This window comes from Oratosquilla oratoria, chromosome 14 (genome assembly GCF_046742065.1).
Source record: "Oratosquilla oratoria isolate Oo_2021 chromosome 14, ASM4674206v1, whole genome shotgun sequence".
Taxonomy (NCBI): domain Eukaryota; kingdom Metazoa; phylum Arthropoda; class Malacostraca; order Stomatopoda; family Squillidae; genus Oratosquilla; species Oratosquilla oratoria.
Genome location: NC_134790.1, coordinates 59,009,606 through 59,586,321, shown reverse-complemented (window position 1 = coordinate 59,586,321; position 576,716 = coordinate 59,009,606). Strand labels below are relative to the sequence as shown.

Below are 576,716 nucleotides of genomic sequence, written 5' to 3'. Positions count from 1 at the left end.
CAGTTATCTTCATCTTTGACTTTGTTTCTAACTTTATTTCTCACAATGCCGACATTTGAGCATTTGGAGTTGGATACGGACAGATACCCACGGTTTTCCGCTTGAAAAAACCATTATTAGAAAAACCGAGAATGCTAGAAATAGCTACAAAAATGTTGTCGTCTTCAAGCTCTACACACACACACACACACACATATATATATATAAATATATATATATATATATATATATATATATATATAATACCAAAAACCAAAGGAAAATATAATAACGGAAAGCCAATCGACTTCATCTTCTAGGAACGCAAAAGACAGTGAATAGAAGAACAAAAAATAGAAAAAGAAAAAGAAGAACGAGAACGAGAAGTAAACAAACGAATAAATTAATAAACAAATAAAACTTACTCGAAGAGGTACCAACCCATTTCGAACAATTTCCAAAATAAACTCTGTCACCTAACGACAATAAGGCACCAACCCATTTCAAACAGTTTCCAACAGTCACCGACGAACGCACAGTTCTCTCTTGGCGTGCAGCATGCACGAGCAACACGTAGTTCACAAGCGCACCCCCACCCCGTCCCTCGCCCGCCCGACCACTTGGCGCAAGCCGGGGCGGGGCGGGCGACGAAGGGTCATCCTTGAGGTCATGGCGAGTAAGCCCCTCCGCCAAATATGGACAGCCGCCACCAAGCAGCACGGCCTCCAAAAGACAAGGCTCTGGTATCAGGGCCCGCGTGAAGAGGCGAGGGGGATTGGGGGAGGACATATGAAGGTCAGGGAGGGGAAGGTGATAAGAGGAAAGGGTTGGAGAAGGGGAGGGGAATGGGAAGACTAAGCAGACAGGAGAGGGAGGAAAATAAGGAGAAGAGGGGTAAGAGGGCAGTGACGAGGAGGAAAGAAAAGGATGGGTAGGGAGAAAAGATGGGGAGGATTGGGGAAGGGGAGCGGACAAGGAAGGGAGAGGCAAAGGTAGGGCAGAGGAGAGAAAGAAAGGGGCGAGGGAAGAGGAGTGAGAAATAAGTATGGCAAAGGATGGGAGGGAAGAAGAGGGGAAAGTGGAAGGGGTAGGGGAGGAAGAAGGAGGAAAGAGAAGGGGAAGGAGAAGAAGAAGGAGCGGGGGAAGGGGAAAGAGGAAGAGAGAGGGAACTGGAGGAGGAAATGATGGCAGAGGTGAGAGGAGGGGGACTGTAAGGCGATGTTCACAGTATGCAAGGGACAAAACAAGCAGAGGATAAACCTGGCGAAGAGATGGAAGACCTGAAGGGGTTGAGAGGTGAAGAACAAAAGAAGCTGATCGAAGAGGGAAATGCCGAGAGGCAGAGGCACAGAATAGGAGGAAAGCGAGAGGGAATACGTAGATGGATGACGCTCGTAAGAAAATATATAAAACTTCATTTATACTTTTGTTATGAGAAGTCTTCGGTACAGTGTGCATTACAGACGCATAGTCCTCTTTCTCCAGATTACTTTTTATGGTTTCTGACTATGATATCCTCACATTACGTGGAATATTTTCAATCTATTACCTAATTAATTCAATGCTAATAACATTTCGTTAAACATTCAGGTGCGCAATTTGGAAGCAATTACAAGGTAGTCAGTCAAGGTAATGTTCATTCTGTTTTCTATTCTGGTATTCCAAAACTGAGCATCACATGGTGATACAGAGACAACGGCGTAAGAAGCTGGTAGAAAAGAGGGTAGAAGACGGGTTGTTATTACGTTGTTTAATAATATAGCCGAGCGAGTTGCCTGAGACCGTTTTCCGCCTTGTGTAGGTAATAAAATTATTATCTATAAACTACACTCCAGGCTAATTAACAGAGTAAAAGTGAATTTAAAAAGGAGTCACTGTAGACTCTGAATTTTTAATAATCCCACAATCAAGTAAGATAAAATAGACTTGGAGATTTATAAGACACAAGAACAAGGTAGAAATATTAGTGATTAGTACTTTGAATAAAGACATAATCTTAAGAAAAGTTACACAAATAGGAAGTTTTCAAGTCTGCCAAAGACCCATTGAGATTTTAAACAAGAGTCCTGAAGAGGTGGAATCACCAATTTGATCAATCTGTTCAATTCAGGAAGAAACAGATTTTGTGGAGAAATATAAGAGTTAACTATGGTCTACTTGTTGTCCTGAGTTAGAATCAAGTTTATTTGCATTGCTAGTGAAGCACAATAAAGCAACTTCTTTGACGGAGTACGCCTTGGACATAACAACTGTTTTAAAACATCAGATCAAATTAAAACCAGGGACTCAACCTATTTATATACCTGCTTACAGATTATCATATTGCAAGCTATTGTAGATAAACTGATAACTGAAATATTATCGCAGGATGTCATAGAACCCAGTCAAAATTATTCTGGTGCCAAAATCAGATGGTACCATGCGTCCAGTTATTGACTATAGGGAATCAACTACCATTACCGGTAATAGCACATACACTTCATAGTTTGGGAACTGAGAATCGGTATTTTAGTACTACAAATATCAAATCAGCATTCTGGCAGAAATGCACGAAGATTCCCAAGATTATACAGCATTTTCTACAACAACGGGGCACTATACGTTCAAGCGAATGTCATTTGGGTTATGTAACAGTCCATTCACTTGTACGATATTAAGGAACACAGAACTAGATGGGATGTTAGGAAATGCTGCCATTGTATTTCTAGATGATATTTAAAGTGATAGTTTCCCAAACAGCAACTAAGCACTATAAGATATTAGAGTTGTTATTTTCAAGACTAGTTGAAGCAGGATTGAAAGTGACATAAGATAGACATGGATTTTGTACAGTGAATTCAAAGGTAGAAGCAGTAAAGAGCTATCCAGTACTGAACAATGTAGAGAAAGTTAGAAGATTCTTGAAATTAACAGGGTATTATAGGAAGTTTACTAAGGGTTATGTAGACATAGATAATCTTAGGTGGTTCAAATATTCGATATTAATCTTTAAACCTTTCTTTTCCCAACTCAATCTTCTGAAAATATCTTCCAAGCAAGCTGTAAATAGTTTCGGGGAAATTTTATCGCCTTGCCGTACTCCTTTCTCGATCTTGATCTTTTCTGTATCTTTATGTAGTCGAATTAAATATTTTCTAAAACTTTTACGATTTGTTCGTTTGTACCCTGCTTGCGTAGCGAGTTTAATATTGCTATTTGTTCTACCGAGTCAAAGGCCTTCTCGTAATCTACAAAAGCTAAACACAGAGGTATATTGTATTCTGTCGTTTTCTCGATTAGTTGGTTTATCGCCTGCAAATGGTCTAGGGTCGAATATCCGCTCCTAAAGCATGCCTGTTCTCTTGGTTGGTTTCCATCTAAAACTTGACTTAATTCTAAGTCAAGTTATATATATATACATATATATATATATATATATAATATATATATATAATATATATATATATATATATATATATATATATATATATATGTTTAAACATGACATAAGCCCACATTGTATAACTTAGGATAATTGGATTCCTTGTGTAAATGTGCACTAAATGACCAAATCAATACAGATAGGTGAAACTCCACACTATATTATCTGTGGGGAAGACAAAAGTCTCCCATATAAAAATACTAATGGTAGAACCGAAGCCAGTGTATAACATTGATGCTTACATCTCAAATAGGATACATATGTTTCAAGCCATACACCAAAGAGGGAACACATGAAAGATTATGCACAAGAGATGAAGAAACAGCATAAAATAGCACACAAAATAGAATTACAAATGGAGGATTTGGTCATGGTCAAAATGCAATCAATCCTGTTCGTATGGGATCTTGCATACGTGCTCTCAAGAGTTCGAGAGCACGTTGTATAAGAATTAACGGGAAAAAAGATATAGAAGTAGAATAAATTTTCATTCTCCTAAACAGAAGATTATAACTAAAAGAAGTTAGTTTCCATATCTATAAGTGAGGACCACAAGGGTGATTACAGTGGCGACAGGATTAACAGTGGCAAGAGAGGTGACAGTGTGTTACAGAGGGATAACACAGCCATTTACTTTCGGAGCTTTGTAACATGCAGTGTCTGAAAAAAAAAATACCTTTGACAGACTGGGTTTGGTCTACAAATAAACATCCCGACCTATGCTCACAACTGTTCAACCGCAGGCTTTACCGGGAACGGGCCTACCAAGACGTTGCCTCTCGAGTTTGCTCTTCAATGAGCACAGAATTGATTGCTGCTCACGGATGACTCTTAAGAACCTTCTCCATCGTCATTTTCTTCTTCTTCTTCGTCCTTGCTCACAGATGACTCTTAAGAACCTTCTTCATCATCATATTCTCATTCCTCTTCGTCCTTCTCGTCGTCGTCTTCTTCTTCTTCTTCTTCTTCCACTTCTTCCTCCTGATTAACCACAGGCTTATTCAGCAGGAGAGGCAGATTCAGGAGAAGTTACTAAGGCCTTGATAGACTTCTATTTTCTCTCCGTCTTCTGCCTCGCCCAACCCTTGGAATTAAAAGAGAGGCAAAACAGTGGCCTGTTTGTATTTTTTTTTCTTATCTGCATATTTAGTGTACACTGAACTAAAGAAATTAGTGTCTGGATTGATCACAACTTTGTCATTTTCTGTCCGCATCCAACAGCTGAAGGACTCGAGTTAGCCTGGGCAAAAGTGTTTCATTGTCTTCAGCAGTTAATACATGGGCATTAAGGGCAACAATGTAATGACCTTACGACTGGAAACGCTTAGCTGCATCGGAAGCCTACTGTATGTTCTCGAACAGCCAGAGCCAGTGACAGTCATCAGTCACTTCTTGATCGAACCACGGCTTTTGTAGCTACGAAGTGAGATCGAAGCCTAACGCACTGTCAAGGCTAATGTAAGACCAAGTCAAAATTTCTGGCGGAAACGTTTGTCTTCTGCGCATGTCCATATATGGACGTTGGCCGTTGACTGATGACATGTGGCGTAGTTGTATTTCAGTTGTCATTGCGCCACGGTTGGGTGTGGATGACAGCTCTTGACCACCTTCTCATGAACATTAACCACTTTACCGACATATTATGCACAAACGAAAAAAATAATTTATCTAATAGTTACATATTTCATCCATGATATATGATTACATTCCCTGTTCTACTATGGCATGAAACAACCTGAACCTTGTAAAATATACAAAGGTTTACGAAACATTTTTAGTATTAAACATAATATTTCTTATTTCTTAATACGGACACTTAAAAATGGCGGAATGAAATCGTCTGGTGGCAACCATAATATAACTTAATATAAGTAATATGGCTAATATTTGTCAATTGACATCTAACCCTTCATGGAATGCTTTCAGTTTGAATTATTCCCATATGTGTCACTTTTGAAAGGAATTTACAGTCATGAGTGTTCTACTGACCTATACCTACACTAGCCACCAGGAAGAAAAGAGCGATATTACCCATTAGGACAGAACTATTGGCTACACCAGGGAGGTGATTGGTGTCAACTCCTACGCGCATGAACTAACCCCCCCCCCCCCAAAAAAAAAAAAAAAAAAAAAAAAAAAAAAAAAAGCTGACTGGAATAAGAAAAGAGCAACACTACTATACTACTCGGACCAAGGGTTGGAAGGTAATGGTTGAAGACGAGACAGACCAAGAACAGTGTCCGGATCCTCTTGAGGCATCATGGCCACGACTTATGGCGACGTCCCCCGTATCCGAATATTCATTAAAAATAAACAGAGAGAGAGACTGAGAGAGAGATAAGATCCCTGGAACGAACAATAGCAGCACCAAAACAAAATGAAATATCATTATTCCGAAGAAGTATAAGGAGGCCATAGGGGGTAAATAAACTTGAAAATGGCTCCTTCGGGGAAGCTTGGACGAGGGAAGGGGGGGGGGGGGGTTGTGGAAGGGGGGAGGAGGGAAGGGCACGAAAAGAGCGCAATGGGTTCGGGGAAATGTGAAAAGAGTGGGGAGATGGGGAACAACAAATAGAATGTAGAGGAAGGGCTGGGGGGAGTTGAGGAGGCATAAGGGTAAAAAAAAAAACAATCTGAGTGGTTTAAAACGAGAAACAAGGACGTTGGTGAAGAAATGAGGCATGTGAAGGCAGGGTGATGATGGTGTAGCACAGCGTGGAAAGCTCCACGATGCAGAGGGGGAGGGAAGGAGGGAGGGGGAGAGTCTACAAGGAAAACTCTAGAATGGGGGCACAGAATGATAAGCAGAAATGGGAAGAGGAAGAATTTCTTCGAAGAATCAACAGATAAAAGAGGGATGGCAAAAATGAAATAAATAAATAAATAAACTGTTTTCCCTTACCGTTCATTTGTGCCCACCTAACACAAAATATTTTACACTGCAAAGGATATAAATGTAAAACAACTGTGAATGGTATTTTTGGACATTAAAAACACTTTGTATATCCATTTCCTTTCATGCCTATTGGTTTTCTTTAAATCATGCTACCGTTCAGTTACAATTGCGTACCCCTGAAAATTCCTGGAAAAAAAAAACTAAAGTGTTTGCAGTGGGGGGTGAAAGGGGGCATAGAAAACGTGGAGACTGGGTGAAAATTGCCGGACTAGTTAAATGAACACTTAAATAAATAAACAAATGAATAAACAAATCGACAAATAAATGAATGCATAAATAATGGAAAAATGACAGGGCTAAAACACTAGGACGAGTGTCGACAGGCACTCAGCTACAGCGTTTGTTTGGGGCTCTAGGTATTTCTTTGTACAGTGTATAAGTGTCTGCGTGTGTTCGTCCGTAGGTCTACATGACTACACATCTGTGTTACGCTCAAATGTAAGCCTAACAAAGGCACTGGTCAACCTACACACAAACTGGAAGAAAATGGGACAACAATGGACAGGAAGGAGGAAAAATGAATGGGCGTGTGTGTTTAAATAAGTACTTTTTTGTGGGTGGGCGAATGAATGAGAAAATGTGTTAGTGTATATGTCCAAGTATTCGTTTTCGCCTGCGTGTCGGTGCGCGCGTGTATGTACGTGCATGTGCCTGTCTGTGCGTGTGAGTCTGTGTGCGTGCGTGTATGCATATATATATATGTGTGTGTGTGTGTGTGTGTGTGTGTGTGTGTGTGTGTGTGTGTGATTCACCATAGTTTTGGATCATGTGTTGGACTCGTGATCGACAGCTATTTCCCTCTCGGAAGAGAGCTCAGAGCTCATATATGACCGATCTATGGGTAATGATGTGACCTTACACGCACACACACACACACAACTCCCTGCCCACGAGAGTTGAAGTAACAACTCACAGCGCAGCGATAATGAAATTATTTCAGCCCTGGGCGGGATTCGAATCAGAGCCGCAGTACTGGCAGCCAGGAACTCTAACCACTGCGCCACGAGTCGCGCGCATGCGCGCGCGCGCGCGCGTGTGTGTGTGTGTGTGTGTGTGTGCGTGTGTGCGTGTGTGTTTCACCATGGTCTTTGTTCACGCACTGGATTTGTGATTAACCGGTACACCCTCCATGACGAAAGCTTTAAAGTTCGTAAAGTCAGATTTTTAGAAATACTATGACATTACACATACCACAAACTGACACCCTCATCCCCATGCAAAAGTTAGAAAGTGACTGTTTTCATGCCCTGGGCATGGGCCGACTTCTGTTTATGTCAAAAGGCGCGCATAAGAACATGAAGGTGTAGGACACCCCCACGCATGCTAAAACACAAGTGTAAAAGAAATGTGTGTGTGTGTGATTCACCATGGTCTTGGATCACGTGTTGGACTCATGATCGATAGCTATTTCCCTCCCGGAAGAGTACTCAGAGCTCATATATGACCGATCTATGAGTAATGCTGTGACCTTACACGCACACACACACACCCAAATCCCTGCCCACGAGAGCTGGAGTAACGACTCGCAGCGCAACGATACTGAAATTCAGCCCTGGGCGGGATTCGAACTCGGGCCGCCGTAGTGGCGGCCGCGAACGCTACCACAGCGCCATCGAGAAAGTGAGGGAAAGAGAGAGATAGATAGAGAGAAACTCCAAGGCCTCCCACGGAACAAGGCGGAAGTTAATTAAGTCCAAGCTGACAAAGACTTTCCACCGAGACGCACTTCAATACGGCTCACTCCCGCACCACAAAAGAACACAAAGCACCGAGACAGATAGATAGAGAGATATCCATCCGTGTGGTAGACACAGTACCACCACCACCACAAGGGCCAAAAGATCACACGAGATCACCCTCACCATCACCCTTGGCGAACGAACTCACATTCACAATAGAAGGGAGAGCGAGGCAACGGGGTAGGACGACGATGAGGGAAAGCGAACCTCGTTCAATATTCGAGAAATAATCGCGGTAGACGCAGACCGCGTGAAACCTGAAGCAAGTGACAGACAGACCGGGACCCCGGACGCAGATATTGCCTACCAAAGGTGGAAGGGTGGTGATGGGTGTTGTAGGGAGGGGGGGGGGGTGAAATGGGTGGGGCGGAGTGGAACACCAGGAAGAAGAGAGGAGGAAGACTCACTAAAGGGAGCAGCAGGAAGAGGGGGGAGAAGAGTTGGAAGAGGAGCAGCAAGAGGAAGAGGAAGAAGATAACTGTTGGAAGGGGTCAGCGGAAGCGGTAATGGGGCGAAGATGGTGCGAGTCTTTGTGTAGGTAGTGATGGTATTACTGTTACTGGGTGCTAATGACGGCAACACTGTAGTACTGCATAATGGTGCTAGCGTTTGCTGCGATGATGAGATGATGACGATGGCGATTATATGATGACGATGGCGATGATGATGATGATGATGATGATGGTGGTGGTGGTGACAATGATGACCATGATGCTACTGATTTGTATAGATGGCGAAGATGTTAGCCACTGTGGTTGAGACAGTGGGTGAAGACAACTGTGGTGTTAGGCGAAGTGAAGGCAGGTTACATTTTTGAAGACAAAATATAAGAAATCAAGATATATTTCATTCCAAACCGAGAATGGTAAAGTGTGAAAGAAATGAATATTGGTAAAGAAAGCCTTCGCTTCGTTTGAATCCTTTTGGCTGGGGTCAAGGAGGGTCAAGGAGTAGGGGTGGGATGGGGGTATGGGGGTAGGGAGGACGAACGGAGGCGGAACGAAATAAGATATGGGACGGGAAATGGGATGAGTAGGGAAGTGATAACGAAGGGTGGGCCCGAAAGAGGTGTCGGTCTGGGGTTGGAGAAGAAACGGAAGTACATACAGATTGTTCAAATAGAGACGGGGAAGAAGTGAGTAGAGAGCCGATTTTGTCCTAACGTCATAAAACAATATGTGCATTTTGTCCTTACGTCATAAAACAACAAGTGGATCACATGAAGAATCGTCATCCCAGACTTTGACGGAAGACAATTCTTCATGTGGGCTATCTTAGGGTGACAATTCCTCATGTGGGCCATCCTGGGTTTACGATTCTTCGGAGTTGATGACAATAAGCTTAACCCTCATTCAACATAACCTAATCTTTATTATACTATCGATATTCATTCGGCGTACTGGGGTGACAATTTTTCAGGTGGGATCTCGTGGGGTGACAATTCTTCATGTGGGCGCTCTAGGGTGACAATTCTTCATGCGTCCCCAATATGGAATGTTCGCCACGGGTTCAAATGATTTTTGCAAGAAGGATGTTTACATTAAAATAAAAATAAAGAGAGTAATGACAGGAAGAGAGAGACGGAGGGAGGGAAGGGGTTGGGGGAATGTGATGAAATTGTGGAAAAGGAAACCAATTAGGTAATAGGGAGACATGTCAAGAGGTGGGGAGATGAGAAAATGGGTAGGGAGATGAGAGAATGGGGACTAGAACGCACAAAGGGATATGAAGAGAGAGCGAGATGGTCGTGTGTGTGACAGGGAAAGACAGCGGGGAGGGGTAAGATTGTATTTCGTCTGTAACCCGTGATTCTATACGACTGCGGACAAATAGTGCTGTGGGATAGCGTAGCAGAAATGAGGGATAGTTGAAAGTCAGCATTTTTCTTTGTGTGGAGCTTAGTCTCCAATCATAAAAGAATACTGTGGGACTCGACTATGGGGTTCCTAAAGTAACGGCTACATAAAAAAAAAAGTGCAGTCAACTCTAACGGGACGAAATAGAGATAGACAGAGAGAGGGGGGAGGTAAGCAGGGAGAGAAACTCATCAACCTACATACCAACCATTACACGCACATGTCTAGGGGACAGCAGTTACAACACACTCTAGAAACACACAAGCGCCTATAAAACATACATGTGTAATGTACAGCCCGTACATGCAGAGCCTCCTAATAAAAAGCCTGGAGTCGACCGCACGCGAGTTAAGTTGGGGGTGGGCTGGTGTAGTCACTGGTCGGCCCAGCACCCCCACTGCTGCTTCCAACTCCTCCGCATTGCCAAAGAACGCCATCTCCTTCGATTTTCTCCCGTTTTACCGGATTACTTTCATATGCGGTTATTTTCCACAAAGAGAATAAGAAACTAAGGGGGAACATAATGCGGGTATATCTGGGAGGTTATTTGATCTCCCCATGGAACTATGAAGACCAAGTCGAAACTGCCGACTGGTGGCAAGATTGACATGGGGAAAGGAGGAAGGCCAAAGACGCGGGCCCTTACCCTTGTTATGACACGATGGCGCCTTTATCCGGCTTCCCCTGCACCTGCACACCTTTATCCAACCTGCAAACATATCGGCTACAATATTTTTTTAATCTCAGCAAGTGCATGGTTACTTACCCTTTGTATACAAATAAAATCCTTTCACTCATTAGCATCCTTACACATCGATACTTCCTTAAATTGCAATACCAAAATTACACACGTTGCACTTTTGATTCGCGTTCTTCTTGGTCCAATATGAACGTGTGGAAGAATATTTCTTCAGCTCAATAAGACCGGTGGCAAAATACAGAGATAATCAATCCTTTAGTGCAAGAGTTATTCTCAGATGACTGAAAGCGCTTTGCTGCAGTCCAAATCTACAAAACCAGCCGTTTAAAGCCCCGATCATGTTACTTTGCAATATATAATAATAATAATAATAATAATAATAAATGAAATAAAATAATTTCTTGACATTTTCAGAATGGATATCTTTAGAATTGCTCTACCATTACATGGCACTTATATTTCATTTTTTCTGGGAAAAGTTATATGCTCTCGGAAAAAAAAAAAAATATATATATAGATATATATATATATTGTGCATTATTTGAACTGTATTTTGTGACGATGGTATGCCCAAAACAGAAGTAAAATGTGAAATCATATACAAAACATAATACAAAACAAATTGAACCTATTATTTTGTTCCATCGACTTAACCACGGAAATGGAAAACTGCAAAACCCGACATTTACACTCTATTATGACCAAATGGTAGGCTTATTTTTAGCAAAAGCAGTTGACACACAGACAAAGGCAAAATGTTTCAATTTTCAGAGCATCCGATTACTAAAATACTAGAAGGTGACTACGTTACTAACAAAATTTAATTTAATTTTCCACGGAAACATCTATTTCTTTGCTGGTACATACCGCCTCGAACATGTGGCTCTAGCCAATCGTTTTGCTCTGCTGGAGGATGAAGTGGCCGAAAATCAGGAGTTCTTGGTGGTGGGGGACTCCATGGTGCAAGGCTATGACAACATTCTGCAGTGGAAGACTAAACGACCTTTGTCTGCACGGGCCTTGTGTGTTACCATTCTGAAAGTCATACATGATCATCTCTAGATTATCATCTAGAAATGGAAGAAATTTTGTTGCTGGGAATACATGCTAATGTGTTCTTCGCTATCCACAAAAATCTGAAGAAATACAAATGCTTACATGCTTGGACTTGCTGATAGGTTCTACAAGAATGTTTTAGTGTACGGCGGGACTGCCCATGCTTAAGCCGTACTCCGAGTTTTGTCATATATATATATATATATATATATATATATATATATATATATATATACATATATATATATATATATATATATATATATATATATATATATATATATATATATATATATTCAAGCATAGTAGTTTCTTTCCCAGGGTGGTTCCATTCACTTTTCTCTGTAACGCATCTATTTATTTGATATCCAGCACTTCATACCTACTAATGACTTGTATCCTAATTGGAAACCAAAATTTCTTACAATTTCTTGATTGGTTTTCACAAGATCAACTTCTTCCATTTTCCAAAATATAAATAATGTTAGATGACATCCAGATATGGATGGTATGGGGATGGTGAATTATTTTGGCATTGTCCCTAAGAGCAGACATAATTCTTAATGCTTTATTATTTTACATTAAGGTTCCAGGTTATCTTTGCCGTTTGTATTGCTGAAGGAGAGAAATGGTTTGTGAAGGTTGTGTGAACCTGAAGGACCGTCTCAGGATATGTGAGGAGGAAATTCGCCTTCTCAGGAGTGCGCTCTGTTAGAAGAGTGAATCCTCCCCACAACCCAAAGAGCGTTCTATTACTTCCCCTTCTTTCGCTGCCGTGGGGTTCCGTTTGTCGAGCCCGCGTTCGGTAAGCGGGTACTCTGCGGAGCAACCGCTGGCTCTACTAGCCAATCGTTTTGCTCTGCTGGAGGATGAAGTGGCCGAAAATCAGGAGTTCTTGGTGGTGGGGGACTCCATGGTGCAAGGCTATGACAACATCCTGCAGTGGAAGACTAAACGACCTTGCAAGCTTGTATGTCAACCGGGCCGTGGGATCGCCGATTGTACCCAGACCATCAGAGAGCAAAGACGGACGAAAACAGTTACGATTGTTCATACGGGAAGTGACGATGTGGGTAGGGTGAGATCAGAGGAACTTGTTCGGTATTACAAGGTCCTCCTTCAAAAGATGAAGGAACGTGGGAGCCGTCACGTTCTGTGGGATTCTCCCGAGGACCTACGCAGGCTCGTGTTGGAACAGTAAAGCCATAGGGATCAATGAGAGGATATCACGATTGTGCACGCAACTGGGATACCACTTTCCTGATCCTCGGTATCTCTTTTCCAGGCGTCATGACCTTTACGCTTCTGATGGGATCTACCTTACCCGCAGAGGCAAAGGTGTTCTTACAAACCTCATTGTGGGAGTTTCTAATGAACTAGTTCCTTTTTTGGGGTAGAAACCCAAAGAGAAGGGGAAATAAGAGTGTACTGGGGGAAACAGAGTAGAGTATAGCATTAATGTAGAACAATATGCCAGTATAGGACAAAATATAATTTTAGGATATATTTTCAGTAGAGGACGAAATGTTATATTAGGATGTAATGTCAAATGAAAGACAAAATATCACGATGGGATGTAATGACAGTGAAAGACAAAATATCACGATGGGATGTAATGAGAGTGGAGGACAAAATATCACGGTAGGATATAATGTCACTGGAGGACAAAATATGATTTTAGGAAGAGATACCGGACAGAATGTCAATGAACGACGGGAGGCCGGTGTGAAACGCGGTGGCGTAGGGGGACAAAGTGTACAAAAGAGATTGGATGACCGTGAGCGACCAGATGATTTAAAAAAGACAATAAAAAACCGAAAACGACAATACGAAATGAATATCACTCATAAATCCAGAGAATCTCAAAGAATTCTATACTTACATTAGAGATAAAAAAAAAAGTTGTTAGGAATCACACTGGGCCACTATTATCTGCTGACGGTCAACTTGAATATTCAAATGAAGGAATGTGTGATACTTTAAACAATCATTTTAGCTCAGTATTCGTAAACGAATCACCTCAAAGTGAACTCCATACTGAAACCTGTGAAAAGTCTAGGGTAAACTTACTACGGTAAATATAACAAAAGAAAAAATTAAAAGGGGTATAGACAAACTCAAAGTTAATAAAACACCAGGGCCTGACGGTTGGCATCCAAGAATCTTAAAGGAAATGAAAAATGAGATTGTTGTTCCATTAGAAATTATTTTCAAGAAATCCATCATATCTGGAAATGTCCCAAGAGAATGGAAGCTAGCTAACGTTACTTCCATATTTAAAAAAAAATGTGACAAAAAGAAACCAAATAACTACAGGCCTATAAGTTTGACTTCAATCGTAGGAAAAATCATGGAAACTATCATCAGAGATGCTATCGAACATCATTTAGAAAGTAACTGTTTGATAAATGATAGCCAGCATGGTTTCAGACGGAAATGTTCTTGTGTTACTAACTTACTCGAATTCTACAACACAGTTATTTCGAATCCTGACAAAAGAAACAATATAGATTTAATATATCTAGACTTTGCAAAAGCTTTTGATACCGTCCCACACGAAAGACTACTTACTAAATTAACTTCACACGGAATAAGCGGTAGCCTATTAAGTTGGACTGGTAATTGGTTAAATGATCGAAAACAGAGTTGTTTTAAATGGAAAAACTTCTGGATGGAAAAATGTTATGAGTGGAGTTCCTCAGGGTTCCGTTCTTGGGTCACTTCTATTCATAGTATATATGAATGACCATGGACTAAAATCTACTGTTTCCAAATCTGCTGATGATACAAAACTGTGCGGAATGGCAAATGATCACTTAAACCAATTAGATATTCAAGAAGATTTAGATAAATTACAGCAATGGTCTGAAAAGTGGCTAATGAAATTTAACACGAGTAAATGAAAGGTAATGCACATAGGTAAAATAACAGTAAGTACGATTACAAGTTATTTGGAAATTCGTTAACAAAAGCATATAGTGAAAAGGATCTCGGCGTAATTATCAGTAACGATCTCAAATCATCCAAGCAATGTATTTCAGCCTCTGAGAAAGCAAATAAGATTCTAGGGCTGTTTGCGCGATCTTTTGACTTCAAAAGTCCATCACTCATTAACAAGCTATATAAATCGTTAGTTCGTCCACATTTCGAATATGCTGTTTCCGTATGGTCACCGAATCTCATTAAAGATACTGACAGATTGGAAAAAGTACAACGGCGAACCACAAAAATTATTCCAAATATCAAAAATAAATCATATGAAAATCGACTAAAACATATGAATCTGTTTTCCCTAAAAAAGCGTAGACTCAGAGGTGACTTGATACAGGTCTTTCAGATTCTAAAGGGAATTGACAACATCAAAAGTTACAAAATTTTCACATTGAATGAGAATCAGACAATAAACAATGGTCTCAAACTGTCCGGAAATAGATTTAATTTGGAAGTGGGTAGAAACAACTTTGCCAACCGTGTAGTTAATGAATGGAATAAACTTCCTGCAGAGGTAGTGCAATGTAGTTCAGTTCGAAGAATTAAGAATCATTTAAACATCTAAACAAGATGCTGTAATGACTTTCATTTATTTTATATTATTTGTTTACTTGTTTTATCATGTCAGTTTATTATTATTTGCTCGACTCTCATTTATTATTAGTTGTATGTCAATTTATTATAATTATTTACTATTTACCTGTTTATTATTTAACTATACCTATGCAATTATTTATCTAATTTATTATTTATATTATTATAGTTTTTATTTGTTTATCATTATTATGACTTTTTCGCATCCGACCTAGATATAGACCAAAAGTTCTCCTGTCGGTATGCTCCGCCTTTGTAATGTATACTTCTCTTCTTAAAGGTTCTCTGGCCCACAATAACCATCAAATTCAACCACATCCCGTATGAGTATTGCCTCCTTACGTTCCATGCAGTCAATATTTAACGTACTCTAGTGATACCCCCCCTCCCAACGGGTCAGATCGCACAGTTAAAAAAAATCCCTCTGCTCTGCTAACATTCTTAAATGTCATCATCTCTGTGACTCCACCTCTTAGGTGCGATAATGTTCCCATGGATAGAAGCGCTGGTTACTGTCAATGAAAAAAGCACTTTCACAATAATAACCATATGTTGCAGATCTAACCCAAAAAGCTTTTTCCTAACAGAGTCATCATCAATCACGCCATCTGGTGGGGAGGGTCATGTGAACTGAAACAGTATATGCAAGAGTGTATCCGATGACAAGACTTGTTTAGTCTGAGCAAACCACTACCATAAAGGGCTGGGCTGTGATGTCACATTTCAAATGGAGTGTTTGTTTTTCAAGTACAGAGTACAGTCTGGTAATACTCGTAAATTATGATGAGTCCAAAAACACTTTTCCCTGTCATATAAGTTAAAGTTTCTTGGAAAAAACAGCAACGATCATATTTCGTCGTAAAAATCAATTCGCCATCCAATTTCCCATTTCAAACCCAATTTCTTTAAGCATTGTGAGCACTGATGGAGGAGTTGGTAGATGCATGAAGTAGTTCTTGAAGCAGATCAACGAGTTAATGATGCGGTGTCATCCGCGTGATCAACTTTTAACATGATTTTGGTTTGCGGCACGCTGTATTTTATGTCAATATAATGATTCTGTGTACACGCACACCTTGTTGATCACAACACTATCATCACCAAAACCTTGGCCTTCCTACCTCCTTGGTGGCTTGGCTATCTGACTTCCTGACGGACCGATGTCAAGCTGTCAGATATAAGGGACATGTCTCTGCAGTCCAGCACCTGTCCTGTGGGGTACCACAGGGAATAATGGCATGGGAGGCACACCGTACAGGTGGAAATATGTTGATGACTGCACAGTGGGGATCTCTGTGTCCAACACTAACCTGGACTATAACCCACAGCAGGACACGCTGGACAGGCTATACACATGGACAGTGCACAACAGTCACCATCAACCACAAGAAAAATGTGGTAATGCACTTCCACACCTCCAATGACGTTCTCCCCCCCCCTTCCCTGCTGACAACTGACGGCCAACCCCTACAGGTGGTCCAGTCAACTAAGCTGCTGGGGATAACCATCGACAATAAGATGACCTGGAAGGAAAACACCGCTAACACCGTCAGGGCAGCCTCCTACAAGCTGCGTCGCCTGAGATCATTAGGGGACCAGGATGAAGATCTCAAACCCATCTACACTTCCTTCATTTCGACCGAAATGCTTCCAATCTTGAGAATCAACTGCCGCCAAGCTATGTTCATCTCCACCTCGATAGCGACGGAGTCGTCGACGATCTCGATTGTCGAAATCGTAGACACTTCAATGAACCCCCTTTCGTATCCAGTGGATTTCCTGTTCTTCTGACTCGCTTCCGTGTTGTCCACACGTTTGTTCAGATTCTCAAACGCGACTTTTTCTCTACTCAGCGACGACTTCATGACCAATCCGATGGAGTGACATCATCTTACATATTGATCCTGGATACCTTTTGCACTTGTTCTAATATGCTAAACGTAAATAAATAAATATAATCGTGCGTCTTCCGATTATAAATGCTCTTCAACAGAGGACAGTTCGTCACTCATAAACAATTGTACCTTTAACCAGTTTCAACGTCATATGCGTGACTACATTAAATTTGAAGCATCACCAATAACTCAATTTAAAGCATACAAGCAAACACTGACTTACACAAGACATGTCTCTGTAGAGGGTCCTCATTTAATTTAAACAAAAATACACACATAATCACCAGCTATATTATGCCCGCTTTTCCCAATTTTCTATACCATTTGCAAATCTATACCAATACGTTTCAAGACCAATTAAAAATTAACGGTACAGTGGAGAGCATACCTGTACAATGAATTACCCACTGGCTATAATAGCCTCAGATTTTTGCCTCCCTCCACCCCCATTGCTAATAGCACTGCAATCCGGACCGACCATCTGCAGCCGACTATCCACCTGCGGCTGACGCCTACCGATTGGTCTGGATTTTTAAGAAAGCGTCTCTGATTTTTTTCAGTGTCGGTGGCACGGAGGTAATTGCTTTCATTTAGTCCTTTCGATCATAAGACCTGTATAAATTTTCATCTCTGATAATTGGTTTTGGTTCCGTGTACAGAGATACCTGTGTGTGTATATATATATATATATATATATATATATATATATGAAAAAATCCCACTGTCGAGAAAGTAAACGGATGAAGAATAGAATTAACTGTATATTTCGCCCACTCTCTGTGGTCCTCTTCAGCAGATAGCTACATGGTGCACAAGTAAGAGTTATATTATATAGTCGATACAATGGGATACAAAGGGAACATGAGAGGGTGGCTCAAGTACCTCTGCCTTGGTAGCGATTGCTGTCTTCCAGGCCATCTACACTGGGTACGTTTTTTAATTGTTAATGTTGTTAAACAATCTGATGACCATTAACAATTAAAAAACTTTTACCCAATGTAGATGGCCTGGTAGACAGCAATCGCTACCGAGGCAGAGTTACTTGAGCCATCTTCTCATGTTCTCTTTGTATCCCATTGTATCGACTATATAACTCTTACTTGTACACCATGTAACTATCTGCTGAAAAGGACCACAGAGAGTGGTCGAAATATACAGTTAATTCTATTCTTCGTCCGTTTACTTTCTCTGACAGTGGGATTTTTCATCTTACCTATGTGTCACAACATAGTTCCCCTCTGATATATATATATATATATATATATATATATATATATATATATATATATATCAGAGTGTGTGTATGTGCATGTAATAGAAAAGTATTGACGTCAACGCCCTTTCCCACAAAGCAATTAAGATTAGCTGATACAGATTATATAACAGTTACCGTAATGTTTGATGACAGCAAGACTTACGACAAAATATTTTTCAATCATAAGATCCTGTACGGACATAATATTGCAAAGGCAACAAACAGCTCAAAAATAAAAATTTACGTATGGGCTCACCCAACCACTATGACCACCCCTTCCCTTTCCCCCATTCGTCTTCACCTAAAGGAGAATATAGATCACTCTTAACTTCTACCATTCCTCCTTTCTAATGACCGTACATATCTCCTTGACCACTACCAGGACCCCTTTTCTTTTTCTGTGGGTTATTGTCATTCAGGATGGAAGTGTTGGTAATGTTCGGAGGAAAATAACGAGTAAATAAATAAATAAATTATCTAATAAGTCAGACTAGATTAACGATAAAATAGGCATATTCAATACCGCAATAAAGTTATATATATATATATATATATATATATATATATATATATATATATATATATGAGAGAGAGAAAATAAGCACATACTCTCACGACAAATTTAGAAATACATCTGTACCTTTTGTTGCAATGATCTGATAAATTTCATCCATCAAAAAATAAAAAATAATTCGACCAGTCTTTCTGTTTATACAAAGTTTTCTTGAAATTACCTTAGAGGAGTTATAATTTCATTTTTTTCTTTATTTCAACTCCAATTTAAAATGGGATCAAAATTACCATACCTGCTCACATACGCGTTTATGAAGGAGTGAAGTTCTTTATAATGGGTGTGCGGGTTGTGTTAGAGCAGTGAATAACGACAGCATGAATTGTTGAACTAGGGATGTTATGTCATCATGGTTAACTTGTACACGGTGTGTGTGTTTGTGTGTGTATGCGTGCTCCGAATATTATCCATACATGGGTCTATATATTAGATTTGATCCAATGAGCTGACGATCACATGTCCTGCACGAGATCTATGGCCACAATGAACCGTGGTGTATCGCATAAACACGTGCGCGCGCGCGATTATAAACACACACACATAAATCATATACAAACTGGACAGCCACTGTATATCCAAAGATAAAACCAGAAACGAATTGAAAACTTGAAATGATAATTGAAAAAAAAAGATATTACACATACACACAAACACACTTGAATCATTCACCCCATACTCTTGTGCAAATATGGGGAAGCACCCCCACCCATAGGGTGATATTTTCGGTGACGCCGCCGCACCCAAATTTCGAGAATCCACGATTGGCAGGACTGTAGTTTTTTTGTGTCGAAAGCGTTGGCTCCCCTTAGTTTACATTTCTCCCGTTCGAAATGTCTAAGCTTATGCAATTCAATGTTGATTAAGCTCCTCAAGCTAATACATAGTTATATGCATTTCCTAGGCTTAGCCAAGTTATCTGGGTTAGCTTTGGGTATGCAGAGTAGATATGACGCCTGTGTGCCATTTTAATATAGGGTTGTGCGATTTAATCTTCATATACATATTTACAAACAGGCCACATGTCAAGACTGAAGTTTCATATTGTCCACATGCAATCTTATTGAAAAAAGTTTGTTACAAGATGGCTTATCGACTGGAATATTTGTATAGCAGTGCAAGGTTGTAAAAAAATGTGTGCGTGTGTGTGTGTGTGTGTGTGTGTGTGTGTGTGTGTGTGTGTGTGTGAGAGAGAGAGAGAGAGAGAGAGAGAGAGAGAGAGAGAGAGAGAGAGAGAGAGAGAGAGAGAGAGAGAGAGAGAGAGAGAGAGAGAGAGAGAGAGAGAGAGCATTCCATTCATTTTGAACAGAAGATTCAATGCCTGCTTCTTTATTATATCACTCCCAACTAATAACCATAATTCATACTAAGCACACCAACTGCTTCTCATAATGTTTGGGTTATACAATAAGTAAACAATCAAGTAATGAATTCTGAAACAATCACCAGGTGGCTACACGCCACACGTTTTGGTTGAAATAGTAGGGCCCGAAATGTTCCATGAGTTGGCTGGAAGTGGAGAAGAAGAAGAGGAAGGAGGAAGAGGAGAAGGAGAAGCAGCAGTAAGAACAAGAGAACAATAACGAAGAGAAATGATCATATACATAAATAATACACATACACAAATATTATATATATATATATATATATATATATATATTATATTATCAACCACAATACGCTAATTCTAAGCCATCAACATCGAGAGACTTGAGGAGGGCAACATGCAGAAGTTGAAACGTGGTACAGCCAAGGACTCGAACCGTGCTAGCACGTCACAAGTGTTAGTGACTTAACCGATTGCACCATCAAGAGATCTCTCTTGGTGGCACAATCGGTTAAGTCACTAACATATATATACTGTACTGTATACATGGCTTAACAATGGTCTATTTCTATCGCATAACTGGAATAAATCTACCCTACAAAAAATCATGAGCCAATATAGGACAGTAGTTGAGTTTCGCAGCTTCATTATTTCGGGTTATGATCACGTCGTTGGTAATTTGTCATCAAAAGAAGAGGGGACACAAACCTACGCAAGACCATCCAACACATTCCACCCTGAATCAGCAACATTATGAATGGGAAGTTAGTAGCCCCCACCCCCAATCCCCACCCCAACCCATTATAACTCTTGTTTTAGGGAAAACCGACCTCGCTTCCCTAAGACTGGTTACCTCGCTCGCAGCACGGATTACCATACAATGTGTCTTTCGAGGTTTCATTACAATTCTTCCCCGTTGCTTCCCCACCCCCTTCGGCTCCCTCATTACACACATGATAGATTACCTTGTAGTTTTCACATGGGTGAATGGAAATGGAGGAGGGGCTGGAGTAGACGAGTAGGAGGTGAAGAAGGAGGAAGAGGTAAAAGGAGGCGAAGGTGAAGGCAAAGGAGGAGGAAGAAGAGTAGGGGTGAAGAGTAGGAGTAAAGAGGAGGAGAGAAAGGTGGAGGAAAACTGAAGGAGAAAGAGGAGGAAGAGAAGGAGCAGGTAAAGGAGAGATTGAAGAGGGGAAGGGGAAAGTGCAGGCAAAGGAGTATGTAGAAGAGAAGGTAAGGAGAAAGAGGAGGAAGAAGAAGGAGGAGGAGGAAGAAGAGGAGGAGGAGAAGGAGGGGGAGGAGGAGGGGGGGAGGAGGAGGAGGAGGCAAAGAATAATAAGTGGATGTCATCTCCGTTCTACAAACCTCTACATCTTTCTATTCACCTTCCTCTAACCTTTGTCATAACTTATGTTTCGAGTGTGTGTGTGTGTGTGTGTGTGTGTGTGTGTGTGTGTGTGTGTGTGTGTGTGTGTGTGTGTGTGTGTGTGTGTTGCGCGCGCACACACACACGCGTTTGCAGATGCGTCCGGCCACTTCTTCCCCTGCCTAACTCTCTTTTCCTCTCCCATTTTTCATGTACGCAATGACCGCCCAGGTGTCGGGAGGGTAATATCGATTTGTCTGGGCCAAGTTCAAGCCGGGTTTCGTGATGGAGTCTTACCTAACGTGTTGTTTGTCTTGGTTTTCGTATACTCCGACATTTTGCATGCAAACGTTCCCACTACTTAAACGTTGGCATGCACATTATACTCAATATACAAACACACGCAGGGTACGTCCGAATTCATGAACAGACTCTCAAACACTGTGTTCTTGTGTGCCTGAAATCGAAACACAAAATTCACATACACATATGCATTTCCTAGGCTTAGCCAAGTTATCTAAGACATGCCTTGCATAGCAGATATAGTAATTATCAGGCAACATTCGTTTTGCTCATCTAAGATCTTAGGTCGGATCATTTCACTAGACACGTGAGTAGCATTATAATTCTCGACAGAACTTCGCCGAAAACACAGGTCATACTATTCTACTACCCTAACAAGTTAATAACCAAGAGTAATATTCGTCACGCTTGTATTAAAGCAAAGAAGAAATCGTTGACAACAAAACGAATTACGAAAAAGAATCAGCTCTAATATCAACGTTCCCTTGTCTAGCCGCCCCGCCACGCCACGCAGGGCTCCCTGCATCCTCCCCCCCCCCCAAACCCTGACACGAATACAGCACGAATGGACATGAACATGGCACGAAAAGTCCCAAACTTGGCCGCGTCCGAGCGAGATTCTTTCCAAGGCTCTTCGAAACTTGGGGCGGCAGCAGCAGCAGCAGCAGTACCAGGCGGGGGAGGAGGAGGGACCTTGAAAAGTTGATGTGAACCAGGGAGGGAGAGGTGGGTGGAGGATTTAGTTCAGTTTCAGGTTATGGAGCTTTTCGAGGATACGAACGCGGAATGGAAAGTAATCCTTTCACACGAATTTCGTGTCAAAATTCAGGTTACAAAGGAGAAAAGTCGCCAGGAGTATAAGGAGGGAGGAAAGGAAGGAAGGAAGGAAGGAAGGAAGGAAGGAAGGAAGAAGAAGAAGAAGAAGAAGAAGAAGAAGAAGAAGAAGAAGAAGAAGAAGAAGAAGAAGAAGAAGAAGAAGAAGAAGAAGAAGAAGAAGAAGAAGAAGAAGAAGAAGAAGAAGAAGAAGAAGAAGAAGAAGAAGAAGAAGAAAAAGAAAAAAAAAAAAAAACACGAGCCCCATATTAAAACCGAGATCGTGATCTGGCGGCCGGACTTAAAGGTATATGAAGTCGACCCCCTCACACTTCCAATCCAGGTAGAAGTCTTCGTCAAACAAAAAAAGTACAGATAAGCTATCAAGGATGCTGGAGTCCTTCCTGGTATGGCCAATCTCTCATTCTTTCAGTCCCAATCATTATCTCCTTTCTCTAAATTCCTGGATTACAAAGAGAGAAAGAGAGAGAGAGACAGAGAGAGAGAGAGAGAATAGAGAGAGTTGGACACAACAAGCAACCAGTTAAGGTGTTTATCTTAATGAATACTAATATATATATATATATATATATATATATATATATATATATATATATATATGTCTACACTTTTTTCAAATGCTTCGGCATGATGTGTTCCTGTTCACGGACGATGCAGTAAGTTAGGCTATATTCCTACCCTCCTCTCAGCTGAAATTGGAGTGCGCACACACGCGCACCCCTGATGAATATGTGAATAAAAGTGTAAGCTTGAGTGATTAACATATATCTAACGGAAAAAGAACTGCAGTTTGAACCCAGTAAAATACTGTACACTAATTATATATATATATAACTAAATCGCCTAAGACTTCTAAACAGAAAAAAAGTAACAAAGACTAGAGCGCGTACCACCCAACTCGATGAACTCAAACATATTAATGTATAAAGTGTCTGCGTGGAAACCTCAAAGGTCTGCTAGACTTCTTCCTCTACAACATGAGACGTTCATGATTACAAGAGACTTAGCTTCCACTCCCGCGCCTAGTCTCTAATAATTGCCTGGCAACCTTCAGCTTGAGATGAAGGGGGGGTGAGGAAGAGGCGGGGAAAGAGGGGGCCCATGTATGATTTCCCAGGGGGCTCCGACGACTTGCGTGAGACAGCGACGAGTTTGGAGACTTCCCCCTATACCTCGTCTTTGGATGAGCGGAGGACAACGTAATTAGCTGCCGAAATACAATGAAGAACTGTATTTGTCACCAACATCAGATGGTTTCATTCTGGTCAGCTACTGGGCCCACCCTGGGAGTCTCGACTGAAGACGAAGTCTACAACCAGAAACCAACCCTGAACCACTTCTAGTTTGTTATTGCTTAATACAACACTCCACCACTGATATAAATAGTTTGAACTCTACTACCTTCTGATAATATTCCACCTACACGACCTCACCTGGTGTGTGTGTGTGTGTGTGTGTGTGAGTGTGTGTGTGTGTGTGTGAGTGTACGTGTGTGTGTTATGGTGATTTTCGATTACGTGCTTGGCCTAGATCTACAGCTATTATCCTCCTGGATATAATAAGTTCCCGCCTCATAGTGAGATGAGTAATACTCTGACCTTCCCAACTACACACAAACACAAACGCGTAGTGTATTTTTTTATGTATTTACCTATACGGGAAGGGGAGCTAGCAACATGTAATTTGCTTTAATTAAATTCATATTTGGTGTTTGCACACACTACTGTTTCGTCCAATTTCTTCCAGACATACGCCACTCTGTGTGGAAAGCTGTTTTTTTTTGTTTTTTTAGCTCTCTTCTATAACTGTCTTTATTGAGTTTCTTTTCATGTCCCCTTGTTTTTCTTCTGTCCCACTTTAATAAGTCTTCTCTGTCATGGACTTCCATGACTTTCGTGATTCTGTAAATGGTGTAAATGATCAATAGATCGTCTCTTTCTCCTCTTTGTTCCAGGGTTGGTAGTTCCAGTCTAGACAATCTTTGTTCGTATGTCCATTTTGAAAGAGTTGAGGCCATCTTTGTCGTTGCTCTTTGGATTCTTTCTATTTTCCTTATATATTTTTTTTGTACTGGATATCCATAGTGTCGCTGCGAATCTTGGTCTTATCAGTGTGTGCGTACTACGCGTGTACATGCGCCAAAATGTTTTTGCTCATCTGCATGATCACCCTAATTTCACGGTTCCACGTCACAAGCTCACACCCTTAAAGGGTAGCCATCATGCCCAGGTACAACTTCGCATTTTTCCTTTCGTAATGTTCACATTTTCACGAGAACCATGTTTAAAACAAATATCTCAGAAGTAGTTTTTGAGGGACTTTTTGACGAAAATACTTGTCGCCTGTTAATTTGCATTCTTAAACACAGCATACATCGCCATCTCTTGGTGATAACGTCACGATGGACACCAACCCAAACCATCTCAACTGACGATGTTGTCCCGTGGCGAAACAGACGATTCCTTCAGCGATATTGAGTTTTTCATCGTCTTCTGAGAGTAGTTTCGACTCCTGAAATATTTCTGACAATATGCAAGATGTGTGGACTGAACCGAAACATCTCCCTGAAGATGTTTTCACATTGCTGCATCATTAATGCTTACCTGTGTCTATGTTAGCTCTGCAATGCTTTTGGCACTCAAAAAAGTAGATTATATACGCGACGCATTCAATATTTTTGCAGTGAGCTTCTACACAAAATCCTGCAGCACGTTCACACTACGCTTCTTAGATGTCACAAGCTTTGTAAACAATGTCTACAAGGAAATACATATATTTTTTCATCTCGGCCTTAATGTACAGGTAAAAAGGTCAATTACGGTGGTTTCTTACTACTAGACAAAACTAATTATTCTTTACTCAAGTTAGATCCATTATTTTAGTTTGTTAACAAGCGACCTTCGGTGGTGACTAACGTCACCGCTTTGGACTGCGGCGCTAGGAGCTCGCTTCGCTCGCAGTTTAGCTGGTAAACTAAGATACTCTTCCCTTGAGCCAGAATATTTGTAATCAGGATTGTCCTTTAATAGCTCACCAAACTTTCGAACTATACGTTGGAAATCATTTATCATAGCTATTCTAGGTTTTAACCTTTTTATGTTTTTGTACAATTTTGGAAATAATTCAATATGTTCATCTTTAAGGCCACGGGACAATATCTTATACGCCCATTCTTCAAAATGTCGGGAAACATAGTACCTCGATCAATTCTGTTGGCTCGGCCGGGGGCTTGGCTGGGCAAACAGCGGCCTACGGCCGCAGCTTTCCGCGCTCAAATCCCTCGTTTTCCCCTTCGGCCTCGGGGCGAAACCCCAACACGGGATCCCCAGCACGAAGAAGAACGCGAAGAAGAACACGAAGAAGAACGCGAAGAACACGAAGTAGAATGAGAAGAAGAATGCGAAGAAGAACGCGAAGAACAACGCGAGGAAGAAGAAGAAGAAGAACGCGAGGAAGAAGAAGAAGAACGCGAAGAAGAACGCGAGGAAGAAGAAGAAGAACGCGAAGACAATATCTTATACGCCCATTCTTCAAAATGTCGGGAAACATAGTACCTCGATCAATTCTGTTGGCTCGGCCAAAAACTGACAAAAGTTCCAGCACGAAGAAGAACGCGAAGAACACGAAGTAGAATGAGAAGAATGTGAAGAAGAACGCAAAGAAGAACGCGAGGAAGAAGAACGCGAAGAAGAACAACGCGAAGACAATATCTTATACGCCCATTCTTCAAAATGTCGGGAAACATAGTACCTCGATCAATTCTGTTGGCTCGGCCAAAAACTGACAAAAGTTCCAGCACGAAGAAGAACGCGAGGAAGAAGAACGCGAAGAAGAACACGAAGTAGAATGAGAAGAATGTGAAGAAGAACGCGAGGAAGAAGAACGCGAAGAAGAAGAACGCGAAGACAATATCTTATACGCCCATTCTTCAAAATGTCGGGAAACATAGTACCTCGATCAATTCTGTTGGCTCGGCCAAAAACTGACAAAAGTTCAAAATTGAGTGAAGTTTATTTTGAATTATATATAAATACATTGTTTATGAACGAAAGCTTCATTACAAATATCGCTAAGAACATACCAATCCGTTGGACGCTTCCCATTTGGAAGCTCCGCTTTTTCGGTAGTACCAACTGGACACTTCTCATTTTGACGCTTTAAAAAGATGTGCAGAAAAAAACAAGCATTACTAATAAGGGTTTATTACCATTACTATTTTGTATATTTACTAGTGTTGCCATGATAAGATGAGTAAATATGACCTAAAATGTCTAATTCTCACCACGAATAGGTGCAGGAGCGTCTGCAGGATTTCTTTGTAAGGAGGGGAGAAACATTAAATTTATACATATATGATTAATGGTATAGGGTTATATCGAGATATACACTTCAAATTGGCCGCATAGACAAATATTTACATTATCCACACGAGTTACCTTTTGACTTTTATCAATCATACACTGATGCAACCTAAAAACTTAACGGAATTATAAGTGACAACCAGCAAAGTCTCAAACACATCCCGGATTTCTAGGGGGGGCGAACTGCTCCCCCACCCCTTGACCACCCTTCGGACACCCATGAAGTACTACAAGAAACACGTTTTTTCTTGCCCAGTTGCAGGTCAAAGTAATCTTAGGTTAGGTCACACATTCTAAATAATCTTATCACTGGTTACAATGTCTGCAATTCTTTAAATATTTAACAGTTTGTACATATGTGTGACCTCCTTATAATTGTATTTTTATTTATTTGTCTATTATTTTGTTGTGCTTACTATTCTAACTTTACTTTTGTTCCTAACAAAAATACTATTTCCATGGGAAAGTCCATCTGAGATAACACCGTGATCTTGACTTGCGAGCGATTTTTATCCATTAACGGAGTCTATGTCTTGTGTGCATCTAAATGCACAAACGCATACTCCCTCCGCGCACTCCCATGTTCTTATCGTGCTTCTGGCAGCATTCCCGAGTCGACGAGAGATACTAGAGAGCAGCCCAGCCATTTTACCTGGAATAAAAAGTTGGACAATCCAGTAATTTACTTCTAGAGAACTGCAGTTTCTCTCGCTCTCTACTATCCTTATCATGAATGACGATCTCTTCTCTTGGATACCCAATAAAAATAAAGAAAAAAATCTCAAAAAGCTATGTGAACAAACACGTTAATTCATTGACGGATAATTATGCATTTTTATGTGTTTATCCAACAGAGTTGAATTGTGCTACACTCCATTGCATCTGCGGCAAGTTTATTCCACTCATTAAATAAGTGGTCGAACGTTTCTAGAAATTTCCACTTTAAATATATACACTGTCCTTGTTTCTCGTTTGGTATTGTGATTATAATCGCCAACTGAAGTTACCAATCTCCTCTAAATCCTGAATGCCTGTAGCAAGTCCCACTTGAATCTTTCCCTCTTTTTGGATAGGGAAAAGGCTTTAGGCGGTCTTCATTGTTTTCTCTCATTTTCGGTCGCTGAACCATTCTTAATTTGTCAATGTCATTATTGAAAGTTCGTTATCGTTCGGAGTCAACACATTTCAAATACGAGCAAACCAACAAGTTACAAGTGGGTGATAAATTATCTTTTGTGTAATATCGTTCCAGGAATCCTTTAAGGGTGAAAGTCATATTCCCGATTTTCCCCCAGGTCATTGCCGGACATTTTGTTTTCCTGTGGCCACATTTTTTCGCCTAGACTTACGATTTTTTTATACAAATTACACCATAAGACTATAATGCACCCCTGATTTAATTTTCATAAAAAACTGCTACATTACTAAAAAAAATCCAAGATTTTTACCTAGGCCTAAAAAAATATATAATCATGGAAAACTATTCAAAGGAAAGAATCTCCTGTGTACAAGTTAAAAGACACCCAAAAGAAAAATAGAGCACATTCTCATTTGTATATGACAGATAGTATGTTCACAAAATAAAAGCAATCCAAGCTATTTTTTTTTTTGTGAAAAAAATATCGACAAAAATATCCTGAGATTCAGAAAGAAGGAATTTGAAAATGCAGTTTTTAAGATATTTTTTTTCTGGTTTTTATGCCACAAGAATTATTAAAATCAGAGCAACAGAAGTTGAGATTAAATTTTAGTATTGAGAAAAACTCATTTTTATGTTCTGGTAACTATGTACAGTACAGTAATACTTTTTTTTTTTTATAGCAATACTACTATGATTTGTTCTTTAGCTTACCACTTATATTCAAGAGGTCAGATTTTCAAGGGAGGCCATTCAGGTCCCCTCAGATCACTTTTATGGGGAAGTTGTGTGAGGTCATCCATGTTGTTGTTGTTGTTGTCGTTCCCTAGACTGTCTGTCCGAGCACTCCCGTCTCCCCAAGGAATGCCACAGCCGAAACTGGGTTTTCTCACAAATCCTTTATAGAGTGTATGTTGTGTTGTTTGCGTGCATGATTGTGTATAATGGAGTCTTCCATTGTGTTGTATGGTATGGGGTGAAGTGTTACATCATGGGCAGCTGTTCACAATGCGGTCATCCAGCCTCTTCTGGTAGCTTAGAAGTGCTGGGTGGTGCCCGCACCGCAGTCTGGCCAGGTGGACTCTGTCCTTTCGTGGGAGAGAGGATTCAGAAGGGTGGATATCAGGGGGTCTGGCATGCAACAGTGTGTTGTCTTTCAGTGTGTTAATGGAGCGGTGAGTGATATGATTATGAATATGTTTCCGGAGGCTGGTATTTGGTGGTTGTGGAGGAAGAGAAGAGAATATCTGTGTGTAATACAGGTCTTTGGGTGTTGTTTTAATGTTTCTTGGTGTGTGTGGGTGTTCTGCTATGTAGTGTAGCGGGTGTGATGTGTTTGTGGTGGCTGCAGCAAGTGTTTGTGTGCCTCTCATGTCGAGGTGATCCTTGACTTTGAGGATTTTTGTTTCATGGTGTAAATGGTCTGTAGGTGTTGTATTTTTGCAGCCTGTAATTGTTTTTTAGGGCTTTGTTTTGTATGATTTGAAGGGTGTTGTGGTGTGTCTCACTGAGATTAGGAGCCCATGCAGGACTCGCATAATTCATCACTGAGCGTATGCATTGTTTGTATATTGTTGTATTAGTTTCTTTGTTTTGTCCAAATGTTGTTCCAGTGATTGACTATGATATAGACACCTGGTCCCCTTTTGTCTTTTATAATACATAAATGAATGCAAATGTATTCTAAGAGACAAAATACTAATCTTTCAGAGGGGATGGTATAATTGGGCGCCACCCAATTCCTTGTTGCTTGGATAGGCCTAATGTAGGCCTATGCATCAAAGCCCCCAGGCTGATACTCTGCAGACTCGGTTTTCCTTGCACTTGTCTTCTGTTTGATTTGGCGTGGGGATATTCTGGCCTTGTCCACGATTTCCCTTGTTTTTCTTGCTTCAGATATCGAAGGGACGCCTTCTGTTTGATTCATATCCGAGGTTATGTTCGAGTATCGTCAGCTGTGACATAAATATCTCCCTTATAACTTTGGAATGCCAAAAACAATGTTCTAGCGGCTGGCAGAGTGGTGCACGGCGTCCCCACATCACCTGCGATGTCACATGCTGATTTTTAACAAATCTATATTTTCCAACCGAAAAATATTTTCACTATAAAATTTCTTTACGAATGTACATATAATACTGATGACCCACTTTCGGAGAAGAATAAGCGAAAGTATAAAGATCTGTATATTTCGATCACTAACTGTGATCCTCTTCAGCAGATGTGAATTACAGAGTAGAGAACAATGTGTATATATATACAGAAGTAGTGAGGTAAGCAGGAAGGGACGGGGGCTCAGGTCACGTGTCCGGCTTTTGTCCACCGCTAATGTAGATGGTAACATTTTATTTATTGCAAATGAAGAAATACAATCTGGTGACCATTGACCATAAGAAATGTTATAATTTGGAAAATTGTTTATCAAAGAGGATTCTACCATTTTTCTTCTGAAACTACATTTAGATTTGTAAATTATTTCAGCATCGTCCCAATTTATCCGATGGTTTTTGTTGGCGACATGCTGAAATACGGCATGTCGCCGACAAAAACCATCGGATAAATTGGGACGATGCTGAAATAATTTACAAATCTAAATGTAGTTTCAAAAGAAAAATGGTAGAATCCTCTTTGATAAACAATTTTCCAAATTATAAAATTTCTTAGGGTCAATGGTCACCACATTGTATTTCTTCATTTGCAATAAATAAAATGTTGCCATCTACATTAGCGGTAGACAAAAGCCACCAAGGTCCACCAACGCCGGACACGTGACCTGAGCCCCCGTCCCTTCCTGCTTACCTCACTACTTCTGTATATATACACATTGTTCTCTACTCTGTAATTCACATCTGCTGAAGAGGATCACAGTTAGTGATCGAAATATACAGATCTTTATACTTTCGCTTATTCTTCTCCGAAAGTGGGTCATCAGTGTTATTTTACAAATGTGCTACGACATAGCTTTGTTGTGAAATGCACATATATTTTTCTCGCGGTCAAATCTGGTTATATATATATGTGTGTGTGTGTGTGTGTGTGTATAATAAAACCACTTGGAAAATAAAATGAAAGGTGACCGAACGTTTTCGTCTATTTAAGTGGTTTTATTACACATTTTGTGAATCACGTGTTTTTGTGATATATTCGCATATATACATATATATATATATATATATATATATATATATATATATATATATATATATGTATGTAATAGCTTAGAAGCCCTACCAAGCTACCAGGCGGCGTTTGGGGAAGGCTTTAATGGCCTTGGGCCTTTGAACAATATTTCAAGAGTAAAACTTTCAAACATTAGACTGGAGAATGACAGGACCCGTGGCAATTCCACGGTTATTCAACTGTATTATGAAGGAGTCTTAAAAGTCTCCCAATGAAGTCTTCAAAGTCTTCCGAAGGAGTCCTCCAAGTTTCACGAACGAGTATCCAGTCTAACGAAGGAGTCTTCAAAGCCTCACGAAGGAGTCTTCGAAGTAGTCTTCATGAGTACCAATTAACATGGAAAGCGTGATGCACAGGACCTGTGGAAATTCCACTGGTATTCAACTTTTGCCGGACTGTAAGAGTATACAATATTTGGTAACTTTGAGTTATTCCTTATGAACTCTGGGCATCATTTTGATTCCAAAACTGTATAACATGTTCAGGGAGTATTGGTTGCAATGTTAAAAAAGAGGACGCACATACAGACACACACTGCATTTTGTCATGTACTAGCAATGGTTCTTTGGATTTCTAACCCTGTAGCATCCAACATTGAGAAAAGCAGTCTAATTTCAGTGATTGGGCTTTAAGTTTGTTGACAGACATAGCAAAACTAACTTAGGAGCCGGGGCTCCTTGGGAACCGGGGTTCCTTGGGTGCCGGGATTCCTTAGAGGGCCAAGGGTCCTTTAGATTCAGGATTCCCTTGGGGCCGGGATTCCTTAGGAGCCAGAGTTCCTTTGGAGGCGGAGTTCCTTTGGGATCTGGGTTCCTTAGGAGTCTCTTGAAAAACCATATTCTATCAATTCAGAATTGCCAAAAAATACTATTTTTGAACTCTGGGTATCACTCAGATTCCAAAATGGTAATCATGCAAAGTTGTGTGTATTATATATATATATATATATATATATATATATATATATATACATATATATATATAATGACAAAATAAATCTATGCTATTTTTACTTATAGGCACATTTTTTCCGAGACAATAGCATTTACTGGATATATATCTGGCACTAGTTAGAAACACAATTAAATTGTGTCACGACCCACCTATGGGCTAGGCTAGTGGCGACATAGAAGAAAAAAAAGTTAAGGCCGTGCGCAGTTCGGACAAGTGACAATTCAGGCAGGATAATGTAAACTCTTCGTTGAAATTAAATATTACACGAATAAAAATAACACGTACAACATAAACGGTCATAAAATTATAAAAATTATAAAAGATAGCAATATATATGACATGAAAGTTATATTATTTACCAAGTATAGTAGCTGAGTGTGCTTTTGTATGTACCATGTGGCAACGGTCTCGGGAACAAATGGGTAGTTTGAGGTGAAACTTATTTACGATAACTTCTGGTTGTACTTCTGATAGTCGGGAACACGTAAGATATTGGTTGATGTTTCGTAGTTGATATATAATAATAATAGTGTCGAGTCGCACATAGTCCAGTAGCAGTCTGGAGATGTCCGAAACAATTCGGAAAAACACGAAGGCTTGGCACTTCACGTGGAGATGGCAATCGTTGTGGTCCAAAGGACTGGTTTAGCGGAGTTGTAATCGACGAATGTAGAATCATTTCTACTTCGATTCAGATGGGCCCTGTGTGTCTGCCCCTTTTATTGTCTTCTCTGTTCTTTTCTCGTCCTGGATCTCTCTGCTTCTCTTCTTTGTTGACTCTCTCTGTCTATCTTTCCCTGGTCGCTCTCTGCTTTCCCGGGAATGGGAGCTTACGTTTCTTGAGGTTACAAAACATAAGTAAAGCGGTAGTTTGAACATTTTCAGCCAATGAGAAAACAGAATGAGTTTTCCCGCCAAATTATGTTACGTTTCCGAGATTGGCGTCATCTGATAGTACGTAATGAGGCGCACCCCAACAGACGGGTATTGCGCAATGCTTAACATTTTAAGAAATACACTGTAATACACACACACACACACACACACACACACACACATATATATATATATATATATATATATATATATAAATATATATATATATATATATATATATAAATATATATATATGAAATCTATGAGGAATTTCCCTGTTTGCCATCACGGACGTGCCAGTTAGCAGTGGGTCCTGCGACTGTGTGTTTGAGCTGATCTTTCTTACAAAGCCGGTTCGATATGGGTGACCCTGCAGAGATTTCCTTTCTATCAACATAGCTTTTGTAATCATTAAGATTCTCAAGCCTATCCACCACGTCAAGGTGTCAGCTCTCCTATAGTTGGTGTGAACGACTGATGAGCGATGTAGCAAGTGTGTAACTGAGTGGACGCCGCGAGATAGGAAGCGTGGAAGAGGGAGACCAGACAGGTGGAGAGACGAGATCGAGAAATTTGCAAGAGTGACGTGGCAGAGGATGGCACGGTCGTGTGATTCATGGAATACTATGAAGGAGGCCTTTGTTCAGCAGTGGACTCAGGATGGCTGATTTGATTGATTGATATATGAAATACAATACAAATTACAACATATATTCTAAACACTATCCACGCAAGGCGTGCCTTAAAACACTTCAGGTGACTTTATTCACACAAGAATGTGACACAGCACAACCACAGGATTTTATGCACGCTAAGGACGTGACAATTGATTGTCAGTTCCTCTGAACTTAAAACTAGTTAAAAGGTAGTCTCCTCACGTTCCCCATACCTACGTACTGCTGTTCTCTTAAATTCCTGGGGCCCATTTCAACACTGACTAAAATCGCTAAACATCCACTAACTCATACAAGTTCGTGGACCCTCTTAGTGTTTGGTGTGTACCTTCGTGGTTCACAGACCTCAATAAGAGAACCAATAGGGGAGGTCACATATCAACGCGTCTGAGATCTGGGAGGCGGCTCGTCATGAGGCAGCACCCAGGGTTACCAATTTGTGCTCCTGCTCCACACACACGTGTCACTACCAAACGTACCTGCAAAGCGAAAGAAAACTTAGAAAAACCACTTTTACAAAAGACAGGGTTAGTTTTTTGACATACTTAACAGTACTGCACATGCTGATGTGTTTAAGTGTATATAGATGTATGTGTAACGTATGTGTGTGAGTGCGTGCGTGTTACCTAAGTGTAGTATACAGTAAATGAACAACGTCCGTTAAGTCCTATCTCTTACTCTCCAATTGTCAAATGTAGCCTTAAATTAGTGTGTGTGCGAGATGCACCATGGTCTTGGATCACGTGTTGGACTTGTGATCGACAGCTATTAGCCTCACAGATGAGCTCGAAGCCCATATGTCTGATCTATGGGTAATGCTTTGACCTTATACACACACACGACAGTTGGAACACCGGTTTGCGGTGCAGCGATGCTGAAACTATTTCAGCCCTGGGCGGGAATCGAACCCAGACCGCTGGATTAGCGGTTACATAAGGTTCTACTGTGTGTGTGTGTGAATGTACGCCCAAGAGCGGAGCATCTTGCTTCTGTCACACTTGAGCACACTGTATTAAGGTACAAAGTTCATATTGTCAAACATGAAATACACAGGGCAACGTCCATAAAAACTAAATAAATTGAAATTAAATTGTAGAAATACATGTTAATGATAATGTCACAAATTTAATATAACTGTATCAATTCCAATCTAGTATTGTCAGGACCAAAAGCAATACCAACTCTCGCTCCGTTTCCAACACCGCCGAGTGCTCTTGCCTTTCTCGTCCTCCAACAAGCCGATGGCATAGAAACAGACCCAGTCACACAAAACAAAGTCCAGCATTTCTTCTAACAGAGATTCATGGGATGTCCCGATGTCGGTTGCAGTGGAGTTGCGGGTTTTCCGTTCAAGAACTTCGAGGCAAGAAATGACTCGTCAAACGCAAGCCAGTTTTGCCATGCGTCTTCTGCTTCCATTACAATTATACAACGCGCACGCCCAAGACCCCATTCAGTAATAACATTCATAATTTCCCTTTCACACGAACGCACACACATCGAAGCCTCTTCAAGAGTGGGTCAGTTCTCTATAAACGCACCTCCTCAACGCACTTGTAACCCGACCCCCACAAGCGCAAAGAAACCTCTTGAGAGAGTGAGAGAGGCCACCCACGTACCCTGTCCTCCACAGGCATACCAGAGCATGCACAACCCCAACCATCGTTACAACTAATCACACAATTTCATACACTGTTACAACTAACCATACAATCTCATGTATCTGCAACTTTATCCATTACAAGAATAAAAGAATCGGCAACTTTCTGTTTGGTGGGTGTAGTACCAAAGAGACATTTTACTCTCAAGAAACTAAGAAAAACACTCACACTCTATGCTGTACAAATAGTTCCTTTCTACAAGCTACCCCCAACAAGAAACTCTGTATGTCATCATTAAGGGATGAAAATGATTTGCGGGCAGCCACGGCGGAGAGTATCTCTTCCAGCCCACCAATAGTACGGCTCCATTTGCATTTCTAATCACGTGAAATTACGACAGTTAGTCGTTCAATATAACTAAAACGCACTATACTACAGTCCATACGATGCAAAGCGACACGTACCCAATCTGCCAGTAAGATTTTGCACAAGAAAAAGAAGGACGGTCTATGTGTAGGTCTACGGAATGATGGGGAAAACTCTCCCCAAGTGGTTTTCCACGATAGATCTTTGACTAGTTATGGGTGCTATGAACACCCACGGGCCGATCTTGTCATGTTGCCACTAGCTGAGTTGTCAGTAACCTTCCATACAAACATGTCCACCTATAAAACTCGACAAACTGCAAATATACCCTCATAGCCCTACTCTCGTCCTCCAACTGAATGGAGCCGTTTTCCAATGACTCACCCTATGAACCGAGTCGTCTGCAACCCCTCAGACAAGTCTATCGCTGTCTACTCACCTCCCTATCCACCCACCCTCTTCATAAGCTTTCACCAATCACACCCCACATCCCTCTCTACTTCATAAATCTTACTTATATTAGGGGACTCTATCCTGCAGAACTTTGTAAACCATCCTGACCCCCTTCAGGAACGGTCAAAAACACCTGTCACTTTGTCGGGAACACAGCAAAGAAAAGAAATGCAAATGCAGTTACACCGATGAGGAGTTTCCCCTTTACATTTGCCCTGTAGTAGGCTCCGATGTAGAGACAATGAAGCTACTATCTTCAGCCCTGGTACAGTGTCATATTGATTATGCTTGTTCTTCTTGGTATAGCAGTCTAACTAAAAAATCTAAAATTAATCTTCAAATATGTCAAAACAAACTAATCAGGACTGTTTTGAAACTCCATCCTCATACTCATCTAGATTATACTCATTTTAAACTATTAAATTGGTTACCTGTTGAAAAACGTGTTGTTCAGTTAAAGCTTAATCATGTTCACCAAATTGTAAACGACTCTTGTCCCAGTTATTTGTCAGATACTTTTACACTTGTTAGAAATGCTCGTACCTTGAGAACTCGTCCTAGTCGGTCATCCGTTATTGGACCTAGGTTTAATAGTTTGTTAGGGAAAAGTTCGTTCAAATACACTGGTGCTATTGCTTGGAACTCTTTACCAATCAGCATACAATCAATTGTTTCTAAAAGTAGTTTTATAAAAATCAGTTAAGTGTTATCATTTAGACAATTTTTTCTTAGGAAAATAGTTTATATGTTTAATTTACACCTTTCATGCTAGTCATTTTTCCAAGTCATTAATTTTTTTCTAGTCTGTACAGACATATTTTTCATGTTAGTCAATTTTGACGTTTTTTTTTAATCAACCTAGCTTTTTTATGACAATCTTTTCCTAGTTAATATGTTATTTTTTATGAGGACCACAGTGGAAATAAGTCTTTTGACTTTCTGTGCCATCCTCGGATGTATAATTATATTTACTATGTACAATACGAGTCTTACTATATTGTATTTTATTGTATGCATTATTGAATCCGAATAAAATAAAATAAAATAAAATAAAATAAAATCAAACAGTCATTGAATGTAGCAGTTCATGGCAACTCGCCTTCGCTTTCACGAGGCCGACCCGGTGTCGAACCAGCGCTACATAAAACACCGGCACCCTTAACCCATAAAACTTAAACACTTGCCTGGAATATTGTCAATATAATAACTCTATTATTATTGCTATTACAAATCTATTACTATTATTATCATTTACACATCGCTGTTTGGAATTAAAGACGGTTTGGGAAGCCATACCACACGAACCCATGGATTCAAATATAGTTTACATCCCAGCCTGAGTCAACACCGTTGGGGTGGTGGTATATCCTCTTCATTAAAATGTCAGTTTATTTATAATACTTGGTATGTTACTATGCTCTCTAATTTCTCTGATATTCCCCCGACGATATGCACTGATATATAACATCGGTAAGGTCCTCATTGCTATGGCGAGTATCTGTTTTTAATTTCCATCTAAATAACATTAACCGACATTTTTCGTACTCTGGATTTTTTCTCCCTGAATATTAGTTTTTTTTTTTTTTTTTTTTTTTTTTAGTCTGGGGAACTTCATGCTGGGCAAATTTTTATAGTTTCTTTGCATTTTATTCTTTTTATAAATCATCAGCTATATAAATAATTTAGTTCAGTGTTTCAGTTGTTGGACTTTGAGTCTACTCTTTATAAACAACGCGGTTATTACTCTTGTGTGTATTTTAGCGAAGCCAATTGAAACCTCTCCAGTTATTTCTCCTCTTACAACCAAATTTTGCAACACACGATTCGTTCGTTAAGAGCCTCCTTGCTTTGGCAATAAAGTGAAGTGGTTATATATTTCCCTTAATCTAATACCTGTTACAATCACAGACTGCCCCTATTTTCGTCAGAGCCAATAAGTTTATCAATAAACTGGAATAATGTTTTACATAAAGACATCACTAAACAAACCTATCTGATACATTATCTACATAAACTGCACAGAACATTTAATTCGTGATGAGTGCGCCTACCCTCTCCCCTACACACGCACACACACACACACGACTCGGTAGCGCAGGTTGGTAGAGCGCTGAATGGGAAGTACGGTGATGCTCGCAGTAGCTGGTTCGAATCCTGCCCAGGGCCGAAATTACTTCGGTATCGCTGCACTTCGGGTCGTTACTCTGACTCTCGTGGGCGGGGAGTTGGGTGTGTGTGTGTGAAAGGTCATAGCATTACCCATAGATCGGTCATACGAGCTCTGAGCTCTCTTCCGGGAGGGAAATAGCTGTCGATCATGAGTCCAACACGTGATCCAAAGACCAAGGTTAATACACACACACACACATACCATGGGTTGGATATTGATTGCATTTTCCATTTCCCCCAGCCTCCAAGATATATTTTGCGGAATTCTGACATTCTAGGTGAAGATCATTACCTACTCGAGCACACAGCCGATTAGATTAATCAGTGTTTGGTGACACTCAGAGGCACTCTGGTCCTCAACAACTGATCCTGATGTCGTCATACTCCACCAGGACTGAGCTGTGCCTTGTCTGGCTGGGAAACAGGGAGAGTATTATCCCATCTCTTCGCAACTAAGGTGACAGACTTGATATCACATTCAGTGCATTTTGTGGAAACCTTTATACATTCCTCGAGTGCCCACAAGAAGATACTGCGTTAGTTCTAAATAGATTATATCCATGAGGAATAAAATGCGGGATCTCCCAAATAACTTCAACGAGCCCGTGATCGAGATTATGTTCATGTTGGAATCGATGCACAACTTTTTAACAAACGTCTAAAACGTTTGATATTTGCTTCAAAATGTAAACAGACGGTCCCCGTAGGCCTAACAAATCCGAATAAAAAAAATTACACTGGGGTAATATAAAGTACATGGTGAGTGTGTCAACGGTGATTTTTTATTTTGATTCTATTATTGATGATGATGATAAGGAAGAAAAGGGGGGTGGAAGAGAGGAAAAGCTGGGGGCGGGGGGTGCGGAGAAAGAGGGGAAGAGAAGGAGGAGGAGGAGGAGGAGGGAGAGAAGCAATTGAAGAAAGTAAAGGAGAAAGAAGAGGAGGAAAGGCGGAAGAAAGTCATGGAGGACGAAGTGACGGAGAAGGAAGAGAAGATGGAAAGGCAGACGAAGGAGGAGGACGAGGAGAAGAATCGAGCCTTAGGGGGGAGTGTAAAAGAGAAATAAACCAATTAAAAATGAAAGAAGGGAAGGAAAGGTTGAGGGAGGAGGGGGTGACGCACGGACGCTGGGCGGGAACCATCCCGAACCGCAATGCACCAATCTATTGCAAAGCGACATAAAACCCCGCGTTTAAGATCTGGAACACAAACATACACACACATATTATATATATATACATATATATATATATATATATATATATATATATATATATGTATATATATGTATATATATATATATATATATATATTACACACACACATATTGCACGACTTCTGACCCGGACACTGGGCAGGGGACAGGTATGACTCTTCATGAACAATGAGCTAAGATGGAAGGGATATGGGTGCCACGTGGGTAGAAGTGGGTTGGGTGAGGGTGGGTACACCATGCCTTGCCTGGCTGCCTCCCTCCCTTATATGGGCGAAGAAGTCTATTTGTATATAGGCAGATACGTGTAAATAAGGAGAGGGGAATAAGAAGGGAGAAAAGGAGCAGAAAAAGAAAGAGGAGGACGAGGAGGAGGAGGAGGAGGAGGAGAAGGAGGAGGAGGAAAAGAAGGAAGAAGAGGAACGAATACGAGAACGTCCCCGGACACATTCACGAACGACATACAGACAATATTCATAAAAAAATCATGTATCAAAGTTGCCCGGATGGCTCTCCAATGGAAAAAAAGAAAAAGGTAATTAAATGTGTTTGTGTGTGTGTGTGTGTGTGTGTGTGTGTGTGTGTGTGTGTGTGTGTATGTGTGTATTCACCTTGGTCTTTGGATCACGTGTTGGACTCGTGATCGACAGCTATTTCCCTCCCGGAAGAAAGCTCAGAGCTCGTATGACCGATCTATGGGTAATGCTATGACCTTGCACACACACACACACACCCCTAACTCCCCGCCCACGAGAGCCGGAGTAACGACCCGAAGCGCAGCGATACCGAAATAGTTTCGGCCCTGGGCAGGATTAGAACCAGGTGCTGACGCACCTCCGTGGTGACAGCCCAGTACTCTATCAACCGCGCTACCGAGTCGTGTGCCTGTGTGTCTGTGTGTGTGTTCGAGCCTTTGTATTTACCCAACTGGATTATACAGGAAGGGTACGATGGTCGGGTGGAGTCTCTTTATTCCCCAATTATCATAATTCGCTTTAAATTCATCTACGGTTTCAGGTCTGAATGGAAACTTGTAACTCTTCCCATCCTTCAGTCGTTTATTCTCCAATTATTATACCTCGTTTTAAATCCATGTGTGGGCCCAACTTTGTGCTGTAGCATCTCGGGGGGGGGGGGGGGTTGCATTTTTCACATCCTTTGGACACATGTTTGTGTGGGTGGGGGTGGGGGGGGGAAGAGGGCGTGTGTTCATGACCTCGTGATGCCCTCCTATCCCAAATCAAGATTTTCTCTCAGCTTTGTCTACCATTTTCAATGGTCTGAACATTACAATCAACCCTCTCTCTTTGTTCATTTAGCGATTGAATACTGCTTCTAAGTTTCCCTCGTAAGACCTATTTGCAAGGCTGGGAATATTTTCATTTATTTATCTATTACGGTTTTCTTTTTGTATTCTCTCAGTCTTGTTCATATATTTCATTTGTATAGGTACCATATCATTGTTGCATTTTCCAGTCTTGGACGGATTAGGGATTCTGATTCTTTTCATCACCTCTTCACCCATGTAATGAAAAATCACCCTTATGTTCTCCAGCAATCCATACGTTCCCCACACTCATCCTGTTATGATTGCCATATGACATGTTGCGAGTGTGATTCATCATGATCTTAGATCACGTGTTGGATTCGTGATCGACTTCTATTACCCTTCCGGATAAGAACTCAGAGCTCCATGGCCCCATCTATGGGCAATGCTGTGACCTTACAAACATGCAAGTCCTTGCCCACCAGAGTTGGAGTGCCGTCTCACACTGCAGTGATGCTGAATTTTTCACTCCCCGTGCCGAACTCGAACTCAGATCGCTGAATTAGCGGTCGAGAACGGCACCACCACGTCGTTGAGCCGCGAATGCGCGCGTGTATGTATACATATATGTGAAAGTGTGTGTGTGTGTGTGTGTGTATTTACCTAGTTACCTAGTTGTATTTCATGGGAAGGAGAGCTACGCTCGTGATGTCCCGTCTCCATATCTCATTTTATCTAAACTATTTTTAAATTCATGTATTGTTCTTGCACACACTATTTTTTCATCCAACTTGTTCCAACTGTCTATTACTCTGTGAGGAAAGCTGTTCTTTTTCAGATCTCTTCTATAGCTGTCCTTCTTGATTTTCCTTCCGTGTCCTCTTTGTGTTTCCATCATCCCATTTTATCAGATTCTCTCTATCAATAACTTCTATGCCTTTCATGATTCTGTAAATAACTATCAAATCTCCTCTCTCTCTTCTTTGCTCTATATCTGTAGTTCAAGTTTTGCTAGTCTCTCTTCATATGATAGTTTTGAGAGTTTTGGTGCCAATTTTGTAATTGCTCTTTGTATTCTTTCAAGTTTTTTTTATACATTTTTTTGTACTTGGTGACCATACTGTTGCTGCATATTCCAATTTTGGTCTTATCAGAGTGGTTAGAATTTTCTTCACCATTTCCTCATCCAGGTATGCAAATGCCACTTTGATTGTTCTTATCAAATTATAAGTTTCTCCAAAAATCTTATTGTGTGTGTGTGTGTGTGTGTGTGTGTGTGTGTGTGTGTGTGTAAGTGTGTGTGAAAGCTCCGTCTACCAAATGGAAGGCTGCTCTTTACAGAAAATATCAGATGAAACATTTTGGAAATTTGGTCTCTGCCCTCCCTACTTAAGCACGATGTACTATGAGAAAATTTGAAAATACTAGGAAGAAGATTAATAAATGAAAATGCTGTGCTGTTCAATAAGTTTGCAGAGAAAATCTGCTTCCGACATATATACACCAAATACAGACGCCCTTCACAGAATGAAAATATTTATCCAAAATTTACATATACATACAATAAGTACACACACAATATATAGTGTACACACAGACCCACACGCATCATATATATATATATATATATATATATATATATATATATATATATATATATATATATATATATATATATATATATATATGTGTGTGTGTGTGTTTTACCAAATATCCTATTCACCTATATTTTCGAGACCTTTGAGAGAGCTCTTCGGAAATAAAGTTGTCAAATTAATGAGAAGGATTATAATAACTTGAGTCTTATATGTATATATATTTATATATATATATATATATATGTGTGTGTATATACATACAGTGAATATATATATATGTATATATATATATATATATATATATGTTGAAGCATGGAAGACAAATGAGTGGAAAGATGGTGAGTTAAACACAGACTGCAGTTGGAGTGTTTATTTACTAACGTCCCGTCATTACCAGGACATTCTCAATGAGAGAATAGAGGGAGGGGAACACGGCAAGGATGGATTATATAAGCTGTTAATTTTCTGAAACTGTATGTACATTGAGAATCTCCTGGTAACCACGAAACCTCAGTGAATAAAACACCACCTGTTCTCTGTGTTTAACACACCACCCAACCACTCAAATATATAGATGTATAGATATATATATATATATATATATATATATATATATATATATATAATATATATATATATATAAATACATATATTATAATATATATTATATACATACATATATACACACACACACACACATATATATATATATATATATATATATATATATATATATATATATATAACGGAACTTTTGAAGAATTTGGGTTCCGTTCGATCTGAGGTCTTTATTCTTCAAAAGGGCAAACTGTGACCCCTATTGTTCAAAAGGTCTACTTAACCTAACCTAACCTAACCTAGCCTGTATTTTTTATTCTTACTTGGGACCATTACTATTCAACACGGCAAAACTGGGACCGCTATTGTTAAAATTGGATCCCCTGTTCCTCAAAAGCTTCCAAAAGACTTGATCAGTGATGGGAACAGCGAGTCTGAGAATAGGTCTTGTTACAAATATAAAACAAAATTAAATAATTCGCTCTTAAGTTCAGAGAAAATAACAATCAATGGCACAGATCTTCGACTGGGTGAAGAGTGTAACAATTTGAGCAAAATGCTGAAATAGACTTAAAAATAAGAAGAAAAAAGTCATATTTATATACCGAATATTTCTTCTATCAAGGGAAGTAGCCGACCCACACTCATCCAGCCCATTCCCATCCGTCACCCATTACTTCCCCACTGCACGAGCAAGGGGATGGGGGTCACAGAGATAATTTGATCAACTTGGCAACGAAAAAAAATATATATATATAAATCATACATATGTATATTGTTATCCGGTGTGGACAGAGGCAGGTTCAGGTTCTAATTCCTCATCAGGTGACTCCGGGAACAAACAGATGGACAGAACACCACTTCAGCAGCAACCTAATAATAATAGTAGTAGGCCGTGTACATAATATATTATGTTTACAATATTATAGTGTGTTGTAAACGTAACACCATGTAAGGATCTATGGATGTGGCTGTATGTAACCATTCTAGCGGGTTTCTGCTAATGAAATAATTCCCGCGCTGGGTAAGCAGTATAAAAGATTATAATGTCGGCGTGTTGAAGTTTTATTTAACTACCAAAACAAGACGGTGGCAGCGTGTAAAAAATAAAATGTGACATTCTCAGTGAATAATAATAATAATAGATAAAAAAAAATCTAGTACTAGTGAACTATTGGTTTTCGCTGGTTTTTCCGCGCGTATGTTTTTTCTTTGTCTCTCCCTCGTTTTATATCTGTCGACGTAATTTACGTGCCACTGTGTTTCTCTGCTCCCTGCCAGTATAGTTTCCTCGGTGAGGACACCCAGAGGTGGTGGCCGAGCTATATAGTGGGCGTATACAGAATATATTATATTTATAATATTATACAGTGTATTGTAAACGTAACACCTTATAAGGGTGTATGGATGTGGCTGTATATAACCATTCTAGCAGGTTTCTGCTAATGAAAAATTAATTCCCGCGGATTTTAAACGTGCCCACGCTGGGTAAACAGTATTGTTCCTGCACTGGTAGAAGACACACGCTCTGTATCGTGCTTTAATTTTGTATAAAAGATTATACTGTCGGCGTGTTGAACTTTTATTTAACCACCAAAACAACTAATAATGATAATACGATAAAATAGGTTGTAAGACCTCTGCTACTGACGGCCTGCCAAGGAAACCACAAGAAGAATAAGAAATATGTACTGAAATACTAATCATAAGAGGCATCCTGCCTGAAACGGAAATTCTATAATCAGCTATGATCTAAGAATGTGAAACTTGGAAACTGAGCAAAGCAAAGGAGGCACAGCGAGTGTCCTGGGAGCAACTCACAGACTAATGCTGTAACAGAAAAATAGAAATAAAATAACCAGGGGGAAAATCCACAAGGATAAAAGATATTATGGATGCGAGGAACATAAATTGAACTAAACTAGACTACAGAAGGAAGTGTTTTTCCTACAGAACCAACAGAGATGGCCGACGAAGAGCCGGAAATCAGACAGATGGATGAGACAGAAGTTTACAGGAATGACGTGGCAAAGGCTGTTCTGTAGTGGACTCCAAAGTGGCTGATGACTCGATTTATTTCATAAAAAGAGGGAGATGTTTGAAAACACCCCAACACTCTTACAGGGCTAGAAATGGGTCTATGGGAGACTGGGAACGGAAGCTTATTGAGTGCGATATTGTGTTAACAACAAAGACATCGCCAACCAGCGATTCCGAAGCGGCGGACACGAACACGACCCCCCCCCCCCCGAAAACAGTCAAAACCCTTCAACTAAGGCCACCACTACGCGGTATACCCTTGGCGCGGATAATCCATGATTTGTGCGTTGATTGGTAGGAAGGGGTTCTCGAGATTAGCCAATCACAAGGCACTACTAGGTTCTAGGGATTGGGACCATGACATTCGCGATGAAATCTTTACGATTTATTCATTCTGCTTGCCGCATGGCAATTTTATTCAGCCGAGGGTAAAACCGTTGGCAGCGAATGATCATCCCTGATTCATTCCGGCTGCTGCCAGGTTTTTTTTTTTTTTTTTTTTTTTTTATTAAACTGAGAGAGGGAATTCCATCAATGATGAGGTTGCCACTGTACAATCTGTATACGAACGAGAGTTAATTGCTCGGACACGTGGAATCCGAAATGACGCACAAACCCATACACGTGCACGTGCACACACACAAACAAACATACACACACGACTCAATGGCACAGTGGTAGCGTTCGCAGCCGCCACTACGGCGGTCCGGGTTCGAATCCCGCCCAGGGCTGAAATAATTTCAGAATCAATGTGCTGGGAGTCGTTACTCCAACTATCGTGGGCGGGGAGTTGTGTGTGTGTGTGTGTGCGCGTGAAGGTCACACCATTACTCATATATCGGTCATATATGAGCTCCGAGCTCTCTTCCGGGAGGATAGCTGATGATCACGAGTCCAACGCATAATCCAAGAGTCCAAGACAATGGTGAATCACACACACACACACACACACACACACACAGGTAGTGTAAGAGTGAAGGATGAAGGGAGTGTAAGAGGGAAAGAAAGTGAAGGATGAGGAGAAAAAGACCGGAGGATAGTGAGGGAGAAAACAAGAAGGAGGGTGTATGCAGGGGAGTGTAGGAAGGAGGGAGCTGGAAGGAAGGAGGAATGAGGGTGGAGAAAATAGGGGGGAAAGGAGAAAGAAGGAGAGAGGAGGGAGAAAGAGAGAGGAGGGAGAAAGAAGGAGAGAGGAGGGAGGAAGGAGGAAGGAGAAAGAAGGAAGGAGGAGGTAGAAAGAAGGGAAGAGGAAGAGAGTGGGACGAGTAAGGAGGGAGAAGGAAGATGAAAGGAGGAATGGGAGGAGGGATGGGTGAGGGAGAAGAAAAAAGAGAGGAGGAAGGGGGAAATGGAAGAAAAGAGGAAAAGAAAAAAATGCAAGAGAGCAAACTCGTGTTTGTTGACATTTGAAGCAAACGAGGGAGGGAGGAGGAGGAAGAGGAGAGGAGAGTGGCAAGAGGAGGGAGGGGGAAAGGGGCGGAGAAAGAAATCGGAAGAGAGAGCAATGGTAACTTGCCAGGAGGAACTAGTGAGAGCGAGTGTGAACGCGTAATTTAGTTAGGGCGCAAAGTGTGACTGGGCCACTGTGCTTTCTAAGTTTACGCCACTCACTTGCAATATGACACGGCCGCAATGCGTGCGGGTGATCGCGCGCTCACCCAAAACGAAGAAAGTGCGCTACAAAAGCTCTTTCTGCATTGAAAAGCGAAGAGAGTGAGGAAGTGGAAAGGAATAGGGGTAGGGGAGCGTAAGAGGGTGAGAAGGTAAAATGCGTTAGCGTAGTATGATTGTATATCATACCATTATTATTGTACATTGTACTGGCGTGTTGCTTATTTTGGGAATTATATGTTTCCCCCTCTTTATAAAATGGTCATATGTTTTGCTGTTTGTTTTATTATGTTGTGATTATGTGTAATCATTGTGTATATTGTAATTATATTGGATATCGCAAATGCGATGCGCGTCTTTTGGCGCCAATCGGTGGCTTGGCGTCAGTTGAGAGCCAGCTCTCTTTGTATACACACGCATTAGTTGTCAGTGGTATCAGTTATTACAGTGTATTTCCCACCATTTGACTTTCATTTCTTGTAGCCACCCGGTACAAAAGAGGAAGGGAAGGATCACGGTGAAGTCGAGATTAAGGGACGGGGAAAGATAGGTTGGGAAGAGAGGGGAAAAGAAGGGATAGGAGGGAAGCAAAGGGAGGGGAGGAGAGAAAAGGAAAGGGGACGGAAAAAGGAAGGGAGAGGAGGTGAGGAGAGGAGAGCTGGACAGGGCAGGAGAATAGAAGAAAGGGGAGAGGAGGAGGAAAGGAAGGGAAGAGGAGAGGAGAAGAGAGAAGAGGAAACGGAACGGGGGAGGAAGGGAGGGAGACGTGAAGGAATGACAAGGGGAGGGGAGGGGAGGGGACATGAATGGATGGGTGGGGAATGCATGGAAGGTGGAGGGGTGGAGGGGAAAGAATGAAAGAGAAAGAGAGGGGGTGGAAAACGGAGATGATGCCGTCAGGAGGGGGAGAGGGAGGGACACACACACACACACACATATATACATATATATATATACATATACATACATATATATATATATATATATATATATATATATATATATATATATATATAATGGTTGTATAGTTAAATTCAATTTTAGAGCCGAGAGAAATAAACTAGTTTTAACAAAGAAAATAAGCCTTGTGAAGGTAAAGGATAATGAGAAGAAATTACAGTTAGAAACTGAAAATAGATTCGAAGCTCTAAAAACTAACGAGGACACCGTCGAAGATATGAATCTGAATTTAGTGAATATCATTTGGGAATCGGCAGAGAAAGTAGGAAGTACAAAAAGTATTAGAGCAAACAAATACTCTAAAGCTACAAATGATATAATTGAAAGAAGAAGGACCATGCAAATTAAAAGCAGGAGAGACGAAAGAGAAAGAGTAGAACTAAAGCTTATCAACAAAAGGGAGAGATTAGAGAAAAGAAAGAGAAACATGAGATGAAATAGAGGTAACTAGTCGGAAAGGTAAAAGTATTAAAGGGGCCGAGAGCAAACATGCTTTAGGAAGACAGCAAATAATATGTTTGAAAGATAGAAATGAAGAAATCATTAAATGCAGAGACAGAATGGAAAAAGAATAGAAGAATTTTATCAAGAGCTTTACTCCTCGAAGACTGTAGTTGAGTCAGTAAATTCATGTGTAGACATTAGTAGTGTACCAGAGATTACAAAGGAAGTAGAATTTGCCCTAAAAATATGAAACGAGTAAAAACACCTGGGGAAGCGTTCCTAAATCCTGGTGCAATGCTATAAAGATTTTGCTTCATAAGAAAGGAGACAAAAGGATCTAAGTAATTACTGACAGATTAGCTTGTTATTAAATGTATATAAAGTGTTCTCCAAGATCTTTACAAATGGATTAAGTCAAGTTTTAGATGGAAATTAACCTAGAAGTGGATATTCGACTCTAGACAATTTGCTGATGGACCAACTAATCGAAAAATGACAGAATACAATATACCTCTGTGTTTAGATTTTGTAGATTACGAGAAGGCCTTTGACTCGGTAGAACAAGTAGCAATACTAAACTCGTTACGCAAGCTGGGTACAAACAGATCGTAAGGGTTCTAAAAAAGATTTATGAGAAAGGTACCGCTGTAATTAGGCTACATAAAGATACAGAAAATATTAAAATCGAGAAAGGAGTACGGCAAGGCGTTACAATTTCACCCAAATTATTTACAACTTGCTTGGAAGAGATTTTCAGAAGGTTGAGTTGGGAAGAAAAGGTTTGAAGATTAATGGCGAATATTTGAATCACCTAAGATTTCCGGATGGCATTATTCTTATTTCAGAAAGAGCAGAAAAATTGCAAGATATGCCGAGTGATCTAAACAAGGAAAGTCTTAAGGTAGGTTTAAAAATTAATAAGAGTAAAACCAAAGTAATGTTCAACACGAAAGTTCAAAATAAAGAAATTATAATCGATTGTGAGAATCTTTAGGCCAGATGGTGAAAGTGACCAATTGGTTGGAAGGTGTTTGGTAAGGTATAATAAAATCCTGAGAGGATCTCTACCTTTATATTTGAAATTAAAAGTTTACAATGGAGACAACGCTAAGAACTGCACAGAGGAGAATGGAGAGATCAATGATGGGAATAACGCTGAGAGACCGAAAGAGAGCAAGTTGGATGAGGGAGCAGACTAGAGTGAAAGATATTGTGGAGCCCGTAAAAGAGAGGAAGTGGAATTGGGCAGGTAAGTTAGTACGAACGACTGATGAGCGATGGAGCAAGTGTGTTACTGAGTGGACGCCGCGAGATGGGAAGCGCGGAAGAGGGAGACCAAACAGAAGACCTGACAAACACATATGGTTCAATCTGGCGGAAACATTTTGTTTACCATTTGGGTTACCAATTTATCGCATTTAAAATGTCCATAGCTTAAGTTTACATTTTTATCAAAAGTGCCTGATACTAAGCATGATTCTATTACATTTCTCTCATGCACGTTCTTTCCTTTGGCTAATGCAATAGAATCTTGCTTAATATCAGACATTTTTGATAAAAATATAGACTTAAGCTATGGACATTTTAAATGTGATAAATTGGTAACCCAAACGGTGACCAAGATGTTTCCGACAGATTGAACTATATGCGTTGGTCAGGTCGATGGAGGTAAGGTCACCCCCCCAACCCGTATTGTCTTCCCCCTACGGTTGCTACCTAATACACAACTCTATTTCTCTTTCATTTAGTCTGAAGATGTAATATACGAAAGTACTTACTGTCTACAAATTTCTCTTCTCCTGTGGTTATTTTGCATTTTTGTATCACGGTGATGTGATTGCTTGTATATAAATATATATATATATATATATATATATATATATATATATATATATATGCAAAAAAAAACCACTGGGAAATAAGAAGCTTGGTCCGAACGTTTTCGTCTATTTAAGACATTATCAAGGAATGAATCTTGATAATGTCTTAAATAGACGAAAAGGTTCGGACTAAGCTTCTTATTTCCCAGTGGTTTTTTCTGCATATTATTTTCACGTGTGCCTTGTGAATTACTGCAATATATATATATATACATATATATACTGTATATATATATATATATATATATATATATATATATATTCAACAACCACAATGCACTTTAATTCTAAGCCATCAAGGCCGACATGCAGAAATTGAAATGTGGTACTGCCAAGGACTCGAACCCCAGCATCATGACAAGTGCGGTAGTGACTTACCAACTAGGCTATCAAGAGATACACACACACACACACATTATATATATATATATATATATATATATATATATATATATATATATATATGAGAGAGAGAGAGAGAGAAGGGGGGAGAGGCAAGGAAATTACTACAAATACCAATAACCCTCCGTCATACCCACATCATAAATAGGATCAATTGAACCACTCCTATCAGCGCCATGGGGATGAAGGACGGCCTTGTTCCCCACCACTCTCTCTGAGGCAAGAGTAACTAAGGAAGGCATAGCCGAAGTAGATTTACCTCCACCGCTTAACCGTGTGTCGATCCCCGTTCTCATTCATTCAAATCAGTTACGAAACAGATGAAGAGGACATCTTTTCGATCCGCATCGTTCTTTCATCCATTCACGATTTCCCTCCATTAACTCTCACGTGAAATGAGCAAGACAAAATGGTATTGAGGAATGTGCACACACTTGTACGGTAATTGGCATCTGTCAGTCGTTTTGAGGGAGTACCAAACTCGGCAATGTAAACCATGGGCAGTTTCCTGGTTGCGTCGTTGGCGACCGACAACAAGGCGGCGAGAAACTAAGACAAGTTGGAAAATTAAACAAGAGACGCATTGTGCTGGGAGCTATTGGAACAAAGCACTAGAGAAATTATACCAAATGCGGGAGTAACCACCAGGAAAGATAAACGAACGAAGCACGGTGCTTTCGTGTATCTATATCTTCAGTGCTAGTACAAAGATAAATTGTACAACCACTGAAGATTAAGTACACGAAAGTGTTCTGCATTGTTATTTCATATTTCCTGGTGGTCACTCCAGCATTTGTGAACACACATTTCTATTTTCTTTATTGCGCACACACACACACACACATACACGACTCGTGGCGCAGTAGTAGAGTTCCCCGGCTGCCACTAAGGAGGTCCATGTTCGAGTCGCCCAGGGCTGAAATAATTTCAGTATCGCTGCGCTGCGAGTCGTTACACTAACTCTCGTGGGCGGGGAGTTGGGTGTGCGTGTAAGGTCACATTACCCATAGATCGGTCATATATGAGCTCTGAGCTGTCTTTCGGGAGGGAAATAGCTGTCGATCACGAGTCCAACACGTGGCCCATGATAATGGTGAATCACACACACACGGTGTATGTACACGTGTTACATACACATAACTGCGTGTAGGCACGGGCGTATACTGGCTGTTAGCAATAAACCCACATGAACAGGCATGCACGAAGCCACGAAACTTGCTACAAAACAAAATGAACCCGACGCTGCAGCGATAAACTAGACAAAATTAAGTGGCGGGCTTCCACGCGGGTAATCTTCAAACCCGCACAATACGCACACGCACATACACAGTGCTCTCGTGACGTTGCCTTTTGTAGTTACTTGTGATAACACCAGATTATTTTATTAAATTGAAATAAAACCCTGACTATTGGAAAGGCCTGTAGTTACTATCCGTGACGTAGATCATCCCGTACTACCAGATCATAGGTCAGAAACGTGTACGTGGGGCACAGCGCCCCCTACCCTGGGGCTCTCACGATGGGGGACGCGAGAAACTGCGACACGCCCCTCCACGTCTCCTGTAATGGATCAAGGCTTCTATGGGCACCAAAGGGTTCAAATGTAAACCAAACAGGATTTGGACTCGATTTTTTCTTTTACTTTTTGGCGACAGTATTATCGGCTTTGTTCGCTTTCACCATTCGGAACAATTTTCTTGGAAAAAATACACACCCATACACACACAGGTCAACGCGTCCACCAACAACAGTTTAGGCCAATTTCCTGTCAAAATGGCGACGCTTAAGTCCAAATTGAAAATACAACGAAATAAAACAAAAAAGAAAGAATACCTTCAAAGTAATACTACGGACTGATATCCATTGGATATTTTTTTTTTCTAGAGAAACGAGTCACACAAAACTTGGTCTGTGCAAGTGGGTTTATGTCTGTGTGTGTGTATAAGACAGGTGCGAGAGAGGGAGGGAACAGAGAGAGAGAGAGAGAGAGAGAGAGAGAGAATGCATGTGTTTACTTAGTTGTATTTTGCGGAAAGGTGAGCTACGCTCGTGGTGCCCCGCCTTTGTATCTCGCAGTGTCTACTTTGCTCTTAAACTCATGAACTTGGTCTGTGCAAGTGGGTTTATGTCTGTGTGTGTGTATAAGACAGGTGCGAGAGAGGGAGGGAACAGAGAGAGAGAGAGAGATAGATAGAGAGAGAGAGAGAGAGAGAGAGAGAGAGAGAGAGAGAATGCATGTGTTTACTTAGTTGTATTTTGCGGAAAGGTGAGCTACGCAGTGTCTAGTTTGCTCTTAAACTCATGAATGTTTTTTGCGCACACTATTTTTTGTCCAGTTTGTTCCAAGTGTCCACTCTATGTGGAAAACTGTTTTCTTCAGATCTCTTCTGTAGCATTTTTTTTTCTTTCCAGGTCCTCTTGTGCTTCTCTTGTCCCAGTTTAGTAAGTCCTCTCTATCGAGTATTTCTGTGCCCTTTATGATTCTGTAGATGGTCAGTATGTCACCTCTCTCTCTTGCTCCAGAGTCGGTAACTCCAGTTTAGCCAATCTCTCCTCATATGACAAGTTCGCAAGTGCAGGTGCCATTTCTGTTGTTGCTCTCTGGATTCTTTCTATTTTCTTTATATTCTTTTTGGTGCTGGGTGACCACAATGGTTTGTGTGTGTGTGTGTGTGTGCGTGTGTGCGTGTGTGTGTGCGAAGACGAGTGGCATATTTGTGTGCCAGAATCCATGTGTGTATATAGACGTATGTGTGTGCATCTGCGCGTGTGTGTGTGTGTGTGTGTTTTAGCGTGTTTTAACTGTGTGCTTTATTGTGTGTTTTAGTGTGTGTGTGTGTGTTAGTTTGTGTGTGAGTCCGCGCTCGCGGCACAGAACCAAAGGTAAAAATTGAGAAAGCGTCCGGGTGAGCTTGTTCAGCGCCTTGAAGGTGAAGTGGGGAGGGCAATGAATACTAAATAAGGGTGAAGCTCTCGAAATAGAGAGAGAGAGAGAGAGAGAGAGAGAGAGAGAGAGAGAGAGAGAGAGAGAGAGAGAGCGAGCGAGAGAAGAGGAGAGAGAAAGAGTGAGTGTGTGTGTGTGTGCGCGCATAAATACTGTATCAAAAACTGAAAATATGATTTCCCAGCTACTCAGAATTACATCACATCTTTGAACTCCGACAGTTCAATAAAAAAAATTCTGAACCACGTAATAAGACCCATATCACGTCCAAGTGTTTGTCGTGCTTCTTTTTCCCCGACAATATGAAGTAAAACCAATTCATACTCAATATATATTTATGTGCAAATGGTCTTTCCCCCACTGCAAGGGGTTGGCCGAGTTAAAGTATATTCTGACTCTGCAGGAAGAGGAGGAGGAAGAGGGGGAGGAGGAGGAGAAGAAGTTGGAAGAGGAAATTTCTCATCAATCGACCCCATTTAAATATTTTTTACTAAACAACTGAAAATAGAGTGACAGCAGTCTTATCCCCCACTGCCATGGGAGTAAACAAATGCAGTCTTAGTATAACAATTATATATATATATATATATATATATATATATATATATATATATATATATATATATTGATTTAAACTATGACAAATGTAACTGAAGGCGGAGAAAATATACACCTTAACGTTTCGACCCTTAGGGTCTTGATCACAAAGCATAACACAAAAGTATAACATGGACATTTTATACACATACATAACCTTTATTTATTATAATTGTGGGTTCTTACATCATTTTTGTGTTCATATAATCTTTTTTCTAATCCACGACCTGTTTCCCCAAAATATAATAAATAAAGGTTCAACAAAGAAATTAAGAAAAACAATAGAAGCAGCCTATATTAATACTAATAATAACATCAACCATAGAGATGGTTTTATATGCTTGGCAAGAGTTACAAGTTTATTGATAGTGGATGAAAACAAACGGACAAATGTTCCGAGCGCGACGACCTTTCCCAGGCACCCTGTGAGGTGACATGTATGTGTATAAAATGTCCATGTTATACTTTTGTGTTATGCTTTGTGATCAAAACCCTAAGGGTCGAAACGTTAAGGCAGTAATTCTTCCATTATGTCTCGTATATTTTCTCCGCCTTCAGTTACATATATGTATATATATATATATATATATATATATATATATATATATATATATATATATATATATATATATATATATACCTGTATACATAATATATATATATATACATATATATTATATATATATATATATACTGTATATAATACATATTATATATATATATAATATATATATAAATATGTATATATATACATATATATGTATATATATATACATATATATATACATATATATATATATATATATATATATATATATATATTTCTAAACAGAAATGTAGTAGCACATTTGTAACTGACACACAGGAACCCACAGTCGGAGAAAGAATAAACTTCGAATAAAGAAAAATCCTATATTTCGGCTATCAACTGTAGCCCTCTTCAGGAAAGTACATAAGATAGAGAACAGAGGGGACTTATACACTACAGTAAGAAGAGATGTGGACAGTTGACCTCACTCAGGCGCGGGGCAAACTGGGGTGGCGGAGGAGGTGAGGAGAGGGGGGATGTAACGTCCGCACCAGCTTGCTTACTGCTGCGCGTGAGATTATGTCAGGTGTCCACTGCCCTTTAGAAATATTGATATTAGGGCATTCCACAATTAATGCTGATTCGACTATTTTCCTCCTGAAACCACAGTGGGACTTGAACACTAATCTGGCCTTACCCCAGTCGAATGATTCTTATTTTTGACATGAAGAAATACAGCCGGATTTTCTTGCCCATACCTAATTGACCTTTTATGTTCTGCCAATCTAGTGTTCAAGTCTCTCCCGGTTTGACCCAAGTAAACCAAATCACAATCTTTGCAGGGCAAACAATAAACACCAGGTGACTCAACTTCCTTCAGTTTTTGTTGAACGTTCACAATTTGCTTACGCACGGTGTTAGGATAGTGATAGGCAATAGTGAGACGTTCATGAGGAAACAATTTAGTAGAACTGATGGTATTATTGAATGGAATTTTTAAAATGTCCTTAAAGGAGCGGTGAAAACTTGAGGGGACGGAAGTTTTAAACTGGTTGGCCCTAGCCTTACTGAGGGCTTGGTCCAGAAACCAAGGTGGATAAGCCAAATTCTCAAGTTGACATTTGATCACCTCAATCTCATGGTCCAGAAATTGAGGACTGCAAATCCTGAAAGCCCTCAAGAAAAAGGCCAGAGGCAACACTTTTCTTAACATTGTCAGGGTGATTGCTAAAAAAGTGGAGATAACTGCCTGAATGGGTGGGCTTACCGTACACTGTAAAGAATAAATTATCATCAGTTCTTCTTAACAAAATAACCAAGAAAGGGATTTGGTGTCCTTCTTCCCATTCAACTTTAAATTTAAGATTCGGGGTCAATTGGTTCAATTTATCATGGAACACTTCAAATGGGCCCCAACTGTCATCCCACGCCGAAAAGATATCGTCTACGTACCTGAGCCAAATCATTTCGGGCGGTTTGATGCTGGGCAAAAGGGTCAATTAGGTATGGTCAAGAAAATCCGGCTGTATTTCTTCATGTCAAAAATAAGAATCATTCTTTCGACTGGGGTAAGGCCAGAATAGTGTTCAAGTCCCACTGCGGTTTCAGGAGGAAAATAGTCGAATCAGCATTAATTGAGGAATGCCCTAATATTAATATTTCTAAAGGGCAGTGGACACCTGACATAATCTCACGCGCAGCAGTAAGCAAGCTGGTGCGGACCTTACATCCCCCCCTCTCCTCACCTCCTCCCTCCTCCGCCACCCCAGTTTGCCCCGCGCCTGAGTGAGGTCAACTGTCCACATCTCTTCTTACTGTAGTTTATAAGTACCCTCTGTTCTCTATCTTATGTACTTTCCTGAAGAGGGCTACAGTTCATAGCCGAAATATAGGATTTTTCTTTATTCGAAGTTTATTCTTTCTCCGACTGTGGGTTCCTGTGTGTCATATTATATATATATATATATATATATATATATATATATATATATATATATATACACATACACACACACACACACACACACACACACACACACACACACACGAGTGGAAATTTGTCTCCGAACATGAAAGAATGCCCCGAGACTCTGGCTTGTAGTGGGTACATGTACGTTCGCCAATACGGTTTTAGACGTAGGCGTGGTGTGCTCCTCATTCACGCCCACGACGACGTCGACTTGAAGGTGACCTAATGCTCCAATCGTGCTGGAACGACTGCCGGAAGAGAGCCCAATCGTCCTCAGGGGTTGAGTATGGTAAGGATTACGCCGAGGATCAACCGGAGGAGACGAGGAGGACGAAGAGGAGGACAAGGAGGAGGAGAGGGGGGGAAGTCTTGTACACAACTGGAGGTGAAGGTGAGACGAAGGATTAAGGAGGCCAAAGGCAGTTTCCAGGTTGATGGGGACTGAAAGGTGGTGGGGATACCGATGGCGGTAGACGAGAGAAGAATGGAAACATTGCTGATATGTATGAACAAATAAAGGGGAGGACGAGGAGGGTATGGAGGAAGGGGGAGAGTGGAGAGGGAGGAGGAGGAGAAGGAGGAGTAAAATAATCAAAGAAAGGTGTAGGTGGAAAAATGAGGAGGAAGAGATGGTGGAGGGGGAAGTGTGGAGAGGAGATGGAGGAAGAGGAGGGGAAGAAGCAAGAAAATGTGCAGGTGGAAAAGGAGGAGGAGGAAGAGGAGGAAAAGAATCAAGGAAAGATTAAGGTGGAAAAGGCGGAGGAGGAGGAGCAAGAGAGAAGTCGAAAAAGGAAAAAGACAAAAAGATGATAGGGGAAATTATGTGGAATAAAAAGAAGAGAAAGAAAGAGAAGGAACATTGAAAGAGGAGGGGGAGAAAGTAAAGGAGGAAGGAGAAAAAGGAGGAGTCAATAGAAGAGAAATGCAAAAGGAAAAGACAGAATGAAGAAAAAATCGAAATGACCAGTCGGCAGACCTTTGGGAGTGCAAAGGTGAAATTTACACTCAAAGGGAGTGTGCATATCGGGGAACCTGGATGGATGTATGGATGGGCGGATGGAGCGATGGACGGAGTGACGGAGGGCCGGCCGGGCCCCTCACTGCTACGAAACGGTGCAAAAGGATCAGTGGGAGGAGTGACTGGAGGGAGGAGTAGGAGGAAGAACAGGAGCAAGAGGAGTAAAAAGACGAGTTGCGGAGGGAAGAAGAGGTGAAGGAGGAGATGGAGCGAAGTAGGATGGAAAGGTTACCACCTTTCGGTTGAGCTCGAGGGAGGAGAGGGGAGAAAAGAATGAGACGATGAGGGAGGAGGAGCTGAATGGGGGACAGGATGAGGAAAACGAGTGTGGAATAGATCTCTAAGAAAGGACAGGATCTTTAGCACATAACGTACGCGTTGAGTGCGTTTACGCGGCGAGGTGGTGTATGAGGTGGTCGGAACACGACCGGTCCAAAACGACCGACCGCAGGGTGGGCACGGATGCGGCGCCCGAAGGCGTCGTGTGCCACAGAGACCTGCAGGGCCGCAATTAGAAGAGCTCCGCATGCAGATCCTGCCATGCAGCCCGGCGGGAATGGGTGCGACCGAAAGGAAAAAAAATACAAAAAATTCTCTCTCCCGTTCCTAGCATTCTCCATTGGTAGACATCATAACCCTTCAACACGGTGACGTGTGCTAATTATTATTGTTCTCACAAGCGGCAGACGATTTGATTAAACTGAGAGGGGGTGAGGGGTAGACGTGCCAGAGTGGGGCCCCGATGAGTACCAAGTCTCTCCTCGACTGAATAAAATCGTCTGGACTTCGATCCGTCACCATGGTGACATTCATGTGATCGGTGCCCTCACCAGGCGGCTTCCATCATGATATGACGTCCGTCAGGATTTGAGGGGTATCGGGGGGGGGGGGGGAGATAAGAAACGACCCCTGGTGGGTGGTAGACGCCTCGTTTCAGACTTTTCTCTATGAAAATCCAACAGCTTACGCGTGTGTGTGGTAATGATGAATAAAATAATAATAATCGATCTATTGGCTAGATGAAATTGAATTCATGATGTGAAAGGCGCTGTTCTTGTAGCGATCAGTCCTCGGTGCTCTGATGGGCACGAGTTTGTTGATGTACCAGGTGAAGTGACGTGACAGGCGAGTGTCGGGTGGGAGGAAATTTCGGGAACAAGGCTGGGTGAGTAGATCTTCCCCAAACTTCCTCACTGCTTCCCGATGCCTCTCGGACAGCTTTGATAAACTAAGTGTACTTAGGATATTGTTATAGCCGTCGTAGCCAGGTCCCATGATCATCTTGCATCCCCTCTTCTATGTTCTCTCTGGCTGTTGTTTTTGTGTGATGGTGAACGAGGGGGACCACACTTGGGAAGAGTATATGAGTGTGGGGAGTATAGAGGTGGTGTAGACTCCACGTAGCTCCTTCACTGACGTCCCTACTGATCTGAGTAAGCGCAACATGTACAGTTTGTATGAGGCTGTCCTCACCGTGTTGTTAATGTGTTGCTTTCAGTTCAACTGGTCATCCACCGTAACAGCGAGGAAGCCTGGTGGAGTGGACCACTTCGAGGGGATGGGCGCCTATTGACAGTTAGGGACGATTTTTATGAAAGTAGCAGTTGCCGACAAGACTGACGAGTTAAACACCATACAAGGACGGAGCCTTTATTTGTACGACGTTTCGCTTATTACAGCTTTTTCAAGTCTTGAAAACGCTGTAATAAGCGAAACGTCGAACGTACAAATAAAGGCTCCGTCCTTATATGGTGTTTAACTCGTCAGTCAGGGACGAGCCACTCTTGTGGGGACGTACAGGTGCATCACTACGGGCTTGTTGTGGTTAATTGTCACTTTGTTGTCCTCAGTCCACGTCTTAAGTTTGCCCACGGTGGACTACAATGGTGAATAGTCAGGCTGTGTCGTACTGACGGGATTGATAACGGTACTGCCATCAACCTTTCAACAATGCGGGGTGTCTGTGAGGGCATCTTTGATAAGCATGAAGAAGCACAGTTCACTGGGGGTACCCCACAGGTCAAGAGGAGGAGGAAGAATGACCTCCGATACCTGGCGGCTTGCTGTCGCCCGGGGAGGAAGTCGGCCCCCTAGTCGTATGGTCTTGGAAACGACAACAGTGTGGTCAACGAGATCAAACGCTTTCTTAAGTCAATAAAAGTGACAGCCAGGGAGAGGTATTGCGCTGGTCTTGGTGGCTGCGTAAGAAGTCGAGAAAATTCACATGGCAGTAGGTTATGGAGGAACATGTTAAATTCTTGTGCGTCTATCGAGTTTTTTTATTTTGTCACATGCCAAAATCCTCGTTTGGGATGGAAGTGATGGTAATTAGTCTGAGGTCGCTCAGTGACTGCGGGTTATGAACTTTGGGGATGGACGTTACCTAAGAAATTTTCTAGTCGCTGGAGCACGAATTTTGAGATAATGAGGCAGTGTGTGTGTGTGTGTGTGTGTGTGTGTGTGTGTGTGTGTGTGTGTGTGTGTGTGTGTGCGTGCGTGTGTTTGGCGTCACCGTATTGAAAAAGTTAAGAACCACCCCTTAAATGAAAAGACGAAGGAAGGCAGGGATGAGAGAGAGAGAGAGAGAAAGAGAGAGAGAGAGAGAGAGAGAGAAATCAAAAGCTCGAGAGGATATATTATTCATCAAAGTTTTCGCAGCCAGATCCCCAACTTACCGACCTATTAAATGCAGCCCTCATCCCAATAATCCCCATTAATTAGAACACTGAATTCATCAGTGAATTTGGCTCTTTAGGAGCCATCAGATGCCTCGGAGAGGTGTGTCATTTTCTTTCAGTTTCATAAAAAAAAAAATGAAAAATTACCTCTAGCTTGATTGCTCTGGCCTGTGCTGTTTTCAAGGTCTAACATATATCTGCTTTTAGGCCAGTTTTTTGCACCGAATCAAAAAAACATGCTCATTTTACTCAGTCGGATCAAGTTAATGAAATATTAGCACATTCAAAATATCCTAAATTCCTATCTATTTGTAGGTGAATGAAACACAGTATTGAAAATATTAGACTGATATTTTCAAAGAAGGCTTACAAAATATTTTGAATAGATAGTAAGAGTATAATGAACTAAGGAAGCTACTCATGGATGAATGGTCTCTTCAGGGGATTGCGTTTGTGCTGAGCAGACTCCTTATCTCTTTTCAGGCACCAGTAGTAGTTGGCCAGAAAGTTGACATCCCACCGGCCTTGATAGCGCTCTTCCATAACACTGATATCTTTGTGAAAGCGCTCACCCTGTTCTTCAATGAAGTCTCCACAATTCTCTGGAAAATAGTCCAGATGAGACCGGAGGAAGTGCATTTTCACTGACATGCGCACACCAAGTTGGCGGAAATTATCCATTAACTCATCAACTACCTTCTGATACAGACTTCTTGGAAAGGTTCAGGTCTCGTGCCAGGTCACTGAGTTCGGCTTGGGTCAAATGCACCGGTTGGTATTCCTCTTCTGGCCTGTATGCACCACACTCAGCTGTATCAGTTATATCACTCGATTTGGAATCAGAATTAGATTACATGGTGACATTTGGCTCAGGAACAGGAAGATCGGGGCCATGGGGTGGCTTTATGGCAGAAGGAACATCAGGGTATTGAACATGGTGCTTGTTCTTGCGATTGATGTCTTTTAGATTTGTCATGCAAAAGTAGCAGTCGGTAATGTGATCTTTCCCTTCACTCCTCACCATTAGGACACCAAATGACATACTCTTCCTTTTCTTGTTCCTCCAATCCCGTAAGTTCTCTACACATGTTTTGCAGCAGATATGGGGAGCGAATGGCTTATCCAGGTCTCCTAGTTTGACTCCAAAGTAAGCTTTATATGCCGTCTTCACAAAGTTGACATTTGATCACCTCAATCTCTTGCAGTCCTCAATTTCTGGACCAAGAGATTGAGGTGATCAAATGTCAACTTGAGAAATTGGCTTATCCACCTTGGTTTCTGGACCAAGCCCTCAGTAAGGCTAGGGCCAACCAGTTTAAAACTTCCGTCCCCTCAAGTTTTCACCGCTCCTTTAAGGACATTTTAAAAATTCCATTCAATAATACCATCAGTTCTTCTACTAAATTGTTTCCTCGTGAACGTCTCACTATTGCCTATCACTATCCTAACACCGTGCGTAAGCAAATTGTGAACGTTCAACAAAAACCGAAGGAAGTTGAGTCACCTGGTGTTTATTGTTTGCCCTGCAAAGATTGTGATTTGGTTTACTTGGGTCAAACCGGGAGAGACTTGAACACTAGATTGGCAGAACATAAAAGGTCAATTAGGTATGGGCAGAAAAATTCGGCTGTATTTCTTCATGTCAAAAATAAGAATCATTCTTTCGACTGGGGTAAGGCCAGATTAGTGTTCAAGTCCCACTGTGGTTTCAGGAGGAAAATAGTCGAATCAGCATTAATTGAGGAATGCCCTAATATTAATATTTCTAAAGGGCAGTGGACACCTGACATAATCTCACGCGCAGCAGTAAATAAGCTGGTGCGGACGTTACATCCTCCCCTCTCCTCACCCCCTCCCTCCTCCGCCACCCCAGTTTGCCCCGCGCCTGAGTGAGGTCAACTGTCCACATCTCTTCTTACTGTAGTTTATAAGTCCCCTCTGTTCTCTATCTTATGTACTTTCCTGGAGAGGGCTACAGTTGTTAGCCGAAATATAGGATTATTCTTTATTCGAAGTTTATTCTTTCTCCGACTGTGGGTTCCTGTGTTATATATATATATATATATATATATATATATATATATATATATATATATAGAGAGAGAGAGAGAGAGAGAGAGAGAGAGAGAGAGAGAGAGAGAGAGAGAAGCCTGGATAAAAGACGGTGTAAGATTAGATCACTCGGCTGAGGGGATTAAAATTCGTAGTCTTTTGCTGTCTTACGGTAAGATGCCACATTCGAGATGCAATGGAATTACCCAAAGTCTATGATAAATCCAAGATGGAGACTTCTAAAAACTACATATAAGCAAACATTCCGAGAGTAAAGTTCACGCCAGATTAGGTGCGTGTGCACGAACAAACACAAAGTCGTTTCATTGCCTTTCTTTTACTATGCCTGAGACGTGAGGCACATACATGATTGTGACTTAGGTCAGAATTAGAACACAGCCACGTTACAAACGGCAGGGACACAGGTTCAGATACTGTGTTCATAAACGGGAAACCTCTTGGTAACACGACAAACGTACATGACAGCTGCTAAGGAACTTCCTGCTCAATCCGGAAAGACCAGTCTAACAGTGACATTGGCGTCAAATCTGAAGCCGTATGCAAAGCTAACACACAAACAAACAAGAATAAACAAATAAATGAAGGTGTTTTGACTTAACATTATTAGTTTTAGTTACAGAAGAAAGACTGATATGATGGAAACTAAAGGGTTGGTGCCCTTTCCGATTCTGTTCTGGCTAAACCTCACACAATTCTATTCGCTTCAAAAGGTGAGAGATTAGACGGTTGACACCGTTTTAAAGATTCTGCTTTGGCTAAAAAAAAAAATTCAGATGACATAATCTAAGCGAAAGAATGAGAGGACAGAGTGCACCCTAATACAAAAAAGTCAAATTCTTAACATCATTTCGCCTGTGCACAATTCTTGAAGATTTGATTCTGGTTGTAGGCGCCAAACAATGAAACAGTACCATTTGCTTACATAATCCCATCGACTAAACGGTCGATTTCAATTTCATTCTTCCCTGTTAGTCATATGTTTCATCTTGGTAGCCGCGTGGCCATTCTATTTAGTTAAACCAACTCTTGCTGCCATACACGATACTTAACCAATTACTCCAAGGGGCATCTCACAGCAGCTGAATAAAAATCTTTAAGCGTAACCAGAACAAAAACAGATAAGTATGTCACCAAACAGAATGATCAAACATCCATTCAGTATAATGGACGCCTTTAAGCCAGCCATGTCAATATGAATAATGTCTACACGTATGCCATACGCTCTATGGGTCTTTTCTTAAGACCACAGACACGGAGTTGGTATCTGGGATAGGTTTCCTATAAAATAACCCTTTCCGTCACGTAACTCGCCCGATGCAACGTGACACACACAAGACCATAAGAATGGAGGAGACTGCAAAAGACCATAAGGCCTATATTAGACAGTTCTGTCATTCCTATCCATAAAGTATTGATCTTCTCTTACAACAACGGATTGTTTCAGCTCTCACTGCATTGTTTAGTCTCATTCGTTGACCATTCTATTGGTAAACCAGTCCTCACCAATTTCCTTCTTAAACCTAAAATTGTCCCATTTAAATCCATTACTACGAGTCCTGCCCTGCTGTCTTAATGTGATGACTTCGCCTGCATCACCCTTGTTAAAGCTTTATACCCATTCGAATACCTCTATTAAATCACCACATAGTCTTCGTCTTTCCCGGTGCCAAAGCCTGTTTTTCTATGGTAAGTTTCTAACCCTTGTATCATTTTGATCATTTTCCTCTGTACAGATTCTACAGTGCAGAGACAAAGTAAAGGATGAGTCTTACTATCGCCAGATAGAGTTTAATAATTACCTCTGTGCCTTTGTAACCGTCCTTGCAATAAATCCTAATGCCCTGTTTCCTGGAACTAATGCACTATTTCCTGAATTTAAGGTCCGGACTCACTAACACCTCTAAGTCCTTTTCACATTTTGTTGTCTTTAATATGGCATTATCAAAGCTATAACTGTTAGCTGGGTTGTGTAATCCTACGTTTAACATACTGTATTTTGATTTACTCAAGTCCATTTGCCATTTCACCGACCACGTGTATGTCACGCGACGAGCTTAAAATACGTCGACCTTTCTTGAACAAAGGATTAATATCTACAGAACTAACATCCGCTGGGGCTTAGGCCTAACAACTGGGTTAAAATCGAAACAGAGAAACCCACCAGGTGACGGCACGACACAACTTGGCGAGTTCCTGCGTATCGACCTTTCCCTTGCTATTAGGCCTAAGGCCACCAGAATTCCTTGTCTCGGGGATTTGATTTCGCCAGGTCTGCTGCCACACACCAGCTTTGTGGGCACTAGACAACAAAATTTCTAATTTACCATCCGTGGGCCAAGAAGAAGAAAAAAGAAGGAAGAAGAACCATTACCATTACCACCATGACCACCTATGAACCGTATGTACTGTATCCGAACATCCTAACTTCTGGGATACGACTCTTAAATTACAAACTGGGAACGATTTAACCAGCTTGGTGATTACCTTTTATACGCCCATTCTGGCTACGCTAGGCAATTTAATTCAGCTGTAAGAATATCTATGAAAATGGTTTAAAAGGTTGCTGTATACAGGGCCCTCGCATGGGGGAGGGGGGCATATGCCCTGGGGCGGCACATTTGGGGGCGACAATTCTAGTCTGGACATGCCGCCTACAAGGCTGACAAAATAATTATAATAAAAAAGTCGAAGGAGGCCTGAATATTTTACCGTAATATACAAAATTTGCGTTAGAATAAACAGAATATGAAACATTTTCCCCTTGTCCTTTCTGCAATAGGGAAATTAAATAACATTTTCATATATTTTTTTATTATTTCGCAAGCCAATAGCTATACTAGGCAATAAGGAATAGTGGAAATGGGAAGTGGTGATGGGGGAAGGGGGGCGGCACTTAGGCATGTAGGAGCTCTGGCTGTATACACAGACAGAGGCCAGACCTCAGAGCCACAAAACAGCTTTGATAACAGGATGGTTTCCAGCGAGTAAAGCCATGAGGCGGCCTGATCAAAGAGCATCCCATGCTTTATGACACGCTGTTCTGAATAACCCAAATAAGGCAGGTATAGGCCCTTGGGCAAGACTTGCTGAAGTAAACTAATATACCCCGTCCACATGTCATTTCCCATACACCAAGTAGACTTGGGTTAAGGCAGGATAATTCCGTTAGTTCTCTGCCTCGGCTTATACAAGAAATAATATCAGCTACCATTTCCCGTACTGGGTGCCTCTATTTAACTTGTTCTTACTGCCGCCAGGTGATTCTATTCATCCCCGTGGCATCCACTCCGTAGTGAAGGGATTATTGCCCAGTTCAAAGTATTCTCTTCTACAGCTTATGTGGCATTTATTTTTCTGGTTGCTGTAGCACCCCCTTGGTGGCAAAGAATAAAAAAGGGAATAGGAAAAGAGTAAGAAGGAAATGAAGGAGGAGGAAAGAGGAGGAGGTGGAGGAGGAGGAGGTGGAGGAGAAGATGAGAAGGAAAAAGAAGGGAGCATAGAAGACGAATGAGAAGACGAAGAAGACATGAAAGAAAAAAAAAGAATAAGGCGGTTAAGAGGAAGAGACAAAGGAGAACAAATAACGAAGAAAACAAGGAAGAAGGCGAAGACTTAAGAACATACAGTTATTCCACTAACAACCACAGGGAACAAGGCGATAACGAGACAGATTGACAAATAAAGTGGAAGAGGTTTCTGTAATCTATCTACGTGCTGGGATCCTCTCTTCTAAAATATGCGGAACAAATAAAACCTTGAACACTGATGCTAATCTAGCAAGTCTGTAATGAATGTTAAGTTATTTGTGACAGGAAGTCCTTCCTTTCTCCGACTGAGAATATGTCATCAAATAGTAAATTAAATTAATCTTAACTTTTCGAAAATATTAATCTTAACTTTTCGAAAAGAAATGTATAAAATAAGCACACATGTAAAGACACACAACCAGAAATATTTATACATATTCTGACACTAAGAAAGTTTACGAAAAGCAGATCTAAGCACTACAGCTATTGTATATAAATTAATATAAATGTACAAGGTGTGGTAATGCGGTTATGTGTACTGGTGGTATGTGTATCGTGATAACTACGGTGGTACTGGTGCACGCAGCAGGACCGATGCCTGGTGATAGTGATGGTTATGGTGGTTAACAATGGGTGTCGTGATAAAAATGTATATAGTATCATGTGTCAGCCTGGTGTGGTGGTGATCTTTTAGATGGGTATCAGGAGGATGGAGTTGTAAGCCTGGCTATGGGGGGCAATCGTGAGGATGACTGTACGGTGGAAATTATTACAAGAATTTGGAAACGTGTTAGTCACCGATCATAGAAATCAAAAGAAACAGCTATAGTATGGAAGAAACCTTGTTCCGACTGAAAAAGAAGCCGAAGAAGATAGAAGCAATGGAGGGGGGGGGGGGGTAATGCAACCAGTATCCAGGGAAGAGGGGGGGGGGAAGGGAAGGGAGGGGTCAGTGGAGCTTGAGTACCAGAGTTCGTGTTGAAGGCGGGCGAGGTGAAAATGGGGCTTGATAGATGGAGAACAGGACACCTTATGGCCGCACCATTTCCACGGGAAAACATGACGCCAGGACAGATGGGGGAACCGGATGAAGGGATGGTCGAAACAAGAGGGCCAGGGGGGAAAGTGAGTGGGGGTGGATGGGAGGGGGGAAGGTGGGAGGGGGGAAGGTGAGAGGGGTTGGGTGGGACGGGGGGAAGGTGAGAGGGGTTGGGTGGGACGGGGGGCTGGGGAAAGGGCCCCTCTGGCCACCATGCAAAGTTGAGCGTGGTGGTACACGCAGTTGCGTTTGAATTCAAAGTCTGGATGAATTTATGTGGGCAACATGACACACACAAATGTGCTGCGCGCACAGGGATACGTATTCTTGTTCAAACACAAGTCATGCTTTGTTTGGAACTTTCTACATGCTTAGGGTGCATATCACCCAATAACTATACGGTCTACTACCTTTGCATAGATCATAAGCCGATAATACACACACGCATACAATTATATATATATATATACATATATATATATATATATATATATATATTTATATATATATATATATATACTACATAAAGATACAGAAAAGATCAAGATCGATAAAGGAGTACGGTACGGCAATACAATTTCACCCAAACTATTTACAGCTTGTTTAGAAGATATTTTCAGAAGGTTGAGTTGGAAAAAAAAAGGTTTGAAGATTAATGGTGAATATTTGAACCACCTAAAATTTGCAGATGACATCATTCTTATTTCAGAAAGAGCAGAAGACTTGCAAGATATGCTGAGCGATCTAATCAAAGAAAGTCTCAAAGTAGGTTTAAAAATGAAGAGTAAAACCAAAGTAATGTTCAACACGAAAGTTCAAGGCAAAGAGATTGTAATTGGTGATGAGAGTCTTGAGGAAGTTGAAGAGTATAATTATTTAGGCCAGATGGTGAAAGTGACGAAAGATCAAGATAATGAAATAAAAAGACGCGTTACAATTGGTTGGAAAATGTTTGGTATAATAAAATCATGAGAGGCTCTCTACCTTTATGTTTGAAACGTAAAGTTTACAACCAATGCATTCTACCAGCAATAATCTACGGGTGTGAGACTTGGAAGCTGACGAGGGCGATGGAAACAAAGCTAAGGATTGCAGAGGAGAATGGAGCTTAATGATGGGAATAACACTGAGAGACTGAAAGACAGCAAGTTGGGTGAGAAAGCAGACTAGAGTGAAATATATTGTGGAGGCAGTAAAAGAGAGGAAGTTGGTGCGAACGACTGATGAGCGATAGAACAAGTGTGTTACTGAACGGACGCCGCGAGATAGGAAGCGTGGAAGAGGGAGACTAGACAGAAGGTGGAGAAACGAGATCGAAAACTTTCCAGGAGTGACGTGGCAGAGGATGGCACGGTCGTGTGATTCATGGAATGCTATGAAGGAGGCCTTTGTTCAGCAGTGGACTCAGGATGGCTGATTTGATATATATATATATATATATATATATATATATATATATATCACACACACACACTTTCGTCGGATGGACGGCGAGAATTGGAATTCCGAAGAAAAAGGAAAATCTACGTGGATCTCAACGTCAAGGAAGTACCTTATTTTATTTATAGGGAAGGGGAAAGCTCGTGGTGTAGTGGGAAAGTGATAAAAAAGGAGAAGGGGAGGGATTATTGAGGGAAATGGGAGGAAATGAGGAAGAGGGGGACATGGTCCAGGAGGCCAGGCGTCTTGTAAACAAAAGACGGACCGATGATGACGGGATCAACAAAAATGTAAAGATTAGAAGTATAGATAAGAGTAGCATAGTGGAAGGTGATATTAGTTTCCAGGGTTTTAAAGAGGGTGGGGGGGATACCAACCTCCCCCGATTAGCAAGACTTGAGGAAAAACTTCATAAGATGACCGAGCATTGGGAAAACAGGTTCGGTAACGTAGCCAAGACTGCGCAGAGAGTTGAAAGATTGGAAGAACAAGAGAAGGCGAACAAAAACTTAACTAAGGAAATTGAAGAATTAAAAAGACAGTTAAAAGAAGTTAAAGAAGAGAATGAGGAATTAAAGAGGAATAATAAAGACAATAAAGAGGCCATAGCAAAGGAAGCAAAGGGCTGGAAAAAATCCAAGAAAACAGTAAAGTTGCATTTACTGACATAATTAAGCAACAAATGAAAGAACAAACTGAAGACTCAGTTATTAAAGTGATGAGACAGAAGGAGAATATAGTAAGAGACTTAGCAGACAAAAAGAAATGTATAATTATATTAGGAATGGAAGAGAAATTTAACCAAAATAGAGCCACAAGAAACAGTAAACAGTTTACTAGAATTAGTTCAGGAAGATGAACCTGAAATCATGAAACAAATTGAAGAGATGTTTAGACTCGGAAAATATAGTACAGATAAGACCAGACCAATTAAGATTAAATTCAGGTCACAAACAACAGCAGAGAATATCTTAGCAAAAACAGAGAAACTAGCAGCAAGTGAACAATATAAGAAGGCATGGATAAAAAGAGAAATGAATAAAGAGGAAAGAGAGGAAGAAAAAATGAAAAGGCAAGAAGCTAAAGAAAAAAACGAGAACAGAACGGAGTCAGAAAAAGAAGAATTCTATTGGAGAGTAGTGAATATGAAAGTGAGGAAATGGACCATAACAGAGAGAAACAAAAAAGAAACAGAAAATACAATGGAAATAACAGAAAGTCAAGAGTGTCCTACACAAATATAGATGGATTAATAACAGGACTGAATGAACTGAACGAGTATCTGAAGGAAAAAGAACCGGACATAATGGGAATTGTAGAGACAAAATTAAAAGGTCCACTACCACCCAATAGCATAGGACACAATGCATATAATTATTGGATTAGAAACAGAGATAAAACAAGGGGGTGGAGTTATGTTCCTGACTAAGAAGGATATAAACGTGAAGAGTCTTACATATGGAAAGAATAGAGTAGAGATGATTATGATAGAAGTAGAAGACAGAGATAAGAAGAACAGAAAGTTTGTAATAAACTACGTGCCCCCAAAAACAGCCTCGTGGGAAGAGAGTGAACATAAAAATATGTTAGAAGACACAAGAATAACATTAAACAAGATAATAGAAGATGGAGGAAGAATAGTTATGATGGGCAACTTTAATTGCAAAGAAGTCTGCTGGGAAGAGATGACAGTAAAGGGTGGAGAAGACTCATGGGGAAATGTTCTATTTGAGATGATTATTGACCACACAATGACACAATGGATTCAAGAGAACACTAGGTATAGAAATGAAGAGGAACCATCGAGACTAGACCTAATAATCACATCAGAACCTGAAATAGTGGGCAAGATAGAATACCAGGCACCAATAAGTAAAAGTGACCACATATTGATATAACTAGAACTAAATGAGAAAAAAATACATGAAAAGAAATGAACAATATAGAATGGGAAGATTGATGTATGAAAAAACAAATTTTGATAAAATAAGAGAATTTTTTCAAAATTAAAACTGGGAAAGAATACACAAAGAAGATACAACAGTAGAAGAGAAATTGAATATTTTGACAAAAATTTATAAAAAAAAAAAAAAAAAAAAGGAGTGGAAAAGTATGTCCCAAGACAAAAACAAGAAAAAGAATATGTAAAGTGCTGGTACAACAAAAGTTGTAGGGAGTTAAAAGACAAAAGAGATAAAGCTTGGACCAAATGGAAGAAAGACAAAAGACCTGAAAAATGGAAAATATATACTAGTTATAGATATGAATATGTACAAGTGTGCAAAGACGAAAAAAGAAAATATGAAAAAGACGTCATAGAAAAATGTAAAGATCAACCAAAACTATTTTACAGATTTGTAAACAACAAACTGAAAAACAAACAAGAATTAGAGAAATTACGACAAGGAGGAGTTGAATACACAGAGGAAATAGAAATGGCAGAAATTATGAACAAGCATTTTAAATAGGTGTTTACAAGGGAGAACATACAACCTGGAGAGATCGAATGGGAAGAGAAAGTCCCCCCCTATGAAAGAAATAGAAGTAACAAAGAACGAAATAATGAAACACTTGAGTAATCTTGATGTCAGAAAATTGCATGGACCAGATGAAATAGCAAACTGGATTTTGAAAGAATGCAGGAATGAACTGGCAGACAAAATACAAAGCATAATAAACAGTTCCTTGAAAGAAGGAAAAGTTCCAAAAGATTGGAAAAGAGCAAATATAGTACCTATATACAAAGGAGGAAATAAAGAGGACCCTACAAACTATAGACCAGTCTCTCTAACAAGTACAATAGCAAAAATCTGTGAAAGAATGATCAAAAGTAGATGGGTAAAGTATTTAGAAAAAAAAAAAAAAACGTACTAAATCCAAGGCAGTTTGGATTCAGACAAGGACGATCATGCGTCACCAATTTAATATGTTTCTATTCAAGACTAATAGATATAATACAAGAAAGAGATGGATGGTACTTTTGACAAAGTACCACATAAAAAGTTACTTAAGAAATTAGAAACTGAAGGAGGAATATAGGGCAAACTGCTTAAATGGATGGAGGACTTTTTGCAAGAAAGAAAAATGAGAGTAATGATAAGAGACAAACTCTAACTGGGATGAAGTAATAAGCAGTGTTCCCCAAGGAACAGTTTTGGCCCTAATAATGTTTGCTATATATATTAATGATATGGATAAAGAAATTGAAAGTTATATGAGCTTCTTTGCAGATGACGCAAAACTGTTAAAAAAAAGTGAACACGGAAGAAGATTGTGAGTCACTACAGTGATCTCAATAAAGTATGGGAATGGAGTTCAATACCAAAAAGTGTAGCATAATGGAATTTGGAAAAAGCAAAAAAAGAATATTAGGATCATATAAATTGGGAGAAGAAGGAATAAAATAAGTAGAAAATGAGAAGGACCTGGGAGTCATTATTATGAATAATATGTCACCTGAGAAACATATAAACAAGATTTTTGGAGAAACTTATAATTTAATAAGAACAATGAAAGTGGCATTTACATACCTGGACGAAGAAATGGTGAAGAAAATATTAATCACTTTGATAAGACCAAGATTGGAATATGCAGCAACGATGTGGTCACCAAATACAAAAAAAAAAAAAAAAAAAAAAAAAAAAAAAAAAAATAAAAAAAACTTGAAAGAATATAAAGAGCAATTACAAAATTGGCACCAACACTCTCAAAACTATCATATGAAAAGAGACATGCAAAACTTGAGCTACAGACACTACAGCAAAGAAGAGAGGAGATTTGATAACTATCTACAGAATCATGAAAGGCATAGAAATTATTGATAGAGAGGATCTAATAAAATGGGATGAAAGAAATACAAGAGGACACGGAAAGAAAATCAAGAAAGACAGCTATAGAAGAGATTTGAAAAAGAATAGCTTTCCTCACAGAGTAGACATTTGGAACAAGTTAGATGAGAAAGTAGTGTGTGCAAAACAATACATGAATTTAAAAATAGTTTAGATAAAATGAGATATAAAGACGGGACCTCACGAGCATAGATCCCCTTCCCGTAAAAAACAACTAGGTAAATACACACACACAATTTACTGACAGCTTTACCCGAATTCTGGGTCGATGTGCTTCACGTGTGAGCGTGTGGTTTCCCAAGGTATGCTACGCGTGCGCATGCACATCTGCACATGCAGAGCGTGTACAATAATCGAAGAGAACTAGACGAGGAGACGGAAATAAAGAAGGCAGGGAAGAGAGTCGGCACGAAAGGGGGAGGAGGAGAATCATGCAGAATAAATAGGGGTTACACAAAGAGAGGGGAAGTGGAGGGGTAGGGGAGAACCGGAGTGCGGGTGTACATATGCTGAGTGGGGAGGGAGGGAGGTGAAAGAACGTGTCGTCGGGGGAGGAGACCAGCGTGTTTGCAGAGGGTGGGAGCATGGGCAGTTCATCGGGAGTTCTGGTGGCCCGGTGGTTGGAATGATCGGCTCACTTTCACTAGTGTTCCTCTCCTGTGAACAAAGTGATTAATTTTTCTTCAAAAATGTTCCGCGTGTTTGCCACGACGAACATGGAGAAATATTCTTGTTATTGTTGATGGGGGGAAAGTCAAATTGCGACGTATAATGGCAAATGCATGACATATGCACTATCATCAAAGGCCGGATGTGACGCTGCGGTCGTCATAAGAAAAATAATAAAGGATCTAAGTTTAGATGACAATCATCAACAATTCTGTAATATATATCAGTTAAATATTATATTAATGAGTTACCATGGCAACAAAGTCGAATAAAGACAAATATGTAGAGTTGATAATAGCAAATACTGTACATTGTTTAGGAAGAAAGTCAAGAATAAGTACCTATGGGAGAGGTGGTAGTGTATGGACTATATAGTAGTAACAAGAGTATAGCAGGAAGATTTAGGAATGTAAATGTTCTAAGGGGAGAGAGTGGGGGAATATCAGATAATTTTTTGGTGGAAGGTAAGTTGAGAGTGGAGGATAGATGGAGAAAGAGGAAATGGAAAAAAGTAGGGAGATACTTAGAGTGGACTGCTTAAATGAGAAAGAAAAGGAGGAGTACAAGAAGAAGCTGAGAGAGGAGTGGGTTGGAGTGAAGGATAGAGTAGAATTAGGAGTGGAGGAATAGGGATGGTTCAAGGAGGGAGTCACAAAGTGTGCAAAGGTGGTGTGTGAAACAAGGAGGAAATATAAGGAAGGGTAGCGAATGGTGGGATGAGGAAGCAAAGAAGGTTGTAGAAGAGAAGACGCAAGCTTTCACAGATTGGTTACATAATAGGATGAGAGAATCATGAGAGAGGTACAAAGAAAAAAGAGGAGGAGTAGAGCATAAGATGAAGGAGGCAAAGAGGAGAGCAGATGTGAAATGGGGTAAGATTATGACAGGAAATTTTGAAAGTTGCAAAAAACCTTTGACACCTACTTCTCTTTCAATTTAATTGACATGAAAATGCATCTGAGGCAGCCAGGAACATTTGTGAGGTGTACGGAGACGAAGCGATGACTGAAAGAACTGCACAAAAATGGTTTAAGAAGTTTCGCAGATGGAAGATGCACCTTGTTCAGGAAGACCATCAACTTTCGATGAAGACACCTTAAATCAGCTGATTTACGAAAATCCTTGTCAACCCACAAGAGAGCTTGAGCAAGCAATAAGATATGATCATGCAGCTGTTGCTAGGCATCTACAGAAGATGGGCAAAGTACAGAAACTTGGTGCATGGGTTCCTCATACCCTTAAAGACAGCCACAAAAATCAGAGTATCAATTTCGGCATCATTGTTGTCCAGACATCAAGTGGCAATGGAACATCACTCATTCTTATCCTGTGTAATAACTGGAGATGAAAAATGGTGCCTGTATGTTAACAAAAAACAGAAAAAGGCCTGGGTCAGTCCCACCAGGCAGCCAAAACCTCGTGTCAAAGCTGAAGTTCATCAAACCAAAGTGTTGCTTTCAGTTTTGTGGGATCAATCTGGAGTTGTTCATCATGAATTGCTACCAAAAAAACATGACAATTAATGCAGAGTTGTACTGCCAGCAACTTCAATGTCTCTAAGGCAGCAACTGTGGGAAAAAGACCAGGTTTGTTCCTACACAACAATGTTCAGCCGAATGTGGCAAAGATGACAAAGACAGCCATCAAAGAGCTGGGATGGGAAGTCTTACCCCATCCACTCTATTCTCCTGATTTGGCACCAACTGATTTTCATCTTTTTCGGTTATTGTCAAATCACCTATCGGGTCATATCTTTGAGAATGATGCAGCCATCTCAACTTTCATTTACGAGTTCTTTGCCAAAAAACCAAAATCATTTCACTGTGATGGTATTCGAAAATTGCTGGAATGCTGGAGTAAAGTTATTGAGCAGGGCATATACTATATTGTTGATTAGTTTTTTGTATTTTTATTCAATAAACAACAGACATTTGTATTTGCCTTTTTCAGTAAATATCATGTAAATATTTGAGAGAAATTGAATAGAAAATAGAATTAGAAATTGTAGAGGGGAAATAAAACTGAACGAACTTATGTGTTTCTCAGGGGACATATTATTCATAATAATGACTCCCAGGTTCTTTTCATTTTCCACTTTTTTAATTTCCTCTCCCAATTTATATGATCCCACTATTCTTTTTTTGCTTCTTCCAAATTCCATTATACTGTACACTTCTTAATATTGAATTCCATCTCCCACTCCCTGTCCAGGAGGTGCTAAGATGAGAGGGAGGGTGGAGGGGTGTGGAGTGTATTCAGGGATGGAATGGGTGGGAATGATTTTATGCCTTTTCCTTTTTGGTTACCTCCCTTGTAAGGGGGAAAAAGCCTTGGTATATGTATCTCCCACTTCCTACTCCATTCCCATACTTTATTGAGATCACTCTGCAGCAACTCACAATCTTCTACAGTGTTAACTTTTTTCAACAATTTTGCATCGTCTGCAAAGAAGCTCATGTAACTTTCAATTCCTTTATCCATATTATTAATATATATAACAAACATTATTGGGGCCAGAACTGTTCCTTGTGGAACTCCACTAATCACTTCATCCCAATTAGAATGTTTGTCTCTTATCACCACTCTCATTTTTCTTTCATGCAAGAAATCTTCCATCCACTTCAGCAGTTTGCCCTGTATTCTTCCTGCAGTTTCTAATTTCTTTAGCAATTTCTTGTGTGGCACCTTATCAAAAGCTTTTTACAGGTCTAGAAATGCACAATCAGTCCATCCATCTCTTTCTTGTATTACATCTATTATTCTTGAATAGGAACACATTAAGTTTGTGACACATGATCTTCCTTGTCTAAATCCAAATTGCCTTGGATTTAGTATATTGTTTTTTTCCAAATGCTTTACCCATCTAATTTTGATAATTCTTTCACAAATTTTAGCTACCTTACTTGTAAAAGAGACCGGTCTATAGTTAGTAGGGTCTTCCTTGTTTCCCCCTTTATATATTGGTATTATATTTACTCTTCTCCAATCTTCTGGAACTATGTATTTTGTCTGTTAGTTTGTTCCTGCATTCTCTCAAAATCCAGTTTGCCATTTCATCCGGTCCATGAGATTTTCTAACATCAAGATAACTCAAGTGATTCATTATTTCTTTCCTTGTTACTTCTATCTCTTTCATAAGGGGGGCTTTCTCCTCCCACTCAACATCTCTAAGTTGTATGTTCTCCCTCATAAACACCAATTTAAAATGCTTGTTCATAATTTCTGCCATTTCTATTTCCTCTGTGTATTCAACTCCTCCTTGTCGTAGTTTCACTAATTCTTGTTTGTTTTTCAGTTTGTTGTTTACAAATCTATAAAATAGTTTTGGTTGATCTTTACATTTTTCTATGACATCATTTTTGTATTTTCTCTTTTCTTCTCTGCACACTTGAACATATTCATTTTTATAACTAGTATGTATTTTCCATTTTTCAGGTCTTTTGTCTTTCATTTTATCCAAGCTTTATCCCTTTTATCTTTTAACTCACTACATCTTTTGTTGTACCAATATTTTACATATCCTTTTTCTTATTTTTGTCTTGGAACATACTTTTCCAGTCCTTTATAAATTTGTCAAAATTTTCCATTTCTCTTCTACTGTCTGCTATTTTTTAAAGAATTATCTTACTTTATTAAAAAAAAAAAAAAAAAAAAAAAAATCTTCCCTTTCTACACTGCTAATTTTTGTCCATGTATTTTTCCTCATTTGGCTCCAGTTCAACTAATATGTGGTCACTTTTACTTAGTGGTGTCTTATATTCAATCTTGTCCACTATTTCAGGTTCTGATGTAATTATTACGTCCAGTCTCGATGGTTCTTCCTTATTTCTTGTATCCATTGTGTCATTGTATGCTCTATAATCATATCAAGTAGTACATTTCCCCATAGGTCGTCTCCCCCTTTCACTGTCATCTCTTCCCAGTAGATTCCTTTACAATTAAAGTCACCCATAATAACTATTCTTCCTCCATCTTCCATTATCTTATTTAGTATTATCCTTGTGTCTTCTAAAATATTTTTGTGTTATCTCTCTTCCCACGATGCCGTTTTGGGAGGTACATAATTTACCACAAACTTCCTGCTCTTCTTGTCCCTGTCCTCTATTTCCATCATAATCATTTCTATTCTTTCCATATGTAACATTCCTCACATTTATATACTTCTTAGTCAGGAACACAACTCTCACCACCTTGTTTTACTTCTCTGTTTCTAATCCAATAATTATATGTGCCATGTCCTACACTGTTGGGTGGTAATGAACCTTTCAATTTTGTCTCTACAATTCCCATTATGTCTTTTTCTTTCAGGTAATCATTCAGTTCATTCAAGCCTGTTATTAAGCCATCTATATTTGTGAATGACACTTTTAATTTTCAGTTACCTCCATCCTGTTTTCTGTTTTCCTTCTGTTTTTCTCTACTATGAACCATTTCCTCACTTTCATGTCCACTACTCTCCAATAGAATTTCTCTTTGTCTGACTTTGTTCTGTTCTCGTTTTTTTCCTTATCTTCTATTCTTTTTTTCTCTACCTCTCTTTCCTCTTTATTCATCTCTCTTTTTATCCATACCTGTTTATACTGATCACTATTTGCTAGTTTGCCTGTTTTTGCTAAGACATTCTCTGCTGTCGTTTGTGACCTCAATTTAACCTTAATTGGTCTGGTCTTGTCTATATTGTATTTCCCCAGCCTATTTCTTCAATTTCTTTCTCTATTTCTTGTTCATCTTCTTGAACTATTTTAATACCTTGTTTACTTTTCCTTCTCCTCCTTTATTCTTGTACTCCTATTTGGATTATGCTTTTCTTCCATTCCTAATATAATTACACATTTCTCTTTATCTGCTAAGTGTTAAAGTCCAAAAAGTTGTGTATGTTTAAGACAGATTGAACATTTTTCTCTAAGATTTTCAATCTGTCTTGAACATACACAATATATATATATATATGTATATATATATATATATATATATATATATATATATATATATATATATATGCAAAGTAGACCACTTGGAAAAAGAAACTAACGAAGCAGAGCGCTTTCGTATATTACATCTTCAGTGCAACAAGTACATAGTGATAGGAATACATAGACAATATATACATGATACAAAGGAACAAGGACAGTTTGAATAAGCGTAGCGACCAATTACCCCCTGGAGAGCGGAAGGTCATTGTCAATTATCTTACGATGGTCGGGCGACATCAGGTCACAGTCGCCAAGGGTCACTGTTTCTACTAATTATATATTGCACTATCCTACGTCATGACAATAGCCTTAAATTTAAAGTATATCGTAAACCAACCAATGTAAGTTCATATATTAATTATTATTATTCTCATCCAAATAATATTAAACGTACAGTATTTGCCTCAATTTAAGAGCTTTTCGTATTTGTAGTCCTGAATTTATTGATGAAGAAATCAGAAATGTTTTTAACATTGGGCTAGAATTAAAATACCCTAAGCAATTCCTTTATATTGCTTACAATTTTGCAAGGCAAGGAAATCATTTTTAACTCCTCAGCCTAAATCACCTTTCAATTATCATAATGTTTTAATTTTACCATTTCAAGAAAATTTGTTAAGTATCACAGAATTATTAAAAAAGTTTTAACGTAAAGGTAGTTTTTAAACATGATAGTACAGTAAAACATAAACTCATCAACAATAGTATTGAAATTAAAAAAGGATGCATTTATAAAATTCCTTGCAAAATGTGTAATCAATTTTACATAGGTCAAACTGCCAAACCCTTAAACATTAGAATTGAACAACACAAGAAAAATGTTAGGGATGGCAATCATTCTAGTGGTATATTCAAGCATATTGAATTAAATAATCATCCAGTTGATTGGGGTAATGCCCAGGCAATCTATTATACCAACAACATAATAGCAAGAAATTTAATAGAGTGCAGTTTGATTCATACCACCAGTAATCAAAATACCAACCTACATAAAGGCTTGTACAAACTTGATAATTTCATTTGTCAAGAAATTAGTAAGATAATATCAGGAAAATGTAATCCAACGAATTGACTTAATGTCGCCCTATATAATTAGTAGAAACAGTGACCCTTGGCGACTGTGACCTGATGTCGCCCGACCATCGTAAGATAATTGACAATGACCTTCCGCTCTCCAGGGGGTAATTGGTCGCTACGCTTATTCAAACTGTCCTTGTTCCTTTGTATCATGTATATATTGTCTATGTATTCCTATCACTATGTACTTGTTGCACTGAAGATGTAATATACGAAAGCGCTCTGCTTCGTTAGTTTCTTTTTCCAAGTGGTCTACTTTGCATAAGTGAACACACGTACCCGTGTTCTTATTAGCATATATATATATATATATATATATATATATATATATATATAATATATATATATATATATATATATATATATATATATATAATATGTGTGTGTATGTGATTCACCATGGTCTTGGATCACACGTTGGACTCGTGATAGCTGTCACCCTCCCGGATTAGAGCTGAGCTCATGTACGCCCGATCTATGGACAATGCTGTGACCGTGTGCGTGTGTGTAAGCATATATGTATACACACACCCTAACCACTTCCCTAATATTAAGTCACAAGAGCACCCCTTACTCAGAAGGGGAAGGATGACTTGATAAAGGTCAAGAAAGGGATTACTGGAAGCGCGAGGGGGAAATGACAATGGAGACAGTAAGGCTTGGTGGAAAGGGAATCTGGGCAGGAAAAAAAAGAAGTTGCATTTCTTTTTTCAATTACTGCTGAGGAAGCTCCTCAAATGTGGCGGTTGAAGGGACGCTTGCATCCGAATTCTCTTTATGTGATGCGTGTCGGTTTCGATGATGCCTCGCACGACGCAGTCCCGCGTTCGTGTTTCAGCTATCTGGAGGTCCTAACAGAATGGGCATAGGTGACAGCCTGGGATTCCTGTTCACTTTGAAAGAAATAAACGAAATTTTGACGAGACCGAAGATGGAAAGACGAGAGATAGTGACATATATTTTGCAGGAGTGACGTGGCAGAGGCTGGGCAAGTCTTTCTTCAGCAGTGAATTCGGAATGACAGACTTATTATGTCATTTATATTCACTTCATTGTTCTAAAGACTTTTTTCCCCTCCCACAAAAACCGATCCCGCAGAGTGTGTGGTCTGTCCTAGGTAGTCCATTTCATCTGTTTATTTATGCATAGACCTATTATATTCGCAATAACAAGCTAACAACAATAACAAGCAATAACAACAATAACAAGCAATAACAAGCAATAACAAGCAATAACAAGCAATAACAAGCTAACAACTCCCATCAGAGGGAGGGGGGAGCCACTTTTAAAGGATGCCAGGAAATGTAACAGATGCCAACAAGGAATCTAACAAAATTCATGACTATTTGATCTCATTTCGAAGTGGCATCTTTTCATATGTTTATTCTTCCTACCGCCAAGTGATTTTATTCGGCTTTGAGAACCTTTTATGACAGAAGAAGTTTGACCTAATCTCAACTGATCCGCTCTTGAGTAAGGCTTGTGATCCCAGAAGGAACTCTCATTAACGTGTGTACGTGTGTGTGTTGGGGGGGGGGGTTAACTTCTACACGAGCAACACGAAGGACCTCTGACACACGTAACAGGGTCCAAATTTGCAACCGATAGTAGGACCCCGGCTCAAAAGGGGTCGTGACCGATTTTGTCTACGTTCAGGACGGGACCCTGTATTTGGGTCACTTGATGGCGTTTACAAAATAATACACACAATTATAACATAGCACGTTGCGGCAATATAAAATTCTGACTTATCTATTTTTTATCGAGTCTACAAAATATCTATATACTTAAAACTGCATGTTCTATTGCATCTATGATATATTGTTAACACAATGGGCATAGGTGACGGCCTGAGTCACCTCACCGGTATGGAACACATGGGTATTACAAAACTAATTGTGGATACAAGGTTTACCAACCAGTGATTCCATCAGGGATCATGTCACATTACGAGGGGAAGGTGGCTTAGGAGATAGATGAAACATTCCACATTCCTACGTATACCAAAGGCTTTTTCCCCCTTATAAGGGAGGTAGCCAAAAAACAAAGGCATGAAAACCTCTCCCACCCATTCCATCACCAACATACTCCACTCCCATCCACACCCTTCCCTCCCTCTTATCTTGGCACCTCCTGGATGATGGGTCATCCCTGCATCTTGCCCACTGCCCTGGGTCAGAAGCAGTGTCGCAAGACACAGCACATCCACAGCCAGGCCGCTTCATTAAATAGGCGAACCCCCCCCCTCTCAGTCCCCTCAGGCAGAAAAGGAGAAGACGGGGAGAAATCCCTTCGGGCTGCATCAATTGATTTTTCACACATACTCTCTCACCCCCCATCTCCCACCCACTCCCCCTCATGCATCACAGCATCATCTATACACAACCATTCTCCATTCACCCCTATCTTCTGTCCTCTTCTGTCCTTCCTCAACAGACATTACCCCCTTCCACAATGCCCCTTTTACCCCAATCCATCCATCTCATCCTAGGTCGACCCCTCATGTTCATTCCCCCACCTCTGCCTTCTACACCTCTTTTACTAGTCTTTCTTCACTTATTCTTCCCATGTGTCCAAACCATCCCATTACTCTTTCATCAACACTATCTCCCAACTCCCTTTCCACCCCCATTATCCTCACCTCCTCATTTCTCACTCTATCCAACCTATGCGGTACAGTTTTGGTCTTCGTCTTATAGAATGGACATTAATTCAATAGAATCAGTACAGAGGAGAATGAGCAAAATTATACATGAGCTCAGAAATTTACCTTACGAAGAGAAGGTTAGCCACCTTAATTTACAAATTTGGAAAGACGCAGAGTGCGGGGTGATCTAATAGAGGTGTTCAAGTGGATCAAGGGTGACGCAAACAAGGACAGGACTCGCAGTAATGGATTCAAATTGGGCAAATTTAGATTTAAGAAGAAAATAGGAAAGAATTCGTGGATCACATGAAGAATAGTCACCCCGGACCTCAGCAGGGTGACAATTCTTAATGTGGATTAACCTAGGGTGACTCTTCTTCATATGAACCATTCTTCGGTTGTTTAAATTGATGACAGTGAGTATAACCCTCATTCAATCTAACGTAACCAAATAGTTATTCCACTGATGATATTTGGCATACTGGGGTGACAATTCTTCAGGTGAGATTTCATGGGGTGACGATTCTTCAGGTGGGCGTTCTGGGGTGACAATTCTTCATGTGACCCGAATTGGTTTACTAATAGGGTGGTCAACGAATGGAACAGACTTAGTAACCATGTAGTGAGCGCTGACACTATTGTTTGTTTGGTTAAGAAACTGTTAGACAACGTTTTGGATGGGGATGACAGGTAGTAATAGACATGGAACTGCCTAGTGTAGACCTTTTGGTCTTTTGCAATCTCCTTCATTCTTATGTTCTTATATGGACAATAAAAACACGAACCAGGGGGCTCTTACTCCTTACCAAACATATGCAAATACTTTATATCATGAAAATAATCTACAAATAGCAAATTTCTACAACACAGGAAAAACTTTTCCCACTATCACTACGGCTGACTAACGTTCCTTGCGGTTGTGGCGGACAAGCCCCACACATGTGCTTCGACGCGGTATTTTGGCTTATAGCATCGCCGCCGCAGAATTGGGATGGACCAGGAATGGACAGTTTGTGTAGAAGTAGCTGGCCTTCGGCCTTATATTAATTGTATGTAGGTTAAGTCTATAGTACGCCTGTACTACATGCATTTGTATCCTCTTGAAAGCACAACCTAACCCTGCCGAGCCATGTTTCGGTCAGGATGGGTCGTGTGCTACTTTAACGTACGCATAAGGTCTATATAAAGATGCCAGGTTCTGGTGTCCCCGTTCAGTTCCTTTCAGTACTTGTACCCAGCAGTGCCCGACCGAGGCTCGCGGTCACCTTTTGGTTTAGGCCAGGGCTCTGAGCCCTGCCCGCGTCGACCCAGCCTAGGTCGACACTTGCGCTAACCAGAATAAAGCAACCAAACTCACCAGAGTCTCCTTCACTCCCTCGGCACCTAAGCGCAAGTAACATTCACGTAATGTTACACGGTTACGGAAGAATCTGTTGTGTGGTCAAAGCTGAGAAGGTACTGCACATTTTTTGTGGCAGGAAATAAGCTTGGTGCCAAAAGAAATGGGAATAGGGAGCACTCAGGTCACAAGCACACAATCTACAATGAGCTACATTTCATAAAGTGAATGGGCACACGCACGCAAAATCTGCGATGTGTTACATCTTAGATCTCAGAGAGAGAATGGAGCACACGCACACACTCGCAAAATATACAATGTGCTACATCTCAGAGAATGGGGCGCGCACACACACAGTCTGCAATGTGCTACATCCCAGGTCTCAGAGAGCGAATGCTGGGGCGCATGTACGGGCATACGCATACACACACACACACACACACACACACACACACAATTCAACGAACGGACGGCATAGACGACGTTCTGAAGAAAAAGTGAAATTTCGTGGATCCCAAAACAAAGGAAGTACCTATTGTATTTGCAGGGTGGGGGGAAATTGCTCGTGGTGTAGGGAAAGTAAGGAAAAAGGAGAAGGGGAGGGATTACTGAGGGAAATGGAAGGAAATGAGGAAGGTGAGGACTTGGCCCAGGCAGGCAGACGAAATCTAAACAAACGAGGGCCGGACCAATTTAGCGATGATGAAATGTCTAACAAAAATGTAAAGATTAGAAGTATAGATAAGAGCAATACAGTAGAAGATGATGAGAATATTTTCCAGGGATTTAAAGGGGGTGGCGTTATGTTCCTGACTAAGAAGGATATAAACGTGAAGTGTGTCACATATGGAAAGAATACAGTAGAGATGATAATGATGGTAGTAGAAGACAGAGATAAAAAGAGCAGAAAGTTTGTGATAAATTATGTGCCCCCAAAAACAGCCTCATGGGAAGAGAGTGAACATAAAAGTATGTTAGAGGACACAAAGATAGCATTAAACAAGATAATGGAAGATGGAGGAAGAATAGTTATGATGGGCGACTTTAATTGCAAAGAAATCTGCTGGGAAGAAATGACAGTAAAGGGTGAAGACGGCTCATGGGGAAATGCTCTATTTGAGATGGTTACTGACCATACAATGACACAATGGATACAGGAGAACACTAGGTATAGAAATGAAGAGGAACCATCGAGACTAGACCTAATAATTACATCTGAACCTAGAATAGTGGACAAAATTGAATATAAAACACCAATAAGTAAAAGTGACCACATATTGATTGAACTGGAACTTAATGAAGAAAAATATATGAAAAGAAATGAATATAGAAAAGGAAGATTGATGTATGAAAAAACAAACTTTGATAAAATAAGAGAATTCTTTCAAAAGGAAAACTGGGAAGAAATATACAAAGAAGAAACAACAGAAGAGAAATGGAATATTTTGACAAAAATTTACAAAAAAAAGGAGTGGAAAAGTATGTCCCAAGACAAAAACAAGAAAAAGAATATGTAAAATGCTGGTACAACAAAAGTTGTAGGGAGTTAAAAGACAAAAGAGACAAAGCCTGGACCAGATGGAAAAAAGACAGAAGACCTGAAAAATGGAAAATATATACCTGTTATAGAAATGAATATGTACAAACGTGCAGAGAGGAAAAGAGAAAATATGAAAAAGATATCATAGAAAAGTGTAAAGATCAACCGAAACTATTCTACAGATTTGTAAACAATAAACTGAAAAACAAACAAGACTTGGAGAAATTAAGACAAGAGGGAGTTGAATACACTGAGGAAATGGAAATGGTGGAAATTATGAACAAACATTTTAAATCAGTGTTTACAAGGGAGAACATACAACATGAAGAGAACGAATGGAAAGAGAAAGTCCCCCCTATGGAAGAAATAGAAGTAACAAAGAATGAAATATTAACACACTTGAGTAATCTTGATGTCAGAAAATCGCATGGACCAGATGAAATAGCAAACTGGATACTGAAAGAATGCAGGAATGAACTGGCAGACAAAATACATAGCATACTAAACAGTTCCTTGAAAGAAGGAAAAGTTCCAGAAGATTGGAAAAAAGCAAATATAGTACCTATATATAAAGGAGGAAATAAAGAACCTACCAACTATAGACCAGTCTCTCTAACAAGTACAATAGCAAAAATTTGTGAAAGAATTATCAAAAGTAGATGGGTAAAATATTTAGAAAAAAACAAAGTGTTAAATCATGCGTCACCAATTTAATATGTTTCTATTCAAGGCTAATAGATATAATACAAGAAAGAGATGGATGGGCGGACTGTGCATTTCTAGACCTAAAGAAAGCTTTTGACAAAGTACCACATAAGAAGTTGCTTAAGAAATTAGAAACTGAAGGAGGAATACAGGGCAAACTGCTAAATTGGATGGAAGACTTTTTGCAAGAAAGAAAAATGAGAGTAGTGATAAGAAACCAGCACTCAAAATGGGATGAAGTAATAACCGGTGTTCTGCAAGGAACAGTTCTGGCCCCAATAATGTTTGCTATATATATTAATGATATGGATAAAGGAATTGAAAGCTATATGAGCTTCTTTGCAGATGATGCAAAACTACTGAAAAGAGTGAAAACTGAAGAAGATTGTGAGTCACTACAGAGAGATCTAAATAAAGTACAGGAATGGAGTAGGAAGTGGGAGATGGAGTTCAATACAAAAAAGTGTAGTATAATGGAATTTGGAAAAAGCAAAAACAGAATAACAGGAGCATATAAATTGGGAGAAGAAGGAATAAAAAAAGTAGAAAATGAGAAGGACCTGGGAGTCATTGTTATGAATAATATGTCACCTGAGAAACATAAATAAGATTTTTGGAGAAACTTATAATCTAATAAGAACAATCAAAGTTGCATTTACATACCTGGATGAAGAAATGGTGAAGAAAATCCTAATCACCCTGATAAGACCAAGATTGGAATATGCAGCAACGATATGGTCACCAAGTACAAAAAAATGTATAAGAAAACTTGAAAGAATACAAAGAGCAATTACAAAATTGGCACCAACACTCAAAACTATCATATAAAGAGAGACTAGAAAAACTTGAACTACAGACACTAGAGCAAAGAAGAGAGAGAGGAGATTTGATAGCTATTTACAGAATCATGAAAGGCATGGAAATTACTGATAGAGAGAATCTGATAAAATGGGATGACAGAAATACAAGAGGACACGGAAATAAAATAAAAAAAAAGACAGCTATAGAAGAGATTTGAAAAAGAACAGCTTTCCTCACAGAGTAATAGACAGTTGGAACAAGTTAGATGAGAAAGTGGTGTGTGCAAAAACAATACATGAATTTAAAAATAGTTTAGATAAAATGAGATACGAAAATGGGACATCACGAGCATAACTCCCCTTCCCGTAAAATACAACTAGGTACAACTAGGTAAATACACACACACAGTGGCAAGTAGCCTCAGCAAGACAAACAAGACTGACAGTACAGACACACGCACGCACAAAATTAAACGAAGGAAATTGTCGTGATACTCCAAAACTGACTTAATCACGTAAACAGCAATTCGATCAATATAACTGCACTTATGCCTAATCAGACACCCATGTACCCCCATATATATGCGTTACGACAGGCGCCCAGGCCTCACAGTGGCAACAATTAAAGGTCAGATATCAACAGATATACCATTCACTAAAAATAATCGAAAAAGTACTTTTTAAAAGCATACAAATAAAGTTTTTACCTATTACAGAAGAATTTATTCAGAAAATTCACTTTTAATTGCGCCTCGCATACCACTTTTCCGAAGTCTAGATATTCAGAATAACAATATTGTTTGTTTGGCAACTGTGACGTCACGAACGCGGAATTCCCCGAACCTTTCCCGAAGCGCACGGGCGGAATGTTTCGAATAGCAGACGACGCAATGAAATGAAGACAAAACTGTTTTTGCCAAATTTGATAAGATGTAGATGGTGGAATTATATAGAATACTGTCAGTATGTTTTTTATGTACATTAAACTGTAAATACAAAAAGTTATGGAAGTCTTGATATCTGACCCATAAAGGTCAGATATCAAGACTTCCATAACTTTTTGTATTTACAGTTTAATGTACGTAAAAAAACATACTGACAGTATTCTATATAATTCCACCATCTACATCTTATCAAATTTGGCAAAAACAGTTTTGTCTTCATTTCATTGCGTCGTCTGCTATTCGAAACATTCCGCCCGTGCGCTTCGGGAAAGGTTCGGGGAATTCCGCGTTCGTGACGTCACAGTTGCCAAACAAACAATATTGTTATTCTGAATATCTAGACTTCGGAAAAGTGGTATGCGAGGCGCAATTAAAAGTGAATTTTCTGAATAAATTCTTCTGTAATAGGTAAAAACTTTATTTGTATGCTTTTAAAAAGTACTTTTTCGAGCAATACGATGATTTTTAGCGAATGGTATATCTGTTGATATCTGACCTTTAATGAGCCGTCTTTATAGAAAGGAAAGGGTCAGGAAAGAAGGGTGACCCGTATAGGGGGAAGAGAGTGGGGGGGGGTGTAGTGAGCGTTGGTGAGGTGGGAAAGGGTGGGGGGATATCCTTCAAGGAGGGTGCGGGGGATGGAAAATGGGGTTTAGGGGTGCATCAACGCTCAGCACTATCGTGAAGTCTCGCTTCCCTTTCTCCCATCACTACCCGAATCCGTTACCACTTCAACCGTCCCCCTCCCTCATCCATCTTCTCACGCTTGTATCTCCCACATAGCCCCCTGTCGTTCCCTTTCTTTTCCACCTTCACCGCCCTTCGTGTGTTACATCGACCACAACCTTTTCGACGTGCCGTAAGGTATACCAAGTTACCGCCTTAATAACGGTTTCATTAACAGGCAAGGACTTCCCGATTAAGAAATAAATAAATCCCACCCCTAACGCATTGCTCACCTGAAGAATTGTTACCCCCAGACTTCGACAGGGTGATAATTCTTCGGGTGGGCTATTCTGGGGTGACACTTCTTCAGGTGGAATATCCTATGGTGATGATTCCTAAATTAACCTAACCTAACCTAGCCTGACCTCACCTAATTTAATTTAATCTAATCTAATTTTACCTTACCTAACCTAAATGGGATTCTTCATGTGTGTTTGGCTGGGGTTACAATTCTTCATGTGGGCTATCCTGGGATATTGATTCTTCGGGTGGACATTCTGGAGTGACAACTTCAGGTGACCCCAACCTTGCTTGGGTATTAGGGTTTCCCAACTTTTACTGTGAGCTAATCTTCATCAAGACAGGTAACAATCGTGCATGCCGGGTACATTTCCACATAAAAAAAATAGCATTGAACAACTCACGCCATTAAATGCGGATAAGTCTCGCAACCCTGCAGTTGCGGATTTTAGTCCCGCACTTCTCTCACATTCATAATAGCTGTTGCTTGCCCATACATTCCAAGCGCCAAGGACAAAGTTACGCGGCTCCTACGTCCCTCACCTCACACGCAGAGAGGAGAGAGAGAGAGAGAGAGAGAGAGAGAGAGAGAGAGAGAGAGAGAGAGAGAGAGAGAGAGAGAGAGAATATATATACATATTAAAGATATTGCCTTAAGACAGAACCACCTTTTACATAATCCATTCGCCGTACCCATTGTCCAATCTCAAACCCCAGCTTACGTATTGTCAAGAACTTCACCCAACCCACCCTCGCCTCTCCCATTCCGAGTCACTCAAGCGGCAACACTGGCCACGGCCGCCACGCCACTAATCATGACCAACGTTCTTCCTCCATCCCCTCCCACCCTCACCTCGTCCTCCCCACACCTGGTCGACCTTGGCCCTTCCTGGAGTACCTCTTTGAGTATCTTGGCTAGTCATTTTATTCTCCTTCTCAGCGACATCAATGTCGCTGAAATTGGCGATGAAGAACAATCTTGAAATACGTTAATAATTTTACTCGTCCGCATCCCAACAAGGTTTACTATCATTTCGTGGGATCTATCTTCACCCTCGCGTCGTTCTGGGGAATAAAGGAATGTTTATAAAGGAAATGCAGGAGGAACCTTCGGCAGAAGTGGAAGGATTACACCATAAAATTTCAGGAAGCGGGTCAAGCACTACTATCCCTCCAACCTCGGATTAATCGACGGCACCGCCCTACTCCAAAACTTTTTCCGCCGCAAAATCACGGTGGCCTTTTTTTTTTATTTTTTTTTTTACAAAAATAGAATTAATATAATATGCTGGAGGAATATTATTTTCCACCAATATATCAGATTCCTTCCCGAAAGCTGCAGATTCCAAATCTTCCCCAACAGTCGGAAGAAAAATAGCTCAGTGTGATACCGCCTTCAAGGGACACGGTTCCCACCATACTGAGACATGTTTCAACTTATGACGTTTAGATACTATCCATTAATACGTTTTCACTATTGACAAACAATTCTTATATAACGCAATACGTTGTCTCTACTTACTTCCTGTATGGGGAGTGACTAAATTCCATGTAGTCAACACTTCCTTGACACCCCTGCAGACCGGAGTTACGCAGCCTTCTTTAATGGCAAGATATTAATTTCCACTGCAGAATGATGCTAACTGATTTAAACTTCCACCCTTTCTTTAGGCTGTTCTCCTTCAATTCCCTTTACCATCTCTATGATACCACCTCTTCGACACGAGAATTCAGATAGAAGCGTCGATTTTTTATCGACATCGACATAAAACGTATCTCATTTTTCTATTTCTGCCTGCTTCGTTTGACATCTTTGCTAACAAGTCCAAAATAATTATTTCTATTTACTCAGTCACATACTGCTCTCCACCTATACTTAGAACCAGCACGTACAGCCACTACCTGATTTTATGTATACGCCCTAATGGTACCGCCTACTGTGCATATAAATATTGGCAAGTTGGTATATACATATGACAACAGAAGGAAATTCACGGAACAGAAAAAATAGCAGTTTCATCTCTTATCTGCAGTTACCAATAAATGACGTTAAATAGAAAAAAAAAATCAATGCTCATACGTGTAACCCAACTATATTAGTTTACACTTTCACGTGTTTTTCCACTTGAAGATATAATCGTACCTTTCAGTTTTGCACCCTTGATTCTATGAATAGTTCCAGCATTACGGATCAAACCCCACCCGTTCTACCATGGGCCAGTTCTGCGGCGACGAGAATGGTTCCCAGTTTCCTTTCAATCAATCAACCTGGAGATGGCTAAACTCCACATGTGGGAGCAAAGCAAGACCACATTAAGAAATACAACTGACATTACCACAATCCAATGACCCTTTTTCATTTCAAATATCAATCATTCCCACTGCGCGTATTCATCAACCCTTGCACCTTTACTCTCAGATAGAGAAAAAAAGATATGTATATATATATATATATATATATATATATATATATATATATAGATATATATATATATATTGAAGAAGTTAATTTTATTTATGAGATTGGTCATAATTTAAAATATCCAAAGCACTTGATAGACAAAGTACAAGAAAAAGCCAGAAGAACATATTATAACACTTCTCAAGTAAAAGAATTTAACATGAAGAGATTTTAGCAATTCCTTATCATGAAAATTTGATCACCCTCCTTCACATATTTAAAAACTTTGGTATTCAGATGATATCTAATAACAGCAATAATGTTAAGAACTATCTAATTAAAAATTCTCCTAAAGACAAAAGATGTACAGTATCTACAGCATACCTTGTAAAGTATGTGATTTTAAGTATATAGGCCAAACAGGAAAATATTTACGCAAAAGGATTAGTCAGCATAAATATAACATAAGAACGGGTCAAATGTCAAGTGGACTTTTCGTCCATCAAAAAGAGTTTGCCCATAATATTGTGTGGCAAAAGACGAAGTTATTGCATCCTATCACAACATTGTAGAAACATAATTGAATCATGTTACATTAAAAATAAGTTTGAAAATAACATGTATTTGAACTTAGGTTTGTAAAGTTAGATAACTTTATTATCAAAAAGATTGTAAATAATTCTTATGTAGGTTAAGTTGTCTGGAGTCGGGTCAGGCTTAATGACCCCTTTATGGGTATATATATATATATATATATATAGATATATATATATATGTATATATATATATATATATATATAAAGGAGTCTGGTGACATGGGACCTTTCCCAACTCCTCTGCCACTATGTATATATTACGACCTTTGGTCATTTTCTGTCGCTGTTCACTAGCGAATTTCTCATATGGTTACAATGGCGAAAGCGTGGAAGTGACTCGTTCTTGTCCTTACCCCCTGCTACGAGTGTGGTTGACTCTGGTGAAAAAGGAAATATGGGTCGCAGGCAGCGATCTTTCCTAATCTCGGGAACCAGTAGCACATCCGAGTTCAGAGAGTTTTAACCATCAGTGGCTGAGTGGGTTAAGGCACTGCCTCAGGAGTCTCTTGGCGTCAGAGCGGTAGGTTCGAGCCCTGTGAGAGACGGCCATAAAAATTATCTGATATATATATATATATATATATGTGTGTGTGTGTGTGTGTGTATATATATATGTATATACATATATATATATATGATTTATATGACAGTCGCATGTAGGATTCGAACCCACTGCTTTCGGCCACCCGTAAGATTACCTTCACAGAGCCTTAACCCACTACACCACAGACTGTAAAAGCCTTGTAACCTGTGGTGTTGTGGGTTAAGGCTCTGTAAAGGTAATCTTACGGGTGGCCGAAAGCAGTAGGTTCGAATCCTACATGCTACTGTCATAATAATCATCAGATTGATGTCGCTGTTATATTTTCTGTCTTTATATATATATATATATATATATATATATATATATATATATGTTATAGCCAACCGTGAATCAAACCACTTTCAAATCGCCCGCCTACTACTTACGGTTTCGAACATGACTCGTGGCCAGCATACGTTGTATGAACGTACGAGTTCGAACCTTGCCATGAAACTATTGGCCCCGCCTTCCTCGAGTATAAAAGGAGCCACCCCGGTTGTCCACCCCCACTCTCACACAACCCCAGGTCTCACCTCTTCGACGCTGTATATCGCTGTATATCGCGATTTGTATAGGGTTATTAGTTATTTTGTGTGAATTATATATGTTTGTTAAGACTCGGTGATTTGTGAATTGTATGTTTTCCTTATTAGGAAAGTGTATTTATGTTATTCCTCAGAATACTGTGAGTGTATGTTCGTAAATGTTAATCAGTAAAACTTTATTTTTTCTTTGTGTGTAAATATAGTTAATTAAGTTTCGTGCAGACGTCTATCTTACCTCAACCGTAATCCTTATAATCCCTACTTACATTCAGTCTCAAAAAGAGCTTTTCCTCGGAACGTATTTTTATCTACCTAAATTACCTATACGTTCCACGTTATTGTTGTGGGTTTGCTTCCCAACTGGAACTCGACTTACCCCTAGATTCGACTGAAGTTCCACTCATTACGTTAACTCAGGCCAAACCAAGCAAGCAACCCATGACAATATATATATATATATATATATATATATATATATATATATATATATATAAAGACACAAAATATAACGGTCTTCCATGCTGCGGTCCTAAAAGTGCCCGCTCAGGCATAGAAAAAAAAAGGCTATTTATGGGTCTACACGTGCCAAAGTAGTGTAACCGCGGTTTGTTTTCTCCCTCGCACATTTTCACTACATGCTGTTCGTATATGTATATATATATATATATATATATATATATGTATGTATACCGCGGCGGCTTCGCTATTATCAATATGGCGGTCAATCACAGGTCAAGTTCCTAGACAGGAGTGGGGCCACTCCAGTATAACCATTTTATTCTAAACGACTTCCTCTACTGACCCACATTCTACACTTAAACAAAGCCGCACATACTGGTGTGACAGTTCCCTCGCCTGCCCTCTTCACCCCGGTCCCTCCTCTTCCCCCATCTGCCACTACCGCAGAATTTCCCCTTCGACTTCGTCGAACATCTTCGCCCCCGTGAGTCAGCCTGCGCCCACCCGTGCCTCGGGGATGCTTGCCGTCTCTGTTAGCAATCTTATGTTGTAAACCAATTAGCTGTTAGACTGGAGGCCACGTTATCTCCTCGAGGTTTCTAGCGATTTGCCTAAGAGGTGGGGGGGAGGACTTAAGGATGGAGATGTTTCTAAAATTGGTGTGTGTGTGTGTGTGTGTGTGTGTGTGTGTTGTGTGCGTGTGTGTGTGTTGTGTCTGGATTCAAAAGGTCTTGAATCACGTGCTGGGCTTGTAATTAACAGCTATTCCCTCCTCGATAGAGAGAATGGCGAATTACCTGCAAAGACGCCGTTGCCCAACCAAAATACGGGTTAAATATATTTTCTTTTAAGCCACGAACAGCGTCACTTGCACAGCCCCACCTAGCTTACAAAATTTCTCACAAAGAGCAATTTCTCATTGATCATCACTGGAAGCTACTATATGCCACAACCTTGATTTCTTTTGCGTACTCTCTTTTAAATATATTTGTAAGATTAAAGCGCATTTGTATGCGTGTGGAGATAGTTTTTGCGTGAACGTTTATACTGGCGGGCAAACAATAGTTTTCTTTGTTTTACAAGGACGGGGTTGGATGCAAGTCCCCGCTCAGTTAACGCGGGCACGTGAGAGAAGGGGGGAGAGGAAGTGTGTGTCGGGGGGAGGGGGTGACCAGCTTTCCCGTTACCCAGTACGCGACACCTTCCTCCACCCCTCCAATACTACCCACCTTCACACCCCCGCACCCCTTCCTCCCCTACTCTCTCGCCTCACTCTACCACTCGTAGTCGCCTTCCTTTCCTAGCGCGTTTCGCGCAATCTACACAATGCGTCTTTATGCACGTTTCCTTCCTTCCTCTCCCCCGCCTACAATTACTACTTTATAATTTTAGTCAAGCGGAGAAGTGACAAAATATCATGCGATTAATCAAATTTGGATTAAAAAAAATGAAATTTGGCAGAATGTTAGACTGCCCTAATAAAGATTTTTAGATGAGCCATCTCGAACCTTCCCCAGGAAGCGAATGGCAGCTATTTTCCAATATGACCGCCAGTAAACACTATAAATTTGATAAATATGGACATAACCTTTACCATTACATGATTCAAGTGGTTTAATGTTTTTATATTTATAAACTGTTTACTATAGTGACGAAATGTATTTAACAGTTGTTCATTACTAATTCTATGTTAGAAATACAAAAATATAAGAATTCTGAACCATTTACACTACCGATACTATTTTTAAGAGTATTTTTTAACCTGAGGTTTCTGATATACTATTCATTAACCATTATATATTCATATTCATCAAACGTATTAACCAATATATATTTCGGCAGCGCCTTCCTTACACATCAAGTACGTTGCTAATCCTATGACGTAACATTTTTACTTATTTTTGGGGTCCTTACTGAACATTTTACAGATTACGTACTCTCATTCTATATTTCAGCACGTTCCACACTCCTACAGTATGTATTAATTACCAATAATTATCCTAAGTTTTAATTCCAAGTTCTAAATATAACAGCTCTTTTCTATTTGTAGGTTTGACTAAGTGTGATGAGAAGGTGGCCAGTAAGAAGCACAAGATAGCAGCGCCCCACATTCATGGGTCATCTCATGACATTCAGGTAACAGACAGGAATAAAAGTACCATTTCCCTGACAATCACTGATGAAAACTTGCAATGTCCAGCAGAATCAAGACGTATTGATCAAGGGGCTGGGTATAATACTTTCTCAGAGAACTTACACCGTTTTAATGAACTACGTAGTATTCCAATGGCATTAGATATTCGACGACTTGATGAGGGTGATGGTGTTGGAACACTCGAAGTACGGCACGCAAAATGGCACAAGTCTTGCCGCATCAAGTTCAACACAACCATGATGCGGCGAGCTGAAAAAAGGAGGATGTCCAGACTCTAAAACACCTTCATCTATGTTCAGCCATTATCAGCATCAGGTGCACTTCACAGAGCATCAACCTTTCGTCTAGAATCTAGATGCACGTGTTCGTAAGTGCACATTGGATCTTCAAGATGAGAGGCTAACTGCTACGCTTAGCGCAGGAGATATGATTGCACAAGATGCACTATACCAGGGGTAGGGAACCTTTTTGTGCATGAAGGCCACCTTACAATTCATCGTCCCACATAGAGGCCGCACTGAATTTTTTTTTTCAATTATTCTATCTCTTTTTAGGGGACGGTGTAAGTTTTCCACCCCCCTCCCTAAAATTTCAGTTTAATTTTTTTTTTTATTTTAGAAATATACATATGTATAAAAATCGTTCCAATTTCTGGGAGTGACATCACTGAACACGGTTAACTTTGCTTTCGTCCATGTGTGTGGTGTATATTATAAGTTTCAGGTGTATAATGATTTCAGACTTAAAAAATATTCAAGGTCTTTAAAAAAAATAATATGTATATCAAAGGCCGCAGAAGGCAGCACTTGATGGCCCCGAAGGCCGCAGGTTCCCCACCTCTGCACTATACCATTCTCGTTACTTGGCTGCACTATACAACAAAGTTTCTACTGTTGAACATGCTGACGACAAGATAGAAGAAGACTAAAGTACTGACATCACTCATGGACTCGTCGTAGCTGAGCTGATTACATATACTGAGGAAGCCAAGAAATATGGAGCTGTTTCACCAGTGTTTAAGTTAGCAGATCTTGCTAGACTTTATTCCGCGAGACTGGAACAACTAGGTGTATCACAGAGCAGCTGTGCAAGCTCGATAATCTAAAAATCAAAATTCTTGCCAACTTTTCAGATCTTAGAGCCTACAAAGATGGGCTAGATGTCCTACTAGCCTTCGATAAAACAGGCAATGCTCTCTCCAAGGTATGTGAGGAAACATATGATGATAATGCAATAACTCTAGCAATGGCAACTCAGATTGTCCGTCGGCACATGGTAGAGAAGAAAGTTTCATTCGTAGGTTCATTTGATGAAGAATGCCAGAAACGTTCTGTGCCACAGACACTGCTGGCTTTAGTGGCGATGATCCATGAAGATTCAAGCATCACGTCCCAGTCAAGCAACTCTCAGTGTGGTACAACTGCTTCAGTTTAACAGCTCATTTTGTTGTGGAAGTGGAAGCAGTCGAATCAGTCACAACAAGGAAAGAGAAAGACCACTGGCCATCTATGTTGGTGTAAAAATCCATAGCAAAACGCTCAAATGACAACTAGCTGTCTATTTCATACGATCGTGTAATAGAAATATCAACAGGACAAGGAAATCGTGCCTGTAAACAGTACAAGCATGAGAAGACTGTCTGCCCTCACAATCTTCGTCTAGGATTGAGCACCAAAAGGAGCTACTGACATTTTCCTCCTCCGGTCGCGAAATATTTTGCAAACTGTCGCATTACGTCTAGAAGACTGAAACACTTGTTCGTCGATCATTCACACTTCCGTCCCTTTTCATGTGACCCATTATCTTGAGAAAGACGGAGAGAGAGAGAGAGAGAAATGAAAACGCGAAGTTCTTCATTGACTTCCGAGTAAGCGTCTCGCAACTTCCGGCTTCTGTCTTTAGTGGCCTCCGAGCTGGAAAGGATGTCAGTCAAACCGATGGAAACCATATCGGCTGCGCTGAATCGATTGTCTTTAGTCAGAACAAAATATGTATGATACGCCATCGCTTTCACGGGTTACGATAATCGCACTACTCCCCAAACTCCCTCCAGGATATACAGGCAAATGAGGACCACCTACTTAAATAATGGAGGCACATTATAAGAGACACTGAGGAATGCCAAGACCAAGATGAAATGATAAGGTGAAGAATGACCTAGAAGTGGAAGGGTATCTAATAACAGAGACTATAGCATCGTCCACACTCAGCTTCGTGCAGCGCTGCATGAGGCAGTTGGCAGTGTTGAATGCTGCGCCGAGTGTCCACATTGTCTGTCACTACGCGGAGTGCTGCATCGCGTCAGTCACCTCCGAACATTACCAAGGGGTTTGCCCAGTTAACAGTTACAAAGGATTACAAAGGCGGAACATACCGACAGGAGACCTTTTGATCCATATCTAGGTCGGATGCGAAAAAAAAATCATATTAATAATAAAGTAATAAATAAAAACTATAATAATGTAAATAACAAATAAAATACATAAATAAATGCATAGGTATAGTTCAATAATAAACAAACAGGTAAATAGTAAATAATAATAAATTGACATATAACTAATAATAAATGAAAATCAGACAGACAAAAGATAAAACAAAAACAAATAATATAAAATAAATTATAATCATTACAGCATCTTACTTAGGTATTTATCTAAATGATTCTTAAAGCTTCGAACTGAACTACATTGCACTACCTGTGCAGGAAGTTTATTCCATTCATTAACTACACGGTTGGCAAAGTTGTTTCTACCCACTTCCTAATAGAATCTATTTCCGGACATAATGCGAGACATTTCTACTTTAATTACTTCAAAACTTGCACTTCTTAAGTCCTTTTGTATTCCTTACACTTCACGTTTTAAAAGCAAAGATGCTGCTGTAGTAAATATATATACGAGTGTTGCTCCTTGTCCACTCGGATATAGATGCTATCCTGGTGAGCTTAGTGCGCGACGTACTTCACTCTTCATGTCAAGATGAGCACTGCCCCGCTGGGTGATATTGGAGCGGTTGTGAGGCGCGCGGCTTGTAGGAAAATCCCGCCTGCAACACTATACGAGTATACAACACGTTCAGTAACGTGTTAGCGCTGCACGAGCCTCAGTGTGGACGGGCACTGTTGGAAATCGAGATTTTTAACACAGCCAGTGCACCGCTGAGCTGTTTAGAACCAATTCGATTTGATGGTCATGACAAGTTGTCATTACATAAGAATGAAGGAGACTGCAAGAGACCATAAGGCCTACACTAAGCAGTCCCATGTCCATCACCACCTGTCATCCCCATCCATAGTTGTCTAACTTTCTTAAAACAACTGATAGTTTCAGCACTCACTACATGGTTACTAAGTCTATTCCATTCGTTGACCACCTTATTAGTAAACCAATTCTTGCCTATTTCCTTCTTAAATCTAAATTTGTCCAGTTTAAATCCATTACTGCGAGTCCTGCTGTTGTCTTAATATGATGACCTTGTTTGCGTCACCCTTTGAACCACTTAACACCTGTATTAGATCACCCCGCACTCTGCGTCCTTCCAGGGAGTAAGTTAAGGTACCTAAACCTCTCTTCGTAAGGGGTAAATTTCTGAGCCCATGTATCATTTTGGTCATTCTCCTCTGTACTGATGTCCATTCTATAAGACAGAGACCAAAACCTTTGTCGAGAGAGGATGCAAACGTCGCGCTCTGTCATGGCCACTTCTAGCCCCTTTGAAGAGATATTGAAACAGTATCCCTGTTTATGGAATATCAAGAGCAAGGAATACAAAATGAGGAACATATGGAGTGCGAGCCTTGATGATATGAGGAAAGAATTGTTACTTATTCTGAACTTTGACATCGAAAATGAGATTTTTAGGGTAGCCTAGGTTGTGCTATTCTCCACCGCACGCCTCGGAAAAGAATAAATAAATTAAAATCGTTACTGGCGTTACTATTAACCTACGGTACTTATTTATGGGGTTCAAAAATACTCAGAATGATAGGAGCTATCCAATGAATTGCATCGGTTTTTCCTTAATAAAATTGTTAGTAAGAAAAACAAAAAATTTTGATGTTTTCCCTGCTCCCTGCATTGATAAAAAATTTGCAAGAGATTTTTTAGGCTACGTGCGGTAATGATATTCTCCACTGCAGTCCCCGCCAAAAACACAATAAATATTTAAAAATCGCTACTGACGTTACTATTAATTTGCGGTACTTATATATGGGGTTCAAAATGCTAAATAAGAATTGGGTCTGTGAGACTGGCAGTCTTTCCTCAAGCCCACTCAATGTAGACATCGGTGTGGACACAGCTCAGCATTCAACACCGCCACTTGCTACATACAAATCTGCATGAGGCACAGTGTGGACCCGGCTTAACGGGAGGAAGTGGAAGGTGTTATGGATTGCTAAGAAGACAGCCTTGGAGTTCTTAGTGAACTGGAGAACAAGTTGGTTTAATGGTTGCAACAGTATCGACACATTCATTTCACGTGATTGCGTGAAGAGATTGCATTTGTAGGAAGTCTTGAATGTAATCTATTTTCTGTACACGTCTGCATGAATTAGCGCTCTTCCGTTGCTTTAGGGAAGACCTTCTCATGTAACCCACACTTACGCCCTGCTGTTCTTTAGTCTCCGTGAGACCATTTCGACCACAAGTTCTTTGTGGCCACCACTTGTGAAACTCTGTGCCCTCCCCCGCCCGCGGATGTGTGTGCATATGTCCGTGGGCATCAGTATGAAAATCAAATAACTGCTTCAGGAGATGCTGGGGGAGGGAGGGAGGTCACTGGGGGAAACACACAAATAATCCCTTGCAGAACTTACAATATACTTAGATAAATTTAAAACATCACCACTTTCAGTACTTTTGTACTTATTCTATCCACCACCAGGCGAGTTTTATTCAGCTGAAGTAGAGATATCCCTTTTCAATCACACTTCGCTCCAGTTTACTTCGGTATTCATTCCAGCTGCCGTCAAGCAATTTTATCAAGCTCTTGGGCCATCCCACCCCCTTTCACAGTGAAACGGTTAAGAGCGCTGCATTAATCACCTCGATATGACCCCCAAAGGAACGCGCCAGACTCCGATCAAAAGCATGAAAATTCGTACATTTTATTTTCTATTTGTTTATTTTTTCGTTCCGTCTCAGCAACCCCGAATATTTACTTCGGATACCCTTTCCACTCCCCTTATCACATAACCGACGCCATTCCTCAGTCTCCAAACCATTTAGATGAGTTTCAGAGTCGTGCTTCAGTGTCGAAAAGAACGTGAAAGAAGGGGAGGGACTTCCGAGGTTCCACAGACAACAGCTAATCCAACATACATTGACAATTCGATATAATTTCTTGAAATATATACAGGACATTAAAATTTTCGGTAGAGTCCACTTTCTACCGAATTCATCAAAACGGCATTGCAATAATCTACTCTGGTGTAGTATTTTCCACGCAAACCAGCCGTGACCACCAAAGAAGGTGATTAGGCACGGAAGAGGACAGGATAATCCTTGTAACTTCCCCACTCCCGCCACATGCGTTCCTTTCACTTCTCGCTCAACTGTGTGAAGACTGCCCCTCACCACCTTCCCAGTAATACTACCAGTCCATTTTATGTACAGTGAAAGAAATACAATGTTCCCAGGTTTGTCCACCTTTCCCCCCAAACATCCTCCAAGCCCCCAAAAATATGAAAAAAAAAAAAAAAAATCATAGAAGATATCACTAAAAACTGCCACCCAGTCTCTAACGAGAAGAAAATCAGCTTAGTTGTATTCTACTCCAACCCAAAAACTAGCTCTTCGGTTATGAAAAACAACCTGAATAGCAATATTGAGACCATTTCTAAAAACAACATAGTATACGAGTTTAGATGTGATAACGAGGACTGTGAAACTCGTAACTCAACCTACACTGGATACACCGGTAGGAGAATTTCTATGCACTTACAAAGTGGGGCTATCAGACATCATCTGAGAACATATCATAACCAAACCGCCACCCGTGAGTACTTAACCCATTCAACTCCGATGACAAGATGTCTTGTCATTTGGTCAAATAAAACAAAAAATCATAAAACACCAAAATGTTTGATCAAACACCAGAAAAATATGACGTCAGTCCTCGCTTCGCTCGCAGCGGAGCGAGGACTGATGTCATATTTTTCTGGTGTTTGATCAAACATTTTGGTGTTTTATGATTTTTTGTTTTATTTGACCAAATGACAAGACATCTTGTCATCGGAGTTGAATGGGTTAAGAACACTAGAATAATCGCAAGTAATAGGGATGCACATAAACTTAAGCATTTTGAAGCAATGTTTATAAGAGAATATAGCCCTATTATAAACATCCAATGCAACATGATTTCAAGCATTAGCTTGTATAACAATGTTCTCGCCCGCACGGCGAACCCCCACCCCCCTCCCCCCAACCAAACCCTTCTGTGTACACCACACCTTTTGACAATGTGAAGTCGGGTCATAAGCACCCTCTCCCGCCTCTTCCCACCCACTCCCTCCATCCTCCCCTCCAACCGACCTCGCAAACCCCACCACAACTCCCATACCGACGCTGTTAAGACAGGTCACACCCCACTACCTCCTCCCCCTCCACCACCCATGTCATTTCTTTAATTCTTTTAATATTGTAAGTATTGTTCCCCAACAGTCTATGTATCTGTATTGGTTTATGATTCGATTTATTCATGTCTATTTTCTTGATTGGTGAATTTTTGTTATCATTTATACCCATGATCTTTGTTTCTGTATGTCGGTAATTTATATGTTACAGATTTTCCTGATGCTGTCTCCTTGAAGATGAAACGTTGAGAATTATATGAATTACTTTGGTATGTTAAAGACAGATTGAACATTTTTAGAAGCTCTGCCATGGGATTCGAACCCTGACCCGTGCGTCCACAACTTGTCGGAGGGCTCGCCTAATATGGGGATCGGATGAAAATGAGACTAGATCTTCTGATGTTACGTGAAGCGTGGTCGGGGACTTGTACAGTCCTTTTGAACCATCACATGTAGCACGGTTGCTAGCGCCTTGACCTCGTGATTATGGACGCACGGGTCAGAGTTCGAATCCCATGGCAGAGCTTCTAAAATGTTCAATCTGTCTTTAACATATACAACTTGTCGTAGGGCTCGCCTAATACGGGGATTGGATGAAAATGAGACTAGATCTTCTGATGTTACGTGAAGCGTGGTCGGGGATTTGTACAGTCCTTTTGAACCATCACATGTAGCACGGTTGCTAGCGTCTTGACCCCGTGATTATGGATGCACGGGTCAGGGTTCGAATCCCATGGCAGAGTTTCTAAAAATGTTCATAACAATACATCTTTATGCTTTTTGACAATGACAGCTATGACTTTGGTTCATGTTTAGACGATTTGCTGTCAAAATTCACAATTACATGAGCCAAATTTGGACAAAGTGAAACTTAAAAAAAAAAAAAAAAAAAAAAAAAAAAAAAAAAAAAATCTTCATCTGTTCTGACACAACAAAGTAAAGTTGATCAAATTTCCTCCCTCCCACTGGAACCACGTGACTCGGATTCCTTGACTTGGTGCAGAGACAACCACAACTCATATCCTAAACTTGGAAAAGTTGCCAACAAAATGCTGTGCTCGCCACTATCTTCAGTGGAGAGTGAATGCCTCTTCAGCATTGGTGGTAACCGGTCGACTCCGGAAACAGGGGAGAAGTTGATGTTGTTGAACTTCAATTTGCGAGTATTTAACTTTGACTATTAACCCACGGAATGCGCCAGCACTCAGGTGAGTAATTGATTTTTGTTCCTTTTTGGGATTTTATGCCCAGACACAGCTTTGTATATGTATATATTCCATTCCCTGCATTCCATGGGTCAAATATTAGACTGAGATAGGTTTAGGTTCTACTATTAAGTTAGGATTACGAAATTGATTAATAAATTTTATACTCTGCACATATGTTTCATTACAACCATGCATTAAATGATTCAAGTTAACTGAAGTTAGTAGTTACATCAAAATCTATGAAATTGGTAATTTTAACCCCCTTTTTAACATATATAAAAGAATACAATCATACATTGATAATCATAAAGTGGTCAACAGGCACTTCATTAAGTTCATTCAATTATTAGCATCCAACAGCTCAACATCGGCACACCCCTTATATTATAAATATATACTATACACACACGCGCATATATAGGAGGTTCTCAGTAATACACGTGGAATTAAAAACAACAGCATTGTTGTAGTTATTCAGTTTTTTCCTCGTATTCCCGATTTTCCTGATTAGAGATTTGCCATTAACCGGGTGAATTGAAACTAAATCACCGTATTCTTCCATTTCTTTCCATTATTTGAGCTCAACGTTTCGTCTTAATGAAGACATTTTCAAAAGTAAACTGAAATAACAAAAATCACATAATTACAGTAATGGTGACAAAATTACAAAAGTTACATATATACAGTAATGGTGACAATTGTGTGCAAGAACAATACTAGTAAAATATGAGGGATACAATACAAATGCAAATAAATACGATGACAGTTATATGAAGACTTACATTTAAAGGGATGGGAGAGAAAAATTACAAGTCGAGGATGACAGATATATATAAGCCTATGGTCAGGTGGTCTGACAATGGGATCTCAGAGGTCACGGGGTAAGGGGGTTGGGGTGGGGGGTTAGGAGGGTGTGGTCACCGTGGAGAAGAGGAGGGGGAAGGGGAGGAGGGGGAGACAAGGAAGAGAGGGGGTGGAGGGAAGGAGTGTTTTTTCTTTCTATACAATGGAATAGTGGAGATCTATTTGCTTTGGATGTTAATGACTGGAGCTTTGTCTCTAATATGAAAGGCTTCGAGCAATTGTAGCCTCCTAGGGTCATCACTCGTTCCAATAATTTTGGTGGAATTTATAAATTCATCCCTTCTGAGTACAGCGTTGTGGAAATTCTTATGATGTTCTTTGACTGCTCCCTCTTGTAGATGTAATGACAAGCGAGGGCTGACTTTGCATCTAGTAAAACCGATGTATGGTTAAGAGGCTTACAATCCTCTGAAGAGCAAGTATATTAGTACACTACATTGGTTCTAGATGTGAAGTCTGGTCGCCTGGAAGAGCTGTTCGTCATGATCAGAGAGGAAGTTCTGGGATTTTTGTAGTAAATGAGAACTCTGATTTAGCTCAAATAATGATAAAAATTTAAGAATACAGTGATTTAGTTTCAATTCACCCGGTTAATGGCAAATCTCTAATCAGGAAAATCGAGAATACGAGGAAAAAACTGAATAACTACAATGTTTTTAACTCCACGTGTGTATATCCAAGTCTAAATTGAAAAAAAAACCTGAATAACTACAATGTTTTTAACTCCCCGTGTGTATATCTAAGTCTAAATAAAAATATTCTTCTAAAAAAACACTGTGGAAGTCGGGGACAGGTGGTATTACGGTGACACTTTGTCCTAAAAATATTCTTGAAAAAGCGCTTGGGTAAGTCGGGGTCAGGTGGTATTCTTCTTCTTCTTCTTCGTGTTCTTCTTCTTCTTCTTCCTCGCTTTTTTCTTCGCGTTCTTCTTCGCATTCTTCTTCGCGTTCTTCTTCGTGTTTTTCTTGGCATTCTTCTTCCCCACGTTCTTCTTCGTGCTGGGGATCCCGTGTTGGGGTTCCGCCCCGAGGCCGAAGGGGATAACGAGGGATTAGAGCGCGGAAAGCTGCGGCCGTAGGCCGCTGTTTGCGCAGCCAAGCCCCCGGCGAAGCCGGAGAGGGTGAAGCCCGCGGCTTGTATATGTATATATATATATAATATGTCCAGGGGTGGGCTGTGAGCATGCTAAGCGATACTTGCACGGGCACACAAGCAAACCAATACGTTCACGAAAAACGAGCACGTGTTCAGTCAAAAACTTCAAACACAGGGGTAACAAGAGAAAACTACCAATCCCAGGCTAAATCCACACAAAGAAAACGTCTCCTCGGTTTCCAAAAACTCATTGGAAATTTGATTGCAATTCATCCGTGCGATCTGCCCCCCCCCCTCCTCCCAACTTATCCAATTCCTGAGGGCACACAAGCAATTTCACAGCGCGGTGCCTCGCTGATACCTTCCTTAAAATAGCATCTGAGTTGGGTTAGCTTCTTCTCCAGCAGAGCCCAAAGGCTCTTCGAGCTAAGGTGGAGGAGCAATTCACCCTCACGGGTGAGGAGGTCACCCTAAGGGGAGAAGAAATTGTATTATGGAGAAAATTACCCTGTGGCAGGGACTTCGCCTTCTATTTATTGGCGTCACCTCCAGCAGTCCTGGTCATCCTGTATGGGAGCGAGTGTGTGCGTGCGTGCGTGCGTACGTGTGTGTGTGTGTGTGTGTGTGTGTGTGTGTGTGTGTGTGTGTGTGTGTGTGTGTGCGAGAGAGAGAGAATGTGTGCATGTGTATGGGTTCCCCTTTGATATAGGAGGAAGCCATCTTCATGAGAATGCCGCTCGCTAGACATCAAGTGCGAGAAGCTTTAAGTTTATCAAACGATATCATTACTTAGTAAAACCTGGAAGCGGAAAGGCCTGTAGACGAAGTGGAGGACACATTGCAAGGAAATAATGTGAATTCACGAACTGGAAAAATACTAAGAGGACGAAGAACGGTTTACAAAAACTGCTCGACTGTCTGGTTCTACGAAGACAATCAGAAAGTGTCCGTGACGGCAAAACGGAATTCCCACGATGATCTTAGGTTCAGAGATCTCACACTGCGACGGCAGCGTCACAACCGTTTTTGTGAAAGGTGTCTTTAAGACATCCTTACCTGTACTTATTGTTAGCACTTCATTTTGGTTTTCCGCAAACGTAGGTTGAGCCCGTTTACGATGCTATAAACAAATAATATATATATTTCCAATCACCTTGCTTCTGCTTTGTATGGTGCAGAGCCTTGGAATGTACGAGAGGCAGAGAAGAAAAGATTGAATGTATTTGAGATGAAATGTCTGAGAAGTATGGTAGGGGTAGAGTGAGAAACGAGAAGATGAGGTGGAGGGCGGGAGTAGAAAAGGATATGACAGATAGGGCTGCTGAAAAAGTACTGGGATGGTTTGGGCGCATGGAAAGAATGAGTGAAGAAAGATGTGAATGGCAGAGGTAAAGAGAGTGAATTTGAGGGGACGACCGAGGAGGAGATGGATGGATGAGGTGAAAGGGGCGCTCAGCAAAAGGGAAACGTCTGTTGAGCAAGGAAGGGAGAAGGCAGGATATATGGATAAGTGGAGAGTGGTTGTATATAGATGATACTGCTATGCAAGGAAGGGATGGATGGAGGATGGGGGTGACGCAGCCCGAAGGGATTTCATCCCGTCTTCTCTTTTTCTGCGCGCGCGCGTGGGGGGGGGTCACCGATTGAGTGAAGCGGCCTTGTTGTGGATGTACTGTGTCTTGCTGGATTGATTATTACCGAAATCAGTGGACGGAATAACGGGGATGACCCATCATCCATGTGGAGTAAAGGATGGTGGAGGGAAGTGGAATAAGTAGGAGTAGGTACGTGCCTTAGACTTGGCTACCTCCTTTATAAGGGGAAATTGTTTTGGTATAAAGATATTTCTACTACAGCCAGGCAATTTCATTCAGCCAAAGTGAAAGAGGGACGGGAGCCTCTTACAGCGAAAACATTAGACTCAACTTCATGAAATTTATACAATTATTTTTTCACTATTGAGGATTTTATTCAGTTCAAGGGAAACCCTCTGCGCTATGAAGAGAACAGGGAACATTCCTGGAGATGAATATAATCGTCTGGCGAAAGCAAGACAACACTAGAGCCCTAATGTCCAACAAGGAACAGGTGAATTCAGTCAGCCAACCCGTTGCAACCAACGATTGAACAAGAAAGACTACGAGCGGATTTCACTTAAGAAGAAAAAGAAGAAGAAATCTTTCGTCCTAAAATGTGATCACAACAATTGGTGTCAGGCTCTGATCAGATGGAAGAATTTGAGGGAATAAACAAGTTTATTTTCTTACTCTTTGGAGAGAGATGCTTGAAAATAATGTTAAATATTCAAATAATTTTTCAAACATTTTCTTAAACCATCCCCGTTGTAGTATTCAGCAGAGAATCAAACTGTGGAAACTGAATTGACAACTTGGCTTGAAAGTGGTTTAACCTTAAAAGGTTAACGGGGACAATTCATAAAAACGTTCTGCAGCATAATTCAAAGTCTTATCACACACACATACGAACGGAGTTTTACCCATTGTTAGGTGGATGCCAGAGTCAACCCACACACCCACTTTATACACATTTAGGACTCATTCAACATCCCTTCTATCTAGTCTAACCACTAACACTAATTCTATTCAGCCAGGATGTGGTCTAAGGCTTGAATGTAGCTCAATCGATCGACACCTCAGTTTTTATTCGATGCCATCACCTCTCTGCCCTGAAAAAAAAATCACATTTACCGAAACAAAATTTAAAAAGGAAGCCGCCACCCTGCAGAAATAGTTAATACATGGGGAATCAATGTTAGGAACCTCGCTGAACATCCGAACTAAAAAGTTTACTGAAACAACTGATATCAAACGTTAAATGATAAATAATAGAAAAATAAACTATCCGTCTAATCTAGGAACCGAGTACTGCATACCATCGCACATTAACTAAATAAAAGAATATTACAAGAAAAATTAATCAAGAAGGGAATTAGGATAAAAAATATCATTACCCAAAGGGTAAGGAGGGAGGGAAGGACGGAAGCCAGATGCCACGAGATTAATCAACGGGAAAAAAAAAAAAAGGAACGAAGTTGGTAGCACACCGCGCTCGCGATAGATTTGAAGAAATTCTACCAACAGGTATAAGACCATATGACATTATGACACCATAGGAGCTGGGGAGGGAAAGAATATATATATATATATATGTATATATGTATATATATATATGACATATATACATATATACATATATACATATATACATATAACCTTTTTAATAATTCTGTGATACTTAACAAATTTTCTTGAAATGGTAAAATTAAAACATTATGATAATTGAAAGGTGATTTAGGCTGAGGAGTTAAAAATGATTTCCTTGCAAAATTGTAAGCAATATCAAGGAATTGCTTAGGGTATTTTAATTCTAGCCCAATGTTAAAAACATTTCTGATTTCTTCATCAATAAATTCAGGACTACAAATACGAAAAGCTCTTAAATACATTGAGGCAAATACTGTACGTTTAATATTATTTGGATGAGAAGAATAATAATGAATATATGAACTTACATTGGTTGGTTTACGATATACTTTAAATCTAAGGCTATTGTCATGACGTAGGATAGTGCAATCTAAGAAAGGTAAGGTACAATTTTTCTCAATTTCTAAAGTAAATTTAATAGAATCAACAAGGGTATTCAACTTAGTTAAAAAATTATGGACATTTTTATCTTCTGGCCAAAGACATAAGATGTCATCAATATACCTAAGCCAAGGGATGTTAGGGGGGAAGATTGTGCGTAATATTTTGGTTTCAAAAAATTCCATGTATAAATTACTTAAAACTGGGGATAAAGGGTTTCCCATACTCATGCCGAATTTTTGGGAATAGAAATTACCATTAAATTGAAACTTACAATCTTTGACACATAATTTAATTAGTTCAATCAATGTAGATGATGGCAATGGAAGAACATGTTTATTAAGTTCATCTTGAAGGTAAAATAATAAATCATCTATGGAAACTTTTGTGAATAAACTGACTATATCAAAACTAACCAATGTAAATTTATAATTAGGTTTAATATTATGGAGTTTGTCTATTAAATCAGAAGTGTTTGTAACATGAGAAGAAGAGATTGTACCTACTAAAGGGCTAAGGATAGTAACTAGCCATTTGGAAAGCTTGTAAGAAGCGGAACCAATTGACGAAACAATAGGTCTAGCGGGGTTGTTACATTTATGAGTCTTAATGAGACCATACATATGTGGCAAAGGGGGACTAATTGAAGTGAATTTCTGTAAGAGGTCTCTATTCTTATGAAGCAGTTCTTTTAATTTCTTATTATAATAACTAACTACTTCTGTAGGATTTTTGTTAAGAAGTGTGTAAGTATTGTTATCATCTAATAAATTTGTTAAGTATCACAGAATTATTAAAAATATATATATATATATATATATATATATATATATATATATATATATATATATATATATATATATATATATATATATACATGACACACAGGAACCCACAGTCGGAGAAAATAAACTTTGACTGTGGGTTCCTGTGTGTCATTTACAAATGTGCTACTACATTTCTGTTTAGAAATATATATGTGTATATATATACATATATACATACATATATATACATATATATATATATCAAATGAAGTAACGTAGGTGTCGTAACACACGAATAAAATAAAACTTAAACCCACTCTCGGAGAAAGATAAGCTGAGATACAGAGTAAACCGTATATTTCGACCACTGACTGTGGTCCTCTTCAGCAGTTACAATTATAGGGTACATAGACAAGGGGTTATATACAGAGGAGGAAGTAACATTGGGGAACTCAGTAAGCCTCAGGTCACGTAACGTCCGACCTCACTCAGGGCAAGTGACCTGAGGCTTACTGAGTTCCCCAATGTTACTTCCTCCTCTGTATATAACCACCTTGTCTATGTACCCTAAAATTGTAACTGCTGAAGAGGACCACAGTCAGTGGTCGAAATATACGGTTTACTCTGTATCTCAGCTTATCTTTCTCCGAGAGTGGGTTTAAGTTATATATATATATATATATAGATAATATAGATAGAGAGAGAGAGAGAGAGAGAGAGCGCGAGAGAGAGAGAGAGAGAGAGAGAGAGAGAGGGGGGTTCAGGAATTGGTTTTCACTGCCGAGGATCGGAGAGTGCTGGAACATTCATCTATATATGACTAAAATTAAAATTCTGTTTGTTCCAGAAGGCAGCACTAAGTCGCGGCCGAAGTGGTCACTTGTTTTGACGGGACACCCATGTATTTATTTATCTATTTTCAATTTCAAAGCTTACCATACTCAAGAGTGTTATCTACGAGTCCTACACATGGCGCGAGATTGTCCATAACAACAAACAGTTTCCTACAAAGGATTTTCGTTATTCGTCTTCTGGATTCCAATGGCAAGTCACATCGGCACGAATCAAGTCTCCAGCGAGAGCGGGAGCAGGAAAATGGAAAAAAAAAAAAAAAAAAAAAAAAAAAAAAAAAAAAAAAAATCTAAACGTACAAACAGATAAAAAAGAAATTAACTAATGGATAGCCAGGTAGCAAGTCAGTTTCCACTACTTTCAACATCTGACCCAGTTTCCCATGCCACAGATACTCCAAACACAGCCGAGATTGTTTTGAGCGTATTGCAGATACAGATTGGAAATTGAAAACATTCAAACAAGATCCAATTTGTCAGATAGAACCTGTTCAACATTTGCTGCCAAAAGTGTTTTACTTCACTAATTTGCTCTAATTGCTTACTCAATTTACTTCCAACGGATGTCATACTTACAAACCTATAGTTATCCTTTACTTGAACTTTTTATAATATATGAAAAACTACTCTTCTTCTGGTCAAGGGAAATAATAACTTATAATTACTGTATTTGAAATGTGTAATTGTATATTACCGAGGAAAATTAAAGTAATTATTTGGTCTAACATTTTGCTTAGACAGTTAATGCCACATTTTTAATTACTATGCATGGACCATCGGACGATCTGGTTGGGGACAATAGAACTTCAATATCCGGACTGCTGAACTTCAATGCTGAAATCATATGTTCGTCCTCGCCACTATCCCCGTATGATTCTGTCGTAGTTAAGAACAAACGAATGGAAGAGACTGCAAGAGACCATAAGGCCTACATTAGGCACTTCCATGCCCCTTATCACCCGTCATCCCTATCCAAGTTATCTTTTATCTTTTCTTTAAACAACCCATTGTTCCAGCGCTCATTTAATCACACGATGGTTGAGAATGTGAACTTGACATGAAAAAATCACTTAGGGGAGACACTATCCATTATATTTGTAGGGTCCTGTAAAACGCTAAAATATCCTGATGTAGTTACTTCCTAACTCATGACAAATAATCTGCTTCGTGGATATAAGACATATGATAACGTAGAATGTATGTATGTTCGAAGTTGGAGGAAGAGTTTGTGAGTTTTAATGGGTGTGAATGTGTGTGTATGGAAAATGGGGAGAGTTGTTTCAGGTGAATATTAGTTTGTGGCATGGGTGTATAATGTCACCATGACTGATTTGTACAAGGATGAGGATATGGAAGTGAGGTAGGAGGAAAATGAACTTGGCTGACTGTATGGTACCAGTGACAGTCACTGGTGCGATCAGATATAAATGAATGAATGAATGAATCTACAGACATCACCGACAGAGGGCTTGCAGATGAAGGTGTGGGAATTTGATAAGATTTGTAGGAGGAAAAATCCAAGTTATTGTTCCAAAGAGTAAGTTAATGGTGGAGAGGAAGGTACAAGCCAGTTATATGGAGTGGGGTTGGAATGGTACTGTAAGAAAGTTATAAATATCAGGGAAGAATGTAATATACACAAATGCGGACGAGTGGAGGAAGAGATTGGCAACAAAGTCAGTGGTAGTGGTGGTGGTTGGGTCGGGGTCAGGTGCCCCGGGAGTTGTACAATGAAATGAAAGTGACATTGGAAGCAGTGGACGGAATGTATGAACCAACAGCTATGTCGAATGTTATGTGTGGGAGTGAAGCCTAGTTGATGCATGAAATAGAAAAGTTGAGGAGACAGTGAAAATTAGGTGCTGGAAATACAGCTAAAGAACGGAAAAGATTTGCGAATGGATTAGTGCAAATGGGATTAAAAGAATGCTGAACACGCCAATCTATGGTGGTTTGGTCATGTCATGATACTGGACAAAAGTAAATGCACTCGAAGGATTCGTAAATCGGTGGTGCCGGGAACAAAGCGTGGGTGAATGAAGCCACAATAAATACGTGGTCACGACGTCGAAGAAGTATATCGGTGACAGATTTGAAGAAAAACACATCAACTGAAACAATCTCTTCCGCAAGATGGGTGCACAGGGCAGTAATGGTAGCGAGAAGAACCGTGTTGCCTTCCCTACAAGGGGAATGAATGAAAGAAATGGGAGCGAGAGTAGATGTCTTTCTCCTATGCGAAGCCACCGGCTCATTCATGAGCTAATGATAAAAATATTCTACTTTTTTCCTATCGTATATGTATGAAATACATCTGCACTATTTTCTTTGGCGTAAACAATATACAGTAAATATATTTTCCACTGGTTTGGTACAATTACAACTCTTCGAATCATTTCTGTATTGATAAAAAATTAAAACTCTTAATCTCATCCTAAATTGCCTTTTACTGGTGTGGTTATTCAGTTCGTCTCCAAATATCACCTCTCCAGTTTTAATCTGCATAGTTCTTCTTCCTTCCATTAAACACGTTTTTAATTCATGGCCTCTTGCCTCGCTTCTGTAGCCCCTTCTTTCTCTGCAGCTGTATTGAAAACATGCATCTAGTTCCGTTCCACAGTATTGATGCTGTCCAGGATATTGGCTCCACAGGTCAACACTTATTTAAAATAATTTTGTTTAATATCTTTATATCTCATGGATACATTCTATTACATCTGGCTTCTTTCAGAAACAAAAATCAGTTGTGTAAGATACTACCTAACGGTCATTTCATATATTCGTTGACCCTATGAAGTCATTTTCGTTCTTTGTTATTCCTCCTCCTCTTCCAAGTCCATTTGCGACCTCCTCTCTTCTGAAAGAACGTTCTCACTACTCTTAATGTACATTTCCTTGTGATGTACATTACCTCACCTCTGCCATTTCTCTCACTGGGGGACTACACCAAGCTTTCCGCCAAATCCAACTGGTATCATACGATTATTCAGTTTTATTCGTCAGGTTCTCATATCATGAATAAGCTACCTCTCCATTACTCTTACTGTCTCACGATCGAGACGAGGATATGCTGAAATTAACAAATTAATGGCTACGGAAGCACTGGACATGGGAGGTTCCGTATCATCCACGATAATGATTTCGAGGTTACATTAATTTTGCCCGCAGATATTACGAACCAGTAATGATAATGATAACAATATCTAGCTATAATAATAATAATAATAATAATGACAAGGTTTAACGTCACAAACTCCCCCCTATCGGAAGGCTAGGACGGTACCCCTCACGAGGGCTTTGTAGCGTGGAATTTAATCGCTGGTGGCAGGATTCGAACCGCCATTCCCTCGACCGTCGCCGCAAGTAACGACGCCCTAACCCGCTCAGCCAGCGAGCTTCCAATAATAAATAAATAATAATAATAATAATAATAATTATTATTATTATTATTGGCATCCAAGAATCCATCATATCCGGAGATGTCCCAAGAGAATGGAAGCTAGCTAACGTTACTCCCATATTCAAAAAAGGTGACACAAAGAATCCAAATAACTACAGGCCTATAAGTTTGACTTCAATTGTAGGAAAGATGATGGAAACTATCATCAGAGATGCTATCGAACATCATTTAGAAAGTAACCGTTTGATAAATGATAGCCAGCATGGTTTCAGACGGAAACACAGTTATCTCGAATTATGATAAAAAAAACAATAGATTTAATATATCTAGACTTTGCAAAAGCTTTTGATACCATCCCCCACGAAAGACTACTTACTAAATTAGCTTCACACGGAATAAATGGTAGCCTATTATGTTGGACTAGAAATTGGTTGAATGATCGAAAACAAATGGAAAACTTCTGGATGGAAAAATGTTACGAGTGGAGTTCCATAGGGTTCCGTTCTTGGGCCACTTCTATTCATAGTATATACAAATGATATTGACCACGGATTAAAATATACTGTCTCTAAATTTGCTGATGACACAAAACTGTGCGGAATGGCAAATGATCACTTAAATCAATTAGATATTCAAGAAGATTTATGTAAGTTACAGCAATGGTCTGAAAAGTGGCTAATGAAATTTAACACAAGTAAAGGCAAGGTAATGCACATAGGTATAACAGTAAGTACGATCACAAGTTATTTGGAAATTCGTTAACAACAAAAGTGGATGGTGAAAAGGATCAAAGTGTAATTATCAGTAACGATCTCAAATCATCTAAGCAGTGTATTTCAGCCTCTGAGAAAGCAAATAAGACTCTGGGACTGATTGCGCGATCTTTTGACTTCAAAAGTCCATCACTCATTGACAAGCTATATAAATCGTTAGTTCGTCCACATTTGGAATATGCTGTTTCTGTATGGTCACCGAATCTCATTGATATTGACAGATTGGAAAAAGTACAACAGCGAGCCACGAAACTGATTCCAAATATCAAAAATAAATCATATGAAAATCGACTAAAACATGTGAATCTGTTTTCCCTAAACAAGCGTAGACTCTCAGAGGTGACTTGATACAGGTCTTTAGGATTCTAAAGGGAATTGACATAATCAAAAGTGACAACATTTTTCATACTGAATGAGGAATCAGACAAGAAACAATGGTCTCAAACTGTCCGGAAATAGATTAAATTTGGAAGTTGGTAGAAACAACTTCGTCAACCGTGTAGTTAATGAATGGAATAAACACCTAAGCAAGATGCCGTAATGACTATCATTTATTTAATATTATTTGTTTATTTGTTTTGTTATCATTTGTCTGTTTGTTTATTATTATTTGCTTCTCATTTATTATTAGTTATATGTCAATTTATAATTATTTGCTATTTACCTGTTTGTTAATTAACTATACCTATGCATTTATTTATGTATTTTATTTATTATTTACATTATTATAGTTTTTATTTATCATTATTATATTTTTTCGCATCCGACCTAGATATGGACCAAAAGGCCTCCTGTCTGCATGCTCCGCCTTTGTAATCCTTTGTATAATACACAAATCAAAATCTTCTATCACATCGAATGCACAAGTGAACTCATGGTCACAGTGTATGTATGAACCATCAGTAAACGAACAATTCCCATAAATCTACGTGATGCACAATGCGCAATCAACCCTTAACGCCCGATACATTTTGAACATTACTGGGTCATTTCTGCAGCATACTAAACATAAATTTTGTCTTATGCGTGATCTATTGTCCCTTGGCTTGTGTCAATATTAATGATAAGTATCACTTCACTATTTTGCCGTCCATCCCGCCCTTTGTGGAGAAAGATGGACGAGGACAATGTCCTACATGATATCCAAGTGGTCGACTTATACTCGAGAACTCTTCCAAACGGTTATTGTGAACGTGTTCGTACGGAAATGTACAATCGCATGTATAAGTCGAGTCCGATCTCTCTTAAATTTAGACTACTTACATTACTAAACATTCTATATATATGTTAATAACCTAGTGGTCTTACAATAAAAATAATTTATCTTATAAATGAAACTCTCAATGTCCATTCACAGGCATGTGGGTGGGGTCTGAAAAAAAATTCTCACGCACAAAATTATTACGAGTAAGAGTTACATGTAAATATTTTTTTTCAGCTTGGCAAAAAATGAAATAATGCCAAACCGCGAGAAAACGTTCTTATAAATATGCAAATTTCACGGAAACGCGTTAATTTCACATACCTCCATTCAAAATTTATGAACAGTCAAAATCATAAAGGAGACATGAGTTTTAGTACTGACTGCATGTTTTGCTTCGTAACAGTTGCAATATTTCCAGCAAATATCAAACTACATCCCAACTACCTAAGTAATTTTCCTCGTCATTTCCACGCACTCACCCAAGCGAAAAAAAATATCACATACAAATACATAACCATTCTTTTCTCATACTCTTCATTGCTTCATTACCAGGTTGTAAGAATATTCATCGCCCGTGTCATAGGCTAATTTCAAACTTTCCGAGGTTTCAATCACATGGTGTACGCGCATGCATAGATATTCTTTCGGTTCACGCCGAAGCAGCAACAGTATTATGTTCTCGTAAAAGAGAAATATGAATACGCCTGATACTGCGTGCGTGTGCGTGTGCGTGTGCGCGTGCGTCCTTGTTATGCACACCCACCGAGACTAGATAGATAGATAGACTTTATTTGGCAATGAATCAATATACATGAAGTGCAAATAATGACAAGAATACATAGTTCGGAATAATAAATGCAAATTGCCGAGGATAACACAAAAAGCATGTACGCTTATTTCCATTGTGGTCATCAGATTATTATTCTACACTAAGTCACACTGACAACATACGTAGGGGGTTAAGGGGACCAGAGACAATCATGAGTAATACCAGTCTGAACACATATGACACATAAACATTGTTATAGTTTTGCTAATATTACTAAAAAGTTTGTACACATAGGAATATTGAGACCAAAAATTTGAGCACCATCATAAAAAGGAACATTGCATTAAGCAAAGGAACAACAAAATAATGTTAAACTGTAACAAAACAGTATGAGTGAGTACCATATCAGAGTAGTACCATTAATGATATACTGCATTGTTCTACAGCTGTATCAACATGTAGGAGTGAGTACTATATAATAGTACCATTAATGATATACTACAATATTCTACATCTGTAGCAAACTGTAGTTATAGTGAATGCTACACTGCAGCTAGGGTCACCTATTAATTAAATCTAACATTTAACCTGAATCTCAGGACGGAGTGGGCAATTAGTATGAGCACTAGGGAGTAGTACATCATAACCTGAAGCACCAGGGGACCAGTACTCGAATGAGTAAAACAACAAGGAGAACGAGGAAAAAGGTCAGTTCATAACTGTTGTTGGACCCTACCTGAGACATATACCATATCATAACTGGCAAAACAAAGGTGGAAACCAATTTGTAAACATCAATCATTGTTTTACTAAACTAAACTTCTGAAGAACAAAAAAAAAAAAAAACAAAAAAAAAAAAAAAAAAAAAAGGGGGGGGGGTGGTCAGAACAGTTATGAGTGAACGCAGATTTGGTTGGTATTACTCATGGAATCAGGTAACCCTCACTAAGCTAGTAGTACACAAAATCAAGGCTGTTCTCTGTCCATAGCTGGGACATATAGAAACCCTTGACTTTTTTCTTGAAGGTAACCTTGCTATTTGACTTCTTAATGGATACAGGTAAAGAGTTCCATAGTTGAGCACCTGTGAAGTGAAAACTGTTTTTGGTGAAGGGACCTGCATGAGGTACAATAAGAGACTCTGGACTGTTCCGGGTTCGGTTCTCAGCCGATAATGTAAAATTACAGCTCACATATGAGGGAGCAGAATTATGAACGACATTGTAAACCTGGTTTAGTTTCAGCTGCTGGACACGATATTTTACAGGTAAAAATCCTACTCTGCTAAATTCTTCAACACCAATATGACTACGTTGAGGTAAATTTAGTATGAATCTAATTATCTTATTTTGTGTAACCTGTAGCCGGGACTGGTTTTTTCTGCTCAAACTACTGTACCAAGAGCTACAAGCGTAATCAAAGTGATGTTGTAACAAGGCTGAGACTAGAAGCTTCTTTATTTCCAGATCAAAATTTTTGGCTTTTCTGTACAAAAATTTGACTTTATGTGAACACTTGGATACAATCTTATCCGTTATGGCATTCCCTGAGAGGGACTAAGGGTATTCCAAGATAGGTTACCTCTTGTTTTGACTCCAAGACATTAACCCCACATCTGACCTGTACATTGCTGTGTTTCCTGAGGTTGGGTTTTGATGCGAAGACAATACTTTCCGTTTTACCGAGGTGTAAAGACAGCCTATTATCTATGAGCCACTCCTGGACCGATGACAGTTCGACACTCAGTTTCTCCTCTGTTTCAACTGGGTCCACCTGAGACAATTAGAGCGGAGTCGTCTGCAAATAGCAGTAACTTACAGTTCACCGCACCTGGCATGTCGTTAATATAGACCAGGAACAGTAGTGGTCCTAGAATTGAACCTTGAGGCACACCACAAGTTATCTCTCTGTCATCTGAGCAGGCTTCATTTACCTGTACTAGTTGTTTGCGACCTGTAAGGTAGGACTTGAACCAGCCAATATTTGCCACTCCTAATGCCTGAAGTTTTTTTTAATAAAATATCATGGTCCACTGTATCAAATGCCTTTTGTAGATCCAACAAGACTAAACCCGTGTAATTACCTCTGTCGCATTCCTGTTTTATCAGATCGTAAATGTATATTAAGCTGGTGTCCGTTGAGTAATTCGTTCTAAACCCAGATTGCATACCGTACAGTAGATTACGTTCCCTGAGGTAGGTATCTAACTGATTGTATACAATACGTTCCAACACCTTGGAAATAATACCTAGAATTGAAACAGGCCTGTAGTTACCTGCCTCATTTTTTGCGTTTTTCTTATAAAGAGGTGTCACCCGAGCCCTTTTCATGTCGCTTGGGATAAATCCTGAACCTATCGACAAATTTATTATGTGGGTTATTGGGGGAGTAATAATTGTAGGAATGTCGTCTAACCCTGTAGCCTTATTGGCACTTATGCTAGCCAGTAATTTAAACACTTCTTTTTGAGTGGTCTTATGTAGTTGGAAACACTTTGTGGACTTGTCATTGTAGTACTCCTGAACGTACCCCAGCCCAAACTTCCCAGAACCCGTTGGGAGGGATTTAACTAGTTTTGTGGCTATGGTTGTGAAAAAGGTGAAGTGGTTGGCTATGGTGTTCCTATCAGAGTTGAGTTCGCCGTTTATCATGAGTCCTATCCTGTCTACTTTGTGTGAACTTCTAGGGTCTTTAGTGTTTGCCAAAGCTTCCTTGGATCGTGTTTGTTCTGTTGCACCATCTTAGTACAATAATCAGCTTTGGCTTTTTCCTTCCAATATTTCACCTGATTCCTATAGTACAGAAAGCCATTATAGTCCTCCTGATTTCCACTTTTCCTAAATCTGGCAATAAATCTGTCTCTATCTCTAATTAAACCCAGTACTTTGTTAATCATCCATGGCTCCGTCCTCTGTTTTATTCGTATCTCTTTGAGAGGCGCTACTCTGTCTATAATAGTAAGAAATGTGTACTTAAAATTAGACCAAGCCTTATCAACATCGGTACAATTTAGAACTGGCGACCAGTCTGTCCTACCCAGTTCATCTACAAAATGTTCTCGTGAGTAATGCTTCATGGAACGAAGCTTCACTGTGTTGTGCTTGTTGAAAATCGTCTTCCTAGCTTTCCTAGTACAATATATGAGCTTGTGGTCACTAAGACCATAATCACAAGCACCAGCCTGCGTTATCTTGTTACGATCGGAGACCAGGATAAGATCTATGATGGACCTGGATGTGCCTGTTATTCTAGTAGGCTCGTCGATCAGTTGTGTCAGGCCATGAGATATTAGCAAGTCTCTCAATGCCCTGATAAGGTTGTTATTTGTACTTGCCAGATTCGTATTAAAATCACCTAGGATAATAATTTCTTGGTCATGCATATTGACCCGATTGAAACGGGTAGATTCTAATGCGCTATAGAAGGACATCTGTTTCGGTGGTCTGTAACAGACCCCGCATAAGATGGGATGCGATTTAGGTAACAATATTTCTACCCACACAGCTTCGAGCCCATCGTTACTCATAAGGTCTGTACGGGGGTTGAATGCTAAATCGTTGTTTAAGAATTGACATACCCTCCTCCGGTCCTCTTTCTATCATTACGCACAACACTATAACCCGGAATTGCAATTTCCGAGTCGGAGATGGTACTGTCTAGCCAAGTTTCGGTGACACCGATGACTGCTGCCTTGGTCCGCTGCGCAAGTAGACGGAACTCGTCTATCTTAGGTAGAAGGCTTCTGGCATTCAAGTGCACGAAGTGGAGGCCCCGCTTGTTGAAGCAGTTGAAATCGCCCCCGGGTGTTGACTGGGGCGAGGCACAGTGATCGGGGTTAACAGGTGAAAGGTCAACCTCATCATCGGACAAGGGGGCTCCTGGTAGTTCATTGAGTGTACACCCATTGCAAGTGAAGTGGAGAATGTCCTCATTCACCAAGGCTGCATTGTAGGTTTCGAGAGAAATTCCACAACACTTGATGCGAGTCCATTCCCCACATGATTTGCAGCTGATGGCTCTGCTATTACGACGCACTCCTTTTAGACAGCTTACACCAAGATCTAAGAATATAAGGTCTAACCACTTCCGACCGAATTTCGAGGGAGTTGGCGCAGCGGGCCCGTGAACGTCACCTGGCTGTTCAAAGTGGGGTTAGCGGGTCCTATAGCTGTCAGTTGAAGCTGGTCCGTCGTTCGGGTAGGTTGTTGCCTTCGCTCGCACCGCTCCACGCAATTAGTTATATTCTGACAAATATTATATAAAATATATATATAAATATATATAAAATATTATAGTTCCTGTCTATATATATGAATATATAATATATATGATATATATATATAAAATATATAAAATATTATAGTTCCTGTCTTCCTTGGCGTTTCACAGTTTTCTTCAGTGTTTCACAAAGAGAAAATGGACCCAGCCTAATGACGTCAGAAGCTGCGCAGAAGAATTCAAACGGTCTGACCTGTATATTTAGACCTTGGCTTACACATGGGTGTTTTGGGACTCTCGTTGCAGCTGGGCCAGGACAGGGATGTATATCACCACAGAGAAGGAGGGCGTAGGACACCAGAAGCTTGGAAGTGTTGATTTTTCTCTTCGGTGTTATATGAAAACTTCCCTTTTGTTTAGCTAATCGAATCCGACGCCACTTTCTGACTTCTGTTGTTGAGGTAGGCGGGGGAAGGAACTGACACAGAGTATGGTGAAGTGAAGTGGAGAATGTCCTCATTCACCAAGGCTGCATTGTAGGTTTCGAGAGAAATTCCACAACACTTGATGTGAGTCCATTCCCCACATGTTAGAGAGGAGCGGAGGGTAACCAGGAATGCCCACTGCAACGTATGAAGGTTGACCACTTGCAGCTAACTTCTCTTACGGATAATTATTATCCGCGGAGGGATTGCCGTAGCACAGGACTCGACAAACACGACCAGTGTGGGGCCAGCAAATATGTAACACAATGAATCGAAACGGCTAAGTCAATGCAAGACACCTGGAGGACACGACAAGAATGAAGAAGAAAGCAAAGGAACTTTGCTACAGGGGAAGAAGTGGTGTCAGATCAACGGCGGAGGACGGAGAAGAAAAAATGAGAGAGAAGGAAGAAAGGATTAGGAAAAGGGCGACAAGGAAAAGAAAAGGAGGTTCTGCAAAAGGAGCAGCGGAAAGAGAAGAGGAAGAACATGAGGAAAGGGGGAGGTGGTGGAGGAGGATGGGGAAGAAGTTGCGGGTGTCACGATACCGAAAAACAATCTGTGGACACTGTTCGGGAGAGACAATGAACGATAGCTAGATAGATAGAAACCTCGTGCAGAGATGTTAAGGATGTCAATGGCTCGTACTTACATTAAATGTGTGTTTGTGTTGGAGAGAGAGAGAGAGAGAGAGAGAGAGAGTGCGTGTGATTCAACATGGTCTTGGATCAAGTGTTGGACTCGTGATCGACAGTTATTAACCTATCGGATGAGAGCTCAGAGCTCGTATGACCGATCTATGGGTAATAGTCATCTTACACGCACACACACACCCGACTCCCCGCCCACGAGAGTTGGAGTAACACCCCGCAGCGCAGCGATACTGAAATACTTTCAGCCCTGGGCGGGAATCGAACCCGGACCGGCGTAGTGGCAGGCGAAAACCCAAAGCGCCACAAAGGAGTGCGTGTGTGTGTGTGTGTGAGTAAAGATGAACCTTGCAAGTTTTTGTCGAACATCGTTTCATTTTTAGCTTTGTTCGAGCTCACAAAAGGGTTTGTTTTGAGTATTCTACGTACTCTGGTGTCATCCCTTTGCAGATTTCCATCTGCTTGTATCTGTGTTCGCAGGCTAATAATACAAACGGATTACTTTCAAAGTGAAGTTTCCAGCTAAAGTTCACGCAATATTTCGCATCATCGTAGTGTGCACATGTACTTGTGTGCGTGTGTATGAGAGAGAGAGCGATTCACAAACGTCTAGGATCACATACCAAACTCGTCATCGGCAGCTATTAATTTCCAAGAGCAATGCCCCAACTGTGGGCAATAGCGTGACACCTACACGCACATCACACACCCATGGTAAGGTGTGTGTGTGTGTGTGCGCGCGTTTCACTTTACAGCTTACTGTTTAATTTCGTATAATTTCCTCTAGTTCTGCTTCGACTACAAATGTATTGACAAATTTGTTGGTCATTCACATTTTAATTGACAGGTTCGAGACCCATGGCATATTTTGTATAAAAAATACCATTCTTGCTCCTATATTGACCTACACCTTTTCATTCTTAGCCATACCAGATTATTTTTTTATATTTTGTTTTACTAATTTAATTAAACTTGTTTGTCGTTAGCAAATACCATCTCATTCTACTTCTGAAAAACAATTTACATGGTCAGGTTTCTTTCCTCCTCCGTACCTCCTCAGTCCCCGATTTCGTATTTGACCTTTTTCCTCACATTCTCAATATTCTAATCAAGTTCGTTTTCATTCTTTTGATCTTTCGCTTTTCATCTACCTCTTCGAACCTTGTCACTGCACAGATATCCACAGTTGTTTGTTTCTACAAAGTAATTCTTACGAAAATAGGAATGGTTGTCGCCAGCAACGACCCGTGTGGTACTCCGGCCGCCACATTCTTCCATCCCGATTCAAACTTTCACCTTCCATTCACGGCTAATCCCGCCTTTTAAGGTTTAATGGGGAAAGGGCCTTCGGTGTATACCAGTGCGTGTATACATAATATATGCGCACACAAACACAAAAATACATATATGCACACACGCGCGCGCGCACACACACATATTACCTTCCACTTAGTAAATCAATCAACTAGTCTATCAAATATACCTTGACGTTTCCTTATATTCAGCTTCCATAACGAATTTTGGCAAAAAAATAATAAATATGCGCATAAAAAACGCATATCGCCTCTCTTGGTTATATGACCGCGTCTACTGAGGAAGCTGACTTGATACACATCTTGGTGGTGTGCAGGCGCGCATCGTGCAAAACGATACTTCGCGCAAACCAAGCAGAGTAAAAGGAGGATAAAGTACATTAAATCAAGCAACGAAGCATGAGAGATGAGACGATAAAAGGCAAAAAAGAGGAGGATAGACAAAAGACATCAAGATAAATACAGATTATCAAAAGGAGTTAATGAGAAACAAGAAAAAGAAGTACAAGAGGAAATGGTGGGAGCCTGGAAGGGGAAGAGAGGCCAAATGAAAAGAGGAAGTATAAAAGAAATCTGGCAGCATCAGTGGATGAGAATACAGACGACTAAAATAAAACGAGTAGTGGAAGAACAAGGGGAGGGCGGCCGTACGCTCTCGAATAGACACAAAGAGCGAGAGAGATGGGGAGGGGTGGGAAGAAAAATGAGGAGGGAGAGAGGGAAACGGAGAGAGAAAGAGAGAGAGGGGGGGTTGGGGAGGAGAGAGGGGAGGGAGAGAAACACAAGACGAGTGCGATAATTAATCAGCTTCAAGCCGCACTGCGATCCGTTTCTCCCCGAGAGCTCAATCCTTGCGTCCTCTGCAGTATTCGCTCTTAATTCTTCCACGCCCCCACCCCGACATTTCCTTCCCTTCTGCCCGCTCCTGCTCCTTCCGTCTCCTCGACCTTTCCCGTCGCTACACTTGGGTGCCCCTCACCCTTCCCTCCTTCCGCCCGTCGTCCTCCTCCAGTTGGCCACTTTGTAGCTATAGGATCCTGTCGTCCTATGCTACCACAGCTTCGCCGAAATTTATTCCGCAACTAGAATGTAGTTCAACGTTCTTCGTGTACAGTACATGAGACATGCTAAGCCACGTTATCTTTCTGTCCCTCTCCTTCGTCCAAGTTAAGTCCCTGCCAAGTCCTCCTCAGCCGTTTGTCCTTCGCTTCCTGTAGCAGAGGCAGCCTCTGTTCGAGGGTTCCCTGCGCAATCTTCATCCATCATTATCAAACCGGTGCACCCAGCTGCCTTTCTTCTTGGGCTATCAATTCATCCACTATCCACTTCACAATACTAACTACGTCTCCGTGTGCCCCAACTATGACCTTGCGCACGTCCCACTCTTGTTCGCTGCTGCCCATGTGACATCGGGTCGCGTCACGTTCCATCAGCCTTGTGTTGGATGGTATCGTGGCTTATGAAACGTTTGGTTTAGTTCTTCTATATATATTTCCAATACGAGTTTTTCAAACACTTTGTAGTAAACACATATATGTTCTTACACAACTGTAATTTTAATAGACTCACTGAGTTACCAATTTCTAATGTTCTTATAATCTTTCTAATTCTTAACTGACTTTGTGCATTCTATTTTGTCACCAATGTCTTTATCATAATATGAACTATTATATGACTAGTTTATTAAAACATTCTTTATCTCTGGGACCCGTATTTCCGAGTGCGTGGCTAATCTATTTTTCTACACTAGCAAACAATACACTATAATGCAATACAGTACTTGACCGTGACAGGAATTATGGCACGTCACTGGTTTTCCCTCAGTGAGCGTCTCATAACGACTGTGATTCAATTGTCTCGGCGTCCTCCAGCTCCTTGTCGTTGTATCACTACTACCACTTACCACCACAACTCGCTTGTTTCAGTTCCCTACTTTCCCACACCAGTACTTCTTTAGTTTTGTGCCCTCAGCCGTCCGCTTGCTGTGCCTTACTGCGTTTCCATTTTTTAACCTCCATGGTAATGTGGTATCATCGTAGCCAAACTGTCGAAACTAATCGAAATACTTTCGAACTTGCAAGTCTCATTTCCTTCGTGATGTGCGATGCTTACCATCAAAACTCCTACTGCCAATCCCATACAGAAACGTCCTCACATCCTTACAACAGTCATTTTCATACAAAGGTGTTTTTCTTCTTAACCTGGGTTTTAAGTTATCCTGGACCAGGCCCGTGCAGAGGGGGAGGGGGGGTGCAGAGGGGGAGGGGGGGTGCTGGGGGTGCCCGAGCCCCGAGCCCTGTGCCCACAAAAATATATAAAAATGAATGAAAAATAATTTCTCACAGGCTTTTTCCATTTTGAAACACAAAGGCATAAGCCGACAAGACTGTGAGAATCAACACCGTGTGAGATCGAAACCTTTATTGGTACGACGTTTCGCTTGTTACAGCTTTTTCAAGTACATATAGGCCGACGGGGAAGGAACTGGTAGAGGTTATCGGGGAGGGGTGGGTGGTAGGTGGCAGGGAGGAGGGGGGGAGGTGTGGGAAGGGGACGGGTGGGACTTGGTGGAGAAAAAGGAGGATATTTCGGACAGTTTGTTGAAAAGGACTAAGGGGGACATTTCATACATTTGTATAATGCGGGTAACAGATGGATGATGGGGGGGGGCGATGTTGAACATGCCTCTTAATACACCTTTCTTAATACTGAGGTCATGGTGGGAAAGGAAGCGAGTCAGATCGTCCTTATTGGTTGGTTTCCTGTAGACTGTAAATTTTAAAAGATTATCCAAAAATGGATAACATACTACTAATTTCCCCCAGACGGTTTGACATCCCCAACTCCAAGCGGCACTGAAAGAGGTTGAGCCATCCATCCAGTTCACCTTGGAGGAAGAAATCAACGATTCCCTTCCATTTTTGGATACCCTTATTATCAAACACGATAATCTTTTAAAATTTACAGTCTACAGGAAACCAACCAATAAGGACGATCTGACTCCCTTCCTTTCCCACCATGACCTCAGTATTAAGAAAGGTGTAGTTATAGGTTTCTACCTCAGGGCCCTGTTAACCTCTCCCAGTTCCTTCCCCGTCGGCCTATATGTACTCAGAGTGTTTGCCATATGTCTGTTCTTGAAAAAGCTGTAACAAGCGAAAAGTCGTACCAATAAAGGTTTCGATCTCACACGGTGTTGATTCTTTTTCCATTTTCTTGCCAATCAGAAATTATAATGTGGAAAATGGTGTTGCACCCTACTGAATAGTTGCCAAATACAAAAGAGTGAAGTGCCCAATTTCCAGCCCAAAGCACCTGCCCCTTGCAATGTCTGTGCACGTTACTCACCCTGTCCACGAGAAAAAAGGTTTCATGTTCGTTTCTAATGTGGTGCTGTTTACATTCCATATTATCAATATCATACATACATTTATATTTGTTGCAAGATGATTGAAGGGAATATTCAATCATTTAGATGTTCAGCGTGCACACGCGTGCACGCACGCATTAGTACAGGATGCAACGTCCGACGTCTCCAGAGAACTCACAAGGGACCTATTGTGTTTGACCTCACAGCGGGCATTTGGGCCAAACGCGTATGAGGTCACGTGGTCAACTGGGCCGAGCGGCTGGACATCTGTGTCCAACATTGCCAACTGAAAAATCAGCATATGACAAATATATTTTTTATGTGTTGTCACGTACCCAATGTCTACGTTTTTCTTTTCTTTTTTTTCTCGTATTGGTCGTTAGTTGTCTACCAGTACGTAGCTTAACCCCCACCCCCTTATCTGTCAACTGTGTATACCTGTGTCACACTAAGAAATTCATCATGTCAGATCACAGTGGACGTTTTTTTAGTGTCCTGCCCGCAGGTGTAAATTACAAAGTTGTATTTTTTGGTTATGTTTCTTATGATTTTACTTTCTCTTTGATGTAATGGGACCAGCTTTATTTATTACAACTTGTACCACAGATACATGTCAGTACGCTGCGGCGTACTGCAATTTCTGTATTGTATTTAATTTTTTACATATGGTAACAGTTTCCATCACCGGCAGGCTGGATGCGCATCGCGCACTCGATTTGTCAGCTAATTGTCTCTTTTTATTTCCTTTGTGTTATTATTAAGTTTTGTTTTATACGTACGCAATATTTGTATTGGGTGTGTAATTTAAGGTTGTGTAAGTGGTTAAGCTGTTTGTGGTTATCCAGAGTGGGATAGGAAAAATTTCCTTTTGTTGTACCCGTCTCCATTGACCTGTCAGGCCAACTGCGAGTATTTTAGAGAAGCTCAAACATCTCTCGTTCAAGTCGGTAGCCGGCCATCTGTGTCATTTTCGGAGATTTTTGCATACAAGGTATATAAGTGTTTTGTTTTATATATATATATATATATAGGAGGTACGTCCTATGTCTGGTGCGGGGGTTTTGTTAGGATTTTACGGGCTTTTACAATTTTGTTCTTCTGAGTGACCTTGTTAATCCGTTCCCTCCACATGATATACGTCCTATGTATGGTGTGTTTTTTTTATATAGAATTTTAGGTTCCCCTTTCTAGGATTTTGAATTTGTTCTCGTGAGTGACCTTGTTTATCTGTTTTCCTCCACTTTTTGTTTATCCACATAACGCGTAAACCAAGTGTTTGTTAAGGGTGATTTTCTTGTCTTCTAATTTTAACTTTCATTAAAATAAAATACTTAATTGTAAACTATTCGAGTGATTTTCTTTTCTATTTTGTTGAGTAAATAAATTTTGAAAACGAAACACTCTTTTTCGCTCCTGGAGAAATTAGAGTAAATAAATTAATACTATTCAAGAAGTGGTTTTGATTAATATCAAGCTTCCAAATTCATATTGCTATGATAAAATTAAATTGTTAACTTTGTCTTTTATAACCTTACATTACCTTTTTTACATATATATTTATCATACTTGTCCCCTACTTTTTACGGTCATGAGGATCATATTGGGGTCGCCTGAAAAAAAGGTTGGGAAACACTGCTTTAGTGGCTGCTGTCTCTTCCCAACTCCTTACCTTTCAGTGTTATATGGACCAGTTACCTCTCTACAGCGGTAGGCACTGAATGTAGTATTATAGGTAACAAAGCACATTCTGTTCTCAAGGATTTGTACAACATAACATTTGCATTCCCTTAATGTTTTCTTCTCATGGTTATGTGTTTCATGTTAACTTGATGGCAGTTTCTGATTTCATACTTCGGTGTGATTGTCTCTTAGGCTTTAATACTTTAGCAACTCATGCAATTGATACATCTCCTCGGCCCGTATTGTTAGTGTTACTTTTGACAACAATGTCATTTCTGTAATTGACAGGCCAGTTCTATACATAGTTCACCTTCTGGGCATGGTCTGAACAGTTATCTTCCAAGGGTTCAATACTTTCTTGTGCTGCTGTTGTAGTAGGTGAGCACTATATTGGCCCTTCTAGTGCAGTTCGAGTTCCGGTGCGCATTTCAGATGCTCCAATTGGTTCTGACGTCTTATCTCAACCTGATTGTTCGTGTTAGACATCCTGCATTGGAGGGTACACTTCCCACTGTTCGTGAGGATCATATTACCACGGCCCTGATAACCAAGGTTACTGAAGCTCCCATCATTCTCTCTTCTGGAATTCATTTGGGTTCTTTTGGTGTCATTCATGTTGACACTGTGCAGGATTCACCTTCTATCATAGCAGCTTCCATTCAATCTACACATGCAAATGACACAGCTAAATTAGCCTCTCAGTCTGCAACATATGTAGGTAACACTGATTTTCCTGAGGTAAGAGACCATCTCATTGAACTGTTAGTGACACATCATCAAGCTCTGGCCTTACCTGGGGAACGACTGGGAGTTACGGATCGTGTTATTCAGGGGTGCTTCGAGTCTTCCTACCTTCTTACAGGTTGCCTCATTCTTGTAGCATAGTCTCTAGTTGACGAGTTGTTGAGTGAGGATGTCATCCAAGAGCCTCATGCCCAAGAAGAATGGATCATTCCACCCTGTTGTGGATTATAGGCGTGTCAACGATGTCACAGTTCCAGATCATTACCCTTTGCCTGTGTTGAGTGATCTTCAGTCCATAGGAACAGGTAACACAGTGTTCACCACTTTGGACCTAAAGGCTGGCTTTTGGCAGATTCCTTTGGAAGAAAAGTCTCGTAAGATCACGGCCTTCTCATCACCAGGTCATTATGAATGGCTCTGTTGCCCCATGGGGTTGCGGGTAATGTTATTTTCTGTGTATTTGTATGACTTGATTCTAGTTTCCAAGGATGTGGAAAGTCACTTTCATAAGTTGTCCTTAGTCTTAAAACATTTTGCCGAAGCTGGGTTGAAGATTAATTTACCCAAATGCTCATTTTTTAAGTCCAGCATCCAATTCTTAGGGTTTTTTTTTTTTTTTTTTTTTTTTTTGCATCCGACCTAGATATGGATCAAAAGGTCTCCTGTCGGCATGCTCCGCCTTTGTAATCCTTTGTAAAGATGGCATTCCTAAACCTAAGACAGTTGACCAAGGAGGCTCTTTCCTACGAATGGCAGGATACTATCGTGCTTTTGTGAAAGACTTTGCTTCCATTGCATCACCTCAAAAAGGATGCTTCCTTCCAGTGGAGTGATGCTCATCAGAAAAGTTGTGTTGGCATTCCTTTCATCATTTGCACTAATGCTCCTGGTATTGGAGCTGTCCTAATGCAGCAAGTAGATGGTCGTCGTCCTCATGTCATTGCATATGCTAGCCACATACTCAATCATGCTGAGTCTTGCTAGCCTGTTATACATCTGGAAACTTTAGCAGTGGTGTGGGCTCTAAAGCATTTTTGTGACATCATCTTAGGTTATCCTTTCGCAGTTTACACAGACCACAGTGCTGTCACTTTTCAAGTGCAAAAATCTTTCAGGCCACCTAGCCAGATGGTTTCTTACTATTGAAGTGTTCAATCCAGTCTTTAAGCATATCATGGGATGTGCAAACAATGTTGCTGATGCACTTTCACCAAATGTACCTATAACTGCTGTTGCTGTAATTCACACCTTCTACCTGCGAGATTTAGCCAAAGCTCAATCTGAGGATCCTGTTTGGTCTGCTGTCATTCATGTCTTAGAATCTGGCGATTACGCTACCTTCCCAAAATTACCTGTACCTTTGTCTCAATTCTCCTTGCTAGACAGTGATGTGGCACAGTTGGCGGTCCCTGTTGTTTTATCTCTTGCTCATGATTCCCCTCAAGCTGGTCACCCAGGCCATGACAAACCTCTGGCTATGGCTCGCAAGAAATGTTATCGGCACAAGTCTTGTGCTCAGAACAAAGGTTCTACTCACACTGCTCCTATCCTAGAGTATCCTACTCCTTCTCGCCCCTTCGACACAGTAGCAATTGATCTCTTGCAATTGCCCCGTAGCATTCATTCTTATATGCATTGGTCACTTTAGTCGTTTTGTGATATTGGCTCTCTTGGGTAATAAACCTGCTCCAGTTGTTACTCATGCTCTAATTTCCCATGTTTTCTGTCGTTACACTACTCCTTCAGTGTTGCTTAGCAACAATGGAACTGAGTTTAAGAATGAGCTCATTGCCAACATTTGCAAACAATACATCACCCAGACTTTTGTAACTGCTTATCATCCCTCCTCTAACTGTCTGGTGGAGCGAACAAATAGGAAAATACTTCGACATCCTAAGGAACGTTGCTAGTGATATGCAGGAAACTTGGGAAAACTTGCTATCCCATGTCAGTGCCTGTATTATCAGCACTATATCAATGTAGCAATGGGAAAGACACCTCATTATGTCATTTATGGTTCTGAGAAGACGCTTCTGAAGATTGCAGTCAACTTCAGTGTCATACATTGCATACCATTTATGACAGTCAAAAGTAAACTTCATAATTCTAGATCAAACATGATCATGTATGCCTGAGTGCCAGTCTAATAAACAAATTTACCGTTTTTTTCTGGTGACGCGGAGGCTTTATCCCAACAAAATCATGGTTTTTTACCCATCTCAGGGACTTAGTGAGGTTCTGAATTCTGATAGGCTTAAGAAGACACAGGTGCCCATACCTGCATTTACCCAGCCTCCCCCAGGGCCCAATATTCCCACTGTGTCACCCCCTGTCCATCACTCGTATCATCTACGTTCAAAAGGTACAGTGCTTTGATGGTGAAGTTAGACTATTGTGTACATATGTGTTGCTGTGCACCTTTTGTCATCGTAACCGCTACCTATTAAGGTTGTAAATTGTGTAAATAACTATGTGCAGCCTCGGTTATGGTTGGCATAGCCGAGGGGAATGTGGTCTATGTTTTTTCAATAGCTATTTTGTAATTCTCAGTAAAATGTATGTACTATTGTTTATTATATCATATCCCGGACGTCCGGCAATTTATGTCATGTTTTTTATTTCCATTTTTTGCCTATTTGCGCCAGTATATGTTCATGTCTTTTGTACATCATATTCCTGTATGCACTTGTCTTTAGTCTATTGCCGTATTTTACGTGCCCTTGCGTTTGTCTGCTCCCTGCCACAAATGTTTCCTCGGTGAGGGCACCCAGAGGTGGTGGCCGAGCTATGTAATGAATGGACACATGTCAAATGTATTATATTTGTAATTTTGTATAGGTGTATAGCGGTGTGTAATTGTGTGGAACTATGTAGCGGATTCCCGCTAATGAGCTTGCCTAACGCCGTGGCGTCAATTCCTCGATAGCATTAGGCGAGAGCATACGTTCGCCCTACATCATACCATGCTTTTCTATTAGAAATTGTAAACTTCTTAGAAATTTCTTTATCCACCGTTATACGCTACATCATTTCGTATGGGGTACTCGATGTGTAATTTTTATGCAATCATTATCTTAGTGAATTCAGTGACATCCCTGTGGACCAAAATTACACATTATTCTAAGACTGGAGAACTATCTTCGAAAATAAGTTAACAAGTAATTAAATAAATAAAAATACTACTGTAAGAGAAGAAGACAAACGAGAAGAATAAATTATAAGTAGTAATGTAAGAGCAAGAATTAGAGGAAGTAAAAGAGGTAGAAGAAGAAAAAAAAGAAGGACGACGACTTCGGGGACATTCTGAGGAAAATTTGAAGAGCCTCTTCACCCACCTTGGTCGACAACAAGCCTCTGCGACCCAATTACCTGAGGAAAAAAATAAACATCTATCAGCAGCTGAAAAAATCTCCCACGAATTATATTGGCGTGTATTAACAAGTACTTAGGAGTGATCGTTTCACAATGCGTTACTATATCTAAACACTGAAACAGAGAGTATGGGGCGGTTAAACCATTAATGAAAAACCGATATTTGAGCCTATGCATGAAATAAAAAGAAAACTCAGAGGGGACTACAAGTTGTTCTCCACGCTGTCAAATGAAATGTACATAAAAAATTAATCTTACTTTCACATTCCTATTCCCATAACGAGGGTAACACAACATTACACACAAAACACCAAACTCCTCCACTAAGAGCAGCACATGAGAATGAGAGGAATACAAATCAATGCTACGAGCTGAGCCGCAGGCCGTGGCCTGTTTGCTGGAAGAGAAAACCAGGGCAACGGACAGATTGAAACAATGGCTCCAAGCTGTCAGGCTACAGATCTCGAAGTAGGGCGAAACAACTTCCCTACTGTGTAGTCAGTGAATGGAATAAAATATCGCACGGAACGGCATGTTATACAGTTTTAAGATAAGGTTGAATGAACACAAAATGGTATAATGTATTTCAATGTTTGTTTACTTACCAAGTTAATTAATAATTTGCGTTTTATTAATCTATGTGTTGGTATCCCACCAGCATCATCGTACCGTAAGAGAGAGTGAGAGAGTGAGAGAGGGAGATAGATAGATAGAGAGGAGAGAAAGAGAAAGAATGACAGAGAAAAGTAGAGAGAGGGAGATAGGAAGATAAAGAGAAGAGGGACAGGGAGAAAAAGAGGGGGAGAAGATGAGGGAAGGTAGTCAGGTACGTATGAAGAGGGAGAAGGAAAGAGAGACAGGAAGGGATAGAAAGGGGGGAAGGAAGGGAAAGGTCGAGGGAGGAGGGAAGACTGAGAAACGTGTAGGAGAATGTCACAGAAATGTGACTTTACGATAGATAGGGGGGTTTAGACAGTATTAGCAGAAGCTGAACGAGGGCATGGGAACAATTTCAAAGGAACCCGCGTGCGCGCACACAGTGGTTAAGAGTGCACGAGGAAGAAACGCCGTACATAATATGCGACAAAGGAATCAATAAAAATAATGCCAGAAGACGGGGCGACGCAGATGGGATGAGCAAACTGAAAACGAACAGGAATGCCCAAGAGGAGTCGTGGTGTAACGGAGCAGAAGACAAACACTGCTGCACGATGGGGCCAGCAGTGAGAGGAACCGGGAAAGTTGGGGATGGGGGGGGGGGATGGGACAGGGGAGAAGAGCGAAGGAGAGGAGATGGGAAAGGAGTGAATTGCGAAGGGAAAAGGCAAAGTGGAGGGCGCGGAGGAATGACAGAACGGGAGAGGGTGGGCGGGGGTAAAAGGGCCGGCGAAGTCAGAAGGAAAGGGAGTTGTAGTGTGACTGGAGGGAAGAGCAAATATGTAGGGGATTCCGAAAACAATGCAGGTATGTAAACGGTGTAATTACAGGCAGTGGAAGGGGAGCAGGTCCGTAAAGAGGGAAGTAAGCACACCGCACCACGTGTATATACAACATCAACCACGCCCCTCATTGTGGATATTGGGTGCAAACTACGAATCCTGGAAAACACGCATGTTCACGCGCAAACACACACGCACACAACAAATACCTTACATATATACATATACATGCAAACGGAAAACACATATACACACAGAAAGCACAAAAACACACATACGCGCGCACAGAAAGGAGAAAGGAGAAAGGGAAGCAGAGAGAAGAAGGAGAGGAGTGAATGAGGGGAGGAGGCCATGAACGGTCGATTTGCGCAACTGGGTCGGTTTTATGTGGTACCGAAGGTAAGGGTGGGGAAGAGAGGGTCAGCCGGTAGGTGGGGTGAGCGGGGAGGGAAGGGGAGATGAGCACTCGAATGGACAGGAGGGAAGTGGAGGACACTAAGGTACTAAACAAAGACCAAAGGATATGTTACGGATGTGTCTGGGTTGAAGAGGAGGAAGCGGAGTGTGTGGGAGTGGAAGGGGGGGGGGTTATCGGTTTAAACTAAGAGATGTGGGAGCACTGGTGCTGAGGACGGGGTTGGAGCGTCCAAAGCCGGACCCTGTAATACGCAGACATATTTTATCTATTATGGTATGGTTGACGGCCAAACGATCATTAAAAAAAATCGCGATTAACCCCCTTCAGGTTTGAAAGGACCAAATAGTCAACTGCTCTTTGTAGTCCCTCTGTCACCAAGAGACATCCTTTATGTACTTTATACTCACTGACATGACGATTCTTTAGAGATGGGTGTCCGGATTGAGCAGGTGGCAGCCCTGCTCTGGGTTGAGAGGTTCATTTGAAAAAAGACAACTGGGGCCGCGATGCGCAGAGTGGAAAGGTGAGACAACTCGCCCGATTGGTTTGGGGCTGCCTCCATACAGCATTAACTTGGATGGCGGACAAAAGTGTCCAAGATTATTACACACACACACACACACATATGCATGCCATTCGAAGACCACAGCTGAACAAGGCATCTACCTCTTCCATGAATCGTATAATCGCGTCAATCTCTGCCACATCATTCCTGCAAACTTATACATACACATTATATATATATATATATATATATATATATATATATATATATATATATATATATATATATATATATATGAGCAGGAGGTCGTTTCTCAAACATGTTTCATTAAAAGTGAGATAATTCAGCATGCTAAATTTTCTTAAGGACATTCTCCTTATTACGCAAGATAGACTTATTCTCTCTTGCAAGATGTGAGATGATTTTTCCGTAGGAGGTCATCTGGGCTGCCATATCGCGATTTCGAGTCACATTGGCTCTTCTTCAGTGGCGTGGAAGTGGATCTAGTCTTCACGGTGGGAGAGATCGGAATGTTGGCTTTTGGGGATCTGGCCGGTATTTAAGGCTTGCTTGTGTCGTCTGTCTCAAAGGATTGCAAAGGCGGGGCATGGCGACAGGAGACCTTTTGGTCCATATCTAGGTCGGATGCGAAAAAATCGTAATAATAATAAATGAATAAATAAAAACTAATAATGTAAATAAACAATAAAATACATAAATAAATACATTGGTATAGTTAAATAATAAACAAACAAGTAGTAAATAAAAATAAATTGACATATAATAAAGGAGAATCAAACAGACAAATGATAACAAAACAATAACAAATAATATACAATAAATGATAATCATTACAGCATCTTGTTTAGGTGTTTATCTAAATGATTTAAAGCTTCGAACTGAACTACATTGCACAGCCTCTGCAGGAAGCTTATTCCATTCATTAACTACACGGTTGGAGAAGTTGTTCCTACCAACTTCCAAATTAAATCTATTTCCGGACAGTTTGAGACCATTGTTTTTTGTCTGATTCTCATTCAGTGTGAAAATTTCATCACTTTTGATGTCGTCAATTCCCTTTAGAATCTTAAAGACCTGTATCAAGTCACCTCTGAGTCTACGCCTTTTTAGAGAAAACAGATTCATTTGTTTTAGTTGATTTTCGTATGATTTATTTTTGATATTGGAATCAGTTTTGTGGCTCGCCGTAGTACTTTTTCCAGTCTGTCAATGTCTTTAATGAGATTCGGTGACCATACGGACTAACGATTTATATAGCTTGTTGATGAGTGATGGACTTTTGAAATCAAAAGATCGCGCAATCAGTCCTACAATCTTATTTGCTTTCTCAGAGGCTGAAATACACTGTTTGGATGATTTGAGATCGTTACTGATAATTACGCCGTGATCCTTTTCACTATTCACTTTTGTTAACGAATTTCCAAATAAATTGTAATCGTACTTACTGGTATTTTTACCTATGTGCATTACCTTCCATTTACTTATGTTAAATTTCATTGACCACTTTTCAGACCATTGCTGTAATTTATCTAAATCTTCTAGATTTAAATGATCATTTGCCATTACGCAGTTTTGTATCATCAGCAAATTTGGGGACAATAGATTTTAGTCCATGGTCTATATTATATATATATATATATATATATATATATATATATACTATGAATAGAAGTGGCCCAAGAACGGAACCCTATGGAACTCCACTCGTAACATTTTTCCATCCAGAAGTTTTGTCATTTAAAACAACACTGTTTTTGATCATTCAACCAATTTCTAGTCCAACTTAGGCTACCACTTATTCCGTGTGAAGCTGATTTAGTAAGTAGTCTTTCATGGGGGACAGTATCAAAAGCTTTTGCAAAGTTTAGATATATTAAATCTATATTGTTTCTTTTGTCAGGAATCGAGATAACTGTGTTGTAGAATTCGAGTTAGTCACGCAACAACGTTTCCGTCTGAATACATGCTGGCTATCATCTATCAAATGATGTTCGAAAGCATCTCTGAAAGTTTCCATCGTTTTTCCTTCGACTGAAGTCAAGCTTATAGGCCTGTAGTTATTTGGTTTCTTTTTGTCACCTTTTTTTGAATATGGGAGTAACGTTAGCTAGCTTCCATTTTCTTGGGACATCTCCAGATATGATGGATTTCTTGAAAATTATTTCTAATGGAACAACAATCTCATTTTTCATTTCCTTTACGATTCTTGGATGCCAACCGTCAGGCCATAATGTTTGATTAATTTTGAGTGTCTCTATACACCTTTTATTTATTTATTTTTTCTTTTGTTATATTAACCGTATTAAGTTTACCCTAGATTTTTTACAGGTTTCAGTTTGGAGTTCACTTTGACGTGTTTCGTTTACGAATACTGAGCTAAAATAGTTGTTCAAAATATCACACATTCCTTCATTTGAATATTTAAGTTGACCGTCAGTAGATAATAGTGGGCCAATGTGATTCCTAACAACCTTTTTATCTCTAATGTAACTATAGAATCTGATTTTATCAGCGATATTCATTTTGTATTGTCATTTTCGTTCTCATTGTCTTTTTAAATCTCTCTGTACTATTACATAACTTTGACAGTTATGAGGTGCACCCGAGCACTTGTATTTCTTATAAGCCTGTTTCTTTTTAGCAATACTTTTTTTCTGTTTCTTTGTCAAACCATTTTGGACGAGCATGATTTGGGGGGCGTCTGTCCTTAAACGGAATGTAAGTATGAATCATCTTAGTAAGCGTATTTTGAAAAATTTCCCACATCTGATCTACAGGTCTTTCGCTTAATTTTGCCTCCAAATCTGTAAGCTAAAACTCCTGATGTAGTCCTATGAACTGAGCTTTACTGATATCGGGTATTTTAGAAACACAAGTATCTATTCTAAAATTTTTAGCAGTTGTGGTCGCTACTTGCAGTAGTTTCACCAACTTCTACATCGGTTATTATGCTTTCGCGGCTAGTGATCAATAGGTCAAGTAAGTTTCCAAGTCTTGTGGGCTCTTTTACATGCTGAACTAAGTAATTATCGCAGAGAAAATCTATCAAGCGACTACCTATATGACCATGTTCAAGGGTCATCCAATCAATGTTAGTAAAATTTAAATCGCCCATTATCAATAAGTCCCGGTTGCAGAAACTAGACAGTTCTTGAAACAACAGTTTGTCGTTTGCTAATGATAATGTTTTTGGCCTATATATTACACCTACATTCATTCTTTGTCCATCTGTTTGGGTTAATTCTACCTACAAACTATCATATGCATCCTGTTTCACTTTTCAAAAACATAGGCATGGGGATTGCTTTTAACGTACAACAGAACACCTCTACCGTTATTGTGGTTTATATCCTGATGAAAGTGTTTAAATGTCGCAATATTAAATTCAGCTTTAAACTCTCCACTATTTAATTATGTCTCGGTTATTACTATCATAGTGACATGCGCCTGGGTTTCTTGGAATTTATTCCTAATACTACGAGCATTAAAGTACATGGTTTTAACTCTTGATTATTTCTTTTTGATACGTTTTGAGAATTTAGGTAATAATGGCACAGGTAAAAATGGCACGGTAAAAACGGCACAGGTAAAAATGACACAAGTCAAAAAATAGGTAAAAATGGCACAAGTGAATTTTTTCGTAAAATAATAAAATAGATAATATATCATATACCTGTAACAAGCAAGATTTCTTTCAGCTTGATGTACTTTGGGAAATTCATTGGAACAGCTTGATGAACTTTGGAAAGTACTTCAAGCTCTCCCAGTGGTTCCTTCACAAAATAAATACCTTACTCCTGGTTCACTACACACCATTGATCTAAGTGGCTCTTCAACAACCCCATCATGGAAGTTATAGTGAGTAACAAAGGAAAAGAGAAGATTTGCTTCCAAGGATACATGTATACGAAACAGATTGTAAGATCAACTACTATCAGATGGAGATGTGTTAGGAGAACATCTTTTTGTAAAGGCACCATGACCACCAGCCTTGATATGACTGATCCTGTACCAGCTAATAACCACAACCACGCTCCTGATTCTGCAGCTATTTCAGCCACAAAATGCATCAACAACATGAAGAGAAAAGCAGCAGAAACAGAAGCTAGACCTGGCCAGATTTACAGCAATAACCTGGATAACTTATCGGCTGAAGGAAAGGCGTTACTTCCAAGTGAGGACATAATAAAGAGAACATTGCGTAACCAAAGATTAAAACGCTATCCACAAGTACCAGAACGACTCGAGGATCTGAAACTTACTGGAGAATGGAGAACTACTGCAGCTCCCGAGCCCAAACCATTTTCGTTCTTCGACAATGGACCAGACACTGGCAACCGCATCAATGCGTTTGGTTCTGATGAATCCCTGCGGTTACTTGCTTCTGCTGATACATGGCTGATGGATGGCAATTATGCAATGGCTCCACTAGGATTTCTACAGCTTTATGTAATACGCGTCCCAATTGGTAATACTGCAGTTTCTGCTGTTTTTGCTTGTCTGCAGACACAAGATACATATGAAACCCTGCTACAAGCAATCATGGATCACTGCCACGAGATTGAACTCTACCCAGACCCAACAGGCGATCATCCAAGCTATCAGCAATGTTTTTGGACCGGAAACACGCACACAAGGTTGTTTCTACCACCTGACTCAGAGTACCTGGAGAAAAATACAGGACCTTGGCCTCACCAACCACTACAAAGAGAGTGACACAGATCGACTCATTGGCATTTATACCAGTTGAAGATGTTCCAGCGGGCATGCAGTTACTCAAGGCTAGATGTACTGATGAAGCAGCTCCCCTGCTAGAGTACTTCGACCAAACTTATGTTTCTGGTACATATGTTCAGAGAAGAAGACGGAACTTCCAGTCAGGCATTCCAGCAGTAAACCTTCGGCGTATTCCAGCAAGATTTCCTCCAGAACTTTGGAACGTACATCAAACTACCATGAATGACTGTCCAAGAACCAACAACCTATGTGAAGGCTGGAACAACAAGTTTTATCATCTTGTAGGCTACCAGCACCCATCTATCTGGAAACTTATAAGAACAATTAAGAATGAAGAAGCTGTTGTAAGTGCAGTGATAGCAAGAAACTCAGTTGGTGAACCACCCAGGAAGAAAACAAAGAGAGTATATGTCGATCTACAACAAAGACTAAAGAAATTATGCAAAGACTACACAGAAGGAAGGAAAAACCTTGATCTAGTTATCAAAACGGTGTTCTCATGTCTAGACATATTTCATTTTACTATAATTGAGATATATTTTATTCAAAACTGGTTTTCACTTGTGCCACTTTTACCTATTTTTTCATGTGCCGTTTTTACCTGTGCCTTACATTATAATTTTGTTCTTTATTGACACCTTGCTCTATATTGACATTTGGTCCTTCACTGACATTCAGTGCCTCATGGGCACTGAAATCTGGTCCCTCACGGTCATCCGATCACCGCGTCCCACACTGGATTTCATCCGTCCAATCATTCAGACCTGTATTCTTTCTTTTTATGATGGCAGTACATATATTTTTATTATATGGTCTGTCTGTTTGGGTGGAGACAATTTTGGTTGCTGGTCTACGAATACTTCAGATCAGCGTCTCAACGAGTCTCCTCTTCATTCCTCCGTCCAGTTGGCAGGAAAGATATTACTATAGTTTACTCGCCCTCCCAGGTCCGTCACCAAGAGTAACACAGCATCTGATTGGTTATGAAAATGTATGATAACTAGTGACAGGATGCTTTAATTTCTGCGTCAACAAGAAGGGGTGGAGCATCTGATCCCGTTAAGCCGGGTCCACACTGTGGTTCATGCAGATCTGCATGTAGCAGGTGGCGGCGTTGAATGCTAAGCTGTGTGTCCACACAGATGTCCACATTGAGTGGGTATGAGGAAAGAATGCCAGTCTCACAGATGCAATTTATATCTATATCACTGGATAGCTCCTAACATTCTGAATATTTTGAGACCCATAAAGAAGTGCCACAAATTAATATTAACGTCAGTAAGAATCACCTATACACAAGGGACGGAGTGCACTTGTCTCCCAAAGGATTTCGGCTCCTTGCTGAATCCCTTGAGCGAGAAGTATGCATCCTACAGGGTTTTTTCGGAATATAGTTTTTTCCGGAATATAGTTTAGGAAATAGAAACAACTTAGAGGACTGTACAAAAAATCACCAAAGCAGGTGGAGGGAAGATAAACTTAAAGTTTACTATACAAATAGTAGGAGCATAATTAACAAAATTGATTTGCTGCGAGGTAAAGCATGCGTAGAAAATTTCGATATTATAGCCATTACTGAATCCTGGATCAAAATAGAAGGATATAAGTTTTTTCATAAGGATAGGGTCGGCAGGAATGGGGGAGGTGTAGCACTTTTCGTTAAAAATACATTAAACTGTATTATCAACAATTCGATTAAGGAAGAGGACTGTACGGAATCTATTTGGGTAGAGATTATAGGCAAGAATAAGAAAGTTATTATTGGCGTCTTGTATAGACTGATTCCCTAATTCATGAAATTCACAGAGCGTCCCAGTACAAAAACGTTGTAATCATGGGAGATTTTAACTATAGAAACATTGACTGGGAAACTTTAATAGATCATGAAGCGAAAAAATTCCTAGATGTGGTGCAGGATAATTTCCAAAAACAAATGATTACCGATCCTACGAGGGGACAAAATACCCTGGACTTAATTCTAACAAATAATGAGCACCAAATTAGCAGCATAATAGTGGGCGATAGTCTAGGCTTTAGCGATCATCAAGAAATAAGATTTAATATTATTTGGGAAAAAATAAAAAGTACAAATAACGTTCAAGTACCAGACTTCAGGAAAGCAAAATTTGACAATATAAAAACCTATTTGAAATTGAATACGAAAAACAATCCGGACGTTTCAAACATTCTTGATTCTCGTTGCGGGGCTGATAGTCAGAAGTGGGTCAAGGAGGATACGCGTACCTTGGGTCAGGTCTGGGTCAAGGAGAGAAATACGCATACCTTAGGTCAGGTCTGGGTCAAAGAGGGGGCGACGGCCCAAAAATCAGGTCAGTACTTTGGATGAGATGTATAGCAATCTGGCAGATCTAATTATTAATGCACAAAACACATTTATCCCCCTAAAGTCAATACGGAAAAATAGTAATACTCCCAAATGGATGACGGACAGATTGAAACATGAGATCGGAATTAAAAGAGGACTTTACGTAAAAATAAAAAACGGGGAATCACACCTTAGATCAAGATATAACGAAATGGCAAAGCTGGTTAAAAGGAATACACGTTCAGCGAAACGTAATTATGAAATCAAGGTTGCCAGTCAAGCAAAGGGTTTCTTTCACCTCTATAGAACAAAAAATAAAGAAAGAATAGGACCAATTAAAAACGATGAAAATGTCATGATAGAATCGGAAGAAAAAATGAGTGAGGAGTTTAACAATTATTTTCTATCGGTGTTTACTAATGAGAGGTTAGATAAAGTACCTGACTGCGATCCGGTTTTCAGAGGGGATGAAGAAAATAGCCTAACTAATATCAGCATTAGTAAAGAAGAAGTTATCAAGCAGATTGACAGACTTAAAGCTACAAAATCTCCGGGTCCGGACGAAATTTTTCCAAGAATGCTTAAAGAGTGTAAATTTGAAATCTGCGACCAGTTAACTGAAATATTCAATAAATCGGTAGACACTGGTTCTGTTCCAACTGCTTGGAGGCAGGCAAACGTTGTTCCTGTTTTTAAGAAGGGAGATAGATCGACCATATGCAACTACAGGCCAATCAGTTTGACATCGGTTATAGGAAAAATGCTTGAATCAATAATAGTAAATAGACTCAGAGAACACATTGAAGGGCATAATTTAATTCGTGATTCACAGCATGGTTTCTCCAAAGGTAAGTCATGCGTGACTAATCTTCTATCCTTTTACACTAAGGTATATAAGGCGTCAGACAACAATGAAAATTACGATGTTATTTACCTTGACTTTAGCAAAGCGTTCGACAAAGTGCCACACCAGAGACTACTAAATAAAATCAAAGCCCATGGCATAGGAGGAAAAGTGTTAGAATGGATTAGAGCTTGGATTAGTAACAGAAAACAGCGGGTCACCATAAATGGAATAAAATCTAGGTGGGGCAATGTTACTAGCGGGGTCCCCCAGGGCTCGGTTTTGGGTCCCTTATTGTTCATTATGTATATAAACGACTTAGACGATGGGTTAAATAGTGATGTTAGTAAGTTTGCGGACGACACTAAAATAGGACGCCTAATTAGGTCAGGAGAAGACGCCCAGATTCTGCAGGACGATCTTAATAAACTGTTAACATGGTCGGTGAAATGGCAAATGAACTTCAATATCTCTAAGTGTAGCGTGTTAAACGTAGGGCTACACAACCCCGAAAATAGATACAACTTAGATGACACGTTTTTAGAAAAATCTGAGTGCGAGAGGGACTTGGGAGTTCTGGTGAGTCCGGACCTTAAAACCAGGAAACAGTGCATTAGCGCCAGAAATAAAGCAAACAGAGCATTAGGCTTCATTGCTAGGACGGTAACGAATAGAAGTGCAGAGGTAATTATTAAACTCTATCTAGCGATAGTTAGACCCATCCTTGACTATGCGGTACAGTTTTGGTCTCCGTCCTACAGAATGGACATAAATTCACTAGAATCAGTACAGAGAAGAATGACCAAAATGATACAAGGACTCGGAAATTTGCCTTACGAAGAGAGGCTTAGGCACCTAAACTTACACTCTCTGGAAAGACGCAGAGTGCGGGGTGATCTAATAGAAGTGTTCAAGTGGATCAAAGGCTATAACAAGGGTGATGCAAACAAGGTCATCATAATAAAACAACAGGGCAGGACTCGCAGTAATGGGTATAAACTGGACAAATTTAGATTTAAGAAGGAAATAGGCAAGAATTGGTTTACAAATAGGGTGGTCGATGAATGGAATAAACTTAGTAACCACGTAGTAAGCGCTGAAACTATCAGTTGTTTTAAAAAACGATTAGACAACTTTATGGATGGGGACGACAGGTGGTGATGGATACGGAGCTGCCTAGTGTAGGCCTTATGGTCTTTTGCAGTCTCCTTTATTTCTTATGTTCTTATGTTTTTTGGCGGGGGCTGCGGTGGAAAATAGCACAACCACACCACATCTAACCTAAAAACTCCTGCAAAGGCGTTGCCAGTGCTGGGAGCAGAGAAAGCATAAAAATATTTTGTCTACAGATGAGTGCAATCTTTCGCACTAGAATATTTCTATTATGGAATGTCGCTAGATATAAAAAATTGCCACCCTCACATGGGTAGCTATTATCATTCTAAGTATTTTGAGCCCCACAAATAAGTACAAGTTAACAGTAACGTCAGTAGCAATTTCTAAATATTTCTTATTCATTTATTTATTTCATTCATTTTTTGCACCTAACCTAAAAAATCATTATGAATGTCAAGAAATAAGTCTTTCCACATATCATCACTGTTTGCACTTATGTTCCTTGCTATTGATGTTCAATGGGGCTAGCAAAAGTGGCTATGCCGGATAGCGTGAAGCATTCGTCCTCCCTCGACAAAGGCTGAGGTGGCACTGATGACACCTGCATGCTTATCAAATCGAGTCGATTCAAAACAGTTCAGCAGTGCGTTGACGGTGTTGAAAACTTCGATTTTCAACAGCGCCATGGTCATGAGGCAGTGTGGACGGGGCCTAAAAGGCTCGTATACACTGAGCCTTGTGCAGCGAGAACACGTTACCCAACGCGTTGCTTTGCGGGCTATTGCAACACTCCGCGCGATTCATGACGGTTCTGATTTCAAGTAGGGGCCTAGGGGGCAGTGTCCATCTTGAGGCGGAGAGTGAAGCTGCGCGCTAAGCTCTCTGGGATGACACCTATATCCACGTGAACAAGAAGCAACACTCTTGTATTTATATTTACTGTTTATCATCGCCAGAACGCTTTGTAGGACCTTTTTTTGTTTTTACCTGATACATAATATATGCATATTAACAAAGTTTATACAAGAAATACACCCAGCCAAAATTATTTATAGATTTACTACAGCAGCATCTTTGCCTTTAGAACGTGAAATGCAAGGAGCACCAGCGGAGGAACTTATGAATATAAACAAATAAGAATACATAAATAAAAATAAGAACTGCAAATTTAAAAGTAATTAAAACTGTGAACTGGTCAATGAGGACACAACCTTCCCTCAACAATGTTCAAAGATGACTGACGCTCCAGCACTCCGGGTAGTGACAGTGTGGACACTCGGTGTGCATTCAATACTGCCAGTTGCCTCATAAAGCGCTGCACGAGGCTCAGTGCACACTGAAACACACTCATTGTCCAGTTAATTGTATAATGCGAGGCATTTTTACTTTACTTCCAAACTTGCACTTCACGTTTCAAAGGCAAGGATGCTGTTGTAGTAAATCTATAAATGAGTGTTGCTCCTTGCCCAGGGCTATCCTGGTGGGTTCAGCGCGCGATGTACTCCCCCCCCCCCCTTTTGCATCACGATGGGGACTGCCCCACTCAGGGTTTTCAAAACTCAAAAATTCTCTAGATTTCTTTAGACATGGCATTAAATTTCCTTGGCAATTTCCTCATGTTATAATTATGAAAGTGATTGTAAAACGTGTTTTAAAGCTCTGGATTGTTAAAAAATATAATTCTTTTTAAACCTTTATTTCCATCTTTGCAACGTCCTGGGATGATAACCCAATAATCTCCCGAATACTAGGACACGAATTGTTAAGCTCTGCAACTCTACTGGATGCATTTATATGAATTTTACTCTTTCCATGGCGCACAATTAGATATTTCGCGTTATTTTCGCTTTACAAAATTACGTATCCTGGCCCTTTTTAGATTGTTTAATATGCCAGGAACACTTAGCCATCCATCTGGAAAAAATTGCTGATATTTTTTTTTTCTCAGTGTCATTAATCACTACTGCTACAACCAGTGTCACTGTTCTCACTACTATTGTCCAAAAATCCCATTATATTAATTCAATCAATAAATCAAATCAGTCATCCAGAGTCCACTGCTGAACAAAGGCCTCCTTCATAGCATTCCATGATTCACACGACCGCGCCATCCTCTGCCACGTCACTCCTGCAAACTTCTTCTGTCTGGTCTCCCTCTTCCACCCTTCCCATCTCGCGGCGTCCACTCAGTAACACACTTGCTCCATCGCTCATCAGTCGTTCGCACTAACTTACCTGCCCAATTCCACTTTCTCTCTTTTACTGTTTCCACAATATCTTTCACTCTAGTCTGCTCTCTCACTTAACTTGCTCCTTTTCGGTCTCTCAGTGTTATTCCCATCATTGATCTCTCCATTCTCCTCTGTGCTGCCCTTAGTTTTGTTTCCATTGCCTTCGTTAGTCTCCAAGTCTCACACCCGTTGATTAATTATTGCTGGTAGAATGCATTGATTGTAAACTTTACGTTTCAAACATAAAGGTAGAGAGCCTCTCAGGATCTTATACTTACAAAACACTTTCCAACCAATTGCAATGCGTCTTTTTATTCATCATCATGATCTTTCGTCACTTTCACCATCTGGCCTAAATAATTTAACTCTTCAACTTCCTCAAGACTCTCATCATCAATTACAATCTCTTTACTTTGACCTTTCGTATTGAACATTACTTTGGTTTTACTTTTATTCATTTTTAAACCTACTTTGACACTTTCCTTGTTTAGATCACTCAGCATATATTCCAAGTCTTCTGCTCTTTCTGAAATAAGAATAATGTCATCCGCAAATTTTAGGTGGCTCAAATATTCGCCATTAATCTTTAAACTTTTCTTTTCACAACTCAATCTTCTGAAAATATCTTCCATAATTCAATTATGGGAATTATTACAAATAAAAAAAATTCTGTTGTAATTATTTCTTTTTCCTGAGGCGAGAGGCGTTTGGGGGTAAATCGGTTACACCGCCAACTGCGGTGAAGAAGAACTCGAAGAAGAAGAACTCGAAGAAGAACTCGAAGAAGAACTCGAAAAAGAAGAGCTCGAAGAACTCGAAAAAGAAGAACTCGAAGAACAACAACTTGAAGAACTCGAAGAAGAAGAACTTGAAGAACTCGAATAAGAAGAACTCGAAGAAGAACTCGAAGAAGAACGAATGAAGAAGGAGGCTAGAAAGGAACGGAGAGAGGCCAAAGCAAAAGCTTTAACAATTCGCAAAGTTTTGAAACAAGAAAAGCAAGTAAAAAAAAAAAGTTATTACTTAAAAGGAAAAAATAATTTAAAAAATATAAAAAGGGTGTTTTGAACGGATATTTAACACCAGCACAAATCGCCTATATAGATGACTTGCGAGAACAGCTAGATGTTGACAAGAAATAAAAAGCAATATGATTTTTATATTTCATTTTCCTAAAAAGGGGCGTAGCCCAGGGGAAAAAAATCACTGGGCCCTGGGTGTGCGTGGTGTGCACCTGTAAAAATATACCGATGTCTGTTAACCTGTAACACAAAATTAATGTAGCCTAGGTTCAGTATGATATGAACATTGTACATAGCCGTGTCAAGGTTATTCCGATTCAGTCAGCGACAATTCCGGCAGGGACGGACGGTGGACAGAATCTTACACTAAATTTAATATTACTCTTCGGGTGATTTTAGGACACTTTCTGTCGATTTCCTCAGAATTCCCTTAAAAATCGAGTTTCCTTGAAACTTGCCTTGGAGTGAAATATCCTTAAAATCACGAAATTTCCTTGAATGTGGAAACATTGGCCCCGCTGCATGAAATTTGTGAAGTGGTTTGTTGAAAAAGGCCGCCCGTAACACTACAATCAACACAACCACTAACGTGTTGGCACAACATGAGGCTCAATGTGGACAGACCGTTCACCTGTACATCACCACATTCACTACTCATCACTAAACAGAAATTTGTTCGTTTTTGCGGCCAACTTGTTTGGGATCTACAAATATAATGGAAATGGGAAACCCTTTCATCGTTCCCATAGGATAATTACAGCCAGGAGGAGCCTTTTGCCGAAACCGAATACAGAATATAAATTAACAAACGAAGAAACAATTTTGTATTGCAACCAAACAGCCTGAGTGCTTACTCGTAGCTAGCCGAATCTAAAAACTATTTCAGGCGAACGCTTATAAAGCAAGTTCACTCCATTCATTTTTCACAGGGTCAGCGAGGCTCTTTTATTCATCTATTTGGTCACGTACACCATTATGTTCACATAATTATCCAATGTTTATCGTCTGACATATTCGATGCGAAGATTAGTATAATCTCTCTTTTTCTCTGTCTCACACAATCTTCAGAAAATGCGTTAAAACATTTCAAGCGGTAATCACATTATATATCTGAAAAATTGTACAAAGTTAGTGGCTTCTTGCTGCACTCCTTAATCTGCTATTGTATTTGACTCTGAGACCAACGCAAGCAAAATGTGGATAGATATCTACTAACAATTACACAAAATTAGTTCACTTTCCATTTTAGTTTAAGATCTTGATAAATTGTACTTAGTGTTGTTGCCATGCACCAATACGCATTATCATATATATTTGTTTAAATTTTATCAGCTAATTTCCTGACCCCCTGTGCAAACTTGCATCAACAAATCTGGATTATGTAAATTTCACATTATGATATAGAACGAATATAAATGGTCTTTAATTCCACATAAATATCACACATTGAAAGCATCTGCTGTGTGTAAATATCTTCTGTGGAAGACAGAAGATATTTACGAGCTTTTTTTCACCAACAGTACGCTAATGACTACCAGTAAGTGGCTTTGTTAATTACTGGCCACATTTCTGAAGAAGTCAATCCCAAATACACACCTGCGACTTCCCAGAGACGGTCACTTAATGAACCTGCATTTCCCCTCTCCGCCCGGCGTCAAGTCTTTTACCGTTAGTTACTGGAGGGACCACGACTGAAATAAACATTTGATACCCACGCATCCTTTCGCTAAAAAGCCAGATGCACCAGGAGAGAAAAAGAAAGAAAAAATCGCGCAGCAATGGCTGAGAGAACGTGACCGTCATTATTTTCATCGTGGGAATCAACGACACAACACGACGTGATGCTCGCTCCGTGGCCTACCACGATGTCTCTCTCTCTCTCTCTCTCTCTCTCTCTCACACACATACACATAAACACACATGCACACACACACACACACTTTCGTCGGATGGACGGCGAGAATTGGAATTCCGAAGAAAAAGGAAAATCTACGTGGATCTCAACGTCAAGGAAGTACCTTATTGTATTTATAGGGAAGGGGAAAGCTCGTGGTGTAGTGGGAAAGTGATAAAAAAAAGGAGAAGGGGAGGTATTATTGAGGGAAATGGGAGGAAATGAGGAAGAGGGGGACATGGTCCAGGAGACCAGGCGTCTTGTAAACAAAAGACGGACCGATGATGACGATGATTTCGGTGATGACGGGATCAACAAAAATGTAAAGATTAGAAATATAGATAAGAGCAGCATAGTGGAAGGTGATGATAATAGTTTCCAGGGATTTAAAGAGGGTGGGGGGGGATACACCAACCTCCCCCGATTAGCATGACTAGAGGAAAAACTTGATAAAATGACCGAGCATTGGGAAAACAGGTTCGGTAACGTAGCCAAGATTGCGCAGAGTTGAAAGATTGGAAGAACTAGAGAAGGCGAACAAAAACTTAACTAAGGAAATTGAAGAATTAAAAAGACAGTTAAAAGAAGTTAAAAAAGAGAATGAGGAATTAAAAAGGAATAATAAAGACAATAAAAGAGGCCATAGAAAAGGAAGCAAAGGGCTGGAAAAAAATCCAAGAAAACAGTAAAGTTGCATTTACTGACATAAGCAACAAATGAAAGAACAAACTGAAGACTCAGTTATTAAAGTGATGAGACAGAAGGAGAATATAGTAAGAGACTTAGCAGACAAAAAGAAATTTATAATTATATTAGGAATGGAAGAGAAATTCAACCAAAATAGAACCACAAGAATTAAAGAGGAAAAAGAAAAAGTAAACAGTTTACTAGAATTAGTTCAGGAAGATGAACCTGAAATCATGAAACAAATTGAAGAGATGTTTAGGCACGGAAAATATAGTACAGATAACACCACACCAATTAAGATTAAATTCAGGTCACAAACAACAGCAGAGAATATCTTAGCAAAAACAGGGAAACTAGCAGCAAGTGAACAATATAAGAAGGTATGGATAAAAAGAGAAATGAATAAAGAGGAAAGAGAAGAAGAAAAAATGAAAATGCAAGCTAACGAGAAAAAAAAAACGAGAACAGAACGGAGTCAGAAAAAGAAGAATTCTATTGGAGAGTAGTGAATATGAAAGTGAGGAAATGGACCATAACAGAGAGAACCAAAAAAGAAACAGAAAATACAATGGAAATATCAGAAAGTTAAGAGTGTCCTACACAAATATAGATGGATTAATAACAAGACTGAATGAACTGAACGAGTATCTGAAGGAAAAAGAACCGGACATAATGGGAATTGTAGAGACAAAATTAAGAGGTCCACTACCACCCAATAGCATAGGACACAATGCATATAATTATTGGATTAGAAACAGAGAGATAAAACAAGGGGGTGGAGTTATGTTTCTGACTAAGAAGGATATACACGTGATTATGATAGAAGTAGAAGACAGAGATAAGAAGAGCAGAAAGTTTGTAATAAACTACGTGCCCCCAAAAACAGCCTCATGGGAAGAGAGTGAACATAAAAGTATGTTAGAAGACACAAGAATAACATTAAACAAGATAATGGAAGATGGAGGAAGAATAGTTATGATGGGCTACTTTAATTGCAAAGAAGTCTGCTGGGAAGAGATGACAGTAAAGGGTGGAGATGACTCATGGGGAAATGTTCTACTTGAGATGATTATTGACCACACAATGACACAATGGATTCAAGAGAACACTAGGTATAGAAATGAAGAAGAACCATCGAGACTAGACCTAATAATCACATCAGAACCTGAAATAGTGGAAAAGATAGAATACCAGGCACCAATAAGTAAAAGTGACCACATATTGATAGAACTAGAACTAAATGAGGAAAGATACATGAAAAGAAATGAACAATATAGAAAAGGAAGATTGGTGTATGAATTTTTTTTTTTATAAAATAAGAGAATTAATTAAAAATGAAAACTGGGAAAGAATACACAAAGAAGATGCAACAGTAGAAGAGAAATGGAATATTTTGACAAAAAAAAAAAGGAGTGGAAAAGTATGTCCCAAGACAAAAATAAGAAAAAGAATATGTAAAGTGCTGGTACAACAAAAGTTGTAAGGAGTTAAAAGACGAAAGAGACAAAGCTTGGACCAAATTGAAGAAAGACAAAAGACCTACATACATACATATACCAAGGCTTTTTCCCCCTTACCAGGGGGGTAGCCAAAAAGGACAAGGCACAAAAACATTCCCACCCATTTCATCCCCGAAAACACTCCACACCCCTCCACCCTCCCTCCCATCTTAGCACCTCCTAGATGACGGGTCATCCCTGCACCCTGTCCACTGCCCTGGGTCAGAAGCAGTGTCGCAGGACACAGCACATCCACAGCAAGGCCGCTTCATTAAATCGGCGACCCCCCCTCTCCGTCCCCCAATATAAAGGAGAGGACGGGGAGAAATCCCTTCGGGCTGCGTCAAAAATTTTTTGCTCACACACACTACCTCACCCCCATTCCCCCGTCCAATCCACCTCATGCATCACAACATTTTCCATATACAACCATTCTCCATTCACCCGTCTTCTGTCCTCTCCCGTCCTTCCTCAACCGACATTCCCCTCTTCCCCAAAGCCCCCTTCACCTCATCCATCCATCTCATCCTAGGACGTCCCCTCATGTTCACTCCCTCCACATCTGCCTTCCATACCTCCTTTACTAGTCTTTCTTCACTCATTCTTTCCATGTGTCCAAACCATCCTAATACTCTTTCATCCACCCTATCTCCCAGCTCCCTTTCCACCCCTGTTCTCCTCCTCACTTCCTCATTTCTCACTCTATCTAGCCTAGTAACCCCCATCATACTTCTCAGACACTTCATCTCAAACACATTCAAGTTCCTTCTCTCTTCCTCTCTCATGTTCCATGTTTCTGCTCCATACAGTGCTGTTGGGACAATCACTCCTTCATACAGTCTCCTCTTAGCATCCATTCCCAGATTCCTATTCCTCATTACACTTTTTAAACCACCAAGGCATTTACTCGCTTCTCTCAATCTACATTCTACCTCCACCTTCACTCCACCCTTTCCTGCCACATTTGCACCCAAATATCTAAAACTATCCACTTCCTCCAGTTGCTCTCCCTTAATGCTCACTTCCAGATTACTGCCACTTTCACCCCTTGTACATTTCATCACCTTACGTTTACCCACATTTATCTTCAGCTTTCTTCTATCACACACTCTCCCAAACTCTGTCACCAGCTTCCTCAATCCCTCCTCCGACCCTGCCACAAGCGCAGTGTCGTCCGCAAACAACAGCTGGCTCACCTCCCACTTTTCTCCATTTTCCTTAACCATCTCCAATCCCTGACCCACTACCCTTGCATTCACCTCTCGCACCACCCCATCCATGTATACTAGTTATAGAAATGAATATGTACAAGTGTGCAGAGACAAAAAAAGAAAATACGAAAAAGATGTTATAGAAAAATGTAAAGATCATCAACCAAAACAATTTTACAGATTTGTAAACAACAAAATGAAAAACAAACAAGAATTAGAGAAATTACGACAAGGAGGAGTTGAATACACAGAGGAAATAGAAATGGCAGAAATTATGAACAAGCATTTTAAATCGGTGTTTACAAGGGAGAACATACAACCTGGAGAGATCGAATGGGAAGAGAAAGTCCCCCCTATGAAAGAAATAGAAGTAACAAAGAACGAAATAATGAAACACTTGAGTAATCTTGATGTCAGAAAATCGCATGGACCAGATGAAATAGCAAACTGGATTTTGAAAGAATGCAAGAATGAACTGGCAGACAAAATACAAAGCATAATAAACAGTTCCTTGAAAGAAGGAAAAGTTCCAAAAGATTGGAAAAGAGCAAATATAGTACCTATATACAAAGGAGGAAATAAAGAGGACCCTACAAACTATAGACCAGTCTCTCTAACAAGTACAATAGCAAAAATCTGTGAAAGAATTATCAAAAGTAGAAAAAAACAACGTACTAAATCCAAGGCAGTTTGGATTCAGACAAGGACGATCATGCGTCACCAATTTAATATGTTTCTATTCAAGGGTAATAGATACAATACAAGAAAGAGATGGATGGGCTGATTGTGCATTTCTAGACCTAAAAAAAGCTTTTGACAAAGTACCACATAAAAAGTTACTTAAGAAATTAGAAACTGAAGGAGGAATACAGGGCAAACTGCTTAAATGGATGGAAGACTTTTTGCAAGAAAGAAAAATGAGAGTAGTGATAAGAGACAAACACTCTAACTGGGATGAAGTAATAAGCGGTGTTCCCCAAGGAACAGTTTTGGCCCCAATAATGTTTGCTATATATATTAATGATATGGATAAAGAAATTGAAAGTTACATGAGCTTCTTTGCAGATGACACAAAACTGTTAAAAAAAAAGTGAACATGGAAGAAGATTGTGAGTCACAAAGGATTACAAAGGCGGAGCATGCCGACAGGAGACCTTTTGATCCATATCTAGGTCGGATGCGAAAAAAAAAATCATATTGATAGTAAAACAATAAATAAAAACTATAATAATGTAAATAACAAATAAAATACTTAAATAAATGCATAGGTATAGTTAAATAATAAACAAACAGGTAAATAGTAAATAATAATAAATTGACATATAACTAATAATAAATAAAAATCAGACAGACAAATGATAACAAAACAAAAACAAATAATATAAGATAAATTATAATCATTACAGCATCTTACTTAGGTATTTATCTAAATTATTCTTAAAGCTTCGAACTGAACTACATTGCACTACCTGTGCAGGAAGTTTATTCCATTCGTTAACTACACGGTTGGCAAAGTTGTTTCTACCTACTTCCAAATTGAATCTATTTCCGGACAGTTTGAGACCATTGTTTCTTGTCTGATTCTCATTCAGAGGGATCTAAATAAAGTACATGAATGGAGTAGGAAGTGGGAGATGGAGTTCAATACAAAAAAGTGTAGTATAATGGAATTTGGAAAAAGCAAAAAAAGAATAGAAGGATCATGTAAATTGGGAGAAGAAGGAATAAAAAAAGTAGAAAATGAGAAGGACCTGGGAGTCATTATTATGAATAATATGTCACCTGAGAAACATATAAACAAGATTTTTGGAGAAACTTATAATTTAATAAGAACAAAGTGGCATTTACATACCTGGATGAAGAAATGGTGAAGAAAATATTAATCACTTTGATAAGACCAAGATTGGAATATGCAGCAACGATGTGGTCACAAAAAAAAAAAAAAAAAAAAAAAAAAATTTGAAAGAATACAAAGAGCAATTACAAAATTGGCACCAACACTCTCAAAACTATCATATGAAAAGAGACATGCAAAACTTGAGCTACAGACACTACAGCAAAGAAGAGAGAGAGGAGATTTGATAACTATTTACAGAATCATGAAAGGCATAGAAATTATTGATAGAGAGGATCTAATAAAATGGGATGAAAGAAATACAAGAGGACACGGAAAGAAAATCAAGAAAGACAGCTATAGAAGAGATCTGAAAAAGAATAGCTTTCCTCACAGAGTAATAGACATTTGGAACAAGTTAGATGAGAAAGTACCACATAAAAAGTTACTTAAGAAATTAGAAACTGAAGGAGGAATTCAGGGCAAACTGCTTAAATGGATGGAAGACTTTTGCAAGAAAGAAAAATGAGAGTAGTGATAAGAGACAAACACTCTAACTGGGATGAAGTAATACGCGGTGTTCCCCAAGGAACAGTTTTGGCCCCAATAATGTTTGCTATATATATTAATGATATGGATAAAGAAAATGAAAGTTACATGAGCTTCTTTGCAGATGACGGAAAACTGTTAAAAATAGTGAACACGGAAAAAGATTGTGAGTCACTACAGAGTGATCTCAATAAAGTATGGGAATGGAGTAGGAAGTGGGAGATGGAGTTCAATAACAAAAAGTGTAGCATAATGGAATTTGGAAAAAGAAAAAAAAAAAAAAAGAATAGAAGGTTCATATAATTTGGGAGAAGGAATAAAAAAAGTAGAAAATGAGAAGGACCTGGGAGTCATTGTCATGAATAATATGTCACCTGAGAAACATATAAACAAGATTTTTGGAGAAACTTATAATTTAATAAGAACAATCAAAGTGGCATTTACATACCTGGATGAAGAAATGGTGAAGAAAATATTAATCACTTTGATAAGACCAAGATTGGAATATGCAGCAACGATGTGGTCACCGAATACAAAAAATATATATAAAAAAAAAACTTAAAAGAATACAAAGAGCAATTACAAAATTGGCACCAACACTCTCAAAACTATCATATGAAAAGAGACATGCAAAACTTGAGCTACAGACACTACAGCAAAGAAGAGAGAGAGGAGATTTGATAACTATCTACAGAATCATGAAAGGCATAGAAATTATTGATAGAGAGGATCTAATAAAATGGGATGAAAGAAATACAAGAGGACACGGAAAGAAAATCAAGAAAGACAGCTATAGAAGAGATTTGAAAAAGAATAGCTTTCCTCACCGAGTAATAGACATTTGGAACAAGTTAGATGAGAAAGTAGTGTGTGCAAAAACAATAGATGAATTTAAAAATAGTTTAGATAAAATGAGATATAAAGACGGGACCCCACGAGCATAGCTCTTCCCGTAAAATACAATTAGGTAAATACATATAAACAAACACACACACACACACACACACGGGGTCCCAGCTAACACCATGTTGCCCTCCCCAAGGTCCAACCCATTTTTCTTGCTCAAAGCTCTCACTCGCTTAGCTGAAGAGCTCCCTAATCCCCGACACCGTGCAATGATACACGCAACCCATATCTACATACTCTTGGAGGCGGGTCTCCTTGCGTACCATTCACGTGTACTACTACTAGCTGCTGCCAGACATTTTATTCTGTTGATGGACATCCCAAACGAAGCGAAAACGAACCTAGTCAAACCTACCCCAAACCTCTTACTGCTATTCAATGATACATTTATCCTGACTGCCAATGGGCGATTCCATTCTGTCGAGGAACAACCCCTAAACATCGAAAGGATTAAAGAAACTGACAGGAACCAAAACAAATGAGCATCCACACGTACGCGCACACTACAAGCAAACACATTCGAAATGCAACGTCCATTTTCACCCGATTCCCTGGCGAGTTGACCCCTCGTCACATCGCTGTTCCGTGAACCCCTAAGAGGCAACCCCCCCTCCCAACCTTACTCGCAACAACTTTCCCATCACGGGATCTCGACCTTCCATGTCTACTACAGATAACCCTGGAACTTTCCAGCTGGTGCAACCCTTGCAGTTGGTGATAAAGTAGTGGCGGAGGGGGGGTCAGTTGGGTAAAACGGTGGTAGCTGTGATGGCTGCCTTCACAAGGTGGTGACAGGAATAGGAAAAGGAAAGCAAAGGGTGTTGGCAGAGCGACAATGAAAAAGAGTGGGCAGCATTGGTGGTAATGGCTGTGGAGGTGGTGGTGGTGACGGTGTGTGTCTCACCAACGACTGAGGTAAAGGGGAGAGAGAGAGAGAGAGAGAGAGAGAGAGAGAGAGGGAGAGAGAGAGAGAGAGAACACGAACGACAGTGGCAGATAAGGCGAGCGTGGTAGCGGGACGTGCATCGATAGAGCTCACGGATCCATATACAAAAACCGGTATCATCACCAAGTCTGTGAATGCTGCCACCATGGGAAAAAATTACTTGTTTTTCTATCCATTCCTTCCGTGGGAATTATGAAAAATACGGGGTCGTCTTTTCCGCCTCTATCTCCAGACTAATCTCGCAGAGTGGCAGATCAAACTATCAATAGCTCTCAAGTGAAAAGCCCAGCGACGCCTCTAGCCAAGCTAAGGCGGTAATCAAGCTATGGCTCTGAAAGAAGAGAAGCAGCGCAGCGATGGCGAAACCAGGTACATCCACTCGGGGATGTTTGGAACGACAGGAACGCAGGACAGCAAACGGCGGTTGCTCCAGGTCGCGCCACTTCCGACCACACCCTCCTACCACCACCATCACCTACATCTACTCGCGTCTATTGACTGATTTCTATCTCGTAACATTTAAGTCACGCAATGAACTCCCACCTCTACTCTCTTCTCGTAATTTTCTTACCACTTCCCCGGTTATTTCGTTTCCACCTCTTCCACCCCGCCCACATGTTCAAACAAACTCCGGTATCATCTTACCCATCACTAAACTTAAATCGCTCCATCCGCGACTAAATCCGAGCCTCTCCTTTGAAGTCGCTACACTATCACCACCTCCCCCTCCCCCTCTTCCACCATCTACCACTGCCCTATTATTTTGAAAGCCTCCCCGCGCAAACCCCACCTGCACCCTCAGGCGGCGGACTCTCCCTTCAGTCCCCCAACCACTACCGCTACTTTCTAATACGAGTGTACAGGGTATTCGGGATAAATTTTATAATTTTTTTCTATCTTCTGTCATTTCAAAACCATTTGAAGGATTTAATTGCAGTAAAGTGCAACGGATAGCTGATTCTGTGTACTATTAGTGGGTTTGGAAAGCACCGGAATATTGGAAGAGTGACCTGTATCATGATGATTCGCGCCGGATTAAAAAAAAAAATCGGAAATCTTAGCTGCAGCTCAGTGTTCCTTGAATACCGTGAAGGTCGTGAATTGTGAGCTGGAGAATTGCAACGGAGATGTGAAAACCGTGGCTAGCAGGATCACAGAAGGCGTTCCGACTCAGTCCGCTCAACGAAATTCGTCGAGACGCTGCAAAAAAAGGTGCGGCAATGCGGACCTTGCCGAGAGAGATGGGGTCGGAGTGGCGGCTATGAAGAAAGCGCTGAACGAGGATCTTCGCTACTCCTTATACAAGAGACGCAAGGGCCAACTACTCACCGCCAAGACCCAAGAGAACCGCCTTACGAAAGCCAAGGAACTCCTCAACAAGGTCAAACACCCAGTCGAGCCGGGGATGCTCTGGTTCTTCTCAGACGAGAACTTTTGGCAGGACCAGTTGCACAACGCCAAAACAGGTGGCTAGCCTACAGTCCACACGAAGTCCCGCGCTTCATGAAGACCAAGTTCCCTCAAACTGTGATTGTCTTTGGGTGTGTTTCCAGCGAAGGCCATGTCATGCCACCCCACGTCTTTGAAGAGGGACTCAGACTCACTTCAGATGGATATATTGAATTGCTGTCCACTGTTAACAAGCGCTGGGTGGAGAGGGTGGCTGCGGGAAGACCATACGTGTGGCAGCACGTGTCACACTTCCGGGAAAATCCAGAAGTGGCTGTCTGAGAACTTCTACGACTTCACCAGTCTCAACATCTGGCCCCCCAACTCGCCTGATTGCAACACAATGGACTATTGTGTGGGGCGCAGTTGAAAAAAGGGACAAATCGTACCGCCGGTAACACCAAGGACGAGCTGATTGCCAAGATCAAACTGGTGTTCAGGCATCTCTCGAAGGACACCGTGAAGGCCGCGTGCTTCAGGTTCAGGTCCCACCAGGAGGCCGTGCGTGGTAGAGGCTTAGGGCGGCTTCTTTGAGTGAGCTGTATTTGGCGAAAAAAAAAAAAAAAAAATCCTTTTAGAGATACACTTTGGATTTTGAGAATATATAAATTTTTGGCCAAGATATGACGCTTTCCTTTACTTTCCGAAAAAGTGTCAAATTTATCCCGAACAATCTGTATTTCCAAAAGTAATTCCACTTCTACCCATTTCATCCTCACCCACTCCACCCCAATTCACCTCCCTCCCTCTTATCTTGGCTCCTCCTGGATGATGGGTCATCCTTGGATCTCGCCCACTGCCCTGGGTCAGAAGCAATATATTAAGACACAGGACATCCACAGCAAGGCTGTATCACATAACCGGCGACCCCCCCCCACCTCTGTCCCCTCATGTAGAAGCATTAAAGACGAGGAGAAATCCCTTCGGGCTACGTCAAAATATTCACGCATAACCACTCCCTAACCCCCACCCACTCCCTTCCATGCATCACAGTATCATCCATCCATCTCATCCTAGGTCGTCCCCTCATGTTCACTCCATCCACCTCTGACTTTCACACTTCTTTTACTAATCTTTCTTCACTCATTCTTTCCACATGTCCAAACCATACCAATTCTCTTTCATCAACCCTATCTCTCAACTCCTTTCCCACCCCCGCTCTCCTTCTCACTCTATCCAACCTAATCCCTATCATACTTCTCAGATATTTCATCTCAAACACATTTAAACTCTTCCTCTGTTATGTTCCATGTTTCTGCCCCATACAGTGTTGTCGGTACAATCACCCTTTCATACAATATCCTCTTAGCATCCATCCCCAATTGCCATTTCTCATTACACTTTTTAATCCCACAAGGAACTTACTTGCTCTTTTCAATCTTCAATCTACCTCCACTTCCACTCCCTTTCCCGCCATACGAGACCCCAAGTATCTAAAGCTATCCACTTCCTCCAGCCTCTCTCCTTTGATACTCACTTCCAAATTGCTGTCATCTCATCAACTTTCTCCTCTCGTACACCTCCCCAAACTCCGTCAATAACTTCCTTAATCCGTCCTCTGATCCTGGTACAAGCGCAGTGCCGTCAGCACTCCCAATTTTCTCCATTTTCTTTAACCATCTCCAATCCCCTACCCACTACCCTTGCATTTACCTCCCGCACCACCCCCATCCATGCACACATTCAAACACCATGGCGACATGACATCCCTGGCAGTCCCAATTTTACCTCAAAGCATTCACTTTCTCCATTTCTAATTCTAACGCAGGCTCTACTACTCTCATAAAGACTCTACTTCTCTTAACAGCTTTCCTCCAGTCCCATACATCTGCAAAACCTCCCAGCTCCTTCTTGTCTACCCTGTATTAAACCTCTTCCAAATCTATAAAGGCCAAAAATACATCCTTAACCTTTGCCAAAGCTTTCTCACATACCTGTCTTAACACAAAAATTTGATTCCCGCAACTCCTACCTTTCGTAAACCCCAATAACTCCTTCTGTTCCTCCCCTAATCCTCTCAATCAAAACCCTTCCATAAGCCTTCCCAACTACACTAAACCACTACACACAGATACTCTCTTCTCTTCCTCCACAACCACCAAATACCAGCCTCCGGAAACATATTCATAATCATATCACTCACCGCTCCATTAACACACTGAAAGACAACACACTGCTGCATGCCAGACCCCCTGATATCCACCCTTCTGAATCCTCTCTCCCACGTAAGGACAGAGTCCACTTGGCCAGACTGCGATGCGGTCACCACCCAGCACTTCTAAGCTACCAGAAGAGGCTGGACGACCGTGTTGTGAACAGCTGCCCAGGATGTAACACTTCACCCCATACCATACAACACATAATGGAAGACTGCATTATACACAATCATACACGCAAACAACACAACATACACTCTATAAAGGATTTGTGGGAAAACCCAGTTTCGGCTGTGGCCTTCCTTGGGGAGACGGGACTGCTCGGACAGACAGTCTAGGGAACGACAACAACAACAACAACACTAAACAAACTTATCTCTTTGAAACTACTACACTCACATTTGTTCCCTTTTCCCTTGTAAAACAGAACTAGGCGCCTTCAGTTCTCCGGCACTTTACCCTCCCTTAGACACTTAGGTATGTATGTATATACATCATTCTTAAATGCTTAAGCAAGAGAGGAATGAAGACTGCTTGTTAGCCGAAATATGAGGCAGAATGAACTAATGAAGTACCAATCTTTGAAAATTATTTCTGGGAACACGTTTATTTTATTCATTCTTTTATTTATTTGCCTTTTGGAGGGACCTTCTTTCTTACCTTCATTTGCTTCCTTTTCTTTCACCAAGGTCAAATCTCTTACTTCATCACCTCCCTTGTCATACTCCACCATAACTGGAATATTACTGCGGCGGTGTGTGTGTGTGTCTTGAATCACGTGTTGGACTCGTGATCGACGGCTATTTCCCTCCCGGAAGTGAGCTCAGAGTTTATAGGTGTGTGTGTGTGTGTGTGTGTTATTTACCTAGTTGTACCTAGTTGTATTTTACGGGAAGGGGAGCTATGCTCGTGGGGTACCGTCTTCATATCTCATTTTATCTAAACTATTTTTAAATTCATGTATTGTTTTTGCACACACCACTTTCTCATCTAACTTGTTCCAACTGTCTATTACTCTGTGAGGAAAGCTGTTCTTTTTCAAATCTCTTCTATAGCTGTCTTTTTTTATTTTCTTTCCGTGTCCTCTAGTATTTCTGTCATCCCATTTTATCAGATTCTCTCTATCAGTAATGTCTATGCCTTTCATGATTCTGTAAATAGCTATCAAATCTCCTCTCTCTCTTCTTTGCTCTAGTGTCTGTAGTTCAAGTTTTTCTAGTCTCTCTTCATATGATAGTTTTGAGAGTGTTGGTGCCAATTTTATTCTTTCAAGTTTTTTTATACATTTTTTTGTACTTGGTGACCATATCGTTGCTGCATATTCCAATCTTGGTCTTATCAGGGTGATTAGGATTTTCTTCACCATTTCTTCATCCAGGTATGTAAATGCAACTTTGATTGTTCTTATTAGATTATAAGTTTCTCCAAAAATCTTATTTATATGTTTCTCAGGTGACATGTTATTCATAACAATGACTCCCAGGTCCTTCTCATTTTCTACTTTTTTTATTCCTTCTTCTCCCAATTTATATGCTCCTGTTATTCTGTTTTTGCTTTTTCCAAATTCCATTATACTACACTTTTTTGTATTGAACTCCATCTCCCATTTCCTACTCCATTCTTGTACCTTATTTAGATCTCTCTGTAGTGATTCACAATCTTCTTCAGTTTTCACTCTTTTCAGTAGTTTTGCATCATCTGCAAAGAAGCTCATATAGCTTTCTATTCCTTCATCCATATCATTAATATATATAGCAAACATTATTGGGGCCAGAATTGTTCCCTGCGGAACACCGCTTATTACTTCATCCCATTTTGAGTGTTGGTTTCTTATCACTACTCTCATTTTTCTTTCTTGCAAAAAGTCCTTCATCCAATTTAGTAGTTTGCCCTGTATTCCTCCTTCAGTTTCTAATTTCTTAAGCAACTTCTTATGTGGTACTTTGTCAAAAGCTTTCTTTAGATCTAAAAATGCACAGTCCGCCCATCCATCTCTTTCTTGTATTATATCTATTAGCCTTGAATAGAAACATATTAAATTGGTGACGCATGATCGTCGTTGTCTGAATCCAAATTGCCTTGGATTTAACACTTTGTTTTTTTCTAAATATTTTACCCATCTACTTTTGACAATTCTTTCACAAATTTTTGCTATTGTACTTGTTAGAGAGACTGGTCTATAGTTGGTAGGTTCTTCTTTATTTCCTCCTTTGTATATAGGTACTATATTTGCTTTTTTCCAATCTTCTGGAACTTTTCCTTCTTTCAAGGAACTATTTAGTATGCTATGTATTTTGTCTGCCAGTTCATTCCTGCATTCTTTTAGTATCCAGTTTGCTATTTCATCTGGTCCATGCAATTTTTTGACATCAAGATTACTCAAGTGTGTTAATATTTCATTCTTTGTTACTTCTATTTCTTCCATAGGGGGGACTTTCTCTTTCCATTCGTTCTCTTCAGGTTGTATGTTCTCCCTTGTAAACACTGATTTAAAATGTTTGTTCATAATTTCCGCCATTTCCATTTCCTCGGTGTATTCAACTCCCTCCTGTCTTAATTTCTCCAAGTCTTGTTTGTTTTTCAGTTTATTGTTTACAAATCTGTAGAATAGTTTCGGTTGATCTTTACATTTTTCTATGATATCTTTTTCATATTTTCTCTTTTCCTCTCTGCACATTTGTACATATTCATTTCTATAGCAGGTATATATTTTCCATTTTTCAGGTCTTCTGTCTTTTTTCCATCTGGTCCAGGCTTTGTCTCTTTTGTCTTTTAACTCCCTACAACTTTTGTTGTACCAGCATTTTACATATTCTTTTTCTTGTTTTTGTCTTGGGACATACTTTTCCACTCCTTTTTTGTAAATTTTTGTCAAAATATTCCATTTCTCTTCTACTGTTGTTTCTTCTTTGTATATTTCTTCCCAGTTTTCCTTTTGAAAGAATTCTCTTATTTTATCAATTCTTCCTTTACTGTATTGTTAATTTCTTTTCATATATTTTTCTTCATTAAGTTCCAGTTCAATCAATATGTGGTCACTTTTACTTATTGGTGTTTTATATTCAATTTTGTCCACTATTCTAGGTTCGGATGTAATTACTAGGTCTAGTTTCGATGGCTCTTCTTCATTTCTATACCTAGTGTTCTCCTGTATCCATTGTGTCATTGTATGGTCAGTAACCATCTTGAGTAGAGCATTTCCCCATGAGCCGTCTCCACCCTTTACTGTCATTTCTTCCCAGCAGATTTCTTTGCAATTAAAGTCGCCCATCATAACAATTTTTTCTCCTCCCTCTTCCATTATCTTGTTTAATGTTATCTTTGTGTCCTCTAACATACTTTTATGTTCACTCTTCCCATGAGGCTGTTTTTGGGGGCACATAATTTATCACAAACTTTCTGTTCTTCTTATCTGTCTTCTACTTCCATCATTATCATCTCTACTGTATTCTTTCCATATGTGACACCCTTCACGTTTATATCCTTCTTAGTCAGGAACATAACTCCACCCCCTTCCTTTTTCACTCTGTTTCTAATCCAATAATTATATGCATCATGTCCTACACTGTTGGGTGGTAGTGGACCTTTTAATTTTGTTTCTACAATTCCCATTATGTCTGGTTCTTTTTCTTTCAAATAATCATTCAGTTCATTCAATCCTGTTATTAATCCATCTATATTTGTGTAAGACACTCTTAGTTTTCTGCCACTTCCATTGTGTTCTCTGTTTCCCTTTTGTTTTTCTCTTGTATGTCGACTTTCTTTAGTTTCATATTCACTACTCTCCAATAGAATCTCTCTTTTTCTGACTACGTTCTGTTCTCGTTTTTTTCCTTTGCTTCAAGTCTTTTCTGTTTTTCTTCCTCTCTTTCCTCTTTATTCATTTCCCTTTTTATCCATACCTTTTTATATTGTTCACTTGTTGCTAGTTTCCCTGTTTTGGATAAGATATTCTCAGCCGTAGTTTGTGACCTGAATTTAATCTTGATTGGTCTGGTCTTGTCTGTACTATATTTCCCGAGCCTGAATTTCTCTTCGATTTGTTTCATTATTTCTGGTTCATCTTCCTGAACTAATTCTAGTAAATTTCTTACTTTTTCATTTTCCTCTTTGATTCTTGTGGTTCTATCTGGGTTATGTTTCTCTTCCATTCCTAATATAATTATACATTTCTTTTTGTCTGCTAAGTCTCTTACTATATTCTCCTTCTGTCTCATCACTTTAATAACTGAGTTTTCAGTTTGTTCATTCATTTGCTGTCTGATTATGTCAGTGAATGCAACTTTGCTATTTTCTTGAATTTTTTTCCAACCCTCCTTGTTCTCCTTATTATTCTCCTTTAAGACTTTATTCTCATCTTTTACTTCTTTTAACTGTTTTTTTAATTCTTCAATTTCCTTAGTTAAGTTTTTGTTCGCCTTCTCTAGTTCTTCAAATTTTTCAACTCTTCGTATAATATTGTCAACATGACCGAACCTACGCTCCAAGTCCTCGATCATCTTATCGACCTTCTCTTCTAGTCTTGTCAGTCGGGGGGGGGTGTTTGTGTCCCCCCCCACCCTCTTTAAATCCCTGGAAAATATTCTCATCACTTTCTACTGTATTGCTCTTATCTATACTTCTAATCTTTACATTTTTATTAGACATTTCATCGTCGTCGGGAGGCCTTTTGTTTACCTTTCGCCTGTCTGCCTGGGCCAAGTCTACTCCTTCCTCATTTCCTTCCATTTCCCTCAGTAATCCCTCCCCCTTTCCTCTTTCCCTACTTTCCTACTACTCCACGAGCAATTTCCCCCCCACCCTGTAAATACAATAGGCACTTCTCTTTGCGTTGGGATCCACAAACTTCAATTCTCTTCAGAACGTCTTCTAAGCCGTCCATTCGTTGAAGTGTGTGTGTGTGTGTGAGATTCACCATGGTCTTGGATCACGTGTTGGACTCGTGATCGACAGCTATTTACCTCCGGAAAGTGAGCTCAGAGTTCATAAGTGTGTGTGTGTGTGTGTGTGTGTGTGTGTGTGTGACTCTCCCACTCCCCTTGTAAGGGAAAAATGCCTTTTGGTACGCATGTATTATCAACTTCCTGCGAATTCTATACACCATTCAATTACAGCTACACACACACACACAATTCAAATTAACAATTATACACCAGCTAGATATAACTATACACACTGTTGTTAACATTACGGCATTCCTTGGCCATATACATACCATTATCAAATACCACCACCACATCTGCGGACTAATCAGACTTTCACATCTAACGGCATTCCCAGACCAAGTTACAGGTTCATCCTCCCTTCGGGCATGTGCTGCAGACCCCCAGGCAGTGCTGAGGGTCCACGAGGGACACCATGAAAGGCAAAGCAAAGCACGCGACTTCTGTTCAGATATAGGAGTTACAACGAAAGAGAGATCAGGGGGGAGAGGGTTGAGAAACTGAGACAGAGGGGGGGGGGGGAGAGTAAGAGAGAGATAGAGGTGGGGGGGAGGGAGAAAATACAACCAAACAGAGTACCTTTGGCAACAATGAAACAGAAATCACATCAACATGGATAACACAAACAAAATTATTTACAATAAATTCATGATGTCCAGAGTGAAAGTACATCATGATTATAAATAGGAAACCTAACAAGGTATTACCGAACCAAGAAGCCTTTCACAACCATTCATGATGCTAAAGAACTCATTCAATGAAAAAGTTGCTGCAAACATAACGGCTGCAGCAAGTTTGATGTGGAATCAACAAGAACATTCAATACTTCACGTATGTGTAGGCGCGCGCGTATACAGGTGAGACAAAAGTATGTTTCATGATGTGGTATTTCAACTTCCTTATCTGAATCGGATTTTATCTGAAGGCAAAATACTCCTTGTGTATTAGCAATGCTCTTCAACATACCGATGTTCCTTGTTCTCCTCAACCCTCTCGATCTACATATCTTAGTCATAGCTCTCCTCAACCTACAGTTACCCCCCCTCCCCTGTTATGTACCTTTTGTAACAAGTCTGGTCACTTGAGTAATTTTTGTTATCGCCGTCGGCGTCAGGTACATAAATCAAGACAGTCCCCTGTTCAAAGGAGTGTACCTGATGTTTCTTCTCAGGTTCCACATGACCTTTCTAGAGTAGAACCCCAGGTTAACCTCAGTTACTGTCATATCCATGGTCATTGTAAACACTCTACTGATCAGTGTTTCAAGGTTTTGAAACTTAGGGATGAGACTTCTCATCAGCCTCGGCAATCCCATTTTCACCAGCGTGTGTTTCACACCCAAAAGAGTTGACCAGTAATGTTCGGTCTCAAATAATTCCCTTTGTGGCTGTCGAGTCTTCTCAATTATTAACCTTTCAAGTTACTATAGATACTGGTGCAGAATGTAATCGCATAAGTAGAGAGGCTTATTTTGCTCTTCGGGAATTGTACAATCTCCCTTTATCTCACTTTTGTAATAATTTGCATTCTGTGCAAGGTTCCCCATTGCCTGGTATTGGGCCTGTTTGTCTTCCCTTACAGTTTCCCTCGCATGCTACAGTCTTCAATGTCACTTTTGTGGTTGTCTCTGGCATTGCCCTTCAGTGTGATTGTCTCTTGGGTATTGATGCTCTTACAGCTCATGGCATAGATATTTCTCCTAGTCGCCGTGTAGTGACTTTCTGCAATTGTGATATCTCTGCATCGGATAAGCCAGTTTCTGTTTGTGATTCTACTATGCTTGATCAGTCCGCACATATGCCTGTACCAACTTCTCAGCGCTCTAACCCTGTTTCTCACTGTGGTGTTGTTGTTATAGGAGAGCATCTTATTGAATCTTCAAGTTCTGTTCGAGTTCCGGTGCGCGTCTCAGCTGCCCCGATAGGGTCTGACGTTCTCTCTTTCTGCCTGACTCTATTCGTATTCGTCGGCTTGCACTAGAAGGAACTCTCTCCACTGTACGCGAGGATCATGTCACCACGGCGATGGTAACCAACGTCACGGGTGCTCCTATTCCTCTTTCTCCTGGTAGCCACTTGGGCTACTTTGATGTGGTTGATATTGTTGCTTTTCAGGACTCGCCTATTTTTGCGGCTTCTGTACTGCAGTCTCCTCCAATAAGTGATCCTGCTAACTTAGCTTCTGAGTATGCCAAATTCGTAGGCGGGATTGACTTTCCTGATGAGACGCCTCGTCTCCTTGAACTGTTAGTTACCCACCGTCAGGCTTTGGCTTTGCCCGGTTGACTCACTAGGTGTTACAGATCGTGCGATTCATAGAATTGATCTTCAGCCAGGTGCTCGTCCTGTTTACGTTCCCTCTTACAGGCTACCTCACTCTCGTCGGCTTATCGCCCAGTCCTTGGTTGACGACTTGTTGCGTGAAGGCGTTGTACAGGAGTCCCACTCCGAGTGGAACTCGCCTCTTCTCTTGGTGCCTAAGAAGGATGGATCTTTTCGCCCAGTTATTGATTACAGACGAGTTAACGAGGTCACTATACCTGACCATTACCCTCGGCCTGTTTTGAGCGAACTTCTCCAGTCCATTGGCCCTGGTAATACGGTGTTCACCACCTTGGATTTAAAAGCAGGTTTTTGGCAGATTCCCCTGGATGAAAAGTCTCGTAAAGTCACGGCTTTCTCGACTCCCAGTGGACATTATGAATGGCTTCGTTGCCCCATGGGTTTGCGGAATGCTCCCTTGACTTGCCAGCGCTTAGTTAACTCCATTTTTCATGGCTTAGTTGGAGATGGACTTTTTATTTATCTTGATGATTTGATTCTAGTTTCCAAAGATGTGGAAAGCCACTTTACTAAGTTGTCCATGGTCTTGCAACGTTTTGCTGAAGCTGGGTTGAAACTCAATTTGCCCAAGTGTTCTTTTTTCAAGGCTAGTATCCAGTTCCTATGTCATGTTGTAGACAAAAATGGTATCCACACCAGAGGTGATAAAATCAAGGCAGTGAAGGACTTCCCTATACCGAAGTCAGTTGAAAATGCACGTTCCTTCCTTGGACTTGCGGGATACTATCGTGCATTCATTAAAGACTTTGCTTCAATTACTTCTCCTCTCACACGCCTCCTCAAGAAGGACTCTTCCTTCCAGTGGCGTGATGTTCATCAGAAAAGTTTTGATTACTTGAAGCTTGCTCTTACTTTAGCGCCTGTGTTGGTCTTCCCTGATTATAGTATCCCCTTTACCATTTGTACAGATGCTTCTGGCACAGGCATTGGAGCTGTACTCATGCAACAAGTAGATGGATGTAGGCTAGTCGCGTACTTAATAAGCCTATGTCCCGTTACTCTGTTTATCATTTAGAGGCCCTGGCAGTGGTGTGGGCTTTAAAGCACTTCAGTGATATAATTTTTGGATATCCTATTACAGCCTACACGGACCACACTGCTGTCACTCAGCTTTTTAAGGGCAAGAATCTATCAGGCCGCCTAGCCAGATGGTTCCTCACGATCGAGGAATTCAATCCAACCCTTAAGCATATCCCCGGGCGTGCGAACCACGTTGCTGATGCACTTTCACGGAATATCCCTGTTGCTGCTGTTACCGTGATTCATAACTTTTCCCTGCATGATCTGGCCAAAGCTCAGCGTGAAGACCCTGTTTGGTCTGCAGTCATTTATGCTTTGGAGTCTGGTGATGATTCCACCTTACCAGCTTTACCAGTACCTCTGTCCCAATTTTCCCTGCAGGACAAGGTTCTCATTCGTAATGTGGAAGTGTTTGAGCAAGATGTGGCACAGCTAGTGATCCCTGAGTCTCTAGTTCCCGTTGTTTTGTCCCTTACTCATGATGCCCCTCAGGCTGGTCACCCAGGTCGTGACAAAACTCTGGCTATGGCACGGAAGAAGTATTATTGGCCTAAAATGCGACTAGACATTACCTTTCATGTAGCTCGGTGTAGTTCTTGTGCCCAGAACAAAGGTTCTACGAGCACTGTTCCCATCTTAGAGTACCCTACTCATTCTCGCCCTTTTCAGACTGTGGCTATAGACCTTTTGCAACTGCCTCGTAGCACGCAGGGCTCTGTGTATGTCCTTGTGTGCGTGGATCACTTTAGTCGTTTTGTAGTCTTAGCTCCCTAACGTAACAAATATGCACCAGTTGTAGCACATGCTTTAGTTTCCCATGTGTTGTGTCCATACACCACTCCTTTGGTGCTCCTTAGTGATAATGGGGCGGAATTTAGGAACGAGGTTTTGGCAAGTATTTGCGAACGTTACGGCATCAAACAGACGTTCGTGACTGCTTATCATCCAGCGTCTAATGGTCTTGTTGAGAGGACGAACAGGAAAATTTTAAAGATCCTACGTCACCTTGGGAGGATTGGCTTCCCCATGTCAGTGCTTGTATCAATAGCACCATTAATGTTTCCACGGGCCTCATTATGTTACCTTTGGAGTTGAGAAACGGCTCCCATATGATCTGCTTGACAGCCCTGCTCGTCCCCTCTACAATTTAGATGACTATAGTAAACTCCAGTCATGTGATGCATGCCATTTATAATTCTGTACGAGATAAACTGGATGTTTCAAAGGCCGACATGTTGAAACAACAACATGCTCGTGCAAAACCTGTGACCATCGGTGTTGGTGATCATGTTTCGCCAGTCGAAATTTAATTGTAAATTTGAGGGCCCCCTTTTGGTGACTGAACGCCTACACCCAAACAAGTTCAGGATTTTTTTTTTTTTATCCCTCTACAGGCCTTAGCGAGATTTCACACTCTGATAGGCTCAAGAAGACTCAAGTGCCTATCCCTGCCTTTAGCCGGCCTCCTCCAGAGCCCACTGTAAGAAATATGCCTTGTTTATCTACCCCTCATTATTATGACCTTAGGTCAAGGGGTCTTGTAATTACCTAAACTTTCATTGTGTATTGTTATGTATTCTTTGTTATGTGTCCCATTTTTTTTTTTTTTTTGCATGTCCTTTTCTTGGTTAAAGTGTAAATATTGTTTAGCTCTTAAGTGTACTATCTTGAATTGTATTTTGTCGTGTTTAGATATTAAGTATCATGTCCCGGACGTCCGACAATTGCTGTATTTGTATTTTTGTTAACTGGCGCCAGTCTTATGTTCCTTTATGTGTTTGTATGTATTGTCTTTATGTAATTAATTATGTATGTGTTTAATTAATGTATTGGGTGTGCTATTGTATCCATTTTTCCCACACTTCTGTTTGCCACTGTTGCATATGTGGTGTGTGGGTGGTTTGTCCTTGTGTATTTTGGATTCTCCTTGCCTCGGTCAGTCTTTTCTTGTTTGCTCGGTGGGTCACCGAGTGGTGCTGGCCGAGCGATGTGTTAGCCTCCGATGTTGTATATTGTACATGCGCACACCCGATACAGACTGGCATCTCAGCCCTCAGTCCTGCGCTTCTTATGATGCTTAACGTTTGGCCCAAGGGTCGTGAGGGACAACCACCACCCTACCTCTTGAATGTACAAGACAACATCACATCTACCGTACAAGAAACAAGGCCAAAGCGACACACAATGCGGACGCATGGGACGTATCACACATGCGGGGGACAACAAAGTGAAAAGAAAAAAGAAAATCGAAAAGTCGAGGACGGCGCGGCGTTTGGCCTGCCAAGTTCAGTCCTTCTCCTTTAATGTTCCACGGCAGCAGTGCTCTCTGCAGCAGTAGCAACAACACCTCTTCAACAGTAACAGTAGCGCTCTCCACCAGCAATCCCTTCAGCCTATCATGTTCGACAATAACGTTCTGAAACTGCATCGAACCCCCTTTCCAACTCACATTACAATGCAAAATGCTTACGCTTAGTTATATTCTGTGTTTGACTGGAGGAAGTGGCCGTCACCTATACCAACGGGAGCCAAATGAAAAATCTATTTAAATTGGAGCAACGCTCACAGCGAATAAAAATTATACCCAAAGCAGCTAAGTTCCGTATGAGCAGCTTTCCGTGGTTTGAGTATCTCCAAAGAGTTCTTGTGGCAGTAATCCTACTGATTTAAACAACAGCAGCAGCGTTGCTATTTCCTACTACCGCCGCCGTAAAGTGAAGCAAGCGAGACTTGGCATAATAAATCTAACTAATGCCTCCAGTATCTAGATAAGTAGATCATGTGTCCGCTATCCTGCACAAGTGACGTGGCATTTCCCCCTCATGGGTGACTGGCACCTACTGAAAAGCAATCATGAGAACGTTGAATTGCATAAACACACGCATTTGCGCGAACACGCGTTCATAATAATGATAATTATGATAATAAAAAAATATTAGTATTTCTACAAAACCCAGCCTTCCACTAAACAGCTGCTTACACCGAACTACATACTGAGCTTTACCATCTCATTCCAACGAATGCGGTCCCTGTAATCAGCAATGCTAACCTGGCTTCATTATCATCATTATTATTATTATTGCAATTTCCATATTACGCAAGCCTAATTTACACCCTCACAAATCATTCTCCTCATTACCATCACAAATCTCCTCCAGTACAACATATTTCTACTCCGCCACTACCCAAACAAGGAACCTTTCTTCATAACATTTTTTCACACATTCATAATTCGCTACCACCACTTACCACCTTTGACGTATAGCAAAAACAAGCACACTGCATAGTTAGATTGTATACTAAAAAAATGGGAACACTATAACAAAATTCAATGATGTGGGTAACAAAAGCGTAATTATGAGTCACTCACCAATCACATACCGTGCTTGTGTTGTGATACGATGGACCGTACGTATCAGTATGCAAGGACTCCGCAAGTCCAGACTATTTCTTGTGCACATTTCTAAAATTAATAGTTGTAATTATAATAATGAAATGCAACAAAACTGACGTGGATGATTAACATTCACATACTCATCAATAATACACACACACGCACACATAGAGACAGTGAGACAGACTACATGGTGCAGTGGGTAGTGTCATTGATCCGTATACAGTCCCGGGTTCAGTTTTCGAACCTCGGTCTATATCCAAGACCCACTCTCTCTGCAGCACCTTGTCAAGATATTCACAACCACAACCATTCCAACATAACCATAATTGGACATGCACTTCTCATCATTCATACGACCTTACCAAGCTGGGATAGGTCACCATGGCGTGGTAGACTGCATCCTCTGGGAATAGGGTGGTCATGCAGTGGGCCATTATGGGTGAATATGTATGTGTATGTAAATACCACAGGATTCCAATACAGTACTGGATGCACCCTTATAATCCGCAGTGCAGTGTTACTGACCCCATCCTTATATTGACCTATTACCCGCGTTATTTGTAGCAATGACGCTATACTAAGGAATTTCTCTCAAGTACAACCCGGCCTTGTGGAACCACATTCCTTCCTGTCGCATGGGCACGCACATGCACGCGCATGTACATGCATGCACGCATATGCACACGCACAAGGCCTTGAGTTCTAGCCGCACTCCCGGCATGAAAAACTTCCACCGATACTGCAAACCGCTACTGTCCACCTTGAAGATGGGATAGGGTGTGTATTTACCTAATTGTTGTATAAAGGAAATAGGCTACGCTAGTGAAAATTTATAAGGTACGAGCCAGGAAAATCAATAACAAATATAAGGTATGAGAAAGGTGGAGACAGAAGAATAAAGAAAACGAATACACAAAACATTTAATAAAGGAAGAAACTTCGAAACATGTGTAATTATTCTACAGATCTGTAAATGGAAAATTGATATATGGTGATAAAAACACAGGTTAAAAGTATATAGCGTAGTCCTAATGATGCTGAAATAATGAAAAGTTTCCATTTAGTACTCACCACGGAAAATAAATAATTAGGAAAGTTGAAACAATATAAGCTAGTGAATGTGAAATGGAATAATGGCTTTGGGACCAATGAAAATTTCAATTGGATACTTAAATAGCGCAGTGACTGGTGGATATAATAATCGAAGTTCCTCACCCAAAATAAATAAAATAAAATAAACATACTGATACTCTCCCAATCCCTGGCTTCTCCAGGGAACTGCTACAAGAGATAGCCTTTTTCTTCCAACAGTAGGTGCAAAACCACATCAGGGATCATAAGAACGAAGCTACCATTCCGTCATTATATCGAAATGCATAAAAATAAACAAATATCAACGAAATGGTCCAGAAAAGTCGCAAGACAACTCATCACAATTCAGATTTCTATTTAGTCTCGGTTTTCTTTATTCCTACACTAAAAATACAGTTGCAAATAGCCCTACGAATAACCAACACATACATAATATGTTTCAATATAAACGGAGTAATACATTAGATACTTCTCTTTCCTAATACCATTCTGTTCAAACTCCATCGAGACCATTCATAACAATTAGCTGTTCAAAACCAACGGTCAAGACAACTATTTCTTAATGTTAGATTAGAGGATCAAATCACTTTAACACATCACTCCCATGCATACTACATACTACGTCTTACGAAGGAGAAGCACTAAAATCATAATCGTACACAATTTAGGTGAAACACCTAAATATACTCCTTTTGAGTGCAAAAGTAGACTCATTTCTATTCTGGCTGTCACAATGCAATTTTATTAAAATACGGCAAACCCTTCAAATGCTTCAATTTACCTGATGTCATTTCAATCTGCCAGAGGTTGAACGAGCAATGAAATAAACTGACCAAACCCTTCACAATACAGTACACAGCCATTTCTCAGTTACTGTTTCAATTTCGTCATTCTCATGAATCATCCCACACACTCATCCCCAACTCCTGAATTTGCCTTCAAGCAAAGCAAAGCAAAGAAAAAAAAAATCATATATATTTTCAAGCCATTGGAGAGAGAGAGAGAGAGAGATATGCCAAACTTTTAGTCAGGGAGCCCAGTGGAATCTAATTACAATTTTGGGAATGAGAGGTCTGATGTTGTAAGTTTGCAGTCATGTATGAGAGAATGATAAAGAGGATTTCTTGCACAACATTCCTGGTGTTTAGAAGGGGCAGGGCCAAAAGATACCACCAAAAAAGGCATTCATTTACACTTCTGGGAACAAGACTGAAATTTGAACTGATCATCACATATGTACTGCTGAGTGAAATTATGCAACATAAAAATACATCGGTCTTGGGGTTTTCAGATAAGAAGGGCTCTTTTGGGAAGTCAGTAAAGGATTCCATTTACACTTTTGAGAACAAAACTGAAATATTTTGGTGAATGCCATAACCAAGGTTGGCCAAATTACAAAATTTAATAAAAAAATTCCCTGGCAATACTGCTTCAGAAGGGTCAGAAGGGGCTAGGAAGGGTCCAAAACCCTCCAGATTTACTTTGGGGAACAATGCTGAGTTCATCCACTTTTCTTCTTGATTCATGTAGTGAAATTATCCAACATAAAAATTAAATATCTCAGGTGTTTTCAGTGAAGAAGGGTCTTTTGGGGGATCAAAATGGGTTCCATTTAAACTTTTGAGAACAAAGCTGAAATTTGTTCAGGTGGCTAAATTACTCTTTGGGGAAAATGCTGAGTTTAACATCCTCCTTTCTTTTTTATTCATTTTGTGAAATTATCCAACTCATGAATGAAATATTTCAGTGGTTTTCAGTTAAGGGTCTCTTTGGGGGGCCAAAAAAGGTTTGAGAACAAAGCTGAAATTTGTTCTAGTGAATGCCATAATCAAATTTATCTAAAAGATATAACTAAAGACAATTTTTTGCCTTCACAATACTGCTCAAGAAAGGTCAGATATCATTCATATTTGTGTTTAATGTACTTAACTTGTATTCTAAACACAAGATAAAGTAAACAATCTCTGGCACTCCAATGTCAGAATCTCAGGCTAGATCATCACTAAGCCAAGACGGTCTGTGACCTAATTCCCGAACAAGATTAGTCCCTATCAGCAATAGGTTTACTGTAAGTTGTACATACATCCTCATCTAAACAGCACTTCAATGGTCTGGATGAGGCCTGCATGTGAAGCCACACATATAAGTTTTTAAGCTCAATATTGCCAAGTGGAAGTGGCAAGAGGAGGCATGTTGCTAGAGTGTGATGTAAAATTTTAGAATTAAAAGAAGCTGAAACAGGCAAGACACTGAGAGACTCCTTAGTATTGCATGTAACTATTTTCTGAACACCCATAGGTCATCCATCATTTGATGATTTTCTATATTAATTGCAAAATGGTACATGTGTTCCTGTTAGGATAGGGTTGGGGGTGGGGGCTCTCATACTCAAAGTTGTAGCAGCCTCTAATTTCTCGTTAAACAATTCTGGTTTATACTGTATAAGGTTCAAGCTTGGTCATAGTTGTGGCTTTATTGCAGGCTCATGTAGAGATCCGAAATAATATACTAATTTCTTGTTAAACAATTCTGGTTTATCCTGTATAAGGTTCAAGCTTGGTCATAGTTGTGGCTTTATTGCAGGCTCATGTATAGAGATCTGAAATAATATACTGAATTGGAGTTCCCTAGTGGCAAGAATGGATGACCAGCCTCAGGGTACCAAGCACTGTGCCAAAGTTGCAAACCAAGTAGATGACACTGGTATGGTATCATTATAAGTTGATAACTCCCTCGACTATGCACTTCACCTCACCCCAGTCAATAATGGTTAAAAAATATTGGTATGATTATCTAAATTACTCCACACATGGTTACAAAACAGTCACTTTTGTCTTTGCCTACAGTGCCTGCTCATTAGACATTGCTGTCATGATGTATAGTACATGTATATGTTCAACATGAGGCAAACAAAAGATAATCCCATGGCAGGTTGACAAATGGTCAGTTGTGATTCGTGCAGCAAAAGCTAGGAAGAAATCAAAGAATTTCCAGACATCAAAAAGAAGTTGTTGATGCATTACCAAAAGATCCTGGAGTGTAAGACACAGTAAATCTTATAAGAACTTTACTGTTATTACTTGTAGTCCTGTTCATGACACTGAAGGCCTAGAAGGCAAGACTTTGCATTCAGCTACTCCATCATTTGCATCTAACAGGCCTAACAATAAACCTGGCACTAGTGTATCCACTGTAGGTATTTTCCCCAATAAATGTTTGTTCTGTAACAGGAAAACTTGTTGTTGTTGTACCTAGACTGTCTGCCTAGTCTCTCTCCCCAAGGAATGCCACGGCCAAAATGGGGTTTTCCCACAAATCCTTTATGGAGTGTATGTTGTGTTGTTTGTGTGCGTGATTGTGTATAGTGCAGTCTTCCATGACATGTTGAATAGTATGGGGTGAAGTGTTACATCCTGGGCATCTGTCCACAAAGCGATCATCCAGTCTCTTCTGGAAGCTTAGAAGGGATGGGTGGTGGCCAAGAGGACTCTGTCCTTTCATGGGAGAGAGGATTCAGAGGGATGATCAGGGGGTCTGTTAATGGATCAGTGAATGATGTGATTATGAATATGTTTCTGGAGGCTGGGAAGAGAGTATTTGTGTGTGATATAGATTTTTTTTTTTTTTTCTTGGTGTGTGTAGGTATTCTCCTATGCAGTGTAGTGGGTGTGCTGTGTTTGTGGAGGCTGCAGCAAGTGTTTGTGTGCCTCTCATGTCAAGATGATCTTTGACTTTGAGGACTTTAGTTTCATAGTGTAGGTGGTCTGTAGGTGTTGTGTACGTGCAGCCTGTAACTGTTTTTAATGCTTTGTTTTGTATGGTCTGAAGGGTGTTGAGGTGTGTCTCACTGAGATTAGGTGCCCATGCTGGACTCACAGGAAAACTGTTGACTAAATCAGCAGAAGACAAGATCAGAGAGATCGTAGATACCCTCAAGTTAGCATATATACACGTCAGAATTACTGGGATTGACCTGATAGTTAAAGAGGCAGTGTTTCACCATAGTTGTCTTTCCATGCACATATGCTGGACCGATAGAATAAAAGGGTTTGGCCTGACACCAATTGCTGAGGAGCCCATTAATTTGAAAGTACCCCCTTGAAAAGATGTATTTGTATGTACATCAAGAGCACCTTACATCCATTTATGACCAATATCTTGACATTTGTAGTGAACTTGTAGTTGTCCCTACAGTAGGAAAAGCATTCTCCTGCAAGCTGACACCTAGGTGTCATTCTATACAATGCAGTACTTGAGTATAACTCCACCAAGACAGTTTATAATTTTAAGTCATCTCCTGAAGGGCAGGTTGTCAAAGCTGTCCTGAAGCTCAGACAGGCCCTCAAGGCTGTTAAAAAAAAAAGCCCCTCCCAGATCCTCTCACTGTTGAAGCTGTAAAACAAGGTGAGGGAGAACCGCCTGATCTTGTCAAGACTTTCAAACACTACTAGGACTACTACAGGACAGTATTCTGAGGTAGTCAATCGATGCTCAGATTCCAGGAGTCAAAATGCCCTCTTTTTAATGAACAATGGTGGCATCAAGCCAAGGAAGCCCATTGTGATGGGATTATCCTTAAAGTCCCTCACCAGCAGCAAGAAGATAGTTTCCATATTGAACCAAATGGGACATTACATTAACTATCACCCTGTTGAAGAAATTGAGACAGATCTTGCCTATGCCATCCTAGACAGTTTAACTGTCCAGCTGGAACTGTTCTTGTGGTACCATGTGGCCTAGGATTTTATAATTATGATGAATTAATGCACACACTTTCAGGGTTAAACACACTGCATGATACAATGGGGATATTCTATCAGACACAGAGTAGTCCTTGAGCTGAATCACCGCCAGCACCACCACTGGACAGTAGGCAAGCTGGAGATGTCCCTGATGACCATAGGAATGATTGTTCTCTGCCTAATATGGTTGGTAAGAAAAGTAGAAGATTGGATGTCCCATTCAAGGATCTGCCACCTTACAGGAAAAAGCCATGGATGAATGACTTCTCCTTTGAAAAGAAAGACTTCCACAATGACACAGATCTCTCAATTTCATCACAAAAAATTACTTTTTGTCAATGGTTCATCATGTGATGTGGATATGGTTCGTCAGCCAAACCTGCACAGACTATCTTCCAAAGCAACAAGTTCTGTACATGCCAACCAGTCTCCCACAAATGATGTAGTAGCTGAAACCCCATTACACAGAAGTGTGCTGCTGAATATGAACAGCCTTGTGGGGTGGTGCAATACGACCTGGACATGGTCATGAGGGCTATGAAGATAGTAGTCACTGAGCAACCCAGTTTTGACAATATCTTTATCATGTTTGGGGCGTTTCATCTGCAGATGTGCATTTTCAAGTCCATCAGAGGGATCATCCAGGAGTCAGGGATGCCAGAGATGTTGGTGGAATCAGAGGTCCAGGAATCAGGCTCACTGAAAGGTTTTCTAGAATGCAAGAATTTCAACTGATGCAAACAGTTACATGGTATGCAGGCACTTGCCTTCCAGATACTTCATTTTTGTGAAATCTGCAAGGAACACCAGGATGATGTGGATAATCTTTGTGATACTCTAAATTCCTCTCCTGACACCAAGGAGCTGTGTGCCAGGCACTAGTTTGACTTTGTCTTCAATGATTATATTCATTACTCCAAGTCAATGCTGGATGGAGCCCATGGACCAAGTGCCAGGTTCTATATGCAGTACATAGAAAAAATCAGCCTTTATCACATCACCAACAGAGTAGTGCAGGAATGCAACATCGACTTTTACACATGGGGACTCACACTTGCTATTGATGTCTTCTTTGGGATAAATAGACCAAACTATTCCAGGTGGATATCAAAGCAGGAACTTGATCTGTTAAATCTGCCCTCTACATATCTTAGCCTGAAAGAGATGCTGAGTGTAGTAGTCTTCACTTCCCCCTTCACTCCAATCCTCACCTCTTCTCAGCCATCTTATGACCTTACTGACCCATAAGTGGCCCCATGGGACATGCTCATGTCTACCCAGCTGCAACATGACCCAGAACTTCCTTGAGGGCCATGGGTGGAAGAAAGCCTCCTTGAGGAAAAGCACGTGCTATACCAGCATCGGCCAGCCATGGCTGGCCTGCACCTTGGTCAGCCACATGACACAGGAACACTGGCACCATTGAGGAATGCATACCCTCTGTCTTCGTGAATCACTGGTGTCGAACATTTTGCCTCCGACTTCCTATGCAGCACATGTGATCTCAAGCCAATTAGGAGCACGGGTCATGACCTGCCCATGTATATAAAGGATGGATCAACACTTAAGATTCAGATTACCCTGGAGCAACATACTTGTGCCTGGCTCGATGCTCCTGCTTTCTTACTATCTCCCCTTGCTCCCTCGCAAGCAGATCGCTGGAGACATGACTTGAAACATAGTCGTCACTTCCTCACTGTCTCATTCCTCCCCCCCACCGGTGCCCAACATTCATTGTTAAATAAACCAACTCTCCACCAGAGTTTGCCTTCAACCAGCCTAACCTGACATAACACGATTAACCATTATTTCCTAATCAATCAGTATCAGCCAGGTTTGCCACTTTTCAGTGTCTAGAATTCTAGATATAAATTTTGGTCAATTGATATTAGATGTAAATCTGGTGATTTTTTTTTTTTTTCCTAGATATATTTTCATATGTTTTGCCAATATTCATTATTACTGTATTAGATTAGTATCTACTGGGATTTGAAAGTACATATATCAGTTACAAATACTTCATATAAAAAATATTAAATTAATAACACATTTTGCAAAATATTTTTGATCACTTGTATAAACATTAAAGCATTTTTGCCGCTGGTATAAAAGTACTGGAAATTACTAAAAACTGCTACCATGTGTCTGCCAGATCAACTGCCCCCACATCTGCCAGTTCGCCTGCCAGTTTGCCTGTCCACCAGCTTGACTGCCATCACTGCCTGCCAGGTCTGCCAACTGCCAGTTCAATTGCCTACATTCTTGCCTACCACAAGTATCTACAATCACTTGTCATTTGGGGGCGAGGGCTCAACAGACAGGTCAGCAATTTGGATGAAATGTATAGCAATCTAACTGATTTAATTATTAATGCACAAAATACATTTATCCCCCTGAAGTCAATACAGAAAAATAGTAAAACTCCCAAATGGATGACGGACAGATTGAAACATGATATTGGAATGAAAAGAGGACTTTACGTAAAAAATGATAATAATAAATTAAAATAAAATAAAATAAAAATGGGGAAATACACCTTAGATCAAGATATAATGAAATGGCAAAACTGGTTAAAAAGAATACACGTACAGCGAAATGTAATTATGAAATTAAGGTTGCTATTCAAGCAAGATTCAACCCAAAGGGTTTCTTTCATCTCTATAGAACAAAAAATAAAGAAAGAATTGGACCAATTAAAAACAATGAAAATGTCATGATAGAATCGGAGGAAAAAATGAGTGAGGAGTTTAAACAATTATTTTCTATCGGTGTTTACTAATGAGAGGTTAGATAAAGTACCTAACTGTGATCCAATTTTCAGAGGGGATGAAGAAAGTAGTCTAATATCAGCATTAGTAAAGTAGTAGTCAAGCAGATTGAAAGACTTAAAGCTACAAAATCCCCGGGTCCAGACAAAATTTTTCCGAGAATGCTAAAGGAGTGTAAATTTGAAATCTGCGACCAGTTAACTGAAATATTCAATAAATCGGTAGACACTGGTTTTGTGCCTTGTGCTTGGAGGCAAGCAAATGTTGTTCCTGTTTTTAAGAAGGGAGATAGATTGTCTATATGCAACTACAGGCCAATCAGTTTGACATCGGTTATAGGAAAAATGCTTGAATCAGTAATAGTAAATAGACTCAGAGAACACATCGAAAGACATAATTTAATTCGTGATTCACAGCATGGTTTCTCCAAGAGTAAGTCATGTGTGACTAATCTTCTATCCTTTTACACTAAAGTATATAAGGCATCAGATAACAATGATAATTACGATGTTATTTACCTTGACTTTAGCAAAGCGTTCAACAAGGTGCCACACCAGAGACTGCTAAATAAAATCAAAGCCCATGGCATAGGAGGAAAAGTGTTTGACTGGATTAGAGCTTGGATTAGTAACAGAAAACAGCGGGTCACCATAAATGGAGTAAAATTTAGGTGGGGCAATGTTACTGATGGGGTCCCCCAGGGCTCAGTTTTGGGTACCTTGTTGTTCATTATGTACATAAACGACTTAGACGACGGGATAAATAGTGATGTTAGTAAGTTTGCGGACGACACTAAAATAGGACGCCTAATTAGGTCAGGAAACGACGCAGAGATTCTGCAGGATGATCTAAATGGTAGAGAGCTACATGTTGGTGTAGACATGGAGTGTTTCTGATTCAGAGGGATAAATTATGAAATTGAGGGGACAACAGTGTCTTGATTGGAATGCAACCATCCTGAGGCTGATATAAGAATTTGTCTGCATGTAACTGACGCCGACATGTTCAGCCAACTGCTGGGCAGTGACGTTGTTGTTAGGGCATCAGATACTAACAAAGCAGTCATCCTACTTTACCATTCCCATCACATGAAGCTGAAGTTGTGGATGGATGTCGGCACCAAAGGCAAGGGCGACAAGCATTATGTCAGTATATCAGCCATAGCAGAGAAGATTGGATCAAAGGTCTGTGAAGCTTTCCAGGATTCCATACCTACACTGGTCGTGATTACACTGCATACTTTATCAGAAAGGGAAAGAAGCACCCACTGAATATTACCTTGCTGCCTTTGCTGCATTGTCAATTAATGAAGTTGATCAACCATCATGTGGCCTGATTGAGGAATACACAACCAAGTTATATGGAGCCAAGTAGGCTCTGTCAATTAACAAGCACCATTACCAACAATTTGAAAATTCATTTGGTACAAAGAAGGGCAAAGGCCACTTTCAAGTCTCATTGGGGCAGATGCCAGCAGCCTACCTCCATGCTAGTATGTGGTTATTATGCAGAAGATCCACTGCTGCAACTTTGTTGCCAGGACTTGGCATCTAGAGTGTGAGAGGGAAGTCCTGACAGAACCACACAAGGGATGGGAACTTGTAGATAATTCTTATTGCATTGTTTGATTCACAGGTCCCCAAATGCAGTTGCGCTGGAACCTGCTGACCTTCCTGACGGTGATGATAACATCGCCAAGACTCAAGATAGCTTTGAACCTGACTCGGACTTGGACAACAGTGACGTGACCTGCGAGACTGATGATGATGACAAGGAATAAACTAGAGAAGCCAGCTAGTGTTTACAGTTCTGGCAGAATGGACATTGGCCATCTAAGGGGTTTCACATATGCTCAGGTTTAGCAGAAATTGATTTGGTAGATATCTTATCTTGGGGTGTTTCACATGTACTCAGAGCTTTGGTAAAATGAAGGCACCAAGTTTATCATACTGGCCATAGATAGTAAGGGTGTGGTGATCTAAGCTTCATGTAACTTTAAATATATAATTGCCTGATGGGTTACACTACATTATTTGATCTATTTATAACTAATTGTGCATATTAACCTGATTAGAATGGGTATGTTCTGTTTTGTTTTTAGATTGTATTGATGTTTTGTTAGTTGAATAAAGCCTGGAGAAAGGTTTCAACTCTTCTTTAAGAATACTTAATTCATTCAACTAACAAGCTGAGTCTGATCTGAAGATGGATAAATTCCTGAGACCTGAACGCTGGATGTATCTCCCAACTTGCCTACTGCTGCACGAGAATGGAATCACTGGAATCATACTTTCTCTGCATTCCTGGAATCCATTGCAAGCTTTAATCTTAACAAGCTGGATACATTAATCAATCTTGTCTCTCCATCCATATATGGACCTTTTCAAAGACCTCTATGTCAAGCCCAAAAAAGAAGTGTTTGTGAGACATTTATTGGCTACTCATAGGCAGCATGAAGGGGAGACAATAGATGAGTATCTACAAGAGCTTTAGCTGCTCAGCAAGGATTGTAACTTTAAGGCTACTACTGCTTCAGAGAATCAGGATGACTACATATGGGGTTCTTTCATCAATGACTTGCTCTCTCATACAATCAGGCAACAACTGCTTGAAAACAAAATTTTGGATCTAAGTATGGCTGTTGATCAAGCCAGGGCACTCGATGTTGCTCAGAAGACCTTGGAGTCTCTTGTTAAGTGCCGCTGCAACATCCAAGCCTGGTTGCACCGATGATGGGGCCTGCTGCAACATCTGAAACTGTTTATCTGCTGAAAGGATCTGTACTGCTGCCAATTCAAAGTCCCGATGCTATTTCTGTGGTGGTCCCTAACACAATCGTGATGTCACTAGTCATAAGTGTGTAATAAGCAGGGACACTTTAATAAGGTGTGCCAGTCTACTACATTTTCTACTTCTGCATCCATTCAGTCTTCTACACTGGTTGTCATCTCTGCTTCTTCCCCGGGACTACTACAGTGAGCTACTGTGTATGTTTTGGTTGGTAATAATGAAGTAACCGCTCTTAGTGACACTGGGAGCTCTGAATCATTCGTCTCACACAGTTATGCCAAGAAGCACAAGCTGAAAATTGTCCCAGCAACTGAAAGAGTATCTATGGCCTCTTCATCATTCACATCTCCTGTGAAGGGACACTGCACAGTTGACATCAATTTGAAGGGTGACTGCTACTGCAATACAAGGCTTTCTGTGCTGCCTGACTTGTGATGTCATTCTTGGTCTTTGGTGGATCCAAGAAAAATCTAAATATCTCCAACCCTGCCACTTGCAGTGTACTGTCTGCTTTGATGGATATGCCTCATCTCTTTTTGAGTCTTGCTCCTCATTGCAAACCCATTGCAACAAAAAGTGATGACACCCCAGCAGTGAGATTTTAAACCGGTAAAAGCGCAAAATCTTCAATTATGAAAAGGACTGCTTGGCAAGTAACAAGTACATTTTAATGTAATATATATACCATAATAGATATGTATATACATGAAAATATTTACTGTAAACTTATACAATATACACTGTATAATAATGTGTGTGAATATAATAAAAATTGCACAATAAATAACAGATATACTGTACAATGATGAAAACTTTAAACGCTCCTATCTCAAAACCACAAATATTTGCAATTAAAAATATGCCAAAAAAAAATTTAATCAATTGTAGCAGCCTGAAAATGCTTCTGGTAGTGTATACTAAGTATATCTTTATTTCCAGGCCTGTTTTTTCCGATATCTTGAAAAACTGAGCAATGGGCTCCAAGTGGGAAAAAAATGCGGAAAAAAGGGTTGACATAAGTGACCATACTTATGACACCTATATCTCACGTTGTATAGCAAATTTTTAAAAAAGCAGGTGTTAAAGTGTTTATAAGATTTATAAGTATTACCATGAACAAGCAGAAGTCTGTAGTACAAAAAATACGTACATATTTAATTACGTAAAAAAAAAAGTTGACGTCATAGCTTATGACTTCAAGACGTAGCAGGTCCTCGGGTTCACAATATATTTTAAACAAAACCTGAAAGTTTCAAGTTAAAACAAAACCTGAAAATTTCAAGTTGAAAAACCATAAACTTTTATTTATACAATTTTTTTTTTTTTAAAGGTGTTCAGTCCCCCCTTAACATTATGTTCAAACCTCATTTCCAGGGTCTTCCTCCTACTGTCCTATATTGGGCTGTGTCTTATAAGAGCCCAAGCAGTAAAGCCCTGGAACGAGGTGGGTTTACTTGATGAATATACCTTGATGCTCAGTTTCATTCTGTGGTATACTTTGTCATTGAGGCATGCAAATTTGAGCTTTGATTTTTCATAGGAGCACGTCTTTTAGTGCTCATTTCGAATTTAGGTGTGTTATGGTGAGGGGTGCAAAAATGTTCACCTTCAAAGACAAGCCCTGGTTTCAAAGGCTATTCCCCCAACATATTCACAAAACTTGCATAACATATTCTGGATAGTTTTAACATACACAAGTGCAACATTAGTGTTAAAGGTAGTCTATGGGATTAGAACTTTGCTCATGCAATCCTTATCTTCATCTCCATTTGTCAGTCTTAAACTTTACATCACTTACAGTGTCAGCCTGAATCATCATCTTTTCAATACAATCCATAAGTTGTCAAAAAGGAAGTACAGTATCTAACAATTACTAGAAATTGTTAAACTTCCTTCTCTGTATAGAATACACTGTATCAAAACATCCATCTACCAGAGGCCAATGTGCAGTACTATCATTAATGCAACTTAATATGTTTATGCATGACATTCCCACCCAAACCCTGGAGCACAACAAAACCCTAATATATATCCATGAAATTAGCAGCAAAAAACAATAACTTACCTCACTGAGCTAGAAATATAGCTGGCATTAAAAAGGACTCTGAAGTCCTAAGTAATACTGCTTACCCTCAACTATGGATTAAAAAAGAACCAATTGGTCAAAATAAATGGTCAATCTCTCCCATTGGACAAAAACAATTAAATAATTTGTCTCATTTGATAAACGTACAGCCTTCACTCCTCACACCCTAAAATTAAATCTGTCAAAAGAAAAATGGTAAAAATATTACTGATGAATTTGAAATGGTAAAAAAAAAACTTGAAACTATTAATTGGACGGTGAAAGATGATATTATAATGATTATTACCATTATCATTCCTTTAGCAAAAGAAATCCCAATCACAGTCTAAAAAAGTTGTTGAGAACCACACTCAATGCTTCCACAGCATGGTTCACTACAATAAGGAAAACAAAAATACTTCCTATAAAATAAAACATTGATTATGATAACTGGATGCTCTACAACCACTCCAATATCAGACTATATAAAAAATATGTACACAATACTACACAAGAGACCTCAACCACCCATCTAAACTTACAAGCATTTGCTTGGTTGTGAATCTGAATCCCACACTTTGCTCCAATTCCCAGCAATGACTTTTTACTGGATCCAACAGTCTGAGCACATAGGGCAAAGGTGACAACTTCAGCTATGTGCCTTCTGGCATACACTTCTTACTTCTACCACCTTTTTTGTCTAATGGGGCCAATCATCCAGTTTGTGTTTCAGAATATTGAGGCTTTCCGACTGACCAGTCATAACTCAATTTGGTCGTATGTCAGACACGTTAAATTTCCACAGGAATAGCAGACTCTTAAAGTCATAATTTATACACATTTTCTTATACAGACGCTCCTCTACTTACGTTCATTCGTTTTACGTTTTTTCGATTTTACGTTTTAACTGACTAAAAAAAAGTGAATTTTTTAGTTTAGCGCGCTCTCCGTAGTTCAAACGATACTTGCGCATGACGCTGCGTCCATTGTTTACATTGCACAAACGACAAACTGAACATGCCTTGCCTCCTCCTCCTCCACCATCTCAATTTATGTTGCTTGAATTTAATTTATTTGAAATTAATGTTATTATTTTACAATGTTATGTGTATAATTAATAATTTAGGGGTGTTTTATAAGATACGGTAATAGAATTTACGGATGTATAGTACAGTAACAACTTACGTTCATTTTCAACTTACGTTCGGCCGTTCGGAACGTAACTAAAACGTAAGTTGAGGAGCGTCTGTATCTACATTATATATATATATATATATATATATATATAATATATATCAATCAAATCAGCCATCCTGAGTCCGCTGCTGAACAAAGGCCTCCTTCATAGCATTCCATGATTCACACGACCGTGCCATTCTCTGCCATGTCACTCCTGCAAACTTCTCAATCTCGTCTCTCCACCTTCTGTCTGGTATATATATATATATATATATACATATATATATATATATATATACATATATATATATATATATACATATATATATATACATATATATATATATATACATATATATACATATATATACATATATATACTGTCATATTTAATACTCTGAACACGTGTCTTTACAACACGTTTCTCTAAACATCATACCGTTTCATATTGTTAAACACTGAATATTAAAATTACTACAATTGGTTTAATATTGAAAACATATAAAAATAATACAGTAATACTGAAAAATACAATTATGTACAGATGTTGAAAAAATAGAAAACATTTGTGGAAACACAAAAAGACAATTTAAAACAAAGACACAAACAAAACTTAGTCGCTGCTCAGATAGCTGATGGGCTGTGGATCATCCGGGTCAGCTGTTAGTGTGATGGGAGGAGGGGTAACAGTTGGTGTTGTAGGGGTGGGGTAACTGTTGGTAAGGTGGCAGCAGGGGTAACGGTAAGTGACTGGTGGAGTTGTGCATTTCATGAACATAGTAAGCTTCGTTTGGATTGACTTTTTTTTCTCATAAATTTCACAATATGGACACATCGTTTATCATCCTTTCAATCCTTGTAAATCTTTCGAAGTTGGGGTCCATTTCTTCCAACTTCATTGTAGCGAAGCTTTCTGATAATCCCTTAGAGGTGAATTTTCTTACTGGCAAATCCTCTTTTTCCTCTGCCTGTCTTCTCTCCTCTTTAGCCACTCATTCCTCTTCCAATTTGATGAGTTCTTCACCAGATTCTTGATCTAATAATTCTTCCACATTTTCTAATTCACATTTCAATGAAAGTTCTTTTGAGAATTTCAATATTTTTCATGTATCCGAGTTTTTCTTCATTGTTAAATCCAGCAAAATCATGCACATAACATTTGAGACACTTTTTCCAAATTCCATTCATACACTTTTCAGTGACAGCCTCCCATGCAGCAGATAGATTCTTGATGCACATAAGAAAATTGTACTGTTTCCAAAACTGATGTAGGCTTATTTCTGGGTAGGCATCTATAGCAGCTATTGCTTGGGTGAAAGTGATTCTCAAATAGTTTGCTTTGAATGTTGCAATCGAACCTTGGTCCATAGGTTGAAGAACTGATATCGAGTTACGCTGCAAATAAACAACTTTCAAATTGGGATGAAGATCACCTAAGTGAGGTGGATGTCCAGGTGCATTATTCAACAGAAGTAAAACTTTAAAAGCAATTCCTTTTTTTAACAAATATTCAAGCATTTGAGTTATGAAGCAATTCACAATCCAGTCTTCAAAAAGTGGCTGAGTCATCCATGCCTTACGATTTGATTGAAAGTAAATAGGCAAAGTGTGCTTGTTTACATGTTTGAATGCACATGGGTTTTCCGAATGGTAAATTAAGAACGGCTTCAGTTTGAATCCTGCGATATTCCCACCAAGCAGAAAAGTAAGCTTATCCTTGTAAGCTTTAAATCCTGGCATTGTTTTAGCTTCTTTATGGATATATGTGCATACTGGCATTCGCTTCCAATACAATCCTGTTTCATCTACATTAAATATTTGCTGTGGAAGATACCCATCATCTGTAATAATTTTATCAAGCATTTCCACTAACTTTTTAGCTCCTTCTTCATCTGCACTAACTGCTTCTCCAGTTACACGAACACTATGAAGTTGAAATCTTTTCTTAAATCTTTTAAACCATCCAGTACTTGCAACAAAATCTTGTGTGTATTCATCTCAGGCATGTTCCTTCAAAGTCTCAGACTTTTCACCTTCATCTGTACAGTAAACAGGCTTAATGGTGTCCTTTTCTGAATTTGATCTTTCATCCAAACACTTAACAATTTCTCCATTTCATGGATGGGCCCCATACATTTCTTGGTTATCACAGTTGACACATGGGTGCAGAATCTTTCACAACTTCACGAATTCTTTCTGTTTTTCAAAATCGCCAACACAGTTGAATGTGATAACTGCATATCACGTGCAATTGCGTTCACTTTTTTCCCTCCTTCAATCTGTTTAATCACATTCCATTTTTAGTCCAGATCATTGGCTTTTCTTTCTTTCTTGGCAGATTTGGGAGTGGACAAAGGTAATTTCCTCTTGGGAGCCATCTTGGGGGTATTTTGTAATAAAACTTTTCAGTGGATACGGAGGATGTTAGCGCTGTGATGAACAAAGCATGAATGAGACACTGAGTGAGTGAGCAGCATCACTATTGTGCATTGAGAGATGGAGAGGCAGGGGGGAAGGTAGCACGTGAAAATATGAACTAATAAGTACATATTACAGTAAAAGCCCTTGTATCCAGCATCAACAGGACCCTAAGGCATGCTGGATATTAAAAAATTCTGGATACTTGAAGGGATAATAAATAAAGTCTATAATCACTTACTTTATTCACTAACCATGTCAGTTGTACACCAACAAAACATAACAGCAGTCACTTTATTCACTAACCATGTCAGTTTATACCAATAAACCATAAAAGCACCAAATCTTAACAATTATACTGTATGTATTTTGTAATGTTGAATACAGTGTACTTCTTGTACTTCCTATGAGTGTAGCAATCAACAACAAACTGCCTAGTCATTATCACTCATTATACTGGTCAGTTGTACACTTTTCTTAGCCTTATACATCTGTCCACCTTTCATAAACTCTTTTATGTCTATCTGCTTGCAACTCTTGCCCCTTTGCAAGAAAAACTCGTTTTGAATGCAGTGAACAGCCATGACGTAGCACATGGTCATGTAACTGCATTGTTCAGCAAACTTAACAAAAACTGCTAAACCTTTTGCTGCATCTGTTCATGAAACTTCAGGCTCTGGGTCATCTTCCTCTTCTCTATCGGCCTCGCACAGGAGTTGGAATAGGTTTGTATTAATTTTAAATATATATGTAGGTTTTCATATATTTTAATGCTTGGAAAAAATATGCTGGATACTTGAAGTTGCCAATTAATAGAATGCTGGATACAAGGGCTTTCACTGTATATATGTATATATATATATACATATTATGCAGACAGGTGGTGACAGTTATAAAGTCGAACAGTCATATGTCAGATAGGTCATAAGTCGATGACTATGTGTATTTACCTACTTGTATTTTACGGGAAAGGGAGCTATGCTCGTGGTGTCCCGTCTTCATATCTCATTTTATCTAAACTATTTTTAAATTCATGTATTGTTTTTGCACACATCACTTTCTCATCTAACTTGTTCCAACTGTCTATTACTCTGTGAGGAAAGCTGTTCTTTTTCAAATCTCTTCTATAGCTGTCTTTCTTGATTTTCTTTCCGTGTCCTCTTGTATTTCTATTATCCCATTTTATCAGATTCTCTCTATCAATAATTTCTATGCCTTTCATGATTCTGTAAATAGTTATCAAATCTCCTCTCTCTCTTCTTTGCTCTAGTGTCTGTAGTTCAAGTTTTGCTAGTCTCTCTTCATATGATAGTTTTGAGAGTGTTGGTGCCAATTTTGTAATTGCTCTTTGTATTCTTTCATATTTTTTTTATACATTTTTTTGTACTCGGTGACCACATCGTTGCTGCATATTCCAATCTTGGTCTTATCAGTGATTAGAATTTTCTTCACCATTTCTTCATCCAGGTATGTAAATGCCACTTTGATTGTTCTTATTAAATTATAAGTTTCTCCAAAAATCTTATTTATATGTTTCTCTGGTGACATATTATTCATAATAATGACTCCCAGGTCCTTCTCATTTTCTACTTTTTTTATTCCTTCTTCTCCCAATTTATATGATCCTGTTATTCTGTTTTTGTTTTTTCCAAATTCCATTATACTACACTTTTTAGTGTTGAACTCCATCTCCCACTTCCTACTCCATTCCCATACTTTATTGAGATCACTCTGTAGTGACTCACAATCTTCTTCCGTGTTCACTTTTTTTAATAGTTTTGCATCATCTGCAAAGAAGCTCATATAACTTTCAATTTCTTCGTCCATATCATTAATATGTATACATACATATACCAAGGCTTTTTCCCCCTTCCAAGGGAGGTAGCCAAAAAGGGAAAGGCATAAAAACACTCCCACCCATTTCATCCCTAAATACACTCCACACCCCTCCCACCCTTCCTCTCATCTGAGCACCTCCTGGATGACGGGTCATCCCTGCACCCTGCCCACCGCCCTGGGTCAGAAGCAGTGTCGCAAGACACAGTACATCCACAGCGAGGCCGCTTCATTTAATCGGCGACCCCCCCTCTCCGTCCCCCTTTGCATATAAGGCGAGGACGGGGAGAAATCCCTTCGGGCTGCGTCAAAATTTACTCACACATACTACCCCACCCCCCACTTCCCCGCCCATTCCTCCTCATGCAGTCACAACATCATCCATATACAACCATTCTCCACTCACCTCTGTCTTCCGTCCTCTCCCTTCCTTCCTCAACAGACATTCCCCTCTTCCCCAAAGCCCCCTTCACCCCATCCATCCACCTCATCCTAGGACGTCCCCTCATGTTCACTCCCTCCACATCTGCCTTCCATACCTCTTTTACTAGTCTTTCTTCACTCATTCTTTCCATGTGTCCAAACCATCCTAATATTCTTTCATCAACCCTATCTCCCAAATCCTTTTTCACCCCTGTTCTCCTCCTCACCTCCTCATTTCTCACACTATCCAGCCTAGTAACCCCCACCATACTTCTCAGACACCTCATCTCAAACACATTCAAACTCCTTCTCTCTTCTTCTCTTATGTTCCACGTTTCTGCCCCATACAGTGCTGTTGGCACAATCACTCCTTCATACAGTCTCCTCTTCGCATCCATTCCCAAATGTCTATTCCTCATTACACTCTTTAAACCACCAAGGCATTTACTCGCTTCTCTCAATCTACATTCTACCTCCACCTTCACTCCACCTTTTCCTGCTACACTTGCACCCAAGTATCTAAAACTATCCACTTCCTCCAGTCGCTCTCCCTTAATGTTCACTTCCAGTCTACTGCCACTTTCACCCCTTGTACATCTCATCACCTTACTTTTACCCACATTTATCTTTAGCTTTCTTCTATCACATACTCTACCAAACTCTGCCACCAGCTTCCTCAATCCCTCTTCTGACCCTGCCACAAGCGCAGTGTCGTCCGCAAACAACAGCTGGCTCACCTCCCACTTTTCTCCATTTTCTTTAACCATCTCCAATCCCTGACTCACTACCCTAGCATTCACCTCTCGCACCACCCCATCCATGTATAAGTTGAACAGCCAGGGCGACATAACGCATCCTTGACGAAGTCCCACCTTTACTTCAAACCACTCACTCTCTCCATTTCCAATCCTAACACATGCTCTACTACTCTCATAAAAACTCTTGACAGCTCCCAAAAGCTTTCCTCCTATCCCATAAATCTGCATAACCTCCCACAGTGCCTTTCTGTCTACCCTATCATAAGCCTTTTCCAGATCCATGAAAGCCCAAAAAACATCCTTCCCCTTTCCTATAGCTTTCTCACATATCTGTCTTACCACAAAGATCTGATCTACACAACCTTTACCCGTCCTAAATCCACACTGTTCCTCACCAATTACTCCCTCTGTTCCTCTCCTAATCCTCTCAATTAAGATCCTCCCATAAGCCTTCCCTACTACACTCAACAGGCTAATCCCTCTGAAATTACTACATTCACACTTGTCCCCTTTTCCCTTGTAAAGAGGAACTATACAGGCACTACTCCAGTCCTCCGGTACTCTACCCTCTCTCCAGCAAACATTAAATAACCTCACCAACCAGTCCACCATCACTGCACCTCCCTTTTTCAGACATTCTGCATGACATCCATCCAGACCAGGTGCCTTACCTGCTTTCATCATCTTTACAGCTGCCTTCACCTCATCCTTCCTTATTTCTCCTCCATTCTCCTCACTCATCACTCTCATTTTCATCGCAAACATTATTGGGGCCAGAACTGTTCCTTGTGGAACACCGCTTATTACTTCATCCAATTTTGAGTGTTTGTCTCTTATCACTACTCTCATTTTTCTTTCTTGCAAAAATTCTTCCATCCATTTAAGCAGTTTGCCCTGTATTCCTCCTTCAGTTTCTATTTTCTTAAGCAACTTCTTATATGGTACTTTGTCAAAAGCTTTTTTTAGGTCTAGAAATGCACAATCAGCCCATCCATCTCTTTCTTGTATTATATCTATTAGCCTTGAATAGAAACATATTAAATTGGTGACACATGATCGTCCTTGTCTGAATCCAAATTGCCTTGGATTTAGCATGCTGTTTTTTTTTTTCTAAATACTTTACCCATCTACTTTTGATAATTCTTTCACAAATTTTTGCTATTGTACTTGTTAGAGAGACTGGTCTATAGTTGGTAGGGTCTTCTTTATTTCCCCCTTTATATGTAGGTACTATATTTGCTTTTTTCCAATCTTCTGGAACTTTTTGTCAGCCAGTTCATTCCTGCATTCTTTCAAAATCCAGTTTGCTATTTCATCTGGTCCATGCGATTTTCTGACATCAAGATTACTTAAGTGTTTCATTATTTCATTCTTTGTTACTTCTATTTCTTTCATAGGGGGGACTTTCTCTTTCCATTCAATCTCTTCCGGTTGTATGTTCTCCCTTGTAAACACTGATTTAAAATGCTTGTTCATAATTTCTGCCATTTCTATTTCCTCTGTGTATTCAACTCCTTGTCTTAATTTATCCAAATCTTGTTTGCTTTTCAGTTTGTTGTTTACAAATCTGTAAAATAGTTTTGGTTGATCTTTACACTTTTCTATGACATCTTTTTCATATTTTCTCTTTTCCTCTCTGCACGCATTTCTATAACTAGTATATATTTCCCATTTTTCAGGTCTTTCTTCCTTTTGGTCCAAGCTTTGTCTCTTTTAACTCCCTACAACTTTTGTTGTACCAGCACTTTACATATTCTTTTTCTTGTTTTTGTCTTGGGACATACTTTTCCACTCCTTTTTTATAATTTTTTTTGTCAAAATATTCCATTTCTCTTCTTTGTGTATTCTTTCCCAGTTTTCTTTTTGAAAGAATTCTCTTATTTTATCAAAATTTGTTTTTTCATACATCAATCTTCCTTTTCTATAATGTTCATTTCTTTTCATGTATTTTTTCTCATTTAGTTCTAGTTCTATCAATATGTGGTCACTTTTACTTATTGGTGCCAGGTATTCTATCTTTTCCACTATTTCAGGTTCTGATGTGATTATTAGGTCTAGTCTCGATGGTTCTTCTTCATTTCTATACCTAGCGTTCTCTTGAATCCATTGTGTCATTGTGTGGTCAATAATCATCTCAAATAGAACATTTCCCCATGAGTCTTCTCCACCCTTTACTGTCATCTCTTCCCAGCAGACTTCTTTGCAATTAAAGTAGCCAATCATAAATATTCTTCCTCCATCTTCCATTATCTTGTTTAATGTTATTCTTGTGTCTTCTAACATACTTTTATGTTCACTCTCTTCCCATGAGGCTGTTTTTGGGGGCACGTAGTTTATTACAAACTTTCTGCTCTTCTACTTCTATCATAATCATCTCTACTCTATTCTTTCCATATGTGAGACTCTTCACGTTTATATCCTTCTTAGCCAGGAACATAACTCCACCCCCTTGTTTTATCTCTCTGTTTCTAATCCAATAATTATATGCATTGTGTCCTATGCTGTTGGGTGGTAGTGGACCTTTTAATTTTGTCTCTACAATTCCTATTATGTCTGGTTCTTTTTCCTTCAGATACTCGTTCAGTTCATTCAGTCCTGTTATTAATCCATCTATATTTGTGTAGGATACTCTTAACTTTCTGTTATTTCCATTGTATTTTCCGTTTCTTTTTTGGTTCTCTCTGTTATGGTCCATTTCCTCACTTTCATATTCACTACTCTCCAGTAGAATTCTTCTTTTTCTGACTCTGTTCTGTTCTCGTTTTTTTCGTTAGCTTCTTGCCTTTTCATTTTTTCTTCCTCTCTTTCCTCTTTATTCATCTCTTTTTATCCATACCTTTTTATATTGTTCACTTAGTGCTAGCTTCCCTGTTTTTGCTAAGATATTCTCTGCTGTTGTTTGTGACCTGAATTTAATCTTAATTGGTGTGGTGTTATCTGTACTATATTTTCCGTGCCTAAACATCTCTTCAATTTGTTTCATGATTTCAGGTTCATCTTCCTGAACTAATTCTAGTTAACTGTTTACTTTTTCTTTTTCCTCTTTAATTCTTGTGGTTCTATTTTGGTTAAATTTCTCTTCCATTCCTAATATAATTATACATTTCTTTTTGTCTGCTAAGTCTCTTACTATATTCTCCTTCTGTCTCATCACTTTAATAACTGAGTCTTCAGTTTGTTCTTTCATGTGTTTAATTATGTCAGTAAATGCAACTTTACTGTTTTCTTTGATTTTTTTCCAGCCCTGTGCTTCCTTTGCTATGGCCTCTTTATTGTCTTTATTATTCCTCTTTAATTCCTCATTCTCTTTTTTAACTTTTAACTGTCTTTTTAATTCTTCTATTTATAAAGTTAAGTTTTTGTTCGCCTTCTCTAGTTCTTCCAATCTTTCAACTCTTTGTGCAATCTTGGCTACGTTACCGAACCTGTTTTCCCAATGCTCGGTCATCTTATCAAATTTCTCCTCTAGTCTTGCCAATCGGGGGAGGTTGGTATCCCCCCCACCCCCCACCATCCCTGGAAACTATTATCATCACCTTCCACTATGCTGCTCTTATCTATACTTCTAATCTTTACATTTTTGTTGATCCCGTCATCACCAAAGTCAATGTCATCAGTCCGCCTTTTGTTTACAAGATGCCTGGCCTCCTGGACTATGTCCCCCTCTTCCTCATTTCCTTCCATTTCCCTCAATAATCCCTCCCTTTCTCCTTCCCTATCACCCCCCCACTATACCACGAGCTCTCCCCTTCCCTATAAATACAATAAGGCACTTCATGGACATTGAGATCCACGTAGATTTTCCTTTTTCTTCGGAACTCTAGTTCTCGCCGTCCATTCGACGAAAGGGTGTGTGTGTGTGTGTGTGTGTGTATGTGTATGTATATATATATATACATATATTGCTCCTACAAAGTAAATAGGAAAAGAAACTAGAATTCCAAAGCACTTTCGTGAAATTTGACATCTTCAGGAAAGTGCTTGGGAATTCTAGTTTCTTTTCCAGTTTCCTTTGTGGTAATCAACAATTCATTGGATCATGTGGTTATGTGATCTTTTTGTGTATTTATATATATATATATATACACTGTGCACACTGGTATGAGGGATGACTACAATGGCAAACTAATGAATGAGAGGATAACTAGGAGGACGAGGACAAAAGGACAGGGTTGATTTTTTACGAGTGAGGACGACTACAAGGGAAGCAGTTGATTCAAATTGACATTAACAACTGAAGGTATGGCCACAGAAGGATGTCACCTCATTTACAAATATCCCAAAAATTTTGAGGGAAGAAAATACCATTGGGGTTAATAGGTTCCTTAGGTTTATACATACATATACCAAGGCTTTTTCCCCCCTTACAAGGGGGGTAGCCAAAAAGAAAAAGGCATAAAATCATTCCCACCCATTCCATCCCTGAATACACTCCACACCCTTCCACCCTCCCTCCTATCTTAGCTTGATACACTGACAAAAAACATATCACATGATAAAAAGAAAATTTAAATATTAAAAGAAAATGTAGATCCTAAGAGGAATAGGGCTAGGCTTATATTTCTAGCAAATGGAATATATAAACAAATATGAAGATTATAAAAAATCATTCATGAAACACTAAGTCAAAGTGTGATCAGGATCCTATCAGGACTTTGGTTAGAATGATAAAGAAAACAAATTAAACAAACACAGAATATTTAGCAAAAATTAGACAGATGGTCTAAGGACATGATTCCTATGTTGAAGGATTCAGATTGGACAGAAAGTAGATAAAGTTAAAAATTTCTCAGGTTACTAACTTAATAGCATTTGCACTATTGGTACAACTGTGATGAGATAACTGCAGAAAAGTTATACAGGGATCTTAAAGAAAAAATGGACTTAGGGGAGATAATTATATTTTACAAGGGCATCTAGAAAATAAAATAATTAATCCATATGTCATGACAATAGGAATGCAACAACAGAAAGAAACTAGGAACAGAAACAGAGGATCTGAACATAGAAGCACTTCAAGGAATGCTAGATTTGAGTGCTTTAATTATAACTATTGGGGGCATATAGCACAAGAGTGTTATGAGACTATTTTAGGAACTGCAAATATGAGGGTCATGATGAGTATCATTTTAGAAACCCACCTTTCTGTTTGTATTGCAAAGGAGTAGGCCATAGAACACAGGATTGTTGAATGATGCCAAAATTTTGAATTCATCCAGAAATAACAGGAAAACCTCCAGACACAAAATAAAACTTCAGGAGAGCCAACTTTGACAATATAAAAACCTATTTGAAATTGAATATGAAATGTCATATGGATGGGTAATATGCATACCTTGGGTCTGGTCACTTGGGGGCGGGGGGGTCAACAGCCAGGTCAGTGATTTGGATGAAATGTATAGCAATCCAATTTAATTATTAATGCACAAAATACATTTATCCCCCTGAAGCCAATACGGAAAAATAGTAATACAGGTAGTCGTTGACTTACAACCGAGTTCGGTTCCGACAGACAGGTCTTAAGTCGATCTGGACGCAAGTCGGACTTTATATATATACAGTATATATTACCCTTTAAATATTATTTTTGTTACTGTATACATGTATATTCTATATTATATTTAACATACTGAAATAATCTTAGCATCTTTGAACTATGTTGTATAGTATTTTTTAAACCTTTTTTTATCATTTTATCTGATTTTCTTTGGGAAACGTAGCCTAGGCCTAAGCATACTGAATAAAATCCTATCATCTTTGACCTATGATATTTAATACTGTATTTTTTAACATTTTTATTATTCTATCATCAGACTTTCTTTAGGAAACGAATGAATACTGAATAAAATCTTATCATCTTTGAGCTACGTTGTTTAATATTCATTATTCTTTTTATAATTGTCGTTAGGAAACGTAGCCTAGGCCTACGCATACTGAATAAAGTCCTGTCATCTTTGACCTACAAATACTTTTTTGTTGGTTAAATTAAAATCATTGTACTGTACAGTTTACATCTTATTAATTGCAAAACATAAAAAATACTAAATGCAAGGCAAAATTTGGAAAAAAAAAAAAGATTTCAAAACACATTCTTTTCGTTTACGTACTGTACCGGAAATATTGTTATCGACAACAGACTAGGCTTAAACAAAGTTTACTGTTACATTTTATTGATTGCAAAACATAAAAATATATAATGCAAATCAAAATTAGGAAAAAAAAATTTCAAAACATTCTTTTTGTTTACGTACTGTACCGAAAATATTGCAAAACATAAAAATACAAAATGCTGTACCGAACATATTGTTATCGACAACAGACTAGGCATAAAAAAGTTTTACTGTTACATTTTATTAATTGCAAAACATATTACTGTAAAATATAAAATCCAAGGCAAAATTGAGATCCTCTCTTTGTCTTTTAAAATTATCGACACTGTAGAATGTGATAATTGAAGTTCACGTGCTATCACATTAACTTTCTTCCCTCCTTCATAATGTTTTATCATTTTCATTTTCGTGCCAAGATCAATAACCTTTCTTTGTTTCTTGGCAGGCGTGGAAATATCGAAAGATAATTTTCTTTTAGACATCTTCATGGGGGTTTGAAGCACAAAAAAATTAAAGATATAATCCTTGTCATGAATGAAGTCAGAAATACCACATGCTCCTGAATGAGAGGGAAGCTGACGCTGCCGGTAACCTGCCAAAACTGTCGTACTCGCATCTCGCGGCGTGCAAAGTAATTGTACTGCACTGCCAGGCATAACATTGCAATTCTATTACTCTATTAAATGTTAAATATTATTGCACTATCTCGTGGTCGTAAAGTCGATCAGTCGTAAGTCGCATAGGTCGTAAGTCGACAACTACCTGTACTCCCAAATGGATGACAGACAGACTGAAACATGAGATCATAATCTTTCATCTCTACAGAACAAAAAATAACGAAAGAATAGGCCCAATTAATAACAATGAAATTGTCACGATAGAATCGGGGGGAGGGGGGGATGAGTAAGGAGTTTAACAAATATTTTCTCTTGGTGTTAACTAATGAGAGGTTAGATAAAGTACCGGAGTGTAATCCACTGGTTTTGTGCCTACTGCTTGGGGGCAGGCAAACGTTCCTGTTTTTAAGAAGGGAGATAAATTGTCTATATGCAACTACAGGCCAATCAGTTTGACATCGGTTATAGGTAAAATGCTTGAATCAATAATAGTTAATAGAGTCAGAGAACACATCGAGAGACATAATTCGTGACACACAGCATGGTTTTTCCAAGGGTAAGTCATGTGACTAATCTTCTAGCCTTTTACACCACAATGATAGTTACGATGTTATCTACCTTGACTTTAGCAATGCATTCGACAATATGCCACACCAAAGACTACTAAATAAAATCAAAGCCCATGGCATAGGAGGAAAAGTGTTAGAATGGACTAGAGCTTGGACCAGTGACAGAAAACAGCAGGCCACCATAAATGGAGTAAAACCTAGGACGGGCAATGTTACTACTGGGGTTCCCCAGGGCTTGGTTTTGGGTCCCTTCTTGTTCATTATGTACATAAACAACTTAGACGATGGGATAAATAGTGATGTTAGTAAGTTTGCAGACAACACTAAAATAGGATGCCTAATCAGGTCAGGAAACGATGCAGAGATTCTGCAGGATGATCTTAACAAATTGTTTGCATGATTGGTGAAATGGCAAATGAACTTCAATATTTCTAAGTGTAGCATGTTAAACGTAGGGCTACACAAACCCGAAAATAGATACAACTTAGATAACACGATTTAGAGAAAACCGAGTGCGAGAGAGACTTGGGAATTCTAGTGAGTCTGGACCTTAAAACCAGGAAACAGTGCATTAGTGCCAGGAATAAAGCTAACAGAGCATTAGGTTTCATTGCTAGGACGGTAATGAATAGAAGTGCAGAGGTAATTATTAAACTCTATCTAGCGATAGTTAGACCCATCCTTGACTATGCAGTACAGTTTTGGTCTCCGTCCTACAGAATGGACATCAATTCACTAGAATCAGTACAGAGAAGAATGACCAAAATGATGCACTGACTCTGAAATTTGCCTTACAAAGAGAGGCTCATGCACCTTAACTTACACTCTCTGGAAAGACGCAGAGTGCGGGGTGATCTAATAGAGGTGTTCAAGTGGATCAAAGGCTTTAACAAGGGTGATGTAAACAAGGTCATCATATTAAAACAACAGGGCAGGACTCGCAGTAATGGTTATAAACTGGACAAATTTAGATTTAAATAAGAAATAGGCAAGAATTGGTTTACTAATAGGGTGGTCGATGAATGGAATAAACTTCGTAACCATGTAGTAAGCGCTGAAACTATCAGTTGTTTTAAGAAATGATTAGACAACTTTATGGATGGGGATGACAGGTGGTGATGGATACGGAGCTGCCTAGCGTAGGCCTTATGGTCTCTTGCAGTCTCCTTCATTCTTATGTAATAATTTGTTTTAGGAAATTATCCTGCACCACATCTAAGAAAAATTTCACTTCCTGATCTCCTACATTTCCCAATGTTTCCATAATTAAAATCTCCCATGACCACAATGTTTTTGTACTGGGAAGCCCTGTGAATTTCATGAATCCGGGAATCAGTCTGCTCAATGCTGAGGTTAGGTCTTTATAAGATGCCAATAATAAGTTTCTTATTCTTGCGGTTAGGTTAGGTTAAATTAGGTTAGACTAATTTATACTTTAATTTTGTTGACCTCTGCATCTATCAAAACAATGGCATCTCTAGCAGCCACTGTGGCTCTGTTTGTTAGTGTATCGCTTTTAGCAAAAATTTCTGTTATTGGTTTCTGGAGAGAAAAAAAAAAAAAAAAAAAAAAAAATGCTGGATTGTGACCCTGCCCCAACTCACAAGGCCAGGGAGAATGCCAGGAGCCTGGCTACATAATGAATCTCCCGCCATCCTCCAAACGCTCATTATATTATAATGAGCAACTCGAGTACCTACCCAAAGATTCTCTCTTTTTTTTTTTTCTCCTCACTTTTCCAATCTCCCGGCAAGCAAAATACAGTTCACAATGTTTCCTAGTTTATAACACGTTGGGGGAAGCAACAGATGTTTTAGTGTCAATAAAATAAATCATTAACAACTTTTAATGAAACTCGATAGATGAAACTCGATAGTCTGATCTTGAATAAGATCATCCTTACCTGTATTTTACGTGCACATGCACATATGTTGCGAGTTACCCTACTGTAGTAAACATTACATTTCAGGTGGTAATTAGTATCACCATTCTCTATTTTACTTTAAACATTCTATATTCTTAAGGAATCTGTTTTCAATAGCAAATCATCGGAAATAATAGTGTTGATTATTTTCAAGTGAATAAAAATGATACAGCAGGTCCAAATAAGCACTGCTTTTGTTGGTATTTGTGGAGTTATAGGTGACAACATAATGGAACATCCTTTTACAGTGAAGGGTCCTTAATGTGTTCTTACAGTCTCAAACAGAGTATCTGGGCATAAAATAGTATCTTACCAGTGCCACCTCAGCGTTATTGCTGTTGAGGTGGTCTGCCTTGGATTGGCATAGTAAGCTCATGTGGTGCCCCCCATTTACCTTATTAATGGATCAATTTTGGCCTTAAATCCATTCACTGTGTTTGCCCCAACTGCCTCTCTTGGCAGACTGTTCCACTCATTAACAATTCTATTTGAGAAAAAGTACTTATGTCAAGTTGTAGTCATTGTTTAAAGATTTTCAGTGGATGTCCTCTATTTGTTCCCTGATCCATGATGACGTTCTTGACCTTCAAACCCTCCAGTCCTTTCATTATTTTAAATACTTCAATAAGATCGCCTCTAACTCTCCTCATTTCTAGTGTAACAAGCCCATTTTTCTTTAGTCTCTTCGTAGGGCTCATCCTTGATACTGTGCACCATTCTTATCATCCTTCTTTGCATCTTTTCAATATTGTCAATATATTTTTGCATATAAGGTCTCCATGCTTGATGACAGTACTCTAAATGGGGTCTTACCAGGGATTTATACAAATTTACTATGCTGTCTTTGCTCTTATACTCTATTGTTCTTCTGCTGTTTCCCATTACCTGGTTAGCCTTTGAAACCACTTCAGCAATGTGGGCACTTGGACTGAGCGATGTACTTGTTTTCACCCCCAAATCTTTCTTGTTCCCCTAATTTGTATGTTTGACTAATGGTTCCATGGTCAATATGGAGACACTTGCACTTTTCCACATTAAATAACATTTGCCATGCCTCTGACCAATTATACATTCTGTTTAGGTCATCCTGTAAGTGTTTGGCATCTTCCTGTGTAAAAACTTTATAAAAAAAAAATTCATATCATCAGCAAACTTGAGGATGTGAGAAACAATATCATCATCAATGTTATTTTTATATAGTGAACAATAGGGGCCCCAATACTGATCCCTGGGGTATACCACTTTTAACCTTCTTCCATTCCAATTTGTGTCCCCTTATGACAACCCTGTTTCCTTTCCTTTAGCCAGTCACTAATCTATTCTTGTATGCTCTCTCCAATCCCATGTGTCTTAATCTTTCTCTGGTGTGGAACCTTACTGAAAGCCTTAGAGGAGTCCAGGTAGATGTTACTCTCTCAAGGAATATCAGTCGGTTTGTCAGACAAGATCTTCCTGATAAAAAAAAAATGTGCTGAGTTCCTTTGATCAGTTTGTTTTCCTCAAGATACTTTATTATTGCACCTCTAATCGAAGTTTCCATTATCAGCAAACTTGATATGTCAAGCTTATTGGTCTGTAGTTGCAAGTCTCTTTGATCCCTTTTTAAAGATAGGTGTCACATTTGCCATCCTCCATCTGGTACTTTTCTATCTCTAAACTTCTCTTAAAAATGTAACTTAGTGGTTGTGCTGCCAGTCCTCCCAATTTCTTTAACAGTGCTGGATGTATCATTGATTTATCTGGATTTAATTTACGTAATATCTTACTCCATGTGTAGATAGATCCACCTCTTGTAGCATTTTGTTACATGTGCCATTACAGACCATTCTTGGTTCAGGAATATTTGCAGTAAATTCCTCTGTGTACACTGTGGAGAAATATTTGTTCAAGATTTCAACCATCCCCTCTTCCTCAGATACCATGTCCCCATTCTCATCTTCCAGTGGTCCAACACTTTTTGTCTTCATTTTACTTTTGGAATATCTATAATATGCTTTCGGATCTTCTTTTACTCTTTCAGGTATCTTAGATTTGTATTTCCTTTTGGCTTGCCTAATGAGCTTTCTTGCTTTATCCTTGGCCCTTTTGTACCTCAAGTAGTCCTCATAGCCATCTGTTTCTGGAAATTGTTTCCACCAGCAAAATTTATTTTTCCTTGCCTTCAATATATCTCTATTGCACAACAGTGGTTTCCTTTTCTTATTATCACACCTGTTTGTAGGGACATAGCTTTACCACTGTCATATTCTCTGACAAATTCCATATTTCTGAAACTTCTCTGTCTTTGAATTTCTCTTTCCATTGTATTTTTGCAAATTCTTTTCTCATGTCCTTGTACAGTAAAAGCCCTTGTATCCAGCCTTCTTGTATTGCACTTCAAATAACTGGCATATTTTTCACGAAAATTGAAAAATTGTGATAAAGATAGAAGTATGTAAAAAATTAATAAATTTAAAATTCCCACATGTTTAAAATTCCTGTGTGTGGTCGTAGCTGTTCTCGCCACCACCAGGGCTTCTCAGTCCCATTAACTTCTCCCGCTATATGTTAGACACCTCTGTGTACATGTTAGCCAACTCTATTTTATCATGCTCAAGGTTGAGAAGAGATAAGTGTGGTGCTTTCACTTAAGCAAAAGGTGGACATATGCAGAAGATTGGAGAAAGGTGAAAATAGAAAAATGCTGCATTGGATCATCTACCATTTACAATATCAAGACCCAATCCAAGAAGCTAAGAGAGTTTGTGAAGTTGAGTGACACCTAAAGCTGCAGAAAATTGCCACACTCTACAACACAAATATGTGGAAATGCTGGACAGTGTTGTAAGAGTGGCTTTATCTTGAAAGGTCTCAAGGTGCAGCTATATCAGGCCCAATGCTGCAAGAAAATGCCAAAGGTTTTGCTGAAAAGATGTCAATTGGAGAATCATGCCAGTTCTCAGATGGATGGCTTCACATATTCAAGAATCGCCATGGAATATGTTGTCATGTGTCTAAGGAAGCAAAATCTGCTGATCTACCTTCTGCAGAGGAGTTTACAGACAGGTACTTCATGGTAAAGATTCACATCTCATATCTCAATTTTTCTTTTGTATACATGGATGTGTAGCACACACACACACACATATATATATATATATATATATATATATATATTAATTTTTCTTTCCTCCTTTCTGTCATACATACATATACCAAGGCTTTTTTCCCCCTTACCAGGGGGGTAGCCAAAAAGGACAAGGCACAGAAACATTCCCACCCATTTCATCCCCGAAAACACTCCACACCCCTCCACCCTCCCTCCCATCTTAGCACCTCCTAGATGACGGGTCATCCCTGCACCCTGTCCACTGCCCTGGGTCAGAAGCAGTGTCGCAGGACACAGCACATCCACAGCAAGGCCGCTTCATTAAATCGGCGACCCCCCCTATACAGGAGAGGACGGGGAGAAATCCCTTCGGGCTGCGTCAAAAATTTTTGCTCACACACAAAAATTTCTGTCATAGGTTTGCAAAATTGGTTGCTGAGTACAATCTGAAACTAGAACAGATATACAATGCTGACAAGACCAGCCTGTTCTACCACTGTCTACTGACATCTACACTAGCCAGTGAAGCAGAGGAAGCCACCAAAGGATCCAAACAAAGTAAGGATAGATTGACAGTGTTACTGTGTGCAAACATGGCAGGGACCCATAAAGTAAAATTGTGTGTCATTGGAAAATACCAAAAACAACATTGTTTTAAAAATCTAACATACTTGCCAGTGGATTATCGCGCACAAAATAATGCATGGATGGACTCGGAAACATTCATGAACTGACTCAAGCATGTGTTTGTCCCATCAGTGAAAGAAAATTTGAAAAAGAAAGGACTTCCAGAGGACAGCAAATTTATTCTCCTACTCAACAACAGTAAAGCATACCCACCAGCTGAGGAACTGAGCACTGGAAAAATTTCTGTTGTGTATTTACTGCCGAACATAATGAGTGTGATCCAGCCCATGGATCAAGGATTGATTCAAAACTTTAAAATGAATTATAGGAAAATTTTTGTGTAAACTGGTTTATTTTGAGGACGGTAGCATTTCCGAATTCCAATGTGGGTTTAATGTTAAGGACACTATTGTTATAGCTTCACTAGTTTGGGAGGATAAAAAACAACAAACTTTAATGCGATGTTGGAGAAAATTATATCCACAAACAATGTTTGAAGATCAGGAAGGGGATGAGGATTTTGAGGGTTTTCCATTGGCAAGAAAGAAGTTGGTGGTGAAAGAATTGAAAGAGATAGGTGGTCATGCTAAAATTTGCATTAGTGATGAAGCAATACAAGCATGGGTGGATATGGACAGTGACCAAGCAGCAACATTCTCACTTAGTGATGATGAAATCATACAATCAGTTCCCGATGAACACCACGTGAAAACGACAGAGGCAGATAGTGAAGAAGACAACAACCTTGAGCTGAAAGTGTCGTGGAAGGATGCAGCGAAGGATCTAGCAGTGTTTGTGAAATTTGCAGAACAGTGCACATACATGAGCACACATGATGTGATATCACTTCACTGTATTCAAAATGAGTTCTTGTTACAAAGAGGGAAAAATTCTATGCAAAGAGACATCAGAGATTTTATGAAAGTTGGTACAAAAAGTCCATTGAATGAAAACTCGAATGTAGATGTGAACGCACTCTATCAGCCACCAACACTGAACGCGGCCACTCACAACTTTGTCGTAACATTATCAGATGATGAATTAGATAAATGGTGATGCTGATGGTTATAACTGATGTATATTGATTGGATTCACTCTATACTGATTGAATTCACAATACAGGTAAACGTCGACTTACGATGGCATTAGGTTTCGATAGAGCCATCGTAAGACGATCTCATCGTAAGTCGATCCCCACTCTGTTCCGTGGTCACTGTACCTAGCCTACCTGTATATTAACCACCAGAGATACTGAATATAGCTTATTAAACATGTACAGTAGTTTATTTAATTATTTTTATCCTTTTTACCATATTGAAACACTATAATATGTATTTTCAGTACGGAACTTAAATCTCGCGGGCAGCAGCCAATGCCAGCCGTACGACGTGACGTAATAATACTCGCATCATAAAATATAGTCACCGCTTATATCGATCGTTCTCTCTTTCACCCGCGAATTTTGAAAACCACAGAGAATGGGATTTAGGGCACATTTGAGAGAATGTAAAAACACAGGGGCGACTACAATAAATATAATCAAGACGCCGATATGGCAGCGTCGCGAATCCACTTGCTCCTCATGACGCCTACGTGTGCGGCACCGTATGGAAGGGGTTAAATTATCATATCGTCGTCGTCGTCGTCATCGTAAAGTCGAACAATCGTAAGTCGCGGCCATCGTAAGTCGACGTTTACCTGTACATAGAAATGTGGATGTGTTTATCATTAAAGCAAATTAAGATTTATCAATAAGTAAATGAATAATGTAAATAAATGTATTTTTTAAGTATCCCTTCCTGTATCCAGCATTTTCTCATATCCGGTACATCTTTGGTTACACTGGGACTTGGCATTCCTATAATCAAAATATTGTTCTTGCAAAATTACCTTCCCACTGTCAGTGGAAATATAGAAACTCACTACATTATGATCACCTGACCCCAGGGGTGCCGTTACTTGTACACAATTTACCAGTGTTGGGTCTGAGCTCATCACCAAATCTAGAATATTTCCCCCTCTTGTTGGTTGCCTCACATGTTGAGTAAGAAATGTGTCCATCACTAGATTTAGAAAGGTTTCACCTCTTTCTGCCTATAACAAGTCCCATTTGATGGAACTGTGACTGAAGTCCCCACATACAATTACTTGGTCAAATCTCTAACAAGCCTCTTCTATCTTACTATGTGGATTTCTCTCATCTTCTTCTGTGGCTGACTTACTATGATTGCATACACCTAACACAATATCCCTATTTTCCATTTTAATTTTACACCACACTGATTCTGTATCATCACTCATTAAATCCTCCAAAGCATACACCCAACACAATATCTTTATTTTCCACTTTACTTTTACACCACACTGATTCCGTATGATCACTCATTAAATCCTCCAAAGCACTTACTCTCATTTCATTTTTAAAATATGCCACACAGCCACCTCCTTTCCTATTCATTTTATCCTTCCTTATCATATCCCTGTAGACTGATTTCTGCATAAGATATACCACTATTTGCCCATGACTGTTATAAACATTTTGTTCACAGGAAGATAGCACCAATCATTTGTCCCACTCTCTTGCAGGAAACCAGCTATTGTCGCTGCCTCAGCCTGAAGTCATTTAGTGAAAAATATATTTTGTTGCAGGTTACCTGTCTGTGAAACTCGAGTCATCAATTATCATTATTATTGCTATTCTTGACATCCATACAGATCAAACCAACCTTTTCATAATTGGAAAATAATCTCCCGTCAAAAAAGAATGCTGGTAAGCTGTAACTTCTAATGTTTTCCCTTTTCACTACATTCCTTAAAGGATAAATACTTTGTAAATACAAGGTGTCTAATTTTACCAGAATTAGTTTTCTTGTACTTCCCAAAGGCAAAGATAGGTAAATAAATTACACAAAAACTATTTTGGTTTTTATTTATACAAATAGAAATCACTGATCCTATCCCCAAAATAGGGCATTTATAATTTGCGGACTTGTGGAACCTAACCTATTATAACCCTAACTAAACCTAATACAGTATCTTCGCACCTGATCCACAAATTCTGTAAATTATAAATGCCTCCCAAAAAATATCACCTGCTTCAGCCATTTCCCCAAAACCTACCTGTGGCACCATCTACTCAGCAGTGGCGTCATCCACTGTCATCGAGTTTGATGAATGGTGATTGTGTCAAGTGCCACAGGCAATATCAAGTTTAGGAATTTGGAAAATGAAGAAAGAACTACTGAGGAAAATATGAAGAAAATAATAGGAGAAAAGAGGCAGAGAATAATGCATTAATAACATATAAAACTCAGAGAGAAAAGCAGAAGAAAGTTTACAATAATTGCCCAGCAACAATATGATTCGTGTACAGAACCAAATGGGGATAGATTTTTGTACAATAATACTGAATGGCCTCTTTTGACAGAAGATAGGTTAATTAAGAAGACAGGACATTACTGCTAATTATATAATTCAAGTTACATACAATCATGTTTTCGTACAAGTACAGTTTAACTCTAATTTTCTAAACTGCAGGTTTTTTAAATTCAGATAAACAATACTTACTAAGCAATGTATGAAATAATTTTTTTTTATTAGACCTATACAGGAACTTAATTTTAGTTTAATATGTTCACTATTATCACAGTTTAGTACCTGGCTGAATAAGGGGATGCAGTACAGGAATAAATGCAAAATTAAAATTTGTAATTCTTTGGAATAGATTGGTATGTTCTTAGCAATATTTAGTGAAGCTTTCTCTATACAGTGTAAACATATATACATGCATGTACCAAAAGGTTTTTTTCCTTTACAAGTAGGAGAAAAAAAAAAAAAAAAAACTCCCACTCCTTCCATCTCCAACATACTGCACTCCCATCCACCCCACTTCCCTCCCTCTTGTTTTGTTTCCTCCTGGATGACAGGTCATCCCTGCATATCACCCACTGCCTTAGGTCAGCAGTGACAAAAAACACAGCACAACCACAGAAAGGCTGCTTCATTAAATCAGCAACCCCACCTCTCAGTCTCCTCATGCAGAAATGGAGAAAACAGGGAAAAATCCCTTTGGGCTGTGTGAAATGATTTTTCACACATACACCCAATCCCCCTCATACATCAGAGCATTATCCATACACAACCATTCTCCATTCATCCCAATCTTCTATCCTCTCCTGTCCTTCCTCAAAAGACATTCCCCTCCTTCCCAATGGCCCTTTTACCCATCCATCCATCTCATCCTTGGTCATCCCTTAATGTTCACTCCTTCCACACCTTTCACTAACCTTACTTCCTCAAAAGACATTTCCCTCCTTCCCAATGGCCCTTTTACCCATCCATCCATCCATCTCATCCTTGGTCATCCCTTAATGTTCACTCCTTCCACACCTTTCTTCACTCCTTCTTTCCATGTGTTCAAACCATCCCAATACACTTTCATCAACCTCATCTCCCAAAACCCTTTCCACCCCTATTCTCCTCCTCACCACCTCGTTTCTCACTCAATTCAGTCTAGTAGCCCCTATAATACTCCTCAGGCACCTCATCTCAAGGATATTCAAATTCTTCTTATATGTTCCATGTTTCTGCCCCATACAGTGCTGTTGGCACAATCACTCCTCCATACAATCTCCTCTTAGCATACATTCCCAAATGTCTATTTTTCATTATACTTCTTAATTCTCCAAGGCATTTACTCACTTATCTCAATTTACATTTTACCTCCATCCCCACTCCCATTCCTGCCACATTCACACCCAAGTATCTAACACTATCCACTTCCTCCAGTCTCTCTCCCTTAATCCCCACCTCCAGTCTGCTGCCTTGTAGATTTCAACACCTTGCCTTTACCCACATTTATCTTCAACTACCATTTTTTGCACACCTTCCCAAACACTGTCACTAACTTTCTCAATCCCTCCTCTGATCCTGCTACAAGTGCAGTGTCGTCAGCAAACAACTGGCTTATCTCCCACTTTTCTACATTTTCTTTAACCATCTCCAATCCCCAACCCACTACCCTTGCATTTACCTCTCATACCACCCCATCCATGTATAAATTGAACAGCCATGGCAACATAACACATCCCTGATGAAGTCCCACCTTTACCCCAAACCACTCATTCTCTCCATTTCTTATTCTAACACAAGCTCTACTACTCTTGTAAAAACTCTTGACTAATCTGAAAAGCTTTCCACCTATCCCACAGAACTACAATACTCCCCACAGTGCCTTCCTGTCTACCCTGTCATAGGCCTTTTCCAAATCCATAAAGCCCAAAACACATCCTTACCTTTTCCTAAAGCTTTCTCACATATCTGTCTTACCACAAAAATCTGGTCCACGCAAACCCTGTCCTAAACCCACACTCTTCCTCACCAATCACTCCCTCTGTTCCTCTCCTAAACCTCTCAATCAATAGTGATAAGAGACAGACATTCTAATTGGGATGAAGTGATTAGTGGAGTTCCACAAGGAACAGTTCTGGCCCCAATAATGTTTGCTATATATATTAATGATATGGATAAAGGAATTGAAAGTTATATGAGCTTCTTTGTGGACAATGCAATTTTTTTTTTTAAAAAGTGAACACTAGAAGATTGTGAGTCGCTGCAGAGTGATCTCAATAAAGTATGGGAATGGAGTAGGAAGTGGGAGATGGAATTCAATATTAACCCCTTTCATACGGTGCCGCACACGTAGGCGTCATGAGGAACAAGTGGATTCGCGATGCTGCCATATCGGCGTCTTGATTATATTTATTGTAGTCGCCCGTGTTTTTACATTCTCCCTAATCTGCTCTTAATCCCATTCTCTTTGGGTTTTTCAAAATTCACGGGTGAAAGAGAGAACGATCGATATAAGCCGTGACTATATTTTATGATGTGAGTATTATTACGACACGTCGTACGGCTGGCATTGGCTGCTGCCCGCGAGATTTAAGTCCCGTAGTGAAGTGGTTAAGAAGTGTAGTATAATGGAATTTGGAAGAAGCAAAAAAAAGAATACAGGAGTCCCTCAAATAACGCGGGGGTTAGGTTCCTGAAATTACCGCGTATGACCAAATCCGCGTATGCTGACTTTCCATATTAAATACCGAGAACCATATGGGTATTTACCTAGTTGTATTTTACGGGAAGGGGAGCTATGCTCGTGGGGTCCCGTCTTCATATCTCATTTTATCTAAACTATTTTTAAATTCATGTAATGTTTTTGCACACACCACTTTCTCATCTAACTTGTTCCAACTGTCTATTACTCTGTGAGGAAAGCTGTTCTTTTTCAGATCTCTTCTATAGCTGTCTTTTTTTATTTTCATTCCGTGTCCTCTTGTATTTCTATCATCCCATTTTATCAGATTCTCTCTATCAGTAATTTCTATGCCTTTCATGATTCTGTAAATAGCTATCAAATCTCCTCTCTCTCTTCTTTGCTCTAGTGTCTGTAGTTCAAGTTTTGCATGTCTCTTTTCATATGATAGTTTTGAGAGTGTTGGTGCCAATTTTGTAATTGCTCTTTGTATTCTTTCAAGTTTTTTTTATACATTTTTTTGTACTTGGTGACCATATCGTTGCTGCATATTCCAATCTTGGTCTTATCAGGGTGATTAGGATTTTCTTCACCATTTCTTCATCCAGGTATGTAAATGCAACTTTGATTGTTCTTATTAAATTATAAGTTTCTCCAAAAATCTTATTTATATGTTTCTCAGGTGACATGTTATTCATAACAATGACTCCCAGGTCCTTCTCATTTTCTACTTTTTTATTCCTTCTTCTCCCAATTTATATGATCCTGTTATTCTGTTTTTGCTTTTTCCAAATTCCATTATACTACACCTTTTTGTATTGAACTCCATCTCCCACTTCCTACTCCATTCCCATACTTTATTTAGATCACTCTGTAGTGACTCACAATCTTCTTCCGTCTTCACTCTTTTCAGTAGTTTTGCATCATCTGCAAAGAAGCTCATATAGCTTTCAATTCCTTCATCCATATCATTAATATATATAGCAAACATTATTGGGGCCAGAACTGTTCCTTGCGGAACACCGCTTATTACTTCATCCCATTTTGAGTGTTGGTTTCTTATCACTACTCTCATTTTTCTTTCTTGCAAAAAGTCTTCCATCCAATTAAGCAGTTTGCCCTGTATTCCTCCTTCAGTTTCTATTTTCTTAAGCAACTTCTTATGTGGTACTTTGTCAAAAGCTTTTTTTAGGTCTAGAAATGCACAATCAGCCCATCCATCTCTTTCTTGTATTATATTTATTAGCATTGAATAGAAACATATTAAATTGGTGACGCATGATCATCCTTGTCTGAATCCAAATTGCCTTGGATTTAGCACATTGTTTTTTTCTAAATATTTTACCCATCTACTTTTGACAATTCTTTCACAAATTTTTGCTATTGTACTTGTTAGAGAGACTGGTCTATAGTTGGTAGAGGCTTCTTTATTTCCTCCTTTATATATAGGTACTACATTTGCTTTTTTCCAATCATCTGGAACTTTTCCTTCTTTCAAGGAACTGTTTATTATGCTATGTATTTTGTCTGCCAGTTCATTCCTGCATTCTTTCAAAATACAGTTTGCTATTTCATCTGGTCCATGCGATTTTCTGACATCAAGATTACTCAAGTGTTTCAATATTTCATTCTTTGTTACTTCTATTTCTTTCATAGGGGGGACTTTCTCTTTCCATTCGATCTCTTCAGGTTGTATGTTCTCCCTTGTAAACACTGATTTAAAATGTTTGTTCATAATTTCCGCCATTTCAATTTCCTCTGTGTATTCAACTCCTCCTTGTCTTAATTTCTCCAAGTCTTGTTTGTTTTTCAGTTTGTTGTCTACAAATCTGTAAAATAGTTTTGGTTGATCTTTAAACTTTTCTATGACATCTTTTTCATATTTTCTCTTTTCCTCTCTGCACGTTTGTATATATTCATTTCTATAACAAGTATATATTTTCCATTTTTCAGGTCTTCTGTCTTTTTTCCATCTGGTCCAAGCTTTGTCTCTTTTGTCTTTTAACTCCCTACAACTTTTGTTGTACCAGCATTTTACATATTCTTTTTCTTGTTTTTGTCTTGGGACATACTTTTCCACTCCGTTTTTGTAAATTCTTGTCAAAATATTCCATTTCTCTTCCACTGTTGTTTATTCTTTGTATATTCCTTCCCAGTTTTCTTTTTGAAAGAATTCTCTTATTTTATCAAAGTTTGTTTTTTCATACATCATTCTTCCTTTTCTATATTGTTCATTTCTTTTCATGTATTTTTCCTCATTTAGTTCCAGTTCAATCAATATGTGGTCACTTTTACTTATTGGTGTTTTATATTCAATCTTTTCCACTATTCTAGGTTCAGATGTAATTATTAGGTCTAGTCTCGATGGTTCTTCTTCATTTCTATACCTAGTGTTCTTCTGGATCCACTGTGTCATTGTATGGTCAGTAATCATCTCAAGTAGAGCGTTTCCCCATGAGCCGTTTCCACCCTTTACTGTCATCTCTTTCCAGCAGATTTCTTTGCAATTAATGTCGCCCATCATAACTATTCTTCCTCCATCTTCTTATTTAATGTTATCTTTGTGTCCTCTAACATACTTTTATGTTCACTCTCTTCCCACGAGGCTGTTTTCGGAGGCACATAATTGATCAAACTTTTTGCTCTTCTTATCTCTGTCTTCCACTTCGATCATAATCATCTCTACTGTATTCTTTCCATATGTGACACACCACGTTTATATCCTTCTTAGTCAGGAACATAACTCCACCCCCTTGCTTTGTCTCTCTGTTTCTAATCCAATAATTATATGCATCATGTCCTACACTGTTGGGTGGTAGTGGACCTTTTAATTTTGTTTCTACAATTCCCATTATGTCCGGTTCTTTTTCCTTCAGATAATCATTCAGCTCATTCAATCCTGTTATTAATCCATCTATATTTGTGTAAGACACTCTTAGTTTTCTGCCACTTCCATTGTGTTCTCTGTTTCCCTTTTGTTTTTCTCTAGTATGTCGAATTTCCTTAGTTTCATATTCACTACTCTCCAACAGAATCTCTTTTTTTCTGACTCTGTTTTGGTCTTGTTTTTTCCCTTAGGTTCAAGTCTTTTCTTTTTTTCTTCCTCTCTTTATTCGTTTTCCCTGTTTTGGATAAGATATTCTCTGCCGTCGTTTGTGACCTGAATTTAATCTTAATTGGTCTGGTCTTATCTGTACTATACTTTCCGAGCCTGAATTTCTCTTCGATTTGTTTCATTATTTCTGGTTCATCTTCCTGGACTAATTGTAGTGAACTGCTTACTTTTTCATTTTCCTCTTTGATTCTTGTGGTTTTATCTGGGTTATGTTTCTCTTCCATTCCTAATATAATTATACATTTCTTTTTATCTGCTAAGTCTCTTACAATATTCTCCTGTCTCATCACTTTAATAACTGAGTCTTCAGTTTGTTCTTTCATTTGCTGTTTAATTATATCAGTAAATGCAACTTTACTATTTTCCTGTATCTTCCTCCACCCCTGTGCCTCTTTTGCTATTGTTTCTTTATTGTTCCTTTTTAATTCTTCATTCTCCTCTTTTACGTCTCTTAACTGTCTTTTTACTTCTTCTATTTCATCAGTTAAGTTTTTGTTCGCCTTCTCTAGTTCTTCCAATTTTTCAACCCTCTCTGCAATTTTTTACATTTTACCGAACCTAATCCCCCAATGTTCAGTCATTTGTTCAAGCTTTTCCTCCAGTTTTGCCAGTCGGGGGAGGTTGGTATCCGCCGCCCCCTCACTAAATCCTTGGAAATTATTATCCTCACCTTCCATTGAACTGCTCTTATCTATGTTTTTAATCTTTACATTTTTGTTAGTCCCATCATCGAAATCCAAATCATCAGTTCGGCGTTTGTTTACAAGCCGTCTGGCCTCTTGGACCAAGTCATCCCCTTCCTCATTTCCTTCCATTTCCCTCAGTAATCCCTCCCCTTCTCCTTTTTCCTCACTTTCCCACTACACCACGAGCAATTTCCCCCCACCCTGTAAATACAATAGGTACTTCTTTTGCTTTAGGATCCACGAAAATTTCACTTTTTCTTCAGAACGTCCTCTACGCTGTCCGTTCGATGAAGTGTGTGTGTGCGTGCGTGTGTATGTGTTTGGGCGTATGTGTGCGTATATACATGTGTGTGTATGTGGCGTATATGCATGTGTATGTGGCGTATATACATATATGTGTGTGTGGCGTATACACATGTGTGTGTGTGTATGTGGCGTATGTATATGTGTGTGTGCGTGCATGTATGTCCTTATCTATGTCGGATGCGAAAAATCATAATGATAAATGAATAAATAAAATAATAATAATGTAAATAATACATAAAATAAATAAATGCACAGGTATAGTTAAATAATAAACAAACAGGTAAATAGAAAATAATAATAAATTGACATATAATAATAAATGACAATCAAGCAAATAATAATAAACAGACAAATGACAACAAAAATATAAAATAAATTATATTACAGCATCTTGCTTAGGTGTTTATCTAAATGATTCTTAAAGCTTCGAACTGAACTACATTGCATTGCCTCTGCAGGAAGTTTATTCCATTCATTAACTACACGGTTGGCGAAGTTGTTTCTACCCACTTCCAAATTAAATCTATTTCTGGACAGATTGAGACCATTGTTTCTTATCTGATTCTCATTCTGTGTGAAAACTTTGTCACTTTTGATGTTGTCAATTCCCTTTAGAATCCTGAAGACCTGTATCAAGTCACCTGAGAGTCTACGCTTTTTTTAGTGAAAACATTCATATGTTTTGGTCGATTTTTGTATGATTTATTTTTTATATTTGGAATCAGTTTTGTGGCTTGCCGTTGTACTTTTACCAATCTGTCAATGTAAACGAGATTCGGTGACCATACGGAAACAGCATATTCGAAATGTGGACGAACTAACGATTTATATATCTTGTTAAATGAGTGATGGACTTTTGAAGTCAAAAGATCGCACAATCAGTCTCAGAATCTAATTTGCTTTCTCAGAACCATTGAACTTCAAACACGCATAAAAACAAGAGAAGCTCGAGAGAGCATTAATAGGAATGAAACAACTTCAAGGGGTTCAATAAAGCGTTAAAAATAAAAGGGCTTGAAATTAATGAAAAATGCTACGCCAGCCGCGCCACAGAACTCTGTCGACCAATCAGTCGAAACAAGCAGCGCGTGCTGCACCGACGCTCCGTCACACAAACTTCCCTTGTTTGACAAACGTCGACAAGCCCCAAGGCTCCCCCTCCCATCGGTAACTCTGCAGACATGTCAACTAAATAATTTTAACTACATTAGGTGTTGCTTTTGAGACGTTGGGACAACTACTGTTGTTGTGATGAGTGATTTTTTTTTTCGATATCACTCGCGTGCGGTCTTACAAGTGAATTAAGGCCGCTTTCACACCAAGGTGTCACGTCGCACGCCACTTGAAAATGAACATTAGGAAATCTACGAAACCTTTCTCACCGAGGTGGCGTGACTCGTCGCATGAGCCACGTGCAACTTTCATGCCACTACGACATTGAACATGTCTTTTTTTTTAAGTGTGCGACTTGCCACCCCAGTCTGTGATGACAAATTTTAATGGAACTTTCACTTCCAAACTTATTATTAGACAATGTAGTATTACATTTTTTATTTCAATAACAAAATATACAATAAAATTATTTTTTTGGATGCATGGCACATGCTGATTAGTTTTCAAGAGACTAGACACATTTGCGCAAGCACATGGGACACCACTGCCTGATGAGAGGGACACGCAGCCTTGTAGGAAACAATTGTCTTTTGTTGTTGTCAGTTGTCTATTGTGCTTGTTCTCGTGCACAACTACAAGTATGCCTCTTGCAGACAGCGAACTATTTAACATAAAATTTGTAGAAACTGTGGAGAAATACAAATGTCTATGACAACATCACCTCAGTACATCTCGAAGGATGAACAAGACAAGGCATGAACTGCATAGCTGAGATGTTTTGGTCTACAGGTATGTCCTCTGAATTTGTTTTATATATAGCGGTGTGTTAGGCGTTGATTATTACATGTTAAGCGTGACTACTACGTGCCATCAAACCAGCCTAGCAACTTGAGAAATTCAGAGAAGAGATCAGACGTGCCCTTAGTCTGAAATTACCATGCCACTCGTCACTTGCTACTTGCGACGTGCCACCTTGGTGTGAAAGCGGCCCGACTTTTTTTTTTTTTTTTTTACAAAGTTACTGAAGAAGTAACAGCTTTGTTGACTTTTGTCAAATCACTCACTGATCACCTATATTTAAAGTTTCATATCAAACGATGTAGTTCTTTTGCCGGATTGTTGCTAACGTTGAAACTTGTCCAAAAACGATACCACGCTCCCAGGACCACGTCCAAGCAAGGTAACACTATCTCTAGTAAGCGGTCTTTGTATGCACATGGCGTACTCTTACACACGCGCAGAATGCAAATCCTTTCTCGCGCCAATGATTAAAAAAATCTAAAAATATAAACCGGGCGGCCCTCGACGTGACCAATAATTAAAATGTAGCAAAGTACAACAGACTAAACAAACGTTTCAACAGCTGTCTCTTGCAATGTAACCGCAATTATGGAAAAGAATCTCGATCCAAGTGCAGCATCCCAATCGAGACTTGAAAACAGCAGCGTCCCTGATTTACCGAGAGATCAAGGGTGAATAATTACAATCGCATGATGGTAGCCGAAATACAAATGACAAATACCGTTCTTCAGCATGAAAAGGAATAACGAAAATAATACAAATACAAGAAGGATTAAAACGACCGAGAAGTTGGGAGATAATGGGTATAACAGGAAAATGCTGTCAAAGACAGTAATTAAATATATCATGAGGGCATTTTAAATTCTAGTGGACATAAGAATTGGAAATAATGTACCGAAGGCTTTGGGTACAGGATAGCGTGGTGGTTGCAGCTGGCCCAGGAAGAACGGCCATCGGGTAGGCGAGACCCCATGGAGCAGATGTTCAGCACGCCCAGAGACGAGCCCTCCTGCAAACCAGTCGCGCAGCAATTTTTCCATCACTGTCAACCTTTGGCGTGGCATGTGCTGTCACGAAATAATATAAGATTCGCCACGTTTACATGACATGGGGTTACTAAGTGAATACTTTCACAATATCAACAAATAACCATCATCCTTCATAATGTAATAGTATCTACTCCTGATTGTTCGTGAGGTCAGGTTAATTATCCAATGTGGCCTAATAATGGTAAATGAAGCCAAAAATACGATTGAAACTACAGGGCTATATTGAAGCAAGACCCACAAACGAATAAGGCCTGAAGCATAATATACATAAAAAACGAAAATGTTTAAAAAAAATTCACGATGTTTATCCCAGTGTTGTTGAACGTAAAATGACAGGTTAACATTTGATACCGTAAAATATTCATGCACACTTGCCAACCTCTCCGGAACGCATCAGTCAGAAGTAAAGTTTTAAAATAATCGCTGCAAACACTTCTTTCTCTATTATGTGAACACAAATTACGATATGTGGTTGTATGTGTTATAAAGTAACAGCACGAATAGAAGTTAAAATATTAAACACTGAACACCTTTCATCAAGATTGGAGAGCGTAAGTACTGTAAAGACTATCACAGCAAGGGAAAACACACACGCTACTCGGTGGCGCGGTTGGTAAAGTCCCCGACTGTCACTACGGCGGCCCGGGTTCGAATCCTGCCCAGGGCTGAAATAATTTCAGTATCACTGCGCTATGAGTAGTTACTCCAACTCTCGTGGGCGGGGAGTTGGGTGTGTGTGTGCGAGTAAGGTCACAGCATTACCCATTGATCGGTCATACGAGCTCTGAGCAATCTTCCGGGAGGGAAATAGCTGTCGATCACGAGTCCAACACGTGATCCAAGGTGAATCATACGCGCACGTGCGCAAATATTATGCTTGATTTTATACAATACTAAATTCTTAACAAGCTGGGTGTCAACAAACATATAAGGGGATGGGAATGGGGGGAGCTTTCTACTTAATATCAGTTTAAATGGAATACTGATTGAACTATGCAGACAAATGCAAATTGATGTAACTTCTGTCAAGATATTTACGACTTGCCTTGAATAAATTTTTAAATGAGCTGAAGTAAAGGCCTATCTATTCAAAAGGAATGTTTACGGTATATTATTCGACCTTTCCAAGTGACGTTCTTCATTCAGAGACAACTAAATACTGCAGAAAATGCTATCATCTTTACACGATGTTTGGAAATAGGTCTCAATCATAACAAGTCCTCGTTATATGGTACATATGTGTTCCTGAAAACCTTACAGCAAATTGAAATTACCATATACCGAACCCATAATAAAATGTAATAATAGGATATGACAGATGTACCTTCTCCCTGCTCTTTCCTCTTCAAAACACGAGCGGATTCCGTATCTGTGAATTTTTCTTACTGTAAATAGAATTGAGGGTAGTAATTACCAAATACCATAACTGTGAATTTACCGGACAAACAATTACCGTATAAGGAGGACTCACTGTACTTGTGTTTCTAAAATACCCAATTTCACTAAAGTTCAGTTTATAGGACCATGTCAGGAGCTTCAGCTTACAGATTGGGAGGCAAAATCAAGCAAAAGATCTGTAAATCAGGAGTGGGAAATATTTCAAAATATGCTTACTAAGATATACTTACATCCCTTTTAAGGACACACATCCCCCAAGTCAGGCTCGCCCAAAACGGCTTGACAAAGAAATTGAAAAAAGTACCAGTATTTCTAAAAAGAGACAGGCTTATAAGAAATACAAGTGCTTGGGTGCATCTAATGACTATCAAAGAGAATCCCAAAGAATTCTATAGTTAAATTAGAGATAAAAAGATTGTTAGGAATCACATTGGTCCACTATAATCTGATGACAGTCAACTTGAATATTCAAATGAAGGAATGTGTGATATTTTAAACAATTATAGCTCTGGATTTGTACACGAAATACCTCAAAGTGAACTCCAAACTGAAACCTGTGAAAAGTCTAGGGTAAACTTACTCACTACAATAAATATAACAAAAGAAAAAAATTAAAAGGTGTACAGAGAAACTCAAAGTTAATAAAATACCAGGGCCTGATAGTTGGCATCCTAGAATATTAAAGGAAATGAAAAATTAGATTGTTGTTCCATTAGAAATTATTTTCAAGTAATCCATCATATCTGGAGATGTCCTAAGAGAATGGAACCTAGCTAATGTTACTCCCATATTAAAAAAAGGTGACAAAAATAATCCAAATAACTACAGGCCTATAAGTTTGACTTCAATCTGTTTTCCTCAAAAAAGCATTGACTCTGAGGTGACTTGATACTGGCCTTTAAGATTCTAAAGGGAATTAACAACATCAAAAGTGACAAAGTTTTCACACTGAATGAGAATCAGACAAGAAACAATGGTCTCAATCTGTCCAGAAATAGATTTAATTTGGAAGTGGGTAGAAACAACTTTGACCGCTATGTAGTTATTGAATGGAATAAACTTTCTGTAGAGGCAGTGCAGTGTAGCTCAGTTCGAAGCTTTAAGAATCACTTAGAGAAACACCTAAGCAAGATGCTGTAATATAATTTATTTTATATTATTTATTTGTTTTGTTATCATTTGTCTGTTTATTATTATTTGCTTGTTTGTTTATTACTTAACTATACCTATGCATTTATGTATTTTATTTATTATTCACATTATTAGTTTTTATTTATTCATTTATGTATTTATTTATTATTTAATTTTTTTTTTGCATCCAACCTAGATATGGACCAAAAGGTCTCCTGTTGGCATGCTCCGCCTTTATAAACCTTTGTACTGTACATCCACTGCAAGGCTACTTCATTTAATCAGTGACCCCTCATGCAGAAAAAGAGAAGACATGGAGAATCCCTTCGGGATGCATCAAAATATCATTCACACATACTACCTCACCCCCCCCATCCCCCACCCACTCCCTTCCATGCATCACAGCATCATATATACACAACCATTCTCCACTTACCCCTATTGTCTATCTTCTCCCTTCCTTCCTCAATAGACGTTCCCCTCTTTCCCCAATGCCCACTTTACCCCATCCATCCATCTCATCCTTGGATGCCCACTCATGTTCACTCCTTCCACACCTGTTTTACTAATATGTCTTCACTCATTCTTTCCATGTGTCCAAACCATCCCAATACTCTTTCATCAACCTTATATCCCAACTCTCCTTGTTTCTCACTCTATCCAGCCTAATAATCCCTACCATACTTCTCATGCATTTCATCTCGAACATGTTCCATGTGTCTGCCTCATACAGTGTTGTTGGTACAATCAATCCTTCATACAATCTCCTCTTATCATCCATTCCCAAAAGTCTATTTCTCATTACACTTTTTCATCTCCCAAGGCATTTACTTGTTTCTCTCAATCTACATTCTACCTCCACTCCTCTTTCCTGCCACATTCACACCCAAGTATCTATAGCTATCTACTTCCTCCAGTCTTTCTCCCTTAATACTTGCTTCCAATTTGCTGCCACATTTTCCCCTTGTACATCTCATCACTTTTTACCTACATTTATCTTCAACTTCCTTTTGCACACCTTCACAAACTCTGCCATCAACCTCCACAATTCCTCCTCCAACCCCATCACAAGCTCAGTGTCGTCATCACACAACAACTGGTTTATCTCCCTTTTTTCTCTATTTTCTTTAACAATCTCCAATCCCTGGCCCATTACCCTTGCATTTACCTCTCATACCACCCCATCCATGTATAAATTGAACAACTAAGATGACAACGCATCCCTGGCAAAGTCCCACCTTTACCTTAAACCACTTGCTCTCTCCATTTCTAATTCTAACACAGGCTAAACTACTCTTGTAAAAACTCTCGACTGCTCTTAACAGCTTTCCTCCTATTCCATATATCTGCAATACCTTCCAGTGTTTTCCTGTCTACCTTGTCATAAGCCTTTTCCAAATTCATAAAGGCCCAAAAAACATCCTTACCTTTTCCTAAGGCTTTCTCACATATCTGCCTTTCTACAAAAATCTAATCAACACAATCCCTACCTGTCCTAAACCCACAATGTTCCTCACCAATTTGCTCTGTTCCTCTCAAGAAAACCCACCATAAGTCCAACTACACTCAACAAACTGATTCCTTTGAAACTACTACACTCACACTTGTCCCATTTTCCCTTGTAAAGTGAAACTATACAGGTACTCTTCCAGTCCTCTGGCACTCTACTCTCGGCTAGACAAACATTAAAAAACAACCTCACCAGCCAGTCCACCATCACTGTACCTCCCTTTTTCAGACACTGCATGACACCCATCCAACCCACTTGCCTTACCTACTCTCATAATTTTTATATCTGCTTTCACCTCATCTTTCCTTATTTCTCCTCCATTTTCCTCAATCATCACTGTGATTTTCTTAGTACCTCCCACCCCAACTACCTTTCCCTCCCTATCCCCCTTAATCGAAATTATAGTTCATCTAAATCTAAATTGTAATCAATATTGATTTTTAATTAATTTAGAAATGTTAATTCAGATGAAGAAATGAGGCAATGATTGATATATGTTTATAGAGATGGTACCTATGAACTCTTTCTGCACAGTACAATTAGGCAAACACATGTATGCACACACACACAATTTGGAATGTTTACAGAATATTAAGAAATATATGTCCATACACATTAATACATAAAATATACAATCCAGGCAAACAACAAAAGAAATATGAAACAAAGCTGGAGACAGGAAGATGTTCTATGAGCAAGGCTCCCTTCCTACATATAACAATGAGCTAAACACACACACAAAACATGGAACATGCAAAGGTAATCATACGAGTCATGGAAGTGGTCAGGAAAGGCATTTGTCCAAAAATGGACTTTCTTGACTGACTTATCAGTTGACAAGGTTTGGGACATGAAGAACATGAGCTCGTGTGCACTAGCCTTCGTGAATGATTCCAGGAAATTGACCAGACTGACTGAGAGTACACTAAGGGACAGATGAAGGGGAAATGGTGAGATTAATACTGAAAGATGGGATGATATCAAGCAGATTAGAGCCAATATGGTTCTTAGAACACACTAAATGCCATAAAACCACTAGATGTGCAGTAATTGAGCCGGGACCCTGAGGAGAATACAAACCAGAGGACAAATGTTGTTCTTGCCAGACAATTTGAGATAAGTACGAATTATAAAGAAGAATGACAGAAGATGGAAGCTTACAGCACAATTATACCAGTGATAAAGCCTTTCTTCAGAAGGGTTCTGTCCTAATCATGGCTGTTTAATCAATCTGGGCCCCCAGTTCTGACCAAATAAACTGTGGCCCCCAAAAAAACCGCCACGACCACCAGAACCACCCAGGAAGTCACTCTGTAAAGATATTGTGCATTACCTGTCTTGGGAGTTGTTTCTCTTTTGGGCTGACTTCTGAGGGGAGGGGGTGAGGGAAGTACAGAAATCGTATAATGTAGGGTTTGTTTTGTGAGCTGATAATTTTCATATTGACGTACTGTGGGGTGTTTGGGTAGAACACTACCAGGTATGTTGTGTTTGATGGTTTTCATTTGTGTGACGTGATGTAGTGTGTGTATGGGGGGGGGTTAAAGTGGATTCTTGTACTGCATACTAATCCTTATGTGCTACACTATGGGAAGGATCTTCATTATTGAATATAGATATCAGTGTTGTTTTAGTGAACCCTGTTCTTCATAATGTTTTAATCTGCGTTGTGAGCTGATAATTTTCGTATTGACGTACTGTGGGGTGCTCGGGTAGAACACTACCTGGTATGTTGTGTTTGATTGTTTTCATTTGTGTGATGTGATGTAAAGAGTGTGTATGGGGGGGGTTATAGTGGATTCTTGTACTGCATACTAATCCTTATGTACAACACTATGGGAAGGATCTTCATTATTGAATGTAGAAATCAGTGTTGTTTTAGTGAACCCTGTTCTTCATAATGTTTTAATCTGTGTTTTTTGTAGTACGACTTTGTATTCATAATTGTTGGATATGTTGTGGATGCATGCTTATGACATTTGACTTATGAAAGGGGGTTGTTGCCACCTGGGTCTTCAGACACTCCTGAAGAGAAGAATATGGGTACATAACTGAAACATATAAACTGCTCCATGGGTTTGAAGATGCCCCCTACACAATATTTCTTTTTATTAAAAATTACAACAACCTGAGGACATTCTTTAAAATTGTCAAAACCAGACCACTGGAAGAAGACACTAAAGGGAACTGGTTCACCATTCATCATTGACCACTGGAATGCACTCAGTGTGTAGTGACTGTGTCCTCAATAGCATCATATAAGGCACAATATGCAGACACGAAGGAATGATTTAAAGATTGGCTAAAAAATTGCTATGGTGGGGATCACATGAAGACTACTTATTCCCCCGCTATCGTTTGAGTTGAATAGTTAAACAATTGTTATATTTATCTATATACAATGATTAATGTTTCCGCTGTCCGAATCTTGTGCTTGTTACTGTTCTCACCTTGTGCAATCTATCACCTGCCTTCTATGAGAAATATTCAATGCGTGAAATGAAGGCATGTGTATAAAATGTTTGTCATTTATTTCTTTTGAACTTTTATTTTTTTCGTTCAGTGGGAGAAGCTGTTTAGTTTCCACAGCCATACCTTTGCTTCGTCCCAATGTCTGCAATTCAGGGAGTCTGGCACTGAACACTTGCCAAAGATTCCCACTATGGAAATCCAGTTACGAGAGCTGCACGAACTGCATGGCTTACTCAATTGGATGACACGAAGCCCCATCCTCCTGCATGAAAATGCGTGGGTGGCCCCCATCTTTGACGAAATTTTGCTTCGGCTTAAAACACTACGCACACACTCTTCTCATAATGTTGGTTATATTATAGGCAGCACGAGAACTCAAATTCACTGCTGCGTTCTCATGGAATTCAATGCTAGGAAAACATCGTATTAGAAAGAATAGTGCAATTGTTGTCTCTGAAATAACACAAAATAAATATTCCTTCCATAGGCAATCCAACGGGGTTCAGGAGCCCGTCTTCACATTGTGAAACCGATGAACCCCTAGACAAACTGTTCACTCAGTATTGGCAAGCGCCTGCGTAAATAATATCCAGTGAATTCGTGATTACTTCAAGTTATCTTCCACATCCTACATCAATATATATCATTATTAATGGTGCGTCCCCTTGCACAGGTTACTTCTCGTTGGTTGTTAAATTAAGTAAATAACTAAACATGAAATGGGTAATCTCCACCGGAAAACCATAGCCAACGCTGAACGCACGAAAATCATAATAATAACATGGCGACATCAACAAAGCCCTGTGGCACAACAGCCGTTACCTTGGCCCTTTGTGCTTGGTCAGCCAATGGCAGTCATCGATTGTCGCTAGAATCGTACTCTGATCCAAGCAGTACGTGTAACATGTACTTATCATCTTGGGTAAAATAATATGAACATGCTGTATATTCCTCACTTAATAGCTACTTATGTGGACATATTAATTTATAACAGGTTGAACAGACTCACAGAGCACTTTCACTTTGGTGAAAAAGGAGTGGGGGGGGGCACTGACATATTCGAACACCTTTCAGTGTGTGATAACACGAACATCTTACTGCACTACGAACACAATTCGGTCACAACCCTGATATTTACAAATGTATTCAGACTAACTTGTTCTTGTGACTTTCATCGGACACGTCAAATCCATCCCCGCGCGTGCTCTCCACCAACGGTTTGATCGTAAACACGACAAACGCGCTCGAATAATTTCGGCGACATGGACAAGACAAAACAAAACAAGCAATGCCTGCTCATATTATATATTTTTCATTCATACGGTCAAACTTAACTGTTTCATAATGCCGCTAGTAAACATCTTTGTATTTATTCTGGCTATGGCCAAACGCTAAGGGTTTTAATCGCAGACGACGGCGACTGTTATTTTTTAGAGACATTATCCAGTTGGCCACCATCTCCTCGTAACTGATACCACTGTAAAGTTTAATCATATTCGATCATCTTTCGAGGCAAATATGAACAACAGAAATAACTCGGAATACGATGTAATTCCTCCTCTACTGTTTATTTCTCTACATAAGTTGTCTAAAATATTACTGTTAAGTAACCATTATGATTTAACATCAACATGTATGTTCTTATATGGATTTTAAGAGGGCCACAATGGAAATAAGTGTCATTAGTTTTTTGCACCATCCTCACAATTTGTGTATTTTTATAACGGTATACACGATTTCAATGTATACACACACGATTTTAAGAACTATATATAGCGAGATACAGAGACGGTACACTACGAGCGTAGCTCTCCTTCCCGTAAAATACAACTAGGTAAACACACACACATTTGCACTGCTCGACAGCGAAGTGGTAGCGGTCACAACCGCTAAACCAGCGGTCCGTGTTCGAATCCCGCCCAGGGCTGAAATAATTTCTGTATCGCTGCGCTGTGAGCCGTTACTCCAACTCTCGTGGGGATGTGTATGTGTGTCAAGTCATTACCCAGAGATCGGTCATACATGAGCTCTCATCCGGGAGGGTTGTAGCTGTTGATCACGAGTCTAACACGGGATCCAAGACCATGATGAATTACACACACATATATATATATATATTGGTGAAGAATGTCCAGTCAATCAACCCTTCCAATGCCCAGTGAACTATTTCCTTTATTCTGGCTACCCTCTGTTCTCTATGTATTTAGGTAGGTGCATACCTAACATTGCGTGGGGATACAATATTTTTCTATTCATCCTAAAATGCAATTAAAAATATTGCAAATACATAAACCAAGAGGATGGCTAGCGTACCTGTCATAATTATCTGATTCTGTCGAGGGAGATACCGACGAGTGTCCCCCAATTTTTCATGTCAACTTAACAATTACAATTCACCTTACCTAAATGGATGAATCTCTTTGGCTTCACGTTGTCCTGCCATGCCGCATTCACGACATGGGGGAGGGATGACGCGGCCACCAAGAGGAAGAGTAGTGCAAGGCGACACACGTTCCCTGCTCTGACGCCCATCCTGGTAGTTTGTTGGTATCTTCCTCTAAAACCACAAGGCGTTCTGCATCAACGTAGATTGCGTTAAGAATAGTTTCTTGAACGTTAAAAGTAGAGTGCGTACTGGCTTAGTAAATCTTCCCAAGTTATTTTAATCATCCCAAACCAGTAACGCGAACGGCCACAAGGAGGGAACAATCCGTAACAGTTACCTCGGTTAACCAGTCGAGCTTGGTAATTTACTTAGAACTCGGGTCACTATGGTGTACACGAAATTGGGGGGTGGTAGTAATTGGTCGACTTGTTTCCAATTTTACTGCTAATTTTAACGTTACTTAGACGGTTATGATTTTCAACGCGACAAAATTTCAATATTTTCCCATTTTCGGTGGTGCCGGTATTTTATCAAAGTTTGTTGGTATATTGCTAAGGTCAGGCCTGACACTAGCAAGGGCACTTGGTTGGCAATCTACTCAACGCTGCGTAATATTTATTTCGGGTAAACAATACTGGCAATTTAAAACACACGCAACAATGTTTTATACGTTGCCTGCAATAGTACCATCTACTTAGCTTCCAATTTACACGGTTGACAATGCAAAAAATAACTGGTCACACTAGTAAGTTGGGGCGTGGGTAATTGTCTTAAAACAAGCACTTGAAGGAGTAATTTACTCAACACACTAAACATCAACAACTGCCATTCAAATGTAACATACGATTTCACTCCTCACAAGAGAAACGGCACTAAACAGCATATCAATATTCTTACTGTTTTCCTGGATAGTTAATCTGACCTGTGGATGCGTAGGTTAGTCAGGTCAAACAAAGACTACGGTAATTTGTTTATTGACCTTCCTTGTAAAACTCCGCTAACTCAATACCACGATGTTTCACCTCACAAGATATCTCGCATTGCTGTTAATTGCGACGTTAACAGCACATAGTACTGACATCCAGTATCGCATATATTTGGTACAAAACACGCACTGGAATTGTCTTCGATTGGTCAGCGTTCTCTACCGCTTCACTCCCACTTCCTCAGTGAACTTAGGCCTAGTAACACATTTTGACCCGTTTTTCCTGGGTGATGAGTAGATCATGGAAGTTGGTATTCATTTTGGTAACTTATATGATTCACGTGACATCACTTCATACTGGACTGAGAAAAAACTGCACCACGTTTAGCGCGTACTCTCTCTCGTACCATGATCAAAACACTACTGGCCCAGCATGTTTACAAAATCGATGCTTCCTCTCAGTTCAAGTGACGTCACACCCTCAGCCATCTACCGGTCTTGTTCCGAAGCACCTCTAGCGCGCGATATTCAACTTACTACCTTCCGCGTACGTTCATAGGAGCAGTGTGGATTTGTTTTGCACAACTGGGTTCTGTTGAGCTTCTTACTAATTACATATGAAACACTTTGCTAAATATTATCTATTATTGGTGACCTCTGATGTGCCCCAAGGGAATGTGTTGGGTTCCGTATTATTTATATTAACGACTTATCAGATGTGATTAAATATTAAAGTAACATTTACATGTAAAGTCTTCAGAAAAATAGATGATAGTTTTTCAAGAAAATAACAAAGGTATATGTGAAATGAGAAAATGGTCGGACAGAATTATGGATGCCAGAATGTTATCCAGAGAAGTGTAAGCAGAGGAGAATAGTGACAGCGACGAAGTGATACAAGATGTTTGCCGAAAATGGATACGTGCAACGAACTGTAAAAAGACCATGGGCGCATGGAGAGTTATGCGTAAGACCAGTCAGTTGCCCCCCCCCCCCACACACAAACCGTGTGTTAACTTTGCCGGTCATCACTTATATATATATATATATATATATATATATATATATATATATACACATATATATATATATATATATATTAATATTGGTGTGTGATTGATGAAAATCAATATGTAACTCATATAGATCATGTACATATGTGGCCAATCTGAAGTATCTTGATATAACCTTACACCATTAACCCTAAATGTTTAATACATCTTAATTTCAACCCCCTCCACCATAATAATTTCTGCGGATGCCTCTGGTTGACCTTTGAAAATCATACTCCCAATACAACTAGAACGACAAACAGAATGGCGGGGCTGGTTCGTAGAACATTCTTATTAAATTTGGACAAAGATGGTATGTTTAGAACAGGTAAGACCTCACTTGGAATCTGCCCAACAAGCATCGTCTCACTTAAGAAAATACATTGATATGCTTGAAAATATTCAGTGGAGGGTAACAAAATACCTGGTCTTAAAGATTTATCATACACAAATAAATTGATGAAAGTAAAGCTCCCCATATATACAGACGCCTGAGAGGCGATATGACTGTATGTTACAATATATCAACAGGCACACATGATCCAGCAATGTCAATGACAGTCATGGGGTGAAGGGGGCTTTGGGGAAGAGGGGAATGTCTGTTGAGGAAGGAAGGGAGAGGACGGAAGACAGAGGTGAGTGGAGAATGGTTGTATATGGATGATGTTGTGACTGCATGAGGAGGAATGGGCGGGGAAGTGGGGGGTGGGGTAGTATGTGTGAGTAAATTTTGACGCAGCCCGAAGGGATTTCTCCCCGTCCTCGCCTTATATGCAAAGGGGGACGGAGAGGGGGGGTCGCCGATTAAATGAAGCGGCCTCGCTGTGGATGTACTGTGTCTTGCGACACTGCTTCTGACCCAGGGCGGTGGGCAGGGTGCAGGGATGACCCGTCATCCAGGAGGTGCTCAGATGAGAGGAAGGGTGGGAGGGGTGTGGAGTGTATTTAGGGATGAAATGGGTGGGAGTGTTTTTATGCCTTTCCCTTTTTGGCTACCTCCCTTGGAAGGGGGAAAAAGCCTTGGTATATGTATGTATGTACAAGGAACAGCCTCCTTGAATACAGTGTGAATGTTCCCACCTTATTAACATTTAAAAAAATGATGTGATAATTGGTGGAACAATAGATACAAGATATGGCCACATAGCTGCAAATAGAGCTGGAGTCATAGGTCTAATCAAGGTTCTTTCCAGAGCTTCTCCACATAATCTATGATATCGACTTAACTTCCTGATATCATGATGTTGAAAAACAATATTTATTCATGAAAATACACTGGACGATTATTCATTTAATCATCTAGCCTCAATACTTGCCAAGAATACACCAAGACATGGCGAAAACAGGCCAGGCCATGTTTTCTAGCGGAGAAAATCCTTACATTAAAACCTAATTTATGTCAATCAGCAAACCTTTTATGTTATGTAAGTTAGTATTATATTTTGAAGAAATGAGTATTGTTAAGTGCTGGCAGATTTTCGAACAGATCTGGCAAAAACTGAAAAAGCCTCCATAAGACTGGCGATATTATTTGTGTGGCGTAGTGTTTACAGTGTGCCAGCTGTTTTCATTTACCAAGTGACTGAAGACAGTCTCCTTGGTTTTTCTTTCTGGTAAGAATACAAGTGATTATAAATGAAAATCTTTATTAAGTAAACATAATACAGGACTCTTGTGCCAGAGTAGCACATTAGGCATCATGTTTTTTTTTTTTTTTCATAACAAATAAATTTTCTTGTAAACGAGATCCAATATAATAAGGCAGATGTCAGAAAAAAGACTAACGTGATAGTGTTTTACAATGAGGTTACTGCAATAATTCACTTGTGCAATCTAGTTATTTGAGTTATAATGTTGGTTTCTATCACTAGTTTACACACTGTATTAGGGAAAATGATGATAGGAAAAGGTTTCCAGAAGGTAAAAATAAATTATTTGCTATAAATTAATATCCCTAACAACAGAAAGTGGAGGCCTAAATGGATAAAGACTGGTGTAGACTGCAGACAACTGCTTGTATAGGAATATATATATATATATGCAGAATCCACTAGGAAGAGAAAAAACACACTGAGTCTGAGTGCTTTTGTGATATATTCACATTATCAAGGAATACAGAAAAGTGAGTACAAACAAATTAAGATACAAAGTATAAATAGGACAAGTGACACATTTACCCTCCTTTCCAAAGCGTGAATGCTCAAGTTGGGTCCCTCAGTAAGCATTCATGCTTCGGAAAGGAGGGTAAATGTTTCACTTGTCCTATTTATACTCAGTATCTTGTTTGTATTCATTTTCCTGTATTCCTTGATAATGTGAATATATCACAAAAGCATTTGGACTCTGTGTTTTTCCTCTTCCTAGTGGATTCTGCATATTTGCGATTCATGTGTGTCTTGTGAAATTTTTACATATATATATATACACATATATATATATATATATACATGCACACACACACACACACACATAAATAAGAATTTAAGGTCATCATACTGCACAGTAACCTTAATGTGGATGACTAGAATTACATGATCAATAGAAGTGCACAACTGGTATATACAATGGTACTTGGCGTAACATTGAGCCAAATAATACTACCTATATACAAAAATTTTCATCAAATGTTTTACATTGGATCTAATTTAGATCAGACTTCCAAGCTACTAAATGTTGTAACATAGCCTCATTTCAAGCCTCATAGCCACCCGAGAGAGAGAGAGAGAGAGAGAGAAAAAGAAAAGAAAAAAAGTTAAGGGAGTGAATCAACAACATTCCTACTCAAAACAATGTATGATGCATAATTATATAAATTCATTTACCACTAAAAATTTACATATCTACATACATAGATTCAATCTTTTGGCTCTTTTCCTCAAGGTCAATGGATATATATATATATATATATATATATATATATATATATATATATATATATATATATATTTACTTTGGTGGAGGATGATTATCTACATGTCTAGTATGGCAGCTCTCAACAGTTCCTTTGGTTATATATATGTCCACATGTATATATACATATACATGTATTTACCTAGTTGTATTTTGCAGGAGAAGAGTTATGCTCGTAGTGACCCACAGTTGTATCTTTCCACATCCAGTTCTTCCTTAAAATCATATATAGTTTTAGCACTCACTGTTTTCTCTTTCAATTAATTCCATGTATCTATTACTCTGTGTGGAAAGCTATTCTTTTTCAAATCTCTTCTGTAACTGTACTTCTTAAGTTTCTTCTCATGTCCTCTTGTGTTTCTTCTGTCCCATTTAAGTAGATCATCCCTATCAAGGATTCCCATCTCTTTCATAATTTTGTAGATGGTTATCAAATTGCCCCTTTCTCTTCTTTGCTCCAGAGTTAGTAAGTTTAATTTGTCCAATCTTTGTTTGTATGTCAATTTGCTAAGTGTTGGTGCCATCTTTGTCGATGCTCTTTGAATTCTTTCTAGTTTCTGTTTTTTATTGTACTGGGTGTGTGTGTGTGTGGGTGTGTGTATGTATGTATGTATGTATGTATATATATACATATATGTTTGTAGGTGAGACAATTAGAGGAAAAGGTGGTAAGGAAACTCAGACTGAATCATGAATACTAATGTAATCATTACATCACATTAGTGTTCTTGTTTCCTTACCACCTTCTCAAAAAAGTAAATAAATAAATACATACACTAATGGTTTTTCTTCCCTTACAAGGGAGGGAACTAAAAAAACAATTATATAAAATCCACTCTCACACATTCCATCCCCACATACTCCCTTTCATCTTGGTTCCTCCTGGATGATGGGTCATCCCTGCATCTCATTCACTGGCCTGGATCAGAAGCAATGTAGCAAGACACAGCACATCCACAGCAAGGCTGCTTCATTTAATTGACAGCCCCCCTCTCTGTCCCCTCACGAAGAAAAAGAGAAGACAGGGAGAAATCTCTTTGGGCTGTGTCAAAATATTATTCACACACACTCCCATACCCACCCATCCCCCATTCACTCCCTTCCATGCATCACAGCATCATCCATACACAACCATTCTCCACTCATCCCTATCTTGTCTTCTTCCTTCCTTCCTAAACTGACATTCCCATCTTTCCTAATGCCCCTTTTTCCCCATCCATCCATCTCATCCTTGGTCACCCCCTCATGTTCACTTGTTCCAACTCTGCCTTCCACACCTCTTTTACAAATCTTTCTTCACTCATTCTTTCCATGTACCCAAATCATCCCAATACTTTTTCATCAACCTTATTTCCCAACTCCCTTTCCATCCCCAGTCTCTTCCTCACCTTGTTTCCCACTCTACGCAGTACCAAAAAGAATGTAAAGAAAATTGAAAGAATCCAGAGATCAACCACAAAAATGGCCCCAACATTTTCAAACCTGTCATATGAGGAGACACTGTCTAAATTCACCAACTTTGGAACAAATAAGAGAGAGGTGACCTGACCATCTACAGAATCATGAAAGGCATGGAAATCCTTGAGAGGACTTACTAAATTGGGATAAGAGAAATACATGGGGACTTGAAAAGAAACTCAAAAAGGACAGTTACAAAAGAGACCTGGAAGAGGAAGAAGAAAAAATATCCACACTATCTGGAACAAACTGGACAAAATTACAGTGTGTGTAAAAACTATACTAGAATTTAAAAGCAAACTAGACAATGCGAGATACAAAGACGGGATGCCATGAGCATAGCTTCCCTTCCCGTAAGATACTAGGTAAATACATTCAAACTCCTCTCTTCTTCTCTTATGTTCAATGTTTTTGACTTATACAGTGCTGTCAGTACAATTACTCCTTCATACAATCTCTTAGCATCCATTCCCAAAGGTCTATTTCTCATTACACTTTTTAATCTCCCAAGGTATTTACTTGCTTCTCACTCTACATTCTACCTCTACCTCCACTCCTCCCTTTCCCAACACATTTGCACCCAAGTATCTGAAGCTATCCACTACCTCCAGTCTCTCTCCCTTAATAATCACTTACAATTTTCTGCCACATTCTCCCCTTGTACATATCTTCACCTTTCTTTTAACCACATTTATCTTCAACTTTTGCACACCTTCCCAAACTGTCACTTTCTTAATCCCTCTTCTGATCCTGACACAAACACAGTGTCATCAGCAAACAACTGGTTTATCCTCCATTTTACTCCATTTTCTTTAACTATCTCCAATCCCTGACCTCCCACCCTTGCATTTACCTCTTGCACCACCCCATCCATGTATAAATTGTACAGCCAAGATGACATTACACATCCCTGACAAAGTCCCATCTTTACTTTAAACCACACTCTCTCCATTTCTAATTCTAACACAGGCTCTACTATTCTTGCAAAAACTCTTGACTGCTCTTATCAGCTTTTCTCTTATTCCATATATCTACAATACCTCCCACAGTGCCTTCCTGTCTACCTGTCATAAGCCTTTTCCAATCCATAAAGGCCCAAAAAACATCCTTACCTTTTCCTAAAGCTTTTTCACATATCTACCTTACCACAAAAATCTAATCCACACAACCTGTACCCATCCTAAACCCACACTGTTCCTCACCAATTCCCTCTGTTCCTCTCCTAATCCTCTCAATCAATCAAAACCCACCTATAAGCATTCCTAACTACACTCAACAAACTGATTCCTCTGGAACTACTATATTCACACTTGTCCCTCTTTTCCTTGTAAAGTGGAACTATACAGATACTCCTCCAGTCCTCCAACACTCTAACCTCTGTTAAACATTAAACAATCTCACCAGCCAGTCCACTATCACTGTCCCGTTTTTAGACACTCCACATGACAACCACCCAACCTAGGTGCCTTACCTCCTCTCATCTTTTTAATAGCTGCTTTCAATCATCTTTCCTTATTCCTCTTCAATTTTCCTCATTCATCACTATCATTTTCTTAGCACTTCCCATTGCAGCTACCTTTCCTTCCCTATCCTCCTGCACATTTACCATCTCCATAAAATACTCTGCCCATCTTCCTCTTATTTCCTTCTCTTCCACTATCATCTCTCCATCTGTACCTTTTATCTTTCCTCCTCTACTTGATTCACCTCCTCTTCCTCTCTTAATTTCCTTCCAAAACATCTTTTTATTACTTTCAATTTTTTTTGTCATAATCTTACCCCATTTCACATCTGCTCTCCTCTTTGCCACCTTTATCTTATGCTTTACTTCTCTTTTCTTTGTACCTCTCATATGATTCTCTTGTCCTATTCTGTAACCAATCTGTGAATGCTCCAACACTCTACCCTCTGTTAAACAAACATTAAACAATCTTACCAGCCAGTCCACTATCACTGTATCTCCCTTTTTTAGACACTCCACATGACAGCCACCCAACCCAGGTGCCTTACCTCCTCTCATCATTTATTTCTCCTCCATTTTCCTCATTCATCACTATCATTTTCTTAGTGCTTCCCATTGTAACTACCTTTCCTTCCCTATCCTCCTGCCCATTTACCATCTCCAAAAAATACTCTGCCCATCTTCCTCTTACTTCTTTCTCTTCCACTATCATCATATGATTCTCTTGTCCTATCTTGTAACCAATATGTGAATGCTCACTTCTTCTCTTCTACAACCTTCTTTGTTTCCTCATCCCACTACTCACTACCTTTCCTTCTATTTCCTCCCGTCTTCCTTGTTCCATACAGCAACTTTTCACACCATGAGGCTCTCTTCTTAAACCATCCCCATTCCTCTTCAACTCCTAGTTCTACTGTATCCTTCACTCCCACTCCTCTCTCAGCTTCTTGTACTCCTTTTCTTTCTCATTTAAGTACTTTACTTTAAATACCTCCCTTCTTTCTGTCATTTTCCTCTTTCTCCATCTATCCTCCAACCTTAACTTACCTTCTACCAAAAAATAATCTGATATTTCTCCACTCTCTCCCCTAAAAATATATACCGTACATCAAAAACTCTTCCTACTCTTCTTCTGGTTACCACTTTGTAGTCCATCAAAGCCCTATCTACCACCCTTTCCCATGTGTACTTATGCTTGACTTTCATCCTAAGCACTGTATTTGCTATCATCAACTTTCTAGACACATCTCCACCATCAACTCTCCACTACAATTTTTTCTTAGAACTCCACACTTCCCAACCACTCCCTCTATTGGTTCATTTCCTACCCTAGCATTAAGATCTCCCAATTGACATTTTTCCCTAAACCCTCTATGCACTCATTTAAATCTATCAAAAAAGCCTCCCTTTCCTCTACACTCTTGTCACTACCAGGCCCTTACAATATAGATGGCATAATTTCAGGATTACATGAATTAAACAATTATCTGGCAGAAGAAAAACCAAATATAATGGAAATTGTGGAGATGAAATTAAAAGGTGCACTACCACCAAATAGTGTTGGACAAGGTTTATATAATCAATGGATTAAAAATAGAGAGGAAAAACAGGGTGGAGTCATGTTTTTGACTAAGAATGTCTTAAATGTGACAAGGATTACTGAAGGAAATAATAATGTGGAATTGATTATGATAAAAGTTGAAAATAGTGACATGAAAAGTAGAAAATTTGTGATATATGTGCCCCAAAAACACATTCTTGGAAAGACAGTGACCATTCCAAAATGTTGGAAGACACAAAGCATGCATTAACCCCTTCACTCTGGGCCAAAATCTTGCGGGCAGCATTAGCTGCCAGATGTGCAATGTTGCGTCATAATACTCGCATTATAAAAAATAAAGTCACCGCTCTATTGCTCGTTCTCTCTTTCACCCGTGAATTTTGATAACCATAGAAAATATGATGAAGCCAGTTTACAGAGTATGGGGGTCACGCAGGTACTACAATAAATATAATCAAGACGCTGACATTGGCATCCTCGCGTACCCACTTGCTGCTCATGACGCCTACGTAGGCGTCATTGTATCGAAGGGGTTAAATGAAATACTGAAAGGAGGAAACTTAGTAATTATGGGTGAATTTAATTCTAAAGAAATATGTTGGGAGATGACAGTGAAAGGTGGAGAGGACCTTTGGGGAAACATACTACTGGATATGACCATTGAATACACAATGACTCAATGGGTAAAAGATAATACAATGTATAGAAATAATGAAAAACTGTCGAGACTAGACTTAATATTTACGTCAGAGCCTGAAATTGTGGATAAAATGGAATACAAGACACCAATTGGGAAGTGACCACATACTACTTGAGCTCAAACTAAAAGAGGAAATATATCTGGAAAGAAATGAGAAACACAGAAAAGGACTGATGTATAACAAAACGGATCTTGGGAAACTCAGGAAATACTTTTAAAAAGCAAATTGGGAAAAACTCATAAATGAAGAAACAGATGTGGAAGAGAAATGAATGATATTAAAAAAATCTATAATGGAGTGGATAAATACATAAAAAAAAAGTGCACATTAAGTGCTGGTACAATAAAATGTAGTGTGGCAAAGGATAGAAGAGACAAAGTTTGGAAAAGATGGGAAAAAAAGGGTAAGTGGCATATATCAAACTAAGAAAATATGCAGGAAAGAAAAAAGAAACTATGAAAAAGACATAATAGACAAATATAAGGATCAACCTAAATTATTCTACAGATATGTAAATGGAAAATTAAAAAATAGACAGGAAATAGTAAAACAACATCATGCAAATACGGAATATATAGAAGATATAGAAATGGCTGAAATTATGAATAATCATTTCAAATCTGTATTCACAAAAAAAAATACACACAACTGGGATGAAGAAAGGAGAGAAAGATCCCCCCAATGAAAGAAATAATTGTGACACAAAAAAAAAATAAAGGACTAAATAATGAACCTTGAAGTCAGAAAATCATACGGCCCAGACGGAATTGCAAACTGGATACTAAAAGGGCGAGGGACTTCCAAATTGTGGCATAAATATTGACATCAACATTATCGCATCCAAACTTATGGTGGCTATTGTATATACATGAGGAGGAGAACAGGGGTGGAAAGGGAGTTGGGAGATAGGGTTGATGAAAGAGTACTTGGATGGTTTGGATACATGGAAAGAAAGATTAGTAAAAGAGTCAACATAAGGGGGCAACCAAGGATAAGATATGGATGGGGTAAAAGGGCCATTGGGAAAGGGGAATGTTTGTTGAGGAAGGACGGGAAAAGACAGAAGATGGGGGTGAATGGAGAATGGTTGTGTATACATGATGCTGTGATATATGAAAGGGAATTGGGTGGGGGGGGAGTATGTGTGAAAAAATAATTTGATGCAGCCCAAAGGGATTTCTCCTTGTCTTCTCTTTTTTTGCATGAAGGGATGGAGAGGGGGGGTCGCCAATTTAATGAAGCAGCCTTGCTGTGGATGTGCTGTGTCTTGCGACACTGCTTCTGACCCAGGGCATGGGGCGAGATGCAGGGATGACCCATCATCCAGCAGAAGCTAAGATAAGAGGGTAGAAGGGAGTGGATTATGTTGGGGATGGAATGAGTGGGAGGGGTTTTTATGCCTTTGTTTTTTTGTGGGTATTGGCCCTGTCTGGGGTATTGGTTGCATATTATTGTGGCAAAGTAGCATGCAGTTGATACTTTAGGGTCTATATGGGGTGCCCCTATGGACCAGAGCCACACACCATTTTGTCTGTGATAGAGGAGGACTCTGTTCACAGAGAAATGATGACACTTATTATACTGCGACTGTCTCTCCATTATGCTGTCCCCCAACCCCTTGTTGCTATCCTGTACCATTTCTCTGAATAGTCATTTCCTTTTTTCACTTGCTCTGTGGTGGGGGATAGAATGCTGCACCAAGTCTTCCCACTTGAATTGTAAGAGGCGAGAAAAATGGGACAGGGATAAGGACTAGGAATCCTGCTACCTGTAGCCCCACAGGGGACATTCCTAAAAAAAGTAAAGGCATAAGAGGGTCTAAGAGTTTTCCAACCAGTACCCTAAGGTTTGGATCTTTTAATGTGTATGGATGTAGTACAGATGAGAGTAAAAGGGAAGAGATAAGCAGTATGTTTGTGAGAAGAAAGATGGATGTGTTGGCTTTGAGTGAAACTAAGTTGAGAGGGAGGGGTGAGTGTGAGTTTGGGAGTGTAGTTAGGAGGTTCTCAGGAGTGAAGAGAGGGAGAAGGAGAGAAGAGGTGGTTATACTAGTAAGTGAAGAGATAGGTAAATGTGTGGTGGAGTGGAAGGAGGTTTCTTCAAGGTTGAATGGATGAAAGTGAAACTGGGAAAGGAGATGTGGGTTTTTGTAAGTGCATATGAGCCTGGTAATGAAAAGAGTGTACAAGAACAGGAGTCTTTTTGGATAGATTTAAATGAGTGCATAGAGGGATTGGGGAGAAATGTCAATGTAGTGATATTGGGGGACCTTAGTGCTGGGGTGGGAAATGAACCAATAGACGCAGTGGTTGGGAAATGTGGAGTTCCAGGAAAGAATCGTGGTGGAGAGTTGATGGTGGAGATGTGTCTAGAAGGAGAGTTGATGACGACAAATACAGTGTTTGAGAAGAAAGTCAAGTATAAGTACACATGGGAAAGGGTGGTGGATGGAAGGGTGGTGGAGCATTAATGGACTATGTAGTGATAGATGGGAGCATAATAGGAGTTAAGGATGTACATGTTTTAAGGGGAGAGAATGGGGGAAATATCAGATAATTTTTTGGTGGAAGGTAAGTTGAGAGTGGAGGATAGATATAGAAAGAGGAAAAGGGCAAAAGGTAGGGAGGTGCTTCGAGTGAACTGCTTAAATGAGAAAGAAAAGGAGGAGTACAAGAAGCTGAGAGAGGAGTGGGAGGGAGTGAAGGATAGAGTAGAATTGGGAGTGAAGGATAGAGTAGAATTGGGAGTGGAGGAGGGATGGGGTCAAGGAGGGAGTCACAAGGTGTGTAAAGATGGTGTGTGGAACAAGGAGGATGGGAGGAAATAGAAGGGTAGTGAGTGGTGGGATGAGGAAGTAAAGAAGGTTGTAAAAGAGAAGAAGCAAGCTTTCACAGATTGGTTACAAAAGGACAAGGGAATCATATGGGAGGTACAAAGAAAAGAGAAGAGAAATAAAGCATAAGATAAAGGAGGCAAAGAGGAGAGCAGATGTGAAATGGGGTAAAAAAAAAATGACAGAAAATTTTGAAAGTAATAAAAAGATGTTTTGGAAAGAAATTAAGAGAGGAAGAGGAGGTGAATCAAGTAGAGAAGAAAAGGTAAAAGGTGCAGATGGAGAGATGATAATGGAAGAGAAGGCAGTAAGAGCAAGATGGGCAAAGTATTTTAGGGAGTTGCTAAATGTGAAGGAGAGGGAGGGAAAGGTAGTTGCAGTGGGAAGTGCCAAGAAAATGACAGTGATGGGTGAGGAAAATGAAGGAGAAATAAGGACGGATGAAATGAAGGCAGTTAAGATGATGAGAGCAGGTAAGGCACCTGGTCTGGATGGATGTCATGCAGAATGCCTGAAAAAAGGTGCAGTGATGGTGGACTGGCTGGTGAGATTATTTAATGTTTGTTTAAGAGAGGGTAGAGTGGCAGAGGACTGGAGGAGTGCCTATATAGTTCCACTTTAAAGGGAAAAGGGGACAAGTGTGAGTGTAGTTGTTTCAGAGGGATTAGCTTGTTAAGTGTAGTTGGGAAGGCTTATGGGAGGGTCTTGATTGAGAGGATTAGGAGAGGAACAGTGGGAGTAATTGGTGAAGAACAGTGTGGGTTTAGGACAGGTAGAGTTTGTGTAGATCAGATTTTTGTGGTAAGACAGATATGTGAGAAAGCTATAGGAATATGTAAGGATGTTTTTTTGGCTTTTATGGATCTGAAAAAGGCTTATGACAGGGTAGACAGGAAGGCACTGTGGGAGGTTTTGCAGACATACGGGATTGGAGGAAACCTTTTGGGAGCTGTCAAGAGTTTTTACAAGAGTATTAGAATATGTGTCAGGATTAGAAACGGAGAGAGTGAATGATTTGAGGTAAAGGTGGGACTTCATCAGGGATGTGTTATTTTGCCATGGCTGTTCAATATATACATGATGGGGTGGTGTGAGAGGTAAATGCAAGGGTGGTGGGTTATGGATTAGAGATAGTCAAAGAAAATGGAGAAAAGCCAGCTGTTGTTTGTGGACAACACTGCGCGTGTAGCAGGATCAGAGGAGGGATTGAGGAATTAGTGACAGTGTTTGGGAGAGTGTGTGAAAGGAAGCTGAAGATAAATGTGGGTAAAAGTGAAGTGATGAGATGTACAAGGGGTGAAAGTGGCAGCAGACTGGAAGTGAGCATTAAGGGAGAGAGACTGGAAGTGGATAGTTTTAGATATTTGGGTGCTAATGTGGCAGGAAAGGGAGGAGTGGAGGTGGAGGTAGAATGTAGATTGAGAGAAGCGAGTAAGTGCTTTGGTGGATTAAAAAGTGTAATGAGGAATAGATATTTGGGAATGGATTCTAAGAGGGGATTGTTTGAAGGAGTGACTGTGCCAACAGCACTGTATAGGGCAGAAACAAAACATAAGAGAGGAAGAGAGAGAGGAGTTTGAACGTGTTTGAGATTAGGTGGCTGAGAAGTATGATAGGGGTTACTAGGCTGGATAGAGTGAGAAATGAGGTGGTGAGGAGGGAAACAGTGGTGGAAAGGGAGTTGGGAGATAGTGTGGATGAAAGAGTATTGGGATGGTTTGGACGAATGGAAAGAATGAGTGAAGAAAGACTAGTAAAAGAAGTGTGGACAGCAAAGGTGGAAGGAGTGAACATGAGGGAGTGACCATGGATGAGATGGATAGAAGGTAAAAGGGGCATTGGGAAAGAGAGGAAATGTCTGTTGAGGAAGGATGGGAGTGGACAGAAGATAGGGGTGAATGGAAAATGGTTGTATATGGATGAGGTTGTGATGCATGAGGTGGAATGGGTGGGGGATGGGGGGTGAGATAGTATGTGTGAGAAAACTTTGATGCAGCCTGAAGGGATTTCTCCCCATCTTCTCCTTTTCTGCATGGGGGGACGGAGAGGGGGGTCGCCGATTTTATGAAGCGCCCTTGCTGTGGATGTGCTGTCTTGTGACACTGCTTCTGGCCCAGGGCAGTCGACAAGATGCAGGGATGACCTGTCATCCAGGAGGTGCCAAGATAAGAGGGAGGGTAGAGGGTGGAGGGGAGTGGAGTGTATTAGGGATGGAATGGGTGGAAATGGTTTTAATGCCTTTGTTTTTTTGCTACCTCCCTTGTAAGGTGGAAAAAGCCTTTGGTATATGTATGTAAGTAGCATGCAGATGTTACTTTAGAGTCTATATGGGGTGTCCCTACAGACCAGAGCAAAACATCATTTTGTCTGTGGTAGAGGAAATCTCTATTCAGAGAGAAATGATGATACTTTATTATACTGTGACTGTCCCTCCATTATACTGTCCCCACTCTTGTTACTGTCCTTACCATTTCTCTGATTATTAATTTTCTCATTTTGCTAAACCCTGTGGTGGGGGAAAAGAATACTGCCACCAAGTCTTTCTGTTTGAGTTGTATGAGGCAACAAAAATGGGACGGGGACAGGACTAGGCATCCTTCTCCCTGTAGCCCCATATGGGGCATTCCTAAAAAAAAGTAAAGGCATAAAAGGGTCTAGGAGTTTTTCAACCAGTATCCTAAGGTTTGAGTCTTCTAATGTGTGTGGATGTGGTCCAGATGAGAGTAAAAGAGAAGAAATAGGCAGTTTGTGAGAAGAAAGATGGAAGAGTTGGCTATGAGTGAAACTAAGTTGAAAGAGAGGGGCAAGTTTGAGTTTGGGAGTGTAGTTGGGAGGATCTCAGGAATGAAGAGAGAATGAGGGAGAGAAGGGGTGGCTATACTACTAAGTGAAGAGATAGGTAAGCATGCAGTAGAGTGGAAGGAGGTTTCTTCAAGGTTAATGTGGGTGAAGCTGAAACTGGGAAGGGAGATGTGTGTTATTTTAAGTGCATCTAGGCCTGGTAGTGAGAGGAAAGGGAGGTTTTTTGGATAGATTTAAATGAGTGCATAGAGGGATTAGGGAGAAATGTCAATGAAGTGATATTGGGAGATCTTAATGCTAGGGTAGGAAATGAGCCAATAGACGTAGTTGGTAAGTGTGGAGTTCCAGGAAAAAATTGTAGTGGAGAGTTGATGTTGGAGATATGTCTTGAAAGAGGGTTGATGATAGCAAATACAGTATTTAGGAAGAAAGTCAAGCACAAGTACACACAGGAGAAGGTGGTGGATGGAATGGTGGTAGAGCGTTAATGGACTATATAGTGGTAACCAGAAGTACAGTAGGAAGAGTTAAGGATGTACATATTCTAAGGGCAAAGAGGGGGAATATCTGATCATTTTTTGGTGGAAGGTAAGTTGAGAGTGGAGGATAGATGAAAAAAAGGAAAAGGACAAAAGGTAGAGAGGTGCTTAAAGTGAACTGCTTAAGTGAGAAAGAAAAGGAGGAGTACAAGAATAATCTGAGAGAGGAGTGAGAGGGTGTGAAGGATAGATGGAATGGGAATGGTTCAAGGAGGGAGTCATAAGGTATGCAAAGATGGTGTGTGGAACAAGGAGGATGGGAGGAAACAGAAGAAAGGGTAGAGAGTAGTGGGATGAGGAATCAAAGAAGGTTGTAGATGAGAAGAAGCGAGCTTTCACAGACTGGTTACAAAATAGGACAAGAGAATCATATGAATAAGAGGTACAAAGAAAAGAGAAGTAAAGTATAAGATAAAGGAGGCAAGGAGGAGAGCAGATTTGAAATGGGGTACAAGCATGACAAAAAACTTTGAAAATAATAAATAGATGTTTTGGAAAGAAATCAAGAGAGGAAGAGGAGAATCAAGTAGAGAAGAAAAAGTAAAAGGTATAGATGGAGAGATAATAATGGAAGAGAAGTCGATAAGAGGAAAATGAGCAGAGTATTTTAGGGAGTTGCTAAATGTAAAGGATAGGGAGGTAAAGGTAGTTGCAGTGAGAAGTGCTAATAAAAATGACCATGATGATTGAGAAATATGGAGAAATAAGGAAAGATGTGAGCAGGTAAAGCACCTGGGTTGGATGGATGTCAGGCAGAATGTCTAAAAAAAGGAGGTACAGTTATGGTGGACTGGCTGGTGAGGTTATTTAATGTTTGTTTAAGAGAGGGTAGAGTGGCAGAGGACTGGAAGAGTGCCTGTATAGTTCCACTTTACAAGGGAAAAGGGGACAAGTGTGTGTAGTAGTTTCAGAGGGATCAGCTTGGTAAATGTAGCTGGGAGGGCTTATGGGTGGGTCTTGATTAAGAGGATTTGGAGAGGAACAGAGGAAGTAATTGGTGAGGAACAATGTGGGTTTAGGACGAGTAGGGGTTGCATGGATCAGATTTTTGTGGTAGGACAGATATGTGAGAAAGCTATAGGAAAAGGTAAGGATGTATTTTGGGCTTTTATAGATCTGGAAAAGGCTTATGATAGGGTAGACAGTAAGGATGGATGGGAGTGGAGTATATGAGAATGGAATGGGTGGGAGTGGTTTTTATGCCTTTGTTTTTGGCTGCCTTCCTTTCAATGGGGAAAAAGCCTTTGGTATACAGACACTCCTCATTTAACAATGTACTCGGTTAATGACAACTCGGAGATACGAGCGTCACGACTTTGACAATATTCATTTCATGAAAACATCTCGAATTTGGTACAGTGGCAGCGCAGTCGAGAGTAAGTGTACCCAAATGCAGCTGTGTATGATACGTTGGGCTTAGGCAACTGGCAGCGCTGGGATAAAGCCAGCATCTTATCTTCCTCAGTCACTAACAGTCTCCCTCGGTCACTGTTAATGTACTGTACTTTTTTTTCCCCTGAAGATGTCGGAAAAAAGAAAATCAACTATTACTACTGCTCATGGTTCTTTTATCAAGAAGCAAAGGAAAGTGATTAATTTAGAAACAAAGCTTAAGATAATCAAGCAACATGAGGAAGGTAGTAAAGTCCAAACAATTGCTAACAGCATGGGGTTGGCTCACTCTACCATATCTACCATCCTCAAAGACAAAGAAAAAGTGAAGGAGACGGCCAAGACTACAACGGCATATAATGATAATACATGAGATGGAGAAATTATTGGCCTTGTGGTTTGATGACCAAATAAGCAAACAATTGCATATGAGCCTTAATATAATTCAAAGCAAAGCACTTAGCATTTTCAGTATGCTCAAGTCACATGAAGGAGAAGAGAGTAAAGTTTACAGCAAGCCATGGTTGGTTTCAGCAATTTCATTGTCGATTTAGCTTGCACAATTGGAAGATTTCTGGTGAAGCAGCAAGTGCTGATATGGAGGAAGCAGAAAAATTCATCGATGAACTAGGCAAAATCATTGAGGAAGGAGGATATTGCCCAGAACAAATCTTCAATGTAGACAATACAGGATTATTCTGGAAGAAGATGCCAGAGAGAATGTATCTTCACACAGAGGCTAAAAGTATGCCCAGATTCAAGGCATACAAGGATCGAGTGACGTTGCTTTTAGGCAGAAATGTTGCAGGGCACAAGCTAAAGCCATTTTTCATTTATCGTGCCCAGAACCCATGGGCTTTAAAGAATGTAAACAAGTACTTGTTGCTACTGTTTTATCGGGCAAACAGCAACACATGGATGACTCGAGCTTTGTTTGAGGATTGGTTTACCAACTGCTTTATTCCAGCAGTCAGAGAATACTGCCTTCAAAAAGATATTTCCTTCAAGATTCTGCTTCTTTTTGATAACGCTCCATCCCACCCCCAACATACTGATGACCTGCATTTGGATGTGAAAGTAGTTTATCTCCCCAAAAATACAACATCAATTCTTCAACCAAATTATCTCCGCATTACTTTTGCAAAGGCAGTAGCAGAAACAGAGGATGGTGTACTGACTCTTTGGGAATTTTGAAAGAATTATAGTATTCTTCATTGCATCAAAAACATTGATACAGCTTGGTGTGTAGTGACTGAAAAATGCATGCAAGGTATATGGAATAAGGTGTTTGAAAAGATTTTGTAATAATTTTGAAGAGTTTGATAGAGATGCCAGCATGGAAACAATAAATAATAGAATTGTTGATCTTGCCCAAGAATTGAGTCTGGAAGTGGAAGCTCAAGATGTAAATCATTTAGTGAACTTTGTTGAAGGAGAGTTGACCGATGAAGATTTAATTGAGTTGGAACAGCAGCGACATATAGAAGAGTGGGAAGAAGAAACAGAAAGAATAGATGAGGTAAAGAAGAAGTTCACTACTACAGGGTTGGCGAAAGCATTCACGAAAGTGAGTGAAGTGATGTTAGAATTAGAGAAAATGGATCCTAATATTGAATGCTTGGCCAAATTTGAAAGACATATGGAATAAGGACTATGGGGCTATTGTGACATCTATGAAGAAAAAAGAAATGAACAAAACAGTTATCCATACTCGGATTTTTATGCAGAACCCCAACCCCATCTCAGACTCCGACTTCCCCATCCCCTCCACAGATCCCTGGCTCTCCTGTATCTGGGCCATCAGCTAGCCCATCACCTTTTCAGAAAGTCTTCGATTCTGATGAAGACAACAATGTTATTTTTTAAGGTTTTACCTATTAAGCAATTAAATATGATACAGTACTGATTTGTAGTATGTAAAATTTCTATTTCTTTTTTTGTACCTGCTAATTCTAAGAATTTCATATATTTGTAAATTGTTTACCTTTATTTTTTGTAATTTCAAGAATTTCATATGCCAAATAAACCAAGATTGTTAAGTTGTCTTTCCTTTACTGAAGCCTATCTTTCATTAAAAAAGAATACTTTCCCTTTGGGTGTCAGCTGTGTACTATATGACCAAGGCATGTTTTTTAAGTAAGTACAGTTTTGAAATAAAAATGAAACAAGTAGACTTTTCATAAAAATTTAATTTTCATATGAAAACCTATACTGTAATCTACTTTTCAACATAATTATGGAATCATCTGACCATGTTTAAGTTTGTTTGTGAGTATCTGAAATGTCTCCGATTGAGAATGCCACTGATTGTGAAATACGTGTTGTAATTCGTTTTCTTACTGCTAAAGGCGTGAAGCAGTTGAAATTTATCATCAGATCAGTGAAGTGTATGGAGAAAACATTACAAGTGATGGGATGGTGCAGAAATGGGTGAGAGCTTTTAAAGATGGCCATACAAATGTGCACCAAACCATCAGTAATGAGTGAAGGTTGTCCACTTCGTTCCTCATCATGCACATTTGTACGGCCATCTTTAAAAGCTCTCACCCATTTCCACACCATTCCATCACTCATAATGTTTTCTCCATACACTTCACTGATCTGACAATGAATTTCAGTCACTTTCACGCCTTTGGCAGTAAGAAAACGAATCGCAGCACATATTTCACAGTCGGCGGCATTCTCAATCGGAGGAGGCATTTCAAATACAAACAAACTTAAACACGGTCAGATGATTCTGTAATTATGTTGAAAAGTAGATTACAGTAAAGGTTTTCAAGTAAAAATAAAATTGTTATGAAAAGTCTACTTGTTTCATTTTTATTTCAAAATGGTACTTAAAAAAACATGCCTCATACAAGAGAAATTAAGATGATAAATTGAAAAATTTAAAAAGTGCTAAGATACAAGAGAAAATAAAAAGATGAATATCTAGCCTAGGCTACTGACAAAAACAAAATATTTTGCTTTGAACTATGTACAAGAAAAAATAAGATAACATGAAAATTTAAAAAAGTGAGATACATGAGAAAATAAAAAGATGAACACCTAGCCTAGACTACCAACAAAAACAAAATATTTTGTACTGCACCATGTACAGGAGAAAATAACAAGATAAACACCTAGACTAGGTTGTGTCTTTAACCTAAAAAATCAGCTTGTTTATGTTTTGGTAATGTGTGTCTAACCTAAAAAATCAGTTTGTTTATGTTTTGGTAATTTGGTAATGGAGAATGGTTGTATATGGATGATGTTGTGATGGATGAGGTGGAATGGGTGGGGGGATGGGGGGTGAGGTAGTATGTGTGAGCAAAATTTGACGCAGCCCGAAGGGATTTCTCCCCGTCTTCTCCTTTTATGCATGGGGGGACGGAGAGGGGGGTCGCCGATTTAATGAAGTGGCCTTGCTGTGGATGTGCTGTGTCTTGCAACACTGCTTCTGACCCAGGGCAGTGGACAAGGTGCAGGGATGACCTGTCATCCAGGAGGTGCTAAGATAAGAGGGAGGGTGGTGGGGTGTGGAGTGTATTCAGGGATGGAATGGGTGGGAATGATTTTGTGCCTTTTCCTTTTTGGCTACCTCCCTTGTACGGGGGAAAAAGCCTTGGTATATGTATGTATGTATGTACCAGTTGATAACAATATTGTCAACGTACTACACTTATATATGACAATTTGAGTTGTCATAAAGGGAAGCAATTGCTTAATGATGTGGTCCTTAGAACGAAACCTCGTCATTAAATGAAGAGTGCCTGTATTTACGTAAACGAGTTACCCCCGGATTCTGTGGACTGTTTTGATCACATTTTCTGTGTTTATTATTACTCAGAGTAAAAGAGAATGAGTAATACAGCAGTGACTTTATATTTTATAATACAAGTACAGTAGAAGCCCAATTTAACGAACTAATTCAGCTAAGGTCCAGTCCGCTAAAGTGAATTTTCCGTTAAATTGAGCGAGTGAGCGTTGGTGTAACAGTGTTACCAGAGCGGATTGTAAAAATGATACGTACCTAAAAATTCCCTAGTGTACACACACACACACACACACATACAGTATATATATTATTGTTAGTGAATTATAGGCAGCACAATTGTGAATTGCAAACGAACAGCAATGTGCAGTAATTTGTTGCAACGTGTGTGTGCATGTGTGTGTGTGTGTGTCATGTAACAATGATATGAGCTGTCTGTGAATTTCGGGGAATATTAGTCATAGCTTCGTGTTTGGTTCGATGTACATAATTCTAGCGATTAATAGGACTGGGCAGTTGGTTTTTGATTAGTGAGCGTTATTGTTGTGTTGTTGCAGAAAACATAGTTCGTTGTTATAGAAGTGTTTTTCATGGTGATTACTCTCGCATACTGATTTTGAATTTTCCCATCAACTTACTGTTTCATTATTTTGTTTTCCTATTATACCGTCTATTTCTACTTGAATATATTTCTGCTACAATTATACTTTATACATATACTGAATTATATATTATTGTATATATATTATAGTACGTATATACACTCATGCCTCGATTTAAAGGACTAAAAGGGGGGAACACCGGTCCGATATACCTGATTGTCCGAAGTTTCTGATACTACTGTATTTCAACGATTACGTTACGAAAAAATGAGAAATGAATACAGTACGGTACTTTTACTTAACCACTTCACTCCGGACTTAAATCTCGCGGGCAGCAGCCAATGCCAGCCGTACGACATGTCGTAATAATACTCGCATCATAAAATATAGTCGCCGCTTATATCGATCGTTCTCTCTTTCACCCGCGAATTTTGAAAACCACAGAGAATGGGATTCAGGGCACATTTGGAAGAATGTAAAAACACAGGGGCGACTACAATAAATATAATCAAGACGCCGATATGGCAGCGTCGCGAATCCACTTGCTCCTCATGACGCCTACGTGTGCGGCACCGTATGGAAGGGGTTAAGCACACTATCCAATCTGTTAGGGTAAATACCTGGGATCTGGCCCAAAATTTTCACCCCAAGAGTACCAAGTCCAAAATTTTTATCAACCGAATACTTCAGCGAATATTGGGTAAGTTGTTCCTTTTGTTTACGAATATCAGACACAGTTTGTTTCTTTACTCCATATCCTCTTCCATACGGTGCCGCCTACGTAGGCGGCATGAGGAGCAAGTGGATACGCGAGGCTGCCATATCGTCTTGATTATATTTATTGTAGTTGCCCCTGCGTAATGACATACTCTCTAAACTGTCTTCATCACATTTTCTATGGTTATCAAAATTCACGGGTGAAAGAGAGAACGATCGATATAAGCAGTGACTATTTTTTATGATGCGAGTATTATGACGCAACATCGTATGTCTGGCAGCTAATGCTGCCCGTGAGATTTTGGCCCGGAGTGAAGTGGATATTCATCACACACCTGCTTCACCGACACTCCACTTTCCAACTTTTTAATCAACTCAAGCTTCTGTGATACTGTTAAATTGACTCTTCCTCTTTTCTACAGGATGTACAGGTGCCATGGTTAAAAAAACTGTTGAATTATTTCACAAACAACACACAAAACAGGGCCAAAAAGGTAAAAAAACAAGGAGCAAACAGCTCCACGTGTTCCGGCACAGTTGTAAACAAAGTGACCATAGGTCATCTGGCGGTCAACTGAGGAAACATCGGACTGGGTCCGGTCACTCCGGACGATCCGGAAGCTACAGATTTTGTCCGTTGCATCCGAAATCCGTTAAAGTGAGGTCCATTAAATCGAGGTATGAGTATCTATTTATATACCTCCAAAATACTAAATTATAAATTTTTCCTTGACTCCACCACCACAATCTGGTAACATCTGATAACATTGGACTGTGAGACACGCATGTGGCCAGTTGACGGAAAATGCTCAACTTAGCGGACCGTTTCCGCTAAACTGAGCTATTTCCGTAGATGCGCGTCTGGCCAGCTAGCAGAAAATGGTCAACTTAGCGGACCATTTTCGCTAAGTTGAGCATTTTCGTTATTGCTATTTGCAGTTCGCAAATTTGAGCTTCCGCTATATTGATATCCATTAAATCGGGCTTCTACTGTAGTGGGATATAAAATTACATACGGCAGCTGATGCTGCACACGAGAATTTCAGTCATACTGAAATGGTTACCAGCTTTCCCCCAATCCCATATATCTGCAAAACCTCCCATAGTGCCTTCCTGTCTACCCTGTCATAAGCCTTTTCCAAATCCATAAAGGCCCAAAAAACACCCTCAACTTTTCCTAAAACTTTCTCACATATCTGTCTTACCACCACACAACCCCTTTCCTAAACCCACCCATATGCCTTCCCAACTGCACTCAACAAACTGATCCCACTGAAACTACTGCACTCACATGTGTCCACTTCTCCCTTGTAAAGTGGAACTATAAAGGCACTCCAGCATTCTATCCTCCCATACACATACATTAAACAACCTCACTAGCCAGTCTACTATTACTGTACCTCCCTTCTTCAGACACCCTGCATGTTACCCATCTAACCTAACTGCCTTACCTGCTCTTATAATTTTCAAAACTACTTACACCTCCATTTTCCTCTCCTATCACCGTCATTTTCTAAGCACCTCCCACTGTTACCACCAATCCCTCCCTATCCTCCTCCACATTCAATAGATCACCAAAATACTCTGCTCATCTTCCCCTTACTGCCTCCTCTTCTGTTAATATCTGTCCATCTGAGCCTTTTACTTTTTCTTATCTACTTGACTTACCTCCCTTTCCTCTCTTAACTTCCTTCCAAATCATCTTTTTATTACTTTTAATATTTTCAGTCATACTCCTCCCCCATTTTACATTTTATATATATATATATATACAGTAGCCGCGAAAAGTTTGGGCGCAAAATTATAGGCGCCCCAACTTTCCCCTAAACTCAAAACATGCGAAAAATACAACTTTCCACCCAAACTTTTCGCTATTTTTCAATGCTAGCGTTTGTACCCATATTTAGCCGAGACAATACACACTATTTGGCAACTCTGTTTAGGCGCACTCGATGTCACATGGGGTCAGTTTCTAAACATCTCTCACAGAGAGTAGTCTTTTTTTTGCGGTGGTCTCTGTTTTTGTGCCTTGATATCTCCGTAATGGGAAATGGTAAAGAGCTGGAAAGAGACACAGTTGTTACAATCATAACCCTCTATAAGGAGGGTTATAAGTGTAAAGATATTGCTACTCGTGTGGGAATTGGAGTGCGTCAAGTGCAAAAGTGGACCAAGAAATATCGAGACGAAGGAAGTGACATCATTCGTACTCCAAAACATCGCTCTGGTCGGCCAAGGAAGATATCAAATCGTACTTCTACGGTTCTAACTGCCTCCTACGGTTATTAGGAGGCAGTTAGAACCGTAGAAGTACGATTTGATATCTTCCTTGGCCGACCAGAGCGATGCTTTGGAGTACGAATGATGTCACTTCCTTCGTCTCGATATTTCTTGGTCCACTTTTGCACTTGACGCACTCCAATTCCCACACGAGTAGCAATATCTTTACACTTATAACCCTCCTTATAGAGGGTTATGATTGTAACAACTGTGTCTCTTTCCAGCTCTTTACCACTTCCCATTACGGAGATATCAAGGCACAAAAACAGAGACCACCGCAAAAAAAAGACTACTCTCCGTGAGAGATGTTTAGAAAGTGACTCCATGTGACATCGAGTGCGCCTAAACAGAGTTGCCAAATAGTGTGTATTGTCTCGGCTAAATACGGGTACAAACGCTAGCATTGAAAAATAGCGAAAAGTTTGGGTGGAAAGTTGTATTTTTCGCATGTTTTGAGTTTAGGGGAAAGTTGGGGCGCCTATAATTTTGCGCCCAAACTTTTCGCAGCCACTGTATATATATATAGTGTATGTTGTGGTTGTCAGAGAAAATAATCTCTACTAATCTTCAAATCTCATCAACACACCCTTATTTGTGAGGCTGACACTCTCCACAGTTGTCCTAAAATATATCAACTACCACTGTATTTACTCTACCTTTTCACACAAGAACTGATGATTACCAACTGCTGCACTTTCAATACTATAAGTCTGTGATACCAAAACTGTCCCACACTAATACATCACAGACAACAGTCAAAATTCCTATTCAGTATATTTAAGTTCACATACATGTAGTTGATCTCTTACTATGAATAAAGACAATATGCCATCAATATGACATCTTTTTACTACTTAAAGTAATAATAATTGCCTTGAGTTTCACTGACTGGAAACCTGTAGCCTTACAGTGGCTGGCAATGGATCTTGAGCCCGTCCATAGTACCTCTCTGTATTTGTGTGAGACAGTTTCTAAGTCACTGCCTTAAAGTGCAAAGAGGGGATTAGTTGCCAGCTGTGAACACCCTTATATAAAAAACATGGAGGAAATACAGTAAAAGTTGATGCAGAGATCTTGGGCCTGGTCCAAACCCTGAATGTTAACCCCTCAAGGCTCTCCAGATGGAGCTGGTGTTGATGGGTGTTGAAGATGCGAGGGAGGGAGATAACTCTTTCTGACATCCATCTTCAGGACCACCACTAGCAGGTACCAATTACTGTTCCCACCCAAAAATAATTTCTTCATATATTAATTTTCCAAATAGCTATAAAGTGTAAAATGGAATACAAAACAAGAGTATCAATAACAAAATATGTACTTCACCTCAATGTAACTATTGTCAACATAACTACAAAAATGGTGTTTCAGATTTTAGCACATAACCTTTCTTGAAAGTTAAGTCACACTACCTTTCTTATTTGAAATCTAACCTGCTGTACTGAAGTCATGACAAAAATAGTCTAAATTATATCTAGACTGCTGAAGGGAAAGGGGAAAAAGAAAAAGTAAAAGAAAAATATGAAGGAGAAATAGATAGAGAGAGATTGCCATATGAATGACTAGATATTTGGTTACTGCGAAGAATTATGTGTGACATCACTGCTTTTCACACACTAAAAGGGGAAATGACAGTGACAAGGAATCATAGACATACACATCAAAATGGGACTCTTTAGAAAATATATCAATCACTCCTAAACCTTATTTCCAGTATTATACAATGAATATGATAGAAGTACCAAAGGAGATACTCATTGAATTTCATATATTATGGTTGATTATCATTCCTCCTCTTCTTCCTGAAGTCTTGATTCATCCCAATGAAAATTGTAATTCTTTTCCAATTTTTGGTGATTTTCTCGCTCCTCGAGTTCCTCTGCATTTCCACTCTGTAAGAGGAAAAGAAATTATTGGGATGGTTTGGGTACATGGAAATAATGAGTGAGGAAAGATTAACAAAAGAGGTTTGGAAAGAAGAGGTTGATGGAGTGAACTTGAAGGGATGATCAAGGATGAGATGGATGGGGTGAAAGGGGCTTTGAGTAAGAGAGGAATGTCTGTTGAATAAGGAAGGGAGAAGGTAGGGTACAGGGATGAGTTGTTGTTGTTGTTGTTGTTCCCTAGACTGTCTGTCCGAGCAGTCCCGTCTCCCCAAGGAAGGCCACAGCCGAAACTGGGTTTTCCCACAAATCCTTTATAGAGTGTATGTTGTGTTGTTTGCGTGCATGATTGTGTATAATGCAGTCTTCCATTATGTGTTGTATGGTATGTATGGTCCTGGAGCTGCAACGTCTATGTCGTGGGACCACCCCCCAACCCCAAGAGTTGGGGGCCAATCAGCAGCAACCACCCCTGGCCATCAGCTCTACGCAGATGGCACCGATCCCCAAGGAGGAGCTACGCCTACCTGGGGGAGTACCACAGGGATGAGTGGAGAATGGTTGTGTATGGATGATATTTTGATGTAGCCTGAAGGAATTTCTCTCCATCTTCTCTATTTTCTGCACAAGAGGACAAGGAGGATGGGTCGCCATGTAAGTGGAGTGGCCCTGCTGCAGATGTGGTGTGTCTTGCTGCATTGCTTTTGACTTACAGTGGATAGAAGACAGGGATGATCCTTCATCCAGAAGGAGCTAAGAAGAGAGGGAAACAAGGATAGTGGATGAGACTGGAATAGGTGGGAGTGGGTGCATGCCTTGACTGGTTACCTCCCTTATAAAGGGGAAGAAGTCTTGTTCTACAGATAAAGAAAAGAAAAACAGAAGGAGAGGTAGTGAATGATGAAATAAAGAGCTGGATGGCAGGGAAGAGGCATGTATTTGAGATGTTTAGATCAAGAACCCTACTGACTGAGTTCAGTCCACCACCCAGCTCTGAAACTACCATTACAGAATAGGCTCAACTACAGAATCAGTGAACCAAATGCCATCACCACAGAGAAAACACAGGACACTCATCCCTCACTGTCATATTCTAACTTTATTGAGACAACACATTATTTCTTCCTTGAGTAATTTGTGGGACAATTTAGTGGCCATTTCTGGTTACCTGGAAGCTGTGTTTCAACCAAGAAAGACCTTGGACAATAGATTAATCAATCAATAAATCCCAATGAGTGACAGCAGTTGTTGAAAGTGTTCAAGAACTTCAGTATATGCTACATTAGATGTTAAAATGTCAGGAAACATAAGAGAAAACATATTATGTCATTGTGACCTTGACTTTTGACCTAGATCTAACAAAATTGATAGGGTTCATCCTTGGAATTACCTTTATATGGTACCAAAATATGGTTATAATCAAAGCAAGTCAAGAGGCCAAAATGTGTGTGACAACATTACAGACAGACAAACGTCTAACATAACAAAGAACTTTTGACAATTAAACAATCAATCCACTACCCTAGCTCTTTCTTGCAAGAGAGCCACACTCCATGGTACCCAGTTACAGCCACTGGATTGGCCCATAAGTCACTCAAGAAAGAAATAATATGTTATTGTCTGCGTATGTCTACAGTATGGCAGTATACAAGTTGTTCATCTTCTGTATGATCATTGTATCTGGAAAAGTTTGATTCTGTGGCCAGGGCTATTCTGTGCCAGCATAATCTTAGTGCTCAATGGTAGCCTGAAGACAGTTATGTTAGTGTGGTTCTTGTTTCTCTTGGGCGTAGAATATCAAAGTGGATGGAATAAACTTGAGGAGAAGACTGAAAATGAGGTGAATGGATAGAGAAGGGCACTGGATGCAAGAGGAATGTCTGTTGAGCAGAGAATGGAGGGAGTAAGGGTCAGGTGTGAGTAGAGAATGACTGATATGGCTTTTTTTTTTCTTTTTTTTTTTTTCTGTCTGTCTGCTCTGTAGGCTCTTGCAACATGGAATTAAGTGGTGGGGGAGTAAATCAGCTTTATCCGTCAGACCTTGCTGTGGAGGTGATGTGATTGACTGCATTGCCTTTGACCCAAGCAGTAGGTTGGGGGAGAGGGATGACCCTTTATCCACTAGGAGTTAGAAAGAAGGGACAACAAATGAGTTTTGGATGAGTGTGGGTCTTAGGGTGATTGCATGTTTTGAAATGGACAATGCACTTATAAGAAGGAAGGGGCCTTTAGGTATAAGTGTGTGTGTAGGAACTTTATCAAATGCCTTGTTTATGATTACACTGGCCTGCGAAGTTTCAAAGGTAAAGCATCTGATAACTGATTCTAGGGTAATTTGCTATGCAGAATCTAAAAATCACACTCATTTTGTTCAATCAGGTCACGTTTTTGAGATACGAGGCGGTAAAAATAATTAAAAACGCCATTTAGTGCTATTTATTCCCTTTAATTTTGGAAACAAATTCTTGACAAAAGAAATAATTTTTTCTTGCATAGTTCAGAAGATAAAGAGGATATAATACAGAAAATCTAATCATGGATGAAGGGCCTTTTCAGTGACTTTCTCCTGTGTTGGGCAGCCACCATGTCTCGTTTCAAACACCAACAGTAGTCCGCAAGAAAGTTCACATCCCACCGGCCTTGGTAGCATTCTTCCATGACACGAATATCCTGGTGGAAATGTTCTCCCTGTTCCTCACTGAAGTCACCATAGTTCTGAGGGAAATAGTCTAAGTGGGACCGTAGAAAGTGCATTTTGACTGACATGCGAGCCCCTAATTTTTTATAGCTGTTCAAGAGCTCATCGACTTCTTTCTCGTATTCTGCACTTCGGTTATTTCCTAGAAAGTTTCTTATCACTGACTTAAGCGACCACCAAACAGACAGTTCAGCTGCATTCAGTGCATTGTCAAACATTGAGTCCTTCATAAGTTCCCTTATCTGAGGCCCATCAAAGATGCCAGCCTTAAGCTTTTCCAGACTGATCCGAGGAAACTTCTGCTGAAGAAAAGTAAATCCCATGCCGTCCTTGTCCATTGCCTTCACAAAGTTCTTCATCAGTCCCAGTTTGATATGTAAAGGTGGGAGTAAGACCTTGTTTGGTTCAACAAGAGAACGAGCCTGAACATTGTGTGAACCAGGTTCCAAACGTTGTCATGGTGGCCATTCTTGTCTGACAAAATGTTGATCATCAGCCCGACTATCCCACAAACACAAAAAGCATGGATACTTTGTGTACCCACCCTGTAGTCCCAAAACCAATCCAACTACCTTAAGATCTCCACAGATCAACCAACCATGGTCATTGTAGTTCAGAGCAGACAGTAGCTGATCCATGTTGATATGAGTTTCTTTCATTTGCACCGAATGACCAATTGGAATTGAAGAGTATTTATTTCCGTTGTGAAGGAGGACTGCCTTGAGACTTCTGCTGGAAGAGTCGATGAACAGTCTCCATTCAGTAGCAACATAGTCCAGCCCCATTGATTGAATCAAACCAGCAATGTTGTTGCAGTAAACTAATGACGAGTCCTTCTGGGTTGTGAAGAACTGTCTAAATTCTCTTTCACGCTCTCGGTACCAAAAGAATGTTGTCTCAGGTGCTAGCAAATTTTTCTCACGAAGACGAAAACCCAGAAGCTGTGCTGATTCCTTTGATAGGTTTAGATCCCGTGTCAGGTCATTGAGATCTGCTTGTGTTAGAGGCACTGGCTGGTCATTCTCTTCTGGCATGTATTCTCCACCCTCTGCCCTGTCTAGTGCGTTATCAGATTCCGATTCAGAGCTAGATTCCATTGCAACATCTGGTTCGGGAACGGGCAGGCCTGGACCATGAGGGACTGGTTGTATGGCAGACGGAACATTAGGATACTGAATACAATGCTTGTTCTTGCGGTTGACTCCTTTAAGATTAGTCATGCAGAAATAGCAGTCTGACACATGATCTTTACCCTCTCTACAAACCATTGGAACAGCGAATGGCATACTCTTCCTTTTTTTATTTCTCCAATCACGCAAGTTCTTGACACATTTTTTGCAGCTAACATGGGGTGCAAATGGCTTGTCCTGGTCCCCAAGCTTAACTCCAAAGTAAGCATGATATGCCTTCTTCACAAAATCAGTTATATTTGCTAGTCGACAAGGAAGATTCACATTACCACATATGTAGCAGAACCTATCAGGATGATTTGTGCATTTGCGTTCCATTTTCTGTCAATCTAAGATACGTGTCCAAAATAGAAACACAAGAAGCACAGATTCTTGTAAAAAGCACAGATTCTTATAAAATCAGTCACATTGATTGGAGATCACACTTTTCTAAACCATTTTCAGTTTCAGTGTTGTCAATGCAGTTTCAGTTTCCTGAAAGTAAACAAAAACATCATTAGGTGTCAGTATCAGTTTCGGGGTGCTACAGTATAATTTTTATGCAAAAAAAAAAAAAAAAATAAAAAAAATAAGAATAGGCTATACCTGCAGCCTCGTTTTCCTTATACTTAGTACTATACAAGGCCCAAAAGTCGCACTTCTCATATCTCAAAAACTAGACCTGATCCAAGGAAACGGATGGAATTTTTTATATTCAGCGCACCAAAAAACCTATAAATCACTTGAAAAACCTTCGACCTTTAAAAAAAAAAAAATTAAACACAGGCCAGTGTTATTGTTACTATGACCATTCTTTCTGGTGGTACTTTCTTACTGAATCCCTCCTGCACTTGTTGGGTAATGCTTCTGAGAAGTGTGCTCGTGGAGTGGCCCTCCTTGAATCAATATTGGTTTGGAGAAGTGAGCAGATTAGTTGCTTTTTTTTTTTTTTTAGTCTTTTCATCAGCTTGGGTAGAGGAGACATTAATGAGATTGATCTGTTGGATGTTGGGTTTTCTGGTGGTGTGGTTTGTTTGATTTTAATATGGGTATCATATGGGCTGGGACCAATGAGAGGTACCTGCATGCAGTGGTCCTGCAAGACGGACAGTACAGCTGTCAATTTTTAAACTCTGTCAACCCCCTTACCTTCATCAAGATTCAGTCCTAAGGGGTTGACACTGGGCACAAGATCTCTATCAACTTCAACTGTATTTCTGAGACTTTTATTCACAAACAGAGAACAGCTAACCCGCAACTCCCTATCTTCCCCTACCACTTTCAATGTATGTTAGAGAAAGCGGAGAAGGTGGGGGTGACATCTGTGTCTAATCTGATTTTTGCTATTTCTTTTCTTATTTTCCTATTTTTTGGAGCTGTGGGTTTGAAACTTGTTTTACAGAAGCATTTGTTAATAGTGCTGCATTGCTGTTTTGGTGGTGGTACTATTCTTTGGGTTGCTGTTGTTGTCATTTCCTAGACAGGCAGAGCAGTCTTGTCTCCCTAAGGAATGCTACAACTGAAATGGGGGTTTCCCCACAAATCCTTTATAAAACAGATAGTGTTGTATATTATGGAACCTTGCTGGCTGAGTGGGTTAGGGCGCTGTTACTTGCGGTGAAGGTCAAGGGGATGGTGGTTTGAACCCTGCCACTAGTGAAGTTGAACCAAGGGCATGGTTCATTAAATTCCACACTACAAAAACCTCTGTAAAGGGCACCGTCCTAGCCTTCCAAAAGGGAGGAGTTTGTGGTGTTAAGCCATATCATCATCATATTGTGTTGTTGGCAAGCATGACTGTGTACAATGCAGTATTCCATAATGTGCTGTATAGACTGGGGTGAAGTGTTGCATCCTGGACGGTATCTGCAATGTGGTCATCCAGCCTCTTCTGGTGTAAGAAGGTGTGGAAGAGGAATGGGGGTGTTTCAGAGAGGAAATGACAAGTTGTGCAAAGATTGTACATGGAAAAAGAAGGATGGGAGTGTCATGTTCAATGACACAGTCAATGACACGTCACTGACACAAAGAGACACAAATATGGCACCATAAGTCACATTCTAGCACAAGCCAATTTCACTCAACATCCTTAATGAAAATACCTTTTGATGTTAAATTTAACCAATTAGTAGGTTATATTAAATTAATGATGTGTGACTCTGGTCCATAGGGGCATCCCATATAGACCCTAAAGTGTCATCTGCATGCTACTTAGCCACATGCAGCCAATACCCCAGAGAACCCATAGTCCGAATGAAGGAAAATCATGGGAGAACGTTAACTTCTATATTTTGGCTGCAAACTGCAGCTCCCTTCAGGAAAGTACAAGATAGGCAAAGTAGTTAGAGACATATATAGTTACCTCTGATCCAGGTCAACTGGTCTGTCATGGAGGTTGTCTGAGTTCTTTTATATCCTTCTGAAATACAGAAATAAACATTCTCCCATACTTTCCTTTCACTGTGATTCTGGGTTCTCTCGGTGATATATATATATATATATATATATATATATATATATATAAAACAGGTCTCCTGATGGCATCCATTGTATTGCATTGCAAATATATTTGTGTGTAAATGTGATGTGCAGTTGTTGCTGGACCAAATTCTACCCCAATCCTTGCTTCACCTGCCATTTTTCTCTCCCATTCCTTAGACCTTCCCCCCTCCTCCTCTTCCCATTTTATGCACACTTCCCGAGGTCGTAGTAACTCCACAAGATATGAATGGAGGATTTATAGATGCCTTGATTGTCTGGGGAGATCTGACGGTGGGTTGGGACGAGGAGGCATTGTGGCGATTGTGCTGCTCCTGGGTCAACTGGGAGAGTCTTCGTCCAGATGATCCAAACGGTTATCAGGTCGTTGTTCATTCAGCCAAAGAAAGTCAGGGAAATTCCTCAGATATATGGGGTACCGTCACAATGATGGCGTGGACCAATGGGCACCCTATAGATATAGGGCTTCACCGAATATAATGAATAAGGTGACACCAGAGAAACATCTCACCAGAAACCAGTTGGCACAGAGGTGAGATTACTGCCAAAAAAAACCTTCATAGCAACCATGAACAGCACAACCAAAACAAAACCGGGCATTCCTGTTGGATCATTGTCTCCTAAAGGTCCATCCGCATTGCCTCGTGTGCTTACGGGCAGTGTGCCACCGAATGTGGCAAGCAGATCCAAGTCTTGGACATTAAACAACATGAAGGAGATGAAGATCTATACTTACAACATAAGAACTCTCTCAGAAGACATTGGAGAGTTTAATGGAAGAACTAGACAATATAAAGTGGGACATTGTAGGACTGAGCGAAGTCTGAAGAGCGGAAGAAAAGCTGATACAATTAAAAGATGGTCACCACCTCTTCTACTGTAGAGGTAAGGACAAAGAAAGATCTAGTGGAGTAGAATTCTTGATCAACCAAGAGGTTGCTGGTAACATAATCAAATTCAGTAATTTGTCAGACAGGGTAGCTTGGACTGTGATTAGGCTGTGTAAAGGGTACACTCTAAAAATAGTTCAGGTATATGCACCAACTTCACAGAGTTCAGACAATGAAATTGAGTTGTTATATGATGATTTAAGTCAGGCAACGGATCAAGAAAAAAGTAGGTACACATTGGTAGTAGGAGACTTTAATGCTAAAGTGGGGAAGAAGATGGGAGATGAGTTGTGCAATTGGGAAGTGTGGAGTAGGCGAAAGAAATGACAGGGGAAATGTTAGTGTAGGTTGTAAATGGACGTGGAGAAGTCCAAATGGAACAACAAAGAATGAAATAGACTTCATATTAAGAGATGAAAGCAAAAGTGTTAGCAATGTTATGGTGATAAATAAAGTCAACATAGGTAGTGACCATAGAATGGTAGGTAGCACAGCTAAATTCAATTTCTGAGCCAAGAGAAATAAACTTATTTTAAGAAAGAAAATCAGCCTTGCAAAGGTTAACCTCTTCACTCTGGGGCACATCGCACGTCTGGCAGCATTAGCTGCCCGATGTGCGATGTTGCGTCATAATAATCGCATAAAAAATAAAGTCAGTGCTCAATCGTTCGTTCTCTTTCACCTGTGAATTTTGATAACCATAGAAAATATGATGAAGCCAGTTTAGAGAGAATGGAGGTTACGTAGGTATGACTACAATAAATATAATCAAGACGCTGACGTCGGCATCATCGCGTACCCACTTGCTCCTCATGATGTCTACATAGGCGTCACCATATGGAAGTGGTTAAGGATGATAAAAATTAAATTTCAGTTAGAAATTAAAAATAGATTTGAAGTTCTAAGAACAAACGAGGAAAGCGTGGAAGATATTAATTTGAATTTAGTGAATATCATTAAGGAATTGGCAGAGAAAGTAGGGAGTACAAAAAACATTAGAGAAAACAAATACTCCCAAGCTACAAATGACCTAATTTAAAGAAGGACCATGCAGACTAAAAGCAGGAGAGATGAAATAGAAAGAGTAGAGCTAAACAAGCTTATCAACAAAAGGCAAAGATTAGAGAAAAGAAAGAGAAACATGGATGAAATACCGGAAACTATTCAGAAAGGTATAAGTATGAAAGGGACTGAGTGCAGACATGCTTTAGGAAGACGGGAAATGATATGTTTGAAAGGCAGAAATGGAGAAATCATTAAATACAGGGACAAAATGGTAAAAAGAGTATTAGAATTTTACCAAGATCTTTACTTGTTGAAGACCGTAGTTGAGTCAGTAAATTCATCCGTAGACATTAGTAGTGTACCAGAGATTACAAAGGAAGTAAAATTTGCTCTAAAAACTATCAAACAAGGAAAAGCACCTGGGGAAGATGGTATATAGACAGATCTGTTGAAAGACTCCGGGAAATTAGTTCATATTAAATTAGCTCAGTTGTATACCCAGTGCTTATGTCAAGAAAGTGTTCCTGTTGCGTGGTGCAATGCTATTGTGATTTTGCTTCATAAAAAGGAGACCAGAAGGACCATAGTAACTATTGACTGATTAGCTTGCTATCAAATGTATATATTCTCCAAGATCTCTTACAAATAGACTAAGTCAAGTTTTAGATGGAAATCAACTGAGAGAACAGGCAGGCTTTTGGAGCAGATATTCAACTCTAGACCATTTGCAGGCAATAAACCAACTTATTGAGAAAACGACAGAATACAATATACCTCTGTGTTTAGCTTTTGTAGATTACGAGAAGGCCTTTGACTCAGTAGAACAAATAGCAATACTAAACTTGCTATGCAATCAGGGTACAAACGAACAGATTGTAAGAGTTTTAGAAAAGATTTATGCGAAAGGTACTGCTATAATTTGACTACATAAAGATACAGAAAAGATCAAGATTGAGAAAGGAGTACGGTAAGGTGATACAATTTCACCCAAACTATTTACAGCTTGCTTGGAAGATATTTTTAGAAGATTGAGTTGGGAAAAGAAAGGTTTAAAGATTAAAGGTGAATATTTGAACCATCTAAGATTTGCGGATGACATTATTCTTATTTCAGAAAGAGCAGAGGACTTGCAAGATATGCTGAATGATCTAAACAAGGAAAGTCTCAAAGTAGGTTTAAAAATGAATAAGAGTAAAACCAAAGTAATGTTCAACATGAAAATTCAAAGTAAAGAGATTGTAATTGATGGTGAGAGTCTTGAAGAAGTTGAAAAGTATAATTATTTAGGACAGATGGTGAAAGTGACAAAAGATCATGATAATGAAATAAAAAGACGCATTACAATTAGTTGGAAAGTGGTAAATATAATAAAATCCTGAGAGGCTCTTTACCTTTATGTTTGAAACGTAAAGTTTACAATCAATGCATTCAGCCAGCAATAGTCTACAGGTATGAGACTTGGAAAGTGATGAAGGCAATGGAAACAAAACTAAGGACAGCACAGAGGAGAATAGAGAGATCAATGATGGGAATAACGCTGAGAGACTGAAAGAGAGCAAATTGGGTGAGAGAGCAGACTAGAGTGAAAGATATTGTGGAGATGGTAAAAGAGAAGAAGTGGAATTGGGCAGGTAAGTTAGTGTGAATGACTGATGAGCGATGGAGTAAGTGTGTTACTGAGTGGACACCGTGAGATAGGAAGCATGAAAGAGGGAGACCAGACACAAGGTGGAGAGACGAGATCGAGAAGTTTGTAGGAGTGACATGGCAGAGGATGGCGTTGTCGTGTGAATCATGGAATGCTATGAAGGAGGCCTTTATTCAGCAGCGGACTCAGGATGGCTGATTTGATTGATTGATCTTACAGGAAGGGGAGTTATGCTTATGGTGTCCCGCCTTTGTATCTCGCAGTGTCTAGTTTGCTCTTAAATTCATGTATGATTTTTGCACACACTATTGTTTTGTCCAGTATGTTCTAAGTATCCACCACTCTATATAGAAAACTGTTTTTCAGATCTCTTCTATAACCATCTTTTTTGAGTTTCTTTCCATCTCATTTTGTGTTTCTCTTGTCCCAATTTAACAAATCCTCTCTATCAAGTATTTCTGTGCCCTTCATGATTCTACAGACGGTCAGTAGGTCATCTCTCTCTTCTTTGCTCCAGAATTGGTAACTTCAATTTAGCCAGTCTCTCTTCATATGACAAGTTTGAAAGTGATGGAGCCATTTTTGTGGTTCCTCTCTGGATTCTCCCAACCTTCTTTATATTCTTTTTGGTACTGGATGATCATAATGTTGCTGCATATTCCAGTCTAGGCCTTATTAGTGTGACTAATATTTTTTTAACAATTTCTTCGTCTAAATAGGTAAATGCCACTTTTATTGATCTTAGCAAGTTATAGGATTCTCTGACAATTTTGTTTATTTGTTTATCAGGGGACAAGTTGTTTGAGATAATAACTCCCAGATATTTTTCAAAACCCACTTTCTTTGGGAGAGTATGTGATAGAAGAAAGCTAAAGATAAATGTGGATAAAAGTAAGGTGATGAGATGTACAAGGGGTGAAAGTGGCAGTAGACTGGAAGTGAGCATTAAGGTAGAGTGACTGGAGGAAGTGGATAGTTTTAGATACTTGGGTGCAAATGTGGCAGGAAAAGGTGGAGTGAAAGTGGAGGTAGAATGTAGATTGAGAGAAGTGAGTAAATGCCTTGGTGGATTAAAGAGTGTAATGAGGAATAGACATTCGGGAATGGATGCTAAGAGGAGACTGTATGAAGGAGTGATTGTGCCAACAGCACTGTATGGGGCAGAAACATGGAACATAAAAGAAGAAGAGAGAAGGAGTTTGAATGTGTTTGAGATGAGGTGTCTGAGAAGTATGATGGGGGTTACTAGGCTAGAATGAGTGAGAAATGAGGCGGTGAGGAGGAGAACAGGGGTGGAAAAGGAGCTGGGAGGTAGAGTTGATGAAAGAATATTAGGATGGTTTGGACACATGGAAAGAATGAGTGAAGAAAGACTAGTAAAAGAGGTATGGAAGGCAGATGTGGAGGGAGTGAACATGAAGGGACATCATAGGATGAGGTGGATGGATGGGGTGAAGGGGGCTTTGAGGAAGAGGGGAATGTCTGTTGAGGAAGGATGGGAGAGGACAGAAGATGGGTGAATGGAGAATGGTTGTATATGGATGATGTTATGATTGCATGAGGTGGAATGGGGGGTGAGGTAGTATGTGTGAGCAAAATTTGACGCAGCCCGAAGGGATTTCTCCCCCGTCTTCTCTTTTTATGCAATGGGGGGACGGAGAGGGGGGGGGGGTCGCCAATTTAATGAAGCGGCCTTGCTGTGGATGTGCTGTGTCTTGCGACACTGCTTCTGACCCTGGGCAGTGGACAAGGTGCAGGGATGACCCGACATCCAGGAGGTGCTCAGATAAGAGGGAGGGTGGAGGGGTGTGGAGTGTATTCAGGGATGGAATGGGTGGAAATGATTTTATGCCTTTCCCTTTTTGGCTACCTCCCTTGTAAGGGGGAAAAAGCCTTGGTATATGTATGTATGTATGTACTTTCTTTACCTCCTTAGTTCCAATTTCATATTGTCCTGATATTATTTTTTTTACTTTTTCCGAACTCCATTATGCTACACTTCTTAATGTTAAAGTCCACTTCCCATTTCTGACTCCATTTCCAAACTTTGTTCTGGTCTCTGTTCTTTCCAAACTTGTTCTGGTCACAATCTGTTTTGGTTTTTACTTTCCTCAACAATTTGGCATTGTCTGCAAAGAAACTCATGTAACATTCCACATCATCATCCATGTCATTCACATAAATAGCGAACATTACTGGAGCCAATATTGTTCCTTGCAGAACTCCAATAATCACCTCCTTCCAATCTGAATATTTTTCTCTGAGAACTACTCTCATTCTACCATTCAGGAAGTCCTCTATCCATTTTAGTAGGTTGTCTTTTTTTGTTAGATAAGTAGAAAGTCATAAAATGTAAGCCTTCTTTATACAAAAATAAAGAAGTAACTAGATTGTGTGAAGCCAGGCAAACAGAGATAGGTTAGGTTCACATTTATAAAAACTTGGCAATTGCCACCGGTACTGCATTGTGTGGTCTTGGTGTAAATCTAAGAGATGCAGGCACTGGCTCTCTCTGACTCCCTCACTTGTGCCCCACGTGTATCCCACATATGCCAGGGTAAGGTAAATTGTGTATTCTTTATATCATGTGAATTAAATATCTTTGCACATCACCTTTTTTTTTTTGTCCTAGTGAAGATAGGCTACTAGACTGAGGAACTGTTTGAATCATGGCCAAGATTTGGTACATCAACTCAAACACAAGAGGCTAGTCCATAACATAATGGGGGCCTGTCCAGAATCAATTTTCTTCTTCACTGGATAAAGAAATTGGCGTGTGGAAATTACTCGAGAGAAAATAAATGAAGTTAGGTTGCCAAGTAAATTCAAACTGTGATTGATCACAGAAGCGTGTGTGTCTGCCGTATTTGTTGTTTACATGTTAGGTATACAAAACAAAGAAAGAAAATGCATCATTCAAACAGTTGGAATAGTATTGAAAATAATTCAGACTTTGAAGGATTCTCACAGGTAGGAAATTTTTTTTATGATGTAGGAGACAGTAGGAGTGAGAGCAGAATAGGTGATGAGTATAGAAATGAGGGACAGAACAAAATCAATCTAAGACAGAGATCACAGTTTCATAGCTTCGAGGAAGCCCCACAGGTAAGGGACAGATATCATAGTAGAGAGGTAGATAGGAGTGACAATATAATAAGAGATATAATGAAGTCAATCTACAATGGGGCAGAATTTTGTGACTTCAAGAGATTCCCACAAGTAAGGGGCAGGCATTATGGTATAGAGCATTACAGGAATGAATATAGGTTAGGTGAAGGATTACCAAGATTAAGAAGGGGATACCACGTGGAGGAAGTTAGAATTGAAAATCAAAGACCTCCACGGGAAAGAGAAAGATGTTATGGCATAGATAATACGAGTGGAATTAGAATAAATAGAGAACCTAGGGTTGAATCACGTAGTGAGGTCTATCCTAGATGAGGGATAAGTCCTGAAGGGAAACAGACAGGGTTGGAGCAGGGCAGACAATGCAACAGTCAACTGGGTTGAGTAGTAAGGGAAGTGTAGGGAATTGTATCATAAAAGCAAGTCATCTGATCCCCAAATTTATTGAACAGGATCCAGAATTGTTCTTTTCTACATTTGAAGCCATAGCAAAACAATTAGGATGGAGAAAGGACCTCTGGTCAGCAATGATAAGAACTAGCCTATCCCCAAAAGCCTTAAGAGTGTACATGGTATTTGAGAGATATGGCGTATGTGATTATGATCAGATTAAGGGCGAAATATGAAAGACATGTGAGATTTCCCCAGAGTATTTCAGAAAGAAATTCGGAGAAGTTAGGAAGGATATTGGTCATGGATATATGGATCTAGCCAGGATTGTGAGAAGTGACCTGGACAAATGGATGCATGTGGAAGGTGCAGTGACTGTTGAGAAAGTCATGGTGTTTACAATTGAACAATTCCTTAATTTGCTGAACAATGAGGCCAGGCTATATGTAACCACACAGAATTGTGAGACCTTATTACAGGCAGTGAGCTTTGCGGAAAATCTTGCATTAAGGACAAGTGAGAATAGAAAAAAGTGTGACACAAACTAAGAGGGGTGAGAACAGTGGCATGTGTGTGATTCCGAGTCAGAGATAGTTGGAGGAAACCAATCCAATGTTGCTGTGGGAAATTCGAGCACAAAACTCAGGATTGTTATGCTAGGCAGAGTGAACAAAGGTACGGGCAGGAAATGGGAAACAAGCAAACTAGGCAAGAAATAATGCATGTAGAAGGAAATGGGGGATGTGACTCAGAGTAGATGTTACACCTGCAGAGCCTACAGTCATGGGATGGAAAATTGCCCCAAGGGAAATGGAAACAAAGGGGACACACAAGACTGGAGACAAGGAAAGGACTATAGAAAGACAAAGGAAAGGGAAGTAGCAGGTAAGAAGGAGTGGTTACCTTATGTGAAAGATGCCAAGATAGGAATAGAGGGGAGTGAAAGGAAGTATGCAATCAAGGCTCTGCGAGACACGGGGGCATCCCGTACCATTGTGAGACCAGATGTACCAAGATTAGAAAATAGGCACATAGGTCAGTTCACCATGGGACTAGCCAGAGGAGTGACAACATTAGCACCCATAGCTATGGTAGTACTTGAAATAGATGGTCAGACAGCAAGCGTTGAAGTAGGTGTAGCAGAACTTCCAGTGAAAGGAATAGATGTCCTCCTAAGAAATGATATAGGTGAGATAGTCCAGGTTAGACTCAAGACAGTGGATGACCCCATGACCAGACAGACAAATGACAAAGCTGACATGGTGGACCCAGTGATGATTGTCACCAGAGCCCAGGCCAAGAAAGCACTAGAGGAAGATGAACAAGGTGACATCCTGAAACCCCTGTTTGAAGCAGCTGTTGCAGACAAGGTTCCGAAGGATTCACAAGATGGACATGGAAAGGAAAAGGAGGAGGTACCAGCAGACGATGTAGGAGGAGACCAGGAAGGCGATGCCCAAGCAGATGAAATAATCTTTGAGAATGCTATAGATAGGGAAGAACTCATCAAATTACAGCAGGAGGACCCAGAGCTGAAGGTGTGCCAAGGAGCTGAAGAGGAGGAGCAAGAAGAAGAGGAAGACAGCAAGACCAAGTTCATCATGGAAGATGGTGTACTTCTGAGAAAATATAAGGCACCAGAAAAGGGAGGAGGTGATGTTGTTACTCAAATCATAGTTCCACAGAAGATCAGGGAGAAGACTGTGAGGCTAGCTCATGCGACTTGGAATCACCAAGACTAGACAATTAATCTTGATGCATTTCTTCTGGCCTCGGTTGTCAGAAGATGTCAAGAAAGTGGTTAGGCAGTGTTGTGTGTCAAATGACTGGGAAGCCTACTGACTCACCCAAGAAGGTACCCATGTGCCAAGTTCCTGTCACTGAAGAACCTTTCAGTGGAGTAGCTATTGATTGTGTAGGACCTCTCCCAAAGGCTAAGTCTGGGAAGTCCTTTATCATTTCCATAATTTGCCAAGCCACACAGCATGTTGAAGCAATACCCCTTTCAAACATAAAGGCCAGGACCATCACAAAGGCCTTAATGTCTTATTTTAATAAGATGGATATGCCTTGGTAGATACAAAGTGATAGAGGCACTAACTTTTTAAGTGGGATATTCAAAGGGGCCGTGGAATGCTTCAATATAAAGCATGTGATTGCGTCAGCATATCACCCCCAAAATCAAGGGAGTCTTGAGAGGTTCCATGGAACTTTCAAATGTATTTGTGTTAGAGTTTGAAAAGGATTGGGATGAAGGCATAGACTTGCTGTTCTATGCCACTAGAATAACTGTATATGAGTGTCTAGAATTTTCTCCTTTTTACTTGATGTTCGGTAGAACCCCACAAGAACCCCTTGCATCCTCATATGAATTGATGTTATCAAAGAGTTCAAAAGGAAGTACCCCTTACACAAAGCTAGTTGGTACTAACTTCAAGAAGTTGAGGAAGAGTTCGTAGATAGCAAAAAGAAATCTTGAAAAGTCTCAAGATTCTTACAAGGATTATCAGGGTATGAAGGCAATTAGAAGGGAGCTAAACATTGGGGATTATGTACTTGTGTTGTCTCCTCAGAAAACCTCATTGCATCTGAAATATGAAGGATCATTCAAGGTGCTGGAGAGAAAGGATGGAAATAACTACCTGATCCAAAACCTGATGAGGAGATCAGGCATGCAACAAGCACATATAAATCTTCTGAAGGGATTCAATGGGATTGTGGAGGAAGAAGTGGTTGGTATGATCAAGACAAGATAAGTTGATGGGAACTTTGATTCAGATATTGGGGATCTAAACTTATTTTATGATTTGGACAGGTCAGACATAAATGAAGTATTAGAGGGATCTCTGTCATCACTAGCAGGAGAAATGCATGAAGAAGTCTGAGCACTCCTCTGCAAGAATGACATGATTTTTTCCTCATGCCCCACTATTACTGAGGCAATATCACATGACATTGTGTTAGAAGATGGAGCCAAACCAGTGAGGCAAACCCCTATAAATTGTCACACCAGAAGAGGAGGATCATGAAGAAGGAAGTGAAGCAGTTTGTAGATCAAGGATTAGTGGAACCTAGTACTAGTCTTTGGTCTTTGCCAGATGTGCTGGTACCTAAGCCTGGAGGTGAGTGGAGACTGTGTGTTGATTACAGGAAGGTGAATGCAGTCACAAAAGCAGACCCTTACCCTCTCCCCAAAATAGATGATCTCATTGAAGAAGTTGCTGCTGCAAAATTCTTGACAAAACTTGACTTGAAGAATGGATACTATTAGATCCCTCTTACAAACAGAACTACTGAGATATCAGCTTTTGTTACCCCATATGAAATATATATGGGAAATATAAGAGGGAGGGTGGAGGGGTGTGGAGTGTATTCAAGGATGGAAAGGGTGGGAATGATTTTATGCCTATTCCTTTTTGGCTACCTCCCTTGTAAGGGGGAAAAAGCCTTGGTATATATATGTATGTTACCCCATATGGGCACTTTCAATACAAAGTGACACCATTTGGTATGAAAAATAGTGCAGCATTCTTTCAGCACCTTGTAAATTGGCTAGTTGAGAGATTGCCACACTTGGAGGACATAGTTGTGTTCTCTGACACATGCACAGGTTGGAGGGTTTACCTGACAGACTAAAACAAGCCCAGCTTACTGTGAACCTGAAGAAGAGTATCTTTGGTTTGGAAGGAGTACCATTGACTATCTAGGACATAAGGTTGGCCAAAACTGCATCATGCCGCTAGAACCCAGGGTGAAGGATATCATGGAATTCCAGGTCCTGAAGACAAAGCGAGGCATTGGAAGATTCATGGGCATACTTGGATTCTATCAGAGGTATTTACCTATTTGCCTAGTTGTATCTTACAGGAAGGGGAGCTATGCTAATATCATGTTTGTTCTTAATAAATTCTTGTATTGTGTTTGCACACACTATTTTTTTGTCCAGTTTGTTCTAGATATTTATCACTGTGTGGGAAGCTATTCTTTTTCAGGTTTCTTCTGTAGTTGTCCTTTTTGAGTTTCTTTGCATGTCTTCTTGTTTTTCCTTTGTCCCATTTTAATAAGTCCTCTCTATCAAGGAGTTCCTTGCCTTTCATAATCCCGTAGATGACTAGTAGGTCCCCTCACTCTCTTCTTTGTTTCAGGGTCAGCAATTCCAGCTCAGCCAATCTTTATTCATATGTTAAGTTTGAAAGTGTTGGGGGCCATCTTTGTTGTTACTCTTTGTAATCTTCAGCATTTATGTATACCCTTTCCGGTTTTTGTTTAGATACATACTTGTCCACTCCTTCATTATAGATTTCCTTTCAAATTGCCCATTTCTCTTCCACATTTGTTTCTTCATTATCAAAAGTTTCCCAATTTGCTTCTTGAAAGTATTTTTTAAGTTTCCTAAAATCTGTTTTATCATACATCAGTCTTCCTTTTCTGTGTTTTTCACATATTTCCATAGTTGTTTCTTCACTTAATTCTAGTTCCAGTAGTATATGATCACTTTTTCCTATTGGCATCTAGTATTCGATGTTATCCACAATTTTGGATTCTGATGTGAATATCAAATCCAATCTCGACGGTTCATCATTATTTCTATGTATGGCATTTTCCTTAACCCAGTGTGTCAATGTGTAATCAATAGTCATTTCCAGTAATGTGTTTCCCAAATTATCTCCACCTTTCACAGTCATTTCTTCCCAACATACTGTACTGTCTAAACCTTGCAGAGGTAGCTGCCCATTTACCGTAATCCACATCAATCAATCAATCAAATCAGCCATCCTGAGTCCACTGCTGAACAAAGGCCTCCTTCATAGCATTCCATGATTCACACAAAAGTGCCATCCTCTGCCACATCACTCCTGCAAACTTCTCGATCTCATCTCTCCACCTTTTGTCTGGTCTACCTCTTCCACGGTTCCTATCTCGCGGCGTCCACTCAGTAACACACTTGCTCCATCATCTCGGGACAACACGAGCATAGCTCCCCTTCCCGCAAAATACAACTAGGTAAATACAACTAGGTAAAAGGTAAATTCATCAGTCGTTCGCACTAACTTACCTGCCCAATTCCACTTCCTCTCTTTTACAGCCTCCACAATATCTTTCACTCTAGTCTGCTCTCTCACCCAACTTGCTCTCTTTCAGTCTCTCAGCATTATTCCTATTATTGATCTCTCCATTCTCCTTTGTGCAGTCCTTAGTTTTGTTTCCATTGCCTTCATCAGTTTCCAAGTCTCACACATGTAGACTATTGCTGGCAGAATGCATTGATTGACACTCTTAAGAAAGCAATCCCTGTCATGGACGTGCGTCAGAAGCAGAGATGCATCACTGAATTCCTCCATGCAGAAAAAACAGAACCAATCAATATTCACTGGTGCCTGGTGAACATTTACGAAGCCGATGCAGTTGATGTCAGCACAGTTAGGAGATAGGTTCATCAATTTCAGAGTGCCGACAGAGTTGTGAGTGACAAAGTGCGCTCCAGATGCTCATGCACAGCCACCACACCGGAAAACAAAGTGTGCCTCGATCAACTCATTTGTGCTGATCGGTGGATAACAGTGAATGAAATGCGTGTAGAGTTGGATGGGGGTGTCAGTGCACTGGAAACGATGTTGTCATCCCTAGGATACAGCAAAGTGTGTGCTAGGTGGGTTCCACAAATGCTTACGCAGGACCAAAAGGACCACCGACGGGATGTCTGTCAGGACTTGTTGGATTGGTATGAAGCCAAAGGTGATGGATTCTTGGACCTTATCAGCACTGGTGACAAGATATGGTGTCACCACTATAAGCCGGAGTCCAAATGGCACCACTCACACTCCCCAGCAAAGGAGAAGTTCAAGACGCAGAATCTGCAGGCAAAGTGATGTGCACTGTCTTCTGGGACAGGAAGGGCGTCATCCTCCTGGATTTCTTGGAACCAGGGGCGACTGTCAACTCTGACTGTTACGTTGAAATAATGACCAAGCTGAAGGGCCGGATTGCCCGTGTAAGGCCAGAGAAAAGGGAAACATTCCGTTTGCAACACGACAATGCCAGGCCACACACAAGTTTGAAGACCACGGAACATGTGACAAAGTTTGGCTAGATGGTGCTGTCTCACCCACCGTATAGTCCCGACCTGGCACCGTCAGACTTCCACTTGTTCGGACCTCTGAAGGACGCATTATGTGGCCAGCATTTCCCCGACAACAACGCTGTAATTGCAGCTGTGAAAAAAATGGACCGCCTTGGCAGACACTGACTTTTACGACCGAGGCATCAAGGCTCTCGTTCATCGCTGGCAAAAGTGCATTGAGAATGGTGGTGACTAAGTAGAAAAATAAATTCTGGAGCACAAAAGGTTACTCGTTTTAATGGTGCCAATCCCGTCTTCATAGCTCTTCAACTTTTTGAGTTAATAAATAGGAGGCATTACTTTTGGAACGACCCTCATACTCTTCAACTTCTTCAAGACTCTCACCATCAATTACAATCTCTTTACTTTGAACGTTCACATTGAACATTGTGGGGCATCCTCTGGATAAGGATAGGCCGTATGCAGTGATTCCTTGGTTTATTGTAGAGAAATCAAATGATTGGGCGTGTAGAGAACAAGGGCTTCCCTCTACAACGCACGTGTACCGACTAACCGAAGCACTCGCAGGTGCAGAGCATACAGACTCGCCATGGAGTATACACAGATGCATGGAGTAATGCGAATGGAAACACTGCGCGTACATATCTACAGTAATGGAAATATACTATCCTACATCTCCCTCCCCCCTTAACGCTCATAGTACTAGGTGTCTTGAGCGTGACGTTTGTCTCTAAGGCGTGCTGACCGACGGGGCAGGTCAGGCGTTGGAGGCTGTACTCCCGATTGGGTGGCCTCCATGGGCGTCATGTCCACGGGCGGGGGCGGGGATGGGCGAAGGTCCGACCACTGGGCAACCTGATCAAGTAATCCCTGGACCTTCCAACGTCCATGATGGTGCCAACCTTGTCCCATCGCTTAGTACGAGGGGTGATCAAAAAGTAATGACAGTGATACCATATATTTTCACGGTACAGAGGTAAATCCAAATAGTGGCCTACATTCCTTCAAAGTACTCCCCTCCTGCCTCTATGCAACGTTCCATCCTCTTTCGCCACTTCATGAAGCACTCACGGTACTCAGAAGCCGATATACCTCGTAGCTCTGAATTGACTGCTCGCGCCAGATCTTGGATGCGATGAAACAGCTTCCCTGCGATCGCACCCTTGATCTTTGGAAACAACCAAAAATCACGGGGAGCAAGGTCAGGCGAGTAGGGTGGGTGGGGGAGAAGTGTGATCCCCTGCTGCTCCAGGAACTGCACAGTGAGGCGAGCTTTGTGGGGGGCAGCATTGTCATGGTGCAGCAAAAGGCGCGATCGGCGACGGGTTGGTGCAGTCTTGGCCTGATATTCCAGGACTCGAGGAAGGACGTGATCAGTGTAGTACTGGGCTGTGATAGTACACTGTTGAGGCATTACATCCACACACATTGGTCCTTGTGAATTGAAGAAGATGGTGAAAAGGCGCTTCCTGCTGCGAAATCCTTCCTTCAGAATCTGAGGTCGAGGTTCTTCATCACTCAACCACACCATGTTAGACTGCTTGTCTCTGGTGGTGAAGAAAGAAATCCAACACTCATCTCCGGTAGCTACATCTGAGAACCGTTTCGGACCATTTGGCTCGAATTCAGCCAGCCATAGACGACAAATCCGCACCCGTTCGCTCTTCTGCTCTTCCGTAAGCAAATGAGGTATCCATCGAGCACACTTTTTCCTCAGCCCTAAGTGTTCATGCACGATGTCATGTGCGTTCCCATAACTGACACCGAGCTCCAAGGATAAGAATCGAAGAGTAACAGTTGGATCTTCGTCAATGATGGCCCGCGCACGGACCGTCGTTGCTTCGGTCACGGATGTCCGAGGGCGGCCAGGACGATGATCATCTTCTAGCTGCAATTTTCCGGCTGCGAAAGCTCGAATCCAGCGGGAAACAGTTTCCAGTGGAGTAGACTCGGGAAAAACTTGCAACAATTCCTCTCTGATCTCCGTTGCTTTTTTCCCGAGTTTCCACCTTGTGAAGGTGTAGAATCTGCAGCCTTCTTTCGAAAAATCCATGTTTCCGGTTAGAGAGGCAAACCAACAATGACGCAATCGCACAGCGCAACGATAAAATGTAAGCTAGACAGACAGCGACAAGCTCAAACATGTAATAACAGGCAACACTTGCTGCCCCTTGCTCCCCGCCCCCCCAACACTTATAGTCTCTCAGCTACGAGTCCGACTGTCATTACTTTCTGATCACCCCTAGTAGTCGGGTCCTGGATACGGACTACATCGCCGCGCTGGAGTGATGGGAGTGGTCGGGCGTGGGCGTCGTAACGGGCCGTATCGTCGCGCAGGCGAGCCGCAGCTCGACGATCACAACTCTCGTCTCTGGCCTGCCACTGTTTCTGAAAGGCCTTGGCGCGCGCTGGGACGCAGGAGTGAAGAGGGTGACCGTAAAGAGTCTGCGCCGGAGATCGACAGGTGTGGTTCGGGGTGTAGCGAAGCTCGAGAAGACCCCTGTCGAACGCCTCACAGTCCAAGTTGCCAGACGGAGCCATCTTCTGAATAAGGTACTTAATCGCCTTCACGGCCGACTCTGCGTGTCCGTTCGACTGAGGATAATGGGGCGTCGACATGTCATGGCGAACTCCCCAACGCTCGAGGAAAGCGGCGAATTCGCTGCTGGCGAACTGCGGGCCGCCGTCCGTACGCAAGCGAACTGGGACACCGAGGTCGCGAAATAGCTGCCTGAAGTGACGAATGGTCGCTGAAGTGGTCGTGTTGGAGCCGCATGATACCACGACGGGCCAGCCAGACAGTCGGTCAGCGAACACAAGGAAGGATTTCCCTGCAATGGAGAAGTCAGCTGACACTGACTCGAATGGCCTGGTAGGGTGGTCATCACAGCGGTAGGGCTCTTGTTGCTGGCTTGGTTGCAGAACTTGACACGGCTCACAAGCACGGACCGTGTTCACGATGTCTGCGGCGATGCCGGGCCAGTACACCGCTTGACGGGCACGACGTTTCGTAGCCTCGGCTCCACGATGGCTATCATGCAAGCGGGCCAGGACTTGACGGCGAAGAGCGGCCGGGACGACTACTCTGGCTCCGTACAGAACGAGGTCCTCCTCGCAATACAGGTCCTCTCGCACCTTCCAGTACGGGCGCAGAGTGTTAGGCAGGGCGTAGCGGTCGCTTGGGAATCCCTGTCTGACGCACTGAAGAAGTTCGATGTATGCAGGGTCGTCCCTGGCTGCACGCCTGAGTTCTTCCATCGCTGGGTCGCAGTCCGTGGGTGTGGTGGCCAGAGACTCGACTGCTCGCAATGTGACGATGCTCCTGACAGAAAAGTTGGTCTCGGCGTCTAGAGCGTCGTCGTCGACAGTCGGCTGGTTCACTGGGAAACGTGACAGGGCATCCGGGATGCACAACTCCTTCCCAGGGCGCCACGTTGCCGTGAAGGTGAAAGCTGCAATTTTCTCCTTCAGGCGCTGTAGACGGGGGTTATCGATGGCATCTAGCGTGTAGCTATTGAGGATCGGGACTAGTGGGCGATGGTCCGTCACGAGGCTGAAATGCTGGAGACCAGTGAGGTAAAACTTGCATTTCCTCATTGCCCAGACTACTGCCAGCAACTCGAGCTCGATTGTGGCGTAGCGTGTCTCCGTATCCGTCAAAAAGCGTGAGCCACACTGGACGAGACGGTACTGTCCTCCCCCGTGGTCTTGGAGGAGGGCGTATCCTAGGCCGTACAAGCGCGAAGCATCTGTTTGGAGTACGGTCGAGAGGGCAGGATCGAAGGCCGCAAGCACCGGTGGACTGGACAAGGCCCTTTTGACGCGTTCAAAAGCCTGGTCGTGGTCAGGGGTCCACACGAACGATCTCTTGGGGCTCATCAGTGGGCGAAGCGGGGCAGCAGCTGAGGCTACGTCAGGCGAGAAGTCAGCTAACTGATTCACAAGACCCATGAAGGACCGCAGGTCTGTGATGTTAGCCGGCTTGACGAAGTCTATGATGGCACGAACCTTGCCTGGGTCTGCTGCTATGCCGTCATGAGAGAGCCGATAGCCGCAGAAGGAAACCGTGTCCGCTGCGAGTACGAACTTCTCGGCGTTCAAGGTGATGCCATGTTTCCTGTATCTAGCCAGGACGTCGTCGACACGGCGGAGGTGGGAAAGGTAGTCTTCGTCGTATAGAAGAAGATCGTCCACTACCTTTACGCAATGCATCACTCCCTGGAGCGCCAGGTCGCCTCGTAGACAGAAGGCGTCCCCCGTGGCTGCGAAACCCATGGGGCCACGGAGGTAGCGGAAGCGGCCGTATGGAGTGATGAAAGTGGTGAGCCGCTGATCTTCCTCGGCCAGAGGGATCTGCCAGTATCCACACAAGGCGTCAATCGTGGTGAAGTATTTGGCCTGTGGGTCGACGCTCCTGGTGGCTGCAAAAGGTGTCGGTGACGGATGGGCAGGGGGGGAAACCTGGCTGTTAAGCTTGGAGAGGTCAGTGGTGATGCGTATACCTCCTCCTGGCTTCTCGACGACAACCATGGGGTGGCACCAAGGAGACGGATCCTCGCCAGATGGGGCGATAATACCTTGTGACACCATGGATTCCAATTCAGCTCGCACCTGGTCCTGGTATGCTCGAGGGATCAATCGGGGTGTGTGGATCGCGAAGGGCTGCGCGTTCTCCCTGAGGTGAATGCGCATAGGTGGTCCGGACATAGGTTGCAGAGGTGCCTTGTGCAAATCGGCCTTCTTAACCAGAACGTCTGTATATTCCCGGAGGAAGTACTTCCTGGCCTCTGACGGCGAGGTGTCGGCACGCAACAGGAATGGCGACGACGGTGCTGGAGGTGGGACAGCTGTGACAGCTGGTTGCACGTGGCACTGTGCAGTGGCCACAAGCGCGGCACTCGTCGACTCCCTAATCGCTCCGAGGCTGCTACCGTCGTATGAAATCTGCCGCGGGAAGTCCTTCGGGATAAGTCCTAGAGCCCTGCAATGCTTCCACGAGAGCAATGGAACGGTCAGGGTACCTTGGACATCGATCCACCCCGAGCATGTCAAACTGCCGTAGGTGAGCTCCGCCTGCAAAGAACCCAATGCTGCAGGCATCTTGGACCCGTCGGCGTTGTAGTACTCCAGAGAAGGGGGCGGTTGCAAGTCGTTCCTTGTGATGCCCAGTTGCTGAAGATGTTGAGGGCCCATCACCGTAGTATCAGCCCCTGTATCCGGAATCATGTCAATACAACCTGACCTTCCACCGTACGTAACAACGACTGAGATGGTAGGCGAAGGCGAAGGCTTGTCCCGGGTAGTGGACTGTATGCTGCGCACACCACTTGCTGGCCGTGTACAAGTGCTGGGGTCTGGTGGCGGTGAATGCGTCCTCACTACGTGGATGGTCGAACGACCGTCGTTCCTGGTCTTCGGGGGCTTGGGCTTCGAATGACGCAGTGTCTTGGGTTTAGAAGACCTGCAGAGTTTGTCGAAGTGCCCGTACCGACTGCAAGCCTTGCACTGCGTAGATTTGGCTGGACAAGCACTCGTGTGTGACCAGTGCCCTTTATCACCGCATCCATGGCAAACTGCCTCCGAAGCAGGGCAGCCTTTATGGTCATGCTGCTGACGACCACAATTGCTGCAAGGAGATAGCAGTGGGGGTGCAGTGGAACGTGCGCCTGCCTTGGCCTTATGGTCCGTCTTCTTGCTTTTCCTGTATTGAGAGACTGCACGGACTGTGGGAGGAGCACGTAGAGCGGAGGCTGTCGTCCTGGTAGCCTCGTATGAGCGGCATAGGGTCACGACGTCAGTGAGTGTCGATGCAGCGTCGAGTGCGACGATCTTCTGTGCCAATTCCTCGTCCTGCACGCCAGTGAGAATTCCATGCTTCAGCCAAGCCTCTATGCAGGTTGTGTTATTGGCTTTGCAGACGTCTACCTCTTCCGAGAGGTCTTTGAGCCGCACGAAGAAGTCTACAAACGATTCACCGGCAGCCTGTTTGCATGAAGTAAATGCCCGTCGTCGAAGCGCTTCGTTGCTTGACTCCTTGAAGTGCTTCTGAAGGGCGTCGAGCACGTCTGCCACAGACGAAGTGGAGCCTGGAGGTATTTGCAGTGTATGCTCCAATACTCGCTGAGTTTCCTGAGATAGGCACATGCGCAGCTGTATCAGCTGTTTAGAGTGGGATAGACTCGTTAAATCCACCATAGTCGCGTAATCATCCCACTTTCGCCTCCATTCCCTAAATGATCGGAATGTAACGTCCGAAAGGAGAGGGGGTGGCAGCTGTGCAGCTGCCTTCGGAGCAGGTGGGGTTGTGGGTTGACGTGAAGGGTCGTTCCCAGAAGGGATTGGTTGGTTCCGCTGGTCCGGGTTATGGGGTAGCAGCCTCGTAAGGAGGGCTTCGAAGCGAGTTGCATCTTCCTGTCTCTGAAGATCCGCTTTCAGCTCGAGCTTCCGCTTTCGCATGTCCATTGAAGATGTAGAGGGCGAGTGCTCTTCCTCGTCGAACGAAGCTGCAGAAGAGGGCTTCGGACTATTACCGTTGGGCATAATGAAATATGCCGTGCGCGACCAAACACTTACTAGTTACGAGTACGTATGGGTATACTGCGTGTAAGCAAACGCGGGCGAGTGTTCTGTGTGCGAGGTAGGCTGCATGGAGCAGTGTCTCACGAGACTCCGAGGAAAATGGAGGGTATCGCTGCGCGCTCAATGCGTGGGGATAAGCACGACGCTTGCCACAAACGTAGAATAACACTCGCACGTAACACTTCACTATGACACTAACACTCATGTGATAAAGACGCATACACAGCACAACACCGGTATAACACAGACGAATAGTTCACAACACATGTACCACGCATCCTAGGTGTCTGCACGTCACGGCACACTATGTTTGGCGAGCCAGAAATGGCGAATTGCGAGGGAAGCCGGTCTCGGGTGAAACACTTTAGTCCGCCGTAGATTCAGCGCCTACGTGACTGCGCCATGTGGGGCATCCTCTGGATAAGGATAGGCCGTATGCAGTGATTCCTTGGTTTATTGTAGAGAAATAAAATGATTGGGCGTGTAGAGAACAATGGCTTCCCTCTACAACGCACGTGTACCGACTAACCGAAGCACGCGCAGGTGCAGACACTGCAGAGCATACAGACTCGCCATGGAGTATACACAGATGCATGGAGTAATGCGAATGGAAACACTGCACGTACATATCTACAGTAATGGAAATATACTATCCTACAAACATTACTTTGGTTTTACTCTTATTAATTTTTAAACCTACTTTGAGACTTTCCTTGTTTAGATCACTCAGCATATCTTGGAAGTCTTCTGCTCTTTCTGAAATAAGAATAATGTCATCCGCAAATCTTAGGAGGTTCAAATATTCGCCATTAATCTTTAAACCTTTCTTTTCCCAACTCAACCTTCTGAAAACATCTTCCAAGCAAGCTGTAAATGGTTTGGGTGAAATCATATCACCTTCCTGTCCTTTCTCGATCTTGATCTTTTCTGTATCTTTATGTAGTCAAATTATAGCAGTACCTTTTGCATAAATCTTTTCTAGAACTCTTACGATCTGTTTGTACCCAGTTTGCGTAGCAAGTTTAGTATTGCTATTTGTTCTACTGGGTCAAAGGCCTTCTCGTAATCTACAAAAGCTAAACACAGAGGTATAATGTATTCTGTCGTTTTCTCAATAAGTTGGTTTATTGCCTGCAAATGGTCTAGAGTTGAATATCTGCTCCAAAAGCCTGCCTGTTCTCTCAGTTGATTTCCATCTAAAACTTGACGTAGTCTATTTGTAAGAGATCTTGGAGAATATATGCATTTGATAGCAAGCTAATCAGTCAATAGTTACTATGGTCCTTTTGGTCTCCTTTTTTATGAAGCAAAATCACAATAGCATTGCACCATGCATCAGGAACGCTTTCTTGATGTAAGCACTGGGTATACAACTGAGCTAATTTCATATGAACTAATTTCCCTGTCTTTCAATAGATCTATTGATATACCATCTTCTCCAGGTGCTCCTCGTTTTAATAGTTTTTAGAGCAAATTCTACTTCTTCCTTTGTAATCTCTAGTACACTACTAACATCTACACATGAATTTACTGACTCAACTATGGTCTTCGACAAGTAAAGCTCTTGGTAAAACTCTTCTACTCTTTTTACCATTCTATCTCTACATTTAATGATTTCTCCATTTCTATCTTTCAAACATATCATTTGCCATCTTCCTAAAGCATGTCTGCACTTGGTCACTTTAATACTTTTACCTTTCCGAATAGTTTCCTCCATTTCATCCATGTTTCTCTTTCTTTTCTCTAATCTTTACCTTTTGTTGATGAGCTTGCTTAGTTCTACTCTTTCTACTTCATTTCTTCTGCTTTTAATCTGCATGGTCCTTCTTCTTTTAATGAGGTCATTTGTAGCTTTGGAGTATTAGTTTTCTCTAATTTTTTTTTTGTACTTCCTACTTTCTCTGATGATATTCACTAAATCTAAATTCATATTTTCCACAGTGTCCTTATTAATTCTTAGAGCTTCGAATTTATTTTTAATTTCTAACTGAAATTTCTTCTTATCCTTAACCTTTGCAAGGCTTATTTTCTTTCTTAAAATTATTCCATTTCTCTTGGCTCTGAAACTGAATTTAGCTGTGCAACCTACCATTCTATGGTCACTACCTATGTTGACTTTATTTATCACTGTAACATTGCTAACACTTTTGCTCTCATCTCCTAATATGAAGTCTACTTCATTCTTCGTTGTTCCATTTGAACTTCTCCAGGCTCATTTACGACCTATACGCTTTTGGAAGAAAGTGTTCATTATCTTCATGTTATAGCTCTCTACAAAATTGCTAATACTCGCCTGTCATTTCTTTCACCTACTCCAAACTTTCCAATGTACATCTCATCTCCCATCTTCTTTCCCACTTTATCATTAAAGTCTCCTATAACCAACATATATTTACTTTTTTCTTGATCCATTACCTGACTTAAATCATCATGGAATAACTCAACTTCATCGTCTGAACTCTGTGAAGTTGGTACATAAACCTGAACAATTTTTAGTGTACCTTTTACACAGCCTAATCACAATCCAAGCTACCCTGTCTGACAAACTACTGAATTTGACTATATTACTCCCCGTCTGGGGTATTGGCTGCATGTTGTTATGGCAAAGTAACATGCAGTTGATACTTTAGGGTCTATATGGGGATGCCCCTATGGACCAGAGCCACACATCATTTTGTCTGTGATAGAGGAGGACTCTGCTCACAGAGAAATGATGACACTTTTATTATACTGGTACTGTCCCTCCATTATGTTGTCCCCCAACCCCTTGTTGCTATCCTGTACCATTTCTCTGAATTTCATTTCCTTGTTTTGCCTAGCCTGTGGTGGGGGGGAAAAGAATGCTGCCACCAAGTATTCCTACTTGGATTGTAAGAGGCGAGAAAAACGGGACGGGGAATGAGACCAGGCATCTTTCTCCCTGTGGCCCCACAGGGAACATTCCTAAAAAAAGTAAAGGCATAAGAGGGTTTAGGAGTTTTCCAACCAGCACCCTAAAGTTTGGGTCTTTTAATGTGCATGGATGTGGTACAGATGAGAGTAAATGTGAAGAGATAGGTAGTATGTTTGTGAGAAGAAAGATGGATGTGTTGGCTTTGAGTGAAACTAAGTTGAGAGAGAGGGGAGGTTCTCAGGAGTGAAGAGAGGGTGAGGGAGAGAAGGGGTGGCTATACTTGTAAGTGAAGAGATAGGTAAACGTGTAGTGAAGTGGAAGGTTTCTTCAAGGATAATGTGGATGAGGGTGAAACTGGGAAGGGAGATGTGGGTTTTTATAAGTGCATATGGGCCTGGTAGTGAGAAGTGTAGAAGAAAGGGAGGCTTTTTGGATAGATTTAAATGAGTGCATAGAGGGATTAGGGAGGAACATCAATGTAGTAGTATTGGGAGACCTTACTGCTAGGGTAGGAAATGAACCAATTGACGGAGTGGTTGGGAAATATGGAGTTCCAGGAAAGAATCATAGTGGAGAGTTGATGGTGGAGATGTGCCTAGAAAGAGAGTTGATTATATCAAATACAGTGTTTCGGAAGAAAGTCAAGCATAAGTACACATGAGAGAGGGTGGTGGATGGAAGGGTGGTAGATAGATCGTTAATGGACTATGTGGTGGTAGATAGGAGTGTAATAGGAAGAGTTAAGGATGTACATGTGCTAAGGGGAGAGAGTGGGGAAATATCAGATAATTTTTTGGTGGAAGGTAAGTTGAGAGTGGAGGATAGATGGAGAAAGAGGAAAAGGAAAAAAGTAGGGAGGTGCTTACAGTGAACTCTGAAAAGAAGTACAAGAAGAAGCTGAGAGAGGAGTGGGAGGGAGTGAAGGATAGTGTGGAGCTAGGAGTGGAGGAGGAATGGGGATGGTTGAAGGAAGGAGTCACAAAGTGTGCAAAGATGGTGTGTGGACCAAGAAGGATGGGAGGAAATAGAAGGAAGGGTAGTGAATGGTGGGATGTGGAAACAAAGAAGGTTGTAGAAGAGAAGATGTGAGCTTTCACAGATTGGTTATGAAATAGGATGAGGGAGTCATATGAGAGGTACAAAGAAAAGAGAAGTAAAGCACAAGGTAAAGGAGGCAAAGAGGAGAGCAGATGTGATATGGGGTAAGAATATGGCAGAAAATTTTGAAAGTTATAAAAAGATGTTTTGGAAATAAATTAAAAGAGGAAGAGGAGGTGAATCAAGTAGAGAAGAAAAAGTAAAAGCTACAGATAGAGAGATGATAATGGAAGATAAGGCAGAAAGGGGAAGATGGGCAGAGTATTTTAGGGAGTTGCTAAATGTAAAGGAGGATAGGGAGGGAAAAATAGCTGCAGTGGGAAGTGCTAAGAAAATGACCGTGATGAGTGAGGAAAATGGAGGAGAAATAAGGATAGATGAAGTGAAGGCAATTGTTAAGATGATGAGAGCAGGTACAGCACCTGGTCTGGATGGATGCCATGCAGAATGTCTAAAAAAAAAGGAGGTACAATTATGGTGGATTGGCTGGTGAGGTTATTTAATGTTTGCTGGAGAGATGGTAGAGTGCTGGAGGAGTGCCTGCATAGATCCACTTTACAAGGGAAAAGGGGACAAGTGTGAATGTAGTAGTTTCAGAGGGGTTAGCTTGTTAAGTGTAGTTGGGAAGGCTTATGGGAGGGTCTTGATTGAGAGGATTTGGAGAGGAACAGAGGGAGTAATTGGTGAGGATCAGTGTGGATTTAGGACAGGTAGAGGTTGTGTAGACCAGATTTTTGTGGTAAGACATACATGTGAGAAAGCTATAGGAAAAGGTAAGGATGTTTTTTGGGCTTTTATAGATCTGGAAAAGGCTGACAGGGTAGACAGGAATGGACTGTGGGAGGTTTTGCAGATATATGGGATAGGAGGAAAGCTTTAAGGAGCTGTCAAGAGTTTTTATGAGAGTAGTAGACCATGTGTCAGGATTAGAAATGGAGAGAGTGAGTGGTTCAAGGTAAAGGTGGGACTTTGTCAGGGATGTGTTATGTCGCCCTGGCTGTTTAACTTATACATGGATGGGGTGGTGTGAGAGGTAAATGCAAGGGTAGTGGGTCAGGGATTCGAGATGTTTAAAGAAAATGGAGAAAAGTTGGAGGTGAGCCAGCTGTTGTTTACAGATGACACTGCGCTTGTAGCAGGATCAGAGGAGGGGTTGAGGAAGTTGGTGACAGAGTTTGGGAGAGTGTGTGATAGAAGAAAGTTGAAGATAAATGTGGGTAAAAGTAAGGTGATGCGCTGTACAAGGGGTGAAAGTGGCAGCAGACTGGAAGTAAGCTTTAAGGGAGAGCGACTGGAGGAAGTGGATAGTTTTAGATACTTGGGTGTGAATGTGGCAGGAAAGGGTGGAGTGGAGGTGGAGGTAGAATGTAGATTGAGAGAAGCGAGTAAATGCCTTGGTGGATTAAAAAGTGTGATGAATAGACTTTTGGGAATGGATGCTAAGAGGAGATTGTATGAAGGAGTGATTGTGCCAACAGCACTGTATGGGGCAGAAACATGGAACATAAGAGAGGAAGAGTGAGAGGAGTTTGAATGTGTTTGAGAAGTATGATAGGGTTTACTAGGCTGGATAGAGTGAGAAATGAGGAGATGAGGAGGAGAACAGGGGTGGTAAGGGAGTTGGGAGATAGGGTGGATGAAAGAGTATTGGGATGGTTTGGACACATGGAAAGAATGAGTTAAGAAAGACTAGTAAAAGAGGTATGGAAGGCAGATGTGGAGGGAGTGAACATGAGGGGGTGACCTAGGATGAGATGGATGGACAGGGTGAAAGGGGCTTTGGGGAAGAGAGGAATGTCTGTTGAGGAAGGATGGGAGAGGACAGAATACAGGTGTAAATGGAGAATGGTTGTATATGGATGATGTTGTGATGCATGAGGTGGAATGGGTGGGGGGATGGGGGGTGAGGTAGTATGTGTGAGAAAAATTTGACGCAGCCCGAAGGGATTTCTCCCCGTCTTCTCCTTTAATGCATGAGGGGACGGAGAGGGGGGGGGGGTCGCCAATTTAATGAAGCAGCTTTGCTGTGGATGTGCTGTGTCTTGCGACACTGCTTATGACCCAGGGCAGTGGACAAGATGCAGGGATGACCCGTCATCCAGGAAGTGCCAAGATAAGAGGAAGAGTAGAGGGTGGAGGAGAGTGGAGTGTATTAGGGATGGAATGGGTGGGAATGGTTTTTATGTCTTTTTCTTTTTGGCTACCTCCCTTGTATGGGGAAAAAAACCTTTGGTATATGTATATATGTACCAGCAACCTATTGGTTGATCAAGAATTCTACTCCACTAGATCTTTCTTTGTCCTTACCTCTATAGTAGAACAGGTGGTGACTATCTTTTTTTTTCCTGCTCTTCAGACTTCACTCAGTCCTATGATGTCCCAGTTGATGTTGTCTAGTTCTTCCATTAAACTCTCCAGCCTGTGGTTTTCTGAGAGAGTTCTTATGTTGTAAGTATAGATCTTCATTTTGTTCATGTTGTTTAATGTCCTAGACTTGGATCTGTTTGGACAGAGCTTACTCACTTTCAGTGGCACATTGCCTGTAAGCATACGAGGCAATGCTGTTGGATCATTAGGAGCTGACGATCCAACAGAAACATCAGATTTTGTTTTGGTTGTGCTGCTCCTAATTGCTATGAAGATCTTTTTTTTGGTAGTAATTCCACCTCCATGCCAACTGGTTTCTGGTGAGATATTTCTCTGGTGTCACCTTATTCATTATATTCGGTGCCCAATGGTCCATGCCATCATTATGACAGTACCCCATATATCTACGAGGAATTTCCCTGTTCACCATCAGGGATGTGCCAGTTAGCAGTGGGTCCTGTGACTGTGCGTTTGAGCTGCTCTTTGTCTGATCTTTCTTACAAAACCTGTTCGATATGGGTGACCCTGCAGAGATTTTTTTCTCTCTCTATCGACATAGCTTTTGTGGTCATTAAGATTCTCAAATCTATCCACCATGTCAAGGTGTTTTGACTCCTTTAATGTTTGCCATATACATAAATGGTATGGATGGAGTAAATTGTTACATGAACTTTTTTGCTGATGATGACAAATTACTCAAGAGAGTGAAAATAGAAGATGACCTGATAGGTATGGGAATGGAGCTGGAAATATGAAATGAACTTCAACATCAAGAAATGTAGCATAATGGAATTTGGAAGAGGCAAAAATAGAGTTTCGGGAAAATATACAATTGGAAACAAAGTAGTCAAAAAAGTAAACTCAGAGAGGGACCTAGGAGTAATCATCTCAAGTGACTTGACACCTGACAAACATGTAAATAAGTTATTTGGAGAGACCTACAACCTATTAAGATCAATGAAAGTGGCCTTCGACTACATGGATGAGGAGATGGTCAAGAAAATAATTATTACAATGATAAGACCAAAATTAGAATATGCTATATTTATGTGGGCACCTAGTACAAAGAAAAACACAAGAAAATTAGAAAGAATCCAAAGAGCAGCGACAAAAATGGCACCCACACTATTAAATTTGATATATGAACAAAGATTGGAGAAATTACAGTTGTCAACATTGGAGCAGAGAAGTGAAAGAGGCGATTTGTTGACCATTTTCAGAATTATGAAAGGGATGGAACATTTGTTGACCATTTTCAGAATCATGAAAGGGATGGAAGTTCTTGATAGAGATGAACTATTAAAATGGGACAAGAGAGAAACAAGAGGACACAAAAAGAAACTAAAGAAAGACAGTTACAGAAGAGACCTGAAAAAGAATAGTTTCCCACACAGAGTGATTGATGTCTGGAATAAATTGAACTGTGAAACAGTGAATGCCAGAACTATACACGATTTCAAGAAAAAACTGGACGTGGAGAGATATGAAAATGGGTCAGAACGAGCATAGCTCCCATCCCGTAAAATACAACTAGGTAAATACATGCTCTCTCATAATCATTTCAGGTGGGATGAAGGCGCTGATGCAGCCAATGACGAGTGTAAAAAGCTCCTATTGGATTGTCCTGTCTTGATAGCTCCTGATTATAGTCTTTTTATATCTTTTGTGATGCCAGTCATGTAGCAGTAGGTGCTATGCTTGCTCAGGGAAAGGATAGTGTCATGAGACCCATCTCATTCATGTCTCAAATCCTCAAGGATTATCAAAGGTGATATTCTACCACTGAGAAGAAGGCCCTCAGCCTCATATTAGCTTTAAAGAAATTCTAAATTCTTCTCAACAAAAAAGTTATCATCCTAAGTGATCATAAACCCTTGAAATATATCATAGGTGGGAAAACAACAAATGACAGACCCAGTTGGGCATTAGCACTCCAGAGATATGATTTAAGTGTTCAACACATCCCGGGAGAACAAAATGTAGTAGACAATGCCTTGTTGCATCCTGATACAAAATGTTCAAGCCTTGGTTCACAGGCTTAAACATTTTTATCTGGGGAAAGGGGATATCTCATGCTCCATGACAAGTCACTGACACAAAGAATTGTGACTATGGCACCATAAGCCACATTCTAGCACAAGCCAATTTTGCTCAACATCCTTTAAGAAAATGTCTATTGATGTTAAATCTAACCAATTAGTAGGTTATATTAAATTAGATAATAAGCTTTAAAACATCGAGTTAGGCTTTTTCTCATGTGGATATCCCAGTTGCAGGAAGACTTATGAGCAAGCAATATAGTACACAACTATTGGGCAGGTTGGAGGTCGACATGAATGATGTCGCAAAGAAGTAGCATCCACATTATTATAGATATTCTCCTATTTTGTTAGATAACTAGAAAGTGATAAAATGTAAGCCTTCTTCACACAAAAATAAAGAAGTAAATAGATTGTGTGAAGCCAGGCAAATATAGGTAGGTTAGGCTTACATTTATAAGAACATGGTACTTGCCACTGGCACTGCATGGCACTGCATGGGAAAGGAAAATGGAGGAGAAATAAGAAAAGATGAGGTGCAAGTAGCTCTGAAAATAATGAGAACAGGTAAGGCTCCTGGATTAGATGAATGTCATGAAACGTGTCTGAAGAAGGGAGGTACAGTAATAGTGGACTGGCTGGTGAGGTTGTTTAATGTATGTCTAAAAGAGGATGGAGTGCTGAAGGACTGGAGGAGTACCTGTATAGTTCCACTTTACAAGAGAAAAGGGGATATATGTGAGTGTAGTAGTTTCAGAGGGATCAGTTTGTTGAGTGTAGTTCGGAGGGGTTATGGTCCCGTCATAACTGAAACAGGGTTTTCCCACAAATTCAGTTGTGTGCATGATTGTGTATAATGCAGTTTTCCATAATGTGTTGAATAGTATGGGGTGAAGTGTTACATCCTGGGCATTTATCCACAATGCGGTCATCCAGTCTCTTCTGGTAGCTTAGAAGGTCTGGGTGGTGGCCACGTCGCAGTCTGGCCAGGTGGACTCTGTCCTTTCGTGGGAGAGAGGATTCAGAGGGATGGATATCAGGGGGTCTGGCATGCAGCAATGTGTTGTCTTTTAGTGTGTTAATGGAAATGTGAGTGATGTGATTATGAATATGTTTCCAGAGGCTGGTGTTTGGTGGTTTTGGAGGAAGAGAAGAAAGTATTTGTGTGTGATATATATATATATTTTTTTATATTTCTTGGTGTGTGTGGGTGTTCTGCTATGTAGTGTAGCAGATGTGCTGTGTTTGTGGAGGCTGCAGCAAGTGTTTGTGTGCCTTTCATGTCAAGGTGATCTTTGACTTTAAGGATTTTTGTTTCATAGTGTAGGTGGTCTGTAGGTGTTGTATATGTGCAGCCTGTAATTGTTTTTTTTTTCTTTTTGTATGGTCTGAAGGGTGTTGAGGCATGTCTCACTGAGATTAAGTGCCCATGCTGGACTCACATAATTCATCACTGAGCATATGTATTGTTTGTATATTGTAGTATTAGTTTCTTTGTTTTGTCCAAATGTTGTTCCAGTGATTGATTTAAGTGCATCGAGTCTTTGTGTGCATTTATTTTTTATGTTTGTGATGTGTTGCTTAAGGGGACCGGCTGGTCAAGAATCTATGAAAATTGGGAAAAAAAATGAAAAACTGGGAAAAAAATTCTACATCTGCATATGGCAATCGACAGTCTGTATACAGAGTATTTCATCAAAATTCGCCTTATTTTCGTAGTTATGGCAAATAAACCCCCTTCCCCCAACTCGACCCCATCTTGGCCCTATGATACGTATTGGTCAGTACAATATATATATTATTGCAATAAATAACAATAATTTGTAATAATTGAGTGCTATTGCTAGTGACTTCTGGCAACTCTGTCTCTGTACCAGAGGTTATATATAGACCCCAGCATGGGTAGATGCCTCAGCAAGCAATAAACAATAGACGGAGATTGAGTGATACGCTCCACTGCAAGCCCCATCACTCATCCTTTTGTCATTTGAGATGCCACGTCCTCGCAAGCAAACCAAACACCTTCAGGAAGCTAGGAAGAGGCAAGAATTATGAAGTAAGCAAGCAGAAGATAAATGTACACTGCCATCCACAAGCACAATCTCCCGTCCCGGATATCCCTCCTCTACCACGCCTTCCTCCTCCACCATGCATCCTGTTTCTCCCTCTTCCACTTCTCCAACCTTCTCCACCACTCAAGCTGTTTCTGAAGGTGACACAGCACAGAAATCTCGACGTATAAATATACAAAAGGAAATATTGAATGTTTCTGCAGATGCAGGAAGATCAAAGACAGTTGATGAGTCTGAGGAAGAAGAAACCCAAAACTGTGAAAAAAACAAAACAAAGAAAAGTGTAAAAGAATATGCTCCTGGAACATTCAACTGAAAACCTGGCAACAATGAGTAGTGTTGGCAACTATGACACCCTAATGTAATAACCTGCCTAAAATGCAGGTGGGGACCAGGAGCCAGAAGACAGAAGATTATATGATTGGACATCAACATATATGACTGAATATGAATAAATTCTATTCTAAATATTGTCAACATTCAAGCTTAAAAACCTAAATAAGGAAATGCCATGATATCCTTTATTCATATTAGTATGTTGGGGTTCAAAGTTGGTGAAAACTTTGACGGCCCGTATCTCAAAACCTAAGTTTTATACCTTCAAACTTCTACTCCTCCATAACATCTTAATAAATTTCAATGAAAATTCACACATATGTCTAAATCTGCCTAATTGATGAAATAGAATTTTCTTTTTAATATCTGAAAGGGTTAATTTTTGCCAAATTTTTTCCCTATTTGAAGGGGTGGGTGGGAAAAAATATAAAAATTAAAATTCCACAAACTAATTACTTTGACTAAATTTCTCTATATCAATTTGAAGGTCTGGATGAGGTCCTTCCACCATATTAATTTCATTCATGTAGAGCAATTATTATAGGAGGAGTAGCCATTTCAAAATTATCAATTTTTTTAAAAGGAAGGTAGGGGGGCAAAACATGAAAGGGTTGCAGATTAGTTTTTTTGGGTTAGGAAAGATGTATATGGTGTCCCTAACTCCTGGCATAAATTTCTGTGCAATAACCCAATTAATAAAGATTTTCATCTTTTGATCAGCCAGTCCCCTTTTAACCAGTTCCATACGGTGATGTCTACGTAGGCGGCATGAGGAGCAAGTGGGTACGCGATGATGCCGATGTCGGCATCTTGATTATATTTATTGTAGTTGTACCTACGTAACCTCCATTCTCTCTAAACTGGTTTCATCATATTTTCTATGGTTATCAAAATTCACGGGTGAAAGAGAACGAACGATTGAGCACTGACTATATTTTTTATAATGCGATTATTATGACGCAACATCGCACATCAGGCAGCTACTGCTGCCAGACGTGCGATGTGCCCCGGAGTGAAGAGGTTAAGTGACATGGATGTATCGTATGTTACACCAAGAATTTTTGGGGTGTGTGTGTGTGGTATTGGAGTGTTGTTGATATAGAGTTGAGGAATGTATCTGTGTTCTTTTGTCCAGTTGGTGAGAAGTATTGCTGAAGACCTGGCTGGGGCTATTTTGAGTCTGTAATAAACCATGTGTTGAGTGTATCAAGGTATGGCTGTATTATTTCTGTGGCTTTGTCTGTGTTACGACGTGTACATATGATTGTTATACTGTCTGCGTAGGAAGAGATTTGTATTTCTGAGTTGTCTGTTGTGGGTATATCATGCATGTATAGATTAAAGCGTGTGGGGGATAGAACAGAGCCCTGTGGTACTCCATTCTTAATGTTTCTGATGTGTGTGGTATAAGAGTGTTGTTGATATAGAGTTGAGGAATGTATTTGTGTTCTTTTGTCCAGTTGGTGAGAAGTATTGCTGAAGATTTGGCTGGGGCTATTTTGAGTCTGTAATAAACCATGTGTTGAGTGTATCAAGGTATGGCTGTATTATTTCTGTGGCTTTGTCTGTGTTACGATGTGTACATATGATTGTTATACCGTCTGCATAGGAAGAGATTTGTATTTCTGAGGTGTCTGTTGTGGGTATATCATGCATGTATAGATTAAAGAGTGTGGGGGATAGAACAGAGCCCTGTGGTACTCCATTCTTAATGTTTCTGATGTGCGATGATTGGCCATTATATGACACATAAGCATTTCTGCCTGCCAGATAATTGGCCAGCCATCTTTTGGTGTTATTGTGCATGTCTGTGTTATATATTTTGTTTATTAGATTGTGGCGGGGGATAGCATCAAAAGCTTTACTAATGTCTAATGTTATAAGAAGTGTTCTGTGATGGGGCTTATCTGAGTTGATGCCATCTAATATTCTTTGTGTGAGGTTTATTAGAAGAGTGTGGAGTGTAGTGGCCTAAAACCATGTTGTGATTCAGCAAGGGAAATATGTGGTGTGATGAGTTGAAGTATGAGGCGTTCAATGACTTTGGAGGGGGTGCAGAGAAGTGTGATTGGGCTGTGTCTCTGTACCAGAGGTTATATATAGACCCCAGCATGGGCCACAGGCGGATGAGTGCTTGAGGTTATGTATTATGTGTTTTGTCTGACTGTCTATAAAGGGTGTATTGTCGGAGTCTGTAGGAACATCTTTCTTATGTCGAATGGTGTGTTGGTCATCAGGGTGAGAAGTGAGATGGCTTGTCTGTGCAAAATGATTTATTTATTACCTAGTTGTATTTTATGGGACGAGAGCTATGCTTGTAATGACCCATTTTTGTATCTCTCCACATCCAGTTTATTCTTAAAATCATGTATAGATTTGGCACTCACTGTTTCTCCATTTAGCTTGTTCCAGACATCAATCACTCTATGTGGGAAGCTATTCTTTTTCAGGTCTCTTCTGTAGCTGTCCTTCTTTAGCTTCTTTTCATGTCCTCTTGTTTCTCTTCTTTCCCATTTTAATAAGTTGTCTCAAGAATTTCCATCCCTTCCATAATTCTGTAAATGGTCAACAAATCACCTCTCTCTTCTCTGTTCCAGTGTTGATTGATGTAATTTCTCCAACCTTTATTCGTATGTCAAATTTGATAGTGTAGGTGCCATTTTTGTCGCTGCTCTTTGGATTCTTTCTAATTTTCTTATGTTCTTTTTTGTGCTAGGTGCCCATAGTGTTCATAGTGTTGCAGCATACTCTAGTTTAGGTCTTATTAGTGTAGTCGAAGGCCACTTTCATTGATCTTAATAAGTTAAAAGTCTCGTCTCTCCAAATACACCCACTCCTCGTTTAATGACCTACTCGGTTAACGACAACTCGGAGTAACGGCGGGCTTTATGACGTCGTTTAACGTAAATCTCCCGAAGTTACGACGTCGTGTACGATAATTAAGTTGGCTGAGGCAAATTTGTATGATGTTATAAATGAACTTGTACGGTGGATATTAGCTGTGAGGTAAAGTGTTCTGAAGCTTAGGTCTACATTACCATCCTGCAAGCTGCAAAAACTACCTGGGGTACAGTGTATACCAGTAGTGGTAAATTTTTAGTTTCGACCATGGGCGCAATATAGCAATAGAAAATTAATTATTAATTTTGTAAATTATAATGTATCAACGTAATATGCAATTTTGTGAGCGGAAAAAAAAAATGCTAAAACAGATTTCGTAAGTAACGAAGTCATGTCGGACGAATGGTACACCATGTTTGTTATGATAGATGCCGATGTCGAAGAAATGAAAGGATGATAAATTAATTCGTCTAACCTAAACTAACCTAACCTGTGTTTAATAAATGATTATCTGCAAATTAAATGTCATCCGGCTCGTCGTCGTTGTGAGAGACGTTGGCAGATGACAAGATGGCGTCCCGAGCCTATGCTACCGACTTCGTTCATTAGCATATTTTCTTGTAGCAAGGTATTTTTTACTTTCATTTCCGCCCACAAAATTGCATATTACGTTGATACATTTTAATTTACAAAATTAATAATTAATTTTCTATTGCTATATTGCGCCCATGGTCAAAACTAAAAAAATACCCCGGTATTCAATATGGAATGTCAGCATACGCGGATTTGGTCATATACGGTAATTTTAGGAACCTAATCACCGTAAATAAACAGTAAATAAAGCTTTAATGTACTGTATAAAAGAGGGAAAATACACGAAAATAAAGATACATGTATTGCTGGACATCGTACATACAGTACATGTACGTACATGTACAGACGCTCCTCAATTTACGTTTTAATTACGTTCCGAACGGCCGAACATAAGTTGAAAATGAACGTAAGTTGTTACTGTACTATACATCGGTATCTTATAAAACACCCCTAAATAATTAATTAAACACACAACATTGTAAAATAATAACATTAATTTCAAATAGATTAAATTCAAGCAACATAAATTGAGATGGTGGAGGAGGGGGAGGAGGAGGAGGCGAGGCATTTTCAGTTTGTCGTCTGCGCAATGTAAACAATGGACGCAGCGTCGTGTGCAAGTATTGTTTGAACTACGGAGAGCGCGGTAAACTAAAAAATTCACTCAATTTTTTTTTTTTTTTACATTTTTTTTTTACTGTCAGTTCAAATGTAAAATCGAAAAAACGTAAAACGAATGAACGTAAGTAGAGGAGCGTCTGTATACACTTTCACTTAACGATCAATTCGGTTAACGACGGCGCGCTGGTCCCAATTGTTGTCGTTAAACGAGGAGTGGTTGTAATTTACTGACATGTTTATCGGGTGTCAAGTCACTTGAGATGATTGCTCCCAGATCCCTTTCTGAATCGTCTTTTTTAACTTCCTTGTTTCCAATTTTATATTGACCTGATATTCTATTTTTGCTTTTTCCAATTTCCATTATGCTACATTTCTTAATGTTGAAGTTCATCTCACATCTCTGACTCCATTCCCATATTTTGTCTAGGTCTTCTTGTAGCAATCTGCAATCTTCTTTTGTTCTTACTCTCTTGAGTAATTTGGTATCATCAGCAAAGAAGTTCATGTAACAATTTACTCCCTCATCCATATCATTTATATATATGGCAAACATTAAAGAAGCCAGTACAGAGCCTTGTGGGACACCACTCTTCACATCTTCCCAGTTCGAATTTTTGTCTCTAAGTACCACTCTCATTTTTCTCGCAATTAAGAAATCCTTCATCCATTCCAGAAACTTACCTTGTATTCCTATTATTTCAAATTTTCTTATTACTTTTTTATGTAGTACTTTGTCAAATGCCTTCTGCAATTCCAAGAAGGCACAATCTGCCCAGCCAACTCTTTCTTGTATTATCTCAATTAATCTTGAGTAAAAGCATATTAAGTTTGCGGTACATGATCTACTTCTAAAGCCAAATTGTTTAGGGTTTACTATTCTATTTTCTTCCAAGTTTTTGGTCCATTTGTTTCTGATGACTTTTTCGCATATTTTTGCTACTGTACTGGTAAGGGATACTGGTCTGAAGTTTGTAGGATCTTCTTTGTTTCCTCCTTTATATATTGGTACTATGTTTGCATCTTTCCAATCTTGCAGTACTTTTCCTTCTTTGAGTGAAAAGTCTATAATCTTGTATAATTTGTGTCAGTTCATCTATGCATTCCTTCAGTATCCAATTTGCAATTCCATCCGGTCTATGTGATTTCCTAACATCTAGGTTTTTTATTTGGTCTATTATTTCTTTCTGTGTTAACTTTATTTCTTTCATTTTAGGAGATCTTTCTTGTTGTCCATCTTCCCAAATTTGTGAGCTCTCAATTGTAAAAACAGACCTGAAATGTCTGATCATAACTTCTGCCATTTCTATGTCATCTATATATTCTTTATTTCCTTCACGCAGTTTTACTATTTCATGTTTATCCCTTAGTTTATCATTTATATACCTGTAAAAGAGTTTAGGTTGATCCTTACATTTGTCTATAATATCTTTTTCATAATTTCTTTTTTCTTTCCTGCATATAATCACATATTCGTTCTTAAGTTTGATATATGTTTGCCATTTGGATGATTTTTTGTCTTTTTTCCATTTTTTTCCAGGCTTTGTCTCTTCTGTCTTTAGCCACACTGCACCTTTTGTTATACCAACACTTTATATCTCTTTTTGTTTCTTCTTTGGTACATCTCTATCAATTTCTTCCTTGTACTTTTTTGAAGATGTTCCATTTGTCTTCCATCTTTGTTTCCTCTTTGGAGAATTTATCCCAGTTTGTGTTTTGGATTTTTTTTCTTAGTTTAGCAAAATCCGTTTTGTTATACATTAATCTTCCTTCTCTATGTTTATCATTCCTACCTACACTGTTTTGTTCTTTTAATTCAAACTCTGTTAGTATGTGGTCACTCTTTCCAATTGGTGTTTTATACTCCATTTTGTTCACAATATCTGTTTCAGATATTAATATTAGGTCTAGTTTTGACGGTTCCTCATTGTTCCTATATCTAGTATTTTTCTTGATCCATTGTGTTTCTTAACCCATTCGATGGTCATATCCAGTAGAATGTTGCTCCAAAGTTCTTCTCCCCCTTTTACTATAATTTCTTCCCAGATTATATACTTTGCATTAAAATTGCCCATGATTACTATGTTACCACCCTCTTTCAGTAACTCGTTTAGCACATTCATTGTGTATTCCAGTAATTTAGAATGATTGCTATCAGACCAAGCCTGGATTTTTGGTGGTACATACAGTGCTACAAATTTTCTGCTTTTTATCTTTTTGTTTACAATTTTACATACATATACCAAAGGCTTTTTTCCCCTTTACACAGGGGGTAGCCAAAAAGAAAAAAGGCATAGAAACCACTCCCACCCATTCTATCCTCTACATATTCCACTTCCCTCCACCCTTCCACTCATCTTGGCACCTCCTGGATGACAGGTCATCTCTGTATAATGTCCACTGCCCTGGGTCAGAAGCAGTGTCGCAAGACAGCACATCCACAGCAAAGCCATTTCATTAAATTGGCGACCCCCCTCTCCATCCCCTCATGCATAAAAGGAGAAGACAGGGAGAAATCCCTTCAGGCTGCGTCAAATTATAAGTCATACATACTTCCTCACCCCCCATCCCCCTGTCCATTCCCCCTCATGCATCACAGCATCATCCATATACAACCCTTCCCCATTCACCCCTATCTTCTGTCCTCTCCCGTCCTTCCTCAACAGACATTCCTCTCTTTTGTAATGCCCGTTTTACCCCATCCATCATCTCATCCAAGGACACCCCCTCGTATTCACTCCATCCACCTCTGCCTTCCACACCTCTTTTACTAATCTTCCTTCATTCATTCTTTCCATGTGTCCAAACCATCCTAATACTCTTTCATCAACCCTATCTCCCAACTTCAGACAGTCTAGGGAACGACAACAACAACTCCCTTTCCACCCCTGTGTCCTCCTCATTTCTCACTCTAGCCTAGTAACCCCTATCATACTTCTCAGACATTTCATCTCAAACACATTCAAACTCTTTCTCTCTTATGTTCCATGTTTCTGTCCCGTACAGTGCTGCCAGCACAATCACTCCTTCATATAACCTCCTCTTAGCATCCATTCCCAGATGTCTGTTTCTCATTACACTTTTTAATCCACCAAGGCATTTACTCGCTTCTCTCAATCTACATTCTACCTCCACCCCCACTCCTCCCTTTCCTGTCACATTTGCACCCAAGTATCTAAAGCTATCCACTTCCTCCAGTCTCTCTCCCTTAATGCTCACTTCCAGCCTGTTGTCACTCTCTCCCCTTGTACATATCATCACCTTACTTTTGCCCACATTTATCTTCAGCTTCCTTCTTTCACACACCTTCTCAAACTCTGTCACTAACTTCTTCAGTCCCTCCTCTGATCCTGCTACAAGCGCAGTGTCATCAGCAAACAACAACTGGCTTATTTCCCACTTACAAAGGATTACAAAGGCGGAGCATGCCGACAGGAGACCTTTTGGTCCATATCTAGGTCGGATGCGAAAAAAAAATCATAATAATAATAATAAAACAACAAACAAAAACTATAATAATGTAAATAACAAATAAAATACATAAATAAATGCATGGACCACAAGGTCTCTAGTTGGCATGCTTTGCCACTATAATGACCTCCCTTTGGTCCTATGCCAGGCCAGTAAATCAAACCTGCTCAGTACTAAATGATTGGATGACCCTTTTCATGTAGAAAACTGCCCTCCAATATTTAGCACTGCAATTTAAAAATGGGGAAGACAGACTTTCCCAGCAAAAAGTTCAGATACAACTGTAATCCATAGAGCCAGGACGAAAAAGATGTAGGAGTAGCAAACCTGGAAACTGTTGGGGAGCTGGTATGGTTCTCCACCTATCTCTTCTGCATGGAAACCCATTGGAAACACCACAGCAGCAAGACAGAAGAGAAACATTGCAGTGAAGCCAACCCATCGAGCATAGGCCATAACATGGATATTCAACTGGCACAGGGAAAGTGTGAGGAGGAAGATAGTGACTGTTACACAGACACACCCAACAAGCACACAACCCAGTGTCATCAGCCAAGCTCCACCCAGCGTTGGGGAATAACACACCTGTGATCTGTTGTATAATGTTTCACAGGTCCACAATAACCCCAAACGTGCATCTCCTTTGTCTGATACAATCCAGTCTGGCATTGCTAGGCTAACAATGGCAAAAATATCGGTTGCCAAGAACAGCGCGCCGGATATTATTGTTAGTTTATCCATTTTGGCCTGTTAATCAACCATTTCCAGTCCTCTAGGAATTCTTATATTAACGCCCCTAAACACATGAAAGATTTGTTTATGTATTAAGCACTTTTCTCCTTCCAGCCTGTTGTCACTCTCTCCCCTTGTACATCTCATCACCTTACTTTGCCCGCATTTATCTTCAGCTTCCTTCTTTCACACACCTTCTCAAACTCTGTCACTAACTTCCTCAGTCCCTCCTCTGATCCTGCTACAAGCGCAGTGTCATCAGCAAACAACAACTGGCTTATTTCCCACTTTTCTCCATTTTCTTTAAACATCTCCAACCCCTGACCCACTACCCTTGCATTCACCTCTTGCACCCCATCCATGTATAGATTGAACAGCCAGGGCAATATAACACATCCCTGACGAAGTCCCACCTTTACCTCAAACCATTCATTCTCTCTGTTTCTAATCCTATTACATGCTCTACTACTCTCATAAAAAGTCTTGACTACTCTTAACAGCTTTCCTCCTATCCCATATATCTGCAGTACCCTCCACAGTGCCTTCCTGTCTACTTTGTCGTAAGCCTTTTCCAAATCCATAAAAGCCCAAAAAACATCCTTACCTTTTCCTATAGCTTTCTCACATATTTGTCTTGCCACAAAAATCTGATCTACACAACCTCTACCTGTCCTAAAACCACTGTTCCTCACCTACAAAATGGACATCAATTGACTAGAATCAGTACAGAGAAGAATGACCAAAATGATACATGGACTTGGAAATTTGTCTTACGAAGAGAGACCTTAACTTACACTCTCTGGAAAGACGTGGAGTGCAGGGTGATCTAATAGAGGTATTCAAGGGTGATCCAAACAAGGTCATCATATTAAAACAACAGGGCAGGACTCGCTGTAATGGTTTTAAACTGGACAAATTTAAATTTAAGAAGGAAATAGGGTGGTTGACGAATGGAATAAACTTGGTAACCATGTAGTAGGCGCTGAAACTATCAGTTGTTTTAAGAAATGATTAGACAACTTTATGGATGGGGATGACAGTTGATGGATACAGAGCTGCATAGTGTAGGCCTTATGGTCTCTTGAAGTCTCCTTCATTCTTAAGTTCTCCCTCTGTTCCTCTCCTAATCCTCTCAATCAAGACCCTCCCATAAGCATTCCTAACTACACTCAACAAGCTGATCCCTCTGAAACTACTACACTCACACTTGTCCCCCTTTCCCTTTTAAAGCAGAACAATACAGGCACTCCTCCAGTCATCCGGCACTCTACCCTCTCTTAAACAAACATTAAATAACCTCACCAGCCAGTCCACCATAACTGTACCTCCTTTCTTCACACATTCTGCATGGCATCCATCCAACCCAGGTGCCTTACCTGCTCTCATCATCTTAACAGCTGCTTTCACTTTATCCTTCCCTATTTCTCCTCCATTCTCCTCACTCATCACTCTCATTTTCTTAGTGCTTCCTACTGCAACTACCTTTCCCTCCGTATCCTCCTTCACATTCAGCAACTCCCTAAAATACTCTGCCCACCTTCCTCTAACTGCCTTCTCTTTCATTATCATCTCTCCATCTCCACCTTTTACCTTTTCTTCTCTACTTGATTCACCTCCTCTTCCTCTTTTAATTTTTTTCCAAAACATCTTTTTATTACTTTCAAAATTTTCTGTCATACTCTTACCCCATATCACATCTGCTCTCCTCTTTGCTTCCTTTATCTTATGCTTAACTTCCCTTTTCTTTACTTTGTACCTCTCATACGATTCCCTCATCCTAATTTGTAGCCAATCTATAAATGCCTGCTTCTTCTCTTCTACACCCTTCTTTGCTTCCTCGTCCCAGCACTCACTACCCTTCCCTCTATTTCCTCCTGCCATCCTTGTTCCACATACCATCTTTGCACACCTTATGGCTCCCTCCTTCAACCATCCCCATTCCTCCTCCACTCCTAATTCTACTCTATCGTTCACTCCCTCCTACTCCTCTCTCAGCTTCTTATACTCTTTCTCCTTTTCTTTCTCATTTAAGCAGTTCACTCTAAGTACCTCCCTACCTTCTGCCCTTTTCCTCTTTCTCCACCTATTCTCCACTCATAATTTACCTTCTACCAGAAATGATTTGATATTCCCCCACTCTCTCTCCTTAGCACATGTACTGTATTTTTCGGACCATAAGGCGCTTCGTACCATAAGGCGCACCCGTAATTTGCTATTCCTCATCCTTACATAAGGCGCACCTGGTCTCGTCATCGGATAATCATGAATATGTGAGTGCTTTCAGAACTGAACATTTTCGTTGTTGAATGAGAAAAATCGGTTGGGATTTAGCAAAATTACAAAAATAATATATATATTTTTTTTATTTTGGTCAGTGAAATCAGACCACCTCCATGGACAGTCTGCCCTGCCAATACCCCTAAAAAACAACATAAACACGTTACGGGAATTGTGGGGAATTAATCCAACATTAGCAGTTTTATTCCCGGAATTCTGTATTCACTTAAAAACACAGGATTACAAATGAAGGTAAATTTTTAGTTTCGACCATGGGCGCAATATAATAATAGAAAATTAATTATTATTATTTTTTTTAATTATAATATATCAACGTAATATGCAATTTTGTGAGTGGAAATAAAAAACGAAAAGGGTTCTTAAGAAATTTCGTAAGTAACGAAGTCGTGTCGGACGAATGGTACGCCATGTTTGTTATGATAGATGCCGATGTGAGTGCTTTCAGAACTGAATCTTTTCGTTGTTGAATGAGACAAATCGGTTGGGATTTAGCAAAATTACAAAAATAATTATATATATATATATATATATATATATATTTGGTCAGTGAAATCAGACCACCTCCATGGACAGTCTGCCCTGCCAATACCTCTAAATAACAACATAAACACGTTACGGGAATTGTGGGGAATTAATCCAATATTAGCAGTTTTATTCCCGGAATTCTGTATTCAATTAAAAACACAGGGTTACAAATGAGGGTAAATTTTTAGTTTCGACCATGGGCGCAATATAGTAATAGAAAATTAATTATTAGTTTTTTGAATTATAATATATCAACGTAATATGCAATTTTGTGAGTGGAAATAAAAAACAAGAAAGGTTCTTAAACAAATTTCGTAAGTAACGAAGTCGTGTCGGACGAATGGTACGCCATGTTTATGATAGATGCCGACGTCGAAGAAATGTAAGGATGATAAATTCGTCTAACCTAACCTAACCTGTGTTTAATAAATCATTAACTGCAAATTAAATGTCATCCGGATCATCGTCGTTGTCGTCGTCGTGAGAGACGTTGGCGGGCTTTTCAACCACTCTCTCACCTTGCGGGGTATACAAAGTTCTTGCAGCTTGAAGGAATGCATGTATCTTCTCTCCATAACATTCCTTCAAGAAAATGTACCTGGCGAGGTACTGTCGGAAGTACCGAGACAAGATGGCGTCCCGATCCTATGCCATCGACTTCGTTCATTAGCATATTTGCTTGTAGCAAGGCATTTTTTATTTTCATTTCCACCCACAAAATTGCATATTACGTTGATACATTTTAATTTACAAAATTAATAATCAATTTTTTATTGCTATATTGCGCCCATGGTCGAAACTAAAAGAATACCCAAATGACTACAGTCTGATAGCGAGACTAGACCAATGCAAAATGGCTGTCTGTGTTGTGGACGCTATCATGTCATAGCCATGATAGCGTGAATGAATGCGGTGGCATGGACTCGTGTTGCGTCATAATAATCGCATTATAAAAAATAAAGTCAGTGCTCAATCGTTCGTTCTCTTTCACCCATGTATTTTGATAACCATAGAAAATTGATGAAGCCAGTTTAGAGAGAATGGAAATTACGTAGGTATGACTACAATAAATATAATCAAGATGCTGACGTCGGCATCATCGAGTACCCACTTGCTCCTCATGCCGCCTACGTAGGTGTCACCGTATGGAAGTGGTTAACGCTCTATCTGCCACCCATCCATCACCCTCTCCCATGTGTACTTATGCTTGACTTTCATCCTAAACACTGTATTTACTATCATCAACTCTCTTTTGAGATACATCTCCACCATCAATTCTCTACTACGATTTTTATCTGGAACTCCATACTTCCCAATCACTCCATCTACTGGTTCATTTCCTACCCAAGCACTAAGGTCTCCCAATAAAACTACAATGACATTTCTCCCTAATCCCTCTACGCACTCATTTCAATCTACCCAAAAAGCCTCCCTTTCTTCTACGCTCTTCTCACTACCCTCTCCCATGTGTACTTATGCTTGACTTTCATCCTAAACACTGTTTTTGCTATCATCAACTCTCTTTTGAGACACATCTCCACCATCAATTCTCCACTACGATTTTTACCTGGACCTCTATACTTTCCAATCACTCTGTCTACTGGTTTCCTACCCTAGCATTAAGGTCTCCCAATACAACTACATTGACATTTCTCCCTAATCCCTCTATGCACTCATTTAAATCCATCCAAAAATCTTCTCACAACCAGGCCCATATGCACTTACAAAAACCCACATCTCCCTTCCCAGCTTCACCTTCATCCACATCAACCTTGATGAAACCTCCTTCCACTCCACCACATGCTTACCTATCTCTTCACTTACTAGTATAGCCACCCCTTCTCTCCCTTGTCCCCTCTTCACTTCTGAGAACCTCCCAACTACACTCCCAAACTCACACTCACACCCTTTCATTTTAGTTTCACTCAAAGCCAGCACATCCATCATTCCTCTCACAAACATACTGCCTATCTCTTCCCTTTTACTCTCATCTGTACCACATCCACACACATTATAATCCAATTGTGATATTTTGTCCTTCATTGATATTCTGTCCGGTATTCCTTCCTAAAATTATAGTTTGTCCTCCACTGACATATCCTACCATGATATTTTGTCCTCCACTATCATTACATCCCATTGTGATATTTTGTCCTCCACTATCATTACCGTATTTTCCGGCGTATAGTGCGCGACTTTTTTCCGTTGGAAGGGCCTAAAAATGGGGGGTGCGCATTATCTACGGCTTACGATAAAAATTCTGTGGCTGCGTGTGTAATTTTTTTCACAACAACGTGACGATGTTGGCCGTCACAAAGTCGGGACGGCACACTTCTCCGTGACGTTCCGTGAGAACAAGAAGAACAGCCATGGTGACATGAAAGAATACGTCAGCATGGGCTATATAAATATTTGGTATAGGTAGGTATCTATCGAATCTTATTTTTCATGTTTAAATAGGCCTAAACACCATGAAACATGACCAATATTCATGATATTTGCCCATGTTCACAGCATCCTAGTTTGAATTTTTATGTTGGCTTTGTTGCTTCACTTTAGGTACGGTACAAATTCCGTTGCGGCCGTTCATAAACTCGTGTCAAACACCTGACTACAACACCCTCTTTCGGGAGTTATATTAACTAAACGTCACCTCGATGAGAGACTGTCCTATTTCACCACTGTCATTGTAGGTTCAAAGCTAAAATGAAACAGTCTGTAGTTTGTTTCAGTATTAAATAAAAAATGGTAAAGACGAATTATTTCCTCAAGATATAACATGAAATTTTTCTGTAAAAATTCCGAAATTTTTCTGTATATTTTACTTCCAATAAACTTTTTTTAGATCATATTTCCTACAAACTATTTAAGCTACAAAGTAATAAGGGACCAACGCACAACATGAGTCATATACCGGTACATGTAGTTCCGACTTTTTCTTAGTTGTGTGCTGATTGATGCCTAAACTGACACTTAATTTAGTGACAAATCAACAGATTTTCCAGTGGTGGCTCTAGCCAATGAAAAATACTTCTCCATGTAACCTTGTTCACATGATACTAAGTAATTAATCGCCGTTATTTCATTGGTTTATTTTTACTAACATTAATTATCGTAGTCTATGCAAATATTTGGGATCTGTAAAACAGCACTGGTACCAACATCATGAACATTGGCCGTTTTAGCTCACCCGGAATATGCGAGATCAGGGCCGAGATTGACAGTTCTATTGCCAATCTAGCCTACACTAAACACCCTCTTGTGAGAGTTTGTTAAACTAAACGTCACTTCAGTAAAGACACTTATGAACCGAAACATAGTTGCTGCATGGCGATAAAAACTTGTACACGGTGATAAAAACTTGAACACGGTGATAAAAAATTGTAAGATGAATTATTCCCTCAGGATAGCAAATTAAAAATTTTCTGTAATAATCTGAATTTTTCATGTACATTTTGTATTCAATAAACTTTTCATAGCTCAAATTTCCCACAAAACAATGGACCAACGCAAGCAGGAGTTGCATACATGCAGTTCACGAGCTTTAGCCACCAGTGACTTTTCCTGGCATGCGCGTTATACGTCGGTGCGCGCTATCTGTGTACTGAGATAACGAAGTGCATGGGTGCGCATTATAACCCGATGCGAATTTTTAAGCCGGAAAATACGGTACATCCCATCAAGATCTTTTGTCCTCCACTGTCATTACATCATGACATTTTGTCCTTTGACATTACATCCTAATGTAACATTTTGTCCTCTACCAACATTATATCCTAAAATTATATTTTGTCCTATATTGGCATATTGTTCTACATTAATGCTATACTCTACTCTGTTTTCCCCAGTACACTATATTTCCCCTTCCCTTTGGGTTTCTACCCCAAAAAAGGAACTATTTCATTACAAACTCCCACAATGAGGTTTGTAAGAACATCTTTGCCTCTGCGGGTAAGGTGTACAATATAAAATCAGAACAAAGGAAGTAAAGAAAGTGGGATCTGAAAAAGACCTGGGAATAATTATCTCAAATGACATGTCCCCTGACATACAGATTAACAAAATTGTTGGAGAATCTTACAGCTTGTTAAGATCAATAAAGATGGCTTTTACCTATTTAGATGAAGAAATGGTTACAAAACTACTCATCAAACTAATAAGGCCTAGACTAAAGTATGCTGCAACACTAAGGTCACCCAGTGCCAAAAAGAATATAAAGAAGATTGAAAAAATCCAGAGAGCAACTACAAAGATGGCCCCAACACATTGAAACCTGTCATATGAGGAGAGACTGGCTAATTTGAAATTACTGACTTTGGAACAAAAAAGAGAAGGAGGCAACCTGCTAACCATTTACAGAATCATTAAAGGCACAGAACTCCTTGATAGAGAGGACTTACTAAATTGGAATAAGAGTAATACAAGGAGACATGATAAGAAAATCAAAAAGGATAGTTACAGAAGAGACCTTAAAAAAAAAAAAAAAAAAAAAAAAAATATATATATATATATATATATATACATACACACACACACATATATATATACCATATTTTACAGCTTACTAGATGCACTTTTTTTCCCTAAAAAATACCCTGAAAAATGCTAATGCGTCTTCCAAGACGAATGTTGTATTGTAAGGCAACACCCAGGCTCATGTAAGCTTGGACACTTGACCGATAGCGACCTGGATTTGTATGTTGAGTCATTACACTATGATGTTAGCTTAAGTACTATTTAATTCAACCTTTCATATGATGTAAACTCAGTACTTAGCTGTTACAAGTATTTCCAATACCATAATCCTTCCTGGAGCCTACTCGGCGTGTGGAGAAAACGGGCCGTTCCCTCATCTCATAGCAACACACACACACACACACATGAATGCACGCAAATGCCAGGTGCCTTTATCAGTTACCACCAGGCCATCACGTGTCATACGATTTTTTGTCCTGGAAATTATCCCATGGCTAGTTCATCAAAATGGTTTAGTTATACTATCGCATACAAGCTACAAGTTGTACGATATGCCAAAGAACACTTTAAAAGAGCAGCAGAAAGACACTTTGGACCACCGCCTACCGTGAAAATGATTCAGCAGTGGAGTTTTATATATCTACATCCATATTTTTGAAATTTTTATTTCATTTTTATGAAAATAAAACCACCCTTGGACAAAGAAAAATGTATAGTATATTTACTAATCACCAACCAGTATCATCGCCATACAAACAAAATCGGACAAGTGATTTCGTAATGTAAACAATACGTCCAATACGTGTCGTCCTTGCTTCTTATATTTTTGTGTTCAGTGGTCGGGTATATGGTGAATGTGCTCTTGTATGAGAATTACTTCTTTTTTTTTTCTTAGAAATTTCTTTCAAATATTAGGGTGTGTCTTGCAAGCCGTAAAATATGGTATACACATACATATACCAAGGCTTTTTCCCCCTTAAAAGGGAGGTAGCCAAAAAGGAAAAGGCATAAAATCATTCCCACCCATTCCATCCCTGAATACACTCCACATCCCTCCACCCTCCCTCATATCTTAGCACCTCCTGGCCTGGATGACGGGTCATCCCTGCACCTTGTCCACTGCCCTGGGTCAGAAGCAGTCGCAAGACACAGCACATCCACAGCAAGGCCGCTTCATTAAATCGGCGACCCCCCATGCATATATATATATATATATATATATATATAGAGGTGGATAGCTGGAACAAACTGGATAAAACAATAGTGTGTGCAAAAAACTACACATGAATTTAAGAACAAACTAGACACTGAAATACAAAGATGGGACACCAGGAGCATAGCTCCCCTTCCCAAGATATAACTATGTAAATACACCCAAGATTCTTGGTGTAACATACAGTGCACCTATGTCATTCAAACAACACATCACAAACATAAAGACTAAGTGCACACCTAGACTTAACACATTCAAATCAATTACAGGTATGACATTCGGACAAAAAGAAATTAATACTGCTATTCTTTTTGTTGTTGTTCCCTAGACTGTCTGTCCGAGAAGTCCCATCTCCCCAAGGAATGCCACGGCCGAAACGGGGTTTTCCCACAAATCCTTTATGGAGTGTACGTTGTGTTGTTTGTGTGCGTGATTGTGTATAATACAGTCTTCCATAATGTGTTGAATAGTACGGGGTGAAGTGTTACATCCTGGGCATTTGTCCACAATGCGGTTCCAGTCTCTTCTGGTAGCTTAGAAGGGCTGGGTGGACTCTGTCCTTTCGTGGGAGAGAGGATTCAGAGGGATGGATATCAGGGGGTGTGGCATGCAGCAATGTGTTGTCATTTAGTGTGTTAATGGAGCAGTGAGTGATGTGATTATGAATATGTTTCCGGAGGCTGGTATTTAGTGGTTTTGGAGGAAGAGAAGAGTATTTGTGTGTGATATAGATTTTTTTTTTTTTTCCTTTCTTTTTTCTTGGTGTGTGTGGGTGTTCTGCTATGTAGTGTAGTGGGTGTGCTGTGTTTGTGGAGGCTGCAGCAAGTGTTTTTGTGCCTCTCATGTCAAGGTGATCTTTGACTTTGAGGACTTTTGTTTCATTGTGTAGGTGGTCTATAAGTGTTGTATATGTGCAGCCTGTTTTTAATGCTTTGTTTGGTTTGGTCTGAAGGGTGTTGAGTTGTGTGTCACTGAAATTAGGTGCCCATGCTGGACTCACATAATTTATCACTGAGCATATGCATTGTTTGTATATTGTAGTATTAGTTTCTCTGTTTTGTCCAAATGTTGTTCCAGTGATTGATTTAAGTGCATCAAGTCTATGTGTGCATTTATTTTTCATGTTTATGATGTGTTGTTTAAATGATATCGATGTATCGTATGTTACACCAAGAATTTTTGGGGTGTGTGTGTGTTGTATTAGAGTGTTGTTAATATAGAGTTGAGGAACTGTTGTTCTTTTGTCCAGTTGGTGAGAAATGTTGCTGTAGATTTGGCTGGGGCTATTTGGTGCCGCAGCGTCTTTATTGTGGGATGGTAACGAAAAGAAGTGCGGAGGTAATTATTAAACTCTATCTAGCGATAGTTAGACCCATCCTTGATTATGCGGTACAGTTTTGGTCTCCGTCCTACAGAATGGACATCAATTCACTAGAATCAGTACAGAGAAGAATGACCAAAATGATACATGGACTCGGAAATTTGCCTTATGAAGAGAGGCTTAGGCACTTTAACTTACAGTCTCTGGAAAGATGCAGAGTGCGGGGTGATCTAATAGAGGTGTTCAAGTGGATCAAAGGCTTTAACAAGGGTGATGCAAACAAGATATTAAAACAACAGGGCAGGACTCGCAGTAATGGTTATAAACTGGACAAATTTAGATTTAAAAAGGAAATAGGCAAGAATTGGTTTGCTAATAGGCTGGTCGACAACTGGAATAAACATAGTAACCATGTAGTAAGCGCTGAAACTATCAGTTGTTTTAAGAAACGATTAGACAAATTTATGGATGGGGATGACAGGTGGTGATTGATATGGAGCTGCCTAGTGTAGGCCTTATGGTCTCTTGCAGTCTCCTTCTTTCTTATGTTCTTATGTAACCCCAAGAGTTGGGGGCCAAACAGCAGCAAATATCCCTGGCCACCGGCGCTACACAGATGGCACCTATTCTTTGTGTTGCTATAACTGCTTTATGGGTAGGGGTAGGTTCATTTTTGGGTTTCTGGTAGTTTATATTTTTGTCTTGACATTCATTTGTTATTTGTTTTCACATATAATGTATTTGTATATGTTTACGAGTTTTCTTAAATAATGATTGTCCAGTCCATGGAAAACAAAAGCTAAACAAAATGAAATACAAGATCTCAATACTGTAAAGTTTAATTATGCAAATGTATTTAGTTACACATATATAAACCCTGGCTCACCCCCAAGTGAACCTTTTCATTACATAGATGAAGTAATGATAATAGTAGAATGCCCTAACTTAAAATATACAGTGTTGTGGTCACTGGTTAGCAAAGGACATAAACAATACTGACAGAATAAAAAGAGCAGTAACAAAACTGCTTCCCAGCTTTCCAAATAAAACATATGAAGAGAAATTAAAAGCATTAAGTTGTTATTCTTGAAAAGAAAATGAGGTGACTTGAGAGTAGTGTTTGGGTCATCCAATGGAGTAGATAAATCCAACAGAAAAGACCTTTTTGTTTAAAATGGAAGTCATGAGGTCAAAGGAACAAAGTGAAAGAGACCCCATGCCTATGTCAAGAAATGCAGTTTTCTATATAGATATGTCAAATTCCTCAACAGCTTGAAACCATAAGCAAATTTAAAACTGGGTATAACAACTGGATGATAGTTGGAACAAGAAGAAAAGAAGAAAAAGAAAATGATGAAAAATGAAGATGGAAAAGGAAAAAAAAAAAAAAATAGTCCTCTTACAATTAGGTAAATGCACACATAAAAGAATCAAGCATATACATGCACAGGCACACAAACTACAAATCTTTACAAGAAAAAGAAGAAATTATACATACATTTTCCAAGGAATGGAAGACATTGCTTTGTAGTCCTGAGCCTGTGTGAAAAGAGATGATAAAAGAAATATCCCAAACACTTGCTACAAAATAACTCACCAATATATTAACAATCATATTTTGGAATGCTTCTGATTCTTCCTGTGTGAGAGATGACAGGGCACTACGGTCCTCATCATCCAGATAGTTGGGTGTTAGAATCTTCACTTCTATTTTGCGACCTTGCAGAAGAAAATTTGCAATATTTTATTTACACAACTGTAACGAGTTATAACTTAATCTTAAATATCATGGGAAAAGAAAACTTTTTTACCTATGAACCACCAATATTTCAGAGTGCTTGGGCATTACCATTGTCCCCCCCCCAAAAAAAAAAAAAAAAAAATTACATGTACTGCCTTTTTTCATTCTTAAAAAGACATTATATATATATATATATATATATATATATATAAATATATATATATATATAGATATATAAAATCTCCCCACAATTAAATTTAATAACAATTTGTGTTAGTCAAGGTAATTTTTTCCTTGACACTTTTACATACCCAAAGAATCAAGGCCAGACTTTTGAAGCCTCTCTTTAATAGACTGCTCAATCTTTGCTTTCTGTGCTGCATTCACTGCCTTATCTTTCATGATACGAAGATGTCTTGGGCTAATACTCTGATGATGAAGAACATAAGCCCTTAGTATATTCTGACATTCTTTAATTTCACTTAACCTAATATGTCCACCAGAGGATTTACTAATTAAAATATGTCAAATACAAAAAAATTTCATCTACAAATACTATGCAACTACCTATCACTCAAAATTATGTAAGATCTAGTGCATGTGGCTAAAATGAATTAAGCCAACATAATCTTAATAATGTGATTTACCTTTTCTTCCTTCTTATCTGCCACCCTTTGTGACCCATCTGAAAAATCAGTACAAACTTAGTTTCAGTGCAACCTTTTCTATTTTTGATATAAAGGATGGTCCCACAATATGAGTAATGTGTACTTACTATAGCTGATTTCTCCATCTTTTTGGACTCAATAAGAAGCAATAAAACAATTGCCACTAAAAGAAGCTAATACTTTCATGAGCTTATCTATTTACCCCTCTCTCATCTTAGCTCCTCGTGGATGACAGGTCATCCCTGTACCCTGCCCACTGCCCTGGGTCAGAGGCAATGCAGCAAGACACAGTACATTCACAACAAGGCTGTTTCACTTAATAGGTGACCCCCCTTCTGTCCCCTTATGTAGAAAAAGAGAAGACAGAAATCTCTTCAGGCTGCGTCAAAATATCATTAATATATAATCATAGGTATTAACCCCTTCCATACGGTGCCGCACACGTAGGCGTCATGGACTTAGATCTCGGTGGCAGCAACCAATGCCAGCTGTACGACGTGTCGTAATAATACTCGCATCATAAAATATAGTCACCGCTTATATCGATCGTTCTCTCTTCACCCGTGAATTTTGATAACCATAGAAAATGCGATTACAAAAGAATTAGAAAGAATGTCATTATGGAGGGGCGACTACAATAAATATAATCAAGACGCCGATATGGCAACCTCGCGAATACACTCGCTCCCCATGACGCCTGCGTGTGCGGCACCGTATGGAAGGGGTTAAAAGTAGAAATATAGATAATAGCAGCTCAATGGAAAGAAGAGATAATTACTTTTATGGATTTAATGAGGGAGGAGATGAGAACCTCCCCCGACTAGTAAAAAAAAAAAAAAGCATGGGAGGTTAGGTTCAACCAACTAACACTAGTTACAGAGAGAGTGGATAAACTGGAAGAAGTAAAGGAGAATCAAAACCTAACTAAAGAAATAGAAGAATTAAAAAGGCAGTTAAGAGAAATAAAGGATGAGAATGAGGAATTAAAGAGGAATAATAAAGAGAATAAAGAGTCCATAGCAAAAGAGGTAAGTGGTTGAGAAAATAGTCCAAGAGAATAATAAAATTGAATTAAGAGATAGAGTAAAACAACAGGTGAAAGAATAAACTAAGGACACAGTTATTAAAGTGATGAGAGAGGAGAATATAGTAAGAGACTTAGCAGATAAAAAGAAATGTATAATTATTAGGGATGGAAGAGAAGCATAATTCTAATAGGACTACAAGAGTAAAGGAGAAGAAAAAAGTAAACAGGGTATTAACCCCTTCCATACGGTGCCGCACACGTAGGCGTCATGGACTTAGATCTCGGTGGCAGCAGCCAATGCCAGCCGTACGACGTGTCGTAATAATACTCGCATCATAAAATATAGTCACCGCTTATATCGATCGTTCTCTCTTCACCCGTGAATTTTGATAACCATAGAAAATGCGATTACAAAAGAATTAGAAAGAATGTCATTATGGAGGGGCGACTACAATAAATATAATCAAGACGCCGATATGGCAGCCTCGCGAATACACTCGCTCCCCATGACGCCTACGTGTGCGGCACCGAATGGAAGGGGTTAAAAGTAGTTCAAGAAGATGAACAAGAAACAGAGAAAGAAATTGAAGAAATGTATAGACTAGGGAAATACAATATAGATAAGACCAGACCAATTAAGGTTAACCACTTCAGTACGGGACTTAAATCTCGCGGGCAGCAGCCAATGCCAGCCGTATGACGTGTCGTAATAATACTCGCATCATAAAATATAGTCACCGCTTATATCGATCGTTCTCTCTTTCACCCGCGAATTTTGAAAACCACAGAGAATGGGATTCAGGGCGCATTTGGGAGAATGTAAAAACACAGGGGCGACTACAATAAATATAATCAAGACGCCAATATGGCAGCGTCGAGAATCCACTTGCTCCTCATGACGCCTACGTGTGCGGCACCGTATGGAAGGGGTTAAATTCAGGTCACAAATGACAGCAGAGAATATCTTAACAAAAACAGGGAAACTAGCAAAAAGTGATCAGAATAAACAGGTATGGATAAAAAGAGATGAATAAAGAGGAAAGAGAGGAAGGGAAAACAAAAAGAATAGAAGCTAAGGAAAAAAACGAGAACAGAACAACAGAACAGAGTCAAAGAGAAATTCTATTGGAGAGTAGTGGATATGAAAGTGAGGAAATGGTCCATAGGAGAAAAAAACAGAAGGGTAACAGAAAACAGGATGGAGGTAACAGAAAATTAAAAGTGTCTTTCACAAATATATATGGCTTAAAAACAGGCTTGAATGAACTGAATGATTACCTGAAGGAAAAAGAACCAGACATATTGGGAATTGTAAAGACAAAATTGAAAGGTCCATTACCACCCAACAGTGTAGGACATGGCACATATAATTATTGGATTAGAAACAGAGAATTATAACAAGGGGGTGGAGTTATGTTCCTGACTAAGAAAGATATAAATGTGAGGAATGTTACATATGGAAAGAATAGAGATGATTATGATGGAAATAAGAGGACAGGGACAAGAAGAGCAGGAAGTTTGTGGTAAATTATGTGCCTCCTAAAATGGCTTTGTGGGAAGAGAGAGAACACAAACATATGTTAGAAGACACAAGGATAACAGTAAATAAGATAATGGAAGATGGAGGAAGAATAGTTATAATGAGTGACTTTAATAGTAAAAAAATCTGCTGGGAAGAGATGACAATGAAGGGTGGTGATGACCTATGGGGAAATATACTACTTGATTTGATTACAGAACAAACAATGACGCAATGGATACAAAAGAATACTAGGTATAGAAATGAGGAAGAACCATCAAGGCTGGTCTGAAAATTCACATCAGAACTTGAAATAGTGGTCAAGATTGAATATAAGACACCAATAAGTAAAAATGACCACATATTGGTTGAACTGGAACTAAATGAGGAAAAGTACATGGGAAAAAAAAATATATATATATATATATATATATATATATATATATATATATATATCTGGGGAGCAGATTCTCTTGTATGCATGCATTGTTAAAATCGACAGCGTTAGTGAGGTTGTTGATCTTCTTGTGAGTATTCTCCAGTTTTCTAACCAATATTCTGCCATTTAGAGGGTGGGCATAGACCAAGTTGCCAAAATGATTCATTTATTTCAACGTTTCGTCTAACAAAGAGACATCTTCAGGAAATTCTGTAACATAGATAATAATGACGTACAGAAATATAGAAAACATGTAAATCTAACCAATTATACAAATATAGAAGCAAATATCAATAAATGCGCAAATTCACACAAAATAAACACTATACATGGGCTGATGGGAAGCAGTCTTTAAAGATGATGTCACCAAACCTTCATTATACTACAGGTACATAGACGACATCTTTGTGTGCGCACAGTCAGAAGCCCTTCTCCAGGGATTGAGACTGCGCCTCCAGGAGGAATCTGGTCTTAGCTTCACGACTGAAATGAATAAGGATGGCAAACTCCCTTTCCTCGATATTTTAGTGGACTCTTCTTCCGGGGAATTTACAACGAAGGTGTACAGGAAACCTACGAACTCTGAGAAGTGTTTGAACTACAAAAGTGAGTGCCCGACTAGCTATAAAACCAGTGTGATTAGAGCGTATGTCCGGAGGGCTATCAAAGTGTGTTCTTCCTGGCAGGCTCTGCATACAGAATTGCAGCACATCCGCCAGATTCTGGTGAATAATGGTTTCCCTAATAGTGATTTTGATGTAATTTGTAATAAAATGTTGTGTGACCACCTTTCCCCACAAACATCTCCTAAGCCCCAATTCATTGATATATACTACCATAACATCTTCAACAAGGGTTACAAAAAAGATGAAAAAATAATTAAAGACATCATCACTAAGAACTGTCATCCGGTATCTAAAGATAAGGAAATCCGGGTGGTTGTATACTACTCCAACCCTAAAACTAGTTCATTGGTTATAACTAATAACTTAAATAGTAATACTGAGACTATGTCTAAAACTAATTGTGTTTATGAATTCACCTGTAGCACCGGGAACTGTGTAGCCCGTCATACAGCATATATTGGTTTTACTAGATGTAGTCTCAGTAGGAGAATAACTATGCATTTACAAAATGGGGCTATAAAACATCACTTAAAGAAATACCATAACCTAATAGCCACCCGTGAATACCTAGTTTCAAACACTAGGATTATAGCAAGCAATAGGGATGTACATAAACTTAAGCTTCTAGAAGCTATGTTTATCAGAGAATGTAGTCCTATCATTAATATCCAATGCAACATGACTTCTGTCATCGCTTTGTTTAGCAGCACGACCAAGCTACTACCGAGCATGACCTCTCTCCGAAACCCCCCCCTCCACCTCCTCCTACCCACTCCTTCCATCCTCCCCCCAACCGACCCCGCAACCCCCCCAACCCCTCCCCCAACCCTCTTCTTCTCGTATTAATGAGATACCACCCCCGCCCCCTCTCCCGCCCTCCACCACCACCCAAGCCGGCTAGGTGCGTATATATGTCACCGAGCGAAGGGTTTTCTTCGTCATTTCATCGGACCTTTTAACTATTGTAAGTAAAGGTCCCCATCAGCCCATGTATAGTGTTTATTTTGTGTGAATTTGCGCATTTATTGATATTTGCTTCTATATTTGTATAATTGGTTAGATTTATATGTTGTTTTCTATATTTCTGTACGTCATTATTATCTATGTTACAGAATTTCCTGAAGATGTCTCTTTGTTAGACGAAACGTTGAAATAAATGAATCATTTTGGCAACTTGGTCTATGCCCACCCTCTAAATGGCAGAATATTGGTTAGAAAACTGGAGAATACTCACAAGAAGATCAACAACCTCACTAACGCTGTCGATTTTAACAATGCATGCATATATATATATATATATATATATATATATATATATATATATATATATATATATATATATATATATATATATAGAAAGGGAAGATTGATGTATGGATTTTTTTTTTTTTTTTTTTATAAAATAAGAGAATTCTTTCAAAAAGCAGACTGGGAAAGGATACACAAGGAGGAAACAACAGTAGAAGAGAAATGGACTATTTTGACAAAAAATTATATAGGAGTGGAAAAGTATGTTCCAAGACAAAAATGAGAAAAAGAATATGTAAAGTGTTGGTGTACAAAAGATGTAGGGAGTTAAAAGACAAAAGGGATAAAGCTTGGATAAAATGGAAGACAAGAGACCTGAAAAATGGAAAATATATACTAGTTATAGAAATCAACATGTACAAGTGCACAGAGAAGAAAAGAGAAAATATGAAAAGGATGTCATAGAAAAATGTAAAGATCAACCAAAACTATTTTATAGATTTGTAAACAACAAACTGAAAAACAAACAAGAATTAGTGAAACTACGACAAGGAGTTGAATACGCAGAGGAAATAGAAATGGCAGAAATTATGAACAAGCATTTTAAATCAGTGTTTATGCGAGCCACAAAACAGATTCCAAATATCAAAAATAAATCATACGAAAATCGACTAAAACACATGAATCTGTTTTCCCTAAAAAAGCATAGACTCAGAGGTGACTTGATACAGGTCTTTAAGATTTTAAAGGGAATTGACATCAAAAGTGACAACATTTTCACATTGAATGAGAATCAGACAAGAAACAATGGTCTCAAACTGTTCAGAAATAGATTCAATTTGGAAGTGGGTAGAAACAACTTTGCCAACCGTGTAGTTAATGAATGGAATAAACTTCCTGCACAGGTAGTGCAATGTAGTTCAGTTCGAAGCTTTAAGAATCATTTAGGTAAATACCTAAGTAAGATGCTGTAATGATTATAATTTATCTTATATTATTTGTTTTTGTTTTGTTATCTTTTGTCTGTGTTATTTTCATTTATTATTACCGTATTTTCCGGCTTAAAATGCGCATCGGGTTATAATGCGCACCCATGCACTTCGTTATCTCGGTACACAGATAGCGCGCACCGACGTATAAAGCGCATGCCCGATCGCATTTGTCTATAACGCAGTTTTACCTCGGTATTTATATCATGTGAACGAGGTTACATGGAGAAGTATTTTTCATTGGCTAGAGCCACCGCTGGGAAATCTGGTTGGTCACTAAATTAAGTGTCAGTTTAGGCATCAATCAGGACACAACTAAGAAAAAGTCGGAACTACATGTACCGGTATATGACTCATGTTGTGCGTTGGTCCCTTATTACTTTGTAGCTTAAATAGTTTGGAAATATGATCTAAAAAAGTTTATTGAAAGTAAAATATACAGAAAAATTTCGGGATTTTTACAGAAAATGTTCATTTTATATCTTGAGGAAATAATTCGTCTTTACCATTTTTTTTTTATTTAATACTGAAACAAACTACAGACTGTTTCGTTTTAGCTTTGAACCTGCAATGACAGTGGTGAAATAGCAGTCTCTCATCGAGGTGACGTTTAGTTAATATAACTCCCGAAAGAGGGTGTGTAGTCAGGTGTTTGACACGATTTTATGAACGGCCGCAACAGAATTTGTACCATACCTAAAGTGAAGCAACAAAGCCAACATAAATATTCAAACTAGGATGCTGTGAACATGGGCAAATATCATGAATATTGGTCATGTTTCATGGTGTTTAGGCCTATTTAAACATGAAAAATAAGATTCGATAGATACCTACCTATACCAAATATTTATATACGGTAGCCCATACTGGCGTATTCTTTCATATCACCATGGCTGTTCTTCTTGTTCTCACGGAACGTCACGGAGAAGTGTGCCTCCCGACTTTGTGACGGCCAACATCGTCACATTGTGAAAAAAAATTACACACAGCCACAGAATTTTTATCGTAGGCCGTAGATAATGCGCACCACCGGATAACGCGCAACCCCCCCATTTTTAGGCCCTTCCAACGGAAAAAAGTCGCGCACTATACGCCGGAAAATACGGTAGTTATATGTCAATTTATTATTATTTACTATTTACCTGTTTATTATTTAACTATACCTATGCATTTATTTATGTATTTTATTTGTTATTTACATTATTATAGTTTTTATTTATAATCTTATTATTAATATGATTTTTTTTCACATCCGACCTAGATATGGATCAAAAGGTCTCCTGTCGGTATGCTCCGCCTTTGTAATCCTTTGTAAGAACATAAAACTTAGAGATGTCGAGTGGGAGGAGAAAGTCCCCCCTATGAAAGAGATAGAAGTAACAAGGAAAGAAATAATGAATCACTTGAGTAATCTTGATGTCAGAAAATCACATGGACTACCGGTAGATGAAATGGCAAACTGGATTTTGAGAGAATGTAGGAATGAACTAACAGACAATATACATTGTCTAATAAGCAGTTCACTGAAAGAAGGAAAAGTTCTAGAATATTGGAAAAGATCAAATATAGTACCAATATTTAAAGGGGGAAACAAGGAAGACCCTACTAACTATAGACCGGTCTCTCTTGTGAAAGAATAATCAAAATTAGATGGGTATGGCATTTGGACAAAAACATACTAAATCCAAGGCAAATTGGATTTAGACAAGGACGATCATGCGTCACAAACTTGATGTGTTTCTATTCAAGGCTAATAGATGTAATACAACAAAGAAATGGATGAGCTGATTGTGCATTTCTAGACCTGAAAAAAGCTTTTGATAAGGTGCCACATAAGAAATTGCTAAAGAAATTAGAAACTGCAGGAAGAATACAGGGCAAACTGCTGAAGTGGATGGAAGACTTCTTGCATGAAAGAAAACTGGGAGTGGTGATAAGAGACAAACATTCTAATTGGGAGGAAGTGATTAGTGGAGTTCCAAAAGGAACAGTTTTGGCCCTAATAATGTTTGCTATATATATTAATGATACGGATAAAGGAATTGAAAGTTATATGAGCTTCTTTGCGGACGATGCAAAATTGTTGAAAAAAGTGAACACTGTAGAAGATTGAGTCGCTGCTGAGTGATCACAATAACATATGGGAATGGAGTTGGAAGTGGGAGATGGAATTCAATATTAAGAAGTGTAGCATAATGGAAGAAAAAAAAAAAATATAGTGGGATCATATAAACTGGGAGAGGAAGAAATTAAAAAAGTAGAAAATGAGAAGGACCTGGGAGAAACTTATAATTTAATAAGAACAAGCAAAGTGCCATTCACTGAATTATGAAAGGGATGGAAGTTCTTGATAGAGACGACTTATTAAAGAGGACATGAAAAGAAAGTAAAGACAGTTACAGAAGAGATCTAAAAAAAGTGATCGATGTCTGGAACAAACTGAACAGAGAAACAGTGAATGCCAGAACTATACACGATTTTAAGAACAAACTGGATGTGGAGAGATACAAAAAAATGTATAACAAAACTTGAAAGAATACAAAGAGCAATTACGAAATTGGCACCAACAAACACTCTCAGAACTATCATATGAGGAGAGACTGGCAAAACTTGAGCTACAGACATTAGAGCAAAGAAGAGAGAGAGGAGACTTGATAACTATTTATAGTCATGAAAGGCATAGAAATTATTGATAGGATCTAATAAAATGGGATAGTAGAGATACAAGAAGACATGGAAAGATAATCAAGAAAGACAATTATAGAAGAGGCATGAAAAAGAACAACTTTCCCCACAGGTTAATAGACATTTGGAACAAGTTAGATGAAAATGTGGAGTGTGCAAAAACAATACACAAATTTAAAAATGGTCTAGATAAAACAAGATATGAAGACGGGACACCACGAGCATAACTCCCCTTCCCGTACAATACAACTAGGTAAATACTCCCTACTCCCCCATCCCCTGCACCCTCCCATCTTTGGATTACAGCATCATCCCCATCTGGAATATTGACTGCATGTTATTGTGCAGTATAAATTGCTCAGTAGCTTGCAGCCAATACTTTAGGGACTATATGGGGCACCCATACAGATCAGAGCCACATATTATTTTGTGTATGTTTGAGGAAATATTTACTCATAGAGAAATTATGGTACTTTATTGTGCTACAACTGCCCCTCCGTTATGCAGTCCCCTCTTTTAACCACTTCGGTATGCCTACGTAGGTGTCATGAAGTGCGAGTGGGTACATGAGGATGCCAGCATCAGCGTCTTGATTACACCATGTAATACAAAATTTGTCCATGAGTTAAAACTAATATTTTCAAATTCCCTATGGCATAAATAAGTAAAAATGAGCAGTCACCAAGTTCAGACTTCGGTTCCGAGTTCATGAGATCGATATATTGATTTTTAGAAATGAAAATAAAAAGGAAACAAGTAGGGTACAATTATGTATTATAATATGTTAATACACAGACAGCAATACAGTGCAGTGATGTAGAGTGTTGATGAAGAGTATTGCTCCGGAGAATTGATACAGAATTGGTACCAAAATTTAAGCATTATAGTTTAATAAAAAAGAAGTTTGTCTACAAGATTGGCATTTGTATTTCAGTTAACTTTTGTGCAAAAGGTTCCAGATATAGTCCCCCATCATACTTTCACTGTACTGTCCCTTGTAGCGCTCCTCGAAAGAGCCGACATTCTAGTGAAATCTTTCACCTTGTTCTTCTCAGTAGTCTCCCATGTTTTCTTTGAACTCATCAAGGTGGGCATGTAGTACGTGCAGTTTCAGCAACATCTGGCAACCCATGCTCCAGTATGTGTCCACAAGTTCATCAACGATTTCCCTGTACTTCTCTGTCTTGTGGTTTCCGAGGAAACCTTTGACTACAGAAACAAAACTTGTCCAAGCGGCCCACTCAATATCAGACAGCTTCTCAGGAAAGCTGTCAGAGTCAATATGTCGCTTCACCTGAGGGCCCACAAATACGCCTGCCTTGACCTTTGCCTCTGACAACTTTGGGAACAGCTTCTGGATGTGCTTCAAGGTCTCACCCTCTGGATCCAGCTGTTTAACAAACTGTTTAATGAGGCCCAATTTGATGTGTAGGGGTGGTATCAGTATTTTCGTTGGCTCCACCAGCGGTTCTTGCTTCACGTAATGGGCCCCAACCTCATAGCCGGTCCTGAGGGGCCACTTCCTCTTCTCGTAGTGAAGGGCTGTATTTCAGCTATCCCGAGGCACAGATAGCAAGGGAACTTGGTGAAGCCTCCCTGAAGCCCCATCAAGAAGGCCACCATCTTGAAATCACCAATAATCTCCCAGCTGAATTGTTCATACTTCAGTGCACTCAGCAGGATTTTGACATTCTGGTACTCTTTTTTCATGTGCACTGAATGAACCAGAGGAATCGAGGGTCACTGATTTGTGTTGTCCAGTAAAACAGCCTTCAGGCTTTTAGATTAACTGTCAATGAAGAGCTGCCAGTCAGAAGTGTTGTAGGGAATGCCCACAGTGCTGAAGAGTCCTCTGATGTCATGGCAGTAGCACAACCCATCTCTAAGAGTGAAGAACACTGAAAAGCTGTGAGGCTGCTTCCTCTGGGAAGTAATTTGAATGCTGTTATCCAGTAAGTCCCACTGCTTCAGTCTGGAAATGAGCAGCTTGACACTGGACTTTGTCAAGGCCATTTCTCTTATGAGGTCATTGATGCCCTCTTCTTTGGGGTAGTAGGGGCACCTTTCACCAGCCACCCAGCATCAACGGCATACAGCAGATGATGCACCTTGCTCCTCCTCAGAATCATCATAGCTTGCTTACTTCTGCTGGACAAGATTGATCTTTCAATGGAGACTGTGGCACAAGTAGGTCCATTGTGTTATTAGGAACAGGTGTAATAGATGACGGAATGTCAGGGTATTCAATGAGAGGTGCATTCTTCCCCTTTCTTCATTTTGTTGGGTCCACCATACAGAAATAACAGTCCATAAGATGATCTGAAGGCTCACGCCAGACACGGGAGATAGCGAAATGCATTACACTCTTCTCTCCTCTAAACCAATCTTCAAGAGTGCAGTGGCAGTAGTCACAGATGACATGTGGTGCCCAGCGTTTGTCTTGATTATTGAGTGGTATTCCGAAGTAGGCATGATAGACATCCTTTGCACAGGTGCAACTGTCCAGGTTTTTTAGCCCTTTTTGTGAAGAATTCTCCGCACACATAGCAGAAGTTCAAAGTAAAGAGATTGTAATTGATGGTGAGAGTCTTGAAGAAGTTGAAGAGTATAATTATTTAGGCCAGATAGTGAAAGTGATGAAAGATCATGATAATGAAATAAAAAGACGCATTGCAATTAGTTGGAAAGTGCTTGGTAAGTATAATAAAATCCTGAGAGGCTCTCTACCTTTATGTTTGAAATGTAAAGTTTACAATCAATGCATTCTGCCAGCAATAATATATGGTTGTGAGACTTGGAAACTAACGAAGGCGATGGAAACAAAACTAAGGACAGCACAGAGGTGAATGGAGAGATCAATGATGGGAATAACACTGAGAAACCAAAAGAGAGCAAGTTGGGTGAGAGAGCAGACTAGAGTGAAAGATATTGTGGAGGCTACCTCCCTTGGAAGGGGGAAAAAGCCTTGGTATATGTATGTATGTATGGTAAAAGAGAGGAAGTGGAATTGGGCAGGTAAGTTCATGCGAACTACTGATGAGCGATGGAGCAAGTGTGTTACTGAGTGGACGCTGCGAGATAGGAAGCGTGGAAGAGGGAGACCAGACAGAAGGTGGAGAGACAAGATCGAGAAGTTTGCAGGAGCGATGTGGCAGAGGATGGTGTGGTCGTGTGAATCATGGAATACTATGAAGAAGGCCTTTGTTCAGCAGTGAACTTAGGATGGCTGATTTGATTGTTATTGAATTCTGGGAAATAGTATACATCAACAATAGCTTGTTGCCCCAAATTTCAAGACCCCACAATAGCCATAAATAGTCCTTGAACTCTCCCATTAGTTTCTCTAGGAAGAAGCTTTAGACTTTGTTGTATAAATGTGTATCTATTTCCATGTCACAACTGGAATGAAGTCACCAGTTGTCAGCTCTCATTGGAAAAATTTAAGAAAATTAGTCTTACTTTATACATATACACAATAGGCAAAGGTATCTTTCCCCTTTATAAGGGGGTGGCAAAGTCAAAGAATAAACCCATGCGGCACATGTCCCATGACCATCTTAAAAAAAATCCCTCTCTTCTAAACTCTTCATGTATGAGGTGTCATCCCTGTCCACATCTACTGTTTGGCCCTTAGGCAATGTAGCAAAATACACCACCTCCTTGGGAGGGCCCAACAGCTAAAACTGGTTTACCCCCACTGTTTCATTATACAGTGTGGATTTAGGACAGGTAGAGGTTGTGTAGATCAGATCTTTGTGGTAAGACAGATATGTGAGAAAGCTATAGGAAAGGGGAAGGATGTTTTTTGGGCTTTTATGGATCTGGAAAAGGCTTATGATAGGGTAGACAGGAAGGCATTGTGGGAGGTTATGCAGATATACGGGATAGGAGGAAAGCTTCTGGGAGCTGTCAAGAGTTTTTATGAGAGTAGTAGAGCTTGTGTCAGGATTGGAAATGGAGAGAGTGAGTGGTTTGAGGTAAAGGTGGGACTTCGTCAAGGATGTGCGGACGACACTGCGCTTGTGGCAGGATTGGAGGAGGGATTGAGGAAGTTGGTGGCAGAGTTTGGGAGAGTATGTGATAGAAGAAAGCTAAAGATAAATGTGGGTAAAAGTAAGGTGATGAGATGTACAAGGGGTGAAAGTGGCAGTAGACTGGAAGTGAGCATTAAGGGAGAGCGACTGGAGGAAGTGGATAGTTTTAGATACTTGGGTGCAAATGTGGCAGGGAAAGGTGGAGTGAAAGTGGAGGTAGAATGTAGATTGAGAGAAGCGAGTAAATGCCTTGGTGGATTAAAGAGTGTAATGAGGAATAAACATTTGGGAATGGATGCTCAGAAGAGACTGTATGAAGGAGTGATTGTGCCAACAGCACTGTATGGGGCAGAAACATGGAACATAAAAGAAGAAGAAAGGAGTTTGAATGTGTTTGAGATGAGGTGTCTGAGAAGTATGATGGGGGTTACTAGGCTAGATAGAGTGAGAAATGAGGAGGTGAGGAGGAGAACAGGGGTGGAAAAGGAGCTGGGAGATAGGGTTGATGAAAGAATATTAGGATGGTTTGGACACATGGAAAGAATGAGTGAAGAAAGACTAGTAAAAGAGGTGTGGAAGGCAGATGTGGAGGGAGTGAACATGAGGGGACATCCTAGGATGAGGTGGATGGACGGGGTGAAGGGGGCTTTGGGGATGAGGGGAATGTCTGTTGAGGAAGGACGGGAGAGGACAGAAGACTCAGAGGTGACTTGATACAAGTCTTTAAGATTTTAAAGGGAATTGACAACATCAAAAGTGACAAAATTTTCACATTGAATGAGAATCAGACAAGAAACAATGGTCTCAAACTGTCCGGAAATAGATTCAACTTGGAAGTAGGTAGAAACAACTTTGCCAACCCTGTAGTTAATGAATGGAATAAACTTCCTGCACAGGTAGTGCAATGTAGTTCATTTTGAAGCTTTAAGAATCATTTAGATAAATACCTAAGTAAGATGCTGTAATGATTATAATTTATCTTATATTATTTGTTTTTGTTTTGTTATCATTTGTCTGTCTGATTTTCATTTATTATTAGTTATGTGTCAATTTAATATTATTTACTATTTACCTGTTTGTTTATTATTTTAACTATACCTATGCATATATTTATGTATTTTATTTTTCATTTACATTATTATAGTTTTTATTTATTACTTTATTATTAATATTATTATTACTATTATTATTATTATTATTTTTTTTTTGCATCCGACCTAGATATGGATCAAAAGGTCTCCTGTCGGCATGCTCCGCCTTTGTAAAGACAAGGGTGAATGGAGAATGGTTGTATATGGATGATGTGATTGCATGAGGTGGAATGGGCGGGTGGATGGGGGGTGAGGTAGTATGTGTGAGCAAAATTTGACGCAGCCTGAAGGGATTTCTCCCCGTCCTCTCATTTTATGCAATAGGGGGACGGAGAGGGGGGGGTTCACCGATTTAATGAAGCGGCCTTGCTGTGGATGTGCTGTGTCTTGCGACACTGCTTCTGACCCAGGGCAGTGGACAAGGTGCAGGGATGACCCGTCGTTCAGGAGGTGCTGAGATGAGAGGGAGGGTGGAGGGGTGTGGAGTGTATTCAGGGATGGAATGGGTGGGAGGGATTTAATGCCTTTTTCTTTTTGGCTACCCCCCTTGTAAGGGGAAAAAAGCCTTGGTATATGTATGTATGTTTCAGTATACAATGATATCCCCCCCCCACCTCATCCACACATGAATTTATAGAACATACAAGAAATCTCTTCAGGCTGCATCAATTCCTCATCCATTCACATCTATCTCCTGTCCTCTATTTGCCAAATTTCAAAAGCTGTTGAACTCCTCACCTCTATCAGGTGTAAAATTGAGAGGCTGACATTCAGTCTCTGGACTGAGTCCAAAATCTTTCAATTAATTTTAACTGTATTTCTTACACCTTTTCATATATGAAGAACTGATAACAGGTAACTACTCCCCCCCTACTACTACTTTCAGCCAAACACATAACAAGTCTCACTCCATTACAAAACAGACAACAGTGCAAAGTGAGATCTGTAGGATTCAAGGGTGTTGCTTACTGCTGTGGGGCTGTAGTTTTTTACCCAGTGAAACTTGAGGCAATACTTACTATTATCATTATCATCATCTTTAATGACCATAGTTAGAAAATTTGGTGGCAGTATTCTTTCCTTCCCTACCACAGGGGTAGGTGACTTAAATGGGACTAGGTATTCTGCTTTCTGTAGCCTTCAAGGGTAAATTCCTACAAGAAGTCAAAGCATACGAGGAACTGGGAGAAGTTTTCTAACCAGAACCTTAAGGTTTGGGTCTTTCAATTTGTGTGGGTGTGGTACAGATTAGAGTAAAAGGAAAGTGATAGGCAGTATGTTTGTGAGAAGGAAGATGGATCTGTTGGCATTGAGGGAAACTACGATAAGAGGGAGGGGTGAGTTTGAGTTTGGGAATGTAGTGAGGAGTGTATTGGGAGTGAGGAGAAGACAAGGGAGGGAAGGGGTGCCTATACTAGTAAGTGAAGAGATAGGTGTGTGGAGTGGAAGGAGGTTTCTTCAAGGTTAATGTGGATGAAGGTGAAACTGGGAAGGAAAATGTAGGTTTTTGTAAGTATACATTTACCTAGTTGTATTTTACAGGAAGGGGAGCTACGCTCATGGTGCCCCGCCTTTGTATCTTGCAGTGTCTAGTTTGTTCTTAAATTCATGATCTTGCAGTGTCTAGTTTGTTCTTAAATTCAGATCTCTTCTATAACTATGTTTTTTGTGTTTCTCTTGTCCCAGTTTAACAAGTCCTCTCTATCAAGTATTTCTGTGCCCTTCACGATTCTGTAAATGGTCAGTAGGTCGCCTCTCTCTCTTCTTTGCTCCAGAGTCGGTAAGTTTAGGCAGTCTTTCCTCATATGATAAGTTTGCAAGTGCAGGGGCCATTTTTGTGGTTGCTCTCTGGATTCTTTCTATTTTCTTTATATTCTTTTTGGTACTGGGTGACCACAATGTTGCCACATATTCTAGTCTAGGCCTTATTAGCGTGACTAATATATTCTTTTTATATAATTTCTTCATCCAATATAAATGCCACTTTTATTGATCTTAGCAAGTTATAGGATTCTCCGGCAATTTTGTTGATCTGTTTATCATAGGACAAGTCGTTTGAGATAATTACACCCAAATCTTTTTCGGATCCAACTTTCTTTACCTCCTTAGTTCCAATTTTATATTGTCCTGATTTTCTATTTTTACTTTTTCCAAACTCCATTTTACTACACTTCTTAATGCTGAAGTCCACTTCCCATTTTTTACTCCAGTTCCATACCTTATTCAGGTCTTCTATTTTTCATATCTCTATCCTCAACTCTTATCATAATTAACTCCACATTGTTCTCTCCTGTCATTTTTGTCCCATTTAGGTTTTTCTTGGTTAGCAACATGGCTCCTCCACCCTGCTTTGTTTCTCGGTTTCTGATCCAACAATTGTATAAGCCTTGGACTATACTATTTCATGGTAATGATCCTTTCAATTTTGTCTCCACAATGCCCATTATATCTGGATTTTCTTGTTCCAAATAGTCATTCAGTTCATCTATTCCTGATACCAATCCATCAATGTTGGTATAAGTTACCTGTTTTTTCCTTTTCTTCTTGCTCCTGCATTTCCTTTTCCCTTATGTACCATTTCCTCAGTCTCTAGTCCATCACACTCCAAAAAAAATCCTTCCTTTTGTTCTCCCTTCTTTTCCTTAGCTTCCTGTTTTAGTGTTTTTTCTTTCTCTTTTTCCTTATCACTCAGTTCCTTTTTTATCACTAAATTTTTGTAGTTACTACTTTTTGCTAGTTTTCCTGTGTTTGTTAATATTTCTTCCACTATCTTCTGCGAATTTAGTTTTACTTTGAGAGGTCTATTCTTCTCTTCAGAATATTCCCTATTTTGTATATTTCCTCTATTTCCTTTTCAAATTCTTATCCTTCCTCCTGTATTTCTTATAGTATTTCCCTCACTATATTCTTCTCTTTTTCTCTTTGGTGGGGTTTTGTTCTTAATTGGAAAAATCTAACAAACCTACTGTAGTAATTGATTATGGTCAGGATATACCTATAACCTTGTGATCCAGATACCATATCTGTTAAATCTATGCCAATTCTCTCCATTGCTTTTATAGCAGGAGGAACCTCATTGTATTGCTGTGGCAACCCTTGCAAACCCTTCAACCTCTGGCAAGTAATGCATCTCTTCACAAAATTACACACATCTACTTTTAAGTTAGGCATATAGAATAGCTCCTTGGCTTTATTTATGGTCTTCTTTTGTCCGAGATGACCCATTATTTCATGTGCATGTCTTACTGCTTCCTGGATCAGATTGTGGGGATTATAAGCATGTAGTGAAGGCTTCCATCTGATTTCTCCCTATTGTAATATAAGATGTTGTCTATTAAAGCAAACTGATCTGGTGTTGGCTTCTTTTAGTGTCTACTTGGTAATGTACCTTCTTCTAAGTAACTGGCTAACTCCTGCCATGTGGAATTCTCCCTCTACTTATACTTGAAAGTCATTTGATCATATTCCAACCAAGTGGCTTCCAGAACTCTCATAATTACTCTAACTGGTCTCAATAGTTGATTGGCTATGACATTTTCCTTCCCCTTGACGTATTGGATCACATGCTTGTACTGATATTCTCTCATTTCTAAGATCCACCTGTTCATACTGGGTGACTTGGTTTTTCTTTTGAACACACTGGTTAGGGGTTGGTAATCTGTAATAATGATGAATTTAGTCCTCCATAAGTGATGGTGAAAATTCCTGCAAGCTAATACTATAGCAAGTGCCTCCTTATCTGTTACCACATGTCACATTTTGCAAAGGTTCATCTTCTTTAAGAAATATCCTATGGGTTTGATGTACCCATTTGGTTGCACCTGGTTCAGTACAGCTACTTGTGTGTTACTGGTATCGATAGTTAATACAAATGGTTGGTCATTCAGTACCTTCACTAATATAGTGCACTTGCTAGTTTGTCCTTCAGGTGTTCAAATGCTTCCTGGCAATTACTATCTTACACATGTTGGTAATCCATTTCATAACTTTCTTTTGATGGTCTTATTCCTGTTTGGTAGTCCTTTTAAAGGGAAGTGTGTTTTGACTACTGCATGTTTGCACTTAAATTTTTGGATAAATGTTTGTGGTGATTTGATCCAATCATATCTCATGTTCTCTAATTCCTGCCATGCTCGATCAAGGTTTATTTTAATGTTATATTTCATCTGTAATACTGTTTGAAATGATTTCCACGAGTAGATGCCTTTCCTTTTTTGGCTATTGTGTATGAGAATGGCTAATTCAGGGCTGACCCTACTCTTTGCGATTCTAACCCTCTCCTGGTCATCTTCACTACACTGTTCCACTAAATAAATAATTGTAACCTAGCTATGGCTTCAAGTCCCTGAAATTATTCCAATGTCAGTATGGGAATGCCTCTTGGTTTCATGAATGCCCTTGGTCTGTCCTCCCTTGTTAGAGTTATGGGTGTGTTGGGGTTCTGTATGCATGCTTGCACTAGATTTCTCAATGCATTTATTACCTCTCCTAATTCCCCCACTTTTTGTTTGCTTGTAGCATTTGATCCTTCTCCTCCTCCCAGTAGTAAGTACCATCCAGTTTTATTTTTCACTGCTTCTGACTCAGGGCAGTGGACAAGATGCAGGGATGACTCATCATCTAGGTGCCAAGATAAGAGGGACGGATGGGGGTGAATGGGAGTGGAGTATGTGGGGATGGAATGGATGGGGAAAAGCCTTTGGTATATGTATGATTAATTTCCTATAATCATACAAAACTATACACACTGACATGACACTTTCCCCCTTCAATCTTATCCTCTATTTCTATAATTTTAATTGCTAATTGCCAAGGATCTATTCCATCTCTGATGTCTTTACTTCCAATCCACAGGATTCACAATTTGTGTCTACATAAACACACAGACTGGTGGGCTTCAGTTTAGCTGACATAAATCCTGATGCTGCTGCCAAATTATGTAATGCCACTGTAGTATCTATTATTTATTATTCACAATACCCCGTCTGGGGTATTGGCTGCATGTTATTGTGGCAAAGTAGCATGCAGTTGGTACTTTAGGGTCTGTATGGGGCACCCCTATGGACCAGAGCCACACATAATTTTGTCTGTGATAGAGGAAAACTCTGTACATAGAAAAATGATGACACTTTTATACTACAACTGTCCCTCCGTTATGCTGTCCCCCAACCCCTTGTTACTGTACAGTACCATTTCTCTGAATATTCATTTCCTTTTTTCACCTACCCTGTGGTGGGGGAAAAGAATGCAATAACCAAGTCTTTCCACTTGAGTCAAAAGAGGTGACAAAAAACGGGACGGGGGAATGGGATTACGAGTTCTGCTACCTGTAGCCCCAAAGCCATTCCTAAAAAAAGTAAAGGCATAAGAGGGTCTGGGAGTTTTCCAACCAGTACCCTAAGGTTTGGGTCTTTTAATGTGTGTGGATGTGGTACAGATGAGAGTAAAAGGGAAGAGATAGGCAGTATGTTTGTGAGAAGAAAGATGGATGTGCTGGCTTTGAGTGAAACTAAAATGAAAGGGAGGGGCAAGTGTGAGTTTGGGAGTGTAGTTGGGAGGTTCTCAGGAGTGAAGAGGGGATGAGGGAGAGAAGGGGTGGCTATACTAGTAAGTGATGAAATAAGTGTGTAGTGGAGTGGAAAGAGGTTTCATCAAGGTTGATGTGGATGAAGGTGAAGCTGGGAAGGGAGATGTGGGTTTTTGTAAGTGTGTATGGGCCTGGTAGTGAGAAGAGCATAGAGGAAAGGGAGGCTTTTTGGGTAGATATAGAGGAGTGCATAGAGGGGATTAGGGAGAAATGTCAATGTAGTTGTATTGGGAGACCTTAATGCTAGGGTAGGAAACGAACCAATAGATGGAGTGATTGGGAAGTATGGAGTTCCAGGTAAAAATCGTAGTGGAGAATTGATGGTGAAGATGTGTCTTGAAAGAGAGTTGATGATAGCAAATAGTGTTTAGGAAGAAAGTCAAGCATAAGTACACATGGGAGAGAGAGGTGGATGGAAGGGTGGCAGAGCGTTAATGGACTATATAGTGGTGACCAGGAGTATGGTAGGAAGAGTTATGGATGTACATGTTCTAAGGGGAGAGAGTGGGGGAATATCAGATCATTTTCTGGTGGAAGGTAAAATGAGAGTGGAGAATAGGTGGAGAAAGAGGAAAAGGGCAGAAGGTAGAGAGGTACTTAGAGTGAACTGCTTAAATGAGAAAGAAAAGGAGAATGAGTATAAGATAAAGCTGAGAGAGGTGTGGGAGAGAGTAAAGGATAGAGTAGAACTAGGAGTGGAGGAGGTATGGGGATGGTTCAAGGAGGGAGTCATAAGGTGTGCAAAGATGGTGTGTGGAACAAGGAGGGCGGGTGGAAATAGAGGGAAGGGTAGCGAGTGGTGGGATGAGGGAGCAAAGAAGGGTGTAGAAGAGAAGCAGGCATTCATAGATTGGCTACAAATTAGGACAAGGGAATTGTACGAGAGGTACAAAAGAGAAGTTAAGTTAAGCATAAGATAAAGGAAGCAAAGAGAAGAGCAGATGTGAAATGGGGTAACAGTATGACAAAAAAAAATTGAAAGTAATAAAAAGATGTTTTGGAAAGAAATTAAAAGAGGAAGAGGAGGCAAAGCAAGTAGAGAAGAAAAGGTAAAAGGTGCAGATGGAGAGATGATAATGGAAGAGAAGGCAGTGAGAGGAAGGTGGGCAGAGTATTTTTGGGAGTTGCTAAATGTGAAGGAGGATAGGGAGGGAAAAGTAGTTGCAGTGGGAAATGCTAAGAAAATTAGAGTGATGAGTGAGGAAAATGGAGGAGAAATGGGGAAAGATGAAGTGAATGCACCTGTTAAAATGATGTGAGCAGGTAAGGCACCTGGGTTGGATGGATGCCATGCAGAATGTGTGAAGAAAGGAGGTACAGTTATGGTGGACTGGCTGGTGAGGTTATTTAATGTTTGTTTAAGAGAGGGTAGTGCTGGAGGACTGGAGGAATGCCTGTATAGTTCCGCTTTACAAGGGAAAGGGGGACAAGTGTGAGTGTAGTAGTTTCAGAGGGATCAGCTTGTTGAGTATAGTTGGGAAGGCTTATGGGAGGGTCTTGATTGATTGGATTAGGAGAGGAACAGAGGGAGTAATTGGTGAGGAACAATGTGGTTTTAGGACAGGTAGGGGTTGTGTAGATCAGATTTTTGTGGTAAGACAGATCTATGAGAAAGCTATAGGAAAAGGTAAGAATGTTTTTTGGGCTTTTATGGATTTGGAAAAGGCTTACGACAGGGTAGACAGGAAGGCACTGTGGGAGGTACTGCAGATATGTGGGATAGGAGGAAAGCTGTTAAGAGCAGTCAAGAGTTTTTAGGATTAGAAATGGAGAGAGTGAATGGTTTGAGGTAATGGTGGGACTTTGTTAGGGATGTGTTATGTCACCCTGGCTGTTCAATCTATACATGGATGGAGTGGTGCAAGACGTGAATGCAAGGGTAGTGGGTCAGGGGTTGGAGATGATTAAAGAAACTGGAGAAAAGTGGGAAATAAGCCAGTTGTTGTTTGCTGATGACACTGCGCTTGTAGCAGGATCAGAGGAATTGAGTAAGTTAGTGACAGAGTTTGAAAAGGTGTGTGAAAGAAGGAAGCTGAAGATAAATGTGGGCAAAAGTAAGGTGTTGAGATGTACAAGGGGAGAGAGTCACAGCAGGCTGGAAGTGAGCATAAAGGGAGAGAGGCAGGAGGAAGTGGATAGTTTTAGATACTTGGGTACGAATGTGGCAGGAAAGGCAGGAGTGGAGGTGGAGGTAGAATGTAGATTGAGAGAAGCGAGTAAATGCCTTGGTGGATTGAAAAGTGTAGTGAGAAATAGACATCTGGGAATGGATGCAAAGAGGAGGTTCTATGAAGGAGTGCCAACAGCAATGTAAGGGGCAGAAACATGGAACATAAGAGAGAATGAGAGAAGGAGTTTGAATGTGTTTGAGATGAGATGTCTGAGAAGTATGATAGGGGTTACTAGGCTGGATAGAGTGAGAAATGAGGAGATGACGAGGAGAACAGGGGTGGTAAGGGAGTTGGAAAATAGGGTTGATGAAAGAGTATTGGGATGGTTTGGACACATGGAAAGAATGAGTGAAGAAAGATTAGTAAAAGAAGTGTGGAAGGCAGAGGTGGAAGGAGTGAATATGAGGGGGCGTCCTAGGATGAGATGGATGGACGAGGTGAAAGGGGCATTACAAAAGAAAGGAATGTCTGTTGAGTAAGGATGGGAGAGGACAGAAGATAGAGGTGAATGAAGAAGGATTGTGTATGAATTATGCTGTGATGCATGACAGGAGTGGGTGGGGGATGTGGGTGAGGAAGTATGTATGAGAAATAATTTGACGCAGCCCAAAGGGATTTCTCCCCGTCTTCTCCTTTTCTGCATGAGGGGACGGAGGTGGGGGGGGTTGCCGAATTAATGAAGCAGCCTTGCTGTGGATGTGCTGTGTCTTGCAACATGGCTTCTAACCCAGGGCAGTGGACAAGATGCAGGGATGACCCGTCATTCAGGTGCCAAGATAAGAGGGAGGGAGGAGGGTGGAGGGGAGTGGAATATGTAGGGAATGGAATGGGTGGGAGTGGTTTCTATGCCTTTTTCTTTTTGGCTACCCCCTGTGTTAGGGGAAAAAAGCCTTTGGTATATGTATGTACAAGTGGGCATTAATCCACTGCTGCTATACCAAATATTTATAGTGTCAGACTTGGCAACTACATACATATATATACCAAGGCTTTTTCCCCCTTAAGAGGGAGGTAGCCAAAAAGGAAAATGTATAAAATCATTTCCACCCATTCCATCCCTGAATACACTCCACACCCCTCCACCCTCCCTCTTATCTTAGCACCTCCTGGATGACGGGTCATCCCTGCACCTTGTCCACTGCCCTGGGTCAGAAGCAGTGTCGCAAGACACAGCACATCCACAGCGAGGCCGCTTCATTAAATCGGCGACCCCCCCTCTCCGTACCCCCATTGCATAAAAGGAGAAGACGGGGAGAAATCCCTTCGGACTGCATCAAATTTTGCTCACACATACTACCTCACCCCCCATCCACCCGCCCATTCCACCTCATGCAATCACAACATCATCCATATACAACCATTCTCCATTCACCCCTGTCTTCTGTCCTCTCCCGTCCTTCCTCAACAGACATTCCCCTCTTCCCCAAAGCACCCTTCACCCCATCCATCCACCTCATCCTAGGATGTCCCCTCATGTTCACTCCCTCCACATCTGCCTTCCATACCTCTTTTACTAGTCTTTCTTCACTCATTCTTTCCATGTGTCCAAACCATCCTAATATTCTTTCATCAACCCTATCTCCCAGCTCCTTTTCCACCCCTGTTCTCCTCCTCACCTCATTTCTCACTCTATCTAGCCTAGTAACCCCCATCATACTTCTCAGACACCTCATCTCAAACACATTCAAACTCCTTTCTTCTTCTCTTATGTTCCATGTTTCTGCCCCATACAGTGCTGTTGGCACAATCACTCCTTCATACAGTCTCCTCTTAGCATCCATTCCCAAATGTCTATTCCTCATTACACTCTTTAATCCACCAAGGCATTTACTCGCTTCTCTCAATCTACATTCTACCTCCACCTTCACTCCACCTTTTCCTGCCACATTTGCACCCAAGTATCTAAAACTATCCACTTACTCCAGTCGCTCTCCCTTAACCCCTTCCATATGGTGCCGCATACGTAGGCGTCATGAGGAGCAAGTGGATACGCGAGGCTGCCACATCGGCGTCTTGATTATATTTATTGTAGTTGCCCCTCCATAATGACATACTCTCTAAACTGTCTGTAATCACATTTTCTATGGTTATCAAAATTCACGGGTGAAAGAGAGAATGATCGATATAAGCGGTGACTATATTTTATGATGCAAGTATTATTACAACACGTCGTATGGCTGGCATCGGCTGCTGCCCGTGAGATTTAAGGCCCATACTGAAGAGGTTAATGCTCACTTCCAGTCTACTGCCACTTTCACCCCTTGTACATCTCATCACCTTACTTTTACCCACATTTATCTTTAGCTTTCTTCTATCACATACTCTCCCAAACTCTGCCACCAACTTCCTCAATCCCTCCTCCAATCCTGCCACAAACGCAGTGTCGTCTGCAGACAACAGCTGGCTCACCTCCCACTTTTCTCCATTTTCTTTAACCATCTCCAATCCCTGACCCACTACCCTTGCATTTACCTCTCGCACCAACCCATCCATGTATAAGTTGAACAGCCAGGGCGACATAACGCAGCCTTGATGAAGTCCCACCTTTACCTCAAACCACTCACTCTCTCCATTTCCAATCCTGACACAAGCTCTACTACTCTCATAAAAACACTTGACAGCTCCCAGAAGCTTTCCTCCTATCCCATATATCTGCATAACCTCCCACAGTACCTTCCTGTCTACCCTATCATAAGCCTTTTCCAGATCCATAAAAGCCCAAAAAACATCCTTCCCCTTTCCAATAGCTTTCTCACATATCTGACTTACCACAAAAATCTGATCTAAACAATCTCTACCTGTCCTAAATCCACAATGTTCCTCACCAATTACTCCTTCTGTTCCTCTCCTAATCCTCTCAATCAAGATCCTCCCATAAGCCTTCCCAACTACACTTAACAAGCTAATCCCTCTGAAACTACTATATTCACACTTGTCCCCTTTTCCCTTGTATAGAGGAACTATACAGGCACTCCTCCAGTCCTCCGGCACTCTACCATCTTTCCAGCAAACATTAAATAACCTCACCAGCCTGTCCACCATCACTGTACCTCCCTTTTTCAGACATTCTGCATGGCATCCATCCAGACCAGGTGCCTTACCTGCTTTTATCATCTTAACAACTGCCTTCACCTCATCCTTCCTTATTTCTCCTCCATTCTCCTCACTCATCACTCTCATTTTCTTTGCATTTCCCACTGCAGCTATCTTTCCCTCCCTATCCTCCTTCACATTTAGCAACTCCCTAAAATATTCTGCCCATCTTCCCCTTACTGCCTTCTCTTCCATTATCATCTCTCCATCAGCACCTTTTACCTTTTCTTCTCTACTTGATTTGCCTCCTTTTCCTCTCTTATTTTCTTTCCAAAACATCTTCTTATTACTTTCAAAATTTTCTGTCATACTCTTACCCCATTTCACATCTGCTCTCCTCTTTGCCTCCTTTACCTTTTGCTTTACTTCTCTTTTCTTTTCTTTGTACCTCTCATATGACTCTCTCGTCCTATTTTGTAACCAATCTGTGAAAGCTCGCTTCTTCTCTTCTACAACCTTCTTTGTTTCCTCATCCCACCATTCACTACCCTTTCTTCTATTTCCCCCTGTCCTTCTTGTTCCACACACCATCCTTGCACACTTTATGACTCCCTCCTTGAACCATCCCCATTCCTCCTCCACACCCAGCTCTACTCTACCCTTCACTCCCTCCCACTCCTCCTTCAGCTTCTTTTCGTACTCCTTCTCCTTTTCATTCAAAGAGTTCACTCTAAGAACCTCCCTACCTTTTGTCCCTTTCCTCATTCTCCATCTATCCTTCACTCTCAACTTACCTTCCACCAAAAAGTGATCTGGTATTCCCCCACTCTCTCCCCTTAGTACATGTACATCCTTAACTCTTCCTATCATAATCCTATTTACCACTACATAATCCATTAGCGCTCTATCTACCACCCTTCCCTCCACCACCCTCTCCCATGTGTACTTATGCTTGACTTTCTTCCGAAACACTGTATTTACTATCATCAACTCTCTTTCTAGACACATCTCCACCATCAACTCTGTAGTTACCCCAGATGGTAACTACAATAGATTTATCAATGAATGGATGGGCAAGATGTATAGTACACCTTCATGAAATCATGTTTAATCAAGAGCACCACATATGACGACAGTTGAATATATCAACATAATAGTGATTTGGAAAGCCAATATTGAGTCTAAATATTTTTAGTAGTAATCACTGCCACCATCCAAAACTCCATAAACATAAATATAACTTGACCATGTGGTAATTCTCCACAGGTCCTGGAGCTGCAGCATCTACGTCATGGGACCACCCCCCAACCCCAAGAGTTGGGGGCCAAACGGCAGCAACCACCCCTGGCCACCGGCTCTACGCAGGTGGCACCGATCCCCAAGAGGAGCTATGCCTACCTTGGGGAGTACCACAATCCTTTTTCCCAACATGCAATATTACGTTTTTTCTACACCGAGGGGTGATTTTCCGGCGATCACCCCTCTTCTTCTACTTTTAGCTGGAGATGTAGAGAGCAATCCTGGGCCCACCACAAAATACACATGCCCAACATGCTCTAAACCCATTACTTCGAGCAGACAGACAAAGGGCTCAGTTCAGTGCAATATGTGCAAAAACTGGGCCCACCTCACTTGTACAACACTTGCTGACACAAACCAATACACAAACACTTGGACATGTTCTACCTGCCCTCCAGTAACCCCACTACCACCTTCCCAACCACAGCCAGCACCCTCACCCACTCCCAATTTCCCTCTGCCCTTACCCCCGATTAGTACTCCCCTTCCTTTGTCCCCGACCTCTCCTTTCCCCCCCTCTGACCCAGATCCTACACCTTCCCCACTACCACCCCAACCTCAACCCCAAACGGCAACATACAACACAGACAAAACACACAACATCAACATATTACAACACAACATTGACGGTATCAACACGAAAAAACATGAACTTGAACACTTTCTTAAACAACACAAAATACACATTGCAATTTTACAAGAAACAAAACTAAGACACTCACACAAAACACCATCATTTCATAATTACACCACCATCAGACAAGACCGGACTGACGGCTATGGCAGTGGACTCATCACCCTGATCCACCACTCCATCTGTTTTGTGGACACAAGTGCCACAACCAAAATTCTCCTCCCTACCACAGATAACACAACAGGAATCCAATCCATTCGAATCCGCACAGGCAACAAACCAACACTGACAATAGTAACATGTACATTCCCCCCCAATCATCCCCCACAGTTCCAGACACCTTCAGGCCTCATTTTAGCCAACTAGCCTCAATCCCCAACCTGATCATGGGTGGAGACTTCAACGCCAAGTCGTCTGCCTGGTATGTCGACAACCCTGACACAGACAGAGGGCTTGATATACAGACTCAGTTTGACTCATTGACTATCATGAACAACACACATAATCATACACATATCCCACACCAAGCCCTCTACACTCCCTCCTATCCTGATATCACCTTTTGCTCCCCCTGCCTAACCCCAACAACATGGAGAGTGGTCGGAACCCTTGGCTCTGACCACCTTCCAATCATCATCACCACCAAAACAAGATGCACCCCAGTTGGCCACAGACACACTTACACCAATTACAAGAGAGCTAACTGGGAAGCTTTTACTGAAGAGACAGAACAACATTTTGAAACACTTAACAGTACACCAATCACAAACATAAACAATGCTGTGCACACTTTTAATGCAATCATACAAAATGCAGACAAGAGATACATCCCTAGAGGCAACAGAAAATCACACAACCCCAACTTCACACCAGAAATCCAAAGCCTCATCAGACAATGTGACACACTTAAACACGGTACCCCCACACCTATCCCTCAAAACATAGCAGACCAAATACAAACACTAAACACTGTGATTGCCAATAAAATACATGAAAAAAAAAACACAAAATTGGCAAAACTTTATCAATACACTTGATCACAAAACAAACACCAGCAAATTGTACAAAACACTCAACAGCATTACACTACCCAACAGTAACACTACACGCTCTCACGCAGCAATAATCACAACAGATAATCTACCCTCAAACAGACAACAAGCAAACGCACTCATACGTCATTTTGCACAGATAAGCCATCTCACTTCTCACCCTGACGACCGACGCACCATTCGACATAAGAAAGACTTTCCCACAGACTCAGACTATATACCCTCAAGCACTCATCTGCCTGTGGCCCTGATAACATAAGCAACATCCACCTAAAACACATTGGACCACAAGGTATACATGCACTCACAAACATTGCAAACTACAGCTATTCACACAACACTATACCCGACATCTGGAAGCATGGTAAAATAATCACCATTCCAAAACCGAACAAAGACCCAACAATCCCAACATTGCACCGCCCAATCACACTTCTCTGCACCCCCTCTAAAGTCATTGAACGCCTAATACTTAAACTTGTCACACCACATATTCCCCTTGCTGACTCACAACACGGTTTTAGGCCACTACACTCCACAAACACTCTTCTGACAAACCTCACACAAAGAAGTTTAGATGGCATCAATTCAGATAGGCCCCACCAAAGAACACTTCTTATAACATTAGACATTAGTAAAGCTTTTGATGCTATCCCCCGCCACAACCTACCAAATAAAATATATAACACAGACATGCACAATAACACCAAAAGATGGCTGGCCAATTATTTGGCAGGTAGGAATGCTTACGTGTCATATAATGGCCAATCATCGCACATCAGAAACATTAAGAACGGAGTACCACAGGGCTCAGTTCTATCCCCCACACTATTTAATCTATACACGCATGACTTACCCATGCCAGACACCTCAGAAATACAAATCTCTTCCTACGCAGACGACATAACAATCACATGCACACATCGTAACACAAAGCTGCAGAAATAATCCAGCCATACCTTGACACACTCAACACATGGTTCATCACAAACAGACTCAAAATAGCTCCAACCAAATCTACAGCAACACTTCTCACCAACTGGACAAAAGAACACAAATACATACCTCATCTCTACATCAACAACACTCTAATACCACACACAAACACACCGAAAATTCTTGGTGTAACATACGATACATCCATGTCTTTCAAACAACACATCACAAATATAAAAAACAAATGCACACCCAGACTTAACGCACTTAAGTCAATCACTGGAACAACATTTGGACAAAACAAAGAAACTAATATAACAATATACAAACAATGCATACGCTCAGTGTTGAATTATGCGAGTCCTGCATGGGCTCCTAATCTCAGTGAGACACACCACAACACCCTTCAAATCATACAAAACAAAGCCCTAAAAACAATTACAGGCTGCACAAATACAACACCTACAGACCATTTACACCATGAAACAAAAGACCTCAAAGTCAAGAACCACCTCGACATGAGAGGCACACAAACACTTGCCGCAGCCACCACAAACACATTACACCCGCTACACTACATAGCAGAACACCCACACACACCAAGAAACATTAAAACAACACCCAAAGACCTTTATCACGCACAGATACTCTCTTCTCTTCCTCCACAACCACCAAATACCAGCCTCCGGAAACATATTCATAATCATATCACTCACCGCTCCATTGACACACTGAAAGACAACACACTGCTGCATGCCAGACCCCCTGATATCCACCCTTCTGAATCCTCTCTCCCACGAAAGGACAGAGTCCACTTGGCCAGACTGCGGTGCGGTCACCACCCAGCACTTCTAAGCTACCAGAAGAGGCTGGATGACCGCGTTGTGAACAGCTGCCCAGGATGTAACACTTCCCCCATACCATACAACACATAATGGAAGACTGCATTATACACAATCATGCAGGCAAACAACACAACATACGCTCTATAAAGGATTTGTGGGAAAACCCAGTTTCGGCTATGGCATTCCTTGGGGAGACGGGACTGCTCGGACAGACAGTCTAGGGAACGACAACAACAACAACAACAACTCTCCACTACAATTCTTTCCTGGAACTCCACATTTCCCAACCACTCCATCGATTGGACCATTTCCTACCCTAGCATTAAGGTCTCCCAGTACTATTACATTGACATTTCTTCCTAAATCCTCTATGCACTCATTTAAATCTATCCAAAAGGCCTCCCTTTCTTCTACACTCTTCTCACTGCCAGGCCCATATGCACTTACAAAGACCCACATCTCCTTTCCCAGTTTCGCCTTCATCCACATTATCCTTGAGGAAACCTCCCTCCACTCCACTACATGTTTACCTATCTCTTCACTTACTAGAATAGCCACCCCTTCCCTCCCTCGCCCTCTCTTCACTCCTGATAACCTCCCACTTACACTCCCAAACTTACACTCACCCTTCCCTTTCAACTTAGTTGCACTCAAAGCCAACACATCCATCTTTCTTCTCACAAACATACTACCTATCTCTTCCCTTTTACTCTCATCTGTACCACATCCACGCACATTAAAAGACCCAAACCTTAGGGTGCTGGTCCGAAAACTCCCAGACCCTCTTATGCCTTTACTTTTTCATTTAGGAATGTCCCCTGTGGGGCTACAAGGAGAAGGATGCCTAGTCCCAATCCCCGTCCCTTTCTTCTCACCTCTTACGAGCCAAGTGGTATTACTTGGTGGCAGTATTCTTTTCCCCCACCACAGAAAAAGAATACTCAGAGAAATGGTACAGGACAGCAACAAGGGGTTGGGGGACAGCATAACGGAGGGACAGTCGTAGTATAAAAGTGTCATCATTTCTCTATGAACAGAGTTTTCCTCTATCATAGACAAAATGATGTGTGGCTCTGGTCCGTAGCGGTGCCCCATATAGACCCTAAAGTATCAACTGCATGCTACTTTGCCACAATAACAAGCAGCCAATACCCCAGATGGTAACTACAATAGATTTATCAATGAATGGATGGGCAAGATTTATAGTACACCTTCATGAAATCATGTTTAATCAAGAGCACCACATATGATGACAGTTGAATATATCGACATAATAGTGATTTGGAAAACCAATATTGAGTCTAAATATTTTTAGTAGTAATCACTGCCACCATCCAAAACTCCATAAACATAAATATAACTTGACCATGTGGTAATTCTCCATTTAAGGCAATTTTGATGTTAATTATGCTTGCATTCTCCTGGTTGGGCAATTAAAGAAAATTTCAACTTTTCAATCAGTTGATTTACTGATCTATGCTATACAGTTATCTATTAAATTGTAATAAAAATAGAATAAAAATATATGTATTATATTCACTATTACAGTAGACACAGTTGATTTAATCTACCGGTATTAGATATGAACCAAAGCCCATCCTGGATGATTATCTATGAAACAATGATGTACTAGAGAGGTAGTGTGTTAGGGGGTTATATAATTCAATGTCTTAGTGGCATGGGCATTATGATCTGTCTGGTCACCTGTTCAATTTTTACTTCACCTACTCCCTAACCTAACCTACATATACAGGTAAACGTCGACTTACGATGGCCGCGACTTACGATTGTTCGACTTTACGATGACGACGACGATATGATAATTTAACCCCTTCCATACGGTGCCGCACACGTATGCGTCATGAGGAGCAAGTGGATTCGCGACACTGCCATATCGGCGTCTTGATTATATTTATTGTAGTCGCCCCTGTGTTTTTACATTCTCTCAAATGATTCATTCTCTGTGGTTTTCAAAATTCGCGGGTGAAAGAGAGAACGATCGATATAAGCGGTGACTATATTTTATGATGCGAGTATTATTACGTCACGTCGTACGGCTGGCATTGGCTGCTGCCCGCGAGATTTAAGTTCCGTACTGAAAATACATATTATAGTGTTTGAATATGGTAAAAAGGATAAAAATAATTAAATAAACTACTGTACATGTTTAATAGGCTATATTCAGTATCTCTGGTGGTTAATATACAGGTAGGCTAGGTACAGTGACCACGGAACAGAGTGGGGATCGACTTACGATGAGATCGTCTTACGATGGCTCTATCGAAACCTAATGCCATCGTAAGTCGACGTTTACCTGTATATACCAAAGGCTTTTTCCCCCTTACACAGGGGGTAGCCAAAAAGAAAAAGCCATGGAAAATACTCCCACTCATTTCATTTCCCATATATTCCACTTCCCTCCACCCTCCTATCTTGGCACCTCCTGGGTGACAGGTCATCCCTGCATCCTGTCCACTCCCCTGGGTCAGAAGCAGTGTCGCAAGACACAGCACATCCACAGCAAGGCTGCTTCATAAATTCAGCGACCCCCCCTCTCCGTCCCCTCATGCAGGAAAGGAGAAGATGGGGAGAAATCCCTTCGGGCTGTGTCAAATTTTTCTCATACATACTTCCTCATCCCCCACCCACTCCCCCTCATGCATCACAGCCTCATCTATACACAACCCTTCTCCATTCACCCCTATCTTCTGTCCTCTCCCATCCTTCCTCTACAGACATTCCTCTCTTTTGTAAAGCCCCTTTCACCCCATCCATCCATCTCATCCTAGGACGCCCCCTCATATTCACTCCTTCCACACTTCTTTTACTGATCTTTCTTCACTCATTCTTTCCATGTGTCCAAACCATCCTAATACTCTTTCATCAACCCTATCTCCCAGCTCCCTTTCCACCCCTGTTCTCCTCCTCACCTCCTCATTTCTCAATCTATCTAACCTAGTAACCCCTATCATACTTCTCAGACATTTCATCTCAAACACATTCAAACTCCTTCGCTCTTCCTCTCTCATGTTCCATGTTTCTGCCCCGTACATTGCTGTTGGTACAATCACTCCTTCATATAACCTCAGCATCCATTCCCAGATCTCTATTTCTCATTACACTTTTTAATCCACCAAGGCATTTACTCGCTTCTCTCAATCTACATTCTACCTCCACCCCCACTCCTCCCTCTCCTGTCACATTCACACCCAAGTATCTGAAACTATCCACTTCCTCCAGTTTCTCACCCTTAATGCTCACTTCCAGCCTACTATAACTCTCTCCCCTTATACATCTCATCACCTTACTTTTGCCCACATTTATCTTCAGCTTCCTTCTTTCACACACCTTCTCAAACTCTGTCACTAACTTCCTCAATCCCTCCTCTGATCCTGCTACAAGCGCAGTGTCGTCAGCAAACAACAACTGGCTCACCTCCCACTTTTCTCCATTTTCTTTAATCATCTCCAACCCCTAACCCACTACCCTTGCATTCACGTCTCGCACCACCCCATCCATGTAAAGATTGAACAGCCAGGGCGACATAACACACCTCTGACGAAGTCCCACCTTTACCTCAAACCATTCATTCTCTCCATTTCTAATCCTAACGCAAGCTCTACTCCTCTCATAAAAACTCTTGACTGCTCTTAACAGCTTTCCTCCTATCCCATATATCTGCAGTACCTCCCACAGTGCCTTCCTGTCTACCCTGTTGTAAGCCTTTTCCAGATCCATAAAAGCCCAAAAAACATTCTTACCTTTTCCTACAGCTTTTTCACATATGTCTTACCACAAAAATCTGATCTACACATCCCCTACCTGTCCTGAAACCACACTGTTCCTCACCAATTACTCCCTCTGTTCCTCTCCTAATCCTCTCAAATAAGACCCACCCATAAGCCTTCCCAACTACACTCAACAAGCTGATCCCTCTGTAACTACTACACTCACATTTGTCCCCCTTTCCTTTGTAAAGCGGAACTATACAGGCACTCCTCCAGTCTTCTGGCACTCTACCCTCTCTTAAACAAACATTAAATAACCTCAACAGCCAGTCCACCATAACTATACCTCCTTTCTTCACACATTCTGCATGGCATCCATCCAACTCAGGTGCCTTACCTGCTCTCATCATCTTAACAGCTGCTTTCACTTCATCCTTCCCTATTTCTCCTCAATTTTCCTCGCTCATCACTCTCATATTTGTAGCGTTTCCCACTGCAACTACCTTTCCCTCCCTATCCTCCTTCACATTAGGAACTCCCTAAAATACTCTGCCCACCTTCCTCTCACTGCCTTCTCTTTCATTATCATCTCTCCATCTGCACCTTTTACCTTTTCTTCTCTACTTGCTTTGCCTCCTCTTCCTCTTTTAACTTCCTTCCAAAACATCTTTTCATTACTTTCAAAATTTTCTGTCATACTCTTACCCCATTTCACATCTGCTCTCCTCTTTGCTTCCTTTATCTTATGCTTAACTTCCTTTCTCTTTACTTTGTACCTCTCATACAATTCCCTCGTCCTAATTTGTAGCCAATCTATGAATGCCTGCTTCTTCTCTTCTACACCCTTCTTTGCTTCCTCATCCCACCACTCACTACCCTTCTTTCTATTTCCTCATTCTCCTTTTTTCCTTCATTTAAGCAGTTCACTCGAAGCACCTCCCTACCTTCTGCCCTTTTCCTCTTTCTCCACTCTCAATTTACCTTCCACCAGGAAATGATCTGATATTCCCCCACTCTCTCCCCTTAGAACATTACATTCTTAACTCTTCCTACCATGCTCTTGGTCACCACTATATAGTCCATTAACGCTCTATCTGCCACCCTTCCATCCACCACCCTCTCCCATGTGTATTTATGCTTGACTTTCTTCTTAAACACTGTATTTGCTATCATCAACTCTCTTTCAAGACACATCTCCACCATCAACTCTCCACTACGATTTTTGCCTCAAACTCAATACTTTCCAATCACTCTGTCTATTGGTTCATTTCCTACCCTAGCTAAATATTTAGGTCTCCCAATACAACTACATTGACATTTCTCCCTAATCCCTCTATGCACTCATTTATATCTACCCAGAATGCCTCCCTTTCCTTTATGTTCTTCTCATTACCAGGCCCATATGCACTTACAAAAACCCATATCTCCTTTCCCAGCTTCACCTTCATCCACATCAACCTTGATGACACCTCCTTCCACTCCACTACCTGCTTACTTATCTCTTCACTTACTAGTATAGCCACCCCTTCTCTCCCTCGTCCCCTCTTCACTCCTGAGTACCTCCCAGCTACACTCCCAAACTTACAGTTGCCCTTTCCTTTCATTTTAGTTTCACTCAAAGCCAGTACATCCATCTTTCTTCTCACAAACATACTATCTCTTCCCTTTTACTCTCATCTGTACCACATCCATGCACATTAAAAGACCCAAACCTTAGGGTACTGGTTCGAAAGCTCCTAGACTCTCTTATGCCTTTTCTTTCTTTTTTAGGAATGTCCCCTTTTGGGGCTACAGGTAGTAGGACTCCCAATCCCATCCCCCGTCCCTTTATTGTCGCCTTTTACGACTCAAGTGGAAATACTTGGTGGCAGTATTCTTTTCCCCCATCACAGGGTAGGTAGGCAAAAAAAAGGAAATGAATATTCAGAGAAATGGTACAGGACAGTAACAAGGGGTTGGGGGACAGCATAACAGAGGGACAGTCATAGTATAAAAGTGTCATCATTTTTCTAAGCAGGCTGGAAGTGAGCATTAAGGGAGAGAGACTGGAGGAAGTGGATAGTTTCAGATACTTGGGTGCGAATGTAACAGGAGAGGGAGGAGTGGGGGTGGAGGTAGAATGTAGATTGAGAGAAGTGAGTAAATGCCTTGGTGGATTAAAAAGTGTAATGAGAAATAGACATCTGGGAATGGATGCTAAGAGGAGGTTATATGAAGGAGTGATTGTGCCAACAGCAATGTACGGGGCAGAAACATGGAACATGAGAGAGGAAGAGAGAAGGAGTTTGAATGTGTTTGAGATGAAATGTCTGAGAAGTATGATAGGGGTTACTAGGCTAGATAGAGTGAGAAATGAGGAGGTGAGGAGGAGAACAGGGGTGGAAAAGGAGCTGGGAGATAGGGTTGATGAAAGAGTATTAGGATGGTTTGGACACATGGAAAGAATGAATGAAGAAAGATTAGTAAAAGAAGTGTGGAAGGCGGAGGTGGAAGGAGTGAATATGAGGGGGCGTCCTAGGATGAGATGGATGGATGGGGTGAAAGGGGCTTTACAAAAGAGAGGAATGTCTGTTGAGGAAGGACGGGAGAGGACAGAAGATAGGGGTGAATGGAGAAGGGTTGTGTACAGATGAGGCTGTGATGCATGAGGGGGAGTGGGTGGGGGATGGGGAGAGGAAGTATGTATGAGAAAAAATGTTGACGCAGCCCGAAGGGTTTTCTCCCCGTCTTCTCCTTTTTTGCATGAGGGGACGGAGAGGGGGGGTTGCCGAATTTATGAAGTGGCCTTGCTGTGGATGTGCTGTGTCTTGCGACACTGCTTCTGATCCAGGGGAGTGGACAGGATGCAGGGATGACCCGTCATCCAGGAGGTGCCAAGATAGGAGGGAGGGAGGAGGGTGGAAAGGAGTGGAATATATGGGAAATGAAATGAGTGGGAGTGATTTCTATGCCTTTTTCTTTTTGGCTACCTCCCGTGTAGGGGGGAAAAAGCCTTTGGTATATGTATGTATGTATCCATTTCCTTCAGTCTCTCTCCCTTAATACTCACCTCCAGTTTGCTGCCACATTCTTTTGCTCACATTTATCTTCAACTTCCTTCTTTCGCACACCTTCTCAAATTCTGCTACTAACTTCCTCAATCCCTCCTCTGATCCTGCCACATACGCAGTGTCATCAGCAAATAACAGCTGGCTTATCTCCCACTTTTCTTGATTTTCTTTAACCATCTCTAATCCTTGGCCCATTACCCTTGCATTTACCTCTTGCATCACCCCATCCATGTATAAATTAAACAGCTAAGGTGACATAACATATCCCTTGTAAAGTCCCACTTTTACCTCAAAACATTCATTTTCTCCATTTCTAATTCTAACACAGGCTCTATTAATCTTGTAAAAACTCTTGACTGCTCTTAACAGCTTTCCTCCTATCCCACATATCTGCAATATCTCCATAACCCCTTCGTTACTGACCCGTCAACCTTACGTAAACAAACGTTTCAAACTGTCCCATGAATGGCTGGAGCCTTATGTTTGTAAACACAGACACTTGCCACCACGTGGGTAGAAATAACCCAGAAACTGAGGCCTTGAGAGCCCTCAATACACACAGCTTATAACTGTGACACGTGCGTGTCACAGGGAGCAAGCTCGGTTCCTGGCGGGTGCACTCAGCCGTGACATGCAGGTGTCACAAAACACACATCCGGTACTCAAGGGGATAAAGGTCCAAAAATCATCCTTACCTTTTGCTAAAGCTTTCTCACATCTGCCTTACCACAAAAATCTGATCCATGCAATACCTGTCCGAAACCCACACTGCTCACCAATTCCCTCTGTTCTTTTCCTAATCCTTTCAATCAAAATCCTCCCATAAGCCTTCCCAAATACACCTCAAGAAACTGATCCCTCTGAAACTACTACACCCACACTTTTCCCCTTTTTCCTTGTAAAGTGGAACTATACATGCACTCCTCAAGTCCTCTGTCACTGTACCCTCTTTTAAACAACCTCACCAGCCAGTGCACTATCACTGTACCTCTCTTTGAGGTTGAGGTCAGAATACAGTACCAAAATTGAAGAAAGACTGAGCTATAGAAACAATAAGTCCCACAACTGCAATGCCTGTTATGAAAGATAGTCTTCTGTCCTTAAAAGGCTTCTGTCATAATGTGATCAAGTAGCCTTGTACCTTTCTTTTTATGTGCAAAGACAATAGAACATGGCAGCTTGCAGTGGGAGTGAGGCTTAGCATGTAATGATGACTGTGACACTTTATCTTGTTTACACATGTCATGATCAGAAATGGCAGAGATAGAGTATTGGCAGATGGGATAGATTAGTGAGAAGATTTACTACCTTCAGTCTCTAGGTCCTTAAAGTCATCCATGTCATCCTCTGAGAATGTGGAAAGTTCAGCAGTTTCCTCATCACCTTCCATATCTTGTTCAATTCTATCTTCAGTACTTGCTGAACCTCTGGACAATTTTTCTAGCGATGATACAAGGTCACTCACCACCTTTGTCTTCTGTTTAGCCTAAAAAGAAATCCTCTCACAAATTATTCCAAAACAAACTATGATATTCATTGTTATATCTTCATAATTAAAATATGACAGTATAAAAATAATAATAATAATAAACAAAATAATATATATACGTTTGTGTGTGTGTGTGTATCTACCTAGTTGTATTTTACGGGATGAGAGGTATGCTCGTAGTGACCCATTTTCATATCTCTCCACATCCAGTTTATTCTTAAAATTGTGTATAATTTTGGCATTCGCTGTTTCTCTGTTCAGTTTGTTCCAGACATCAATCACTCTATGTGGGAAGCTATTCTTTTTCAGGTCTCTTCTGTAGCTGTCTTTCTTTAGTTTCTTTTCGTCTCCTCTTGTTTCTCTTCTGTCCCACTTTAATAAGTATTTTTACCTAGTTGTATTATACGGGAAGGGAGCATCAAGTTTGTTCTTAAATTCTTGAATAGTATTTGCACATACTGTTGCCTCATCTAATTTATTCCAGATATCCACCACTCTGTGTGGGAAGCTATTCTTTTTCAGATCTCTTCTATAACTATCCTTTTTGAGTTTCTTTTCATGTCTTCTTGTCCCATTTTAATAAATCATCTCTATCTAGGACTTCCATTCCTTTCATAATTCTGTAGTCAGTAGATCTCCTCTTTCTCTTCTTTGTTCCAGGGTTGGTAGTTCCAATTTGGACAATCTTTGTTCGTATGTCAATTTGGAGAGTGTTGGTGCCATCTTTGTTGTTGCTCTTTGTATTCTAATTTCTTTATATTCTTTTTAGTACTGGGTGTCCATAGTGTTGCAGCATACTCCAATCTTGGTCTTATCAGTGTAACTAATATTTTCTTTACCATTTCCTCATCCAAATAGTCAAAAGCCACTTTCATTGATCTTAGTATAATGAAGGTTTCTCCGACTATTTCATTGATATGCTTGTCTGGTGACATGTCTTTGATGATAATTACTCCTAGGTCCCTTTCAGAGCTCACTTTTTTTTTTTACTCTTTACCAATTTTATATTTCCTTGATATTCTATTTTTACTTTTTCCCAACTCCATTATACTACGTTTCTTGATTTTAAAGTTCACTCCCCACTTTTGACTCCATTTCCAGATTCTATCTACTGTATTTTACGGCTTGCAAGACGCTGCATCTTGGAAGACGCACCCTAATATTTGAAAGAAATTTCTAAGAAAAAAAAAAAAAAAAAAAGTCATTCTCATACAAGAACACATTCACCATATACCCGACCACTGAACACAAAAACATAAGAAGCAAGGACGACACATATTGGACGTATTGTTTACATTACGAAATCACTTGTCCGATTTTGTTTGCATGGCGATGATACTGGTTGGTGATTAGTAAATATACTATACATTTTTCATTGTCCAAGGGTGGTTTTATTTTCATAAAAATAAAATAAAAATTTCAAAAATATGAATGTAGATATATAAAACTCCACTGCCGAATCATTTTTTCGGTAGGCAGTGGTCCAAAGTGTCTTTCTGCTGCTCTTTTAAATTGTTCTTTGGCATATCGTACAACTTGTAGCTTGTATGCGATAGTATAACTAAACCGTTTTGATGAACTAGCCATGTGATAATTTCCAGGACAAAAAATCTTATGACACGTGTGATAGCTTGGTGGTAAATGATAAAGGCACCTGGCATTTGCGTGCGTTCGTGTGTATGTGTGTGTTGCTATGAGACGAGGGAACGGCCCGTACTCTCCACATGCCGAGTAGGCTCCAGGAAGGATTATGGTATTGGAAATACTTGTAACAGCCAAGTACTGAGTTTACATCATATAAAAGGTTGAATTAAATAGTACTTAAGCTAACATCATAGTGTGATGACTCAACATACAAATCCAGGTCGCTATCGGTCAAGTGTCCAAGCTTACATGAGCCTGGGTGTTGCCTTACAATACAACATTCGTCTTGGAAGACACATTAGCATTTTTCAGGGTATTTTTTAGGAAAAAAAAGTGCGTCTTGCAAGCCATAAAATACGGTAGGTCTTTCTGAAGTGATTCACAATCTCCCTCTGTACTTTCTTCAGTATTTTTGCATCATCTGTGAAGTTCATATAACATTCCACACCTTCATCTATGTCATTTATATATATGGCAAACATGACTGGAGCCAACATTGAACCTTGCAGGACACCACTTATCATTTCTTCCCCGGTTGAGTATTTGTCTCTAAGTACTACCCTCATTTTTCTCCCAGTCAAGAAGTCTTCCATTCAATCCAATAATTTTCCTTTAATACCACCTATTGATTCCATTTTTCTATTTCTTAATAGTTCTTTGTGTGGTGCTTTATCAAATACTTTTTGTAGATCCAGAAAAGCACAATCCACCCATCCATCCCTTTCTTGTATTATTTCTATTACCGTATTTTCCGGCTTAAAATGCGCACCCATGCACTTCGTTATCTCAGTACACAGATAGCGCGCACCGACGTATAATGCGCATGCCCGATCGCATTTGTCTATAACGCAGTTTTACCTCGGTATTTATATCATGTGAACGAGGTTACATGGAGAAGTATTTTTCATTGGCTAGAGCCACCGCTGGGAAATCTGTTGATTTGTCACTAAATTAAGTGTCAGTTTAGGCATCAATCAGGACACAACTAAGAAAAAGTCGGAACTACATGTACCGGTATATGACTCATGTTGTGCGTTGGTCCCTTATTACTTTGTAGCTTAAATAGTTTGTAGGAAATATGATCTAAAAAAAGTTTATTGAAAGTAAAATATACAGAAAAATTTCGGGATTTTTACAGAAAATGTTCATTTTATATCTTGAGGAAATAATTCGTCTTTACCATTTTTTATTTAATACTGAAACATACAGCAATACATGTATCTTTATTTTCGTGTATTTTACCTCTTTTATACAGTACATTAAATCTTTATTTACTGTTTATTTACGGTGATTAGGTTCCTAAAATGACCGTATATGACCAAATCCGCGTATGCTGACATTCCATATTGAATACCGGGGTATTTTTTTAGTTTCGACCATGGGCGCAATATAGCAATAGAAAATTAATTATTAATTTTGTAAATTAAAAATATATATACATAATATGCAATTTTGTGGGCGGAAATGAAAGTAAAAAATACCTTGCTATAAGAAAATATGCTAATGAACGAAGTCGGTAACATAGGCTTGGGACGCCATCTTGTCGTCTGCCAACGTCTCTCACGACGACGACAACGAGGACGAGCCGGATGACATTTAATTTGCAGGTAATGATTTATTAAGCACATGTTAGGTTAGTTTAGGTTAGACGAATTAATTTATCATCCTTTCATTTCTTCGACATCGGCATCTATCATAACAAACATGGTGTACCATTCGTCCGACATGACTTCGTTACTTATGAAATCTGTTTTAGCATTTTTTTTTTCATTTCCGCTCACAAAATTGCATATTACGTTGATACATTATAATTTACAAAATTAATAATTAATTTTCTATTGCTATATTGCGCCCATGGTCGAAACTAAAAATTTACCACTACCGGTATACACTGTACCCCAGGTAGTTTTTGCAGCTTGCAGGATGGTAATGTAGACCTAAGCTTCAGAACACTTTATCTCACAGCTAATATCCACCGTACAAGTTCATTTATAACATCATACAAATTTGCCTCAGCCAACTTAATTATCGTACACGACGTCGTAACTTCGGGAGATTTACGTTAAACGACGTCATAAAGCCCGTCGTTACTCCGAGTTGTCGTTAACCGAGTAGGTCGTTAAACGAGTGGGTGTATATACGGTAGCCCATGCTGGCGTATTCTTTCATGTCACCATGGCTGTTCTTCTTGTCCTCACGGAACGTCACGGAGAAGTGTGCCTCCCGACTTTGTGATGGCCAACATCGTCACGTTGTTGTGAAAAAATTACACACACAGCCGCAGTATTTTTTATCGTAGGCCGTAGATAATGCGCACCACCGGATAACGCGCACCCCCCATTTTTAGGCCCTTCCAACGGAAAAAAGTTGCGCACTATACGCCGGAAAATACGGTAGTCTCAAGTAGAAGCAAATCAAGTTGGTGGCACACGACCTTCCATGTCTGAATCCAAATTATGTTGGATTCAGTATATTTTTTCCTTCCAGATGTTTAACCCATCTACTCTTGCTAACTTTTTCACATATTTTTGCTTTTGTGCTTGTAAGGGAGACCAGTCTATAGTTTGCTGGATTTTCCTTGTCCCCTCCTTTATATATTGGTACAATATTTGCATTTTTCCAGTTCTGTGGTACCTTATCTTCTTTGGGTAGTCAATTATCTTGTATATTTTGTTAACTCATCTATGCATTCTTTTAATATCCAGTTTGCAATTCCATCCAGAGTATGTGATTTTCTAACATCAAGGTTGTTATGGTAGTACTGTATTGTAATCATTAATCATTGATCTGGCAACACTGTGTATTGTAATAATTGATCTGGCAACACTGTGTGGGAAGTATTTAAATGACAGCCATGTTGTTTTCCAGCTGTCAGTATTCAGCCAGTGTTCTCCCTGTAAATGTGTGTATTAACAATTCTGTATGTAGCATCAGTATTATATTGTTATGAGTTGTTATTTGTATATGGGTTATATATGTATATGTGTATAATATACTGTTGTGTTTATGTCAGGTTTGTGTGTTTATATTTATGTTTTGTGCTTGATATTCCTACACCATTTCTTCTCTCACTGTTTTCAGAGAATGGTATAGATTTTATGTTGAATAAAGCCTTGTAATAAGGTCAGTGTATTTTTCACAACATTTTATTCAACATAAAATTCTTATTGTATGGCACTGGAGTTGACTCAAGGACTACCACACCACTAGTAAACAGAGGCTACAATATAGAATGCCTACTTAAACCAGAGAGGCTAGATTGTGACCCATCGTTGTCAACAGCTGCCCAGGAATGGAAACATTGGTTCAAGACTTTTGAAAACTTCTTGAGTGCACTTCCTCAGGAAAACATTGACAAACCAGGTATACTTCCCAACTTTGTGTCACCAAAAATCTATGAGGCAATTTCTGAATGTACCACCTATGATAGTGCTATCAAAATCTTAAAGTCACAGTATGTCAAGCCCACAAATGAAGTTTTTGCATGCCACCGCCTTGGAACTTGGGCTGGTGAATCCTTAGACGAGTACCTTCAAACTTTAAAAATTCTAGTAACGACTTTAATTTCCAGGCTGTAACAGCTGTTCAATATTGTGAAGAGTCCATCTGGGATGCCTTTATAAGTGGGTTACAGTCACCAGCAATAAGGCAATGCCTCCTGGAGAATAAAAATCTGGACCTATCCACTATGTTTGATCAAGCAAGAGCTTTGGATTCAGCTCAAAGGAATTCTGAAATGTACAGTACTTAGCATTCTCAAGTGGTAAGTGCTGCAACTCCTGACCCAAGTACAAGCCAAGAATTACTGTTGAGCCTGCCCCTGTGGCTGCTGCTGTAGGTGCTAAGTGTTTCTTCAGTGGTCTTTCACAGCATCCCTGCTCAAGGTGTCCCGCACGTGAAGCAGTGTGCCATAAATGTCAGAAGAAAGGTCACTTTGCCAAAGTGTGCAGAGCCAAACCATCAACAACGACTAGCGCACACACAGACTCTAGTAACTATGCAACAGTTACTTCTGCAGTTACCCCAAGTTCACTTTCAAAAGCCGTTGTAAAAGTCTTTATCAATGAAGCAGAGGTGGATGGACTTGTTGACAGTGGCAGCTCTGAGAATTTCATTCACCCAGACCTAGTTAAGTGCCACTCCTTGATTGTCCATCACACATCGGGTACAGTGTCTATGGCACCAACATCCCTCTCTACTCAGACATCAGGGTTTTGCCAAATAGACCTCAGAGTTAATGGAGGATTATAAAGGTATGTGTTTAACCACTTCCATACGGTGACACCTACGTAGGCGGCATGAGGAGCAAGTGGGTACTCGATGATGCCGACGTCGCCATCTTGATTATATTTATTGTAGTCGTACCTACGTAATTTCCATTCTCTCTAAACTGGCTTCATCAATTTTCTATGGTTATCAAAATACAAGGGTGAAAGAGAATGAACGATTGAGCACTGACTTTATTTTCTATAATGTGATTATTATGACGCAACATCGCACGTCGGGCAGCTAATGCTGCCAGATGTGCGATGTGCCCCGGAGTGAAGAGGTTAACAGTTTTGCCACAACTGTGCTCAGATGTGATTCTTGGTCAACACTTCCAGAAGATGCATGATAGTGTTACTCTGAAATATGGGGGAGATCTGCCTTCTCTTTTAATTTGTGGACTTAGTACCATAAAGGTGGACCCACCAAAGTTGTTTGTTGACCTTACAGCTGATTGCTGTCCTATATCACCAAGGTCATGCTGCTATTCATATTAGGACTGAATGTTCGTCCAGAAAGAAATTCAGAGAGTGCTGAAGGAAGGTATAATAGAACCTAGTAATTCTCCCTGGCGTGCACAAGTCATTGTTGTCAAAGATGCTCTCAAAAAGTGGCGACTGGCCACTGACTACTCAGAGACTATCAATAAATTCACATGGCTTGATAGTTACCCCCTAACTTGTATAGATGATACAGTGAATAAAATTGCTCGGTACTGTGTTTTCAGCACTATTGATTTACAAAGTGCCTATCATGAAGTTCCCATTAGGGAAGAAGATAAACCTTACACAGTGTTTGAGGCTGGTGGTGGCCTGTACCAGTTTACTTGTATTCCTTTTGGGGTCACCAATGGGGTAGCCTGCTTCCAGCAGATCATGGATTAATTTATTCAAGAGGAACAACTTACTGGAACTTATGCATACTTGGATAATGTGACCATTAGTGGCATGACACAGAAGGAGCATGATGCTAACTTCATTTTTCCTGGAGGCTGCCAAGAAGAAAAACATAAGTTACATACATACATATACCAAGGCTTTTTTCCCCTTACAAGGGAGGTAGCCAAAAAGGGAAAGGCATAAAATCATTTCCACCCATTCCATCCCTGAATACACTCCACACCCCTCCACCCTCCCTCTTATCTTAGCACCTCCTGGATGACGGGTCATCCCTGCATCTTGTCCACTGCCCTGGGTCAGAAGCAGTGTCGCAAGACACAGCACATCCACAGCGAGGCCGCTTCATTAAATCGGCGACCCCCCCCCCCTCTGTCCCCCCATTGCATAAAAGGAGAGGACGGGGAGAAATCCCTTCGGGCTGTGTCAAATTTTGCTCATACATACTACCTCACCCCCCATCCCACCGCCCATTCCACCTCATGCAATCACAACATCATCCATATACAACCATTCTCCATTCACCCGTCTTCTGTCCTCTCCCGTCCTTCCTCAACAGACATTCCCCTCTTCCCCAAAGCCCCCTTCACCCCATCCATCCACCTCATCCTAGGACGTCCCCTCATGTTCACTCCCTCCACATCTGCCTTCCATAACTCTTTTACTAGTCTTTCTTCACTCATTCTTTCCATGTGTCCAAACCATCCTAATATTCTTTCATCAACCCTATCTCCCAGCTCCTTTTCCACCCCTGTTCTCCTCCTCACCTCCTCATTTCTCACTCTATCTAGCCTAGTAACATAAGTTACAATAAGGAAAAGTGTACATTTTCATTAAAACAGCTTAGCATTATTGGTTATGTGGTAGAAGGTGGTGAAAAAACGTCCAGACCCTGAACGACTTCGACCCCTACAGGAATTGGCAGTGCCTCAAGAAAAGAAGTCACTCCACCGAACCCTGGGCCTTTTTTGCATACTACTCACACTGGATATATGACTATTTGAGCAAAATTTGCCCCGCGAGCACCACCACTATATTCCCTGTGACCAAGGAAGCAGAAGCAGTCTTTAACATTCTCAAGCAGGACATTGAAAATTCAGTAGTTCAAGCAATTGATGAGTCGCGGTTATTTGAAGTAGAAACTATGCTTCAAAAGTTGCCATTGCAGCAGTTCTCTCCCAGGATGGACGTCCTGTAGCCTTCTTTTCAAGAACACTGTGAGGACCTGAGAAGTGCTATGATTCTATAGATAAAGAAGCCCAGGTCATCACTGAAGCAGTTCACCATTGGAGGCATTACCTGATGGGCAGGCGTTTCACTATAAGGACTGACCAACAATCTAGGAGGCTTATATTAGACAAGCAGCATAAGAATAAGATAAAGAATGATAAGATATTGCGTTGGCAAATGGAACTATCTTGCTACGACTCTGAGATTATGTATCGACCTGGTCTAGAAAATATTTCCCCTGATATATTCTCTAGGTCCCACTGTGGGGCAACATATGATGGACATGTATCACTAGTAACACTCCACAAGGCTTTGTGTCATCCTGGGGTCACCCACTTGTACCATTTTGTTAAGTCTAAGAATATGCCCTACTCAGTGGAAGATGTGCAACGGGTGACCAGATCATGTAAGGCATGTGCAGAAGTGAAACCAAACTTTCATCTGCCAGAAAGGACTCATCTCATAAAAGCTACTAACCTTTTGAGATATTGAATATAGACTTCAAAGGACCTTTGCCCAGTACTGACAAAAATCAATATTTCCTTAACATTGTCGATGAATACTCTAGATTTCCTTTTGTGTATTCAGCCAGTGTTCTCCCTGTAAAGCCGTGTATGAACAATTCTGTATGTTTGTAGCATCAGTATTATATTGTTTTGAGTTGTTATATGTACATGGATTATATATGTATATGTGTATAATATATTGTTGTGTTTGTTTATGTTTATGTCAGGTTTGTGTGTTTATGTTTTGTGCTTGATATTCCTACACCATTTCTTCTCTCCCTGTTTTCAGAGAATGGTATAGATTTTATGTTGAATAAAGCCTTGTAATAAAGTCAGTGTATTGATCACAACAAAGGTTTTTTATTTGGTCTCTAGTTTTTTTCTGTCAGTTATTTCTTTAATTCCGGGTATCTCTCTCTGTATTTCCTCCCAGTTCTATGAACTTTCAATTGTGAATACAGATTAAAAATGTTTGTTCATAATTTCAGCCATTTCTACATTTTCTTTACATTCATTACTCCCTTGGCAGTCTTACTATTTGTTTGTCTTTTAGTTTATATACACCAGTCCCTCATTATATTTCCCTAACAGTGTATTTACCTAGTTGTATTATACAGGAAGGGAGCTATGCTCATGGTGACCTTTGTATCTTTCAGCATCAAGTTTTTTCTTAAAATCTTGAATAGTGTTTGCACACACTGTTTCTTTATCTAAATTATTCCAGGTATCCAGTAATCTGTGTGGGAAGCTTTTTTTTCAGATCTCTTCTATAATTATCCTTTTTGAGTTTCTTTTGTGTCCTCTTGTTTTTCCATTGTCCCATTTTAGTAAATCATTCCTATCAAGGATTTCCATTCCTTTCATGATTCTATAGTCAGCAGAAATGGGGTAAGAGTATGACAGAAAATTTTGAAAGTAATAAAAAGATGTTATGGAAAGAAATTAAAAGAGGAAGAGGAGGTAAATCAAGTAGAGGAGAAAAGGTAAAAGGTGCAGATGGAGAGATGATAATGGAAGAGAAGGCAGTAAGAGGAAGATGGGCAGAGTACTTTAAGGAATTGCTAAATGTGAAGGAGGATAGGGAGGGAAAGATAGTTGCAGTGGGAAATGCTAAGAAAATGAGAGTGATGAGTGAGGAAAATGGAGGAGAAATAAGGATAGATGAAGTGAAGGCACTTATTAACCCCTTCCATACGGTGCCGCACACGTAGGCGTCATGGGGAGCGAGTGTATTCGCGAGGCTGCCATATCGGCGTCTTGATTATATTTATTGTAGTCGCCCCTCCATAATGACATTCTTTCTAATTCGTTTGTAATCGCATTTTCTATGGTTATCAAAATTCACGGGTGAAGAGAGAACGATCGATATGAGCGGTGACTATATTTTATGATGCGAGTATTATTACGACACGTCGTACGGCTGGCATTGGCTGCTGCCACCGAGATCTAAGTCCATGACGCCTACGTGTGCGGCACCGTATGGAAGGGGTTAAGATGATGAGAGCAGGTAAGGCACCTGGTCGGGATGGATGCCATGCAGAATGTCTAAAAAAAAAGGAGGTACAGTGATGGTGGACTGGCTGTTGAGGTTATTTAATGTTTGCTGGAGAGTGGGTAGAGTGCCAGAGGACTGGAGGAGTGCCTGTATAGTTCCACTTTACAAGGGAAAAGGGGACAAGTGTGAGTGTAGTAGTTTCAGAGGGATTAGCTTGTTAAGTGTAGTTGGGAGGATCTTGATTGAGAGGATTGAGAGGATTTGGAGAGGAACAGAGGGAATAATTGGCAAGGAACAGTGTGGATTTAGGACAGGTAGAGATTGTGTAGATCAGATTTTTGTGTTAAGACAGATATGTGAGAAAGCTATAGGAAAAGGTAAGGATGTTTTATGGGCTTTTATGGATCTGGAAAAGGCTTATGACACGGTAGACAGGAAGGCACTGTGGGAGGTTTTGCAGATATACAGGATAGGAGGAAAGCTTCTAGGAGCTGTCAAGAGTTTTCATGAGAGTAGTAGAGCATGTGTCAGGATTGGAAATGGAGAGAGTGAGTGGTTCGAGGTAAAGGTGGGACTTCATCAGGTATGTGTTATATCGCCCTGGCTGTTCAACTTATACATGGATGGGGTGGTGCAAGAGGTAAATGCAAGGGTGGTGGGTCAGGGATTGGAGATGGTTAAAGAAAATGGAGAAAAGTGGGAGGTGAGCCAGTTGCTGTTTGTGGACGACACTGTGCTTGTAGCAGGATCAGAGGAGGGATTGAGGAAGTTGGTGACAAGAGTTTGGGAGAATGTGTGAAAGAAAGAAGTTGAAGATAAATGTGGGTAAAAGTTAGGTGATGAGATGTATAAGGGGTGAAAGTGGCAGTAGACTGGAAGTGAGCATTAAGGGAGAGTGACTGGAGGAAGTGGATAGTTTCAGATACTTGGGTGCAAATGTGGCAGGAAAGGGTGGAGTGGAGGTAGAATGTAGATTGAGAGAAGCGAGTAAATGCCTTGGTGGATTAAAAAGTGTAATGAGGAATAGACATTTGGGAATGGATGCTAAGAGGAGATTGTATGAAGGAGTGATTGTGCCAACAGCATTGTATGGGGCAGAAACATGGAACATAAGAGAGGAAGAGAGAAGGAGTTTGAATGTGTTTGAGATGAGGTATCTGAGAAATATGATGGGGGTTACTAAGCTGGATAGAGTGAGAAATGAGGAGGTGAGGAAGAGAACAGGGGTGGTAAGGAAGTTGGGAGATAGGGTGGATGAAAGAGTACTGGGATGGCTTGGACACATGGAAAGAATGAGTGAAGAAAGACTAGTAAAAGAGGTATGGAAGGCAGATGTGGAAGGAGTGAACATGAGGGGGTGACCTAGGATGAGATGGATGGATGGGGTGAAAGGGGCTTTGGGGAAGAGGGAAATGTCTGTTGAGGAAGGATGGGAGAGGACAGAAGACAGGGGTGAATGGAGAATGGTTGTGTATGGATGATGTTGTGATGCACGAGGTGGATTGGATGGGGGGATGGGGGGTGAGGTAGTATGTGTGAGCAAAATTTGACGCAGCCCAAAGGGATTTCTCCCCATCTTCTTTTCTGCATGAGAGGACGGAGAGGGAGGGGGGGCTCGCCGATTTAATGAAGCGGACTTGCTGTGGATGTGCAGTGTCTTGCGACCCTGACTCTGACCCAGGGCAGTGGACAAGATCCAGGGATGACCCGTCATCCAGAAGGTGCCAAGATAAGAGGGAGGGTGGAGGGGAGTGGAATGTATTAGGGAATGGTTTTTATGCATTTTTTTTGTTTTGTTTTGGTACCTCCCTTGTAAGGGGGAAAAAGCCTTTAGTATATGTATGGTACCAATTTTATGCTGACTGATATTCTATTTTTGTTTTATCCAAATTCCATTATACTGCATTTCTTAAATGTTAGAGTTCACTTCACACTTCTGACTCCATTTCCATATATTGTCTAGGTCTTCTTGTAGCGATCTGCAGACTTCTTCTGTGCTTACTCTCTTTAGTAGTTTGGCATCGTCAGCAAAGAAGTTCATGTAATATTTTGCTCCTTCATCCATATCATTATATGGCAAACATTAAAGAAGCCAATACAGAGCCCTGTGGGATGCCACTTATCATATCTTCCCAGTTCAAGTTCTTGTCTCTAAGTACCACTCTCATTTTTCTCCCACTCAAGAAATCTTTCATCCATTCCAGTAGCTATCTGGAAGTTTTTTTTTTTTTTTTTCATCTTTTCCAGGCTTTGTCTCTTTTATCTTTAACTTCACTACACCTTTTGTTATACCAACACTTTATATCTTTTTGCTTCTTCTTTGGTACATATCAATTCCTTCCTTATACTTTTCTTTAAATATGTTCCATTTCTCTTTCATCTTTGTTTCTTCTTTGGAAAATTTATTCCAGTTAGTGTTTTGAATTTTTTTTTCTTCTAAGTTTTACAAAGTCTGTTTTGTTGTACATTAATCTTCCTTCTTTATGTTTTTCATTTCTTCTCATGTTGTTTTGTTCTTTTAGTTCAAACTATTAGTATGTGGTCACTCTTCCCATTTTGTTCATGATATCAGATTCAGAAGTGAATATTAAGTCTAGTTCTGATGGTTCTTCATTGTTTCTATATCTAGTATTTTCCTTTAACCCATTGTGTTAAGGTATATTCGATAGTCAAATCCAGTAGCATGTTGCTCCAAAGTTCTTCTCCCCCTTTTACTGTCATTTCTTCCCAGATTATTTCTTTGTGTTAAAGCTACTCATAATTACAATGTTACCACCCTCTTTCAGTAACTCAATTCGAGCATTCTTTGTGTTGTTAGGGGCATATATACTACTACAAAATTTCTACTTTTCATATCATTTACAACTTTAATCATAATTAATTCTACATTATATTTGCCTTTATTTGTCTTTGTCACATTTAAACCCTTTTTGGTAAATATCATGACTCCTTCCCCCTGTTTATCCATTCTATTTTTTTCCCAATGGTTGTACAGACATTGTCCCACCATACTTGTTGTCATTCCCTAGACTGTCTGTCCGAGCAGTCCCGTCTCCCCAAGGAAGGCCACAGCCGAAACTGGGTTTTCCCACAAATCCTTTATAGAGTGTATGTTGTGTTGTTTGCGTGCATGATTGTGTATAATGCAGTCTTCCATTATGTGTTGTATGGTATGGGGTGAAGTGTTACATCCTGGGCAGCTGTTCACAATGCGGTCCTGGAGCCACAGCTTCTACGTCGTGGGACCACCCCCCAACCCCAAGGGTTGGGAGCCAAACGGCGGCAACCAGCCCTGGCCACCAGCTCTACACAGGTGGCACCGATCCCCAAGAGGAGCTACATCTGCCTTGGGGAGTACCACCATACTTGTTGATAGAGGACCTTTCAATTTAGTCTCCACAATTCCCATTATGTCATATTTCTCTGTTTCCAGATAGTCATTTAATTCATTAATTCCAGAAATCATACCATTCATATTTGTGTAAGCCACTTTTAGTTTCATATTTTCTTCTTGACACAGCCCGGAGGGATTTCTCCCCATCTTCTTCTTTTCTGCATGAGGGGACAGAAAGGGGGGATCATCGAATTTATGAAGGGGCCTTGCTGTGGATGTACTGTGTCTTGTGACACTGCTTCTGACCCAGGGCAGTGAACAGTATGCTGGGATGACCCGTCATCCAGGAGGTGCCAGGATGAGAGGGAGGGAGGAGGGTGGAGGAGAGTGGAATATTTAGGGAATGGCATGGGTGGGAGTAATTTCTATGTCTTTTTCTTTTTGGCTACCCCCCGTGTAAGGGGGAAAAAGCCTTTGGTATATCTATTTTCTTCTCTATTTTGACTTACATTTCCATCTTTCTGATGTAAAATTTGTTCAGTTTCAGATCCAATACTCTCCAAAAAACTAATTTTTTGGTCTCCATTCTTTTCTCATTTCTATTGTTAGCTTCAATTCTTGTCTTTCATCACTCATTTCCTTTTTTATCACATGTCTGAAGTTCTCACTGTTTGCAAGTTTAACCGCTTTCAATAGTATCTCCTCAGCTATCATTTGAGTTCTTAGTTTGATTTTCAGAAGTCTATGTTGTTTTTCTTTTAAGTATTTGCCCATTCTGTGAATCTCATTAATTTCCTTGTCAAAATTTTGCCCTTTGTCTTGAATTTCTTTGCTATTTCTTTTTCCTCCTTTTCTCTTTGTATTTATACACATTATGTTTTTCTTTGATACCATGGACCACAATGCATTTACCTTTGTCTACTCTATCTCTCACCCAATTTTCCTTTCCTTCAATTACTTTCATAACCATTTCTTTTGTATTCTCCTATATCTGCTGTTGTACTATTTCTCTAAAGAATATTTTTTTATTTTCCTGTTCCTGTTTCCACTGATTTATTTTTTATTTTTTATTTCAAGGTCTGTTTCCTTGATTGGCTCTTCCATCTTTCTGGTCACTACCTGTAATTGCTCTTTGACCTCCTTTTTCAGTTCTTCATTTTTGTTCTTATCCTCATTTTTTTCTTTCGTTTTCTCTTTTAAGGATATCAAGTTCACTTTTTAGGTCACTCAATTCTCTCACTGTTTGCTTCTTACTCTTACGCAAAGTAGTAATTTCTCTAAGTAAAACTCGGTAGTCCAATTTCAAATCGATAATTTCTTCCAATAAGTCATTTATGTCATGATTTCTTAGTGCATTGCTATACCTAACTTCTATATCTATACCTTTACCTATTTCTCCTAAGTTTATCTGAAAACTGTTATTCTCCCACCTTTGATTTTTTCTTGGTGTATCACTTAAACATGTCCTCTTTGGTATCACTCCTCTTGGTGATTCAACTCCACATCCAGCCTTCTCTTTGTTGGTTCATTTAATTTTTTCTTTTCTTTTTTTCTTTCTGCATTGTGCCAAAAATATACTTTCCTAAGAACTGGATTTAACCTTTGCCGGTCACTCGAGAACATAGTCTATACATTCCGAAAAATAAACACTAGGCATTTCCTTTGTTTCAGCAACAGAACCGCTAGGTCAGAGCTCAATCACTACACATCCTTTTGCTTCGTGTGTTTGCGTGTGTATGTATTACCTAGTTGCATTTACTGTATTTTACGAGAAGGGAAGCTACACTCATGGTGTCCTGTCTCTGTATCTCGCCATGTCTAATTTGCTCTTAAATTTGTGTATTCTTTTTGCATACACTATTGTTCTAGTATGTTCCATGCATCCACCAAACTGTAGGGAAAGCTGTTCTTTTTCAGGTATCTTCTATAACTGTCCTTTGCTGAGCTTCCTTCCATGTCCCCTTGTATTTCTCGTCCCAATTTAGTAAGTCTTCTTTATCAAGGAATTCTATACCTCTTATAATTCTGTAGATGGTCAACAAGTTACCTTTTTCTTTTCTTAGTACCAGAGTCGGTAATTCCAGTTTTGACAATGTCTTAATATGGCAGTTTTGACAGCTTTGGGGCCATTTTCGTTGTTGATCTCTGGATTCTCTCAATTTTCCTTATATTCTTTTTAGTACTGGGTGACCACTATATTGCTGCATACTCCAATTTTAGCCTCATCAGTGTGACTAGTATTTTCTTTACCATTTTTTCATCCAAAGAAGAGGTGATTTGCTAAACATTCACAGAATTATGAAAGGGATGGAAATTCTTGATAGGGATGACCTACTAAAATAGGACAGAATAAATACAAGAGGACACAAGAAGAAACTTAAGACAGTTACAGAAGAGATCTGAAAAAGAATAGCTTCCCACACAGGAACAAATTGAATAAGGAATCAGGGAATGCTAAAAATATACATGACTTTAAGAAAAAAAATTGGATGCAGAAAAGATACAATAGCAGGTCATGAGCATGGCTCTCTTCCTGCAAAATACAACTAGGTAAATACACATATGCATGACTGAATGTGTGGGTGTGGGTGTAACTATGTGGGAGATAACATATGCATTATTCAACTATGTATGTTATTACCAGTGCAAAGCCCGAAAGAAACAGCCACAATAATGTCTTTCTCTTCAGTCACACAGGGTAGTGCCAGGCAACTACTTATTTGGAGAAAGAAGCATTCAAACTTCTTGAATCTTACCTTATTCTGCTTTACTCACCTGTTTCATGAGTTTAGACACAGCAGAGGTTAGTTGTTCTTGAGTAGCCTCCTCTTCTTCCACTTCATCTTCATTATAATATTCCTATTCAAAACCAATTAACACATTAAAGACATAAATGGAAATTACATTTCATCTGAATGTGTAAGTTATTCCTCTTACTAAACAAAGTAATTCTACAAAGATAGATGTCTGAAATCAATATTAATGTATGTATATATGTATTTACCTAGATGTATCATACAGGAAGGAGAGTTATACTCGTGGTGTCCTGTCTTTGTACCTCACAGTGTCTAGTTTGCTTTTTAAATTCATGTATGGTTTTTGCACACACTATTGTTATATCCAGACTGTTCCAGATATCCACCACTCTGTGTAGAAAACTATATTTTTTCAGGTCTCTTCTATAACTGTCCTTTTTGAGTTTCTTATCATGTCCCCTTTTATTTCTCTTATCCCAAATTAGTAAGTCCTCTGTATCAAGGACTTCTGTGCCTTTCATGATTCTGTAAATGGTCAGCAGGTCGCCTCTTTCTATTTGTTCCAAAGTCGGTAATTTCAATTTAGCCAATCTCTCCTCGTATGACAGGTTTGAAAGTATTGGGGCAATTTTCATGGCTGCTCTCTGGATATGTTCAATTTTCTTTATTCTTTTTGGTACTGGGTGACCATAGTGTTGCAGCATACTCCAGTCTAGGCCTTATTAGTATGACTAGTACTTTTTTTTTTAACAATTTCTGTCTAAATAGGTAAAAGCCACCTTTATTGATCTTAGCAAGTTGTAAGATTCTCCGAGAATTTTGTTTATCTGTTTAACTAAGGACACGTCATTTGTGATAATTACTCCCAGGTCTTTTTCAGATACCACTTTCTTTACTTCCTTTGTTCCAATTTCATATTGTCCTGATATTCTTTCTTTTTTGTTTTTTTTACTTTTTCCTAACTCCATTATGCTATATTAATGTTGAAGTCTACTTCCCACTCTTGGCTCCACCTCCAAACCTTGTATAGGTCCCTCTATAGTGACTCACAATCCATTTCAGTATTCACTTTCCTCAACAATTTAGCATCATCTACAAAGCTCATGTAACAATCCATATCTTTATCCATGTCATTCACATAGTGAACATTATTGGAGCCAATACCCATCCATATGGAACTCCACTAATCACTTCCTCCCAAGCTGAACTCTTTTCTCTAAGTACTACTCTAATTTTTCTGCCATGCAAGAAATCCTCCATCCAGTAATTTACCTTGTATTTCTCCTATTATTCCAATTTTCTTTTCTTTTAATAATTTTTTGTGGTACTTTGTTGATGACCCGTCATCTAGGAGGGATGACCCGTCATCTAGGAGGTGCTAAGATGGGAGGGAGGGTGGAGGGGTGTGGAGTGTTTTTGGGGATGGAATGGGTGGGAATGATTTTATGCCTTGTCCTTTTTGGCTACCTCCCTGGTAAGGGGGAAAAAAGCCTTGGTATATGTATGTATGTATGTACTTTGTTGAAGGAAAGCACAATCAGCCCATCCATCCCTTTCTTGTATTATATTTATTAGTCTTGAGTAAAAACAGATTAAGTTTGTGGAACATGGTCTTCCCTGTCTGAATCCAAATTGTCTTGGTTTTATTATATTATTTTCTTCCAGGTGTTTTATCCATCTATTCTTGCTAAATTTTTCACAAATTTTGGCTACAGTGCTTCTAAGGGAGACCATCTGTAATTTGTTGGTTCTTCTTTTTCTTCCTTTATATATTACCTCTGAGAGTTGACACCTTGACGTGGTGGATAGGCTTGAGAATCTTAATGATTACAAAAGCTATGTTGATAGAGAGACAATCTTTGAAGGGTCACCCATATTGAACAGGTTTTGTAAGAAAGATCAAACAAAAAGCAGCTCACACGCACAGTCGCAGGACCCACTGCAAACTACCACATCCCTGATGGTGAACGGGGAAACTCCTCATAGATATATGGGGTACTGTCATAATGACAGTGTGGACCACTGGGCACCCTATGGATATAGGGCTTCACCGAATATAATGAATAAGGTGACACCAGAGAAATATCTCACCAGAAACCATTTGGCATGGAGGTGAGATTACTGCCAACCCCCCCTTCATAGCCAATATGAACAGCACAACAAAAACAAAACCAGGCATTCCTGTTAGATCATCATCTCCTAAAGGACCAACCACATTGCCTCGTGTGCTTACGGGCGGTGTGCCACCGAATGTAAGCACTGTCCAAGCAGATCTAAGTCTTGGACATTAAACATGAAGAAAATGAAGATCTATACTTACAATGTAAGAAGTCTCTCAGATCACAGACTGGAGAGTTTAATGGAAGAACTAGACAACATCAAGTGGAATATTGTAGGACTGAGCAAAGTCCAAAGAGTGGAAGAAAAGCTGATACAATTACAAGATGGTCACCAACTGTTCTACTATAGAGGTAAGGACAAAGAAAGATCTAGTGGAGTAGGATTCTTGATCAACCGAGAGGTTGCTGGTAACGTAGTCAAATTCAGTAGTTTGTCAGACAGGGTAGCTTGGATTGTGATTAGGCTGTGTAAAAGGTACACTCTAAAAATAGTTCAGGTTTATGCACCAACTTCACAGAGTTCAGACAATGAAATAGAGTCATTCTATGATGATTTAAGTCAGGTAATGGATCAAGAAAAAAGTAAGTACACGGTAATAGGCGACTTTAATACTGAAGTGGGGAAGATGGGCGATGAGACGTGCACTGGTAAGTTTGGAGTAGGTGAAAGAAATGACAGAGGTGAGATGTTAGTAAATTTTGCAGAGAACTACAACATGAGGATAATGAACACTTTCTTCCAAAAGCGTGTAGGTTGTAAATGGATGTGGATAAGTCCAAATGGAACAACAAAGAACGAAATAGACTTCATATTAGGAGACGAGAGCAAAAGTGTTTACAATGTTACGGTGATAAATAAAGTAAACATAGGTAGTGACTATAGAATGGTAGGTTGCACAGCTAAATTCAGAGCTGAGAGAAATAAACTAATTTTAAGAAAGAAAATAAGCCTTGCAAAGGTTAAGAAGAAATTTCAGTTAGAAATTAAAAATAGATTCGAAGCTCTAAGAACTAATGAGGACGCCATGGAAGATATTAATGTGAATTTAGTGAATATCATTAAAGAATTGGCAGAGAAAGTAGGAAGTACAAAAAACATTAGAGAAAACAAATACTCCCAAGCTACAAATGACCTAATTAAAAGAAGAAGGACCATGCAGATTAAAAGCAGAAGAGACGAAATAGAAAGAGTAGAACTAAACAAGATTATCAACAAAAGGCAGAGATTAGAGAAAAGAAAGAGAAACATTGATGAAATAGAGGAAACTATTCGGAAGGGTAATACTATTAAAGTGACCGAGCGCAAACATGCTTTAGGAAGACAGCAAATGATATGTCTGAAAGATAGAAATGGAGAAATAATTAAATGTAGAGACAAAATGGTAAAAAGAATAGAAGAATTTTACCAAGAGCTTTACTCGTTGAAGACCGTAGTTGAATCAGTAAATTCATGTGTAGACATTAGTAGTGTACCAGAGATTACAAAGAAGTAGAATTTGCTCTAAACACTATGAAACGAGGAAAAGCACCAGGGGAAGATGGTATATCGATAGATCTGTTGAAAGATGCAGGTAAATTAGTTCATATTAAATTAGCTCAGTTGTACACCTAGTACTTACGTCAAGAAAGCATTCCTGATGCGTGGTGCAATGCTATAGTGATTCAAGAAGAGATGGACTGCTTCACTGTGTGTATTTACCTATGGTATTTCTATTCACATAGTTGTAAATTTGTGGTGAGTGCTCCAACAAATTTGTAATGAGTGCTGAGATAATAGTGTCTTGCAGACTCCTTGCTTCTTATGTTTTTGTGTTCAGTGGTCAGGTATATGGTGAATGTGTTCTATTATGGGAATGCCTTTTTTTTCCTTAGAAATTTCTTTCAAATATTAGGGTGCATCTTCCAAGATGCAGCGTCTTGCAAGACGTAAAATACGGTATGCGAAAGGTACCGCTATAATTTGACTACATAAAGATACAGAAAAGATCAAGATCGAGAAAGGAGTATGGCAAGGCAATACAATTTCATCCAAACTATTTACAGCTTGCTTGGAAGATATTTTCAGAAGATCGAGTTGGGAAAAGAAAGGTTTAAAGATTAATGGCGAATATTTGAACCACATAAGATTTGCAGATGACATTATTCTTATTTCAAAAAGAGCAGATTTGCAAGATATGCTGAGGGATCTAAACAAGGAAAGTGTCAAAGTAGGTTAAAAAATGAATAAAACTAAAATCAAAGTAATGTTCAATACAAAAGTTCAAAGTAAAGAGATTGTAACTGATGATAAGTCTTGAGGGAGTTGAAGAGTATAATTATTTAGGCCAGATGGTGAAAGTGACGAAAGATCATGATAATGAAATATAAAGATGTATTACAATTGGTTGGAAAGCGGTAAGTATAGTAAGATTCTGAGAGGCTCTCTACCTTTATGTTTGAAATGTAAAGTTTACAATCAATGCATTCTGCCAGCAATAATCTACGGGTGTGAGACTTGGAAACTAATGAAGGCAATGGAAACAAAACTAAGGACAGCACAGAGGAGAATGGAGAGACCAATGATGGGAATAATGCTGAGAGACTGAAAAAGAGCAAGTTGGGTGAGAGAGCAGACTAGAGTGAAAGATATTGTGGAAGCAGTAAAAGAGAGGAAGTGGAATTGGGCAGGTAAGTTAGTGTGAACGACTGATGAGCGATGGAGCAAGTGTGTTACTGAGTGGATGCCGCGAGATGGGAAGCATGGAAGAGAGAGACCAGACAGAAGGTGGAGGGACGAGATTGAGAAGTTAGCAAGAGTGACATGGCAGAGGATGGTGCAGTCGTGTGAATCATGGCATTCTATGAAGGAGGCCTTTGTTCAGCAGTGGACTCAGGATGGCTGATTTTATTTGATTTGATATATTGATAGAATATTGGCATTTTCCCAGTACTTTGGTATTTTTATTTGAGTGAGCAACTTATGTCATATATTTTGTCCATTAATTCTTTTTTACATTCTTCTATTATCCAATTTGCAATTCCATCTGGGCTGTGTGATTTCCTGACATCAAGGTTTGTTAACTGATCCATTATTTCTTTTTGTGTTATCATTTCCCTTATGGTGGGTGATTGTACTTCAATTCTTTTATCCCAATGCTGTACTTTTTCTCTAGTGAAAACTGACTTGAAATGGTTGTTCATGACTTCAGCCATTTCTAAATCTTCTGTATATTCTATATTTCCATAGCATAGTTTCACCATTTCTTGTTAATTTTTAAGTTTACCATTTCACCATTCACATATCTATAGAATAGCTTGTATTGATATTTACATTTTCCTATGATGTCTTTTTCATAGTTTCTTTCTTTCTCTGCACACTTTTACATATTCATTTCTATGGTTGATATGTATTTGTCACTTTCCAGATTTTTTAATTTTTTCCCATCCTTTTCAAGCTTTATCTCTTCTATCTTTCACCTCACTGTATCTTCTGTTGAACCAGCACTTAATGTACATCTTTTCCTGTTTCAGTCTTGGTACATATTTATTCACCCCTTCATTATAAATTTTCATCAAAATTATCCATTTCTCTTTCACTTGTGTGTCTTCTTTGAAAAAACGTTTTCCCAATTTGCATTTTGAAAGAACTTTTTGTTGTACATCAGTCTTCCTTTTCTATATTTCTCATTTCTCTCTATAAATATTTCCTTCTTTATTCCAACCTCTATTAGTATGTGGTCACTCTTTCCAAATGGTGTCTTGTATTTAATCTTATCAACAATTTCAGGTTCTGTTGTAAATATTAAATCTAGTCTTGATGATTAATTACTTCTATATCTGGTATTTTCTTTTACCCATTGTGTAATGGTATGTTCTAGTCATGTCAAATAATACATTTCCCCATAGATCCTCTCCACCTTTCACTGTCATCTCTTCTCAACAGATTTCCTTGCAGTTAAAATCTCCCATAAGTACCAAGTTACCTCCATCCTTCAGCATCTTGTTTAATGAATGCCTTGTATCTTATAACATTTATTAATGCTCTTCCTCTTTCCAAGAGCACATTTTTGGGGGGCACATAACCTTCATCACACTTAAGTTTTCTTGGCCAAAAACATGATTCCTCCACCCTGTTTCTCATTTCTGTTTTTGATCCAATAATTATATAACTCGTGTCCAACACTATTTGGTGCCAGTTGACCCCTTAATTTTGTATCCATAATTCCCATTATGTCTGTTTTTTTCTTCTGACAGGTAATCATTTAGTTCACTCAATCCTGAGATTAATCCATCTATATTAGTATAGGCCACTTTCAATTTTTCTTCTCCATCCTGTTTTCTGTTCCTTTCATTTTGCTTACCTTGGTGTACCATTTTCTCAGCCTCATGTCTATGACTCTCAAACATAATTTTTTTGCTTTCAGTCTCCATTCTTTTTGTGTTTTTTTTCTTTAGCTTCATCTCTTAGTGTCTTCTTTCTTTTTCCTCAACATTCATTTCTCTTTTTATCCATATATTGTTGTAATGTTCACTCTTTGCTAACTTACCTGATTTTGCCAGTATGTCTTCTGCTACCATTTGTGATCTTAGTTTAGGGCTAATTTTTTTTTTTTTTTTTTTTTTTTTTTTTTAGAACACTGCCCTTTTCTATACACTTCTATTTCTTTTTCTACTCCTTGGTCATCATCTAGTACTTCTTTTAGAATTGCTTTTGCCATATCTTTTTCTGGTTTATCTCTCAGGTACCTAACCCAACCACTTTTTTCTATCCCTTGTACCTGACCCAATTTGCTTTTTCTTTGATTACTTGAATGATTGTGTCCTTTGCATTTTCCTGCATTTGTTGTTGTACTATTTCTTTAAAAGCTATCTCTTCATTTTCTGTTTCCATTCCATTTCTTAATCTTCTGCAAATTTTCTTCACCCAAGTTTTCTTCAATTCTTTCATTGACTGTATTTTGTGATTTACCTTTTTTTTTCAATTCTCACTATTGATAGTATCGTTGTTTTTCATCTTTTCATTTTCACATTTAGCCTCATTTAATTCACTTAACTCATTATTTATTTCGGAATTCCTCTTTAGTTCACATACCTCTTTGTTGACTTCAAAATAGTCTTTCCTTAAAATCACAATCTCTTTCTTTAATTCTATGAATTCTCTCTCCCATGAGTTTCTATTAAGGAAGCACCACCAGTGATCATTTGAAAAATTCTAGTAAATGAGCGAATTTAGGTAAACATTTCAAAAGAATCTCTATGATGGTGGCAACACTCATTCAAAGTTATACAACTGTATTTTGTTTCTATTTTTTTTATACAGCATATATACCATACATACATATACCAAAGGCTTTTTCCCCCTTACATGGGGGGTAGCCAAAAAGAAAAAGCCATAGAAACCACTCCCACCCATTCCATTTCCTATATATTCCACTCCCCTCCCTCCCATCTTGGCACCTGGATGACGGGTCATCCCTGCATCCTGTCCACTGCCCTGGGTCAGAGGCAGTGTCGCAAGACAGAGCACACCCACAGCAAGGCCGCTTCATAAATTTAGCGACACCCCCTCTCTGTCCCCCCATGCAGAAAAGGAGAAGACGGGGAGAAATTCCTTCAGGCTGCGTCAAATTTTTCTCATACATACTTCCTCACCCCTATCCCCCCCCACTCCCCCTCATGTATCACAGCATCATCTATACACAACCCCTATCTTTTGTCCTTTCCTGTCCTTCCTCAACATTCTTCTCTTTAGTAATGCCCCTTTCACCCCATCCATCCATCTCATCCTAGGATGCCCCCTCATATTCACTCCTTCCACCTCTACCTTCCACTTCTTTTACTAATCTTTCTTCACTCATTCTTTCCATGTGTCCAAACCATCCTAATACTCTTTCATCAACCCTATCTCCTGCTCCCTTTCCACCCCTGTTCTCCTCCTCACCTCCTCATTTCCCACTCTATTTAGCCTAGTAACCCCTATCATACTTCTCAGACATTTCATCTCAAACACATAAAAAAAAAAAAAAAAAAATTATACAGCATAAAATAGATAAAATATTGGCAGCCTCTGGCAACCCCATTGCATAAAAAACATTCTGTATATTGAAATAGCATCAACATTTCTATAGCTACATAATTGTGTTTATGGAGATATTTGGTAACTCCTCCCACCAGCATACCCCACAAAGACAGTGAACACCAGTACTCTTGAAAAGGTCAAAGTAAGGTGACGTCGCTCCTGGCGCTCTCACTATACAAAACAATTTTGATTCTTCGCCCTGTATTATTGCTGTGATCATGGAAAAATTAACAAGAAACACGAGAGGGAACCAGCAGAATAAAGCGAGAGCCCGTGAGTGCCTGAAATAGAAACAAGTAGGAAAATGAAAGAAAGAGGAGAAACGCAGCATAGCTGCACCCAGCACTCCACAAGCATTTACTAGCCATGCCTACCTTACACCTCCACCCACACCACACCACACCACTCACCCTCACCTCACACTTCATCAGCAAAGAAGAGGAAATTGAAGATTTAATCCCCCGTCCTGTAAAGTTTATGTTTTTGTTCTTTCTGTTGTAATATCTTCGGTTGTTCTTTATTGATTTTTGTCATTTTTGTTTCATTTGAAAGAAAACATCATGCTCTTCATTTTCTACAGTAAAAAATAAAAGAAATTTGAATAAAAAATCTTTATTTATGAAACCTGAATTTTGCAGCATTTTTTAATTACTCAGAGAAACAAATTAATAAAAAATCAGAGGTATTAGTTTGAAAAAATATATTTAATAAGATTTGTTCCCCAGACTCTAAGCTTTCATTTCATACCAAGCTGAATGATGTGGTAGGATTCTCCATTGAATAATTAGAGCTTCCCTATCTGAGAGTTGACACCTTTATGTGGTGGATAGGCTTGAGAATCTTAATGAATACAAAAGCTATGTCGATAGAGAGAAAATCTCTGCTGGGTCACCCACATCGAACAGGTTTTGTAAGAAAGATCAGACAAAAAGCAGCTCACATGCACAGTCGCAGGACCCACTGCAAACTGTCACGTCCCTGATGGCGAACAGGCAAATTCCACATAGATATATGGGGTACCGTCATAATGATGGCGTGGGCCATTGGGCACCCTATGGATATAGGGCTTCACCGAATATAATGAATAAGGTGACACCAGAGAAATATCTCACCAGAAACCAGTTGGCACGGAGGTGAGATTACTGCCAACCCCCCTTCATAGCAAATATGAATAGCACAACAAAAACAAAGCCGGGCATTCCTGTTGGATCATTGAGACCCTAAAAGTTCAACCGCATTGCCTTGTGTGCTTATGGGCAGTGTGCCACCGTATGTGAGTAAGCACTGTCCAAGCAGATCCAAGTCTTGGACATTAAACAACATGAAGATCTATACTTACAATGTAAAAACTCTCTCAGAAGACCACAGACTGGAGAGTTTAACCCCTTCCATATGGTGCCGCCTACGTAGGCGGGATGAGGAGCAAGTGGATACGCGAGGCTGCCATATTGGCGTCTTGATTATATTTATTGTAGTTGCCCCTGCATAATGACATACTCTCTAAACTGTCTTCATCACATTTTCTATGGTTATCAAAATTCACGAGTGAAAGAGAGAACGATCGACATAAGCGGTGACTATTTTTTATGATGGGAGTATTATTACGAAACATCGTACGTCTGGCAGCTAATGCTGCCCGCGAGATTTTGGCCCGTAATGAAGTGGTTAATGGAAGAACTAGACAACATCAAGTGGGACATTGCAGGACTGAGTGAAGTCCAAAGAGCGGAAGAAAAGCTGATACAATTACAAGATGGTCACCACCTGTTCTACTATAGAGGTAAGGACAAAGAAAGATCTAGTGGAGTAGGATTCTTGATCAACCGAGAGGTTGCTGGTAACGTAGTCAAATTCAGTAGTTTGTCAGACAGGGTAGCTTGGATTGTGATTAGGCTGTGTAAAAGGTACACTCTAAAAATAGTTCAGGTTTATGCACCAACTTCACAGAGTTCAGATGATGAAATTGAGTCGTTCTATGATGATTTAAGTCAGGTAATGGATCAAGAAAAAAGTAAGTACACATTGGTAATAGGTGACTTTAATGCTAAAGTGGGGAAGAAGATGGGAGATGAGATGTGCATTGGTAAGTTTGGAGTAGGTAAAAGAAATGACAGAGGCGAGATGTTAGTAAATTTTGCAGAGAACTACAACATGAGGATAATGAACACTTTCTTCCAAAAGCGTGTAGGTCGTAAATGGACGTGGAGAAGTCCAAATGGAACAATAAAGAAGTAGAATTTGCTCTAAAAACTATGAAACAAGGAAAAACACCTGGGGAAGATGGTATATTGATAGATCTATTAAAAGACGCAGGTAAATTAGTTCATATTAAATTAGCTCAGTTGTACACCCAATGCTCACATCAAGAAAGCATTCCTGATGCGTGGTGCAATGCTATAGTGATTTTGCTTCATAAAAAAGGAGACCAGAAGGACCTTAGTAACTATCAACTGATTAGCTTGCTGTCAAATGTATATTAAGTATTCTCCAAGATCCTTACAAATATATTAAGTAAAGTTTTAGATGGAAAACAACCGAGAGAACAGGCAGGCTTTTTGAGCGGGTATTCGACTCTAGACCACTTGCAGGTGATAAACCAACTAATCGAAAAAAACAACAGAATACAATACACCTCTGTGTTTAGCTTTTGTAGACTACGAGAAGGCCTTTGACTCAGTAGAACAAATAGCAATACTAAACTCGCTATGCAAGCAGGGTACAAATGATCTGATCGTAAGAGTTTTAGAAAAGATTTATGTGAAAGGTACTGCTATAATTCGACTACATAATGATACAGAAAAGATCAAGATCGAGAAAGGAGTATGGCGAGGCGATACAATTTCACCCAAACTATTTATAGCTTGCTTGGAAGATATTTTCAGGAGATTGAGTTGGGAAAAGAAAGGTTTAAAGATTAATGGCGAATATTTGAACCACCTAAAATTTGCGGATGACATTATTCTTATTTCAGAAAGAGCAGAAGACTTGCAAGATATGCTGAGCGATCTAAACAAGGAAAGTGTCAAAGTAGGTTTAAAAATGAAAGCTCCATGTAAAGATATTGTAATTGATGGTGAGAATCTTGAAGAAGTTGAAGAGTATAATTATTTATGGTAGATGGTGAAAGTGACGAAAGATCATGGTAATGAAATAAAAAGACGCATTACAATTGGTTGGAAAGTGTTTGGTAAGTATAATAAAATCCTGAGAGGCTCTCTACCTTTATGTTTGAAACAAAGTTTACAATCAATGCATTCTGCCAGCAATAATCTACGGTTGTGAGACTTGGAAACTAATGAAGGCAATGGAAACAAAACTAAGGACAGCACAGATGAGAATGGAGAGATCAATGATGGGAATAATGCTGAGAGACCAAAAGAGAGCAAGTTGGGTGAGAGAGCAGACTAGAGTGAAAGATATTGTGGAGGCAGTAAAAGAGAGGAAGTGAAATTGGGCAGGTAAGTTAGTGCGAATGACTGATGAGCGATGGAGCAAATGTGTTACTGAGTGGATGCCGCGAGATAGGAAGCGTGGAAGAGGGAGACCAGACACAAAGGTGGAGAGACGAGATTGAGAAGTTTGCAGGAGTGATGTGGCAGAGGATGGTGCAGTCGTGTGAATCATGGAATGCTATGAAGGAGGCCTTTGTTCAGCAGTGGACTCAGGGTGGCTGTTCACTATATCTTCATTATTCACTATGTCTTAATATACATGGAAGGAACACAATACCCTGAGGAATTACACACTAATGTAAGGGGTATTTATACCTATATTCATTAAACACATATTTGAAAAAAAAAAAACTCTATAAAGCAATACTCCCTTAAGATTCACCTCCCTTTCCATGTCTATGATTTGACTCAAATTTCTTTTTTCGTACATAAAAAAGCCAGAAAATAGGTCATCTACCATTCCTGCTTGGGGTTTCAAAGCCTCTATTAATATTTAGTTTTGGTATAGTGCCTCGTGAGGGCTCTGCTTTTATGTCGACATTCAAATAAAAACTGTCACAGATTCACCCTGATCTGCCTTGATTTCCTTGCATTTTCTCACTATAGACACACTTGCAACACTGCACACAGATTATTTTGAACAACCACAAATGCTCACCCTCCCACTCAATACAACCTAGGCCTCTTGCTTTCCTTGCACTGTTGAAATTGTTTGTCTTATTCAGCAGCCTACTTGTATGCAAGTATGTATTTACACATCATATTTACCTCATTATAATGTACAGGAGGGTCCAATAATGGGTACCTGCATGTGGGGGTCCTGTAAGATGGAAGGCTGCCTATTTTCTAAATCTGTCAGTCCCCACATCTCTGTCAGGAGGTGCGACACCTTAAGGGCACACTCTTGGTCTATGGACTGGACCCAAAATCTCTATCAACTTCAGCTATGTCTCATCTTTTTCACATATGGAGAGCAGACAACTGGTAACCACTCCCATCCCCTTACCACTTTCAGCCAGTGACATGTGAACATTCCCACACTACAACACAGACAATAATCCATAGTTTTTTCCCAAAGAAATCTGTGAGAGGAAGTACCACTGCCAGCCATTGTGGGGCTGCAGGTTTTCCTCTTGGTGAAACTTGGGTTATTAATTACATAATGCAGAGAACTGAAGCCATACTAACGAGGTCCCACATCTGTGTCTCCATGATCAAACTTTGCTTTAAATCCACTTACTTTGACTACCTGGATAATTTCTTCTTCTAATTTGATATATACCAAAACTAAAACCACAGTCAGAGCAGAAGAAAAAACTGGTAACAGTAAGTCTATAAATTTTGACTGTAAGCTACAGTCCTCTTCAGTGGTACAGAAAGAGAAGAAGGTACTATGCTTATATAGCAGTCTTTTACAAAAGAAGGGACAGGGAAAGTACCAATGTATGCCTACCCTTACTTGAATGGTGGCCATCACACATCCTTTTCACACCTTTCTGGTTAAACCATGCAAAGACTGCACTTCTTCAACTTCCTATCCATACATACATACATATACCAAAGGCTCTCCCTTACATGAGAGGTAATAAAAAAACAAAGGCATAAAATCCACTCCCACCCATCCACCCCCCTTCCTCCCTCTATCTTAGCTTCTTCTGGATGATGGGTCGTCCCTGCATCTCACCAACTGCCCTGGGGCATTAAATTGGCAACCCTCCTTCTCCATCCCCTCATGCTGAAATGGAGATGGGTAGAAATCCCTTCGGGTTGTGTCAATCTATTTTCACACATACTCCCTCACCCCACATCCCCCACCCACTCCCTTTCATGCATCACAGCATCATCCATACACAACCATTCTCCATTCCCCCCCTATCTTCTCTCGTCCTTCCTCAACAGACATTCCCCTTTCCCAAAGCCCCTTTTACCCCATTCATCCATTTTATCCTTGGTTGCCCCCTCATGTTCACTCCTACCTCTGCCTTCCACACTTCTTTTACTAATATTTCTTCAGTCATTCTTTCCATGTATCCAAACCATCCCAATACTCTTTCATCCACCCTATCTCCCAACTTCCTTTCCACCACCATTCTGCTCCTAACCTCCTCTTTTCTCACTCTATCCAGCCTAGAAACCCCTATCATACCTATCAGGCACCTTATCTCACATTTAAAATTCCTCCTCTCTTCCTCTCTATGTTCCATGTTTCTGCCCCATACAGTGCTGTCAGCACAATCATTCCTTCATACAATCTCCTCTTAGCATCCATTCTCAAATGTCTATTTCTCATTACACATTTTAATCCACCAAGGCATTTACTTGCTTCTCTCAATCTACATTCTACCTCCACCTCCAGTCCTCCTTTTCCCACCACATTTGCACCCAAGTATTTAAAACTATCCACTTCCTCCAGTCTCTCTCCCTTAATACTCACTTTCAGTCTGCTGCCCTTGTAAATCTCATCACCTTATACCCACATTTATCTTCAACTTCCTCCTTTCTCACACCTTCCCAAACTCTGTCATTAACTTCCTTAATCCCTCCTCTGATCCTGCTACATGTGGACTGTCATCAGCAAACAACAACTAACTTTCCCTCCCTATCCTCCTTCACATTAAACCCCTTCCATACGGTGCCGCATATGTAGGCAGCATGAGGAGCAAGTGGATACGTGAGGCTGCCATATCGGCGTCTTGATTATATTTATTGTAGTTGCCCCTGCATAATGACATACTCTCTAAACTGTTTTCATCAGATTTTCTATGGTTATCAAAATTCACGGGTGAAAGAGAGAACGATCGATATAAGCGGTGACTATATTTTATGATGCGAGTATTATTCCGACACATCGTACGTCTGGCAGCTAGTGCTGCCCGCGAGATTTTGGCCCGTACTGAAGAGGTTAACAACTCCCTAAAATACTCTGCCCATCTTGCTCTTACTGCCGTCTCTTCCATTATCATCTCTCCATCTGCTTCTTTTACCTTTTCTTCTCTACTTGATTAGCCTCCTCTTCCTCTCTTAATTTCTTTCCAAAACATCTTTTTATTACTTTCAAAATTTTGTCATACTCTTACCCCATTTCATATCTACTCTCCTCTGTCTCCTGTATCTTATGCTTTACTTCTCTTCTCTTTTCTTTGTACCTCTCATATGATTCCCTCGTCCTATTTTGTGACCAATCTGTGAATGCTCGCTTCTCTTCTACAACCTTCTTTGCTTCATCATCCCACCACTCACTACCCTTCCTTCTATTTCCTCCCATCCTCCTTGTTCCACACACCATCTTTGCACACCTTGTGACTTCCTCCTTGAAACATCCCCATTCCTCCTCCACTCCTAGTTCTACTCTATCCTTCACTCCCTCCCACTCCTCTCTCAGCTTCTTGTAATTCTTCTCCTTTTCTTTCTTATTCAAACATTCACTCTAAGCACCTCCCTACATTCTGTCCTTTTCCTCTTTCTCAATCTATCCTCCACTCTTAACTTACCTTCCACCAAAAAATTATCTGATATTCCTCCACTTTCTCCCCTAAGAACATGTACATCCTTAACTCTTCCTACTATACCCCTGGTTACCACTATATAGTCCATTAATGCTTTATCTACCACCCTTCCATCCACCACCCTCGCCCATGTGTACTTATGCTTGACTTTCTTCCTAAACACTATATTTGCTATCATCAACTCTCTAGACACATCACCATCAACTCTCCACTAAAAAAAATTCCTGGAACTCCACACTTCCCAACCATTCCATATATTGGTTCATTCCCTACCCTAGAAATTAAGGTCTCCCAATACCACTACAATGCCATTTCTACCTAAACCTTCTGTGCATTCATTTAAATCTATCCAAAAAGGCTCCCTTTCCTCTACATTCTTCTCACTACCAAGCCCATATACATTTACAAAAACCCACATCTCCCTTCCCAGTTTAACCTACATCCACATTAACCTCTTCACTCCGGGGCACATCGTACGTCTGGCAGCATTAGCTGCCCGACGTGCGATGTTGCGTCATAATAATCGCATTATAAAAAATAAAGTCAGTGCTCAATCATTCGTTCTCTTTCACCCGTGTATTTTGATAACCATAGAAAATTGATGAAGCCAGTTTAGAGAGAATGGAAATTACATAGGTACGACTACAATAAATATAATCAAGATGGTGATGTCGGCATCATCGAGTACCCACTTGCTCCTCATGCTGCCTACGTAGGCGTCACCGTATGGAAGTGGTTAATCTTGAAGAAACCTCCTTCCATTCCACCACACACTTACCTATCTCTTCACTTACTGGTATAGCCGTCCCTTCTCTCCCTTGTCCTCTCTTCACTCCTGAGATCCTCCTAACTACAATCCTAAACTCAAACTCGCCCCTCCCTTTCAACTTAGTTTCACTCAATGCCAACACATCCAACATTCTTCTCACAAACATATTGCCAATCTCTTCCATCTTACTCTCATCTGTACTCATCCTAGACCCTCTTATGCCTTTACTTTTTTGGGAATGTCCTCTTTGGGACTACAGGGAGAAGAATACCTAGTCCTATCCCCGTCCTGTTTTTGTTGCCTTATACGACGGAAAGACTTGGTGTATTCTTTTCCCCCACCACAGGGTTTGGCAAAATGAAAAAATATTCAGAGAAATGGTACAGGACAGTAACAAGAGTGGGGGACAGAATAACAGAGGGACAATCACAGTGAAATAAAGTAAATGGGTTTTCTACTTTGTGAAAATTGGGGCAACGATTACACTGGCCTGCGTTAAAAAGTTTTTTTTTCAAAGGTCGAAGGTTTTTCAAGTGATTTATAGGTTTTTTGGTGCGCTGAATCAAAAAATGCCATCCGTTTCCTTGGATCAGGTCTAGTTTTTGAGATATGAGAAGTGCGACTTTTGGGCCTTGTATAGTACTAAGTATAAGGAAAACGAGGCTGCAGGTATAGCCTATTCCTATTTTTTGTTTTTGCATAAAAATTATACTGTAGCACCCCGAAACTGATACTGAAACCTAATGATGTTTTTGTTTACTTTCAGGAAACTGAAACTGAAACTGCATTGACTACATTGCCAAACTGCATTGACAACACTGAAACTGAAAATGGTTTAGAAAAGTGTGATCTCCAATCAATGTGACTGATTTTATAAGAATCTGTGCTTGTGTTTCTATTTTGGACACGTATCTTAGATTGACAGAAAATGGAACGCAAATGAACAAATCATCCTGATAGGTTCTGCTACATATGTGGTGATGTGATTCTTCCTCGTCGACTAGCAAATATAACTGATTTTGTGAAGAAGGCATATCATGCTTACTTTGGAGTTAAGCTTGGGGACCAGGACAAGCCATTTGCACCCCATGTTAGCTGCAAAACATGTGTCAAGAACTTGCGTGATTGGAGAAATAAAAAAAGGAAGAGTATGCCATTCGCTGTTCCAATGGTTTGGAGAGAGGGTAAAGATCATGTGTCAGACTGCTATTTCTGCATGACTAATCTTAAAGGAGTCAACCGCAAGAACAAGCATTGTATTCAGTATCCTAATGTTCCGTCTGCCATACGACCAGTCCCTCATGGTCCAGGCCTGCCCGTTCCCGAGCCAGATGTTGCAATGGAATCTAGCTCTGAATCGGAATCTGATAACGCACTAGACAGGGCAGAGGGTGGAGAATACATGCCAGAAGAGAATGACCGGCCAGTGCCTCTAACACAAGCAGATCTCAATGACCTGACACGGGATCTAAACCTATCAAAGGAATCAGCACAGCTTCTGGGTTCTCGTCTTCATGAGAAAAATTTGCTAGCACCTGAGACAACATTCTTTTGGTACCGAGAGCGTGAAAGAGAATTTAGACAGTTCTTCACAACCCAGAAGGACTCGTCATTAGTTTACTGCAACAACATTGCTGGTTTGATTCAATCAATGGGGCTGGACTATGTTGCTACTGAATGGAGACTGTTCATCGACTCTTCCAGCAGAAGTCTCAAGGCAGTCCTCCTTCACAACGGAAATAAATACTCTTCAATTCCAATCGGTTATTCGGTGCAAATGAAAGAAACTCATGACAACATGGATCAGCTACTGTCTGCTCTGAACTACAATGACCATGGTTGGTTGATCTGTGGAGATCTTAAGGTAGTTGGATTGGTTTTGGGACTACAGGGTGGGCACACAAAGTATCCATGCTTTTTGTGTTTGTGGGATAGTCGGGCTGATGATCAACATTTTGTCAGACAAGAATGGCCACCACGACAACGTTTGGAACCTGGTTCACACAATGTTCAGGCTCGTTCTCTTGTTCAACCAAACAAGGTCTTACTCCCACCTTTACATATCAAACTGGGACTGATGAAGAACTTTGTGAAGGCAATGGACAAGGACGGCATGGGATTTACTTTTCTTCAGCAGAAGTTTCCTTGGATCAGTCTGGAAAAGCTTAAGGCTGGCATCTTTGATGGGCCTCAGATAAGGGAACTTATGAAGGACTCAATGTTTGACGATGCACTGAATGCAGCTGAGCTGTCCGTTTGGTGGTTGCTTAAGTCAGTGATAAGAAACTTTCAAGGAAATAACCGAAGTGCAGAATACGAGAAAGAAGTCGATGAGCTCTTGAACAGCTATAAAAAATTAGGGGCTCGCATGTCAGTCAAAATGCACTTTCTACGGTCCCACTTAGACTATTTCCCTCAGAACTGTGGTGACTTCAGTGAGGAACAGGGAGAACGTTTCCACCAGGATATTCGTGTCATGGAAGAACGCTACCAAGGCCGGTGGGATGTGAACTTTCTTGCGGACTACTGTTGGTGTTTGAAACGAGACGTGGTGGCTGCCCAACACAGGAGAAAGTCACTGAAAAGGCCTTTCATCCATGATTAGATTTTCTGTAATATATCCTCTTTATCTTCTGAACTATGCAAGAAAAAATTATTTTTGTCAAGAATATTTTTCCAAAATTAAAGGGAATAAATAGCACTAAATGGCGTTTTTAATCATTTTTACCGCCTCGTATCTCAAAAACGTGACCTGATTGAACAAAATGAGTGTGATTTTTAGATTCTGCATAGCAAATTACCCTAGAATCAGTTAACAGATGCTTTACCTTTGAAACTTCGCAGGCCAGTGTTATCAAAACTTATCTTGTGCATTCCTTTAAGGTGTTTTACTATTTCTTATTTTTCACTGTCTATAAGCTGGTTATGTATGTTTTTGTATGAAAGTAATGGAGCAAATAGATAAATGCTTCCCACCACTACAGTACATGACAGATGAAAAGTTATACTAGATACTAAGTGATTTCATAATTATTATTCAAGAGTAATTTGTGTTTTCATGGACAATGTGAGAATAAATAAAATTATTTTAAAATCTCTTGCAATATACTTACATGAATTTTTTTTTCCAATTCGTTAACCACTTCTTGCAAATCCCTCTGCATCTGGTCAAGCTCCTTCAAAGATATGGAATTTTGATCTTGAGCAAGACTTTCATCTGAAGAAGCTATATTGTCATGTTCAGGTTTCTTCAGTAGTTCAGCAAGGTTCACATCCTCTACCAATGAACCAAGTGATCCCCCTTCTTCTTCCACAACAGCTGTTTTTGTTTTCTGAATAATAATAATAATAATAATAATAATACAAGGAAGTTATTTAAACACAATTAGAAGGAAAAAGATGAGTACAAGAAGCTGAGAGAAGAGTGGGAGGGAGTGAGGATAGAGTAGAACTAGGAGTCAGGGAGGAATGGGGATGCTTCAAGGAGGGAGTCACATGGTGTGCAAAGATGGTGTGTGGAACAAGGAGGATGGGAGGAAATAGGAAGGGTGAGTGGTGGGATGATAAAGCAAAGATGGTTGTAGACACTGGCAGATCCGGGGTGGGGTGGTGGTGGCTGAAGCCCCGCCCCCAAATTTTTGCCTTTAACATCCCACTGTCAGAGAACTATTTGCTCATTTTTTTTTTTTTTTTTTTAACTGATGGCATCACAATGGCAATGAATGCTGATTGGTCGAGGTGATCTCGTACGATGCTGTAGCGCAACGCTGGGAAAGATGGATGGAAAAACTTGAAGTGGCAGTTTTATTTTTTGCCATACATGTATTCTACTTTTCTAGAAGAGCCATGTATATGCACATGTATAGTTTTATACCATTGCAATCTAATTTATTGACCATTTCCTCAATATACCTTTGCAAATAGCTTCAAAATGCTTCTAAAATTGTTCACATTTCAAATCCCCCAGCTGATTTGGGTTGCTTTGCTCGCTTCCCACTCACTCATACATAGTTCAGCCCCCCAAAACAATTTTCTGGATCTGCTGCTGGTTGTAGAAGAGAGGCAAACATTCACAGGCTGGTTGCAAAGTGGGAAGAGAGAAAAATATGAGGAACAAAGAAAAGAAGAAGAAAAAAAAAAAAAAAAAAAAAAAAAAAAATTAAAGTAAAATTAAGTTACATTTACCAAAGGCTTTCCCCCTTCCATAGCCAAAAAATCAAAGACATAAAAACCACTCCCACCCATTCCATCCTCCACATACTCCACTCCCATCCACCCCCTTCCCTCCCTCTTATCTTGGCACCTTCTGGATGCCAGGTCATCCCTATATCTCACCAACTGCCCTGGGTCAGAAGCAGTGTCACAAGACACAGCACATCCACAGCAAGGCTGCTTCATTAAATTGGCGACCCCCCTCTTCATCCCCATAGGCATAAAATGAAAAGATGGGGCTGCGTTATATCTATTTTTCACACATATTCCCTCACCCCCCATCCACTCTCTCTCATGCATCACAGCATCCATATAGAGCCATGCTCCATTCACCCCTATCTTCTGTCCTCTCCCATCCTTCCTCAACAAACATTCCTCTCTTTCCCAATGCTCCTTTTACCCCATCCATCTATCTCATCCTAGGTCACCCCCTCATGCTCACTTCTTTGACCTCTGCCTTCCACACCTTTTTTACTAATCTTTCTTCAATCATTCTTTCCATGTGTCCAAACCATCCCAATACTCTTTCATCAACCCTATCTCCCAACTCTCTTTCCACCACCATTCTCTTCCTCACCTCCTCATTTCTCACTCTATCCAGCCTAGTAACCCCTATCATACTTCTCAGACACCTCATCTCAAACACATTCAAACTCTTCCTCTCTTATGTTCCATGTTTCTGCCCTGTACAATGCTGTTGGCACAATCACTCCTTCATACAATCTCCTCTTAGCATCCATTCCCAAATGTCTATTTCTCATTACACTTTTTAATCCACCAAGGCATTTACTCACTTCTTTCAATCTACATTCTACCTCCACCTCCACTCCTCCCTTTCCTGCCACATTCGCACCCAAGTATCTAAAACTATCCACTTCCTCCAGTCTCTCTCCCTTCCAATCTGCTGCCACATTCTCCCCTTGTACATCTCATCACCTTACTTTTACCCACATTTATCTTCAATTTCCTCCTTTCACACACCTTCCCAAACTCTGTCACTTACTTCTTCAATCACCCCTTTGACCTTGATACAAGCGCAGTGTCATCAGCAAACAACAACTGGCTTATCTCCTACTTTTCTCCATTAAGATAAAAGAGGCAAAAAGGAGAGTAGACGTAAAATGGGGGAAGAGTATGACAGAAAATTTAGAAGGAAATAAAAAGATGTTTTGGAAGGAAATTATGAGAACAAGGGGAAGCAAATCAAGTAGAGAAGAAAAGGTAAAAGGTGCAGATGGAGAGATGATAATGGAAGAGGATGATGGGGAGAAAATTCTACAGAGTTGCTAAATGTGGAGGATGATGGGGAGGGAAAGGTGGTTGCATTGGGAAGTGCTAAGAAAATGACATTGATGATTGAGGGAAAAAAAAAAAAAAAAAAAAAAAAAAAAAAAAAAAAAAAAAATGGAAAGCAGTTCTTAACCCCTTCCATACGGTGACGCCTAGGTAGGCGTCATGAGGAGCAAGTGGGTATGCGAGGATGCCGATGTTGGAGTCTTGATTATATTTACTGTAGTTGTACCTGCGTGAGCCCCATACTCTCTAAACCTGCTTCATCACATTTTCTATGGTTATCAAAATTCACGGATGAAAGAGAGAACGATTGATACAGCCGTGACTTTATTTTTTATAATGCGAGTATTATGACACAACATTGTACGTCTGGCAGCTAATGCTGCCCGCGAGATTTTGGCCCGGAGTGAAGTGGTTAAAATGATTAGTACATGTAAACACTTGAGTTAGATGGGCATCATGCGGAGTGTCTAGAAAAGGGAGGCACAGTGATGCTGGGCTGGCTGGTGAGGTTCAGTGTATGTCTAAAAAAGGGTAGAGTGCCAGAGGACTGAAGGAGCACCTGTATAGTTCCACTTTACAAGGGAAAAGGAGACAAGTGTGAGTGTAATAGTTTCAGAGGGATCAATTTCTTGAGCATCGTTGGAAAGGCTTATGGGACAATTTTGACTGAGAGGATTAGGAGAGGAAAAGTGGGACTAACTGGTGAGGAACAGAGTGGGTTTAGGATGGGAAGGAGTTGCATAGATAAAATTTTAGTGGTAAGACAGGTATGTGAGAAAGCTTTAGGAAAAGGTAAGGATGTTTTATGGGAATTTATGGATTTGGAAAAGGATTATGACAGGGTAGACAGGAAGGCACTGTGGAAGGTTTTGCTGATATAGAGGATAAGAGGAAAGCTGTTAAGAGCAGTCAAGAGTTTTTACAAGAGTAGTAGAGCCTGTGTTAGAAATGGAGTGAGTGGTTTGAGGTAAAGGATGTATCATGTTGCCATGGCTGTTCAATGTGTACATTGATAGGGTGGTGCAGGTGGTAAATGCAAGGGTATTGGGCTGGTGATTGGAGATGGTTAAAGAAAATGGAGAAAAATGGAAGATAAGCCAGTTGTTGTTTGCTGATAACACTGCGCTTATAGCAGGATCAGAGGAGGGATCAAGGAAGTTAGTGATGGAGTTTGGGAAGGTGAGAGGAAGAAGTTAAAGATAAATGTGGGTAAAAGTAAGGTGATGAGATGTACAAGGGGAGAATATGGCAACAAATTGTGAGTATTAAGGGAGAGAGGCTGGAGGAAGTGGGTAGTTTTAAATATTTGGGGGTGGATGTGGCAGGAAGGGGAGGAGGTGGAGGTAGAATGTAGATTGATTGATGTAAGTAGATAACTTGGAGGATTAAAAAGTGTAATAAGAAATAGACATTTGAGAATGGATGCTAAGAGGAGCTATGAGGGGGTGATTGTGCTGACAGCACTGTATGGGGCAGAAACATAAGAATATAAGAATGAAGGAGACTGCAAGAGGCCATAAGGTCTACACCAGGCAGCTCCGTATCCATCACTACCTGTCATCCCCATCCATAAAGTTGTCTAATTGTTTCTTAAAACAACTGATAGTTTCAGCACTTACTACATGGTTACTAAGTCTATTCCTTTTGTCGACCACCCTATTAGTAATCCAATTCTTGCCTATTTCCTTCTTAAATCTAAATTTGTCCAGTTTAAATCCATTACTGCAAGTCCTGCCCTGTTGTTTTAATATGATGACCTTGTTTGCATCACTTATTAAAGCCTTTGATACACTTGAACACCTCTATTAGATCACCCCACACTCTGTGTCTTTCCAGAGTGTGTAAGTTAAGGTGCCTAAGCCTCTCTTCACAAGGCAAATTTCTGAGTCCATGTATCATTTTGGTCATTCTTCTCTATACTGATTCTAGTGAATTGATGTCCATTCTGTAGGATGGAGACCAAAACTGTAATACATAGTCAAGGATGGGTCTATCACTAGATAGAGTTTGATAATTATCTCTGCACTTCTATTCGTCACCATCCTAGCAATGAAACCTAATGCTCTGTTAGCTTTATTCCTGGTGCTAATGCACTGTTTTCTGGTTTTGAGGTCCGGACTCACCAGAACTACCAAGACTCTCTTGCACTCAGTTTTCTCTAAAAACATGTTATCTAAGTTGTATCTATTTTCAGGGTTGTGTAGCCCTACGTTTAACACGCTACACTTAGAGATATTGAAATTCATTTGCCATTTCACCGGCAATGTGAACAATTTGTTAAGATCATTCTGCAGAATCTCTGCATCGTCTCCTGACCTAATTAGGCATCCTAGTGTCGTCCACAAACTTACTAACATCACTATTTATGTACATAATGAACAACAAAGGACCCAAAACCGAGCCCTGGGGGTCCCCACTAATAACAGTGCCCCACCTAGATTTTACTTCATTTATGGTGACCCACTGTTTTCTGTTACTAATCCAAGCTCTGATCCATTCTAACACTTTTCCTCCTATGCCATGGGCTTTGAATTTATTTAGTAGTCTCTGGTGTGGCACCTTGTTGAACGCTTTGCTAAAGTCAAGGTAAATAACATTGGAATTATCATTGTTATCTGATGCCTTATATACTTTAGTGTTAAAGGATAGAAGAATAGTCACACATGAGTTACCCTTGGAGAAACCATGTTGTGTATCATGAATTAAATTATGTCTTTCAATGTGTTCTCTGAGTCTATTTACTATTACTGATTCAAGCATTTTACCTATAACTGATGTCAAACTGAATGGCCTGTAGTTGCATATAGACAATTTATCTCCCTTCTTAAAAACAGGAACGTTTGCCTGCCTCCAAGCAGTGGGCACAAAACCAGTGTCTACCGATTTATTAAATATTTCAGTTAACTGGTTGCAGATTTCAAATTTACACTCCTTAAACATTCTCAGAATTTTTTTGTCTGGACCAGGGGAGTTTGTTGCTTTAAGTCTTTCAATCTGCTTGACTACTTCTACTTTACTAATGCTTATATTAGATAGGCTACTTTCTTCATCCCCACTGAAAATCAGAGTGCAGTCAGGAACTTTATCTAACCTCTCATTAGTAAACACCGAGAGAAAATAATTGTTAAACTCCTCACTCATTTTTTCCTCCAATTCTATCATGTCATTTTCACCGTTTTTAATTGGTCCTATTCTTTATTTTTTGTTCTATAGAGATGAAAGAAATCCTTAGGATTGGATCTTGCTTGACTGGCAACCTTAATTTCATAATTATGTTTCGTTGTACGTGCATTCTTTTTAACCAGCTTTGCCATTTCGTTATATCTTGATCTAAGGTGTATTTCTCCGTTTCTTATTTTTATGTAAAGTCCTCTTTTCATTCCGATTTCATGTTTCAATCTGTCTGTCATCCATTTGGGAGTATTACTATTCTTCTGTATTGACTTCAGGGGGATAAATATATTTTGTGGATGGAGCATAAGGAAAAGTTTAAATGTATTTACCTAGTTGTATTATACGGGAAGGGAGCTATGCTCGTGGTGACCTGTCTTTGTATCTTTCAGCATTAAGTTTTTTCTTAAAATCTTGAATTGTGTTTGCACACACTGTTTCTTTATCTAAATTATTCCAGGTATCCAGTACTCTATGTGGGAAGCTATTTATTTTTTCAGATCTCTTCTATAACTATCCTTTTTGAGTTTTTCATGGCCTCTTGTTTTTCCATTGTCCCATTTTAATAAATCATTCCTATCTAGGATTTCCATTCCTTTCATGATTCTATAGTCAGTAGATCTCCTCTTTCTCTTCTTTGTTCCAGAGTTGGTAATTCCAATTTGGACAACCTTTGTTTGTATGTTAATTTGGAGAGAGTGCCAACTTTGTCATTGTTCTTTGTATTCTTTCTAATTTTTTATATTCTCTTTAGTACTGGGTGTCCATAGTGTTGCTGAATACTTCAGTTTTGGTCTTATTAGTGTAACTAATATTTTTTTTAATAATTTCCTCATCCAAGTAGTCAAATGCTACTTTCATTGACCTTAATAGGTTGAAGGTTTCTCTGACTATTTTATTGATATGTTTGTCCGGTGTTATGTCTTTGCTGATTATTACTTCAAGGTCTCTTTCAGAGTTCACTTTTTTGACTTCTTCACCAATCTTATAATTACTCGATATTCTATTTTTACTTTTTCCAAACTCCATTATACTACACTTCTTGATATTTAAGTTCACTTCCCACTTTTGAGTCCATTTCCAGATTTTGTCTAGGTTTGTAATGATTCACAATCCTCCTCTATTCTTACTTTTAGTATTTTTGCATCATCTGCAAAGAAATTCATATAACACTATTTCTTCATCCATGTCATTTATATATATGGCAAACATGATTGGAGCTAGTACCAAACCTTGCGGGACACCACTTATCATTTCTTCCCACTTCGAGTATTTGTCTCTATTTACCACCCTCATTTTTCTCCCAGTCAGGAAGTCTTCCATCCATTCCTTTAATTTTCCTCTGATGCCACCTATTGATTCTATTTGTCTTATTAGTTTCTTGTGTGGTACCTTATCAAATGCTTTTTGTAGGTCTAGAAAGGCACAGTCTACCCCTCCATCCCTTTCTTGTATTATTTCTATTAGTCTCGAATAGAAGCAGATCAGGTTTGTTGTACATGATCTTCCTTGTCTAAATCCAAATTGATTTGGATTCAGTATAGTTTTTTCTTCCAGATGTTTAACCCATCTACTTTTGATAACTTTTTCACATAATTCTGCTACTGTGCTTGTTAGGGAGACCAGTCTGTAGTTGGTTGGATCTTCCTTGTTTCCTTGCTTCCTTGTTTATTGGTACAATATTTGAATTTTTCCAGTCCTATGGTACCTTTCCTTCTTTAACCCCTTCCATACGGTGCCGCACACGTAGGCGTCATGGGGAGCGAGTGTATTTGCGAGGCTGCCATATCGGCGTCTTGATTATATTTATTGTAGTCACCCCTCCATAATGACATTCTTTCTAATTCTTTTGTAATCGCATTTTCTATGGTTATCAAAATTCACGGGTGAAGAGAGAACGATCGATATAAGCGGTGACTATATTTTATGATGCGAGTATTATTACGACACGTCGTACGGCTGGCATTGGTTGCTGCCACTGAGATCTAAGTCCATGACGCCTACGTGTGCGGCACCGTATGGAAGGGGTTAAGTATTTAATTATATTGTATATTTTGTTGTCAACTCCTCTATGCATTCTTTGAGTATCCAATTTGCAATTCCATCCAGTCCATGTGATTTTCTGACATCAAAGTTTATTATTTGGTCACTGATTTCCTTCTGTGTTACAGTTATTTCCTTGATTGGGGGGATTCCTTTCTATTCCCTCACAGTTAGGTGAATTTTCAATTGTGAATGAAATGATTGTGAATTTGAAATGATTGCTCATAATTTTAGCCATTTCTAGTTCTTCTGTATATTCAAAATTTCCCTGGCACATATTTTCCATTTCTTGTTTATTTCATTTAGAGCATAAGAGAGGAAGAGAGGAAAAGTTTAAATATTTGAGATGAAATGTCCGAGAAGCATGGCAGGGGTTACTAGGTTGGATAGAGAAACAAGGAGGTGAGGAGGAGTGAGGGAGTTGGAAAAGGAGTTGGGAGATAAGGTTCATGAAAGAGTATTGGGATGGTTTGGATACATGGAAAGATTGAGTGAAGAAAGATTTGTAAAGGAAGTGTGGAAGGCAGAGGTGGAGAGAATGAACAGGAGGGGGCAACTGAGGATGAGATGAATGGATGGATAAAAGGGGCACTGAGAAAGGGGGAATGTCTGTCGAGGAAGGAAGAAGACAGATGATAGGGGTGGGTGGAGAATGGTTGTGTATGGATGATGCTGTGATGCATGGAAGGGAGTGGGTGGGCAGGTTGGAAGTGGTTATTTGTGAATAATATTTTGACACAGCCTGAAGGGATTTATTCTTATATTCTTTTTCTGCAAGAGGAGATGGAGATGGGGGTGTCACTGATTAAATGAAGCGGCCTTAATGTGGATATACTGTGTTTTGCTGCATTGCTTCTGACCCAGGGCAATGGGCAAGATGAAGGGATGACCAGTCATTCAGGAGGAGCCAAGAAAAGAGGGAGAGGTGGTGAATGGGAGTGGAGTAGGTGGGAATGAAATGGGTGGGAATAGAGTTATGCCTTTTGACTTTGGCTACCTCTCTTGTAAGGGGAAAAAGCCCCTATGGTGCCTGGTTTCTCTATGTTGAATAATTAGTTCATAAAAGGCCTGACCACAATGGATCACAATGTTACCCCACTAACAGATCTTGTACTTTATCTACATACCATTGGCTTCTTCCCCCTTTATAAGGGAGGTAGCCAAGTCAAAGGCACACACCCACTCCCATCCACCAACCTGGTTTCCTCTTAGCTCCTCATGAAAGGTCATCCCTATCTCTATTTCATTCCCTGGGTTAGAAACAATGCAGCAATGCACAGCACATCCACAGCAACCCCTTCTCTCTGTTTTCTCATGTGGAAAATAGAGAAGATGGGAAGAAATACCTTCAGGCTGCATCAAAATATCATCCATAAACAACCATCTTCCACTTACCTCTATCTCCTACCTTCTCCCTTTCTTACGCAACAGACATTCCCTTCTTGCTCAAAGCCCCTTTCTTACCATCCATCCATCTCATCCTTTGTTGTCCCCTCATATTCACTCCATCTACCTCTGCTTTCCACACCTCTTTTGCTAATCTTTCTTCACTCAATTTTTCCATGTGTTCAAACCATCCCAAAACTCTTTCATCAGCCCTATCTGCCTTCTCCTTTTCCATCCCCACTCCCCTCCCCACCTCCTCATTTCTAACTCTATCCAACCTTGTAACCCCTACCATAGTTCTCTATCACTTCATCTCAAACACATTCAAACTTCTCCTTTCTGTCTCTCTTGAGTTCCAAGTCTTTGCCCCATATAATGTTTTAGGCACAATCACCCTTTCACATAGATTAACATTGGACTACCGAGCTGTACTTAGGGAACTGATTACTTTGCATGAGAGTAACGAGCAAACGATTAGAGAATTAAGTGACCTAAAGAGTGAAATTGATATCCTCAAAAGAGAAAACAAAAGAATGAAAAATGAGGATAAGAATAAAAATGAAGAATTGAAAAAGGTCAAAGAGCAATTACAGGTAGTGACCGGAAAGATGGAAGAATCAATTAAAGAAACAGACCTCATTGAAATAAAAGATCAATGGAAACAAGAACAGGAAAATAAAAAAATCTTTTAGAGAAATAGTACAAAAGCAGATGGAGGAAAATACAAAAGAAATAGTTATGAAATTAAAAAAAAAAAAAAAAAAAAAACTGACAAAGGTAAATGCATTGTGTTCAATGGTATCCAAGAAAAACATGTGTATAAATACCAGAGAAAAGGAGGAAAAGGAAATAGCTAAGGAAATTTTGAAAGAAATACAGGATGAAGGGCAAAATTTTGACAAAGAAATTGACGAAATTCACAGGATAGGCAAATATTCAAAAGAAAAACATAGACCTCTGAAAATAAAACTAAGAACTCAAATGATAGCCACGAAAGCAAACAGCGAGAAATTCAGACATACCTGGATAAAAAAGGAAATGAGTGATGAGGAAAAAGAGAAAGACAAGACTCTCAGAATTAAAGCTAATGACAGAAATGAGAAAAGAACAGAGATGGGGGAAAAAAGGAGAGTACTGGACTTGAGGCTGAAAAAATGATGCATCAGAAAAATGGAAACTGGAAAAAAAAAAAAGTGACATACACAAATATCGATGGCATGACCTCTGGAATTAATTAACTAAATGACTATCTAGAAATGGAGAAACCTGACATGGGAATTGTGGAGACAAAACTGAAAGGACTTCTATCAACAAGTATGGTGGGACAAGGTCTATACAACCAATGGGCAAAAAATAAAACAGACAAGCAGAGAGGTGTCATGATATTGACCAAAAAGGGTTTAAATGTGACAAAGATAATGTGGAATTAATTATGATTAAAGTTGTAAACAAAAATATGAAAAGCAGAAAATTTGTAGCAGTGTATGTACCACCAAAAACATAGGCTTGGTCTGATAGTGATCATTCTAAATTATTGGAAGACACAATGAATGTGCTAAATGAGTTACTGAAAGAGGGTGGTAACATTGTAATCATGGGTGATTTTAATGCAAAGAATATAATCTAGGAAGAAATGATAGTAAAAGGGGGAGAACTTTGGAGCAACATTCTACTGGATATGACCATCAAATATACCTTAACACAATGGGTTAAAGAAAACACTAGATATAGAAACGATGAGGAACAATCAAAACTAGACCAAATTTTAACTTCTGAACCAGATACCATGGACAAAATGGAGTATAAAACACCAATTGGAAAGAGTGACCATATACTAATAGAGTTTGAATTAAAAGTACAAAACAATTTAGGATGGAATGATAAACATAGAGAAGGAAGATTAACATATAACAAAACAGATTTTGTAAAACTTAGAAAAAAATTCCAAAACACAAACTGGGATAAATTCTCCAAAGAGGAAACAAAGATGGAAGACAAATGGAACATATTCAAAGAAAAGTACAAGGAAGGAATTGATATGTACCAAAGAAAAAGCAAAAAGAGATTCATATAAAGTGTTGGTATAACAAAAGGTGCAGTGAGGCTAAAGACAGAAAGAGACAAAGACTGGAAAAGATGTAAAAGAGAGAAAAAAAAAAAAAAAAAAAAAAAAAAATCCAAATGGCAAACATATATAAAAATTTGGAATGAATACGTGAATATATGCAGGAGAGAAAAAAGAAACTATGAAAAAGATATTATAGACAAATGTAAGGATCAACCTAAACTCTTTTACAGATATGTAAATGATAAATTAAAGGACAAACACAAAATTGTAAAACTGTGTGGAGATAAAGAATATATAGATGACACAGAAATGGCAGAAGTTATGATCAGACATTTCAGGTCTGTTTTTACAATTGAGAGCTCACAAATTTGGGAAGATGGACAAGAAAGACACCCTAAAATGAAAGAAATAAAGGTAACACAGAAAGAAATAAGAGACCAAATAAAAAAAACCTATATGTTAGGAAATTGCATGGACCGGATGGAATTGCAAATTGGATACTGAGTGTATAGACGAACTGACGGACAAATTATACAAGATAATAGACTTTTCACTCAAAGAAGGAAAGATACCACAAGATTTGACAAATGCAAACATAGTACTAATATATATAGAGGAGGAAACAAAGAAGATCCTACAAACTTCAGACCGGTATCCCTTACAAGTACAGTAGCAAAAATATGCGAAAAAGTTATCAGAAATAAATGGATCAAACACTTGGAAGAAAATGAAATATTAAACCCTAAACAATTTGGCTTTAGAAGTGGAAGATCGTGTACCACAAACCTAATATGCTTTTACTTGAGATTAATTGGGATAATACAAGAAAGAGATGGCTGGGCAGATTGTGCCTTCTTGGACTTGCAGAAGGCTTTTGACAAAGTAACACATAAAAAGTTAACCCCTTCCATACGGTGCCGCACACGTAGGCGTCATGAGGAGCAAGTGGATTCGCGACGCTGCCATATCGGCGTCTTGATTATATTTATTGTAGTCACCCCTGTGTTTTTACATTCTCCCAAATGCGCCCTGAATCCCATTCTCTGTGGTTTTCAAAATTCGCGGGTGAAAGAGAGAACGATCGATATAAGCGGCGACTATATTTTATGATGCGAATATTATTTCATTACGTCATACGGCTGGCATTGGCTGCTGCCCGCGAGATTTAAGTCCCGTACTGAAGTGGTTAATAAGAAAAATTGAAATAATAGGAGGAATACAAGGTAAGCTAGTGGAATGGATGAAGGATTTCTTAAGTGGGAGAAAAATGAGAGTGGTACTTAGAGACAAAAATTTGAACTCGGAAGATGTGATAAGTGGTATCCCGCAAGGTTATGTATTGGCTCCTTTAATGTTTGCCATATATATATATATATATATATAAATGATGTGGATGAGGGAGTGAAGTATTTACCTAGTTGTATTTTACAGGACTAGAGCTATGCTCATGTTGACTCATTTTTGTATCTCTCTACATCTAGTTTGCTTTTGAATTCGTGTATATTTCTGGCATTAACTGTTTCACTGTTCAATTTGTTCCAGACGTCAAGTGTTACATGAACTTTGCTGATGATGCCAAATTACTCAAGAGAGAAGCACAGAAGAAGATTGCAGATCGCTACAAGAAGACCTAAACAAAATATGGGAATGGAGTCAGAGGTGTGAAATGAACCTTAACATTAAGAAATGTTGTATAATGGAATTTGGAAAAAGCAAAAACAGAATACTGGGTCAATATAAAATTGGTAACAAGGAAGTCAAAAAAGTCAATTCAGAAAGGGACCTGGGAGTGATTATTTCAAGTGACTTGACACCTGATAAACATATCAATAAATTATTTGCGGAGACTTTTAACTTATTAACCCCTTCCATACGGTGCCGCACACGTAGGCGTCATGAGGAGCAAGTGGATTCGCGACGCTGCCATATCGGCGTCTTGATTATATTTATTGTAGTCGCCCCTGTGTTTTTACATTCTCCCTAATCTGCTCTTAATCCCATTCTCTGTGTTTTTCAAAATTCACGGGTGAAAGAGAGAATGATCGATATAAGCGGTGACTAAATTTTATGATGCGAGTATTATTACGACACATCGTACGGCTGGCATTGGCTGCTGCCCGCGAGATTTAAGTCCCGTAGTGAAGTGGATAAGATCAATGAAAGTAACCTTCGACTACATGGATGAAGAAATGGTAAAGAAAATAGTGGTTGCACAAATAAGACCTAAACTAGAGTATGCTGCAACAGTATGGGCACTTAGCACAGTGATAAAAATGGCACCTACACTATCAAATTTGACATATGAACAATGACTGGAGAAATTACATCTATCAACACTGAAACAGAGAAGAGAAAGAGGTGATTTTTTGACCATTTACAGAGTTATGAAAGGGATGGAAATTCTTGATAGAGACGACTTATTAGAATGGGACAGAAGAGAAACAAAAGGATACGAAAAGAAGCTAAAGAAGGACAGTTATAGAATAGATTTGAAAAAGAATAGCTTCCCACATAGAGTGATTGATGTCTGGAACAAAGTAAACAGTGAAACAGGGAGTGCCAAAACTATACAAGATTTTAAGAATAAGCTGGATGCGGAGAGATTGATCCGAGTGTCAAAATATATTTGTGTGGATGCATTGTGTGTAGGTTGTGTATGTAGTTACAACAATCCATCTTTATATACCAAGGGCATCTTCCCCTTGTAGGGGAGGTAGCCAGCCAAGGCATGCACCCACTCCCAAAGGATACAAAACTCATACCAGACTACAGTTAATTAAAATTATACTGAAAAGGTTATCTGCATTACAAAGAAAAGGGTTATAAGCATTACACAGTAAGATACTGAATAGCATATTTAACATGAAAATATATGGCATTTTATTTAATCAAAATGTGTCTAGGTAAATAATAATTACTGAGATTATGAAATGGCAAACTGGTTCACCTCTTCCTCAACTATGGCTTGGCTGTCTGAATCAGATAGTTCATCTTGATAATTTTGTGTATCTCCAACATTATCTTTTTTTGAGCTTGTGGTGTCTGGCATCTCAATATCTTCAACTTCATCTTCATTTACTGAAGATTCACCTGATAAACAAATACATATATACAAAATTATACACAATACATATATAATAATCTCACATCAAAACAAATGACTTCATAGAAATTAAATGTTCACTTTTAATTACTAATGACTGCTCCCTTCCTCTTTCTTCTACCAACCTATGACCTAGAAACTGACCCACAAAATACAACAGAGACAACAGAATTTTTTTTTTTTCTGGTTAGATCTATGACAGGGATCAAGGACTTGCTCACCACTGTGAGACTGTTGGTTTCCAATCATTAAAACTCAAGGTTGCTCCAGCACTCCAATGATAAGAAAACCAGCACTACAATTATGTTCTTATGTGTGTTACAGAAGGCAACTAAATAGGATTAGAGTGAAGGGACTAAGACTCACCCTCCCTTTATATGAGGGGCCTAAGCTGGGACGTGTATAACTATGGCTGAAGCTGTTACCTTTGTCCTATGTGCTTGAACTGTTGTGGTAGGTAACAGTCACTGCAGGGAATCAAAGAGAAGTGGAGGATTCAAAACCACAACTATGTGAATGCAAGACAGGCACACTTCTGATTATGTCACCAGTGCATCAGAAGGGTACCTGAAAAATTCCCTACAGTACTGACTGTATGTCACTAGGCTGTTAATAACCCTGCTCAGGGTTCAAAATATAAATAATCAATTGAAAAAAAAAAAAAGATAAATAAAAATATAAAACAAATAATAAAATATGAAAGATACAATAAGAATAAGAATCTATCTACAGAGTGGGTTAGGGCATCACTACTTGCAGCAAAGGTCAAGGTGATGACAGTTTGAACCCTGCCACCAGCGAGTTGAACTAAGGGGATGGTTCATTAAATTCCATGCTACAAAGACCTCTGCAAGGGGCACCATCCTAGCCTCCTGATAGGGGGAACCTGTGATGTTAACCACTTTGGTATGATGCCCATGTAGGTGTCATGAGCCACAAGTGGGTACACAAGGATGCTGGCATTGGTTTCTTGATTATATATTTTTTGTAATTGTACATGAGTTATCCCCTGGATTCTGTGTAATGGTTTGATCACATTTTCTGTGTTTATCATTACTCAGAGTAAAAGAAAACAAGTAATTCAGCAGTGACTTTATATTTTATAATGCAAGTAGTGTGATGAATCGTACATAGGGCAGCCAATGCTGCCCATGAAAATTTGACTCATACTGAAGTGGTTAAACCAAACCAAACCTCTCTATATCCATCTGGGGGTATTGTCTGCATGTTGCTGTGGGATCAAAAGCTGCTCAGTAGCATGCAGCTGATACTTTAGGGTTTATATGGGGTGCCCCTATGGACCAGAGCCACACAACATTTTGTCTGTGATAAGAGGAAATCTCTATTCATTTAGAAATTATGCTACCTTGTTATACTGTGACTATCCCTCCATTATGCTGTCCCCCCACTCTTAATACTTTCCTGTACCACTTCTCTCAATATTTCTTTTCTTTTCTGCTGAACCCTGTGGTAAGGGAGAAAGAATACTACCACCGAGTGTTTACACTTGAGTCATAAAAGGTGACAAAAATGGGACAGGGATAGGAATATGCATCCTACTCTCTGTAGCCACAAAGAAAGAAAGAAAAAAAAAAAAAAAAAGGTGTGTGTGTGTGTTTCTCAGAGGTGTTTTTCCACCAGAACCCTGGGGTTTGGGTCTTTAAATGTGTGTGGATGTGGTACAGATGAGAGCAAAAGGAAGAGGTAGGCAGTATGTTTGTAAGATGGATGTGGTGGCATTCAGTGAAACTAAGTTGAAAGCGAGGGGTGAGTTTGAGTTTGGGAGTGTAGTTGGGAGGGTGTCAGGAGTGAAGGTGAGGATGAGGGAGAGAAAGGGTGGCTATACTAGTAAGTGAAGAGATAGGTAAACATGTGGTGGAACGGAAGGTTTCTCCAAGGTTAATATGGATGAAGGTGAAACTGGGGAGATGTGGACTCAGAACACAAAACCTTCAACTCTGACTCCGACTACAACTACTTAGTATGTATTTGATTATGGCCTACATATCTCATATAGCACCTTTTACCCCATCAATCCATTTCACTCCTTCCACACCTCTTTTACTAGTCTTTCTTCACTCATTCTTTCCATGTGTCCAAACCATCCCAATACTCTTTCATCCACCCTATCTCCCAACTCCCTTTCCACCCCTGTTCTCCTCCTCACATCCTCATTTCTCACTCTATCCAGCCTAGTAACCCCTATCATACTTCTCAGACACCTCATCTCAAACACATTCAAACTTCTCTTATGTTCCATGTTTCTGCCCCATACAGTGCTGTTGGCACAATCACTCCTTCATACAACCTCCTCTTAGCATCCATTCCCAGATGTCTATTTCTCATTATACTTTTTAATCCACCAAGGCATTTACTTGCTTCTCTCAATACACATTCTACTTCCACCTCCACTCCTCCCTTTTCTGCCACATTCGCACCCAATTATCTAAAACTATCCATTTCCTTCAGTCTCTCTCCCTTAATATTCACTTCCAGTCTGCTGCCACTTTCACCCCTCATACATCTCATCACCTTACTTTTACCCACATTTATCTCCAACTTCCTTCTTTCACACACTTTCCCAAACTCTGTCACTAACTTCCTCAATCCCTCCTCTGATCCTACTGGAAAAATATGCAGTCAACTCCTAAAGATCAAATTAAGGTCACAAATGGCAGTGGAAGAAATACTTGCAAAAACAGGAAAGTTAGCAAAAAGTGAACACTATAAAGATATATGGATAAAAAGAGACATGAATGATGAGGAAAGAGAAAAAGACATTAAGAAGCAAAGCTAAGGAAAAAACAAAGTTCTATTGGAGAGTGTTAGATACGAGACTGAGGAAATGGTAAAAAAAAAAAAAAAAAAAAAAAAGGAACAGAGAACAAGATGGATAGAGTAGAAAATTAAAAGTGATTTATACTAATATAGACAGATAAAACTCAGGAATAAATTAACTAAATAATTACCTGCCAGAAGAAAAAACAGACATAATGGTAATTGTGGAGACAAAATTAAGGGGTCTATTATTACTAGCAGAGGAGAAACAGGGTGTAGTAATGTTCTTAACTAAGAAAAACTTAAATGTTATTTAAGTTACATATGGAGAGAACACGGTGGAAATCATCACAATAAGAGTTGAAGACATTGACATGAAAGGTAAAAAGTTTGTGGTGGTTTATGTGCCCCCAAAAATTGGTTGTTGGAGAGAGATTAATCTAAAATGTAAGAAGATAGAAGGCTTTCTTTAAATGAAATAATGAAGGCATTTATGGGAGATTTTCACTGGAAAGAAATCTGTTGGGAAGAGATGACAGTGAAAGGTGGAGAGGATCTATGGGGAAATGTATTACTTGATGTGACTACAGAACATACAATGACACAATGGATAAAAGAAAATGCTAGATATAGAAATAATGAAGAACTGTTGAGACTAGATTTATTGTTTACATCAGGACCTAAAATTGTGGATAAAATTGAATACAAGACACAAATTAGGAAGAGTGACCACATATGACTTGGGTTAGAACTAAAGGAGGAAATACATATAGAGAGAAATGAGAAATACAGAAAAAGATGACTGATGTATAGTAAAACGGACTTTGAGAAATTCAGGAAACTTTTTCTTAAAGTGAGTTGAGAAAAATTCTACAATGAAGTGACACAAGTGAAAGAAAAATGGATGATTCTAATGGAAATCTATAATGAAGGGGCGGATAAATATGTCCCAAGGCAAAAACAGGAAAAGGTGTATATTAAGTGCTGGTTTAACAGAAGGTGCAGTGAAGTGAAAGAAAGAAGAGATAAAGGCTGGAAAAGATGGGGGAAAAAACTAGAAAGTGGGAAATACATATAAATCAAAGGAATGAATATGTAAAAATACCAAGGGATGAAAAAAGAAACTATGAAAAAGACATAACAGAAAAATGTAAGGATCAGTCAAAACTATTCTATAGATATGTGAATGGTAAACTAAAAAACAAACATGAAATAGTGAAACTATGCCAAGGGAATTTGGAATACACAGAAGATGCAGAAATGGCAAACACTTCAAGTCAGTTTTCACTAGAGAAAATGTACAACATTGAGATGGAAAGTGAGAAGTAAAATCCCCCCATGAAGGAAATAATGGTAACATGAAAAGAAATAATGAAACAAATAGTGATCCTTGATGTTAGGAAATTGTATGGCCTGGATGGAATCACAAACTGGATACTAAAAGAATTTAAAGAATTAATAGTCAAAATATATAACAAGTTACAAAGGATTACAAAGGCGGAGCATGCCGACAGGAGACCTTTTGGTCCATATCTAGGTCGGATGCAAAAAAAAAAAAAAAAAAAAAAAAAAAAAAATATAATAATGTAAATAACAAATAAAATACATAAATAAATGCATAGGTATAGTTAAATAATAAACAAACAGGTAAATAGTAAATAATAATAAATTGACATATAACTAATGATAAATGAAAATCGGACAAATGATAACAAAACAAAAACAAATAATATAAAATAAATTATAATCATAACAGTTGCTCACTCAAAGAAGGAAAAATACCAGACTGGAAAAATGCCAATATCATACCAATATATAAAGGAGGAAACAAGGAAGACAAAACAAATTACACACCGGATTCCCTTACAAGCATGGTAGTCAAAATTTGTGAAAAAGTTATAAAAAATAGATGGATAAAACATCTGGAGAACAATATACTAAATCTGAGACAATTCGGATTTAGACAGGGAAGATCATGTGCCATACATTTGATCTGTTTTTACTCAAGACAATTAGATATAATACAGAAAAGGGACAGATGGGCTCATTGTGCTTTCCTGGTCCTACAAAGGGGTTTTGACAAAGTACCACACAAAAAACTATTAAGAAAACTGGAAACCATAGGAGGGATACAAGGTAAACTACTGAAATGGATAGAGGATTTCTTGCATGGAAGAAAAATGAGAATAATGGTCAGAAATAAGAGTTCTATTTGGAAAGAGGTGATTAGTGGAGTTCCACAGGGATCTGTACTGGCTCTAATAATGTTTGCTATTTCTGTGAATGACATGGATGAGGGTGTGGAATGTTACACGAGTTTCTTTGCAGATGACACAAAACTGTTGAAGAAAGTGAGTATTGAAATGGATTCTGATTTGCTCTGAGAAATCTGAACAGGGTTTGGGATGGAGTTAGAAGTGGGAAGTGTATAATGGAATTTGAAAAAAGTAAAAACAGGATATCAGGACAATATATAATTGATGCAAAGGAAGTAAAGAAAGACCTGGGACTCCCTTGATAAACAAACAAAATTGTCGGAGAAACCTACAACTTGCTAAGATCAATAAAGGTGGTTTTTGCTTACTTGGACAAAGAAATGGTAGAGAAAATACTAGTCATGCTGATAAGGCCAAAATTGGAGTATGCAGCAACACTATGGTCACCCAGTACTAAAAAGAATATTAGGAAAATTGAGATTATCAAAGCTAGTATTGACGACTCTGGAACAAAGAAGAGAAAGAGGTGACTATTTGACTATCTACAAAATTATGAGAGATATGGAAGTCCTTGATAGAGAAGACTTATTAAATTGGGATAAGAGAAATACAAGGGAACATGGAAGGAAACTCAAAAACAAGAGTTATAGAAGAGACCTGAAAAAGAACAGCTTTCCCCACACATGTATGGAACAAACTAGACAAAACAATAGTATGTGCAAAAACCATACACAAATTTAAGAGCAAACTAGACATAGCGAGATACAGAGGTGGAACACCAAGAGCATAGCTCCCCTTCCTGTAAAATACAACTAGGTAAATACACCCTCATCCATGTCATTCACAGAAATAGCAAACATCATTGGAGCCAATACTGATCCTTGTGGAACTCCACTAATCACCTCTACCCAAGTAGAACTCTTATCTCTGAGCAATACTTTCATTTTTCTTCCATGCAAAAAATCCTCCATCCATTTCAGCAGTTTACCTTGTGTCACCCCTATGGTTTCCATTTTTCTTAATAGTTTTTTGTGTGGTACTTTGTCAAAAGCTTTATATATGTCTAGGAAAGCACAATCAGCCCACCCATCCCCTTCCTGTATTATATCTAGTAGTGTTGGGTAGAAACAGATCAAATTTGTGGCACATGATCTTCCCTGTCTAAATCCAAATTACCTTGAATTTAGTATATTGTTGTCCTCCAGATGTTTTCTCCATCTATTATATATATATATATATATATATATATATATATATATATATTTTTTTTTTACAAATTTTGGCTACTGTGCTTGTAAGGGAAACCAGTCTGTAATTTGTTGGATCTTCCTTGTTTCCTCCTTTACATATTGGTACAATATTGGCCTTTTTCCTTCTTTGAGTGAGCAACTTATATATTTTGTCTTTTAGTTCTTCTTTACATTCTTTTAGTATACAGTTTGTGATTCCATCCAGGCCGTGTGATTTCATGACATTAAGGTTCATTACTTGTTCCATTATTTCTTTTCGTGTTACTATTATTTCCCTCATGGGGGGGGGGGGATTCACTTCTCGTCTTTCATCCCAATGTTGTACAGGTACTCCTCGTTTAACGACCTACTCGGTTAGCGACGACTCGGAGTTACGACGAGCTTTATGACAGACCAATATTCGTTTAACGTAAATCTCCCGAAGTTACGACGTCGTGTACGATAATTAAGTTGGCTGAGGCAAATTTGTATGATGTTATAATTGAACTTGTACGGTGGATATTAGCTGTGAGGTAAAGTGTTCTGAAGCTTAGGTCTACATTACCATCCTGCAAGCTGCAAAAACTACCTGGGGTACAGTATACACCGGTAGTGGTAAATTTTTAGTTTCGACCATGGGCGCAATATAGCAATAGAAAATTAATTATTAATTTTGTAAATTATAATGTATCAAAGTAATATGCAATTTTGTGAGCGGAAATAAAAAGGTGCTAAAACAAATTTCGTAAGTAACGAAGTCATGTCGGACGAATGGTACACAATGTTTGTTATGATAGATGCCGATGTCGAAGAAATAAAAGGATGATGAATTCGTCTAACCTAAACTAAACTAACCTGACCTGTGTTTGATAAATCATTACCTGCAAATTAAATGTCATCCGGCTCGTCCTCGTTGTCGTCATCATGAGAGACGTTGGCAGACGACAAGATGGTGTCCCAATCCTATGCTACCGACTTCGTTCATTAGCATATTTTCTTGTAGCATGGTATTTTTAACTTTCATTTCCACCCACAAAATTGCATATTACGTTGATACATTTTAATTTACAAAATTAATAATTAATTTTCTATTGCTATATTGCACCCATGGTCGAAACTAAAAAAATACCCTGGTATTCAATATGGAATGTCAGCATACGCGGATTTGGTCATATACGGTAATTTCAGGAACCTAACCACCGTAAATAAACAGTAAAGCTTTAATGTACTGTATAAAAGAGGGAAAATACACGAAAATAAAGATACATGTATTGCTGGACATTGTACATACAGTACATGTACGTATATGTATACACTTTCACTTAACGACCAATTCGGTTAACGACAGCGCGCTGGTCCCAATTGTCGTCGTTAAACGAGGAATGGTTGTACATTTTCTCTACCAGTAGTGAAAACAGACTTGAAGTGCTTGCTCATGACTTCAGCTATTTCTGTATCTTCTGTGTATTCTATATTCCCTTGGTGTAGTTTTACTATTTCCTGTTTGTTTTTTCGTTTACTGTTCACATATCTATAGAATAGTTTTGGCCGATCCTTAAATTTTTTTATTATGTTTTTTTACATAATTTCTTGTTTTCTCCCTTGGTATTTTTACATATTCATTCCTTTGATATATATTTGCCACTTCCTAGTTTTTTTTTGTGTACATATGTGTTATTTTCATAATTTTTTAATTTCTATTTTCATATTTGTTTTTGGCTTGGTACCCTGGTGATATTTAGGTAATATCTGTGTTTGTTATACTGATTCTAAGGTATGTTATGTTTTGCTGAGCTACTGGGGTTGCATTTAACTGATGTCCTGATTCTGTGTATTGTATTCCTGTAGATTGTGTTGATTTACTTGCTGTTACCAATGTTTCTTTTTTTATTCATATTAGTTTCAACTGGGATTTTAGGTAAACTTTTGTATTCCAGTGTGACTGGAAGGGCAAGTTACTTAAGTGTGTATGTTAATCTTTGTGCATTGTCTCTTTTTTTCTGGTTAATTTATTTTATTGATTTAGGTATTTTATCAACTGGTGTCCTATCTGGTGATGAGCGTACTGTCTGGAGAGTAATGGTCAATGGGGAGGCCTTACCCAGGTTGGCACACAAGCCCTTTTATATTGATTCTCTTTGTTATCTCTGTATATCCCTGTTGACGACCCCCACACAGCATTTGAAATGTAGGAATAAACTTATATCGATGAGTCCAGCATTTATTGTCTTCTATACACACACTATTTTATATATATATATATATATATATATATATATATATATGTATATGATGTATATATAATATATATATATATATTACCACATACATACATATACCAAAGGCATTTTCCCCCCTTACATGGTAGGTAGCCAAAAGAAAAAGGCTTAAAAACCACTTCCACCGATTCCATCCCCTACATACTCCACTACCCTCCACTCTCTTGCTACCTCTTGGATGACGGGTCATCCCTGTATCATGTCCACTGCCCTGGGTCAGAAGCAGTGTCGCAAGACACAGCACATCCACAGTAAGGCTGCTTCATTAATTCAGTGACCCACCCTCTCTGTCCCCTCATGCTGAAAATGAGAAGACGGGGAGAAATCCCTTCGGGCTGCGTCAATTTACTTCTCATACATACTCCCTCACCCCCATCCCCCACCCACTACCCCTCATGCATCACAGCATCATTCATACACAACCCTTTTCCATTCACCCCTATCTTCTGTCCTCTCCCATCCTTCCTCAACAGACATTTCTCTCTTTCCTAATGCCCCTTTTATCCCATCCATCTCATTCTAGGGCACCCCCTCATTTTCACTCCTTCAACCTCTGCTTCCACACCTCTTTCACTAATCTTTCTTTCCATGTGTCCAAACCATCCCAGTACTCTTTCATCCACCCTATCTCCCACCTCCCTTTCCACCCCTGTTCTCCTCACCTCCTCATTTCTCAATCTAGCCTAGTAACCCCTATCATACTTCTCAGTCATTTCATAGCAAACACATTCAAACTCCTTCTCTCTTCCTCTCTTATGTTCTATGTTTCTGCCCTGTACAGTGCTGTTGGCACAATTACTCCTTCATACAATCTTCTTTTAGCATCCATTCCCAAATGTTTATTTCTCCTTGCATTTTTTATTCCACCAAGGCATTTACTCACTTCTCTCAATCTACATTCTACCTCCACCCCCACTCCCTTTCCTGACACATTCGCACCCAAGTAACTAAAACTATCCACTTCCTCCAGTCTCTCTCCCTTAACCCCTTCAATACGGGCCAAAATCTTGCGGGCAGCATTAGCTGCCCGACGTGCGATGTTGCGTCATAATATTTGCATTATAAAAAATAAAGTTACCGCTGTATTGCTCGTTGTCTTTCACCTGTGAATTTTGATAACCATAGAAAATATGATGAAGCCAGTTTACAGAGTATGGCGGTCACGCAGGTACAACTACAATATATATAATCAAGACACCGACATTGGCATCCTCGTGTACCCACTTGCTCCTCATGATGCCTACGTAAGCGTCATCGTATCGAAGGGGTTAATACTCACTTTCAGCCTGCTGCCACTCTCTCCCCTTGTACATCTCATCACCTTACTTTTACCCACATTTATCTTCAACTTCCTTCTTTCACACACTTTCCCAAACTCTGTCACTAACTTCCTCAATCCCTCCTCTGATCCTGATATAACCACGGTGTCTTCAGCAAACAACAGCTGGTTGATCTCCCACTTTTCTCCATTTTCTTTAATCATCTCCAACCCCCAACCCACTACCCTTGCATTCACCTCTTGCACCACCCCATCCATGTAAAGATTGAACAGCCAGGGCAACATAACACATCCCTGATGAAGTCCCACCTTTACCTCAAACCATTCATTCTCTACATTTCTAATCCTAACACAAGCTCTACTACTCTCATAAAAACTCTTAACAGCTCTAAACAGCTTTCCTCCTATCCCATATATCTGCAATACCTCCCACAGTGCCTTCCTGTCTACCCTGTCATACGCCTTTTCTAGGTCCATAAAAGCCCAAAAAACATCCTTTCCTTTTCCTATAGTTTTCTCACATATCTGTCTTACCACAAAAATCTGATCTGCACAAACTCTACCTATCCTAAAACCACACTGTTCCTCACCAATTACTCTGTTCCTCTCCTAATCATCTCAATCAAGACCCTCCCATAAACCTTCCCAACTACACTCAACAAGCTGATCCCTCTGAAACTACTACACTCACACTTGTCCCCCTTTCCCTTGTAAAGCGGAACTATACAGGCACTCCTCCAGTCCTCTTAAAAAAAAAAAAAAAAAAAAAAAAAAAAACTCGCCTGTCAGTCCACCATTACTGTACCTCCTTTTTTCAGACATTCTGCATGGCATCTATCCAACCCAGGTGCTTTACCTGCTCTCATCATCTTAACTGTTTTCACTTCATTTTTCCCTATTTCTCCTCCATTTTCCTCACTCATCACTGTCATTTTCTTAGCACTTCCCACTGCAACTACGTTTCCCTCCCTATCCTCCTTCACATTTAGCAACTCCCTAAAATACTCTGCCCACCTTCCTCTCACTGCCTTCTCTTCCATTATCATCTCTCCATCTGCACCTTTTACCTTTTCTTTTTTACTTGAGTTGCCTCCTCTTCCTCTTTTAATTTCTTTCCAAAACATATTTTTATTACTTTCAAAATTTTCTGTCAAACTCTTACCCCACTTCACAGCTGCTCTCCTTTATGCCTCCTTAATCTTATGCTTTACTTCTCTTCTCTTTATTTTGTACCTCTCATACAATTTCCTCATCCTAATCTGTAACCAATCTATGAAAGCCTGCTTCTTCTCTTCTACACCTTTCTTTGCCTCCTCATCCCAGCACTCACTACCCATCCTTCTATTTCCTCCTGTCCTCCTTTCTAAATAACTAAATAAAATAAAACCTATCTATATGCATTGGGCTTATCTCCCTTATAAGAGAGGTAGCCAAGTCAAAACACACATACCCTCTCCCATTTATTCCATTCCCATCCACCAGCACCCTTTCCACCCTCTCATCTTAGCTCCTCGTGGATGAAGAATCATCCTTGTATCCAAAGCATTGTAGTAAGACAGTACAGCCAGAGCAAGGCTGCTTCATTTGATAAATGATCCCATCCCCCCCTCTCTCTATCCATCCCCTTATGCAAATAAAAAGAAGACAAGGAGAAATCCTTTTGGGCTGTGTCAAAATATCATTCACACATGACCACTCCTTACTATCCCCAATCCCCCACCCCCTACCTTGCATCACAGTATCATCTGTACACAGTCACTCACCCCTATCTCCTGCCTTCTCCCTTCCTTGCTCAACAGACATTCCCCTCTTGCTCAAAGCCCCTTTCACCCCATCCATCCATCTAACCCTTGGTCATTCCCACAAATTCATTCCCTCCACCTTTGCTTTCCACACCCCTTTTACTAATCATTCTTTCCATGTGTCCAAATCATCCTAATGCTCTTTCATCAGCCTTATCTGCTATCTCCTTTTCCACCCCCACTCTCCTCCTTATTTCTCACTTCATCCAACCTTGTAACCCCTACTATACTTTTCATCTAAATCACATTTAAACTTTTCCTCTCTGCTTCTCTTATATTCCAAATCTCCACAGAGTGCTGTCAGACTTTCTCCTGCCTCTCTCTTTTCAAAGTTATTTTCAAATTTCTGCCATCCTCTCCCTTATACATCTTGTCACCTTACTTTTACCCACATAAAATGTAATAAAATAAAATAAATACATAAAATACATAGAGTGATATGAACTTACCTTTTTCCATACTTTCTTTCTCAGTCTGAGTGTCTGAACTACTGTCAACATCCTTGGTAATATCTTCTTGAGAAGTGTCTTCTGCTTTCTTTTGTTTTCGAAATGAAGGTAGGCGTAAAATTTTAATATTCATTTTGAAGTCATCATCTTCCTCATCCTCTTCACTTTTCTGATTAACTAAATTTTCTAAAACTGTGGTTTCACTATCCTTCATTAAATCCTTGTGCTTCTCAATCCACTGCTGTTTTTCTTTTAGCTCTTCTTCTGTCTTTTCTAAAGGAAAGGTAAAACATTGAATAAGAGAAATTATTGGCAAAAAAGCAAATATTATGTGACCATTTTCAAATCTTGCTATAAGTCAAGAAATAGTATTCAAGAACATACTTTGTTGATACCGTAAATATCTATCATACTGCTCCTGTGTGAGAACTGGTGCACATGAAATAGGTCGTTGGACTTGCGATGGATGAGGTTTCAGGTATGGATGGTGACACACCCTAGTTGTTGCTACAGTAACCACATAACGGCAAGACTCAGGTTCATCAACTCGTTGAATATAATCCCCAACTCCTTCCTCACAATGAAACTGAGAGAAAACAATATATATATATATATATATATATATATATATATATATATATATACACATATACATATGCACAGTACTCATCAAAAGTATGCAACCCCTACTCCCTGCGGCTACTTATTCATGACGAAAATAGGAAGTCATTTTCTAAGGTGAAATTATGTAGATAGAATGTATCTGGCAACTCCCTGGTGTCACACTGGTCCAACAGAGTGGAACGTGAGGGAGAACTCAGCCAGTCACTCCTCTCACACCGCCATGGAAAGAGCATTTACAGGTAACCCCTCTCTTCAGGATCTTGCCTTTTTTCACACTGGTTTTCTTCATTTCCATTGGGTCTGTATTATTACCACGTCTCCTACAAAAGAATTAAAGATACAATTGCCCAAGACATTGGATTAAAGAAGGCTGACTATGGAACCAAAGAAATCAGTGAAATGTTGAAGGTAGCCAAGCCCAAAGTCAAGAGAATTCAGGAGGGAAGAGGGCTGGAAATATCCCAGAAACCTAGGATAGGGCATCCTAAGAAGACTTATCCAAAGGTTTTCAATATCATAAAGTGTACTTTAGAGTCAAATCCACTAACAAAAGCAAAATCTTTGAAAAAGAAGCCTTCTTAGGATCCCCTATACCAAGTTACTGGGATGGTATCTCCAGCCCTCCTGCCTCCTGAAATCGCACCATGTATCTCTTGACTTTGGACTTCACCACCTTCAACACTTCACTGATTTCTTTAATTCTGTGGCCTGCCTTCTTTAATGCAATGACTTGGGCAATTACCACTTTAGTTAATTCTTTTGTAGGTGCCATAGTAATGATACAGACCCTAAGGAAATGAAGAAAAAGTGTGAAAAAAGGCAAGGTCCCAAAGAGAGGGATTACTTATAAATGCTCTTCCCACAGCAGTGTGGAAGCGACTGGCAGGGTTCTCCCTCACATTCCACTCTTTTGGCCCAGTACAACAGCAAGGTGTTGCAAGATACATTCTATCTACATAATTCCACCTCAGAAAATGCCTTCCTATTTTCAACATAAATACATGGCTGCAAAGGGGTACGGGTTTCAAACTTTTGATGAGTACTATACGTATATGTATATATGTATATATATATATATATATATATATATATATATATATATATATATATAGAGGTGAGGAGGTAAAAAGGAAAAGTTAAGGCTAGGGTAGTGAGTTTATTCAGAACTAGACATTTCGATCTCTAGACTGAAAACAGGAGAAGAATCAAGATCCATCAACAGCTTTCATTGTAATCAGACTACCCTGTGTGACCTCATCCCAGTCTCATTTTCTCACACTAGCCAACCGCCAGCTGTGCAGACATTTGAGACCAGGACACAAACGGCCCATGAGAATTAGTGGCTTTTTTGGTGGCAATATATGCCACCTCCAAAGCTTTTCTTCTCTTTTTTTCCCAGTTTCCTATGTAATATGTGGGCTTCTTTCCAATTTGGCAGATGATCTTCGTCGATGTGAACTACTAGTACATTTGATGTTCTGTGGTATCTCACATCCCTCTTGTATTCCTCAAGTCTCTTGTCCATGCTGCATCCTGTCTCACCAACCTGCACAAGGAATTTTATATACAACATTTTTATCTTCTTGTGAATTTTCTGCTTTCTAATTTCACCAGTTGTCTTTGTTGTTGGAGTAACTAAATTTATTCTGTTTTTTTTTTTTAAGTTACTAATTACTGGTGCATATTTTGAGTTAGGAACTGAAATATTCTGTTGGTGTTGTTGTCTGTAGGTGTTGTGTTCCTTTCCATAATTTTGATGGCTTTGCGTTTCAATTTTATAAGGAAGCCTAAAGGATATGCTAATTCCTGGAAAGATTTAAAGATATGGTTAAATTCCTCCAGTAAAAATTCTTTACTACATATCCTTAGGGCTCTTAACTTGAATCTGATGATTATTCCAGATTTGATTCTTATATTGTGAGTTGAATAAAAATGAATGTAATCTTTGTTTGTTGGTTTCCCATACACTTTGAATTTTATTCCGTTCCCTGTTTTCATCATTACAGTATCCAAAAAAGGAATTTCATTGTTTATTTCTTCTTCTAGGGTAATTATTAATCTCTGCTCTACGTTATTTACCTGGGTTAATTTCTGTCTCATATTAATGAACGTGGGTACCACTACTAGAATATCATCCACGTACCACCACCATGAGTTTAATGTAACTTGTACTCTCCAATTCTTCAAAATATAAACATGCTACTACTCAACTAAAGGAAGACTCCATGGCTGACCCACTATGCTGAAAATATTCTACACAATTGAACATGATGGGGCTGAAGTTGATATGCAGAGAAAACAAATTGATGAAGTCTCTCTTCATCACTGGCATCTCATTCTCACTAAGATCTCTTACAACTTTTTTAATTGCATTTAATGCTTCTTTTGTGGGTACATTTGTAAACAGGGTTTGAACAGGATAAATTTAACCACATCTTTAAATCTTTCCAGGAATTAGCATATCCTTTAGGCTTCCTTATAAAATTGAAACACAAAGCCATCAAAATTATGGAAAGGAACACAACACCAAGAGAATATTCATTTCAGTTAACTCAAAATATGCACCAATAGTTAGTAACTTCTTAAAAAAAAAAATAATAATAATAATTAGAAAAAAATAAATAAATAAATAAAATAAATAAATTTAATTACTTCATTGGGAAAGACAATTGGCGAACTTACAAAGAAAGCAGAAAATTCACAAGAAAATAAGTGTTGTATGTAAAATTCCTTGTGCAGGTTGTGAGAAGGCTTACATCGATGAGACAGGATGCAGCCTGGACAAGAGACTTGAGGAACACAAGAGGGATGTGAAATACCACAGAACATCAAATGCGCTAGTAGTTCACATCGACAAAGATCATCTGCCAAATTGGAAAGAAGCCCACATATTACATAGGAAACTGGGAAAAAAGAGAAGAAAAGCTTTGGAGGCGGCATACACTGCCACCAAAAACACCATTAATTCTCATGGGTGGTTTATGTCCTGGTCTCAAATGTCTGCACAGCCGGCGGTTGACTAGTGTGAGAAAATGAGACTAGGGTCAAACAAGGTCGTCTGATCACAATGAAAGCTGTTGATGGATTTTGATTCTTCTCCTGATTTCAGTCCACTGAGGAAGACCCAAGAGGTCGGAACATCTGGTTTTGAATAAACTCACTACTCTAGCCTTAAATTTCCATTTTGCCACCTCACCTCCACATTTGTCAATCTTTATACATATTTATGTATGTATGTATTGTATATATACATATATATATTAATATATATATATATATATATATATATATATATATATATATATATATATGTGTGTGTGTATATGATGCGTGTATTAGTATTTTACGGGAAGGGGAGCTATGCTTGTGGTGACCCGTTTTTGTATCTCGCAAGATCAAGTTGCTCTTAAATTCTAATTCTTGTATGGTATTTGCACACACTATATTTTTGTCCAATTTGTTCCATATATCTATTGCTCATTGTGGGAAGCTGTTCTTTTTTGGGTCTCTTCTGTAGTTGTCCTTTTTGAGTTTCATTGCATGTCCTCTTGTTTCCTCTGTCCCAATTTAATAAGTCCTATCAAGACATTATTTTCCTTTCATAATTCTATAAATGGTTAGTAGGTATCCTCGTTCTCTTTGTTCCAGGGCTGGCAATTCCAGTTTGGCCCGTCTTTGTTCATATGTCAGGTTTGAAAGTGCTGAAGCCATCTTTGTCATTGCTCTTTGTATTCTTTCTAATTTTCTTATATATATATTTTTTCAGATGGAAATGTTCTTGCATGACTAACTTACTCGAATTCTACAACACAGTTATCTTGAATTATGTCAAAAGAAACAATATAGATTTAATATATCTAGACTTTGCAAAAGCTTTTGATACCGTCCCCCACGAAAGACTACTTACTAAATTAGTTTCACATGGAATAAGTGGTAGCCTATTAAGTTGGACTAGTAATTGGTTGAATGATCGAAAACAGAGTTGTTTTAAATGGAAAAACTTCTGGATGGAAAAATGTTACGAATGGAGTTCCTCAGGGTTGCGTTCTCCAACCATGTAGTTAATGAATGGAATAAACTTCCTGCAGAGGCAGTGCAATGTAGTTCAGTTCGAAGCTTTAAGAATCACTTAGATAGACGCCTAAGCAGGATGCTTGTAATGAATATCACTTATTTTGTATTATTTGGTTATTTATTTTATCATTTGTCTTTATTACTATATGCTTGATTCTCATTTATTATTAGTTATATGTCAATTTATTATTACAGGTACTCCTTGTTTAACGACCTACTCGGTTAGCGACGACGCGGAGTTACGACGGGCTTTATGACAGACGTTTAACGTAAATCTCCCGAAGTTACGACGTCGTGTATGATAATTAAGTTGGCTGAGGCAAATTTGTATGATGTTATAATTGAACTTGTACGGTGGATATTAGCTGTGAGGTAAAGTGTTCTGAAGCTTAGGTCTACATTACCATCCTGCAAGCTGCAAAAACTACCTGGGGTACAGTATATACTGGTAGTGATAAATTTTTAGTTTCGACCATGGGCGCAATATAGCAATAGAAAATTGATTATTAATTTTGTAAATTATAATGTATCAAAGTAATATGCAATTTTGTGAGCGGAAATAAAAAAAAAAAGGTGCTAAAACAAATTTCGTAAGTAACGAAGTCATGTTGGACGAATGGTACACCATGTTTGTTATGATAGATGTCGATGTCGAAGAAATAAAAGGATGATGAATTCGTCTAACCTAAACTAACCTGTGTTTGATAAATCATTACCTGCAAATTAAATGTCATCCGGCTCGTCCTCGTCGTGAGAGACGTTGGCAGACGACAAGATGGCGTCCCAATCCTATGCTACCGACTTCGTTCATTAGCATATTTTCTTGTAGCATGGTATTTTTTACTTTCATTTCTGCCCACAAAATTGCATATTACATTGATACATTTTAATTTACAAAATTAATAATTAATTTTCTATTGCTATATTGCGCCCATGGTCGAAACTAAAAAAATACCCCGGTATTCAATATGGAATGTCAGCATACGCGGATTTGGTCACATACGGTAATTTCAGGAACCTAACCACCGTAAATAAACAGTAAATAAAGCTTTAATATACTGTATAAAAGAGGGAAAATACACGAAAATAAAGATACATGTATTGCTGGACATTGTACATACAGTACATGTACGTATATGTATACACTTTCGCTTAACGACCAATTCGGTTAACTACGGCGCGCTGGTCCCAATTGTCGTCGTTAAACAAGGAGTGGTTGTATATATATGTATATATACATATATATGAATACACTCATGCCTTGATTTAACGGACTAAAAGGGGGGAACACCGGTCCGATATACCCGATTGTCCGAAGTTTCCGATACTGCTGTATTTCAACAATTACGTTATGAAAAAATGAGGAATGAATACAGTACGGTACTTTTACTTAAGCACACTATCCAATCTGTTAGTGTAAATACCTGGGATCTGGCTCAAAATTTTCACCCCAAGAGTATCAAGTTCAAAATTTTCATCAACCGAATACTTCAGCGAATATTGGGTAAGTTGTTCCTTTTGTTTATGAATATCAGACACAGTTTGTTTCTTTACTCCATATCCTCTTCCATACGGTAGGCCTACGAGCAAGTGGATACAGGTGAGGCTCCCCGTCTTGATTATATTTATTGTAGTTGCCCTTGCGTAATGACATACTCTCTAAACTGTCTTCATCACATTTTCTATGGTTATCAAAATTCACGGGTGAAAGAGAGAACGATCGATATAAGCGGTGACTATTTTTTATGATGCGAGTACAGACGCTCCTCAACTTACGTTTTAGTTACGTTCCGAATGGCCAAACGTAAGTTGTTACTGTACTATACATCTGTAAATTCTATTACTGTATCTTATAAAACACCCTTAAATCATTAATTATACACATAACATTGTAAAATAATAACATTAATTTCATACATACATACATATACCAAGGCTTTTTCCCCCTTCCAAGGGAGGTAGCCAAAGAGGGAAAGGCATAAAAACACTCCCACCCATTTCATCCCTAAATACACTCCACACCCCTCCCACCCTCCCTCTCATCTGAGCACCTCCTGGATGACGGGTCATCCCTGCACCCTGCCCACCGCCCTGGGTCAGAAGCAGTGTCGCAAGACACAGCACATCCACAGCAAGGCCGCTTCATTTAATCGGCGACCCCCCCTCTCCGTCCCCCCTTGCATATAAGGAGAGGACGGGGAGAAATCCCTTCGGGCTGCGTCAAAATTTACTCACACATACTACCCCACCCCCGCCCATTCCTCCTCATGCAATCACAACATCATCCATATACAACCATTCTCCACTCACCTCTGTCTTCCGTCCTCTCCCTTCCTTCCTCAACAGATATTCCCCTCCTCCCCAAAGCCCCCTTCACCCCATCCATCCACCTCATCCTAGGATGTCCCCTCATGTTCACTCCCTCCACATCTGCCTTCCACACCTCTTTTACTAGTCTTTCTTCACTCATTCTTTCCATGTGTCCAAACCATCCTAATATTCTTTCATCAACCCTATCTCCCAAATCCTTTTTCACCCCTGTTCTCCTCCTCACCTCCTCATTTCTCACTCTATCCAGCCTAGTAACCCCCACCGTACTTCTCAGACACCTCATCTCAAACACATTCAAACTCTTTCTCTCTTCTCTTATGTTCCACGTTTCTGCCCCATACAGTGCTGTTGGCACAATCACTCCTTCATACAGTCTCCTCTTCGCATCCATTCCCAAATGTCTATTCTTCATTATACTCTTTAATCCACCAAGGCATTTACTCGCTTCTCTCAATCTACATTCTACCTCCACCTTTTCCTGCTACACTTGCACCCAAGTATCTAAAACTATCCACTTCCTCCAGTCGCTCTCCCTTAATGTTCACTTCCAGTCTACTGCCACTTTCACCCCTTGTACATCTCATCACCTTACTTTTACCCACATTTATCTTATCTTTCTTCTATCACATACTCTCCCAAACTCTGCCACCAGCTTCCTCAATCCCTCCTCTGACCCTGCCACAAGCGCAGTGTCGTCCGCAAACAACAGCTGGCTCACCTCCCACTTTTCTCCATTTTCTTTAATCATCTCCAATCCCTGACCCACTACCCTAGCATTCACCTCTCGCACCACCCCATCCATGTATAAGTTGAACAGCCAGGGCGATATAACGCATCCTTGACGAAGTCCAACCTTTACTTCAAACCACTCACTCTCTCCATTTCTAATCCTGACACAAGCTCTACTACTCTCATAAAAACTCTTGACAGCTCCCAAAAGCTTTCCTCCTATTACATAAATCTGCATAACCTCCCACAGTGCCTTTCTGTCTACCCTATCATAAGCCTTTTCCAGATCCATAAAAGCCAAAAAAACATCCTTCCCCTTTCCTATAGCTTTCTCACATATCTGTCTTACCACAAAGATCTGATCTACACAACCTCTACCTGTCCTAAATCCACACTGTTCCTCACCAATTACTCCTTCTGTTCCTCTCCTAATCCTCTCAATCAAGATCCTCCCATAAGCCTTCCCTACTACACTTAACAGGCTAATCCCTCTGAAACTACTACATTCACACTTGTCCCCTTTTCCCTTGTAAAGAGGAACTATACAGGCACTTCTCCAGTCCTCCGGTACTCTACCCTCTCTCCAGCAAACATTAAATAACCTCACCAACCAGTCCACCATCACTGAACCTCCCTTTTTCAGACATTCTGCATGGCATCCATCCAGACTAGGTGACTTACCTGCTTTCATCATCTTTACAACTGCCTTCACCTCATCCTTCCTTATTTCTCCTCCATTCTCCTCACTCATCACTCTCATTTTCTTCGCATTTCCCACTGCAGCTATCTTTCCTTCCCTATCCTCCTTCACATTTAGCAACTCCCTAAAATATTCTGCCCATCTTCCCCTTACTGCCATCTCTTCCATTATCATCTCTCCATCTGTACCTTTTACCTTTTCTTCCCTACTTGATTTGCCTCCTCTTCCTCTCTTAATTTCTTTCCAAAACATCTTTTTATTACTTTCAAAATTTTCTGTCATACTCCTACCCCATTTCACATCTGCTCTCCTCTTTGCCTCCTTTACCTTTTGCTTTACTTCTCTTTTCTTTTCTTTGTACGTCTCATATGACTCCCCCGTCCTCTTTTGTAACCAATCTGTGAATGCTCGCTTCTTCTCTTCTACAACCTTCTTTGTTTCCTCATCCCACCATTCACTACCCTTTCTTCTATTTCCCCCTGTCCTTCTTGTTCCACACACCATCCTTGCACACTTTAAGACTCCCTCCTTGAACCATCCCCATTCCTCCTCCACACCCATCTCTGCTCCATCCTTTACTCCCTCCCACTCCTCCTTCAGCTTCTTTTCGTACTCCTTCTCCTTTTCCTTTTCATTCAAGGAGTTCACTCTAAGAACCTCCCTACTTTTTGTCCCTTTCCTCTTTCTACATCTATCCTCCACTCTCAGCTTACCTTCCACCAAAAAATGATCTGATATTCCCCCACCCTCTCCCTTTAGCACATGTACATCCTTAACTCTTCCTATCATAATCCTATTTACCACTACATAATCCATTAGCGCTCTATCTACCACCCTTCTATCTACCACCCTTCCATCCACCACCCTCTCCCATGTGTACTTATACTTGACTTTCTTCCGAAACACTGTATTTGCTATCATCAACTCTCTTTCTAGACACATTTCCACCATCAACTCTCCACTACGATTCTTTCCTGGAACTCCACACTTCCCAACCACTCCATCGATTGGACCATTTCCCACCCTAGCATTAAGGTCTCCCAGTACTATTACATTTACATTTCTTCCTAAACCCTCTATGCACTCATTTAAATCTATCCAAAAGGCCTCCCTTTCTTCCACGCTCATCTCACTGCCAGGCCCATATGCACTTACAAAGACCCACATCTCCTTTCCCAGTTTCACCTTCATCCACATTATCCTTGAGGAAACCTCCTTCCACTCCACTACCTGTTTACCTATCTCCTCACTTACTAGAATAGCCACCCCTTCCCTCCCTCGCCCTCTCTTCACTCCTGATAACCTCCCACTTACACTCCCAAACTTACACTCACCCTTCCCTTTCAACTTAGTTTCACTCAAAGCCAACACATCCATCTTTCTTCTCACAAACATACTACCTATCTCTTCCCTTTTACTCTCATCTGTACCACATCCACGCACATTAAAAGACCCAAACCTTAGGGTGCTGGCCCGAGGCCCTCCAGCACCCCTTATGCCTTCACTTTTCTTTTTAGGATATATGCCCCGTGGGGCTACAGGGAGAAGGATGCCTAGTCCCTCTCCCCGTCCCTTTCTTCTCGCCTCTTACGATCCAAGTGGGATACTTGGTGGCAGTATTCTTTTCCCCCACCACAGGGAATTCCCCCATCACAGAAAGAGAATACTCAGAGAAATGGTACAGGACAGCAACAAGGGGTTGGGGGACAGCATAACGGAGGGACAGTCGTAGTATAAAAGTGTCATCATTTCTCTATGAACAGAATTTCTTCTATCATAGACAAAATGATGTGTGGCTCTGGTCCGTAGGGGTGCCCCATATAGACCCTAAAGTATCGACTGCATGCTACTTTGCCACAATAACAAGCAGCCAATACCCCAGACGGGGTAATTTCAAATAAATTAAATTCAAGCAACATCAATTGAGATGGTGGAGGAGGAGGATGAGGCAAGGCATGTTCAGTTTGTCGTTTGTGCAATGTAAACAATGGACGCAGCGTCATGCGCAAGTATCGTTTGAACTACGGAGTGTGTGCTAAACTAAAAAATTCACTCAAAATTTTTTTTTACAATTTTTTTTACAGTCAGTTCAAACGTAAAATCGAAAAAACGTAAAACGAATGAATGTAAGTAGAGGAGCGTCTGTATTATGACGCAACATCGTACGTCTGGCAGCTAATGCTGCCGGCGAGATTTTGGCCCAGAGTGAAGTGGATATTCATCACACACCTGCTTCACCAACACTTTCCAACTTTCTAATCAACTCAAGCTTCTGTGATACTGTTAAATTCACTCTTTTCCTCTTTTCTACAGGATGTACAGGTGCCATGGTTAAAAAAAACTGTTGAATTATTTCACAAACACACAAAACAGGGCCAAAAAGGTAAAAAAACACGGACCAAACAGCTCCACATGTTCTGGCACAGTTGTAAACAAAGTGACCATAGGTCATCTGGCGGTCAACTGCAGAAACATCGGACCACGTCCGGTCGCTCCGGAAGCTACAGATTTTGTCCGTTGCATCCGAAATCCGTTAAAGTGAGGTCCGTTAAATCGAGGTATGGGTGTATATACGTATATATATATATATATATATATATATATAGACACACACACACACACTGACAAGGCCAAAATAGTGACACTATGTTCACCAAGTACTAAAAGGAATATACAGAAAACTTAGAGTATCCAGAGAGCAACTACGAAGATGGCCCCAACACTATCTAAACTGTCATATGCAGACACTGTCAAAACTAGAATTACTGACTCTGGAACAAAGAAGAGAAAGAGGTGACTTGTTGACCATCTACAGAATTATGAGAGGTAAAGAAGTCCTTGATAGAGAAGACTTACTAAATTGGCATAAGAGAAACAAGACATAAAAAAAAAAAAAAAAAAATTATAGAAGAGACTTGAAAAAAGAACAGCTTTCCCCAAAGAGTGGTGGATGTATGGAACATACTAGATAAAACAATAGTGTGAAAAAAAAAAATTAAAAAGAGAAAATTAGATATGGTGAGATACAGAGATGGGACACCACGAACGTAGCTCCTCTTCCCATAAGATACAACTAGGTAAATACACACACAAGTATTTTACTTTATAAACACATACTCAAGTTGTTCTCCGATTCAATTCTCAAACTAATCTTAATAAATCTAGTATACTAGAATTAAATTAAAAGTTGTTGGCAGCTCACGCGAACTTCTGCTCTTCGAGGTTCTCCTGTTATATCACATTTTGTACCATTAACATAGAACTGGCTGTGGAAACGCTGCAATCTGTTTTTGGTTTCAGTACTGTTCTTCCAATTATATTCTGATTCATATTTTCCTAATATCAATATCGGTCCCTGTGCCTTGTTGTCTGGGTAAGATATAGGTAAACAGTTATCAATAATATATAGTTACATCCCATCTAACAAAAAATGTATTTCAAGAAATAAGAAAAACATTGTTGGATTTTATGGATAGAGCAATAAAACAATCGTATACCTTCAAGATGATACTGTTTGATAACTGAACCATAACAGAATTCGTAAGTCCACCAATCCTTTGTCTTCACCAAACAAGGTGCTGTTTCCATTGGTCTCAAAAGAACTGGAAAAAAAGGACAATCATCAGTAACTAGAAATTTATACTAAGGGACTACATTACCAAGTACATACATACAGTACACATGTAGCCAATGTGAGACAAGAAAGAGGTTTGGTGAGTTTGTCTCCCTTACTATTAAAGTATAACTGAACTGATTTTACATGCGGCCAGAAGCTGATATATATATATTGTGTGGGTAGTCACCCATGGGGTGTAATTACATAATTGCATTGGATTAGGTTAGGTTGGGTCAACCAGGGTCACACTATCATAGATGTATCAGGTCTAGCTGTATTTACCTAGTTGTACTATACGGGAAGGGAAGCTATGCTTGTGGTGCCCTGTTTTTGTATCTCGCAAGATCAAGTTTGTTCTTCAATTCTTGTATTGTGCTTGCACACACTATTTTTCCATCTAATTTGTTCCATATATCTATCACTCTGTGTGGGAAGCTGTTCTTTTTCAGGTCTCTTCTGTATTTATCCTTTTTGAGTTTCATTGCATGTCCTCTTGTTTTTCCTCTGTCCCACTTTAATAAGTCCTCTCTATCAAGGCATTCTTTACCTTTCATAATTCTGTAGATGGTTAGTAGGTCCCCTCATTCTCTTCTTTGTTCCAGGGTCGGCAATTCCAATTTGGCTACTCTTTGTTCATATGTCAAGTTTGAAAGTATTGTGGCCATATTTGTATTCTTTCTAATTTTCTTATATTCTTTTTTGTACTGGGTGACCATATCAGTGCTGCATATTCCAGTTTTGGCCTTATCAGTGTTTGAAATATTTTCTTAATCATTTCCTTATCCAGGTATTTAAAGGCCACCTTTATTGATCTCAACAAATTGTATGTTTCTCCGACTATTTTATTTATATGTTTACCTGGCGACATGTCTTTGGTGATGATTACAAAGGATTACAAAGGCGGAGCATACCGACAGGAGACCTTTTGATCCATATCTAGGTCGGATGCGAAAAAAAAAATCATATTAATAAAATAATAAATAAAAACTATAATATGTAAATAACAAATAAAATACATAAATAAATGCATAGGTATAGTTAAATAATAAACAAACAGGTAAATAGTAAATAATAATAAATTGACATATAATTAATAATAAATGAAAATCAGACAGACAAAAGATAACAAAACAAAAACAAATAATATAAGATAAATCATAATCATTACAGCATCTTACTTAGGTATTTATCTAAATGATTCTTAAAGCTTCGAACTGAACTACATTGCACTACCTGTGCAGGAAGTTTATTCCATTCATTAACTACACGGTTGGCAAAGTTGTTTCTATCCACTTCCAAATTGAATCTATTTCTGGACAGTTTGAGACCATTGTTTCTTGTCTGATTCTCATTCAATGTGAAAATTTTGTCACTTTTGATGTTGTCAATTCCCTTTAAAATCTTAAAGACCTGTATCAAGTCACCTCTGAGTCTACGCTTTTTTTAAGGAAAACAGATTCATATGTTTTAGTCGATTTTCGTATGATTTATTTTTGATATTTGGTATCAGTTTTGTGGCTCGCCGTTGTACTTTTTCCAGTCTGTCAATGTCTTTAATGAGATTTAGTGACCATACGGAAACAGCATATTCCAAATGTGGACGAACTAACGATTTATATAGCTTGTTAATGAGTGATGGACTTTTGAAATCAAAAGATCGCGCAATCAGTCCCAGAATCTTATTTGCTTTCTCAGAGGCTGAAATACACTGCTTGGATGATTTGAGGTCGTTACTGATAATTACGCTGAGATCTTTTTGACCATTCAACCAATTACTAGTCCAACCTAATAGGCTACCACTTATTCCATGCAAAGCTAATTTAGTAAGTAGTCTTTCGTGTGGGACGGTATCAAAAGCTTTTGCAAAGTCTAGATATATTAAATCTATATTGTTTCTTTTGTCATAATTCGAGATAACTGTATTGTAGAATTCGAGTAAGTTAGTCACGCAAGAACATTTCTGTCTGAAACCATGCTGGCTATCATTTATCAAACGGTTACTTTCTAGATGATGTTCAATAGCATCTCTGATGATAGTTTCCATTATTTTTCCTACGATTGAAGTCAAACTTATTTGGTTTCTTTTTGTCACCTTTTTTGAATATGGGAGTAACGTTAGCTAGCTTCCATTCTCTTGGGACATCTCCGGATATGATAGATTTCTTGAAAATAATTTCTAATGGAACAACAATCTCATTTTTCATTTCCTTTAAGATTCTTGGATGCCAACCGTCAGGCCCTGGTGTTTTATTAACTTTGAGTTTGTCTATACACCTTTTAATTTTTTCTTTTGTTATATTTACCGTACTAAGTTTACCCCAGACTTTTCACAGGTTTCAGTTTGGAATTCACTTTGAGGTGTGTCGTTTACGAATACCGAGCTAAAACAATTGTTTAAGATATTACACATTCCTTCATTTGAATATTCAAGTTGACCGTCAACAGATAATAGTGGACCAATGTCCTAACAACCTTTTTATCTCTAATGTAACTATAGATTTCTTTGGGATTCTCTTTGGATTTATCAGCGATGTTCATTTCATATTGTCGTTTTCTTTTTCTTGTCTTTTTTAAATCTCTCTGTATTGATACATAACTTTCAGTCATTAGATGCACCCGAGCACTTATATTTCTTATAAGCCTATCTCTTTTTAGCAATACTTTTTTCAGTTTCTTTGTCGAGCCACTTTGGGCGAGGCTGATTTGGGGGACGTCTGTCCTTAAAAGGAATGTAAGTTTGAATCATCTTATAATCAGTTCCACATTATTATTTCCTTCTGTTATCTTTGTCACATTTAAGCCTTCCTTAGTCAAAAACATGACTCCTTCACCCTGTTTCTCCTCTCAATTTTTATCCAGTGATTATATAAACATTGTCCCACAGTATTTGGTGGTATTGGGCCTTTTAATTTTGTCTCTACAATTCCCATTATATCCTGAAATCATGCCATATATGTTAGTATATGTTTGTTCTTTTTCCTCCTTTTTTGTCTCCTGTTTTATATATATATATATATATATATATATATCGTTCCTTACTGTCTCTGTTCTTCTTTCATTTTTCTAATTTGCTTTATTTCTTAGTGTTTTTTCTCTTTTTCATCTCATATCTTTTTTATCCATATATTTTTGTAATTTTCACTTTTTGCCAACTTTGCTGCTTTTCTTAATACTTCTGCTATCATTTCAGACCTTGGATTAGTTTTTTTGTGGTCTACTTTATTCTTTATAGTCACATTCTATGCACTTCCTCTATTTCCTTTTCCATTTCTTGTCCATCTTGTATCTCAGATTTTTTTTTTCTATTTCTTGCTCTTTTTCTTAAGGGGGTACGCGACACCTGGAGGTCATTTTCTAAAATATTTAGAGTAAAGAGCTGAAACTTCTCTGGTAAATAGGTATCCATATTGCCTACATTTTAGGTGAAGCAGAATGATGTATGTACACATGTACGTATACCAGTAGCGACATTTAAAAGTGCACAGCACCATAATACGTGGACCAATTTGTTTTATATTTTGGCTATGATTAGTCAGTAGGCACATCTAGGGCCGGTCATTGAGTAATTGAACAATTTCCTTTATACTTTTGCAAACAGGCATTTCAATTTTAATGGCTGGCAAAAATCGTGAAAAATACAATTTTTTTTGCTCGTTTCCATTATTACTCCGAACTCTTTCATCCTATTCAAAATATTCAAACGATCAGCCCTAGCAGTTACTAAAAGTAATATTCCCTGTAAGTTTCATCTAAATCTAATGTATATTAGATTTTTTATGATTAAAAAAAAAAAAGTAGAAAAATATCGAACGGAGATATGGCAACTTGAAATATGAATATATCTGTAACTTGCTTATAGTTTCACCAATTTGACTGATTTTTTCATGGCTTAATTCTTATTATATAATAAGTACAGTAAAAATTATCAACATATTTTAATTATGAGTACTTTAAATACTGAAAAACTAAAGTATAAGTACGTCACAGTAGTGACGACGCACAGACGACAACATCATATAATTTGCTTTTTTGCACCTTTGGCGGTTTCTTCATATGAAACCTCTCTGCTGGGGGTCTTCAGGGTATCTAAATCATTGGAAAGAGGTTTATTTTCCAGTAGTGGGCGCTTTCTCTTTCCTCATCAGATTCCCCTCGCCAATCTATGTTGGTAGGGCACCCCCTCCAGCATCATATGATGTCCCTTCTTCTTTCTTCTTCCTGTATAGCCTTGATCTTTTTCCTCTTGCTTTCTTCTTTGGATTTAATCTTCCTCTTTGAATTGTTTAGTCTAATGTTGTCCTTTACCTCTGTCACCGTCACAGAGGTGCAGGTGAGGGCGGTGGTGGAGTGAGAGGTGGTGAGATCTTTAGTCGTCTTTGACTGCTTGCCATCTTTAACTGCTGTTTTTTGTCATTGTGATGTTCTTTTGTTCTTTTTGCTACCCATGATGACTGTACTAAAGAGTAATATGTACTAGCTAAAGTAATAGATTGCAATGAGAGCTCATGAGACATGCGTACTTCCCTTTTCGGAGCTAGCCGGTAACTAACGCTTAGTTTCGCACAAAGTTGGCGAAATATTCTCCCTCCACCTTCCTCCCTTCCCCTCCACAATCGTATTGGCCGTTGATACACTGGGCGAGTGTAAATTCAATCAAATTTCAACGTTATTCGCTGCGCCTGAAGGTCCTAAGTGGCACGCCTCCTTCCAGTGTGGGTTGCGCCTTTAAATCTGTCCCTTTAATCCTCACCCAGGACCTTTAAATTGCGCGCGGCTGGAAAATTATTTGTCGGGATTTATTTCTAAGTGGTATACGAACATTTTGAACACAGTTTTGAAAAATGCCATATCTTGACCAAATTCACCCCCCCAGGTGTCGCGTACCCCCTTAAGTATCAAGCTACATTGTGTTTTTCTTTAATACCATAAACTTCTACACACTTTTTTTTTTTAACAACTGTGTCTGTCCCAATTTTCTTTCCCTTTAATTACTTTAATGACTGTTTCATTTGCATTTTCTTCCACTCGTACAATTTCTTTTAAAGTTATTTATTGGTTTTCTTGTTCAACTTTCCATTGATTTTTTATTTCTTGAAGTCTATCTCTTTTATGGTTTCTCCAACTTTCTCGGTCACTGCTTGTATTTGTTTTTTTATTTCTTTTTTCAAAGCCTCATTTTTGTTAGTATCTTCATTTTTCATTCTTTTGTTCTCACTTTAGACCATGTTTAATTCCTTTTTTTAGATCATTAAGCTCCCTGTTTGTTTCAACATTTCTTCTTTTCAGCTCAATAACTTCTTTATACATTGCCCTCTATTCGGCTTTCAGATCTATAATTTTATTTATTAGTTCTGTAATCTTCTGATTTCTTAGAATATTTTTATACCTTATTTCTCTTTCCAAATCTAAACCTCTACCTAGTATTCCATTTTCTTTTGCAAATCCTGAAAAAGCTATATTTTCATACATTTGATTTGTCTTCAGCGTTTCCATATTGCAACTCTTTGGAATGACATCTAATGGTGATTCAACCCTGCTTACATCCAGTCTTCTCTTCATTGGTTCACTATATTTTTGTCTATCTTCATCATCCTTCATTTTATATCTAAACTATTAAGTGAAATTACTATTATATCTTTGCAGTCACTTGGTAAACAAAGCTCCCCATCCCAATACAATACCAACTAGGTGTTTCTTCCAACTTATCAAAAAAGTGCTGCACTCCAGAGCTCATTCTAGATATCTGTTCCAGCCTGTGGTGCGTGGGCAAGACAATGTGTATTTATCTAATTGTATCTTATAGGAAGGGGAGCTACACTTGTGGTGCCCCGTCTTTGTATCTCGGTGTCTAATTTGCTCTTAAATTTGTGTAGGGTTTATCTGTAGACGTTAGAAGTAGAATTTGCTCTACAAAATATGAAACGAGAAAGAGCACCTGGGGAAGATAGTATATTGTTAGATCTGTTGAAAAATGCAGGGAAAGAAGTTCGTATTAAGTTAGCTCAGTTGTACACCCTGTGCTTACGTCAAGAAAGTGTTTCTGAATCTTGGTGCAATGCTATAGTGATTTTACTTCATAAAAAAGGAGACCAGAAAGACCTTAGTAACTATTGACCGATCAGCTTGTTATCAAATGTATATAAAGTATTTTCCAAGATCCTTACAAATAGACTAAGTCAAGTTTTAGATGGAAACCAACTGAGAGAACAGGCAGGCTTTAGGAGTGTATACTTGACTCTCGACCATTTGCAGGCAATGAACCAACTAATCGAGAAAACAACAGAATACAGTATACCTCTGTGTTTAGCTTTTGTAGATTACGAGAAGGCCTTTGACTTGGTAGAACAAATAGCAATACTAAACTTGCTATGCAATCAGGCTACAAATGAACAGATCGTAAGAGTTTTAGAAAAGATTTATGCGAAAGGTACCGCTATAATTCGACTACATAAAAATACAGAGATCAAAATCGAGAAAGGAGTACAGTAAGGCAATACAATTTCACCCACATTACTTACAGCTTGCCTGGAAGAGATTTTCAAAAGGTTCAGTTGGGAAGAAAAAGGTTTGAATATTAATGGTGAATATTTGAACCACCTAAGATTTGCAGATGATATTATTCTTATTTCAGAAAGAGCAAAGGACTTGCAAGATATGCTGAGTGATCTAAACAAGAAAGTCTCAAAGTAGGTTTAAAAATGAATAAAAGTAAAGCCAAAGTAATGTTCAACACAAAAGTTCAAAGTAAAGAGATTATAATCGATGGTGAGAGTCTTTAAGAAGTTGAAGAGTATAATTATTTAGGCCAGATGGTGAAAGTGACGAAAGATCATGATAATGAAATAAAAAGACATATTACAATTGGTTGGAAAGTGTTTGGTGAGTATAATAAAAACCTGAGAGGCTCTCTACCTTTATGTTTGAAACATAAATTTTACAATCAATGCATTCTGCCAGCAATAATCTACGGGTGTGAAACTTTAAAACTGACAAAGGCAATGGAAACAAAGCTAAGGACGGCACAGAGGTGAATGGAGAGATATGATGGGAATAATGCTGAGATACTGAAAGAGAGCAAGTTGGGTGAGAGAGCAGACTAGAGTGAAAGATATTGTGGAGGCAGTGAAAGAGAGGAAGTGGAATTGGGCAGATAAGTTAGTGCGAACGACTGATGAGTGATGGAGCAAGTGTGTTACTGAGTGGACGCTGCAAGATGGGAAGCGTGGAAGAGGGAGATCAGACAGAAGGTGGAGAGACAAGATTGAGAAGTTTGCAGGAGTGATGTGGCAGAGGTTGGCGTGGTCATGTGAATCATGGAATTCTATGAAGGAGGCCTTTGTTCAGGAGTGGACTCAGGATGGCTGATTTGAGTGATTGATTGTGCACACACTATTGTTTCATCCAATTTGTTCCATATATCCACCACTCTGTGGGGAAAGCTGTTCTTTTTCAGGTCTCTTCTATAACTGTCCTTTTTGAGCTTCCTTTCATACCCACTTGTATTTTTCTTATCATAATTTAGTAAGTCTTCTCTATCAAGGACTTCTATACCTCTCATGATTCTATAGATGGTCAGCAAGTCACCTCTTTCTCTTTGTTCCAGTGTTGGTAATTCTAGTTTTGACAATCTCTCCTTGTATGACAGTTTAGATAGTGTTGGGGCCATCTTCGAGTTGCTCTTTGGATTTTTTCAATTTTCCTTACATTCTCTTTAGTACTGGGTGACCATAGTGTTGTTGCATACTCCAATTTTGGCCTTATCAGTGTGAGTAGTATTTTCTTCACCATTTCTTTATCCAAGTAGGTAAAACCCATCTTTATTGATCTTAATAAGTTGTAGGTTTTCCTGACAATTTTCTTTATCTGTTTATCAGGGAACATGTCTGTTGTGATGATTACTCCAAGGTCTTTTTCAGATTGCACTATTCTTTTTTTTTTTACCTTTTCCAAATTTATTATACTACATTTCTTAATGCTGAAGTCCACTTCCTACTTCTAACTCCATTCCCAAACCCTGTTCAGATATCTCTGTAGTGTGGTTGTCACATTTTGTACTCCCCTCTTAAAATGGCCTTGGCTTAAGAGGGCATTCTGTATGTGAGGGGATGGCTACAGATGGCTCAATGAACACTGGGTACATGAATGTCTAGTGTCAATGGCAGTAGCCATGGTTGATTGCGATGTGGTTTGCAGCGGAGTCAAGATGAGCCAACTCTGCTGAAGACCTGATGAGATTGCTCTAGATGGCTTCAGTGAGCACTGGGCACGAGATGTCTAGCATCACTGGCAGTGCAGTTTGGAGGGTAGTTGAGGTGGGAGATGCTGTGCAGACCAGGCAGGCTGTTGGCGACATTGACCAGTAACCTGTAATGAATGGGAAAGTCAGTACCAGGGAAAGACATCCTGATGTCCGTAAAGACGAAACTCCAGGAGTCGTGGTGACTCCCAAAGGTGAGATGCTGGACTGCAGTGCGTCAGACTGCAGTAGTGGGGGGCGGTGGTCCAGTGTCATTGTTGTTGTTGTTGGTGCCTGTAGGTTGGGGCTAATGCTGCAGTGGTGAGTTTGTCCTTGGCATTGCTAAGGTCAGATTGGACAGGTTCTAGGAGGCGAAGGAACCACATCTGATATAGCACGTCAATGCTTCTGCTGGTTCCGTTGGCTGGTAGGAGGCTGGCAATGGTCAGCATCTCAAGGTATGCTGTGCTTGGTTTAAGATCACCCAGTGGCTGTTGGGAGAGTAGCCAGTGTGGAATACAGTGAGAATAGAAAGAGGTTTGGTGGGTTTCTCTTTTATTACTAAGGTATAGCTGAACTGATTTTACATGCGGCCAGGTGCTGATATATATACTGTGTGGGTAGTCATCTGTGGTGCATAATTTCCTCATGCAGAAAAAGAGAAGACTGGGAGAAATCCCTTTGAGCTGCATCAAAATATAATTCACATACAGTCCCTCATCCCCACCCACTCCCTTCCATGCATCACAGCATCATCCATACACAACCATTCTCCAATCACCCCAATCTTCTGTCTTTTCCCTTCCTTCCTCAACAGATATTCCTCTCTTTCCCAATGACCCTTTTACCCCCATTCATCCATCTCATCCATGGTCACCCCTCATGTTCACTCCTTCCACACCTCTTTTACTAATCTTTCTTCATTCATTCTTTCCATGTGTCCAAACCATCCTAATACTCTTTCATCAACTCTATCTCCCAACTCTCTTGCCACTTCCGTTCTCCTCCTCACCTCCTCATTTCCCACTCTATCCAGCCTAGAAACCCCTATCATACTTCTCAGACACCTCATCTCAAACACATTCAAACTCCTCTCTTCCTCTCTTATGTTCCATGTTTCTGCCCCATACAGTGCTGTTGGCACAATCACTCCATACAACCTCCTCTTAGCATCCATTCTCAAATGTCTACTTCTCATTACACTTTTTAATCCACCATGGCATTTACTTCTCTCAATCTACATTCTACCTTCACCTCCACTCCTCCGTTTCCCACATTCGCACCCAAGCATTTAAAACTAGCCACTTCCTCTAGTCTCTCTCCCTTAATAATACTTCCAATTTGCTGCCACATTCTCCCCTTGTACATCTCATCACCTTACTTTTACCCACATTTATCTTCAACTTCTTTTGCACACCTCCCCAAACTCCATCACTAACTTCCTTGATCCCTCCTATAATCCTGCCACAAGTTCAGAGTAATCAGCAACAACAACTGGCTTATCTCCTTTCTCCATTTTTTTAACCTGACTCATCTTCTACCTTTCTCCATTTTCTTTAACCATCTCCAATCCCCGGCCCATTAGCCTTGCATCTACCTCTTGCACCACCCCATCCATGTATAAATTCAACAGCCAAGACAATATAACACATCCCTGGTGAAGTCCCACCTTTACCTCAAATCACTCATTATCTCCATTTCTGATTCAAACACAGGCACTACTACTCTTGTAAAAACTCTTGACAGCTCTTAACAGCTTTCCTCCCATCTCAAATATCTGCAATACCTCCCTCAGCACCTACCTGTCTACCCTGTCATAAGCCTTTCCCAAACCCATAAAGGCCCACAAAACATTCTTACCAGTCCTACACCCACACTGTTCCTCATCAATTACTTCCTCTGTTCCTCTCCTAATCCTCTCAATCAAAACCCTCCCATAAGCCTTCCCAGCTACACTCAATAAGCTGATCCCTCTAAAATTACTACACTCACACTTGTCCCCTTTTCCCTTGTAAAGTGTAACTATACAGGCACATCTCCAACACTCTACCCTCTTTTAGACAGTCCACCATCATTTTATCTCCCTTTTTTAGACACTCCACATGACATCCATCCAACCCAGGTGCCTTACCTGCTCTCATCATTTTAACACCTCATCTTTCCTTAATTCTCCTTCATTTTCCTCACTCATCAATGTCATTTTCTTGGTGCTTCCCACTGCAACTAACTTTCTCTCCCTATCTTCCTTCACATTTTGCAACTCCCTAAACTACCCATCTTTCTCTTACTGCCATCTCTTCCATTATCACTCTCCATCTGCACCTTTTACCTTTTCTTTCTCTACTTGATTCACCCCTTCCTCCCTTAATTTCTTTCCAAAATATATTTTTATTACTTTCAAAATTTTCTGTCATACTCTTACACCATTTCACATCTGCTCTCTTCTTTGCCTCCTTTATCTTATGCTTTAGTTCTTTTCTCTTTTCTTTGTACTTATATGATTCTCTTGTCCTGTTTTGTAACCAATCCATGAATGCTTGCTTCTTTTCTACAACCTTCTTTGCTTCCTCATCCCACCACTCACTACCCTTCCTTCTATTTCCTTCCATCCTCCTTGTTCCACACACCAATTTTGCACACCTTGTGACTCCCTCCATGAACCATCCCCATTCCTCCTCCACTCCTAGTTCTCCTCTATCCTTCATTCCCTCACATTCCTCTCTCAGCTTCTTGCAATCTTTCTCTTTTTCTTTCTCATTTAAGCAGTTTACTCTAAGAACCTCCCTACCTTCAGTCTTTTTTCCCCCATCTATCCTCCACTCTCAACTTACTTCCACCAAAACATTATCTGATATTCCTCCACTCTCTCCCCTTAGAACATGTACATCCAAAACTCTTCCTACTATTCTCATGGTTACCACTAAGTAGTCCATTAATGTCCTATCTACCACCCATCCATGCACCACCCTCTCCCATGTGTATTTATGCTTGACTTTCTTCCTAAATACTGTATTTGCTATCATCAACTCTCTAGACACATCACCATCAACTCTCCACTACATTTTTTTTCCTGGAACTCCACACTTTCCAACTACTCCATCTATTGGTTCATTGCCTACCCTTCCATTCAGATCTCCCAATATAACTACATTGGCATGTCTCCCTCTACACTCTTCTCACAACCAGGTCCATATGCACTTACAAAAACACAAAGATATTTTAAAAGTAGTGCAAAATAAAGAGCAAGAATTAAAAAAGAAAATAGAGGAAGTACACAGAATGGGAAAATATGTAGAATGAAGTAGACCCCTAAAGATCAAATTAAGGTCACAATAGGTAGTGGAAGAGATATTAGCAAGAACAGGAAAGTTAGTAAATGATGAGCATTATAAAGATGTATGGATAAAAAGATATGAACCTTGAGGAAACAGAGAGAAGACTTTAAGGAGTGAACCTAAAGAAACAAAACATTCTAATTGGGATGAAGTGATTAGTGGAGTTCCACAAGGAACAGTTTTGGCCCCAATAATGTCTGCTATATATATTAATGATATGGATAAAGGAATTGAAAGTTATATGAGCTTCTTTGCAGACAATGCAAAACTGCTGAAAAAAGTGAACACTGTAGAAGACTGAGTTGCTGCAGAGTGATCTCAATAAAGTATGGGAATGGAGTAGGAAGTGGGAGATGGAATTCAATATTAAGAATAGTAGTATAATGGAATTTGGAAGAAGCAAAAAAAGAATAGTGGGATTATATACATTGGGAGAGGAAGAAATTAAAAAGTGGAAAATGAGAAGGACCTGGGAGTCATTATTATGAATAATATGTCCCCTGAGAAACATATAAACAAAAATTTTGGAGAAACTTATAATCTAATAAGATCAATCAGTGGCATTTACATACCTGGATGAAGAAATGGTGAAGAAAATACTAGCCACTTTGATAAGACCAAGATTGGAGTATGCAGCGACGATGTGGTCATTAAGTACAAAAAAATGTATAACAAAACTTGAAAGAATACAAAGAGCAATTATGAAATTGGCACCAATGCTCTCAGAACTATCATATGAGGAGAGACTGGCAAAACTTGAGCTACAGACATTAACATAAGAACATAAGAATGAAGGAGACTGCAAGAGACCATAAGGCCTACACTAGGCAGTTCCGTATCCATCACCACCTGTCATCCCCATCCATGAAGTTGTGTTATCGTTTCTTAAAACAATTGATAGTTTCAGCGCTTACTACATGGTTACCAAGTTTATTCCATTCGTTGACCACCCTATTAGTAAACCAATTCTTGCCTATTTCCTTTTTAAATCTAAATTTGTCCAGTTTATAACCATTAGAGCAAAGAAGAGAGACTTGATTACTATTTATAGAATCATGAAAGGCATGGAAATTATTGATAGAGAGGATCTAATAAAATGGGATGGCAGAGATACAAGAGGACACGGAAAAAAAAGACAATTATAGAAGAGACCTGAAAAAGAACAGCTTTCCCCACAGAATAATAGACATTTGGAACAAGTTAGTTGAAAATGTGTGTTAAAATGACACACGAATTTAAAAACAGTCTAGATAAAACGAGATGTGAAGACGGGACACCATGAGCATAGCTCCCCTTCCTGTAAAATACAACTAGGTAAATACACAAAAAATATATGTATATAAATAAAACCGATAGTTGCATATCTAAAATACCTGATTTCAGTAAAGCTCAGTTCATAGGGCTATGTCAAGAGCTCCAGCTTACAGACTGGGAGAGAAAAGTAAATGATAGACCTGTAGATCAGACATGGGAAATATTTCAAAATACACTTACTAAGATGATTTCTACTTATATCCCATTTCAGGACAGATGCCCTCCAAATCTGACTTCCCCAAAATGGCTTGCCAGAGAGAGAGAGAGAGAGAAAAAAAAAAAAAAAGACAGGTTTATAAGAAATAGGAGTGTTCTGGGGCACCTAATGATTATCCAAAGTTATGTGATAATATGGAGGGATTTATAAAAAGATAATCAAAGAAAGCAACAATACAAAATAAATACATACACCAAAGGCTTTTTCCCCCTTATAAGGGAGGTAGCCAATAAACAAAGGCATAAAAACCACTCCCACCCAGTCCATCCCTATCACACTCTACTCCCCTCCACCCTCTTCCCTCCCTCTTAGCACCTCCTGGATGACGGGTCATCCCTGCATCTTGTCCACTGCCCTGGGTCAGAGGCAGTGTCACAAGACATAGCACATCCACAGCAAGGCCGCTTCATTAAAACAGCGACGACAACCCCCCCCCCCCCTCTCTGTCCCTTCATGCAGAAAAGGAGAAGACAGGGAGAAATCCCTTTGGGCTGCATCAAATTTTTCTCATGCATACTACCTCACCCCCCATCCCCTACCCATTCCACCTCATGCATCACAACATCATCCATATATAATCATTCTCCATTCACCCCCGTCTTATGTCCTCTCCTGTCCTTCCTCAACAGACATTCCTCTCTTCCCCAAAGCCCTTTTACCCCATCCATCCATCTCATCCTAGGTTGCCTCCTCATGTTCACTCCTTCCATACCTTGTCTAGTCTTTCTTCACTCATTCTTTCCATGTGTCCAAACCATCCCAAAGCTCTTTTATCAACCCTATCTCCCAACTTCCTTTCCACCCCCATTCTCCTCCTCACCTCATTTCTCACTCTATCCACCCTAGTATCTCCTATCATGCTTCTCAGACACCTCCAAACTCCTTCTCTCTTCCTCTCTTATGGTCCATGTTTCTGCCCCATACAGTGCTGTTGGCACAATCACTCCTTTATAAAATCTCCTCTTAGCATCCATTCCCAAATGTCTATTTATCATTACACTTTTTAATCCACCAAGGCATTTACTTCCTTTTCTCAATCTACATTCTACCTCCACCTCCATTCCTCCCTTTCCCACCACATTTGCACCCAATTATCTAAAACTCCACTTCCTCCAGTCTCTCTCCCTTAACCCTTTGACTGCCCAATGCGCATTTTTGCAAAAATTAAAAGTCTCATGACAGCCCTAACTCGCAAAAATGCACCGCAAGCCAAAAAAACGTTTTAAACATCGCGCCATGCTCCCAACACCTTATAGAAACAAGAGATCAAGTTTACAACCGGTAGGTGCTGCCATTTCTTACCAGCTGGACGAACTAATAGCCCTTATCTACGCAGCAATAACAGCTGGTGGAATGTAAACAAAGGACATGTGCAAGTGAATGGACTTTAATCAGCATTTAAACCTGCATAAAAGGCCGAATATATGATTCATAGGTAAGTTTTGTCATTCATATGTTGAGTAGTTGTTTTACAATCACTAAGAAATAGGAAATATAATTATTTTTTCCACAAATAATTATAATAGCTGCAGACCGAAAAAAAATTTGATCGATCATATATATATTCTCAATAAACGTTTTAGCCTTAAAATATTCCAATGTGTGAATAATCGTTCTATTTATAGAAAATTTAGGTACCGACAATAAGAAATATCGCCCTAATTGTACTATCTGTTCAATTTCACCAAACCAGTGTAACAAAAAGGGTAAAAAAGACTGCAAAAGAAGACAAACTTCATTTTATTGCCAGCAATGTCCAAATAATCTCCCCCTCTGTGTCATTCCATGTTTTCAAATTTTCCATACAGTGAAAAATTACAAGAAAAAGTGTCACTGCACATGAATTGTTGTTTTTTAGTGCACACATTCAAAAAATAAAGTTTTGATGTTTATTGTTCTGGTTTTTCTTTTAGCCCTCCATGTATAATCTGTAAATTATAAGAATAATTAAAAAATAATAGATATACGAAATTTCATAATTTTGAAATTTTTATGTATTTTTTTTTCTTTCTTTCTTCAGGACAAACTTATGTGTCTCTATATCACTGTTCCTATAACATATGGTCATTATCTACCTTACTGAGTATTACTGGCAAACATAAGAATGACTTTTGTATATACTGTATATATATATATATATATATATATATTTTTTTTAATTCCCCAAAATTTTCATTTCTCAAGAAAAAAACAATATTCATAATAAATATATGAATTATCTCAGAAAGTTAATATTGATATATTTGGATTGGGAATGGTGTCCACAACATCAGAATATTATGCAAAAGAAGGAAATAGACACTTCATATATTATGGGTAAAATGCAATTTTTCAGAAACATAAATCCTCCCAGCATCGGGCAGCCAAAGGGTTAAGGGAGCATCGCCAGTGATTATATGAAAAATTCTGGTAAATGAGCGAATTTTAGGTAAACATTTCAAAAGAATCTATATTTTGTTTCCATTTTTTAATACACCACACCACACACCCTCACCTCACACCTCATCAAGAGGAAATTGGAGATTTGCTATACATTGCAACCATCAAACAAATGGTCACGAAAAATGGTTCCAAAAATTTAAATCCCCCATCCTGTAAAGTTTATGTTTTTGTTCTTTCTGTTGTAATATCTTTGGTTGTTCTTTATAGATTTTTGTCATTTTTGTTTCATTTAAAAGAAAACATCATGCTCTTTATTCTCTATAGTAAGATATAAAAGAAATTTGAAAAAAAAAAAAAAAAATGAAACCTGAATTTTGCAGCATTTTTTAATTATTCAGAGAAACAAATTAATAGAAAATAAGAGGTATTAGTTTGAAAAAAACGTATTCTATAAGATTTGTTCCCCAGACTCTAATCTTTCATTTCATATCAAGCTGAATGATGTGGAAGAATTTTCCATTAAGTAATTAGAGCTTCACTAGAGCTCACTATATCTTCACTAAATATTCACCATGCCTTATATATACATGGGAGGAACACAAAACCCTGAGGAATTACACACTAATGTAAGGGGGTATTTATACCTATATTCATTAAACACATATTTGAAAAAAATTTCACCTACTCTATAAAAGTGATTCGACACTCCCTTGACCCCTTCACTCCGGGCCAAAATCTTGCGGGCAGCATTAGCTGCCAGACGTGTGATGTTGCGTCATAATACTCTCATAAAAAATAAAGTAACCCCTGTATTACTCGTTTTCTTTCACCTGTGAATTTTGATAACCATAGAAAATATGATGAAGCCAGTTTACAGAGTATGGGGGTCACGCAGTTACAACTACAATAAATATAATCAAGACACCGATATGGCAGCCTCCCGTACCCACTTGCTCTTCATGACGCCTACGTAGGCGTCATCGTATGGAAGGGGTTAATACTCATTTCCAGTCTGCTGCCACTTTCACTCCTTATACATCTCATCACCTTACCTTACCCACATTTATCTTCAACTTTCTTCTTTCACACACTCTCACAAACTCTGTCACTAACTTCCTCAATCCCTCTGATCCTGCTACAAGCAGTGTCATCTGCAAACAAAAGCTGGCTTATCACCCACTTTTCTCGATTTTCTTTAACCATCTCCAATCCCTGACCCACCACTCTTGCATTTACCTCTCGTACCATTCTATCCATGTATAAATTGAACAGCCAGGGTGACATAACACATCCCTGATAAAGTCCCACCTTTAACTCAAACCACTAACTCTCTCCATTTTTAATCCTGACACATGCTCTACTACTTTCGTACAAACTCTTCACAGCTCCTACAAGCTTTCCTCCTATCCCGTATATCTGCAATACCTCCCACAGTGCTTTCCTGTCTACCCTGTCATATGCCTTTTCCAAATCCATAAAAGCCCAAAAAAATCCATACCTTTTCCTATAGCTTCCTCAAATATCTGTCTTACCACAAAAATCTGATCTATGTAACCTCTACCTGTCCTAAATCCACAGTTCCTCACCAATTACCTCCTCTGTTCCTCTCCTAATCCTCTCAACCAAGACCCTCCCATAAGCCTTCCAACTACACTTAACAAGCTAATCCCTCTGAAACAATTACACTCACACTTGTCCCCTTTTCCCTTGTAAAGTGGAACTATACAGGCAGTCCTCCAGCACTCTACCCTCTCTTACACAAACATTAAATAACCTTACCAGCCAGTCCACCATCACTGTACCTCCTTTGTTCAGACATTCTGCATGACATCCATCCAGACCAGGTGCCTTACCTGCTCTCATCATCTTAACAATTGCTTTCACTTCATCCTTCCTTATTTCTCCTCCATTTTCCTCACTCATCACGGTCATTTTCTTAGCACTTCCCATTGCAACTACCTTTCCCTCCCTATCCTCCTTTATATTTAGCAACTCCTAAAAATACTCTGACATAAATATCACTGATAAATCCAAAGAGAATCCCAAAGAATCCTATAATTACCTTATAGATAAAAAGGTTATTAGGAATCACATTGGCCCACTTTATTTGATGGTGGTCAACTTGATTATTTGAATGAATGTGTGATGTTTTAAACAACTATTCTAGCCATTGAGGGGATTTCTCCCCATCTTCTCTTTTTCTACATGTCGACCTTGTTACGCCACAATCTGCAATTATCAAGGCTTCAATCGTTGATAATTTAGTAATCTCTGGGATTACCTGAACTTCTGAGTTGGGTTCACAAGTTGCTTTACTTTCTGTTGGTCTGGACCGCTCGGCCTCGTTATCTACGATAGAAATGTTATCTAAGGATTCATTGATTCCTGTCACTGGTCTTAAGTCTGGTTGATTTAAAAATGGGATTAACTGTGACTTCACTAAAATTCCTAAGTCAGCAGGACAAATTACCATGTTTTCTTTTCTCATAGTTGCAAATCCTATCAATAAATCTCCTGGAAAAACAGACTTCTACCACTATCACTGGAATGTACAAATGTTCATTTGTATATAAGACAACTTCTAGCTCCACTTAACCTAATGTTTTTAACTGATTTCCAGTTACACCTTGCAATGAGTAACGGATTGGTTCCAACATTTTCACTCCCGGGTTCAACTGGTTTAAAACTTTACTAGTAATTACATTAACTACAGACCCTGTATCAATAAATATTTGAATAGGCTTATTGAACACTTTACCCGCAATGAGAGGTCCTACAGAAGTTTTACCAACAGTAATTATCAGTTTGTCAGTTTCTTTCATCTCTCTTGCATTCCCATATTTAACACAATACCGCCTATCGGTATATATATATGGGGAGTTCTGAAATCGTTTATTCTGTGTCTGGGGGTACCCAAAAATTTTTGCATTCATGAGTCCTATGACCTATCTTATTATGATAAATACAGAATGGAGGGTTCCTACATTGATACTCACTGTGGCCCTCGTATTTGCAATTTCTGCAAATAATTCCATAAAAACATTCTTGGGCCTTGTGTCCCCAGGTATTACAATTAAAACATAGGATTCTAGCATCCCTGGATGGACTTCTAGCATGCCGCCTATGTCCTACTTCTGTTTTCTTAAACTCTCTAGAGTTCCTATGTTGGCTTTGTTGATTTATAGGCATTACATATGGGTTTATTGTTCTGGTCTCACTGTATCCTTGAAGAAGATAATCTACTTCTCCTAAACTTATATTTAAGATCTTTGTACAGCCTTTCTGCTGTTAAGTCATCAGAATTTTTTGCTAACAATCCAAATGTGATCAATTTGATTACTTGAGAAATTTTCATTTTGTCACTTGATCCTTCTATCCAGTCTGAATCTTTCAAGATAGAATTCATGTCTTTTGACCATCTATCTAATCTAGCTAAGTACTCTGTGTCAGTTTCACTTGTCCTAACTTCTTTTATCATCCTAACTAATGACCTAATAGGATCCTGGTCACATTTGGACATAAAATGTTTAATGAAGGCTTTCTTATAATCTTCATATTGATTAATCTCTTCCATTTGCTGGAAGTTAATGACAAACCTAGCCCTCCCATGCTCAGGATCAATATTTTCCTTGAGTACCTCAATCTTTCTTTTTTCATGTTATATTCTTACTTACTATCAGTGTATCTATTAAATTAAGATATTTGTTGACACCATAGGTATTAGAGTCCCCAGTAAATTTTGGGATATTTGTGTTGGAGGTATGGACTTCATGTCTTAACACATTAGAATTCTGAGCGGTACTCATACTAATACCTTGCTTTAGCCTGGCTGCTTGCGATGTCATTTCGCGATGTCAACTTCTATCTTGACGTCCTTCTTCGGCCTTGTCATTCACCAGCGACGTTGTTCCTCAGCTTCATCACCCACTGCCTTGAAGACCGCCTTGTAGATGATGATCACCTTGAAGAATGCTTGTTCCACTCGTAGTAGTAGTTGCTTGTAGTTTGTAGATCCCTCGTTCCTTGAAACCAATACACTCTTGATTGTGGTTGCCTTATTCCCGTAGACTTTCTCGCACCACTTTGCTCACCAGTCTATCTCGCACCACTTCTCTTCGGAGGTATGTTTAACACCCAGTTCATCCCACCGCTGCCACCACTTTCACCTCCTCTGTCACCACTGTCACCACCACTATCGGTCCTCGACCGTTTACACTTCTATTAGTCTCGTAATTCCACTCACAAGGCCCCTAGCCTTCGTTACGCCAGTTCCAATAACTTTTCAAGTTCCTCTTATGCAGTAGGCCCCATGCCTTGTATTTCTCATGTAATTCAGACCAGTCCTGAGGTTAAGGAAAGTTAATTAGTTCTTTTCTTTTCTTTCCACTACAATTACACTGTCTTGGTTACACTCAGGATCTCTCTCCCTCATCTGCCCGAGATTCCTCTCCTATACGCCAAGCCACCTTCGTCTGACGTCACTAATTTTTCTAATCCAATCTCCTCTGACTTCTCAAATGTCACTCCTTATGGGCGTGACTTTGAATTCATGCACCAATAATTTTTCCTCCTCTTCCACCTTTTCTCCAATCCGGAAAGCCGTTACAATGTCACAAGCAATATCGTTTACCTCAGCATTTGTCAAACGAAAATAACTTGAGCTCACAGAGTGTTTTGATTACATTAGTGATTATTACAACAGTCACCTCCCACCGGCCATGTTTATACAGACAGAACGGCGCCTCAAATCTTTGTTTATAAAAACAGTTGATGCCGAGCTAACGCGAGTCTGACTTGCTGACTCAGCATTTCAATACCCTATTGTTTCCTAACCTTATTAGCATTCGTACCTCCATCTACCGGCCTCTCACCCTCCCATAAGCCTTCCAACTACACTTAACAAGCTAATCCCTCTGAAACAATTACACTCACACTTGTCCCCTTTTCCCTTGTAAAGTGGAACTATACAGGCAGTCCTCCAGCACTCTACCCTCTCTTAAACAAACATTAAATAACCTTACCAGCCAGTCCACCATCACTGTACCTCCTTTGTTCAGACATTCTGCATGACATCCATCCAGACCAGGTGCCTTACCTGCTCTCATCATCTTAACAATTGCTTTCACTTCATCCTTCCTTATTTCTCCTCCATTTTCCTCACTCATCACGGTCATTTTCTTAGCACTTCCCATTGCAACTACCTTTCCCTCCCTATCCTCCTTCATATTTAGCAACTCCTAAAAATACTCTGACATAAATATCGCTGATAAATCCAAAGAGAATCCCAAAGAATCCTATAATTACCTTATAGGTAAAAAGGTTATTAGGAATCACATTGGCCCACTTTATTTGATGGTGGTCAACTTGATTATTTGAATGAAAGAATGTGTGATGTTTTAAACAACTATTCTAGCCACTGAGGGGATATCTCCCCATCTTCTCTTTTTCTACATGGGGGGACACAGAGGTGGGGTCACCAATTAAACGTAGCAGCCTTGCTGTGGATGTGCTGTGTCTTGCTGCAATAGTTCTGAACCAGGACAATGGTTGAGATGCAGGGATGACCTGTCATCCAGGAGGAGCCAAGAAAAGAGGGAGAGAGGGATGGTGAATAAGAGTGGGGTAGGGTGGGTGGGGATGAAATGGATGGGAATGGATTTATGCCTTTTAACCCCATCCATACGGTGCCGCATACGTAGGTGGCATGAGGAGCAAGTGGATACGCGAGGCTGCCATATCGGCGTCTTGATTATATTTATTGTAGTTGCCCCTGCGTAATGACATACTCTCTAAACTGTCTTCATCACATTTTCTATGGTTATCAAAATTCACGGGTGAAAGAGAGAACGATCAATATAAGCGGTGACTATATTTTATAATGCGAGTATTATTACGACACATCATATGTCTGGCAGCTAATGCTGCCCGCGAGATTTTGAACCGTACTGAAGAGGTTAACTTTGGTCACTTCCCTTTTATATGTATTTTAGCTCAGTATTTGTAAATGAAACATCTCAAAGTGAAGTCCTAACTGAAGCCTGTGATAAATCTAGGGGAAACTTACTACTGTAAATATAACAAAAGAAAGAATTAAAAGATTTATAGAAAAAACTCATATTTAACCTCTTCAGTACGGGCCAAAATCTCGCGGGCAGCAGTAGCTGCCAGACGTACGATGTGTCGTAATAATACTTGCATCATAAAATATAGTCACCGCTTATATCAGTCGTTCTCTCTTTCACCCATGAATTTTGATAACCATAGAAAATGTGATGAAGACAGTTTAGAGAGTATGTCATTACGCAGGGGCAACTACAATAAATATAATCAAGACGCCGATATGGCAGCCTCGTGTATCCACTTGCTCCTCATGCCACCTACGTATGCGGCACCGTATGGAAGGGGTTAATAAAACATCAGGGCCTTATGGTCAACACCCAAAATTCTTGAAGGAAATAAAAAATTATTTTAAGAAATTATTTAAAAAAAAATCAAACATATCCAGAGATGTACCAAGAAAATGGAAGTTAGATAACATTACCCCAATATTCATAAAGGGTGACAAAAAGAAGCCAATAAACTAGTCCTGTAAGATTAACTTCAATTGTAGGAAAAATGTTGGAAACTATCATCAGAGATGCTATTGAACACCATTTAGAAAGTAACTGTTTAATAAATTATATACAGAGTGGGTTCAGAAGGAAACATTCTTGTGTGACTACCCTACTCGGATTCTACAACACAGTATCTTAAATTATGACAGAAGAAATAATATAGATTTAATATATCTGGATTTTGAGAAGGATTCTGATACCATTCTGCACAAGACTTCTTGCTAAATTAGCTTCACACAGAATTAGTAGTAGCCTATTCAGCTGGACTAGTAATTGGTTAAATGATTGTAAACCGTCATTCTAAATGTCAAAACTTCTAAATGGGAAAATTTTATGAGTTGAATTCCCCATGGTTCCGTTCTTGGGCCACTTCTATGCATAGTATATATAAATTATATAGACAATGTAATCTACTGTCTCCAAATTTGCTGATAATACTAAATTGTGCAGAATGGCAAATGATCACTTGAACCAATTAGGTATTCAAGAAGACTTAAATAAACTACAGCAATGATCTGAAAAGTGGCCAAGATTTAACCAAAGTGAATGTAAGGTTATGGACATAGGTAAGAATAACAATAAATATTGGCTGCATGTTGTTATGAAAATGTAGCATGTAGTTGATACTTTAAGGTCTATATGGGGCTCCCCTACAGACCAGAGCCACACATAATTTTGTCTGTGATAGAGGAGGACTCTGTTCACAGGGATATTATGAAATCTTTATTATACTGCTACTGTCCCTCCATTATGCTGTCCCCCAACCCCTTGTTGCTGTCCTGTACCATTTCTCTAAATATTCATTTCCTTGTTTTGCCTACCATGTGGTGGGGGATAGACTGCTGCCACCAAGTATTCCCACTTGGATCGTAAGAAGCGAGAAAAATGGGGCAGGAACTGGGACCAGGCATCCTTCTCCCTGTAGCCCCACAGGGGACATTACTAAAAAAAGTAAAGACATAAGAGGGTCTAGGAGTTTTCCAATTTGCACCCTAAGGTTTGGGTATTTTAATGTACATGGATGTGGTACAGATGAGATTAAATGGGAAGACATAGGTAGAATGTTTGTGAGAAGATGGCTGTGTTGGCTTTGAGTGAAACTAAGTTGAGATGGAAGGCGAGTGAGAGTTTGGGAGTGTAGTTGGGAGGTTTGCAGGAGTAAAGAGAGGGCAAGGGAAAAGGGGTGGCTAGTAAGTGAAGAGATAGGTAAACGTGTAGTGGAATGGAAGGAGGTTTCTTCAAGGTTAATGTGGATGAAGGTGAAACTGGGAAAGGAGATGTGGGTTTTTGTAAGTGTATTTGGGCCTGGTAGTGAGAAGAGTGTAGAAGAAAAGGAAGGCTTTTTGGATACATTTAAATGAGTGCATAGATGGATTAGGGAGGAACATCAATGCAGTAGTATTGGGAGACCTTAATGCTAGGGTAGGAAATGAACCAATCAATGGAGTGGTTGGAAAATGTGGAGTTCCAGGAAAGAATCGTAGTGGAGAGTTGATGGTGGAGATGTGTCTAGAAAGAGAGTTGATGATAGGAAATACAGTATTTAGGACGAAAGTCAAGCATAAGTACACATGGGAGAGGGTAGTGGATGGAAGGGTGGTAGAGTGTTAATGGACTATGTAGTGGTAGATAAGAGTATAATAGGAAGAGTTAAGGATGTACATGATCTAAGGGGAGAGAGTGGGGGAATATCAGATCATTTTTTGGTGGAAGGTAAGTTGAGAGTGGAGGATAGATGGAGAAAGAGGAAAAGGACAAAAGGTAGGGAGGTGCTTAGAGTGAACTGCTTAAATGAGGAGTACAAGAAGAAGCTGAGAGAGGAGTGGGAGGGAGTGAAGGATAGAGTAGAACTACGAGTGGAGGAGGAATGGGAATGGTTCAAGGAGGGAGTCACAAAGTGTGCAAAGATGGTGTGAGGAACAAGAAGGAGGGGAGGAAATAGAAGGAAGGGTAGTGGGTGGTGGGATGAGGAAACGAAGAAGGTTGTAGATGAGAAGAAGCGAGCTTTCACAGATTGGTTACAAAATAGGATGAGGGAGTCATGTGAGAGGTACAAAGAAAAGAGAAGAGAAGTAAAGCACATGGTAAAGGAGGCAAAGGGGACAGATGTGAAATGGGGTAAGAGTATGACAGAAAATTTGAAAGTAATAAAAAGTGGTGGTGAAATTCGTGCCAAATTGGTTGATGGCGGAGCAAAAGCAACTTTGTGTTGAAGTCTCACAGGACATGCTGGACTTCACAAACAGTGACCTTGACTTCATGAATACCATAATCACTGGTGATGAGTCCTGAGTGTATGGTTATGACCCAGAAATCAAATCCCAGTCGCCATTTCCCTCGGAATAAAAAACTGCCGAGAGCACTTCATACAGTCAACTCCCTGTTAACATGATTTCGATCTTACACGACTTAAAATTTATTAATACAGGGGGTCACCACAATTCGACAGGGATGGGGCGGTCTATCATCGGTCGAACCTGGGTTCTGTCGAATCATGATGCAGTTTTTCCTATAGGAATACATTGTAATTAGGGGGGATAGGGACTGACCTCCAGCCCAGACCCCCCCCAAAATATCACTATGACCTCTAAAAAACACTAACTTAGACTAAATCAGTAATATTAAAGGCTTCATTTTTATCTAATTTTGTTTATTAAACACATTAAGCTGCTGTACAGTACATTTTTGGTGGTGGATGTTGTGGCCTACAAGTCCTCCCACAGTGACAAGGCACGCTCCTGCACAAGCCCCATGCTGATCGGCATCTTGTGTCCTGTCCTCTATCCACTTGATCAACATGTCCTCCATCATGTCGAGACGGGAGTCCCTTGAGCCACGGAGAACAAGGGAAGTCGTGGAAGATGCTGATGCAGCGGCTTGGCGGTACTTGTCCCTGTTCTTCCAAATCGTTGATACTGTTGATCTCGGGACACCCATTTCCGCTGCAACGGCAGAATGAGCCATACCTGCCTCACACTTTCTTATAAACTCAAGCTTATCTTTGAAAGGCAGGAAAGTGTGTTTCTTAGGGGTGGGGCCGGAGGTGGATTTGCGTGGCATGGTGGTGGAACAGCGGAGCGTGGCTTGCCTCGATGATGGCTGGGGCGAGAGTGAGACAGAGTGGCAGTAAATTCGACCGGGTGCGTGGCGCGCAAGATTTGAATGTCGAACTGTCGAGTCTGACTGTCGAACCTTGAGGGTTGGGTATAAATTAGCTACTGTCGAATTTGCGATAATTCGAATTGCGAACAGTCGAATTGCAGTGACCCCCTGTACGGACGCTCCTCTACTTACGTTCATTCGTTTTACGTTTGAACTGACTGAAAAAAAAAAAAAGTGAATTTTTTAGTTTAGCGCGCTCTCCGTAGTTCAAACGATACTTATGCATGACGCTGCGTCCATTGTTTACATTGCACAAACGACAGACTGAAAGTGCCTTGCCTCATCCTCCTCCTCCACCATCTCAATTTATGTTGCTTGAATTTAATTTATTTGAAATTAATGTTATTATTTTACAATGTTATGTGTATAATTAATGATTTAGGGGTGTTTTGTAAGATACGGTAATAGAATTTACGGATGTATAGTACAGGTAAACGTCGACTTACGATGGCATTAGGTTTCGATAGATCCATCGTAAGACGATTTCATCGTAAGTCGATTTCATCGTAAGTCGATCCCCAATTTGTGTATCACTCTGTTTCGTGGTCACTGTACCTAGCCTACCTGTATATTAACCACCAGAGATACTGAATATAGCCTATTAAACATGTACAGTAGTTTATTTAATTATTTTTATCCTTTTTACCATATTCAAACACTATAATATGTATTTTCAGTACGGATCTTAAATTTCGCGGGCAGCAGCCAATGCCAGCCGTACGACGTGTCGTAATAATACTCGCATCATAAAATATAGTCACCGCTTATATTGATCGTTCTCTCTTTCACCCGCGAATTTTGAAAACCACAGAGAATGGGATTCAGGGCACATTTGAGAGAATGTAAAAACACAGGGGCGACTACAATAAATATAATCAAGACGTCGAAATGGCAGCGTCGCGAATCCACTTGCTCCTCATGACGCCTACGTGTGCGGCACCGTATGGAAGGGGTTAAATATATCATATCATGTCGTCGTCGTCATCGTAAAGTCGAACAATCGTAAGTCGCGGCCATCGTAAGTCGACGTTTACCTGTACAGTAACAACTTACGTTCATTTTCAACTTACGTTCGGCCGTTCGGAACGTAACTAAAACGTAAGTTGAGGAGCATCTGTATATATTCTGATAACATGAAATGTCCGATGTTACATGAGTTGAATTTCCCACCTACTGTAGTTGAATATCTCGCCGCCAGAGCACAGGAGAGACACTCTGACTCCCGCTCTCTGCCTCTTGTCCTCAGTGTGAAGCCAGCCCTCACAGCGTGTGGAACTCATAAACAATTTTATCAATGTTTTGTGTTACAAGCGTCCTGGTACCCCAAAGGAGAGTGCAACAAAGAGGTCAAGAAAACTTGTGACCATAGAAAAGAAGTTAGAAGTGTTGGATTATTATGATCAGGGTGAAAAAACTTTTGTTATTGTTCATGCTATCCAGACTGAATGAGAGCACTCTGCAGACCATCAGGGTGAATGCTGACAAGATCAGAGCCAGTTCTGTGGCTGGTACATCAGCCTCCTCTTCACAATGTTCCCGAGCAAGATCCATGGAGATGGAGAGGATGGAGAAGTTATTGGGACAATGGATCCAAAACCAAAACAAGCATAATGTCCCTATCAGCATGGCCATCATACAAGCTAAAGCTTTAAGTCTCTACCAGTATGTGGAAAACGAGAATGAGGAAGACAAAGACAAAGCCAAGACCTTCAATACCAGTTCTGGGTGGTTCTCCAGGTTCAAGAAATGATTTGGCTTCCACAATCTCAAAATGACTGGGGAAGCTGCATCTGTCGATGTGGAAGCAGCCAAAACATATTCGGCTACCCTCAAGACCATCATTGAGAAAGGTGGCTACACTTCCAAGCAGATTTTTTATATAGATGAGACAGGTCTATATTGGAAAAAACTGCCTAACTGGACCTATATCTCAGTTGAGGAGACTAATGCACCTGGATTTAATGTCTCCAAGGATCGTCTTACGCTCTTGTTCGGTGCCAATGCAGAGGGAGACTGCAAGCTGAAACCTGCCCTTGTCTACCACTCGGAAAATCCACGAGCATTAAAGGTGTGTATGTATAGATGTTGATTATTAGTCATGAAAGCTTTGAAATTTTTTACCGAGATTGTAAACGCTTGTTTTTTTCGTGCACCAAAAACAAAAAAGAAAATTGTGTCACCAACTCACAATTCATGGCACATTAAACTAATTTTGTTTGTTCTTGTGTCTTCACAGGGCTACGTCAAGACCTTCCTACCCTACTACTGGTATTCCAACAAAAAAGGATGGATGATAAGGAGCATATTCAAGGACTACTTTGGGAAATTGGAGAAAGAGTTTAGAACTTAACTGCGAGAAGGAAGAAATTCCATTCAAGATTCTCCTGATTTTGGATAATGCTCCCAGCCATCCCCCGTCAATAGAAAATCTCTCCAACAACATCCAGCTCGCTTTCTTGCCGCCAAACACCACTTCCATTCTGCAGCCATGTGACCAAGGAATTATTAAAACCTTCAAGTCATATTACCTATGTTCGACCCTGACTGACATGGTTGAGAGGACACAAAAAGATGACCGTGAAGGAATATTGGAAGCAGTTTACCATCAAAGATGCTATACGCTTCATTGAAGAATCTTGGGAGAAAATGCCAAGGAAATGCCTAAACGGGGTTTGGAAACATCTGTGTCCTAAGTTGGTGTACGATTTCGTCGGCTTTGACTTCCAAGAAAATGTCTCTAAAGCTAACAAGGAAAGTCTTGACAAGGCCAGGGAAGCCGTGTTTGACCAACTTGAGCAAGACATTGATGAACTGCTAGAATCGCACACAGTGGAGCTGACTAACAAAGAACTGTCAGAGATGGAGATGATACAGAATGCAGAATTGGAGGCAGCTGCATCTCGGCCTATATCAGAAACCCCAGAGCCCGAGAGTCTTGACCAAAAGTGATCTTGAAAAAGCACTTTTGTTTATACAAGAAGGACTGGATATCTTGGAAACCAAAGATCCGAATATTAACAGAAGTGCAACAGTGGCCAGAAAAGTTGTGTCGGAGCTGAACTGTTACAAAGTGATGTTAGATCAAAAGAAGAAAAAGATGATGCAGACGAAACTCCACCATTTCTTTCAAAAGTCAAGGAAGAGGAGGCAGAGCGAGGCAAGGAGGGAGAGGGAGGTGAGGAGGCAGGGTGAGGTGAGGAGGGAGAGCAGAGTGAGGAAGGAGGAAGAGCAGAGTGAGGAAGGAGGGGAGCGAGGTTGGGGACGGGAGCACGTCAAGTGACAGTGATGGTAGTGATGCATCATAATGTTTACATGGATAAATTTTTTTATTTTACAGCACAATAAATACCAATATAGTAAGAGTGTATGTTTTTATTGTTTCTGTAACCTTCAAATTTATTAATAGTGTGCTTGTTTAGGATTTTTAGAAATAAAATCCCAAAAAAGACAGACTTTCCCATTGTCCAGGAACGTAACCCCCACTATTACCATTATTACTTATGGAGAAATTATGTTCCGTTAACACGATTTCCATTAACACAACATCTTCAGGGACGTAACCCTCACATTAATGGGGAGTTAATTCTATTACCTTATGCAAATGCTGCTTGCCAGCAACTGACGCTATCGACAGGAAGGAAAAATTCACGCATGTGCATGAAGGTTCAAGGTCAGCTCATGCAAGTGCGCTTGATTCAAATCCACCGGGGGGAAAAAAAAAAAAAAAAAAAAAAAAAAAAAAAAAAAAAAAAAAAATTTTAAAAAAAAAAAAAAAAAAAAAAAACTTTTCTAACAGACCTCATATAAGCCTCAGTGAAAGCAAATAAGATTTAAGGACTGATTGCACCATCTTTTGATTTTAAAAGTTCATCTGTCATTAACAAGTTAGATCATTAGTTCATTCACATTTGGAATATGTTGTTTCTGTATAGTCTCCGAATCTCATTAAAGATGATAAATTGGAAAACATACAACAATGAATCACAAAATTGATTCCAAATATCAGAAACAAATTGTATGAAAAATCGATGAAAACATATGAATCTAATTTCCCCAAAAAAGTATGGATTCAGGGGTGATTTGATGGTCTTTAAGATTCTTAATGGAACTGACATCAAGTGACACAAAATTTTCAAATTGAATGCTAATCAGACAAGAAATAATGGTCTCAAACTGTCAGGTATTAGATTTAATTTGGAAGTGGGTAGAAACAACAGTGCAATGTAGTACATACATACATACATATACCAAGGCTTTTTCCCCCTTAGAAGGGAGGTAGCCAAAAAGGAAAAGGCATAAAAAACATTCCCACCCATTCCATCCCCGAAAACACTCCACACACCCCCACCCTCCCTCCCATCTTAGCACCTCCTAGATGACGGGTCATCCCTGCACCCTGTCCACTGCCCTGGGTCAGAAGCAGTGTCGCAAGACACAGCACATCCACAGCAAGGCCGCTTCATTAAATCGGCAACCCCCCCCCCTCTCCGTCCCCCCATATAAAGGAGAGGACGGGGAGAAATCCCTTCGGGCTGCGTCAAAATTTTGCTCACACACACTACCTCACCCCCCATCCCCCCACCCATTCCACCTCATGCATCACAACATCTTCCATATACAACCATTCTCCATTCACCCCTGTCTTCTGTCCTCTCCCGTCCTTCCTCAACAGACATTCCCCTCTTCCCCAAAGCCCCCTTCACCCCATCCATCCATCTCATCCTAGGACGTCCCCTCATGTTCACTCCCTCCACATCTGCCTTCCATACCTCCTTTACTAGTCTTTCTTCACTCATTCTTTCCATGTGTCCAAACCATCCTAATACTCTTTCATCAACCCTATCTCCCAGCTCCCTTTCCACCCATGTTCTCCTCCTCACCTCCTCATTTCTCACTCTATCTAGCCTAGTAACCCCCATCATACTTCTCAGACACTTCATCTCAAACACATTCAAGTTCCTTCTCTCTTCCTCTCTTATGTTCCAAGTTTCTGCTCCATACAGTGCTGTTGACACAATCACTCCTTCATACAGTCTCCTCTTAGCATCCATTCCCAAATTTCTATTCCTCATTACACTTTTTAATCCACCAAGGCATTTACTCGCTTCTCTCAATCTACATTCTACCTCCACCTTTACTCCACCTTTTCCTGCCACATTTGCACCCAAATATCTAAAACTATCCACTTCCTCCAGTTGCTCTCCCTTAATGCTCACTTCCAGATTACTGCCACTTTCACCCCTTGTACATCTCATCACCTTACTTTTACCCACATTTATCTTCAGCTTTCTTCTATCACACACTCTCCCAAACTCTGTCACCAACTTCCTCAGTCCCTCCTCCGATCCTGCCACAAGCGCAGTGTCGTCCGCAAACAACAGCTGGCTCACCTCCCACTTCTCTCCATTTTCCTTAACCATCTCCAATCCCTGACCCACTACCCTTGCATTTACCTCTCGCACCACCCCATCCATGTATAAGTTGAACAGCCAGGGTGACATAACGCATCCTTGACGAAGTCCCACCTTTACCTCAAACCACTCACTCTCTCTATTTCTAATCCTGACACAAGCTCTACTACTCTCATAAAAACTCTTGATAGCTCCGAGAAGCTTTCCTCCTATCCCGTATATCCGCATAACCTCCCACAGTGCCTTTCTGTCTACCCTGTCGTAAGCCTTTTCCAGATCCATAAAGGCCCAAAAAACATCCTTCCCCTTTCCTGTAGCTTTCTCACATATCTGCCTTACCACAAAAATCTGATCTACACAACCTCTACCTGTCCTAAATCCACACTGTTCCTCACCAATTACTCCTTCTGTTCCTCTCCTGATCCTCTCAATCAAGATCCTCCCATAAGCCTTCCCAACTACACTTAACAAGCTAATCCCTCTGAAACTACTACATTCACACTTGTCCCCCTTTCCCTTGTAAAGTGGAACTATACAAGCACTCCTCCAGTCCTCCGGCACTCTACCCTCTCTCCAGCAAACATTAAATAACCTCACCAACCAGTCCACCATCATTATACCTCCTTTTTTAAGACATTCTGCATGGCATCCATCCAGACCAGGTGCCTTACCTGCTTTCATCATCTAAACTGCTGCCTTCACTTCATCCTTCCTTATTTCTCCTCCATTTTCCTCACTCATCACTCTCATTTTCTTAGCATTCCCCACTGCAGCTATCTTTCCTTTCCTATCCTTCACATTTAGCAACTCCCTAAAATATTCTGCCCATCTTCCCCTTACTGCCTTCTCCTCCATTAACATCTCTCCATTTGCACCTTTTACCTTTTCTTCTCTACTTGATTTGCCTCCTATTTCTCTCTTAATTTCTTTCCAAAACATCTTTTTATTACTTTCAAAATTTTCTGTCATACTCCTACCCCATTTTACATCTGCTCTCCTCTTTGCCTCCTTTACCTTTTTCTTTACTTCTCTTTTCTTTTCTTTGTACGTCTCATATGACTCCCTCGTCCTATTTTGTAACCAATCTGTGTAAGCTCGCTTCTTCTCTTCTACAACCTTCTTCATTTCCTCATCCCACCATTCACTACCCCTCCTTCTATTTCCTCCTGTCCTTCTTGTTCCACACACCATCTTTGCACACTCTGTGACTCCCTCCTTGAACCATCCCCATTCCTCCTCCACACCTACCTCAACTCTATCCTTCACTCCCTCCCACTCCTCCTTCAGCTTCTTCTTGTACTCCTTCTCCTTTTCCTCTTCATTTAAAGAGTTCACTCTAAGCACCTCCCTACCTTTTGTCCCTTTCCTCTTTCTACATCTGTCCTCCACTCTCAACTTACCTTCCACCAGAAAATGATCTGATATTCCCCCACCCTCTCCCCTCAGCACATGTACATCCTTAACTCTTCCTATCATAATCCTATTTACCACTACATAGTCAATTAAAGCTCTATCTACCACCCTTCCCTCCACCACCCTCTCCCATGTGTACTTATGCTTGACTTTCTTCCAAAACACTGTATTTGTTATCATCAACTCTCTCTCTAGACACATTTCCACCATCAACTCTCCACTACGATTTTTTCCTGGAACTCCACACTTCCCAACCACTCCATCAATTGGATCCTTTCCTAGCCTACCATTAAGGTCTCCCAGTACTATTACATTTACACTTCTCCCTAAACCCTCTATGCACTCATTTAAATCTATCCAAAAGGCCTCCCTTTCTTCTACACTCTTCTCACTGCCAGGCCCATATGCACTTACAAAAACCCACATCTCCCTTCCCAGTTTCACCTTCATCCACATTATCCTTGAGGAAACCTCCCTCCACTCCACTACACGTTTACCTATCTCTTCACTTACTAGTATAGCCACCCCTTCTCTACCTCGCCCTCTCTTCACTCCTGATAACCTCCCACTTACACTCCCAAACTTACAATCGCCCTTCCCTTTCAGCTTAGTTTCACTCAAAGCCAACACATCCATCTTTCTTCTCACGAACATACTACCTATCTCTTCCCTTTTACTCTCATCTGTACCACATCCACGCACATTAAAAGATCCAAACCTTAGGGTGCTGGTCCGAGAGCTTCCAGACCCTTTACTTTTAGGAATGTGCCCTGTGGGGCTACAAGGAGAAGGATGCCTAGTCCCAATCCCCGTCCCTTTCTTCTCGCCTCTTACGATCCAAGTGGGAATACTTGGTGGCAGTATTCTTTTCCCCCACCACAGAAAAATAAATACTCAGAGAAATGGTACAGGACAGCAACAAGGGGTTGGGGGACAGCATAACGGAGGGACAGTCGTAGTATAAAAGTGTCATCATTTCTCTATGAACAGAGTTTTCCTCTATCATAGACAAAATGATGTGTGGCTCTGGTCCGTAGGGGCGCCCCATATAGACCCTAAAGTATTGACTGCATGCTACTTTGCCACAATAACAAGCAGCCAATACTCCAGATGGGGAATACCCCAGACAGGGTTTAGACAAACACCTAAGTAATGTAATGCCTACCATTTATCTTATTTATTTATTATCATCCAGGAGGAACCAAGAAAAGAGGGAGGGAGGAAGGGGTGGTGAATGGGAGTAGTGGGTGGGGATGAAATGGGTGGATGTGGAATTATGCCTTTTGACTTTGGCTACCTCCCTTGTATGAAAGAAAAAGTCATTGGTGTATGTATTATAATTTATCTGTTTATTTTTCATTATTCATTTACTACTATATATCATTATTATTTATCTGTCTATCATTTATCATTATTTACTTATCTATTATTTTTTCCCCACATCTGACCTAGTTATTTTTCCAAAGTCTCCTGTCAGCATGCTCTTCCTTTGTAATGATATAGTTTAACATCACAAAGTCCCCCCTTTTGGGAGACTAGGATGCCCCTTACAAAGGACTTTGTAGGGTGGAATTTAATTAACCATATCCTCGGCTCTATTTTGCTGGTGGCAGGGTTCAAACCGCCATTCCCTCGAGCTTTGCCAATAGTAACAATGCCCTAACCCACTCAGCTAGCAATATGGTGAGGAGACGGAGATACAGATAGTAATCACTAAGAAATTATACAGGAGATACAAAATAAATTGGAAGCAAAATGCAAGGTGAAGGCAGCTGGGTAGAACAGATGTAAGGAGGGGTAGGTGTTTAACAGAGAATTTTGAAAAGAATAAAATTACATTTTGGAAGGAAGTGAAAGAAAAAGGGGGGTGAGCTGAACAGACAGAAGGTAAAAGGTACAAATGGACAGATGCTAATTAAGTGAAGGTAGTACGGGGAGGAGGGATAGAATATTTCAGTAGTTGTTGAAGGCAGAGGAGGGTAGGGAGACAATAATTGTGACAGTGGGAGATTCCAGAATTATGACTGTGTTAGAAGAGAATGATAGGGCTAAAGGTGAAAAGGCAATCCAAAGAGCAGTGAAAGAAATGAAAGCTGGAAAGGCACCTGGGTTAGACTCACTATCAGTTCAAGTTGCCTTTACATCTATTCAACTTCCTAATCTGTGTATCTACTACCATACATGCCATATATGAGTGGCATGGCTCTGTGGTATAGCACTGGTTTTGAACTAGAGGGTCCTGTGTTGGTGTCCAGCTTGCCTATCAATTGGCTGAACTAAGAAATAAGTATTGGAATCTGCTGAGGATTTAAGGTGGGGTAGAAAGGAACTTGGCACTACCACATTACCATGGGGCCTAGTATATATGTCTCTCTACATGACATTTACCTAGTTGTATTATATGGGAAGGGAGCAATGCTCATAGTGACCCATCTTTGTATCTTTCAGCATCAAGTTTGTTCTTAAATTCTTGAATAGTATTTGCACACAGTGTTGTTTCATCTAATTTATTCCAGATATCCACCACTCTGTGTGGGAAGCTATTCTTTTTCAGATCTCTTCCATAAGTTTCTTTTCATGTCCTCTTGTTTTTCTCTTGTCCCACTTTAATAAATCATCTCTATCTAGGACTTCCATTCCTTTCATAATTCTGTAGTCAGTAGATCTCTTTCTCTTCTTTGTTCCAGGGTTGGTAGTTCCAACTTGGACAATCTTTGTTTGTATGGAGAAAACTAAAATACTAGTGGCCAGTAAAACAGATCCACCAAGAGTGCAAGTACAAATAGCAGGGAGAAGAATAGAACATGTAACCAAATTTTCGTACCTGGGAAGCGTATTGACAGAAGATTGTAGATGTGAAAAAGAAATAGAATCAAGGATAGCGATAGCTAAAAGCACGTTTCAGAAAATGAAAGGGGTTTTAACAAACAAGAAAATGTCTACAGATATAAGGAGAAGAACAGTTAAGACATTTATATGGTCAACACTATTATATGGTGCAGAAGCGTGGACAATCAGCAAAAAATTGCAGGAAAACTTAGAAGCAGCAGAAATGTGGATATGGAGACAAGTATTAAGAGTACCATGGACAGTGAAGAAAACAAATGAAGAAGTATTGAGAGAAATGGAGACAGATAGGGAATTGATGACAACAATAAGGAAAAGACAGTTGCGATTCTTAAGACATATAATGAGGAGGGAAGCGTTGGAAGAGGTGATGACGGGAATGGTGAAGGGAAGGAGAGCAAGAGGAAAGCAGGGGGAGAAGTATATGGACGGGCTGATGAGGGCGACGGGAAAACAACTCAAACCAGCACAGATGTTACAAGTAACTAGGGACCGTGAACGGTGGCGCTCCATGGTTGCCGAAGTCCAAGAAGATATGGCACGACGGTAAGGTAAGGTAATGTCAATTTGGAGAGTGCTGGTGCCCTCTTTGTATTCATTCTAATTTCTTTATATTCTTTTTAGTACTGGGTGTCCATAGTATTGGAGCATACTCAAATCTTGGTCTTATCAGTGTCACATTTTCTTTACCATTTCTTCATCCAAATACGGTAGTCAAAAGCCACTTTCATTGACCTTAGTAAATTGAAGGTTTCTCTATTTTGTTAATATGTTTGTCTGGTGACATGTCTTTGCTGATAATTACTCCTAGGTCCCTTTCCAAGCTCACTTTTTTTTTATTTCCTCTGTACCAATTTTGTATTTCCTCAATATTCTATTTTTACTTTTTCCAAACTACATTATACTACATTTCTTGGTGTTAAAGTTCACTTCCCACTTTTGACTTAATTTCCAGACTTTATCTAAGTCTGTAGTGATTCACAATCTTCCTCTATACTTACTTTCTTTAATATTTTTGCATAATCTGCAAAGAAGTTCATATAACATTACACACCTTCATCCATGTCATTTATATATATGGCAAACAGAATTGGAGCCAATACCAAATCTTGTGGACCTCCACTTATCATTACTTCCCAGGTCGAGTATTTGTCTCTAAGTACTAGCCTCATTTTTCTCCCAGTCAAGAAATCTTCCATCCATTCCAATAATTTTCCTTGAATACCACCTATTGATTCAATTTTTCTTAATAGCTTTTTGTGTGTACTTTATCAAATGTTTTTTGTAGATCTAGAAAAGCACAATCCACCCATCCATCCCTTTCTTGTATTATTTCTATTAGTCTTGAAGAAACAAATCAAGTTGGTGGCACATGATTTTCCTTGTCTAAATCCAAATTGTGTTGGATTCAGTATATTTTTTACTTCCAGATATTTAACCCATCTACTTTTGATAACTTTTTCACATATTTTTGCTATTGTGCTTGTAAGGAAGACTGGTCTATAGTTAGTTGGATTTTCCTTGTCCCCTCCTTTGTATATTGGTACAATATTTCCATTTTCCCAATCCTGTGTTACCTTTCCTTCTTGGAGTGAGTAAACAATTATCTTGTATATTTTGTCCATCAGCTCATCTAAGCATTCTTTTAATATCCAGTTTGCAATTCCATCCAGACTGTGTGATTTTCTGACATAATAATTTTTTTTATTTGGCCCTGTGTCACAGTTATTTCTTTCATTGGGGGTTATCTTTCTCTGTATTTCCTCCCAATTTTGTGTACTTTTAATTGCGAATAGATTTAAAAGGTTTGTTCATAATTTCAGCCATTTCTACATCTTCTGTACATTCATTATTCCCTTGGCACAGTTTTACTATTTCTTGTTTGTCTTTTAATTTACCATTTACATACCTGTAAAATAGTTTAGGTTGGTCTTTGCATTTTTTTTTTTAATTATGTCCTTTTCATAGTTTCTCTTTTCATCCCTGTGTATTTTTACATATTCATTTCTTAGTTTGATATATGTTTGCCATTTACTTTTTCTTTTTTATCCTTTTTCCATCTTTTCCAAGCTTTGTCTCTTCTATCTTTAGCCTCACTACATTTTTTATTGTGCCAGCACTTAATGTATACTCTTTCTTGCTTCTGTTTTGGTACATATTTGTCCATTCCCTTCTTGTAAATTTCTTTTAATATATTCCATTTCTCTTTGTTTCTTCATTTAAGAAGTTTTCCCAATTTGCATTTTGAAAGAATTTTCCGAGTTTCTCAAAATCCATTTTGTTGTACATTAGTCTTCCTTTTCTATGTTTCTCATTTCTTGACAAATCAATTCTTTTAGTTTTAACCCTATTAGTAAGTGGTCACTCTTCCCAACTGGTGTTTTGTATTCTATTCTGTCCACAATTTCAGACTCTGACATAAGTATCAAATCTAGTCTCAACGGTTCCTCATTGTTTCTATATCTGGTATTTTCCTTTACCCATTGAGTCACTGTGTATTCAATGGTCATATCCAGTAGTATGTTTCCCCAAAGGTATTCTCCACCTTTTACTGTCATTTCTTCCCAACATGTTTCTTTTGAGTTAAAGTCACCCATAATTGCTATATTTCCTCATTTCAGTAAATCAGTTAGTGTAATCTTTGTGTCTTCAGCATTTTGGAACGATCCCTCTCTGTCCAAGACTGTGTTTTAAGGGGTACATATTTTACCACAAATGTTCATCTTTTCATGTCTCTAATTTCAACTTTTATCATAATTCCACATTATTTTTTTTCCATTATCTCAGTCACATTTAAGCCTTAGTCAAAAACATGACTCCATCCTGTTTCTCCTTTCTATTTTTCATCCAATGGTTGTATAAATCTTTTTAATTTCATCTCCACAATTCCCATTACACCTGTTTTTTCTGTCAGATAGTTGTTTAATTCATTTAGTCCTGAAATCATGCCATCTGTGTTGGTATGTTATTTTTAATCTTTTCCTTTCTCCTCCTTTTCTATTATGTTTCCTTTTTTATAAGCCATTTGCTCATCCTCAGGTCCAGCACTCTTTCCCTCTCTCTCTCTCTCTCTCTCTCTCTCTCAAAAAAAAAAAAAAAAAAAAAAAAAAAAAAATCACTATTTGCTAGCTTTGTTTTTGATAGCACTTCTGCTATTATTTGAGACCTTAGTTTGATTTTTAGTGGCCTATATTGTTTTTCTTTAGAGTATCTTCCCATCCTATGCACTTCCTCAATCTCTTTGTCCATATCCTGTCCCTTATATAACTTCTTCATGCATTTTACAAATACAAAACTTCAGTACATGGAGCCAACAATGGGGACCTACATGCAGTGGACCTATGAGATATTTGCTGGACAAGATCATCTCTCCATTGCTCACATACCACCAACATCCTCATTTCCATCTACAACCACTCAGGCTCCAGAGCAGGGTTAACCTCCTCAATATGAATCAATTTCTCAAACACAGTATAGGATGCCTGAGGTACAATGATTCATACATCTATAACCCTCACTAACCATCACCAACCATGCACGTGATCCACACATATGTGAGATGGTACTCATATTTAGCAAGACCTCCAATCTTGCAGACCTCACAAATTCCTCAATCACCAAAACAGCTTGATTCAATAATGCAATGTAAGACAAACATTATGCTCCCACAGCATCCACATGGAAACACCTAATGTCACCAGACAGATCTAATGAACCCAATTACATTACAGTAACTTCAATATATATGTCATATCTTGCTACATCCACCAACCATATAATTAACCCTCATACAATGGAACTAACACCTATTTTATAACAAATCAACCTTATGGCAACCCACAACAACAACACCCCTCATACTTATAATGATGGCTGTGCCTGTCATAGAAGAAGACTGCTGAGGTCAAGGACCCAGCATAGGTCTGTCCAGGTCAAGGACCTGACAGAAGGCCAGCCTAGGTGGGAAACTTTATTTCACCTGACACCCCAGCCTGTTTTTGCCAGATCATATTCTTAATAAAATGAAGAAATCACCATCAAGGTATTTCTCAACCACATTAAGTCCCCCTTTTATGTAGCAACCATGTTACATCACAATGGTTGTGTTATAAAATATAAAGTCACTGCTGTATTACTTATTATCTTTCAATGAATAATAATAAACACAAAAAACGCGATCAGCCAGTTCACAGAATTTGGGGGACACTCAGCTACAACTACAAAATATAAAAAAGATGCCGACACCACCATCTTCTTATACATACTAGTGCCTCATGATGTCTATGTAGGCATCATTGTATGGAAGAGGCTAAGATCTCATTCTATCAATTTCATTTATTTTCTCCACTTTTTCAAAAAGAAAAAGGATGACCAAACTACTCCCTATTTACTTGTGACAGAAACAGACTCATTCTGATACAAGAGAGATAACAGTCAAATGTTTCTTCCAGAAACAATCTATGGAAGAGCCTGAAACCTTTTGTTGACTTCTTATGGGCTTTGAGTTTCCAATCATAGAAACTTGAGCAACAATTATCATTATCTGTAAATATACCTTACCTGATATGTCAACAAGCTGATCCAAAATGTTCTCATCCTTCTTAGTCTGCTTTTCACTCACTGGAACATTTGGAAGTGAGCAGATATACTCCTGTCCATGTTTGTTAATTACAGTCATCACTTCACCTTCCCAAACCTGAAAAAGAAAAAACATTATTTTCTGTAATCACAGGGATACATTTTCATATATATATATATATATATATATATATATATATATATATATATATATATACACACACACATAAAAGGCAAGAAAACAAACAAATGGCTAATGTACAACAAAGAAATGATTATGTAAAAATATGCAGAGATGAAAAGAGAAACTACAATATATATATATAGAAAAATGCAAGGAAGAACCCAAACTATTTTACAGGTATGTAAATGGCAAACTGAAAAATAAACAAGAAATAGAAAAGCTTTGCCAAGGTAAATATGAATATGCTGAAAGAATGCATGGAGGAATTAACAGATAAAATATACAATACATTTTTCTATTTTTTTTCGTAGTTTCTTTTTTCATCTCTGCATATTTTTACATAATCATTTCTGAGTTTGATGTACATTAGCCATTTGCTTGTTTTCTTGTCTTTTATGTATTTACCTAGTTGTATTTACCAAAATACAACTACGTAAAGACATAAAAGACAAGAAAACAAGCAAATGGCTAATGTACATCAAACTAAGAAATGATTATGTAAAAATATACGCAGAGATGGGAGAGAAAAAAAAAAAAAAAAAAAAAAAAAAAAAAAAAAAAAAAAAAGCCAGGAAGAACCTAAACTATTTCACAGGAATGTAAATGGCAAACTGAAGAATAAACAATAGAAAAGCTGCACCAAGGTAAATACGAATATACAGAAGACCTGGAAATGGCTGAAGTTATGAACAACCACTTCAAATCAGTATTCACGATAGAAAAATCACCTAATGAAAGAAATAATTTTAACACAGAAGGAAATCAGCGACCAAATCAAAACCCTTGATGTCAGAAAATCACATGGTCCAGATGGAATTGCAAATTGGATACTGAAAGAATGCATGGAGGAATTAACAGATAAAATATATATTTAAATTCTCAGTTCAAGAAGGAAAGGTGCCACAGGACTGGAAGAATGCAAACATTGCACCAATTTATAAGGGAGGAAACAAGGAAGATCCACCAAATTGCAGACCGGTCTCCCTTACAAGCACAGTAGCAAAAATTTGCGAAAAGGTCATCAAAACTAGATGGGTTAAACATTTGGAAGAAAAAACTATACTGAATCCAAATCAATTTGGATCTGCTTCTACTCGAGATTAATAGATATAATACAAGAGAGAGATGGTTGGGCAGACTGTGCCTTTCTGGGCCTACAAAAGGCATTTGATAAGGTACCACACAAGAAACTAATGAGGAAAATAGAGTCAACAGGTGGCATCAGAGGAAAATTATTGGTATGGATGAAAGACTTCCTGACTGGGAGGAAAATGAGAGTAGTAATTAGAGATAAATTCTCAAATTGGAAAGAAATTATAAATGGTGTCCCGCAGGGATCAGTACTGGCCCCAATCATGTTTGCCATATACATAAATGACATGGATGAAGGAGTGGAGCATTATTTGAATTTCTTGGCAGACGACACAAAAATACTAAAGAAAGTAAGAACGGAGGAGGATTGCAACTCATTACAACAAGACTTGGACAAGATCTGGAAATGGACTCAAAAGTGGGAAGTGAAATTCAATATCAAGAAATGTAGTATAATGGAATTTGGAAAAGGTAAAAAAAGAATATTGAGAGATTATAAAATTGGTGAAGAGGTAAAAAAAGTAAACTTGGAAAAAGACCTTGGAGTGATGATCAGCGAAGACATGACACTGGACAAGCATACAGGTAGTCGTCGACTTACGACTGGGTTCGGTTCCGACAGACAGGTCGTAAGTCGATCTGGACGCAAGTCGGTCTTTTTATATATACTGTACATGCACTCTATATTATGTTTAGCATATTGAATAAAATCTAATCATGTGAGAACTGTCCTGATTAATTATTTCAACCTTTATACTTAGACATATTACGTATATTCAAATCAGCTGTAACTGTCTGTTTACATTTTGATGTCGGCCATTTTACTTACATGGCAATCAGCTGGACAGGACATGCATATCTTCATTAATATTTTTTTCATTAATATTAATTTTATTTGAAGGTTTGAATCAAATAATTGCTTATGACATTTGACTTTATTTGCAACACATGAAAACACAAAATACAATACCTATTTGTACAAAATTATAAATAATTTCACTTTTGAAGAAAAAAAGAAATTTTTCTCTTGACGTACGACTTTATCGATCATTCGTAATTATTGCCATTAGAATGCACAGAGTTTAATGTTAATTATTATTTATTTTGTACATGAACATTATGTAATACTTGTAGTATGTATGTATATCCTATGTATTTGTAAAACATGAACATACAAAATAGAAAACAAAATTCAAAAATATTTTATTTGAATACATCAAAAAAATAAAAATTATCGTCTGCTTGTGCTTGGTTGTGGATCATCTGGGTCTTCACTAGGGGGCAGGGGTAGATGGAGGAGATTGTTTTTTCAGAAACATACTTAGTTTTGTCTGAATGGTTCGTTTCTTTCTCTCTTCATAAATTTCCCTATATGGCCGAAAAGCATCTAAAACCATTCGATCAATTCTTGCGAAACGTTCAATATTAGGATCCATTCCTTCAAAATGTGCGAGAATTTTATTAACTTGCAATAAACCTTCTGCTAATCCTTTAGTGCTGAACATTCGTTGTGGTTCATCTTCAACTTCTGCTGTTTCTGCTGCCCTCCTTTCTTCTTCTGCAACTTTTTCTTCTTCCAAAGCAATTAAATCTTCATTTGTTAGTTCCTCAGATTCTTTGTCAAGCAATTCCTCAATTTCTTCCATTTCACATTCCAAAGAAAGATCTTTAGCTAGTTTGCCTATTTTTTCATGAATTAGTTCTAAATCACTTTCATTGTCAAATCCAGCAAAAGTATTAACATAGCGTTCAACGCAATTCTTCCAAATGCCATTCATGCATTTCGTCATCAGAGCTTCCCATGCAGCAGTGATGTTCTTTATGCATTGAAGAAGATCATAGTTTTTCCAAAAACCTCTCAATGATAATTCTTGGTCCATATCTGTAGCAGCTAGCTTGAGCAAAAGTGGTTTTGAGGTAATTAGCTTTTAAAGCAGAAATGGCACCTTGATCCATAGGCTGAATGAGAGGCGTTGTATTTAGCGGTAAAAATACAACTCTCACGTTAGGATCAAGGTCTGCTAAATGAGGTGGATGGCCGGGTGCGTTATCTAACACTAATAAAATTTTGAATGGAATATTGTTTTCCAAACAATATTCACGAACTTGAGGGATAAAGCAATTTATAAACCAGTCTTTGAAAAGTGCTTGTGTCATCCAGGCTTTTCTGTTTGATCGGTAATAAACTGGCAGCGTATGTTTATTCACATTCTTGAAACATCGCGGATTTTCGGAATGGTAAATTAGAAATGGCTTCAACTTGAAACCAGCGATATTTCCCCCAAGCAACATAGTCAGTCTGTCTTTGAAGGCTTTATATCCAGGCATCGTTTTTGCTTCTTGGTGAATATAAGAGCGTTCTGGCATACGTTTCCAGAACAAAGCAGTCTCGTCGACGTTAACAATCTATTCTGGTAAATACCCTTCTTCTGAAATCATTGCATCCAAACTTTCAATAGACTTTTTCGCCCCTTCCACATCTGAACTCGCAGCTTCCCCCGTGATTCTAACATTATGTAACTGAAATCTTTTCCTAAATCTCTTGAACCAGCCAGTGTTTGCTGAAAATTCTTGTGTGTAATCTTTCCCAGCACGCTCTTTCAAAGTTGCAAAAATAATACTTAACGCTTTCGACTGCAAAGTATGAAGGCTTAATGGGATTCGTTTCTGTATTTGGCTTTCAATCCAAACATTCAGTAATTTTTCCATTTCATGGATAGGTCCAGTTCGTTGTTGTGATCACAGTAGATCACATTGGTGCCGAACCTTTCACTGCTTCATGAATCCTTTCTTTGTCTTTCAAAATGGTCGACACGGTAGAATGCGATAGCTTAAGTTCACGTGCGATCACTCCCACTTTCTTACCTCCTTCATACTGTTTAATAACCTTCATTTTCATATCCAGATCAATAGCCTTTCTGGCTTTCTTAGCACTTTGTTCAGTAATAGAGAATGCTTTTCTTTTCGACGACATCTCGGGGTTTTAAGTTACTAAAAAAAATTCAAAGATTATAAATGATGATGTACACAAGAGTAGGCTGTAACACAATGAGTGTGGCTGTTGGATGCAGAGCATCTCTCTGAGATGATCACACTGCCGGCAGCGAGAAAAATGTTGTACGCTCACTCGACTTTGTCAAATAGCTTTCATATGAAATATTTAATATTTTAATATTTTAGTGTTGTCGTCATCGTAAAGTCGGTCTGTCGTAAGTTGCATATGTCGTAAGTCGACGACTACCTGTATTAATAAAATAGTCGGAGAAACCTACAATTTATTGAGGTCAATAAAAATATCGTTTGTCTATTTGGACGAGGAAATGATAAAAAATCTAACTACACTAGTAAGACCAAAACTAGAGTACGCAGCAACACTATGGACACCCAGTACCCAAAAGAATATAAAAAAATTAGAAAGAATACAAAGAGCAACAAACCTGGCACCAAATCTTACCAAAATGACATATGAACAAAGACTGTCCAAATTAGAATTACCAACTCTGGAACAAATAAGGGAAAGAGGAGACCTATCTATAGAATTATGAAAGGAATGGAAATCTTAGATAAGAATGATTTATTGAAATGGGACAATGGAAAAACAAGAGGTCACGAAAAGAAACTCAAAAAAGATAATTACAGAAGAGATAACAAAAAAAAATCCCACACAGAGTGATAGATACTTGGAACAAATTAGAAAATTAGACAAAGAAACAGTGTGTGTGCAAACAATATTCAAGACTTTAAGAAAAAACTTGATGCTGAAAGTTACAAAGACAGGTCACCACAAGCATAGCTCCCTTCCCGTATAATACAACTAGGTAAATACATATATATATATATAATTAAGAAATATTGAAATCAACAGTATTTTGACACTTGGTTATCTTCTTATTTGTATTTGCAAGGTTTCTAAAAAGCATCCAGTTGTTCAGGGGGTGAGCAAAAACAATTTCACTAAAATCTTCCATTTAATATTCAACATTTCATCTACATGGAGACATAAGGAAGACCCAACAAATTATGGACCAGTGTCCCTAACAAGTACAATAGTTAAAATTTGTGAGTCATCAAAGCTAGATGAACAAAATATCTGGAGAACAATATACTGAACCAGAGGCAATTTGGATTCAGACAGGGAAGATCATGTACCACTAATTTGATCTGTTTTTATTCAAGATTGATAGATATATTACAAGAAAGGGGAGGCTGGGCAGACTGTGCCTTCCTGGACTTACAAAAAGATAAGGTACCACACAGAAAATTGCTAAATAAACTGGAAACAATAGGAGGCATACATAGAAAACTATTGAATTGGATGGAGGATTTCCTACATGGAAGAAAAATGAGAGTAGTGCTCAGAGACAAATATTCAAAGTGGGAGGAACTGAGTAGTGGTGTCCCACAGGGGTCAGCTCTGATAATGTTTGCTATATACGTGAATGACATGAACGAAAGTATTGAAAGTTACATGAACTTTTTTGCAGATGACGCCAAGTTATTAAAGAAAATAAGCTCCGAAATGTTTGCAAACAATTTAGCTAGGGCAGCAGTGAAACAAGTTGTACGATTAGGGGATTTATTAATCGGTAGGTTATGCTTTCAGAGAAGGCACAACATATACCTAAGGAGTCTACAGAGTAACTGGCCCATGGGCAAAGGTGCTAGATGTTGTAAGCACACATAGAGAAGGGAGCCTTTGTTCGGGAGCGTCGCTGTTGGTCAGAGCATGCCATTGCATCATTGCATTAGTTTCCTATGCCAATTACACTATACCACACAATAAAGACCGAGTCATTACAGAGTGATCTAAAGAAAGTCTCATAGTGGAGCAAAAGATGGGAAGTAAAATTCAACATCAAGAAATGCAGTATAATTGAATTTGGGAAAAGAAAGAATAGAATATCAGGACAGTATGATATTGACAAAAAAGAAGTAAAGAAAGTAAATTCTGAAAAGGACCTAGGAGTAATCATCACCAAAGACATGTCGCCAGATAAACATATAAATTAGTCAGAGAAGCATATAATTTGTTGAGATCAATAAAGGTGGCTTTTAAATATCTGGATAAGGAAATGATAAAAAAAATATTACAAACACTGATAAGGCCAAAACTGGAATATACAGTGCTGATATGGTCACCCAGTACAAAAAATATATAAAATTAGAAAAAACACAAAGAGCAATGACAAAGATGGCCAAACACTTTCAAACTTAACATGTGAACAAAGATTGGCTGAACTGGAATTGACGACCCTGGAACAAAGAAGAGAAAGAGGGGACCTACTAGCCATCTACAGGATTATGAAAGGCAAGGAATGCCTTGATATAGAGGACTTATTAAAGTGGGACAGAGGAAAAACAAGAGGACGTGCAATGAAACTCAAAAAGGACAACTACAGAAGAGACCTGAAAAAGAACAGCTTCCCACACAGTGATTAATATCTGGAACAAACTGGACAAAATAAATAGTGTGTCCAAACACCATACCAGAATTTAAGAACAAACTTTATCTTGCGAGATACAAAAACGGGTCACCACGAGCATAGTTCCCCCTCCCATAAAATACAACTAGGTAACTAGGTAAATCTATTGGAAAAATCTGGAAAATACAAAAATACAAACATATAATTAAAGCAGTTACAACGATAAAACATAACTGGGGTACAGTACTTACAAATGAAGAAATGACACTCATGTGCATTCGAGCATGAGCTTATATGATGGAGGGGATCTGATGCCTCAACCCCCAGATGACCATTGGGCCCAGGTCTTGGCATGAGATCCCCTCCACTATATAAACTCATGCCCAAATGCATTTGAGTGTCACTTCTTCATTCTGTAAGTACCATTCCCTAGTTATGTTGTATCATTGTACATACATATACCAAAGGCTATTTTCCCCCTTACATGGGGGGGTAGTCAAAAAGAAAAAGGCTTAGAAACCACTCCCACCCATTCCATTCCCTACATATTCCACTCCCCTTCCCCTCCTCCCCCCTCTCATCTTGGTTGATTGATTTATGAAATTTTTGGCTCGAAGGCCAAGCGCCGGAGCCGGTAGGCCATTCAGCGCATATTTATCTCATATAGATAAAAATTCAAGTAAAACAGTAAAAACAATAAACATTCACAAAAACACATCACATCAACATACACTCACAAGCACTCATACGCACAATCTTAAATTTCATAAAATAAACCGATGTCTTTCAAAAACTTTACAACATTCTTCACCTGAGCTTCCTCCCCTAAAATTTGTTTAAAAGATAAATTTGTTAAAAAATTTGCCCTGCGCTTATTAGAGAATGCAGGGCACTGAATTAAAATGTGTTTTATTGTAAAACCTACTTGGCAAGTGGGACATTGGGGGGCCAGCCTTTCTGCTCCACTTGCCATAAAAAATTTATGGGTAATGTAGGAATGGCCAATTCTCAATCTTGTTAGAACAATACTTGACCTGTCCAAAGAAGGACACTTACAAGGGTTCACCAAGGGGTGAATCTCTTTTAACTTGTAACTACCGTCCAGCCTTGTCCATTGTTCTTGCCACTTTTCCATTGTATAACGATGAATTACTTGTTTGAAGTCTGTATGTGGGATCTTTTGGTCTGTTATATGGTTGAGCCTAGTGGCGGCTTTGGCTGCAGCATCGGCCTGTTCATTTCCAGTGATACCCACATGGGGCGGCACCCAGCAAAAGTTTACTTTTATTTTCTTTCTGTTGTTAATGAGAATCAACCAGTCCTGTATTTCTTGGATTAAAAAGTGACAAGGTAATAATGTATTTAGAGAGGATACAATGCTCATGGAGTCTGTGAAAATAATGACGTTCTTATTACATGGAACAGAATTAAAAACAAATTTGAGGGCGTTGCTGACTGCCAGCAGTTCAGCAGTAAAAACAAAGCTAAAATGAGGCAACTTTCTCTTTAAAACTGTGCTATCAGATACAATAGCACAACCAACACCATCTTGGGATTTTGATCCATCTGTATAAATAAAAATTGAATCAGCAAGTACTGATAAATGTTCTAAAAATTTGCTTTTTAGCTCTACAGCAGTTCTATTTTTCTTGTTTTTAAGAGGACATATTACAGTGGGGCATCGGTTCCAAGGAGGGAATTTGGGAGGCGTGATCTCAGCAATTGTATTAGGAACAAGTCCTACCTTCTCTGTCCCAACTTCACATCTCACTTCTAAAGGTTTCGGCAGAGTACTTTTCCTTGGAGCTCTGTCTACCGGCTGCTTTACATATTTGAAGTTTGGATTCTGTTTTGATGTCAAGACACGAGATACATATCTAAGGCTTAATTCCTCCCTGCGAATATAGAGGGGAGGAACTCCTGCGTCCACATACAAGCTACCCACTGGAGATGTTCTATAGGCTCCTGAACAGATCCACAAAGCCATATTGTGGACTATATCAAGCTTCTTTGATGAAGTTTTACATGCCAATCCATAAATTTGACATCCATAATCCATTTTGCTAAGGCACAATGTTTGGTAAAGCCTTATTAAAGTTATACGATCTGCTCCCCAGTTGAAACGAGACACTACCTTTAGTATATTAAGTCGCTGTTTATCAGTGCATACAACCTCGTTTATGTGATGAGTGAATGTCAACCTTTTGTCCAAAACCAGACCCAAGTATTTTACTTGACCTTCATATGGTAATATGACACCCTCTAAGAATATTGTTGGTATCTCTTCCTTGTGTCTTAGTCTGGAAAACCTTATGGTTTTTGTTTTTTCAGCAGAGAATCTGAAGCCCCTGCTATTAGCCCATGCTGTTGCTAAGTTAATAACCTCTTGAATCTTTTGGCCTGTTTCTAATGTTGTCGATTTGCTGCACACAATAGCGAAGTCATCAGCATAAGCCAATCCATGAACTCCTGTGGAAATTTGTTCTAACAAACTATTGATGGCTATGCTGAAGAGTGTAGGACTCAGAACACTTCCTTGGGGAATCCCTTCCTCTTGAAGATATGCAGAAGAGAAAGAAGAGCCCACTCTGACTTTTAGATAACAGTCAGACAAGAAATCCTTTAAACAATTGAACATATTACCCCTGATACCCAACTCTGCAACTTGCTTCAGAATGCCTCCCTACCAGGTAGTATCGTAGGCATTTTTCAAGTAAAAAAAACACACCAACGCTAGAGTTCTGAATTGCAAAGGCATTCTGAATCTCACGAGTGATAAAAAGTAAGGCGTCCAGAGTGCACTTATTTCTTCTAAATCCAAACTGTCGGTTAGATAGGAGATTTTTAGATTCCAAAAACCAAACTAAACGCATATCAACCATTCTTTCATAGATCTTACAAATGCAGCTAGTGAGAGCAATAGGTCTGTAACTTTGTGGGACATGAGTCTTTTCCTGCCTTTTAAGATTCCTATGATAATTGAAGTCTTCCAAGATTTAGGAGATCCGGAAGACCAAAATTTGTTCAGCACATTTAAAAGGAATTTCTTCGATGATATGGATAAGTGAGCAACCATGGAATAAAGAATGTCATCCTCTCCAGGAGAGGTTGGGGAGGATAAAGATAAAGCATGATCCTTTTCATGCAAGGTGAAAAGAAGATTATATGCCTCCGAGTTCGTATTGGTAGGAGGAATAATCGTGGTCTTGGCTCTAATTCTTCTGAAATCATGTGAATAATGTAGTGGACTTGAAATATCAGCATAATGTCTTCCAAAAGCCTCCGCTACTTCTCTTGTATATGATATAAAAGTAATATATCTTCAGAATGGGTAAAGGAGATGGGTGATTTCAATTTTACTGACATTGATTGGATGACCCTTGAACATGGCCATATAGGTAGTCGCTTGATTGATTTTCTTGGTGACAATTACTTAATTCAGCATGTAAAAGAGCCCACAAGATATGGAAACTTGCTCGATTTATTGATCACTAGCCGCGAAAGCATGGTAACTGATGTAGAAGTCGGTGAATCTGTTGCAAATAGCGATCACAATTTAGTCAGATTCAAACTCCTAAACAATTTTAGAATAGATACTTGTGCTTCTAAAATACCCGATTTCAGTAAAGCTCAGTTCATAGAACTACGTCAGGAGCTTCAGCTTACAGATTGGGAGGCAAAATTAAACGAAAGGCCTGTAGATCAGATGTGGGAAATATTTCAAAATACGCTCACTAAGATGATTCAAACTTACATTCCTTTTAAGGACAGACGTCCCCCAAATCAGGCTCGCCCAAAGTGGCTCGACAAAGAAACTGAAAAAAGTATTGCTAAAAAGAGACAGGCTTATAAGAAATATAAGTGCTCAGGTGCATCTAATGACTATGAAAGTTATGTATCAATACAGAGAGATTTAAAAAAGACAATAAGAAAAAGAAAACGACAATACGAAATGAACATCGCTGATAAATCCAAAGAGAATCCCAAAGAATTCTATAGTTACATTAGAGATAAAAAGGTTGTTAGGCATCACATTGGTCCACTATTATCTGCTGACGGTCAACTTGAATATTCAAATGAAGGAATGTGTAATATCTTAAACAATTATTTTAGCTCGGTATTCGTAAACGAAACACCTCAAAGTGAATTCCAAACTGAAACCTGTGAAAAGTCTGGGGTAAACTTACTCACTACGGTAAATATAACAAAAGAAAAAATTAAAAGGTGTATAGACAAACTCAAAGTTAATAAAACACCAGGGCCTGACGGTTGGCATCCAAGAATCTTAAAGGAAATGAAAAATGAGATTGTTGTTCCATTAGAAATTATTTTCAAGAAATCCATAATATCCGTAGATGTCCCAAGAGAATGGAAGCTAGCTAACGTTACTCCCATATTCAAAAAAGGTGAAAAAAAGAAACCAAATAACTATAGGCCTATAAGTTTGACTTCGATCGTAGGAAAAATAATGGAAACTATCATCAGAGATGATATCGAATATCATTTAGAAAGTAACCGTTTGATAAATGATAGCCAGCATGGTTTCAGACGGAAACGTTCTTGCGTGACTAACTTACTCGAATTCTACAACACAATTATCTCGAATTATGACAAAAGAAACAATATAGATTTAATATATCTAGACTTTGCAAAAGCTTTTGATACCGTCCCACACGAAAGACTACTTACTAAATTAGCTTTGTATGGAATAAGTGGTAGCCTATTAGGTTGGACTAGTAATTGGTTGAAAGGTCGAAAACAGAGTTGTTTTAAATGGAAAAACTTCTGGATGGAAAAGTGTTGCAAGTGGAATTCCTCAGGGTTCCGTTCTTGGGCCACTTCTATTCATAGTATATATAAATGATATAGACCATGGACTAAAATCTACTGTTTCCAAATTTGCTGATGATACAAAACTGTGCGGAGTGGCAAATGATCACTCAAACCAATTAGATATTCAAGAAGATTTAGATCAATTACAGAAATGGTCTGAAAAGTGGCTAATGAAATTTAACACAAGTAAATGCAAGGTAATGCACATAGGTAAAAATAACAGTAAGTACGATTACAAGTTATTTGGAAATTCGTTAACAAAAGTGGATAGTGAAAAAGATCTCGGCGTAATTATCAGTAACGACCTCAAATCATCCAAGCAGTGTATTTCAGCCTCTGAGAAAGCAAATAAGATTCTGGGATTGATTGCGCGATCTTTTGATTTCAAAAGTCCATCACTCATTAACAAGCTATATAAATCGTTAGTTCGTCCACATTTGGAATATGCTGTTTCCGTATGGTCACCGAATCTCATTAAAGACATTGACAGACTGGAAAAAGTACAACGGCGAGCCACAAAACTGATTCCAAATATCAAAAATAAATCATACGAAAATCGACTTAAGCACATGAATCTGTTTTCCCTAAAAAAGCGTAGACTACAGAGGTCACTTGATACAGGTCTTTAAGATTTTAAAGGGAATTGACAACATCAAAAGTGACCAAATTTTCACATTGAATGAGAATCAGACAAGAAACAATGGTCTCACTGTCCGGAAATAGATTAAATTTGGAAGTAGGTAGAAACAACTTTGCCAACCGTGTAGTTAATGAATGGAATAAACTTCCTGCACAGGTAGTGCAATGTAGTTCAGTTCGAAGCTTTAAGAATCATTTAGATAAATACCTAAGTAAGATGCTGTAATGATTATAATTTATGTTATATTATTTGTTTTTGTTTTGTTATAATTTGTCTGTCTGATTTTCATTTATTATTAGTTATATGTCAATTTATAATCATTTACTATTTACCTTTTTGTTTGTTATTCAACTATACCTATGCATTTATTTATGTATTTTATTTGTTATTTTCACATTATTATAGTTTTAATTTATTATTAATATGATTTTTTTTTCTTCTTTTTTTTTTTGCATCCGACCTAGATATGGATCAAAAGGTCTCCTGTCGGCATGCTCCGCCTTTGTAATCCTTTGTAAACTTTCCTTGTAATTTTTTAATCCTATTCCATACTAAGGTAGGGGAAGAATCATATTTCAATTCGCTAATATATTTAATGAAGGATTCCCTCCTTGCTTTCTTGAAGATTTTCTTCTGCTTTGCTCGAGCTCTTCTGTACGTTATTGACTCAACAAGGATATCTCCGATATCTCTTATAGCAAGTTCTTGTAATCTTTCTGCTTAAAGCACATTCATCGTTCCACCAGGGGACTACTGGGCGTTGAGGTTTACCAGCTGTCCTAGGAATGGAAGAGAAAGCACCAGAAAGTATGATGTCTACCAGATAATCATATGCATCAGAGTTACTACAAAAATCACTAGTCTTATGATTAATCTCTGTGGATCTCCTAAATAATTCCCAATTAGCCTCCCCCGTCTTCCATTTAGGTAAGCAAGAGGAGGGAGTGTTCTTTAAATATTTGATATGGATAGGCCAGTGGTCGCTACCATGTAGATCTTCATCTATTGACCAACTGTAGTCTAATCAGGATGATGAACAAATAGTTAGGTCTATAGCAGAACTTGAGTTGTGAAAGACATCAAACCTAGTTTTGGAGCAGTCATTCATCAAAATGACATCGTTATTATCAATAAATTCTTCAATTATATTGCTCCAGGGGTCACACCTTGATTCACCCCATAGAGGATGCTTGGCGTTAAAGTCACCCATTAAAATAAAAGGCTCAGGGAGCTGGTCAACCAAAGATTGTAGGTCATTTAACTCAAACTGACGGGGGTGGTTATATATGTCTAGGAGTCGATCTTCCAGTTCAGGTTCCAAATACAAAGAACATAAAGTGATCCATTTAGTGGTAAAGATTTGTACTGCACAAGCTTGCAATACCGAATGAAGGTGGACACCTCTGTGGTTTACAGATTTCTTAACAATGATACTAGTACCTCCATGGGCATGGCCCCCAATCATAGGAGATCTGTAAAATTTGTAATTAAGTCCAACATTAGGGGATAAATCGCCAAGCATAGTTTCTTGGAGACAAATAGCAGACACATCATGTTCTTTAAATAGAATCCGAACCTGCTCTCGATGAGAATTAAAACCTTGAATATTCCACCGAATTATGGACAATATACTGTTTTCTTTTTCTTTTTTGGGTCTACTGGTCTGGGAAGAGAAGTCTGGGAGAGAGAGGGTCTACAAGATGGGTTCTTTTCTAATTTCTTTGCTTTCGCGGGTGGCATCCTCCTCTCTGACAATGGTCCGACCGACGATGTAGAGTCTGGGTTATTAGTTCCTTTCTTAGATTGCTTATCACAATTTGGGGAAGAAGATGGAGATGAGGGTGGACTGTGGAGTCTTTTACTGCACACAGCTTCAGACTCCATAGCTTTGCTTCTGTGCGCCTCAACTGAGTGAGGCACATCAGTCCGTGATCCCTTTATTGGGGAGCCCCCCCAAGTTTGGAAGGTTGACTGATTGAGAGGAGGCTTTATTAGAGGAACCCTGTGGGGTTTCAGCAATGGGAACTTTAGGTGCCCCTCTAGATGGGGCAGGAGACATTCCCTCAACTGGGGATGGGAGAACCTCCGCAGAGGAGGGTTGAGGAGTACTACAATTTCCAAGTTGTGGAGCAGAACGATTAGGTCTAGTAGTGACTCTTTCACGTTGAGGCTTGGGTTCAGCATTTGGTTGATCCTCATTGCTTCTGTGCACCTCTACCGAGTGAGGCACACTAGTCAGCAATCCCTCTACTGGGGAGTCCCCCAGGTCTGGAAGAGAGATTGCCTGAGAGGAGGCTTCATTAGAAGAAGCCTGTGAGGTTTCTACAATAGAAACCTTAGGTGCCCCTCCAGATGGGGCAGGGGACACCCCTTCAACAAGGGGTGAGGAAACCTCCGCAGAGGAGGGTTCAGAAGTATTAGAAATTCCTAGTTGAGAAGAAAGACGGTTAGATTTCATAGTAACAATTTTACACTGAGGCTTGGGTTCAGTGTTAACAGAAGAATTCATATTGGCATTTTTATTTCTATTGGGTTCTACAGTTGGCTGATCCACTTTACTATTTGTTTTAACAACATCACTGTATCTTTTGCAATTACTTAATAGTCTTTTAGCATGTCCTACACTTATATGTTCTGCATGACCTTTTAGTAGTATTTCCTGTTCCTTCTTATAAATTACACAGTTCTTACCTCTGGCATCATGCTCTTCTTTACAATTCATACAAACTGTTGGGCGGGAACAATCCCCATGTTCAGGCTGAGCACATATCAAACATAGTTTGTCCCTTGCACATTTGCGAGAACGATGGCCAAAACCATAGCAGTTAAAGCACTGAGGGGGACGGGGCTTAAACTGCTTCACATAAACAATCTCTTTTTCTATCTCTACATAATGAGGTACATCTTCACCAGAAAAACTTAGGATAATCATAGAAGAATGAGGGATTTTAGCAACCTTTCAAACATTAGTTGGGCACATTTCTAAAATTTCTTCTTCATCAAACTCATACAGATCTCTATTAAAAATTACCCCTTTGGCATAACTAAAGGTATAGTGGGGTTTAACTTCCTTAATGTCGGATTTCTGTTTCAAGTTAAGCACCATGGCAGCTTGTTCATAAGATTTTACATGAATTAAGAAGGAATTTCTTCCAAATCGTGATACCTGCGAGTTAGTCAAATTACCAGAACCAAGGTGACTCTTCAAGAATCTTCTAAACTCGAACTAGTTAGCACGTTCCTTTGCAAGAGTGATAATAAGCCACTTCGCTGGATTGGGAGGCCTCTGCACACTTTCCTTCCTTTCCTCTACCGGGTTTTCTGGATAAAAGATATCCAGGTTAGGTGGCACTCTAGCAACAAGTTGGGCCGAAGATTCATTTTCATTGCAATTATTATAATCCAAGCAGGCAGCAGCTGCATCCTGATTAGAAAGAAATGAGATCCAGACTAGCCAAGCTTTAAAGTTGTCAGTTAGTTTAACCCTGACCTCTTTAATTTGTCCAAATTTACGGAACTTTTCATATAAGTCTGTATAACTCTTATCAAGAGAGACATAATTTAGATGTAAGATTCTATGACTATTAGGGGCAGTATTTGAGCTACTTATTGGTTTCTGAGTATCTAAAGATGTTTTCATCACTTCAGAATCCATTCTAATTATAAGTTTCTGGGCTACAGAATTATCTGTCAATGAAGTCTTAGTATTTTTACCAAAGTCCTTTTTCAAGCCAGAGTCATCAACTGGGGTTTTTACTTTTGCCGAGTCAATAGCGTCAACATTAGGATTGGCAATATTAGGAGAGGGATCGGGGGGTTTAGGAGGATCAGGTAGTGGTGGAGGTTTAGAATATTCAGTTTGGACAGCCGCCATGATCGTGTATATTTATGAGGCCACACCATATATTAAGAAAGAAAGATAAATGCATAGAAGATACTGCAGTTGCCTGATGCCTCAAGCAATAAAAGAAAAGTCTCTGCAGAGTCGGGAAGTTCCAGAAACGACTATTTACACATGCAGGGCCTCGGAGGTGAGTTAGAGACTTTGTCAACCCGGGGTTTGTCCTCTTTTGTTTTGTCCCATTTAGGATGGGTCCGGCGTAGTCACTCTGCATGTGTACTGGATAGGGAGAAAGGAAGTCGGCAGCCTAGTACCTACCTCACAAACATGCATTCCCCAGTCGGTGGGCTTTCGGCCCTCGCAGGGAGTAGTGACCTCGCGGTATACATCCCCACTTGACTGGGTTCAGACATGTAGCTTGGGAGGCACCAAGATACCAGAACCTTCCTTAACAAGTATTAGAGAAAGATGGTGAAAAAGGAGAGTAGGGTAGCAAATATGAAGGATAGGGATAGGGGAATTCACAAAGGAAAAGGGTGAGGGACCCCCTATCTATTCACCACCCAAAAAAAAAAAAAAAAAAAAAAAAAACACAAAAAAAAAAAAAAAAAAAAAAAAAAAAAAAAAAAAAAAAAATCTCACCAGAAACCAGTTAGCACAGAGGTGAGATTACTGTGAGAGAAAAAAAAAAAAAAACCTTCATAGCAACCATGAACAGCACAAGCAAAACAAAAACGGGCATTTCTGTTGGATCATCATCTCCTAAAGGTACAACCGCATTGCCTCGTGTGCTTACGGGCAGTGTGCCACCGAATGTAAGCACTGTCCAAGCAGATCCAAGTCTTGGACATTAACCCCTTCCATACAGTGACGCCTACATAGGCGTCATGAGGAGCAAGTGGGTACGCGAGGATGCTGACGTCAGCGTCTTGATTATATTTATTGTAGTTATACCTGCGTGACCCCCATACTCTGTAAACTGGCTTCATCATATTTTCTATGGTTATCAAAATTCACGGGTGAAAGAGAGAATGATCGATACAGCCGTGACTTTATTTTTTATGATGCGAGTATCATGATGCAACATCGTACGTCTGGCAGCTAATGCTGCCTGCGAGATTTTGGTCCGGAGTGAAGTGGTTAAACAACATGAAGGAAATGAAGATCTATACTTTCAACATAAGAAGTCTCTCAGAACACCACAGGCTGGAGAGTTTAATGGAAGAACTAGACAACATCAAGTGGGACTTCATAGGACTGAGCAAAGTCCGAAGAGTGGAAGAAAAGCTGTTACAATTACAAGATAGTCACCACCTGTTCTACCATAGAAGTAAGGACAAAGAAAGATCTAGTGGAGTAGGATTCTTGATAAACTGAAAGGTTGCCGGTAACATAGTCAAATTCAGTAGTTTGTCAAACAGGGTAGCTTGGATTGTGATTAGGCTGTGTAAAAGGTACACTCTAAAAATAGTTCAGGTTTATGCACCAACTTCACAGAGTTCAGACAATGAAATTGAGTCCTTTTATGATGATAGTCAGGTAATGGGTCAAGAAATAAGTAAGTACGTGTTGGTAATAGGCGACTTTAATGCTAAAGTGGGGAAGATGTGAGAAGAGTTGTGCACTGAGAAGTTTGGAGTAGGTGAAAGAAATGACAGGTGTGAGATGTTAGTCAATTTTGCATAGAACTACATCAGGATAATGAGTACTTTCTTCCAAAAATATATGGGTCGTAAATGGATGTGGAGAAGTCCAAACGGAACAACAAAGAACAATATAGACTTCATATTAGGAGATGAGAGCAAGATCATTAACTATATTACGGTGATAAATAAAGTCAACATAGGTAGTGACCATAGAATGGTTGGTTGCACAACCAAATTCAATTTCAGAGCCAAGAGAAATAAATTAATTTTAAGAAAGAAAATCATCCTTGCAAAGGTTAAGGATAAGAAGAAATTTCAGTTAGAAACAAGCCGCGGGCTTCGCCCTCCCTGGCTTCGCCGGAGGCTTGGCTGCGCAAACAGCGGCCTATGGCCGCAGCTTTCCGCGCTCTAATCCCTCGTTTTCCCCTTCGGCCTCGGCCTCGGGGCGGAACCCCAACACAGGATCCCCAGCACGAAGAAGAACGCAAAGTAGAATGCGAAGAACGCGAGGAAGAAGAAGAACGCGAAGAAGAAGAATGTGAAGAGGAACGCGAAGAAGAACGCAAAGAAGAAGAATACCACCTGACCCCGACTTACCAAGCACTTTTTCAAGAACATTTTTAGGACAAAGTGTCACCGTAATACCACCTGTCCCCAACTTCCACAGCATTTTTTTTTTAGAAGAATATTTTTATTTAGACTTAGATTAATTATAGATTTGAAGCTCAAAGTACTAACGAGGACACCATGGAAGATATTAACCCCTTCCATACGGTGCCGCACACGTAGGCGTCATGGGGAGCGAGTGTATTCGTGAGGCTGCCATATCGGCGTCTTGATTATATTTACTGTAGTCGCCCCTCCATAATGACATTCTTTCTAATTCTTTTGTAATCGCATTTTCTATGGTTATCAAAATTCACGGGTGAAGAGAGAACGATCGATATAAGCGGTGACTATATTTTATGATGCGAGTATTATTACGACACGTCGTACGGCTGGCATTGGCTGCTGCCACTGAGATCTAAGTCCATGACGCCTACGTGTGCGGCACCGTATGGAAGGGGTTAAGGTCAATTTATAGTTTCACCCAATCAACAATTTTCTGATGCAGCTTATGTGTTTCTGGTGAGATATGTTGTGTATTGATTGATGGTGTACATCGTTTTTGTTGCAAATGCGTAGTTTTCAAGTAATGAATATCTAAACTTATGCCTACATCTCCTCCCCAACGATCTTGGGGGACCTGTGGGAAATCGGGGTTTTTGGGTGGGGAGCATTAAATCGAGTAATGCGCGTTACAAAACAGGTCTAAAATCAACAACACATAAAAAATATATGAAAATACACAAATTACACCTTTGATGGCGGCAGGTGATGCGAGTGTAGCCATGTTGTTATTGTTGAGCAGTGTTACCAATGATTCGCAAAATTTCTCGCTCTATCCGCTACATTTAGCGAAACCCACTCCGCCCGCGCAAAAGTTGCTAACCCTCAATTAGGGAATAAATTCATAAACCTTCAAGAGGACCAAGAGTTACGATTTTGTGTACAACTAACCTAACATAACCTAATCTCAGCCTACCCTAACCTAACCAAACTGAACCTAACCAAACCGAACCTAACCAAACATAGCCTAGCTGGGAGCTTTGCCCCCCAGACCCCTCCAATCCCCACCAAAGCACTCTTAGCAACGTCACTTGAGCTCTCTTTAAAGTATAACTATTAGTATAAATCTGTAACCATATATGGTAACCATATTTGCCAAAAATTAAAAGCCACAACAATAGCATTAGCATTACCTTAAGAGGAAGAGGTTGAGGATTGTGGTGGGCTTCGCTAAATGTAGCAGATAGAGCGAGAAATTTTTCGAATCATTGGTAACATTGCTCAACGATAACATGGCTACACTTGCGTCAGCCGCCGCCACTGCCACCATCAAAGGTGTAATTTACGTATTTTCATATAGTTTTTGTGTGTTCTTGTTGATTTTAGACCTGTTTTGTAACACATTACTCAATTTAATGCTCCTCACCCAAAACCCCCTATTTCCCACAGGTACCCCAAGATTGTTGGGGAGATGTAGGCATAAGTTTAAATATTTATTACTTGAAAACTACGCATTTGCGACAGAAATGATGTATACCATCAATCACTACACAACATATCTCACCAGAAACGCATAAGCCACATAAGAAAATCGTTGGTTGGGTGAAACTATAAATTGTCTGATATTTTTAAATTTAGTGAATATCATTAGGGAATCGGCAGAAAAAGTAGGAAGAACAAAAGATGATTAGGAGGTAGGGTAGGTTATGTTAGGTTAGAGAAGATGAATTCCCCGGCAGAAACGAGTAGACTCGTTTTCACCTAATGTTTTTTTTTCAGTCGTCGACGAGAACACTTGTCTAAAACTAATCTTCAAAAACCAGCTACAGAAGTATTTACTCGTCGATTCTGAGCCTTTCTAAGCCATTCTACGTGTGAAACGAGTATTCTCGTCATATCGTACGTTTGGCAGAGGCGATAGGGTAGCGCAGGCAGTTCAAGGCCACTCTAGTAAGACTTGCAACGGCAGCCACTGTGGGCAGGTGAAGTCTTCATCCACATTACCACTCGTTTTTTGTGGCTTTTTCAAATAAATTACACCCCAAATGTCTAATTCTGAGGAACATAGTGAATATGAACCTTCCGTCAGGAGCTTGAATACTTCTGATGACAGTGCCAGTTCATCAGACAATGACTATTTCTCCACAAGTGATGATGGAGCAGAGGAGGAAGGTGATGCAAGAGCTTGGAGAAGCCTAGAGTTGTCAGAGGACAGCATGAATGCAGCACCAGCACGTTTCCCATTCACAGCACAGAAAATCTTGGAATTACGACTGATGAAGACCCAACAAAAATGAGTCCTTTTGAATTCTTCAGTCTTTTTATCGATAACAGGATTATTGACTGTGTACTGGTAGAGACTAATCGTTTTGCTGAACAAACTGTACAATGCGATTCTTTGTGGCACCCTGTAACAGAGGCAGAAATTTTTGTATTTTTTGCCATGAAAATGCTACAGGGTATTGTGAAAATGCCAGAAGAAGAAATGAACTGGTCACAAGATGAACTGCTTGAAAGACCAATTTTTCGGAAGCTAATGACTCTGAAACGGTACAGTAAGATAAAACAGTATCTTCATTTTGTAAATAATGAAACTCATGATGCACAAACCCACCCCAACCCAAAATTGTATAAGATTTATGATGTATTTATGAGATTGTGTGAGAACTTTGCGAAGTGTTACACCCCTAGGCAAGATGTATGTATAGATGAAAGCCTTATGTTGTTCAAGGGAAGGTTAGGATGGGTACAGTATATTCCACTGAAAAGGAGGTTTGGAGTGAAATATTTTTTGTTGTGTGAGTCAAAGACTGGATATGTGTACAAAATGACCATTTATGTTGGGAAAGGAACACAGTTTGATCCAGAGTATGATGAATATCCTGTGAGTTCACGTGTTGTTTTATCTTTGATGAAGCCCTTATTTGGGAAAGTTTATTGTGTTACTGTGGATAACTATTACACTAGTCCGCAATTAGCTGATGTTCTAGTTAGGAACCAGATTGATACTTATGGAACTCTACGTTTGAATCGAAAATAAGTGCCAGAACAGCTGAAAAGCAAAAAACTGAAGAAAGGAGAAGTTGTAGCATTTCAGAGAGGCAAGGTAATGACTCTTCGTTGGAAAGACAAAAAGGACGTTGCAATGCTGTCAACCATTCACAACCCAGCTATGCATGACAATGAGACAAGACAAGGGCCTGTGAAGAAACCCAAAGTTGTATATGAATACAATTATACAATGGGAGGAGTTGACAAGGTGGACCAGCAACTTGTAGATTATCCCATTACAAGGAAACGGGGTAAGAAATATTACAAGACAGTCTTCTTCCATTTGATGGATATTGCAGTATGGAATGCTTTCATCCTGCATCAAGAAGCGTTCAGTATGCAAGGACAAAAACCCCTGACACACCTGAAATTTCGTATGCAAATTATACGAGATATATTTGACAAGTATGGGCCAGCTTTACCACCGAAAAGATCACCAGGTAGACCCTCAACATCACCAGGAAGTTCGTGGTATACGCCAGGAGGACATTTTCGAATGGAAATTCCACCAACAGAAAAAAAGACAAATCCAACAAGAAAATGTGTTGCATGCAGTCTGAAGCATGACCATAGAGGGAAACCAGTCAGGAAAGAGTCACGATATATGTGTACAGTATGCCAAGTAGCTCTATGTGTTGTGCCATGTTTTGAAAAGTACCATGCAAAATAATTTCATTTATAAATTTGCTGAAGCAATACTATTCTTTTATATGTGCAAAAGGTCATTTGTTTTATTTTTTGCTAACAACTTGCAGTATTTCAAATTATTTCATTCATAATCAAATGCCAGAAAAAGTAATTTCATTCATTCATATTTGCATATTATTATAATAGTGCTATGTTTTTGGTACCAAAATTAAAAACAAAATATGTTTTTCATTCCCGTTTACTTTGGTAAACTTATACGAGAAAAATTAAGAAACTATGGTGAAAATATATGTTTTAAAGGAAGACGAGTTCACTCGTTTTTTGCCTACAAAGGTATTTTCAAAGTAAAAAGTCGACCACAAAAATGGGAAAAAATTAAATACGAATTGTTTTTCATAATCAGCATGAAAAATACTATATAAAACCAAAATAAAAAAATTTGTCTGAAAATGAAACGTTTTTAACTAAGAAATGGTTGGGGAAGGGGTTAATTTCTTCGACATCCATATCTATCAAAATAAAGATGGTGCCTCAAGCAGCCAGTGGGCCAAGTTGGTGATGAGCCAAGTTAGCTGGCAAGTGGAATGGTTAGGTTAACCTAACCTGTTAATGAACTGTGTTACTTTTAAGGGTAAATATTTAGTTTTGACCATGGGAGCAATATAGCAATAGAAAATTCAATATTAATTTTGTAAATTAAAATGTATCAACATAATATGCAATTTTGTGTGCGGAAATAAAAATAAAAATACCTTGCATAGGATCGGGACGCCATGTCTGTTATGGTAGATGCCAACGTCAAAGAAAAAGGATGATAAATTCGTCAAAGGTAAACTAAACTAAACTAACCTAACCGGTAAATCTTTAGTTTTGACCATGGGAGGAATATAGCAATAGAAAATTAAATATTAATTTGTATACTCCGCAAGCTGAGAGAGTGGTTGAAAAGCCCGCCAACGTCTCTCACGATGACGACAACGAGAACGAGCCGGATGACATTTAATTTGCAGGTAATGATTTATTAAACACAGGTTAGGTTAGGTTAGGTTAGTTTAGTTTACCTTAGACGAATTTATCATCCTTTCATTTCTTTGATGTCGGCATCTACCATAACAAACATGGCGTACCATTCGTCGTACACGACTTCGTTACTTAAGAAATCTGTTTTAGCACCTTTTTTGTTTTTCATTTCCGCACACAAAATTGCATATTACGTTGATACATTTTAATTTACAAAATTTATATTTGATTTTCTATTGCTATATTCCTCCCATGGTCGAAACGAAAGATTTACCCTTTTAAGTATCCATACTTATGTGTGTTTGGAATTTAACCAGTAATAGTACATGTTCAGAGTACAAGTAATTTCAAATCAGACACCCACAATATATGAGCAGAGAAAATACAGGGTACCAAGACTATCTCATTCTCTGCCCTAATGCACTTACAGGTTAACATTGTATTGTTACATTGACAAGATTCAGGTGCACTATATAAATTATAACAATTGTACATGGCTATTCAATATTCCCTTTCGTAACACTGTTTCCCATTACTGCACTCTACATGTCATATACTCTTGCAGCATGCATAATAAAACAATATTATATGATATTTGTAATCTAGTTGATTTTACCTGTTCCCTCAGGACGGGTTTGTTCATTATATCAATGGCATAATGTAACGACTCCAGTTCTTCAACGTTCAAGAAAGTATTCAAGGCACATGATGATGCTAGTAATAAAATCTGACACAGAAATTTGAGTAACATTATCATTTTCACTGTTAAATGAAAAATACTGTGCTTCCCTTCCCAGTCTGAAATTACACATTTGTGACTGTATGTGTAACTCAACAAACTGATTTAATATTAAAAGACGATCGGAACTACATATGCTACCACAAGAAACTAGACTCTATCGCTAGAAGTTCTGATCGCTTTTGTAGGATCGAAGACTACCTAATCACGAGGAACTAACGTATTTGAGTTAATTATGGCTCCAATGTTTTGATCCTAATGTTGACGTCATTAAGAAAAACATGAGATCTTATAACGTTTCTGTAAGAACGATATGAATTAATAAATACTGCGAATGACTGTCATGATAACCTGGTAAATTAGGGTATATATTTCCTCAATAAAAATTTGTATTTGTCTTAGCAGCACATTGTCAAGAATAACACATAAAAAAATGTTGCATCGATATCAACCTGAGTATAAATGTGGTTGTGGTGCAGGTAGGGGTGTGTAGTTGGCACCCCCGGCACCGGATCAAAGATCACGGTGTAGAAAGGAGGGCGAATGGGGCGTGAGCTGAGGCGTAGTGTAGTATGTGGAGCGAACAGTAAGAAGGTGCGAGTTTAAATGTTAGAAATAGAAGAGCTAGTGGTTTGAGATAAAGGTAGATTGTAGAGTGAGAGAAGCGAGTAAGTGCGTTGGGGGATTGAAAAGTAAAAGAGAAACAGGAGTCAGAAGAACCAGAAAGTAACTCCGATTAGGTAAGTGAACAGACAAGCTATCAAGACGCTAGAAATGGCCGATGCGACTAGCACGAAGGAACCAGTCACGATGAACAATATCACCCTATAGCCATTTGATGGCAGTGGAGATGTCGCCGCGTGACTAAAAAAAACAGAATTAGTGGCAAAAATAACCGGTGTCACCGATGTCACGAGCTATATTGCCCTTAACCTGGAAGGCGACGCATTGGCCATCTACCTAAAATGAGTGATAGTAATCAAGCAGGTGCAGTGAGAGAGAGAGAGTGAGAGTGAGAGAGAGAGAAGGCTGGAAGAGGCATTCGCTTAGAGTCCGTTCGAATCGTTTAACCAGCTGCAAATAATGCGTTGGGATTATCGACATTCACAGGCGAAGGCTTAGAGCATTTAGTTGGAATGGTGTTTGTGAATGGCTTTCCAGATCGTGTATCCACTGGACTACAGGAAATAAATAATACCGTGTCGGCAAGCATGGACGTGTTGATAGTCCATGCTAGACTTCTCACAAGAACACAGAAGGGTGGGCCTTTAGCTGCCATGACGACAGAGAAACCGAAAGGCCCTACACGAGACTCAGGGTCGAGATGCCAGTCCGATAACTCATCTGGGAAGAGGGGAGACCCGGCGGAGAAGGGTCCTCCACTGGACAACAGAAGAGGAAAGACGGGGGAGTCCAGGTGTGATCACAGCGGATGGAGGGGACCACCTAGGATCCGTTGTTATGCGTGTGGGCGCCCCGGGGACCTCGTGAGGAATTGTAGAGAGACGGAGCCCATCTGTTACGAATGCAATGAACCCGGACATATTGCTCGGCACTGCGAGCAGGGAAACGGACAATGGCCAGCTGTTATGCGAGCGGCCGCCCAAGAAATGTAAGGATGCTCTCCAATTGTATTCCAGTTGTAGATGCCATGGTTGAGAGAAAGACATGCAAGAGCACTAGTAGATTCCAGTTATTCAACCACGATTGTAACGGCCGACTTGATTAAATAGTTCCGTCAACTGTCCCTGAAGACAGTTGACGGAAGGGAGACAAAGTGTGAGGGCGACCAGGAAGTTGAAATGACGGTGGAGGGCATTCCGATACGACTAAGTGCTTGTTATTAGAACGGTCATGGAGGGAATTGACGTGGTGCTGGGAACGAATGCAATTGCACAGCTTGGAGAAGTCATGTTTGTCGCCGGACAAGTGAGGGTTGGAGCGATACGTGACTCGAGTACGGAGAGGAGAGGGAGGAACCGTCAGAGGCCTGAAATAGACGTAGGAATGACAATGAGGGCATATGAAAGTCTGCTTGTGGGTGATGAGATGTCACAAACTGCCATAGCACACTATTGGATGAGGACGCTCGACACGGGCTTCGAGGACTTCCCGCGGGAAGACTTGGGGTGAGTTGGATACATACCGAGGGTCCAGGCCCGTCTTAGCGGGAGACGCTCAGGGAACGTCTTCACCCAGGACGAAGCCTCTTGACTAACGCCCACGGACGAGGTCGCTCGGAAACGAACTCGGCCTCGCATACTCCCTTTCGGACTCTCGCTTACCCCGAGGATCTTCACGAAACTAGTGAGAGTGGTAGGCGTAAGCTGGACGGAAGCAAGCGTTTCTACACTCATGTACCTAGACGGCTAGTTGATGCATTTGCCCACCGGGGAGGGTGCATCGGCCGACATCTCGGTGCCTTTGAGAGTGTTGACGGACGTGGAGTTTGGGGTTGACTGGGACGGGTCTGCCCTCGCTCCCACACAGAGACTTTATTGGCTCGGGATTGAGTGGGACACAGTCAGCGCTCTTCGGGTGCTCCACTGCGCCAAGAGAGCGTGCTTCTCTCACAAGTTCTCCCCCCCTTCGGTGGAGGGGGGGGGGAGGGGTTGCCTCAACTTCGCGACCCCGGCCCTTCCACTGAGCCGCTTGGGGCGCCGACGGCTGGTACGGGAGGTCGACAGGAGCATACTGCTTCTCCCGCGTGACCTGCCCGGGCCGATACCCTCAGCACTTCACAGCTTGTTGCGTCCCTGGCTTCGGTCGGGGGCCCTACGCCGGTCGCTCTATCCAGGTTTCAGGAGACCTACGTGGTGTGGCAACTACGCCCACAAGTGTTCGAGTCGCTCTCCCTCCGCTACGGCACCCCAGAGGTGGACCTGTTTGCCTCCCCAAACACGACCCAGCTCCCCCTCTACCTCACCTGCATCCAAAGGACACGCACAGGAGGCCCAGACGCCTTCACGGAGGACTGGAACAGCTGGAAGTACGTATTCATTTTCCTCCTCCAGCGACACCGGTCCTCCTGAAGGTGATGCAGACCCTCAGGTCCTTCAAGGGTCAGGTCCTCCTGATAGCTCCCTACTGGCCAACCCAGCCGTGGTTCGGGGAGCTAATGAGATGGGGCCCTTCTCCCCTTCTACTGGGGTCAGCCTGCCTAGCCAACAGCCTTACTGCGCCTCTCCAAGAGTCATTCCAACTTGATACTTGGAGTTTCTACGGGGAGCTCTCAGCCAACTCTTCTCTACAGAGGCAGCAGACAAGATGCTCAGAGCTCACCTTCCGTCCTCAGTGCGGCAGTGTGGGTCCTGCTGACGGAGATTCCGGAACTGCCTTCGGAGACAAGCGATGGTGACCATCTCCGCCAGCACGGTTCCGGACTTCCTGACTTGGCTGGCTGCCTCCACCAACAGGGCACCGGCGACTATCTTGCCTCACTATACAGCCCTCACTGATCCGCTACGCTTTGGCATGAACATCCGAGTGCCACAGAGGGAGCGAACCCTCCTAATGAAGGGGATCAGCGCCTCGAGAGAGCCGAGACATCAACCGGTCCTGGCCTGGTCCTTGCATCGTGTTCTGCAGTACCTGGCGTTCGAAAGGGCCATTATGGAGGAAGAACACTTCCCTCAACGTGTCGTCTTTCTGCTCGCCTTGACTACGGACTACAGGGCTTCACAGCTGGCGGCAATCACCCGCCACCCGTCCTTCTCCAAACTGGAGGACAGCTCGGCCCTAACCCTCTCTCCATCACCAACATTCCTGGCCAGGAACGGCCGAGCGGACATGATTGGCCCTCTCAGAATACAATCCTTCCGGGAGGGAGGACGCCCACATCCGCTGCGCCCGGTCCGTGCGTTCGAAGACTACGTGGAGCACACGGAAGAGATTTCTGAGGATCATCTCTTCTACAACTCGAAATTTAGGATTCCCCTAACCCCGAGGTCCCGGGCGCACCTGCTTTTCCGCTTTTTGGAGAGAGCCGACCCGGGCCATGCCCCGCACGCCCACAGCATCAGGGACTTCGTGGCATCGCTGGAGTTTCTCCGCACCCACTCTGTGGAGCGGGTGCGGGACCTAGGGGATGGACATCGACGACTCCCTTGGGGACACGGTGTCTCTACCACTCGGTCGCCCCTGTCCCATGTGTCGCCATGGAAACGGCTCCACCCCTCTCATCTCATGAAAAAAAGGGGGGTGGAGGAGGCAAAGGGCGACCGAGGAGTGGGGAGGGGCCAGGAACAGCTGAACAGGATACGAATTTCGTATAATTTACGCATTGTGTGAACAGTGCAATGTTGTGCATGTCTCATTCTTCGGTGTGGGTACTTGACGTTTCTTTTCTCCCCTCTACCGAGTGATAAAATGAATAAGTCTCCCATAGGAAAGACACACGTAATAACGGTTTGAATAAGGCTTCACCTCTCCTCTCACCTGTCCTCGTCTCATGCATAGCTTCGCTGTGCAGGTTTCTTTCAGCCGATAATATTTCTTTGTCGCGGCTCGTGCCGCTTAAATTGTTTTTATCGGCTTAAGAAACCTGCACAGATTTAGGGTCCCTCCCTCCTCCCACAGGCGAAGCCTTCATTTCTCATTGAAGTGACGACTCAAGCGAGCCGACTAAGAAGGGAGGGGGTAGGGATGGGGAGGTGGGGTCGACAATGCGCATGCCTGTACAGAGCCGGGAATTTTACATTTCTGATGATTTTGGCGGAAAATTCAAACCACACTCAACCTTCGGGAAATGGCCATATGATCAGGAGTGTGGTATGGGATTATCGCTATAGCTTTGCTGTGCAGGTTTCTTAAGCCGATAAAAACAATTTAAGCGGCACAAGCCGCGACAAAGAAATATCATTTACCACCTGGTGACTTCTCCACCTTGAGTATTTGTTATGGTGTATTACCCATCTCTAATGCCCATGTATGGGGGTTATCTATTATATGTATCGTGCAACATTTTCACTTCAGTTAAGGTGAAGTTGTACCTCCCATAGGCCTTTGGCAACGATAGGTCAAAGGTCACTAGGCGTTCGGCGCGACGTTGGACCCCTTTTTACTTAGTCCGAGACATGATTTGAAACTGACCAAAAGTGTGAGATTCGTGACTGGGAAGTGATATGAAATTTACCTCAATCACAGACCTCATATAAACCCGATAGTGTGAAGTGTAAATGTGACGAAGCGTGTGCTATACAGTGAGGAGACGCGTTCTATGAGAGAACCAGTCTCCCCTCAACACATAACCTACCTTCATCCTTCATTCCCACACCTATCCCCCATGTCACGCCCGAAATCGACGCACACATCACCACCACCAGAATAAAGACGAAGAAAATCACCAAGTGGCCCCAAGGCCACGGTAAGTCATAATACAATGTTTTAATGGAATACCCAAACAAAACAGAAATAGTGAAATGATTCACAAAGATACATGAGGACCACAGTGGAAATAAGCGTACATGCTTTTTGTGTTATCCTCGGCAATTTGCATTTATTATTCCGAACTATGTGTTCTTGTCATTATTTGCACTTCATGTACATTGATTCATTGCCAAATAAAGTCTATCTATCTATCTATCTACATGATACTTTGTGATCCCAATCTTCCAATGTGAACGTTGTAATTCACAAAAGTATCCCAGAATTAACTCGGTGGGGCGGTCACCTAGATTAAATTTACACCGTCAGCATTACGTATTAAAAGGGATGGGAAATTTGTCGGAAGTTATAATATTCTTCACAGGTGAAACAACAACAAAGGATTACAAAGGCGGAGCATGCCGACAGGAGACCTTTTGATCCATATCTAGGTCGGATAAAAAAAAAAAAAAAAAAAAAAAAAAAAAAATCATATTAATAATAAATTAAAACTATAATAATGTGAAAATAACAAACAAAATACATAAATAAATGCATAGGTATAGTTGAATAACAAACAAAAAGGTAAATAGTAAATTATTATAAATTGACATATAACTAATAATAAATGAAAATCAGACAGACAAATTATAACAAAACAAAAACAAATAATATAACATAAATTATAATCATTACAGCATCTTACTTAGGTATTTATCTAAATGATTCTTAAAGCTTCGAACTGAACTACATTGCACTACCTGTGCAGGAAGTTTATTCCATTCATTAACTACACGGTTGGCAAAGTTGTTTCTACCTACTTCCAAATTGAATCTATTTCCGGACAGTTTGAGACCATTGTTTCTTGTCTGATTCTCATTCAATGTGAAAATCTGGTCACTTTTGATGTTGTCAATTCCCTTTAAAATCTTAAAGACCTGTATCAAGTCACCTCTGAGTCTACGCTTTTTTAGGGAAAACAGATTCATGTGCTTAAGTCGATTTTCGTATGATTTATTTTTGATATTTGGAATCAGTTTTGTGGCTCGCCGTTGTACTTTTTCCAGTCTGTCAATGTCTTTAATGAGATTCAGTGACCATACGGAAACAGCATATTCCAAATGTGGACGAACTAACGATTTATATAGCTTGTTAATGAGTGATGGACTTTTGAAATCAAAAGATCGCGCAATCAATCCCAGAATCTTATTTGCTTTCTCAGAGGCTGAAATACACTGCTTGGATGATTTGAGGTCGTTACTGATAATTACGCCGAGATCTTTTTCACTATCCACTTTTGTTAACGAATTTCCAAATAACTTGTAATCGTACTTACTGTTATTTTTACCTATGTGCATTACCTTGCATTTACTTGTGTTAAATTTCATTAGCCACTTTTCAGACCATTGCTGTAATTGATCTAAATCTTCTTGAATATCTAATTGGTTTGAGTGATCATTTGCCACTCCGCACGGTTTTGTATCATCAGCAAATTTGGAAACAGTAGATTTTAGTCCATGGTCTATATCATTTATATATACTATGAATAGAAGTGGCCCAAGAACGGAACCCTGAGGAACTCCACTTGCAACACTTTTCCATCCAGAAGTTTTTCCATTTAAAACAACTCTCTGTTTTCGACCTTTCAACCAATTACTAGTCCAACCTAATAGGCTACCACTTATTCCATGCAAAGCTAACTTAGTAAGTAGTCTTTCGTGTGGGACGGTATCAAAAGCTTTTGCAAAGTCTAGATATATTAAATCAACAACAACAACTACACAGTCTAAATTTATTCATAACACAATTTGAAAGATGTTCTATCAACACAAAGGTTAAATTTGATGTAAAACTCATTGTTAGGTAGTGCTGGGCAAATACCGCTAATTTCAATACCGGTGAACAACAATACCGTTACCGAAATTACCGGCAGTGTACCGGTAAAAGACTCGTGAGGTAGTAGTGACGTCCCAAGTTCTAGTCGAGTTCGAAAAATCAATGTTTTTGTCTTTTAATAAGCTATATCTCTGGTTCTATTTTACATATCAATTTCATTGTTATGTCATTGTAAAGGGAAAAAGTCATAATTTAATTGGTGCTACTATAGTATGCTATCTACCGCACGAGTGAGTGAATGGAGGGTGTCTGAGGGTGGGTGTGGTGTATAAACTTTCGTCCGCGTCTGTCTGCATGTTTGAAGGGTGCATGTGGGAGTGGGAGTTTTGTTAATACACACACACATGCACATATAATGAGCTTTGATTAATTTGTAATAAATGTTTTCTTAAAAACTAACCTAAACTGACTAATTTGTAATAAATGCTTTCCTAAAAACTGTTTTAATGCTCCCTTGTTTTAATACTTATTTCATACAAATTAGCCCAGCACGTGATCCAAAGACCAAGGTGAATACTCAAGGATATACAAAGAATTACAAAGGCGGAGCATGCCGACAGGAGACCTTTTGATCCATATCTAGGTCGGATGCGAAAAAAAAAATCATATTAATAATAAGATAATAGATAAAAACTATAATAATGTAAATAACAAATAAAATACACAAATAAATGCATAGGTATCGTTAAATAATAAACAAAGAGGTAAATAGTAAATAATAATAAATTGACATATAACTAATAATAAATGAAAATCAGACAGACAAATGATAACAAAAACAAATAATATAAGATAAATTATAATCATTACAGCATCTTACTTAGGTATTTATCTAAATGATTCTTAAAGCTTCGAACTGAACTACATTGCACTACCTGTGCAGGAAGTTTATTCCATTCATTAACTACACGGTTGGCAAAGTTGTTTCTACCTACTTCCAAATTGAACTGTTTGCCGGTAAGCTACCGTTAAGGTTGTTACCGATAATGCCGGTAACTTTACCGGCAGCTGCCCACCACTATTGTTAGGTAAGAGCAGTGGCGGATCCAGGATAAAAATTTGGGGGGGGGCTAACCTGAATTCCTTCCTCTGAGTAGTCTGATGTATCAGAAGTCTGACGTATACTTAACTTAATAATGTTTTTCAGATTTTTCTTTATTTTAGACATATATAATAGAATGTATATTCGTTTTATAATATTACACGGTTGTGCTAGTCCGTGATAAGGCACTGGCACGCGTATACTCTCGCATAGAGAGAAATTATTGCACATGGACTCATGGAAGTAATAAAAAATAAAAGTAGCTTTAAAAAACAGAAATACAAACAAAAACGTGTATGAACTTCTGAACCTGTTAATAAAAGTATCTAAATTACATTAATAACACATAGCATTGTTCATGGAATCTCACATGAACATCAACCTCCTATTTTTTTGGGCAAATACATTGATTACACGGTCTATTTCAATATCGATTTCATTGTGAACGCCGAGTAGCGCCAGGCCGTTGAGGCGATCTTGACCCATAGTATTCCTTAGGTAGGTCTTCAGTCGCTTCAGGGTTGAAAATGAACACTCGGCCTCTGCGTTCGAGACTGGGAGCGTGATCAAAACTCGGAGGAGCTTGGCCAGGTTCGGATACATTCGGGTTTGGGCGTGGGCAAGGGCATCTCCAATGGATTCGAACTTCATCGTTGCTGAATACCAGCGCTCTGCTTCCACCTTCACGAGGCTCAAGGTCTCGATGTCAGCCTCATAAACCTTTGCCGCTTCCAGTACAGCAGCAACATCTCCGTCAGCGCTGCTGAGCAGATTCTTGATCTTGAAGCCAACAGGAATAGTATCATTCCCGAACCGGGTCTGCAGCTCAGTCAATACATGGTCGAGGAATGGGACATATACAGATCTTCGGTAATACTCCTCAGCTGTCTGGAAGGGTAAATTCGCTCGCTGCGTTTGGCGCTTGCAAACTCGAGGTACAAGATTGGTGTCGTGTGATGAACCGATCTCCTGGAGGAGCCCCTCTGCCTTCTTGAAGATGTCCTGGAAGCTGGTCAGTGCACCTTCCCGGGTCTTGTTTAGATGCGTCACCACATCACCAATCGTAGCGTACGCTGAGACTAGATCGACCATAGGGGACTGCAGGGCTCGGCTCCATAGTGTGAGCCAAGATCTAAGGATATAAGGTCTAACCACTTCCGACCGAATTTCGAGGGAGTTGGCGCAGCGGGCCCGTGAACGTCACCTGGCTGTTCAGTGGGGTTGGCGGGTCCTATAGCTGTCAGTTGAAGCTGGTCCGTCGTTCGAGAATGTCGTTGTCTTCGCTCGCACCGCTCCACGCAATTAGTTATATTTTGACAAATATTATATGAAATATATATATATATATAAAATATTATAGTTCCTGTCTATATATATGAATATATAATATATATGATATATAATATATATATATATATATAATATAAAATATTATAGTTCCTGTCTTCCTTGGCGTTTCACAGTTTTCTTCAGTGTTTCACAAAGAGAAAACGGACCCAGCCTAATGACGTCAGAAGCTGCGCACAATAATTTAAACGGTCTGACCTGTATATTTAGACCTTGGTGTGAGCTAGCACAGACTCAGCGACGGCGAGACCAATCAGAAAGCGCGGCTCTCGGATTGTTATTAGTAGTAGTCCCGCCGTCGCGTCCGAGTTGCTCTCGTTCTCCAGAAAGACGGCAATAACTGGCAGGAATTCCATAAACACAATGACTGAGTCGTGTCGCTCAACCCATCTAGTAGCGCAGAGGCTGACCAGCTTCTTCCGCTTCGTGGCCGTGTGGTCTTTTACGAGCTCAGTAAACCTCATCGAGCGCATGTTTGAGGAATAGATGTAGTTATACACCTCGCTGAGAGTCTGGAGAGCGAGCTTTACCTCCTTGGTGTCACAGGCCTTGGTCAAGACGAGGTTGAGACGATGACTGAAACAATGAATCGTCTTTGCGAGCGGGTATTCTCGCACTACCACAGCTGCACACCCGCGAAACTTTCCCATCATGGCACTGGCACCATCAAAACAGAGGCCACGGCAGTTGCCCATGTTGAGACCGACACTCTTTACTGTGCTAAGCAGGAGGCGAGCCAGGCCTTCCCCAGTCAGATCCTTGGCGTGAACAAAGCCAAGGAAGTCCTCCCTTAGCTGACCTCCGCTGAAGTGACGGATGCAAATGATGGCCTGTTCTTTCCCTGAAACGTCGGTCGTCTCGTCCATCATGATGGCGAAGACTCCAGAAACTGATGATACCACCTTCTCTTGCACCAATCGCCCTGCAAACAAGGATGTTGTGATTATTAAAACTCACTCCCTGGCAAATTGCCAGGGAGTGAGTTTTAATAATTACAACATCCTTGTTTGCAGGGCGATTGGAGTTTCAATAGTTCAGCATCGCCTCCATTGGCACGGTATCGCAAAAGAGCTCGGAAGACTCCTTCTCCAGTCACGCTTTGAGCAGACAGATTCAAAGGGCCATCGTCACGGTGTCCTCTGAGGGGGAGCATGTTGCGACCACAAAAAAGAACGCTCTCGATTACCGGAACGAGTAAAAGACGGTTTTTTGCAACTCGTTCCTGCCTTGTTGTGGCAAAGATTGCGTCGATGGCCCTCGACGGGTCACGCACGGTGTCGAGAAAGGCCTCCATACGGGTCATGGCAGCGGCATGGTAGCTATGCTGGTTGTAGTTTGCCAAAACCTCTAGGGCCTTCTTGTACTTGGACATAGACTCCAAAACGAGGGCTCCGAGCCTAGTCTGGCCTCCAGTCCCGGCTGTGTCACTGGCGAAAAGCACACAAGCCACGCAGTATCCTCCGTTCTTTAAAACTGAATATTTGAGCCACGGGTATGTCGAGCACCAGGTAGGCTGGAACCGCCTCTTTTGACCGCCTTCGTAGCTGAATGGAAGAGCCTCGATAACTGGGACTTTCTGGTGGATGATGACCACCTTCTCTGCATCTGTTCCCTTCTTCCCCACGAAATCAGCAATGTCAAGTCGAGGCTCTTGAGAAGCTGCCACTGCAACTGTGCCGTCTTCACGTGACGAGTGGGGGACCTCGGCAGTTTTGGCTTCCTCCGGAACACTTGCCTCTGATGGCATTATCCATCTGCACACATTCAGATCGTCGCTTGAAAAATGCAGTGATCTTGGCGGGTTCCCCTGCTCGCTTCATTTCACTGAACCTGCCAGCCTGGCAGGAGCAAAAAACAAATATCTGACACAGGCTTATTTTCATAGAAGAATTCTTCCACAAACATAATCTCAAGTAAGGTCTCTGGTAAAAATTATAGAAGGAAATGGAAGAACATTGTGGAGAACTGCTAGATTAAATTAAATATCATTTGGGAAAATACATGGTAATCTCGATATCAAGTTAAAGTAATAATTTTCTTTTATAGAAAGGTGTTCCACTATTCAATTTCCCTTTGGGTTATTAAACAATTGCAAGAGATATTATAAACGAATAAGTAATAGTTTACCTGCTTACTCGAGTAGATGCTTACACCTCAACGGTTAACTGCAACTGTGCATTATACTTGTCACCACAATGATTTCGCCAATTGTTTGATAACTACATTTAATGAAGAAATTACTAAATTAACGACTAAAATAACATCAAGAAGAAAGCTACCAATCAAACCTTGGATAACAAATAACTTATTGAAATGCATCAATTTAAAAAATAAATTTTATAAAAAATACATTAAGTGCAACTCTGAACTTAATAAACACAATTTTATCAGATATCGCAATGTTCTCAACTCATCAATTAAATCGGCTCGCAAGCAATACTATCTCAAAAAACTTGAAGAAAATTCATCGGTTCCGAAGAAACTCTGGTCAATACTTCTTGAAGTAATTAATAAAAAGAGAAGTAATAATACTCCCAATTTGTTTATTCACAATAACAGGCAGGTAACTGACAACCATGAGATCGCTGACATGTTTAATAACTTTTTCTGTTCAATTGGTAGTTTATTGGCTAATAAGCTGCCAAATGACCCAGGAAACCCACTTCAATATATAAATCCAGTCTCATCACAATTTAGTCTAATAAAACCATCAACTTACGATATTTTGCGTATTATAAATAATCTTAAAAATAAGTCCAATGGCTATGATTGCCTTAATACAAAGATCCTTAATTAAACTTGCTGCTCCCAAAATTATTCATTTACTCATGCATTTAATCACTTTGTGCTTTTAACAAAGTTGCTTTCCTAATGTTATTCTTGAGCAATTGGTAGATTACCTTGAGTACCATTAGATCATTTTCGATAATCAATTTGGATTCTGTGAAAACCACTCAACATATATGCCTGTTGCTCTCTTACATGAATATATTGCAACTCGACTATCTAATAAAAATATGTGCCGCAGTTTTTCCAGACATTAAAAAGGCTTTTGACACAGTTGATTGATGAAAATGGCTGAGTATGGAATAAGAGACTTTGAACTTCAGATGTTTCAGTCATATTTATCTAATCGTAATCAAGTTGTCTTATTTAACGGTGTTAAATCAAGATTAATGGGTGTAAGTATGGGGGTACCTCAAGGTAGTATTCTAGGTCCTATTTTGTTTTTGATTTACATTAACGATATCTATAAAGCCTGTGGTATTCCTGAATACTTACTGTTTGCAGATGATACTTCTTGATTGATTGCTTCAACAACACAAAACAATCATATAGGTGACAATACAGGTATGTTAAACGGCCAACGAACGTGGTATACCTCCTTTCTATCCCTTTTCAGCGCAACTGAGACACAACTCTGGCAACCCTACAACACGCGCAGCACAAAACAGATAAATGGAATTAAACAAATGCCAAACACAGCACAATTCCGCCCAAATACCGCACACATGCTGTCAGTTTATTTAACCCCCGGACCTGGCAAAACATCAGAAAGTACTAAAATCGATTAAATGACATCCTTACAATGATTCATGGAAGAACAAATTTGGGGGGAGGGGGGCTTCAGCCCCCCCCCCCCCCCCCGGATCGCGCCTGGGTAAGAGATTGATTGCTATGAAGATACAAAGCTCAGTTAAGGGCCCTACACACGCTCAGACTTTTATTCAGACTTGTCTGCGCAGACCATGTATGCGCAGACAAGTCTGAATGTGTGTAGGGGAGGTTTGTGGTCTGCACAGACCATTTGCTAGGTCTGTGCAAAATCAACTGTAGCTTGATATTATATCTGCGCAGACATCTCTGTGCGTGTGTAGGCGAGTTCCCGCCATTTCCTCAGATTTCAGTTGTAGCGCTACTGTAAACAACTGGCAGTGATGTCTGACTTTCGTAATCACCCAAAGGAATTCATCATGGACTTCATTTATATATATCGAGGTGAACCGTCAATATGGAGAATTAAAAGCAAAGAATAAAGTGACAGGCAGAAAAAGGCAGCTGCATATGAAAGGCTTGCTAAAAAGCTGAGAGAAGTGGAGCCAGAGGCAGACAGAGAAACAGTAGTTAAAAAGATGAATAACATCCGCAGTACATACAGAAGGGAACTGAAGAAAGTAGTGTCCTCCAAGAAATCTGGATGTGGTGCGGAGAACATTTTAAATCATCCCGTCCGGAAGATGATTTTGGTATTATGGGGAAGAACTTTGCTACAACACATAGACATGTTGCAAAAGATCTGCGATTATATGCAGTGAAACTCATGAATGATGTACTGTTTGAGGCTCAACTTGGCAACTTGAATAGGCACTGGACATTATCCAAGCCTAATAAACAGTTGGAAGGTACATTTCCCCAGCCTGAATACATCCCTCAAAACTCGTCACTCACAACAGACGTGATGTCTCAGTCACTGTCTGCTTGTGAGTATTTCAATTCCTTTTATCCAATGTAGTTTTAAGACTGTCAATCATGTTTTTTGACCTGACAAGCTCGATTCAAAAGCCTAGTTTAAGTTTCCTATTTTCATATGGTTTTTCAGTTGACAGGTTCACGAAAAAGTAAAACTACAATGGCGCATATTCTTTGTTTTCACTGCATTCCATTGGTTTCGCATTTTTGGCAACTTCAATAAAGTACTTACCTTCATAAAGTTTTTATATAATGCCCTGTAGATTGCTTGACATGTTTTTGGTATTACAGCACTTAATGCTTGGGGGGAAATTATTGTTGAAAACTTCATATCTTCATAGCTTCTTCCTGTTGCTAAAAACCTGAGAGTTGCAATTAAGCGCTCATGGGGACTAATGGCTTTTCTCATACAGGTATCTTGCTTCTCTATGACAGGAGGTTCCGATACCTTTCTTCATCCATACGTAGAAAGTTAAACCAGTCATTCGACTCCAGCCGTAGTTCTGATAGCAGATTTATATGTGAAAACTGATCCCTCTGTAAAAGCCATTGTTTACACCACTTTCTTTTCAATTTCTTCTTGTCTAGTTTTCTTTTTCTTGCTATTAATGTCACAGCCAAACCAGCTAGGAGGTCTTCCTTGGTTGTATACATGCTTCCGTTAACCTGAACCAAAGCTAACTGAACTGTTTACACAGACTTGTCTGAATAGTGTGGAGGCAAAACCTGTCGGCAGATTTATTTGCTCAGATTTGGTCTGTGCAGACAAGTCTGATTGAAAGTCTGAGCGTGTGTAGGGCCCTTTACATTTTAGTAGGTAGGGATTTGCGCTTGAAGCTCTTGCGTTTGTGGACTGTCTCAGGGCAATTTCATTTAATGTTCCAGCAGTATTCTGCCATCATATATTTGTCCCATCTCCCTTGGTAGTGGTCCTCCATGGTCTTGAGGTTCTGATGGAACTGCCGCCTTGCTCGTCACTTACAACCCCTAAGTTCTCAGAAGTATATCAAGATTACAAAGGCGGAATTTGCCGACAGGAGACCTTTTGGTCCATATCTGGGTAGGATGCGAAAAATCATAATAATGATAAATAAATAAATAGACAAATAAATAAATGAATAAATAAAAACTATAATAATGTAAATGATAAATAAATAAACTTTCATATCATTCATCTTTCTGACGAAGTCTTGATCACGTATAATTGCGCGAATCTGTGGTCTATTAAAAGCACCCGCCTCGATTTCCTCAAATGACAAAGCAGGGAGAACCGAGACTATGTGCTGGAAGCATTCACCATCAGTATCTATTGTTCCCACTAACTGTTTCATTAGGCTCAGCTTGATGTGGAGAGGAGGAAATATGATCTTTTCTCGACTGACGATTGGATCATTGACGATATTTGGCATGCTAGCTTCCAGAGCCTCACGTAAGGGCTACCCTTTCTGGTTTCTAGTTCGGCTGTCCCACATGTAAAGAAACCAGGGCCACTTTGTAAATCCTCCTTGTTGACCAAGGAGGAAGTTCACTATTCTGAGGTCCAAGCAAATTGTCCAGGTGTGCTCGTGGTATTTTAATAGGTTTATCACAGTTTTAATGTCATTATGCTCCTCTGGTAAATAAACAGAATGACCTATTGGAACAGCTGCATAGACATTGCCATTAATAGAACACACTTCAGATTGCACTTAGAACTATCTAGAAAATATCTCCAATCATTTGGATTATACAATGGAATCTCTAATTCCTGGGGAAGACCCAAGATATGTCAATAAACAAACCTATTCTCCTCTTAAAAAAAAAGTTTCCTATTTTGGAAGTATGAAACTTTTGTGGTCTGGTTCAGTAGAGCCTTTTCTTGTAACATAGAAGCTAACGTTTCAGCTGCATTTTTGGAAAGACACAAATCACGCACAGGTCATTCAGCTCTGGCTGGCTAAACTGGTGAGGAGTTGATGTATCATAAGAAGGATCGTCAGAATCTGTCAGTATTTCTTTAGTTTCATCATCAGTCTCTCGCATTTCGTCACTACTCTCTTCTTCAGATGGAGACAACCCATTGATATGGATCAAAAGGTCTCCTGTCGGCATGCTCCGCCTTTGTAATCCTTTGTAATTGGTAACTCATCAGAGTGCAGAGGAGGTCGACTTGCTGAAGGGATACTAGGATAAGTCATTCTATGTTTTTTTTTTTTTCTCTTGCCAACGCTTTTTGTATTAATCAGACAAAAGTGGCAGTCAGTTGTGCGGTTCTTCAGTTCCCTCCAGGTTCATGGGAATTCCGAAAGGTAAGTCCTTATGTTTTCCTTTCATCCAGTCAAGCAGCATTTCTTCGCAGTTATGACACACGGTATGTGGGACCCATTTCTTGTCTTGGTCACCGAGAGTAAATCCTAAGTAAGCTTTATAGGCTCACCTCACAAATTATATTAGGATATTGCGCCTTTGATGAATAAGTGTGAAGTATCCACAAATGTACCAGAAAGCATCAAGTTTGTTCACACATTAATGCCTTTTTGTAGCCATGATCAATTCTGAAAAAGAAAATATACCCATTGATACCATAAATGCGCATTTCATTTTACTGTAAAAGTCTAAGATGTAATCCATCAAATTGTATATTTCCATATTTGAAATCAGCAGATAATAATAATTATAGTAAGAAACAGTAAAGAAATCTCAAATTAGTTATAATCAACAATTCACCATGCAGCTGTTTTCGTTAGACGTGACCTTGTGCACCTTTTGGTCAATTGTCAAGACGTATGGAATTTTCAGCCGAAAAAGGTCTCTTCAATCGGCCATATGTTTGAACCAACTACTGCCACGTTTCTCCCACATTCTCTTTCTATTCTCTCTACTTACCGTCAAGTCTTTCCATGACATACTTATGCTATATGCCATCTTCCCTGCAGGCTTCCAGTTTCGCTCTGCTTTTTCCACAGTATCATTCATAAGCCTGTAGTATTATTCCGAGCATTAATATTCCCATTCTTTTCTTACACTTCAAAATTTTATCTTCCTCCCGTTCGTTAGTTGGTTGGTTTGAGCCTGGTTTATTTGCGCTTATATACAGTGGTGTGCTGCCGGAGTGTGCCGAAGCTCCGCTCCGCCACCTCTACAAGTGAATGATAGGTCATTAGGGTCGAGGAAAGGGAAAGAGAATGAGGAAAATGAGGGATGATGGCTTAATTGTGGGTGATTGATAGTTGGATGTCATGGAAATTATTAGTATTGCATCACTGTTACTTTAATAATGTTGTGTTGTATCTTAGTTTTTAAGAGTCAATTGTGTACGTGCCCGATTCACTCACGTGAACGCTTCCTGTCCATTTACGAAACGAACGGTGTGAGACAAAGTTGCCAATCGTAGCAACATATCATTTTTGATACGAATATTCTGCTTTAGCAGTAGGCAATTAGACACGTATTCTTTATTCATACAATATTTTATTTTAGTAATAAACAAGCACCTGGCTTCGCCAGCCACGGCTGCGCCGTGGGTGCTTGGCCTGCGGCGCTGCTCGCTTTGCGAGGCGCCCCGCGAGAATCATTTAACTTAATCACCTTTCGATGAAATCCCCGCACAGATTCCTTAACACAAATTTTTTTGACAGCCTGGTATAAGCTTGTAAAAGTTTGGGCATGTTCATTCCGTAGTCGGCAACTCAAACTCTTATCATTTTGTAAAGCGGCTTTTGAAATTTTCCGAGTACCTGTAACCCACTTCCAAAAATGTCTTTGACGCTTCTTTTTGTCGGCTTCGGTTTCTAAAGGCATTGTTCCTGGTGATCTAATCGTAAGATTTTTTGCCCTTTTTTAACGGTTAAAACTTTTATTACACACATGTCCCTTTTTGCCGGTTCAGTGGGGGACAAACATACACCCGGGTTCATTAAAAGACAGCCGGGAGTAATTTAAATTTTAGTTATTCTTAGATACTAGGCAGGCAAATATTAATATAATTTAGCGTTTTGGGGGTTGGTTTAACGTGGTGTAAAACACTGAGTGAGCAACTTTATATGGTTCTGTATCTGTCACTCCGCTAACTCAGCGCCATATTTACCGTGGTGGTTGATGGTCCATGGATTTATCGCTAATATGTTTTTTTTTTCCCTCTCTCACAAACAACCCCATCATGGCTTCTAGTTCTAAGAAAACAATGTTGACTTCCTTCTTCCGTAGACAAAATGAAGAGTGTAAAAAGAGTAACGTAAGGAGACTAAAACTGACAGTGATAACACTAAGCCTAACCGTGAAAGTGAAAAAAAATTGTTTCGAGTTCGACTGCTTCTAGTTCAAATGTTCAAACTAGGTTCATGTGCAGTTCAGATGGTAATAGCAATAGTGCTATAGGGTCTAGCTTGTATCCATGTTCAGGTGTTTGCACTGAAGAAAACTGAAAAAAAAGACACATGCATGGTTAGAATTTAGAGAAGATAAACTCAAGTGTAAAGTATGTGCAGACATAAGCAATATGATACTTTTCACTTCTAAGGGTTTAAAACTATAAAATGAATGGCAGATATACCAAGTGTCCTACTACACTGGTCAACAAAATTGATCTAAATATCTATATGATAATAATGATAATAAATTTATTTGGCAAAGAATCAATATACATGAAGTACAGATGATGACAAGAACACATAGTTCGAAATAATAATTGCAAATTACCGAGGATAACAAAAAACTATGTACGCTTATTTCCATTGTGGTCCTCATTAGATTGTTATTCTACACTAAGTTACACAGACAACATACGTAGGGGGTTAAGGGGACCAGAGACAATCATGAGTAATACCAGTCAGTACACATATGACACATAAACAGTTATAGTTTTGCTAATATTACTAAAATGTTCGTAACACATAGGGTATTGAGACCAAAAATTGAGCACCATCACAATAAGGAACATTGCATTAAGCAAAGGAACAACAAAATAACATTCAATGATAACAAAACAAGCTAGTATGTGTGAGTACCATATCAGAGTAGTACCATTAATGATATATTACATTATTCTACAGCTGTATCAACATGTTGTTATAGTGAATGCTACATTGCAGCTAGAGTCACCTATTAATTAATTCTAAAATTTTACCTGTATCTCAGGACGGAGTGGGCAATTAGTATGAGCACTAGGAAATAGTACATTATAACCTGAAGCACCAGAAGTAGGGTACAGGGGACCAGTACTCGTATGAGTAAAACAGCAAGGAGAACGAGGAAAGAGTCCAATTACCTTGTTGCCTGGTGCCCTGATTCACCAGGCTTGTGTTATGGTTAGATCGTAACTGTTCTCTGACCCTACCAGAGACATGTGCCATACTATGACTAGAAAAACAATGGTAGAAACCAATTTGTAACATCAAACATTGTTATACTAAACTAAACTTTTGAAGGACAAAGAAAAGTGGGTGTAATAGGCCGGTAGATGGGGGTAGACAATTAGGTAGATGGAGGTAGATGGAGAATGAATGCTAATTCAATATCAGTGTTATGAAACACCGGCCGATTCTGAAGTGCTGAGTAGCGGATTTGTTTAGTCGCCGTCCTGTCTAGGTAAACAACAGCCGACAAGCGACATAGCTGAGTCAGACTCGCGTTAGCTTGGATTTGACTGTTTATAAACAATGGTTGGAGCGGCGATGAAATATGCTAATGTAACAATGTGTAAGAGCTAAGCTATTTTCCGTTTGACAAATGCTGAGGTAAACGATATTGCTTGTGACAATGTAACAGCCTTTCGGATTGGAGGAAAAGGTGGAGATGGAGAAATATTATTGGTAGATGGATTTAAAGTCACGCCCATAAGGTGTGACACTTATTTGAGAAGTAAGAGGAGATTGGATGAGAAAAATTAGTGACGTCAGACGAAGGTGGCTTGGCGTATGATATGGAGATCTCGACAGACGGGAAAAGAGAGAGACTCTGTGCGTAACCTTTGACAGTGTAAATTTAGTGACAAGAAAAGAAAAAAAAAAGAAGTAAATCACTTTACTTAACCTAAGGACTTGACTGAAGTATGAGAAGTACAAGGCATGAGGCCTACTGAATAAGATGAACTTGGAAGTTAGTGAAACTGACGTAACAAAGGCATGGGGCCTTATTACGAGTGAATTACGAGACTAATTGAAGTGTGGTGAGTTGTGGTGGAACAGTGGTGACAGGGGGTGACATTGGTGAACAGCGGTGCGATGAACTGAGTGTTAAACACACCTCCGAAGAGATTACAAGACCGGTGTAAGCAAGATAGACTGGTGCGAAGTGGTGAGAGAAAGTCTACGGGAATAAGGCAACCACAACCAAGAGTGTGTTGGTTTCAAGAGTGGTGCGAGAAAGTCTACGGGAATACGGCAACCACAACCAAGAGTGGGTTGGTCTCAAGAGACGAGGAACGAGGGATCTGCAAACTACGAGCAACTACTATTACGAGTGGAACCAGCAAATTTTCAACGTAATCCATCTACAAGACGGTCTTCAACTGAGGTACAACGTCGCTGGCGAATGACAAGGCTAAGGAAGGAGGACGTCAAGATAGAAGATGACATCGCGAAGTGACATCGCAAGCAAATACGTTGAGGCAGCCAGGTTAAAGTAAGTTATGACCACCCAGACTAACGTGTTGAGGCATGAGGTCCATACTTCAAATAGTAATATCCCCAAATTTTCGGGGAGGGCAAATACCTATGGGGTCAACAAATATCTTAATTTGATAGACACTCTCATTGTAAGCAAAAATATAACAGATGAAAAAAGAAAAATAGAGGTCCTGAAGGAGAATATCGACCCTGAAAATGGAAGGGCTAGGTTTATCATTAATTTCCAGCAAATGGAAGATATCAACCAATATGAAGCTTATAAGAAAGCCTTCATTAAACATTTTATGTCCAAATGTGACCAGGATCCTATTAGGTCGTTAGTCAAGATGATAAAAGAAGTTAGGACAAGTGAAACTGACACAGAGTACTTAGCTAGATTAGATAGATGGTCAAAAGACATGAATTCTATCTTGAAAGATTCAGACTGGATAGAAAGATCTAGTGACAAAATGAAAATTTCTCAGGTAATCAAATTGATTACATTTGGCTTATTAGCAAAAAATTCTGATGACTTAACAGCAGAAAAGCTGTACAGAGATTTAAAATCAAACATAAGTTTAGGAGAAGTAGATTATCTTCTTTAAGGATACAGTGAGACCAGAACAATAAACCCATATGTAATGCCTGTAAGTCAACAAAGCCAACATAGGAATTCTAGAGAGTTTAAGAAAACAGAAGTAGGACATAGACGGAACGCTAGAAGTCCATCCAGGGATGCTAGAATCCTATGTTTTAATTGTAATACCTGGGGACACAAAGCACAAGAACGTTTTTATGGAACCATTTGCAGAAATTGCAAATATGAAGGTCATACAGAGTATCAATGTAGAAACCCACCATTCTGTATTTATCATAATAAGATAGGTCATAGAACTCATAAATGCCGAAATTTTCGGGTACCCCCAGGGCTAAGAGGAAAACCCTCAGACACAGAATAAACAATTTCAGAACTCCCCATATATATATACCGATAGGCGGTATTGTGTTAGATATGGGAATGCAAGAGAGATGAAAGAAACTGACAAACTGATAATTACTGTTGGTAAAACTTCTGTAGGACCTCTCATTGCGGGTAAATTGTTCAATAAGCCTATTCAAATATTTATTGATACAGGGTCTGTAGTTAATGTAATTACTAGTAAAGTTTTAAACCAGTTGAACCCAGGAGTGAAAATGTTGGAGCCAATCCGTTACTCATTCCAAGGAGTAACTGGAAATAAATTAAAAACATTAGGTAAGGTTGAACTAGAAGTTATCTTATATACAAATGAACAATTGCATATTCCAGTGATAGATGTAGAATAATCTGTTTTTCCAGGAGATTTATTGATAGGATTTGCAACTATGAGAAAAGAGAACATGGTCATATGTCCTGCTGACTTAGGGATCTTAGTGAAATCACAGTTAATCCCATTCTTAAATCAACCAGACTTAAGACCAGTGACAGGAATCAATGAATCCCTAGACATAGATAAGAAAGATAACAATTTTACTTTAAATAACGAGGCCGAGCAGTCCAGACCAACAGAAAATAAAGCCTCAAATAGTGAACCCAACTCAAATGTTCAAGAAACCCCAGAAATTACTAATTCATCAACTACAAAGAAAGCCTTGCAAATTGTGGATGGTGGCGTAATAAAGTCGACGTTATTACACTCCAGAGCAATTAACAGGGTAAATATACAGTTGAAAGGAATCACTGTAGACTCTGAAATAATTACAATCCCAGAATCAATTAGATCAAAAGGTTTGAAATTGGACCCAGGGATTTATAAGTCAAATAAGAACATAGTAGAAATATTAATTATTAATACTTTAAACAAAGATATAGTTCTAAGGAAAGGTACACAAATAGGATGTTTTCAGGTGTGTACAAAACCCATCAAGGTTTTAAATGAGAGTAGTGAGCAGGTGGAATGACCAATTTCATGAATCTGTTCAGTTCAATAAGGAATAGAATTAAGAAAGAAATACAAGAATCAATTAGATTCGACTAATTGCCCTGAGTTGGATGAAAGTTTAGTTGTTTTGCTTGTGAAGTACAATAAAGCAATTGCTTTGCCGGGGGACGCCTTAGGCAAAACAACTGTTTTAAAACATCAGATTAAATTAAAACCAGGAACACAGCCTATTTACATACCCGCCTACAGAGTTCCTCACTCTAAATTAGCAATAGTAGATAAACTGATCACTGAAATGTTATCGCAGGATATCATTGAACATAGTAAAAGTGAGTGGAACTTTCCTTTGATTTTGGTGCCAAAATCAGATGGCACTTGCGCCCAGTTATTGATTATAGGGAATTGAATAAGCACACCATTCGTGACAGGTTACCATTACCAGTAATAGGTGACATTTTAAGAAGTTTGGGAACTGAGAATAGATATTTTAGCACTATAGATATCAAATCTGCTTTTTGGCAAATAGAGTTGCATGAAGACTCATGAGAATTCGCAGCATTTTCTACTCCAACGGGACATTATGAGGTCAAAGGAATGCCATTTGGGTTATGTAATAGTCCATCAACTTACATGAGATTAATGAATACAATTCTAGATGGGTTGTTAGGACACATTGCCAGTGTATTCCTAGATGACATTTTAATAGTTTCCCAGACAGCGGTTGAGCACTTTAAGAAATTAGATTTGATATTCTCAAGACTAGTTGAAGCAGGATTGAAAGTAAAACTTGAAAAATGTAAGTTCTTGCAAGACAGTGTTATTTATTTGGGATATAAGATAGACAGACATGGACTTAGTACAGTGAATTTAAAAGTTGAAGCAGTCAAGAATTTTCCAATGTAAACAAGGTTAGGAGCTTTATGGGATTGACAGGATATTATAGAAAATTTGTTCAACCATATGCTGACATTTCTAATCCATTAAGTTCTTTGTTGAGGAAGGACTCAAAGTTCATGTGGGGACCTGCACAAAAGGAAGCTTTTGATAAGTTGAAAGATAAACTCACGAGTTCTCCAATTTTAATATTTCCAGATTATGATAAAGAATTCATTCTTTGCACTGATGCATCTGACAAAGGATTAGAAGGAATACGTATGCAAGAGAGAAATGGAACTTTGAAACCAATAGCTTACACTTCAAGACTTTGTAATAATGCAGAAAGAAACTAATCTATAACAGAAAGAGAAACATTAGCAGTGATATATTCATTAGAAAATTTTAGAGATATGATACTGGGATATTCAATCAGAGTATGGACTGATCATACAGCTATTCAGAACTTATTTAAGCATAAGAATCTTAGGGGCAGACTCGCTAGATGGTTTGCGATACTTCAGTGCTATGAAGTTCAATTTGAATATATTCCAGGTAAAAAGAATGTTGCGGCAGATACACTTTCAAGAAATGTTAGCCAATTACAGGGTTGATTAATTCTATTTGTAGTATAGAAGAGTCAGTAACTCTAGATGAGGAAATGCTAATAAGAGAACAGAGGAATGATAAGACATGTGATTAATTAGTCAAGTACTTGATGAACCCAAGAGGAGATCCTCCAAAACTACCAAAAAATAGATAGAGGAATTTCATTTGACTAATGGACTTCTGTATAGAAAATCAGTTGTAAGTGGGAAAGATATTTCTAGATGTCCAGTAAATCAATTGGTAATACCACAAACTCTTGTAAAAGAGACATTGAAGTTACTTGATGATAGTGATTGTAGCTCACATCCAGGAAAGGATAAAACTTATAGACAAGCACAACTTAAATACTTTTGGCCAGGTATGAAGAAAGATATATATAATTATATTGATTTTTTTTTTAAATGTGTTAAGGTGAAAGGAAATACTCCAAAACCTGCTCCTATACTTACCTATCCCATTCCACAGAAACCTTGGGAAAGAGTTCACATAGATACATTGGAGTTACCTATGTCTGAGAATGGATATAAATATGTATTTGTTGCCATTGATTATTTTTCAAGATTTTGTATTTTACAACCCATTCCAAATAAGAAAGCTGAAACTATTGCTTCAGTAATCTATGATCAGATAATCTGTAATTTCACTACACCTAAGATCTTAGTTTCAGATAATGGAACTGAATTTAATAACAAAATCTTGGAAAAATTATGTAGTTTATTTAAGATAAAGAAAGTTAACATCTTAGTGAATCATCCACAAAGTAATGGAGTTGTAGAGAGGTTAAATAAGAAAATTATTACATGTCTTAGAAGCATGATAAGTCCTCATAGTATAACTTGGGATACTTGGATTCCTTGTGTTAAATGTACTCTGAACAACCAAATTAATATAGCAACAGGTGAAACACCTCATTTTATTATTTTTGGGGAAGACAAAACTCTTCCATATGAAATCTTGACTGGAGAGCAGAAACCTGTGTATAATATAGATGATTACATCTCAAATAGGATAAATACTTTCCAAAGTATTTACCAAAGAGTTAGGGAACATATGCAGGAGTATTAACAAGAGATGAAAAAGCAACAACACAAAATAGCACATAAACTAAAATTGAAAATAGGAGATTTAGTCATGGTCAAACTACATTCACCCTATAATAATAGGGTGATTGATTCTGCAGGTGGAAATAAATCTAAACTAGTCCATTTAGAAAGCAAGGAAGAATTGATAGGCCATTTAGATGATATGAAGAAATTTAGGTTGCAGATCTATGAAGATGATTGTTGTGATACCCTATGTATCAATTTTAATGAACCTGAAGAGTATAGAGAATATTATGATAATATTCTTTGTGAATTGAATATTAGTCTTGATGCATTTTACAGATAGTATTCATATGACCATTTGTATGTACTTGGGATGGGAGACCTAAACTACTAGAACTTGGTGTCAGGCAGAGACATGAAGACCTTAGATCTGCTGTGGTCAGACTTGGAACCTTAAGGACCTTTCACACAAGTATTAATATGTGCTATTTATGAAGCATTAAGACTGTCTTTGATAAATGAATTGTGTTAACTATAATTGGAATGCAAGAAGAGACACTTTACTATACTTTTCTCACATTGAATATTGCTAACAAATTTGAAAATATGATGAAACAATTCCCCATTGAAAAATAATGTTCTTAGTGAATTTTGCAAATTTGTTTGCTAATAATTTTGATTTATGCCTTATCATTTTGACATGCATGTTATTTACCATTATTCTGCTGAATTATTATTGTGCATTTTGGAGGGGAAATGTACTACTTGATATGATTATAGAACACACAATGACGCAATGGATTCAAGAGAACACTAGGTATAGACAAGAGGAAGAACCATCGAGACTGGACCTAATAATCACACCAGGACCTGAAATAGTGGACAAGATTGAATATAAGACACCAATAAGTAAAAGTGACCACATATTGGTTGAAATGGAACTGAATGAGGAAAAAATACACGAAAAATATGAACAATATAGAAAGGAAAGATTGATATATGAAAAAACAAATTTTGATAAATTAAGAGAATACTTTCAAGAAGCAGACTGGGAAAGAATACACAAGGAGGAAACAACAGTAGAAGAGAAATGGAATATTTTGACAAAAAATGATAAAGGAGTGGAAAAGTATGTCCCAAGACAAAAGCAAGAAAAAAATATGTAAAGTGCTGGTACAACAAAAGATGTAGGGAGCTAAAAGACAAAAGAGATAAAGCTTGGATAAAATAGAAAAAATACAAAAGACCTGAAAAATGGAAAATATATACTAGTTATAGAAATGAATATGTACAAGTGTGCAGAGAAGAAAAGAGAAAATATGAAAAAGATGTCATAGAAAAATGTAAAGATCAACCAAAACTATTTTACAGATATGTAAACAACAAACTGAAAAACAAACAAGAATTAGAGAAACTACGGCAAGGAGGAGTTGAATACACAGAGGAAATAGAAATGGTAGAAATTATGAACAAGCATTTTAAATCAGTGTTTACAAGGGAGAACATGCAACCTAGAGATATAGAATGGGAGGAGCAAGTCCACCCTATGAAAGAGAAAGAAGTGATCTCGATGTCAGAAAATCGCATGGACCAGATGAAATAGCAAACTGGATTTTGAGGGAATGCAGGAATGAACTAACAGACAAAATACATAGCCTAATAAACAGTTCATTGTAAGAAGGAAAAGTTCCAAAATATTGGAAAAGAGCAAATATAGTACCAATATATAAAGGGGGAAACAAAGAAGACCCGACTAACTATAGACCAGTCTCTCTAACAAGTACGATAGCAAAAATTTGTGAAAGAACTGTCAAAAGTAGATGGGTAAAGCATTTGGAAAAAACAACGTACTAAATCCAAGGCAATTTGGATTTAGACAAGGACGATCATGCGTCACAAACTTAATGTGTTTCTATTCAAGGCTAATAGATGTAATACAAGAAAGGGATGGATGGGCTGATTGTGCATTTCTAGACCTGAAAAAAAAAAGCTTTAGATAAGGTGCCACATAAGAAGTTGCTAAAGAAATTAGAAACTGCAGGAGGAATACAGGACAAACTGCTAAAGTGGATGGAAGACTTCTTGCATGAAAATAAAATGAGAGTAGTGATAAGAGACAAACACTCTAATTGGGATGAAGTGATAAATGGTATTCCACAAGGAACAGTTCTGGCCCCAATAATGTTTACTATATATATTAATGATATGGATAAAGGAATTGAAAGTTATATGAGCTTCTTTGCGGATGATGCAAAATTGTTGAAAAAACTGAACAATGAAGAAGATTGTGAGTCGCTACAGAGTGATCTCAATAAAGTATGGGAATGAAGTAGGAAGTGGGAGATGGAATTCAATATTAAGAAGTGCAGTATAATGGAATTTGGAAAAAAGCAAAAAAGAATAATGGGATCATATTAATTGGGAGAGGAAGAAAAAAAATAGAAAATGAGAAGGACCTGGGAGTCATCAGTATGAATAATATGTCCTCTGAGAAACATATAAACAAGATTTTTGGAGAAACTTATAATTTAATAAGAACAATCAGTGGCATTTACATACCTGGACGAAGAAATGGTGGAGAAAATACTGGTCACTTTGATAAGACCAAGACTCAAAGAGCAATTACGAAATTAGCACAAACACTCTCAGAACTATCATATGAGGAGAGACTAGCAAAACTTGAGCTACAGACATTAGAGCAAAGAAGAGAGAGAGGAGACTTGAAAACTATTTATAGAATCATGAAAGGCAAAGAAACTATTGATAGAGAGGATCTAATAAAATGGGATAGTAGAGGTTACAAGAGGACACGGAAAGAAAATCAAGATATTTATAGAAAAGGCCTAAAAAAAGACAGCTTTCCCCACAGGGTAATAGACGTTTGGAACAAGTTAGATGAGAATGTGGTGTGTGCAAAAAACGATACATGAATTTAAAAACAGTCTAGATAAAAACGAGATATGAAGACGGGACTCCACGAGCATAGCTACCTTTCCCGTAAAATACAACTAAGTAAATACACACACACACACACACACACACACACACACACACACACACACACACACACACACACACACACACACACACACACACACACACACACACACACACACACAGAAGTCAGTGGCGCAGTGGTTAGAGTTCCCGGCCGCCACTACGGTGTTGCGGGCTTGAATCCCGCGCAGGCATGAAATCATTTCAATATCGCTGCGCTGTGAGGCGTTACTCCCTCTCTCGTGGGCGGGGAGTATGGGGTGTGTGCGTGTAAGGTCACAGTATTACCCAAAGACCGGTCATATATGGGCTGTGAGGTCTTCCAGGAGAAAAATAGCTGTCGATCACGAGTCCAACACGTGATCCAAGACCATGGTAATGGTGAATCACACACACACAAATATGAGCTCTGAGCTCTCTTCCGGGAGGGAAATAGCTGTCGATCACAAGTAAAACACGTAAGCCAAGACCATGGTGAATCGCACACAGACACACACACACACACACACACACACACACACACACACACACACACACACACACACACACACACACACACACACACACACACACACACACACACACACACACATGTTTAGCAGATATAAATGTAGAAGTGAGGGAAATGTTCAATCTCCTGGGATCATTGGATGTGACAAAAGCCTCACGACCTGACGAGATCTTAAACTGGATACTTTAAGAATGTAGGGAACACCTACTGGACAAGATCTTATTACATGTTCATTGAAAGATAGCATTGTGCCATTTGATTGGAAAAGGGCAAACATGGTGCCAATTCACAAAGGTGGAAACAAGGAAACATCACAAAATTGTAGGCCAGTATCACTTACCAGCTCAATAGTGAAATTATGTGAAAAGATTGTGAAAGATTGATGGACCAAATACGCATCTTAAAAAGATGAACATGCTGACAGACAGCCAGTTTGGCTTCAGATTTGGAAGGTCATGTGTCAAACCTTTTAAGCTTTTACTCGAGAGTGATGTACTGCAACGAGAAAGAGGGGTGTGTGGACTGCGTGTACCTGGACCTAGAGAAGTAATTTGATAAGTTATCACACAGTCGACTTATGTGGAAATTAGAGCATATTGGAGAACTGAGAGTTAAACTATTAGAATGGATTAAAGACTTTTTGAAGGAAAGATACATGAAGACAGTAGGAAAAGACAAGGTGTCAAGCTGGAGAGTAGTAACGAGCGAAGTACCACAAGGTTCAGTGCTTGCATCAATGTTTCTTGTCTATGTTAATGACATGATGGAAGGAACAATAGACTATACCAACATGTTTGCAGATGATTGTAACCGTCACTAACAATCACTAACCATGCACGTGATCCACACACATGCGACATAGTACTCGTCTTCGGCAAGACCCTCAATGTTGCAGATCTCACTAATTTCCCAATTCCATAACAGCTTGACTTAATGCAACGTAAGACAAACAACGCCACCGCAACAGAAGATGCTTAATGTCACCAGGCAGACCCATTGAACCCTTTCTCATACCTACCCCAATTACGTTACCGTAACTTTATATATATATATATATATATATATATATATATATATATATATATATATATATATATATATCATATCTAGCCACGCCCACCAACCATACAACTCACCCTTATATAAAAGAACTAACATCCATATCTATATTTGATGAGTAACACATCTCACATACAGCAACCCACCCCACGTCTTTATTACGAACGGCTACGCCGTTGGAGATAGGACTACCTAGGTCAAGTACTTGGCAGGAGGATTGCCGAGGCCAAGGCCCGGCATAGGGCTGTCCAGGTCAAGGACCAGGCAGAAGGTCTGTCCAGGTCAAGTACTAGACAGAAGGCCTGTCTAGGTGGGAAACCTTATCTCACCTGACACCCCTACTTGTATCGCCAGATCTTATTCTTAATAAAAGAAGAAATCACCATCAAGGTACTTCTCGCCCCCATTAAGTCCCATCTTATGTAAGACACCCATTACGTAATTGGCGGCCGCGGTGCTTCCCACACCCCTGACTAAAGTCGTCGTCCTCAGCCGCTCAAGCCACGCCTACCATGTCGCCTACAAGCCACGCCTACCATTCTGAAGAACAGACCACTGTCTGCGAAGGAGACACCGCCTACCTTCGACCTCTCATATCTTCAATCAAGCCCCCGGAATCAAGGTAACTACCCACAAGATTCCATTCAGCTCCGTACACCTCCCAACAAGCGACGCAAGCAAGCCCAGCGCATCGACTCCTAGACCCAACGTCAGCACGCTTCCAAGCAAGCGACACATCTATACACGACATTCGGACTTCTAGGAACATCTGCCGACCACCACCGGTGTGACCTGTAGTTGTAGTCGCATTAGAATCTGTGGTGAAATCGAAAAGACTTGATTTTAAACCACATCTTCAATCAAGCCCCCGGAATCGAGGTATCTAGCCACAGGATTCCATTTAGCACGCTTCCAAGTGAGCGACAGATCTATACACCACCCCTGCACCAACCGCTCCCTTCGAGACGCCATTCGGACTTCAAGGAACATCTGCCTATCGCCACAGGTGTGACCTGCAGTTATAACCATCTTAGAATTGGTGGTGAATGAGTAAGGCATTCTATTTAAACTACCTGGTGGCAGTTCGCTACCAATCGGAGGACAGCTGTCTGCAGAGAGACCGCTGTCAGAGTAAGAGGAAACGTCTGTCAACTCATCACATCATCGCATCAAGAATCCAATCAAACCGCAAGAAGTCCAAGTACACCACACCGAAGCCCAGTATCAAGCAAGCCCAGCGCCAGGACATCAAAACACAATATACCAATCAGCTACACGCACCTCCCAGGTGATCGAACTTCAATCAAATCACAAGATTCCAATCAGGTACGCGCACCTCACAGGTGATCGAACTTCAATCAAACCACAAGATTTTAATCAGCTACGCGCACCTCCCAGATGATCTGTAGAGTTCCTGCGCGCCGACTTGAAGGCCGACCCAATACCCCAACGACTTTAGTCAAGACGCAAAGGACCCCAGGCCATTGATAATCGTCTAGAGGCATCTCCACATACGCCGTCCCCAACTAACGTCACCAGCCATCGAGAGTATCAACTATAATACTCCAACTAATTTCTCTTTTTATAATTCAGAAGCTGGACGAGAGCCTGCCATCTACCCGCCTCAACCCCCTTCATGACCAGCGAGGAGAGGAACTTTGCGACGGTTAAGCTCGGACCCGCTTAACTACTTCAACACTCTACCTACTATCCTCCACCCCCTTCCACCTACGACCAGGAACTTCGCGACGGTTAATCTCGGACCCACATAACCACCTCAACACTCCGCCCACAGCTGAATACCTCAGGGCCTACGACCACTCAATTCACCCACCGCCACCCTCCGCCCGAGATACATAAAGTGTCAACCGAAAATTGCAATCCCAGCAATATTTACGGTCAACAACATCAGCTACGAATCAACACCTTCAGTCTACCGTCAGTCTCCAGCTACCTACAGTGCTATCCATGCAACACTACTCTTCAGCTATTGTCATGTAAAGTACTCCTGTTTTCCCAAAATCTTTACGCATGTAAACATATTTAATATAAAGAGTATGTCACAAACAAACCAATAACTGCATACAAATAAAAAATAAACAATGCATTACACAGGTCCCACATATCAAGACATAAAGTAATCACATGATTAACTACAAATTCTTCAAATCAATGTAGCATCCAACGTGTAAATAATATACAACTGTCAGCGAGGGACATTTCGTCCACGTGCTGACCACGTGGACCGACCAGGTTAGGAGAGAGGAGCCGGTCAGCCCGGCCAATTACCTGATCCCAGGTCAAAGGTTGACCGTACCGTGGCGTCATCCCTTCCCAACTAGACCGAACTATTCGTGGTCACTGCTGCCCGCGCATGCGTAGTTCAACCCTCCTCACCTCCTCCTCCCAGATCTACAGAGGGAGGGCACGGAGGAACTTGAGGATACTATTCGACGGCCCGCCGTCCGCGGCGGACTACTTCTCCTCTTCCTCCCAGATCTACAGAGGGAGGGCACGGAGGAACTTGAGGATACTATTTGACGGCCCGCCGTCCGCGGCGGACTACTTCTCCTCCTTCCAGATCTACAGAGGAAGGGTACTCCAGGAGGACTCAGCGCTCGACCCAAGCAGGAGATCACAGCGACGAGCTGTAGGAGGATTCAGCACTCGACCGAGCAGGAAATCACAGCGACGAGCTGTGGGAGGACTCAGCTGCTCGACACGAGCAGGAGATCACAGCGACGAGCTGTGGGAGGACAACTTCTCCTTGCCCTCCCAGATCTACGGAGGGAAGGTACTCCAGGAGGAGGACTCAGCGCTCGACCGAGCAGGAGATCACAGCGACGAGCTGTGGGAGGACTCAGCTGCTCGACCCGAGCAGGAGATCACCGCGACGAGCCGTGGGAGGACACTTCAGCCTCCCTCCAGGAAGCAGGAAAGTTGATTTAGATATACTCGTACTATTAGTATAGTTTAGTAGACTGTGTTAAAGCCATCACACTGGTGTTAATGAGTTGGTGATAGATTATATAATCCAGTTAGGATAGCTGTGCTATTGTTAATCCAAGAAAGGCATCTTAGTGGTGTTGATGTGTTTCTCTCTTGCCTTTTAAATTCCCGAGTTTATAAACTATTCGAACCTATACAACAACAAATTCTTCAATCCACATAGATCTACCAATAATATTTATATTTATCAACCAACAAGTAATACAAACAAATACATACTACGAATAACAGATATAGGTCAGATATATAGAAATCAATAATTAAATAGCAACACAGTACATTTTAACATGATATACTTACGATATATCTTTTCAAACTCATTCTATATAAATATCAAAGACAATACACCTTTCAAATACAAGCTAAATTATCACCTTTGCCATCATGTACTAGCTGAGATATAGACACGTCACTGTCGACCTTGGGAGTGTTGCGAATGGAGAGGAGCACCAGGGGGAGGGCGTCAGCCCAGTTACATGAGGGTTGCTGTACCTTGAGTGACTCCTTCAGCTGGCGGTGGAATTTTTCTACAAGTCCAGTGGCTTGAGGGTGGTAAGCGGTAGTCCGGTTGCAGTTGGTGCCAAGGAACTTGAGCATTCTGGGCCAGAGATCAGATTCGAACTGGGAGCCCCTGTCGGTGATAATGGCGTGAGGGGCGCCGAATCTGGATACCCAACCTGAGAGGAAAGCACGGGCAGTTGTTTAGGCAGATATATTCGGGAGAGGGATCACCCCTGGCCACTTGGTGTACCTGTCGACGCACGTGAGCAGGTAACGCATGCCACGGGAAGGCAGAAGGGGGCCCAAGATGTGAAGACAGGTGCGGGTCCATTCTCTGACGTTTTTGTTGACGCATGGTCAGACGACCCGATCCGTGAGGAGACGTTGTGTTGCCCGAATACCAGGATGACTATGGTCGTGGAATGCCGAGAACACATCCTTACTACGACAGGCAGGGATGTACTGCCGGGGTTTGCCTGTAGAGACGTCACACCACAATGGTGCAGGAGTGTTGGGGAGCTGTCGGAGCTGCAGGGATGAAGTGTCATGTAGGCGTAGGAGACGGAGTTCCTCGTCGTTACCCTGGGAGGCGGCGATGCGTGCGTAGTCGACGTGGTGGTGATCAGGGAGGATGCTAGAGGTAATCCTGGACAAGGCGTCGGCCACTTGGTTATCCTCTCCCTTGATGTACTCGATGTGAGTATCAAATTGGGACAGGAATGACAGCTGCCGAGAGACTCTTGGTGAGTGGTGGTCAGAGATCCTGTCCAGTGCATGGGTGAGCGGTTTGTGGTCGGTAAGGATGGTAAATGGCCGGCCTTCTAAGAAATAGAGGAAATGCTTTACGGCTGAAAATATGGCCAGAAGCTCCCTGTCGAATGCCCTATAGCGCATTTGAGAAGGGTCCAGTCACTTGGAGAAGAATGCAATAGGCTGGAGCTGTCTGTTGACCCTCTGTTGGAGGACTGCGCCTATCGCTGTGGAGGAGGCGTCGGTGGTAAGGAAGGTGGGGGCGTGGGCCACCGGGTAGGACAGGCGGGCGGCCTCTGCAATTGCAGCCTTGACCTGCCCAAATGCGTGGATAGCTTTGGGAGACCACTTCACGAGTATAACCGACCGCTTGGAACGGTTCTTGGTGAAGTCGTGCAGTGGTGCGAGTTTGGCAGCTGCATCGGGGATAAATCTATGATAATAGTTGACGATCCCTAGGCATTGGCGAAGCATCTTGACGGATGTTGGCTGTGGAAAGTCTATGATGGTGTCCACCTTCTGAGGGAGAGGGTACAAGCCCGCTGTTGAGGTGCGGCGTCCGAGGATGTCGAGCGATGACACTCCTAGGAGGCACTTAGCCGGGTGGATCCGGAGGCCATAATCTTACAGTCGGCGGAAGAGAAGGAGGAGGTGGCGGTGTTGGTCGTGGTTGTCAGAGGCCACCAATATATCGTCGATGTAGACGGTGACAAAGTTGAAGTTTCTGTGGGCGTGGTCCATAAACCGCTGGAACGTTTGGGCGGCATTACGCAGGCCGGTGCCACAGGAATCTGGTGGAACGCCGTAGCAGGTCGATCTTGGGGAAGACTTGCTTCCCGTAGAGCTTGAAGTGGAAGTCTTGGGAGTGCGGGATGGGATAGCGGTCGGCCTTGGTGATGAGTTTAAGTTGGCGATAGTCACTGCAGGCCCGCCACTCGTTGGGTGGTGGTGTCTTGGGGACCATGTGGCGATGCCTAAGCACTCTCAGATGGGCGGATGATGTCTTGGTCAAAAAGGTTTTTGAAACTCTTGTTTGGCGGTGACCAACTTTTCTGGGGAGAGGCGTCGAGGCTTGCTGCAGACCGGCGGGCCAGCTGTTTGGATGTGATACACAATGTTGTGGGGGGCGGGTAGTGGTGGCCTTGCATGGAGACGTCAGCTGGGGAAAATCTTGCAGGATGCGTGTGTATTCGCCAGCTGGCTGAAGGGAAGATACTTTAGAAGTGGCGTTGGTGGTAGTTCCTGGTATGCGTCTTGTTGCATGGTACAAACAGTTATCCTTGGCGCTGACTGTCATTTTGTAGTATTGTAGGAAGTCGTAGCCAAGAATGGGTTGACGGACATCTGTGATAACAAAGGTCCAAGGGAACTTGCCATTCTGGAGGTCCAGGACGCTGTAGTAGCTGCCGTACGTGGCGATGGGTGTACCGGTGGCTGCAAGCAGGTCGTACGACGGAAGGCCTGTACCTTGGCACGGGTCTTCTGTCGGAGGCATGATGCTGACGGCTCAGCCTGTGTCCACCAGGAAGGATAGTCCAGTAAGGCTATCACGCACTGAGAAGAAGGTGTGGGCGTGGTCAGCGGGGGTGGGAGTGTTTACCAACCCCCGCTTTTGGAGTTTCCCGACCAGCTACAAGGTTGTGTACACTTGGGTGCCTTGTTGCCGAAATGGATATGGTACCAGCAGGGGCCACTATCCTGTCCCGGGACAGTGCTTCATGGAGTTTGATGGCGTTCATTCTCGTCCAAAAACCGACTCAGCAATTTTTTCATGTCGGTGATTTCCTGCCGTAGCTGCTGCACATTTTGATCCTTGGCATTGTACGACGAAAGAGTGGTTTTGCTCACAGCACTAATATCTGAGGAACAGCTGGTTGGGGGGTTGTACTAGCACCTGGGGTCTCACTGCACACTCCACTTACACTATTCACCGCATCATCATTGCACACGATGTTCCTCGTAGAGAGCGTGGTGTAGGTCGAAGCTTGTAAGGACCCAAAGCGTTGGTACATCCTGTCGGCGATGGAGCAGTAGGCGTCGTCGTCCTTGTCGGCAACTACGGCTTCCAGATTTAAGTGGAGGGCGTCCGGCATCTTGGCGAGGTGTAATGACCGGAGAAGTTCCTTGGGCAACTTCACCTTTGCCCGTGCGTTAAGAGTGGCAATTCTCCTGAAGAGTTGTGATGGTCGGTCGTCTCCGAGTTCGCTGTGCTGGATTTCCTTGTACAGCTCGTTATCGGGCCTGGCGTAGTGTTTCCTCAAGGCAGTCTTGCGGGCTGCACACTTGTTTTCCTTCGGTGGTGAACTGACGACGTCACGGACGAGAGCAATGACGTCCATCGATAGTGCGGCAATGTACGCTCCGAAGGCTTGCTGGTCCGGCACGTCACTCTGGGTGGCTAAATATGCCTCGGCGTGAACTAGCCAGCTCTCCAAATCATGGGAGAAACTGGGAAGAACCTGTGAGCCTGCCATCTTCCTGGTTGTCCTCACTCGGGGTCACCACTTTGTTGTGGTTATGTTCGGACAATTCAGGGAAATGAAACTCACAATAACACTACGACACACAATATTTAATGAATGCTAGTCTCGGAGGTCACGGACGAGGACGCGTAGAGGAAAGGTCCGGAGTGAAGCCCTCTTCAAGTGTCGTGGGCTGAGAGCGAAGGGCCACAGGAGGGAAGGTCCAGGGTAAGGGCCTTGAAATGTTGTGGGCTGAGTGCGAAGGGCCACTTGAAGCTTGGAGATGTGCCCGAGGCGACTTGCTGGAGAGAACTGCTTGTCTTGGCAAGACGCCGTCCTTTTAAAGGAGGCTGGCGGCTCAGCGAGGTCCCCGGAGCTTTCCCGAGTTTCTATTTGGCTGCTGGCTGTTACTGGCCGAGACGTCTTGCTAACTACGGCGAGTATATAGGCTGAGCTCGAGTTGTGTGACGGCCAGTCTGGTTTTGACCAGCGCCGCGTCAACAGAATGGATATAGCGTTACCAAATTATGGTTTGCGCGAGAAGAGCTATCAGATATATATTTTAATAAAAAAAAATCAATAAAGGTGTACTGTAAATGCATATGTATATATTATCATTATCAATAAAATAAACTATTTCTAGAATTATTTTCTATTAGTATTGTTTCATTTTCCGTGTGCTGTTTTCTTCATATATAATGTATGTCAAATAGTAGAAAAGTAAGTTGATCATGTGAGGTTACTATATCAACATCTACCTGGAACGTGCAATTACATAATTAGAAATGAATGGTGTGTATGCGTCGGATTATTTGAACATATCTAGAAAACCTATTAGAATCATAACTGCAGGAGTAACAGGGAGTAGAAAGACAGAATTTACGAATTTAGTGAAAAATATGGTCATATATTTAAAGATATTTATATATGTGGGGTGACGTCGCACCCGTAGAAAAACATAACATTTAGAATACAAAGATTATACTTTCCAAATATATATGTAATCCTCTAGAATCGTTCACGCATTCCGATCTATTAAATCATACTTTACTGATATTAGAGTTTTCAATAAAGCTGTATCCGCAGAGTCTGTAAGCGAAGAATTTACTAGAAGTAGGCAACATCAACATCTTCTCTCGATTATTTTGATAGAAAAAAAAAGAAGAAAAAAAAAACTAGTAAATATTCCAGTAATATAAATATTAACGCGACTCACTTTGTGTTATTTCGAATAAGAAATAATAATCAAGTCGAATGTTTAGCTAGACAATACTTCGGGAAAAAAGCTCGTAAAGTGCTTGAAATTTATAATTACGTCATAGGTCAAAACCCCCATGCTTGTCTTTTGGTGGACTTAAATCTATACACTCCTCCAAAACTACAATTTGGAACGAATATAACTGCAGGTAATGCGTGTAAAGTTGTTTTCATAAGTGAATAATACTTTTCATTACTTAAAACGCTATATGAAGGTTATTCAGCTCCATGTGATTTTTCTAGCATTGACAAATTATATAAAGCTGCCAAAAGACTGCAACCAAATATTACTAAAACCGACGTGAAAAAACATCTTCAGACTTATAGAGCTTACACTTTACACAAAAAATTCAACCCAAGAAATTTTAAAAGCTCAAAGCTATCGCGGGTAAGCCGAGAGTTATTCTAACGTGCGATATTGCAGATTTTTTATCATTAACAAAAACATAATTATTAATGAGGGTTACAGATATATACTGGAATGTATTGACGTTTTTCCCAAATGCTTACAATTGCAGCTTTTAAAAAAGAAAAATAGTCAACATGCTTTGAAAAACATTAAATTCTAACGAGAGTCAAACATAATACATAACTAGGTTATGGACGATTTCGATGGATGTTTTTATAATAAAGATATACAAAGTTACTTAAAATCTGAGAATATTAAACTATATAGCGTATATTCTCATGAAAAGACATCTGTTACCGAACGTGTAATTAAAACACGGGCAAGGGCTTTTTTGGCGTTGACGATGGCAGCTTCCATGGCGGGGTTCTACTGGAGATCCTTCGGTTTTCCGTGAAGGGCGTTATAGAGTGGGTTCAGCGTTTGAGCGATGTTAGGGAGGAAACGGTGGTAGAAGTTGATTATCCCAATAAATTCCTGCAGGGCTTTGATGGTAGTAGGTTTGGGAAATTTGTCGACTGCGGCGACTTTATCCTGCAGGGGACGAACGCTGTCAGGAGAGATGAGGTGTCCTAAAAATTGGGACAGACTTTTTCCCGAAGCTGCATTTGTCAAAGCGGACAACGAGGTCCGTTGTCCTGGAGACGCTCGAGGGTGGTCTGTAGGTGTTGGAGATGCTGGTCAGGCGAGTTGGAGAAGATCAGAATATCGTCGACGTAGCAGACGCAGAAGTCGAGGTCGCCAAGGATGCCGTCCATTAGGCGCTGGAAAGTCGCACCTGAGTTTCGCAAGCCGAAGCAGGAGTAATTAAAGGTGTACGTCCAAAGGGGGTGGTGATGGCGGTCTTCGGGATGTCGTCTGTATGTACCGGAACTTGGTAGTAGCCCTTCAAGTCCAGTGTCGAAAAGATCTTGGTGCCGTTGAGGTATGTGGTTACGTCGGCGATGTTTGGGAGTGGGTTGTGGTCAGATTCCGTCATCATGTTCAGCCGCCGGTAGCCTCCACAGCGGCGCCAGGAACCACCGTTCTTCTTGACGAGGTGGAGAGGGGAGGACCGAGGGCTGGAGGCCTTTTGGCAGAGGCCTAGTGTCTCCATCTCTTGGAAGGTTTTCTTGGCGACAGCAAATTTCTCGGGCGGTAGGCAGCGGTATTTGGCAAATACCGGGGTCCCAGACGTCTTGATGTAGTGGTACACGTCATGTTTAGCTGGCGTCTGTGGTGTCTGTTGCAGCTCAGGCTTGAAGACGTCGGGGAATTCCGTGAGCAAGTGGGCATAGGGGAATCTAGCGTCGATGGCGACGACCGTGGTTGGCTGTGGCGCGATTTGCAGGGGCGTCGAGGCGGATGCGGTTGCGCAGACTAGGCGGCTGTTGGCGACGTCGACCAGTAACCTGTAATGAGCGAGGAAGTCATTACCGAGGAGGGGCATCTTGACATCTGCCAGGATGAAGTTCCAGGAGTAGAGGCGACTCCCAAAGATGAGATGCAGGCGTTTCCACCCGTAGGTGGCTATGGTAGTGCCGTTAGCTGCGACGAATCTAACGCCAACGTCCTTGGGGACCCGGCGTTCTGCAGCGTATACAGGAAATATGGACCTGCAAGCACCAGTGTCGACAAGGAAACGACGTTTAGAGGCCTTGTCGTTGATGTAGAGGCCCGTTGCACCTGTAGAGGCCACCGTGATGGACGGTGGCCCTTCTAGGCGTTTTTTGTCCAGGTACATCCTGGTTGGCATTTTTTGGCGAAGGCACCGAATCTTGTGTGGTAGTACCAAAGGTGCAGAGGGGCGGTAGTCCGGCGTAGCTGCCTTTGCTGGTGTTGTTGGCGCCTGTTGCCTGGCGATGCTGCTGCGGTGGAGATTTCGTCCGTGATGTCGTCAGCAGCAAAGACATCCTGACTCCTTGCTGCGGCGACGTGGGCGTCGTCGAGATGGTCCGCCTTCCGTGAAACTTCGTCGGTGGTCATTTCCTCGGCGTTGCCAAGGGCGGATCGGACGGGCGCTGGGAGGCGCATGAGCCACAATTGACGAAGCATATCGACGTTCCTGCTGGTTCCGTTGGCTGTGGGTGGGAGGCGGGCGATGGACATCATCTCGAGGTATGCTGTACTTGGTTTAATGTCCCCCAGTGGCTGTTGGGAGAGTTGGAGGATTTTTGTGGCTCTGTAGGCTGCTGACGGCGTGAATTCCTGAAGCAGATACTGTTTCAGAACGTCATACTGGATAACGCCGTCGTGTTGATCGAGCCATTGGGGGATAAACGGGAACACATCCTCGGGGATCGCCTCGAGAACATAGTCTGCCTTCGTTTGGGATGCGCTGATATTCCGCAGGCGGAACTGGATCTCCGTCCAGCGGCCGTGGAAAAAGGTGGCGGCTTCAGGAAGACGGCGTTGGTAGCGGGCAGCGTGGCGTCGGGGATGACAGCGGTAGATGGGTCCACTGTCGCTCCGAATGGTCACCAGTGTAACGATGCTACTGTGGTGAAGAGAGGTTTTGGTGAGTTCGTCTCCTTTATTGTAAGGTACGAGTGAACTGGTCCAATCGATGGAGTGGTTGGGAAGTGTGGAGTTCCAGGAAAGAATCGTAGTGGAGAGTTGATGGTGGAAATGTGTCTAGAAAGAGAGTTGATGATAGCAAATACAGTGTTTCGGAAGAAAGTCAAGCATAAGTACACATGGGAGAGGGTGGTGGAGGGAAGGGTGGTAGATAGAGCGCTAATGGATTATGTAGTGGTAAATAGGATTATGATAGGAAGAGTTAAGGATGTACATGTGCTAAGGGGAGAGGGTGGGGGAATATCAGATCATTTTTTGGTGGAAGGTAAGCTGAGAGTGGAGGATAGATGGAGAAGGAGGAAAGGGACAAAAGGTAGGGAGGTTCTTAGAGTGAACTCCTTGAATGAAAAGGAAAAGGAGAAGGAGTACGAAAAGAAGCTGAAGGAGGAGTGGGAGGGAGTAAAGGATAGAGCAGAGATGGGTGTGGAGGAGGAATGGGGATGGTTCAAGGAGGGAGTCTTAAAGTGTGCAAGGATGGTGTGTGGAACAAGAAGGACAGGGGGAAATAGAAGAAAGGGTAGTGAATGGTGGGATGAGGAAACAAAGAAGGTTGTAGAAGAGAAGAAGCGAGCATTCACAGATTGGTTACAAAAGAGGACAGGGGAGTCATATGAGACGTACAAAGAAAAGAAAAGAGAAGTAAAGCAAAAGGTAAAGGAGGCAAAGAGGAGAGCAGATGTGAAATGGGGTAGGAGTATGACAGAAAATTTTGAAAGTAATAAAAAGATGTTTTGGAAAGAAATTAAGAGAGGAAGAGGAGGCGAATCAAGTAGGGAAGAAAAGGTAAAAGGTACAGATGGAGAGTTGATAATAGAAGAGATGGCAGTGAGGGGAAGAGGGGCAGAATATTTTAGGGAGTTGCTGAATGTGAAGGAGGATAGGGAAGGAAAGATAGCTGCAGTGGGAAATGCGAAGAAAATGAGAGTGATGAGTGAGGAGAATGGAGGAGAAATAAGGAAGGATGAGGTGAAGGCAGTTGTAAAGATGATGAAAGCAGGTAAGGCACCTGGTCTGGATGGATGTCATGCAGAATGTCTGAAAAAGGGAGGTTCAGTGATGGTGGACTGGTTGGTGAGGTTATTTAATGTTTGCTGGAGAGAGGGTAGAGTACCGGAGGACTGGAGTAGTGCCTGTATAGTTCCTCTTTACAAGGGAAAAGGGGACAAGTGTGAATGTAGTAATTTCAGAGGGATTAGCCTGTTAAGTGTAGTAGGGAAGGCTTATGGGAGGATCTTAATTGAGAGGATTAGGAGAGGAACAGAAGGAGTAATTGGTGAGGAACAGTGTGGATTTAGGACAGGTAGAGGTTGTGTAGATCAGATCTTTGTGGTAAGACAGATATGTGAGAAAGCTATAGGAAAGGGGAAGGATGTTTTTTGGGCTTTTATGGATCTGGAAAAGGCTTATGATAGGGTAGACAGAAAGGCACTGTGGGAGGTTATGCAGATTTATGGGATAGGAGGAAAGCTTTTGGGAGCTGTTAAGAGTTTTTATGAGAGTAGTAGAGCATGTGTTAGGATTAGAAATGGAGAGAGTGAGTGGTTTGAAGTAAAGGTGGGACTTCGTCAAGGATGCGTTATGTCGCCCTGGCTGTTCAACTTATACATGGATGGGGTGGTGCGAGAGGTGAATGCTAGGGTAGTGAGTCAGGGATTGGAGATGGTTAAAGAAAATGGAGAAAAGTGGGAGGTGAGCCAGCTGTTGTTTGCGGACGACACTGCGCTTGTGGCAGGGTCAGAGGAGGGATTGAGGAAGCTGGTGGCAGAGTTTGGGAGAGTATGTGATAGAAGAAAGCTAAAGATAAATGTGGGTAAAAGTGAGGTGATGAGATGTACAAGGGGTGAAAGTGGCAGTAGACTGGAAGTGAACATTAAGGGAGAGCGACTGGAGGAAGTGGATAGTTTTAGATACTTGGGTGCAAGTGTAGCAGGAAATGGTGGAGTGAAGGTGGAGGTAGAATGTAGATTGAGAGAAGCGAGTAAATGTCTTGGTGGTTTAAAGAGTGTAATGAGGAATAGACATTTGGGAATGGATGCGAAGAGGAGACTGTATGAAGGAGTGATTGTGCCAACAGCACTGTATGGGGCAGAAACGTGGAACATAAGAGAAGAAGAGAGAAGGAGTTTGAATGTGTTTGAGATGAGGTGTCTGAGAAGTATGGTGGGGGTTACTAGGCTGGATAGAGTGAGAAATGAGGAGGTGAGGAGGAGAACAGGGGTGAAAAAGGATTTGGGAGATAGGGTTGATGAAAGAATATTAGGATGGTTTGGACACATGGAAAGAATGAGTGAAGAAAGACTAGTAAAAGAGGTATGGAAGGCAGATGTGGAGGGAGTGAACATGAGGGGACGTCCTAGGATGAGGTGGATGGATGGGGTGAAGGGGGCTTTGGGGAAGAGGGGAATGTCTGTTGAGGAAGGAAGGGAGAGGACGGAAGACAGAGGTGAGTGGAGAATGGTTGTATATGGATGATGGGGGGTGGGGTAGTATGTGTGAGTAAATTTTGACGCAGCCCGAAGGGATTTCTCCCCGTCCTCGCCTTATATGCAAAGGGGGACGGAGAGGGGGGGTCGCCGATTAAATGAAGCGGCCTTGCTGTGGATGTACTGTGTCTTGCGACACTGCTTCTGACCCAGGGCGGTGGGCAGGGTGCAGGGATGACCCGTCATCCAGGAGGTGCTCAGATGAGAGGAAAGGTGGGAGGGATGTGGAGTGTATTTAGGGATGAAATGGGTGGGAGTGTTTTTATGCCTTTCCCTTTTTGGCTACCTCCCTTGGAAGGGGGAAAAAGCCTTGGTATATGTATGTATGTACGAGTGAACTGACTTTACATGCGGCGGCAATCGCTATATATACCGCGTGGGTACCCGTGGTGCGTAATTACATAATTGCACTGGGTCAAGCAGTGTCGCACTGGCAGAGAAACATCAGGTCATGGACGACATCATGCACGTTCCATGCCACGTGATCATCGTGGTGTGTAGAGTATTTTTAACGAAAAGTGCTATTCCTCCCCGACTCCTGCCAACCCTGTCCTTATGAAAAAAAAAACTTATATCCTTCTATCTCGATTTCAGGAAGAAAAGGTCTATCAGCCATATTGATCAGGATTCAGTAATAGCTGTATCAAATCTCTCTACGCATGCTTTACCTCGCAGTAAATAAATTTTATTTATTGTGCTTCTGCTGTTTGTATAGTAAACTTTTAGTTTATCCTCCCTCTACCTCATTTGGTGATTCTTTACACAACACAATCCCTCACTGAGCTGTTTCTAATGCCTAAACTATATTTCAATACTACCACCCCTACCCCGAATCCCACGTAATCTACCCGAGAAAATACTGCAGGAGATCTACTTCTCGCTCAAGGGATTCAGCAAGGAGCCGAAATCTTCTGGGCGACAAGTGCACCCCGTCCTTTATATGTAGATGATTCTTACCGTAAAAGCGACCCCAGTTATCGACAAACGCCTAGCCATTGGCCTTACAATATTTTGTCAGCCTGCAATTCATTGCAATAGCCCTGGAATGCCACATGCCTCGGAAGGATTCCACATACAACAGGAACCTCTCCCTTATTCCTAATATTATCTAGCGCATCCCGAAACCGCGCAAACAATTCCTCGTCCCTCAAATTACCCATGTCATTCCCACCAGCACTCAAACAAACGATGGGTTTCACACCTCCGACCATACACTTCTCAATCCTGTCTCTAAGATCACCTTTTTCCCTTCCTGGGGAAACACACCTGGGTCCTATGCTTCCTATCTTTGTCGTAGAAGGCCCTATCTAAATACCGCACCTGGCTATCTCTTACAACCAAAATCTCACTTGTGGGCAGGGATCTAGCGATTATTTTATCCTTCTCTTGCATTTTTTTCTTCTTCTTGTAAACCCTCGAGAGCTTGAAATGAGTTTGTGCACTCAAGCGGGCCTGATGAAGATTTTTACTATCTCTCCGTGTTTTGTTTGTTACCTTTTTCCACCCAGGTTCCAAACATGGTTTGTCGTCCGTGTTTTGAGTCCTCGAGCGAAGAACTCGATCCTCCTCTTTAAAGTCTTCAAGTCTTGAAGGCGACAATTCTATTGTGTAGAGATTGTACCTCTTCGGCGCTGATCATTGAAACACAACCACTCACTGTTTAAAATCAGCTACCCCAGTTGACCTGACCTGAGTGACGCCTACTACTCAACTGGTTTTTCATGTTGAATAACCTATTACTAAAACGATGTAGTACCATCCTCTTTTTGTTATTTTCTCGTCTGTGTGACAGTTTTCTTGTTTAGTATGTCATTCTATGCGTACACCTATACAGCCTAGGCTGCCTCATTTACACTCCATCATTACACATGTTTTGTGACATATATATATTGCGCGACCTAGAAAACGAAGCCATTTCTGGAAGATTTTATAGGCCTGAACTTACGCCCGCAGCTTTACTCGACCATTACCCGGTTGAGATCATTAAGGAGCGAAGAAGGGGAAATGTGAGGGAGTACTATGTCCATTTTATAGGTTATCCAGTATCTTATCAACGGTGGATATGAAAAAAACATCTGCTTTATAAAAACTTTGATCTGATCAAGTTGCTTTTCAAATTAAAACCAATGCTACATGTTAAAACCATTAAAGGTTTAACAGGTGTATCTAAAATATTTTCAAGCTTCTTGAAAAGAAATCTTACGTTGAAAAGTAAAATAATTGAAAAATTAAGGAAACAAATCTTTGGTCAAGGTGAGGATGTGCCGGGCCTTTCCTGTCGACTGTTCCGCACACGTCTGGCCTCTTCGCTGACGCTGGCGAACGAGATTACATTTCTGACATATACACATATTCCCAGAGTCACGTAATTCTCTGCTTTCAGAGTTGTGCTTGGAAGGAAAGAGATAAAACAACACTCGCCCGCCTGCCACCCTCGCACTGCCATCGGATCCACTCTCTTGACGACGCTTCGGATATCGCCTAATGCCTCACCTGGGGTTAGAACGCTCAAGCCTCACCTGGGGTTAACCAGGAACGCTCAAGCCTCACCTGGGGTAAATCAGGAACGCTCAAGACTCACCTGGGGTCAATCAGGAACGCTCAAGCCTCACCTGGGGTTAATCAGGAACGCGCTACCTAGCTTGGGGTTAATCAGCAACGCCACACGCGGAAAGTGAACTCTACTCACTTCTCGTAAGATACGTACACACACCTCTCACGACCATAACCACGCCCCATGCACAAACATCTACACGTACTTTTTCTCCGACTAAAATTCGCTTCCTTTCTTTCTCTTATACTACATCTCATTTCAGTTTACCTCTCACTAAAGATTTTTCCGTTTTTCAACCTTTACTACTACGCCTCCTACCATTTTCTTAACTTTTTGTGATTTTAATCGCAGGCGTCGGCGCCGCCATCCAAGATCCCTGACAGTTTCTCCCGAGCCACCACCATCAACCGCCCCTTAATCGCCCACGAAAAAGCGCTTATTGGCAATAGCCCTCTTTTACACACTACTATCTTTTCACTTTCTTACAGACTTCCCCTCCCACAAAAACTGATCCCGCGCGAGCGGGTGGTCTGTCCTAGCTAGTCCATAGTCCATTCTGGATTCAACCGTGGTCTTTATAATACTGTACATATAGCGATGTCCGCAACACCCACAACACTCGTAGCTACACAGGTAATCAGTGTACACCCATCGCCACCAATGTATCCAGTTGTATAGCCGTTTATATTCAGTATGTATTTAACCTCTATTAGCTCAATACAAGGTTTCTTCCCACCTATAAAGGAGTGGGTAGTCAGCCAAGGCATACACACATCCTGCACTCTTCCCACACCTATTAGTCATTTTCCCTTTTATCTTATCTCTTTGTGGGTGAAGGGTCATTCCTGTCACCCCACCCATTACCTTGGTTAGAAACAATGCAGCAAGACAAACACCTCCACAGTAGGGCCCGGTAGCAGAGGCTAGTTTATTACCACGACTTCATTACATGGCGATCCTCCTCCTTGTCCACTCATGATTAATTAGAGAAGACAAAAATAAATCCCATTTGACCGCATCAATTTATCATCCATTTACAAGCATTCTCCACTCACACCTATCTCTTACCTTCTCCCTTTTATTCTCAACAGAAATTCCCCTTTTACTCAAAGCTCCTTTCACCCCATCCATCATCTCATTCTCGGTCTTCCTCCCAAATTCACTTAATCTGCCCCTGCCCTTCTCACTACTCTTTTAGCTAGTCTCTCCTCACTCATTCTATGTACCCAAAACATCCTAGCATTTCATCAGTCCAAAGTGCCAGCTCAATTTCCACACCCACTTTCCTCCTTGCCTCCTTATTTCTCACTCTATCCATCCTTGTAACCCCCAACATACTTCTCAAATACTTCATCTCAAATACATCAATTTTTCCTTTATGCACCCCTTAAATACACAATCTCTGCCCCATAGTGTTGTAGGCACAATCATCTCTTCACATAATATTTTTGCATCCATTCCTAGATACCTATTATTCATGACACTTTTCATTCCCTGAAAACATTTGTTTCCTTCATTCTACAGTCTACCTCCACCCTGACTCCTTCATTCAGTGCTACATGTGACCTTAAATGTTTACATTTACCAATTTCCTCTAACCTCTCTCATTTAAGACTTTCTTCCAACTTACTGCCACCTTCACCTCATGTGTACTTTCAACTTTCTCCTCTTGTGGACCCTCTCAAGCTCACCCACTAACTGCCTCAGACCTTCCTCTGACACAGCAATAAGCAAAGTGTCATCAGCAAACAACAATTGGACCACTTCCTTCCGCTCTCACTAACCATCTCCAATCCTCTGCCCATCAACCTCACATTTATCTCCCATACCACCCTATCTATGTGCATGTTGAACAACCATAATGACATTACACAACTCTGATGCAAAGCTATCTTCACCTCAGACCACTCACTTTCATCACTTCTAATCCTAAAGCAAGTACTACTTCTCACATAAAAGCTTTTGGCTTTCCCCTATCCCATATATCTGCAACACCTCCAACAATACATTCCCAATTCCCAGCAACGCAGTAGGGACCCCACCTGGGCTCCTAATCTCATTAAGACACACCACAACACCCTGCAGACCATACAAAACAAAACCCTAAAGACAATTATAGGTTGCACAAATACAACACCTACAGACCATTTGCACCATGATATGAAAGTCCTCAAAGTCAAGAATCACCTTGACATGAGAAGCAAACACATCACACCCACGACACTGCATAGCAGAACTCCCACACATGCCAAGAAATATTAAAACAACACCCAAATACCCATATCACAAACAAATACTCTTGTTCTTCTTCCATAACCACCAAACGCCAGCCTCCAGAAACATATTCATAATTGTATTGCTCACTGCTCCATCAACAAACTAAAAGACAATACATTTGTAAGAGGGTAGTAGATAGAGGTAGACAATTGAGTAGATAGAGGGGTAGGTGGAGACGTATGCAATTTTACGACTAAAGGTTTAAAAACAATGGCCGACAGAAATAGCTTAGTCATACACGCTCTCGCTCGCGCCTTACATATGTAAACAATGCTTATGTAGCAAAAATTGTAAGCGTATAAGCCATTTCCGTTGCGATATAATGCTTACGTAAATAATATCGTTGAAACAGTATAACAGCCTCTCTGATTGGAGAAAAAGGTGGAGGAGAAAAATTATTGGCACAGGGAGGTAAATTCACGCCTTAAGGAGTGGCACTTGTTTGAGAAGTAAAAGGATATTGGATGAATGAAATAGTGACGTCAGAACGAAGGTGGCTTGACGTATTGTAGAGGGATCTCGAGCGGGACTCCCTTGGTGTAGCTCACAAAACCAAGTAGTAGAATGAAGATAAGAAAAATCAATCTCATTTAATTCACCCCTCAAGCTTTGAGTGAAGGACTAGGCATGGGGACTAAAGAAGAATGAAAATTTGCTAAGTGCTATAGCCAGCGAAGCGAACACTGGTGAATGAAGAATTTTACTATACAGAAGAATAAGAACTTCTTTAGAGATTAGTGCAACAGGCGCAAACAGTGGTGGACAGCGAAGGACGAACCGAAGAGACTGGTGATAGTGCACAACCACAACCACACGACGCGACCACAACCAAGCGTAGGTCTGACGAGGCGATCGACTACGGAGCAACTACAACGAGAGGAATAAGGCAATCTTCAAGGCGATCTTCAAGACGAGAGACGACGAGGCTGATGAGCGACGAGGCTGATGAACGTCGACACTGACGAGAGACATCGAGATTGACGAACGCAAGGAAGACTACGTGGAGACATGTTTAGAAGACACTACTAATGATAACTTTAATATGTACTAATACTCAAAAGTTTAGAATATAGTAATAGTGACAAGTTTAGGATAATGATAAACTCGGAATATATTATTATTACCAAGTGTAGGATATACTAATAATGGTAAGGATACAAGGACCTAGTAATGATAACTTCAATGTATACTAATAAAGTTTAGAATACCAAAGAAGATATGTTTAGTATCTCCTAATAGTGATGTTTCGAATTTATGAACAATGACAACTTTTAAATAAAAACTTTAATGTTTTCTGATAATTAATGTTTGGTATATGCTAATAATGACAAGTTTAAAGGCACTATTAATGATAACTTGAATATGTACACATATTCACATGTTATTATATGTTATTATTCACATGTTATCATAATACATGTATTATGTACACATAATCATATGTTTACAATAGTGTAATAAAGTTTAAAAGGTTACATTAATAATAATGTTAATGTGTAGCAATAATGACACGTTTTAATTATATTGATAATGTAAAGTTTAATAAATACTAATAATAACATAATTAGAAGTTGCTATCAATGATAACTATAATACGTACTAATAATGATTAGTTTTGAAAAAAGCTAACAATGTCATATTAAAAAGCCAGTAATAATGGTAACTTTAACATGTACTAATACTCACAATTTTAGAATATACTAATAATGACAAGTTTTAAATAATTATAAACTTTGGAATATATTAGTATTGCCAAGTTTAGAATATACTAATAATGGTCCTAATAATGATAGCTTTAATGTGTACTAATAATGACAAGTTTAGAATAATAAAGAAGATATGTTAGTATTTACTAATACTGATATTTTTCGAATATACGAACAATGACAACTTTAGAAAGTATTGTTAATGATAACTTAAACGTGTACTAATAAAGAGAAGCTTTTAATGATAACTCAGATATGTGTTAATAATAACAAGTTTATAATATACAAAAATTGACAAGTGTAGAGGGTACTATTGATAATGAATTGAATGTGTACTAAAATGACAAATTTAGAAAGATACTATTAATGATAACTTTAATGTGTAGTTACAAAGACAAGTTTATAAGGTACTATTAATGATAACTTTAATGTGTACTAATAATGACAAGTTTAAAATGCAGTAACAATGACAAGTTCAGAAAGTTCTATTAATATAAACTTTAATAAATTCCAATATTGACAAATTTAAAAACACCAATAATGAGAAGTTTAAATTATACTAAAAATGAGATGTTTAGAAGGTACTATTAATGATAACTTATATGGCAAATGGCAAATGACGACAAGTTTAGAACATACTAATGAAAAGTTAAAGTTAATGATAACTTCAATGTGTACTAATACTGTCAAGATATATGCTAGAAATCACAAATTTGAAAGGTACAGTAAAAATATATAAAAAATGGCATGTTTAGAAGAAAACTTTAGAAGATAAATTTAGAATATACCGATAATAACAAGTTTAATATAATAATAATGGCGATTTTAGAAGGTGCTAATATGTGGTAATGTGGTAATATTGACAAGTTTAGAATACATTAAAAATAGCATTTTTGTAATATACAAGTAAAGATAACTTCAGACTGTATCTTAATAACAACTTTTAGAAGGTACTATTAATGATAACTTTAATGTGTACTAATATAAACAAAGCACTATATACTAATAAGCGTAAGTTTAGAAGGTACTATAATCGATAACGTTAACTTGTACTAATAACGACAAGCTTGGAATATACTAATAATGCCAAGTTTAGAAGGTACTATTAAGGATAACTTTAATGTCTATTAATAGTGATAAGTTTAGTATACACTATTAATGAGAAATTTAGAATATAATAATAATGACAAGTTTGGAAAGCACTATTAAATATAAAATCTATGCGAAATGATAATGAAAAGTTTAGAATATGACAAAGTAATTCAATTTAAAATAAAACGGGAAATTTATAAAGAAAACGTATAGCGTTTAGCTGGTACTATTATTAATTTTTTATTATGTACTGATAATTTCTTTGATGAGTACTAATAGTGAAAAATTTACAAAATACTAGTAATGGCATGTTTAGAATATACTTTTAATGATAACTTTAATATGCACTGATAGTAACAAGTTTAGAATATACTAAGAATATCCTCTACAATTGCCATTATTAGTGCATATTAAAGTTATCATTAATAGTACCTTCTAAACTTGCCCTTATTAGTACAAATTATGTGATTATTAGTACACTTGAGTACATATTAGAATGATCATTAATAGTGCTTTCTAAACATGTAATTATCTTTCATATTCTAAGCTATTGGTACACTTTAAAGTTATCATTATTAGAATGTTCTAAAATTTAAATATTAGTATATTCTGAAATTGTCATTAATAGTACACATTAAAGTTATCATTAATAGTATCTTTAATCTGATCATTATTTGTATTGTAAACTTCTCATTATTAGTATGTTCTCAACTTGTTCTTATAAGTATATTCTTAACGTATCATTATTACTATTCATTAAACTTACCATTAATAGTACTTTCTAAACTTGTCATTAATAGTATATTATAAACTTACCCATAATAGTATATTTTCAACTTCCATAATATTTTCTAATATTTGTTATTATCAGTATCCTCTACAATTGCCATCATTAGTGCATATTAAAGTTATAATTAATAGTACCTTCTAAACTTGTCGTTATTAGTATATTCTAAACATGTGATTATGAGTACATATGAGAGTTATCATTAATAGTACTTCCTCAATATGTACCTACATATTCTAAGGTTGCTACAATTGGTATACTTTAAAGTTACCATTAATAGAATATTCTAAAATTTCATTATTAGTATATTCTAAACTTGTCATTAATAGTATCTTTAATATGATCATTATTAACATGTTCTATAATCATCATTATTAGTATTAGTTATCATTAAGAGTATCTTGTAAACATGTCATTATTAGTATCTTCTATACTTGTCATTATAAGTATATTCTTAACGTATCATAATCACTATACATTAAACTTACCATTAATAGTACTTTCTAAACTTGTCATTATTAGTATATTATAAACTTACCCATAATAGTATATTCTCAACTTTTATAGTCAGTACACATTAATGTTATCATTGATAGGAGATTCCAAACATAATGTATATTCTAAAGTTGTCATTCTTAGTACATATTTAAGTTATTATTAATAGAATCCTCTGATTTTGTCGTTATTGGTATATCCTAAACTTGCACTCGTTAAAATGATCATTAATACCATAATCTTAATTTGTCATTATTAGTACACATTAAAGTTTTTATTAGTAGTACCTAAAAGTGTCATTAATCGTATATTCTAAACGTGTCATTACATATAAAAGTTATCATTGATAATTCCTTTTCAACTTGTCATTATTAGTATAATTCAAACATTAATTAGTAATCATTATTAGTGTATTCTAAACTTGTTATTATTAGTCATTATTCAAAAACTCTAAACTTTTCATTAATAGTACACATTAAAGTTTCAATTAATTGTACCTTTTAAATATGACATTATGACACATTAAACTTGTCATTATTAGTATATTTTAAACTTTCTTTAATAGTACACATTAAAGATATTGCTAAGAGAATCTTAATCTTGTCAGTATCAATATACATTAAAGTTATTATTACTATTATATTCTAATCTTGACATTATTACAACACAATAAAATGATCAAAAGTACCGATTATTACCACATTCTAAATTTGACATTATTTGTGCAAATAAGATTTATCATTAATCGCACACTTCTTATCATTAGTATATTCTAAAGTTGTTATTATTAGTAAACATTGAAGTTATCATAAATATTATCTTCTAAACATGTCATTATTAGTATATTCTAATAATCATTCTAAATAGTATTCTAAATAGTATCTTCTAAAACTGTCATTATTAGAATGTTCTAAACTTGTCATTATAAGATATCATTAATAGTACCTTTTAAACTGTCACCATTAGAGTGTTCTATACTTTTCATTATTAGTACACATTAAAGTTATCATTAATAGTACATTCTAGTTATTGATTAGTGTAGAGGGTACTATTAATGACTTTAATTTTAAATAGAAATAAGTTTAGAACACACTAATAATACCAGGTTTAGAAAATACTAATAAAAATAAGATTAGTAGGCACTACTAATGATAGATTTAATGTGTACTAATAATGTCAAACTTGGAATATAGTGATAATGAAAAGATTAGAAAATACTATTAATGATAAGTTTACTAATAATGACGAGTTTTGAATATACTAATAACGACATCTTTAGAATATACTAGTTTAAACTATAATAATAATGACAACTTTAACATATACTAATATTGCCAAGTTTAGAATATACTAATAATGATATATTTAATATAAACTATTAATGGCAAGTTTAGAACATACTAATAATGACAAGTTTAGAATATTCCAATGTAGACATGTTTAGAATATACGTATAATGATAACTTTGGAAAGTACTGTTAATGATAACTTTAATGTGTACAAATAATGAAAAGTGTTGAACATTCTAATGATGATATCTTTGATATCTTTGATGTGTACTAAATAATGACAAGTTTAGAATATTCCGATAATGATGCTATTAATGATAACTAATAATGACGAGTTTAGAATATACTAATAATATCAATTTTAAAGTGTACTGTTGATGATGTTTCGAAGGTACTATTAATGACTTTAATTTTTACTAGTGATAAGTTTAGAACATAATAATAATGTTAAGTTTAGAATTTCTAGAATGTACTAGTTTAAACGATAACAATAATGATAAGGTTTAATGACAACTTTAACATATACTAATATTGCCAAGTTTAGAATATACTAATAATGATAAGTTTAAAACGTCCTATTAATGATAAAATTGATATGAAGTATTAATGACAAGTTTAGAATATACCAATGAAGACATGTTTAGTATATACAGAAGTTTAGAAAGTACTATTAATGATAACTTTAATGTGTACTAATAATGAAAAGTATAAAACATTCTAATGATGACAAGTTTAAAAGGTACTATTAATGATATCTTTGATGTGTACTTACAATGACAAGTTTACAACATTCTAATAATGACAGGTTTAGAAGATACTACAAAAAAATAACTAATGATGACGAGTTCAGAATATACTAATTATTACAATTTTAAAGGGTACTGTCAATGATAAGTTTAGAAGGTACTATTAATTACTTTATTTTTTACTAATGATAAGTTTAGAACATACTAACAATGTCAATTTTAGAATGTAGTAATAAAAACAAGATTAGAAGGTACTTTTAATGATAAATTCAATGTGTACTAATAATGGCAAATTTGGAATATACTAATGATAATAATTAGGATATACTATTAATGATAAGTTTACTTATAATAACGAGTTTTGAATATACTAATAATGATATGTTCAGAATATACTAGTTTGAATTATAATAATAATGACAATAGAATAGAATAATGACAACTTTAACATATACTAAAATTGTCAGACTTAGAATATACTAATGACAACGTCCTATTAATGATAAATTTAATATGACAAGTTGAAGACACATTTAGAACATAACAATATTAACATGTTTAGAATATACGTATAATGAGAAGTCTAGAAAGTACTATCAATGATAACTTTAATGTGTACTAATAATGAAAATATAGAACACTCTAATGGTGACAGGTTTAAAAGATACTATTAATGATATCTTATAATGACAAATTTAGAACATTCTAATAATGACAGATTTAGAAGATACTATTTAGAATAATATATAGCATGATTATTAGAATATACTAATAATGACATGTTTAGAATATACTAATGATGACAAGTTTAGAAGATAATATTTATGATAACTTCAATGTTTACTAATAATAATTTTTTTAGAATATACTGATAATAAGAAGTGTGCGATTAATGATAAATCTTATTTGCACAAATAATGTCAAATTTAGAATGTGGTAATAATCGGTACTTTTGATCATTTTATTGTGTTGTAATGATGTCAAGATTAGAATATAATAGTAACTTTAATGTATATTGATACTGACAAGATTAAGATTCTCTTAGCAATATCTTTAATGTGTACTATTAAAGAAAGTTTAGAATATACTAATAATGACAAGTTTAATGTGTCATAATGTCATATTTAAAAGGTACAATTAATTGAAATTTTAATGTATACTAATAAGGAAAAGTTTAGAGTTTTTGAATAATGACTAATAATAACAAGTTTAGAATACACTAATAATGATTACTAATTAATGTTTGAATTATACTAATAATGACAAGTTGAAAAGGAATGATCAATGATAACTTTAATATGTCCTAGTAATGACAAGTTTAGAATATACGATTAATGACAGTTTAGGGTACTTCTAATAAAAAACTTTAATGTGTACTAATAATGACAAATTAAGATTATGGTATTAATGATCATTTTAACGAGTGCAAGTTTAGGATATACCAATAACGACAAAATCAGAAAATTCTTTTGATAATAACTCAAATATGTACTAAGAATTACAACTTTAGAATATACAAGGTTATACATGTTTGAAATTTCCTATTAATGATAACATTAATGTGTACTCAATACAAATGTTGAGAATATACTATAATGGTTAAGTTTATAACATACTAATAATGACAAGTTTAGAAAGTACTATTAATGGTAAGTTTAATGTATAGTGATTATGATACGTTAAGAATATACTTATAATGACAAGTATAGAAGATACTAATAATGACATGTTTACAAGATACTCTTAAAACTAATAATGATCATATTAAAGATACTATTAATGAGAACTTTAAAGTGTACTATTAATGACAAGTTTACAATATACTAATAATGAAATTTTAGAATATTCTATTAATGATAACTTTAAAGTGTACCAAGAGTGGCAACCTTAGAATATACAAGTACATGTTGAGAAAGTACTATTAATGATAACTCTAATATGTACTCATAATCACATGTTTAGAATATACTAATATCGATAAGTTTAGAAGGTACTATTAATGATAACTTTAATATGCACTAATAATGGCAATTGTAGAGGATACTGATAATAAATATTAGAAAATATTATGAAAGTTGAAAATATACTATTATGGGTAAGTTTATAATATACTAATAATGACAAGTTTAGAAAGTACTATTAATGGTAAGTTTAATGAATAGTAATAATGATACGTTAAGAATATACTTATACGAAACAAGTTGAGAACATACTAATAATGAGAAGTTTACAATACAAATAATGATCAGATTAAAGATACTATTAATGATAATTAAACTTATCACTATTAATAGACATTAAAGTTATCCTTAATAGTACCTTCTAAACTTGGCATTATTAGTATATTCCAAGCTTGTCGTTATTAGTACAAGTTAACGTTATCAATTATAGTACCTTCTAAACTTACCCTTATTAGTACACATTAATGTTATCATTAATAGTACCTTCTAAAAGTTGTAATTAAGCTAGTCTGAAATTATCTGTACTTGTATATTTAAAAAATGCTATTTTTAATGTATTCTAAACTTGTCAATATTACCACATTACCACATATTAGCACCTTCTAAAATCGCCATTATTATTATATTAAACTTGTCATTATCAGTATATTCTAAATTTATCTTCTAAAGTTTTCTTCTAAACATGCCATTTTTTATATATTTTTACTGTACCTTTCAAATTTGTGATTATTAGCATATCATAATCTTGACAGTATTAGTACACATTGAAGTTATCATTAATAGTAGTTTCTTAACTTTTCATTAGTATGTTCTAAATTTGTCGTCATTTGCCATTTGCCATGTAAGTTTTCATTAATAGTACCTTCTAAACATCTCATTTTTAGTATAATTTAAACTTCTCATTATTGGTGTTTTCTAGATTTGTCAATATTGGATTTTATTAAAGTTTACAGTAATAGAACTTTCTGAACTTGTCATTGTTACTGCATTTTAAACTTGTCATTATTAGTACACATTAAAGTTATCATTAATAGTACCTTATAAACTTGTCTTTGTAACTACACATTAAAGTTATCATTAATAGTATCATTAGTATCATTAGTATCATTAGTATCATTAGTATCATTAGTATCATTAGTATCATTAGTATCATTAGTATCATTAGTATCATTAGTATCATTAGTATCATTAGTATCATTAGTATCATTAGTATCATTAAAGTATCATTAGTATCATTAGTATCATTAAAGTTATCGTTAATAGTATCTAAATTTGTCATTTAAGTACACATTCAATTCATTATCAATAGTACCCTCTACACTTGTATTATTAACACATATCTAAGTTATCATTAAAAGCTTCTCTTTATTAGTACACGTTAAAGTTATCATTAACAATACTTTCTAAAGTTGTCATTGTTCGTATATTCGAAAAATATCAGTATTAGTAAATACTAACATATCTTCTTTATTATTCTAAACTTGTCATTATTAGTACACATTAAAGCTATCATTATTAGGACCATTATTAGTATATTCTAAACTTGGCAATACTAATATATTCCAAAGTTTATAATTATTTAAAACTAGTCATTATTAGTATATTCTAAAATTGTGAGTATTAGTACATGTTAAAGTTACTATTATTACTGGCTTTTAAAATATGATATTGTTAGCTTTTTTCAAAACTAATCATTATTAGTACGTATTATAGTTATCATTAATAACAACTTCTAATTATGTTATTATTAGTATTTACTAAACTTTACATTATCAATATAATTAAAACGTGTCATTATTGCTAAACATTAACATAATATAATCTTTTAAACTTTATTACAATATTGTAAACATGTGATTATGTGTACATAATACAGTACATGTATTATAATAACATGTGAATAATAACATATAATAACATGTGAATATGTGTACATATTCAAGTTATCATTAATAGTGCCTTTAACTTGTCATTATTAGTATATACCAAACATTAATTATCAGAAGACATTAAAGTTTTTATTTATAATACATTCTAAGTTTGTCATTATTAGTACGTTCTAAACTTGTCATTATTAGTACAAATTATAGTTATCATATAGAACCTTCTAAAGTTGTCATTTTTAGTAATTTCTATACTTTCCATTATCAACTTATTCTAAACTTTTCTACATTAAAGTTATCAGGAATCTTCTAAGCTTATCATTAGTATACTCTAATTATGTCATTATTCTAAACTTGTGATTCTTAGTATATTCTAAGCTCGTTATTATTGGTACATACTAAATTTTTCATTAATAATACCTTCTAAATTAGTGTTAGTGTATTAGTGTATTCTAAACTTGTCATTACAAGTATATTCTAAACCTGACATTCTTAGCATATTCTAAATTTGTCATTATTGGTATATTGAACACTTGTCATTGTTAGTAAACATTAAAGCTTGTCAATTGTATATTCTAAACCCTCATTATTAGTACACATTAGTTATCACTAACAATACTTTCTCAAGTTGTCATTGTTCGTAAATTCGAAACATCACTATTAGTAAATACTAAACATATCTTCTTTGGTATTCTAAACTTTATTAGTATACATTGAAGTTATCATTACTAGGACCTTGTATCCTTACCATTATTAGTATATCCTACACTTTGTAATAATATATTCCGAGTTTATCATTATCCTAAACTTGTCATTATTACTATATTCTAAACTTTTGAGTATCAATACATATTAAAGTTATCATTAGTAGTGTCTTCTAAACATGTCATTGTTAGTATATTCAAAACTAATGAAAAATTTAATTTATGATAATATGGGAAATTTATATAAAAAAAAGTATAGCGTTTAGCAGGTACTATTATCAAAATCTTTAATGTGTACTAACAATTACTTTAATGAGTACTAATAGTGAAAAATTGACAAAATACTTGTAATGACATGTTTAGAATATACTTTTAATGATAACTTTAATATGCACTGATAGTAACAAGTTTAGAATATACTAAGAATAACATTCAGTCGGAACTATTGATGATAACTTTAATATCAAAAGTTTAGAATATATTAATAATGAATATTGTCGATATAATAGTGCTATTAATGATATATACAACAATAATCAATAATCAAAATTTTAGAAAATTATATTTATAACTTTAATATGTTTTAATAATGAAAATTTTAAAAGGCTCTATTAAATATCTTTGATATGTACTAATATTGAATAATTTTATCTGTACTAATGATGAAAAGTTTAGAATGTACTAACAATGACAACCATAGAATATCAGCATAATGTATATTAATAGGGACAAATTTATGATATTCTAATTATGACAAGTTTAGTAGGTATTATTAATGATAACTTTAATGTGTACTAGCAATAACAAGTTTAGAATATACTAATGCCAAATTTAGAAGGTACTCCTGCATGATAACTTTAATGTGCACTAACAATGACAATTTTAGAAATAGCAATTTTGTAATATACAAATAATGTCAAGTTTAGAAGGTATAGCTTTAATGTGACATTTACAATATACTTATAATGCAAGGCACAGTTAATGATAACTTTTATGTGTACTAATAATGGAAAGACTAGAATATACTAATATACTAATAATGAAAAATTAAAATATACTAATAATGGCAAGTTTGTAATATACTAATAATAACTAGTTTAAAAGATATATTAATAATGCATTTAACTTTGACAAGTTTAGAAGGTATTATTAATAATAACTTTAATGTGTACTAATAATCAGAAGTTTACAATATACTAATAAAAAGAGGTTTAGAAGGAACATGTATGAGTATTAATAATGGAAAGATATGCCAATAATTATAAGTTTAAAGGGTACTGTTCTATATGTTACTATAATTATTAACTATATGTAATGGTAATGACAAGTTTAGAATTTAGAATATACTAATAATAATAAGTTTAGAGGGTACTAATAATGATAACGTTGATATGAACTAATAAAAAAAATAGAATATACTAATACTGACAAGTTTAGAATATAACAATAAAAACAAGATTAGGAGGTACTTTTAAAGATAACATTAATGTTTAGTAATCATGAGCATTTTATAATATACTAATAATGAAGAGTGTGAAAATACAATTAATATATCTATTGTATACTAACAATGACAAATATAGAATATTTGTAACGACAGGTTGAAAAGGAACTATTAATGATAACTTTAATGTGTACTAATAAAAACAAGTTTAGAATATATATTCTAAGCTTGTTTTTATTAGTACACATTAAAGTTTAGTAGTGATAAGTTTTTAACGATAATAACTTTAATGTGTAATAATATTGACAAGTTTAGAACACACTAATAATGCCAGGTTTAGAAAATACTAATAAAACAGGATTAGTAGGTACTATTAATGATAGATTTAATGTGTACTAATAATGTCAAACTTGGAATATGGTAATAATGAAAAGCTTACAAGATACTATTAATGATAAGTTTACTGATAATGACGAGTTTTGAATATACTAATAACGACATCTTTAGAATATACTAGTTTAAACTATAATAATAAAGACAAGGTTTAATGACAACTTTAACATATACTAATATTGCCAAGTTTAGAATATACTAATAATGATAGATTTAATATGAGCTATTAATGACAAGTTTAGAACATACTAATAATGACAAGTTTAGAATATTCCAATGTAGACATGTTTAGAATATACGTATAATGAGAAATTTGGAAAGTACAATTAATGATAACTTTAATGTGTACTAATAATGAAAAGTATAGAACATTCTAATGATGACAAGTTTAATTAATGATATCTTTGATGGGTACTAATAATGAAAAGTTTAGAATATTCCGATAATGACAAGTTTAGAAGATACTACTAATAATGACGAGTTTAAAATATACTAATAATTACAAATTTATAGGGTACTGTTAATGATGTTATTAGTATGTTCTAAACTTATCATTAGTTTAGAATGTTTAGAATATTCTAGTTTAAATGATAATAATAAAGACATTTTTAACATAAAATTGCCAAGTTTAGAATATACAAATAAAGATAAGTTTAGAACGTCCTATTAATGATGAATTTAATATGAAGTATTAATGACAAGTTTAGATCATACTAATGATGACAAGTTTAGAATATACCAATGAAGACATGTTTAGAATATACATGTTTAGAATATACTGAAGTTTAGATAGTACTATCAATGATAACTTTAATGTGTACTAATAATGAAAAGTATAAAACATTCTAATGATGACAAGTTTAAAAAAGTTTATGTGTACTTATAACGACAAGTTTAGAACATTCTAATAATGACAGGTTTACAAGATACTATTTACTATACTATACTATTTAAAAGGTACTGTTAATGACAATGACTAATAAAACAAGATTAGAAGGTACTTTTAATGATAAATTTAATGTGTACTAATAATGGCAAATTTGGAATATACCAATAATAAAGATTAGGATATACTATTAATGATAAGTTAACTAATAATTACGAGTTTTGAATATACTATTAATGACATGTTTAGAATATACTAGTTTAAATTATGATAATGACAAAGTTAGAATAATGACAACTTTAGCATATTGCCAGGCTTAGAATATACTAATGATAACGTCCTATTAATGATAAATTTCATATGATATATTATGACAAGTTTAGAACATACTAATAATGACAAGTTTAGATACATATTTAGAATATACCAATATTGACATGTTTATAATATACGTATAATGAGAAGTCTAGAAAGTACTATTAATGATAACTTTAATGTGTACTAATAATGGAAAGTATAGAACACTCTAATGGTGACAGGTTTAAAAGGTACTATTAATGATATCTTTGATGTGTACTAATAATGAAAAAATTAGAATATTCTAGTAATGACAGGTTTAGAAGATACTATTAATGATAACTAATATTGACGAGTTTAGAATATACTAAGAATTATTAGAATATACTAATAATGGCATGTTTAGAATATACTAATGATGACAAGTTTAGAAGGTAATATTTATGATAACTTCAATGTTTACTAATAATAACAAATTTAGAATATACTAATAGTAAGAAGTGTGCGATTAATGATAAATTTTATTTGCACAAAGGGAATAATCGGTACTTTTAATAACTTTATTGTGTTGTCAAGATTAGAATATAATAGTAATAATAATTTTAATGTATATTGATATTGACAAGATTAAAGAAAGTTTAGAATAATGACATTATGACAAGTTTAATGTGTCATAATGTCATATTCAAAAGGTACAATTAATTAAAACTTTAATGTGTACTAATAATGAAAAGTTTAGAGTTTTTGAATAGTGACTAACAATAACAGCTTTAGAATACACTAATAATGATTACTAATTAATGTTTGAATTATGCTAATAATGACAAGTTGAAAAGGAATTATCAATGATAACTTTAATATGTTCTAGTAATGACAAGTTTAGAATATACGATTAATGACACTTTTTAGGTACAACTAATTAAAACTTTAATGTGTACTAATAATGACAAGTTAAGATTATGGTATTAACGAATGCCATTAATGACAAGTTTAGGATATACCAATAACGACAAGTTCAGAAGATTTTTTAATAATAGGAGTGACAACTTTAGAATATACAAGTTTATACAAGTTTGGAAGCTACTTATAATGTGTACTAACAATGACAAGTTTAGAAAGCACTGTTAAGGGTAAGTTTAATGTATATAGAACATACTAATGATAAGTTTATAAGATACTGTTAATGGTAACTAATACTAATAATGATAATTATAGAACAAACTAATAATGATCAGATTAAAAATACTATTAATGATAACTTTAATTGTACTATTAATGACAAGTTTAGAATATACTAATAATGAAATTTAAAGAATACTCTATTAATGATAACTTTAAAGTGTACCAATAGTGACAAGCTTAGAATATGAAAGATAATTATGTGTTTAGAAAGTACTATTAATGATAACTCTAATATGTACTCATAATCACATGTTTAGAATATACTAATAAGGACAAGTTTAGAAGGTACTATTAATGATAACTTTAATATGCACTAATAATGGCAATTGTAGAGGATACTGATAATAACAAATATTATGAAAGTTGAGAATATACTATTATGGGTAAGTTTATAATATACTAACAATGACAAGTTTAGAAAGTTTAATGTATAGTAATGATGATACGTTAAGAATATACTTATAATGACGAGTTTAGAGCATACTAATAATGACAAGTTTACAATATAGTTAATGATAACTAATACTAATAATGATAATTATAGAACATACTAATAATGATTAGAATAAAGATACTATTAATGATAACTTTAATTGCACTATTAATGACAAGTTTAGAATATACTAATAATGAAATTTTAGAATATTCTATTAATGATAACTTTAAAGTGTACTAATAGTGACAAGCTTAGAACATGAAAGATCATTACGTTTAGAAAGCATTATTAATGATAACTCATAATCACATGTTTAGAATATACTAATAAGGACAAGTTTAGAAGGCACTATTAATGATAACTTTAATGTGCACTAATAATGGCAGTTATAGACGATACTGACAATTACAAATATTAGAAGGTAATATCAGTGATAACTGTAATGTGTACTAATAATGATAAAGTTAGAATATACGAATAATGACAACTTTGGAAGGTGCTACCAATCTTGTGTATTAGTACTAACAAGTTTAGAATATATTAATAATGACAAGTTTAGAATAATGGCAACTTTAGAATACACTAATATTGCCATGTTTAGAATATATTTAATGAACACTGTAAATAAAAAGTTTAGAACATGCCAATTAAGATGTGTTTAGAATATTCTAATGGTTAGAAAGTGATATTAATGATAACTTTAATGTGTACTAATAAGGATAATTATAGAATATACTAATAATGATCAGATTAAAGATACTATTAATGATAACTTTAATGTGTACTATTAATGACAAGTTTAGAACGGTAATTTTAATTTGTTCTAATGTGTTCAAATAAAAAAATTGGAAAATTCCTTTAATGATAGTTTTAACATGTACTAATAAAAAAGTTTAAAAGGTATTTTTGATAAGACAAGTTTACAATATACTAATGATGTCAAGTTAAGAAGGTAATATTGATAATAACGTTAATGTGTACTAATAACGAAAAGTTTAGAATATACTAATGTTTAGAAAAAACTCTTAATGTACAAGTAATGAGAAGTTTAGAAGATACTACTAATAATAACTTTAATATGTAGCAATGATAACAGGTTTATAATATACTAATAAAGAAAAGTTTAGAATACACTAATACTAACAAGTTTGGATAAGTTTAATGTGTACTAATAATGACAAGTTTATAATGTACTAACAATGACAAGTTAAGAAGGTGCTATTAACTATAAATTTAATATATACTAATAATCACTGGTTTAGAATATACTTACAATGATATTTAGAATATGCTAAGATTGACAAGTTCAGAAGATACTGTTAAAGGTAACTTTAATGTTTAGAAATAATGACAAGTGTGGAATATACTAATAACGATAAGTTTAGAAGGTTCTACTAATATTAACTTCTAAACTTTGACAAGTTTAGAAGGTATTGTTAATAATAACTTTTATGTTATTTACAATATACAATATACAATATTTACAATATACTAATAATTATAATCAGAGGTTTAGAAGGTACAGGTATGTGTACTAATAATGAAAAGATTAGAATATACCAATAATTTTAAGTTGAAAAGGTACTGTTCAAGATATATTTAATTTATACTAATAAGCAGGTTTACAATATACTAATAAAGACAAGTTTAGCAGATAAATTCAGTATATAGTAATAGTAAAATACTGATAATAAAAAATTTAGAATATGGTAATAACAACAAGTATAGAAGGTACTATTAATGATAACCTTAATGTGTGACAAGTTTAGAATATAGTAATAATGAGAAGTTTAGAAGGTAGTATTACTGACAATTTCATAATGCACTAATAATGAAAAGTTAGGAAGATATTATTAATGATAACGTTAATGTGTACTAATAAATAAAAATTTGGAATCTAATAATAATAACTTTAATGTGTTATCAAAATATAAAGTTTAGAATATACTGATAATGAGAAGTTGAAATAATTTATTAATGACAATTTTAGAATGTACTTTTGATGATAACTTGAATGTGTACTAGTAATAGTAACCTTAAAGTGAATTAATAATGACATATTTAGAGTATACTAATAATAAGTTTAGAATATACAAATAAAGACAGGGTAAGTAATATTGATGACAACTTTAATATATACCAACAATGAGATCCTTAGAATATACTAAAAAATGACAGTTTTAGAAGGAACTATTAATGATAACCTTAAATTTTAGTAATAATAACATGTTTTGAATATACTAATAATGACAAGTTTAGAAAATACTATCAATGATAACATTTCAATATACTAATAATGACAAGTTTAGAAAATACTATTAATTTAGAATGTACTAATACTGAAAGGTACACAAGTAATAAAAAAAATTAGAATAAAAGGTAATGACAAGTTTAGAAGAATCTAATATTGACATGTTTAAGATATAGCAATAATCATAAATTGAAAAGATCCTATTAATGATAACTTAAATATGAACTAATAACGGCACGTAATAATGAGAAGTTTAGAAGGTACTTGTAATGAAATACAAGTACAAGTAAACGTTTAGAATAAAAGATAATGACAAGTTTAGAATAAAAGATAATGACAAGTTTAGAAGAATCTAATACTAACATGTTTGAAATATAGCAATAATGATAAGTTTAAAAGATCCTATTAATGATAACTTAAATATGTACAAATAATGAGAAGTTTAGAAAGTACGTTAATGAAAACTTTCATGTGTACTAATAATGAAAGTTTACAATATAATTAAGACAAGTTTAGAATATACTAATGATAACAAGTTGAGAAGTTACTATAACTGTTAACTATAATATAATAATAATGACAAGTTTAGAAGGTACTATTAATGATAAATCTAATGTGTTCTAAAAATGACAAGCTTAGAATATACTAATATATAGGTTCTGAAGGCACTGTTAATGAGTGCCAATAATGAGAATTTTAGAATATATCAATAAGTTTAGAAGGTACTAATAACAAAAAATTAATTTGTATTATCAATGAAAAGTTTATCATATGATGATAATAGCAACTTTTTAATAATGAAATTTTCCTGTCTACTAATTATGATAAGTTTAGAATATACAAATAGTAACAGGTTTAGAAGGAACTATTACTGATAGCTATAAGGTATTCTAAAAATGACAAGTTATAATATTCTAATAATGGCATGTTTAGAATATACTAACATTGAGAAGTTTAGAAGGTACTATTAATGAAAACTTTAATGTGTAATAATAATGAAAAGTTTAGAATATACTAACAATGGTAAGTACTACTGATATTAAAAATGAGAAGTTTAGAATACAGTATTGATGATAACTTTAGTGTCTACATGTTTATAATATACTAATAATGACAAGCTTATAATATACCATTAACGAAAATTTTAATGTGTCCTAATAATGACAACTTTAGAAGGTACTACTAATAGTAACTTTAATGTGTATTAACAATTTAGAATATAATCACGATTATAAGTTTAGAAGGTGCTATCATATATAACTTTAATTTGAACAAATAAGGACAAGTTTAGAACATACTAATAATGACAAATTTAGACCGTTCTATGAATAAATAATGTCATGTTTAGAAGTTACTATTAATGATGACTTTAATGTGCACTAATAACATGTTTAGAATATACTAATAATGAGAAGTTTAGAAGGTACGATCAATTATAACTTTAATGTACTAATAAGCATAAGTTTAGAATATACTAAATGACAGGCTTAGATGGATCTACTAATGATATATTTAATTTGTACTAATAATCACAAATTTAAAATGTACTATTGATGACAAGGTTAGAATATTTTAAGAACGATAATTTTAATGTTCTAATAAGAAGAGGCTTATAATATCCAAACAATGAAAAATTAGGAAGGTATTTTTAATGATGACTATAATGTCTACTAATAATGACAAGTTTAGAATATAGTAATAATGACAAATTTAGAATATATTATTAATGATTACTTAAATGTGTACTAATAAGTCAAGTTTATAATATACTAATGATGTTAAGTTACTGTTAAGGTAGAAGGTACTATTAACGTGTACTAATAATACTAGAATATACAAATAATGTTAAGTTTAGAAGATACTTCTACTAATAGCTTTAATATGTATGGATAATGACAAGTTTATAAAATACTAATAAATAAAAGTTAAAAAAACAGCAATAATGACATGTTTAGAAGGTTATATTAATGATAACGTTAATGTGTAATGACACGTTTGAATTATATTAATAATGCAAAGTTTAGAAAATACTAACACTATCAATGATTTGTTTTGAATAAACTAACAATGTTACGTTCAGAACACACCACTACTTTAACATGTACTAATACTCACAAGTTTAGAATATACCAAGTTTAGAAAAATGATAAAATTTGGAATATATTAGTTTTGCCAAGTTTAGAATATACAAATGATGATAAGTATACGAGGTCCTAATAGTTTTAACATGTACTAATAATGAAAAGTTTAGAAGGTATTTCTAATGATAACTTTAATGTGTACTAATAATGACAAGTTTAGAATATACTGATAATGACAATTTTAGAATATACTATTAATGATTAATTTATAACATACTAATGATGTCAAGTTAAGAAGGTAATATTGATAATAACGTTAATGTGTACTAATAATGAAAAGTTTAGAATATACTAATAATGATGTTTAGAAGGTACTAATAATACAAGTTTAGGAGATACTACTACTAATAGTTTTAATATGTATCAATAACGACAAGTTTATAATATGAACATAAAGAAATTTTTAGAATACACTAATACTGACAAGTTTGAAAGGTGTTATGATTGATAAGTTTAATGTGTACTAATAATGAAAAGTTTATAATATACCAACAATAACAAATCAAGAAGGTGCTATTAGCTATAACTTTAAGGTGTCCTAATAATGACAAAATAAGAATATACTAATAACGACATGTATAGAAGAAATGTACTAATAACCACAGGTTTAGAATGTATATACAATTAAAAGTTTAGAATCTACTAAGATTGACAAGTTTAGAAGATACTCCTCAAGATAACTTTACTGTGTAGAAATAATGACAAGTGTGGAATATACTAACAATGATAAGTTTAGAAGGTTCTAGTAATGATAACTTTATTTTGTACTAATAATTACAAGTTTAGAATATAAGTTTACAAGGTACTATTAATAATAACTTTAATGTGTATTAATAAATACAAGTTTCGAAGATATTGATTAAGTTTAGAAATTACTAATAATGACAACTTTAGAAGGTAATATATATGATAACTTTAATTTGTACTAATAATGACCAGAACGTACTAATGACAAATTTAGAATGTACTATAAATGAAAACTTTAATGTCTTCTAATAATTAATGTTTGAAAAATACTAATATTGAAAAGTTTAAAGGCACTGTTAATGATAACTTTAATATGTACCAATAACCACAAGTTTACAATTTTGTAATAATGACAAGTTTTGGAGGTTATATTAATGATAACGTTAATGTGTAGTAATAATGACACGTTTGAATAATATTAATAATGCAAAGTTTAGAAAATTCTGGTAATAGCAAAATCAGAAGTTACTATTAATGATAAATATAATACGTACTAATAATGATTAGTTTTGAATAGCCTAACAATATCATGTTTAGAAGAAACTACTAATGGTAACTTTAATATGTATTAATACTCACAAGTCTAGAATATACCAATAATGACAAGTTTAGAATAATGATATGTATACAAGGTCTTAATAATGATAACTCTAATGTGTACTAATAATGAGAAGTTTGGAATACCCAAGAAGATATGTTTAGTATATATTAATACTGATATGTTTCGAACATTGACAACATTAGAAAGTATTGTTAATGATGATTTAATAATGAGGGTTTAGAACATACAAATATTGACAAGCTTTAATTTGTACTAATAATGACAAGCATAGAATATACTACTGATGACAAATTTAGAACATGCTTATAATGTCAGTTTTATTAGTATTTTCTAAACCTTACGTTGTTTATATATATATTACTTACGTTGTTAATATATATATTACTACACATTAACATTATCATTAATATAACCTTCTATGCATGTCATTATTAAAATATTGTAAACCTGTACACATTAAAGTTATAATCAATAGTGACAAAATTATAATGGCAATTCTAAATTGTCATTATAATTTTGTCATTGTTCGGATATTCAACTCTCATTATTAGTATATTCTAAAATTATCATCATTAGTATATTCTAAAATCATCATTATTATATTCTAAACTTGTGGTTATTGATACACCTTAAACTTGTCTTATCATTAAACCTTGTAAACTTATATGCTAAACTTGTCATTATTAGTACAAAATAAAGTTATCATTAATAGAACCTTCTAAACTTATCGTTATTAGTATGATCCACAATTGTCACTATTTCTACACATTAAAGTTATCTTTAACAGTATCTTCTAAACTTGTCCATCTTGTCAATATACATTATTAGTATCCATTAAAGCTTGTCAGTTTTATGTTCTAAACCCTCATTATTAATACACATTATTATCACTAACAATACTTTCTTAAGTGGTCATTGTTCGTAAATTCGAAACATCATTATTAGTAAATACTGAACATATCTTCTTCGGTATTTTAACTTTATTAGTATACATTAAAGTTATCATTACTAGGACCTTATCATTATTAGTATATTCTTAACTTGGTAATAATAATATATTCCGAGTTTATCATTATTCTAAACTTGTTATAGTATATTCTAAACTTTTGAGTATTAGTACATATTAAAGTTATCATTAGTAGTGTCTTCTAAACATGTTATTGTTAGTATATTCAAAACTAATTATTAGTACGTATCATAGTTATCATTAATAGCAACTTCTACTATGCTATTGTTAGTATTTTCTAAACCTTGCATTAATAGTATATTTTAAACGTGTCATTATTACTACACATTAACGTTATGCTTAATGTAACTTTCTAAACATGTCATTACTAATAATATTCTAATTATGACAAGTTTAGAAGGTATTATTAATGATAATTTTAACGTGTTTAGAATATACTAATAATGACAATTTTAGAAGGTACTATTGCATGATAACTTTAATGTGCACTAATAATGACAAATTTAGAATATGCTAGTAATGACAATTTTGTAATATTACGGTTAGATTTAATATGTGCTAATGTGGTAATAATGACAAGTTTAGAATACCCATTGTAATATACAAGAAAAGATAAGTTCAGAAGGTACCTTAGTGACAACTTTTAGAAGGTACTATTAATGATAACTTTAATGTGTACCAATATAAACAAAGTACTATTTACTAATAGGGATAAGTTTAGAAGGTACTATAATTAATAACGTTAACATGTACTAATAAAGACAAGCTTACAATATACTAATAATGCCAAGTTTAGAAGGTACTATTAGGGATAAATTTAATGTCTACTAATAGTGGTAAGTTTAGTATATACTATTAATGTGAAGTTTAGAATATACTAATAACAAGTTTGGAAAGCACTATTAGAGATAAATTTATGTGAAATGATAATGAAAATTTTAGAATATGACAAGTTTACATGTTAATGAAAAATTGATATATAACAAAATGGGAAATTTACAAAAAACGTATAGTGCTATTAGTCAAATCTTTTATGTGTACTAATAATTACTTAAATGAGTACTAATAGTGAAAAGTTTACAAAATACTAGTAATGACATGTTTAGAATGTACTTTTAATGATAACTTTAATATGCACTAATAGTAACAAGTTTAGATAGAATATACTAAGAATAACATGTACAAGTATAGAAGGTATTATTAATAATAGCTTTAATGTGACAAGTTTACAATATACTTATAATGCAAGGAACAGTTAATGATAACTTTTATGTGTAATAATAATGGAAAGACTAGAACATACCAACAATGACTTTAATATGTACTAATAATGAAAAAAGTAAAAGATACTAATAATGGCAAGTTTGTAATATACTAATAATGACTAGTTTTAAAGATATTAATAATGCATTTAACTTTGACAAGTTTAGAAGGTATTATTAATAACAACTTTAATGTGCACTAATAATCAGAGGTATGTGTACTAATGATGGAAAGATTAGAATATACCAATAATTACAAGTTTAGAGTACTGTTCAAGACAACTTCAATTTGTACTAATAAGCAAGTTTGTGATATACTAATAAAGACAAGTTTAGAATGCACTCTAATGAATTTAATGTGTACTTATAATGAAAAGTTTAGAATATGGTAATGATAAATTTAGAAGGTACTATTGAGATCTTTAATGTGTGCTAATAGTGACAAGTTTAGAATATAGTAATAATGAGAAATTTAGAAGGTACTATCATTTACAAGTTTAGAATGCACTAATAATGAAAAGTTTGGAAAATATTATCAATGTTATACTAATATATACAAACAAATACAAAAACTACAAAATAAAAAAATATATATAAAAAATATAAAAATACAAAACATACAAATGGAAATACAAATGTATAGGCTATTAGTAATAACTTTAATGTGTTCTGAAAATGAAAAGTTTAGAATATACCAATAAGTTTAGAAGCTAATAATGACATTATCGGCTGAGAAGAAACCTGCACAGCGAAGCTATAGCGGTAATCCCCTACCACACTCCTGGCCAAATGGCCACTTCCGGAAGGGAGTGTGTGGTTGGACATTCCGCATAAATCATCGGAAATTTAAAATTCCCGGCTCTGTGCAGGTGGCGCAAGCGTCTACAACCCCACCTCCCCCTCCCTATCCCCTCCCTTCTTACTCGGCTGCACGGATTGAGCCGTCACTTAGCATCGCGGAACCAGACGAGTCGGTCACTCAACAACCCACCTTCTTTTCATGCAGGTAAGTCTGGTTCCTGCTCGTGCTCGTGTTCTCGTAGGGAGACCTACCTGTTCTCCTGCAGTTTTTCCCCTTCGGTGTTGTGTCCAGACACCTTTGGGACACCCCGTCTATGATTACCATTATTCTATTTTCAGGCCAAACGCTTGTGTGTGGAATCCGGCTGCACAGCCAGGATCTCGTCAGACGGCCACCACGACCTCTGCTCCCGCCATACCCCTTGTTTCTCACAAGCTGGCGTTGTGTGCAAAGCGCGGGTTGAGGAGATTCGTGCTGCTCCTCCCAAAACCCGTTCCAAGCTAGCTGCCCTCGAACTCCTTCGGGAGGCATGGCGCAGAGCTCGGAAATTGAAATCCGCTGACGACCCCCCCCCCCTAGTGTGGGCGGATCCGGCGTTAGGCGTGGAATTGGGCCTCGTTCGCCCTCGCCATCCGTCTCCCTATGTCTCCGAGACTTCCGTTGGTGCACAACCTGGGCCTCTCGGAGTACAAGGGGACGAGTCTGATGTTGCGGAGTATGGTGTCCCCGAGCGTCCTCAGGCCTCTCGGCAGCCCCATACATCCGACCATCAAGGGTCCTTAAAACCCTTACGGCTTGCTTTGTCAAGCACCCCCACGACCTCTGCTCCCGCCATACCCCTTGTTTCTCACAAGCTGGCGTTGTGTGCAAAGCGCGGGTTGAGGAGATTCGTGCTGCTCCTCCCAAAACCCGTTCCAAGCTAGCTGCCCTCGAACTCCTTCGGGAGGCATGGCGCAGAGCTCGGAAATTGAAATCCGCTGACGACCCCCCCCCCTAGTGTGGGCGGATCCGGCGTTAGGCGTGGAATTGGGCCTCGTTCGCCCTCGCCATCCGTCTCCCTATGTCTCCGAGACTTCCGTTGGTGCACAACCTGGGCCTCTCGGAGTACAAGGGGACGAGTCTGATGTTGCGGAGTATGGTGTCCCCGAGCGTCCTCAGGCCTCTCGGCAGCCCCATACATCCGACCATCAAGGGTCCTTAAAACCCTTACGGCTTGCTTTGTCAAGCACCCCCACGAACTCGTCTTCCTCCCTAGTTCACTCGCGTGAACCCGGCAGGAAATCTTGCTTGAAAAAGAGGTCTGCCTCACCGAGGTCCAGGACGCTCAGCTTGTCCCCACCCTCCACAGCCTCTCCCCCCAACTCACCCTCCCTTCCTCGCTCTCCTTTTCCTCGCCGTAAATCCCACAAGGGCAGGGAGCCGGAGGACGAAACGAGGGGAGAGGGAACTCTGGCTGCCCAAGTGGCTGCCCTCCTTCCGTCCCTGATAGGCCCCGTCCTTGAATCGGCCCTATCACATTATCCGGCCTTTCAGGCCGCGCAAATCATAACGCACCCCTCTCCAGAGCAACCTCCTATTGAACCTACGGCTCTAGCCCCCCCTCCCACTCTCCCTCCTGGTCCTTCCCTCCGCCCCTCCGTGCCGGCGACAGGTATAGGACTAGAAGGCCCCTCTCAGGAGGAACCCCCCAATCAGACGTCCGTCGGGTTGGACGGGGTGGAGGACCACTACAGTTCTTCTTTACCTTATCCTTCTACCATGACGGACTCTTTTGAGTTCCGCCCCTTCTCATGGTGTGACCTTCCCCGGTCCTGGGAGTACTCGTTTGGAGAAGGCCACAAGCTAGTGGCCTGGTCTCCCGACTACTCGCTACCGGAGGGCTGGAGGAGGCGAGATGACGTTATCCTAAAGTGGGCCAACGACGAGGAGGGGGCTAAGGTTCTATATAAGATTCGACCCCTCTCCGCCCCGGCCTCCACGCCCTCCAGGATTTCCACCTCTAACACTCTGGACGCATTAGGTGCTCTCCTGGAGAACCCTCGTTTAAACCCTGATGGGCATATGTTTGTCGACAGGTCGGGGGACTCGCCGGCGGTAGCACTCTCCCCAAACGCCTGGTTCCCGCAGGAGAAAGGGGAGAAGGCCTTAGACATCCCTGCTCTCTTCGAGCGGGCCCAAGACCAACCCAAGACGGTTCCTCCTCGACGGCATATCCCTTCATCATTCCCCGTCGTCCTGCCACCACCCTTCGCGCCGGAGGGCCTGCGCGATTGCTTATGGCACTCGGGCAGGGACCCCGCCCTCCCCCATCAACTTAGTGAACCGGAGGCTAAGTTGCTGACGACGGAGGCCTCGACCAGACAAGACCTTGCCTCTACCATCTCGACCGTCACGGCAATCGCGATGATGAGGAACTGGCTGACGACGCTCGCCACGAGCTTTGAGGACTTCCCGCGGGAAGAATTGAGGTGAGTGGGATATTTCAATCTATACAGAGGGTCCAGACCTGTCCTGGCGAGAGACGCTCAGGTAGCTTCTTCACCCAGGACGGAGCCTCTTGACTAGCGCCCGAGGACGAGGTCGTTCGGAAACGACCTCGGCCTCGCATATGTTATACGTTCTACAATTGAGCGATGTGACTTTATTACACCCTCCGGGGATCGGGATCCTTCTCGCCCTACTAATTTGATTCGCGTGTTTTCTGTATGCAGACACACCCTGGCGGCACTCTCTACCGTGGCAGAGGGTACAGCCAACATGGCGTCATCAGCCCTACCCCCAGCAGCGAGGGCCTTCACCGCGGCTCGTTTGGCAGCTCGTCAGTCTGCAACGCGGTCGGCCCCGGAGATAGCTCGCCGGGGCGTGGTGAGAGCAGCTCCCCTTTCCCGTGGTCTGTTCGACCAGGAAGCGACAGACCGCGTCTTCGCTACGGTCCCGACCGTCATCCAGATCCAACAACCCTCCCAACCTTCGGAGACACGCGATAGTGACCATCTCCGCTAGCACAGTTCTGGACTTCCTGTCTTGGCTAGCTGACACCACCAACAGGGCACCGGCGACGATCTCGGCTCACTCCGCAGCCCTCGCTGATCCACTCTGCTTCGGCATGAACATCAGAGTGCCACAAAGGGAGCGAAACCTTCTAATGAAGGGGATCCGCGCCTCGAGAGAGCCGAGACGTCAGCCGGTCCTAGCCTGGTCCTTGCATCGTGTTCTGCAGTACCTGACGTTCGAAGGGACCATCATGGAGGGGGAACACTTCCTTCAACGTGCCGTCTTTCTGCTCGCCCTGGCTACGGGTTACAGGGCGTCACAGCTGGCGGCGATCACCCGCCACCAGTCCTTCTCCAACCTGGAGGAGGACTGCTCTGCCCTAACTCTCGCTCCATCACCTACATTCCTAGCCAAGAATGAGCAGGCGGACGACATGATTGGCCCTATCAGAATACCATCCTTCCTGGAGGAAGGAAACCCACACCCGCTGTGCCCGGTCCGTGCGTTTAAAGACTACGTGGAACGCACGGAAGGGGTGTCCGAGGATCATCTCTTCTACAATTCGAAATCTCGGAACCCCCTAACCCCGAGGTCCCTGGCGCGTCTACTTTGCCGCATTATAGAGAAGGCCGACCCGGGCCATGCCCCCCACGCCCACAACATCAGAGGCCTCGCGGCATCGCTGGCATTTCTCCGCACTCACTCTGTGGAACGGGTGCAGGACCTCGGGGGCTGGGCATCAGCAACTTCCTTCAAGACACGGTATCTCTACCACTCGATCACCCCTGTCCCATGTGTCGCCATGGGAACGGCTCCACCCCTCTCTTCGCAAAAGAAGGGGGGCAAAGGGCGACCGAGGGGTAGGGGAAGGCCCAGGAACCGCTGAGCAAGATACAATATTCTACATAGAATTTATGCACTATGTAAATTGTACAATATTATTTTTATAAAAAATAAACAAATGAATATATATATATATTGATATTGATATCGATATAAGTACTTGATGCTTTTTGTCTCCCCTCTACTGAATGATAAGATGAATAGTCTCCCATACGAGACACACGTAATAACGGCTTGAGCCCTGTCCTCGACTACAATTTGGGCTTCACCTTCTCCTCCCACCTATCCTCGTCTCATGCTTAGCTTCGCTGTGCAGGTTTCTTCTCAGCCGATAATACTTCTTTGTCGCGGCTAGTGCCGCTTAAATTGTTTTTATCGGCTTAAGAAACCTGCACAGATTTAGGGTCCCTCCCTCCTCCCACAGGCGAAGCCTTCATTTCTCATTGAAGTGACGGCTCAATCCGTGCAGCCGAGTAAGAAGGGAGGGGATAGGGAGGGGGAGGTGGGGTTGTAGACGCTTGCGCCACCTGCACAGAGCCGGGAATTTTAAATTTCCGATGATTTATGCGGAATGTCCAACCACACACTCCCTTCCGGAAGTGGCCATTTGGCCAGGAGTGTGGTAGGGGATTACCGCTATAGCTTCGCTGTGCAGGTTTCTTAAGCCGATAAAAACAATTTAAGCGGCACTAGCCGCGACAAAGAAGTAATTTTAGAATGTACTTTTAACGATAACTTTAATGTGTACTAGTAATGAAAGGTTAAAGGTACTATTAATAGTAACTTTAAAGTGAACTAATAATGACATATTTAGAGTATACTAATACTAAGTTTAGGATATACAAATAAAGGCCGGGTAGGTACTATCAATGATTACTTTAATGTGTGCCAATAATGAGATGCTTAGAATATACTATAAATGACAATTTTATAAGAAACAATTAATGATAACCTTAAAGTTTAGTAATAATGACAGGTTTAGCATATACTGGTAATGACAAGTTTAGAAAGTACTATTAATGATGACTTTAGAGTGTACTAATACTGAAAAGTTTATAATATACAAATTATAAAAAGTTAAGAATAAAAAATAAGGACAAGTTTCGAAGAAACTAATATTGACATGTAAAATATAACAATAATGATCTGTTTAAAAGATCCTATTAAATGCTATCTTTAATGTATACTAATGATGGCACGTAATAATAATAAGTTTAGAAGGTACTGTTAAGTTTAGAATATACTAATAATAACAAGTTGAGATGTTACTATAATTGTTAACTATAATATGTACTAATAATGAATTTAGAATATACTAATAATAATAAGTTTAGAAGGTACTAATAACGTTATTATGAACTAATAATGACAAGTTTAGAATATACAAACAAAGAAAATTCATAAGGTACTATAAGTAGTGATAATGAAAAAAATAGAATATACTAATACTGACAAGTTTAGAATATAACAATTAAAACAAGATTAGAAGGTATTTTTAAAGATAACATTAATGTGTACTAATAACGAGAATTTTAGAATATACTATTAATGAAGAGTGTGAAAATACAATTAGAATCTTTATTGTGTACTAATAATGACAAATATAGAATAAACTTATAACGATAGGTTGAAAAGGAACTGTTAATGATAACTTTAATGTGTACTAATAAAAACAAATTTAGAATATATTGTAGTAGTGACAAATCTTTAACGATAATGATAACTTTAATGTGTAATAATTTTGACAAGTTTAAAATATACTAATAAAAAGTTAAAAGGGTACTGGTATTGATTAGTGTAGAGGGTGCTATTAATGACTTTAATTTTCATTAAAAATAAGTTTAGAACACACTAATAATGCCATGTTTAGAAAATACTAATGATAGATTTAATGTGTACTAATAATGTCAAACTTGGAATATAGTAACAATGAAAAGATTAGAAGATACTATTAATGGTAATTCACTAATAATGACGAGTTTTGAATATATAACGATATCTTTAGAATATACTAGTTTAAACTATAATAATAATGACAACTTTAACATATACTAATATTGCCAAGTTTAGAATATACTAATAATGATATAATGGCAAGTTTAGAATATACTAATAATGACAAGTTTAGAATATTCCAATGTAGACATGTTTAGAATATACGTATTATGAGAAATTTGGAAAGTACTAATAAAGATAACTAATAATGAAAAGTATAGAACATTTTAATGATGACAAGTTTAAAAGGTACAATGACAAGTTTAGAATATTCCGATAATGATGCTATTAATGATAACTAATAATGACGAGTTTAGAATATACTAAAAATTACAAATTTAAAGGGTACTGTTAATGATAAGTATCGAAGGTACTATTAATGACTATTTTACTAGTGATAAGTTTTGAACATACTAATAATGTCAAGTTTAGAATGTTTAGAATATACTAGTTTAAACTATAATAATAATGACAAGGTTTAATGACAACTTTGACATATACTAATATTACCAAGTTTAGAATATACTAATAATGATAACTTTAGAACGTCCTATTAATGATAAAATTGATATGAAGTATTAATGACAAGTTTAGAATATACCAATGAAGACATGTTTAGAGAATACAGAAGTTTAGAAAGTACTATTAATGATAACTTTAATGTGTACTAATAATGAAAAGTATAAAACATTCTAATGATGACAACTTTAAAAGGTACTATTAATGATATCTTTGATGTATACTTACAATGACAAGTTTACAACATTCTAATAATGACAGGTTTAGAAGATACTACAAAAATAACTAATAATGACGAGTTTAGAATATACTAATTATTACAATTTTAAAGGGTACTGTTAATGATAAGTTTAGAAAGTACTATTAATTACTTTATATTTTTTTTACTTATGATAAGTTTAGAACATACTAATAATGTCAAGTTTAGAATGTACTAATAAAAACAGGATTAGAAGGTACTTTTAATGATAAATTCAATGTGTACTAATAATGGCAAATTTGGAATATACTAAAAATAGTAATTAGGATATACTATTGATGATAAGTTTACTAATAATAACGAGTTTTGAATATACTAATAATGATATGTTCAGAATATACTAGTTTGAATTATAATAATAATGACAAGGTTAGAATAATGACAACTTTAACATATACTAAAATTGCCAGACTTAGAATATACTAATGATAACGTCCTATTAATGATAGATTTAATATGAACTATTAATGACAAGTTTAGAACATACTAATAATGACAAGTTGAAGACACATTTAGAATATAACAATATTGACATGTTTAGAATATACGTATAATGAGAATTCTAGAAAGTACTATTAATGATAACTTTAATGTGTACTAATAATGAAAATTATAGAACTAATGGTGACAGGTTTAAAAGGTACTATTAATGATATCTTATAATGACAAATTTAGAGCACTCTAATAATGACAGATTTAGAAGATACTATTTAAAATACTATTTAGAATAATTATTAGAATATACTAATAATGACATGTTTAGAATGTACTAATGATGACAAGTTTAGAATATTTCTTTGTCGCGGCTCGTGCCGCTTAAATTCTTCTTATCGGCTTAAGAAACCTGCACAGCGAAGCTATAGCGATAATCCCATACCACACTCCTGGTCATATGGCCATTTCCCGAAGGTTGAGTGTGGTTTGAATTTTCCGCCAAAATCATCGGAAATTTAAAATTCCCGGCTCTGTGCAGGCATGCGCATTGTCGACCCCACCTCCCCCTCCCTATCCCCTCCCTTCTTACCCGGCTAGCTCGAGCCGGACGTCGCGTCACTTCAATGAGAAATGAAGGCTTCGCCTGTGGGAGGAGGGAGGGACCCTAAATCTGTGCAGGTTTCTTAAGCCGATAAGAAGAATTTAAGCGGCACGAGCCGCGACAAAGAAATATTATCGGCTGAAAGAAACCTGCACAGCGAAGCTATGCATGAGACGAGGACAGGTGGGAGGAGAGGTGAAGCCTGAATCAAACCGTTATTACGTGTGTCTTTCCTATGGGAGACTTATTCATTTTATCATTCAGTAGAGGGGAGACAGAAACGTCAAGTACCCACGCCGAAGAATGTGACACGCACAACATTGCACTGTTCACACAATGCGTAAATTATACGAAATTTGTATCCTGTTCAACGGTTCCTGGCCCCTCCCCACTCCTCGGTCGCCCTTTGCCCCCTCCACTTTTTTGAGATGAGAGGGGTGGAGCCGTTTCCATGGCGACACATGGGACAGGGGCGACCGAGTGGTAGAGACACCGTGTCCCCAAGGGAGTCGTCGATGTCCAGTCCCTAGGTCCCGCACCCGCTCCACAGAGTGGGTGCGGAGAAACTCCAGCGACCGGCGTAGGGCCCCCGACCGAAGCCAGGGACGCAACAACCTGTGGAGTGCTGAGGGTATCGGCCCGGGCAGGTCACGCGGGAGAAGCAGTATGCTCCTGTCGACCTCCCGTACCAGCCGTCGGCGCCCCAAGCGGCTCAGTGGAAGGGCCGGGGTCGCGAAGTTGAGGCCCCCCCCCCCCCCGCCACCGAAGGAGGGAGGACGTGTGAGAGAAGCACGCTCTTTTGGCGCAGGGGAGCAACCGAAGGACGCTGACTGTGTCCCACTCAATCCCGAGCCAATAAAGTCTCTGTGTGGGAGCAAGGGCAGACCCGTCCCAGTCCACCCCGAACTCCACGTCCGCCAACACACTCAGAGCCACTGAGATGTCGGCCGATGCACCCTCCCCGGTGGGCAAATGCATCAACTAGCCGTCTAGGAACATGAGTGTGGAGACGCTTGCATCCGTCCAACGTACGCCTACCACTCTCACTAGTTTCGTGAAGATCCTCGGGGTAAGCGAGAAACCGAAAGGGAGTATGCGAGGCCAAGTTCGTTTCCGAGCGACCTCGTCCGTGGGCGTTAGTCAAGAGGCTTCGTCCTGGGTGAAGACGTTCCCTGAGCGTCTCCCACGAAGACGGGCCTGGACCCTCGGTATGTATCCAACTCACCCCAAGTCTTCCCGCGGGAAGTTCTCGAAGCCCGTGGCGAGCGTCTTCATCCAATAGTGTGCTATGGCAATTTGTGACGTCTCATCCCCCACAAGCGGACTTCTATATGTTTAATACCTAGTGACATCATGGTGTGACGTCACCGGATTGATCATGGCGCCATAGGATCGTCTCGTGACGTCACAGGGACACAAATTGACGTCATAGGACTACATGGTGACGTCAATTTATCACAATGACGTCATCTTATCATACCGTGACATCACTGAGTCACAGTGAGCGTTGAAATAAATTTTGACATGGTAAAATTCTGGACCATCATGACTGTAGATTAAATTAAGTTGAATAGGAAAAGTCATGTTCATTTCGACCTAAGTCACAGTGAGCGTCGAATTAGTTTAACATGGTAAAATTCTTGACCATCATGACTACAGATTAGCTTAAGTTTAATAGGAAAAGTCATGGTCATTTCGACCTAAGTCACAGTGAGCGTCGAAATCAATTTTAACATGGTAAAATTCTCGACCATCATGACTGTAGATTAGCTCAAGTTAAATAGGAAAAGTCATGTCCATTTCCACCTGAGTCACGGTGAGCGTCGAAATTAATTTTAACATGGTAAAATTCTCGACCATCATGACTGTAGATTAGCTCAAGTTGAATAGGAAAAGTCATGGTCATTTCGACCTGAGTCACAGTGAGCGTTGAAATTAATTTCAACATGGTAAAGTTCTTGACCATCATGACTATAGATTAGCTTAAGTTGAATAGGAGAAGTCATGTCCATTTCGACCTGTTTTTTTTTTTTTTTCTTCAAGGTCAAGGCATTTTATTTATGTAATACCTAGCACTTTGCGCCAACTTAAACTGTACTATTTAAAACTGATTTTCCTCTTCTCATTACACTAAACGATTGTAGTTTCTTTGAACTAATTTATACTCATTTTAACTAACACTAGACTCCCTAAGTCTAAAGTTCTTTTGTGTTTTACTTGGGGGTGGAACATCAGGTAAGTCATCTTTAAACTCAAGCCAAGTGAAGTTGATAAGAGGTTGGCTGTGGCTCATGAGAAGGGCTGGGTGGTGTTTTTTTTTTGTTTTGTTTTTTTAAGAAACCTGGAAGGAGGGTGGTGCCGTGAGGCGTTAGAAGACCATTGAAGCTCGGAGGTATGGGGCTGCCGAGGCCTGATGATCTTCGGGGAGCCACCCTCCGTATCATAAGACACGTCCCCTTGTCCTCCAAGAGGCCCGGGTTCTTACCACGGACGACTTGAGGACGTATGGGGAACGGAGTACGAGTGGAAAAGGTCAAAGCCTACGCCTAGGGCCTGACAAAGAAAGTTATAAGGCGTTAAAGGACCATTATTGGTCGAAGGTATGGGGCTGCCGAGGCCTGATGACCCTCGGGGCGTCACCCTCCGTATCATAGGACACGTCCCCTTGTCCTCCGAGAGGCCCGGATTCTTACCACGTACGACTCGAAGACGTATGGGGAACGGATTACGAGTGGAAAAGGTCAAAGTCTACGCCTAGGGCCTCACAAAGGGAGCCATTAAGGCGTTAGAGGACCATTATTGGTCGGATGTATGGGGCTGCCGAGAGGCCTGATGACTCTCGGGGGCACCCCCTCCGTACCATAGGACACGTCCCCCTCTCTTCCGAGAGGCCCGGGTTCTTACCGCGGACGACCCGAAGACGTATGGGGAACGGATTACGATCGTATAAGGACAAAGTCTACGCCTAGGGCCTGACGAAGCAAGCTATGAGGCTGTTAGAGGACCATTGATGACCGGAGGTTTGGGGCTGCCGAGAGGCCTGATGACCCTGGGGGGCGCCACACTCCGTACCATAAGACACGTCCCCCTGTCTTCAAAGAGGCCCGGGTTCTTACCACGGTCGGCCTGGAGACGGGGACGTATTGCGATCGTATATGGTCAAAGTCTACGCCTAGGGCCTGATACAAACCGTGAGGCAATAGAGGACCGATGATGGTCAGAGGTATGGCGCTGCCGAGAGGCCTGATGACCCTGGGGGGCGCCACACTCCGTACCATAAGACACGTCCCCCCCCGTCTTCAAAGAGGCCCGGGTTCTTACCACGGACGGCCTGGAGACGGGGACGTATTGCGATCGTATATGGTCAAAGTCTACGCCTAGGGCCTGAAACAAACCGTGAGGCAATAGAGGACCGATGATGGTCGGAGGTATGGCGCTGCCGAGAGGCCTGATGACCCTGGGGGGCGCCACCCTCCGTACCATAAGACACGTCCCCCTGTCTTCCGAGAGGCCCGGGTTCTTACCACGGACGGCCTGAAGACGGGGACGGATTGCGATCGTATATGGTCAAAGTCTACGCCTAGGTCCTGATACAAACCGTGAGGCAATAGACGACCGATGATGGTCAGAGGTATGGCGCTGCCGAGAGGCCTGATGACCCTGGGGGGCGCCACACTCCGTACCATAAGACACGTCCCCTGTCCTCCGAGAGGACCCGGGTTGTTTACCAGGGACGGCTCGAAGACGGGGACGGATTGTGCTCGTATAAAATCAAAGTCGAAGAATGAGACAAACCAGCTGCCAAGCGGAAAGCGATAAAACTAACAGACGATTAACCAGCAGGAAACGGGACCGCCTGCTCCCATGTGGGCAGCGAGTTAACCACTCGGTTCCGTTTCCGCGATCTAAGTGACGCGACGTCCGGCTCGAGCTAGCCGGGTAAGAAGGGAGGGGATAGGGAGGGGGAGGTGGGGTCGACAATGCGCATGCCTGCACAGAGCCGGGAATTTTAAATTTCCGATGATTTTGGCGGAAAATTCAAACCACACTCAACCTTCGGGAAATGGCCATATGACCAGGAGTGTGGTATGGGATTATCGCTATAGCTTCGCTGTGCAGGTTTCTTTCAGCCGATAAGGTAATATTTATGATAACTTCAATGTTTACTAATAATAACTAATTTAAAATAAATGATAATAAGAAGTGTGCGATTAATGATAAATTTTATTTGCACAAGTAATGTCAAATTTAGAATGTGGTAATAATCGGTAATTTTGATAATTGTATTGTGTTGTAATAATGTCAAGATTAGAATATAATAGTAATAATAGCTGACAAGATTAAGATTCTCTTAGAAATATCTTTAACGTGTACTATTGAAGAAAGTTTAGAATATACTAATAGTGACAAGTTTAATGTGTCATAATGTCATATTTAAAAGGTACAATTAATTGAAACTTTAATGTGTACTAATAAAGACAAGTTTAGAGTTTTTGAATAATGACTAATAATAACAAGTTTAGAATACACTAATAATGATTACTAATCAATGTTTGAATTATACTAGTAATGACAAGTTGAAAAGGAATTATCAATGATAACTTTAATGTGTTCTAGTAATGACAAGTTTAGAATATACGATTAATGACACTTTTAGGTACTTCTAATAAAAACTTTAATGTGTACTAATAATGACAAATTAAGATTATGGTATTAATGATAATTTTAACGAGTGCAAGTTTAGGATATTTCAATAACGACAAAATCAGAAGATTCTTTTGATAATAGCTTAAATGTGTACTAAGAATGACAACTTTAGGATATACAAAGTCATACAAGTTTGGAAGCTACTTTTAATGATAACATTAATGTGTACTAATTATAAATGTTGGGTAAGTTTATAACATGCTAATATTGACAAGTTTAGAAAGTACTATTAATGTATAGTGATTATGATACGTTAAGAACATACTTATAATGACAAGTATAGAAGATACTAATAATGACAAGTTTGTAAGATACTCTTAATAATAACTAATACTAATAATGATGATTATAGAACATGCTAATAATGATCATATTAAAGATACTATTAATGAGAACTTTAAAGTGTACTATTAATGACAAGTTTAGAATGTACTAATAATGAAATTTTAGAATATTTGATTAATGATAACTTTAAATTGTACCAATAGGGGCAACCTTAGAATATGAAAGTACATGTTAAGAAAGTACTATTAATGATAACTCTAATATGTACTCATAATCACATGTTTAGAATATAGTAATAACGACAAGTTTAGAAGGTGCTATTAATGATAACTTTAATATGCACTAATAATGGCAATTGTAGAGGATACTGATAATAACAAATATTAGAGATTATTATGAAAGTTGAAAATATACTATTATGGGTAAGTTTATGATATACTAATAATGACAAGTTTAGAAAGTACTATTAATGGTAAGTTTAATGAATAGTAATAATGATACGTTAAGAATATACTTATAATAATAAGTTGAGAACATACTAATAATGACAAGTTTACAATACAAACACACACACACACACACACACACACACACACACACACACACACACACACACACACACACACACACACACACACACACACACACACACACACACACACACACACACACACACACACACACGGCTCGGTGGCGGATTGGTAAGGCACTGGCCTCACAAGCCAGAGAACCGGGGTTCGATTCCCCGGCCGGGCGGAGATAAGTTTTTTTTTTGTCTCCTTTCACGTGTAACCCCTGTTCACCTAGCAGTGAGTAGGTACGGGACGTTAGTCAAGGAGTTGTGACCTTGCTGTCCCGGTGTTTGGTGTGAGTGGTCTCAGACCTACCCAGAGATTGGCAAATAATGAACTCTGAGCTCACTGCCATAGGGTGGTGTCTGACTGTCTCGACAGAGGCTGCAGCAGATCCGAGATGAATACACACATACAGCCTCACTTCTTTCCCTAACCTCCTGTCATTCTCTTGTGAGAATTTGAAAATTTGATCGAGTTTTTGTGAAATCTCCTACTTGAGCTTTATTTACATGTGCTATTTCAATCAGACATTGGTTGTATTTAAGTTGTATTTTAGGGAAAAGGTCGTATATCCAAACCCTCACCCCTACCCCTCTGGTCATGGTCAATTATTGGAAATACGCAGAAATGTCAAATACTATAGTTAATATATATAATATGAAGTTTTTAACATAAGGTGAATTATGGGCTTGTCGGTGCATTTGTTGCTGTATGCTTTTCTACCCGTACTAAATCCTTTGCGATCTTTTTCAATGTGTCCATTCAGATCACCCATGATAACTATATTTTCGGCGTATGGTAAGTCGTTCTTAACATTCTGGAGGGATTCATAGAATACTTCTCTTTTTTCTGATGGTCGACTTTGAGCGGTGCGTAGACTTTTATGAAACTTTTTTTTTGTCAGAAAGCCAGAATCCTTTTTTCTGTTCTACTCTCGTGATTCTTTGTGCTAATGTCTGCTCTTGCATTATATACGAACTGATAGTTATCATGCAAAACCCTTCTGCCTTTTCTTGCAAGTCTTGTTTCACATAAAGCAAGTATGTCGACTTTCTTTTCCTTTATCATTAATATCAATTCCTCCTTTCCTCTAAATATTCCTACATTTAATGTAGCCATTGGCAAAAATTTCCTGGGGAAGGTTCTAGAATTATTCAATAGTCAGGGTCCATTTCCTTTCGATGGTCGATCGAGGTTGATATCAGAGTTCCGAGGCAAAAAGTGAGTTTCTTGAGCACTATTTCCCGGTTCACTAGGCCTATTCCACACCATTCGAGACTATTAATTTGGTACCACGTGGCGTCCATTCCCTTTCGGCTACAGGTCCAGGTCCACATGATGAGGGTCTCCGCCAGTCGATGTCAACTATGGATGTTGCGCTCCTCCAGGTCGCAAACCACGGCTATTTTTCATCACATGAGAAAATAGGTCAATAACCCCTGACGTAGATCGAAAAAACTATATTTTTGGCTGTCTTGAGTTCTATGACCAATAATATTTCTTTGTCGCGGCTCGTGCCGCTTAAATTCTTCTTATCGGCTTAAGAAACCTGCACAGCGAAGCTATAGCGATAATCCCATACCACACTCCTGGTCATATGGCCATTTCCCGAAGGTTGAGTGTGGTTTGAATTTTCCGCCAAAATCATCGGAAATTTAAAATTCCCGGCTCTGTGCAGGCATGCGCATTGTCGACCCCACCTCCCCCTCCCTATCCCCTCCCTTCTTACCCGGCTAGCTCGAGCCGGGCGTCGCGTCACTTCAATGAGAAATGAAGGCTTCGCCTGTGGGAGGAGGGAGGGACCCTAAATCTGTGCAGGTTTCTTAAGCCGATAAGAAGAATTTAAGCGGCACGAGCCGCGACAAAGAAATATTATCGGCTGAAAGAAACCTGCACAGCGAAGCTATGCATGAGACGAGGACAGGTGGGAGGAGAGGTGAAGCCTGAATCAAACCGTTATTACGTGTGTCTTTCCTATGGGAGACTTATTCATTTTATCACTCAGTAGAGGGGAGAAAGAAACGTCAAGTACCCACGCCGAAGAATGTGACATGCACAACATTGCACTGTTCACACAATGCGTAAATTATACGAAATTTGTATCCTGTTCAACGGTTCCTGGCCCCTCCCCACTCCTCGGTCGCCCTTTGCCCCCTCCACTTTTTTGAGATGAGAGGGGTGGAGCCGTTTCCATGGCGACACATGGGACAGGGGCGACCGAGTGGTAGAGACACCGTGTCCCCAAGGGAGTCGTCGATGTCCAGTCCCTAGGTCCCGCACCCGCTCCACAGAGTGGGTGCGGAGAAACTCCAGCGATGCCACAAAGTCCCTGATGCTGTGGGCGTGCGGGGCATGGCCCGGGTCGGCTCTCTCCCAAAAAGCGGAAGGGCAGGTGCGCCCGGGACCTCGGGGTTAGGAGAATCCTAAATTTCGAGTTGTAGAAGAGATGATCCTCAGAAATCTCTTCCGTGTGGTCCACGTAGTCTTCGAACGCACGGACCGGGCGCAGTGGATGTGGGCGTCCTCCCTCCCGGAAGGATTGTATTCTGAGAGGGCCGATCATGTCGTCCGCTCGGCCGTTCCTGGCCAGGAATGTTGGTGATGGAGAGAGGGTTAGGGCCGAGCTGTCCTCCTCCAGTTTGGAGAAGGACGGGTGGCGGGTGATTGCCGCCAGCTGTGAAGCCCTGTAGTCCGTAGTCAAGGCGAGCAGAAAGGCGACGCGTCGAGGGAAGTGTTCTTCCTCCATAATGGCCCTTTCGAACGCCAGGTACTGCAGAACACGATGCATGGACCAGGCCAGGACCGGTTGATGTCTCGGCTCTCTCGAGGCGCTGATCCCCTTCATTAGGAGGGTTCACGCCCTCTGTGGCACTCGGATGTTCATGCCAAAGCGTAGCGGATCAGTGAGGGCTGTATAGTGAGGCAAGATAGTCACCGGTGCCCTGTTGGTGGAGGTAGCCAGCCAAGTCAGGAAGTCCGGGACCATGCTGGCGGAGATGGTCACCATCGCTTGTCTCCGAAGGCAGTTCCGGAATCTCCGTCAGCAGGACCCACACTGCCGCACTGAGGACGGAAGGTGAGCTCTGAGCATCTTGCCTGCTGCCTCTGTAGAGAAGAGTTGGCTGAGAGCTCCCCGTAGAAACTCCAATTATCAAGTTGGAGTGACGCTTGGAGAGGCGCGGTAAGGCTGTTGGCTAGGCAGGCTGACCCCAGTAGAAGGGGAGAAGGGCCCCATCTCATTAGCTCCCCGAACCACGGCTGGGTTGGCCAGTAGGGAGCTATCAGGAGGACCTGACCCTTGAAGGATCTGAGGGTCTGCATCACCTTCAGGAGGACTAGTGTCGCTGGAGGAGGAAAATGAATACGTACCTCCAGCTGTTCCAGTCCTCCGTGAAGGCGTCTGGGCCTCCTGTGCGTGTCCTTTGGATGCAGGTGAGGTAAAGGGGGAGGTGGGTCGTGTTTGGGGAGGCAAACAGGTCCACCTCTGGGGTGCCGTAGCGGAGGGAGAACGACTCGAACACTTGTGGGCGTAGTTGCTACACTACGTAGATCTCTTGAAACCTGGATAGAGCGACCGGCGTAGGGCCCCCGACCGAAGCCAGGGACGCAACAACCTGTGGAGTGCTGAGGGTATCGGCCCGGGCAGGTCACGCGGGAGAAGCAGTATGCTCCTGTCGACCTCCCGTACCAGCCGTCGGCGCCCCAAGCAGCTCAGTGGAAGGGCCGGGGTCGCGAAGTTGAGGCAACCCCCCCCCCCCGCCACCGAAGGAGGGAGGACGTGTGAGAGAAGCACGCTCTTTTGGCGCAGGGGAGCACCCGAAGGACGCTGACTGTGTCCCACTCAATCCCGAGCCAATAAAGTCTCTGTGTGGGAGCAAGGGCAGACCCGTCCCAGTCCACCCCGAACTCCACGTCCGCCAACACACTCAGAGCCACTGAGATGTCGGCCGATGCACCCTCCCCGGTGGGCAAATGCATCAACTAGCCGTCTAGGAACATGAGTGTGGAGACGCTTGCATCCGTCCAACGTACGCCTACCACTCTCACTAGTTTCGTGAAGATCCTCGGGGTAAGCGAGAAAACGAAAGGGGGTATGCGAGGCCAAGTTCGTTTCCGAGCGACCTCGTCCGTGGGCGTTAGTCAAGAGGCTTCGTCCTGGGTGAAGACGTTCCCTGAGCGTCTCCCACGAAGACGGGCCTGGACCCTCGGTATGTATCCAACTCACCCCAAGTCTTCCCGAGGGAAGTCCTCGAAGCCCGTGGCGAGCGTCTTCATCCAATAGTGTGCTATGGCAATTTGTGACGTCTCATCACCCACAAGCGGACTTCTATATGTTTAATACCTGGTGACATCATGTCATTATACTGTGATGTCACCGGATTGATTATGGCGCCATAGGATCGTCTCGTGACGTCACAGGGACACAAATTGACGTCATAGGACTACATGGTGACGTCAATTTATCACATAATGACGTCATCTTATCATACCGTGACATCACTGAGTCACAGTGAGCGTTGAAATAAATTTTGACATGGTAAAATTCTGGACCATCATGACTGTAGATTAAATTAAGTTGAATAGGAAAAGTCATGTTCATTTCGACCTAAGTCACAGTGAGCGTCGAAATTAATTTTAACATGGTAAAATTCTCGACCATCATGACTGTAGATTAAATTAAGTTGAATAGGAAAAGTCATGTTCATGTTGACCTGAGTCACAGTGGGCGTTGAATTAGTTTAACATGGTAAAATTCTTGACCATCATGACTACAGATTAGCTTAAGTTGAATAGGAAAAGTCATGTTCATTTCGACCTAAGTCACAGTGAGCGTCGAAATTAATTTTAACATGGTAAAATTCTCGACCATCATGACTGTAGATTAAATTAAGTTGAATAGGAAAAGTCATGTTCATGTTGACCTGAGTCACAGTGGGCGTTGAATTAGTTTAACATGGTAAAATTCTTGACCATCATGACTACAGATTAGCTTAAGTTGAATAGGAAAAGTCATGTTCATTTCGACCTAAGTCACAGTGAGCGTCGAAATTAATTTTAACATGGTAAAATTCTCGACCATCATGACTGTAGATTAAATTAAGTTGAATAGAAAAAGTCATGTTCATGTTGACCTGAGTCACAGTGGGCGTTGAATTAATTTAACATGGTAAAATTCTTGACCATCATGACTACAGATTAGCTTAAGTTGAATAGGAAAAGTCATGGTCATTTCGACCTAAGTCATAGTGAGCGTCGAAATCAATTTTAACATGGTAAAATTCTCGACCATCATGACTGTAGATTAGCTCAAGTTGAATAGGAAAAGTCATGTCCATTTCCACCTGAGTCACGGTGAGGGTCGAAATTAATTTTAACATGGTAAAATTCTCGACCATCATGACTGTAGATTAGCTCAAGTTGAATAGGAAAAGTCATGGTCATTTCGACCTGAGTCACAGTGAGCGTTTAAATTAATTTTAACATGGTAAAGTTCTTGACCATCATGACTATAGATTAGCTTAAGTTGAATAGGAGAAGTCATGTCCATTTCGACCTGTGTTTTTTTTTTCCCAAGGTCAAGGCATTTTATTTATGTAATACCTAGTACTTTGCGCCAACTTAAACTGTACTATTTAAAACTGATTTTCCTCTTCTCATTACACTAAATGATTGTAGTTTCTTTGAACTAATTTATACTCATTTTAACTAACACTAGACTCCCTAAGTCTAAAGTTCTTTTGTGTTTTACTTGGGGGTGGAACATCAGGTAAGTCATCTTTAAACTCAAGCCAAGTGAAGTTGATAAGAGGTTGGCTGTGGCTCATGAGAAGGGCTGGGTGGTGATTTTTTTTTTTTTTTTTTCTTAAGAAACCTGTTAGGAGGGTGGTGCCGTGAGGCGTTAGAAGACCATTGAAGCTCGGAGGTATGGGGCTGCCGAGGCCTGATGATCCTCGGGGAGCCACCCTCCATATCATAAGACACGTCCCCTTGTCCTCCAAGAGGCCCGGGTTCTTACCACGGACGACTTGAGGACGTATGGGGAACGGAGTACGAGTGGAAAAGGTCAAAGTCTACGCCTAGGGCCTGACAAAGCAAGTTATAAGGCGTTAAAGGACCATTATTGGTCGAAGGTATGGGGCTGCCGAGGCCTGATGACCCTCGGGGCGTCACCCTCCGTATCATAGGACACGTCCCCTTGTCCTCCGAGAGGCCCGGATTCTTACCACGTACGACTCGAAGACGTATGGGGAACGGATTACGAGTGGAAAAGGTCAAAGTCTACGCCTAGGGCCTCACAAAGGGAGCCATTAAGGCGTTAGAGGACCATTATTGGTCGGATGTATGGGGCTGCCGAGAGGCCTGATGACCCTCGGGGGCACCCCCTCCGTACCATAGGACACGTCCCCCTGTCTTCCGAGAGGCCCGGGTTCTTACCACGGACGACCCGAAGACGTATGGGGAACGGATTACGATCGTATAAGGTCAAAGTCTACGCCTAGGGCCTGACGAAGCAAGCTATGAGGCTGTTAGAGGACCATTGATGACCGGAGGTTTGGGGCTGCCGAGAGGCCTGATGACCCTGGGGGGCGCCACACTCCGTACCATAAGACACGTCCCCCTGTCTTCAAAGAGGCCCGGGTTCTTACCGCGGACGGCCTGGAGACGGGGACGTATCGCGATCGTATATGGTCAAAGTCTACGCCTAGGGCCTGATACAAACCGTGAGGCAATAGAGGACCGATGATGGTCGGAGGTATGGCGCTGCCGAGAGGCCTGATGACCCTGGGGGGCGCCACACTCCGTACCATAAGACACGTCCCCCTGTCTTCAAAGAGGCCCGGGTTCTTACCACGGACGGCCTGGAGACGGGGACGTATTGCGATCGTATATGGTCAAAGTCTACGCCTAGGGCCTGAAACAACCCGTGAGGCAATAGAGGACCGATGATGGTCGGAGGTATGGCGCTGCCGAGAGGCCCGATGACCCTGGGGGGCGCCACACTCCGTACCATAAGACACGTC

General features: G+C 39.5%; 4 protein-coding genes and 2 pseudogenes across 6 annotated transcripts; 2 read left to right on the top strand and 4 right to left on the bottom strand.

The window, feature by feature from the left end:
• Positions 1 to 229,688: 229,688 nt before the first annotated feature.
• Positions 229,689 to 484,656, bottom strand: LOC143032884 (uncharacterized). Of its 3 annotated transcripts, none has more exons than XM_076198094.1 (15): positions 484,351 to 484,656; positions 460,730 to 460,865; positions 421,120 to 421,224; positions 420,825 to 420,991; positions 409,549 to 409,750; positions 409,165 to 409,437; positions 396,977 to 397,119; positions 382,967 to 383,185; positions 363,968 to 364,051; positions 347,641 to 347,818; positions 310,319 to 310,356; positions 309,983 to 310,100; positions 309,429 to 309,469; positions 252,811 to 252,959; positions 229,689 to 230,768 (listed from the first exon to the last, which is right to left on the bottom strand). In XM_076198094.1, exons 1-14 carry the CDS (start codon positions 484,489 to 484,491, stop codon positions 252,852 to 252,854), a joined length of 1,953 nt encoding a protein of 650 aa, XP_076054209.1. In that variant the 5' UTR covers positions 484,492 to 484,656; the 3' UTR covers positions 229,689 to 230,768; positions 252,811 to 252,851. The 3 variants fall into 3 exon arrangements, with proteins under 3 accessions (XP_076054209.1, XP_076054208.1, XP_076054210.1); XM_076198093.1 differs by lacking the exon at positions 309,429 to 309,469 and adding an exon at positions 309,528 to 309,649 and having other exon boundaries at positions 484,351 to 484,650; XM_076198095.1 differs by lacking the exons at positions 309,429 to 309,469; positions 363,968 to 364,051 and adding an exon at positions 309,528 to 309,649 and having other exon boundaries at positions 484,351 to 484,652.
• LOC143032557 (modulator of smoothened protein pseudogene) lies at positions 297,600 to 300,674 on the bottom strand (annotated as a pseudogene).
• LOC143032512 (uncharacterized) lies at positions 352,472 to 353,517 on the top strand (annotated as a pseudogene).
• Positions 484,657 to 517,553: 32,897 nt separating the features above from the next.
• Positions 517,554 to 518,597, bottom strand: LOC143032693 (uncharacterized). Its single transcript, XM_076197579.1, has 2 exons — positions 518,105 to 518,597; positions 517,554 to 517,879 (listed from the first exon to the last, which is right to left on the bottom strand). The coding sequence occupies exons 1-2, from the start codon at positions 518,595 to 518,597 to the stop codon at positions 517,554 to 517,556; spliced, it is 819 nt and encodes a 272-aa protein (XP_076053694.1).
• A 622-nt stretch (positions 518,598 to 519,219) lies between these two features.
• On the bottom strand, positions 519,220 to 519,948 carry LOC143032692 (uncharacterized). Its single transcript, XM_076197577.1, has one exon. The coding sequence runs from the start codon at positions 519,946 to 519,948 to the stop codon at positions 519,220 to 519,222; it is 729 nt and encodes a 242-aa protein (XP_076053692.1).
• A 37,841-nt stretch (positions 519,949 to 557,789) lies between these two features.
• On the top strand, positions 557,790 to 559,632 carry LOC143032556 (uncharacterized). The gene is made up of 2 exons (XM_076197422.1): positions 557,790 to 558,949; positions 559,193 to 559,632. The coding sequence occupies exons 1-2, from the start codon at positions 558,240 to 558,242 to the stop codon at positions 559,482 to 559,484; spliced, it is 1,002 nt and encodes a 333-aa protein (XP_076053537.1). The 5' UTR covers positions 557,790 to 558,239; the 3' UTR covers positions 559,485 to 559,632.
• Positions 559,633 to 576,716: the final 17,084 nt, after the last annotated feature.

Excerpts from the sequence above, each read along its gene's own strand:
- LOC143032692 (XM_076197577.1), bottom strand. The coding sequence starts at position 519,948 with ATGCCTCCGACAGAAGACCCGTGCCAAGGTACAGGCCTTCCGTCGTAC.
- LOC143032884 (XM_076198093.1), bottom strand. The coding sequence starts at position 484,491 with ATGATAATGTTACTCAAATTTCTGTGTCAGATTTTATTACTAGCATCA. Across the intron at positions 409,438-409,548 it reads ATATTTACGGTATCAACAAA|AAAAGACAGAAGAAGAGCTA; the intron begins GTATGTTCTTGA and ends CCTTTCCTTTAG. Across the intron at positions 347,819-363,967 it reads TGTCTAAACTCATGAAACAG|GCTAAACAGAAGACAAAGGT; the intron begins GTGAGTAAAGCA and ends ATTTCTTTTTAG.
- LOC143032693 (XM_076197579.1), bottom strand. The coding sequence starts at position 518,597 with ATGCGCTATAGGGCATTCGACAGGGAGCTTCTGGCCATATTTTCAGCC. Across the intron at positions 517,880-518,104 it reads CCACGACCATAGTCATCCTG|GTTGGGTATCCAGATTCGGC; the intron begins GTATTCGGGCAA and ends CTTTCCTCTCAG.
- LOC143032556 (XM_076197422.1), top strand. The coding sequence starts at position 558,240 with ATGACGGACTCTTTTGAGTTCCGCCCCTTCTCATGGTGTGACCTTCCC. Across the intron at positions 558,950-559,192 it reads TTCCCGCGGGAAGAATTGAG|ACACACCCTGGCGGCACTCT; the intron begins GTGAGTGGGATA and ends TTCTGTATGCAG.